This window comes from Cherax quadricarinatus, unplaced genomic scaffold (genome assembly GCF_038502225.1).
Source record: "Cherax quadricarinatus isolate ZL_2023a unplaced genomic scaffold, ASM3850222v1 Contig49, whole genome shotgun sequence".
NCBI classification, from domain to species: domain Eukaryota; kingdom Metazoa; phylum Arthropoda; class Malacostraca; order Decapoda; family Parastacidae; genus Cherax; species Cherax quadricarinatus.
In genome coordinates this window covers 1-486118 of record NW_027195075.1, presented here as the reverse complement: position 1 = coordinate 486118, position 486118 = coordinate 1, and the positions used below count along the sequence as shown (strand labels likewise).

At 42.1% G+C, this 486118-nt stretch overlaps 1 protein-coding gene across 1 annotated transcript; it reads right to left on the bottom strand.

The window, feature by feature from the left end:
* Positions 1-34626: 34626 nt before the first annotated feature.
* LOC128700457 (dynein axonemal heavy chain 12-like) lies at positions 34627-482603 on the bottom strand (the record flags this gene model as incomplete). Its single annotated transcript, XM_070079936.1, has 30 exons — positions 34627-34953; positions 35091-35360; positions 35498-35683; positions 36969-37155; positions 61008-61213; positions 75654-75867; positions 103342-103508; positions 104606-104780; positions 104968-105169; positions 110198-110394; positions 133925-134154; positions 171016-171190; positions 203819-203970; positions 210767-210901; positions 239844-240070; positions 241576-241741; positions 245284-245463; positions 292826-292966; positions 299927-300131; positions 303426-303709; positions 342961-343188; positions 366268-366493; positions 378206-378381; positions 388885-388971; positions 411497-411561; positions 413819-413931; positions 427981-428133; positions 447870-448145; positions 451218-451351; positions 482484-482603. Coding segments are annotated over 30 exons (5604 nt in total), but the record flags the coding sequence as incomplete, so codon positions are not given.
* Positions 482604-486118: the final 3515 nt, after the last annotated feature.

Here is a 486118-nt window from a genome sequence, read left to right as displayed (position 1 = left end):
TATATTGGGTAAGAAGTATGGAAGAGTAATTTTTTAATAAATTAAGGGCAAGACGTAAAGTAAAATTGCAGAGTAACATGAATGCTTAAAGAAGCTTGGGGAATGCATACCAAGTGTTTACATTGATGCGTACAAGTGAATAATATATAGATAAAGGTAAGGGACTTTCTGTTGTATTTATTGATCTAGATTGAGTTCATGCCGGAATAGTTCAAAGAGGCAATAGGTTACTAAAAGCAGCAAAAGAAAGTGATGTCTGTGTCGAGGTAAGAGAGTTGGAGATCATTTTCCAATAAAATCAGCCATTGGACATGAATATGAGATATCATCACTGTTGTTTAACGTAGTTATGGATTGGGTTGCTAAAAAAGTGAACATTATGGTGTAGTGGAGAGATGTAAAATTAAATGATAATGAATTTGATGCAAACTGAAGTTGGCTCCTCTCATTTTTTGTCGATAATTTGGTTCATTTGGGAGATTATGAAGAGAATAGCAAAAGTTGGTGGATTAACTTAAGTAGAGGGCATGTAAAAAAAGTAATGTCTTAATTTACAGGTGAACTGATATTGTTATATGGATGTGAAGCTTGGGCTTTACACCTTGCAGCGAGGAGGAGGCTGGAGGCAGGGTTCATGTTGGGTTTGAGGGAAATGTGTGGTGTGAATATCACACAGAAAAAAGGTGTTGGAGTGCTAAAAGTATAACTCAAAAGGCTGAGGGGATGTTCGAACACTTCTCCAAGACGGCTACTGAATAAATGATGATGACTTTTCTTTCTCTTGGTCATCCTGCCTCGGCGGAAATACATTACCTCATATACCAACCTGCTGTTAAACTAGCAGCTCAACACTTAGCCCAAGTTAGGGAGATCAATACTTATACTTGTTTAAGTACTTTCTGAAGCTATATAAATTATGAATAATATGTAATGGTCATAACATAATGGTATTAAAGTAATATATAATAATATTTGCATTACTTTCACTGTGTTTAACAATAGTTATTCTTATAAATTACCCATACGCTCGGTGTATGGTTGTCTCAGTGATAATAATATAATGCCAGATAAGTCTTTTAATATTAACTGGCATCAGAAATATGATAATTTTTCATTGTCTTGTACTGGAAAAAAAACATATATATATCCAATATATTTTGTATGATGAGTTAGAAAGGAGAAATATTGTAATATTAAAGCCAATGTGATAATACTGTACCAGAAATTATTTGGAAAGTAAATCATTAGAGAAAAAAACAAGTGAAGGTAAGAGAAAGTTATGGCATGTCACAGACGCCATTACCATGACTCCTGCCATAACATTATGGCTGGATGAATAAGACACATGTGCAACACCTGGCTGTCTTGAATACCAAGACATTTCACCAGCATATCACTTTATCACTCCGAGACAGGAGCTGGTGGAAGACGTGATGAAACAGTTTGAGGTAATCAGTCCCTCATCTTGAACACAAGTGTTTTGTGCATCAGTCTTGATGCTGCACATACGTTTTTTTCATATACCTGTCTCTTCAGTAACAAATTAATATAGGTTATGGCTAGTTGGAGAAGGACATAGCCAATTAGTGGGTGAAGAGATCGTATAGCAAACAGATTACCTGTTCATTACAATTCTTCACCCCCACGAAGCTTTATCAAGTATCTCATAAAGCCTCAGGTAGCTACTTAAAGAAACTTATATCATGCTTTGATCTGTGTTACATAATCCAGAATCCAATACAATCGAGCACCAAAAGATCACATTTCGGTAAACTCTCAATTATGGTACATGCAACTGAAAAAATGCATACAGAATTGACTAGTGGGTACTATGTAGGCCTCTTCACACACTACTTAATTTTGGATGCACTTTTCTCTTCTTAATTGAGGGTTTTGAATGGAGATTGGAAGAGTTCTCAACTTGTGATCCATCCCACCTTATACACTGTGGAACCCTCAGCAAAAATTTTAATGATTTTTTTCCAAACTAAATATTTCCTAATATTTCACAACTAACCCACATTCTGGAGAAGAAATTATAAACAACCTTAGAGTGCTTTCTGGGTAAATATCAAGTTATATCTTAACAGTGTTCTAGGACACATCTTTTATACTGTATTTTAAAAATAAAATAAGTCGTTCCTCTACAATATGAATATACATGAGGTATACAATGAATGAGTTTGTAAGTTGTTTGTTATAGGTTAATTACAGCTTCATCATTCAGCATATTCTTGTTATGTGAAACATTTCTGTCAAATTAGTACTAGACTTTACAAACTACTTAACAAATCGTTTCAAACATTATCAAATTTACAGTATCATTACGAATTTGCTACTGTCTCAACTAGTTAACTGCCATATGGCAAAAAAAAAAAAAAAAAAAAAAAAAAAAAAAAAAAAAAAACCACCCAGATCATGTAATAGTCATTTAAGATCATTTTTTTTTAAATCTTCCGCAATATATATCAGTAATTCGTTCCATGTCATTGATCATGTCAGCCAATTAAGCCAAAATAGAAAATATCCCAATCTTTTATGCCAAAAGAAATGCTGGAAGTTTGAAATTCTTCCTAAGAACAAATAGTTAAAGTGAACCAGCAACAGGGGTCAAGACACATTGAAATGTCATCTAATATCTTTTTTTCCAAATTGTGGGTTATTTGCAAAAAAAAAAAAAAAAAAAAAAATATCCGTTATGATTTTATATCAAAGACCATATTAATGTCTTAGCTTCAAAACATTATCTTGCAAACTTTCAGGGCTCGAGTGTATATGTAACACTGTCGTAATACAAACAACCAATGGCAAAGCAAACAACACACAAAATTTCAGTATTGTCCAGGCTGTATTATCATACAACCTTCAGTCATAAAGTAGTGACTTACAGTCCTCTAATACATGACACTGGCTTCATTCAGCGCTATTTAGTGGTAAAACAAAAATTAGAAGAGAAATCGTAAAAAGGCTTTTGAAAAGATAATCTTCACTGATGACCTTTTTTGGTGGTGGTTCGTGACTGTTGACCTGATCCAGCTGACAGCCCATTATCTGATCTGAGTCTGTCTTCTCCTGACAAGATTTAAAAATTATTTGATTATTACATTCTTTTCAGTAATATTTTTCAAGGAAAATACTAACAAAATAAATATGTATATTGAAAGTAAAACACTCTGTTTAATGGACCCCTCAATTAATAAACCTTGGAGACGATAAACAATATATTTGCTCAGGAAGCCGAATTATTCATGCCGTTACTCGATTTACATTTTCTTAAGGATGAATTATAAATATAAATTTTTCCGTCAGTAATTTGTGTAGGACACCATTTTCCTCTAGTTCACAGTCAAATTGAGGATTTATTGTATATTATTGTGCATCTGACATTAAAAGATGTGTTATGATAGTGTTAAATAACAAAAAAACGCACAATACCGTCACTGGAACGATACACAAATACAGTAAGGCCCCGCTTTATGGCGTTTCGCCTTACAGCATTCCGCTAATACGGCGATGTCAAATTATGACCAAAATTTGCTATACGGCAAAGTCTTTCAAATACGGCACCCCCCCCACCCGGTTTGTTTACATTTTCCGTAACCACATCTATTATGTCAGGAAACTTTCCAAAATTTCAAGTGTTTTAAAGTTACTGCATACTTTATATGTACTCTGATAATTATACTTATGTGTATCTGTACCTAAATATACTTACACACTGTGCTGGTGTGCAGGTACACATTAAAATCGCTAAGTCTCTCTCTACTCATGACGCCAATACTACGTAATAATAATCACTCTTGGGCACACTAAATGTCGTATTTTACATCAATATAGGCATTTTCATTAATCCATCTATGATATTTTCTTCAAAATTATATATGAAACCCATTACATAGCATATAAACATGATACATACACTCAGAATAAAAATTGATGTAAATATGAGATTTGTTTACCAAGCAGCTGTGTAGGTAGTGTCGGAAGAATTACGTTTTCTCTAGTCAAACTGGGGGATAACTGTAGAAAAATATTCTTTTCGTATGCCTTTACTCTGTGTATAGCAATTCACGACCCTTGTGGGTTTAGTGCTTTTTATAATAAATAATATTATTATTATTATTATTATTATTATTATTATTATTATTATTATTATTATTATTATTATTATTATTATTATTATTATTACTATTATTATTATTATTATCTTCATTCACTCTAAAAATGGTGTGTTGCTGTTTGTTTATTCTGAACTAACCTGTACAACTTGTACACAATGTAAGAGTATTTGTATTGTGAGGTAATTATTAAAATAAAAAAATATTGAGGTAAATGTTTTACAAACTCTTACAAATGAACGTGAATGAACTAAAAGTAGACACATTAACAGGCATTTATTTCGCCTGAGCAAGTGATCGCCCACTACCTGTTCAGTTTGTGTTCTTACATTGCCTCAACTCCGTATCTCGTTCTCTCTCTCGTTTACACTTTCGTTAACTAGTTGGCTCTCATTGACGATGGCGTCTAAGGTTAGCTGTAATAAAAAGAGAAGTTGTAAGCCTCTTGCTTTAAGTGCCAAGTTAGAGGATGATGGTGTGCCATTCTGATTTTATTCAATAAACACCCTGCCACTCACCTCTCACACATTAATATTAATATGTACTCTGTGTGTATCTTACCTTTTATTGTGTTTTAATGCCTATTTCTATTGTATGTTAAAACTATTAAATAAATAAATAAATAAATAAATAAATTAGTGTAAACTTGTTGTCTGGCATTTATTGTATATTTTATGTGTGCTCTGATAATAATATTTGTAGAGCTGTGTGGTAGCCGGGTGGAGGGACATTACGTTTTCTCTGCTCAGCCATCAGAGAAAACGTGTATGAATCTGCGTTTGGCCCAGCCATTCCCTCACTCCGCTTTTGTTTACAATTTTTGGCATGAATTATTCACTACTTCTACCTTCGTTTATGATGGCATCTAAAGGTAGTTGTTAGAAATGATTAAATTCAGTGAACAAAGCATGTCGGTGTTAATAATATGGCTCAGGGCCACAGTGTAGGTAGCCGGTAGGTGTAGCCCAGGCGCTACACCTACCGGCTACCTACACTGACTTTCTACAAATAAATACTACTCACCTCTCTTCCTATATTAAGACTACACATATTTTAAGGTAAATAATGAGTGTATTGTATGTGTATTTTACCTGTCTGGGATGTTTTAAATATCATATATTAAGTATGAGAGGGGGACCCAGTGCTACCTACACCTGGGTTACCTGCACCTGACTTCCTACAAATAAGTACTACTCACCTCTCTCCCTACATTAAGATTACAAATACACCTACCATCCGACTTATGACCTGCTCGACTTACGACCACTCGACTTACGACCGTGTTTTTTATGCCAAATTTCTGGGAAATAAACAACTATTTGTGTTGTACACAGTGTTTATCCTAAACCTTACAGTATAAAATACAGTACTAACAACATAAAAAGTAAAATAAAACATGAAATACCAAAATAAAACAATAAAATAAAGTCATTACAAAAATGTTTTGTTGATATTCAGTGGTAAAGTTCGACTTACGACCATCAACTTACGACCGGTTTCTTGGAACCGAACTCGGTTGTAAGTCGGATGGTAGGTGTACTTTAAGATAAGTAATGAATTTACTGTGACTGTATTTTACTTTGTGTGTTTTTAATGCCTAGTTCTATTACTATCCTAATATAATTTAGTGTAAACTTGTTTTCTGGCATTTATATGCATTTAAAAATGGAAAAAAATGGGGTTCTGCCTTCCGGCGATGTCTGCTTTCTGGCGACAGCCTGGAACCTAACCCACCGTATAAGTGGGGCCCTACTGTAACCCGCAAATAGAAGAAAGGAGCTTACAACGACGTTTCGATCCGACTTGGACCATTTACAGAGTCACACTGACTTTGTAAATGGTCCATGTGTGACTTTGTAAATGGTTCAAGTCAGACCAAAATGTCGTTGTAAGCTCCTCTCTTCTATTTGTGGGTTATTCGAGTATGATAGTGCTGTACTGCACTGGATGACAAGGTCAATATTCTGAAGCCCTGTTAGATCATTACGTCAACTGGTAATTAGAATACACAATTAGACACCAAACAATCACAAACGGAAAAAATCCGAAATTTTCTGTACACATCTGACTATGAATAAGCTGCTTAAGTAGAGGACATGTATTAAAAAACAGAACAAATTATTTTCAAAATATACATAAATTTTATTTTTTGAAAAGCCTATAATAGGCGCGTGCTTTAGTGGTGTGACAAAATTTCTCTCTCTGAAGAGCTTCATTATTATTATTAAATTCAAGAAAAAGGTCATGGAAGCTTTATCATAAGACTTGTTAAAGATGAACACAGAGCGGAACAATGATAACCACAATATTCTGCATAACTATGAGCTTTTCTTGTTAGGTTGACAGATGACTGACTGCTTCTAGGGAAATAAATCTAGCTTATGAAACGATAATCTTCAGATATGTCTAGTGCTTCATGGTGTGAGCATCTGGCTCTTGTATACAAGGCACTTTTCCGATCGTGGCATCTTTAAAACTGGCTGTTATCCCAGTCTGGAGTAAAGGACCTAAATGGAAGGCATAAATATATCCCACACATCTCATTTGCTCTTTTATTTATTTTATCAGTTTCTTTGTACTACTCATCTGTGATTGCTAAATATGACTTTATACCACTCATCTGTGATTGTTAAATATTTTTTTTATACCACTCACCTATAATTGTTAAATATTTCTTTGTAATTCTATTACGTACACAGGTGTAGTGTTGCCTCCACACCTTGTTGCAGTACCATAACCACTTAGGAATGAGCAAAAAGGCAGCTGATATATACACATATATATTTTTTTTTATTATTAACACACTGGCCGATTCCCACCAAGACAGGGTGGCCCAAAAAAGAAAAACTTTCACCATCATTCATTCCATCACTGTCTTGCCAGAAAGGTGCTTTACACTACAGATTTTAAACTGCAACATTAACACCTCTCCTTCAGAGTGCAGGCACTGTACTTCCCATCTCCAGGACTCAAGTCCGGCCTGCCGGTTTCCCTGAATCCCTTCATAAATGTTACTTTGCTCACACTCCAACAGAACGTCAAGTATTAAAAACCATTAGTCTCCATTCACTCCTATCAAACACGCTCACGCATGCACGCTGGAAGTCCAAGCCCCTCGCACACAAAACCTCCTTTACCCCCTCCCTCCAACCTTTCCTAGGCCGACCCCTACCCCTCCTTCCTTCCACTACAGACTGATACACTCTTGAAGTCACTCTGTTTTGCTCCATTCTCTCTACATGTCCGAACCACCTCAACAACCCTTCCTCAGCCCTCTGGAAAACAGTTTTGGTAATCCCACACCTCCCCCTAACTTCCAAACTATGAATTCTCTGCATTATATTCACACCATACATTGCCCTCAGACATGACATCTCCACTGCCTCCAGCCTTCTCCTTGCTGCAACATTCATCACCCATGCTTCACACCCATATAAGAGCATTGGTAAAACTATACTCTCATACATTCCCCTCTTTGCCTCCAAGGACAAAGTTCTTTGTCTCCACAGACTCCTAAGTGCACCACTCACACTTTTCCCCTCATCAATTCTATGATTCACCTCATCTTTCATAGACCCATCCACTGACACGTCCACTCCCAAATATCTGAATACATTCACCTCCTCCACTCTCCCTCCAATCTGATATCCAATCTTTCATCACCTAATCTTTTTGTTATCCTCATAACCTTACTCTTTCCTGTATTCACTTTTCATTTTCTTCTTTTGCTTACCCTACCAAATTCATCCACCAACCTCTGCAACTTCTCTTCAGAATCTCCCAAGAGCACAGTGTCATCAGCAAAGAGCAACTGTGACAACTCCCACTTTATGTGTGATTCTTTATCTTTTAACTCCACGCCTCTTGCCAAGACCCTCGCATTTGCTTCTCTTACAACCCCATCTATAAATATATTAAACAACCATGGTGACATCACACATCCTTGTCTAAGGCCTACTTTTACTGGGAAATAATCTCCCTCTTCCCTATATACTCTAACTTGAGCCTCACTATCCTCGTAAAAACTCTTCACTGCTTTCAGTAACCTACCTCCCACACCATATACCTGCAACATCTGCCACATTGCCCCCCCTGCCCACCACGCCCTACGCCTTTTCCAAATTCATAAATGCCACAAGAACCTCTTTAGCCTTATCTAAATACTGTTCACTTATATGTTTCACTGTAAACACCTGGTCCAAACACCCCCTACCTTTCCTAAAGCCTCCTTGTTCATCTGCTATCCTATTCTCCGTCTTACTCTTAATTCTTTCAATAATAACTCTACCATACACTTTACCAGGTATGCTCAACAGACTTATCCCCCTATAATTTTTGCACTCTCTTTTGTCCCCTTTGCCTTTATACAAAGGAGCTATGCATGCTCTCTGCAAATCCCTAGGTACCTTACCCTCTTCCATACATTTATTAAATAATTGCACCAACCACTCCAAAACTATATCCCCACCTGCTTTTAACATTTCTATCTTTATCCCATCAATCCTGGCTGCCTTACCCATCTTTCATTTATATATATATATATATATATATATATATATATATATATATATATATATATATATATATATATATATATATATATATATATATATTATATATATATATATATATATATATAAATATCCTAGGTAGTAGGTTGGTAGACAGCAACTGCCCAGGGAGGTACTACCGTCCTTCCAAGTGAGTGTAAAACGAAAGCCTGCAATTGTTTTACATGATGGTAGGATTGTTGGTGTCCTTTTTTCTGTCTCATGAACATGCAAGATTTCAGGTACGTCTTGCTACTTCTACTCACACTTAGGTCACACTACACATACATATACAAGTGTATATATATACTACATACCCCTCTGGGTTTTCTTCTATTTTCTTTCTAGTTCTTGTTCTTGTTTATTTCCTCTTATCTCCATAGGGATGTGGAACAGAATTCTTCTTCCGTAAGCCATGCGTGTTGTAAGAGGCGACTAAAATGCCTGGAGCAATGGGCTAGTAACCCCTTCTCCTGTATTTATTACTAAATTTGAAAGGAGAAACTTCCGTTTTTCCTTTAGGGCCACCCCGCCTCAGTGGGATACGGCCGGTGTGTTGAAAGAAAGATTATATATATAAATATATATATATATATATATATATATATATATATATATATATATATATATATATACATTTATACATATATATATATGTATAAATATATATACGGTGGACCCCCGCATAACGATTACCTCCGAATGCAACCAATTATGTAAGTGTATTTATGTAAGTGCGTTTGTACGTGTATGTTTGGGGGTCTGAAATGGACTAATCTACTTCACAATATTTCTTATGGGAAAAAATTCGGTCAGTACTGGCACCTGAACATACTACTGGAATGAAAAAAGTTCGTTAACCGGGGGTCCACTGTATATTATATATATGCAATGCGCTGGCGTGGCAAGATGTGTGGCAGGCTAGCTGAGGGATTTTCAATTATAACTCCGGATCAACGAGGCTGACCAGGTTAAGACTCAACAGGACTTATTGTGCATCATTTCAAGGTAAATTGTGGAAGTGTTGTGCAGTTTGTGAATGTTGGTGAGTGGTGGTAGTGAGGAAGACGGCCAGTGGAGGAGTGGGGAAGTATAAGGCCTACACTGTGTATGAGTACCGGCCAAGATTATCGTACATACAAACCTCGAAAAGCTCTTATAAAAACATCTATTTCCAGCACCATGCACCATGCTTCCAGTTAACTTAGAAATGATTGTGTCGATGCATGGACTATTTAGAGGCATATGTTATGGAAAAACAATGTGGGATTAATGTTAACGAGGGAGTGACCAGTCAGTGCATCCTCCCCCACGTCACGGGGGTGGGTGGAAGAGGTAGGATGTGTAACTAGATGGTGAGTGAACACATTGGTTCAGCAGTGCCCATACCCACATTGTTCATAGTGTACATGGGAAAGAAATAAAGTTATGTGTATTGTAAGACAGTGTGAACAATATATTGTGTGCAAGTCCATGTGTATTGTACTCCCCGGGATAACCCCACTCAATAACCTGTGCCTCCCCCACTTAATTCCCAGGGGAAGATTTCCCCTTCCCCTCCCAGCCCCTCACCAGCCCCTCAAACTCCACCAGGCCACCACGGTCAAGTTCACTACCTTCCACGCACCATACCCACCCAGCATGTCATATTCCACTCCTATTGTCTAGTCTAGCAGATGGATACTAACCAGGAGGAAGCAAGCAGCCAGGGAAATGGCACGGCTGGCAATACTAGAAGAGGCAAGTGACGGTCATGCTTACAGCTTCGTTGTCTCAACTCTAATGGTTTCCTCTACAAACTCGGTAGTTGCCATGGTTCAGGATGTCCTCCTGTGGAAAGTGATGATCCAGAGCCACCTCAGGCACCTGAACCCACTCCAACAGATCTCATCTCATCAGACAATATCTTGGAAGCAATTACAGCAACAGGTAAGAGGACACACACACATATTCCCAAAGCAGCCCGTCCACACACAGCTGGGAAACTTACAGACCTCCTGAAAAAAGTAAACGATGGTTCCACTATCTTAAATGCTCCACCAACCATCAAGGCATGGCACAACTTGCTACTTTTTGGCAATGTCTGCTTAGCTGTGCTGGAAAGAAGGGGAAAGAGGCTAGCCTCAATGATAATTAAATCCTTAAGAGATTTTCCTACAGTTGATAACCTCATTCGCCTTACCCGTCAACACAAAAAAGGGAGAGGCAGAACCCCCACTCACTCTACTGACAGTGAAAAAGTCAGAGTCCAGGTGAGCAAGAAAATTGAAGAGGGCAACATAGTGGGGGCAATCAGAATTATTACCAGTGAAGATACAGTTGCTCCCAGGGATGCTGACACGGCTGAAGCACTTAGAGGAAAGCACCCTGCCAGGGAAACCAGTGGCACCAACAGTTCCAGCACCTCTGTCCCCACTATGGAACCATTGATTGTGGAAGACTCAGACATTTACAAAGCAATAATGTCATTCCCATCTGGCTCTGCAGGGGGTTACACTGGAATAAGGCCACAGCATTTAAAGGAAATGGTTAATCCAGTTATTGGGGAAATTGCAGAGACACTGCTTTCAGAGATCACAAGGTTCGTCAACAATTCCTTGGCTGGTCTGATTCCTGATGAAATTAGACCTTTCTATTTTGGTGCAACACTTTGTGCACATAAAAAGAAGGATGGAGTAATTCGGCCAATTGCAGTAGGCAACACGTTACGCTGCCTCGTATCCAAAGCTGCTGTCCGAAGTATTCGTGCACAGGCAGCCATGATGCTTCAACCAAACCAGCTTGGCTTTAGGGTCTCTCAAGGAAGTGAAGCAGCGGTTCATGCAACAAGGGTGTATATCAACAACCTGCCTGAGGACAATGCAGTGGTAAAATTAGATTTCAAGAATGCATTCAATCTCCTGAAAAGAGACGTGGTATTAGCAGCAGTACAAGAACATTTCCCTGGTCTCTTCCCTTTTGTTTCAGCTGGGTATAGCAAGGAATCAATGCTTCTCTTTGGAGAGCATGAAATCACATCATCAGAGGGTGTCCAACAAGGAGATCCTCTTGCACCATTTCTCTTCTGTATAGCAGTTAGGGAAATCACAGTCAGACTGACCAGCGAGCTAAACATCTGGTTCCTAGATGATGGCGCACTAGCAGGTACAAAAAAGTCCCTCCTACATGACCTTACACAGGTAATGACACGGGGACAGGAAATGGGTCTCATCCTGAATCCATCCAAATGTGAAATCATCTCAGTCAGTCAACAAGTGATAAATGCAGTGAGATCAAAACTACCAGGAGCAGCAGTCATTGCCCCCACAAATAGTGTCTTGCTAGGAGCACCTCTGGGAAGCAATGCCATTGACACAATTCTCAGGAAGAAATTGGAAGAGTTAAGGAGAATGGAACAATGAATAGGCAATCTGGACACCCACGATGCCTTGTACCTTCTCACAAAGCGCTCGAGTCTGCCCAGGTTGACATATTTCCTAAGATGTGCACCTTCATATGATAACCCTATACTGCACGAATATGACAGTATTCTGAGGCAGATTTTTACGAAAGTACTTAACCTTACTCTAGAAGATGGGCAGTGGAACCAAGCTACACTTCCAGTCAGACTAGGAGGCATAGGTGTCCGGAAGTCATCACAGATTGCGTTACCTGCTTTTCTGTCCTCGTGTATTGCATCCAGAGAGCTTGTAGCAGCGATTCTCCCTGAACATCTTGGGGACAAGATTGGAGTCCAGGACCAAAAATTCATTGATGGAGCAATGATCTGGGATAATCTAATGGGCTCTGAAACCAGACATGCTCACCCCAACAACTACAAACAATCGCACTAGGATGGTCCAATAGTGGAAAATATAGCCTCAGCAATGCTTCAGTGTGTGTCAGGGAAGGATAGAGCCCACCTCCTGGCAGTGAGAGCCCATCATGCTGGGGACTTTCTGTTGGCTGTTCCCAACTCCAGCTTTGGCACACACCTCGACCCACAGACCATCCACATTGGTGTTGCCCTTCGACTTGCCACCCCTATTCTTGTAGAACACAAGTGTATTTGTGGCAGTGAAACAGCAGACCGATTCAGGTACCATGGTCTTGTGTGCTGTAAATCTGAGGGAAAGATTGCAAGACATGAGGAGGTTAATAACATTATCAAGAGGAGCCTCACAACAGCCTGATGCCCAGCAGTAAGGGAGCCACCCCAGCTATGCAGATCTGATGGCAGCCAGAAGCGTCCAGATGGTATCACCCTTCAAGCCTGGACAGATGGGAAGCAGGTGATGTGGGACTATACATGTGAATCTACCTTGGCTGATACCTATCTCCAATACACCAGGGAGGAAGGAGGGGTAGCTGCCAGCTTCAGGGAGTTCCAAAAGTCTAGAAAATATGGAGAACTTGCCCATCATTATATGTTTGTTCCCATAGGCTCAGAGACCCTTGGCTCATGGGGAAAGAGTGCATCTAAATTCCTTAGGGAGCTGGGAAAAAGACTCTTCAGGGTAACTAGGGATCCCAGGGCAGCTAGTTTTCTGTTCCAGCGGCTCAGTGCGGCTGTTCAAAGGGGTAATGCCTGTTGTATTTTGGGCACACGCCCCAGCTCTGAGGAGCTGGATGAGATTTTTGCCTTATAATCAGTGATACACACATAACAACATGTACCTTATATGCAACCTGTATATCAACAACGTATCTCTTAAATCTTCTGTACCATATTATGTAATAAAATATTCCTATTGGTAAAAACAAAATATATGAAAAGATGAGGTGGTAGAGAAAGTGGAATATTCAAACAGCTTCAGGAAGAAATCCAAATATTCTTCCTTGAAGCCTTTTTATCCACTTCTCCGAGGCTATGGGTCCCACAATTTACACCAGAGGTGGACCCCATCCTATAATTTAATATATATATATACAGTGGACCCCCGCATAACGATTACCTCCGAATGCGACCAATTATGTAAGTGTATTTAAGTAAGTGCATTTGTACGTGTATGTTTGGGGGTCTGAAATGGACTAATCTACTTCACAATATTTCTTATGGGAACAAATTCGGTCAGTACTGGCACCTGAACATACTTCTGGAGTGAAAAAATATCGTTAACCGGGGGTCCACTGTATACATATACATATATAGGGGAAGTGGAATATTCAAAAGGCTTCAGGAAGAAATCCAAATATTTTTCCTTGAAGCCTTAATATAATAATATATAATATTTATATATATATATATATATAATATTTATATATATATATATATATATGTATAATATATATATATATATACATACATACATACATACAATGGTCCCTCGTTTATCGTAATTAATCCGTTCCTGGAGCCATTACTATAAACGAAATTTATGATTTACGAATCAATTTTCCCCATAAGAAATAATATAAATACAATTAATCCGTTCCTGACACCCAGAAGTATTAAAACAAAAAAAATTTTAACATGAAATATACATGTAGTACATAAACAATACAATGGGAAATGATGAATGAAACATTAACAGCATAACACTTACCTTTATTGGAGATTCTTCTTAGTGTATGGGAGACTGGAGGAGGAGAGAGAGTGGATTGTTTATAGTTTGGAAGGGGAATCCCCTTCCATCAACACCTCAGGTACCATTTGCTTTTCTCGGGTTGCTTCTCTTCTCTGTTTCTTAATGCCACTAGGACCACCTTGAGAGTCACTGGAGTCCTGTCTTACAAAATAACTGTGGAGAGAGCTCTGTTTCTGGCGTCTCTTTAACACTTCCCTAAAATGGCCCGAGACTTTGTCACTGTACATGTTGCCAACCTGGCTTGCAACAACCTTGTTAGGGTGATGTTTCTCCATAAATCTTACCCCACATAGTAAAAATCTCTTTAATTTCTGAAGAAGGCACCTTCTTCTATCTCTCTTCCTCCTCTGGAGCAAGATTCTGAGCTGCAATATGTTGCTTTTCCTGCTGAAGCTCTTGCAGGTCCTCAGTGGTGAGCTCTTCATTGTGGTCTTCCACTAATTCTTCCACATCCTCCAAACTCACATCCAACCCCATGGAACTCCCCAGTGCCACAATTGATTTTACAACAGACATAGGCTCATTAGGGTCACTCCCAAATCCTTCAAAATCCCTCTTGTCGACACAATCTGGCCACAATTTTCTCCAGGCAGAGTTCAAAGTCCTGGTAGTCACTCCTTCCCAAGCCATACCTATAAGGGTTATGCAATGGAGGATGCTGAAGTGTTCTCTCCAAATTCCCTTAGGGTCAAGTGAGTGTCTGTGGTCACAGTCAAGCACCTGTGAAGCATTGCTTTTGTGTAGAGTTTTTTAAAGTTTGCAATAACCTGCTGGTCCATGGGCTGGAGGAGAGGAGTGGTATTCGGGGGCAAGAACTTTACTGTGATGAACCCAAACTCCTCCAGAATTAGGTCATCCAAGTTTGGGGGATGAGCAGGTGCATTGTCCATTACTAGCACGCACTTGAGATCCAATTTCTTTTCCAGGAGAAACTCCTTCACACTAGGGCCAAACACTTCATTGAACCACTCGACGAAAATTTCCCTCGTGACCCATGCTTACTATTAGATTTCCAAAACACACACAATTTACTCTTCATAACATTGTTTTTCCTGAACATTCTGGGATTCTCTGAATGGTACACTAGTAATGGCTTCACTTTGAAATCCCCACTGGCATTAGCACAGAACATTAGCGTTAGCCTGTCTTTCATAGGCTTGTGTCCTGGCATTGCCTTTTCCTCTTGTGTAATGAAGGTCCTCTTTGGCATTTTCTTCCAAAAGAGGCCTGTTTCGTCACAATTGAACACTTGTTCAGGTTTCAGTCCTTCAGCCTCTATGTACTCCTGGAATTCATGCACATATTTTTCAGCCGCCTTGTGGTCCGAACTGGCAGCCTCACCATGCCTTACCACACATGCCAGTATGGTTCTTAAATCTCTCAAACCAGCCTTTGCTGGCCTTAAATTCAGAACATCACCACTATTTGCAGGCAATTTCTTTACCAAATCTTCATGCAACTGCCTAGCCTTTTCACAAATAATCGAAGTCATAAGAGTATCTCCTGCTAATTGTTTCTCATTTATCCACACCAATAATAACTTCTCAACCTCTTCCAGTACTACTGGTGATCTCATTTTTGTCAGCATAGTTACTCCCTTTGCAACAACAGCATCCTTGATTTCCTTTTTCTTGGCCAATATGGAACATAAGGTTGTGTAGGGTTTCTTATACATCCTGGACAATTCGGCCACACTTGTACCACTTTCATATTGTTCATTGATGGTTTTCTTAAATTCAATCGTATTTCTCACCTTCTTTACCACAGGCGTGGCACTAGGAGCTTTCTTTGGAGCCATGGTAGCTTATTTAGTACTTGCAAGCACTAAAATAAATGGAATATTATGAAATATTTCACTGGAGCATGTGAGGGGACCTTCGCTCACTGGTAAACAATGCCAGACTGGCTGCCGCCACGGCTCATGCCGTGGGTACGCGTCCCGGACAAACTACGACTCGTGAGTCAACCTGTGAAAAACGAGTCCATGTTTATACGAAAATACCCCTATGATTGGCGAAATTTACGATTGCTGAGAACTACGAAAAGCGAGGGACAACTGTATATATATATATTTATATATGTATATATATATATATTTTTATATATGTATATATATATATATTTATATATGTATATATATATATATATATATATATATATATATATATATATATATATATATATATATATATATACAGGAAGGCCCCGCTTTACGGCGTTTCACTTTACGGCGTTCCGCTAATACGGACATTTCAAATTATGACCAAAACTCACTATACGGCTCCCCCCACCTGACTTTCTAATACGGTCACCGTGCCCCACCCTGTTTGTTTACATTCTCCATGAGCTCAGTAAGCACTAAGTCTCTCCATTTTGTCTGGAAACTCCAAAATTTCAAATGTTTTTAAAAGTTATTTCATATTTTATATATACTCTGATAATTATACTTATGTATACCTGTACCTAAATAAACTTACATACATCGAGTCATTTAAATGTCGTATATTACGTTAATATACACATTTTCATTAATCCATCCATGATATTTTTTTCAAAATTATATAATAAACACGATGCATAACATATAAATAAGATAAATACACCCCACAGTAGAATAAATAAACAAATGTGAGATGTCGTAGCAGACGACTTGCACAAGTGGTGATAATAACAATACTGAGTCTCATTAAATGTCGTATATTACGGTAATATACACATTTTCATTAATCCATCCATGATATTTTTTTCAAAATCATATAATAAACACGATGCATAACATATAAATAAGATAAATACACCCCACAGTAGAATAAATAAACAAATGTGAGATGTCGTAGCAGACGACTTGCACAAGTGGTGATAATAACAATACCGAGTCTCATTAAATGTCGTATATTACGGTAATATACACATTTTCATTAATCCATCCATGATATTTTTTTCAAAATTATATAATAAACACGATACATAACATAAAAAGATGATAAATACACCCCACAATAGAATAAATAAACATAAATATAAGATGTGGGAGCCACATAACTTGTACAAGTGACGCCAAGAATAACATTTTCTCTAATCTAACATAAGAGTAAATGTGTTACTGGGGGTAACTGTAGAAAATTATTCCTTTCGTATGTATGTAAGTAAGTTTATTCAGGTATACACAAATACAGTTACATAGATTATCATACATAACAACATACGTGTAGAGAACCTAGGATAACCCAAAAAAGTCAGTGTGACTTATTTCCATTGCCTTCACTCAGAGCTTCATTTCTTCTCAAAATGATGTTACATGAGAATGGGAGTGTTCTTCTTTATTAATTCTACCGTATCAATGTAGAGACAACCTGTACACAATGTAACTTGTACACAAACCAGACGTGTACACTTCGTTTGTTTACAAAACTTACCTTCGCCTGGTTTGTTTACATAACTGCGCCTGCCCCCTCTCATGTATTCATTCTTTCTCTCTCTCATTTATTCGTTTTATCTCATTTACTTACTCCTGACCCTACATTAAGACTACAAATATTTTAAGGTAAGTAATGAGTGAACTGTATATACATTTTATCGCTCTGGGATGCTTAAATATCATAGAATAGTATGTGTGGGTGGGGTGGCCTGGTGAGGCTATTACAATACATACCACACTTGATTTCTTACAATAAATACTACTTGTCTCACCCTAGATTAAGACTATAAATATTTTAAGGTAAGTAATGAGTGCACTATGTGTGTATTGTACCTTTTTATTGTTTTTTGATGCCTGGTTCTATTGCTAACTTAATATATGTTAGTGTAAACTTGTTATCTAGTGTTTGTATGCATTTATAAGTGGAAAAAAAGGGTGTTCCACTTTACGGCGATTTCCGCTTTACGGCGGTAGCCTGGAACCTAACCCGCCGTATAAGTGGGGCCTTCCTGTATATATATATATATACATATATATATATATATATATATATACACATATATATATATATACACATATATATATATACATATATATATATATATACATATATATATATATAGAGATATATATATATACATATATATATATATATATATATATATACAGTGGTCCCTCGCTTTTCGTAGTTCTCGGCAATCGTAAATTTCGCCAATCATAGGGGTATTTTCGTATAAACATGGACTCACTTTTCACAGATTGACTCGCGAATAGTAGTTCGTCCGGGACACGTACGCACGGTGTGAGCCGGGGCGGCCCCCCTACCCAGCCAGTCTGGCATTGTTTACCAGTGAGTGAAGGTCCCCTCAAGTGCTCCTACGAAATATTTCATAATATTCCACTCATTTCAGTGCTTGCAATTACTAAATAAGCTACCATGGCTCCAAAGAAAGCTCCTAGTGCCAAGCCTGTGGTAAAGAATGTGAGAAATATGTACAGTGACAAAGTCTTGGGCCATTTTAGGGAAGTGTTAAAGAGACGCCAGAAACAGAGCTCTCTCCACAGTTACTTTGTAAGACAGGACTAGAGTGACTCTCAAGGTGGTAATAGTGGCATTAAGAAACAGAGAAGAGAAACAACCCCAGAGAAGCAATTGGTACCTGAGGTGTTGCTGGAAGGGGATTTCCCTTCCAAACTGTAAACAATCCAATCTCTCTCCTCCTCCAGTCTCCCATACACCAAGAAGAATCTCCAATGAAGGTAAGTGTTATGCTGTTAATGTTTCATTCATCATTTCCCATTGTATTGTTTATGTACTATATGTATATTTCATGTAAAAAATTTTTTTGTTTTAATACTTCTGGGTGTCAGGAGCGGATTAATTGTATTTACATTATTTCTTATGGGAAAAATTGATTCGCAAATTGTAAATTTCGTTTGCAGTAGCTCCTCCAGGAACGGATTAATTACGAAAAACGAGGGACCACTGTATATATATGTATGTATATATATATATATATATATATATATATATATATATATATATATATATATATATATATATATATATACAGTGGACCCCCGCATAGCGACCTTAATCCGTGCAAGAGGGCTGGCTGTTATGCGAAATGTTCAGTATGTGAATGAATTTTCCCCATAAGAAATAATGGAAATAAAATTAATCCGTGCAAGACACCCAAAAGTATGAAAAAAATTTTTTTTTACCAGAAAAAAATGTTAATTTTAGTACACACAAACTGAAAAAGGCATGCACAATTACATGACACTTACTTTTATTGAAGTTCTGGTGATGATTGATGGGATGGGAGGAGGGGAGAGAGAGTGTTAGTGTTTAGAAGGGGAATCCCCTTCCATTAAGACTTGAGGAGGCAAGTCCTTTTCTGGGGTTACTTCCCTTCTTCTTTTAATGCCACTAGGACCAGCTTCAGAGTCACTGGACTTCTTTCGCACAACATATCTGTCCATAGTGGCCTGTACCTCTCGTTCCTTTATGATTTGTCTAAAGTGGTTCACAACATTGTCATTGTAACAGTCACCAGCACGGCTTGCAATAGCTGTGTGAGGGTGATTTTCATCAAAAAAGGTTTGCACTTCAAGCCATTTTGCACACATTTCCTTAATCTTTGAAGTAGGCAATTCCTTCAATTTCTCTCTCCCCTCCTTTGAACCAGTTTCCGCAGGTCTGGCCTCTTGCTCTTGAAGTTGATCTATCAGCTCATCAGTGGTTAGTTCTTCATTGTCCTCCTCCACCAACTCTTCCACATCATCCCCACTAACCTCCAACCCCAAGGACTTCCCCAATGCCACAATTGATTCCTCAACTGGTATACTCCTCTCAGGGTTAGCCTCAAACCCTTCAAAATCCCTTTTGTCTACACATTCTGGCCACAGTTTCTTCCAAGCAGAGTTCAAGGTTCTCTTAGTCACTCCCTCCCAAGCCTTACCTATAAGGTTTACACAATTGAGGATATTAAAGTGATCCTTCCAAAACTCTTTTAGAGTCAATCGAGTGTCTGTGGTCACTTCAAAGCACTTTTGAAACAGAGCTTTTGTGTACAGTTTCTTGAAGTTGGAAATGACCTGCTGGTCCATGGGCTGCAGGAGAGGAGTGGTATTAGGAGGCAAAAACTTCACCTTAATGAAGCTCATGTCCCCATAAAGTCGCTCTGCCACGTCTGTAGGATGACCAGGGGCATTGTCTAACACCAGGAGGCACTTAAGTTCTAATTTCTTTTCAGTTAGGTAATCTTTGACATTGGGGGCAAATGCATGGTGTAACCAGTTATAGAAAAAGTCCCTAGTGACCCATGCCTTACTGTTTGATCTCCACAGCACACACAAATTATCCTTGAGGACATTCTTTTGCCTGAACGCTCTGGGAGTTTCAGAGTGATACACTAATAAAGGCTTAACTTTGCAATCACCACTAGCATTGGCACACATCAACAAAGTAAGCCTGTCTTTCATAGGCTTATGTCCTGGGAGTGCCTTTTCCTCCTGAGTAATGTAGGTCCTGCTTGGCATTTTCTTCCAGAACAGGCCTGTTTCATCACAATTAAACACTTGTTCAGGTTTCAGTCCTTCAGTTTCTATGTACTCCTTGAATTCCTGCACATATTTTTCAGCCGCTTTGTGGTCCGAACTGGCAGCCTCACCATGCCGTATCACACTATGTATGCCACTACGCTTCTTAAATCTCTCAAACCAACCTTTGCTGGCCTTAAATTCACTCACATCATCACTAGTTGCAGGCCTTTTTTTAATTAAATCCTCATGCAACTTCCTAGCCTTTTCACATATGATCGCTTGAGAGACGCTATCTCCTGCTAGCTGTTTTTCATTTATCCACACCAATAAGAGTCTCTCAACATCTTCCATCACTTGCGATCTTTGTTTCGAAAACACAGTTAAACCTTTGGCAAGAACAGCTTCCTTGATTGCCGTTTTCTTGGCCACAATAGAAGAGATGGTTGATTTGGGTTTCTTGTACAACCTGACCAGGTCGGTGATACGCACTCCACTTTCATACTTATCAATGATCTCTTTCTTCATTTCTATAGGAATTCTAACCCTTATTGCTGTAGGGTTGGAACTAGAAGCTTTCTTGGGGCCCATGGTCACTTATTTTCCAGAAACAGCACCGAAAACACTGTAATAATACGAAATATTCCGATTGTATGCTTGAATGTTACCGCGGAGGCTGGCTGGTAAACAATGCCACCGGCGGAACATATGAGGCTGGCTCAGGCCGCACATTGGACGCGTCTCGGACGAAGGCCACTGAGCAGGTTTTTGGGCGCTATGCGGGGCAAAATTTTAGCGATCAAAGTGTCCGCTATGCGGATTGTCCGTTATGCAAGGCGTCCGTTATGCGGGGGTCCACTGTATATATATATATATATATATATATATATATATATATATATATATATTTATATATATATATGTATATATATATATATATATATATATATATATATATATATGCAGTGGACCCCCGAGTTTCGGCAGCCTCGACTTTCGTGAAATTTGACCTTCGGCGAGTTTTTTTGGAAAAATTTGGCCTCGAGTTTCGTGAAAAGACTCGTGTTTCGGCGACCATCCGGTACCCGTCCGCCCGTCACCGCGCACACCAAGCCAGTCTCCCACGCCATTCATGCTCAGTGTGCCATTGTTTATCAACACGTGACCATCACCCCGCGGGTTCATACAATACATTTCATAATAATCCATTGTTTTTTGTGCTTGCAACTGCTAAATAAGTCATCATGGACCCAAGGAAACCTAGTGCAAGCCCTTTGGTAAATAAAGTGAGGAACACGATCCAGAGGGATTTTGACGGGGATGTGGAAGAGTTGGTGGAGGACCACAGGGAAGAGCTAACCACTGACGAACTGCAAGAGCTTCAACTGGAACAGCATCAGACCACAGCCGAGGAACTTGCTTCAGAGGAGGAGGAAGAGGGAGTGGATGAGGTGTCTTCTTCAAAGATTAAGGAGATTTGTGCAATGTGGAATGAGTTGCAAAGTTTTGTTGAAAAGTATCACCCTGACCAAGCTGAAACAAGCCATATCTGCAACATGTACAATGACAGTGTTGTGTCCCACTTCAAGGAAATATTAAAGAAACGCCAGAAAAAGACCTCCCTGGACAGATATTTTGTGCGACAGGGGTCCAGTGACTCTCAAGTTGTTCCCAGTGGCATTAAAAGAAGAAGGGAAGTAACCCCAGAAAAGGACTTGCTACCTGAAGTCCTAATGGAAGGAGATTCTCCTTCCAAACAATAGTGTACACCTTCCTCCTATCCCCTCCTCCCGTCTTCCATCCACCCAGAAGTCTTCAGTAAAAGTATGTGTAATGTTATTATTATTTTTTTAAATGCATGTACTTGATTTCTGATTGTTTTCATCATGTAAATCTTTATTTAATTTGAAAAAAATATTTTATTTTAATATTTTTGGGTGTCTGGAATGGATTAATTTTATTTCCATTATTTCTTATGGGAAAAATGGTTTCAAGTTTCGTGAATTTCGATCTTTGGCAGGCTCTCTGGAACGAACTAATCACGAAACTCGGGGTCCACTGTATGTATGTATGTATGTATGTATGTATGTATGTATATATATATATATATATATATATATATATATATATATATATATATAATATATATATATATATATAATATATATACCAGAAGACAAGGCCATAGTCAAACTTGATTTTAGAAATGCCTTTAATATGGTGAGGAGAGATGCTGTTTTGCCAGCTGTTCGGGTTCGGTTCCCCAGTCTCTTTCCCTTCATTTCAGCCAGCTACAGCAAACCCTCAATTCTTTTGTTTGGAGAACATGAAATTCAATCATCAGAGGGTGTTCAGCAGGGTGACCCACTTGCTCCACTTCTCTTCTGCTTGGCAGTAAGAGAACTAACTTCCAGCCTACGCAGTGAGCTCAATATCTGGTACCTGGATGACGGCACTCTGGCAGGTACTGAAGAGTCCCTCGTGGGGGACCTACAACTGGTGAAAACACAGGGAGAAGACTTGGGACTCATCCTCAATCCCTCTAAGTGTGAAATCATCACAGCGAACCAGGAAATAATCAATGCTGTTCGAAGAATCCTCCCGGAAATCTCAACTACAACTCCGTCCAACAGTACCCTCTTGGGGGCACCGCTGGGTCACCAGGCCATCGATACTGTCCTCAGGGACAAATTGAATGACCTTATGAGAATGGAGGAGAGAATAAGCGATCTTGATGCCCATGATGCTCTGTATCTCCTCACAAGGTGTCTTACTATGCCAAGACTCACTTACTTCTTGAGGTGTGCACCCTCTTTTGACAACCCAACACTTGATGAATATGATGCACACCTGAGATCAACTTTTAAGAAGGCACTGAACCTGTCACTAGAGGATGAGCAATGGGATCAGGCAACCCTCCCAGTGCGACTGGGAGGTATAGGGGTGCGTAAAGCAACGCATGTTGCTTTACCTGCTTTTCTGTCTTCGTGTTTGGCTTCCAGTGCATTAGTCAAGAAGATAGTGCCCGAACGCTTGAGAGACTTGGTAGGAGCTCAAGACCCCAGGTTTACTGAAGCAGCAATTCGGTGGGACACCCTTACAGACTCCTCCAGTAGACCAGCTCCTCCCAAACAGCACAAACAGTCCCACTGGGACAAACCGATCATGGAAAAAATCGCCAACACAATGCTCTCCAATGCTTCAGGAAAGAACAAAGCTCGTCTCCTGGCAGTGAAGGCACCACACTCAGGAGATTTCCTGTTAGCTGTTCCCAATTCCTCCCTGGGCACCCGTCTCGACCCACAGGCCATTCGGATTGGTGTTGCTCTTCGCCTAGCCGCCCCCATCCTCACCGAACATAGGTGTATTTGCGGCAGGGTGACAGCTGATCAATTCGGACTCCATGGTCTCGTGTGCCACACAGCAGAAGGGAAGTATGCCAGACATGAGGAGATCAATGACATAATAAAGAGAAGCCTCGCCACAGCCCGTTGCCCAGCTCAACGGGAACCCCAAGTACAGAGGTCTGATGGAAGTCAAAAGCGTCCTGATGGAGCCACTATGCTACCCTGGAAGGATGGAAAGCAGATTGCCTGGGACTACACCTGTGCTGCCACATTGGCACACCTACTTGCCATACTCTGTAGTGGAAGGGGGTGGAGCTGCCAGCCACAGGGAGACCCAGAAGATCCGAAAATATGAAGACCTTCCCCCTTGCTATAACTTCATTCCAATAGGGTCGGAGACCCTTGGAGCATGGGGCAAGTGTGCTCTAAAGTTCCTCAAAGAGCTGGGTGAAAAGCTCATCATAGAAACCAAGGACCACAGGGCGACCAGCTTCCTCTTTCAGAGACTCAGTGTTGCGATCCAGAGAGGAAATGCCTGCAGCATTCTGGGCACGCGGCCCACCGCAGGGGAGCTGGACGAAGTATTCGAGATGTAGCTCTGAGTTACCTATGTTGTTTTACTTTGTATCATATTTTTGTGAATGTTTTGTCAATGTATTTTGTCTTTAAATAAAATATATATACATAATATAGGGGGTGGTAGGAGAAAATTCTCAAACAGCTTCAGGGAGAATCTTGAGTTTTCCCAGAAGCAAGTTTATTCTTTTCTCTGAGGATGAGGGTCCCCATAACAGTTCTAGAGGTGGTACCTCCCTATATTTTTATATATATATATATATATATATACAGTGGACCCCCGCATAACGATGGCATCACATAGCGATTTTTCCGCATACCGATTACTTTTATCGCAAAATTTTTGCCGCGCATACCGATTAAAAACCCGCTTACCGATTTTCGTCCGAGACGCGTCCAATGTGCCCTCAGCCAGCCTCACATGTGCCGGCCGTCCCATTGTTTACCAGCCAGCCTCCGCGGTAACATCCAAGCATACACTCGGAATATTTCGTATTATTACAGTGTTTTCGGTGCTGTTTCTGGAAAATAAGTGACCATGGGCCCCAAGAAAGCTTCTAGTGCCAACCCTGTGGTAAAAAGGGTGAGAATTAGTATGGAAATTAAGAAAGATTTTGAAGGGTTTGCGGCTAACCCTGAGAAGCCTATGCCAGTTGTGGAATCCATTGTGCCTACTTCAAAGATTAAGGAAATGTGTGCACAGTGGGTTGAACTGCAAACCTTTATAGATGAAAATCACCCTGACACAGCTGTTGCAAGCCGTGCTGGTGACTATTTCAATGACAATGTTGTGGCCCATTTTAGACAAATCGTAAAGGAACGGGAGGTACAGAGCTCTATGGACAGATTTGTTGTGCGACAGAGGTCCAGTGACTCTCAAGCTGGTCCTAGTGGCATTAAAAGAAGAAGGGAAGTAACCCCGGAAAAGGACTTGCTACCTCAAGTCGTAATGGAAGGGGATTCCCCTTCTAAACAGTAAGAAGATAATGCTCTCCCCTCCTCCCATCCCATCAATCATCACCAGATCTTCAATAAAAGTAAGTGTCATTTAATTGTGCATGCCTTTTTCAGTTTGTGTGTATTAAAATTAACATTTCATGTGGTAAAAAAAAAATTTTTTTCATACTTTTGGGCGTCTTGCACGGATTAATTTGATTTCCATTATTTCTTATGGGGAAAATTCATTCGCATAACGATTATTTCGCATAACGATGAGCCCTCTTGCACGGATTAAAATCGTTAACCGGGGGTCCACTGTATATATATATATATATATACAGTGGACCCCCGCATAACGATCACCTCCGAATGCGACCAATTATGTAAGTGTATTTATGTAAGTGCGTTTGCACGTGTATGTTTGGGGGTCTGAAATGGACTAATCTACTTCACAACATTCCTTATGGGAACAAATTCCGTCAGTACTGGCACCTGAACATACTTCTGGAGTGAAAAAATATCGTTAACCGGGGGTCCACTGTATATATATATATATATAAATATATATATATATATATATATATATGTATATATATATATATATATATATATATATATATATATATATATATATATATATATATATATATATATATTTATTTATTTATTTATAACCTATGTACAGTATTTACAACTATATACAATGAGGCAAAAATCCAAGCACAAGACACTGTGAGAACCATAGCAACCAGCAGCGAAGGCAAGTCTGCCAAAACTGTTTCACGAGTGTACCACATCACTTCACAGCTTTGGCGGGCTTCCTTGTGATTGTCTGGTTGAACCAAGGTACATGTATAATAATGGGCCCCTGATCGTTAAATCTTTACCACCTGGTTTGCTGGTCGGGACACATGGCTATACCATTCACCTGTGTTTGTTAAACATTTCTTATACCACTCACCTGTGTTTGTTAAACATTTCTTGCCCCACTCACCTGTATTTGTTAAACATTTCTTGTTCCACTCACCTGTTTGTTAAACATTTCTTGTTTCACTCACCTGTCTTCGTTAAACATTTCTTAAACCACTCACCTGTGTTTGTTAAACATTTTTTGTACCACTCACCTGTGTTTGTTAAGCATTTCTTGTATCATTCACCTGTGTTTGTTAAACATTTTTGTACCACTCACCTGTGTTTGTTAAATATTTCTTGTACCAGTCATCTGTGTTTACTAAAGAATAATGAGTTTATTCAAGCATGTTCACCATATTAGGGTTTGTACATTTCCTTGGGAAATGCAATTAGGTTTCATAAAAGGAAGAGTTAGCTCAAATTCCCTGGATCAAGATCCTTCATCACCATAAAACATCCCTTGATGGGAAGGTGTACTGTGAACAGGTATATACAGCTACTCATGTATTAGTGAAATCTGGACTATGAATTACAGAAGAAAACAGGCTTTAGGTCAGATTTCGACTAGAATAACGTGAAACCGGTCATAGGTATGTGACAGACGTGACAGGTATGTAGCAGTTATGTTGGAGAAGTGTCACAGCTGTCACATACTTCACACTTATGTGACAGGTATGTAGCAGTTATGTTGGAGAAGTGTCACAACTGTCACATACTTCACACTTATGTGACAGGTATGTAGCAGTTATGTTGGAGAAGTGTCACAACTGTCACATACTTCACACTTATGTGACAGGCATGTAGCAGTTATGTTGGAGAAGTGTCACAACTGTCACATACTTCACACTTATGTGACAGGTATGTAGCAGTTATGTTGGAGAAGTGTCACAACTGTCACATACTTCACACTTATGTGACAGGTATGTAGCAGTTATGTTGGAGAAGTGTCACAACTGTCACATACTTCACACTTATGTGACAGGTATGTAGCAGTTATGTTGGAGAAGTGTCACAACTGTCACATACTTCACACTTATGTGACAGGTATGTAGCAGTTATGTTGGAGAAGTGTCACAACTGTCACATACTTCACACTTATGTGACAGGTATGTAGCAGTTATGTTGGAGAAGTGTCACAACTGTCACATACTTCACACTTATGTGACAGGTATGTAGCAGTTATGTTGGAGAAGTGTCACAACTGTCACATACTTCACACTTATGTGACAGGTATGTAGCAGTTATGTTGGAGAAGTGTCACAACTGTCACATACTTCACACTTATGTGACAGGTATGTAGCAGTTATGTTGGAGAAGTGTCACAACTGTCACATACTTCACACTTATGTGACAGGTATGTAGCAGTTATGTTGGAGAAGTGTCACAACTGTCACATACTTCACACTTATGTGACAGGTATGTAGCAGTTATGTTGGAGAAGTGTCACAACTGTCACATACTTCACACTTATGTGACAGTATCACTAACTTAGCTCTACCTTTATCACCTCTGCATTTTTCTATTATATTTTCCATTGTTGTATTCTTCACTATTCATTGTTGTATTCTTCACTATTCATTGTTGTATTCTTCACTATTCATTGTTGTATTCTTCACTCTTCATTGTTGTATTCTTCACTCATCATTGTTGTATTCTTCACTCTTCATTGTTGTATTCTTCACTCATCATTGTTGTATTCTTCACTCATCATTGTTGTATTCTTCCCTATTCATTGTTGTATTCTTCACTCTTCATTGTTGTATTCTTCACTCATCATTGTTGTATTCTTCACTCATCATTGTTGTATTCTTCACTCATCATTGTTGCATTCTTCACTCATCATTGTTGTATTCTTCACTCATCATTGTTGTATTCTTCATTCATCATTGTTGTATTCTTCACTCATCATTGTTGTATTCTTCACTCATCATTGTTGCATTCTTCACTCATCATTGTTGTATTCTTCACTCATCATTGTTGTATTCTTCACTCATCATTGTTGCATTCTTCACTCATCATTGTTGTATTCTTCACTCATCATTGTTGTATTCTTCACTCATCATTGTTGTATTCTTCACTCATCATTGTTGCATTCTTCACTCATCATTGTTGTATTCTTCACTCATCATTGTTGTATTCTTCACTACTCATAGTTGTGTATAATGTTAGTAGTGAGATGTAAACATTATCATTATAACATTATATCTGAGTGCAGATAAAATATACTCACAGGGGAGATACAGAGCCTGGGCAACATGATGAAATCAAGTTTGATCCAAGAAAAGGTTAGCTCCATTTCCTTGGATTAAAAGCCCTTTACTATGGTCAAGCCACCCTCCTTGAAGGGTAACTCGGTATACACTAGAACACCATGGTTCATTTATTGGTAGATTATACTTTCAATGTAAATTCAGCCATGTATTTCTACCTACCTGGAGTCAACCTAGTTCCGGGGATCAATGCCCCCACGGCCCAGTCCTTGACCGGGCCTCCCGGTGAATCAGGGCCTTATCAATCAGGCTATTACTTCTGGTGGCACGTAATCCAACGAACGAACCACAGCCCGGCTGATCGGGTACTGAGTTATGTATCTGTGAAGTTCTCTCTTAAAGGTAGCCAGGGGTTTATTGGTAATTCCCCTTATGCATGGTAAGAGGCATTTGAACAGTCTTAGTTCCCAGACTCTTATTTTATTCTTAGTGTACTCATGGAATCCTTGCTTTTCATTAGGGGTGCATTGCATTGTTTTCCTAGCATTTTATTTATTTATTTTTTTTTTTTTTGCTTTCATAGGGAGTGATTTCTGTGTTTAGATTTGGGAACAGTTCCTCTTGAATTTTTCTGGTGTAGACTATGTCGTATCTTTCTCTCCTGCATTTCTGGGTAAATAGATCAATAGACACAGAATGTTCTCAGTAATTAAAGTGCTTAACTGAACTTAGACATGCAGTAAAGGTTTTCTCTGCATTCCCTAGATCTATATTTTCATCTGCCTTAAATGAAGCTACTAGTGTTCAGCCTAGACAGAACATTTTGTGCGCTGTTACACCATGAACGCACTTTTCGAAGGCTTTTCCAAAAGTTTTGAATACTACATCTGCATTCTTTTTGTCCTTCAGTAAATCCAAGTCAATGTCATAGTGATCCAGTAGTTCCGAGAGGGAGGAGCAACCCTCCACGACTATGTCAAAGTGATTCAGTAGTTGTGAGAGTGAGGAGCGACCATCCAAGACCATATCAATGTGACCCAGTAGTTTTGAGAGGGAGGAGCAACCATCCACGACTATGTCAAAGTAATCCAGTAGTTGTGAGAGCGAGGAGCGACCATCCAAGACCATATCAATGTGACCCAGCCAAGACAATGTCATAGTGATCCAGTAGTTCCGAGAGGGAGGAGCAACCATCCACGACTATGTCAAAGTGATCCAGTAGTTGTGAGAGTGAGGAGCGACCATCCAAGACTGTCATAGTGATCCAGTAGATAAGAGAGGGAGGAGCAACCATCCAAGACTATGTCATAGTGATCCAGTAGTTGTGAGAGGGAGGAGCAATCATCAAAGACCATGTCATAGTGATCCATTAGTTTTGAGAGGAAGAAGCGACCATCCAAGACCATATCATAGAGGTGCAATAGTTGTGAGAGGGAGAAGCGACCATCTAAGACTATGTCATAGTGATTCAGTAGTTGTGAGAGGGAGGAACAATCATCCAAGACCATGTCATAGTGATCCATTAGTTGTGAGAGGGAGGAGCGAGCATCCAAGTCTACATCATAGTGATTCAGTAGAGAGAGAGTGGAGCAACCATCAAAGACTATGTCACAGTGATCCAGTAGTTGTGAGAGGGAGAAGCGACCATCCAAGACCATGTCATAGTGATTCAGTAGTTGTGAGAAGGAGGATCGACCATCCAAGACTATTTCACAGTCATCGAGTAGTTGTGAGAAGGAGGAACAACCATCCAAGACTATGTCATAGTGATCCAGTAGTTGTGAGAGGAAGGAGGGACTATCCAAGACCATGTCATAGTGATTCAGTAGTTGTGAGAGGGAGGAGCAACAATCCAAGACCATGTCATAATGATCCAGTAGCTGTGAGAAGAAGGAGCGACCATCCAAGATCATGTTATGGTGATCCAGTAGTTGTGAGAGCAAGGAGCGGCCATCAGAGACTGTGTCACAGTGATCCAGTAGTTGTGAGAGGAGGAACAACTATCCAAGACTATGTCACAGTGATCCAGTAGTTGCGAGAGGAAGGAGCAACAGTCCAAGACTATTTCATAATGGTCTAGTAGTTGTGAGAGAGAGGAGCGACCCTCCAAGACCATGTCATAGTTATTCAGTAGTTGTGAGAGAGAGGAGCGACCCTCCAAGACCATGTCATAGTGATCAAGTAGTTGTGAAAGGGAGGAGCAACCAACCAAGACTGTCATAGTGATCCAGTCGTTGTGAGAGGGTGGAGTGATTATCCAAGACCATGTCATAGTGATCCAGTAGTTTTGAGAGGGAGGAGCAACCATCCAAGACTACATCATAGTGATCCAGTAGTTGTGAGAGGGAGGAGCGACCATCCAAGACTGTGTCACAGTGATCCAGTAGACATGAGAGGAGGAGCAACTATCCAAGATTATGTCATAGTGTTCCAGTAGTTGTGAGAGGGAGGAGCAACCATCCAAGACCATGTCATAGTGACTCAGTAGTTGTGAGAAGGAGGAGTGAACATCCAAGACTATGTCATAGTGATTTAGTAGATGTGAAAGGGAGGAGCAGCAATCCAAAACTATGTCATAGTGATCCAGTAGTTGTGAGAGAGAGGAGCGACAGTCCAAGACTGTGTCATAATAGTCCAGTAGTTGTGAGAGGGAAGAGCAAACATCCAAGGCTTTGTCGTAGTGGTCCAGTAGTTGTGAGAGGGAGGAGTGATCATCCAAGACCATGTCATAGCAATCCAGTAGATGTGAGAGGAAGAAGCGACCATCCAATTCTATGTCATAGAGATCCAGTAGCTGCGAGAGAGAGGAGCTACCATCAAAGACTATGTCATAGTGGTCCAGTAGTATGCTGCCTGTATGTATGGTCCCTGTATGTATCCTGCCTGTATGTATGTTGCCTGTATGTGTGTTGTCTGTATGTATGCTGCCTTTATGTATACTGCCTGCATGTATGATGCCTGTATGTGTGATGCCTGTATGTATGTTGCCTGTATGTATGATGCCTATTTGTATTATGCCTGTATGTATGATGCCTGTATGTATGATGCCTATATGTGTGAAACCTGTTTGTATGTTGTCTGTCTGTATGATGTCTGTGTACATGATGCCTGTTTGTATAATGCTTGTATGTGTGATGCCTGTTTGTATAATGCCTGTATGTGTGATGCCTGTATGTGTGATGCCTGTATGTGTGATGCCTGTATGTATGATGCCTATATGTATGATGCCTATATGTATGATGCCTGTATGTGTGATGCCTGTATGTGTGATGCCTGTATGTGTGATGCCTGTATGTATGATGCCTATATGTATGATGCCTATATGTATGATGCCTGTATGTGTGATGCCTCTATGTATGATAAATGTGTATATGATGCCTGTATTTATGATGAATGTATGTGTGATGCCTGTATATATGATGCATGTGTGTATGATGCCTGTATGTGTGATGCCTGTATGTGTGATGCCTCTATGTATGATGCCTCTATGTATGATGCCTGTATGTGTGATGCCTGTATGTGTGATGCCTGTATGTGTGATGCCTGTATGTGTGATGCCTGTATGTACGATGCCTGTATGTGTGATGCCTGTATGTAATGCCTGTATGTGTGATGCCTGTATATGTGATGCCTGTTTATATGATGCCTATGTGTATGATGCCTGTATGTATGATGCCTGTATGTGTGATGCCTGTGTATGCGATGCTTGCATATGTGATACCTGCATGTCTGATGCCTGCATATGTGATACCTGCAAGTGTGATGCCTGCATTTGTGATACCTGCATGTGTGATGCCTGCATGTTTTATGCCTGCATATGTGATGTCTGCATGTGTAATGCCTGCATATGTGATGCCTGTATATGTGATACCTGCCTGGAGTTTACCTGGAGAGAGTTCCGGGGGTCAATGCCCCCACGGCCCGGTCTGTGACTAGGCCTCCTGGTGGATCAGAGCCTGATCAACCAGGCTGTTACTGCTGGCTGCACGCAAACCAACGTACGAGCCACAGCCCGGCTGGTCAGGAACCGACTTTAGGTGCTTGTCCAGTGCCAGCTTGAAGACTGCCAGGGGTCTGTTGGTAATCCCCCTTATGTAACAGAACACAGAGAGTAGTCATCAACAGAGTAAAGTCCGAGGCAGCTACGGTGAAAAGCTCTGTTCCACAAGGCACAGTACTCGCTCCCATCTTGTTCCTCATCCTCATATCCAACATAGACAAGGATGTCAGCCACAGCACCGTGTCTTCCTTTGCAGATGACACCCGAATCTGCATGACATTGTCTTCCATTGCAGACACTGCAAGGCTCCAGGCGGACATCAACCAAATCTTTCAGTGGGCTGCAGAAAACAATATGAAGTTCAACGATGAGAAATTTCAATTACTCAGGTATGGTAAACATGAGGAAATTAAATCTTCATCAGAGTACAAAACAAATTCTGGCCACAAAATAGAGCGAAACACCAACGTCAAAGACCTGGGAGTGATCATGTCGGAGGATCTCACCTTCAAGGACCATAACATTGTATCAATCGCATCTGCTAGAAAAATGACAGGATGGATAATGAGAACCTTCAAAACTAGGGAGGCCAAGCCCATGATGACACTCTTCAGGTCACTTGTTCTATCTAGGCTGGAGTATTGCTGCACACTAACAGCACCTTTCAAGGCAGGTGAAATTGCCGACCTAGAAAATGTACAGAGAACTTTCATGGAGCGCATAACGGAGATAAAACACCTCAATTACTGGGAGCGCTTGAGGTTCCTAAACCTGTATTCCCTGGAACGCAGGAGGGAGAGATACATGATTATATACACCTGGAAAATCCTAGAGGGACTAGTACCGAACTTGCACACAAAAATCACTCACTACGAAAGCAAAAGACTTGGCAGGCGATGCATCATCCCCCCAATGAAAAGCAGGTGAGTCACTAGCACGTTAAGAGACCATACAATAAGTGTCAGGGGCCCGAGACTGTTCAACTGCCTCCCAGCACACATAAGGGGGATTACCAACAGACCCCTGCCAGTCTTCAAGCTGGCACTGGACAAGCGCCTAAAGTCAGTTCCTGATCAGCCGGGCTGTGGCTCGTACGTTGGTTTGCGTGCAGCCAGCAGCAACAGCCTGGTTGATCAGGCTCTGATCCACCAGGAGGCCTGGTCACAGACCGGGCCGCGGGGGCGTTGACCCCCGGAACTCTCTCCAGGTAAACTCCAGGTATGTATGCTGGGAGGCAGTTGAACAGTCTCGGGCCCCTGACACTTATTGTATGGTCTCTTAACGTGCTAGTGACACCCCTGCTTTTCATTGGGGGGATGGTGCATCGTCTGCCAAGTCTTTTGCTTTCGTAGTGAGTGATTTTCGTGTGCAAGTTCGGTACTAGTCCCTCTAGGATTTTCCAGGTGTATATAATCATGTATCTCTCCCGCCTGCATTCCAGGGAATACAGGTTTAGGAACCTCAAGCGCTCCCAGTAATCGAGGTGTTTTATCTCTGTTATGCGCGCCGTGAAGGTTCTCTGTACATTTTCTAGGTCAGCAATTTCACCTGCCTTGAAAGGTGCTGTTAGTGTGCAGCAATATTCCAGCCTAGATAGAACAAGTGACCTGAAGAGTGTCATCATGGGCTTGGCCTCCCTAGTTTTGAAGGTTCTCATTATCCATCCTGTCATTTTTCTAGCAGATGCGATTGATACAATGTTATGGTCCTTGAAGGTGAGATCCTCCGACATGTTCACTCCCAGGTCTTTGACGTTGGTGTTTCGCTCTATTTTGTGGCCAGAATTTGTTTTGTACTCTGATGAAGATTTAATTTCCTCGTGTTTACCATATCTGAGTAATTGAAATTTCTCATCGTTGAACTTCATATTGTTTTCTGCAGCCCACTGAAAGATTTGGTTGATGTCCGCCTGGAGCCTTGCAGTGTCTGCAATGGAAGACACTGTCATGCAGATTCGGGTGTCATCTGCAAAGGAAGACACGGTGCTGTGGCTGACATCCTTGTCATGTGTAATGCCTGCATATGTGATGCCTGCATGTGTGATGCCTGCATATGTGATACCTGCATGTGTGATGCCTGCATATGTGATCCCTGTATATGTAATACCTGCATGTGTGATGCCTGCATATGTGATGCCTGCATGTGTGATGCCTGCATATGTGATACCTGCATGTGTGATGCCTGGATATGTGATACCTGCATGTGTGATGCCTGCATATGTGATGCCTGCATGTGTGATGCCTGCATATGTGATACCTGCATGTGTGATGCCTGCATATGTGATAACCTGCATTTGTGATGCCTGCATATGTGATTCCTGAATGTGTGATGCCTGCATATGTGATACCTGCATGTGTGATGCCTGCATATGTGATAACCTGCATGTGTGATGCCTGCATATGTTATACCTGCATGTGTGATGCCTGCATGTGTGATGCCTGCATATGTGATACCTGCATGTGTGATGCCTGCATATGTGATGCCTGCATATGTGATACCTGCATGTGTGATGCCTGCATATGTGATGCCTGCATGTGTGATGCCTGCATGTGTGATGCCTGCATATGTGATACCTGCATGTGTGATGCCTGGATATGTGTTACCTGCATGTGTGATGCCTGCATATGTGATGCCTGCATGTGTGATGCCTGCATATGTGATACCTGCATGTGTGATGCCTGCATATGTGATAACCTGCATGTGTGATGCCTGCATATGTGATTCCTGAATGTGTGATGCCTGCATATGTGATACCTGCATGTGTGATGCCTGCATATGTGATAACCTGCATGTGTGATGCCTGCATATGTTATACCTGCATTTGTGATGCCTGCATGTGTGATGCCTGCATATGTGATACCTGCATGTGTGATGCCTGCATGTGTGATGCCTGCATATGTGATACCTGCATGTGTGATGCCTGCATATGTGATACCTGCATGTGTGATGCCTGCATATGTGATACCTGCATGTGTGATGCCTGCATGTTTGTCTTCATATCCTGGATAATGAAAATTGGAATTGACGAGTATCATTTTCAATTAATTTTGATTCTTTCTTGAATTTTCCTCTGCAAACTTTCCCCAGGTCTTCATGTTTATCATCATCTTACAAAATAAAACTTTTAATTGTCTCTTTCCCCGATCCAGTCAACTTACCATATTCAAATGTAAAATAAATTATTTACCTTTTTAAACTGTAAATTTATACACTGCACTAGGAGAAGTCTATAGTCATTTGCCCAACATTTTATTAATATGTTTTTCAGTAATATCCAAAAATATACATTTTTTTTAGGCAACAAAAAAAATAGCAATTTTAATTATCCTTCAAATTATTAGATTTCAAACTTGTTCACTGTAAATAATATTTAGAATCATTAGAACGGTTTGCCATTTTAGTGGATAAAAAGAGATGGGGTCCGCCTCTAGTGGACGCCATCTGTTTTTATCTTCATCTCTGAGGCAAAAGCCTCGGAGAAGTATGCATGGAGTATACCTGGAGAGGGTATCAGGGGTCAACGCCCCCATGGCCCGGTATTAGACTAGGCCTTGTGAGGCATCAGGGTCTGATCAACCAGGCTGTTACTGTTGGCCACACACAAACTGACGTACAAATCATAACCCTGCTGATCAGGTACTGACTTTAGGTGTTTGTCCAGCGACTTCCTGAAGACAGCCAGGGGTCTATTTGTAATCCCCCTTATGTACATTGGGAGGCAGTTGAACAATCTTGGCCCCCTGACATTTATTGTGTTGTTTCTCAGTGTACTCGTGGCACCTCTGCTTTTCATTAGGGGAATGTTGCATCTTCTGCCGAATGCTTTGCTTTCATAGAGAGTGACTTTCGTGTCCAAGTTTGGTACCTATCCCTCTAGGATTTTCCAAGTGTATATTATCATGCATCTCTCTCGCCTGCATTCCAGGGAATATAAATCAAGGGACTTCAACTGTTCCCATTAATTTAGATGCTTTATCATACTTAAGTGTGCCACGAAAGTTCTTTGTACACTCTCCAGGTCAGCAATTTTGCCTTCCTCAAAGGGGGCAGTTAGTGTACAGCAGTTTAATAAAATACAATAGATAAAATGGCTTCGAGGAAATATACTGTGATTTCTCTTCAATTCTGTTTCAATATTCTAATTCTTCAACAATAAATATTTATTGTTTTTATACTTAAGTTAATCGCTATACTATGTGTGAGTCATTCAGGATAAGAGTAGCGAAAGTTCAGTGCCTCCGTCTATTGCTCGCCACACTGGCTCAATACTATTTAATACACAGAACTGATATTGAAATAAAAAAAATATTTCTTACCGATCCATCCTCATTGCATAGTTTATCAAAGATTACATGTATCTTGTCCCTGAAGTTGCTCTTGATGGTTTTGACGAAGATTTGATATATTGGCGTCACTTCCCAAGACTCTGTCAGTCCATCACAGAACTCACGATACATCTCGTGAACCCAAAGTCTGTGAAAAAAATTAAGAGCTGATGAACTCTGCTTTGTCATGTACTCTGACAGGACATGTCTAAAAATTAAATGCTGTTGCACAGCAACTGTTTAACTATTTCCCACAGTTTAATTCAAAATTTCTGTTAAATTAATATTTTCTGATTCGATACTACTACTCGTTCAAACACTTTCCGGAAAAATGAATGGTTGCAAATGATTTAGGATTATGATCACTTAAATACTAAAAAGAGTATGGACTTTAAACGTTGGAGCGATGTCCTGTTTCAGAGCGACATGTGGAGTCAATAACATGCGTAAAATTCGAATTTTTGAGATTAGGTGTTGGGTTAGGAAAATAATAATTCAGAGGGCCAAGGAACGGTTCTTAAGGAGGATTGGAGCTTTTGAGAGGATGAAGCAAAATAGAATGATAAGGAGCGTATATAAATCTGGGGTGGAAAGAAATGGTAGAGATCATCACTGGATGGGAAAATTGATGGAATCATTAACTGCCTCGGCTATTCAAAGCCATCTTGCAAGACAAAAACTGATTAATGAATTTCAGTAAGTTTTTACAAAGGGGCGTTCCTACCTTACTAATTTTCTAATTTGTTTCACAAAGGTATTTGTGGATGTAGATTATGGTAATGCATATAATACTGTGTAAATGGATTTCAATAAGACTTTTGATAGAGTTCTACATCAGAGTTTGTTGATGAAAGATAGGAGAGGAATTTTTTCCTGGATATAGGTGTGGTTGACAGATAGGCAAGAGAGAGTTTGCATAAATGTGGAGATATCAAAGTGGGGACATGTCACAAGTGGTGTCCCACAGGAGTCAGTGTTGGGCCCTTTGTTGTTCACAATGTACACTGACGACATAGATGAGGGAATAAATAGCAACATTAATTTTGACGAGAACACTAGAACACTACAGAAAGATCTGAACAGACTGATGCAGTGGACAGAAAAGTGGCAGATGCAGTACAATATTGGCAAATGCAAAGTTCTAAGAGTTGGAAAAGAAAATAACCATGGAACTTATGAACTAAATAATGTAGATCATAATCTCTCTGAATGCGAAACATCTTTAGGTGTTCTGATTATCAGTAATCTAAAACCAGCGCTTAAGTCTTTGCAATAAAGAGAACATAATTCTTGGCTTCATATCAAGAAGTATAAACAAAAGGAGTCCTCAGGTTAGTCTTCAAATTTATGTATCGTTGGTTAAATCTCATTTAGGTTATAAATGAGCTAGAAAACTTACAGAGAAGGATGACAAAGATGATCCCATGTATCAGAAATATTTCCTATGAGGTTAAACTCAGGGCTCTGAGCCTGCAGTCTCTAGAGATGCATAGATTTAGGGACAATATGAATGACATGTAATAACGGAAAACAGAAATAAACAAAGGAGATGTTAATAATGTGCTAAAGAGATCAAACAGTAATAGTACTCACATCAATGGGTTCAAGTTATAAAAAAATAGATTTAACAAGGATATAGCAAAGCATTGGTTTGGTAACAGAGTTATGAATGAGTGGAACAAACTCCCAAGTCATTAAAGCTAAAACCTTGTGTAGCTTTACAAATTCAAATTCAAATTCAAATTCAAAGTTTATTCTCTATAAGGATTACAATGCTGAGTTTACAGAATTTGGTTATTGTGTGGTTTACATGTAGTAAAATAATAATTACAGAGTGTACCACTAGAACACCTAGCATGGCTAGGCTTTTCAGGCAGTTTTAAATTAAATCTTAAGTTTAAAATATTACAAAATTATGAAGTAAGTTGGTATTATGGCTAAGTGACTAAATACTAGTTTGTGAGTTTAGCAATGTGAATGCTTTTGTTTTGGCACTATACATAGTTTCAGTATTGGAGTATCTCAGGCCAACTTATGACTAGTTAAGATTCATTATTTTGAGATTGAGATTGATATTTCTGTTTATGGTCAAATGGGTGAGTGAGTGTAAGTGTTAACCACCAGGTGGTATTCATGTAATTAGTTGACAGGGTGTATCAGGGAGATAAGATGTTTTCTGATGGTAGTTTTGAAGGTGATGAATGTGTCTGCAGTTTTAGAATTTTCAGGTAAGGTGTTCCAGATTTTAGGGCCTTTGACATACATTGAATTTTTGTAAAGGTTTAGTCGGACACGGGGAATGTCATAGAGATGTTTGTGTCTGGTGTTGTGCCTGTGGGTTCTGTCACAACTATCAAGAAAGCGTTTTAGGTCAAGGTTAATATTGGAATTTAAGGTCCTGTAGATGTAGATTGCACAGTAGTAAGTGTGGATGTACTGAACAGGGAGTAAGTTTAGATCTATGAAGAGTAGGGGGGGGGTGTTGCCAGGGATGGGATTTAGTGATTATTCTTACTGCGGCTTTTTGTTGGGTTATTATTGGCTTTAGGTGTGTTGCTGCAGTTGATCCCCAAGCACAGATAGCATAGGTGAGGTATGGATATATAAGTGAATGGTATAGTGTGAGAAGGGCAGTTTGCGGCACGTAGTATCGTATCTTGGAGAGGATCCCAACCGTTTTGGATACTTTTTTGGTTATGTGTTGGATATGGGTGCTGAAGTTCAGGTTGTTGTCGAGGTATAGGCCTAGGAATTTGCCCTCATTATGCCTGGCAATTAGTGTTGTCGATCTTAATGTTAATTTGCGCATCTCCTGCTCTGCTACCAAACATAATGTAGTAGGTTTTGTCAGCGTTAAGCGTAAGTTTATTGGCTGTCATCCAAGTCGATATTTTGATCAGCTCCTCATTAACAATGGTGTTGAGGGTGGCAAGATTAGGGTGAGAGATGACATAAGTCGTGTCGTCAGCAAAGAGAATGGGGTTCAGGTGTTGAGATACGTTTGGAAGATCATTGATGTATATGAGGAAGAGCAGGGGACCAAGGACACTTCCCTGCGGAACTCCAGTATCAAGTGGCTGTGTTGTTGATGCTGTGTCTTTAATGGTGACATACTGATACCTATTAGTAAGGTAAGATTTGAAATATGCAAGCGCATGGCCTCTTATACCATAATGGTCAAGTTTGTGGAGTAGGATGCCGTGGTCTACTGTGTCAAAAGCTTTTCTTAGGTCAATAAAAATTCCTAGTGGATATTCCTTATTTTCCAATGCTGTGTAAAGCAGATCTAGCATTTTTATGATTGCATCGTTAGTGCTTTTATTTTTCCTGAATCCAAATTGGCAGGGGTTGAGTATGTTTTGTGCCGTTATAAATGAATATAGTCTCCTGTGCACGAGTTTCTCAAAGATTTTGGATAGCAATGGTAAGTTTGATATTGGCCTATAGTTGTTTAAATCTGTAGGGTCACCACCTTTAAGTATTGGTGTAACCCTTGCCGTCTTGAGTGGTTTCGGGAAGGTGCTAGTTTCTAGTGACTTGTTAAAAAGTAATGAGATAGCATGCGAGAGGACATGGGCCGCTCTCTTGTACAATAATGGTGGGACATGAGACAGATTCCCTGAGTTATTTTTAAGTGACTTTATAATCTCGGTGACTTCCGTGGGCTCAGTTGGAGCAAGATAGAAGGAATTTGGGAAATTCCCATCTAGGTAGTCCCCGGCATGGGCATTGGTACGTGGGATTTTATTGGCGAGATTAGAACCTATGGTTGAGAAGAAGTCGTTTATCTTGTTAGCTGTGTCAGTGGGATGCAGTGGTGTTTCATTAGGTTTAGTTAGGACAATATTCTTGTTTTTTTTCAGTTTGTGGGTCCCTAGAATCTGAGAGAGTGTTTTCCAGGTCTTTTTTATATCTCCTCTTGTGTCAGTGAATCTACTGGAGTAGTATAGTTGTTTGGCTTTCTTTATTACTTTGGTGAGGACTGATGAATAGTGTTTAAGAATATCTTTGTGTATTAGGCCCTGTCTATATTGCTTTTCATATTGGTGTTTCTTATCAATGGATTTCAGAATGGTGCTGGTTAGCCATGGGCAACCAAGCCGTTTGTTTGTGATCTGTTTCGTTTTTATAGGACAATGTTTGTTGTATAGTCTAAGTAATTTGTTAAGAAAAATGTCTGTCCAGTCATCAATACCATTGGCTTTGGAGAATTCTGTAGGCCAGTCAACAGTCTCTAGGTCAGCTGTGAACTTCCTTATTGAGGCCTCATCATGGAGTCTAAATGAAACTTTGTTGTATTCAAGTGGTGGTTTACTAATGTTTGTCAAGAGGAAGGTAGGGTAGTGGTCTGTAGTGCTATCTGTGATTATCCCTGATTTAAGGGGGGCTAGTATATTGGTCCATATGTGGTCTATTATGGTTGCACTTGTTTCAGTGAGCCTGGCTGGCTTAGTTATTGTTGGTATAAGAAGTGTGTTGTTCATGTTGATGAAATCAGTTACAGGCTGATCATCTAGTAGGCCAAGGTTGATGTTGAAGTCTCCAGCTAAGAGAAGGTGGTGCTTATTCATTTGTCTGTTTGTTATTAGTTCCTTTAATTTCTCACTGAAATTTGGGATGTTTGTGTGGGGTATCCGGTAAATGGCACCGATTGTTATAGGCGTCTTAAGGTTTTTTACAGTAAAATTAGCAAAAATGTATTCTCCATATTCATCACTAAAGCAAGTGGTGCTAATACAAGATAACTGGTTAGAGTAATAGATTGCAATACCACCCCCAACTTGGTATGGTCTGCAGTTGTGGATTGCTGTGTATCCTGGTAGAGGGTAGATATCTATTGTGTCCTGCTTAAGCCAGGTCTCAGTAAGAATAATGCAGGAGAAGGGTGTCTTTAGTGATTCAAGGAGTGTCAGGAGGTCATCATAGTGTTTGCTTAAGGACCTGATGTTGTAGTTAAGTACTGATAGACTTTTAGCATTGTTTAGGATAGTGCTGGCTTGTGATGCTGTGTAGTAAAGGCAGTTACTTTCCAATAGGTTTTGGTTGTGTGTCAGATTATGGAGGTTTAGATCAGGGTCAATGTGATCAATCATCTTCTAGGTTTAAATTATGGTTATTTATATCCTGAGTTGTGTGTTGAGCTTTAGTACTGATATCTGTAGTGGTGGGAAGTTTGGACAATTATATAGCTATAGCATTTTGGTCATGTAGAGTATAGTCACTAATACACATAATGGAGTTGGTGTTGTCTATGTGTTGTGCTGGAATGAGCTAAAGTACAACCAGGTATAAACTAATAATATAAAAAAACAAATTAAAAATAGCACAAGACTCTCACTTGTAATTGCACTAAGGTCTAATGTAATGACTTTGGTATAGTCTATGTATTGAGCTAGAATGAGCTATAGTACAACTAGGTTTAATCTAATAATATAAAAATACAAATTAAAAATAGCACCAGTCTCTCACTAGTAATTACACTATGGTTTAATATAATGAATTTGGTATTGACTATGTATTGAGCTAGAATGAGCTATAATACAACTGAGTTTAATCTAATGATATAAAAAAGGCACAAGACTCTCAATTGTAATTGCACTAATGTGTTATATAAGTTGTTTACAAGAATTAGAGTATAACTAGATTTAAATTGACAAGATAAAATATACAAGTTAAGGTAGCAAAAGAACAAAAAAAAAAAAAAAGTAGAAAAAAAAATATATATATATGAGGTAATTGGTACTAGTTAGCAAAAGATAGTTAAGGGCCTTGAACAATAATACAATTGAAATATACACTAATTGCACACACAATATAGTCACTAACATATGAAAACAATCTTAGAGTAGGACTTATAATATAAACTTATAATGTAAAAATACAAATTGAAATGGTAATTGCAATTGCACTACGGTCTGGTATAGGTTGTTGACAAGAACAAGAGTATAACTAGATTTAAATTGACAAAATAAAATTCACAAATTAGAGTACCAGAAGAATAATAAGTAAAAAATAACAATGGCGATGTCTTGGTTATAATACACAGGTACACAGGTACAGAGGCACACAAGTGCATACACAGGTATAATACAGGTACACAGGCACACAGGTACACAGGTACACAGGTACAGAGGCACACAAGGTACACAGGTACAAAGGATAATATAAAGGTTGGAGTTGAATATACAAACTTGGAAATTTGGCAACAAAATGTTATGGGAAGTATAAAATAATGATTACTCTACAAAAGTAAAATTGACTGGTAGTAAATATGGTGTTTAATAAAATTTTAGTAAGAAATAATGATTACAAAACAAGTTAAGGTAAGGTTAAGGTAATTAGACAATTAATGGTAATTAAATGATGTCAAAAATGTTTAAGAGTAAATTGTATTGATAGTAAAAATGGTAGTTATTAATTTTAGTAAGTAATATCAATTGATAGTATTTAAAAAAATATGAGGTAGTAATATGGACAGAGAAAGTATCAATTCAGCTAATATTTAAGCAAACAATAGTAAATAAGAAAATTAGATAAGGTGACTTATGCTTACTAGTAAAATCACAAAATGAGGTAGTTGATTATTTAATTACTACGAAATTTGAACAATAATGGAGCAAAACATACACTACATTACGTAGGCTTTTAGATTGGACATTTAGTTATTCTCTGTAAGATCAGCATCCCTGAGAAATCGTGATAGATCATTCTCGTTCGTGATTGTGTACAGTTGACCTACATTTGTTTTCCTAACTAGAATTTTCCCATCCCGTGTGAAGCATTGGTGTATTGTGTCATTATTCTCCCGCTTAAGTTTTCTGACTCTATACAGGAGGTTCTGACGTTTTTTGGTAAGACACTCGTTTATGTATACCTCTTTCTTTACTTTAATAGATGCAATTATTAAGTCTTTTTTCCTGTCATGTGAGTGGAATCTAAGCATAACACTTTTTCTACCATGGGATCCTAGTAACCTGGCTTCTTTTATTTCTGACTCTGGTACAGTAACACTTGTTTGGTCCTTTATGATCAGCAGAGCAATTTCTTTACTGTTCATTTGGTTCATATCACTGGGAAAAAGTGGACTGTTAACTATTACTGCATCTGATAGTTTATCTTGCTCAGTTTTATCTTCTTGGAGAACAAAGTAGTCACTGAACTGGTTATCTAAGTTGTTCTTCCATTCATTTACTGCTTCTTCAACCTTTGAATTAAGAGATATTATTTGTTGAGTATGGCTATCTATGACTGTTTGGATGATCTTGTCACAGTTAGTCATTCCTGGTGTTGATAACTTTTGTTCAAGACTGAGGATTTTGTTCTCGAGTTGTGTCATCCTGGTGTCTTGTTTTGTTAGTGTCTCTCGAAGATTCATATTTTCAATAACTAAGGTGGAGATGCATGTCTTTAGGGTATCTGGATCGTTGGTCATACCTAAGAGACTACTTGGTAGGTTGAATCCGGGGAAGAGAGGGGTGGATGGGCTGGTGGCAGCCATGTTTGTTGTTATTATTGTGGTGTCGCTTTGAGCGGTGGTGAGTCGGGTGGTTGCTGGGCCAGCGTCCTGGCTACACTTGTTGAATAGTTGATTTTTCGGTGTTTTCTTGCTGGCCTTGGTGCTGTTTCCTCTTAGATTGCGCCTCATAATACTACAGGAATTGTTGTAGTTAAGAAGTTGTAGTTATACAAAGCTTAGGGTTACGTTGTTCGGCTGGCAGCGGGGTGTTGCTTTCGGTTTGTGGGCAGTCTTTCTTTGATCTCTATTATTTTCAATTTGTAGGTTTCACTGTTGGTAATCTTTGGTCATTCTGAATTCTACGTTGGGTAATGCAGTTTTGCTTGTAACTAGGTCATCATAGGAGCATTGGTGGCTCTGATAGTTGGAGAAAAGTATGGGCTTGGAGGTCGCTGCTGCCGCTGCCACTGTTAGACAAGTACATGAGTCGAGTGTGGGTGGGTATGAGTTCGACCTGCTTAGTTTGGGTCAGTAGGCCTGCAACAGTGGTCCTTCCTTCTTAAGCAGATACGACTTAGACTTGCCTAGCATGGGCCAGTAGACGACTCAGACGCATGTACAACACTTGGGTATCTTTACTGAGGAAACGTTTCTCCATGCATTGGCTTCATCAGTTCTAAACAAAGAATGGTGAAAATCAGGAGGAGTTCAAGGTAATCAGTCCCTCAGCCTGGAGTCAATGTAATCAATCCATCAGTCTTGAAAAGAATACAACATATGAACAAAAAAGTTGTTTATATACTGTAGACAGGTGGGGTGAAGCAGTCGTAGGTGGTATCACAGTGGACAAATCCACATATGGAAGTAGGTCATACATATGTTGTATTCTTTTAAAGACTGATGGACTGATTACATCGACTCCAGGCTGGGGAACTGATTACCTCGAACTCCTCCTGATCTTCATCATTCTTCTTTGTTTAGGACTGATAAAGCCACAGCTTGACAAAACGTTTCCTCAATGAAGATACCCAAGCATTGCACTTGTCTAATTCATCAGCTTGTCCGTTCTCTAAACCATTTATCTATACAGGCCAGTAGGCCTGTGGCAGTGCTCATTCTTTCTTATGTTCTTATGCAGCGGCAGCAACAGCAGCAACCTCCAAGCTCCGTACTTTTCTCCAACTATCAGAGCCACCAATGCTCCTATGATGACCTAGTTACAAGCAAAACTGCACTACCCAATGTAGCACCCAGAATGACCAAAGATTACCAACAGTGAAACCTAGAAATTGAAAATAATAGAGATCAAAAGAAGACTGCCCTCAAACCCAAAGCAACACCCTGCTGCCAGCCGAACAATGTAACCCTAAGCTTTGTATAACTAAAACTTCTTCTTAACTACAACAATTCCTGTAGTATTATGAGGCGCAATCTCAGAGGAAACAGCACCAAGGCCAGCAAGAAAACACCGAAAAATCAACTATTCAACAAGTGTAGCCAGGAGGACGTCGGCCCAGCTACCACCCCTCTCACAACCACTCAAAACCACACCACAACAATAACAACAAACATGGCTGCCCACAGCCAAACCACCCCTCTCTTCCCGGGATTCAACCTACCAAGTAGTCTCTCAGGTATGACCAACGATCCAGATACCCTAAAGTCATGCATCTCTCCACCTTAGTTATTGAAAATATGAATCTTCGAGAGACGCTAACAAAACAAGACACCAGGATGACACAACTCGAGAACAAAATCCTCAGTCTTGAACAAAAGTTACCAACACCAGGAATGACTAACTGTGGCAAGACCATCCAAACAGTCATAGATAGCCATGCAGAACAAATAATATCTCTTAATACAAAGGTTGAAGAAGCAGTAAAAGAATGGAAGAACAACTTAGATAACCAGTTCAGTGACTACTTTGTTCTCCAAGAAGATAAAACTGAGCAAGATAACCTATTGGACGCAGTAATAGTTAACAATCCACTTTTTCCCAGTGATATGAGCCAAACGAACGGTAAAGAAATTACTCTCCAGATCATAAAGAACCAAACAAGTGTTATTGTACCAGAGTCAGAAATAAAAGAAGCCAGGTTACTAGGATCCCATGGTAGAAAGAGTGTCATGCTTAGATTCCACTCACATGACAGGAAAAAAGACTTAATAATTGCATCTATTAAAGTAAAGAAAGAGGTATACATAAACGAGTGTCTTACCAAAAAACGCCAGAACCTCCTGTATAGTCAGAAAACTTAAGCGGGAGAATAATGACACAATACACCAATGCTTCACATTTTTTTTTTCAACAAGTCGGCCGTCTCCCACCGAGGCAGGGTGACCCAAAAAAGAAAGAAAATCCCCAAAAAGAAAATGTTTTCATCATCATTCAACACTTTCACCACACTCACACATAATCAGTTTTTGCAGAGGTGCTCAGAATACAACAGTTTAGAAGCATATACGTATAAAGATACACAACATATCCCTCCAAACTGCCAATATCCCAAACCCCTCCTTTAAAGTGCAGGCATTGTACTTCCCATTTCCAGGACTCAAGTCCGACTATATGAAAATAACCGGTTTCCCTGAATCCCTTCACTAAATATTACCCTGCTCACACTCCAACAGATCGTCAGGTCCCAAGTACCATTCGTCTCCATTCACTCCTATCTAACACGCTCATGCACGCTTGCTGGAAGTCCAAGCCCCCTTGCCCACAAAACCTCCATTACCCCCTCTCTCCAACCCTTTCGAGGACGACCCCTACCTCGCCTTCCTTCCCCTATAGATTTATATGCTTTCCATGTCATTCTACTTTGATCCATTCTCTCTAAATGACCAAACCACCTCAACAACCCCTCTTCTGGCCTCTGACTAATACTTTTATTAACTCCACACCTTTTCCTAATTTCCACACTACGAATTTTCTGCATAATATTTACACCACACATTGCCCTTAGACAGGACATCTCTACTGCCTCCAACCGTCTCCTCACTGCTGCATTTACCACTCAAGCCTCACACCCATATAAGAGTGTTGGTACTACCATACTTTCATATATTCCCTTCTTTGCCTCCATAGATAATGTTTTTTGACTCCACATATACCTCAATGCACCACTCACCTTTTTTCCCTCATCAATTCTATGATTAAGCTCATCCTTCATAAATCCATCCGCCGACACGTCAACTCCCAAGTATCTGAAAACATTCACTTCTTCCATACTCCTCCTCCCCAATTTGATATCCAATTTTTCTTTATCTAAATCATTTGATACCCTCATCACCTTACTCTTTTCTATGTTCACTTTCAACTTTCTACCTTTAAACACATTCCCAAACTCATCCACTAACCTTTGCAATTTTTCTTCAGAATCTCCCATAAGCACAGTATCATCAGCAAAAAGTAACTGTGTCAATTCCCATTTTGAATTTGATTCCCCATAATTTAATCCCACCCCTCTCCCGAACACCCTAGCATTTACTTCTTTTACAACCCCATCTATAAATATATTAAACAACCATGGTGACATTACACATCCCTGTCTAAGACCTACTTTTACCGGGAAGTATTCTCCCACTCTTCTACACACCCTAACCTGAGCCTCACTATCCTCATAAAAGCTCTTTACAGCATTTAGTAACTTACCACCTATTCCATAAACTTGCAACATCTGCCACATTGCTCCTCTATCCACTCTATCATATGCCTTTTCTAAATCCATAAATGCAATAAAAACTTCCCTACCTTTATCTAAATACTGTTCACATATATGCTTCAATGTAAACACTTGATCTACACATCCCCTACCCACTCTGAAGCCTCCTTGCTCATCCGCAATTCTACATTCTGTCTTACCTCTAATTCTTTCAATTATAACTCTACCGTATACTTTTCCTGGTATACTCAGTAAACTTATTCCTCTATAATTTTTACTATCTCTTTTGTCCCCTTTCCCTTTATATAAAGGGACTATACATGCTCTCCGCCAATCCCTAGGTACCGTCCCCTCTTTCATACATTTATTAAACAAAAGTACCAACCACTCCAACACTATATTCCCCCCTGCTTTTAACATTTCTGTCATGACATCAGTTCCAGCTGCTTTACCCCCTTTCATTCTACGTAATGCCTCACGTACCTCCCCCACACTTACATTCTGCTCTTCTTCACTCCTAAAAGATAGTATACCTCCCTGACCAGTGCATGAAATTACCAACTCCCTTTCTTCCTCAACATTTAAAAGTTCCTCAAAATATTCTCGCCATCTACCTAATACCTCCCTCTCCTCATCTACTAACTCCCCTACTCTGTTTTTAACTGACAAATCCATACTTTCCCTAGGCTTTCTTAACTTGTTTAACTCACTCCAAATTTTTTTCTTATTTTAATTAAAATTTCTTGACAGTGCCCCTCCCACTCTATCATCTGCTCTCCTTTTGCACTCTCTCACCACTCTCTTCACCTTTCTTTTACTCTCCATATACTCTGCTCTTTTTATAACACTTCTGCTTTGTAAAAACCTCTCATAAGCTAACTTTTTCTCTTTTATCACACCCTTTACTTCATCATTCCATCAATCACTCCTCTCTCCACCTGCCCCCACCCTCCTATAACCACAAACTTCTGCCCCACATTCTAATGCTGCATTTTTAAAACTATTCCAACCCTCTTCAACCCCCCCACTACTCATCTTTGCACCAGCCCACCTTTCTGCCAACAGTCGCTTATATCTCCCCCGAACTTCCTCCTCCCTTAGTTTATACACTTTCACCTCCCTCTTACTTGTTGTTGCCACCTTCCTCTTTTCCCATCTACCTCTTACTCTAACTGTAGCTACAACTAAATAATGATCCGATATATCAGTTGCCCCTCCATAAACATGTACATCCTGGAGCCTACCCATCAACCTTTTATCCACCAATACATAATCTAACAAACTACTTTCATTACCTGGAGTTTACCTGGAGAGAGTTCCGGGGGTCAACGCCCCTGCGGCCCGGTCTGTGACCAGGCCTCCTGGTGGATCAGAGCCTGATCAACCAGGCTGTTGCTGCTGGCTGCACGCAAACCAACGTACGAGCCACAGCCCGGCTGATCAGGAACTGACTTTAGGTGCTTGTCCAATGCCAGCTTGAAGACTGCCAGGGGTCTGTTGGTAATCTCCCTTATGTGTGCTGGGAGGCAGTTGAACAGTCTCGGGCCCCTGACACTTATTGTATGGTCTCTTAACGTGCTAGTGACACCCCTGCTTTTCATTGGGGGGATGGTGCATCGTCTGCCAAGTCTTTTGCTTTCGTAGTGAGTGATTTTCGTGTGCAAGTTCGGTACTAGTCCCTCTAGGATTTTCCAGGTGTATATAATCATGTACCTCTCCCTCCTGCGTTCCAGGGAATTCAGGTTTAGGAACCTCAAGCGCTCCCAATAATTGAGGTGTTTTATCTCCGTTATGCGCGCCGTCAAAGTTCTCTGTACATTTTCTAGGTCGGCAATTTCACCTGCCTTGAAAGGTGCTGTTAGTGTGCAGCAATATTCCAGCCTAGATAGAACAAGTGATCTGAAGAGTGTCATCATGGGCTTGGCCTCCCTAGTTTTGAAGGTTCTCATTATCCATCCTGTCATTTTTCTAGCAGATGCGATTGATACAATGTTATGGTCCTTGAAGGTGAGATCCTCCGACATGATCACTCCCAGGTCTTTGACGTTGGTGTTTCGCTCTATTTTGTGGCCAGAATTTGTTTTGTACTCTGATGAAGATTTAATTTCCTCATGTTTACCATATCTGAGTAATTGAAATTTCTCATCGTTGAACTTCATATTGTTTTCTGCAGCCCACTGAAAGATTTGGTTGATGTCTGCCTGGAGCTTTGCAGTGTCTGCAATGGAAGACACTGTCATGCAGATTCGGGTGTCATCTGCAAAGGAAGACACGGTGCTGTGGCTGACATCCTTGTCTATGTCGGATATGAGGATGAGGAACAAGATGGGAGCGAGTACTGTGCCTTGTGGAACAGAGCTTTTCACCGTAGCTGCCTCGGACTTTACTCTGTTGACGACTACTCTCTGTGTTCTGTTAGTGAGGAAATTATAGATCCATCGACCGACTTTTCCTGTTATTCCTTTAGCACGCATTTTGTGCGCTATTACGCCATGGTCACACTTGTCGAAGGCTTTTGCAAAGTCTGTATATATTACATCTGCATTCTTTTTGTCTTCTAGTGCATTGAGGACCTTGTCGTGGTGATCCAATAGTTGAGACAGACAGGAGCGACCTGTTCTAAACCCATGTTGCCCTGGGTTGTGTAACTGATGGGTTTCTAGATGGGTGGTGATCTTGCTTCTTAGGACCCTTTCAAAGATTTTTATGATATGGGATGTTAGTGCTATTGGTCTGTAGTTCTTTGCTGTTGCTTTACTGCCCCCTTTGTGGAGTGGGACGACCCCCGTGTCCATGCTCCCTCTCCATTGGATGGAAAAGGCTCGTGATAGGGGCTTCTTGCAGTTCTTGATGAACACAGAGTTCCATGAGTCTGGCCCTGGGGCAGAGTGCATGGGCATGTCATTTATCGCCTGTTCGAAGTCATTTGGCGTCAGGATAACATCGGATAGGGCTTTCGGATTGTGGCTCTCTCATAAAAAATTCATTTTGATCTTCGACTCTCAGTCTGGTTAGCGGCTTGCTAAAAACTGAGTCATATTGGGACTTGAGTAGCTCACTCATTTCCTTGCTGTCATCTGTGTAGGACCCATCTTGTTTAAGTAGGGGCCCAATATTGGACGTTGTTCTCGATTTTGATTTGGCATAGGAGAAGAAATACTTTGGGTTTCTTTCGATTTCATTTATGGCTTTTAGTTCTTCCCGCGATTCCTGACTCCTAAAGGATTCTTTTAGCTTAAGTTCGATGCTTGCTATTTCTCTGACCAGTGTCTCCCTACGCATTTCAGATATATTGACCTCTTTTAGCCGCTCTGTTATTCTTTTCCGTCGCCTGTAAAGGGAGCGCCTGTCTCTTTCTATTTTACATCTACTCCTCCTTTTTCTTACAGGAATAAGCCTTGTGCATACATCGAGTGCCACCGAGTTAATCTGTTCTAGCCATAAGTTGGGGTCTGTGTTGCTTAGTATATCTTCCCAGCTTATATCGGTTAGGACTTGGTTTACTTGGTCCCACTTTATGTTTTTGTTATTGAAGTTGAATTTGGTGAATGCTCCCTTGTGACTAATCTCATTATGTCGGTCTGGGGCTCCGCTCATACATGCCTGAACCTCAATTATGTTGTGATCTGAGTATATTGTTTTTGATATGGTGACATTTCTTATCAGATCATCATTGTTAGTGAAGATGAGGTCTAGTGTATTCTCCAGTCTAGTAGGCTCTATTATTTGCTGGTTTAAATTGAATATTGTGCAGAGATTTAAAAGCTCGCGTGAGTGTGAGTTTTCATCAGAGCTGCCTCCTGGTGTTATTATTGCAACAATATTATTTGCTATATTCCTCCATTTTAGGTGCCTTAAGTTGAAATCCCCGAGGAGCAAGATGTTGGGTGCAGGAGCTGGAAGATTTTCCAGACAGTGGTCAATTTTAACAGCTGTTCCTGGAATTGCTGGGATGTTGCATCCGGAGGCTTGTAGACTACCACAATGACTAGGTTTTGGTTCTCGACCTTTACTGCTAAAACTTCCACTACATCATTTGAGGCATTTAGCAGTTCTGTGCAAACAAGTGACTCTGCAATGTACAGGCCAACCCCCCCCCCCCTTTTGCCTGTTCACTCTGTCACATCTGTATAGGTTGTAACCTGGGATCCATATTTCGTTGTCCTAGTGATCCTTTATGTGGGTCTCAGTGAAAGCCGCGAACATTGCCTTTGCCTCTGCAAGCAGTCCACGGATGAAAGGTATTTTGTTGTTTGTTGCTGGCTTTAGACCCTGTATATTTGCAAAGAAGAATGTTATCGGACTGGTGGTATTGTTGGTACTGGGGGGGGATTTGTTTTCCGGCATTAGTATCTGTATCTGTTGGTTTGGAGTGGAGGCCATCGACTGTGGTTCCACTCCAGGAATGACTGGCACTAAAAAAACCTCTCCCTCTTGAGTGGCTGTGGTTACCCAGGTTTTCCCATGGCCTGGATGTTTTATATCTTTTTGTTCCCTTTAGATGGTATGCCTGGCAATTTAAGTTATAGCACAGTCTTTCCTGTACTGAAGAGGTACACAGTTCAGGGTGAAAAAGCTTACAGGAAGGGAGTTTGCATTTTCCTGTTGTCATATGGGCATGGCATTTTCTAGGGTGGTCATAGTTGCACGTCCCATCTGTTTTTCCAGATTTCCCATGCCAGCAGATACCTGGAGTTTACGTGGAGAGAGTTCCGGGGGTCAACGCCCCCGCGGCCCGGTCTGAGACCAGGCCTGCATAGTATGTGCATAGTATGTGCACAGGCTTGGTTTCCGTTTGCCTTGGGTTTCTGTGACTGTATTCCCTGTTGGTGCATGTTTCCCTGTCTTACTTCTATCCTCCCTAGCACCAACAATGGAGCTCCCACCAGTTGTTTTTGGTAATATATCCTCACTATTGCTAGTGGGGTACTCTTGTTTGCTATTTCCTGCGGTATTTCTAGTTTGCAATATTGGTTTTATCTTATCTTTGACTACACTTGTTTCCCTACTATGGCTCCTGTCCCCTATGAGGTCATTTATATGTATTCCTTCCTGTGTATAATTCCCGACTACCTGGACAAAATCTCCAGCTTCACCATTACTGTCTCCCAGGACAGCATCTCCAGCTTCACCATTACTGTCTCCCAGGACAGCATCTCCAGCTTCACCATTACTGTCTCCCAGGACAGCACCTCCAGCTTCACCATTACTGTCTCCCAGGACAGCACCTCCAGCTTCACTATTACTGTCTCCCAGGACAGCACCTCCAGCTTCACCATTACTGTCTCCCAGGACAGCACTATCAGCCCCACATTTACTGACTACCAGGACATCATCTCCAGCCTTACAGTTTCTGACTACATGGCCAGTATCAAGGGCAGTACCATTCAGCCCAGACTTTTTATGTTCCCATCTGTTGTAGAAAGCTTCCAGGTTTTCTATGAAAGCAGCTTTGATGTTGACCTCTTTTAATACCCTTGTGACTTTAGTCCACAGATTTATCTCATTTGGGCATACCCAAAAACACTTCCCTGTTTTAATACTGCTTGTAGCTAGTTCTTGGATATCTGCACAAGGGGCGTGACACCAATTTCCACAAAAATGACAATTTATGCATGTGGAAGCCCGTTTGTTTGACTGACCACAGACTACAGACAGCTTCATAATGATTTGAATGGTTGATTTACTGCAATTCTACTAGCAACCTCTTGAATATTCTATTAATAACCTCCTTAAATGAAGCTCTAGCTATTTGTATTTCTGTTTCTAACTGTTTTTGTATATTGGACAGCTTACCGTGCACGTTCCTGGTATATATTTAATGTTTGTGTTTATAAGGGCGCCTACAACCCCATCCGTTTACAGTCTGCTTTATTGTCCAACGAAACCGTTTGAAACCGGTCAAGGGTTCGGACCAGTAAAGGGTTCGGACCAGTCCAGGGTTCGGACCAGTCAAGGGTTCGGACCAGTCCAGGGTTCAGACCAGTCAAGGGTTCGGACCAGTCGATCTGATCTGATCAGTGGGTCACTTATTTAAACCATACTGGTCGGTGATTTGAGCTAACACATGAAGGATCTACTGGAAATTATCTACCCGAGTAATATGTGATTTGATTGATACAAAAGTATAACTTGCGTGTTGAAGAGCCGGTGACTGCTGGCAACTCTTACAATGACAAACGGTCGACCTCAACCCTTGTTTATCAATCGCTGTATCTAGCTTTTCTATTTTTTTTTTCCGTCTCCACCACAATAAATGCTATATTATCACTATAGTTGACTGGTGCAAATTTTGGAGGAAGGACGCTTTTTCTGTAGTAATAATTGCTTCTCGTTGTGTATATTGTGCTACATCATACCTTGTATATTTATTTATCCTCTTTTTCATAAAATATGTATTACTTATTACCAAATCTCTTTCTACACATAGCTCAATTAAAGGCTCCCCATTTACATTTACCCCTGGCACCCCAAATTTACCTACTACTCCCTCCATAACATTTTTACCCACTTTAGCATTGAAATCCCCAACCACCATTACTCTCACACTTGATTCAAAACTCCCCACGCATTCACTCAACATTTCTCAAAATCTATCTCTCTCCTCTACACTTCTTTCTTCTCCAGGTGCATACACGCTTACTATAACCCACTTTTCACATCCAATCTTTATTTTACTCCATATAATCCTTGAATTAATACATTTATAGTCGCTCTTTTCCTGCCATAGCTTATCCTTCAATATTATTGCTACTCCTTCTTTAGCTCTAACTCTATTTGAAACCCCTGACCTAATCCCATTTATTCCTCTCCATTGAAACTCTCGCAACCCCTTCAGCTTTGTTTCACTTAAAGCCAGGACATCCAGCTTCTTCTCATTCATAACATCCACAATCATCTCTTTCTTATCATTTGCACAACATCCACGCACATTCAGACTTCTCACTTTGACAATTTTCTTCTTCTTCTTGCTTCACATGGGATGGGAAAATTCTAGTTAGGAAAACGAATGTAGGTCAACAGTATACAATCACGAACGAGAATGATCTATCACGATTTCTCCGGGATACTAATCTTACAGAGAATAACTAAACAATGTCCAACCTAAAAGACTACGTAGTGTAGTGTATGTTTTGCTCCATTATTGTTCAAATTTCATAGCACAATCTCTTAGTAATTAAATAATCAACTACCTCATTTTGTGATTTTACTAGTAAGCATAAGTCATCTTATGTAATTTTCTTATTTACTATTGTTTGCTTAAATATTAGCTGAATTGCTACTTTCTCTGTCCATATTAGTACCTCATATTTTTTAAATACTATTAATTGATATTACTTACTAATATTAATAATTAATTAACATTTATACTATCAGTACAATTTACTCTTAACATTTTTTGACATCATTTAATTACCATTACTTGTCTAATTACCTTAACCAGTTTTAATACCACATTTACTATCTTAGAGTACTCTTAATTACCTTGTACTGCCAAATAACCTCAAGTATAACTACCAGTGCAATTTTGAAAGAAATAAACATTACTTTTTCACTTATTTTGTGATCATTATTACTTACTAAACTTTTATTAAACACCATATTTACTACCAGTCAATTTTACTTTTGTACATTAATCATTATTTTATACTTTTCATAACATTTTGTTGCCAAATTTTCAAGTTTGCATATTCAACTTCATCCTTTATATTATCCTTTATACCTGTGTATCTGTGTACCTGTGTACCTGTGTACCTGTGTACCTGTCTACCATCTTACTATCATATTATAACCAAGTCATTGCCATTGTTATTTTTTACTTATTATTCTTTTGGTACTTTAATTTGTGAATTTTATTTTGTCAATTTAAATCTAGTTATACTCTTGATCTTGTCAACAACCTATACCAGACTCTAGTGCAATTGCAAGTACCATTTTAATTTGTATTTTTATATTATAAGTTTATATTATAACTCCTACTCTAAGATTGTTTTCATATATTAGTGACTATATTGTGTGTGCAATTAGTGTATATTTCAATTATATCATTGTTCAAGGCCCTTAACTATCTTTTGCTAACTAGTACCAACTACCTCATATTATTTTTTTTTTACTTTTTATAGTACAATATATTGCTCAACTTATTATATATAACAAATCAGATCTTACTCCCAAATCAATATTATATCATAGTGACTATCTGTCATTTTAACTTTGTTTACCATTACTTAATTTAGTCCCTCATATTTTTTCTCTTTTATTATAGCTTTACATAACAACCTTAGTTCATATATTCACAATTGTTAAAATAATCAAAGTGCTATTCTCAGGTGCTAAAGTGTAATAAGCTCATTATTTTGCCATTATATTCATTTATTTGCTTACCACTTTTTTGTTCACCACAAATTATTTTAGTCCCTTTTATATTGCCTCATTTATTTTAGCTTTAAAGAGCTACCTTAGCTCATATTTTTTACATTTGTTAAAATAATTCAGGTGCTATTTTATAGCTTTAGAATATTTAATTTGTCTTATACTTAATTCTAACTATAGCTTCACTATAAATCTTATGATAACAAGCATTGATCCTGATACCAACCTCTTATCTAATGACTTAAATAAATCAAACAGTAACTGTAATTACTACACAGCAGAACAATCAAAGGAACTCCTCAGAGCCAACAACAACATAACTGTCTTTAACTACAATATCAGATCTTTAAGCAAACATTACGATGATCTCACAGCATTACTAAATTCCCTGCATGCCAGTATGTCCATCATTACTCTCAGTGAAACCTGGCTAATGCCTGATACTACAGATGTCTATGCCATTCCTGGTTACACAGCCATACACAACTGTAGGCCAGATCAACAAGGGGGTGGCACAGCTATATACTACTTAGATCAACTAGAATGTGTCACTAATACTTGCACAAGGGATGAACATGGGGAATATATAATAGCTAAATTCAAATCCAAATACCCACAAAAACCTCTCACAGTGATAAACATCTACAGACTACCAGTCAAACATTAGCAGTTTTAGTGAAAACCTAGGAAGTATGATAACTGATGCACGCATGAACAAAGATCACTTACTACTCTCAGGTGATTTCAATATAAATCTCCTACAAGACCAAGACCCTGAATTCACAAACACTATGAGTAACTGCATGTTGCTACCAACAGTAACAAAACCTACAAGAGTTACAGAGACCAACACCATACCCCCCTTAAGATCAGGCATAATCACAGATAATACCACAGACCATTACCCTACCTTCCTCATAACAAACCTTGGCAAATTACCCCTAGACACTACTAAAGTCACTTTCAGACTTCACAATGAGGCAGCTATCAATAACTTCACAGCAGCAGTGACAAACATTGACTGGCACACTGAGCTAGAAATCTATACAGATATTGACGAATGTATTAATAATTTTCTAAAAAAGACCCAATACCTCTATAACAAGCACTGCCCTAAAAAAACTAAACAGATGACTGCAAAGAGACTGAACAGTCCCTGGCTAACACCCAGTATCCTCAAATCCATAAATACAAAGCACCTATACGAAAAACAGTACAGAATGGGCCACATAACCAGAGACCAAACAAAACGTTACTCGTCAATCCTAACCAGCCTAATAAGAAAGGCTAAAAAATTGTATTATGAGAACAGATTATCCAACTTACGAGGTGACATAAAAAAGACCTGGAAAACCCTATCAGAAGTACTAGGAACGAAAAAGATAACACGAAATAGCAAAATTGAATTAAAACCAGATGAACCCCAATTCCCACCTACTGAAACAGCAAACAGACTCAATGATTTCTTCTCCACTATTGGAAAAAACCTTGTCAATAAAATTCCAAGCTCAGATACCCCACCCAATGACTACCTCACTGGCAACTACCTGAACACACTGTTCCTAGCTCCGACTAACCCAACTGAAATCTCCCTTATTATCAACAAACTAAAAAACAAGACAGGAGATTTAAATACCTTACTACCCATTATATACAAAAAAGTGTCACAGGTACTATCACCAATCATTAAAACACTCTTTAACAAATCCACTGAATCCTCTACCTTTCCTACAGTTCTCAAAATAGCAAGGGTCACCCCAATCCATAAAGGAGGAGACCACACAGACTTGAATAACTATAGGCCAATATACAACTTACACCCTCTCTCTAAAATCTTTGAAAAATTAATCCATAAGCGTATCTATTCCTACCTCATCTCCCATAACATACTCAACCCCTGTCAATTTGGGCTCAGGCCTAATAAAAATACTAATGATGCTATTATCCACATGCTAGAACATATTTATACAGCAATAGAGAAAAAAGAAGTCCCACTGGGGATCTTCATTGACTTACGTAAAGCTTTCGATACAGTTGACCACGACTTGCTCCACATAAAATTGTCGCACTATGGTATAAGAGGGCACTCCCTCAACTACCTAAAGTCATACCTCAGCAACAGAAGCCAATATGTGTACACAAATGGGGCAAACTCTTCCGCACAGCCAATTACAGTTGGTGTCCCACAGGGAAGTGTCCTAGGCCCTCTTCTCTTTCTCATATACATAAATGACCTACCAAATGCATCGCAACTACTCAAACCCACACTATTTGCAGATGACACTACATACGTCTACTCTCACCCGAGCCCAGTCATGCTAGCCAATACTGTAAATACCGAATTACAGAAAATATCAACCTGGATGAGGACCAACAAACTTACTCTAAACATTGACAAAACCTACTACATTCAGTTTGGTAACAGAGCTGCAGATGTGTCTCTTAACATAATGATAAATGGATCACCTATCACAAAACTCACAGAGGGAAAATTCCTAGGAATCCACCTTGATAATAGACTCAAATTTCAAACACATATACAACAAATTTCCAAAAAAAATTCCAAGACCACATAGGCAACAGTTAGGCAACTTTATTCCGAAACGTTCGCCTACACAGTAGGCTTCTTCAATCGAATACAGAAAGTAGGTTGCCTATGTGTTTTACATACAGTATCGAAGATACGGTACTATGTTCCACAGTCAGCCCTCCTGGCCCTATATCACTCACTTATTTACCCCTATCTCACCTATGGAATTTTTGCATGGGGCTCAACAACAATAAACCATCTCAGACCACTAATCACCCAACAAAAGGCTGCAGTCAGAATGATAACAAATTCCCACTACAGACAGCACACTCCACCAATATTCAAAACTCTAAACCTACTCACAATACAAAACATCCATACTTATTACTGCACCTACTACATACATAGAACACTTAACTCTGACATAAACCCTCCCCTCAAACATCTCCTTACCAACCTCAACAGAACACATGACCATAACACAAGGCACAGATCACTCTTTGATGTTCCTCGTGTCCATCTCACGCTATGCAAAAACTCAATGCACATAAAAGGCCCTAAAATCTGGAATTCATTACCTGTGAATATAAAAGAAACACTGTCTGTTTATAAATTCAAGTCTCTTCTCAAAAATCACTTACTCACCCACAACTAAATAAATACTGAATAATTGTTTCTCATAAATTGTATCTCAAATATGTATCTCATTACTGTATCTCATAAATGTCAACCTGTGACCCAATCAAACTTTGTTACTATTTAACTTCATTACCTAACATAATACATTCTACTGATTACACAGCAACACAGTAATGACCATATGACCTGTCTTTGTAATACTCATTTGTACTAAATTGTTATCTGTTTTACAATAATTTTTGTACCACTGAATATATCATTGCTTAGTTAATCTTAAGTTAATTTTAAGCCTGCCCATAATGCTCTGCATACAAGGTGCTTTGGCATGCTGCACTTTAAAAATTGTATTCCTTGTACTTCTCTGTATCATTCAAATTAATAAATAAATAAATAAAAAATAAAAAACAGGTTTGATTCCCGGGGAAGGAGTGGAAACACTGGACGTGTTTCCTTACACCGGTTGTCTATGTTCACTCATCAGTAAAATGGGTACCTGGGTGTTAGTCGACTGGTGTGGGTTGCATCCTGACTTAATTTGCCCGAAATGCTCTGCATTTGCCCGAAATGCTCTGTCATTGATGTCAGCTAGGCCTGTATACCTTGTACATGTACTTGTAGTAAATAAAGCTATTGTTATTATTAATTGCTCTACTGATCTTCATCTCCTAATAGTTGACCAATTTTTTTTTAATTATTTTACACACAAAATCGTCACAAGTGCACCTGTACATTGGAATTTCACTGTCTGTTGTCATCGTATATTTTGTGAATGACTTTAGCTCCAATACTGAGGATTTTGTAAGTGTTCCAGCTCAGCTGACAGAGTTCAACACTGTATTTACCCTATCCTGCATGATAGAATATGACGAAAACATATTTAACATTTGTTCCTACACTGTAACTGTCATATAGAACAGGGCAGCAGCATACTTGTAATGTATCTAATGTTAGCAAATGTAAACAAAATGTATATGGTGAGGACATAAGGCGCATTAACCTATAGTAAAGTAAATATTTGTGTTGGAGTTGTGAGGGAGGAGGAAGGGAGGGAGGGAGGAGGAGGGAAGGAGTGAGAAATGGAGGGAGGGAGGAAGAAAGAGGTAGGAAAGAGGGAAGGAAGGAAGAAAGAGGGAGGAAGGGAGGTAAGAAAGAGGGAGAAAGAGAGGAAGGGATGGAAGTAGGGAGTGAGCGATGTATGGAGGGAGAAGGGAGGGATAGAATTAGGAAAGTGATGAAATTAAGAGTTTTAGTGTAAATTAAATTGCCACCTCTCTCACTGACCATGAAAATAAATGTCCTAATAATAGAACAACAAATGTAGATTTGCTCCTGAAACTTACCTTACGAAATGTCTCCTTGTTTCCATGGATTCTTTCCTGAGGAAGCTGACAGAGTGGATAACACGAGCTGCAGTTGATAAGTTGAATACATAATGACCCTTTGAAGGAGTAGGAGGTAACGATACTCGTGCATGATGCAAGAGGTCAAGGGTGCCAGAAACTATGCCAGCCACCACTGTAAACACATCAGGTACGAACCCTCCAGCCTGCAAACAAGGGTAGGTGGTAATAATATGTGTGAGTGGTTCAACACGTCAAGAGTACCTGATGCTGTGCTATGTCAGCATCCACGTGTAAACACAGCAGGCACAATGCCTTCAGCCTGCTAACAACGGATAGATTGTAAAAAAAATTATGAGTTTTGCAACACGTCAATGGTGCTGCATAATTTGTTTTGGTACAGTGAAAGTGAGTGCATGAATGATAATGTGCTGTTGAAAGTGGTCAACCTCTCTATATATCTCTCTGTCTCTCGGTGAAAACTGGTGGTATGTTAAAGAGAGAGACAGAGACAGATACAGAAACAGAGAGAGAAACAGAGACAGAGACAGAAACAGAGAGGGTGAGAGGATCAAGAAAACGGTTGGAGAGGCAAAAACAACGAAAAACCAGAAGACTACCGTGGAAACTTCCAATCCATTCTCGGTGCTACCTGACGAATGTGAGTGTTCTACTGGGAATGCCACAACGAGCACCAAAGAAGCATTGGCAGACGTGATTGAGACATCCCTAGAAACCCCAACGAAGACCATCGAGAACGTCTTGACGAATTCTACAAGTGGTGTAATGCTACCTGGCGAATGTGAGTCGACTACTGGGAGCATCACGACGGACGACGCCAAGGAAGGTAAAAACATTGTTGTTGTTGGGGATAGCCAGATTAGGTACATGGATAGGGCATTCTGCTTGAAGGATAGGAGTAGGAGGCAGAGTGTGTTTTCCTGGGGCTGGGATGAAGGATATTGTTAGCCGTCTGCATGACATCATGAGAGGTAATGGGAGAAATCCTATTATCTGTCTCAGTGCTGGAGGCAACGATGTTGGCAGACGTAGGAGTGAGGACCTGATTAGCAGGTATAGGTCAGCAATAGAGATAATTAGGAGGAAGAGTGGGAAACCTGTCATATGTGGCATTTTGCCAAGGAGAGGAGTTGGAAATGAATGGTTGTCCAGGGCAATTGGTGTCAATTGCTGGCTGGACAAATACTGTAAGGAAAATGCGGTAACATTCATTGACAACTGGGACCTCTTCTATGGCAGAAATGACATGTATGCCAGGGATGGGGTTCACTTATCTAGGTGTGAACATAAGAACATAAGAAAGGAGGATCACTGCAGGAGGCCTGTTGGCCCATACTAGGCAGGTCCTTTACAATTCATCCCACTAACAAAACATTTGCCCAACCCAATTTTCAATGCTACCCAAGAAATAAGCTCTGATGTGAAAGTCCCACTCAAATCCAACCCCTCCCACTCATGTACTTATCCAACCTAAATTTGAAACTACCCAAAGTCCCAGCCTCAATAACCCAACTAGGTAGACTGTTCCACTCATCAACTACCCTATTTCCAAACCAATACTTTCCTACGTCCTTTCTAAATCTAAACTTATCTAATTTAAATCCATTACTGCGGGTTCTCTCTTGGAGAGACATCCTCAAGACCTTATTAATATCCCCTTTATTAATACCTATCTTCCACTTATACACTTCGATCAGGTCTCCCCTCATTCTTCATCTAACAAGTGAATGTAACTTAAGAGTCTTCAATCTTTCTTCATAAGGAAGATTTCTAATGCTATGTATTAATTTAGTCATCCTACACTGAATGTTTTCTAACGAATTTATGTACATTCTGTAATATGGAGACCAGAACTGAGCTGCATAATCTAGGTGAGGCCTTACTAATGATGTATAAAGCTGCAGTATGACCTCTGGACTTCTGTTGCTTACACTTCTTGATATAAATCCCAGTAATCTATTTGCCTTATTACGTACGCTTAGGCATTGCTGTCTTGGTTTAAGGTGCTGCTCACCATAACCCCCAAGTCCTTTTCGCAATCTGTATGGCTAAGTTCTACATCATTTAACTTATAAGTACTAGGGTTATGGGCACTCCCAAGCTTCAGAACCATGCATTTATCTACATTGAACTGCATCTGCCACTTTTCTGACCAAGAATACAGTTTGTTTAAATCCTCCTGAAGTTCCATAACATCTACGTTTGAATCAATTATCCTACCTATCTTTGTGTCATCGGCGAATTTGCTCATATCACTAGTAATTCCCTCATCAAGATCATTAATATATATTATAAACAACAATGGGCCCAAGACTTATCCCTGTGGAACGCCACTTGCTACAGATCCCCACTCAGATTTAACCCCATTTATGGACACTCTCTGCTTCCTGTCAGTGAGCCATGACTCGATCCATGAGAGCACTTTTCCCCCAATGCCATGAGCTGCCACTTTCTTTAACAGTCTATGGTGCGGAACTCTATCAAAAGCCTTACTAAAATCTAAATAAATAATATCAAATTCTTTATCGTGGTCAACAGCCTCAAAAGCTTTACTGAAGAAAGTTAATAAATTAGTTAGACAATACCGGCCTCTTGCGAATCCATGTTGAGTATCATTAATCAAGCTATGCTTATCGAGATGGCTTCTTATAATCTCAGCTATAATTGACTCTAGCGGTAATTTGACGGTAACGACTTGTCCCCTGTTTTAAAAATAGGAATTACAGTGGCCATCTTCCACATATCAGACACTACACCTGTTTGAAGAGATAAATTAAAAATATTAGTTAATGGTTCACAGAGTTCCATTTTGCATTCCTTAAGAACCCTTGAAAAAACCTCATCAGGACCCGGCGACTTATTTTGCTTCAGTCTGTCTATCTGCTTCACAACCATTTCACTAGTGACTATGATGTTACATAATTTATCTTCTTCTAGCCCACTATAAAAATTAATTACTGGAATATTGTTAGTGTCTTCCTGTGTAAAAACTGAGAGAAAATAATTATTTAAAATCGAGCACATTTCATTCTCTTTGTCAGTAAGGTGCCCATAGTTATTTTTAAGGGGACCTATCTTATCTCTAACTTTTGTTCTATAGACCTGGAAAAAACTTTTTGGGTTAGTTTTAGAATCCCTAGCAACTTTAATTTCATAGTCCCTTTTAGCTTTTCTTATCCCCTTTTTAATGTCCCTCTTAATGTCAATATACTGATTCATAAGATGACCCTCACCTTTTGATAAGCTTATAAATTCCATTCTTATGCCCTAGTAGATATTTGAGCCTATTTTTCATCCATTTTGGGTCATTTCTATTTGATCTAATTTCTTTATATGGGATAAACGTTCTTTGAGCAGCATGTATAGTGTTCAGAAAACTGTCATATTGATAGCTCTCTTCGTTACCCCAGTCAACAGATGATAAGTGTTCTCTAAGCCCATCATAATCTGCTAAGCGAAAATCTGGGACTCTTACTGAGTTATCGCTACTATCGTACTTCCATTCAATGCTAAATGTAATTGATTTGTGGTCGCTAGCACCCAGTTCCTCTGAAATTTCTAAATTATTAAAAAGGGATTCATTGTTTGCCATAACAAAGTCAAGCAGGTTATTTCTCCTAGTAGGTTCTGTCACAAACTGCTTCAAAAAACAATCCTGAACTATTTCTAAGAAGTCGTATGATTCTAAATTCCCAGTCAAGAAATTCCAATCAATATGACTAAAGTTAAAGTCTCCTAGAATTACTACATTATCGTGCCTTGTGGCCTTAACAATTTCCTCCCATAGTAGTCTCCCTTGGTCCCTATCTAAGTTTGGGGAACGGTATATCACTCCTAAAATCAGTTTTTCATGCCCCTCTGAAAATTCTATCCAAACAGACTCTGTATGTGTTACTTCAGACTTAATACCCCTTTTTATGCAACAGTTCAAGTGATCTCGGACATACAATGCCACCCCACCCCCCTTCCCGATACTTCTATCTACTTGGAACAATTTAAAACCCTGAATGTGACATTCCGCAGGCATGTCCCGACTTTTTGAATTAAACCACGTCTCAGTTAAGGCAAATACATCAATGTTACCTGCACTAGCAACTAGTCTCAACTCGTCCATCTTATTCCTAGCACTACGGCAATTAGCATAATAAACATTGAAAGACTCTCCCTTCCTGCTCGCTTCTGTTTTTCTACTAAACCTGTTACTCTCCTTATCATCCAAAGTCACTGGCTTTTCAATATCTACCTCGTTCTGCTTATTACTAGTTCCCCTAGAACTCGTAATATTACTACACTGGGACTTCACTGTTTTAGTGCCAAAACCCATACCACTAACTATTCCTAGTTTAAAGCCCTAACAGCTCCCTCCACTGTAGTTGCCAGTGCTCCCACCCCAGACCTAGATAAGTGAACCCCATCCCTGGCATACATGTCATTTCTGCCATAGAAGAGGTCCCAGTTGTCAACGAATGTTACTGCATTTTCCTTACAGTATTTGTCCAGCCAGCAATTGACACCAATTGTCGTGGACAACCATTCATTTCCAACTCCTCTCCTTGGCAAAATACCACATATGACAGGGTTCCCACCCTTACTCCTAATTATTTCTATTGCTGACCTATACCTGCTAATCAGGTCTTCACTCCTACGTCTGCCAACATCGTTGCCTCAAGCACTGAGACAGATAATAGGATTGCTCCCATTACCTCTCATGATGTCATCCAGACGGCTAACAATATCCTCCATCCCAGTCCCAGGAAAGCAAACTCTCTGTCTCCTACTCCTGTCCTTCAAGCAGAACGCCCTATCCATATACCTAACTTGGCTATCCCCAACATCAACAATATTCTTACCTTCATTGATGTCGTTCGTCGTGACATTCCCAGTAGTTGACTCACATTCGTCGGGTAGCACTGAGAATGTATTAGATGTTTCCACAACAGTTTCCACGGCAGTCTCTTTCTTCTTCATCGTTTCTACCTTTCCATTCGTCTTCTTGATCGTCAACTTCGTTCCCTGCTGTCCAGCCACTGACCAGTTTCCCTTCTTGACCTGAGGACTCAAAACAGGAGGACTACTACGAATCTTCTTGTTTTCTTCGGTCAGTCGCCGAATCTCCATTTTCGCCATCCTCAATTCTTCCTTGAGCTGTTGATAAAGTTGCTCCATGGAGGGCATCTTGCTTCAATTCGTAGAGAGCGTGCAAACAGGTCTTCACAGAGCTAAGTACACGTCACCACTCTGTGTGGGGTGGGAGCACTGGCCAACGCAGTGGAGGGAGCTGTTAGGTCTTTAAACTAGGAATAGTTAGTGGTATGGGTTTTGGCGGGAAAACAGTGAAGTCGCAGTGTAGTAATATGAGTACTAGGAGAACTAGTAATAGGCAAAATGAGGTGGATATTGGAAAGCCAGTGGCACTAATTGACAAGGACGGTAATAGGTTTAGTGGAATAACAGAAAGGAGCAGGAAGGGTAAAGACAGAGGAGGGTCTTTAAATATATATTACACGAATAGTCGCAGTGCTAGGAATAAGATGGACGAGTTGAGACTAGTTGCTAGTGCAGGTAACATTGATGTATTTGCCTTAACTGAGACGTGGTTTAATTAAAAAAGCCGGGACATGCCTGCGGAATGTCACATTCAGGGTTTTAAATTGTTCCAAGTAGATAGAAGTATCGGGAAGGGGGGTGGGGTGGCATTGTATGTCCGAGATCGCTTGAACTGTTGCATAAAAACGGGTATTAAGTCTGAAGCAACACATACAGAGTCTGTTTGGATAAAATTTTCAGAGGGGCATGAAAAATTAATTTTAGGTGTGATATACTGTCCCCGAAACTTAGATAGGGACCAGGGGACACTACTATGGGAGGAAATTGTTAGGGCCACAAGGCACGATAATGTAGTAATTCTAGGAGACTTTAACTTTAGTCATATTGAATAGAATTTCTTGACTGGGAATTTAGAATCATACGACTTCTTACAAGTAGTTCAGGATTGTTTTTTGAAGCAGTTTGTGACAGAACCTACAAGGGGTGATAACCTGCTTGACTTAGTTCTGGCAAACAATGAATCCCTTGTTAATAATTTAGAAGTTTCAGAGGAACTGGGTGCTAGCGACCACAAATCAATTACATTTAGCATTGAATGGAAGTATAATAGTAGGGATAACTCAGTAACAGTCCCAAATTTTCGCTTAGCAGATTACGATGGGCTTAGAGAACACTTATCATCTGTTGACTGGGGTAACGAAGAGAGCTATTAATATGACAGTTTTCTGAACACTATACATGCTGCTCAAAGAACGTTTATCCCATATAAAGAAATTAGATCAAATAGAAATGACCCAAAATGGATGAATAATAGGCTCAAATACCTATTAGGGCATAAGAATGGAATTTATAGGCGTATCAAAAGAGGTGAGGGTCATCTTATGAATCAGTATATTGATATTAAGAGGGACATTAAAAAGGGGATAAGAAAAGCTAAAAGGGACTATGAAATTAAAGTTGCTAGGGATTCTAAGACTAACCCAAAAAGTTTTTTCCAGGTTTATAGAACAAAAGTTAGAGATAAGATAGGTCCCCTTAAAAATAACTATGGGCATCTTACTGACAAAGAGAATGAAATGTGCTCGATTTTAAATAATTATTTTCTCTCGGTTTTTACACAGGAAGACACTAATAATATTCCAGTAATTAATTTTTAGAGTGGGCCAGAAGAAGATAAATTATGTAACATCACAGTCACTAGTGAAATGGTTGTGAAGCAGATAGACCGACTGAAGCAAAATAAGTCACCGGGTTCTGATGAGGTTTTTTCAAGGGTTCTTAAGGAATGCAAAATGGAACTCTGTGAACCATTAACTAATATTTTTAATTTATCTCTTCAAACAAGTGTAGTGTCTGATATGTGGAAGATGGCTAATGTAATTCCTATTTTTAAAACAGGGGACAAGTCGTTACCATCTAATAACTGCCCAATAAGCCTGACCTCAATTGTAGGCAAATTACTAGTCAATTATAGCTGAGATTATAAGAAGCTATCTCGATAAGCATAGCTTGATTAATGATACTCAGCATGGATTCACAAGAGGCCGTTCTTGTCTAACTAATTTATTAACTTTCTTCAGTAAAGCTTTGGAGGCTGTTGACCACGATAAAGAATTTGATATTATTTACTTAGATTTTAGTAAGGCTTTTGATTGAGTTCCGCACCAAAGACTGTTAAAGAAAGTGGCAGCTCTAGCAAACCTGTTTACCAAACCTATGTTTACCAAACCTATGTTTACCAAACGTATTATTATTTTTTTTTTTTTATTATCACACCGGCCGATTCCCACCAAGGCAGGGTGGCCCGAAAAAGAAAAACTTTCACCATCATTCACTCCATCACTGTCTTGCCAGAAGGGTGCTTTACACTACAGTTTTTAAACTGCAACATTAACACCCCTCCTTCAGAGTGCAGGCACTGTACTTCCCATCTCCAGGACTCAAGTCCGGCCTGCCGGTTTCCCTGAATCCCTTCATAAATGTTACTTTGCTCACACTCCAACAGCACGTCAAGTATTAAAAACCATTTGTCTCCATTCACTCCTATCAAACACGCTCACGCATGCCTGCTGGAAGTCCAAGCCCCTCGCACACAAAACCTCCTTTACCCCCTCCCTCCAACCCTTTCTAGGCCGACCCCTACCCCGCCTTCCTTCCAAACGTATGTTTACCTAAAATATGTTTACCAAACCTATGTTTACCTAACCTATGTTTAGTAAGTAAGTAAGTAAGTAAGTTTATTTAGGTATACACAAATACAGTTACATAGAATTATCATACATAGCAGCATATGTGTAGAGAACTTGGGATAACCCAAAAAGTCAGACAGAGTGACTTATTTCCATTGGGGTCCTTTTACTTTATTATTATAATATAAAGGTTATAATTTTTTCTTATTATTCTATAATGAAGATAACATCTTATTATCATACTAAAAAGACTATCTACTACACGAGGTCATTAAGACTATCTACAATACGAAGATCATTACTAGGAATAAGGTAAAATTTACACTTATGTTAGCTAAAAAAAAGAAAATCATTCCCCTCCCTTTCTGTAGCTACATTCATCAGACACCTTTTGGCACTCTTCTTGAACTGGTTCATGCTATGACTGGCTTTGACATGTGCGGGTAGTCTGTTCCATTCCTTTATTGCTGTACAATAAAAGGTGTTTGAAGTCTGGCCAATGACTATGGGTACTACAAAGTTGTGCTCTCTCCCCCTAGTACTATGATTGCTTTGGTTTCCAACCTTGACAAAATTGACAGCAAGATATTCTGGACACTGAGCAATTTTATAAACATGATTTAGCTTCAGTTGTTTTACTCTGTCTTCAACATTCAGCATATCCAACTGCTGTAATTCATTCTGGCCTACATGCTCTCTTGGTCCCAGCCCCAGGATGAATCTTACGATTTTGTTCTGGGTGATTTGCAGTCTATCTTTCAGTTTTTTTTTCAAGGCAGAGTACCATGAAGAGCAAGCATAATCCATATGACATTGTATAAGGGCTAGACATAGGGTCCTGCGAGCCTCAGTAGGTAGACACTGTGCTTGTCTATACAGGAACTTCAGTCTGGCATTCGCTTTCTTTACTACACTGTTCCCTATCAATTCTCCTGACATGCATGGGTCAAAGGGGATTCCCAGATATTTTACTGATGAAACCAAAGTGATGGCTTCAGTCTTCCCGAGGTGTAATGATAGTTTGTTGTCTACTAACCATTTGCTGCAGGACTCCAGTTCCAGTGTTAAAACATTAGCTATATCTTGTGGGTCTTTACCTGACACTAACAGGGCACTGTTATCTGCATACAGTAAGAGTTTGCACATGACACTGACAGGCATGTCATTGACATAACGTAAGAATAATAAGGGACCCAGAATACTACCTTGGGGAACTCCACATGTTATCGGCAGGGGTTCTGATTCCGTTTTGTTGATTTTGACAATTTGTCTCCTGTTGCTAAGGTAGGACTTAAACCAGTCTACAGAACCTATACCGATAGCTTGAAGTTTCGTACATAGTATATTGTGGTTGACAGTATCGAAGGCCTTTTGCAGGTCTAAGGTTACCATACCTATGAGGTTCCCCTTTGACATTTCAGTTCTCAGGTAATCCATCAGATTAATTAGGGAGGTGTCGGTTGAGTAAGATCTTCTAAAGCCCGATTGATAGCTATGGAGAATGTTGTTGTCATTAAGGTACTTAACTACTTGAGAATACACCGCCCTCTCTAGAATTTTGGATATTATACTGAGTATACTAACAGGCCTATACAGTGGACCCCCGCATAACGATGGCATCACATAGCGATTTTTCCGCATACCGATTACTTTTATCGCAAAATTTTTGCCGCGCATACCGATTAAAAACCCGCTTACCGATTTTCGTCCGAGACGCGTCCAATGTGCCCTCAGCCAGCCTCACATGTGCCGGCCGTCCCATTGTTTACCAGCCAGCCTCCGCGGTAACATCCAAGCATACACTCGGAATATTTCGTATTATTACAGTGTTTTCGGTGCTGTTTCTGGAAAATAAGTGACCATGGGCCCCAAGAAAGCTTCTAGTGCCAACCCTGTGGTAAAAAGGGTGAGAATTAGTATGGAAATTAAGAAAGATTTTGAAGGGTTTGGGGCTAACCCTGAGAAGCCTATGCCAGTTGTGGAATCCATTGTGCCTACTTCAAAGATTAAGGAAATGTGTGCACAGTGGGTTGAACTGCAAACCTTTATAGATGAAAATCACCCTGACACAGCTGTTGCAAGCCGTGCTGGTGACTATTTCAATGACAATGTTGTGGCCCATTTTAGACAAATCGTAAAGGAACGGGAGGTACAGAGCTCTATGGACAGATTTGTTGTGCGACAGAGGTCCAGTGACTCTCAAGCTGGTCCTAGTGGCATTAAAAGAAGAAGGGAAGTAACCCCGGAAAAGGACTTGCTACCTCAAGTCGTAATGGAAGGGGATTCCCCTTCTAAACAGTAAGAAGATAATGCTCTCCCCTCCTCCCATCCCATCAATCATCACCAGATCTTCAATAAAAGTAAGTGTCATTTAATTGTGCATGCCTTTTTCAGTTTGTGTGTATTAAAATTAACATTTCATGTGGTAAAAAAAAATTTTTTTCATACTTATGGGCGTCTTGTACGGATTAATTTGATTTCCATTATTTCTTATGGGGAAAATTCATTCGCATAACGATTATTTCGCATAACGATGAGCCCTCTTGCACGGATTAAAATCGTTAACCGGGGGTCCACTGTAGTTGCTGACATCAGACCTACCATTTTTCTTGAAGACAGGAGTAACTCTGGCCTCCTTGAACCCCTCCGGTATGGTATTAGTGGTGATTGATAGATTTATTATGTGAGCAATAGGGATTGACAGTTCAGAAGCACCATCTTTTAGGAACTTAGACAGGATGTTATCAGGGCCTGTGATCTTAGTTGGGTTTAACCTGCTTAGTTCTTTTTGAATAAAGTCATGAGATAAACTTACTAGTTGACAACTGTTTGGGGTTACCCCTTTATTGGTATAGTATGTTTGAAACTTATCAGAGTCTGTGTTAAAGGTATTTGATGCAGCTGGTAGTTTACTTACTAGTGTTGATGCAACAGATGTGTAGTAGAAATTAAAGCAATTTGTCACCTTAGATGTTTCGTGGCATACCTCATTATCGATAGTGAGTACTATGTTAGACCTATCTACTGGCTTATGGCTATACCCCAACTGTTTTAGTTGTTGCCAGAGCTTTCTGGGGTTATGCTTATACTCTTCAATTTTTGAGCAATAGTGCTTTGCCTTTGCTCCTTTTATAAGTCTCTGTACTCTGTTCCTCACCCTTTGGAATTCATTTAGTGCTGCAATATCCTGTCGGTTTTAAAACTTTTTAGCAGCTGGTCTCTGAATTTCATATTATCTAATATCTCAGTTCTTCGTTTAATCCTGACCTCTTTAACTGGTGCAATATTATCAAGGATGGTAGTGAACATTGTTTTGAATTTTTCCCAGGCATCGTTTACGTCCGTGCAACTTGTTATCACTGTCCAGTCACAATTGTGTAGTCTATTTACCAGTGTTTCTTTACTGTAGTTTCTAGTTGACCTCATTTTTATTGTCCTGTGTAGGCCTATCCTATCCCTAGTGATTTTCCTGGTGCAGTAAATGATGAAATGATCACTAAGACCTGTGGTAATGACGCCTGACTGACTAATGTTCTCAGCGCGGTTACAAAGTATGTGGTCAATTAGGGTGGCTGAGAATTGTGTGATTTGGGTTGGTGTATTAATTAGTTGAGTGTAACTATTTAAACCTAGAATTTGCTTATACCTTTTGCATAGCCCATTATTTTGCTGCTGAAAACAGATATTGAAGTCGCCCAGTATTATTGTCTCGCAATTGTTTTCAAGTCCGGACAATACTCTGGAAAAGTCTTCTAAGAACTGGTCCTGGGTGGGAGGGCGGTAACTAGTTCCTACTAAGATGGGTTTGGTCTTGGGAAGCAGCACTTCAAACCATAGAATCTCCAGTTTAATGTTATTTAAATCAGGTCTTGGGTTGTAAGCTAAGTCATTTCTAATGTAGGCACATACTCCACAACCCTTTCTGTTCCTATCTAAGTGTTTTATATTGTAACCTTCTATTTTGACCTCGTCGTCAGTCACTGTATCATCCAACCAGGATTCAGAGATGGTTATAACTGCCGCCCTAATTTTGTTAGCTAGAATCCTAATCTCTGCCAATTTAGGAAGAAGTGATCTTGCGTTGACATGAATAAAGTGAAGGCCTGTTTTCATAAAACAATTATAATCATCAGTATATGGCAATGGGTCATTTGTATTAAAATTAAGTAAATCAATGTCAACACTGCTAAAGGGTAACTGTGCCAAAGTGCATTTGTTACACACAAAATGAATTCTGGCACCGTTGCTGTAATTACACATACATCCATCATGCACCCACCCCTTACACATTTTACATAAGGTGTCTTTTCTGTTTTTCATGCATACTTTAGTACAGTGTATGCACCTGTTTGGTAGTGTTTGAGATAATAATGGTTGTATTGTCTCACATTGACCTATGTATGTATTACATATGGAATTAAGGTTATCATTCCTAGCTACTATACTGTCATTATCACCATCATTTATCTGTCTGTTTTGCTTCTGCACAACAGTTTGAGGTCCTGGATTAATTTGGATATCACCACTTAAGAGTGCTACAATAAGAGCTGTGTGCCACTGTTTTTGTTTGGGTATGCGGTGTTGCCATACCTTGCAGCGATAGTGACATGTACTTTTCTGGTAGGATGGCAACTGTTGGACTTTTACTGTCCAGGGCGCTGTTACTCCATTCACCTTTTCCAGCCCCCATGACTGATTTCTTTCTTCATGGAATTGAAGAAGAAAGATAAATATAATTATGGCAGCCTGTACCCCCCTAATGCCTGCCATTTTCACTCTTCGCTCTTTTACTCATATACAATAATATTTATTTCTCTTTTCCAGTAGTAAATTTTCTTCTTCAAAACCCTCTTCACTGCTCACTTTCTCTTAACTTCACAAACCCCTTTCAGTTAACCCCTTATTACACACTCTCCTTCCCGCCTCACTTCATAGTCGGGCTTCACCTATTAACTTCTAACTCCTTTCCATTCTGGTACCAGAAAGGTTTAATCAATGGTTTTATCCTTCCAAAACCCTCTCAATTCCATTTATCGGGGGTTGTGTGGTGTTATTGTCTGCCTGACCTGTTCTGCTGACTCGGCCATTTTTAAAACACTGAGGGAAGTAAACGCCACCTACAATCTGACTTTCCTTGAGTTATAGATATATTTGCCGTTTTTTGCTATGATTCTCTCACTGTACACTGGTCATCTGAATATAGGTCAGCTACTGTTTAACTGTTCACTTCTTTCCCACGACTGGCACTGAGGGGAGGCCTGGTCACAGACCGGGCCGCGGGGGCGTTGACCCCCGAAACTCTCTCCAGGTAAACTCCAGGAGGGATAACCATCCTATAACCTTGGAGTTTTGTACTGTTGATTTGACGATGTCTCCTGTGTTTCCCTCTCGTTAGCACTGGTACAGGTGATATGATGGTGGTACTGATATGACGCTACTGTCAACAGATGAACGTCAGTAAAATGAGAACTTCACTTCGCTAGTTGTACGTCTGGCAGTAGCTGCTGTTTGGATGCCAGTCAGCCATGTTTAAATGCTCAATTCTTTCCCTCGTTTGGCACTGAGGAAAAAAGTCCTACAGACCTGTCATTTCCTTGGAGTTTTGTTGATCAGTTTTCTGCCATGTTATCTTCCCTTGAACACTGGTGCAGTTGATATGGAGGTCAGTTATTTCATTGTAGTGGAAAACGTCTCGTGTCTGGTTCACGTCTGGCAGCAGGTCTGGTACTTGAATGCCGGTCCCTCTTTTGTCATATTTAGTCCATTTCGTTGTCGTCACCATCAGTTTTTATGTCACTATAGGTTCCTTGCATGTTGTTGCAGCAGTACTTGCAATTTGGCCATCACTGAAGTTCGGATAGGCCCAGGGGACGGCAAGATATAGGAGCAGCCTTGTTGCTGCTTGCTGCGGCTGCGGCAACCTAACCTATGTTTACCTAACCTATGTTTACCAAACCTATGTTTACCTAACCTATGTTTACCAAACCTATGTTTACCTAACCTATGTTTATCAAACCTATGTTTACCTAACCTATGTTTACCAAACCTATGTTTACCTATGTTTACCAAACCTATGTTTACCTAACCTATGTTTATCAAACCTATGTTTACCTAACCTATGTTTATCAAACCTATGTTTATCAAACCTATGTTTATCAAACCTATGTTTACCAAACCTATGTTTACCTAACCTATGAGCAAGACAGGTATACAATACCGACAAGATGAAAGTTAAGACACTTGTGCAACATCTGGTTATCTTTATTGTAGACGTTTCACCATCCAGTGGCTTTATCAATACAGATTCTTGGACATAATTAGAAAACAGAAGAACTATGTACAAAAGATGAGGTAATCAGTACCTAACCTATGCTTACCAAACCTATGTTTATCAAACCTATGTTTACCTAACCTATGTTTACCTAACCTATGTTTACCTAACCTATGTTTACCTAACCTATGTTTACCTAACCTATGTTTACCTAACCTATGTTTACCTAACCTATGTTTACCTAACCTATGTTTACCTAATCAAGCCTATGTTTACCTGACCTATGTCAGATAAATGGGACATGCACAGCAGTTAGGTATCATTATTGTAGAAAAGTTTACCTTGCTCTTCAGGCTTCTACTGTTAATTATAGAGGTGACTAAATATTGGAAGAAGCAGCAGCACTCTACAGACATCCAACTGTTGCACACGTCTTATAAATAGTGTACAACACTTACAAGCTGATGCTTGTAAGTGTTGTACACTATTTATATCACTATAAAAACTATGTTAACATTGCTTAATCTAACCAAACATAACCTAACCTAACCCTATCGTAAACTAACCTACGTTAACCATCGCTATCCTACCCTACCTTAACATTACCTGAATACATACCCTGAGGAACACGTTAAGTTGAGTAGTAAAAATTCTAGTGACAGTGTCTGTAGATAAAGTATGAGCAGCAATCAATGTAAAGTTGGCGAGACACCTGGGTTCCAGCAGTCCTGTACCTGCAGGTTCCTCACTCTTGCTGCCTACCTCCACGGTCACGCATCCTACCCATGTAATGTCCTCCAGTGATATTTTGGTTATACTGTCAGTGCTCACCCTGAAAAAGTATTACATTATTATTAAAGGTGTTTCTGAGAAAATTATTTAGGCCACTCAAAAACAATTATAATACTATCTCTCTCTCTCTCTCTCTCTCTTTTTTTTACACAGGGTTTGACAAGGTTAAGGATCCCTAGCTTTATTGACAAGCTATTTACAGGTTAAGGATTCCTAACTTTATTGGCAAGCTAAGAGCTGTTACCTACATCAGCTCATTTGAAAGCATTTTTATTGTTATGAGACATACAAGTAGGGAACAGGATGAAGTTGGAGCCATCTGTGGGCCAGCATTTCCATTTGATCAACTGACTTTATCTCGTTGACATCATTATGCTGTACAAATGTGTTCCATACTCGAGTCATCCTGGGTATATAGGATCTCAGATGGAGTGAAGTTCTGGAGAAGGGTACAGCCAGAGTGAAGTTGCTGCTTTCTGCCCGTCTTGTGGCATAAAAGCTTGTTTCACGCTGTCCTCGAAGTGGATCCAAGTGTGGTACTTTGACAATATTGGCCTTGTACATAGCAGCAAGGCCACCCACATCCCTCCTATGCTGAAGGCTCTGCTGAAATGACAGATCTGTCCAGGATGAGTCCAGGCGAGAGATGAGATGTCTTGCTCTGTTCTCTACTCTGTCAAGCAGTCGCAGATGAGAGGGGGGCAGGCAAACCAAGAAAGTGGAGCATACTCAAAGTGCGAGCGTACTTGTGCCTCTGTAGACAGCCTGTACTGTCTGCACAGACAGCCCATGCTGTCTGCCAGCTTAGTTCATATTTTGCGCCATGCTGGTGCTGCCACCTATAGGCGTTGCCACTTCGGCCTGCCTGCCCTTGCCTCGCTCTCACTCACACAGCGCCCTAGCAGGAAGACACAAGGCCTCTTAGCTCTCTCCCGTGGGAAGGCCCCTCCCGGGCCATAGGCACAACACACAAGCCTGTGTACCCACCACGACTTAACAATAAACAAAGAAGCCTCCGAGGACATATCATTTACTCCCCGCTACCAGAACGCCAAATAATCCCTTTTATAAATGGTGGAAAGCAGTGGTCACAGCAGTTGTTTGCCCGGAGAGAGGAAGGAGAGGTATGAAGTCATCTTCACTTCATCATCCCATACAAGAAGCATCCGTCTCTCAACAAGTTATCCTGATGTCGTGTCTGCACGTTTGAGCATTCAGACACAGGTACAAGCTGGATCCAGGCCGAAATTTGCCGAAATTCTCCGAGAATTGTAAGTGGCGTCCAAGTGACCCCACGCTACAACGTCCCATGCTGTTTCTCAAGTCACGTGTTCAGCGTCACTTGTATGTTGCTGTTATTGTTCAGCTCAGCACAGCTGTTTCAGCAAGCCAGAGGTGAGTTTTGTGGTGATTTCTGCGTCCAGTGTGAGCTTCTCCACGTGTTTGTGGGTGGGGGAGGAGGAGAGGAAGTGGCTGTTCCTCACCTTGCCCATGCTCGCCCTACTCACACTCACCTGTCTACCATACACTCACCCGTCTACCATACACTCACAACTGCTCACTCCCCCTGCTGTGTTCTCTGCTGTTTTTCGTGTGAATTCATTGCCAGAGCTGTGTGTCCAAGTGCCCGAGGCCACTCGAAGCTACGTGGATCAGCATGCCACATAGATCACGATGCCATGTGGATTCCGATGCCACGTGGGTGTGGGCGATGTCACGTGGATCTACAAACCACGTGAGTTATGGAGCCAGATGTCCCAGGCCTCATGCTGTGGTCTGCTGCCTGCATCACATTGACATCACCCACGATGCTGCCCGACTTCATGACGTCACGATGTCTGCCTGACGTCACCTCGAGATGTCTGCTGACGTCATAGTGCTGCTGACGTCACCTAGCAACATCACACCTGACATCACATGATGTCACCATCGAGTGTTCAGTAATTATTTCAGTATTGTCGAGAAGATTGAGAGAAGATATATGTCGTGTGTTAATTAATTCCTCTCAGTGTTCTCGCATTTTAGTATATGTCTTAGTGTCAGTTTGGTGCACAGAAAAGTATCATTTGCTAGTTAAGCCATGTTGTACCGTATGTACCGTGGTGTGTGTGTAGTTTCCGTGTGTCCAGTGAGGTCTGAGCCAGACCTGAGTAGCACTGCTGTGCTAAGTCACTCGATGTGACAGCTGATGTCAAGACAGCTCAGAGTGACCGAACCCTCTTGTACAGAAAGCTTTTATGGTCGTCGCTCGTGATTTTCTGCTGAATCGTACCTGCCACGATTCCCATCGAGATTTGTTTCACTTCACCTCCAGACAATCAGAGTGCAGTTATATGTAGAGAAATAAGTCTGGGGATGCTTAGACTAACCTCTGCTATAACTCCAACTGCCAAGAGAATGATACTCGCCAAGCTGCAGTTAGCCACTGTCGACAGGCGCTGTGTCAGCCTCGTGTCACAAGCTTCAGTGAGCAGCCTGCACAAAGAAGATATCACTTTGACTGCTAGCTCACTCACTGCAGTCTGGTGTATGATGTTACGACTCCCAGATGTTTCGCCCAGTCGTCTCTGCCACGACTCGCTCCACAACTCGCTCCATGCTCGCTGGCAGTGACAGCCCAGCGACAGTACCAGTCGAGAAGTGTCCTCCTGAGTCTCTTGCCAGAAGTCCTGCCCAGTTGCCGAGTTTTGTCGACGCCTCACTCGAGGGCACCAGCATGTCGTGCCCCAGGTTGAGTGAAACCTGCAGCGACTCCTACGATGTCTGCTTCACCGTTCCAGAGGAGACTGTAACCTGTTACGTCACAGCTCAGCCACAGCGATATCTCCTGTGTTGCAGTATCTGTCCAGACGCAGGAAGGCGTGCAGTGATGCCCATCGATGCTCACTGCCTTTGACCACGATGTTTAGCACACCCCACATGTTTTTTTCTTCCCTCCCTGTAGGAAGTTTTTTTTCCATGTCTATATGTATATATATGTTTTTATTTTGTGTTCTGTGCCCTGTGCCTACGAGAGAGAGACCGCATTTCTTTTACCACCAGTATTGTTGTGTCGGGACGATGCGCGATAGGTGGCCGAGCGTATGTAGACAGCCTGTACTGTCTGCACAGACAGCCCATGCTGTCTGCCAGCTTAGTTCATATTTTGCACCATGCTGGTGCTGCCACCTATAGGCATTGCCACTTCAGCCTGCCTGCCCTTGCCTTGCTCTCACTCACACAGCGGCCTAGCAGGAAGACACAAGGCCTCTTAGCTCTCATGAGATGGCCCCTCCTGGGCCATGGGCACAACACACAAACCTGTGTACCCACCACGACTTAACAATAAACAAAGAAGCTTCCGAAGACGTATCATTTACTCCCCGCTACCAGAACGCCAAATAATCCTTTTTATACCTCGTACAGAATCTTACAACCCCTACTGTCAAGTAGATGTGAGATACTGCAAAATGCTGAAGCTTCCTGGCTGCCTTGTTTGCAAGATTTACAACATGGTTCTTTATGGTTAGTTTGTAGTCAAATTTCACCCCAAGGATATCAACTTCTTCTCCAGGTGCCAACACCCTCCCATTCATCCTTACTACTCTACCAGCATTACCATCATGGTGCCTAGAGACGATCATCATTTGCGTTTTCTCAGGTGCAAATGTTACTTGCCATCTATTTCCCCAAGCTGATATAGCTCTCAGCTGGTGATTGATGTAGCTTAGAGCAGCTGTCATTTCTTCTCTTGGATAAGTGAATGTCAGTGTGCAGTCGTCTGCATATCCATGTGATTCTGTTTTTTACACAGGGTGTGACAGGGTTAAGGATCCCTAGCTTTATGAACAAGCTATTTACAGGCTCTCTCTCTCTCTCTCTTACACAGGGTTTTACAAACTTAAGATTTCCTAACTTGATTTATAAGCTAAGAGATGTTACCTACATCAGGTCATTTGAAAGCCTTTTCATTGTTATGAAACATACAAATATGGAACAGGATGAAGATGGAGCCCTCTCTCTCTCTGTGCCAGTAGTGTTACTGTGTACTTAGATAATCCCAGCTACTATATTGTAAGGGTCCGTTCTAGCCGTGACGTCACGAGATCCCTCGCATGTGAGCCACCAGCTACAGGCCTCCCTCTCACTTCCATGATAGGCATAACAGACTGGACAAGGCAAGCCTGGGCTCTCCTCAAGACTCTTAATTATACACCTCAAAGACATCCAATGTGTGAACTTCTTACTCCATTTATCTACGACATCTCTCTCTCTCTCTCTCTCTCTCTCTTACACAGGGCTTTACAAGGTTGGGTTTGGCGTTCCTAAATTTATTTGCAATCAAAGATCCAGTACCTACATGAACTCGTTTGTAAGCCATTTATTGATAAGAGATATGCAGAAAGAAAACAGGATGAAACTGGAGCCATCTATTGTTCAGCGATATCTTTTGGTAAATTCACTTTATTTCTTTGATATCATGCTGTGTGAACATGTTCTAGACACGAGTCATCCTAGGAATAAATGATCTCTGATGAAGTAATGCTCTTTAGAAGGGTATGGCCAGAGTGTAGTTGCTCTTTGCAGCCCGTCTTGTTGTGTTGAATGTCATTTCTCGATGCCTCGGATTGGAGCCAAGTGTGGCACTTTGACAGTATTGGCCTTGTACATAACAGTTTAGCCACCCATATCCCTCCTGTATTCAAAGTTCTGATGAAATGACTGACCTGACCAGGCTGGATCCAGGCATGAGATGAGTCATGTTGCTCTTTCCTTTCTTTATTCTGCCAAGAAGTAGCAGATGAGATGGGGAGCAGGCAATCCAAGAAAGTGGAGCATACTCAAGGTGTGAACGTACCTGTGCCTCATACAGAATCATGCAACCTCTACTGTCAAGCAGATGCTAGATACGTCTAGGTGCTGTAAGCTTTCTGGCCGCTTAGTTTTCAAGACTTACAACATGGGTCTTCATATTCATTTTAGAGTCATATTTCACCCGATGTATATCAACCTCATCCCTGAATACCAACACTCTCAGTCATTCTTACCAGACACAACATATTGAACAAAGAGCTGTCTCTCAAACAACACAAGTCATGAGTCAGCCCAGGCAAAATAAACTTGTGTACGAATGGTATATAATACCGACAAGATGAGAGTAAGACACATGTGCAACATCTGGGTATCTTTATTGTAGACGTTTCGCCATCCAGTGGCTTTATCAATACAAATTCCAGGACATAACTTGAAGACAGTAGAACTATGTACAGAAGATGAGGTAATCAGTCCCTCAACCTAGGAGTAGGTGCGAACAGCACCATAGTCGTGGAGAATCTCCACGACTATGGTGCTGTTCGCACCTACTCCTAGGTTGAGGGACTGATTACCTCATCTTCTGTACATAGTTCTACTGTCTTCAAGTTATGTCCTAGAATTTGTATTGATAAAGCCACTGGATGGCGAAACGTCTACAATAAAGATACCCAGATGTTGCACATGTGTCTTACTCTCATCTTGTCGGTATTATATACCATTCGTACACAACTTGTCAGACACTGCAACATCATGGAATCTTAATTCTGAGGACATTTACATAACCTTCACAACTACGACAACTACTACTACAACTAACCCATCTCTTTGGGAAGGACCTACTTCCACTGGGGAATCCCGCCCACCAGTGAATTTGCCCTCGTCTGCTTCACCTGACGTTACTATATAAGCGCCAGGATTCTTTCTTCTGCTTCAGAATCTCCACGACTATGGTGCTGTTTGCACCTACTCCTAGGTTGAGGGACTGATTACCTCATCTTCTGTACATAGTTCTATTGTCTTCAAGTTATGTCCTGGAATTTGTATTGATAAAGCCACTGGATGGCGAAACGTCTACAATAAAGATACCCAGATGTTGCACATGTGTCTTACTCTCAAAATAAACTTCATGAAACTGGAAATCCAGCTGAAGTAAAGTTGGAGTGCTGGATGATAAACAGGAAGATTTTTTCAATAAATTTGACTGTCAACAAGACCTCAAAATCTCTGCATAGTTGTACCTGATAATTCTTATTATTCTAAAAGATTTAAATGATAACCACCAAAAAGATATTCTTAATTTGACAGAAAAGATGCTGCAATATCCAATACAAAACCTGTGTTGAACATATAGATCAGTGTTGTACTAAGATAAAAATCTATGTTGTATTAAGATATGAACCAGTAAGTGTTCGGCACAGATCCACTAATCTGCTAACTGCTAATTAGCTGAACTAACTTTCTGTTCAGCAGATTAGCATTTCCGCTAACTTCGGAAGCCGTTAGCAGACAAATTAGCTTCCGCTAAATAAAGTTCCACTAACTTTGAGTCCATTAAAAAAATTCATAGTCGTTGGAAAGCAATGCCTTTTCAACGGCACATGTGTTTGTTGCTGTCTGTTGTGGGCGTTTCTCCAACAGTCAGTTTTTGGTTAGTTATTAGAAAGCTCTCCAGGTGTATTCTAAAAGTCTTAAAAGCATAAGTAAAAGACCAAAAAACTAAACTGAATCTGAATTCATGTGAAAAAGTTAGAGGTTAGCATTTAGCGTTAGTTTCCGCAATTTTTTTCAGCCGTTTAGCTGTTTAGCATCAGCAGAGATAATTTTTTAGCTAGCTGATTAGCAGTTAGCAAAGCTAACTTTTTGGTTAAATGTGCCCACCACTGGAACCAGTATTGTATGAGGCGACTAAAATGCCGGGAGCAATGGGCTAGTAACCCCTTCTCCTGTATACAATTACTAAAAAAGAGAAGAAGAAAAACTTTATAAAACTGGGTTGCTTAAATGTGCGTGGATGTAGTGCGGATGACAAGAAACAGATGATTGCTGATGTTATGAATGAAAAGAAGTTGGATGTCCTGGCCCTAAGCGAAACAAAGCTGAAGGGGGTAGGAGAATTTCAGTGGGGGGAAATAAATGGGATTAAATCTGGAGTATCTGAGAGAGTTAGAGCAAAGGAAGGGGTAGCAGTAATGTTAAATGATCAGTTATGGAAGGAGAAAAGAGAATATGAATGTGTAAATTCAAGAATTATGTGGATTAAAGTAAAGGTTGGATGCGAGAAGTGGGTCATAATAAGCGTGTATGCACCTGGAGAAGAGAGGAATGCAGAGGAGAGAGAGAGATTTTGGGAGATGTTAAGTGAATGTATAGGAGCCTTTGAACCAAGTGAGAGAGTAATTGTGGTAGGGGACTTGAATGCTAAAGTAGGAGAAACTTTTAGAGAGGGTGTGGTAGGTAAGTTTGGGGTGCCAGGTGTAAATGATAATGGGAGCCCTTTGATTGAACTTTGTATAGAAAGGGGTTTAGTTATAGGTAATACATATTTTAAGAAAAAGAGGATAAATAAGTATACACGATATGATGTAGGGCGAAATGACAGTAGTTTGTTGGATTATGTATTGGTAGATAAAAGACTGTTGAGTAGACTTCAGGATGTACATGTTTATAGAGGGGCCACAGATATATCAGATCACTTTCTAGTTGTAGCTACACTGAGAGTAAAAGGTAGATGGGATACAAGGAGAATAGAAGCATCAGGGAAGAGAGAGGTGAAGGTTTATAAACTAAAAGAGGAGGCAGTTAGGGTAAGATATAAACAGCTATTGGAGGATAGATGGGCTAATGAGAGCATAGGCAATGGGGTCGAAGAGGTATGGGGTAGGTTTAAAAATGTAGTGTTAGAGTGTTCAGCAGAAGTTTGTGGTTACAGGAAAGTGGGTGCAGGAGGGAAGAGGAGCGATTGGTGGAATGATGATGTAAAGAGAGTAGTAAGGGAGAAAAAGTTAGCATATGAGAAGTTTTTACAAAGTAGAAGTGATGCAAGGAGGGAAGAGTATATGGAGAAAAAGAGAGAAGTTAAGAGAGTGGTGAAGCAATGTAAAAAGAGAGCAAATGAGAGAGTGGGTGAGATGTTATCAACAAATTTTGTTGAAAATAAGAAAAAGTTTTGGAGTGAGATTAACAAGTTAAGAAAGCCTAGAGAACAAATGGATTTGTCAGTTAAAAATAGGAGAGGAGAGTTATTAAATGGAGAGTTAGAGGTATTGGGAAGATGGAAGGAATATTTTGAGGAATTGTTAAATGTTGATGAAGATAGGGAAGCAGTGATTTCGTGTATAGGGCAAGGAGGAATAACATCTTGTAGGAGTGAGGAAGAGCCAGTTGTGAGTGTGGGGGAAGTTCGTGAGGCAGTAGGTAAAATGAAAGGGGGTAAGGCAGCCGGGATTGATGGGATAAAGATAGAAATGTTAAAAGCAGGTGGGGATATAGTTTTGGAGTGGTTGGTGCAATTATTTAATAAATGTATGGAAGAGGGTAAGGTACCTAGGGATTGGCAGAGAGCATGCATAGTTCCTTTGTATAAAGGCAAAGGGGATAAAAGAGAGTGCAAAAATTATAGGGGGATAAGTCTGTTGAGTGTACCTGGTAAAGTGTATGGTAGAGTTATAATTGAAAGAATTAAGAGTAAGACGGAGAATAGGATAGCAGATGAACAAGGAGGCTTTAGGAAAGGTAGGGGGTGTGTGGACCAGGTGTTTACAGTGAAACATATAAGTGAACAGTATTTAGATAAGGCTAAAGAGGTCTTTGTGGCATTTATGGATTTGGAAAAGGCGTATGACAGGGTGGATAGGGGGGCAATGTGGCAGATGTTGCAAGTGTATGGTGTAGGAGGTAGGTTACTGAAAGCAGTGAAGAGTTTTTACGAGGATAGTGAGGCTCAAGTTAGAGTATGTAGGAAAGAGGGAAATTTTTTCCCAGTAAAAGTAGGCCTTAGACAAGGATGTGTGATGTCACCGTGGTTGTTTAATATATTTATAGATGGGGTTGTAAGAGAAGTAAATGCGAGGGTCTTGGCAAGAGGCGTGGAGTTAAAAGATAAAGAATCACACACAAAGTGGGAGTTGTCACAGCTGCTCTTTGCTGATGACACTGTGCTCTTGGGAGATTCTGAAGAGAAGTTGCAGAGATTGGTGGATGAATTTGGTAGGGTGTGCAAAAGAAGAAAATTAAAGGTGAATACAGGAAAGAGTAAGGTTATGAGGATAACAAAAAGATTAGGTGATGAAAGATTGAATATCAGATTGGAGGGAGAGAGTATGGAGGAGGTGAACGTATTCAGATATTTGGGAGTGGACGTGTCAGCGGATGGGTCTATGAAAGATGAGGTGAATCATAGAATTGATGAGGGAAAAAGAGTGAGTGGTGCACTTAGGAGTCTGTGGAGACAAAGAACTTTGTCCTTGGAGGCAAAGAGGGGAATGTATGAGAGTATAGTTTTACCAACGCTCTTATATGGGTGTGAAGCGTGGGTGATGAATGTTGCAGCGAGGAGAAGGCTGGAGGCAGTGGAGATGTCATGTCTGAGGGCAATGTGTGGTGTGAATATAATGCAGAGAATTCGTAGTTTGGAAGTTAGGAGGAGGTGCGGGATTACCAAAACTGTTGTCCAGAGGGCTGAGGAAGGGTTGTTGAGGTGGTTCGGACATGTAGAGAGAATGGAGCGAAACAGAATGACTTCAAGAGTGTATCAGTCTGTAGTGGAAGGAAGGCGGGGTAGGGGTCGGCCTAGGAAGGGTTGGAGGGAGGGGGTAAAGGAGGTTTTGTGTGCGAGGGGCTTGGACTTCCAGCAGGCATGCGTGAGCGTGTTTGATAGGAGTGAATGGAGACAAATGGTTTTTAATACTTGACGTGCTGTTGGAGTGTGAGCAAAGTAACATTTATGAAGGGATTCAGGGAAACCGGCAGGCCGGACTTGAGTCCTGGAGATGGGAAGTACAGTGCCTGCACTCTGAAGGAGGGGTGTTAATGTTGCAGTTTAAAAACTGTAGTGTAAAGCACCCTTCTGGCAAGACAGTGATGGAGTGAATGATGGTGAAAGTTTTTCTTTTTCGGGCCACCCTGCCTTGGTGGGAATCGGCCGGTGTGATAATAAAATAAATAAAAATAAAAAATATAAAGCAGTACTGTATTAAGATATGAACCAGTGTTGTATTAAGATATGAACCAATGTTGTGTTAAGATATGAAACAGTGTTGTATTAAGATATAAACAAGTGCTGTATTAAGAGATGAACCAGCGTTTTGTTAAATATGAACCAGTATTGTATTGGGATATACCATTGGTCAGTGTGGTGCAGAGTATTGTCAAGTTATCTTACACATACGAGTGTCAACAAAGTTTGTTGACTCCAAAAAATCCTCCCCATACACTCTTACAGGGTGAGCTCCATGATGAAGCTATTCTGTTCTGTTCTAGATTCACTGGTATAATGGCCTAGCCCGGGGCTCTTCCAAGAGGTGGCCCGGCCTTGACTCCCGATTGAGGAAGTGTCTCAGACCAAGGTCTGCCATGGGAGGAGGTACAAGTGCCTCCTCGTCTTCTGGGATTAGCTATCCCCATGCTTAGCCCCATTTCCCACCCCTACGGGGCTCGTAGGGAGAATATAGGCACCTTGGACTGCCACAAACCCCACCCACACTGGGCACGAAGGCTATGGCAGCTGTATCACAGCAGACAATGTCAGGAGATGCAAAGGCAACAAGCACTAAAGAATGCTTTTCAAGCCACACCCCAGCATTGGGCCGAGGCGTGAGCATTGGGGAAGCTCAGGAATGCCTCTTGCTGTATTTGTTGCTGCTGCTGTTACTTCATTTATCTACCACTGTCTACATATGTACACACAGATCACTGTCTTCATACCTGGAGTATATCTGGAGAGGGTTTTGGGGGGCAATGTCCCAGCGGCCCGGTCTGAGACTAGGCCTTGTGGTGGATCAGGGTCTGATCAACCAGGCTGTTACTGGTGGCCGCATGTAAACCAAGGTACGTGTGGAGAAAATTTCTCCAGAAAGGGGGCAGTATCAACCCCTTCAGCCCCTTTCAGCCCTTTCACTCTCTCAGAAGGGGCAAGTGGAGTCACTTCCACATGATCAGTAATTGGAAGAAGATGCAGTACCAGCGTGTGTCATAGTCACACCACTCTACTTGCAAGAGACCAGTGATGCAACCATAATGTGGGTTAATGAGAGAAAGTGACTCTACTGTGGCAGGAAAAATACAGAAAACCCTGCATCACTTTATTTGCAAGTTAAGACTATCGTAAAACACTGGATAAGTCTAGGAAATCTATCATTTGTAATGAATTCGGTTGCAGTGTCAAGCAAGTAGGAAAATTATGCTGAAGTCCACGATTTTGAGGCCTCACCCCAAGGCCCACTCCAGGGTAGATTGTGTTAAGAACTGGTATGGGAAGCACATTACAAGGCCATTGACCCTAACAAAAGAACTAAATAACAGTGTGTTCTCTACCTTTCAGACAATCTCAGGACAAATTTTGAAGAATGTAGCATACCAGTGCGAGTGTTGCGAATTTCCAGACTTAGTGGTAGTCATGTGATATTCCGATGGACACTTCAACTTCTATCAAGTCACCAATACCTGTCGTACATGGTGGATTCACGATACAAAGAGCATGGTAGGTTTCAATATCACTTGTTAAAAGGGGGAACTGCAGTTCCTGGTGACACAAGGCAATTGAAACCGTCCTTTAGAAGGCAGTGAGGTGTGGGCTTTTGAGCCCAGAAAAGTGAATCAAAAGTGAGTCACCGAGATTATAAAGTCACTTAAAAATAACTCAGGGAATCTGTCTCATGTCCCACCATTACTGTACAAGCGAGCGGCCCATGTCCTTTCTCATGCTATTTCATTACATTTTAACAAGTCACTAGAAACTAGCACCTTCCCGAAACTACTCAAGACGGCAAGGGTTACACCAACACATAAAGGTGGTGACCCTACAGACTTAAACAACTATAGGCCAATATCAAACTTACTATTGCTATCCAAAATCTTTGAGAAACTCGTGCACAGGAGACTATATTCATTTATAACGGCACAAAATATACTCAACCCCTGCCAATTTGGATTCAGGAAAAATAAAAGCACTAATGATGCAATCATAAAAATGCTAGATCTGCTTTACACAGCATTGCAAAATAAGGAATATCCACTAGGAATTTTTATTGACCTAAGAAAAGCTTTTGACACAGTAGACCACAACATCCTAGTCCACAAACTTGATAATTACGGTATAAGAGGCCATGTGCTTGCTTATTTCAAATCTTACCTTACTAATGGGTATCAGTATGTCACCATTAAAGACACAGCATCAACAACACGGCCACTTGATACTGGAGTTCCGCAGGGAAGTGTCCTTGGTCCCCTGCTCTTCCTCATTTACATCAATGATCTTCCAAACGTATCCCAACACCTGAAACCCATTCTCTTTGCTGACGACACGACTTATGTCATCTCTCACCCTAATCTTGCCACCCTCAACACCATTGTTAACGAGGAGCTGATCAAAATATCGACTTGGATGACAGCCAATAAACTTACGCTTAACGCTGACAAAACCTACTATATTATGTTTGGTAGCAGAGCAGGAGATGCACAAATTAACATTAAGATCGACAACACTCTAATTACCAGACATAATGAGGGCAAATTCCTAGGCCTATACCTTGACAACAACCTGAATTTCAGCACCCATATCCAACACATAACCAAAAAAGTATCCAAAACGGTTGGGATCCTCTCCAAGATACGATACTACGTGCCGCAAAATGCCCTTCTCACACTATACCACTCGCTTATTTATCCATACCTCACCTATGCTATTTGTGCTTGGGGATCAACTGCAGCAACACACCTAAAGCCAATAATAACCCAACAAAAAGCTGCAGTAAGAATAATCACTAAATCCCATCCCTGGCAACACCCCCCCCCCACTCTTCATAGACCTAAACTTACTCCCTGTTCAGTACAATCTACATCTACAGGGCCTTAAACTCTAATATCAACCTTGACCTAAAACGCTTTCTTGATAGTTGTGACAGAACCCACAGGCATAACACCAGACACAAACATCTCTACGACATTCCCCGTGTTTGACTAAACCTTTACAAAAATTCAATTTATGTCAAAGGCCCTAAAATCTGGAACACCCTACCTGAGAACTCTAGAACTGCAGACACATTCATCACCTTCAAAACTACCATTAGAAAACATCTTATCTCCCTGATACACCCTGTCAACTAACTACACGAATACCACCTGGTGGTTCACACTTACACTCACTCACCCATTTGACCATAAACAGAAATATTAATCTCAATCTTAAAATAATGAATCCTGTGATACTCCAGTACTGAAACTATGTACTGTGCCAAAACAAAAGCATTCACATTGCTAAACTCACAAACTAGTATTTAGTCACTTAGCCATAATACCAACTTACCTCATAATTTGTAATATTTTACAATTAAGAATAAAACTAAGTCTGCCCGAAATGCCTAGGCATGCTAGGCGTTCTAGTGGTACACTCTGTAATCATTATTTTACTACATGTAAACCACACAATAACCAAATTTCTGTAAACTCAGCATTGTAATCCTTATAGACACCGAGCTCTGAGGTGGGTACCTCAGCCTCACAAGTGGCTTATAGGACAGATTTTCACAAATGATTGTGTTGCAAGAAACTCGCCTGCATGCACGTATAAAGGACTAACTTACGTGGTGTTGCAGCATATATCCTGATCTTCAACTTCCCTAAGCTTAGCCTTAGCCCCTTTGGACTTCCCCTCAGAAACCACGTGCAACCAGGAGCCTTAATTCCTGCAATATTCAGTCATTATTAGTGTCCTGCCTGCACCTCAGAAATTCCTATATCCAAGAGGGTATGTATCCCCTAGTACATATAACTATGCAGACACGGACACTAGCTTCCAGACTGCCCTGAGACACTGGTACTTACTGGGCATGCACTGCCTGTTACACACCAGGCCCACAGATCAACTCACTCACAATCTCCCCAGACACTGGCCAGAAATCTACGAGATATAGTGGAGGTCTTGTCTTACTGTATGGGCCTGACGGAGGTCATCTACGGTACATCGAGGTGCCTCTACCAGATTTCCCCAGGTCTCAGATGTGAAGACACATGGGGGGCGCTGTCTGCTGATCACGGCACATCTAGTCCAGTTGGTGTCTGTCTTAAGAAGGACGCTATTGTGTCTTTGAGACCCGCACCTCGTCATTCAAGCTAGGGCTGCCAGTTCTCCCTAGCTAACTTACCTTAGTGTTTGCCTACATTATCGGCCTATTACTACCTATGTTAAGGTCTTAGGTCTACATTATTATTATCTACAGATGCCTTAGTAAACCTAATATTAGTGTACTAACAGTAAAACTACCTACTCCTTCCCTGAAGAGTAAATCTATAAATTAAATAAATGTCTACCAACAATCCACCGCCAACTAGAGAGAATGCTGCTTGTTTGGGAGGGTTTTAAGGGCCACCCAGCTCAGCCATCTCATTACGGCCATGCTGGATCTGTCCTGTGGAACTTTAGGGACCAAATAAATTTCCACATCCTCCTGCCAGCGAAGGTAGGTACTAAGTCTAAATCAAGTTCACCTTCCGCGAGCCCCCACGGCGGACCCTGGACACGAGTGTCATCCGGCCACTCTCGTCGAGCAGACTCCGGTCTAACTTTAACCGTCCAGTTTCCCCTGTGTGGACCTCTGGGGGTGTAAACTTGTTGTTTCCGGTGGTCTTAGCACCCTTTGCTTTAACTTTAACGTCTTTCGTATGTCTAGCCTTGACTGAGTGGCTCCGTACTTTCCCACCCAGTGGCCCACATGCCCTGGTAGCTTTTCCTCCCACTGTTATGAGGTTCTCTGGATTTAAAGGCAATCTATCTCCCTCTTTACATACCCTGTAAAAGTGTTTTCCCAAGGTGGCCGAGTGTTCGTCACTACCTACCTGGTTCAGCTTCTCTGGTGGTTCATCGTGTATACTGGTATTCATTATCACTACTCCCCCAGCTATCATGGGGACAGCTTCTCCTCTATCTGGCGTGGCAGGGAATTCAGGTGGAATCCTGCCGCCTATGATGTATCCTACTGGGGATCTGTATAAACCAATTCCTTCCTTAAACGTCCGTCGTGTAGACAGGAAGTCATCTATATGATTGGCTCCCACCAGGATACCTACATTTCTGACTGTGTCAGTGGTAATTCCCTGGTCTGCCAGCTTCACGTCAAGGTCTTCCAATCGCTTAGCTGCTGCAGCAAGACCTCTTGCTGTAATTGCCCTGGGTAATATCTCTACCACCAAGGCTGTAATATCTCTGCGATGTCCACCTAATTTGACTGTGACATCCACCACATCATAAGATTTGGGTGGGTTCTGACTTATAGCCCCTCCCAACATCATACTGACTTTCTTTGTGGCCTTCAAGTTTAATTTAGCCACCAACTTCTTTGTTATCAAGGATACTTGTGCTCCTGGGTCAAAGAATAATCGGGTTGTTTCGGACCTGTGCCCACTAACAACCTTTGCCATAACTGTAGGTAGGGCAGCACCTCCGTGATTCTCACTCAGATTAGAGACTTCACTCCCACTAATCACGCTGGCTACCATTTCAGGCTCAGACTCACTTTCTATCTTTACCTGAGAGATATCCCTACTAGCCTGGAGTTCCATTAAATTATTGGGACATAGTGCAGTATGGTGCTTACCTTTGCAACAGACTCGACACTCACTGAGCTGGGTGCCACAGTCTCTCGCAAAGTGTTCCCCACAACACTTGAAGCAGAGTCTCAACTTCCTTAGTCTCTGTTACCTACTGCTCAGTGTTGTATACTCTGAGCAACTCGTGCTAGCATGTTCGCCTTCGCAGAACACGCATATTCTGGCATGAGTGCCTCTGAGGTTCTGCTTAGGGTTCTTACCTTAGACACTTCTTTACCATAGTACACTCCAACTGACGTGACGGGCTGGAGTTTTGAGACTCTATGACCGTGGGTTCAATCCCGGCCGGGGGTATGGTTTGTACACTCCGTTAGTCGTACGAGCTTTAGACTGATCTCTCGAGATCTTTGAGCAACTTTCTGGGTTTTAATGTTGAGATGGTGGTGACTCTTCTCTCACACCTATACTCAAATGAGAAACGAGATCTCCCAACCCCTCAACGATTTGTCATATAGTGAACCTATTCGTCTGATATTTTAAGTGTAACTCATGCACTGTAGTGCTAGCCAGTTTCCTCTGAATCACCTGGCTAAGGACCCATTCTGAATCATCCTCATCATGCAAATCTGTGAAACTATTTGTCAAGCTCATAATTTCAATACGGAACTTCTCTAGGTTTTGACGGTCATGTCGGCAAGCCTCTAGATCCAACAACCGATAAATTATAGCTACCTTTATCTCTTCAGTGTTGCCAAACATGTCTTCTAGTTGGTCTTTGGCATGTAGGTAATTAGTGTCAGTAATCTGGTAGTGCCGGACCAGGTCTAAGGTTTTACCCTTGAGCTGCAACTGCAAATACTGCAATTTGACAGCATCTGACAAATCGTTCCTGTCATCTATCTGGGCTTTAAACTGATCCCAGAAAGCAATGTACTCAGTTAGGGTTCCGTCAAATGTGGTAAATTCAACTGGGGCAACCTGGGCAACATATTGACAGGTGTGTGGCTGTTTGGGATACCTGCGGTATTCGACACCACCCTTGGAATACTAGCCTTTAATGTACTTAACTTATCTTTGTACATATTCATCTCCTGATGACAATCTACATCATCCTTAGTGAATTCGTCCAGAGCCTGCTGAAGACTACCCTGTGATTCATTATCCTCAATAGCCTGTAGCTCATATGCTGAGAATGCTTGTTCATAGGCTTCCCATTTTTCCCCCAAACTCTTCAAGCAGTCTTGCAAATCATCGCAGTCTACGTTACTGCATTGGCAAGTAGCCTTGCACCTGTTACGCATTCTGTTCAGATGCCCTTTGTATGCCACTACTGATCGTTTTAATTTTGTTAACACTGAACCAGACTCTCCTGAACTCCCATCTGCCATTGTTGAAGTTTAATGAGGAGTGTGACACTAACTGTACTTTACCCAGTCCACCCCACAGCATGTCACGGTGTTAGGTAAGAATGAACGAGTCTCAAGGCTTCTCAACAAGCTTAACAATTCCCTTTGTTATATTGACTCTACTATGAATAAATGTACACTGTTAGCTCTCAATCCCAATCAAAATGTGTATCGATGTGAAAGCTTAACCTAGCACTTTCCTGTACAATGCCAGCAAATAATTACAGGACTTAACCTAGTCTCAGGTACAATTCACAAATCCCACATTAACATGAATCAAAGACAATGAAAATCACACAATAAAACGTGCAGTATACAAATTAAAATCACTCGGTTAACACAAATTCAACAATTCAACTTGTGAAACAGTAAATAAATAATGTATGTAAACAGCTTGGCCTAACTGTGCCCAGCTTACTTTGTCTAGCGTGGATGGTTGGATAAGGTAAATCCTAACCTAGCTAGTGTGCTAGAGCTTTATAACTCCCTGTAAATAATAACTAGGTTAAATCTGTCCTAGCTACTATAGCTGTTGTAAATATTGCACAAGCCTAGCCTAACTGTGGCTACCTTGCAAATCCACTGTAAATAATTAACACACAAGTCTCCTACTCTGGATTACTTGTAATCACTGTAAATAATTAAATTCACAAGCTTCTCTAGCCTACCTGGCCTGCCTGTAAATTACTCCAAATAACAACTTCTGTGTATAGTCAGCTTGGCCTAGCTCTGTGTAACTCTGGGCCTAGGTGTACTAACTTAACCTAACTTTGTTAAACTGGTTCCTAACTGTGGCCTAGCTATGATAGCTTAACCTAGCTATTCCACATCACGGTTTTCGAAGGACCACTTTTGTGAAAATTTGTGTGGACTGCCTCCAAGTGAGTCGCCTACCCTGGCAAACTCTGTTGACACCGAGCTCTGAGGTGGGTACCTCAGCCTCACAAGTGGCTTATAGGACAGATTTTCACAAATGAGTGCTGTTGCAAGAAACTCGCCTGCATGCACGTATAAAGAACTAACTTACTTGGTGTTGCAGCATATATCCTGATCTTCAATTTCCCTAAGCTTAGCCTTAGCCCCTTTGGACTTCCCCCTCAGAAACCACATGCAACCAGGAGCCTTAATTCCTGCAATATTCAATCATTATTAGTGTCCTGCCTGCACCTCAGAAATTCCTATATCCAAGAGGGTATGTATCCCCTAGTACATATAACTATGCAGACACGGACACTAGCTTTCAGACTGCCTTGAGACACTGGTACTTACTGGGCATGCACTGCCTGTTGCACACCGGGCCCACAGATCAACTCACTCACAATCTCCCCAGACACTGGCCAGAAATCTACGAGATATAGTGGAGGTCTTGTCTTACTGTATGGGCCTGACGGAGGTCATCTACGGTACATCGAGGTGCCTCTACCAGATTTCCCCAGGTCTCAGATGTGAAGACACGTGGGGGGCGCCATCTGCTGATCACGGCACATCTAGTCCAGTTGGTGTCTGTCTTAAGAAGGACGCTATTGTGTCTTTGAGACCCGCGCCTCGTCATTCAAGCTAGGGCTGCCAGTTCTCCCTAGCTAACTTATCCTAGTGTTTGCCTACATTATCGGCCTATTACTACCTATGTTAAGGTCTTAGGTCTACATTATTATTATCTACAGATGCCTTAGTAAACCTAATATTAGTGTACTAACAGTAAAACTACCTACTCCTTCCCTGAAGAGTAAATCTATAAATTAAATAAATGTCTACCAACAATCCACCGCCAACTAGAGAGAATGCTGTTTGTTTGGGAGGGTTTTAAGGGCCACCCAGCTCAGCCATCCCATTATGGCCATGCTGGATCTGTCCTGTGGAACTTAAGGGACCAAATAAATTTCCACAGTGTTTATTATATAATTTTGAAAAAAATATCATGGATGGATTAATGAAAATGTGTATATTAATGTAATATACGACATGTTGATAAATTAGACACATGTGCAACTCTTAGGTATCTTTATTGAGGAAACGTTTCGCCACACAGTGGCTTCATCAGTCCATACAAAGGAGAATCTTGAAAAACAGGAGGAGAATGAGGTAATCAGTCCCTCAACCTTGAGTCGATGTGGTCAGTCCATCAATCTTGAATAGAATACGGCATACGTGCTGAGAAGGAGCTTATAAACCGTTGGCAGGAGAGGTGCAGCAGTCATAGGTCGTGTAACATTTGTTCAATGTTGAAGTAGGTCGTGCCCAAGAATTAGGCAAGTGAAGAATTCCCAAGTATTAAGATCCCAAGAAGTTGCAGTGTCTGACAGGTTTGTAGATGAGTGGTTCAGAGAACTGACTTACTTCAACACTGAACAAATGTTACACGACCTATGACTGCTGCACCTCTCCTGCCAACGGTTTATAAGCTCCTTCTCAGCACGTATGCCGTATTCTATTCAAGATTGATGGACTGACCACATCGACTCAAGGTTGAGGGACTGATTACCTCATTCTCCTCCTGTTCTTCAAGATTCTCCTTTGTATGGACTGATGAAGCCACTGTGTGGCGAAACGTTTCCTCAATAAAGATACCTAAGAGTTGCACATGTGTCTAATTTATCAACATGTCGGTTCTCTGAACCACTCATCTACAAACCTGTTAGACACTGCAACTTCTTGGGATCTTAATACTTGGGAATTCTTCGCTTGCCTAATTCTTGGGCACGACCTACTTCAACATTGAACAAATGTTACACGACCTATGACTGCTGCACCTCTCCTGCCAACGGTTTATAAGCTCCTTCTCAGCACGTATGCCGTATTCTATTCAAGATTGATGGACTGACCACATCGACTCAAGGTTGAGGGACTGATTACCTCATTCTCCTCCTGTTCTTCAAGATTCTCCTTTGTATGGACTGATGAAGCCACTGTGTGGCGAAACGTTTCCTCAATAAAGATACCTAAGAGTTGCACATGTGTCTAATTTATCAACATGTCGGTTCTCTGAACCACTCATCTACAAACCTGTCAGACACTGCAACTTCTTGGGATCTTAATACTTGGGAATTCTTCGCTTGCCTAATTCTTGGGCACGACCTACTTCAACATTGAACAAATGTTACATGACCTATGACTGCTGCACCTCTCCTGCCAAAGGTTTATAAGCTCCTTCTCAGCACGTATGCCGTATTCTATTCAAGATTGATGGACTGACCACATCGACTCCAGGTTGAGGGACTGATTACCTCATTCTCCTCCTGTTCTTCAAGATTATCCTTTGTATGGACTGATGAAGCCACTGTGTGGCGAAACGTTTCCTCAATAAAGATACCCAAGAGTTGCAAATGTGTCTAATTTATCAACATGTCGGTTCTCTGAACCATTCATCTACAAACCTGTCAGACACTGCAACTTCTTGGGATAACATAAGAACATAAGAAAAGAGGAACACTGCAGCAAGCCTGTTGGCCCATACTAGGCAGGTCCTTATCAAAACGACATCTACCTAAAGCTACTCAAGAAATAACTCCTGTACCCCTTGACACCAATCAAACCCAGCCCGTCCCACTCATATATTTGTCCAGTCTCTTCTTAAAGCTACCCAAGGTCCTAACCTCTATCACCCCACTGGGAAGACTGTTCCACGCATCTACAACTCTGTTAGAAAACCAGTACTTACCTATGTCCTTTCTAAATCTAAATTTATCCAACTTAAATCCATTATTCCTGGTTCTTACCTGGTTCGACACCCTCAGTACTTTATTAATGTCTCCCTTGTTTATGCCCGTCATCCACTTATACACTTCAATGATATCTCCCCTCATTCTACGCCTCTCCAGAGAGTGGAGATTTAAGGCTTTAAGTCTATCTTCATACGGGAGGTTCCTTACACAGTAAATCATTTTAGTCATTCTTCACTGTATGTTCTCTAATGAGTCTATGTCCATCCTGTAGTAAGGGGACCAAAACTGAGCAGCATAATCTAAATGAGGCCTCACTAGTGATGCATAGAGCTGTAAAATAACTTTTGGACTTCTGTTACTTATACTTCTTGAGATAAATCCAAGTAATCTGTTGGCCTTGTTGCGCACACTGAGGCACTGCTGTCTTGGCTTTAGATTTCTGCTTACCATGACTCCCAAGTCCCTTTCACACTCTGCATGACCAAGCTCTACTTCACCTAGATTATAGCTTCGAGGGTTATTTTCATTACCAAGGGCAAGTACCTTACACTTATCCACATTAAACTTCATCTGCCATTTCTCAGACCAAGACATTAATTTGTTCAAATCGTCCTGGAGTTCATTGATATCCTCCTCAGAGTGAATTATACGGCCTATCTTTGTATCATCAGCAAACTTACTCATGTCACTAGCAATCCCTTCATCAAGGTCATTAATGTAAATTATGAACAAGAGAGGGCCCAAAACTGATCCCTGTGGAACGCCACTAGTGACTAATCCCCACTCAGATTTCACTCCATTAATGGTAACTCTCTGCTTTCTATTGGTAAGCCATGCCTCAATCCATGCTAGAACTTTACCTCCTATACCATGAGCTGCCACTTTTCTTAAGAGTCTCTTGTGAGGTACTCTGTCGAAGGCTTTACTAAAATCCAAATAAACAATATCATATTCCTTATCACTGTCAACTGCCTCAAATGTTCTATTGAAGAACGTCAGTAAGTTTGTCAGGCAGGAACGACCTCTCGTGAATCCATGCTGAGTTTCATTTATCAAGTTATGCTCTTCAAGGTGACTTCTGATAATGTCAGCTATAATTGATTCTAATAACTTGCCCACTATAGATGTCAGGCTTATTGGACGGTAATTTGAAGGAGTGGACTTATCCCGTGATTTGAATATAGGAACCACATTAGCCATCTTCCACATCTCTGGCACAACACTGGTAAGGATGGACGCATTGAATACACTTATTAATGGCTGACTAAGCTCCATCTTGCATTCCTTAAGTACCCTTGAAAACAACTCATCGGGTCCCGGGGACTTATTTTGTTTCAGTTTGTCTATCTGTTTAATAACCATGTCCCTCGTGACAGTAATATTATTTAACTTAAATTCATCAGGAACTAAATAATTGTTAATTACTGGAATCTCATTTACATCTTCCTGTGTAAAAACTGACAAAAAATAGTCATTAAATAAGGAACACATTTCCAGTTCATTATCCGTCAGCTGTCCATTCCCAGATTTCAGAGGTCCTACTTTTTCCTTCACCTTCGTCCTATACACTTGAAAGAACCCCTTTGGATTGGTCTTTGATTCATTAGCGACTCTAATTTCATAGTCACGTTTAGCCTTTCTAATCGCCTTTTTTACTTCTCTTTTAAGCTGAACATATTGGTCAGTAAGGTTAACCTCTCCTCTTCTGATGCGCCTATAAATTCCCCTTTTCTTCCCTAATAGATGCTTTAGCCTCCTGTTAACCCATTTGGGATCGTTATTATTAGACCTAATTTCTCTCTGGGGAATGTATATACTCTGGGCACTGTGTACATTATTAAGAAAACAATCATAAAAGCAGATCCCTTCATATTCATAAGTATGATTATCGTCAATAAAATCATTAGCTAGATAACCCCAATCAAGATTAGACAGATGTTCCCTAAGTCCATTATAATCGGCAGAACGAAAATCGGGGATTTTTACTGTATTATCATTATTCTTGCATTCCCAATTAATGCTAAAGGTGATGGATTTGTGATCACTTGCGCCAAGCTCTTCAGTGATCTCCAGATTATTAACGAGTGTTTCCTTATTTGACAAGACTAGGTCTAGCAGATTATTACCCCTGGTAGATTCAGTTACACTCTGTTTCAGAAAACAGTCCTGAACTGTTTCCATGAAGTCACTGGACTCTAGATTACCTGTCAAAGAATTCCTGTCAATTTGGCTAAAGTTAAAGTCCCCTACTATGACTTCTTGGGAATTCTTCGCTTGCCTAATTCTTGGGCACGACCTACTTCAACATTGAACAAATGTTACACGACCTATGACTGCTGCACCTCTCCTGCCAACGGTTTATAAGCTCCTTCTCAGCACGTATGCCGTATTCTATTCAAGATTGATGGACTGACCACATCGACTCAAGGTTGAGGGACTGATTACCTCATTCTCCTCCTGTTCTTCAAGATTCTCCTTTGTATGGACTGATGAAGCCACTGTGTGGCGAAACGTTTCCTCAATAAAGATACCTAAGAGTTGCACATGTGTCTAATTTATCAACATGTCGGTTCTCTGAACCACTCATCTACAAATATACGACATTTAATGAAACTTGGTGATTATTATTATTTCTAATATGGCGTCACTTGTGCAAGTCGTCTGCTACCACATCTCATATTTATGTTTATTTATTCTACTGTGGGGCGTATTTATCATCTTTATATGTTATGCATCGTGTTTATTATATAATTTTGAAAAAAATATCATAGATGGATCAATGAAAATGTGTATATTAACATAATATACGACATTTAAATGAGACTCGGTGATTATTATTATCATTACTAATATGACGTCTTGAGACATAAAACACTCTTACCGATTTTAATGTGTACCTGCATGCCAGCACAGTATGTAAGTTCATTTAAGTACAGGAATACATAAGTATAATTATCAGAGTGTATATAAAATATGAAATAACTTTTAAAAACACTTAAAATTTTGGAGTTTCCAGACATAATGGAGAGACTTAGTGCTTACGGATCTCACAGAGAATGTAAACAAACCGGGTGGGGTGCAGTGACCATATTAGAAAGTCAGGTGGGGGAGCCGTATAGCGAGTTTTGGTCATAATGTGAAATGACCGTATTAGCGGAATGCCATAAAGCGAAACGCCGTAAAGCTGGGCCCTACTGTATTAATGTATAAGCTAAGCTAGTAATCCCATTTCTCAACAATTTGGTCCTTCAAACTGCATATGAACCAGTGACCTTCAAAAAAAAAAAATGGTTGAGAAATGGGATTACCAGCTAAGCTTATACATTAAATATAGGGAAAACTTAACTTAGAAAGACAGCTCATCGCCTGCACAGCAGCCCCTGCAGATGAGGTCTTGAGAAGCTGTCGAAGTTATTCCTCAACGGGCTGAAATGAGTTATAATTTGTAAGATTATATATTACCCCTAGGGGGTGTTATGTCAGCATATTTCATTCACTGATTGCTGACAAAATTAGGTACTTGTGTGGACTCAAAAGTCTGCACCTCACTGCCAACTATAGGTTGATTACAAACTCCTTGCGACTCAAGAACTGCGCAGTTCCCCATACTACAAGAAATTTGCAACCTACCTTGCTCTTGTAGAGTGAGCTATGGTGTTCTTCACACCTTTCACAGGTATCGGTGACTTGATAGAAGCTGAAGTGTCCTTGGATGTCCACGTCTTCCATAGTCTAGGAATACGCACACTGGTACACTATATTCCACAAGATTTGTCTTTATTGTTCACAGTCTTATCACTGAAGAAGCTGATCACACTTCTCTGCAAGTGTTTATTGTGTTTTGTGAGACACTTTGTTCAAACTAACACACAGATCGTTCTTTGTTGGTTATCCTGGCGTCAGTGTCACTCTCAGTAGAGTCAAAAGTAATCTGACCTCACAACGCCCCACGCTGTCACTGCCCTTAGCACATAAAGAAAAAGCTGACCTAGTACTTTTTCTTCCTTGCCACTTCCTTCATGAAGCAAAGCAGAATGTTTGATTCTTGCTGTCTTAAGCATAGACAACAATGTACACTATCTTTACCATGGTAATAAAGTGGGAGCAGGATTTTCCTTAATTTTCCTGCTAAGGTAAGAGATGGACTGTCTTTTATTAAACTACACTTTGCAACACTGGGCCGCAAGGAGCGTCTAGCCACGTCGCTTACTGGTACTGCATCTGGGATCAATTATTCACTATAGCAGTAAACAAGATGCTTGCCCCTTCTGAGAGGGCTGAAAGGGGCTGAAGGGGGCTGATACCCCCCTCCTGGAGAAAATTTCTCCACACATTGGTAAAAACTGATAATGGTTATTCCTCGAAAACATGTAAATTTTTAACACATCGACGGTCTGTCACAAAGGTAGTGCGAACCCTCAGAAAAGTTAGTTAGTTTAATGTTTATTATGCACCCCATACCCATCCTGTGGGCGGTAGTCAAAAGATTACAGAGGTACATAATTGGTCCAGGGACTGTACTCCAAAGTTTTGATAGCTGAGCAAGTTACAGAGGTAATGAACTCACAATTTACAAAGGTAATGAACTCACAATTTACAAAGGTAATGAACTCACAATTTACAAAGGTAATGAACTCCAGGTAAGTCTGGTCACAATCATGACAAGTTACAAAGGTACTTACAGATTACAGAGGTACGTAATGGGTCCAGGGACTGGGCCCCCAAAGGTTTGATAGCTGAACTAGGTACAAAGGTAATGAGCTCACAAGTTACAAAGGTAATGAATTCTGTAGAATGGTTACTTACGTTTATACTTTGGCTACAATCATGAACAAAAGAAAACACATTCACCATAATTTACTCAATACCTGTCTGTTAAAATAATCCTCAACTTCAACATCAATATAATAATAATAATAATAATAATAATAATAATAATAATAATAATAATAATAATAATAATAATAATAAGAAGAAGAAGAAGAAGAAGAAGAAGAAGTGGAAGAAGAAAATCATAATACGATTTCGTCTTCTACTACTACAAGAACAATAACTAATAATAATAATAATAATAATGTTAATAATCATTAAAAATAATAATAACCATAAAAATTATTAACAATAATAATATTACTATAAACAGCGCTACTATAATCACTAGAAAGTAAAAGCAAAATTATATTACAAATGGATTCAGGGAAACCAGTTATCCGAACTTGAGTCCTGGAGGTAGGAATTACACTGTCTCTACTCTGAAGGAAACTTGAGTCCTGGAGGTAGGAATTACACTGTCTCTACTCTGAAGGAAACTTGAGTCCTGGAGGTAGGAATTACAGTCTCTACTCTGAAGAAAACTTGAGTCCTGGAGGTAGGAATTACACTGTCTCTACTCTGAAGGAAACTTGAGTCCTGGAGGTAGGAATTACACTGCCTTTACTCTGAAGGAAACTTGAGTCCTGGAGGTAGGAATTACACTGTCTCTACTCTGAAGAAAACTTGAGTCCTGGAGGTAGGAATTACACTCCCTGTACTCTGAAGGAGACTTAACTCCTGGAGGTAGGAATTACACTGCCTGTACTCTGAAGGAGACTTGAGTCCTGGAGGTAGGAATTACACTGCCTTTACTCTGAAGGAGACTTGAGTCCTGGAGGTACGAATTACACTCCCTGTACTCTGAAGGAAACTTGAGTCCAGGAGGTAGGAATTACACTGTCTCTACACTGAAGGAAACTTGAGTCCTGGAGGTAGGAATCACACTGCCTGTACTCTGAAGGAGACTTGAGTCCTGGAGGTAGGAATTACACTGTCTCTACTCTGAAGGAGACTTGAGTCCTGGAGGTAGGAATTACACTGTCTCTACTCTGAAGGAGACTTAAGTCCTGGAGGTAGGAATTACACTGTCTCTACTCTGAAGGAAACTTGAGTCCTGGAGGTAGGAATTACACTGCCTGTACTCTGAAGGAGACTTGAGTCCTGGAGGTACGAATTACACTCCCTGTACTCTGAAGGAGACTTAAGTCCTGGAGGTAGGAATTACACTGCCTGTACTCTGAAGGAAACTTGAGTCCTGGAGGTTGAAATTACACTGCTTGTACTATGAAGATTTTGGTCATAGAGGTAGGAATTACACTCCCTGTACTCTGAAGGAGACTTGAGTCCTGGAGGTAGAAATTACACTGCCTGTACTCTGAAGGAGACTTGAGTCCTGGAGGTAGAAATTACACTCCCTGTACTCTGAAGGAGACTTTAGTCCTGGAGGTAGAAATTACACTGCCTGTACTCTGAAGGAGACTTGAGTCCTGGAGGTAGAAATTACACTGCCTGTACTCTGAAGGAGACTTGAGTTCTGGAGGTAGAAATTACACTGCCTGTACTCTGAAGGAGACTTGAGTCCTGGAGGTAGAAATTACACTCCCTGTACTCTGAAGGAGACTTGAGTCCTGGAGGTAAAAATTACACTCCCTGTACTCTGAAGGAGACTTGAGTCCTGGAGGTAGAAATTACACTGCCTGTACTCTGAAGGAGACTTGAGTTCTGGAGGTAGAAATTACACTGCCTGTACTCTGAAGGAGACTTGAGTTCTGGAGGTAGAAATTACACTCCCTGTACTCTGAAGGAGACTTGAGTCCTGGAGGTAGAAATTACACTGCCTGTACTCTGAAGGAGACTTGAGTTCTGGAGGTAGAAATTACACTGTCTTTACTCTGAAAGAGACTTAGGGATGTATGTGTTGTCATCAGTGTTCGAGCAAGACAGCAATTGACTGAATGACGGTGAATATTTTTCCTCCACACTAGGGGTACCTCAGCCTCAATGGGACAAAACTGGTGCGATAAAAAAATGACTGCAATGGGTAAGGTTAGTTAGATAATGGTGTGGTTGATGCCTCACCAAATTCTCTGCTGCATAGCCTCCCTCAGTGCTTCATGAACTGGTCGTGACTGATAACTATCTTGAGCAGCGAGGTGCAAGTCGTCCACAAACACGACCAGCCTCCGCCCGTTCTTGCCACCCCACTTCCCGTTTTCTCTTGGTGTTAAGTGACTCATCACAACAGACTGTTGAAACACAAACATAATTCTCAGCCTACTGAGGTAAGGTGACCCAAATAACAGGACACCCCATTCACCCTCATTCACCCAGTTGTTGTCTAGACAAAAGTGGTTGACATCACAGTTAAGAAAAGCAACATCCTCACCCATGCTTTATTGTTCAGCTACTGTATTTTCCCTGTTCGACATGACTATCAATATTTGTTCTGTTAAGTTTGTAATAATTACATGAGTCATCGTTCCCATAGTTGGGTATCACACACAGCCACCTAATTTTAGAAAGAAAATAACGTAATAGGGATAAAAACTGTCAATAAATACACATGAACATAAAGATATATGTATACTGAATATAATCAAAGGAATGTAAGATTCACCTGTCATCTTGCATGTTTATGAGTGTGTAAGAGAAGATCGGAAATGCTGCTGGAGTTTAAACAAGTTTCTGATTCAGAATCATATAAGAGTGGAGGGTGGTATCAGCCTAAATGGTTTCTATCTACCAACTAATTATTAAAACTAGTGTGATTATTAATCAATAAAACAAATGTGCAACACATGGGGATCTTTATTTATAAAGACGATTAGCCAGCCAGTGGCATTTAATTCAGTACAGAAAATAGGAGAGCGGAGCTTATGACGACGTTTCGGTCCGACTTGGACCATTTATAGTACAGAAAATATAAACTGAAGACAGCGAAGGAAGTGGAAATGTAATTGTGAGATGTTCATTCCTTCAGCCTTAATAGAAGAGGTTCAGTTAGGAAGTGAACACTTAGCAAGATTGATCACTTCAAAAATACACCTCTGCTTCTTCCACTAACTCAAGTATATAATCACTGTATTGGTTGAAAAAAAACAAAAGAACAGTAGTTAGCTCCGAAATTTTATTAGTAAAAATACCCAGGTGTTGATGCTTGAATTCAAGGTTCAAAAATAAAAAAAAAAATTAAGTAGGAGAAACATCAAGACACCTCCAAATACTCATTTCTAAACACCAACAGAATGGACAAGTGTGGTATTCATCAGCTTTTTGGCATTGAATACCATTACTATAATGATCTTTTCATTGTCTTACAGTCAAGATACCTACTGTTACCTACCTTGAGTGTTAGTGCTGTGGCCGCTGGGGTGATGGGCAAAATGACCGTGCCAAACTTTGACGTTGGAAGACCTTGAAGGTAGTGCCTTGTTGTTGCTCTGCGTCCACTCTGTCCTTCACCAACCACCAGAACACCTTCAGTAGCTCGCCCGCAAACATCTAACAAGTAATCCAGTCTGTTGGACAATAAATTTTCGTAGTAGATGGAAGGAGGAAAAAGAAAAAACTAAACGAAATAAGTAATGCTGATTAATAATGTAGATGAATGATATTGTAAATTAAATGTCAGATGCAAAGAAAAGATTATTATGAGAAACACAAGAACAACTGTAAAATCATCCTCTTTACATAAGCACATTTTACCTGACAGACTCTATAGTTGGAACAAGAATAGTTGAAATTTTAGTAGTTTCTGCAACCTCAGCATGTTTAACAACATCCGTCCAAGGACGCCAGAAAGATCGCTGTTTAGCATCAAACATGATATCAAATACGCTGCCCTCGGCAGGATACGGGCAACCAATTTGCCCAATAGAGGCTGGTGCTGGGTAATCAGCATTATATCCTGCAAGAAAATGAAATATCAGGTAAGTTAATTATTAAAATTATTAAATATACCGGCTGTCTCCCACCTAAAATGCATATTTCTATTCAATGTGATCTGATCTGACTAGGTTAGGGCATTGGCTTAAGCCGATAAGAGACTTGGGCCTGCCTCGCATGGGCCAGTAGACCCGCTGCAATGTTCTTTCTTTCTTATGTTCTTATGTGCCTTGCAAGATGTGCACAAACTTCCGTCCATGGTTCAGAGTGCATGCACTACATTTTCCACGTCTAGTACAAAAACATTCAGACAAATACTTCAGACTGCAGTCAGTATGCTTCACATCTATAGAATCCAATATATCCAACCATCCATCTTTTAAAGTGTAGGCAGTGTGCTTCCCGCCTCTGAAAGTGTAAGATAAGATAAGATAAGATTTCGTTCGGATTTTTAACCCCGGAGGGTTAGCCACCCAGGATAACCCAAGAAAGTCAGTGCGTCATCGAGGACTGTCTAACTTATTTCCATTGGGGTCCTTAATCTTGTCCCCCAGGATGCGACCCACACCAGTCGACTAACACCCAGGTACCTATTTGCTGCTAGGTGAACAGGACAATAGGTGTAAGGAAACGTGTCGGAATTTCCACCCGCCGGGAATCGAACCCGGGCCCTCCGTGTGTGAAGCGGGAGCTTTAGCCACCAGACCACCGGGCCACATCCTTGCCAACACCTATGACAACATTCAATATAATTCCCGCTTTTAGAACTATAATATCTTAACTTGCCCTTAAGATTATAAGCACTTTATTTTCCACTTGCAGAACAACAAAATTCACAGCCATCCTTCACATCAACAGCCATCCAGAACACGGTATTTCTCACCTCCAAATTGCAACATCACCCTTTCGTCAGAATGCAGAGACTATACTTCTCACCTCCAGAAAGGTAACATCCCTACCTCTCCTTCACAGTACAAGCGCAGTATTTCCTATTTCCAGAACCACAACATCTGCATCCACCATTTAGAGTGCAAAGTGCTACCTGCCATGACAATTGCAACATCCCAGGCATCCTTCAGAGTGAAGGCACTAAACTTCCCACCTTGATAACTAAAACATTCCCATTTATCTTTAGAAGTGCAGGCGCTGTGTATCCTACCTCAAGAACTACAGAACCCTCCTCCCATCCTTTACAGCACCAGCAATATACTTCGCGCCTCCAGACCTATACCATACCGGGAGTATACTTGGAGAAGGCTTCGGGGGTCAACACCCCCCGAGGTCTGGTCTGTGACCATTCATCCTGCAGAATGCAGGCGCTGTATACCCCACATACAGAACTACAACATTTTCCAAGGTGCTGATATTGTACGTTCCACTTCCTGAATCACAACGTCCCCACTAATCATTCAGAAAGCATCCAGTATATTTCCCACACCCAGAATTGCATCATTGCAATAACCCAATGCATCATTCAGAGTGTTGGCACTATACTTCCCACCTCCAAAATTTGCAACATCCTCACCCAACATTCACAGTGCCTGTCCTATTCTTCACAGCCCCAAATTGCAACATGTTTACCCAGCATTCAGAGTCCACGCACAATGCTGCCCACCTCCAGAACTGCAACATCCCCACCGATAATTTAGGGAGCTGACACTATATATATTTCACACCTAAAGAACTGCAATATCCTCACCCATCTTTGACAGTGTTGGCACTATACTTACCACCTACAGAATTGAAAAATCACCAGTCAATCAGAGTGCAGACTCTATGGTTCCTCCCCAGAATAAAAACATCTCCACTCATAAATTTAGAGTGCTGGTACTACTAACCTTCCACCTCCAGAACTAAAGTAACCTCAACCGTCATTAAGAGTGCAGGCTCTATTCTTCCCACTTCCACTATTGCAGCATCCTCACCAATCATTATAGTGCTAACACTATACTTCCCACCATCAGTATTGCAACATCCTCACCAATCATTATAGTGCTAACACTATACTTCCCACCATCAGTATTGCAGCATCCTCACCAATCATTATAGTGCTAACACTATACTTCCCACCATCAGTATTGCAACATCCTCACCAATCATTATAGTGCTAACACTATACTTCCCACCATCAGTATTGCAGCATCCTCACCAATCATTATAGTGCTAACACTTTACTTCCCACCATCAGTATTGCAACATCCTCACCAATCATTATAGTGCTAACACTATACTTCCCACCATCAGTATTGCAACATCCTCACCAATCATACAGAGTGCTAACACTATACTTACCACCATCAGCATTGCAACATCCTCACCAATCATACAGAGTGCTAACACTATACTTCCCACCATCAGTATTGCAACATCCTCACCAATCATACAGAGTGCTAACACTATACTTCCCAACATCAGTATTGCAAGATCCTCACCAATCATAGAGTGCTAACACTATACTTCCCAACATCAGTATTGCAACATCCTCACCAATCATTCAGAGTGCTAACACTGTACTTTCCTCAATCATTACTGTAACATCCTCCTGAATCATCAACAGTGGTAGCACTGTACTTCCCACCATCAGTATTGTAAAATCTTCACCAATCATTAACAGTGGTAGCACTATATTTCCCACCATCAGTATTGCAACATCCTCCCCAATCATTAACAGTGGTAGCACTATATTTCCCACCATCAGTATTGCAACATCCACCCCAATCATTAACAGTGGTAGCACTATACTTCCCACCATCAGTATTGCAACATCCTCCCCAATCATTAACAGTGGTAGCACTATACTTCCCACCATCAGTATTGCAACATCCTCCCCAGTCATTAACAGTGGTAGCACTATACTTTCCTCCATCAGTATTGCAACATCCTCCCCAGTCGTTAACAGTGGTAGCACTATACTTCCCACCATCAGTATTGCAACATCCTCCCCAGTCATTAACAGTGGTAGGACTATACTTTCCACCATCAGTATTGCAACATCCTCCCCAGTCATTCACAGTGGTAGCACTTTACTTCCCACCATCAGAATTGCAACATCCTCCCCAGTCATTAACAGTTGTAGCACTATACTTTCCTCCATCAGTATTGCAACATCCTCCCCAGTCATTCACAGTGGTAGCACTTTACTTCCCACCATCAGAATTGCAACATCCTCCCCAGTCATTAACAGTTGTAGCAATATACTTTCCACCATCAGTATTGCAACATCCTCCCCAGTCATTCACAGTGGTAGCACTATACTTCCCACCATCAGTATTGCAACATCCTCCCCAGTCATTAACAGTGGTAGCACTATACTTTCCACCATCAGTATTGCAACATCCTCCCCAGTCATTCACAGTGGTAGCACTATACTTCCCACCATCAGAATTGCAACATCCTCCCCAGTCATTAACAGTTGTAGCACTATACTTTCCTCCATCAGTATTGCAACATCCTCCCCAGTCATTCACAGTGGTAGCACTATACTTCCCACCATCAGTATTGCAACATCCTCCCCAGTCATTAACACTGGTAGCACTATACTTTCCACCATCAGTATTGCAACATCCTCCCCAGTCATTCACAGTGGTAGCACTATACTTCCCACCATCAGTATTGCAACATCCTCCCCAGTCATTAACAGTGGTAGCACTATACTTTCCACAATCAGTATTGCAACATCCTCCCCAGTCATTCACAGTGGTAGCACTATACTTCCCACCATCAGTATTGCAACATCCTCCCCAGTCATTAACAGTGGTAGCACTATACTTTCCACCATCAGTATTGCAACATCCTCCCCAGTCATTAACAGTTGTAGCACTATACTTTCCTCCATCAGTATTGCAACATCCTCCCCAGTCATTAACAGTGGTAGCACTATACTTCCCACCATCAGTATTGCAACATCCTCCCCAGTCATTAACAGTGGTAGCACTATACTTTCCACCATCAGTATTGCAACATCCTCCCCAGTCATTAACAGTGGTAGCACTATACTTCCCACCATCAGTATTGCAACATCCTCCCCAGTCATTAACAGTGGTAGCACTATACTTTCCACCATCAGTATTGCAACATCCTCCCCAGTCATTAACAGTGGTAGCACTATACTTTCCAGCATCAGTATTGCAACATCCTCCCCAGTCATTAACAGTGGTAGCACTATACTTCTCACCATCAGTATTGCAACATCCTCCCCAGTCATTAACAGTGGTAGCACTATACTTTCCACCATCAGTATTGCAACATCCTCCCCAGTCATTAACAGTGGTAGCACTATACTTTCCACCATCAGTATTGCAACATCCTCCTCAGTCATTAACAGTGGTAGCACTATACTTTCCACCATCAGTATTGCAACATCCTCCCCAGTCATTAACAGTGGTAACACTATACTTTCCACCATCAGTATTGCAACATCCTCCCCAATCATTAACAGTGGTAGCACTATACTTTCCACCATCAGTATTGCAACATCCTCCCCAGTCATTAACAGTGGTAACACTATACTTTCCACCATCAGTATTGCAACATCCTCCTCAGTCATTAACAGTGGTAGCACTATACTTTCCACCATCAGTATTGCAACATCCTCCCCAGTCATTAACAGTTGTAGCACTATACTTTCCACCATCAGTATTGCAACATCCTCCCCAGTCATTAACAGTGGTAGCACTATACTTCCCACCATCAGTATTGCAACATCCTCCCCAGTCATTAACAGTGGTAGCACTATACTTCCCACCATCAGTATTGCAACATCCTCCCCAGTCATTAACAGTGGTAGCACTATACTTCCCACCATCAGTATTGCAACATCCTCCCCAGTCATTAACAGTGGTAGCACTATACTTCCCACCATCAGTACAATAATTAGATGGTTGTACTGAAATGTAATTACAGGATTGCACTTATAATAATTAAAGGCTTCAAGGAGTTTAATGTTCTATGTAATAATATAAAAAAATAATTATCATTTTTTTTCAAGAAACTACATTTGTGTTCCAAAGATTTTCTTTGAAGGAAAGATAACATATGTTTAAGGACTCACCCATGGCCAGTCTTCTGAAGAATTCACTGAAAATGTTCTTAGATTTGGAGGTGATAGCACCAGCCAGGGACCAGGTGAGGGAGAAGAGGAAAGCTGCCGTGGTCCAGATGGGACCAACCTTGCTACTGTCCTTCACAGTGATGCTAGAGTCTTGCAACACATCTTGTACCAGGGTTGCTGTCAGTGGAAACACGCTCCTGAAGATAATTACGCTATCATCATAACTTTGAATATTGATTTCAGACATGACAAGTGTACGTTCTCGATATAATAGACAGGTATAGGCAGCAGGTGGCCTGTAATGGTGATTTTCGTGGCTAGAGATGATACTGTTTAGCGATGAAACTAAAAGCTTCAGAAATTCCAGGGAAAGTGGAATTTTAACTTGTGTTTCTGAAGTTCGTTCTATAAACAGTGTTCCATTAAATCGAGGGATTACTTTCATAAATAATTCTCTTTTCTGATGAAATATAAAGTTACCAAAAAGTATGAATACAACACATGAAACAGTATACGTAGAGACTTATTCTGCCATGATTGATATAACTCCACACTAAACTCTGAGCTGACCTCTATCATGACTTGATAAAGCTCTACACACAGTGAAATGTTGCAGTAATATGCTCCTCTTCAATAATTTGGTTCTTAATACAAAACTTTTAACGCACAATAAAGTAAAATAACCTCGTAAGAATTTCCCAAAACCCTTTTTTAGTAAACATAACCCCCCACACACCTCTAGCAGGATTACTCATACCTCCCTCTGCCATGACAGGTGGTGATCAATCTTTCAGTGAGTTACTCTGTCATGACAGAAGGTGGTCAATCTTTCAGTGAGTCACTGTCATGACAGAAGGTGGTCAATCTTTCAGTGAGTCACTCTGTCATGACAGAAGGTGGTCAATCTTTCAGTGAGTCACTCTGTCATGACAGAAGGTGGTCAATCTTTCAGTGAGTTACTCTGTCATGACAGAAGGTGGTCAATCTTTCAGTGAGTTACTCTGTCATGACAGAAGGTGGTCAATCTTTCAGTGAGTCACTCTGTCATGACAGAAGGTGGTCAATCTTTCAGTGAGTCACTCTGTCATGACAGAAGGTGGTCAATCTTTCAGTGAGTTACTCTGTCATGACAGAAGGTGGTCAATCTTTCAGTGAGTCACTCTGTCATGACAGAAGGTGGTCAATCTTTCAGTGAGTCACTCTGTCATGACAGAAGGTGGTCAATCTTTCAACCATGACAGAAGGTCATGAGTCACTCTGTCATGACAGAAGGTGGTCAATCTTTCAGCGATGATAGAAGGTGGTCAGTCCCTATGTCATGATAAAAGGTCATCAGTCCCTCTGCCACGATAGGAGGTGGTCAGTCGTCCAGCCATGATAGAAGGTGATCAGTTTCTCTGCCATGACAGAAGGTGGTCAGTGCCTCTGCCATGATAGAAGGTGGTCAGTCCGTCTGCAACGATAGGTGGTCACTCACTCTGCAATGATAGAAAGTGGTCAGTCCCTCTGCCATGATAGAAGGTGGTCAGTCCCTCTGCCATGATAGAAGCTGCTCAGTCTCTCTGCCATAACAGAAGGTAATCAGTATCTCTGCAATGACAGAACGTCATTAGTCCCTATGACATGATAGGGGGTGGCTAGTCTTTCACCCATGAAAGAAGGTGGTCAGTCCCTCTCCCATGATAGAAGGTGATCAGTCCCTCTGCCATGATAGAAGGTGGTTAGTCGATCTTCCATGATAGAAGGTGGTCAGTCCCTCTGCCAGGATAGAAGGTGGATAGTCCCTCGGCCATGATAGAAGGTGGTCAGTCCCTCTGCCATGACAAAACGTGGTCAGTCCCTCTGCAAAGATAAAAGGTGGTCAACTCCTCTGCCATGATAGAAGATGGTCAGTCCCTATGCCATGAAAGAATGTGGTCAGTCTGTCTGCCATGACAGAAGGTGGTCAGTCCGTTTGCCATGATAGAAAGTGGTCTGTCCCTCTGCAATGATAAAAGTGGTTCAGGCCCTCTGCCATAATAGAAGGTGATCAGTACGTCTTCCATGATAGGTCATCAATCCCTCTGCTATGATAGGAGGTGGATAGTCCCTCTGCCATGATAGAAGGTGGTCAGTCACTCTGCCATGATAGAAGGTGATCAGTCTCTCTGACACGATAGAAGGCAGTTATTCCCTCTGCCATGATAGAAGGCGGTGAGTCCCCCTGCCATGATAGAAGGTGATCAGTCCCTCTGCCATGATAGAAGGTGGTTAATTCCTCTGTCATGATAGGTGATCAGTCCTTCTGCCATGATAGAAGGTGGAAAGTTCCTCGGCCATGATAGAAGGTGGTCAGTCACTCTGCCATGACAGAACGTGGTCAGTCCCTCTGCCAAGATAGAAGGTGGTCAGTCCCTCTGCCAATATAGAAGGGGGTCAGTCCCTCTGCCATGAAAGAAGGTGATCAATCCCTCTGCCAAGAAAGAAGGGGGTCAGTCCCTCTGCCATGATAGAAGGTGGTCAGTCCATCTGACATGATAGAAGATGGTCAGTCCCTCTGCTATAATAGAAGGTGATCAGACCCAATGCCAAGATAGAACGTGGTCATTCCGTCTGCCAAGATAGAAGGTGGTCAACTCCACTGCCATGATAGAAGATGGTCAGTCCCTCTACCATGAAAGAATGAGGTAAGTCTGTCTGCCATGACAGAAGGTGGTCAGTCCGTCTACCATGATAGAAAGTGGTCTGTCCCTCTGCCATGATAGAAGGTGCTCAGGCCCTCTCCCAAGATAGAAAGTGATCAGAACGTCTGCCATGATAGAAGGTCATCAGTCCCTCTGCAATGAAAAGAGGTAGTTAGTCCCTCTGCCATGATGGAAGGTGGTCAGTCCCTCTGCAATGATAGAAGGTAATCAGTCCATCTGCAATGATAGAAGGTGGTTATTTCTTCTGCCATGATAGAGGGTGGTCAGTCATTCTGCCATAGCAGAAGGTGGTTAGTCACTCTGCCACGAAAGAAGGTGGTCAGTCCCTCTGCCATGACAGAAGGAGGACAGTCCCTCAGCCACGATAGAAGCTGGTCAGTCCCTCTGCCAGGATAGAAGGTGGTCAGTCCCTCTGCCAAGATAGAATGTGGTCAGTCCCTGTGTCAAGATAGAAGGTGGTCAGTCCCTCTGCCACGAAAGAAGGTGATCAGTCCCTCTGCCAAGATAGAAGGTGGTCAGTCCCTCTGCCAAGATAGAAAGTGATCAGTCACTCTGCAAAGACAGAAGGTAGTCAGTCCTTCTGCCATGATGGAAGGTGGTCAGTCCCTCTTCCATGATAGTAGGTGATCAATCAGTCTGCCGAGAAAGAAGGTGGTCAGTCCCTCTGCCATGATAGAAGGTGGTCAGTCCCTCTGTCATGATAGAAGATGGTCAGTCCCTCTGCCATGAGAGAAGGTGATCAGTCCCTCTGCCAAGAAAGAAGGTGGTCAGTCCCTCTGCCATGATAGAAGGTGGTCAGTCCCTCTGCCATGATAGAAGATGGTCAGTCCCTCTGCCATAATGGAAGGTGATCAGACCCCCTGACAAGAGAGAAGGTGATCAGTCCCTCTGCCAAGATAGAAGGTGGTCAGTCCCTCTGCCAAGATAGAAGGTGGTCAGCTCCTCTGCCATGATAGAAGATGGTCAGTCTCTCTACCATGAAAGAATGTGGTAAGTCTGTCTGCCATAACAGAAGGTGGTCAGTACGTTTACCATGATAGAAAGTGGTCTGTCCCTCTACCATGATAGAAGGTGATCAATCAGTCAGCCGAGAAAGAAGGTGGTCAGTCCCTCTGCCATTATAGGTGGTCAGTCCCTCTTCCATGATAGAAGATGGTCAGTCCCTCTGCCATGATAGAAGGTGATCAGTCCCTCTGCCAAGATAGAAGGTGGTCAGTCTCTCTGCCAAGATAGAAGGTGGTCAGTCCCTCTGCCAAGATAGAAGGTGATCAGTCACTCTGCAAAGACAGAAGGTGGTCAGTCCCTCTTCCATGATAGAAGGTGATCAATCAGTCTGCCGAGAAAAAAGGTGGTCAGTCCCTCTGCCATGATAGAAGGTTTTCAGTCCCTCTGCCATAATAGAAGATGGTCAGTCCCTCTGCCATGATAGAAGGTGATCAGTCCCTCTGCCAATATAGAAGGTGGTCAGTCCCTCTTCCAAGATAGAAGGTGGTCAGTCCCACTGCGAAGATAGAAGGTGGTCAATCCCTCTACCATGATAGAAGGTGGTCAGTCCCTATGCCATGATAGAAATTGATCAGTCCCTCTGCCAAGACATAAGGTGGTCAGTCCCTCTGAAGTGATGGAAAGTGGTCAGTCCGTCTGCCATGACAAAATGTGGTCAGTCCCTCTGCCATGATAGAGGGTGGTTAGTTCCTCTGCCTTGATAGAAGGTAGTCAGTGTCTCTACCATGATAGTAAGTGGTCAGTCCACCTCCCATGATAGAAAGTGGCCAGTCCGTCTGCCATGATAAAAGATCGTAAGTCCCTCTGCCATGAGAGGTGGTCAGTCCGACTACCATAATAGAAGGTTGTCAGCCTCTCTGCCATGATAGAAGGTGGTCAGCCTCTCTGCCATGATAGGTGGTCAGTACCTCTGCCATGACAGAAGGTACTCAATCCCTCTACCGTGACAGTAGGTGGTAAGTTCCTCTACCCTGACAGAAGGTGGTCAGTCCCTCTGCCATGATAGAAAGTGGTCAGTCCGTCTGCCATGATAGAAGGTGGTCAGTCCCTCTTCATTGATAGAAGATGATCAGTCACTCTGCCATAATAAAAAGTAGTCAGTCTCTCTGCCATGAGAGTAGGTGGTCAGTCCCTCGGCCATAACAGAAGGTGGTCATTCCCTATGCCATGACAGAACGTGGTCAGTTCCTCTGCCATAATAGAAGGTGCTCAGGCACTCTGCCATAATAAAAGGTGATCAGTACATCTGCCATGAAAATAGGTCATAAGTCCCTCTGACATGATAGGTGGTTAGTCCCTCTGCCAAGATGGAAGGTCGTCAATCCCTCTGCCATAATAGGTTGTCAGTACCTCTGCCATGATAGAAGGTGGTAAGTCCCTCTGCCACGGTAGGTGGTCACTCACTCTCCAATGATAGAAAGTAGTCAGTCCCTCTGCCATGATAGAAGGTGGTCAGTCCCTCTGCCATGATAGCAGATGGTCAGTCCCTCTGCCGTGATAGAAGGTGATCAGTACCTCTGCAATGATAGAAGGTCATTAGTCCCTATGCCATGATAGGAGGTGGCTAGTCTTTCACCCTTGATAGAAGGTGATCAGTCCCTCTCCCAAGAGAGAAGGTGATCAGTCCCTCTGCCATGATAGAAGGTGGTTAGTCTATCTTCCATGACAGAAGGTTGTCAGTCCCTCTGCCATGATAGAATGTGGACAGTCCTTCGGCCATGACAGAAGGTGGTCAGTCCCTCTGCCATGACAAAACGTGGTCAGTCCCTCTGCAAAGATAGAAGGTGGTCAACTCCTCTGCCATAATAGAAGATGGTCAGTCCCTCTGCAATGAAAGAATGTGGTCAGTCTGTCTACCAAGAAAGAAGGTGGTCAGTCCCTCTGCCATGATAGGTGGTCAGTCCCTCTGCCATTATAGAAGATGGTCAGCCCCTCTGCCATGACAGAAGGTGGTCAGTCCCTCTGCCATGATTGAAGGTGATCAGTCCCTCTGCCAAGACAGAAGGTGGTCAGTCCCTCTGCCATGATAAAAGGTGGTCAGTCTCTCATCCATGATAGAAGGTGATCAGTCCCTCTGCCCAGAAGGAAAGTGGTAAGTCCTTTTGCCGTGATAGAAGGTGGTCAGTCCCTTTGCCATGATAGAAGATGGTCAGTCCCTCTGCCATGATAGATTGTGGTTTGTCCCTTCTGCCAAGATGGAAGGTGGTCAGACCCTCTGCCAAGAGAGAAGGTGGTCAGACCCTCTGCCAAGACAAAAGGTGGTCAATCCCTCTGCCATGACAGAAGGTGGTCAGTCAATTTTCCATGATAGAAGGTGAGTATTCCCTCTGCCAAGAGAGAAGGTGGTCAGTCCCTCGGCCGTGATGGAAGGTGGTCAGTCCCTCTGCCATGACAGAAGGTGGTCAGTCTCACTGCCATGATAGAAGGTGATTAGTTCCTCTGCCATGATAAAAGGTGGTCCGTCCCTCTGCCATGAGAGAAGGTGGTCAGTCCCTCTGATATGATAGAAGGTAGTCAGTGGTTCTACCGTTATAGTAAGTGGTCAGCCCCTCTCCCATGATAGATAGTGGTCAGTCCGTCTGCCATGAGGAAAGATGGTAAGTCGCTCTGCCATGATAGGTGGTCAGTCCAACTGCCATCATAAAAGGTGGTCAGTCATTCTGCTATTATAGACTGTGGCCAGTCCCTCTACCATGATAGAAGGTGGCTATTTTCTCTGCCATGATAGAAGGTGTTCAATCCCTCTGCCATGATAGGAAGTGGTCAGTCCCTCTGCCATGCTCTAGAGTAGGTGGTCAGTCCCTCTTTCATGATAGAAGGTTGTCAGTCCCTCTACAATTATAGAAGGTGGTCTGTCCCTCTGTAATGAGAGTAGGTGGTCAGTCCCTCTGCCATGATGAAAGGTGGCCAGTCCCTCTGTTATGATAGAAGGTGGTCAGTACCTCTGCCATGGGAGTAGGGGATCAATCCCTCTGCCATGACAGAAGGTGGTCAGTCCCTCTGCCATGATAGAAAGTGGCCAGTCCCTCTGCAATGATAGAAGGTGGTGAGGCCATCTGCTATGATATAAGGTGGTCAGTCCCTCTGCTATTATAGAAGGTGGACAGTCCCTCTACCATGATAGAAGGAGCCTATTCCCTCTGCTATCATACAAGGTGGTCAGTCCCTCTGCCATGATAGAAGGTGGTGAGTCCCTCTGCCATGAGAGTAGGTTGTCAGTTCCTCTAACATGATAGAAGGTAGTCAGCCTCTCTGCCATGATTAAAGGTGGTCAGTCCCTCTCCCATGATAGAAAGTGGTCAGTCCATTTGCAATAAGAAAAGATGGTAAGTCGCTCTACCATGATAGGTGGTCAGTCCCACTGCCATAATAGAAGGTGGTCCGTCCTTCTGCTATTATAGAAGGTTGTCAGTCCCTCTACCATTACAGAAGGTGGCCAATCACTCTGCTATGATAGTAAGTGGTTAGCCCCTTTGCCATGCTCTAGAGTAGGTGGTCAGTCCCTCTGCCATGATAGAAGGTGGTCAATCCCTCTTCCATGATAGAAGGTGGTCAGTCCCTCTTCCATGAGAGTAGGTGGTCAGTCCCTCTGCCATGATATATGGTGTTCAGTCCCTCTTCCAGGAGATTAGGTGGTCAGTCTCTCTACAATGATAGAAGGTGGCCAGTCCCTCTGCCGTGAGAGTAGGAGGTTAGTCACTCTGCCATGACAGAAGGTGGTCATTCCCTCTGCCATGAGATTAGGTGATCAGTCTCTCTGTCATGATAGAAGGTAGCCAGTCCATCTGCCATGATAGAAAGTGGCCAGTCCCTCTTTCATGATAGAAGGTGATCAGTCCCTCTGCCATGGTAGAAGGTGGTTATTCTTTCTGCAATAATAGACAGTGCTCAGTCCCTCTACCATGATAAGAAGGGGGCCAGTCCCTCGGCAATGATAGAAGGTGGTCAGTCCCTCTGCCATGACAGAAGGTGGTCAGTCCCTCTGCCATGAAAGAAGGTGATCAGTCCCTCTGCCATGAAACAAGGTGGTCAGTCCCTCTCCCATGATATAAGGTCATCAGCCCCTCTGCCAAGACAGAAGGTGGTCAGTTCCTCTGCCATGATAGAAGGTCGTCAGTCCCTCTTCCATTATAGAAGGTGATCAGTCCCTCTGCCAAGAAAGAAAGTGATCAGTCCCTCTGGCATAATAGAAGGTGGTCAGTCCCTTTGCCATGATAGAAGATGGTCAGTAGCTTTGCCATGATAGATTGTGACCTGTCCCTCTGCCAAGATAGAAGGTGGTCAGACCCTCTGCTAAGATAAAAGGTCGTGAGACCCTGTGCCAAGATAGAAGGTGGTCAATCCCTCTGCCATGATAGAAGGTGGTCAGACCCTCTGCCATGATAGAAAGTGATCAGTCCCTCTGTCATGACAAAAGGTGATCAGTTCCACTGCCATGATAGTAGGTGATTAATTCCTCTGCCATGAGAGAAGGTGGTCAGTCCCTCTGGTCAGTGGCTCTACCATTATAGTAAGTGGTCAGTCAATCTCCCAAGATAGAAAGTGGTCAGTCAGTCTGCCATTAGAAAAGATGGTAAATCGCTCTGCCATGATAGGTATTCAGTCCCACTGCCTTAATAGAAGATGGTCAGTCCTTCTGCTATTATAGACTGTGGTCAGTACCTCTGCCATGATAGAAGATGGTTAGACCCTCTGCCATGATAGAAGGTGATCAATCCCTCTGCCATGACAGAAGGTGGTCAGTTCAACTGCCATGATAGAAGGTGATTAGTTTCTCTGTCATGATAGAAGGTGGTCAGTTCCTCTGCGAAGACAGAAGGTGGTCAGTCCCTCTGCCATGATAGAAGATGGTCAGATCCTCTGCCATGATAGAAGGTGATCAGTCACTCTGCCATGACAGAAGGTGGTCAGTTCAACTGCCATGATAGAAGGTGATTAGTTTCTCTGCCATGAAAGAAGGTGGTCAGTTCCTCTGCGAAGACAGAAGGTGGTCATTCCCTCTGCCATGATAGAAGGTGGTCAGTCCCTCTGCCATGATAGAAGGTGGTCAGTCCCTCTGCCATGATAGAAGATGGTCAAACCCTCTTTCATGACAGAAGATGATCTTTGTAGATGGATGGTTCAGAGAACCGACATGTTGATAAATTAGACACATGTGCAACTCTTGGGTATCATTATTGAGGAAACGTTTCGCCACACAGTGGCTTCATCAGTCCATACGTAGGAGAAACTTCAAGTTTCTCCTACGTATGGACTGATGAAGCCACTGTGTGGCGAAACGTTTCCTCAGTAATGATACCCAAGAGTTGCACATGTGTCTAATTTATCAACATTTCGGTTCTCTGAACCATCCATCTACAAACCTGTCAGATACTGCAACTTCTTGGGATCTTAATACTTAGGAATTCTTCGCTTGCCTAATTCTTGGGCACGACCTACTTCCACATTGAACAAATGTGACACGACCTATGACTGCTGCACCTCTCCTGCCATACGGTTTATAAGCTGCTTCTCCGCTGATAGAAGGTGGTCAGCCCTTCTGCAATGATAGAAGGTTGTCAGTCCCTCTGCCGTCATAGGAAGTGGTCAGCCTCTCTGCCATGAGATTAGTTGGTCAGTCCCTCTGCCATGATGGAAGGTGGTCAATCCCTCTGCCATGATAGAAGGTGGTCAATCCCTCTGCCATGATAGAAGGTGGTCAGTCCCTCTGCCATGAGAGTAGGTGATCAGTCCCTCTGCCATGATAAAAGGTGGTCAGTCCCTCTGCCATGATAAAAGGTGGTCAGTACCTCTGCCATGGGAGTAGGTGATCAATCCCTCTGCCATGACAGAAGGTGGTCAGTCCCTCTGCCATGATAGAAGGTAATTAGTTCCTCTGCCATGATAAAAGGTGGTCAGTCCCTCTGCCATGAGAGAAGGTGGTCAGTCCCTGTGATATGATAGAAGGTAGTCAGTGGCTCTACTGTTATAGTAAGTGGTCAGTCCCTCTCCCATGATAGAAAGTGGTCAGTCTGTCTGCCATGAGGGAAGATGGTAAGTCGCTCTACCATGATAGGTGGTCAGTCCCACTGCCATAATAAAAGGTGGTCAGTCATTCTGCTATTATATACTGTGGTCAGTCCCTCTACCATGAGAGAAGGTGGCTATTCTCTCTGCCATGATAGAAGGTGGTCAATGCCTCTGCCGTGATAGGAAGTGGTCAGTCCCTCTGCCATGCTCTAGAGTAGGTGGTCAGTCCCTCTGCCATGATAGAAGGTGGTAAATTCCTCTGCCATGATAGAAGGTGGTCAGTCCCTCTGCAATGAGAGTAGGTGGTCAGTCCCTCTGCCATGATAAAAGGTGGTCAGTCCCTCTGCCATGATAAAAGGTGGTCAGTACCTCTGCCATGGGAGTAGGTGATCAATCCCTCTGCCATGACAGAAGGTGGTCAGTCCCTCTGCCATGAGAGTATGTGGTCAGTTCCTCTGCCATGACAGAATGTGGTCAGTCCCTTTCTCATGAGAGTAGGTGGTCAGTCCCTCTGCCATGATAGAAGACGATCCATCCCTCTGCCATGATAGAAGGTGGTTAGTCTGTCTGCCATGATAGAAGGTGGTCAATCCCTCTGCCATGATAGGAAGTGGTGAGTCCCTCTGCCATGCTCTAGAGTAGGTGTGCAATCCCTCTGACATGATAGAAGGTGTTCGGCCCCTCTGCCAAGACAGAAGGTGGTCAGACCCTCTGCCAAGATAGAAGGTGGTTAATCCCTCTGTCATGACAGAAGGTGGTCAGTCAATTTCCTTGATAGAAGGTGAGTATTCCCTCTGCCAAGACAGAAGGTGGTCAGTCCCTCTGCCGTGATGGAAGGTGGTCAGTCCCTTTGACATGACAGAAGGTGGTCAGTCCCACTGCCATGATAGAAGGTGATTAGTTCCTCTGCCATGATAAAAGGTGGTCAGTCCCTCTGCCATGAGAGAAGGTGGTCAGTCCCTGTGATATGATTGAAGGTAGTCAGTGGCTCTACTGTTATAGTAAGTGGTCAGTCCCTCTCCCATGATAGAAAGTGGTCAGTCTGTCTGCCATGAGGGAAGATGGTAAGTCGCTCTGCCATTATAGGTGGTCAGTCCCACTGCCATAATAAAAAGTGGTCAGTCATTCAGCTATTATAGACCGTGGTCAGTCCCTCTACCATGATAGAAGGTGGCTATTCTCTCTGCCATGATAGAAGGTGGTCAGCCCTTCTGATATGATAGAAGGTTGTCAGTCCCTCTGCCGTTATAGGAAGTGGTCAGCCTCTCTCCCATGAGATTAGTTGGTCAGTCCCTCTGCCATGATGGAAGGTGGTCAATCCCTCTGCCATGAGAGTAAGTGGTCAGTTTCTCTGCGATGATAGAAGGTGGTCAGTCTCTCTGCCATTATAGAAAGTGACCAGTCCCTCTGCAATGATAGGAGGTGGTCAGTCCCTATGCTATGACATAAGGTGGTCAGTCCCTCTGCTATTATGGAAAGTGGTCAGTCCTTCTGCTATTATAAAAGGTGGTCAGTCCCTCTTCCATGATAGAAGGTGCCTATTCCCTCTGCCATCATAAAAGGTGGTCAGTCTCTCTGCCATAATAGTAGGTGATCAGTCCCTCTCCCATGACAGAAAGTGGTCAGTCCGTCTGCAATGAGAAAAGATTGTTTGTCGCTCTACCATGATAGGTGGTCAGTTCCACTGCCATAATAGAAGGTGGTCAGTCCTTCTGCTATTATAGAAGGTGGTCAGTCCCTCTACCATGATAGAAGGTGACTCTTTCCTCTGCCATGATAGAAGGTGGCCAATTCCTCTGCCATGATAGTAAGTGGTCAGTCGTTATTCCATACTCTAGAGTAGGTGGTCAGTACATCTGCCATGAGGGAAGATGGTAAGTCGCTCTGCCATGATAGGTGGTCAGTCCCACTGCCATAATAAAAGGTGGTCAGTCATTCTGCTATTATAGACTGTGGTCAGTCCCTCTACCATGATAGAAGGTGGTCAATCCCTCTGCCATGATATAAGGTTGTCAGTCCCTCTGCCGTAATAGGAAGTGGTCAGCCTCTCTGCCATGAGATTAGTTGGTCAGTCCCTCTGCCATGATGGAAGGTGGTCAATCCCTCTGCCATGAGAGTAAGTGGTCAGTCCCTCTTGCATTAGAGTAGGTGGTCAGTCTCTCTGCCATGATAGAAGGTGGTCAGTCCATCTGCCATTATAGAAAGTGACCAGTCTCTCTGCAACGAAAGGAGGTGGTCAGTCCCTATGCTATGACATGAGGTGGTCAGTCCCTCTGCTATTATAGAAGGTGGTCAATCCTTCTGCTATTATAGCAGGTGGTCAGTCCCTCTTCCATGATAGAAGGTGCATATTCCCTCTCCCATCATAGAAGGTGGTCAGTCTCTCTGCCGTGATAGAAGGTGATCAGTTCCTCTGGTATGAGAGTAGGTGGTCAGTTTCTGTACCATGATAGAAACTGGTCAGTCTCTCTGCCATGATAGTAGGTGATCAGTCCCTCTCCCATGATAGAAAGTGGTCAGTCCGTCTGCAATGAGAAAAGATTGTTTGTTGCTCTACCATGATAGATGGTCAGTTCCACTGCCATAATAGAAGGTGGTCAGTCCTTCTTCTATTATAGGTGGTCAGTCCCTCTACCATGATAGAAGGTGACTCTTTCCTCTGCCATGACAGAAGGTGGCCAATCCCTCTGCCATGATAGTAAGTGGTCAGTCATTATTCCATGCTTTAGAGTAGGTGGTCAGTCCCTCTGCCATGATAGAAGGTGGTCAATCCCTCTGCAATGATAGAAGGTGGTCAGTCCCTCTGCCATGGTAGAAGGAGGCCAGTCCCTCTGGCATGATAGAAGGTCGTCAGTCCCTCTGCCATGAGAGTAGGTGGTCAGTCCCTCTGCCATGACAGAAGGTGGTCAGTCTGTCTGCCTGGAGATTAGGTGGTCAGCCTCTCTGCAATGATAGAAGGTGGGCAGTCCCTATGCCATGAGAGAAGGTGGTGAGTCCCTCTGCCTTGACGGAAGGTGGTCAGTCCCTCTGCCTTGAGATCAGGTGATCAGTCTCTCTGACATGATAAAAGGTGGCCAGTTCCTCTGCCATGATAGAAAGTCGTCAGTCCGTCTTTCATGATAGAGGATGATCAGTCCCTCTGCCATGATAGAAGGTGGTTATTCTCTCTGCCATGATAGACGGTGGTCAGTCTCTCTACCACGATAAGAAGGTCGTCAATCCATCGGCCATGATAGAGGGTGGTCAGTCCCTCCGCCATGACAGAAGGTGTTCAGTCCCTCTGCTATAAAAGAATGTGATGAGTCCCTCTGCCAAGATACAAGGTGGTCAGTCCCTCCGCTATGACAGAAGGTGTTCAGTCCCTCTGCTATAAAAGAATGTGATGAGTCCCTCTGCCAAGATACAAGGTGGTCAGTCCATCTGCTGTGATAGAAGGTGATCAGTCCCTCTGCCAAGACAGAAGGTGGTCATTCCCTCTGCCAAGATATAAGGTGGTCAGTCTCTCATCCATGATAGAAGGTGATCAGTCCCTCTGCCAAGACAGAAGGTGGTCATTCCCTCTGCCAAGATATAAGGTGGTCAGTCTCTCATCCATGATAGAAGGTGATCAGTCCCTCTGCCAAGACAGAAGGTGGTCATTCCCTCTGCCAAGATATAAGGTGGTCAGTCTCTCATCCATGATAGAAGGTGATCAGTCCCTCTGCCCAGAAAGAAAGTGGTCAGTCCCTTTGCCGTGATAGAAGGTGGTCAGACCCTCTGCCAAGATAGAAGGTGGTCAATCCCTCTGCCATGACAGAAGGTGGTCAGTCAATTTTCTTTGATAGAAGGTGAGTATTCCCTCTGCCAAGACAGAAGGTGGTCAGTCCCTCTGCCGTGATGGAAGGTGGTCAGTCCCTTTGCCATGACAGAAGGTGGTCAGTCCCACTGCCATGATAGAAGGTAATTAGTTCCTCTGCCATGATAAAAGGTGGTCAGTCCCTCTGCCATGAGAGAAGGTGGTCAGTCCCTGTGATATGATAGAAGGTAGTCAGTGGCTCTACTGTTATAGTAAGTGGTCAGTCCCTCTCCCATGATAGAAAGTGGTCAGTCTGTCTGCCATGAGGGAAGATGGTAAGTCGCTCTACCATGATAGGTGGTCAGTCCCACTGCCATAATAAAAGGTGGTCAGTCATTCTGCTATTATATACTGTGGTCAGTCCCTCTACCATGATAGAAGGTGGCTATTCTCTCTGCCATGATAGAAGGTGCTCAATGCCTCTGCCATGATAGGAAGTGGTCAGTCCCTCTGCCATGCTCTAGAGTAGGTGGTCAGTCCCTCTGCCATGATAGAAGGTGGTCAGTCCCTCTGCCGTGAGAGTAGGTGGTCAGTCCCTCTGCCATGATAAAAGGTGGTCAGTCCCTCTGCCATGATAAAAGGTGGTCAGTACCTCTGCCATGGGAGTAGGTGATCAATCCCTCTTCCATAACAGAAGGTGGTCAGTCCCTCTGCCATGAGAGTATGTGGTCAGTTCCTCTGCCATGACAGAATGTGGTCAGTCCCTTTCTCATGAGAGTAGGTGGCCAGTCTCTCTGCCATCATAGAAGGTGGTCAGTCCCTCTGCCATGATAGAAGATGATCAATCCCTCTGCCATGATAGAAGGTGGTTAGTCTCGCTGCCATGATAGAAGGTGGTCAATCCCTCTGCCATGATAGGAAGTGGTGAGTCCCTCTGCCATGCTCTAGAGTAGGTGTGCAATCCCTCTGACATGATAGAAGGTGTTCGGCCCCTCTGCCAAGACAGAAGGTGGTCAGTCCCTCTGCCATGATAGAAGGTGGTCAGTCCCTCTGCCATGATAGAAGGTGATCAGTCCCTCTGCCAAGACAGGTGGTCAGTCCCTCTGACGTGATATAAGGTTGTCAGTTCCTCTCTGAAGATAGAACGTGGTCAATCCCTCTGCCATGATAGGAGGTGGTCAGTCCCTTTGCCATGATAAAAGATGGTCAGTCCCTCTGCCATGATAGATTGCGGTCTGTCCCTCTATCAATATAGAAGGTGGTCAGACCCTCTGCCAAGTTAGAAGGTGGTCAGACCCTCTGCCAAGATAGAAGGTGGTCAGTCAATTTTCCATGATAGAAGGTGAGCATTCCTTCTGCCAAGGCAGAAGGTGGTCAGTCCCTCTGCCGTAATGGAAGGTGGTCAGTTCCTCGGATATGACAGAAGGTCGTCAGTTCCACTGCCATGATAGAAGGTGATTGGTTCCTCTGCCATGATAAAAAGTGGTCAGACCCTCTGCCATGAGAGAAGGTGGTCAGTCCCTCTGCAATGATAGAAGGTAGTCAGTGGTTCTACCGTTATAGTAAGCGTTCAGTCCCTCTCCGATGATAGAAAGTGGTCAGTCCGTCTGTCATGAGGAAAGATGGTAAGTCGCTCTGCCATGATAAGTGGTCAGTCCCACTGCCATAATAAAAGGTGGTCAGCCATTCTGCTCTTATAGACTGTGGTGAGTCCCTCTACCTTGACAGAAGGTGGCTATTCTCTCTGCCATGATAGAAGGTGGTCAATCCCTCTGATATGATAGGAAGTGGTCAGTCCCTCTGTCATGCTCTACAGTAGGTGGTCAGTCCCTCTGCCATGATAGAAGGTGGTCAATCCCTCTGCCATGATAGAAGGTGGTCAGTCCCTCTGCCATGAGAGTAGGTGGTCAGTCCCTCTGCCATGATAAAAGGTGGCCAGTCCCTCTTCCATGATAGAAGGTGGTCAGTCCCTCTGCCATGGGAGTAGGTGATCAATCCTTCTGCCATGACAGAAGGTGGTCAGTCCCTCTGCTATGAGAGTATGTGTTCAGTCCCTCTGCCATGACAGAATGTGGTCAGTCCTTCTGCCATGAGAGTAGGTGGTCAGTCTCTCTGCCATGATAGAAGGTGGTTAGTCTCTCTGCCATGATTATGAAGGTGGTCAATCCCTCTGCCATGATAGGAAGTGGTCAATCCCTCTGCCATGATAGGAAGTGGTCAGTCCCTCTGCCATGCTCTAGAGTAGGTGGTCAGTCCCTCTGCCATGATAGAAGGTGTTCAGTCCCTCTGCCAAGACAGAAGGTGGTCAGTCCCTCTCCCGTAATAGAAGGTGGTCAGTCCCTCTGCCATGATGGAAGGTGATTAGTCCCTCTGCCAAGAAAGAAAGTGGTAAGTCCCTCTCCCATGATAGAAGGTGGTCAGTCCCTCTGCCTTGATGGAAGATGATCAGTCCCTCTTCCATGATAGAGCGTGATCTGTCCCTCTGCCTTGATAGAAGGTGATCTGTCCCTCTGCCATGAAAGAAGGTGGTCAGTTCCTCTGCCAAAATAGAAGGTGGTCAGACCCTCTGCCAAAACAGAAGGTGATCAGTCCCTCTGCCATGATAGAAGGTGGTCAGTCCCTCTGCCGTTATGGAAGGTGGTCAGTCCCTCTGCCGTTATGGAAGGTGGTCAGTCCCTTTGCCATGACAGAAGGTGGTCAGTCCTCTGCAATGATAGGTGATTAGTTCCTCTGCCATGATAGAAGGTGGTGTCAATCCCTCTGCCACGATAGATGTTGGTCAGTCCCTCTGCCATGAGAGGTGGTCAGTCCCTCTGCCATGATAGAAGGTGGTCATTCCCTCTGCCATGATAGAAGGTGGTCAGTCCCTCTGCAATGAGAGTAGGTGGTCAGTCCCTATGCCATGATAAAAGGTGGCCAGTACCTTTCCCTGATAGAAGGTGGTCAGTCCCTGTGTCATGAGATTAGATGGTCAATCCCTCTGCCATGACAGAAGGTGGTCAGTCCTTCTGCCATGAGAGTTTATGGTCAGTCCCTCTGCCATGACAGAATGTGGTCAGTCCCTCTGCCATGATAGAAGGTGGCCAGTCCTTCTGCCATGATAGAAGGTGATGAGTCCCTCCGCCATGATAGAACGTGGTCAGTCCCTCTATCATGATAAGAAGGTGGCCAATCCCTTGGCCATGATAGAAGGTTGTCAGTCCATCTGCCATGATAGAAGGTGGTCAGTCCTTCTGCCATGATAGAAGGTGATGAGTCCCTCTGCCATGATATAAGGTGGTCAGTCCCTCTACCATGATAAGAAGGTGGCCAATCCCTCGGCCATGATAGAAGGTTGTCAGTCCATCTGCCATGATTGAAGGTGGTCAGTCCCTTTGCCATGAAAGAAGGTGATAGTCGCTCTGCCGATATAGAAGGTGTTCATTCCCTCTGCCAAGACAGAAGGTGGTCAGTCCCTCTGCAGTGATAGAAGTTGGTCAGTCGCTCTGCCATTATAGAAGGTGGTCAGTTCCTGTGCCAAGATAGAAGGTGGTCAGAACCTCTGACAAGATAGAAGGTGGTCAATCCCTATGTCATGATAGAAGGTGGCCAATCCATCTGCTATGATATAAGGTGGTCAGTCAAACTGCCATGATAGAAGGTGATCAGTCCCTTTGCCAAGAGAGAAGTTGGTCAGTCCCTCTGCTGTGATGGAAGGTGGTCGGTCATTCTGCCATGACAGAAGGTGGTCAGTCCGTCTGCCACGATAGATGATTGTCTGTCCCTGTGCCATGAGAGAAGTTGGTCACTCCCTCTGCCATGATAGAAGGCAGTCAGTTGCTCTACCATGATAGTAAGTGGTCAGTCCCTCTCCCATGATAGAAAGTGGTCAGTCCATCTGTCATGAGAAAAGACGGTAAGTCGCTCTGCCATGATAGGTGGTCAGTCCCACTGCCATAATAGAAGATGGTCAGTCCTTCTGCTATTATAGAAGGTGGTGAGTCCCTCTATCATGATAGAAGGTGGCTATTCCCTCTGCCATAATAGAAGGTGGTCAGTCCTTCTGCCATGAGAGTAGGTGGTCAGTCCCTGTGCCATGATAGAAGGTGGGCAATCCCTCTGCCATGATAGAAAGTGGTCAGTCCCTCTCCCATGAGAGCAGGTGGTCAGTCCCTCTGCTATGAAAGAAGGTGGTCAGTCCCTCTTCCATGAGAGTAGGTGGTCAGTCCCTTTGCCATGACAGAAGGTGGCCAGTCCCTCTGCTATTATATATCATAGTCAATCCGTCTGCCATGACAGAAGGTACTCAATGCCTCTACCATGATAATAGGTGGTCAGTCACTCTACCATTATAGAAGGTGGCCCATTCCCTGTGATATGATAGAAGGTGGTCAGTCCCTTCCATGATTGATGATGGTCAGTCCCTCTCCCATGATAGAAGGTGGTCACTTCCTCTGGATTTTTGAGACTCACTGGTCGCGGGTTCTAACCCCTCCCATGGTATGGTTTGTTGGCAATCGTGTCATTACGATTTCTTGAGTCATGATACAGTTGCTTTCGTTAAATATTAAAAAATTTAAACATGAAATTTTTATCTATAAAACTCTCTGCATATACAAATTATTATTACATTTACTTATATATGTATTGTGGCTAAGTTCCCTTTTAACTTAAGGGAGGGATGCAATCTCAAAAACTGGAGCTAATCTGAAAAACGTATTGCTATTTTCAATTTCAACAACCCCAAAATACCCTAAATATCTTTAAATATCTTTGGCAATAATTTTTTCCCTTGACCAATGGATCCAGTTAGGAAACTTCGTGGTAGCTCATGGAAATATATTTCAATTGACCCCTTTGAGAGTTGCGTCACGAGTGATGTAAAAAGTGCAAAATTCTATTTTGTCATCTGTTCCTTCTGTTGACAACACCTTGTTAGGTCTGGACATGTTGCTCACCGATGTACTTCTACACTCGTCGTCTAGAGCGACTGAGAGGAAGAATACTTCTAGTAAGGAGAGTATGGATGTTTTCGCTTAATACCCTTTACAGGGCAGAGGAAGTTTTGACTTCCTGTAAACACATGCACCTTTATGCGTGTCATCCTACTCGCGCTGCGCATCTGGATTCCCTTTCTTTAATTCTGACCAATCACAAGCCTTCCTTGAGTCGCTTCAGCTAAGTGGTGATGGCGTTTGCCGGCTTTCCATTGGCCGAGAGAACAAAATGTAAACACTCGTGGCTTGGCGTCGGCCAGAGTGGGTTTTTTCCATTTAGTGTCACTAATATACTCCTGGATTTTATCCTCTACGATGTCGGTAAGTACTGATTGTTGTGTTTAATGTGTACATGAATAGTTTAGGCATATTTTGATATATACATAAAGTCCGTGTGAAGCATAATGTGAGTGTAGCATGCAGTTGAAAAAAGTGCAACAGAAGAAGGGCAGTCAGGACTGCCTCTGCCCTTGTAGGGACATAGTCCACTTTCAGTAAAATAAATATTTATAAAAAAATTCTACTGCATATATGAATTCTGTAGTGGTCTGGATGTATACAGAATGTTTTTATTGTCCTTCCAGATCAATGAGAAATTGTTTTATGGGGAGCCCTCCAACACCAGATCAAAATATGTCTGTATTTTGAATGACAGTGACTCAGAACCAGAGGTAGATGACCCAGAATTGCTGGATAGTAGTGATGAATACTTGCCACCAGATGCAGAGGTTTCAAGTCATGAGGAGGAAGAAAGGCCAGTCAAAAAGCAGAAATTAGTCAAGAAAAAGAAAGGCATTACGATCGAGGAGTACCCTGATGAGGAAGATATTTATGAAGATCTTGCTCTTCAAGGCTCTGTATGCAGAGTAAATCTATGCATAAAGTAGGTTAGAAATTGCTTCATAGACTTCCATTCTAGCAATTAGTAATATAGAATGATTGCTCTTCCTGAAGAATCTCAGGAATATGGGACTTGAAACTTTTATCCCTTTGCATTGTGTCCTTGTTGCTATTTGTTTCATTTTTATATTTTTCTAATACTTGCAAAATGTTTTGATACAAGTTCCATTGATGTTTTTAATATTGTATGTTTGTATAATAAATTTTAAAAATAGTTATTGGGAGTTTTATTAACAATTGCAAGTTTGCAACATTCAAATTTATACTCCCTATTTCGGGCATGGGCGAATACATCTGCCTTTCGCAGATTAGCAGTTGCTCGAAAACTAACCATCAGATTCCATTTATATGGCCTCATTCAACTTATATTGAGATACTCTGTCCAATGTAGGGAGTTAATAAGTTTGAAATTCTAATGTATCAGAAATTGCCCACTGATTCAGGAATATTGATCTGTCACTGGAGAAAATCAGAAATATTGTCGTGGCTGAGGATCAATGAGAGGACTAAGATTCTAGTTATTATTACAGCAATAGTGTTTTGTATTGTATTGTGTGAGTCTTTCCAGAGACAAGTTTTGAAGTTTGCTCGTAATAGTACTATTAGTGGACATCTTCGTGTGAAAAAAAGTTTGGATGAAAGAGAAGGTGACTTCACATGTAAAGAATTGCCACATTTGTCATTTGACTGACAAGCCAAACCAGTCTCCGAAACTGGCACTACTTGTGCCCAATCCTACATTTTGAGAATAATTTCTCGATTTATTACTGACTGTTGATCCACTTCTCATTATTACACTTGACAACCATTTATTCTGAAGCAATCCTCATGAGAAACATTAACCCTTATTAATTCAAATTAATCCGTGTTAATTCGATTCCTCTCACAAGTTGGACTTCCTAAAGAAAACCATTCAGATTAGAGATACAATTTCACATCTAAAGTTTATCGGAATCACTTTAGTTCTTTCTACAAGTTATTTCCCAAAGTCACAAGGAACTTTGGTATGCTTCCACAAGACTTAGAAGCATATGATGTGGACCTACTGTGGTCATGCTAGGATACAACATCTTGGGTTAATAACTGAACAAAGTAAGGAAGCACTGCAGAAGCTAAACTAGGAGTCTCTTTGCAGTTTTCAGTTCCTAGGGATATGAAAGAAGTTTAGTATTTTCCAGAAATGGCAGGATAACACTGTAAATTTTGCTCTAGCTTTTCTAAGTTAGCAGCACCTCTCATTGAGTTTACTAGTAAGACGTTAAGTTAATCTTGACCACGAAATCGTAATGACACGATTGCAAACAAACCATTCCACCATTCCACGGGCGTGGATAGAACCCGGGAGTTTTATGATTCTCTGATCACGGGTTCTATTCCCGCCCGTGGTATATTTTTTTGTTAGGTTAATCATGTTAGACACACGTGACTTACTCTTGCAGCATCTGAAGTGGCTACTCACCTCATCCCTATTGTACAGAACCTTGACTTACTTCAATTTAGTATTTGTAGATGTGAATTATTATGCCATAGGAGCTGTTCTCCAGAAGATACATGGTAACACTCCAACCTCCATGAGACTATTGGAAAAGTGGTTTTAGCTTTGGTTGTTGCTTAGGAACATTCTTATGAATATCTCAGCATGCCACCTCATGTTAGGATTGTCAGTGATCACAACCCATTAAGTTTTATACAATACATGAAAACCAAGAATGCTAGAATACTGAGATGGGTTTTATGCCTATAGATCTTCAATATTAGCATTAAACATGATTAAGGTCCTTTCAATGTGATAGCTGATACTGTGTCAAGGTCATAATGTATTTATTGAAGTCTTGCAACTTAGGCTACTCAAGTTATCTGTGTATTTTACACAAAATGTAAAATATTTTACAGAAAAGTATAGTGTTAATATGACCATATTCTTATCATGTCTCACTTAAGTGATACTTTGTATATCACACTGGATTATATAAAAGAATCAAAATCAAATATATATATATATCTTACAGGAATGTAAAAAACTTTTAGAATGTAAATGAAGAAAGTAAATGAGGGTAAACTTTCTTATTTTTTCTACCATTCTCAGCAACATCTTCATCTGTTTTCTCACAGATTTTCGTTTATTACTCATGAACCCCTTATTTGGCAGGTTTCTAATTTTCAACGCTGGTGTAACATACCACGAGCAAGATTCCTGGCACTACTTGCACTCCTGGCTGTTACGTTCATCATTCCCAGATTTTGCTACGGTGTGATAACTGGTACCTCTGATAAACTTAAAACTGTCAAAACTGGTGATCCTACCTAGAAGGAAGTTAATATATATATGATGGTGTGCTGGGAATAATTTAAGAATTCTTTGTATCAAGATCCCATGATGATGCAGTGTCTAACAGTTGTGATGAATGGTTTTGAAAACCGACAAGTTGAAGATTTAGACACTTATGCAACATATGGGAATCTTTATTGAGGAAACTTCTCGCCACACAGTGGCTTCATCAGTCCAATACAAAGCAGAAAAGTGTAAGGAGAGGAGGAGTTGGAGGTAATCACTCCCTCAACCTGGAGTCGATGAAGCCACTGTGTGGCAAAACGTTTCCTCAATAAAGATTCCCATATGCTGCATAAGTGTCTCAATCTTCAATTTGTCGTTTTCAAAACCATTCATCACAATAATTTACCACTTTTAATCTAGGAATCTTATAGTACTTTTACATTTTTACATTGCTTTACCATGACTTTCCATTGCTTTCATCGATTAAAATATCATCCGATTAAAATATATAATTGTGAAGGGCATCAGTCTTCAATTTTATTAATCAAATTGGCTTCTGTGAACTAATTGGATACTGTCTCTTCTGAAGAGTTACAAGTTATTTGCATTTCCTAGATTAAGTAAACAATATTTTTTTACATCCCTATAATATCTGTTTGCTCTCAAGATCATTGCTAAAATTTATCTTACGTACACTATAGCTTATATAAAACTTACTTTCTTAATTACATACTTACAGACCTGCTAACTTACTGTACTTGATTCTAAAAAGCTGATCAGTCTTAAATAAGGGCAAGTTTGTAATGATTTTGGCCTGTGTAAGTCACAGTCTTCGTTACTAGAAAAAAAAGTGGAAAGATTTAAAACCGGCATGTCATGAGATAATTTCTGAGTGTCACGTCTGGTTAGCTGATAAGCTTAAGGTGCTTTAGTATTTTAGGATATTGATATCTTTAGTCTCTCTGAAAGGTTTTAGTTAGATTTGGGTTGTGTATGTCCTAATTTACAGTGCTATTGAATAAATTTGGATACTAGTTTCTATGTGATGACTTGTGAATGCTTCTTCTAATTCCCTTCAAAACTTCTGCGTTAATATTCAGTTGCTTTATTAACTTATGTTGCACTCTGCACTATTCCAATCACATGCATTGAAAGGATTGAGGTTATGAAATACAGGAATACCCTTCTCGACTAGTATAAACGACTGAAATGCATCTAATCATTATAGTTACAATAGCAGAGTTATACTAATGATGTCCCATCATCAGTGTTCATAGCTGCAGGAGTAAATATATGCTGAGGGTGTCCCATCTGTAGTGTTTGCAATAGCTGGAGAAGATATATGCTGGTGGTGTCCTAAGTGTTCCCATCAAAAGTAGCTGAGTCATGTTGGTGACCTTCCATCTTCAGTATTTGACGGAATAAAGTCATCACCTGAACACCTCAAAATGACTTCTTTAAGATTTCAAAATTAGACATTCTCTTTCTGCAACAAAGATGTCCAAGTGTTGCATTTATGTCTTATTTATCAATTTGTCGATAATGTATGATATATCTAAAATATCTTATAAATCATTGGCAACAAATCTCAGCAAATTACGATAAAAGAGAAAACTTCTCTGTTATTTAGGCAGTTAACTGTGCTGCTGGGTAATTTACCAGGCTCTCGGATCTCTCAGCCTGGTCCTCATCCATGTTTGTTACCAGGCTTCTTACCAGGTTTGTCTGGTGCTACCCAGGTCAACCAATCCATTCCTGCTGGCGCTCCTCTGGCCCTCAAGTTCATTATAATCTGTCTAATCATTCAGTTACAGTAGCTAGAAGACCATGTGAAAGACATGTATACTTATACTCATCTTTAAACCTAAAAACTGACACTTTGATGACAGCTAACATGAAATGAGAGTGTACGAGTACATGGGATTTTACTTACTTGTGAGTGAGGGTGAGTGTGTGAGTGGGCATGAGTAAGGGTGGGTGTGAGTGAGGATGGGTGTGGGTGAGGTTGGGCGTGAGTTAGGCCTGCCTGGCACTGGCTAATACACCTTCTGAAGCGCTACTTCGTTCCTATGTTATTTTGCATATGTCTTGATTTCTATATACCTGATAAGTGAAACTTTGGTGACGGGAAGTAGGAAATGGCAGTGTTCCAGAGCGAAGGCCAGAGATGGCGGGATGAGCCAGTTGGCGAGGTCTTTGAGGAGGCTGGAGTATTCTTGCCACCATGAATCTTGAGTATTGGCGTGAAGCCAGCTGTGTAATACTGCACCCCATGCTACTGTTCCATCGCCCACAAACACCATACCACACCGAGATACAGTAGCAGGAGAAGCCTGTAAAGAAGTACAATATTTGTCAGTCCGTGTTACAGTTCCACACCAAGATGCAGTTGCAGGAAAACCATGCAAAGAAGTACTGAACTACACTTTCATTTTACAGTAATGTCTCCCACAGACACTGTACCGCACCTTGATACTATAATAGTGGAATCCTGGAAAGAAGTACATTATTTGTAATCCATATTACAGAAGTCACCAACAAACACCATCCCATGAAAAGATACATTTGCAGGGAAAGCCAGTACAGAATTACAGTGTCTGACAGTCAATGTTACAGTACCCTAGCTCACTAAGACTGTACCACAATGAGATGCAGTCCCAGGAAAACTCTGTATAGAAGCAAAGTATTACATCAAATATACTGAAATTATTTCTGAGACTGCAGTGGCTTTCATCACGATAATTTGCAGTACTTCCCACGTTACAAACATCCATATTTAATCTTTCGTAAGTATGATATCAAGCACTATCCCGTGTGTATCGTTCAGGACAAGCAGTGGTGAAGGCTTGATCCTCCGTCTGTGTGTCATTCAACACAAGCAGTGGTGAAGACTTGATCCTCCGTCTGTATGTCATTAAACACAAGCAGTGGTGAAGACTTGATCCTCCGTCTGTATATCATTAAACACAAGCAGTGGTGTACAGTGTAGTTTTCTTAGTAATAAATTACTTTATCTTACGTTTCCCTTACACCAATGCTGGGTCAGGTCCCAGTGGCACCGTCCCACACCTGGCCTTCCCTGTGATGGCCTGATCGATCAGGTTGTTGGTGCTGCTGCACACAGTCCAATTTATGTAGGGTGATCAAGAAGTGACTTTAGGAACTTATCAAATTCCCTCCTAAAGACTATCAAAGGTTTGTTAATAAGTTCCTTTTTGTATAAAATGAGGTTCCTGAAAAGTCGACGTTTTCGTCCACTTATTGTGTAAGAGGTTCTGCTGTGTACACATTATACCCTTGATTTTTATCACAGTTATTTTGCACCTGCCAAATCTGTTGATTTCTTATGGAGTGATTTTGGTGTATAGTTTGGGACCAGGATTTTTTCTATATTGATTATAATGTATCTTTCTCGCCTATATTTCGAGGAGCAAAATTCAAAGGACTTCAAGTGTTCAGTGTACCAAGGCAGTGACGGTTCTGTTTATGTTTTCTGTCTCTGCAGTCTCTCCTGCCTAGGAGGCCGCTAGTTCACAGTAGTATTCCAGGATGGAGTGAATAAATGACTTGAAGCTTATCATTGCCTTGGCATCTTTTGTTATGTAAGTAATAGTTATAAGAACATAAGAACATAAGAAAGAAGGAACACTGCAACAGGCCTACTGACCCAAGTGGAGCAGGTCCATGTTTCCCCCTCCCCCGGTTTTGACCAATGACCCACCCCCCAGATTATCCCAATGACCCACCCAGCCTGGTCATCTCAACTCAAGGATGGAGCACTGCACCTGACACAGCAGCACAAGCTAGTCAGGTCAAATCACACCCACCCACACTCACTCATGTATTTAACTAACCTATTTTTTTAAACTACACAATGTTTTAGCCTCAATAACTGTACTCGGGAGTTTGTTCCACTCATCCACAACTCTATTACCAAACCAGTGCTTTCCTATATCCTTCCTGAATCTGAATTTTTCCAACTTGAAACCATTGCTGCGAGTCCTGTCATGGCTGGAAATTTTCAGCACGCTATTTACATCCCCTTTATTTATTCCTGTTTTCCATTTATACACCTCGATCATATCCCCCCTAATTCTATGCCTTTCGAGAGAGTGCAGATTCAGGGCCCTCAGTCTATCCTCATAGGGAAGATTTCTGTTATATGGGATCATCTTTAGTAGTACTGAAGGCGGCTGAGCGCCGTATCAAACGATGCCGCCTTTTCACACCTAGGTGTTACTTCCGGTGTAGGGTTTCTTCTGTACGTCATGACAAAGGGTGCTGCCTTTTCACACCTTTATGCTAATGACATTGACCTTATGATAATGACCCTTCTGGGCATGTGCCGGCTTTTCACACCTTCATGCTAATGACCTTGACCCCACCCACGACCCCCACCCATGGCCCCCACCAACGACCCCACCCACGACCCCCACCCACGCACCCATCTGCCGCGCTCTCGTGCCCGCCCGCGCCCCTCGCGCCCATCTGTTGCGCCCACCCGCACCTTCTGCAGCATCGTCCGGATCACCCCCGCTCACCGAATCTTTTCCGATTTTTTTCGAATTTTTTTCATTTTCTTGTGCTCTCCACTTCCTTGGATCAAGTTTTTTTTTTTTGATTCCTCCCTATGGGGTTTCGAATTTCTTATGATCTCCTCTGATCAAGTTTTTCTCGATATCAACTTTTTTGAGGGTCTCCTTCCCACTTTCACCCCCATCCCAAATTCTTTTCGATTTTTTTTTTTTAATTTCATTTTCTTATGATCTCCATCTCCTTGGAGTTTACCTGGAGTTCACCTGGAGAGAGTTCCGGGGGTCAACGCCCCCACGGCCCGGTCTGTGACCAGGCCTCCTGGTGGATCAGAGCTTGATCAACCAGGCTGTTGCTGCTGGCTGCACGCAAACCAACGTATGAGCCACAGCCCGGCTGGTCAGGAACCGACTTTAGGTGCTTGTCCAGTGCCAGCTTGAAGACTGCCAGGGGTCTGTTGGTAATCAAGGTTTTTGGATTCCCCCCTCTTCGGGTAAGCATTCAAATGAACTCCCCCTATGGGGCATGGTACTTTCTCTTACTACAGGTCTAAACAAGTGTGACGTCACCCCACCTGTGTTTACTCGGCGGTCAGTGACGTCACGTGATGACCTCACACACAGGCTGAATCTTGTTGACTTTCCCCTATGTCAGTGACGTCACGTGATGACCACACACACACAGGCTGAATCTTGTCGACTTCCCCCTATGTCAGTGACGTCACGTGATGACCACACACACAGGCTGAATCTTGTTGACTTTCCCCTATGTCAGTGACGTCACGTGATGACCACACACACAGGCTGAATCTTGTCGACTTCCCCCTATGTCAGTGACGTCACGTGATGACCACACACACAGGCTGAATCTTGTCGACTTTCCCCTATGTCAGTGACGTCACGTGATGACCACACACACACAGGCTGAATCTTGTCGACTTCCCCCTATGTCAGTGACGTCACGTGATGACCACACACACAGGCTGAATCTTGTTGACTTTCCCCTATGTCAGTGACGTCACGTGATGACCACACACACACAGGCTGAATCTTGTTGACTTTCCCCTATGTCAGTGACGTCACGTGATGACCACACACACAGGCTGAATCTTGTTGACTTTCCCCTATGTCAGTGACGTCACGTGATGACCACACACACACAGGCTGAATCTTGTCGACTTTCCCCTATGTCAGTGACGTCACGTGATGACCACACACACACAGGCTGAATCTTGTCGAGCAAGACAATAAAATGCAGGATAACACTAATACACAATATTTTCATTTATTTATTTATTATACAACCAATGCATTTCATATACATCCAACAAAAAAATTTATTGAAAAAGGGTACAATTCATTGACTAAAATCAACATATTTTTATCTTGAAGAAATTCTGTGCATTTTGTTCTGGATCATCTTCGTCGTCACCATCTCAGTATTACACATTTCATATACAACATAGGGAAAACATTACACATTTTCACTCTTAACCCAGGATAACCCAAATAATTCCACATTTTTTCATTAATACCCACAACAATCCACAATTTCTTTACAAAAGATTCACTCTCATCAAGTCTAGACATTTTTTCTCGTTTTAACTATTTCATCAACTGTGTTAAGCAAGAGTCAGCCTGTTAACATCTATGTTCCTTGTCATCTCATCTAGTGGGTCTAGCGCCTAGTTAAAATTGTAATAGTAACAATTTGCAATCATTATACTTCTAGTTATACATTGTGTAAATTGTTTTAGACTATTTGATCAACTGGATTGTAGTGTTTAACTTCTGATACACCAATTTAATGACTGCAGACACGCACTGACACATAATAAACACATTAAAACGCTGGTAACTCCAGAAGCTGGGCCTAGTGTGTGACCTTGAGAAGTTGAGTGTTTATTACGACCAGCGGTGTACCACTCTCACCTATATTTACATCAACAAAAGTGTATTCTAAGTGATAAAGTGTACACTTGGTGTACTTGGTAACACTTGTCATACATAGTAATGCGTGTGTAAGTGAGATTGTTTAGGTACTGGTTCATCTATCTACAGCTGCACACTTATGCTTGCATACATGTATAACATAGTAATGTGTGAGTTACCCAGGATGGATCAAGGAAGTCAACCAGAGTGATTTATAAGAGGTTGTCTTCAGCGTTCATTGTGATGTCTGCTATATTATTATTTCAGTGAGGTACATTAGGTGGCAGTAGCCTGAACTATCTCAAGTGGAAGTTATCATTTGAACCTCATGTTTAATGTGATGTATGTCAGAATTCTAATTTTATGCTCAATATTACCTACTTTCTCTCTCTCTCTCTCTCTGTTCATCTTTGTAATTTGTGATAAGGTGTAAGACCTCGCCTGTACCATCCATTATATCATTATATGTACCATATTATTAACACACATACAAGAGGTCTCTGAGTGTATTTTTGGTGGGGTGTGTGTCGTATTGAGTGGTGGTGGTCTGGGTTGAGTATGGTTGGAGGTGTTCATTGAACTTGAGCACTTGTGTCTTGTGATCTATTTTGGACTTCTGACTTTGTAGTGAATATTTGCTCTTGCATAAGCTATAAGGGAAAGATAAGCGAGGAATTCTTGTGTTGTGAGTCTTACACCAGATATCATCACTGGCAAACATGGCAACTGTCATAGAGGAACCTATTTCTGCAAGTGATGGAAATGATGATAGCTTCCAGACCTTTAAAAGTAAACAAAAGAGAAAAAGTGAGAAAGGGCTAGAGCGTCGACGTAGTCAGACTCACTTGACTCGTACACAATGTGATACTAAACGTCCTTGGTGCACAGAGGCTGCAAGAAGTCTTTCTTCAAAGGAAGAATGTGTTAAGCTGAACTTCCCTGACAACACCCCGCTGTCTGCTAAGTGTGCATGGCTAATGGAAGCTGTAAACAAGCATCCTAACTCAAGGATCCAATTTAGGAAAAACACACACAACTTTGTGTTTGTGGAACAGAATAAAGAGCTGATCAATGATCTACTTAGTACACCTTATGGGGATATTAAGCTGCTCCGACCTCAATCAGACACTCACCACTTTAAAAAATGGGTCAGTATCATAATCTTTGGATACCCTCTCTGCATGGACCCATCCCATCTGACTCTAAGTGAGCATATCATCAAGCCTAAAAGACTTAAAGGAAAATCCCAAATTATTGCCAGTTGGGTGGGTCCTGTGCCCCTCCCCCGGAATATCTGGGTGCATGGTTTACGTTTCCTAAACATCGAAGTGTACCTACCCCCTAAACGTAGGTGTTACAAATGCCAGCACTATGGCCATGTTGCAGTAGACTGTGGAATACTACATTCTTGGTGTGGTAAGTGTGCTGGGAAACATTCCACTAGAGAATGCACAGTAGGCCCTGACAGCCAAAAATTTAAGTGTATTAACTGTAAAGAAGTTGGGGTTACAGTTTCCCACAAGGACTGCAGTCAGAACCCAAACAACCTTCGAGGTAAACCTGATAACAGTCCTTTAATGGTAACTGAGGATGGGGCCATCCAGTCTACCACAGCCAGATCTGAGACTGAACCTCTGCAAAGTGTGCAAGAACCCCACCTCACTGCAAACAATTCTGGTGATACCAGAATGCCATCACACACACCAGCTGTGGAGGAGCTAGCCATCCCTGCTAGCACATATAGAACTACTGGTCTGCCACTACAGATACCTATGGCTACACCTGAATATGGGGATGAGTTTGTCATTTCTCCCAATACACACAACTACAACAGTCAGACGGACACCACACAGGTAACCTCCCTGGAAATTGGAGATGAGTCAGATGCACAGGACCTACCTGCAATGAATGATGAAACAGAGAACACTAATGTAACCATGGTACCTGTTAAGGTGATAGGTGTTAAAGGAAGCACTAACCCAGAAGTGCCATCCTCCGGAGAGGCATTGGATTCGCCTGACCTTCCTCATATTATAACAAATTTCCAGAAAAAAATTGAGCATCTTGAACAGATCCTGACAAGTTTAATAAATATATGTAATCAGGATGATGCTCTTGAGCATGGTGATGATGTCAAAAGTGCAGCAATCTCCGTTCAGCTTCCAGCAATTTGTGAGAAAGAAGCCCATAACTCTTGCCTTCAAAACTTGCCTCATAACTGGCTGCCAAAATGCCAAAAAATGCTTAAAAATAAAGGTTCTGAAGATAAAGACGTACAAACTATGCTATTTGCTCTTAAGTGTCTGCACACTGCAGTCAAAGCATAATAGTTTTACCATCTTATGAGCAAGAGATTGTAATAACTCACTACAATGGATACATTACAAATCTTTTCATGGAACATTGCTTCCATCAGGAAGCGGTTGCCTGACTTACATCATATTAGTGCAACCAAGAATATTGATGTCATCTGTTTGCAGGAATGTAGATTGAAAGATGGAGCACCTCCACCAAACTTGCCTGGATATGCAGCTTATAACCTAAGGTCAACCAACTGTTGTGTGATGTATGTCAGAAAGAACTTGCCACATTCACTCCTTTCCTTGCAGAGTCGAGTTAACATGCAGTATCATGGTGTCAGAGTATATGCAGGCGATTTTTCCATAAACATTTTTAATCTCTATGCCCCAGCGAACCAGCTTCGACCTGATGCTTTACCAGATCGCATCAATAGTGAACCTACCATCATTCTTGGAGATTTTAATGCCAGACATAAGATAATGGTGGGTCTATTACAAACACCAATAGAACTAAACTAGTGAGATTGCTGAATGAGCATGATAATGTTCGAATTGTGGGCACTACTGAGCCTACTCACATATATGGTGGCATACTAGATCTGTGTCTTGGATTTAATACATCATATACGATGCATGACTCTGTCATAGTTGATGATCTTCTATCTGATCACTTCCCAAGACTAACAACTGTCAATCTTGATCACATCTCCAGCAATCAAGGAGCTAAATACAGAAGGAGGAAACTTATTCTCAAACCAGAACACAGAGACAACTTTATTAACCACTTGGATCAATGGTATAAGAATTACGAGCCCACTGGCACACAAAAATTTAATGATGATTTAATTACCACTATTGAGAGTGTTCTCACAGATCAAGTGGGCAGGAATAGGAAACAAAGACCCTCCACTATAAATAACAATAAAAATCAATGTAAATACTATAATGATCCACAGCTGCGCAATCTAACACATGCAGCTAGGAGGATTGGTAAAGCATACCGTGAATGTAGAACCCCAGACCTGCTCAGAACGTTCCAAGCTGCACTAACAAATGCAAGGAATAGAAAGGAAGAACTTAGGCAACAGGAATGGGAACAGTTTGTTAGTGGATTAAATAGGTCCACCCCTTTGAGATTGGCTTGGAAAGGTATAAATAAAATAACCAGGAAAAAGACTGGCAATGTTGCTCATCCCTTTCCTCTTGAAAAAGCAAATGACCTCATAAATGACTGGTCCAAAACATCCAGGCATGAAAGCCTTCCATCTCATATTAGAAAAAATTTAGAGAGTACTTCTGAAGAATTGTTGAAACTGATTAATTTTATGAGCCAAAATATTGATGAGAGTGATTGCCTCTTTACCGAGTATGAATTAGATAATGCATTAACCAAAGGTCGATCAACTGCTCCTGGAGAGGATGGTATAACCTATGATATTCTCAGAACTCTAAGGCACGTGCCTGATAACCCTTTGTTGGCACTGTATAATCTCAGTTACATTGAGGGCGTTCTTCCTACTTCCTGGACCAATAGTCTCGTTGTGCCTATCCCTAAGCCCCAACAGCCTGATACATTTAGGCCGATCTCCTTAACTAGTTGTCTTTGCAAAACTTTCGAAAGAATGATGCTTAACAGATTGTACTACAGAATCAGACATCAACTTTCCCCCTACCTATATGGGTTCATGAAAGGTAAAAGTGTGCAGAACTGTATTTCCACCTTTCTCACTGCACACACCTCTACTAGTTTTACCACTTTTCTTGATCTAAAATCTGCATTTGATATTGCAAACAGAACCGTTATACTACATGAACTAGCCAAAATGAATATTGGTGGTAGCTTACTCTGCTGGATAATAGGATACCTGTCAAATAGAGTATCCTCTGTCCTTTACCAAGGCTTCAGAAGTGATTCTAAAGAAATGTCTTTAGGTACACCGCAGGGAGGAGTTCTTAGTCCCATGCTATTTAATATTCTGATTAATGCTCTCCTAAATGCTCTACCTGCCTCACCTAAACATATAGCTATAAGCTATGCTGATGATATCATGATCCATACAACAGGGCATAAGAAGATGAATACCATTCTTAATGAAGTTCAAGCAATTTGTAATCGACTAGGCCTCATAAAATCTTCCTCTAAAACAAAGATATTAACAAGCAAACGACATCCCCCACCCATCTATTTTCAGGGTGAAATCATTAGCTACGTTAAAACTTACAGATATCTTGGTGTAGATGTACCCTTTAACAAATCCACTATACCACAACTAAACAAGAAATGTAAAGCTAGGCTAAATGCTCTCAAAGCTGTTGCTGGCTAGAATCCCAACTATGGTGCTAATGTGAGAATCGTGAGAATGATGTACATAGCCTATGTTAGCTCCTTAATTGATTATGCTGCTCCCATGTTGATATTAGCTAGAGAAAGTTCCCTCCGACCCTTGGAGTTAATGCAAAATGAAGCTCTCAGGACTATTCTTGGCTGTCCCAGATCTACAAAAGTTCTTAACATGAGAAAGGAGCTTGGTATTTCTAGTATCAGTGATAGGATTGTTGAAATTAACACTGTACTCGGTATTAGAATGTTGAGAAACGAACCAGACACTGTCACAGTGAATCTTACCAAGTGTGTAGAGGTAAATACACACAGATCTAAATGGATTGTGAAAACGTGCAATTGCATTAAGTTTTATAACCTGCATGAACTGTATTACTGTAGGCAACAAGAGCATTTCACCCCTCCATGGAAGATGTGTTCATTTAATATCACATACCTACAAGTCCCTCCCAAGAAGCTCATTGCTAGTAATCCCTTCCTTAAATCTCTTGTTAGAGCAACTGCTCAAGAAGAAATTTTTCGCCTAGCTGGTAGTAATAAGTTATCACAAGTTATATACACTGATGGATCTAAACAGGAGTCTTCTGGCAGGGCTGCATCTGCTCTTGTTGCCACCTCCCTAGTTAAGAACGATAATAAATTTGTTGAGTTAGGCATAAGAATTAACAACTGGGCGTCTACACTGCAAACTGAATTGTTTGCAATCCTAATGGCGCTAAAGCTAACCTGTGACACTGAGCTTGACTCTATCATCATTACTGATTCTATGTCATCATTGAAGGCTCTTGGCTCATATAATGACTCCAACAACATGCTCATTGGGGAAGCCAGGTATAGATACTCAAAAATTAGGGACAAAGGAATTAATGTACAATTGCTATGGATCCCATCACACATTGGATTACTCCTTCATGATAAAGTTGATATGTTAGCCAAGAAGAGTATCCAGAAGGAGAACGTAGAATATAACTTTGGTATAACTGTGTCTAGCATTAGGAATAATATTAGGAGAGAAGTAAATAATGAAGATGATTGTTATAGGAATGCAGTTAGAAGCCTGAGTAGATCTATAACCCACTATGATAACATGAACGTAGATAAGTATGTTTATGGAGCAACTTGCAATGTGAACAGACTGACTGATGTTGTAGTGGCCAGGCTTAGGCTTGGTTACAAGTACTTCTGGCAGTTTGGGAGACACACAGATGATGATCAAACTAAATGTAAATTATGTGATCAGGCATATGGTCACTCTCTTGAACACTATGTGCTTAATTGTCCACATATTGAGGAATACAGAGACAGACAGTATAATAACCTATGTGACATGTCAAGATATCTTATTAATGAAAATAAGATACCAGATATACTAAGCAAATTTCCTAAATTTGCTTGTAACAGATAAGTGAACTATAGATATGTAGATATAAATCCATATGTATTCCTGTTAACCCTTTGGGGCCTAGTTCCTAGGCCTTTTGTGTATCCACATGCTCTCGCGCTACCGTCCACAGGATGGATATGGGGTGCACAATAAACTAGCCACTTCGGTGGCAAAATCTAAAATCATCAGAAAAAGTCACCACAACACTTACAACTTATAACCACTTTTCGATAAATTCACTAGTCACAATTTTACATATTACGAAGTTAATACACACACACACACACAATTACTCAGATATGGTAAACATGAGGAAATTAAATCTTCATCAAAGTACAAAACAAATTCTGGCCACAAAATAGAGCGAAACACCAACGTCAAAGACCTGGGAGTGATTATGTCGGAGGATCTCATCTTCAAGGACCATAACATTGTATCAATCGCATCTGCTAGAAAAATGACAGGATGGATAATGAGAACCTTCAAAACTAGGGAGGCCAAGCCCATGATGACACTCTTCAGGTCACTTGTTCTATCTAGGCTGGAATATTGCTGCACTCTAACAGCACTTTTCAAGGCAGGTGAAATTGCTGACCTAGAAAATGTACAGAGAACTTTCACGGCGCGCATAACGGAGATAAAACACCTCAATTACTGGGAGCGCTTGAGGTTTCTAAACCTGTATTCCCTGGAACGCAGGAGGGAGAGATACATGATTATATACACCTGGAAAATCCTAGAGGGACTAGTACCGAACTTGCACACGAAAATCACTCACTACGAAAGCAAAAGACTTGGCAGACGATGCACCATCCCCCCAATGAAAAGCAGGGGTGTCACTAGCACGTTAAGAGACCATACAATAAGTGTCAGGGGCCCGAGACTGTTCAACTGCCTCCCAGCACACATAAGGGGGATTACCAACAGACCCCTGGCAGTCTTCAAGCTGGCACTGGACAAGCACCTAAAGTCAGTTCCTGATCAGCCGGGCTGTGGCTCGTACGTTGGTTTGCGTGCAGCCAGCAGCAACAGCCTGGTTGATCAGGCGCTGATCCACCAGGCCTGGTCACAGACCGGGCCGCGGGGGCGTTGACCCCCGAAACTCTCTCCAGGTAAACTCCAGGTAAACACCCCACAACCCACAACACCCACAACAACAACCCACTTATAACATCTTTTTCGATATCTCTAGTTCGACAACAACACTCACATCCCACAACACCCACATCCCAAAACACCCACAACCCACAACACCCACAACCCACATCACCCACAACAACAACCCACTTATAACATCTTTTTCGATATCTCTAGTTCGACAACGATACCCACAACCCTCATCACTTACCAATTTATTCACAATTTTTCCTCTTTCGATACAAATTTTTCCCCTTCTTTTTATTGAATCTTAAAATGTAATGCACATTCCTCCCTACGTTACTAAAATTCTAATAAAATCCTCTCCATACCCATCTCCTTGTATCCACATAAATTAATATTATACTCACAGCAAGTAATCTCACTACCCAACTACTCTGACATGTTTCTCCACACTCCAATCTTTTCCAGTGTATCATAACTTTTCACTTCTATAATTTCTTTTATAATATTCACACATTACCTTTATTTTCAGTAAAATCCCCCCATATTTCATTAAATTTTTAATACAACCCTCCCCATACCCCTCTCCATCTCACCTACATTTCTTCACACCCACTCACCCGTCTCCCAACACACCTCTTCAGAACAAACACAAAAATCACATTTCACATCCACAAATGCATCATCACCCATCTCAAATCCACTAAAATCACTGTAACCAAGATATTCACAAAATTCTATGACCAACTAACACACACAGACAACTCACTTTACTTTGAGCACCTTCAAAACACTCTCATACATCATCATTTGAGACCATCTTTTCTCAATATCTCTTAAGAAATATTCTCTCATCGACAACCTTTATTATCTCGCTACAGAACAACCCCAAGATTACTTCGAACACTCTCATAAATCATTTGAATACTCACATAAACACCTTTGGACATTTTCCAAACAACACTGAAACATTTCCAAGTCAACATTTTGATTACTCCCAAATAAGATTTGACATCTCTAATTTATCTACACTTACATATTTCATTAAATTACAACTCATCCCCCAAACTCCTCCCTCATTCTCCAGATTTTTACAACAGTATCACAAAAACTAACTCATACACTTATGTCATGAGACATTACCAACACTAACACACACACACACACACACTCGAATTCAATCCAGCCAAATGCAAAGTCATGAAGATTGGGGAGGGGCAAAGAAGACCGCAGACAGAGTATAGGCTAGGTGGACAAAGACTACAGACCTCACTCAGGGAGAAAGACCTTGGGGTGACCATAACACCGAGCACATCACCGGAGGCACACATCAACCAAATAACCGCTGCAGCATACAGGCGCCTGGCAAACCTGAGAATAGCGTTCCGATAACTTAATAAGGAATCGTTCAAGACACTGTACACTGTGTATGTTAGGCCCACACTGGAGTATGCAGTACCAGTCTGGAACCCACACCTGGTCAAGCACGTCAAGAAGTTAGAGAAAGTACAAAGGTTTGCAACAAGGCTAGTCCCAGAGCTCAAGGGAATGTCGTACGAGGAAAGGTTAAGGGAAATCGGACTGACGACACTGGAGGACAGAAGGGTCAGGGGAGACATGATAACGACATACAAGATACTGTGGGGAATAGACAAGGTGGACAGAGATAGGATGTTCCAGAGAGGGGACACAGGGACAAGGGGTCACAACTGGAAGTTGAAGACTCAGACGAGTCACAGGGACGTTAGGAAGTATTTCTTCAGTCATAGAGTTGTCAGCAAGTGGAATAGCCTAGCAAGTGAAGTAGTGGAGGCAGGAACCATACATAGTTTTAAGATGAGGTATGACAAAGCTCAGGAAGCAGAGAGAGAGAGAGGACCCAGTAGCGATCAGTGAAGAGGTGGGGCCAGGAGCTGAGTCTCGACCCCTGCAACCACAATTAGGTGAGTACAATTAGGTGAGTACACACACACCACACTTTACTTTGTACAACACCAAAAACATCATCAATTACCATTGATTACTCCAAAAACATCATTTGAACACATTCAAGAAACATCATCAAACTCCTTTGAATACTCCCAAAACACCACTGAATACTACCAAAACAGCACCGAATACTGTCCAAACAACACTAAAAATCACCAGAAACTAAGATCAACACCACCAACTAACACCCATTTTATAGAAATCCCCTCAAATAACTATAACCAAGACGATCCCACTCACCTCAGACTATTATATAACATGAGCGCAAAAAAAAAAAATTCTCATAAATCGTTTGAATACTCACAAAAAACACCTTTGAACATTTCCAAACAACACCGAAACACTTACAGCAGGATCACCACCAACTGAAATCATAACATGTACACACACACAAAAAAAAACTAAGACATCCATCAACAATCATCAATGACCACTCATTTTTATAAACTTTTGCACAAAAAATCACAATCACCAACTCCATGCAATATCTAATACACTCCTCTCACTACCACCAACACATACCAGCACAGATAGGGATACCTCCCATGATATCACACTCCATCCTGTGTTTACTTGACGACGTCACACCCCACTTTTACTTCATTTAACTTATTGAGAGGAAGCTACTTGTTTCAACCTGTTACATCTCCAATATCTAAGATCACAACAATCAAGACGTTTACCAAATTCTGTAACCCCACCACTAAGATCACACATTTTTTGTACACATTCTCTTAAAACATCATCATAACGAAGTTCACTAAAACTATCTATACTTTTAATAAGATCACATAACATTTTGTCTTCTCTAACTCACTCACCAATTTACATTCACACTTACACATTTCATTAACCGGAATTACATCTCATCCACCAAACTCCTCCCTCATTCTCCAGACTTTACAACATTAACACAAAAAAAATTAACTCATACACATATGACATGAGACATTACCACAACTAACACACTGACTAACTTTGAACCAACTCTGAACATCACCAAAACACCACTGAACATCTTCAAAAAATACTCTGCACATCATTTGAACACCTTCAAAAACACCATCAAACACCTCCGAATACTCCCAAAACACTACTGATTACTACCAAATCAGCACTGAATACTACCAAAACACCGTCAAAATCACCAGAAACTAAGTTTAGCATCACCAGCTAACACCCATTTTATAGAAATTCCCTCAAATCACTATAACCAAGAACTTCCTCCCCATGGGCGCAAAAAAAAAGAAAAACTTGAACACAAACCTAATACACAAACACTTAATACATGATCACCATCAACTGAAGACATATCTTGTACACACATAAATCTAAGACAACCACCAACAACAATCACCCATGTTCACTTACCTCAAAATTCACTAATATCACAGAAAACACTCATTTTTTATGAACTTTCACACACAAAAAAATCATATTTGACAATATCTAAGCGCACTCACCTCACTACCACCAACACACGATGTCACACCTCACAGGACCGGCGAGGTCACCTCCAGTGACGTCACACTCCCATCTGTGTTTACTTGGCGGTCGGTAACATCACACCCAACCCACCTTGTTTCAACCTGTTGTACCCACAATATCTAAGAACACTATAACCAAGACGATTACCAGATTTTATGACCCCACCACTAATATCACAGAAAACACTCATTTTTATAATCATTCACACAAAAATCACGATCACCAATTCCATATCATGTTTACCATCATCTATCAACCCTCATCACCAAGATCACCAAAAATCTAAGATCATGCATCTCAAAACTACTATGATCACTGAAAACACTTATTTTTTTAAACATTCGCACAAAAATAAGACATACACAAAAATACCACGACACTTCCACCAACATCTATAACATAACATGAGCACTATAACACATCACCATCACCAAAAAAAAAAAAATAATACACACACACCCACAACTTATACATTTCAATCACAAATTTAAGACATGAGACATACACACCAAATCTAAGACATTCACCTCCAACTAAGACATACACATCATAACTAAGACATACACCAAAACCTATACTTGACATATTAACAATAAATATAAGACATAAGCACAAAAAAATTTACCATGTCATGAGACATTACCTGGAGTTTACCTGGAGCAGAGCTAAGTCACACACCTCCAACTAATACACATTCACTTTACTAAGTTCATGTTATCTATTCATCAACTAAAAATATTAATACAATTCACCCACCAAATTTTTTATAATCATCAAAAAATAAAACTGTTTTACACATTTTTTCTCAAACTAAATATTCATACCACATTTATCATTTCTCACCTATGCTACATATCATATTTCTCATCCACATCAACCCTAAAACATCCTTCCTTATTCATCTGCATATCACCTAGAGATGTTTTAACCCCGACGACCCATCACGACGTAGGAGCCAGAGCAACCATCACCACTCCAACACCACCTACTACACTCTGGCTCCTAGTGTCATGATGGGTCGTCGGGGTTAAAACATCTCTAAGAGATATACGGATGAATAAGGAAGGATATTTTAGGGTTGATGTGGATGAGAAATATGATATGTAGCATAGGTGAGAAATGATAAATGTGGTATGAATATTTAGTTTGAGAAAAAATGTGTAAAACAGTTTTTTTTTTATTTTTTGATGATTATAACAAATTTGGTGGGTAAATTGTATTAATATTTTTAGTTGATGAATAGTTAACATGAACTTAGTAAAGTGATTGTGTATTAGCTGGAGGTGTGTGACTTAGTTCTGGTAATGTCTCATGACATGGTAAATTTTTTGTGCTCATGTCTTATATTCATTGTTAATATGTCAAGTATAGGTTTTGGTGTATGTCTTAGTTATGATGTGTATGTCTTAGTTGGAGGTGTGTGACTTAGTTGGAGGTGTGTGACTTAGTTCTGGTAATGTCTCATGACATGGTAATTTTTTTTGTGCTTATGTCTTATATTTATTGTTAATATGTCAAGTATAGGTTTTGGTGTATGTCTTAGTTATGATGTGTACGTCTTAGTTGGAGGTGAATGTCTTAGATTTGGTGTGTATGTCTCATGTCTTAAATTTGTGATTGAAATGTATAAGTTGTGGGTGTGTATGTATTATTTTTTTTTTTTTTGGTGATTGTGATATGTTATAGTGCTCATGTTATATTATAGATGTTGGTGGAAGTGTCGTGGTATTTTTTGTGTATGTCTTATTTTTGTGCGAATGTTTAAAAAAATAAGTGTTTTCAGTGATCATAGTAGTTTTGAGATGCATGATCTTAGATTTTTGGTGATCTTGGTGATGAGGGTTGATAGATGATGGTAAACATGATATGGAATTGGTGATCGTGATTTTTGTGTGAATGATTATAAAAATGAGTGTTTTCTGTGATATTAGTGGTGGGGTCATAAAATCTGGTAATCGTCTTGGTCATAGTGTTCTTAGATATTGTGGGTACAACAGGTTGAAACAAGGTGGGTTGGGTGCGATGTTACCGACCGCCAAGTAAACACAGATGGGAGTGTGACGTCACTGGAGGTGACCTCGCCGGTCCTGTGAGGTGTGACGTCGTGTGTTGGTGGTAGTGAGGTGAGTGCGCTTAGATATTGTCAAATATGATTTTTTTTGTGTATGAAAGTTTATAAAAAATGAGTGTTTTCTGTGATATTAGTGAATTTTGAGGTAAGTGAACATGGGTGATTGTTGTTGGTGGTTGTATTAGATTTATTTGTGTACAAGATATGTTTTCAGTTGATGGTGATCATGTGCTAAATGTTTGTGTATTAGGTTTGTGTTCAAGTTTTTTTTTTTTTTTTTTTTTTTGCGCCCAGGGGGAGGGAGTTCTTGGTTATAGTGATTTGAGGGAATTTCTATAATGGTGATGCTAAACTTAGTTTCTGGTGATTTTGACGGTGTTTTGGTAGTATTCAGTGCTGATTTGGTAGTAATCAGTAGTGTTTTGGGAGTATTCAGAGGTGTTTGATGGTGTTTTTGAAGGTGTTCAAATGATGTGCAGAGTATTTTTTGAAGATGTTCAGTGGTGTTTTGGTGATGTTCAGAGTTGGTTCAAAGTTAGTCAGTGTGTTAGTTGTGGTAATGTCTCATGTCATATGTGTATGAGTTATTTTTTTTGTGTTAATGTTGTAAAGTCTGGAGAATGAGGGAGGAGTTTGGTGGATGAGATGTAATTTCGGTTAATGAAATGTGTAATTGTGAATGTAAATTGGTGAGTGAGTTAGAGAAGACAAAATGTTATGTGATCTTATTAAAAGTATAGATAGTTTTAGTGAACTTCGTTATGATGATGTTTTAAGAGAATGTGTACAAAAAATGTGTGATCTTAGTGGTGGGGTTATAGAATTTGGTAAACGCCTTGATTGTGGTGATTTTAGATATTGGAGATGTAACAGGTTGAAACAAGTAGCTTCCTCTCAGTAAGTTAAATGAAGTAAAAGTGGGGTGTGACGTTGTCAAGTAAACACAGGATGGAGTGTGATGTCATGGGAGGTATCCCTATCTGTGCTGGTATGTGTTGGTGGTAGTGAGAGGAGTGTATTAGATATTGTATGGAGTTGGTGATTGTGATTTTTTGTGCGAAAGTTTATAAAAATGAGTGGTCATTGATGATTGTTGATGGATGTCTTAGTTTTTTTTTGTGTGTGTGTACATGTTATGTTTTCAGTTGGTTGTGATCCTGCTGTAAGTGTTTCGGTGTTGTTTGGAAATGTTCAAAGGTGTTTTTTGTGAGTATTCAAATGATTTATGAGAATGTTTTTTTTTTTTTTGCGCACATGTTATATAATAATCTGAGGTGAGTGGGATCGTCTTGGTTATAGTGATTTGAGGGGATTTCTATAAAATGGGTGTTAGTTGGTGGTGTTTGATCTTAGTTTCTGGTGATTTTTAGTGTTGTTTGGACAGTATTCGGTGCTGTTTTGGTAGTATTCAGTGGTGTTTTGGGAGTATTCAAAGGAGTTTGATGTTTCTTGAATGTGTTCAAATGATGTTTTTGGAGTAATCAAAGTTAATTGATGATGTTTTTGGTGTTGTACAAAGTAAAGTGTGGTGTGTGTGTGTGTGTGTGTGTGTGTGTGTGTGTGTGTGTGTGTGTGTGTGTGTGTGTGTGTGTGTGTGTGTGTGTGTGTGGGTGGGTGTGTGTGTGTGTGTTAGTGTTGGTAATGTCTCATGACATAAGTGTATGAGTTAGTTTTTGTGATACTGTTGTAAAAATCTGGAGAATGAGGGAGGAGTTTGGGGGATGAGTTGTAATTTAATGAAATATGTAAGTGTAGATAAATTAGAGATGTCAAATCTTATTTGTGAGTAATCAAAATGTTGACTTGGAAATGTTTCAGTGTTGTTTGGAAAATGTCCAAAGTTGTTTATGTGAGTATTCAAATGATTTATGAGAGTGTTGGAAGTAATCTGTGGGTTGTTCTGTAGCGAGATGATAAAGGTTGTCGATGAGAGAATATTTCTTAAGAGATATTGAGAAAAGGTGGTCTCAAATGATAATGTATGAGAGCGTTTTGAAGGTGCTCAAAGTAAAATGAGTTGTCTGTGTGTGTTAGTTGGTCATAGAATTTTGTGAATATCTTGGTTACAGTGATTTTAGTGGAATTGAGATGGGTGATGAGATGCATTTATGGATGTGAAATGTGATTTTTGTGTTTGTTCTGAAGAGGTGTGTTGGGAGACCGGTGAGTGGGTGTGAAGAAATGTAGGTGAGATGGAGAGGGGTATGGGGAGGGTTGTATTAAAAATTTAATGAAATATGGGGGATTTTACTGAAAATAAAGGTAATGTGTGAAAATTATAAAAGAAATTATAGAAGTGAAAAGTTATGATACACTGGAAAAGATTGGAGTGTGTAGAAACATGTCACAGTAGTTGGGTAGTGAGATTACGTTGTGAGTATAATATTAATTTATGTGGATACAAGGATTCGCTGCCTGACTACGGTGGAGTGCGGTTGTGCTCTGCACCCCTCTGCTGTTTCAGGCGAGCTACATCAGTTCGTCAACAGCCATTGAGTAGTGAGGACGTGTGCTGCTCATTTTTCAACATGGCGCTGCATAGCAACAGGCGCATCAACACTGTTTGCGTTGAGTTGACCCGTGGGGCTGTCACGGGAGCCACGATGGATTTGTTACTACCGGCGATTATCCGTGATACCTACGGTATCGCAAATGAAGAGATATGTGGTGTAGCACTTAATGGGACGACACAGATTTTCGTTAAAATGACGTCAGCAAATGTCTACGAAGCAGTGGTGGATAAGTATCAAGAGACCATTATAGCCGTCAATTCAGCTGTATCAGTACGTCTTCATGATGTATCACGATACTACACATGGGTAAAAATCAAGAATGTGCCTTTTTTAAGCGACTGATTTTGTTATAAAAGATGAACTACGTAATTATGGTACGGTTCATATGGCCTCTGCAGGTCGGTGGGCCGCAGGACCTTACGCTGGAAGTTTGGAGGGAACATATTCAGTCAAAATGACCTTACGTCATCCCATACCGTCCTATATTATGTTGCAAGCATTTCGAACTCAAGTATATGTAACATATGCGGGGCAACGTCGTACGTGTCGGCTGTGTGGGTCGTATGACCACATAGCGGCACAGTGTGGTAAGCGTCGTGGGAATCTCCAAATATCACAACAGCAACAATCGGAAGAGGTCGAGGAAGTTGAGGGACGAGAACAGTCTTATGCTCATCCGTCTCTACAACGGTCATCTTGGAGTGAAGAAGTAGAAAAAGCGCAGGAGAATGCTTTGGAGGATGCAAAACAGCGAGAAGAATCACCGTCACTGGACATAAATAAAGTATTTGAAGAGACTCTGCCCACTATGGGGGAAGAGGATGTAGCGGCGTCTTTAGTGAAGGCACTGGATGTTTTGTTAGACGAGTCGATCGTCAACCGTGTGGAGGATCCAGGTGCAATTTTGGGATCGGTTGAACATCATGGTGAGGCGACGGATGGAAGCATTGAGTCTAGTGTGTCGCATGGTATGATGGTAAATGTAGCAGAAGTGGAGGTGCATCACGATAGTACTAAAGAAATCCCAATGCAGGTGGAGGGTAGGACGCGAAAGTGAACTGCGACCCCATCAGACTCAGACGACGTGCTTACTCCTACCCAAAGGCCAGGAAAAAAGTCTTGGGCGGATGTACAGAGGACAGGGAACAGTGAATCCACGAAACAAGGGTTTATCAAGGTGGTTCCCAAAAAAGGGGGGAGGGATAGAGGTGGTGTAAAATGTATAAGTGAAAAGTCTATACCTAGAACTAAAGGAAAACCCCATTAATTGACTTTAAGGTTTTGACAATAAATATTAACGGTTTGAGATCTGAGCGGAAGCGAAAGTGGTTTAATGAATTTTTGGTGCGTCTAGATGTGGATGTGGTATTTATCCAAGAACACAATTACAGAATTGGATATGAGTTAGAAATGGATGGTTATGATGTGTATATGGAATATGCGACGAGGTCAAAAGGAGGCGTCGCCATTCTGGTAAAGGAAAATAGCCCGTTTGTAGTACGCCATAGTGAAAGGGGGGAGGGGAGAGTGATTAGGGTGGATGGTTTATGGGGTAGAGCACACACAAGTTTTGTATGTGTATATGGGCCGGCCGAGGGAGATGTACGACTTAAAACTCATTTTGTACAAGATGTATTAGTATATTATCTACGTAGTTTACCAAATGTAGCGATAATAGGGGGCGACTGGAATTGTGTAATACGACGAAAAGATGTGGAGCCTCGAGGAGCGGGTTGTTGCTTGGGATTCCTGGGAGATTTATTGACGAGTGTGGGTTTAATGGATGTGTGTGGGGGGGGGTGGCATGGTGGAGCATACTTTTATTAGACGAGATTATGCGGCGAGATTGGATAGAATGTACGTGTCTAGTGCGATTACAGTGCGGAGAGTGAATGTGATAAATGTGGTTTTTTCGGATCACAGAGGAGTTGTAATGGATGTAGATATTGAGGGTGTGCCTAGAAGGGGTCCATCTTTTTGGAAATTAAATGTAAAGTTATTGAAGAGGGAGGAAAGTCTTTTGTCTTTTGGGCATATGTGGGAACGCCTTGTGGTTGAAGCACCTGGAGATGTGGATTTGGTTAATTGGTGGGAAACGATAGCCAAAAAGCGAATTAAGGAATATTATATTAGTCAAGGAGTGAGATATAGTCAGTTACAATATGGTTTCCAACGATATTTAGAGGGGCAGTTGCGCGACTGCTATGTACAAGCGAATGCTAATTATCCTGTTATAGAAATTGAAAGAATTAAGGAGCAACTACGAAATTTACAAAACGAAAGGTTTGATGGGGAAAGGCTTAAGGGTGGAATCGAAGAGGTTTTGTGGAGAGATCGGCCGTCGGCGTGTGTGTTGAGGAATCAACACAGACGTCGCAAAGCAATGGAGTTAATGGGGTTGAATGTTCAGGTAGGTATGCAGGGGTATAGAGTTAATCAGGTGTTGACGACGACGGAGGGTATGAGTGGGTATATAGATGCTTGGGTTAAATTGAAAACGCAAAGTGTGGGAATAAGTGAAATTGCATTGCAGTCAATCGGTAGGTTTGTGCAGTGTGAGCTGGAGGAGGATGATCATTTGATGTTGGGAGGGCCGATAACGGAGTGTGAGACTTGGGAGGCTTTATCTGGGGCACAATTGGGTAAGGCGCCAGGAATTGATGGGTTGCCCAGCGACTTTTATCTTCAAAATTGGAACGTTTTAAAGGGGTTTTTGGTACGTTTATTCAATATGATGAAGCGGGATGGGGTTTTAGGGGAACAACAAAGGTTGGCTGTGGTCGTCCTAGTTCCTAAAGGTGAGCCATTAACGGTTAAAGATTATCGTGCAATCTCGTTATTATGTGGTGACTATAAAATTTTTGGAAGGATCTTGGCTAACAGAATAAAAAAAGTCCTGGGCAGAGTGATTGACAAGGGACAATATGGGGTGCCGGGCAGGTCTATGTATGTAGGTCACGGTATGATTAGAAGTTTTATTGAAGAAAGAGTAAGATTAGGAAGGGGGGGGTATTGGCTATAGATTGGGAGGCGGCATATGATAGTGTGGAACGGGAGACGTTATGGAAGATCATGAGATGGCAGGGGTTTGGGGCGGAAATTATATCATGGGCCAAATTAATGTATCAGGAGGCAACCTTGCGTGTGCAGGTGAATGGGAGGTTGGGAGATCGAATTCAGATGGGAAGGGGTTTGCGTCAAGGTTGTCCCCTTTCACAAATTTTTTTTGCTTGTTTTCAAGATCCCTTTTATAGAGGGATAAGGGTTTTATTGGAAGCAAAGGGGATGGGTAATGTAAGGGATGGGGGAGCGGGCATTGTTGGATATGTCGACGATACGACGATTTTGGTGAGAGAAAACATGGATTTGATTCGGGTAGAAACGTTAGTGAAAGTTTTTGAAAAGGCTACTGGCATGACGATCAACATGGGGAAAACAAAGTATATGAATCTTGGAAAAGGGTCTCGTGAGGACGGAATGGTTGCTGAAAGGTGGAAAAGGGTGGACCAAATAAAGATATGTGGGATCGTTTATGTAAATGATATCAAGTTAGCACAGCAAATAAATTCCGTGCGTATCGTTGATAGTGTTCTGAAGCGCCTCAGTGGTTTAAGAGCTGCTAATTTAAGTTTGCAACAAAGGGTGATTACAACGAATGTGCTATTATATAGTAAACTATGGCATGTTACGGTAATATTTCCGATACTTCGTTGTGAGTTAAAAAGGCTACAAAAAAGTGTTTTTAGATTCATTTGGGGAACAGGGAGCGAATGGTTAAGTAGAGCGGTTGTCACACTCCCGGTTGGCCGTGGAGGGCTGGGTCTTATAGATGTCGAAAAGAGGATAATAAGTATGTATTTAAAACATAGTTATAAGCGGGAGGGGGGGGCGAAAGAAGACGGTCTTCATAGGATACATCAGGATATGCGACGGTGGTGGGGGGGTCGGGAGTTCATGATAGGTGAGGCAATGTTACGGGTATTTATAAACGTGAGGGATCCTTTACATATTAAATTGAGAAATCTTGATAGGGCAGATGGTAAGGCTTTGGTAGCTGCGGTAGAAGGAGTTTATCCGATGTATGATTGGCGTAATATTTGGGGGCGTTTAAACAAATTGCGTTTAAAACCTAAAGTCAGAGAAGTTATGTATAGATTTTTACATGGAATATTGCCGTCAGGAATGGTTTTATTCTATAAGAGAATACGAGAGGATGGGGAATGCAAGGATTGTGGTGGATTGGCGACTATTTATCATACGGTGTATTTTTGCGATTGTATTGAACTTATAAGGGTTTGGATGGGTAAGGTTTTAAGGTTAGTGGGGGGAGGGGGTTTGCAGGTCTTGAGGGTTTTAAGTTTAGATATAACTGGGGTGAATAAAAGGGTTGAGAATGCGATTGGGTATATGATTACGGATTATATATATATGATGTGGGCTATGAGGGAGGCGGACGTGCGTGCAAGAATTAATGCGTTGGCAGCAACTTTTTATAGGACACAGTGTAGGAATAAAGGGGTGTATGGAGGGAGATGGGAGAGAGATTTTAGTGAGGGTTATCGAAATTTCACATTAAGGGATTTATGGGATTTGCAAAGTGGGTAAGGGGACACAACGGGCTATTTTCCTAGAATGGGGAGTGAGCATGGAGAGCTGTTTATAAGGATGTATAATTGAGTTTTGATATCTATGGGCAATATGGTTATTGCCCCGAGGGTTTCAGGAACTACACAGTTATCATTTAGAAATGTGTTGCACTACGATTGCATATTATCATTTATCATGCATAAATCATTTCAAGGACTTTATGATGAAAATTTTCAATGACTCAAATATGTTATAGGTGTCTTTAATGATTTTGATTCAATTGTAATTGTTAAAAAAAAAAAAAATTGTTTTTCCTAGCATAAGCTACTGGTTCTTATTTTATGTTATATTTTATGCTGTGTTACAGTGTGCTTTTCAGTAATATTATATTACATGTAACTACTTGCATCATTTTTTTTCTTAGTTCCGCTGAGATGTAAAATTTCACATCGTAGTTTTGTTTTGTTATATTGGATGTTTTTATTGTGACTTTTAGTATTATCCCATTTCCTTCTTTGTATCCTAAATACCTATGTATGTTAAGATCTTGTGATAATCGCCTAAATTAATGTTTGAGTATCGTGGTGCTCTGTTAAGCACCTGAGATCTTAGATTTAGTCTCTCATACGTGTGTGTTGACAGGCAGAAACCTCACCTATGTGTGCTTGTGTATGTGTGTCATTGTGCGTGTTTAGTTTTTTTTTATATCTCTTGTTTTATTGTACAATCTTTATAATTTCCAGTGTTTGATGTTCTGTATAAGTAACCTTGTTAGAGATGTTCTTTAACAAATAAAACAATATCACTGTAATGTATAGTGTAGAGTGTGAGTGTGTATATTCACTGTAATATACGGTGTGTTGTGTGTGAGAGTGTATTACCATTGTAATATACAGTGTGTTGTGTGTGAGAGTGTATTACCATTGTAATATACAGTGTGTTGTGTGTGTATTACCACTGTGCAGTATGGTATCAATATTACCACTGTGCAGTATGGTATCAATATTACCACTGTGCAGTATGGTATCAATATTACCACTGTGCAGTATGGTATCAATATTACCACTGTGCAGTATGGTATCAATATTACCACTGTGCAGTATGGTATCAATATTACCACTGTACAGTATGGTATCAATATTACCACTGTGCAGTATGGTATCAATATTAGGTTTCGGGTTAAGTGAAATTCTAGTGCAGTAAGCTTTTGTCGTGTATCTTTTTAATATATTTCTGCTATTTGTATCGCACTTTTAAATAAAATATAAAAAAAAAAAATATTAATTTATGTGGATACAAGGAGATGGGTATGGAGAGGATTTTATTAGAATTTTAGTAATGTAGGGAGGAATGTGTATTACATTTTAAGATTCAATAAAAAGAAGGGGGAAAATTTGTATCGAAAGAGGAAAAATTTTGAATAAATTGGTAAGTGATGAGGGTTGTGGGTATCGTTGTCGAACTAGAGATATCGAAAAAGATGTTATAAGTGGGTTGTTGTTGTGGGTGTTGTGGGTTGTGGGGTGTTGTGGGTTGTGGGTGTTGTGGGTTGTGGGTGTTGTCGAACTAGAGATACCGAAAAGATGTTATAAGTGGGTTGTTGTTGTGGGTGATGTGGGTTGTGGGTGTTGTGGGTTGTGGGTGTTGTGGGTTGTGGGTGTTGTGGGATGTGGGTGATGTGGGATGTGGGTGTTGTTGTCAAACTAGAGTGTGAGGGAAAAGTTCAATAGACAGGAGTAGAGATATAGTAACGATAGTTTCATTGCCGGCTACTAGTTAAGGTAGGGTAAGTCACGTTCCCGTTTTTCCCGCCTTTTCTCCCCCACCCCTAAAGTGATAGTTTGATTGCCGGCTGCTTGTTAACGTAGGGTCAGTCTAGCTCCCGCTATCCCTTCCCCTCCCTCTTCCACCCCCCCCCTCGAAAGGTGACGTGTTGGGCTCTGGTCAAACAGTAAATCACTCGACTCACAGCTCCCAACACTACTGTAAGTACATGCCTGCCTTGTATTCTAGTGGATTTATTGGTTAAAAGCTTCACTTTTGACCAATAATAAACTTAGTCCTTTCAGTCTTGCTCTATGTTGACTGTTGTAATAATCACCACGTCTTTTGAATATTGTACACTGCCATGGAGAGTGATTATTTAAGCAGTGGGTAACCTGTCTATCTTTTCAGCTTGGATGACAGTGAGGGTCACCTGTCAATCAACGAGAAGAACGGATGGAGAAGGACTAACGTCCAGAGACTTCCCCATTTTGGATCTATGTACCTGTGCACCTGTATGAAACTGCAGGACGTAACCCCTCATCACTGCAGCGGTAAAGAACCTGCTTTCCTGTCATCGGGATAATAATCACGGCGATTCTCTGTGAAGAACTAGCCAGTGGTGGTCACCAACACCTGCGACCCCCCCCCCACATCAGCAACGGCTACGATTTCAATAAGCAGTGTCACCAACACCAGACACCCAAGTTTTAAATTAGCGTTGAATTCAGTTATCATTTATATTTTTCATTTTTCATTTTCTTTAATGTAGGATTAATATTTCATATTTAAGTGTTTTATATTTTATATTCTATATAATAGTGTTTATGTTTGTCTGTTATTTCTTTTTCTATTCACTAATTTTCCTGAGGAGCCAGCCTTGGTAATACTGTCTGAAGTTGTTACAGGGCTGAGTAAGCCTTCACAAGTGGCGACCCTGCCAGGATACAACTCTACTGAATCAAGATTCAACTCCATCTCGAATCTAGCATTGGAACTTCAACGCCGCATACCACAGACGGTTACCACCAGCCGTGAGTAATCTTTCTCTATGGTAGGACTACAGTACAGGTATTTAAAAGGTTTGGTGATTGTTATAGTCTCAATTTATTGTAAGTCAAGTCAGGCAGGATATAATATTTAATTCTGCCACCTAATTGTGTGTAAGCTTGAAACACTTTGGAGGATTGGACTCTAGGGACCCGAGATTTTCCAGTGACAACTTGTTTCATTGAGCTCTTTATTATATCAAGGGAACTGTCATAGGACACTCTTGATTTGTTGGTGAGAAGATTGGATGGTCAAGTGACCCCATTCTACTTACTGTTTGCTCGGAGCCGGCATAGAACCCTTCGTTTTCGTTAATACATATTGTTTAATTGAAGCAGGGATCGAGCCCTCTGGTTTATTTATAGTTTGAGCGGAGCAGGAATTGAACCCTCCGTTTTCTTTAATACCCGTTTCATTTCCCCTGATAGTTTGTTATTCTTGCAAGTATGGAGGAATACCAGTTTTGGACGAATGCTGGAAGTAAGTTAGGAATAACAGGAAAAAATTTAGAATCTTTCATTAGTGCTAAGATCCAGGAAAGACTTGAAAGAGAGAGAATTGAGAGAGAAGAGAGACAGAAAGGGAAAGAAAAGAAGTAAAGGAGAGAGAGAGAATCGAAAGAGAAAAAGGAGAGAGAACCTTGAAAGACAGGAGAAAAAGGAGAGAGAGAATTGAGAGAGAAATCCGAGAAAGACAGTTAGAAAGAGAGCGAGAAGACCAAAAAGAGCGTGATAGACTTGATCGTGAGGAAAGAGCTATAGAACGTGAGGAAAGAGCTAGAGAGCATGAGTTAATAGAGAAAAGGATCGCGAGCTCGAAAAATCTCGCCTTGAATTAGAGAATAAAAAGTTAACTTTTACACAACAATTAGAGGAAGGAGTAATGGAGCAACGGGCAGTCAGTGCACATATTCCAACACCTAATTTACCTCCCTTCACAGAGGGGGAAGACATAACTTCATACATTATCAGGTTTGAAAATACCGCTACCCTCTGTGAATGGCCTGCTGACACCTGGGCTACCAGGTTAGGAATGTTATTTTCTGGTACAGCCTTGAATATCTATGCAACTTTGTCGCAGGATATCATATGTAATTATAACCTACTAAAGAAGGCAATCCTTAAAGCATATCAAAAAACCACTAATTCTTACAGGAAAGATTTCAGGTAACACTCTTTCGTTTGTTCGACATTTGGATAGAGAGTTCAGGAATTGATCAGTTATGAATCTCTTAGAGACTTCATGGTTGCTGACCAGTTCCTGACAGCTCTTCCCCATCAGATACGAACATTCATCAGAGAACGTAACCTGGTTAAAGCTGAGGAAGTTGCTGAGGCTGCTGACCTGTATGCTGAGGCTCACAATTCCTATAAAGACCTAAAGAGATCGAACCCTAAGGGAAAGGGTTCATCAGACCTTAAGAAATCAAAGCCTCTAGTGGAAAGTAAAAATACTTCTTTTATTCCTGTTTGTCATTTGTGTGGTGTTAAGGGACATAAACGTCCAGATTGTCCTTCTAAGAAGGTCCAAAAAGTTGGAAGATGTTTTAAAGACTGTAATGACAAAGCACCCTTCTGTTCAGGAACAGTTAATGGACTTAATGTATCTACCATTTTACGAGACACTGGATGCACATGTATAGTAATTTCTGATAAGCTGTTCCCTAACCTTAAACTCATTCCTCTGCTATACTTTCAGACTACTTGGGCCGTACGGACACTTTTCCTACCATCCATTGTTACATTAGGTCTAAATGGTTCACAGGTTGGTCTGAAGCCGTACTAGCTCCCATCACTTCTTGCTCCGTACTAATAGGTAATGTAAAAGGTGCCATTCTTCCTTCGGAGGTTGACCTTTCATCACCAAAGATGGATATAAGTGTTTCAGATCCTCTTCCTGTAGAGTCAGAGAAGCCCCTCGAAAGTTTAGATGAGACAATGTCTCGCGATATTCATGTGGGATTAAAAACCAGTGATGCTACTCTCGAAAGTGAGGAAGTAGGATCACAAGTTCTCTTTTTAGATGAAAGTGAAGGTATCACCTCCGATACCATAAATGTCTTGACTAGGGCTCAGACCAAAGGCCAGGCTTCCCCTACTGTCCATCCTTTAATTTTCCCTGACTTTAAGCCTTTAGACATATCGAAGGACTCCTTTGTCAATTTACAACGTAATTGCCCTTCTCTTCAGAATTGCCATAATGCCGCTAAACAAAATCAAGTGATCCAAAGGAAAAACTTTTCATATAAATTTGAATATATAAAAGGTATCTTGTACAAGTCAGTATTCAAATTAAATTCAGATGAGATAGACTATTCCATCTTAGTTGTTCCAAGTCAATGCAGAGATTGTTCTTAAAATGGCTCATGACCTGCCAGTGGCCGGACATTTCTCGCATCGTAAAACTTTAAATAAAATTAGGGAAACCTATTTTTGGCCAAAAATGTCCTCAGATATCACTACCTATTGTAGATCGTGTAAAGTTTGCCAACTGTCATCCTCCCGAGGTACCAGGCGAGTACCTATGGTCAAAATGCCTATCTTTACGGTACCGTTTGAAAGAGTAGCTATTGACATCGTTGGTCCTTTATCTCCACTTTCATCTGGGTAACATAGATATATATTAACATTGGTTGATTATGCTTCGAGTTTCCCTGAAGCCATACCCTTAAAGACCATAACTTCTACAGAGGTGGCTGAAGCCCTTTTGTCCATCTTCTCCAGAGTGGGCATCCCTAGAGAAATTTTGTCTGACCGTGGGACACAATTCACATCTGACTTAATGCAACATCTATACCAACTTCTGGGAGTGAAGCCTCTCTTCACCACACCCTATCATCCCAGCTGTAATGGGAGGATTGAGCGCCAGCATTCGATTCTCAAGTCCATATTAAGGAAACTTTGCTCCCTTAAACCTAAGGAGTGGCATCGTTACCTACCCTGTGCTTTGTTTGCCATGAGGGAAGTTCCCAGTGACTCTTTGGGGTTTTCACCTTTTGAACTTCTCCATGGTAGACAGGCCAGAGGTCCACTGTCCATCCTTCATGACCTATGAACTAATGAGGAGGTAAATGCTGAGGTTCAGTCTTCTTACCAGTTTCTCCTTGACCTTTGATCCAAACTTGAGGAGACTTCTGACATAGTTTCGAAAAACCTAAGCTTGTCAATGGACCAGTACAAAACCTATTTTGATTCCAAAAGTCAGAGGAGAAGTTTTAAAGTAGGAGATGAAGTTCTTATACTTTTGCCTATCAAGTCAAATAAATTATTAGTAGCATGGAAAGGTCCATATAAAGTATTAAAAATTTGTGGGAAAGTTGACTACCTCATAGAGGTCAAGGGGAAACCTAAGCTTTATCATATCAACATCCTTAAGAAATATTACCGAAGAAATTCGGTTAACTGCCTTAATAACTTTGACTTAGTTTTTCCACACGAACTTGATAAGACAACTGAAGAATGTAAATTGAGCGTAATTGACACCTCTAACTTAGACTATGATGAAGAACTACATGACTTGGTGACTCTTGACCACTCGGATGCAACCAACATTAATATTAATGAATCTTTGGATGACCATAAGAGACATGAACTACTTCAATGTGTGAGTAACTTTTCAGACGTCTTTACTGATATTCCAGGTGTTACCTCCACGGTAGTCCATAAGATTGACTTAGTGACGGACAATCCTATCAAACGAAAATTATACCCAGTTCCAGTTCACCTTAGGGATGCATTTGAACGAGAGGTAGACAAATTATTAAAATTAAAGATCATTGAACCTTCAGTATCTGCATATTGCTCACTAGTAGTCATGGTTAAGGAGGATAATTCATATAGACTTGCTATTGACTTCAGAGGCCTTAATGCTATAACTCGGTGGGATGCTGAGCCTATGCCCTAAATAGTGATCTACACAAATTTTATGATGCTTCCTTCTTTTCAGAGATTGATATTGCACAGGCATATCAAGTAATGTTAGATCCTTCTTCTAAGCAGTACACCGCTTTTCCTACACACCAAGGACTGATGCAGTATAGAACTATGCCCTTCGGTTTGGTAACTGCCTGTGCTACCTACGTGAGACTGATGAGAAAGGTCTTGGGTAATATGCCAAATGTTTCAGTTTATTTTGATAACATTTACGTAATGACATCTACGTGGGGCGAACATATCCAAACATTAACATCAGTTTTGCATAGGTTACGCTCACATGGCCTCACTACCAAGCCGAAGAAATGCTTCCTTTGGTATAACAAGACTAGATATCTTGGACTGATACTTTCTAATAACTCTCTGCAGCCTCTCCCCAGTAAGATCAAAGCTTTATTAGAATTTAAATTCCCCAAAACCAAGAAGCTCATGCGAAGCTTTCTTGGTTCTGTAAATTTTTATGCACAGTTTATCCCGAACCTTACTGATCTTACAGGCATCTTATCTGACTTCCTTAAAAAGTCTGTGAAGGAACCTCTTGAACTTTCCAACGTAGCTCGGGAAAAGTTTAATGAGATTAAAAGTATCTTTTCGAAAGACCCTGTACTTAAGATTCCAGATATTAATAAAACATTTTGTTTGAGAGCTGATGCCTCCAATACTGGCTTAGGTGCGGTGTTACTACAATACCATGATGGTACTCCCTTCCCTGTATGCTTCCTAAGCCGGAAACTCCTTCCCGCAGAAACAAGATACTCCACAATAGAAAAGGAATGTTTAGCCCTTGTGTGGGGTATCTCCAAACTTAAATTTTATTTGCTGGGAAAAGAATTCATTTTAGAAATGGACCACAAACCTTTGATATACCTAGAAACTTTTAAGGGAGCCAACAGTCGCCTCTTGAGGTGGACATTGGCACTCCAGGCTTTTAAGTTCCATATTGTGTATATCAATGGTTCATCCAATTATTTCTCTGACTGGTTAAGTCGTGACAGTCAGTAGAAGATTTGTTGCCTTATGCGACTTCCACATGTTAGAACTTTTTCCTGGCCTATTCTTCTTATAGTCCTTGACTATATGTCTTGGTATGGGGGAGTGTGAGGGAAAAGTTCAATAGACAGGAGTAGAGATATAGTAACGATAGTTTCATTACCGCCTACTAGTTAGGGTAGGGTAAGTCAAGCTCCTGCCTTTCTTCCCCCTCCCCGAAAGTGATAGTTTCATTGCCGGCTACTAGTTAAGGTAGGGTAAGTCACGTTCCCGTTTTTCCCGCCTTTTCTCTCCCACCCCTAAAGTGATAGTTTGATTGCCGGCTGCTTGTTAACGTAGGGTCAGTCTAGCTCCCGCTATCCCTTCCCCTCCCTCTTCCACCCCCCCCTCGAAAGGTGACGTGTTGGGCTCTGGTCAAACAGTAAATCACTCGACTCACAGCTCCCAACACTACTGTAAGTACATGCCTGCCTTGTATTCTAGTGGATTTATTGGTTAAAAGCTTCACTTTTGACCAATAATAAACTTAGTCCTTTCAGTCTTGCTCTATGTTGACTGTTGTAATAATCACCACGTCTTTTGAGTATTGTACACTGCCATGGAGAGTGATTATTTAAGCAGTGGGTAACCTGTCTATCTTTTCAGCTTGGATGACAGTGAGGGTCACCTGTCAATCAACGAGCAGAACGGATGGAGAAGGACTAACGTCCAGAGACTTCCCCATTTTGGATCTAAGTACCTGTGTACCTGTATGAAACTGCAGGACGTAACCCCTCATCATTGCAGCGGTAAAGAACCTGCTTTCCTGTCATCGGGATAATAATCACGGCGATTCTCTGTGAAGAACTAGCCAGTGGTGGTCACCAACACCTGCGACCCCCCCCCCCTACATCAGCAACGGCTACGATTTCAATAAGCAGCGTCACCAACACCAGACACCCAAGTTTTAAATTAGCATTGAATTCAGTTATCATTTATATTTTTCATTTTTCATTTTCTTTAATGTAGGATTAATATTTCATATTTAAGTGTTTTATATTTTATATTCTATATAATAAAGTGTTAATGTTTGTCTGTTATTATTTCTTTTTCTATTCACTAATTTTCCTGAGGAGGAGCCAGCCTTGGTAATACTGTCTGAAGTTGTTACAGGGCTGAGTAAACCTTCACATAGAGATATCGAAAAAGATGTTATAAGTGGGTTGTTGTTGTGGGGTGTTGTGGGTTGTGGGTGTTGTGGGTTGTGGGTGTTGTTGTGGAACTAGAGATACCGAAAAGATATTATAAGTGGGTTGTTGTTGTGGGTGATGTGGGTTGTGGGTGATGTGGGTTGTGGGTATTATTGTCGAACTAGAGATACCGAAAAAAGAGGTGATTCTGTTGTAAGTGTTCGTGTGTGTTAGGTTTGTGTTCATGTTTTTTGCGCTCATGTTATATCTTAGTTGGAGGTGAGTGGGATCGTCTTGGTTATAGTGATTTGAGGGGATTTGTGTGAAAATGGGTGTTAGTCTGTGATGTTGATCTCAGTTTATGGTGATTTTGGTGGTGTTTTGACCATATTCAGTGATGTGTTAGTAGTATTCAGTGGTGTATTTGGGAGTACTCAAGTGGTGTTTGAGACTATTCAAAGGTATTTTTAAAGGTGTTCAAATGATGTTTTTGGAGTATTCAAAGGTAACTGATGGTGTTTATGGTGTTGTTCAAAGTAAAGTGGTGTGTGTGTGTGTGCGTGCGTATTAACTTCGTAATATGTAAAATTGTGACTAGTGAATTTATCGAAAAGTGGTTGTAAGTGTTGTGGTGACTTTTTCTGATGAAATAGTTAAAACGAGAAAAATGTCTAGACTTGACGAGAGTGAATCTTTTGTAAAGAAGATCCAGAACAAAATGCACAGAATTTCTTCAAGAGAAAAATATGTTGATTTTAGTCAATGAATTGTACCTTTTTTCAATAAATTTTTTTGTTGGATGTATATGAAATGCATTGGTTGTATAATAAATAAATAAATGAAAATATTGTCTATTAGTGTTATCCTGCATTTTATTGTCTTGCTCGACACGATTCAGCCTGTGTGTGGTCATCACGTGATGTCACTGACATAGGGGAAAGTCGACAAGATTCAGCCTGTGTGTGAGGTCATTATGTGACGTCACTGACTGCCGAGTAAGCACAGATGGGGTGACGTCACACTTGTTTAGACCTGTAGTAAGAGAAAGTACCATGGCCCATAGGGGGAGTTCATTTGTATGCTTACCCGAAGAGGGGGGAATCCAGTGGGAGTCCATTTTGAATGCTTACCCCCAGAGGGGGAAACCCAAAAACCTTGATCCAAGGAGATGAAAATCATAAGAAAATGAAATTCAAAAAAAATTCGAAAAGAATTTGGGATGGGGGTGAAAGTGGGAAGGAGACCCTCAAAAAAGTTGATATCGAGAAAAACTTGATCCGAGGAGATCATAAGAAATTCGAAACCCCATAGGGAGGAATCCAAAAAAAAAAACTTGATCCAAGTGGAGAGCACAAGAAAATAAAAAAAAATCGACAAAAATCGGAAAAAATTCGGGGAGCAGGGGCGATCCGGACGATGCTGCAAAAGGCGTGGGCGGGCGCGACAGACGGGCGCAAGGGGCGCAGGCAGGCGCGAGGGCATGGTGGGCGGGCACAAGGGCCCGGCGGGCTGGTGCGTGGGTGGGGGTCGTGGGTGTGGTCATTGGTGGGGGTCTTGGGTGGGGGTCGTGGGTGGGGTCGTTGGTAGGCGTCGTGGGTGGGGTCAAGGTCATTAGCATAAAGGTGTGAAAAGCTGGCACGTGCCCGGAAGGGTCATTATCATAAGGTGAAGGTCATTAGCATAAAGGTGTGAAAAGGCGGCACCCTTTGTTATGACGTACAGAAGAAACCCTACACCGGAAGTAACACCTAGGTGTGAAAAGGCGGCGTCCTTTGATACGGCGCTCAGCCGCCTTCAGTACTACTGTCTTTGTCATCCTCCTTTGTACGTTTTCCATAGCATTTATATCCATTCTGTAATATGGTAACCAAAACTGAGCAGCATAGTCTAAATGAGGCCTAACCAAGGATATATAGAGTTGAAGAACAACCTGAGGACTTCTATTATTTATACTTCTAGATATGAAGCCAATAATTCTGGTCTTGGTTGTAGGTTACTGCTAACCAGAACTCCTAAATCCTTTTCTCTTGCAGTAGTGACAGTAACATTGGTTTGAATCTGGACAGTACATAATTAACTGGCACATAGAGAGAAGCTTATGGTGACATTTCAGTCCAAATCGGACCGAAACGTCGCCGTAAGCTCCTCTCTGTATATGCGGATTATTTATGTATTGTTCCAGTCATGTTATTGCGCCATTGTGTTCTTTTTAATTCTGGAATATGAGATCCTCTGACTTTATCAGTCTCTGTCTGACTTTTTTGGGTTATCCTAGGTTCTCTACACATATGCTGCTATGTATGATAATTCTAGGTAACTGTATTTGTGTATACTTGAATAAACTTACTTACTTACTTACACGTCTTGTGCATAAAACTGTTCCAGTATGATTCGAGTTTCTCTTGTACTCTCTTTCAGTCTTTTTGTCATATTTGCCATAGCAGAACTGACATTTGCTTAATTAAACATCATATTATTATCTATAGCCCATCGTAAAATGTGGTTTACATCTGCATGAGGATGCTCTATGTACTCGATGGCCATCTCTCTTATAGAAATTCTAATTGTATCAGTAACGGATAACACAATGAAACATTTTATGTCCTTGTCTATGTCATATATAGGAATGAGAAACAGGTCGCTGAGGATGTGCCTGCCTTATTTTTTTACTCACTGACACCTTCAGTTTTTTGCTACTTCTGAATTTTTTGCTGCCCAGAACCACCTCGTCCACTGCACCCAGTCCTCACGCTATGGCTAAAGGTCCCTCTTCACTACTCTATTCATTAACATGTTATATATTCATCTACCCACTGTTTTCGACTGATTCTTTTGCTTTCATTTTGTGGGTCATTGCAGTTCTCCATGGTCACACTTGTCGAAAGATTTTGCTGAGTCAGTGCACATCACATTTGCATTTAGCTTAGTTTCTTCTTCTTAATTCGCCGGTACTCTCCTGGCCCGGGTCTTTTCCAGATGGTGACCCGGAACTGGCTCCCTGTCTTGGGAGTGTCTCAAATCTATGTCTGCCATGTGATGAGGTAAAAGTACCTCCCTATCTTCTGGGATCAACTGTCTCCAGGCCTGGCCCCATTCCCTGCCCTCACGGGGCTCGTAGAGAGAAGTTAGGCCTCTGATCTTCCCTTCCCCAAGGGGGCTCGGGCCCTGGCACATTCCCTGCCCTAGGAGGACTCGTAGGAGTGGTGTCTTCTGCCTCTTTAGCTTATCTTCCAGTGCTGCTAAAACTATGTAGTAATTAACTAGCAACTGTAAAAAACGGTGACCTGATATAAATACATTTTGTCCTGAGTTGTGCAATTGCTGTAGTTCCATGTAATTGATAAGTTTTCTTCTTACACCCCGTTCAAATAATTTGATAATACGTGACATAAGGGCAATTGCAAAGGATAAAATATTTTAACATTTCTCGACCATCTGTGATTGAATTGTTTCTAAATTCAAACACATTTTTTGATGCAGTGTGATCTGCCATGTTTTCACAGTCCCTGAACCCATTATGTAATGCCTCTCTTGATTACTACCAACGGGATGGGTAAGTAGTGATTACTGCCCACAGGATGGGTTAGTAGTGACTACTGCCCACAGGATGGATCAGTAGAGACTACTGCCCACAGGATGGGTCAGTACTGACTACTGCCCACAGGATGGGTCAGAAGTGACTACTGCCCACAGGATGGGCCAGTAGTGACTACTGCTCACAGGATGGGTCAGAAGTGACTACTGCTCACAGGATGGGTCAGAAGTGACTACTGCCCACAGGATGGGCCAGTAGTGACTACTGCCCACAGGATGGGCCAGTAGTGACTACTGCTCACAGGATGGGTAAGTAGTGACTACTGCCCACAGGATGGGTCAGTAGTGACTACTGCCCGAAGGATGGGTCAGTAGTGACTACTGCTAACAGGATGGGTAAATAGTGACTACTGCCCACAGGATGGGTTAGTAATGACTACTGCCCACAGGATGGGTATGAAGTAAATAGTAAAATTATCAGTCATCATCATCTTTAGAAACAGAAACGAGCCCATACCTGAGACAAATCCAAAACTTCGAAGATCGCAGCCATGTCGAGAGGCACAGGGAGAGTCTCACCAGAAGGTAAACACAGCTGACGGGAGTCATCCAGAGCAGTGTTGAGGTTCTCTATCCATGAAGCATCAGGTGGACCATCCAGCACCAGCCAGCACCGCTCTGACCTCCCACGCCTAATAGTCATATCCAGTAAACCATAAATTAATAAACAATACACATTTATTTCCCAAGATGATAAATTGCATTAGAGCCCATGACCCCAAAATGAACAACTGTCAATAGGTATAGTGAACTTGAACCATGTTCCATACTTACAGCAGGACCAGTGATGTAACCATGTTCCATACTTACAGCAGGACCAGTGATGTAACCATGTTCCATACTTACAGCAGGACCAGTGATGTAACCATGTTCCATACTTACAGCAGGACCAGTGATGTAACCATGTTCCATACTTACAGCAGGACCAGTGATGTAACCATGTTCCATACTTACAGCAGGACCAGTGATGTAACCATGTTCCATACTTACAGCAGGACCAGTGATGTAACCATGTTCCATACTTACAGCAGGACCAGTGATGTAACCATGTTCCATACTTACAGCAGGACCAGTGATGTAACCATGTTCCATACTTACAGCAGGACCAGTGATGTAACCATGTTCCATACTTACAGCAGGACCAGTGATGTAACCATGTTCCATACTTACAGCAGGACCAGTGATGTAACCATGTTCCATACTTACAGCAGGACCAGTGATGTAACCATGTTCCATACTTACAGCAGGACCAGTGATGTAACCATGTTCCATACTTACAGCAGGACCAGTGATGTAACCATGTTCCATACTTACAGCAGGACCAGTGATGTAACCATGTTCCATACTTACAGCAGGACCAGTGATGTAACCATGTTCCATACTTACAGCAGGACCAGTGATGTAACCATGTTCCATACTTACAGCAGGACCAGTGATGTAACCATGTTCCATACTTACAGCAGGACCAGTGATGTAACCATGTTCCATACTTACAGCAGGACCAGTGATGTAACCATGTTCCATACTTACAGCAGGACCAGTGATGTAACCATGTTCCATACTTACAGCAGGACCAGTGATGTAACCATGTTCCATACTTACAGCAGGACCAGTGATGTAACCATGTTCCATACTTACAGCAGGACCAGTGATGTAACCATGTTCCATACTTACAGCAGGACCAGTGATGTAACCATGTTCCATACTTACAGCAGGACCAGTGATGTAACCATGTTCCATACTTACAGCAGGACCAGTGATGTAACCATGTTCCATACTTACAGCAGGACCAGTGATGTAACCATGTTCCATACTTACAGCAGGACCAGTGATGTAACCATGTTCCATACTTACAGCAGGACCAGTGATGTAACCATGTTCCATATCATGTGGGGAGTTCGACACGTGGATTAGGTAAGAAATACAGTGGACCCCCGCATAACGATGGCATCACATAGCGATTTTTCCGCATAACGATTACTTTTATCGCAAAATTTTTGCCGCGCATACCGATTAAAAACCCGCTTACCGATTTTCGTCCGAGACGCGTCCAATGTGCCCTCACATGTGCCGGCCGTCCCATTGTTTACCAGCCAGCCTCCGCGGTAACATCCAAGCATACACTCGGAATATTTCGTATTATTACAGTGTTTTCGGTGCTGTTTCTGGAAAATAAGTGACCATGGGCCCCAAGAAAGCTTCTAGTGCCAACCCTGTGGTAAAAAGGGTGAGAATTAGTATGGAAATTAAGAAAGATTTTGAAGGGTTTGGGGCTAACCCTGAGAAGCCTATGCCAGTTGTGGAATCCATTGTGCCTACTTCAAAGATTAAGGAAATGTGTGCACAGTGGGTTGAACTGCAAACCTTTATAGATGAAAATCACCCTGACACAGCTGTTGCAAGCCGTGCTGGTGACTATTTCAATGACAATGTTGTGGCCCATTTTAGACAAATCGTAAAGGAACGGGAGGTACAGAGCTCTATGGACAAATTTGTTGTGCGACAGAGGTCCAGTGACTCTCAAGCTGGTCCTAGTGGCATTAAAAGAAGAAGGGAAGTAACCCCGGAAAAGGACTTGCTACCTCAAGTCGTAATGGAAGGGGATTCCCCTTCTAAACAGTAAGAAGATAATGCTCTCCCCTCCTCCCATCCCATCAATCATCACCAGATCTTCAATAAAAGTAAGTGTCATTTAATTGTGCATGCCTTTTTCAGTTTGTGTGTATTAAAATTAACATTTCATGTGGTAAAAAAAAATTTTTTTCATACTTTTGGGCGTCTTGCACGGATTAATTTTATTTCCATTATTTCTTATGGGGAAAATTCATTCGCATAACGATTATTTCGCATAACGATGAGCCCTCTTGCACGGATTAAAATCGTTAACCGGGGGTCCACTGTACTCACGTAGGCTGTTATTACGTATAATTGCAGATATGTGGAGAGAGCCCTGCCAGCCGTTACCTTGCCTCCTTGCTCACACTCGTAACACTGACTAGCCGCCCACAGTACCCTATGTGAGGGGGCCTTTGATACTGCTGAGGTCAGCACAATATGAATTCAGATAGTGACTCAGGCAGAGACGGTTGGTCGTTGAGTCAACGGTACACTGGTTACTGGTAACTGGTTACTATTACTGAGAGCTCGGCGACGCTAACGTATGTCGTCCCGACATACAACTAATACAAACTAGAGATGGCAGGTATACGGCTTGGGCTGATTCTATACAATGTCAAAGTACACAACAATTAAACATTATATATACATAAGTAGAACATTGGAATGAAAGCTTACGTAACTGAAACTGTAATGCAATACAAGGTATACTATAGTACAACTTAAAACTCAACAAATGAACAACGAACTCAACGTTGAGATTACAAGTGATAAAAATAAAAAAAAATTTTGATCGATCGATCTGTATTCGTGTGATCTACGGATTCTGAGGAAGGAATATATACAAAGAAAGAGTGTTTAACAGAAAGGCAGATTCGGTGCACGCAAATCTAGACTGTTAACTCTCAGAATGCGGAGAGAACATGAACACAAAAAAAAATTCTTGAATACTGATAAGTTGATACTGTAATTATTCATCTATACAGGTTATTTACATTTAACCCCAACTCTGCTAGGGTAAGATTGGCATATGCAGAATGGGTGTCATCTCTGGGAGGATCAAACTCTGTCGCATTGGCTAACTCATGCTGTATTTGAGGCAAATCTGAATTGGAAGTTACAAATGATACTTGAGGATTTCTCAATACCTGTCGTGTACGTAGGGAATAACGACATTCAGGTTGATCGTCTGACTGAGTATCAGAGGAAGAGAGTACAGGATCAGGAGGATTGTCAGAGTCTGTCACATTAGTCTGGGTTGGAACATCATTATCATCACATACTAACTTCATATGATCCAAATGCGATTCTTTATACTGACCAGTACTAATCTCTCTAACCTTATACTTATTACCAGTGATATGTTCAACTACTCGATAAGGACCAACAAACTTTTGATCAAGTTTTGTCATTGCAGACGTTTTGTTAAAGTTAATCAGCATAACTCTCGAACCTACTTTGATTTTGGATGGCTTTGATCGAGTGTTTGCGACTCTTGTAAATTCTGCTGTTGATTTATGAAGTGTTTCACGGATTCTTCTAAAAACACTTTGAGCTAAGCTGGTACGAGTTGCTATGAAATCATCAGGGTTGTAATTTGGTTTCGGATTAGAATATAACAACTCATAAGGCAAACGTTTATCTACACCATACAATGCATAATGTGGAGTGTCACCTATAGAAACATTGTAAGCAGAATTTATAGCACACTGCACATCAGGTATAACTTCATCCCAAGTTTCACTGTTGGGATTGATAGTGGCTCTCAAGACATCAAGTACTTTCTTATTGGTTCGTTCCGCTAACCCATTGCTGGCAGGATGATGAGGAACAATGGTGGATTTAGAGATCTTGTACAAGGTACACAGATTTTCAAGAATTTCATTACAGAATTCACCTCCATTATCTGTTACTAGGGACTTAGGGGTGGTATGCCTGCAGATAATGCGTTCTTTAAACGCTTTAGCTACTGTCTCGGCAGTCTTATCTGCAATAGGAACTAACTCACAATATCTGGTGAAATGGTCTACCATAACACACAGATGTTTGTTACCTTGGAGGGAACATTGGAAATTAGTTAACAAATCTAGCGCAACTCTTTCCCAAGGTTCGCTAGTAGTTGGATACACTTGGATTGGATTAGGACCATTAGCAATGCCTTTATGTTGCATGCAGACACTACATTTCCTAACATACTCAGAAATATCAGTTGACATTCGAGGCCAAAAGTATTTCAATCTGGCTTGTTTTACTGAACGATCCATACCAGGGTGTGCAACACCTGGTACATCGTGAACTAGCTGTAAGGCTACATTCACTAGTGACTGTGGAATTACTAACTGGTATACTCTTCTGCTAGGAGTACCCAACTCGGCTGTTCGATACAGTAATTCTTGGTTCATGACAAAGTCACTGATGGGTGCTGGTGGCTTCACATTCAGAATAAGATCTTCCTGGAGCAGGAATCGAATCACACCAGACCACATGGGATCTGTTCGTTGAGCATTCTTTACATCTTCAGCACTAAATGGAGGGTCTGCAGTTACTGTACTAACATGTCGCGATAAGGCATCTGCGACTACATTTGACTTGCCAGGTAAATGCTCAAAGGTGGGATTGAACTCTTGGATAGTCAAGGTCCATCTGGCTAACCTTCCAGTAGGTTGTTTGTTCTGGAATAAGGGTATCAGTGGAGCATGATCTGTCAAGACATGAACAGAGTACTGATAAATAATGTCTCGGAAGTGCTTTAAAGACCATACTATTGCTAAAGCTTCTTGCTCAGTTACTGTATAATTACGTTCAGCCTTTGTAAGGACTCGGCTAGCAAATGCAACTGCGTTGTACTTGCCATCGGTCTTTTGAGCTAGTACGGCACCTATGCCAATTGAACTAGCATCAGTTGTCAGATAGAAGGGCTTAGAAAAATCTGGAAATTTCAAAATTGGAGCAGATGTTAGCTTTTCTTTTAGAGTTTGGAATGCTCTTTCTTGACGGAAGGTCCAAACAAAAGGAGCATCTTTCTTAAGCAACTCAGTTAGAGGAGCAGCTATGGAAGAAAAATTGGCAATGAAAGATCTATAAAAACCTGCTAAGCCCACAAAGGATCTTACGGCATCAGCAGTTTTGGGAGTTGGAAAATTTAGTACTGCAGTTACTTTACTTTGGTCAGTCGTAACCCCTCTAGGAGTGACTACGTGACCAAGAAACTTAATTTCTGATCTGAAAAATTGACATTTAGACAGTTTGATCTTTAAATTGGCTTCTTCAAGCTTACCAAGTACTACATCAAGTCTTTTCAAGTGTGTATCCACGTCTTTAGACATGACGATTACGTCATCTAAGTACACCATAAGTGCATTACCTATGAGACCTCTAAAGATATTAGTCATGAGCCTTGAGAATGTGATAGGGGAAGATCGTAATCCAAATGCCATACGGAGGAAGTGATAATGACCTGTAGGAGTGGAGAATGCAGTTAGCTCTTGACTGTCCTCGTGAAGAGGGACTTGCCAAAACCCTTGTAACAAATCTAGGGTTGAAAAGACTTTGTTATCTCCGATATTACGTAAAAGATCACCCAGTACAGGGAGTGGAAAGCGATCTGGAATGGTTTTCGCGTTTAACTTCCTAAAGTCAATTACTGGGCGCCAAGTACCATCCTTCTTAGGTACTAGTATCAAGGGTGCATTCCAAGGGGAATTGCTAGGTGCAATAACTCCATCATCAAGCATTTGATTGATCAATTCTTCTGCGACAGCAACTTGTGAATGAGGCATTCTGTACGCAGGTATGTAGATAGGTCTAGTACCAGGTTCAAGTGGAATACGATGGGACAGTAAGTTCGTTATACCCATCTTCTCACCTGGTAAAGCAATGGCTTTACGACGTTTGTTCAACAGAGTCAACAAACGCTTGACTTCATCTGGGAAGTCAGTGGGAGCTAAGTCTTTCTCCTCTACTGGTGGAACAGATTGATCCAGTGAAGTGGATGAGGTCTCCCCGGCAGAAATAGCACCGACCCACTGGTCAGGTGACAACTCATCCTCTACCTGAACAGGGTAAGGATAGTGAACAAGGTCAACAAGATTGGTATTTGCTCTAAGGCGAACACTGTGACCAGAAGTGTTGGCCAGGTAGAAATGGATCTTACTATCTCTTACAACATGTAAGGATGGTTCAACAAATAGACCTTTTACTTTGCAGGAATCACTGTCAACTAGGACGTTATCACCATCTGGAACACTAGGAACAACTACAGACACTCTAGTGAGAGCACTAGCCGCAACAGAAACGTCTTTCTGCAGATGGCATGTGACATCAACAAGAGATGGCATTACTAGTTGCAAGTAATTGTTTTCCGACAAGGCGTCCCCTGTGGAGAAACTACTACTCGAACTAGCAGGCATTGCAGGGATAGGTTGTGCACTCAAGGCAATCTGAGCGTCCTCGGACACTTGAGGCATCGGACTATCCTGCAAATCTGAAGGTATAGGTGGAACACTGATGGGAGTGACAGAATTACCAGTGCCTGACCGCTTGGGTACGCTACTGGAGAATGCATTAGCTTGTAAGGACTTAATCCGTACATCATACTCTGCAGCAGTATAACAGATTTCTGATCCAAGTTGGTAACCCCAGAATGGAACGATCAAGTCGTCAGTTTGTGCATGCCATCGATAAGGGTCGAGCACAATGCGTAAGTCTCGCATGGAAGCAAATCCCAGTAGAAGGTCACCAGGGAAAGTAATCTGGTCGACAACAAGGAAGGAAGCAGTGAAGTCTCTACCTTGGATAGAAAAGGTTAGGGAAGTCCGACCTCGGACACGCAGGTGAGGACCAGATACTCCACTAAGGGAGGACACAGGAGTCGGTTCTACGAGAAGGACATGTCGTAACTTCTTATCCTTAAACAAACTAGACCTAATAATATTGACTTGCGCACCAGAGTCCATGAACAAATGAACGGGCGCATTATAAACAGATGCTTGCACTATAGGGCCTATGGTTGCATTGGAAGTTATGTGCAAACAAAAAGGTGGATTGTCATCAGAAAAGACTTGTTCTACTCCATCTCCAAAATCATCTATGTCAGAGACATGTGAAGCAACATCATCAGCAGGGTTGTCATTCTCGAGACTGCTTAAGGCTTCAAAGGAATTGTGAACGGGGATGGTGTACTCATTATCACCTACTGTCACCATGGGACGGTTTGACTGGGGCGCTCGAATTCCCCCGAATTGGAAGAACGAGCCTGGTTCTGGTTAGTTTGAGAATTGAAAGAATGAGCCTGGTTCTGGTTATTTTGAAAACCATGAGATCTGTTTCCTCTACGGGTTCTGCGGTTGGAACGACCACGGAAAGACCTAGAGTACTGAAGGTTATAGAGAGCATTACACTCAGATGTGTCATGTCCATGTATTCTATGATAAGTACAGTAGGGAAGATCTGAGTACTCATCATCAGTACGACGTCTCTTAGGGTAACTATCAGGACAATTAATTGCAATATGGCCACGGAAACCACAGTTGTAACAATTCCGCCGACTATGGTTACTGAATGTACTATGAATACTACGAGGTGTATAACGACTCTGTACACTGGTTCTTGGTGATCTCTGAGATGGTTGACGACCACGATTTGTCTCTGTGGCGCAAACAAGAGGTGGTGCAGACTGAGGCATATGTGTGACATTACTTTTGATACAAGGGAAAGTACCCTGGGGGCACAAGGAACGTACATGATTTAAGGCTGTAAGTGGTTCCATCGTCACAGTTGGAGGATGAGCCTCATAAGCACACACGGAAGCAGGCGGCATTAGTTCTTTGATTGCTCCAAAAGCTGCTATTTTAGCAAGTGATTCTGTAAATGGTTTAGCCTCTTCAGGGAGAAAAGATGATGATTGGACAGCATTGATAAATGATGATAAAAGTTTGTCTAATCTAACAGCAAATGCACTCAACGATTCATTACTCATGGGTGTAGCATTCACTAGTTCCCTAAGAACGACATATGGATCAGCTGTTTTTACTGGGACAAGGAAAGAACGAATCAGTTCCTCATATTGTGACCACTTAGTAAGATTCCTGAAGTCTCGCATATCAAGGAGATCAACAACGTGAACAGTAGCAGGAAATCGATAAAGAGCTTCTTTAGCAAGTCTGATAAGACTTTCCTCTGAAGGAGGACCTTCACCTAGAGCACTAGCACGAGAACGAATGGCTGCAAACCATGCTTCAAGACTATGTACATGGCCATTGAATAAAGGTAACGCATCAAGGGAATCACGAGTATAACTATAATATCTCGGTGTCTGAGTCGGTCTGTCAGTCGCTAAGAAACTGTGAGGACTGATGACAGGACCAGCAGTAGCCTGAGAGGTCTGAGTGTCGACATTCACTAAAGTATCACTTGACGGTATGTGAGACATAATGGCAAAGTAACACGAGAACAAATAAGGCAAAAATAATGAACAATAAAAATGATATAAAATTCTAGAATTGAAATAAAAGATATACAACTAATTCTGCAGAAATAATAAAAAATTAATGTCTAAGATACAGTGCAAGAGGAAGGAAAACTCAATTTAAAGGACTATTGACCAAGAAAAAAAATTTACATTGAAATATACAAGTAAAAATATTACTGGAGAGTGAATTAAATGCAAAATGAGCTGTCTTTACTCTTGCTAATAAAGAAATTAATTAATTAAATTTGTAAATCAATATGAAAGTATAAAATAAAATTATTAAATTGTTAACTGGGAAATTTAAGTATTTTCTAAGAATGCATAGACAAAATTAAAATATAATTCATAAAAATATCAATAGAAGGAAATAATTCACTGCTGAACAAGTGCAACAAAATAAAGTGTAGAAATAATCACTGCAGTAATAAAGTGTCACTGGGAAAACTCAGGTAAAATAATGAAATAAAATTATGAAGAAAAAAAAAATAAACTGATTGAACACTTTAACTCTTAATTGTAAATTAGACAAAACAATTTACTCAAACAGAGTAAGGAAAACACTTTACGTTAAAAGTAATTGAAATTGCATCAAGAGTGAATTTGTTCAAGAATTATAAAAATATGAATAAAATAAAACAAAGGAACAAAACGGTTAGGTCAACACTTACAGTGGCAGAGCACACTTCATTATAATATATTCTTACAACAAAATCCTGCTGTGACTGATACAACAAAATCTTGCTGTGATTGATACGACAAAAATTTGCTGGCAAAAATAATGGTACACAGTCTGCGAAAAAATTAGAGGAATGAGACACTGCTGGCATACGAAAAAAAAAGACACACATAGAAATAAATGGATAATTTAGTATACTGGGGTGAATATCACTGCATGAAATACAATGACAATTACTGGAGAATACAATGCTGAAAGAATACAATAAAAAAAAAATGAATCACTTCACAGAGTGACTGACTGGTACACTACACAATAATACTTACTAGAGACAGGAGTAGCATAAAGAAAAACACAGAATAAAAATATAAGATAAGTGAAAACACTGAAAAATATTGTAAAAATAATGAGTCAAAGAAAAACTGAAAACACAAGGTTTAGAGTACACAAGCAATTTACTATAAATGTCTCACACACGCAAATGTCTTTAAATGCAAGAAAAATGTCTCAAGAAAATTATCACTGAAGTCTGGAGTAGTAGACGGGCGGTGAGGGGTGATGACGCCTCCTACATTCACACTGTTGTCGGAAGAAATGCGCGTTCTCGGGGAAGTCTCATAATTGGGTTTTAATCATTGGCGCCAGCTACAATCTCTTGACCAATTATGTGAGCCAAAACAGTACTAGGACCCGGTACAAGGGTACAAACAACCACAGGTAGATGAGGTGTCTGGTGGTGGGTGGCTGGTGGTGGTTATATAGTGGTGGGAGAGAGTGGTGGTGGTGGGTGTGACTCTGCTGGCACTCACTGACGCACACCCCCACTCTACCCACGAAGGTGGCTTGATAACCCACTCTATGCCACAGGAATGGTGAAAACCACTCTTAGCATCCAACAGGGAGCACAAAGCGATATAGACAATACTTCAGAGGAACTTGGATTACTTCTTACTGCGTGGCTTACTTCTCTCTCTCAGCTGGGTTAGAAGCTGGGTTGGCTGACTGGCTTACCCCACGAGAATGGCTGACTGGAAGACTTGTAACGATGCACAAAGCATGGAGGAGCAGTTGGATGACAGGAGACAGGCTGGATGATAGGCTGACTGGCGTTCACTTCCACAGTCTGGCTTACTGACTGGCTTAATTGCAAAATCCGGGTCAACCCCTCGGAGATTGAAGCAATTAGCACACGACTAAGCCAGGAAGCTTGAAACGGCTGCAACAGGCTTGCAGGCTGAAGGTTGTGAGGGGAGTGAGGCGGCTGGCTGGAGGTTCACCTTTGACCCTGCCGCTACTCTCACAAACAGCCTTCTAACTTCTTGAATTACCCTTAAAAACGTAAATCCACGCTCCACACCGGTGCCACCATTTATCATGTGGGGAGTTCGACACGTGGATTAGGTAAGAAATACTCATGTAGGCTGTTATTACGTATAATTGCAGATATGTGGAGAGAGCCCTGCCAGCCGTTACCTTGCCTCCTTGCTCACACTCGTAACACTGACTAGCCACCCACAGTACCCTATGTGAGGGGGCCTTTGATACTGCTGAGGTCAGCACAATATGAATTCAGATAGTGACTCAGGCAGAGACGGTTGGTCGTTGAGTCAACGGTACACTGGTTACTGGTAACTGGTTACTACTACTGAGATCCATACTTACAGCAGGACCAGTGATGTAACCATGTTCCATACTTACAGCAGGACCAGTGATGTAACCATGTTCCATACTTACAGCAGGACCAGTGATGTAACCATGTTCCATACTTACAGCAGGACCAGTGATGTAACCATGTTCCATACTTACAGCAGGACCAGTGATGTAACCATGTTCCATACTTACAGCAGGACCAGTGATGTAACCATGTTCCATACTTACAGCAGGACCAGCGATGTAACCATGTTCCATACTTACAGCAGGACCAGTGATGTAACCATGTTCCATACTTACAGCAGGACCAGCGATGTAACCATGTTCCATACTTACAGCAGGACCAGTGATGTAACCATGTTCCATACTTACAGCAGGACCAGTGATGTAACCATGTTCCATACTTACAGCAGGACCAGCGATGTAACCATGTTCCATACTTACAGCAGGACCAGTGATGTAACCATGTTCCATACTTACAGCAGGACCAGTGATGTAACCATGTTCCATACTTACAGCAGGACCAGTGATGTAACCATGTTCCATACTTACAGCAGGACCAGTGATGTAACCACTTAGTCACAGAGATATTTTGTTGGTGGAGTATGAAATGTGATATCTACAAAGACTTATTTTTCATAATTTATTCAAATTCTTTAACCATATAATCACAACCAAATCAAATTGTGCAACATACTAGCATGAGAGTGACACTCTGTATTTATTACACCTCGATATTTTCAGCAGTTATCAGGATATCCTACACCAACTGAAAATACTTGTGGAGTGGAGGGGCAGTCATTGGTCTCCACTCCAGAACAACAGATATTGCCAGCAGAAAAGGCCTCCTAAATTCCATCAATAACGACATTTTTCTTTGCAAACATACAGGGTCTAAAGCCATCAACAAACAACAAAATACCTTACATCAAGGGATTGCTCACGGAGTCAAATGCATTGTTTGCGGCTTTCACAAAGACCCACATAAAGGATCCTTGTGACAACGAAATATGGATCCCAGGTTATAAACTATTCAGATGCGACGGATAAAATAGGCAATACTGGGTCGGCTTAGCCTGTACATCACAAAGTCAATCATTTGCTCAGAGCTACTAAACACCTCAAATGATGTAGTTGGTTTTAACGGTAAAGATCGAAAACCAAAACCTTGTCAGAATCAACTTCCCAGCAATTCCAAGAACAGGTTTTCAAAACTGACCACAGTCTGGAAAATCTACCAAATCCTGTCCCAAACTGGGGATTTCAACTTCAGATACCTAAAATGGAGGAGAGTAGCAAATACTGTTTTAGTAGACACCCCAGGAGGCAGCTCTGATGAAAATTCACACGCAAATGATCCATTAAATATTTGCACCAAATTCACCTTAAACCAGCAAATAAAAGACCCTGAATCTCATCTTCACTAACAACGACGATCTGATACTTAATACAACTGTATCAATAATAAAGGTACAGACATGTGTGCACAGGGCAACTGACCAACAAAATGTGATCAGTTATGAGGGTGCCTTCACAAAATTCAACTTCAGTAACAAAGCATACACTGGGAACAAGTCAACCATGTCGTAAATGAAACAAGCTGGGAAGATATCCTAATCAACAAGGATCAGAACCTTTGCCTAGAAAAAAATAACTCTGTGGCACTTTAGGTCTGCTCAAGGCACATTCCATTAAGAAAAAGAAAGATGTAAACTAAAAAAAAGACACTCCCTATACAGGCGAAGAATAACAGAACTGCTCAAAGGGGATGGAATATCTGAAATACGAAGGGAGGCACTAGTCAGAGAAATAGCAAATAACAAACTTCAGCTTAAGGACCCTTACAGGAGACAAGAATCTCCGGAAGAACTTAAAGCCACAAATGAAATTGTAAAAAAAAACTAAATACTTCTTCTCGCATGCTAAATCTAAGGCGAAAACAACATCCAGTATTGAACCCCTACTTAGATAAGATGGGACCTACACAGATGACAGCAAAGAAATAAGCGAGATTCTGAAATTCCAGTACGACTCAGTGTTCAGTGAGACATTAACCAGACTCAGGGTCGACGATCTAAATTCATTTTTTTTATGGTCCAGACTCAAAATTTGGTTAATTAAAAAATCTCTGATATTGTCTTAATACCACAAAACTTCGAAAAGGCAATTAATGACATGCCCATTCACTCTGCCCCAGGTCCGAACTAATGGAACTCCGTGTTCATCAAGGACTGCAAGAAGCCCCTGTCACGTGTCTTCAGCATTCTATGGAGAGGGAGCATGGACACAGGAGTCATCCCAGAGTCACTAAAAACAACAGCCATAGCCCCACTCCACAAAGGTGGCAGTAAAGCAATACAGACTGATAATACAGCAGGTCACTCCAGCCTGTCCCAGTTACTGGACCACTATGAGAAGGTCCTGGATGCTTTAGAGGACAAACAAAATGCAGATATAGTATACATAGACTTTGCAAAAGCTTTCGACAAGTGTGACCATGGTGTAATAGTGCACAAAATGCGTGACAAAGGAACAGGAAAAGTTCGTAGATGGATCTATAACTTTTTAACAAATAGAACACAAAAGAGTAAGGTCTGAGGCGACTACAGTGAAAAGCTGTGTTCCACAAGGCACAGTACTCGCTCCCATCCTGTTCCTCATCTGCATATCTGACACAGACAGAGATGTAAGCCGTACCTCTGTGATAAGATTTCGCTCGGATTTTTAATCCCAGAGGGTTAGCCACCCAGGATAACCCAAGAAAGCCAGTGCATCATTAAGGACTGTCTAACTTATTTCCATTGGGGTCCTCAACCTTGTACCCCAGGATGTGACTATGAAGGCTTACTCAGCCCTGTAACAACTTCAGACAGTATTACCATGGCTGGCTCCTCCTCAGGAAAATTAATGAATAGAAAAAAAAAATAATTCACAAAGATAAACACTTTATTATTTAGTAATGCAAAGATAAAACATTGAAAAATGAAGGTGTATCCTACTTTAAAGAAAAATGAAAAATGAAATGGGGGGGGATAGCGGGAGATAGACTGACCCTACCTTAACAGGTAGGCAATCAAACTATCATTACCATATACTCGCTCGCTACTCCTATCTGTTGATCTTTTCCCTCACAGCAACCCAAATCAATCTACTAAAACCCAGGTACCTATTTGCTACTAGGTGAACAGGACAACAACAGGTGTAAAGAAACATGTTGAAATGTTTCCACCCACCCTCCATGTGTGAAGCGGGAGCTTTAGCCACCAGGCCACTAGGTGACTACCGGATGACGCTCGAATTGCCATGGCAGTGACCTCCATCGAAGACACTGCAAGACTCCAAGCGGACATCAACCAAATCTTTAAATTGGCCACAGAAAACAATATGAAGCTCAATAAAGAGAAATTTCAACTATTCAGATATGGGAAACTTGAGGAAATTAAAACTTTATGAGGGTATAAAACAAATTCTAACCACACAATAGAGCGAAAAACTTAGGTGAAGGACATGGAAGTGATAATGTCAGAAGATCTCAACTTTAAAGACCACAACAATGCATCTACATCACCTGCTAGAAAAATGATAGGATGGATAATTAGAACCTTAAAACCTAGGTATGCCACGTCCATGATGATTCTTCTTCAAATCGTTGGTTCTTTCTAGGCTGGAATACTGGTGTACACCCTTTAAAGCAAACAAAATTGCTGACGATAAAGCACCTAAATTACAGGGAGGGCTGAAGTCCCTTGATCTATATTCCCTGGATGGATTAGTACCAAACCTATACACGCTCCCTACGAAAGCAAAAGATTCGGCAGGAGATGGAATATTCCCCCAATGAAAAGCAGGGGCACCATGAGTACACTAAGAGACAACACAATAAGTGTGAGGGGACCCAAGACTGTTCAACTGCCTCCCAGCATACATAAGGGGAATTACCAATAGATCCCTGGCTGTCTTGAAGAAGGCGCTGAACAGACAACTAAAGTCAGTACCTGATCAGCTTGGCTGTGGTTCAAGATTTGCTAAACTTGTCCAGAGTCAAGCCTCGTCCTTCAAGAGAAGGAATTTTTGGATGGATCATGCCACTCGTGGTCTAGATGCCATCCTAGTGGACAGCTCACTTTGAGTGTTTAGAAAATGAGCCATGTGTAAGTGGGATGTTTTACATCGATATGCTTTTAAGAAAAGCATCTTCTGCCTCAATGACAGAGTCGTGGCTACTAGTCTTGTCATATAGAACAGATGTGCAGCGCTCTTGATATATCTCTCAGCAAGAAGTGACTGCAATATGGGAGCAAACTTCTATGTCTTAAGGGTTGTTTCCAGTGTCCCAGTCAAGCAGGCTGACAAGTTGTGAGACGTGCTTTCCTTTCCTCCCAAAGGAAACCATGTTGCAGGCAAACCATCTCACTGAACACAAATCTCGCTTCTAATCACCAGTCTGGGGATTTGGTAAAACACTATAAAATGCACACATCTTTACTAAACAAAAAGCATTTTAAATAAATATATTTAAATATGTATGAGTAACAAATGTTGAGATTTTTGGCCTTACCTGCCGTGTTTATTATAACTATATATAATGAACACTTAGCTGATAAATGACAGCAAATCGTCTACACAGCCGCCCCTGCAGACGAGGTCTAGAAGCTGTCGAAACCATCACAACAGTGGGCTGTCAAGAGATACAATTTGTAAGTATAAATTACCCCTAGGGGGTGTTATGTCAGCATATTTCATTCGATGATGGCTGACGAAATACTTACTTGTTTGGACTCAAAAGTCCACACCTTACTGCCGATTATAGGTTGATTACAAACTCCTTGTGACTCAAGAATTGCGCAATCCCCCGATCTACAAGAAATTCGTAACATACCTTGCTCTTTGTAACGTGAGCTATGGTGTTCTCAACACCTTCGACAGATATCGGTGACTTGATAGAAGCTGAAGTGTCCTTGGATGTCCACGTCTTCCATTGTCTAGGAAACGCACACTGGTACACTATGTTCCACAAGATTTGTCTTTATTGTTCACAATGTATCACAAGAGAAGCTGATCACACCTCTCTTATGTTTATCGTGTTTTGTGAGACACTTTGTCCACACTAACGCACAGATCAGTGTTCTTTGCTGGTTATCCTAGCGTCAGTGTCACTCGTAATAGAGTCAAAGATAGTCTGCCAGACGCTACAGCGCTCCATGCCGTCACTGCCCCCAGCACAAAAAAAAAAAAAAACGCTGACCTAGTACCTTGCATCCCTGTCACCTCCTCGATGAAGCAAAGCAAAATGTTTGTTTCTTGCTGTCTTAATCATAGACAACAATGTACACTATCTTTACTATGGTAATAAAGTGGGAGCAGGATTTTCCTTAATTGTCCTGCTAAGTAAGAGATGTACTGTCTCTTATAAAAATACACGTTGCAACACCGCTGCAAGGAGCAGAGGTCATTTGACTACGTGGCATAGCATCTGTGATCAATTACTCACTCTAGCAGTAAACAAGACGCTCGCCCCTTCTGAGTGGCCCCTCAGGGCTGAAAGGGCTGAAAGGGCTGAAGGGGGCTGATACCCCCCTCCTGGAGAAAATTTCTCCACACTGGGGGGCGGCAGAGGTTCGCTGCAGGTGAACTATTCATCACTTAACATTAATTTAATTTTCTCACTCGCCACCACTGCTGCTTGTCTTTTCTGAACAGCTTTAGTCTGTGTGGTTTCTGGAGAATCACTAATTTTGTTTTCAACACTGTGTAATTCTAACGGCACTAGTTTATTTATTGTCCGCTTATTCACTACACCTTTGCTCAAAACATCAACTGTCCTGATGATTCCATTTGCATCAGGATATATGGTCACAATTTTTCCAAGTGGCCATTGGGACCTCGGACCATCATTGTCGATAATCACTATGTCACCAGGTCTTAAGGACTTATGATTTTCAGGAACACCAGCTCCATAGAAGTGTTCTCTCAATGAGGTGAGATAGTCTTCTCGCCAAATTTTCTCCCAACGTTCAATCACTTTATTAAGGTGTTTGAATTTACGTCTGAGTTGCTCAGGTTCGAAATAAGTAGGATCCTCTATGATTTCTTTATCATTCATGGGAGGAACAGGTTCGAGCCTTCTGCCATGGAGTAAATGAGATGGACTTAACACTTCTAAATTGTCCAGATCATCGGTAACATAAGTTAGAGGTCTGTTGTTGACTCTATTTTCTATTTCAGTCACAACTGTACGGAATTCTTCTAAGTCTATTCTCTGACGATGAAGAGTCTTCCTTAAACAACGTTTTACAATGCCGATCATTCTTTCATAAAATCCGCCGTGCCATGGAGATTTAGGAGGAATGTATCTCCAACGACATCTGCGTTGATTCAGCATCTGTTGTACTTCTGGTTGATCAAAGATCTTGCTTATATAAGCAGCACCAGCAACAAAGTTCGTTGCATTATCTGAAATCATCAGTCTGGGACATGCCCTTCTGGCTGCAAACCTTCTGAATAATTTGATAAAGGTTTCAGCAGACATGTCAGTGGCTACTTCTAGATGTACTGCTCTAGTTGTAGCACAAGTGAACAAACAGATGTACACCTTGATGGGAACTTTGTCAACTGTTTTGGTTAAAATTATTGGTCCAGTATAATCTACACCTGTCACCTCAAATGGAGTGATATGACAAACTCTTTCAGAGGGATATGGAGGTGGACCTGGATACTGACATACTCGCATATCGTAGTGACGACAAGTAATACAGTCCTTTATTTGTTTTTTCACACTTTGTCGACCTTGAGGTATCCAGTAGGATTGTCGTATATGACAAAGTGTGTCAGCTACCCCACCATGTAACACGTTACTGTGGGCGTTTTGCACAATCAGTTTTGTTAGCCAATGATTCTTGGGGATCAATATTGGATGTATGGCTTCTTTAGGTAGTGAAGAATTATGAATTCTTCCTCGACATCTTATAATCTTTTCTGAGTCGAGATAAAGTCCTAAAGAATTAATCATAACAGGTTTCTTTGGGGATTTATCTTGTGTTTCTAGAAATTTATATTCTGTAGAGAAAACGTCTTTCTGTATTAGTTTCACCCAGTATTTAATGGGTTCAAGACATTCATAATCAGGTTTTATTCCTTTAATGAATTTAAAGACAAGAGCTGTAACTCTTAAGAGTTTACCCAAAGATGAGTAATTAGATCCATCAATGACTATTTCTGTTGTGTCTGCAGTATTTACACAACTTATTTCTGCTGTGTTCAAGCAGACTGTTTCTTCTGGCATAATGTGAGCTTTTTGCTGAGGCCAGTTATTTTCATTAGAGAGCCAGTTCGGTCCGTGGAGCCATAATTTATTATCCACAAATTTCTTGAGTGGGACACCACGTGACAACATGTCAGCTGGATTCTCTTGGGTAGAGACGTGAAGAAAGAGATAATCTCTCTGCATCTCTTTTATTTCTGCTACTCTGTTCTGTACATAGACCAGCTTACTCTTATTATTTCTTAACCACTGGAGAACTGCCTCATTATCACTCCAGATCACGGTTTTCTCAATAGTGAGATGATCAAGTACTTTGTTGAGATAGACAGCTAATTTTGTACCTACATAGAGTGCTGTCAGTTCCAATTGTGGTACTGTTCTGACCTTCAAGGGTGCTACCCTGGCCTTTGAAGTAATTAGTGTACTTCCTTCAGCATTACTCATGTAAGCTACAGCGCCATAACCTCTGGTTGACGCATCACAGAACACATGTAATGTGTACTTGTTTCCCTCTTGACCTATTTGTCTGGGAAATTTAATTTGATGAAGTTGTTTAAACTCCCTGGATATTTCATCCCATGCTTGACTCATTTCTAGAGGCAAGTTCTCATCCCATCCAATTTTGAGCTTCCATGCATCTTGCATAAGCATTTTACCCTTTATGGTAATTGGTGAGACGAGTCCTAGAGGATCAAAACATTGTGATACCTCTGACAGTAAACTACGTTTAGTGAGTGTACTGCATGATTTATTGTTTATCCTTTTGAGACTCAAAGTATCTTCCTGTGTGTTCCAATTAAGTCCCAGCATATTGTTGCAATCAGGAATTTCAGTTTCAGGGAAATCTTCTTTGATAAGTTCCCTTAATTGCTTTGAATTTGTATTCCACATCCTTAGAGGCATATTTGCTTCTTTCATCTCCTTGTTAGCTTCTCTGTATAAGGATTTCAAATCCTCCTCTTTATTCACAGTACCTTGAAGATTGTCCACATAGAAACTTTTCTTTAAGACTTCTTTGAAGGGACTTTCAGATTTCTTCAAATGTGTATTTAGAGTAGCTTCTAGTAAGAATGGAGAGGATGTTGCACCAAATAATACTGATTTGAAACGATAAGTTTTCACAGGACTTTGAGGATCATGTGGATTTTCAGGCCACAAGAATCGAGTATAATCTCTATCTATTTCTTGTAGTCCTACTCTTAAGAAAGCTTTGGAAATATCAGCCGTGTAGGCATATGGGTTTGTGCGAAATTTCATAAGCACGTCTCCAAGCTTCTCAGTTAGTGAGGGTCCGGTCATCAGACAGTCATTAAGACTTGCTACATCTTTATTTGCACGTGCGCTGCAATTATATACAACACGTAGTGGAGTGGTTTCAGAATCTTTTCTGACTCCATGGTGCGGGAGATAATGAGCGTTTGTCTTCAACTTATCTTCGACTATTTCCTCAATGAATTTATTGTCCAACTGTTCTTGTATGATATTATCATAGACAGTCAGTAACTCTGGATTCTTCCTGAGCTCATGTATTTGTGCTTTCATCTGTCCGAAAGCCATGCGATAATTGCTAGGTAGATGTGGTGGATTTAATTTCCATGGTAACCTAACCCAATACTGTCCATCTTTATATTTGACAGTGTCCAAATATTGGTTATAAGTCTGAGACTCTTGTGGGCTTGGTTTATTTACATCAATACCTATCGCATCTAAATCCCACAACTTATCAACTGGTTCATTCATTTCTTCCAGTAATGATAATTTTTGCTGTGGTACATGATCAGCGGTTATTCTCGTAACTAGTACATTTTCCACTGAATCAATATCAGCTTCTTTCCCACTTTGAGAGGGAATGGGACCACATATCATGTGGCCTCCTGCTGTTTTCAGCAAGTGAACATCATGTTTACTTACTATATTTTGCACAAAACAGTGATAATAATCACTTCCAATGATTAAATCAATTGGACTAATTGTGTCCGTCTGTATGTCAGGACAGGCTAACTTGACCTTAGCTGCTTTCAGTGCTGCAACTGTTTCTTTTAATCCCTGGATCTGCACAGACTTAGGCAAATCATCTACTACCACAGCTTCTACTGTCTTTTTCCTGTTTCCTAGACCAACAGTGATTTTGGCTAGGTCATATGTCTGTTTACCAGAATTGTGGAAAAAACCAGCTATATCTAACTGTATTTTGGCATAGGGTTGTTTATTCAGTTTCTGCAACACTGATCTTCTTATGAAGGACCTTTGTGAGCCTTGATCAAATAGTGTTAGCACATTGGTTTTGTGTAATTTATTAGATAACTCAACTCGAGCTATCGGGAGAGCAGTTGCTTTAAACTTATCTCTCACATTTAATGCTGTTGCTTGTTGACTTCCTGATTCTGTGGAAGTCTGCTGCTGTTCAGCAAAAGTATTTGGGCATAATGCTGTATGATGCATACCCTTGCATTTAAAACACTTCTTCAGTGAGCATTTTCCTCCCTTGTGTTCACCTAAACACTTGATGCATCTTTTCAGCTGATGAACACGTTGTTTACGTGCCTCCATTGATGTGTATTGACTACAATACTGTGCCCAATGTGTTCCATCACAAAGTACACATTTTGGAGTACGTTTATGTATGACAGTCTGTTTACTGTCTATTGTATTCACAGCTTGATAAATGCCTATATGGGATTTCCCATTATGTGGTTTAGTGGGAGTAGGTATACTCTTTCTATACTGAGTTGAAGGTTTATTATCCACTGGATTTGTGGATTTTTCATCTTGTCTCGTTGCTTGCATGCATGAAACTATTGTTTGTAAACCATTGCTAATTTCCTCACAAGTGAAATAGCGTTTATTGAACATAATATTTAATCGTTCAATAGTTTGTGGTGACAACTTATCTTGTACAATACCACTGATAAACCAATCACATTGTCTTAGGTCATATTTAGCACCTAGAGATCTGAGACTATTGTCTAATGTGATTCTAAATGCCTGTAAGTCTGAATAACAATGTTTGGGTGGCTTCAAGCTTGATATTAAGACTGCATGTCTAACTCTAGCCTTGTCAGCATCGAAGTAATTGTCTGCTAAGACACGTAAGGCTATTTGATAATTACCTTTAACCACCGGAAATGACTTAATCAGTTCATAGGGTTCTCCCTTCACAAGACATTTAAGGTAATTGAACTTAGCAATCTCATCTATGTCAGTTCGTGAATTTACTATGGATTGAAAACCACTAATGAATTCTTCATAATTATGACCTTGGAAAATAGGTAATGACAATGTAGGTAAGCTTGGTAATGGGACACTTGTTGTTGTTACAGGTGTAACAGGTGTTTGACCACTAGTTACAGTAGGTCTCTGTGACAGAGTTTTACGGCAGATAGCCTGTACTCCTGTCCACCTTAATTGTTGATCACTAAAAGTATCCAAAACATTTTTAATTTCATCCTCAGATGGATCTGATTCAAGAAATTTATTTTCATAATGTGTATAGTCTGAATTAATTATTTCCATGCGTTGTGTAAATAATTCAAACTTGACCTCAAGATCATCAAAATCTATGTTTGTATCTTGAGTTAATCCTAGACAGACTGAAATTAGATTTTCTAATTGTGTAATCTTAGTCTGTAAAGACTGAAACTGAGTTTTCAAACAAGCCATTTTAATGGTATACTGAAAATTCTAGCACCACACTTAGAGTGTTTAAAAAACACTGTACTGCTATAGACAGCTGAGTTTTTGTTATGCTTAAGTCAGCAATAATCGAGTCAGACACTACTGACCCACTAAGCTTAACCTCAGGGTCAATGACCATGAAGGGTACAGGGTACATGTGTCTGGTGTTTATGGCTTAGAGTTTGCTGTGTCAGCCTGACCACGATGATTAATCGTAAATAACGATGTTATACACTTCATTCACTATACACTATAAATGTCACTGTATAACTGTAAATCACACGTGAATATTACTTACACATATATAAATTTCACTGTTAATATATATTTGAAAGCTTACACTTTATATATAAGTTCCTTTAATATAACAGGTAGATCTATAAGAAACAAACTTTAACACAATCTTGTCTCTTAATTTCGGTCTATAAACATTATAAACACTATGTGTATATATACATTCAGACAAACAACATCACTTGGGTGTTGTCTTAATCAGCGATTTCAAGATTGGAGCAGTTGATGGAGGGTGCAGGATACCATCCCCCGTCTTCTTGTTGGGTGAGTCACCCAGCTCCCGTTTTCGTTGGGTGAACTCTGGGTGAGCGCCCGTTTTCTTTTGGCTGCCCATTCTCTGTGATTCAGTCTGGAGGGACTCATTTATACTGATTTATATTGTAAAACACTAGTTTTACATCTTTTTTCGAAGGACCTTGGCTCATAGGTTATTTGTACACTGGAGTACAACATATTTGGACCACAGTGTGGTCTTTATCCGGTTCGAAGGACCAAAACTCTGTTGAGATTTTTGGCCTTACCTGCCGTGTTTATTATAACTATATATAATGAACACTTAGCTGATAAATGACAGCAAATCGTCTACACAGCCGCCCCTGCAGACGAGGTCTAGAAGCTGTCGAAACCATCACAACAGTGGGCTGTCAAGAGATACAATTTGTAAGTATAAATTACCCCTAGGGGGTGTTATGTTAGCATATTTCATTCGATGATGGCTGACGAAATACTTACTTGTTTGGACTCAAAAGTCCACACCTTACTGCCGATTATAGGTTGATTACAAACTCCTTGTGACTCAAGAATTGCGCAATCCCCCGATCTACAAGAAATTCGTAACATACCTTGCTCTTTGTAACGTGAGCTATGGTGTTCTCAACACCTTCGACAGATATCGGTGACTTGATAGAAGCTGAAGTGTCCTTGGATGTCCACGTCTTCCATTGTCTAGGAAACGCACATTGGTACACTATGTTCCACAAGATTTGTCTTTATTGTTCACAATGTATCACAAGAGAAGCTGATCACACCTCTCTTATGTTTATCGTGTTTTGTGAGACACTTTGTCCACACTAACGCACAGATCAGTGTTCTTTGCTGGTTATCCTAGCGTCAGTGTCACTCGTAATAGAGTCAAAGATAGTCTGCCAGACGCTACAGCGCTCCATGCCGTCACTGCCCCCAGCACAAAAAAAACGCTGACCTAGTAACTTGCATCCCTGTCACCTCCTCGATGAAGCAAAGCAAAATGTTTGTTTCTTGCTGTCTTAATCATAGACAACAATGTACATCTTTACTATGGTAATAAAGTGGGAGTAGGATTTTCCTTAATTGTCCTGCTAAATAAGAGATGTACTGTCTCTTATAAAAATACACGTTGCAACACCGCTGCAAGGAGCAGAGGTCATTTGACTACGTGGCATAGCATCTGTGATCAATTACTCACTCTAGCAGTAAACAAGACGCTCGCCCCTTCTGAGTGGCCCCTCAGGGCTGAGAGGGCTTGGCCCCTCAGGGCTGAAAGGGCTGAAGGGGGCTGAAGGGGGCTGATACCCCCCTCCTGGAGAAAATTTCTCCACAGACGAAGTCCATACAAGACAAAGAGAGACAATGTTCATTCAATCACTGCTAAGCACAGTATGAAGAAGCAAACCTCTTCCTGAACCTGAGCCCACCTGGAGTTTACCTGGAGAGAGTTCCGGGGGTCAACGCCCCCGCGGCCCGGTCTGTGACCAGGCCTCCTGGTGGATCAGAGCCTGATCAACCAGGCTGTTGCTGCTGGCTGCACGCAAACCAACATACGAGCCACAGCCCGGCTGGTCAGGAACCGACTTTAGGTGCTTGGCCAGTGCCAGCTTGAAGACTGCCAGGGGTCTGTTGGTAATCCCCCTTATGTATGCTGGGAGGCAGCTGAACAGTCTCGGGCCCCTGACACTTATTGTATGGTCTCTTAACGTGCTAGTGACACCCCTGCTTTTCATTGGGGGGATGTTGCATCGTCTGCCAAGTCTTTTGCTTTCGTAGTGAGTGATTTTCGTGTGCAAGTTCGGTACTAGTCCCTCTAGGATTTTCCAGGTGTATAATCATGTATCTCTCCCGCCTGCATTCCAGGGAATAGAGGTTCAGGAACCTCAAGTGCTCCCAGTAATTGAGGTGTTTTATCTCTGTTATGCGCGCCATGAAGGTTCTCTGTACATTTTCTAGGTCAGCAATTTCACCTGCCTTGAAAGGTGCTGTTAGTGTGCAGCAATATTCCAGCCTAGATAGAACAAGTGACCTGAAGAGTGTCATCATGGGCTTGGCATCCCTAGTCTTGAAGGTTCTCATTATCCATCCCGTCAATTTTCTAGCAGATGCGATTGATACAATGTTATGGTCCTTGAAGATGAGATCCTCCGACATGATCACTCCCAGGTCTTTGACGTTGGTGTTTCGCTCTATTTTGTGGCCAGAATTTGTTTTGTACTCTGATGAAGATTTAATTTCCTCGTGTTTACCATATCTGAGTAATTGAAATTTCTCATCGTTGAACTTCATATTGTTTTCTGCAGCCCACTGAAAGATTTGGTTGATGTCCGCCTGGAGCCTTGCAGTGTCTGCAATGGAAGACACTGTCATGCAGATTCGGGTGTCATCTGCAAAGGAAGACACGGTGCTGTGGCTGACATCCTTGTCTATGTCAGATATGAGGATGAGGAACAAGATGGGAGCGAGTACTGTGCCTTGTGGAACAGAGCTTTTCATCGTAGCTGCCTCGGACTTTACTCTGCTGACGACTACTCTCTGTGTTCTGTTAGTGAGGAAATTATAGATCCATCGACCGACTTTTCCTGTTATTCCTTTTGCACTCATTTTGTGCGCTATTACGCCATGGTCACACTTGTCGAAGGCTTTTGCAAAGTCTGTATATATTACATCTGCATTCTTTTTGTCTTCTAGTGCATCTAGGACCTTGTCGTAGTGATCCAATAGTTGAGACAGACAGGAGCGACCTGTTCTAAACCCATGTTGCCCTGGGTTGTGTAATTTATGGGTTTCTAGATGGGTGGTGATCTTGCTTCTTAGGACCCTTTCAAAGATTTTTATGATATGGGATGTTAGTGCTATCGGTCTGTAGTTCTTTGATATTGCTTTACTGCCCCCTTTGTGGAGTGGGGCTATGTCTGTTGTTTTTAGTAACTGTGGGACGACCCCCGTGCCTATGCTCCCTCTCCATAGGATGGTAAATGCTCGTGATAGAGGCTTCTTGCAGTTCTTGATGAACACGGAGTTCCATGAGTCTGGCCCTGGGGCAGAGTGCATGGGCATGTCATTTATCGCCTGTTCAAAGTCATTTGGCGTCAGGATAACATCAGATAGGCTTGTGTTAACCAAATTCTGTGGCTCTCTCATAAAAAAAATAATTTTGATCTTCGACTCTCAGTCTGGTTAGCGGCTTGCTAAAAACTGAGTCATACTGGGACTTGAGTAGCTCACTCATTTCCTTGCTGTCATCTGTGTAGGACCCATCTTGTTTAAGTAGGGGCCCAATACTGGACATTGTTCTCGGCTTTGATTTGGCATAGGAGAAGAAATACTTTGGGTTTCTTTTGATTTCATTTATGGCTTTTAGTACTTCCCGCGATTCCTGACTCCTATAAGATTCCTTTAGCTTAAGTTCAATGCTTGCTATTTCTCTGACCAGTGTCTCCCTACGCATTTCAGATATATTGACCTCTTTTAGCCGCTCTGTTATTCTTTTCCGTCGCCTGTAAAGAGAGCGCCTGTCTCTTTCTATTTTACATCTACTCCTCCTTTTTCTTAGAGGAATAAGCCTTGTGCATACGTCTTGTGCCACCGAGTTAATCTGTTCTAGGCATAAGTTGGGGTCTATGTTGCTTAGTATATCTTCCCATCTTATATCGGTTAGGACTTGGTTTACTTGGTCCCACTTTATGTTTTTGTTATTGAAGTTGAATTTGGTGAATGCTTCCTCGTGACTAATCTCATTATGTCGGTCTGGGGATCCTCGCATACATGTCTGAACCTCAATTATGTTGTGATCTGAGTATATTGTTTTTGATATGGTGACATTTCGTATCAGATCATCATTGTTAGTGAAGATGAGGTCTAGTGTATTCTCCAGTCTAGTAGGCTCTATTATTTGTTGGTTTAAATTGAATTTTGCGCAGAAATTTAAAAGCTCGTGTGAGTGTGAGTTTTCATCAGATCTGCCTCCTGGTGTTATTACTGCAACAACATTATATGCTATATTCCTCCATTTTAGGTGTCTTAAGTTGAAATCCCACAGAAGCAAGATGTTGGGTGCAGGAGCTGGCAGATTTTCCAGACAGTGGTCAATTTTTAACAGCTGTTCCTGGAATTGCTGGGATGTTGCATCCGGAGGCTTGTAGACTACCACAATGACTAGGTTTTGGTTCTCGATCTTTACTGCTAGAACTTCCACTAGATCATTTGAGGCATTAAGCAGTTCTGTGCAAACAAGTGACTCTGCAATGTACAGGCCAACCCCTTCCTTTTACCAGTTCACTCTGTCGCATCTGAATAGGTTGAAACCTGGGATCCATATTTCGTTGTCCAAGTGATCCTTTATGTGGGTCTCAGTGAAAGCCGTGAACATTGCCTTTACCTATGCAAACAGTCCACGGATGAAAGGTATTTTGTTGTTTGTTGCTGGCTTTAGACCCTGTATATTTGCAAAGAAGAATGTCATCGGACTTGTGGTATTGTTGGTAGTGGGGGGATTTTTTTTCCGGCATTAGTATCTGTATCTGTTGGTTTGAAGTGGAGGCCATCGACTGTGGTTCCACTCCAGGAATGACTGTATTTGGGAATCTTTACTGAGGAAACGTTTCGCCAGCCAGTGGCTTCTTCAGTCCAATACAGACCTGCTGACACTAGTGGTGATTCTGCCTCCTCCTGCTTCTACACACCTGACTGCAGTATATGCTGTACTTTTCTTAAGATTGATGGTCTAAACACATCGACTCCAGGCTGAGGGACTGTTTACCTCAAATTTCTCCTCGTCTTTCACCTTTGTTCTCTGTAATGGACTGAAGAAGCCACTGGCTAGCGAAATGTTTCCTCAAAAAAGGTTCCCAAATGTCGCACAAGTGCCTCATTCTTCTTGCTGGACGCAAACAACAAGCAGAAGCTCTATGAATTCGTCTCCAGCAAGATTGAAAGCATAGACTTTGCACAAGAAATGGTTATCACCTCTGGACAAAGAACGGGTCTTCAGAGAAAAGAATCAGAGTATGACTCCTGTGCAGTCACGAGGAAGCAGGAAACATAATTCTGATTCACCTGCGAGATGACTGAAATATGGTTTTGCAGCCTACAGTGTAAAATTTTTTTGTTGTTTCTTAAGCAATTAGTTATATTAGGTTTGTGTTACTGAAACAAGGGTCATCTATCATTACCTGTCAGCTGGGGTAATAATGTAACTCATATTATTTTCTTTATTATTCACCACTTTTACAACACTGTATGATAAATGTAATGTTAATATGTCACCGACCAAACACTTTCTAACAGAATTCAGGGGTTTAGATTTTCTTATCATTGTTTTATGTGTTGGGTTTGCGTCCATTTAATAAAAGGATAACAGGCCTTATCGTCCCTGGGTTATAATAATACAGGAAATTCTTCTATCCATTGTTGGTGCTAGGGAGGATAGAAGTAAGACAGGGAAACATGCACCAACAGGGAATACAGTCATAGAGACCCAAGGCAAACGGAAACCAAGCCTGTGCACATACTATGCACTTGGTATCTGCTGGCATGGGAAATCTGGAAAAACAGATGGGACGTGCAACTATGACCACCCTAGAAAATGCCATGCCCATATGACAACAGGAAAATGCAAACTCCCTTCCTGTAAGCTTTTTCACCCTGAACTGTGTACCTCTTCAGTACAGGAAAGACTGTGCTATAACTTAAATTGCCAGGCATACCATCTAAAGGGGACAAAAATATACAAAACATCCAGGCCATGGGAAAACCTGGGTAGCCACAGCCACTCAAGAGGGAGAGGTTTTTTAGTGCCAGGATGGAAAAAAAACTGGCAGGAAATGGCAGAAATCGTACACCAAATCCAGTCATTCCTGGAGTGGAACCACAGTCGATGGCCTCCACTCCAAACCAACAGATACAGATACTAATGCCGGAAAAAAAATCCCCTCCCAGTACCAACAATACCACCAGTCCGATAACATTCTTCTTTGCAAATATACAGGGTCTAAAGCCAGCAACAAACAACAAAATACCTTTCATCCGTGGACTGCTTGCAGAGGCAAAGGCAATGTTCGCGGCTTTCACTGAGACCCACATAAAGGATCACTTGGACAACGAAATATGGATCCCAGGTTACAACCTATACAGATGTGACAGAGTGAACAGGCAAAAGGGGGGGGGGGGGTTGGCCTGTACATTGCAGAGTCACTTGTTTGCACAGAACTGCTTAATGCCTCAAATGATGTAGTGGAAGTTTTAGCAGTAAAGGTCGAGAACCTAAACATAGTCATTGTGGTAGTCTACAAGCCTCCGGATGCAACATCCCAGCAATTCCAGGAACAGCTGTTAAAAATTGACCACTGTCTGGAAAATCTTCCAGCTCCTGCACCCAACATCTTGCTCCTGGGGGATTTCAACTTAAGGCACCTAAAATGGAGGAATATAGCAAATAATATTGTTGCAGTAATAACACCAGGAGGCAGCTCTGATGAAAACTCACACTCACACGAGCTTTTAAATCTCTGCACAAAATTCAATCTAAACCAGCAAATAATAGAGCCTACTAGACTGGAGAATACACTAGACCTCATCTTCACTAACAATGATGATCTGATAAGAAATGCCACCATATCAAAAACAATATACTCAGATCACAACATAATCGAGGTTCAGACATGTATGCGTGGAGCCCCAGACCGACATAATGAGACTAGTCACGAGGGAGCATTCACCAAATTCAACTTCAATAACAAAAACATAAAGTGGGACCAAGTAAACCAATTCCTAACCGATATAAGCTGGGAAGATATACTAAGCAACACAGACCCCAAGTTATGCCTAGAACAGATTAAGTCGGTGGCACTCGATGTTTCCACAAGGCTTATTCCTCTAAGAAAAAGGAGGAGTAGATGTAAAATAGAAAGAGACAGGCGCTCCCTTTACAGGCGACGGAAAAGAATAACAGAGCGGCTAAAGGAGGTCAATATATCTGAAATGCGTAGGGAGACACTGGTCAGAGAAATAGCAAGCATCGAACTTAAGCTAAAAGAATCCTTTAGGAGTCAGGATTCGCGGGAAGAACTAAAAGCCATAAATGAAATCGAAAGAAACCCAAAGTATTTCTTCTCCTATGCCAAATCAAAATCGAGAACAACGTCCAGTATTGGGCCTCTACTTAAACAAGATGGGTCCTACACAGATGACAGCAAGGAAATGAGTGAGCTACTCAAGTCTTAGTATGACTCAGTTTTTAGCAAGCCGCTAACCAGACTGAGAGTCGAAGATCAAAATTAATTTTTTATGAGAGAGCCACAAAATTTGATTAACACAAGCCTATCCGATGTTATCCTGACGCCAAATGACTACGAACAGGCGATAAATGACATGCCCATGCACTCTGCCCCAGGGCCAGACTCATGGAACTCTGTGTTCATCAAGAACTGCAAGAAGCCCCTATCACGAGCCTTTTCCATCCTATGGAGAGAGAGCATGGACACGGGGGTCGTCCCACAGTTACTAAAAACAACAGACATAGCCCCACTCCACAAAGGGGGCAGTAAAGCAACAGCAAAGAACTACAGACCAATAGCACTAACATCCCATATCATAAAAATCTTTGAAAGGGTCCTAAGAAGCAAGATCACCACCCATCTAGAAACCCATCAGTTACACAACCCAGGGAAACATGGGTTTAGAACAGGTCGCTCCTGTCTGTTTCAACTATTGGCTCACTACGACAAGGTCCTAAATGCACTAGAAGACAAAAAGAATGCAGATGTAATATATTCAGACTTTGCAAAAGCCTTCGACAAGTGTGACCATGGCGTAATAGCGCACAAAATGCGTGCTAAAGGAATAACAGGAAAAGTCGGTCGATGGATCTATAATTTCCTCACTAACAGAACACAGAGAGTAGTCGTCAACAGAGTAAAGTCCGAGGCAGCTACGGTGAAAAGCTCTGTTCCACAAGGCACAGTACTCACTCCCATCTTGTTCCTCATCCTCATATCCGACATAGACAAGGATGTCAGCCACAGCACCGTGTCTTCCTTTGCAGATGACACCCGAATTTGCATGACAGTGTCTTCCATTGCAGACACTGCAAGGCTCCAGGCGGACATCAACCAAATCTTTCAGTGGGCTGCAGAAAACAATATGAAGTTCAACGATGAGAAATTTCAGTTACTCAGATATGGTAAACATGAGGAAATTAAATCTTCATCAGAGTACAAAACAAATTCTGGCCACAAAATAGAGCGAAACACCAACGTCAAAGACCTGGGAGTGATCATGTCGGAGGATCTCACCTTCAAGGACCATAACATTGTATCAATCGCATCTGCTAGAAAAATGACGGGATGGATAATGAGAACCTTCAAAACTAGGGAGGCCAAGCCCATGATGACACTCTTCAGGTCACTTGTTCTATCTAGGCTGGAATATTGCTGCACACTAACAGCACCTTTCAAGACAGGTGAAATTGCCGACCTAGAAAATGTACAGAGAACTTTCACGGGGCACATAACGGAGATAAAACACCTCAATTACTGGGAGCGCTTGAGGTTTCTAAACCTGTATTCCCTGGAACGCAGGAGGGAGAGATACATGATTATATACACCTGGAAAATCCTAGAGGGACTAGTACCGAACTTGCACACGAAAATCACTCACTACGAAAGCAAAAGACTTGGCAGACGATGCAACATCCCCCCAATGAAAAGCAGGGGTGTCACTAGCACGTTAAGAGACCATACAATAAGTGTCAGGGGCCCGAGACTGTTCAACTGCCTCCCAGCATACATAAGGGGGATCACCAACAGACCCCTGGCAGTCTTCAAGCTGGCACTGGACAAGCACCTAAAGTCGGTTCCTGATCAGCCGGGCTGTGGCTCGTACGTTGGTTTGCGTGCAGCCAGCAGTAACAGCCTGGTTGATCAGGCTCTGATCCACCAGGAGGCCTGGTCACAGACCGGGCCGCGGGGGCGTTGACCCCCGGAACTCTCTCCAGGTAAACTCCAGGTATGCTTGCCTGACCTACAGAAATGACTTACTTTACTAGTTCTTTGTATTTTCCGAAGTCTATTTTATCCATATCGAAAAACTTATAGGGTTAGTGGAAACCAGTCCTAAGATAGTAGTTGAATGGAATGAATATCAATGGTAAAATATACAGACAAGTTTGTGAATAAGACACATTTACTGAAACGTTGTTTCGCCCAGCAGTAACTATCAATCCAAGATGATTAGTAGAGGAGGTGCTTTACTCTGCTGCTCTATCTGCAATTAAGTTAAAAGTATGCAGCGAGCATCAAAGATAATGAACTAACACATACAGAAGTTACCAGACATCAAAGATAATGAACTAACACATACAGAAGTTACCAGACATCAAAGATAATGAACTAACACATACAGAAGTTACCAGACATCAAAGATAATGAACTAACACATACAGAAGTTACCAGACATCAAAGATAATGAACTAACACATACAGAAGTTACCAGACATCAAAGATAATGAACTAACACATACAGAAGTTACCAGACATCAAAGATAATGAACTAACACATACAGAAGTTACCAGACATCAAAGACAATGAAGTAACACATACAGAAGTTACCAGACATCAAAGATAATGAACTAACACATACAGAAGTTACCAGACATCAAAGATAATGAACTAACACATACAGAAGTTACCAGACATCAAAGATAATGAACTAACACATACAGAAGTTACCAGACATCAAAGACAATGAAGTAACACATACAGAAGTTACCAGACATCAAAGATAATGAACTAACACATACAGAAGTTACCAGACATCAAAGATAATGAACTAACACATACAGAAGTTACCAGACATCAAAGATAATGAACTAACACATACAGAAGTTACCAGACATCAAAGATAATGAACTAACACATACAGAAGTTACCAGACATCAAAGATAATGAACTAACACATACAGAAGTTACCAGACATCAAAGATAATGAACTAACACATACAGAAGTTACCAGACATCAAAGATAATGAACTAACACATACAGAAGTTACCAGACATCAAAGATAATGAACTAACACATACAGAAGTTACCAGACATCAAAGATAATGAAGTAACACATACAGAAGTTACCAGACATCTAAGATAATGAACTAACACATACAAAAGTTACTATATATTAAAGATAATGAACTAACATATACAGAAGTTACAAGACATCAAAGATAATGAACTAATACATGCAAAGGGCACTGGGCATGAGAGATAATGAAGTAAGACAAAAAGAGGGCACTGGGCATGAGAGATAATAAAATAACATCAGAGATTAGGAACTAACACATACAGTGGACACCGGGTATCAGAGATAAAAACACACCTGATAATCTGAGCAACAAGACCGTCGAACCATTCGCGAGAAACAGGGCTCAAAGAACCAATCAGTTGCCCCTGAGCGAGTGTCTTGGGGTTCAGAACATTGATGCTGATTGGCCGATCACTTTCCAGCAAACTCAGAGCTGAAGACAAAGTCTGTAACAAAAAAAAAAAAATTACTGCTGACTAGTCCTAATGGTCAAGTACGGTAATCTTAAGCCAGGATGTTTAATTTTCTGAACATATTTCAAACAGTCATACTTTACCAAAACGTGTTTATTTAAAATATAAGCATAATAATAGTAATAATAATAATAATAATAATAATAATAATAATAATAATAATAATAATAATAAAAATAATAATAATAATAATAATAATAATAATAATAATAATAATAATAATAATAGACGAACATCAGAACAAAAGAATGGAGAAATACTGCAGCAGGTCTACTGGCCCATACGAGGCAGGTCTTGCTCAAAATCAACCATTCCCACTCACCTATTTGACCAACCTTGTCGCAAAGCTAAATAATAATTGTCTTCAATACCTCATTTCTAATGAAACCCAGCCCACCCAGCCTTTTTTTTTTTTTTTTTTTTTTTTTTTTTTTTTTTTTTTTTTTTTTTTTTTTTTGTTTTTTTTTTTTTTAATTTGAACATGATACAGAAAAGTACAAAGGAATACAGTTATTAAGTGCAGCATGCCAAAGCCCCTTGTATGCAGAGCATACATATGTGTCTAATTTCTTTTTAATGCTACCAAATGTTATAGCTACTATTTCTCTACCTGTCAGATTATTTCATGCATCGACAACTCTGAAAGTCAATGCTTTCATACGTCTCTTCCAAATCTAAATTTATCTAGTTTAAACCAAGATTTAAATTACGATGAATTATCGTGATTATCTAATTTAAATTCGCGAGTTATCTAATTCAAATTAGTTATTTCTAGTCCCTACTTGATTCGACACTGCACAGACCGCAACATTATGGGATCTTGGTACAGAAGACATCTCCACAACCTTCTTTCTTACTCCTGGCCCATCACTCGGGAATCACCTATTTCCACGTCCTTCACCTGACCCAGGTATATAAGCACTAAAACTCAACGCCTGTGCTTCAGTTCCTGATCTGGTGATGTACCAGGAACATTGTTTAAGGTTTGAGGGTAATATAGTTACCAGTAATGAAGTAAAATTACAGCAGTTGTCTTTCTTTAAAGCTATACATATTTAACTATCAAGTAACGAGTGTTTTTGCTATTGCCAGCTCTTGCTGCCAGTATGGCCGACCTACATCAGATGTTATCTGATACTTTTGAGGAAGATCCACAGCGACTGGATATGCTGATATCCAGTCGCTCCCAGTCTCTCTCCCAGCAATATACAAACAGAAGATCGCGAACATCGTCCTATACCATCTTATCTTCAATCCTGGAAGAAACAGCCCTATCTATATTCTATACTCCTGCCATCTAACATCATTTAAACTTTCAGATGTATTATTTCATTATATTTAATTAAATACTTTAAAGAAGATCCATCATTATTCGATCTTATCCTTTTGATCATTTATATTTCCTCTTTTCTTTCCATAACCGATCATTCAACATTACCGTTAGTTCGTTCTTAATTAACTCTAACTCTCACAGACACTCCTGATCTAATCCCAATTATTTCTCATCACTGAAACTCGCTGACCCACATCAGCTTTGTTTCGCTTATTTTCATTCCTAACATTCACAATCATCTCTTACCATCTGCACTACATCCGAGCACATTCAGACATCCCAACCTCATCATTTATTTCTTCTTTTTACATTTAGTTATTTATAGAGAAGGGGTTACTAGCCCCTCACTCCAGGCATCTTAGTCGCCTCTTACGACACTCATGGCTTACGAGGAAATGTTCTTCGCCAATATTCCATGGAAATGAACTATTAAGAAAATAAAAGACAATTCGGATGGGTGTGTATACATATATGTGTACGTGCATGTGTAATATGACCCAAGTGTAGGTAGAAGTAGCAAGATATACCTGTTATATTGCATGTTTAAGAAACAGAAAGAAAGGAGACCAGCAATTCTACCACTGTGAAAAACAATTATAGGTTTTTATTTCACACTTATCTTGCAGGACGTTAGTACCTCCCTGGGTGGTTGCTACTAATGCTACTAATAATCAATAATAATAATAATAATAATAATAAAATAAAAATTAAGTAACTATTAGTAGAAAGATGGGCTAGTGAGTAAAAGTGGACCTTGGACAGGGATGATTGATGTAACCATGGTTGATTAATATATTTATAGATGGGGTTGTAAGAGAAATGAATGCTAGGGTGTTGTCACAGTTGCTTTTTAGCGATACCGTGGTTTTTTGGGAGATTCGGCAGAGCAGCTGAAAAGGTTGGTGGTTGAATTTGAGAGGGTAAGTAAACTGTTTGGCTAATCATTTCAAAATATCACTATAAACTGGCAAAGTGCCAGACAAGTGGAAAATGGCAAATGTAATATCTATTTACAAGGCAGGTGATAGGTCCTTAGCTTTGAACTACAGACCAATAAGTCTTACCTCCATAGTGGGAAAATTTATGGAATCAATAATTGCCGAGGCAACTCGTAGCCATCTTGAAAGGAATAAATTTATTAATGAATCTCACCACGGTTTTACAAAGGGGCGTTCCTGTCTTACGAATTTACTAACTTTTTTCACTAAGGTATTTGAGGAGGTAGATCATGGTATTGAATATGATATTGTGTATATGGACTTCAGTAAGGCTTTCGATAGAATTCCACATCAGAGGCTATTGTGGAAACCTAAGGCAAACGGAATAGGATGAGAATTTTTTTCCTGGATAGAGGCATGGATGACAAATAGGTAGCAGAGAGTTTGCATAAATGGGGAGAAATCAGAATGGGGGCACCTCACAAGCGGTGTTTCACAGGGGTCAGTGTTGGCCCCCCTTGTTGCTCACAATTTACATAAACAACATAGATAAGGATATAAATAGCGACATAAGCAAATTTGCTGATGACACCAAAATAGGCCGTCCAGTTCATTCTAATAAGGACATCAAAGCACTCCAGGATGATTTGAATAGACTGATGCAATGGTCGGAGAAGTGGCAGATGCAGTTTAATATAGACAAATACAAAATTCTAAACGTTGGACAAGAAAATTAACATGCCACATGTAAACTAAATAATGTAGATTTTAATTTTACTGATTGCAGAAAGGATTTAGGAGTTCTGGTTAGCAGTAATCTGAAACCACGACAACAGTGCATAAAAGTTCACAATAAAGCTATGAAAATCCTTGGCTTCATTACAAGAAGTATAAATAATAGAATTCCTCAGGTTGATCTTAAGCTCTATATATTCTTGGTTAGGCCTCATTTAGATTATGCTGCACAGTTCTGGTCCTCGTATTATAGAATGGATATAAATGCACTGGAAAACATACAAAGGAGGATGACAAAATTGATCCCATGTATCAGAAATCTTCCCTGTGAGGATAGACTGAGAGACCTGAATCTGCACTCTCTCGAAAGGTGCAGAATTAGGGAGGATATGATTGAGGTGTATAAATGGAACAAGATCCTGAGTACCATCATAAAGGCTAAGACTTTGTGTAGTTTTAAAAATTGGTTAGATAAGTACAGGAGTGGGTGTGGGTGGGTGTGAGTTTGATCTGACTAGCTTGTGCTACTAGGTCAGATGCCATGCTGCTTCCTAAAGTGAACGTGACCTGACCTGACTAGTTTAATGCATTGGCTTAGGCGTGTAGGTGAATTGGACCTGCCTCGCATGGGCCAGTAGGCCTGCTGCAGTGTTCTTATGTTCTTATTGTGAATTTGTTCAGATATCTGGGCGTGGACTTGTTGGCAGATGGTCTATGAAAGAAGAGGTGTACCATGGAGCTGATGAGGGGAAAAAGGTGTGAGGTATATTGAGTCATCTGTGGAGACAAAGGACAGTAACCATGGAACCAAAAAGGGGGATGACTGAGAGTATAGTTGTACCAACGCTCTTATATGGGTGTGAAGACCACCCATATAAGAACGTCGAAGCTAGAACAAGTCTAGAGGCATTGAGAAGTTGTGTCTGAGGGTAATGTGTAGTGTGAATCTTGCAGGAGTCAAGAAACGCAGGAAAAACTAAAAGTCATAAGCGAAATTGAAAGAAACCCAACGTATTTATTTCTTATGCCAAATCAAAGTCAAGAACAACATCCAATATTAGGTCCCTACTTAAACGGGGTGGGTCCTAAACAGATGACAGCAAGGAAATGAGTGAGCTACTCAAGTACCGATCTAAATCGGTTTTTAGCTAACCACTAGCCAGAATGAGAGTCAAAGACATAAATGAATTTTTTATGACAGAGACACAGAATTTTGTAGACACACACCTATTTGATATTATGCTGACCCCAAATGATTTCGTAAAGGTGATAAATGACATGCCCATGCACTCTGCCCCAGGCCCAGACTCATGGAACTCTGTGTTCATCAAGAACTGCAAGAAGCCCCTATCACATGCTTTTAACATCCTATGGAGATGGAGCAAGGACACTGGGGTCGTCCCACAGTTACTAAAAACAACAGACATAGCCCCACTCCACATAGGGGCCAGTAAAGCAATAGCAAAGAACTACAGACTAACAGCACTAACGTCCTATATCATAATTTTTTTTGTAAGGGTTCTAAGAAGCAAGATCGCCATCCATCTAGATACCCATCAGTTACACAACCCAGGGCAGCATGGGTTTAGAGCAGGTCGCTCCTGTCTGTCCTAACTACTGGATCACTACAAGGTCCTGGACAAGTGTGACCATGGTGTAATAGCGCACAAAATGCCTGATAGAGGAATAACAGGAAAAGGTGGTAGATGGATCTATAATTTCCTAACAAATAGGACATAAAAAGTGGTTGTCAACAGAGTAAAGTCTAGGGCAGCTACGGTGAAAAGCTGTTCCACAAGGCACAGTACTGGCTCTCATCTTGTTCCTCATCCTCATATCGGATATAGGCAGGGATATAAGCCACAGTGCCTTGTCTTCCTTTGCATGGCAGTGTCCTCCATTGAATGATGAGAAATTTCAATTACTCATATATGGAACGCGTGAGGAAATTAAAATTTCATTGAAGTGTAAAACAAATTCCAACCACACAATAGAGCAAAAAACTAATGTCAAAGACATGGGAGTGATCATGTCAGAGAATCTCACCTTCAAGGACCATAACACTGTATCAATCGCATCTGCTAGAAAAATGGTTAATGAGAACCTTCAAAACCAGGGATGCCAAGCCCATGATGACACTCTTCAGGTCGCTTCTTCTATCTAGACTGGAATATTGCTGAGCATTAACAGCACCTTTCAAGGCAGGTGAAATTGCTGACCTAGAAAATGTACAGAGAACCTTCACAGCACGCATAACTGCGATACAACACCTCAATTATTGGGAGTGCTTGAAGTTCCTCAACTTGTACTCCCTAGAATGCAGGCGGGAGAGATACATGATTATATACACCTGGAAAATCCTAGAGGGATTAGTACCAAACTTGCACACGAAAATCACTCCCTGTGAAAACAAAAGACTCAGCAGACGACACAACATCCCCCAATGAAAAGCAGGGGTGTCACTACCACGTTAAGAGACAACACAGTGCCAGGGGCCCGAGACTGTTCAACTGTCTCCCAGGATACATTAGGGGGATTAAGAATAGACCCCTGGCTCTCTTCAAGTAGGCACTGGACAAGTACCTAAAGTTGGTACCTGACCAGCCGGGCAATAGTTCATACGTTGGATTACATGCAGCCAGCAGTAACAGCCTAATTGATCAGGCCCTGATCCACCATGAGGCCTGGTTACAGACCGGTCCGCGGGGGCATTGACCCCTGGAAGTCTCTCCAAGTATGCAGAGAATTTATAGCTTGCAGATTGGAAGGAGGTGCAGGGTTACCAAAAATATTATCCAGAGGGCTGAAGAGTGGTTGTTGGGATAGTTCAGACATTTAGATACGATAGAAAAAATATAAGGGCTCGGAGGGCATTTAAATTTGTAGTAGAAGGAAGGACGTGTAGGGGTCGTCTGAGAAGAGGTTGGAGGGGGGAAAGGAGGTTTTGTATGTGAGGGCATAGACATGCAGCAAGCATGAGTCAGCGTGCAAGATAAGAGTAGTTTTTATTAATTGATGTACCACTGAAATGTGATTAACAAAACATTTATGAAGGAATTCAGGGAAACCAGCAAACCATACCCCCGGCCGGGATTGAACCCGCGGTCATAGAGTCTCAAAACTCCAGCCCGTCGCGTTAGCCACTAGACCAGCTAGCCAAACTTGAGTCGTGAAGGAGGGCTGGAGGCGGGAAGTACAGTGCCTGCACTCTGAAGGAGAGGCTGAAAATATTTGCTGTTTTAGACTAGTGATGTATCAGATATCTGCATCTGCAGAACATCCACACATTTTCTTACATCTGCAACCGCATCCGCATTTTACTGCAAACACATATTCACGTATGCATCTGCATCCAAATCCTCAGCACATCCGCACAGCTTCTTACATCCGCATCAACATCCGCAGAACATCCGCACAATTTCTTACATCTACATCCACAAAATAAATAAGTAAGACATCCTCATATACTTCCGCATCCACGAATATCCAAATTTTCACATCCGATGCATCTCTATGTTAGACTGTAATATCGATTTGCATTTGGTAGACAGTGATGGAGAGAGTGAAGGTGCTTCTTCTTTTTTAGGTAACCCTACCTTGGTGGGAGACAGCCGGTGTCATAATAATAATAATAATAATAATAATAATAATAATAATAATAATAATAATAATAATAATAATAATAAAATAATGATAATTATAATAATAATAATAATAATAATAATAATAATAACAATAAAGATAACAATATTAATAATTCTACCTTAATAATGGTGGTCTTGGCAGCACAGGGCGGCCCGACGAGCATGACTCCATGTCTCTCTTTCAGAGTCTCGTTTAGCTGCAGCATCTTCAGCACAAACTCGTTGCTTAACAACAAGCCATTGTCAGCACAAACCTGCAGTTGCACAGAGAAATCAACTGTGATCAAACTTGTTTAAAACGATACTATTTATTAATACAAATACTATACCTTGTTCCAGTTTTTAATTGCAAAAAACGTTATCGGTGCGTTATTGGTTTTCTCTACCTTGGTAAGAAACAGCTACTGTAAAACTGATGGTGAATCTGTGTCATTTTTAATCAATAGCTGTGTTTAACAACTAAGGCACTGAAATCCAAATCATATAACGCATACACTCTCAAATATTGAATATTGGAAAAACAATAACATTTGGCACGACAGAAGTGAGCAGTGTGAATTATCAGAGCAGCGATAATTATCGCTGATAAAAATCTTGGAATAACATCTGTTATCTCCAAGATTCACATTATAATGTGAATATTATAATTCACATTATAATGCGAATCTTGGGGACAACAGTTGTATGTAAAATGAAGTAGGATTATTGATGAATACTGGGAAGCCTTAGTGCTGGAGGCACTAACACAGACAATGGGATTGTAATGGACTTAGGGATTATAATGGACTTAGGGATTGTAATGGACTTAGGGATTATAATGGACTTAGGGATCACATTTCTAGTTTTGACTGGTGTAATCTAGCTAATGATTTTACTGACAATAATCACACTTATGATAATGACGGGATCTGCAATTACGACTTTTATCTTAATGTTCAGTATGCTCAAAGTATTTTTATTCTCCAGAGAGAAAATGGGTCAAATACGAACAATCCCAGATGGACGATTAGGAGACTAAAGCGTCTAATAAAAGAGAAAAAAGGAATTTATAGGTGCATCAAAAGAGAAGTTAACCTTAAGACCACATACATCAGTGTTACGTGCGCTTGCAACTAATTTCAATTCGCCCATCTTGCTTCTATCTTTATGGCTATTTACATAATTAATGTATATATATATATATATATATATATATATATATATATATATATATATATATATATATATATATATATATATATATATATATATATACATATATATATATATATATATATGTCGTGCCGAATATGTAAAACTGGTCAATTAGCAAAAACTCATTTAAAATTAAGTTCTTTCTGAAATTTTCTCTTAAACATTTAAAGATATATTTTTTTCATTAATATTAATGTAAAAATTTTTTACTTTGTACCAAAAGAGTCTTAGAAAACTTACCTAACCTTATTAGAAAAAAAACAATTTATTTTAGCCTAACCCAAATAAATATATCTTAAATGCTTTTACAGTAATTTAGTACTAAACAAACACAATCAAATATATTTTTTTGGTAGGATCCGAATTATTTTGGCGAAATTATTGCATACACAAATTTTCGCTTGTCCTATATGGCAAGATGAGAGTTGCTATTTAAGCCAAGATAGCAAATTCTGCCTATTCGGCACGATACACACACACACACACACACACACACACGCACACACACACACACACACACACACACACACACACACACACACACACATATACATATATACATATACACATATTTTTTTTTATTTTTTTTATTATCACACCGGCCGATTCCCACCAAGGCAGGGTGGCCCGAAAAAGAAAAACTTTCACCATCATTCACTCCATCACTGTCTTGCCAGAAGGGTGCTTTACACTACAGTTTTTAAACTGCAACATTAACACCCCTCCTTCAGAGTGCAGGCACTGTACTTCCCATCTCCAGGACTCAAGTCCGGCCTGCCGGTTTCCCTGAATCCCTTCATAAATGTTACTTTGCTCACACTCCAACAGCACGTCAAGTATTAAAAACCATTTGTCTCCATTCACTCCTATCAAACACGCTCACGCATGCCTGCTGGAAGTCCAAGCCCCTCGCACACAAAACCTCCTTTACCCCCTCCCTCCAACCCTTCCTAGGCCGACCCCTACCCCGCCTTCCTTCCACTACAGACTGATACACTCTTGAAGTCATTCTGTTTCGCTCCATTCTCTCTACATGTCCGAACCACCTCAACAACCCTTCCTCAGCCCTCTGGACAACAGTTTTGGTAATCCCGCACCTCCTCCTAACTTCCAAACTACGAATTCTCTGCATTATATTCACACCACACATTGCCCTCAGACATGACATCTCCACTGCCTCCAGCCTTCTCCTCGCTGCAACATTCATCACCCACGCTTCACACCCATATAAGAGCGTTGGTAAAACTATACTCTCATACATTCCCCTCTTTGCCTCCAAGGACAAAGTTCTTTGTCTCCACAGACTCCTAAGTGCACCACTCACTCTTTTTCCATCATCAATTCTATGATTCACCTCATCTTTCATAGACCCATCCGCTGACACGTCCACTCCCAAATATCTGAATACGTTCACCTCCTCCATACTCTCTCCCTCCAATCTGATATTCAATCTTTCATCACCTAATCTTTTTGTTATCCTCATAACCTTACTCTTTCCTGTATTCACCTTTAATTTTCTTCTTTTGCACACCCTACCAAATTCATCCACCAATCTCTGCAACTTCTCTTCAGAATCTCCCAAGAGCACAGTGTCATCAGCAAAGAGCAGCTGTGACAACTCCCACTTTGTGTGTGATTCTTTATCTTTTAACTCCACGCCTCTTGCCAAGACCCTCGCATTTACTTCTCTTACAACCCCATCTATAAATATATTAAACAACCACGGTGACATCACACATCCTTGTCTAAGGCCTACTTTTACTGGGAAAAAATTTCCCTCTTTCCTACATACTCTAACTTGAGCCTCACTATCCTCGTAAAAACTCTTCACTGCTTTCAGTAACCTACCTCCTACACCATACACTTGCAACATCTGCCACATTGCCCCCCTATCCACCCTGTCATACGCCTTTTCCAAATCCATAAATGCCACAAAGACCTCTTTAGCCTTATCTAAATACTGTTCACTTATATGTTTCACTGTAAACACCTGGTCCACACACCCCCTACCTTTCCTAAAGCCTCCTTGTTCATCTGCTATCCTATTCTCCGTCTTACTCTTAATTCTTTCAATTTTAACTCTACCATACACTTTACCAGGTACACTCAACAGACTTATCCCCCTATAATTTTTGCACTCTCTTTTATCCCCTTTGCCTTTATACAAAGGAACTATGCATGCTCTCTGCCAATCCCTAGGTACCTTACCCTCTTCCATACATTTATTAAATAATTGCACCAACCACTCCAAAACTATATCCCCACCTGCTTTTAACATTTCTATTTTCATCCCATCAATCCCGGCTGCCTTACCCCCTTTCATTTTACCTACTGCCTCACGAACTTCCCCCACACTCACAACTGGCTCTTCCTCACTCCTACAAGATGTTATTCCTCCTTGCCCTATACACGAAATCACAGCTTCCCTATCTTCATCAACATTTAACAATTCCTCAAAATATTCCTTCCATCTTCCCAATACCTCTAACTCTCCATTTAATAACTCTCCTCTCCTATTTTTAACTGACAAATCCATTTGTTCTCTAGGCTTTCTTAACTTGTTAATCTCACTCCAAAACTTTTTCTTATTTTCAACAAAATTTGTTGATAACATCTCACCCACTCTCTCATTTGCTCTCTTTTTACATTGCTTCACCACTCTCTTAACTTCTCTCTTTTTCTCCATATACTCTTCCCTCCTTGCATCACTTCTACTTTGTAAAAACTTCTCATATGCTAACTTTTTCTCCCTTACTACTCTCTTTACATCATCATTCCACCAATCGCTCCTCTTCCCTCCTGCACCCACTTTCCTGTAACCACAAACTTCTGCTGAACACTCTAACACTACATTTTTAAACCTGCCCCATACCTCTTCGACCCCATTGCCTATGCTCTCATTAGCCCATCTATCCTCCAATAGCTGTTTATATCTTACCCTAACTGCCTCCTCTTTTAGTTTATAAACCTTCACCTCTCTCTTCCCTGATGCTTCTATTCTCCTTGTATCCCATCTACCTTTTACTCTCATGTATATGTATATATATATATATATATATATATATATATATATATATATATATATATATATATATATATATATATATATATATATATATATATATATATATATGTATGTCATGCCGAATATGTAAAACTGGTCAATTAGCAAGAACTCTTTTAAAATTAAATCCTTTCTGAAATTTTCTCTTATACGTTTAAAGATATATTTTTTCATTAATGTTAATGTAAAAAATTTTAATTTTGCACCAAAAGAATCTTAGAAAACTTACCTAACCTTATTATAACAAGAGCAATTTATTTTAGCCTAACCCCACTAAATATATTTTAAATACGTTTACAATAATTTAGTACTAAACAAACACAATAAAAAATATTTTTTTTTGTTAGGTTCAGAATGATTTTGGTGAAATTATTGCATACACAAATTTTCACTTGTCCTATATGGCAAGACGAGCGTTGCTATTTAAGTCAAGATCGCAAGTTCTGCCTATTCGGCACGACATATATATATATATATATATATATATATATATATATATATATATATATATATATATATATATATATATATATATATATATATATATGTCGTGCCGAATATGTAAAACTGGTCAATTAGCAAGAACTCATTTAAAATTAAGTCCTTCCTAAAATTTTTTTTTATACGTTTAAAGATATATTTTTTCATTAATGTTAACGTAAAAATTTTTAATTTTGCACCAAAAGAATCTTAGAAAACTTACCTAACCTTATTATATCAAGAGCAATTTATTTTAGCCTAACCCAACTAAATATATTTTAAATACATTTACAATAATTTAATACTAAACAAACACAATCAAATATATTTTTTTTATTAGGTTCAGAATGATTTTGGCGAAATTATTGCATACACAAATTTTCACTTGTCCTATATGGCAAGATGAACGTTGCTATTTAAGCCAAGATGGCAAGTTCTGCCTATTCGGCACGACATATATATACATACATATATATATATATATATATATATATATATATATATATATATATATATATATATATATATATACACACACACACACATATATATATATATATATATATATATATATATATATACACATATATATAAATATGTATATAAATATGTATATATATATATATATATATATATATATATATATATACATATATTCGTATATATATATACATGAATATATGTATATATATATACGAATATATGTATATATATATACGAATATATATATATATATATATATATATATATATATATATATATATAATATATATATATATACATATATATATATATATATATATATATATATATATATATATATATATATATATATATATATATATATATATATATATATATATATATTTTTTATCACACTGCCCGATTCCCACCAAGGCAGGGTGGCCCGAAAAAGAAAAACTTTCACCATCATTCACTCCATCACCGTCTTGCCAGAGGGGTGCTTTACACTACAGTTTTTAAACTGTAACATTAACACCCCTCCTTCAGAGTGCAGGCACTGTACTTCCCATCTCCAGGACTCAAGTCCGGCCTGCCGGTTTCCCTGAACCCCTTCATAAATGTTACTTTGCTCACACTCCAACAGCACGTCAAGTATTAAAAACCATTCGTCTCCATTCACTCCTATCAAACACGCTAACGCACGCCTGCTGGAAGTCCAAGCCCCTCACACGCAAAACCTCCTTTACCCCCTCCCTCCAACCTTTCCTAGGCCGACCCTTACCCCGCCTTCCTTCCACGTCAGACTGATACACTCCTGAAGTCATTCTGTTTCGCTCCATTCTCTCTACATGTCCGAACCACCTCAACAACCCTTCCTCAGCCCTCTGGACAACAGTTTTGGTAATCCCGCACCTCCTCCTAACTTCCAAACTACGAATTCTCTGCATTATATTCACACCACACATTGCCCTCAGACATGACATCTCCACTGCCTCTAGCCTTCTCCTCGGTGCAACATTCATCACCCATGCTTCACACCCATATAAGAGTGTTGGTAAAACTATACTCTCATACATTCCCCTCTTTGCCACCAAGGACAAAGTTCTTTGTCTCCACAGACTCCTAAGTGCACCACTCACCCTTTTCCCCTCATCAATTCTATGATTCACCTCATCCTTCATAGACCCATTCGCTGACACGTCCACTCCCAAATATCTGAATACATTCACCTCCTCCATACTCTCTCCCTCCAATCTGATATCCAATCTTTCATCACCTAATATTTTTGTTATCCTCATAACCTTACTCTTTCCTGTATTCACTTTTAATTTTCTTCTTTTGCACACCCTACCAAATTCATCCACCAATCTCTGCAACTTTTTCTTCAGAATCTCCCAAGAGCACAGTGTCATCAGAAAAGAGCAACTGTGACAACTCCCACTTTATGTGTGATTCTTTATCTTTTAACTCCATGCCTCTTGTCAAGACCCTCGCATTTACTTCTCTTACAACCCCATCTATAAATATATTAAACAACCTCGGCGACATCACACATACCTGCCTAAGGCATACTTTTACTGGGAAATAATTTCCCTCTTTCCTATGTACTCTAACTTGAGCCTCACTATCCTCGTAAAAACTCTTCACTGCTTTCAGTAACCTACCTCCTACACCATACACCTGCAACATCTGCCAAACTGCCCCCCTATCCACCCTGTCATACGCCTTTTCCAAATCCATAAATGCCACAAAGACCTCTTTAGCCTTATCTAAATACTGTTCACTTATATGTTTCACTGTAAACACCTGGTCCACACACCCCCTACCTTTCCTAAAGCCTCCTTGTTCATCTGCTATCCTATTCTTCGTCTTACTTTTAATTCTTTCAATATTAACTCTACCATACACTTTACCAGGTATACTCAAGAGACTTATCCTCCTATAATTTTTGCACTCTCTTTTGTCCCCTTTGCCTTTATACAAAGGAACTATGCATGCTCTCTGCCAATCCCTTGGTACCTTACCATCATCCATACATTTCTTAAATAATTGCACCAACCACTCCAAAACTATATCCCCACCTGCTTTTAACATTTCTATCTTTATATATAAATATATATATATATATATATATATATCTATATATATATATATATATATATATATATATATATATATATAGATATATATATATGTCGTGCCGAATATGTAAAACTGGTAAATTAGCAAAATCTCACTTAAAATTAAGTCCTTTCTGAAATGTTCTCTTATACGTTTAAAGATACATTTTTTTCATTAATGTTAATGTAAAAAATTTTAATTTTGCACCAAAAAAATCTTTGAAAAATTACTTAACCTTATCATAACAACCTCAATTTTAATTTAGCCTAACCCAACTAAATATATTTTAGATTTGTTTACAATAATTTAATACTAAACAAACACAGTGAAATATATATTTTTCGTTAGGTTCAGAATGATTTTGGCGAAATTATTGCATACACAAATTTTCACTTGTCCTATATGGCAAGATGAGCGTTGCTATTTAAGCCAAGATGGCAAGTTCTGCCTATTCGGCATGACATACATATTACATATATATATATATATATATATATGTATATATATATATATATATATATATATATATATATATATATATATATATATATATATATATATATATATATATACATGTCGTGCCGAATATGTAAAACTGGTCAATCAGCAAGAACTCATTTAAAATTAAGTACTTTCTAAAATTTTCTCTTATACGTTTAAAGATATATTTTTTTCATTAATGTTAATGTAAAAATTTTTAATTTTGCATCAAAAGAATCTTAGAAAACTTACCTAATCTTATTATAACAAGAACAATTTATTTTAGCCTAACCCAACTATATATATTTTAGATTTGTTTACAATAATTTAATACTAAACAAACACAGAGGAATATATTTTTTTGGTTAGGTTCAGAATGATTTTGGCGAAATAATTGCATACACAAATTTTCACTTGCCCTATATGGCAAGATGAGCGTTGCTATTTAAGCCAAGATCGCAAGTTCTGCCTATTCGGCATGACATATATATGTTATATATATATATATATATATATATATATATATATATATATATATATATATATATATATATACACCCCTTTGAGTTTTCTTCTATTTTGTTTCTAGTTCTTGTTCTTGTTTATTTCCTCTTACCTCCATGGGGAAGTGGAACAGAATTCTTCCTCCGTAAGCCATGCGTGTTGTAAGAGGCAACTAAAATGCCGGGAGCAAGGGGCTAGTAACCCCTTCTCCTGTATATATTACTAAATGTAAAAGGAGAAACTTTCGTTTTTCCTTTTGGGCCACCCCACCTCAGTGGGATATGGCCGGTGTGTTGAAAGAAAGAAGATATATATGTATATATATATATATATATATATATATATATATATATATATATATATATATATATATATATATATATATATATATATATATATATGTATATATATATATATATATATATATATATATATATATATATATATATATATATATAAATATATATATATATATATATATATATATATATATATATATATATATATATATATATATATATATATATATATATATATGCCTTTATACAAAGGAACTATGCATGCTCTCTGCCAATCCCTAGGTACCTTACCCTCTTCCAATAAATGTATGGAAGAGGGTAAGGTACCTAGGGATTGGCAGAGAGCATGCATAGTTCCTTTGTATAAAGGCAAAGGGGATAAAAGAGAGTGCAAAAATTATAGGGGGATAAGTCTGTTGAGTGTACCTGGTAAAGTGTATGGTAGAGTTATTATTGAAAGAATTAAGAGCAAGACGGAGAATAGGATAGCAGATGAACAAGGAGGCTTTAGGAAAGGTAGGGGGTGTGTGGACCAGGTGTTTACAGTGAAACATATATGTGAACAGTATTTAGATAAGGCTAAAGAGGTCTTTGTGGCATTTATGGATTTGGAAAAGGCGTATGACAGGGTGGATAGGGGGGCAATGTGGCAGATGTTGCAGGTGTATGGTGTAGGAGGTAGGTTACTGAAAGCAGTGAAGAGTTTTTACGAGGATAGTGAGGCTCAAGTTAGAGTACATAGGAAAGAGGGAAATTATTTCCCAGTAAAAGTATGCCTTAGGCAGGTATGTGTGATGTCGCCGAGGTTGTTTAATATAATTATAGATGGGGTTGTAAGAGAAGTAAATGCGAGGGTCTTGACAAGAGGCGTGGAGTTAAAAGATAAAGAATCACACATAAAGTGGGAGTTGTCACAGTTGCTCTTTGCTGATGACACTGTGCTCTTGGGAGATTCTGAAGAGAAGTTGCAGAGATTGGTGGATGAATTTGGTAGGGTGTGCAAAAGAAGAAAATTAAAAGTGAATACAGGAAAGAGTAAGGTTATGAGGATAACAAAAAGATTAGGTGATGAAAGATTGGATATCAGATTGGAGGGAGAGAGTATGGAGGAGTTGAATGTATATAGATATTTGAGAGTGGACGTGTCAGCGGATGGGTCTATGAAGGATGAGGTGAATCATAGAATTGATGAGGGGAAAAGGGTGAGTGGTGCACTTAGGAGTCTGTGGAGACAAAGAACTTTGTCCTTGGAGGCAAAGAGGGGAATGTATGAGAGTATAGTTTTACCAACACTCTTATATGGGTGTGAAGCATGGGTGATGAATGTTGCAGCGAGGAGAAGGCTGGAGGCAGTGGAGATGTCATGTCTGAGAGCAATGTGTGGTGTGAATATAATGTATATATAAATATATATATATATATATATATATATATATATATATATATATATATATATATATATATATATATATAAATATAGGTAGTAGGTTGGTAGACAGCAACCACCCAGGGATGTACTACCGTTCTGCCAGATGACTGTGAAACAGAAATGTGTAACTGTTTGGCATGATGGAAGGATTGCTGGTGTCTTTTTCTGTCTCATAAACATGCTAGATAACAGGGATATCTTGCTACTCCTACTTACACTTTGGTCACACTTCACACACACGCACATGCATATATATATATACATACATCTAGGTTTTCTCCTTTTACTAAATAGCTCTTGTTCTTATTTATTTCTTCTATTGTCCATTGGGAAGTGGAAAAGAATCTTTCCTCCGTAAGCCATACGTGTCGTATGAGGCGACTAAAATGCCGGGAGCGATGGGCTAGTAATCCCTTCTCCTGTAGACATTTACTAAAATAGAGAAGAAGAAAAACTTTATAAAACTGGGATGCATGAATGTGCATGGATGTAGTGCGGATGACAAGAAACAGATGAATGATGATGTTATGAATGAAAAGAAGTTGGACGTCCTGGCCCTAAGCGAAACAAAGCTGAAGGGGGTAGGGGAGTTTCGGTGGGGGGAAATAAATGGGTTTAAATCTGGAGTATCTGAGAATGGGAATGGGTAGCAGTAATGTTGACGGATCAGTTATGGAAGGAGAAAAGAGAATATGAATGTGTAAATTCAAGGATAATGTGGATTAAAGTAAAGGTTGAATGCAAAAAGTGGGTCATAATAAGCGTGTACGCACCTGGAGAAGAGAGGAATGTAGAGGAGAGAGAGAGAGAGATTTTGGGAGATGTTAAGTGAATGTATAGAAACCTTTGAACCATGTGAGAGAGTAATTGTGGTGTGGGACCTGAATGCTAAAGTAGGAGAAACTTTTAGAGAGGGTGTGGTAGGTAAGTTTGGAGTGCCAGGTGTAAATGATAATGGGAGCCCTTTGATTGAACTTTCTATAGAAAGGGGTTTAGTTATAGGTAATACACATTTTAAGAAAAAGAGGATAAATAAGTATACAAGATACGATGTAGGGCGAAATGACAGTAGTTTGTTGGATTATGTATTGGTAGATAAAAGACTGTTGAGTAGACTTCAGGATGTACATGTTTATAGAGGGGCCACAGATATATCAGATCACTTTCTAGTTGTAGCTACACTGAGAGTAAAAGGTATATGGGATACAAGGAGAATAGAAGCATCAGGGAAGAGAGAGGTAAAGGTTTATAAACTAAAAGAGGAGGCAGTTAGGGTAAGATATAAACAGCTATTGGAGGATAGAAGGGCTAATGAGAGCATAGGCAATGGGGTCGAAGAGGTATGGGGTAGGTTTAAAAATGTAGTGTTAGAGTGTTCAGCAGAAGTTTGTGGTTACAGGAAAGTGGGTGCGGGAGGGAAGAGGAGCGATTGGTGGAATGATGATGTAAAGAGAGTAATAAGGGAGAAAAAGTTAGCATATGAGAAGTTTTTACAAAGTAGAAGTGATGCAAGGAGGGAAGAGTATATGGAGAAAAAGAGAGAGGTTAAGAGAGTGGTGAAGCAATGTAAAAAGAGAGCAAATGAGAGAGTGGGTGAGATGTTATCAACAAATTTTGTTGAAAATATGAAAAAGTTAAATTTTTACATTAGCATAAATGAAAAAAATATATCTTTAAAGGTATAAGAGAAAATTTTAGAAATTACTTAATTTTAAATGAGTTCTTGCTAATTGACCAGTTTTACATATTCGGCACGACATATATATATATATATATATATATATATATATATATATATATATATATATATATATATATATATATATATATATATATATATATATATATATATATATATATGTCGTGCCGAATATGTAAAACTGGTCAATTAGCAAGAACTCATTTAAAATTAAGTCCTTCCTAAAATTTTCTCTTATACCTTTAAAGATATATTTTTTTCATTAATGTTAATGTATAAAATTTTAATTTTGCACCAAAAGGATCTTAGAAAACTTACCTAACCTAATCATAAAAAGAGCAATTTAGTTTAGCCTATCCCAACTAAATATATTTTAAATATATTTACAATAATTTAGTACTAAACAAACACAATCAAATATATTTTTTTCGTTAGGTTCAGAATGATTTTGGCGAAATTATTGCATACACAAATTTTCACTTGTCCTATATGGCAAGATGAGCGTTGCTATTTAAGCCAAGATCGCAAGTTCTGCCTATTCGGCACGACATATATATATATATATATATATATATATATATATATATATATATATATATATATATAATATATATATATATATATATATATATATATATATATATATATGTATATATGTGTATATATATATATATATATATATATATATATATATATATATATATATATATATATATATATATATATTATTACATAATATGGTACAGAAGATTTAAGAGATACATTGTTGATATAAAGGTGGCATATACGGTACATGTTGTTACGTGTGTATCACCGATTATAAGGCGAAAATCTCATCCAGCTCCTCAGAGCTGGGGCGTGTGCCCAAAATACAGCAGGCATTACCCCTCTGAACAGCCGCACTGAGCCGCTGGAACAGAAAACTAGCTGCCCTGGGATCCCTAGTTACCCTGATGAGTCTTTTTCCCAGCTCCTTAAGGAATTTAGATGCACTCTTTCCCCATGAGCCAAGGGTCTCTGAGCCTATGGGAACAAACATATAATGATGGGCAAGTTCTCCATATTTTCTAGACTTTTGGGACTCCCTGAAGCTGGCAGCTGCCCCTCCTTCCTCCCTGGTGTATTGGAGATAGGTATCAGCCAAGGTAGATGCACATGTATAGTCCCACACCACCTGCTTCCCATCTGTCCAGGCTTGAAGGGTGATACCATCTGGACGCTTCTGGCTGCCATCAGATCTGCATAGTTGGGGTGGCTCCCTTACTGCTGGGCATCCAGCTGTTGTGAGGCTCCTCTTGATAATGTTATTAACCTCCTCATGTCTTGCAATCTTTCCCTCGGATTTACGGCACACAAGACCATGGTACCCGAATCGGTCTGCTGCTTCACTGCCACAAATACACCTGTGTTCGGCGAGAATAGGGGCGGCAAGTCGAAGGGCAACACCGATGCGGATGGTCTGTGGGTCGAGACGTGTGCCAAGGCTGGAGTTGGGAACAGCCAACAGAAAATCCCCAGCATGAGGGGCTCTCACTGCCAGGAGGCGGGCTCTATCCTTCCCTGACACACTCTGAAGCATTGTTGAGGCAATATTTTCCACTATTGGACCATCCCAGTGCGATTGTTTGTAGTTGTTGGGGGGAGCAGGTCTGGCTCCAGAGCCCGTTAGATTATCCCAGATCATTGCTCCGTCAATGAATTTTTGGTCCTGGACTCCTACCTTGTCCCTAAGATGTTCAGGGAGAATCGCTGCTACAAGCTCTCTGGATGCAATACACGAGGACAGAAAAGCAGGTAACGCAATCTGTGATGACTTGCGGACACCAATGCCTCCTAGTCTGACTGGAAGTGTAGCTTGGTTCCACTGCCCGTCTTCTAGAGTAAGGTTAAGTACTTTCGTAAAAATCTGCCTCAGAATACTGTCATATTCGTGCAGTATAGGGTTATCATATGAAGGTGCACATCTTAGGAAATATGTCAACCTGGGCAGACTCAAGCACTTTGTGAGAAGGTACAAGGCATCGTGGGTGTCCAGATTGCCTATTCGTTGTTCCATTCTCCTTAACTCTTCCAATTTCTTCCTGAGAATTGTGTCAATGGCATTGCTTCCCAGAGGTGCTCCTAGCAAGACACTATTTGTGGGGGCAGTGACTGCTGCTCCTGGTAGTTTTGCTCTCACTGCATTTATCACTTGTTGACTGACTGAGATGATTTCACATTTGGATGGATTCAGGATGAGACCCATTTCCTGTCCCCGTGTCATTACCTGTGTAAGGTCATGTAGGAGGGACTCTTTTGTACCTGCTAGTGTGCCATCATCTAGGAACCAGATGTTTAGCTCGCTGGTCAGTCTGACTGTGATTTCCCTAACTGCTATACAGAAGAGAAATGGTGCAAGAGGATCTCCTTGTTGGACACCCTCCGATGATGTAATTTCATGCTCTCCAAAGAGAAGCATTGATTCCTTGCTATACCCGGCTGAAACAAAAGGGAAGAGACCAGGGAAATGTTCTTGTACTGCTGCTAATACATATATATATATATATATATATATGTCGTGCCGAATAGGCAGAACTTGCTATCTTGGCTTAAATAGCAACGCTCATCTTGCAACATAGGAAAAATCGAAAATTTGTGTATGCAATAATTTCGCCAAAATCATTCTGAACCTAACGAAAAAAATATATTTCACTGTGTTTGTTTAGTGTTAAATTACTGTAAAAAAATCTAAAATATATTTAGTTGGGTTAGGCTAAAATAAATTGTTCTTTTTATAGTAAGGTTAGGTAAGTTTTCTAAGATTCTTTTGATGCAAAATTATAAATTTTTACATCAACATTAATGAAAATTTTTTATCTTTAAACGTATAAGAGAAAATTTAAGAAAGGACTTAATGTTATATGAGTTCTTGCTAATTGACCAATTTTTCAAATTCGGCGCGACACACACACACACACACACACACACATATATATATATATATATATATATATATATATATATATATATATATATATATATATATATATATATATATATATATATATATATATATATGTATATGTATATATATATATATATATATATATATATATATATATATATATATATATTTATATGTATTTAGATAAGGCTAAAGAGGTCTTTGTGGCATTTATGGATTTGGAAAAGGCGTATGACAGGGTGGATAGGGGGGCAATGTGGCAGATGTTGCAGGTGTATGGTGTAGGAGGTAGGTTACTGAAAGCAGTGAAGAGTTTTTACGAGGATAGTGAGGCTCAAGTTAGAGTATGTAGGAAAGAGGCCAATTTTTTCCCAGTAAAAGTAGGCCTTAGACAAGGATGTGTGATGTCACCGTGGTTGTTTAATATATTTATAGGTGGGGTTGTAAGAGAAGTAAATGCGAGGGTCTTGGCAAGAGGCGTGGAGCTAAAAGATAAAGAATCACACACAAAGTCGGAGTTGTCACAGCTGCTCTTTGCTGATGACACTGTGCTCTTGGGAGATTCTGAAGAGAAGTTGCAGAGATTGGTGGATGAATTTGGTAGGGTGTGCAAAAGAAGAAAATTAAAGGTGAATACTGGAAAGAGTAAGGTTATGAGGATAACAAAAAGATTAGGTGATGAAAGATTGGATATCAGATTGGAGGGAGAGAGTATGGAGGAGGTGAACGTATTCAGATATTTGGGAGTGGACGTGTCAGCGGATGGGTCTATGAAAGTTGAGGTGAATCATAGAATTGATGAGGGGAAAAGGGTGAGTGGTGCACTTAGGAGTCTGTGGAGACAAAGAACTTTGTCCTTGGAGGCAAAGAGGGGAATGTATGAGAGTGTAGTTTTTCCAACGCTCTTATATGGGTGTGAAGCATGGGTGATGAATGTTGCAGCGAGGAGAAGGCTGGAGGCAGTGGAGATGTCATATCTGAGGGCAATGTGTGGTGTGAATATAATGCAGAGAATTCGTAGTTTGGAACTTAGGAGGAGGTGCGGGATTACCAAAACTGTTGCCCAGAGGGCTGAGGAAGGGTTGTTGAGGTGGTTCGGACATGTAGAGAGAATGGAGCGAAAAAGAGTGACTTCAAGAATGTATCAGTCTGCAGTGGAAGGAAGGCGGGGTAGGGGTCGCCCTAGGAAAGGTTGGAGAGAGGGGGTAAAGGAGGTTTTGTGTGCGAGGCGCTTGGAATTCCAGCAGGCATGAGTGAGCGTGTTTGATAGGAGTGAATGGAGACAAATGGTTTTTAATACTTGACGTGCTGTTGGAGTGTGAGAAAAGTAACATTTATGAATGGGTTCAGGGAAACCGGCAGGCCAGACTTGATTCCTGGAGAAGGGAAGTACAGTGCCTGCACTCTGAAGGAGGGGTGTTAATGTTGCAGTTTAAAAACTGTAGTGTAAAGCACCCTTCTGGCAAGACAGTGATGGAGTGAATGATGGTGAAAGTTTTTCTTTTTTCGGGCCTCCCTGCCTTGTTGGGAATCGGCCAGAGTGATAATAATAAATAATATACATATATATATATATATATATATATATATATATATATATATATATATATATATATATATATATATATATATATATATATATATATATATATACATATGCATAACAACCACTCTGAAAGAATAGAGAAATTCCAAGCGCTTTCGTGGCTACTCACATTATCAAGGGACTATGAAAGTAAAGCATCCAAGGAAGCTATATAAGGGGTCTGGCCAGCACCTCACTATCAGATCCCAAAACGGTTAAACACCTGACGCGCGCCGACCCAACTTGGATAGGTCCTTTGTACAACTCACTCGCAAACTTTTCTACCCAAGAAAATTTAAAATTTATTTGTCAAGTGTATTATTAAATTCTTCCCAAATTCTATTAATTATAAATGGATCTAATTTATATAAACCAAAGGAAATATTCATATTATTGTCAAAAGTGCTTTTTATGAAACAAGATTCAATTATATTCCTGTCGACCACGGACTTAATTGATACTACTTTCTCAACTTTTTGAAAATCAATTGGATGGTTAAAATCTCTTACATGAATAAATAGAGCATTGGAATCTTGTCCAGTTCTAATGCTATATTTACGTTGTTTTAATCTTAGTTTGAGATTTTTACCAGTTTGACCGTAATAAACTTTATCACAAATTTTACAAGGAATCTTATAGACACATCCATCAGCATTTTGGGGGGAATTCTTGATCAAAAGTTTTTTTACTGTATCAAGATTTTTGAATACAACTTTAATATTAAAAGTCTTAAGAAGAGAAGCCATATCAACCAAGTTTTCATGGTAAGGGTGAACCAACATTTTTTAGTTGAATAAGGCTGGTTGTCCCTTTTTGGATTGTAAAAAGTATTTCTAGCAACTTTAAAAGATTTATCAATTACATTTCTTGGGTATTTTAAATCATTAGCTATTTCATAAATTTTGGATATTTCCTCATCTATGAACTCAGGACTACAAATTCGTAAAGCTCTCAAAAGGTGAGTTGTGCAAAGGACCTATCCAAGTTGGGTCGGCGCACATCAGGTGTTTAACCGTTGTGGGATCTGATAGTGAGGTGCTGGCCAGACCCCTTATATAGCTTCTTTGGATGCTTTACTTTCATAGTTCCTTGATAATGTGAGTAGTCACGAAAGCGCTTGGAATTTCTCTATTCTTTCAGAGTGGTTGTTTTGCATATTCTGAAATCACCTGTTTACTGTGATCTTATTGCATATATATATATATATATATATATATATATATATATATATATATATATATATATATATATATATATATCCTAGGTAGTAGGTTGGTAGACAGCAGCTCCCTGAGAGGTACTACCGTCCTGCCAAGTGAGTGTAAAACGAAAGCCTGTAATTGTTTTGCATGATGGTAGGATTGCTGGTGTCCTTTTTTCTGTCTAATGAACATGCAAAATTTCAGGTACGTCTTGCTACTTCTACTCACACTTAGGTCACACTACACATACATGTCCAAGCGTATATATACATATCCCTCTGGGTTTTCTTCTATTTTCTTTCTAGTTCTTGTTCTTGTTTATTTCCTCTTATCTCCATGGGGAAGTGGAACAGAATTCTTCCTCCGTAGGCCATGCGTGTTGTAAGAGGCGACTAAAATGCTGGGAGCAAGGGGCTAGTAACCCATTCTCCTGTATATATTACTAAATTTGAAAGGAGAAACTTTGGATTTTTCTTTTGGGCCACCCCGCCTCGGTGGGATAAAGCCGGTGTGTTGAAAGAAGAGGAAAGAATATATATATTATATATATATATATTATATATATATATATTATATATATATATATATATATATTATATATATATATATTATATATATATATATATATATATATACATATATATATATATATATATATATATATATATATATATATATATATATATATATATATATATATATATATGTAAATTCAAGAATTATGTGGATTAAAGTAAAGGTTGGATGCGAGAAGTGGGTCATAATGAGCGTGTATGCACCTGGAGAAGAGAGGAATGCAGAGGAGAGACAGAGATTTTGGGAGATGTTAAGTGAATGCATAGGAGCCTTTGAACCAAGTGAGAGAGTAATTGTGGTAGGGGACCTGAATGCTAAAGTAGGAGAAACTTTTAGAGAGGGTTTGGTAGGTAAGTTTGGGGTACCAGGTGTAAATGATAATGGGAGCCCTTTGATTGAACTTTGTATAGAAAGGGGTTTAGTTATAGGTAATACATATTTTAAGAAAAAGAGGATAAATAAGTATACAAGATATGATGTAGGGCGAAATGACAGTAGTTTGTTGGATTACGTATTGGTAGATAAAAGACTGTTGAGTAGACTTCAGGATGTACATGTTTATAGAGGGGCCACAGATATATCAGATCACTTTCTAGTTGTAGCTACACTGAGAGTAAAAGGTAGATGGGATACAAGGAGAATAGAAGCATCAGGGAAGAGAGAGGTGAAGGTTTATAAACTAAAAGAGGAGGCAGTTAGGGTAAGATATAAACAGCTATTGGAGGATAGATGGGCTAATGAGAGCATAGGCAATGGGGTCGAAGAGGTATGGGGTAGGTTTAAAAGTGTAGTGTTAGAGTGTTCAGCAGAAGTTTGTGGTTACAGGAAAGTGGGTGCGGGAGGGAAGAGGAGCGATTGGTGGAATGACGATGTCAAGAGAGTAGTAAGGGAGAAAAAGTTTTTACAAGTAGAAGTGATGCAAGGAGGGAAGAGTATATGGAGAAAAAGAGAGAGGTTAAGAGAGTGGTGAAGCAATGTAAAAAGAGAGCAAATGAGAGAGTGGGTGAGATGTTATCAACAAATTTTGTTGAAAATAAGAAAAAGTTTTGGAGTGAGATTAACAAGTTAAGAAAGCCTAGAGAACAAATGGATTTGTCAGTTAAAAATAGGAGACGAGAGTTATTAAATGGAGAGTTAGAGGTATTGGGAAGATGGAGGGAATATTTTGAGGAATTGTTAAATGTTGATGAAGATAGGGAAGCTGTGATTTCGTGTATAGGACAAGGAGGAATAATATCTTGTAAAGTGAGGAAGAGCCAGTTGTGAGTGTGGGGGAAGTTCGTGAGGCAGTAGGTAAAATGAAAGGGGGTAAGGCAGCCGGGATTGATGGGATAAAAATAGAAATGTTAAAAGCAGGTGGGGATATAGTTTTGGAGTGGTTGGTGCAATTATTTAATAAATGTATGGAAGAGGGTAAGGTACCTAGGGATTGGCAGAGAGCATGCATAGTTCCTTTGTATAAAGGCAAAGGGGATAAAAGAGAGTGCAAAAATTATAGGGGGATAAGTCTGTTGAGTATACCTGGCAAAGTGTATGGTAGAGTTATTATTGAAAGAATTAAGAGTAAGACGGAGAATAGGATAGCAGATGAACAAGGAGGCTTTAGGAAAGGTAGGGGGTGTGTGGACCAGGTGTTTACAGTGAAACATATAAGTGAACAGTATTTGGATAAGGCTAAAGAGGTCTTTGTGGCATTTATGGATTTGGAAAAGGCGTATGACAGGGTGGATAGGGGGGCAATGTGGCAGATGTTGCAGGTGTATGGTGTAGGAGGTAGGTTACTGAAAGCAGTGAAGAGTTTTTACGAGGATAGTGAGGCTCAAGTTAGAGTATGTAGGAAAAAGGGAAATTATTTCCCAGTAAAAGTAGGCCTTAGACAAGGATGTGTGATGTCACCGTGGTTGTTTAATATATTTATAGATGGGGTTGTAAGAGAAGTAAATGCGAGGGTCTTGGCAAGAGGCGTGGAGTTAAAAGATAAAGAATCACACATAAAGTGGGAGTTGTCACAATTGCTGTTTGCTGATGACACTGTGCTCTTGGGAGATTCTGAAGAGAAGTTGCAGAGATTGGTGGATGAATTTGGTAGGGTGTGCAAAAGAAGAAAATTGAAAGTGAATACAGGAAAGAGTAAGGTTATGAGGATAACAAAAAGATTAGGCGATGAAAGATTGGATATCAGATTGGAGGGAGAGAGTATGGAGGAGGTGAATGTATTCAGATATTTGGGAGTGGAAGTGTCAGCGGATGGGTCTATGAAAGATGAGGTGAATCATAGAATTGATGAGGGGAAAAGGGTGAGTGGTGCACTTAGGAGTCTCTGGAGACAAAGAACTTTGTCCTTGGAGGCAAAGAGGGGAATGTATGAGAGTATAGTTTTACCAACGCTCTTATATGGGTGTGAAGCATGGGTGATGAATGTTGCAGCGAGGAGAAGGCTGGAGGCAGTGGAGATGTCATGTCTGAGAGCAATGTGTGGTGTGAATATCATGCAGAGAATTCGTAGTTTGGAAGTTAGGAGGAGGTGCGGGATTACCAAAACTGTTGTCCAGAGGGCTGAGGAAGGGTTGTTGAGGTGGTTCGGACATGTGGAGAGAATGGAGCGAAACAGAATAACTTCAAGAGTGTATCACTCTGTAGTGGAAGGAAGGCGTGGTAGGGTCGGCCTAGGAAAGGTTGGAGGGAGGGGGTAAAGGAGGTTTTGTGTGCGAGGGGCTTGGACTTCCAGCAGGCATGCGTGAGCGTGTTTGATAGGAGTGAATGGAGACAAATGGTTTTTAATACTTGACGTGCTGTTGGAGTGTGAGCAAAGTAACATTTATGAAGGGGTTCAGGGAAACCGGCAGGCCGGACTTGAGTCCTGGAGATGGGAAGTACAGTGCCTGCACTCTGAAGGAGGGGTGTTAATGTTGCAGTTTAAAAACTGTAGTGTAAAGCACCCTTCTGGCAAGACAGTGATGGAGTGAATGATGGTGAAAGTTTTTCTTTTTCGGGCCACCATGCCTTGGTGGGAATCGGCCAGTGTGATAATAATAAAAATAAATATATATATATATATATATATATATATATATATATATATATATATTTACATATATATATATATATATATATATATATATATATATATATATATATATATATATATATATATATATATATATATATATATATATATACATGTATATATATATATATATATATATATATAAATATATATATATTTTTATTATTATTATTATTATCACACTGGCCGATTCCCACCATATATATATATATATATATATATATATATATATATATATATATATATATATATATATATATATATGCAAAACAACCACTCTGAAAGAATAAGAAATTCCAAGCGCTTCCGTGACTACTCACATTATCATAGTTCCTTGATAATGTGAGTAGTCACGAAAGCGCTTGGAATTTCTTATTCTTTCAGAGTGGTTGTTTTGCATATTCTGAAATCACCTGTTTACTGTGATCTTATTGCATATATATATATATATATATATATATATATATATATATATATATATATATATATATATATATATATATATATATATATATATATATATATGTCGTGCCGAATAGGCAGAACTTGCCATCTTGGCTTAAATAGCAATGCTCATCTTGCCATATAGGACAAGTGAAAATTTGTGAATGCAATAATTTCGCCAAAATCATTCTGAACCTAACGAAAAAAAATTATTTCACTGTGTTTGTTTAGTAATAAATTATTGTAAACAAATCTAAAATATATTTAGTTGGGTTAGGTTAAAATAAATTGTTCTTGTTATAATAAGATTAGGTAAGTTTTCATAGTTCCTTTTGGTGCAAAATAATTTTTTTTTTTCATCAACATTAATGAAAAAAATATACCTTAGACGTACATCGACACCATGCCTAACCCTTCTAGGGTAGGGTAGGTGCCTGAGCTCGAGGCTTTTGCTCATAAGACTGTCATTCCCATTTGTTCCCTTGGGGCGGGGATGGCAGACCAGAGAGGCCTAGCTTGTGGCTAGGCCTGGGGACAGTTGGTCCCAAAGACGAGGAGGTACTTGTGCCTCCTCCCATGGGAGACTTAGGTCTCAGACACTCCCTAAAGAGGGAGCCAAGGCCGGGCCACCACTTGGAAAAGGCCCGGGCCGGGAGAATACCGGCTAATCTTTAATAATAATAATAATAACTTAGACGTATAAGAGAAAATTTTAGAAAGGACTTAATTTTAAATGAGTTCTTGCTAATTGACCAGTTTTACATATTCAGCACGACATATATATATATATACATATATGTCGTGCCAAATAAGCAGAACTTGCTATCTTGGCTTAATTACCAGCGCTCATCTTGCCATATAGGACAAGCGAAAATTTGTGTATGCAATAATTTCGCCAAAATCATTCTGAACCTAACGAAAAAAATATATTTCTCTGTGTTTGTTTAATATTTAATTACTGTAAACAAATCTAAAATATATTTAGTTGGCTTAGGCTAAAATAAATTGTTCTTGTTATAATAAGGTTAGGTAAGTTTTCTAAGATTCTTTTGGAGCAAAATTAAAAATTTTTACATTAACCTTAATGAAAAAAAATATATCTTTAAACGTTTTTTTTTTATTATTATCACACTGGCCGATTCCCACCAAGGCAGGGTGGCCCGAAAAAGAAAAACTTTCACCAACATTCATTCCATCACTGTCTTGCCAGAAGGGTGCTTTACACTACAGTTTTTAAACTGCAACATTAACACACCTCCTTCATAGTGCAGGCACTGTTCTTCCCATCTCCAGGACTCAAGTCTGGCCTGCCGGTTTCCCTGAACCCCTTCATAAATGTTACTTTGCTCACACTCCAACAGCACGTCAAGTATTAAAAACCATTTGTCTCCATTCACTCCTATCAAACACGCTCACGCATGCCTGCTGGAAGTCCAAGCTCCTCGCACACAAAACCTCCTTTACCCCCTCTCTCCAACCTTTCCTAGGCCGACCCCTACCCCGCCTTCCTTCCACTACAGACTGATACACTCTTGAAGTTATTCTGTTTCGCTCCATTCTCTCCACTTGTCCGAACCACCTCAACAACACTTCCTCAGCCCTCTGGACAACAGTTTTAGTAATCCCGCACCTCCTCCTAACTTCCAAACTACGAATTCTGTGCATTATATTCACACCACACATTGCTCTCAGACATGACATCTCCACTGCCTCCAGCCTTCTCCTCGCTGCAACATTCATCACTTATGCTTCACACCCATATAAGAGTGTTGGTAAAACTATACTCTCATACATTCCCCTCTTTGCCTCCAAGGACAAAGTTCTTTGTCTCCACAGACTCCTAAGTGCACCACTCACCTTTTTCCCCTCATCAATTCTATGATTCACCTCATCTTTCATAGACCCATCCGCTGACATGTCCACTCCCAAATATCTGAATACATTCACCTCCTCCATACTCTCTCCCTCCAATCTGATATCCAATCTTTCATCACCTAATCTTTTTGTTATCCTCATAACCTTACTCTTTCCTGTATTCACTTTCAATTTTCTTCTTTTGCACACCCTACCAAATTCATCCACCAATCTCTGCAACTTCTCTTCAGAATCTCCCAAGAGCACAGTGTCATCAGCAAAGAGCAACTGTGACAACTCCCACTTTATGTGTGATTCTTTATCTTTTAACTCCACGCCTCTTGTCAAGACCCTCGCATTTACTTCTCTTACAACCCCATCTATAAATATATTAAACAACCACGGTGACATCACACATCCTTGTCTAAGGCCTACTTTTACTGGGAAATAATTTCCCTCTTTCCTACATACTCTAACTTGAGCCTCACTATCCTCGTAAAAACTCTTCACTGCTTTCAGTAACCTACCTCCTACACCATACACCTGCAACATCGTATAAACGTATAAGAGAAAATTTTAGAAAGGTCTTAATTTTAAATGAGTTCTTGCTAATTGACCAGTTTTACATATTCGGCACGACATATATATATATATATATATATATATATATATATATATATATATATATATATATATATATATATATATATATATATATATAGGGAAGTACCACCTCTATAGCTGGAATGGGGACCCTCATCCTCAGAGAAGACAATAAACGTATCTCAGAGAAAACTCAAGGTTCTCCCCGGAGCTGTTTGAATATTTTCTTCTCCTACCACCCCCTATATATTTTTTATTCTATGTGAACATTTATTAATAAACAAAATACATTTACAGAAAAAAACATAAACATGAATACAATGGCACAATGTATCAAAGATGATGAATTTCCTCCAGCTCCTCCGAGGCTGGACGTGAGCCAAGTACGCAGCAAGCATTTCCCCTCTGGATGGCGGCGCTGAGGCACTGGAACATGAAAGTGGCTGCTCTTGGGTCCCTGGTGGTGTCGATGAGTCTGGAACCCAATTCTTTAAGGAAACGTGTGGCATTTTTTCCCCATGATCCCAAGGTCTCTGATCCCACTGGGACAAATTGATACTGTTGGCTAATGTCCCTGTACTTGCTGATCTTGTACTCTTCCCTGTGGTCAGCAGCTCCTCCCTGTCGCCCCACACTGTGATGGATATAGGTGTCAGCCAGTGTGGACACACAGGTATAGTACCATGCTAAGAGCTTGCCATTCTTCCAAGTATAGATGGTGATCCCGTCGGGGCGGTTTGCTGGGTTGTTTGTATTGTTTGCTGCAAGTGATCGTGGCTCCCTCTCGGCAGGGCATCCAGCTGTAGCAAGGGTTCTCTTAATGATGTCATTGACCTCATTGTGTCTTGCATGCCAGCCCTTGGTTTTGGAACAGTTAAGACCATGTAGACCGTATTGGTCTGCTTGCACTTTGCCGCAAATACACATATATTCTGTGTGAATTGGGGCAGCAAGGCGCAGAGCCACTGCAATACGGAGGGTCTTAGGGTCGAGTCGCGTTCCCATTGCCGATATGGGAACTGTTTGGAGGAAGTCCCCGGAGTGAGGTGCACTCACAGCCTGGAGACGGGCAATCTCCCTATCTGATGTTGCAGCCCTGAGCATGTTGGCAAGCACCTTTTCAGCAATTGGGCTATCCCAGCTTGACTGTTTGTGAGCCAGTGCTGCACTAGGGTTTGGTGCTGGAGCAGCAAGAGTCTCCCATTCGGCGATGGCACTGACATAGCTAGGGTCTTCTATTCCTGCTGAGTCACTGAGGGTGTCAGGAAGAATTTGTCTTATCAACTCGTTTGATGCAATGGAAGAGGATAGGAAAGCTGGTAGAGCAATCTGGGAGGATCTGCGTACTCCTAGCCCTCCAAGCCTGACCGGAAGTGAGGCTTGCAACCACTGTCCATCGTCAAGGGAAAGATTCAATACACTCTCTAGCATGGCCTTCAGGAGAGAGTCATATTCCTTGAGTTTTGGACTGCTGAAGGCTAGGGAGCATCTCAGAAAATAGGTAAGTTTTGGGGTTGACAGGCACCTGGTGAGTAGGTAGAAGGCATCGTGTGTGTCAAGGTCTTTCATCCTGCTTTCCATCGTCCGGAGGTCTGAGACTTTTTTTCCTAGGATCAGATCGATGGCATTGGACCCAAGAGGAGCACCGAGGAGAGTGCTATTTGCTGGATCAATGGCTCGTGCTCCTGGTAAAATGGTACTAATATTCTGGATCAACTGTTGATTGGTAGAAACTATTTCACATTTGGTGGGGTTTAAAGAAAGGCCCAGACTTTCTCCCATGTCTTTAATTTTACTGATGTCCTCCAGGAGAGATTCTGTTGTGCCAGCTAGGGTACCGTCGTCCAGGAACCAGATATTGAGCTCGCTGGAGAGTGCCTCCGTGACTTCCTTGATGACCAAACAAAATAGAAAGGGGGCGAGAGGGTCCCCCTGTTGCACGCCCTCACACGAGTCAATTTCATGGTCCCCAAACAATAGTTTGGAAGTCACACTATAACACGATTCTATGAAGGGATAAAGGGAAGGGAAGTTTCTATAAACTGCTTGGAGAGCAGCATCCCTTCTGACTGAGTTGAAAGCATTGGCAAAGTCCAATTTGACCAAGGCTTTTTCATAGGACATGTTTTTGATATATACTCGTGCTGCATGGGCAGCTGCTTCACAGCCCTGTTGAACGCCGAAACCGAGCTGAGTTGGTTTCAGCATTGCAGCAGCCTCTTGACTCACCCTTCTTACTGCAGCCTTGGCGACTAGGCACCGAAGGGTGTTACCCACTGCAATGGGCCTGATTCCGCCATCCTTTTTCCGGAGGGCACACAATGAGGCACCAAAGAAAAAGGGTCTGATGGCCTCTGGGACACCGCCAGCCAGGCACAGGTTGGAAAATTTGGTGAGTTCAGATAGCAGCCTCTCTGAAACCTCACCAAGTGTTGGATTGAGTATTTGTTTTAAGTGTTGAGGCCTTAAACCGGTGAAACCTCCTGCTGAACCCTGTGGAAATGACATAGCAGCTTTATACACATCAGCATCCTGTAAGGTTAGATGTTCTTCGCCTGCTGCAATGTCAGGGAGGTCAATGTTGGTACTGGGAGCCCTGTGTGGATGTTTGTCCTTCAGAGCTTGCGCCGTGCTGACGTCCTTGGGAGCGATGGTATCCTCACTGGTTATAAGTCTCAAAGCTCCAATAGTATTACCCTCTTCTATTTTTTTGCTAATTTGGGCTCTGATTTTTGAGGTGTCGGGTGTCCTGTTGTTGGCATTTGCCCGGCGGGTGTTTGTCGCCCTAGGGGGGAGACGGACGAGGTTGTCATCCCTTGGGAATGCATTTATTGCCCTAATAACATGTGTTGCTAGTGACTTGTCCCTCCTTGGTGGGACAGCCAAACAGGCATTGCCAAAAAGCAGCAAGTTGTGCCAGGATCTGTTGTTTGAAGGAGCATCGTTGACTTTCTTCAGAAGGTCAGTGAATTTGCTAGCAGCTTGAGGGCGAGTTGCTTTGGGGATGTGTGTCAGAGTCCTGGTGGATGTTAATTTGATTGCAGATTTGAGGTCCTCTGTAGAGGTGAAGTCACGGTAGCTGTCAGCCCTGTCTGCTGGGGGAGGCTGTTGGTTGTTCTCATTTGGAGCTCTCCTGGAGCCTAGACATCTATTGTGTGCACGGATGTTGCCAGATGTGGGATTGAGTGCACATTCTCTGTGGCACACCCGGCAGATGCCTCGTGAACGACAGCTTTGGCTCTGTCGTGAAGATTCCTGGGAACCCAAGACTACTTGTGACATTGCTGATATCGTGGGGGTGGGAGGGCGCCAGCTGTGGGGTGACGGGTGAAGGGCAGCATGGATGCATGGGGGATGAGGGTGGGGGAGTAGCGAGCGGCGGAACTTGTAATTGGTGGGGCACTAAACGGCAACACCCTTGGTCAGGAAGTCAGTGGGCCTAGGCTGGGATGAGGGGAGGGGATCTGGGATGGGGGAGGGGGGAGGGAGTGGCCCTGTGTGTTCGCTCAAGACGCACATCACTGACTAACTTTTGCTAATTGTTATACACTTATTGTTCCATTTAGAAAAAACCCCTCGCCATTTGGCACACTAATCACCATGCTCACACTATTAACCGAGGTGTTCTGTTCACCATCCAATGACCGTGTCGTGGGCGGCCACTTCCTTCCCCAACCCACGACCCCGGCCGATCACAGATGTAAACAAAATCTCCTCCACACCTCCACTGCCAGGATCCCCTCACCACCGCTACTTCCCAAATCCCAACATGCACACTGCACTTTCACTGATACAGAAGCAATGGTCCAATGTAGAGGTTTGTCACAACTCTGTGATCTCCGGTCGATACTCACGATGATGTCTGCCGAAACTGGCCCGCGTAAACCATGTTGGTTCCTGGTTTACACACAGAATGTATGGAGCACCACACACTGGCTCCCTCCCTCCACGCCGGCAAGCGCGTATATATATATATATATATATATATATATATATATATATATATATATATATATATATATATATATATATATATATATATGCTGCTCATTCTTACTCCTCCACTACCCCCACTGCAGTCCTTATCACCTAGTGCCACTGGCTTTCCAATATTCACTGGTAATTCAACATCTTTCTGCCTATAACTGATATCCTTAAAACTCACAATATCACTTCATGGATAATTCATCCTGCCTAATTCTAGTGTACCATATTTCATTGCTTTCCCTCGAAAACCCATACCACTATTTCTAGTTTATAGTGCTGACAGCTCCCTCCACTGCATTAAATTTTATTATCTATCATTTTCCAGGAACTGTACGACGCTTCCAGCAGCAGTATAATTCCTCCAGCAGCAGAACGACTCCTCCAGCAGCAGTACAACTCCTCCAATATCAGGACAGCTTCTATGACCTGGAGTTTACCTGGAGAGAGTTCCGGGGGTCAACGCCCCCGCGGCCCGGTCTGTGACCAGGCCTCCTGGTGGATCAGAGCCTGATCAACCAGGCTGTTGCTGCTGGCTGCACGCAAACCAACGTACGAGCCACAGCCCGGCTGATCCGGAACTGACTTTAGGTGCTTGTCCAGTGCCAGCTTGAAGACTGCCAGGGGTCTGTTGGTAATCCCCCTTATGTGTGCTGGGAGGCAGTTGAAATGCAATTTAAGACATCGTGTAAAATTAAATTTACATTTTTGTAAACTAGCTTTGTTCTTTGACTCAGAGCATAATTATTTTTAAGATAATAATAATAATAATAATAATAATAATAATAATAATAATAATAATAATAATAATAATATTTTTATTATTATTATTATTATTATTATTATTATTGGTAACATTTTCATATATAATTATTATCATTACTATTATAAATAATGTTGATGACAATCATAATACTTAATCAAAGCACCAAGCTAGTAATGTACCAATATGAATTTGAATTTACAATATGTATTTGCAAAACTGCATTTCATATAAGTCGTACTGCTGCTTTGTTTTCTGGAAAAGTGATAGATTTTCAAATCTGATAGATTATCAAATTTGAGGGTGAAGTAGTAGCTTTAATCCCTTGGATCAAGTGTCCTTCAACAGCAGTGAGGCAATCGCCCTCGAAATTTTTTTTTATTTTAATGATATTATGATAACTATTGCCCCTCAGAGTGTGAACGAGTGATGAACCTACCTTCTCAATATAGTTCGTGAGACAGTCATTAGGCGGCCTGGGCGTAGGTGGCAGGTCAAGGAAAAAATCGATCAATATGTCCTCAAACCTGCGGAAATCTTCGGCTACCAGCTTAGGATGGTTGACCTCTCTTAAGGCTCGAAGGACTACTTCAGTCTCAGACCACTCGGAAAACGTAAGCCGCAGCCGTCCAATCACCATCAATACAGTTTTGACGGCTCGCATACCTTTGACAGAAGAATATTTAATTTTGATATTAATACTCTCATTAAAATTATTCAAATCACATTGTTGTACTCTCAATGTATCCATTAAACCCTGTGACCATTTTAAATAATATAGTGAGTGAATGATTGAGTGAGGTATTAGCCCTTAAACTGTTAGATAAGATTTTATTCAGGTTTTAACAGCCCTTGAGAACAAGTAATGACATTGCGTCATCAAGGACCATGTCTTATTTCCATTGTGGTCCTTTACTCTTTTCTCTCACTATGCAATCCAGAATAGTTAACCAAACACCCAGGTACTTACTGGTAGGTGAACAATGACAACAGGGGTAAGGTGACTAACGCCCAGGTACCTACTTACTGCTAGGTGACCAGGAACATGAAGTGTAAAAAAACATGCCCAAAATTTCCACCCATGCTGGGATCAAACCACCGATACTCAGTATGTAAACTAAGTGCGCTGTCAACAGAGCCACTGTGAGGGAAAAGTTCAACAGATAGGAGTAGCGAGTGAGTATATGGTAACAATAGTTTGATTGCCAGTCTGCTTGTTAAGGTAGGGTCAGTGTCTAGCTCCCCCTATCCCTCCTCTTTTTTCCACCCGGAAAGTGACATGTGGGACTCAGACCAAATGGATAATCACTTGACTCACAGCTCCCAACACAACTGTAAGTAAAGCCTCTGCTCCTGTTTTAATGGATATATTGGTTAAAAGCTTCACTTTTAACCAATTTCTAAAACTCAGTTCATTATGCCTTGATTTCCAGGTTTTGCTTTTAAATCCTCACCATTTTTTTTAAGTGCCTTACACTTATCATGGAGAGTGATTTCTCAAGCAGTGTGTAACTTTTGTCTCTTTCTAGCTTGGAATGTCAGCTTGGGTCATCTGGCAACCACAGAAACAGTGTTGAGGAGATGAACTTCACATGAGTTCTAGGACCTCACTTTTTATCAACATACCTGAGTGTAGCCAACCCCAGGCAACTACCCCTCATCTTTGCAGTGGTGAAAGAACTGCGTTCCTATCATCTTGACGGATTATTCAAGGCTAGAGACTCTGTGACGAACTAGTCGTTGGGTTGTCACTCAACAGCTGTGACCCCCCCCCCCACATCATCAGCAATGGCTACAATTTCTCATTTTTCTTTCAAGTAGGATAAAAGTTCATATTTAAATGTTTTATATTTTCAATTCTAACAATAAAGTGTTTATATTTGTAGTTTATTGTTCTTTTTTCTATTCAATAATTTTCCTAAGGAGGAGCCAGCCTTGGCAAGACCAAGTTAAGATCTTACAGGGCTGAGTAAGCCTTCACAGCCACATGGATGTTCTTTGTTGGGCCTTCATATGGAGTTAGCTACCTTAGTGCCAGTGAGGGCTTTCGATCCAAGGAAAGAAAGATAACTCTAATTTCTTTGATCAAAAGCCCATCACCAGTATCAAGGTATTCTTCTCCCAGGGATAATGCTAGTAAAAAAACGAGAGAATAAAGAAAAGACACTGACCAAAGTCATAATGGTGGTGAGGGTGAAGCATCTGCTGGGCATTGTTCATAACACTGACGATGCGGGCAGCGAGGGCACGGGCATGTAGAAACCCACACGACAACAGTGACACCTCAGCGATGAAATGATAGTCTGCCATCATCATAGACACAGGCCGCAGAAGCAACTGATGACATCAATATTGACAAACACTTTATTTAGAATTGTCACCATCCCTCAGTTAGAGCACATTTGAACTGCATGTGCTAAATGAAAAAAATTAAACTGCTATGTCATAGTACTTAGCAATAAATTTTTAAAACTAAGTAAAATGTCATATTTGGGTAGTTCACTCCGTAGAGTTTTCTGAATCTGGTCGTCAAGCTATGTAGTTAACTTGGCTACATACTTAGCTTCCCATCAGCCTCCCACCATTCTTACTAAGTCAACTGGACAGAATTATTCTTGCTTAGCTAATGTTTTACATAATTCATGTAATTCATGGATACTAATTTGTATAAAACACCTGTATAAAATATATCATGAGAATATTCATATATGGGAAATTTAAAAATGATACAATAAACATAGGTAAGGGAACAATATAGGAATAATGCTTAGCATTTGGGCAAGACCAGCTTTTATATTTAGAATATCCAAAGAGATAAAAGTAAATAGGTAAATGGGTAAGTCAAGAATAATCTATACTGAATGAACAGAAAAGAAAATGTAATTTCAAGAAATTGTTATGTCAGAATCATAACAATTAAACAGTGGTGGGCACAGCTAACCAAAAAGTTAGCTTCACTAACTGCTAATCTGCTGACTAAAAAATTAGTTGTGCCAATGCTAAACCCCTAAAAGGCTGAAAAAATTAGCGGAAACGCTAAATGCCAACTGCTAATTTTTTCACATGAATTCAGATTTGGTTTAGTTTTTTTGGTCTTTTACTTTTAAGACTTTTAGAACAGACCTGGAGACCTTCCTAATAAGATATAGGATGCCAAGGTCATATGATCAAGTACAGCTAGTGCAAAAATAGCGATTGTTTAATTTTGTGATGTTTGTAATGTAACACTCCAGCAACTGACCAGGACACACTTATCGCTGTAATGAAGCCCCATAACACCCATACAGACTGAGTTAGCTTATTTGACTGTTTTCTTCACTAGTTCCAATTGCTTATTGTATTTCATTTTATTGTTTCTGTTCATGTTTGCATTTAGCTTAATTTAGATTTTGAACCCAATAAACTACAAACAAGTAGTTGAAATTCGTGTTTAAAGTTAAAAGCTTGAGGCCAACTTATCGCTGCACCAGTGGTACAGCCATATAGGTGCACACAAATAGTTAAATGAACAAATTAAGCATCAGTTTAAATTCAACATATACTTTATTTACTCTGCAAAATGCATAGCATGGGTATCATGCCAAGATCAGATGATGTCTGGGCTTATTACTACTCTGGCTGGGCTTTCTCCATAGCGTGCCTGACTGACTGTTGGAGAAACGCCCGCAAAAGCTACCAACAATGTATGAAATTTTTTTTAGCAGACTCAAAGTTAGCGAAACTTTATTTAGCAGTAGCTAATTGATCTGCTAAGGATTTCCATAGTCAGCAGAAATGCTTATTTACTAAACAAAAAGTTAGTTCTGCTAATTAACGGTTAGCGGATTAGCAAAACTGTGCCCATCACTACAATTAAAATACGAAAACTGTGTTTTTTTTTCAGTGCATAAGCGAGTACCGTGTAAAATATAACAACACATAAATGTTTGGAGCTATGTATGATAATTGGAAGAAAAGGCTGGAGCTGAAATGACCACAGTTATATATAGCAGGTGTGGCAGTCTAAAACAAGGACAAATACTTATATTTAAAAATACAAAATGTTTTGGACGTTGTATAGAACTGTTGGACACACTAGAAGATAAAATCTTATAATACTATAATAAAAATTTCACTGAAATCGAGCATTTAGTATAAGACATTAAATTAAGTTTCATTGTTAAACTGGATTTAACTTCAAGAGAATTAATGATGAAACAATAATAGAAGTTTCGATTATATTTAAAGAATGAACATGATGTAATTCATTGTTTGGAAGTAAAAATACAATAAGAAGCTTCACTAGAGTGTTTCTGGCAGATAAATAATAATCTTTTGTTTAAATTAAAAATATATTTTAAATTCATCTTGCAAGTTATTTCACGTTTTTCACCCTTTAGTTTTTATCGAGGAATATCGATGCGTTGTGTTACATTTTTCCAGGACGTTCCTGAGGTCAGCATCAGTATTATAGTGCAGAGTTTTGAAGATGTGTTGTGTTACAGTGGTCCAGGAAGTACCTGAGGTCAGCATCAGTATTATAGTGCAGAGTTTTGAAGATGTGTTGTGTTACAGTGGTCCAGGAAGTTCCTGAGGTCAGCATCAGTATTATAGTGCAGAGTTTTGAAGATGTGTTGTGTTACAGTGGTCCAGGAAGTTCCTGAGGTCAGCATCAGTATTATAGTGCAGAGTTTTGAAGATGTGTTGTGTTACAGTGGTCCAGGAAGTTCCTGAGGTCAGCATCAGTATTATAGTGCAGAGTTTTGAAGATGTGTTGTGTTACAGTGGTCCAGGACGCTCCTGAGGTCAGCATCAGTATTATAGAGCAGAGTTTTGAAGATGTGTTGTGTTACAGTGGTCCAGGAAGTACCTGAGGTCAGCATCAGTATTATAGTGCTGTGTTGTGTTACAGTGGTCCAGGAAGTTCCTGAGGTCAGCATCAGTATTATAGTGCAGAGTTTTGAAGATGTGTTGTGTTACAGTGGTCCAGGAAGTACCTGAGGTCAGCATCAGTATTATAGTGCAGTGTTTTAAATATGGGTTGTAAACATTAGTAAGTATGCATAGTCTATATTTAATAAACTTAAGGATTTCGATGAACGTGTAATGTGTTGTCTATTTTTTGTGATTATTCTCATACCTTCCATTTGTTGAGTGATAGCTCGAGGTGGACAGTCGAGGTATTAGTAGTAAATCTGAATTTACTGTTTACGAGAAGACCCAGAAATTTAGAATTCTATTTCTTCTACTTCGGATTCATGAATTTTGATATCCCATTTTGAACATGGTTTATTCCCAGAGTTATAAAGAATGTTTTCTTTAGTATTAATGTTAGTTAATATTTAAGTGAAGAACAATTTAAGTTCATTATTTTCGATAGTTTAAAGTCAAGGGATCAGACACTGGTTGTGCCATCAACATAGTACTAACGTAAGGTGATGCTTTACATTCAGAAAGTCATTTATGTTAAAGAGAGAGAGAAGAAAGGTCATTATTCTACCTCTGGAGACACCATAGTTGGGGAGCTGAGGAAACAAAATTTATGCTATGTGTTGTTGTCTGTTTATTTGGAATTAATTTCCTTGAGGTGATGTTAATCGAGAAATTACAAATAATAGGACATTTAGCATGTCCACTGTATTTCCTTATTTATTAGGAAACATATCTAAATACTGTTCTAACCTGCTTAATATCGACTATGAAAAGAAAAAAGATCACATTTTGTACAAATTCAATTAGTAGTTACGAATTCATGGGTTAAGTAACAATGTTGAGGCCATGAGCCAAGCAAAAATGATAATGGTATCAACAGTTAAGCGTGAATAATCAAAGCAGTCCGAGAACTGACCTTCAATAAAAACGGTGAATAATCGAATTCACTTAAATTCTGTGAAACATACCTTAAGATTATCAGGGAGCGCAACACGACCCCGGTATTGAGGGTTCATAGTGACTATGATGAAGCCCTTCGGGTCGAGAGTGAGAGGTCGTGCACCTTCCATGCAGAAGGTGTCCTTGTTCTCTCTTCTTGCACTGACCAGAGTCAGGATTTGTTGTGCTGCAACACTCAACACTCCCACCTGCACCACAGTAACAAACAATATATACAGAATATTAGTTTCCTCAAAAAAAAAAAAATCAATACTTATTTCTGGTACCACTCCAAAGAGGCAATGTACATAACACGATATGTAAATTAAATGAGTCGAAAAAAGACATATGTACATTTCAGAACATTTATTAGAGAAAACGTTTCGACACATGAACCCATTGTGTGAGTTCTGTATTGGTTAAATATTTTTAACATGTCATTTACGTCCCTGTTATTTATTTATTTTGCATTTATACACCTCAGTCATATCATCCATAATTCTATGCCTTTCTAGAGAGTGCAGCTTCAGGATCCTCCGTCCATCCTCATAGGAAATATTTCTGATACATGCGACCAATTGTGTCATCCATCTCTGAAAGTTTTCCAGCACATTTATGTCCACACTGCACAGTATAACCTAAATGAGACCTAACCAACGATACAGTTAAAGATTATTATTATAATAAAAAGCAAGGATTAAAGCCACTAGGGTCGTACAGCACTGCAAGGCAGAGGGAAATGCAAGAGTGGACAGGATAACAGAGGTAGAGTTAGCAAGGGCTGTGAGAAATGCTAAAGGAAGTATTTTCAAAGTTTGTGTAATAAATCAGTTGCTGTTAAAAAAGTCAAAAAGGGAGTCTGAGTCACAGGTGGGTCCATCAGTAAGGAGGGAAGAAAAAGTAAGGGCGTTAGAGTGGTGACAATGTCAGAAGTAAATTCTGCATGCTCGTTAATAGACAGGACAGTCCAATAGAATATCACAAACTGAAACTGGAACCTGACAGTTCGCACAGAGTAGCAGAGGGTGCCTCTCCATAAGGTACCCATGAGTAAGACGAGTGTGTGTTTCAAAAACAGGAAAGCATAATCTCCCAACCTTGGCACCGATGACAAGAAGATGGCCAGAAGCTTAAACTTAACTTGATAGAATATAATTTGTTATAAGCCATATCGGACTTATATCTAAAGGTGGTTAGAGTTTACACCAAAATACACTGAGAATGGAATACCTCTATATGAAACTTGGAGGTCATGTACTACTGACCACAGAGCAGTCTGCCTGCTTGTTGTCCCGAACATCAACATGACCAGGGGCCAAGCAGAAAACGATTTCTTTGTTTTTTGCTAGAAATGGGGAGCAAGCAAAGTTGTCTGCAAAGAAGTTGGGGATGAGGCGAATCAAATTTTTTAATAGCTTGCAGAGCACTAAAGGAGTCTGAAGATGCTGCAGACTCTAATAAATGACCTCGTACAGCACAGTGTACAATGCAACAGCATGAGAATGAGATCGGAAGTGGTTGAGGAAAAAAAAGCTATCGTGCATGGCAGTTGGGAAGAACAGACATGAACTGTCGGAACCTCCCAAGGCATAAGAGAGAAGTTAGATGCTAGACGAACATATAAAGGGGGCAACTGAAGAGAAGCCTTGAGTGAGTGAAAACAAAGAGAAAAGGGAGGAAGTAAACAGGAGTGAAGATCGAAGATCAAATAATAGACCTCTAACGTCCATTACTATCTTGTATGTAGAAGTATCGTGAAGGTCATGAGAGGGGACAAAATAACGGAGGCAGTGGGAATTACGGACATCATTCAAAGATATTCAAATATAGAACATTCGCCTGTGCATATAGGTTTTCGACAAGTGAGTAGCAAAAAGCGCACCTAGACGTAAACATAAACCCAGATGATGAATGGATTCAAGTTTACAAAGAGTTCTGGGAGAGGCAAAAAAATATATCTGGTCGCTATAATCTAAATTTGATAAAATTAGGGATGAATGCAGTCGACGGAGAGTTCAACAATCCACCCCCACGAAAGATGAGTGAGGGTTTTAAGGAGGTTCAGCCAGGTATGGCAAGCTGTTTTCTGGGAGGTAATATGAGGTTTCCAAAACAACCGGCGATCAAACAGAAAGCTGAGAAATCTGACCCTATCACTAAACTCAGTGGAGTACAATGGAGTATCAGAGTCAACAGAACATTTGATGAATGTAATCTGGTGCATTTTAGCACCAGAAAATTTAAACTCATGAGTAGTAGACCAATGGGAAACACAGATGACAGCATTCTGGAGAGAGGCTGCACAGTGCCCTCTGCTTGGCACTGCTACTTGGCACTATCTGTACTTGTGCTTCTCTGTAGCGCTGCTCTGCTTAGCTTTCTACATGGCACTTGCTCTGCCTGGTGCTTGCTCTGCCTTGGTACTGCTACTTGGCGGCACTGTTACTTGGCGCTACTACTTGGCATATTGTTAGCGCCTGGCTACTTGGCTGTGGCACTGTTGCTTGGCGCTGCTCTGCCTTAGCGCTCTTTCGCCAGCTGCTTTTCACTCTGCTTGGCACTGCTCTGTGGCCTGCTACTTGGTACTTGGTGCTGCTTTTACTTTAGCGCCTGCTGCTTGGCGCTGCTGCAGGCGCTGCTTGCTTGGCGCTGCTGCTTGGCACTATTGCTTGGCGCCTGCTACTTGGCGCTGGCTCGCTTCTGCTTGGCTGCCTCCTTGGCTGCTCTGCCAGCCAGCGCCTGCTCTACTTCCGCTGCTGCCTTGGCCGCTGTTAGTTAGGCGCTGCTAGCTTGGCGCTGTTAGCCTTGGCACTGCTGCTTGGCACTGTTGCTTGGTACTGCTCTGCTTGGCACTACTGTAGCCACTTTCTCTGCGTTAGCCTTTCTACTCCCTGGCACTTGGCTGTGGCTATGCTGTTAGCCTTGGCGCTCTACTGTAGGCACTGTTATCGGCGCTGCTGCTTAGGCACTGCTTGGCGCTGTTTCATTGGCGCTGTTGCTTGGCGCTACTGCCTTGTGGCACTGCCTGCTTGGCACTGTTGCCTTGGCACTGCTACTTGGCGCTGCTGCTTGGCACTGTTGCCAGGCCTTTCTACCTTGGCTTAGCCTGCTGCTTGGCGCCTGCTCGCCAGCGCTGCTCTGCCCTTGGCGCTGCTGCTTGGCGCTGTTGCTTGGCGCTGCTGTTGGCACTGTTAGGCCACTACTGCTTGGCACTGCTGCGGCCACTGCCTACTTGGCACTGTTATGGCACCTGCCTACTTGGCGTCTGTGGCGCCTGTGGCACTGCTTAGCCTTGGCTTGCTGTTTGCCCGCTACTTGGCACTGCTTGCCTTGGTTTCTTGGCGCTACTGTGGCACTGCTCTGCACTTGCGGCCTGCTCTGTGCCAGCACTGCTTGGCACTGTTAGCGGCTGCTGCTAGCCCTTGGTGCTGTTGGCCAGCACTCTGCTACTTGGCGTGTTGGTGCCTGCTCTGCTTGGCTTTTTCTGCTGTAGGCGCTGCTCTGCTTGGCACTGACTCTCGCCAGGCGCTACTGCTTGGCACTGTTATCCGGCGCTGCCTGCTTGGCGCTGTTAGCACTTGGCTCTTGGCACTGCCTTGGCACTGCTCTTGGCACTGTTGTATACTGGCTTGGCGCTGCTGCTTGGCGCTGTTACTTGGCACTTGGCTACTTGGCGCTGGCTGCCGGTAGCGCCTGCATGGCCGGCGCTGCTGCTTGGCACTGCTGGTGGCGCTGCTTGCGCCGGCCTGCTGCCAGCGGCTGGTACCTGGCGGCACTGCTGCATTGGCACTGCTTACTTGGCCACTATTGCCCGGCCACTGGTTACTTGCTCTACTTGGCGCCTGCTGCCCGGCACTGCTGCTTGGCACTGCTGCCCAGGCGTACTGCTTGCTTGGCACTGCTGCCTTGGCACTACTTGCCACTTGGCACTGTGCTTGGCGCGCTATTGCTTGGCGCCTGTGGCACTGCTACTTGGCACTGTTAGCGGCACTGCTCGCCAGGCCACTGCTGCTTGGCACTGTTGCCCTTGGCACTGCTGCTTGGCACTGCTGCCTTTTGGCACCTGCTTAGGCACCTGCTGTGGCAGCTGCTTGCATGGCACTGTTACGTGGCGCTACTGCTTGGCACTGCTGCTTGGCACTGCTGCTTGGCTGCTGCCTCGGCTGTTGCTTGGCACTATTACTTGGCACTGTGTAGCTTACTGCTACTTGGCGCTGTTGCGCTCCTGCTACTTGCTGTTGGCACCTGTTACTTGGCACTGCTACCTTGGCACTGCTTGCTTGCTGTTATGGCTACTTGTTACTTTGGCCGCTACTCTGTGGTACTATATGTATTTGCTCTACTCTGCTCACTTGGCTAGTAATCTCTGCCATGCTTCTTTACCTGCTAACCAAGCCTTTTCTATTGGTACTGTTGTAGCACTGCTACTTGCTTTTACTGTGGCACTTACCTGTAGTGCTACTCTACTTAGGCACTGCTGCTTATGGCACTGTTGCTTAGGCACTGCTGCTTAGCTACTTGTTAGCTTGCTACTGCCTTGGCACTGCTACTTGGCACTACTGTTGGCACTGCTACTTGGCACTCCTCTGCTTGCTTTGCTGCCTTGGCACTGTGTAGCTGCTCACTTGGCACTGCTACTTAGGCACCTGCTGGTGGCCACTGCTGCTTGGCCTCTACTTGGTAGCCTCACTGCTTAGGCACTGTTGCTTGGCCACTGCTACTGCCAGCGCTGCTCTACTACCTTGGCACTGCTACTTAGGCACTGCTGCTTGGCTTTCTTGGCTACTTGGTTCACTATTGTAGGCACTGCTCTTGGCATGTGCTTAGCTTGGCTACTGTAGGCACTGCCTGCTTGGCTTTTCTTCTGCTTGGCCTACTATATCTGCTTAGCTTGGCCTCTCTTTAGGCACTACTTGTAGGCACTGCTGTGGCCCTGCTGTTAGTTTACTAAGCAACTACTGTATCACTGCTACTTGGCCTTTTCTGCTTGACATTGCGCTATTGTTGGCCACTGCTGCTTGGCGCTGCTACTTACCCTTTTCACTCTTGGCCAGCTGCTGCTTAGCTGCTCTGGCTTCCTGGCCTTGGCCCACTGTGTAGCCTGGCTACTTGGCCAGACCTGTGGCACTGTTACTTGGCGCCACTCTGCCTTGGCCACTGCTGCTTGGCACTTGTCTGTAGCTTTCTTCATAGGCACTACTGTAGCGGCACTACTTGTAGGCCTCACTCGCCAGCTCTGCTGCTTGGTACTCTCTTGGTGGCACTGCTATGGCTTTCTCCTTGGCACTGCCCTACTTGGCGCCTGTTGCTTGGCACTGACTGCTTGGCTGCTGCCTTAGCGCTCACTCTGCCTTGGCACTGCTGCTTGGCACCATTGTTGGCGGCGCTGCTGCTTGGCACTGCTCTTGGCTTACTTGCTACTTGGCCAGCCGCTGCCGCTTAGGCACTGCTACTTGGCACTGTTGGCCCAGCTGCTGCCCTGTAGCGCTACTGTGGCACTGTTAGCTTGGCGCACTTCTTCCGTTGGCTGCTGCTGTGGCACTGCTCTGCCCGGCCAGCACTGCTACTTGGCCAGCCGCACTGCTGGTGGCGCCTACTGCCTTGGCTACTGTTGCTTGGCCACTGCTCACTTGGCACTGCTACTTGGCACCTGCTTGGCACTTGGTACTTGGTTACTGGCCGCCTCGCTCTTGGCTGTGGCACTGCTGCTTGGTTTTACTGCTTGGCGCTGCATGGCTTGGCGGTACTTACTTGGCGCCTGTTAGCTTGGCACTGCTGCTTGGCACTGCTGCTGGCACTGTTGCTTAGGCACTGCTGCTTGGCCTCTGCTGTGGCGCTGCTCTGCTTGGCACTGCTGCTTGGCGCTGCTGCCTTAGGCGCACTGCTGCCAGCGCTGTTGCCAGCGCTGCTGCTTGGCGCCTGCTGGCTTGGCACTGCTGCTTAGGCACTGTGCTTGGCTGCTGCTTGGCACTTGGCATGCCTCGCTGCTCTGGCTTAACACTGCTACTTGGCTGGCTACTTGCTTAGCCCGGCTACTCCTGCTTGGCGCTGCTACTTGGCACTGACGTGGCACTGCTGCTTGGCTGCCTGCTTGGCACTTAGCACTGCGGCACTGTTAGCTTGGCGCTGCTACCTTCGGCACTGTTGCTTGGCGCTGCTCTGCATTAGCACTCTCACTTGGCGCCTACTCTTGGCACTTGGCACTGCTTGGCACTGCTGCTTGGCGCTGCTCTGCCTTGGCACTGCTGCTTGGCACTGCTGCTTGGCTTTGCTGTGGTGCTTGGCTACTTGGTAGCTGCTGCATGGCGCTGTTAGCCTTGGCGCTGCTGCTTGGCGCTGTTACTTGGCGCTGCTACATGGCCAGCCTGTGCCATGTCGCTACTCACTTAGCATACTTTGTTACTTGGCACTGTTGCTTATCGGCACTGCTGCTTAGGCACTGCTACTTGGCACTACTGCTTGGTATTGTTGTTGCTACTAGTATCTTCTCTTATGGCACTATTATTCATTTTTGGCTACTTGCTGTTATAGGCTACTGCTTAAGCCATCTTTGCGTAAACACCTGCTAGTGCTTGGCATACTTGCTGGGTACTTGCTGTGGTACTTTACTGCTTATGGCCTCTGTTGCTTGGCACTGCTGTTGTGCTATTGCTTGGCACTGCTACTTGGCCACTGTTGGCTGCACTTGCTACCTGCTTGGCACTACTTGCTTGGCACTGCTACTTGGACACTGCTGCTTGGCACTATTGCCTTGTACTGCACTACTTAGCTTGGCACTGTTATGGCACTACTTGCTTGGCGCTGCTGCTTGGCCTGCATTACTTGGCTCTTGCTTACTTGGCACCTCTTACTTAGGCACTGCTTGCATTGGCTTTCTATTGCTTGGCACTGCTGTGGCACTACTGCTTAGCTGGCTATGGCCTTCTCTGCCTTGGCACTGCTACTTGGCACTGCTGCTTAGGCCACTGCTTACTTGGCTCTACTTGCTTGGCTCTGCTTAGCTTAGCCTGCTTCCTTGGCACTACTACTTGGCACTGCCTTACTTTGGCACTGCTGCCTTTGGCACTCTGTAGCACTGTTACTTAGCCAGGCACTGCTGCTTGGCCAGCCTCTTGCACCTTGGCGCCAGCCTGCTGCTTGGCACTGCTCTGGCTTGGCTACTGCTCCATGGCACTGCTGCTTGGCCTTTGCTCTGCTCATGTGGCCACTTGGCCTCTTATTTTTCTACTTGGCGCCTGTATCTGTCTTGGCACTTACCTCATGCCTTGGCACTGCTGCTTGGCACTTCTACTTGGCACTGGCTACTTGGCACTACTTGTAAGCTTGGTACTGCTGTAGTATTACTTACTTTTAAGGCTACTCTCTAGTTGGCACTCTTTCATGGCAACTACTACTTGGTACTTGTTGCCATCACTGTTGCCTTGGTACTTCTGCTTGGCTACTGGCTACTTGGTTACTTGGTTACTTGGCTACTTGGCCCAGCACTGCTACTTGGCACTACTTCTTGGCGCACTGCTCTGTAGCCACTGCTACTTGGCGCTGCACTTGGCCCAGCCGCTGCTTGGCACTTGGCGGCTGCTGTGGCCCTGGTTACTTGGCCTGCTCGGCCAGCATGCTCGTAGGCGCTGTTAGCCTTGGCTGCTGCTTGGCCAGCTCTCTACTTGGCGCTGCTGGCAGCTTGGCACTGCTGTTGGCACTGTTATGGCCAGCTGCTGCCTTGGCGCGGCACTGACTACTTGGCACTACTCTGCCCAGCGCTGCTAGCCTTCGCTACTACTTGGCGCTGCTACTTGCCAGCACTACTACCTTGCCACTGCTACTTAGGCACTGTTGCCTTAACCTGCTACCTTAGCACTACTGCTTAGCACTGCTACTTAGGCACTGCTACTTAGGCACTGCTGCCTTGGCACTACTGCTTGGCACTATTGCCAGCTTGCACTACTACTTGTACTTTACTGCCGCCTGGGTTTACCTGGAGAGTTCAGGGGTCCAACCCGCCCCGCGGCCCGGTCTCGCTGTTGAGGCCTCCTGGTGGATCAGAGCCTGATCAAGCCAGGCTGTTGCTGCTGGTGGCTGCTGGCAAACCAACGTACGAGCCACAGCCCGGCTGATCCGGGAACTGGACTTTCAGGTGCTTGTCAGGTGCCAGCTTGAAGACTGCCCAGGAGGATGTGTTGGTAATCCCCCTTGTGTGTACTGGGAGGCGGTTGATTAGACAGATCTCAGGGCCCCTGACACTTAATTGTATGGTCTCTTAACGTGCTAGTGACACCCCTGCTTTTTCATTGGGGGATGGTGCATCGTCTGCCAAGAATCTTTTGCTTTCGTAGTGAGTGATTCCTCGTGTGCAAGTTCGGTACCCCTAGTCCTCTAAGGATTTTCCAGGTGTATATAATCGTAGCATGTCTCTCCCTCCTCCGCCGTTCCAGGGAATACAGGTTTAGGAACCTCCAAAGCGCTCCCCAATGGTTGGGTGGTGTTTTATCTCCGTTATGCACGATATGCCGTGAAAGTTCTCTGTACATTTTCTAGGTCAGCAATTTCACCTGCCTTGCCTTGAAAAGGGCTGTTGAGTGTGCATCAATGTTCCAGCCTAGATAGAACCAGTGACCTGAAGAGTGTCATCATGGAAGGCTTGGCCACCTCCCCTAGATTTTGAAGGTTCTCATTGTATCCATCCTGTCGTTTTTTCTAGCAGATGCGATTGGATAACAATGTTCATGGTCCATTGAAGGTGAAGATCCTCCGACGCCTTGATCCACTCCAGGTCTTTGACGTTGGTGTTTCGCTCTATTTTGGCTGGCCCAGAATTTGTTTTGTACTCTGATGAAGATTTCAATTTCCTCATGTTTTACCATATCTGACGGTAATTGAAATTTCTCATCGTTAGAACTTCATATTGTTTTCTGCAGTACTGAAAGATTTGGTTGATGTCCCGCCTGGGAGCTTTGCAGTGTCTGCAATGGGAAGACACTGTCGTGACGGACTTCGGGTGTCATCTGCCCAAGGGAGGACCTGCAGGTGCTGTAGGCTGTGTATCCTTGTCTATGTCAGGATATGAGGATGAGGAACAAGATGTAGGAATCGAAGTACTGTACCTTGTGGTGGAACGAGAAACTTTTCACCGTAGCTGCCTCCGGACTTTACTCTGTTGACGAAGCCTGCCTCTCTTGTGTTACTGTTGGTGAGGAAATTGTAGATCCATCGATAAACTATACTTTTCCTTGTTCCATTTAGCTTTCGCATTTTGTTGCGCTGTTGTGCCATATGGTCACGCTTGTCCGAAAGGCTTTTTGCAAAGTCTGTATATGTTACATCTGCATTCTTTTTGTCTTCCTAGTGCATTTAGGACCTTTGCTGCTGTTAGATCCAATAGTTGAGACAGACAAGGAGCGACTTAGGCACTACTTAGCACTTACTGCACTTGGCTACTGCTACTTACTTGTACTGCTACTTGGCAGCACTGTTGCCTTAGCACTACTACTTGGCACTATTGCTTTATCACTACTACTTGCTTTTCTACTTACTTGGCTCTACTTCTTGGCACTACTATGCTTTTGTTCACTTGGCTACTTGGCACTTGCTGTACTTGCTCACTGCTATGGTCGCTGCTTACTTAGGCACTGCTGCTTGGCACTGCTGCTTGGCTTTTCTTGACTTAACCGCACTGTTACTTAGCACTACTTGTACCTTTCTACTTGCCAGCACTGCTACTTAGCTTTTCTGTGTAGCTTTCTACTTGCACTTAGCTTTCTACTTGCACTTAGCACTATTGCTTAGGCTACTACTTAGCCAGCACTGCTACTTAGCAGGTGCTGTTAGAGTGCAGCAATATTCCAGCCTAGATAGAACAAGTGACCTGAAGAGTGTCATCATGGGCTTGGCCTCCCTAGTTTTGAAGGTTCTCATTATCCATCCTGTCATTTTTCTAGCAGATGCGATTGATACAATGTTATGGTCCTTGAAGGTGAGATCCTCCGACATGATCACTCCCAGGTCTTTGACGTTGGTGTTTCACTCTATTTTGTGGCCAGAATTTGTTTTGTACTCTGATGAAGATTTAATTTCCTCATGTTTACCATATCTGAGTAATTGAAATTTCTCATCGTTGAACTTCATATTGTTTTCTGCAGCCCACTGAAAGATTTGGTTGATGTCCGCCTGGAGCCTTGCAGTGTCTGCAATGGAAGACACTGTCATGCAGATTCGGGTGTCATCTGCAAAGGAAGACACGGTGCTGTGGCTGACATCCTTGTCTATGTCGGATATGAGGATGAGGAACAAGATGGGAGCTACTACTACTAGTACTTAGCACTACTACTTAGCACTATTACTTAGCACTACTACTTAGCACTATTACTTAGCACTACTACTTAGCACTACTACTTAGCACTACTACTCAGCACTACTCTACTTAGCACTACTCTACTTAGCACTACTCTACTTAGCACTACTACTTAGCACTACTACTTAGCACTACTCTACTTAGCACTACTCTACTTAGCACTACTACTTAGCACTACTACTTAGCACTACTACTTAGCACTACTACTTAGCACTATTACTTAGCACTACTACTTAGCACTACTACTTAGCACTACTACTTAGCACTACTACTTAGCACTACTACTTAGCACTACTACTTAGCACTACTTTATCCAAGCTCAAGAACACATCCCTGTGGGATGTGTTCTTGAGGTTGGATAAAGTCCAGTAAAAGGAAATTATTAACATGAACACAGAAGTGTCTCTCAGATAAGAAGATTTAAGGAAAAGTAGTGGTTACTAGCAAAGGCATTGTGAATATAGGTATCTAAGCGGAATAAGGTGTCAATAATGTACCAGCCCTTACGGAAGCCATGTTGACTAGTGGAGAGGTATTGTGTCTCTAAATACCACACCAAATGTCTATTTATTAGATGTTCCATCACCTTGCAAACTACGACTGTGTGAGGCATCATGGCCCGAAGTACCTGATTACCTCTTTTCTTTAATCCATCTTCTGCAAGTCTTTGACCATTCTTCCTGCTTCTCCCTCTACGATTTTGAGATCACCTCAGAACGGACTACTTCTGCTCCCACACCTAAACAACCATGACCATTAACAGATGACACTGCTTCGATTACCTCTTGAAAGTTTTTTTTTTTTTTTTTTTTTTTTTTTTTAGCAAGTTTGCTGTCTCCCACCGAGTTTAAAAGCATATACGTATAAATATACACAACATTTCCCTCCAAATTGCCAATATCCCAAACCCCTCCTTTAAAGTGCAGGCATTGTACTTCCCATTTCCAGGACTCAAGTCCGGCTATAAAAATAACTGGTTTCTCTGAATCCCTTCACTAAATATTACCCTGCTCACACTCCAACAGCTCGTCAGGTCCCAAATACCATTCGTCTCCATTCACTCCTATCAAACATGCTCACGCACCCTTGCTGGAAGTCAAAGCCTTCTTTACCCCGTCCCTTCAACAAGGACGACCCCTACCCCGCCTTTCTTCCACTACAGATTTATACCCTCTCCATGTCATTCTACTTTGATCCATTCTCTCTAAATGACCAAACCACCTCAACAACCCTTCTTCAGCCCTCTGACTAATACTTTTATTAACTCCACACCTTCTCCTAATTTCCACACTCCAAATTTTCTGCATAATATTTACACCACACATTGCCCTTAGACAGGACATCTCCACTGCCTCCAACCGCCTCCTCTCTGCTGCATTCACAACCCAAGCTTCACACTCATAGATAACGTTTTTTGTCTCCACATATACCTCAACACAACACTCATCTTTTTTCCCTCATCAATTCTATGATTAGCTTCATCCTTCATAAATCCATCCACCGACACGTCAACTCCCAAGTATGTGAAAACATTCACCTCTTCCATACTCCTCCCCAATTTGATATCCAAATTTTCTTTATCTAAATCATTTGATACCCTCATCACCTTACTCTTTTCTATGTTCACTTTCAACTTTCTACCTTTACACACACTCCTAAACTCATCCACTAACCTTTGCATTTTTCTCTTTAGAATCTCCCATAAGGACAGTATCATCAGCAAAAAGTAACTGTGTCAATTCCCATTTTGTATTTGATTCCCCATAATTTAATCCCTCCCCTCTCCCGAACACCCTAGCATTTACTTCTTTTACAACCCCATCTATAAATATATTAAACAACCATGGTGGCATTACACATCCCTGTCTAAGACCTACTTTTACCAGGAAGTAGTCTCCCTCTCTTCTACACACCCTAACCTGAACCTCACTATCCTCATAAAATCCCTTAACAGCATTTAGTAACTTGCCACCTATTCCATATACTTGCAACATCTGCCACATTGCTCCTCTATCCACTCTATCATATGCCTTTTCTAAATCCATAATGCAAAAAAAAAACTTCCCTACCTTTATCTAAATACTGTTCACATATATGCTTCAATGTAAACACTTGATCTACACATCCCCTACCCACTCTGAAGCCTCCTTGCTCATCCACAATCCTACATTCTGTTTTACCTCTAATTATTTCAATAATAACCCTACCGTACACTTTTCCTGGTATACTCGATAAACTTATTCCTCTATAATTTTTACAATCTGTCTTGTTCCCCTTCCCTTTATATAAAGGGACTATACATGCTCTCTGCCAATCCCTAGGCACCTTCCCCTCTTTCATACATTTATTAAACAAAACTACCAACCACTTCAACACTATATCCCCCCTCCTTTTAACATTTCTGTCATGATCTTGTCAGTTTCAGCTGCTTTACCTCCTTTCATTCTAAGTAATGCCTCATGCACCTCCCCCACACTTACATCCTGCTCTTCTTCACTCCTAAAAGATGGTATACCTCCCTGGCCAGTGCATGAAATTACCGCCTCCCTTTCTTTGTCGACATTTAAAAGTTCCTCAAAATATTCTTGCCATCCACCCAATCCATCTCCCCATCTACTAACTCCCCTACTCTGCTTTTAATTGACTTGTTTAATTCCAAATTTTTTTCTTATTTTCATTAAAATTTCTTGACAGTGCCTCTCCCACTCTCTCATCACTCTCTTCACCTTTCCTTTACTCTCCATATAATCTAGTCTTCTTATAACACTTCTGCTTTGTAAACACTTCTCATAAGCTACCTTTTTCTCTTTTATCACACCCTTTACTACATCATTCCATGAATCACTCCTCTTTCCTCCTGCACCCACCCTCCTGTAACCACAAACTTCTGCCCCACATACTAATACTGCATTGCAAGTGTCATCTGTTAAAGATCATGGTCGTTTAGGAGTGGGAGCAGAGGTAGTACGTTCTGAGATGGGCAGGTGATCTGAAAATCTTAGAGGGAAAAACTGGAAGCATGGTCATAGACGTGCAGAGCTTGGATATATAATAGGATTCAGGTGGGACCTCTGTACTAGAGACAGACAACAAAATGTTACTTGCAGAAGGTACCAGGGTGTTAGAAAGGTCCAAAGATAATGATATAGGGTTGAGAGAGGGCGCCGCAGTAGAAAGGACTCTGGAAGAAATGTCATGGACTTGGGACCCCATGGTTAAGTTACTTTTTCTTTTGCTTTACCATAAAAAGTAAAAATAAGTGGAGGGGTAGTTCCTAAGAGGAATGAAACAGTCACAAATCCTAGGTCACAAATCCCAGGTCACAAATCCACGGTCACAAATCCGCCATCACAAATCTCTCGTCACAAATCCCCCGTCACAAATCCCCCATCACAAATCCCCCATCACAAATCCCCCATCACAAATCCCCCGTCACAAATCCCCCATCACAAATCCCCCGTCACAAATCCCCCATCACATCACAAATCCCCCGTCACGTCACAAATCCCCTGTCACGCCACAAATCCCCCATCACGTCACAAATTCCCGCCACGTCACAAATCCCCTGTCATGTCACAAATCCCCCATCACGTCACAAATCCCCCATCACGTCACAAATCTCCCGTCACGTCACAAATCCCTCGTCACGTCACAAATCCCCCGTCACGTCACAAATCCCCGTCACGTCACAAATCCCCATTCATGTCACAAATCCTACATCACATCACAAATCCCCCGTCACGTCATAAATCCACCGTCACAAATCTCTCGTCACAAATCTTCCGTCACAAATCCCCCGTCACAAATCCCCCATCACAAATCCCCCATCACAAATCCCCCGTCACTAATCCCCCGTCACGTCACAAATCCCACGTCATGCCACAAATCCCCCATCACGTCACAAAATTACCGCCACGTCACAAATCCCCCATCATGTCACAAATCCCCCGTCACGTCACAAATCCCCCGTCACGTCACAAATCCCCCGTCACGTCACAAATCCCCCGTCACATCACAAATCCCCGTCACGTCATAAATCCCCCTCCGCACCCAAGACACAATAGATATCTACCCTCTACCAGGATACACAGCAATTCACAACTGTAGACCAAACCAAGTTGGGGGTGGTATTGCAATCTATTACTCTAACCAATTATCTTGTATTAGCACCACTTGCTTTAGTGATGAATACGGGGAATACATTTTTGCTAATTTTACTGTAAAAAACCTTAAGACACCTATAACAATCGGTGCCATTTACCGGATACCTCACACAAACATCCCAAATTTCAGTGAGAAATTAAAGTCACTAATAACAAACAAACAAATGAATAAGCACCACCTTCTTACTAGATGATCAGCCTGTAACTGATTTCATCAACAATATGAACAACACACTTCTCATACCAACAATAACTAAACCAACCAGGCTCACTGAGACAAGTGCAACCATAATAGACCACATATGGACCAATATACTAGCCCCCCTTAAATCAGGGATAATCACAGATAGCACTACAGACCACTACCCTACCTTCCTCCTGACAAACATTAGTAAACCACCACTTGAATACAACAAAGTATCATTTAGACTCCATGACGAGGCCTCAATAAGGAAGTTCACAGCTGACCTACAGATTGTTGATTGGCCCACAGAATTCTCCAAGGCCAATGGTATTGATGACTGGACAGACATTTTTCTTAACAAATTACTTAGACTATACAACAAACATTGTCCTATAAAAACGAAACAGATCACAAACAAACGGCTTGGTTGCCCATGGCTAACCAGCACCATTCTGAAATCCATTGACAAGAAACACCAATATGAAAAGCAATATAGACAGGGCCTAATACACAAAGATATTCTTAAACACTATTCATCAGTTCTCACCAAAGTAATAAAGAAAGCCAAACAACTATACTACTCCAGAAGATTCATAGACACTAGAGGAGATATAAAAAAGACCTGGAAAACACTCTCTCAGATTCTAGGGACCCACAAACTGAAAAAAAAAACAAGAATATTGTCCTAACTAAACCTAATGAAACACCACTACATCCCACTGACACAGCTAACAAGATAAACGACTTCTTCTCAACAATAGGATCTAATCTCGCCAATAAAATCCCACATACCAATGCCTATGCTGGGGACTACCTAGATGGGAATTTCCCAAATTCCTTCTATCTTGCACCAACTGAGCCCTCGGAAGTCACCGAGATTATAAAGTTACTTAAAAAAAACTCAGGGAATCTGTCTAATGTCCCACCATTACTGTACAAGTGAGCGGCCCATATCCTTTCGCATGCTATTTCATTACTTTTTAACAAGTCACTAGAAACTAGCACCTTCCCGAAACTACTCAAGATGGCAAGAGTTACACCAATACATAAAGGTGGTGACCCTACAGACTTAAACAACTATAGGCCAATATCAAACTTACCATTGCTATCCAAAATCTTTGAGAAACTCGTGCACAGGAGACTATATTCATTTATAACAGCACAAAACATACTCAACCCCTGCCAATTTGGATTCAGGAAAAATAAAAGCACTAATGATGCAATCATAAAAATGCTAGATCTGCTTTACACAGCATTAGAAATTAAGGAATATCCACTAGGAATTTTTATTGACCTAAGAAAAGCTTTTGACACAGTAGACCACGACATCCTACTCCACAAACTTGACCATTTCGGTATAAGAGGCCATGCGCTTGCTTATTTCAAATCTTACCTTACTAATAGGTATCAGCATGTCACCATTAAAGACACAGCATCAACAACACGGCCACTTGATACTGGAGTTCCGCAGGGAAGTGTCCTTGGTCCCATGCTCTTCCTCATATACGTCAATGATCTTCCAAACGTATCCCAACACCTGAAACCCATTCTCTTTGCTGGCGACACGACATATGTCATCTGTCACTCTAATCTTGCCACCCTCAACACCATTGTTAACGAGGAGCTGATCAAAATATCGACTTGGATGACAGCCAATAAACTTACGCTCAACATTGACAAAACCTACTATATTATGTTTGGTAGCAGAGCAGGAGATGCACAAATTAACATTAAGATCGACAATACTCTAATTACCAGACATAATGAGGGCAAATTCCTAGGCCTATACCCTGACAACAACCTGAATTTCAGCACCTATATCCAACACATAACCAGAAAAGTATCCAAAACGGTTGGGATCCTCTCCAAGATACGATACTACGTGCCGCAAAATGCCCTTCTCACACTATACCACTCACTTATTTATCCATACCTCACCTATGCTATTTGTGCTTGGGGATCAACTGCAGCAACACACCTAAAGCCAATAATAACCCAACAAAAAGCTGCAGTAAGAATAATCACTAAATCCCATCCCTGGCAACACCCCCCCCCACTCTTCATAGATCTAAACTTACTCCCTGTTCAGTACATCCACACTTACTACTGTGCAATCTACATCTACAGGACCTTAAACTCCAATATCAACCTTGACCTAAAACACTTTCTTGATAGTTGTGACAGAACCCACAGGCATAACACCAGACACAATCATCTCTACGACATTCCCCGTGTCCGACTAAACCTTTACAAAAATTCAATGTATGTCAAAGCCCCTAAAATCTGGAACACCCTACCTGAGAACTCTAGAACTGCAGACACATTCATCACCTTCAAAACTACCATTAGAAAACATCTTATCTCCCTGATACACCCCATCAACTAACTACATGAATACCACCTGGTGGTTCACACTTACACTCACTCACGCATTTGGCCATAAACAGAAATATTAATCTCAATCTTAAAATAATGAATCCTATGATACTCCAGTACTGAAACTATGTACTGTGCCAAAACAAAAACATTCACATTGCTAAACTCACAAACTAGTATTTAGTCACTTAGCCATAATACCAACTTACCTCATAATTTGTAATATTTTAAAATAAAGAATTAAACTAAGTCTGCCCGAAATGCCTAGCCATGCTAGGCATTCTAGTGGTACACTTTGTAATCATTATTTAACTACATGTAAACCACACAACAACCAAATTCTGTAAATTCAACATTGTAATCTTTATAGAGAATAAGCTTTGAAAAGAGGACCTCAGTGTGGTCAGTATTGCAGCTGCAGCAAGGAACTCGTACCATACCCTACCCTTCATACCAGTAATTCAGGATAGCATGTCTACCAAACCACCTCTGTGGGCAAATTAGATGGAGGTTAGAAACCTGCTACAAGGCTACCACCTCCCGGAATTCGACAGGCAGCTTCCGGTGATACATTCGTCACCCGAAAGACATCACACGTCACCCTTTCCCCCCGGAAACGGACTGGGACATCCCCTGATGATCCAAATTCCTCCACAAACAATTCCACCACCTAGGACCTCAACAGAATGGGACAGATAACAATACTCTTTCCCCAACCTAGGAGTTAGAATTCCTGAGGAATGGACCACAAAGGCCATAAGTAGAAAAAGGAGTGGAGGAGAGGGGAGGAATGGGGAAAGGAGAAGGGATGGAAAAAGAGGGATGGGAAGGATGGAGCTGGGAAGGGAGGAGTGGGGGTAATTAGGATAGGTCAGAGGAAGAAGACAGGAAGGTCCAATTTCTCAGACCGAAAACCTCTTTACCACTATAAGGAGCCTCTCCTTAAAGAGAATAGAGCTGAAGAATAACCTGAGAATTCTTGTTATTTATACATCTTCATATGAAATAAAAAATTCTATTTGCTTTATCACGAACACTTCTGCACTACTGCTTTGTTTTTAGATTACTGTTAACCAGAATTCCTAAGACTTTCTTGCATTCAGACCAGTTAAGATCTACATTATTTAGTTTTTGGATAATTTGTCAATATTAAACTGTATCTGCCACTTCTCCAACCACTGCAACAGTGTAGTCAGATCTTCCTGTAGCTTCCTAGAGTCCTTGTCAAAATTAATCCGATGGCCTATTTTGTTGTCATCATCAATCTTGCTTATGTTGCTATTTATTCCCTCATCTGTCATTTATGTATATTGTGAACAACAAAGCGTCCAACACTGACCCCCGAGGAACACCTCTTGTGGCGTGTCCCAACTCTCATTTCTCCCTATTCATGAAAATTCTCTGTTGTCTATCTGTCAGCCATGCCTTTATCCAGGAGTTCTCAAATGAGACTCTCCCAGGGCGGTCACGGCAAGAGACTCTAGCACAGCACAGCTTAATGGTGACGGTGAGTGGGTGTGTTGTAAGAGTGACTCATGTCATGGTGCCTGCCTTCAGCAGTGCTGGTAAGGGACAGCCGCTAGAGAATGTCTCAGCGTGTGAGACGTCAGATTAGATTTAAGAATTTGCCACCAAAGTGGCTAGTTTGTGTACCCCACATCCATGTCCTACAAGGAGAGGTTAAGGAACATCGATCTGACGACACTGGAGGACAGGAGAGATAGGGGGGACATGATAACGACATACAAAATACTGAGAGGAATTGACAAGGTGGACAAAGACAGGATGTTCCAGAGATGGGACACAGCAACAAGGGGACACAATTGGAAGTTGAAGACACAGATGAATCACAGGGATGTTAGGAAGTATTTTCTCAGCCACAGAGTAATCAGGAAGTGGAATAGTTTGGGAAGCGATGTAGTGGAGGCAAGATCCATACATAGGTTTAAGCAGAGGTATGATAAAGCTCATGGTTCAAGGAGAGTGACCTAGTAGCAGCCAGTAAGAGGCGGGGCCAGGAGCTAGGATTCGATCCCTGTAACCTCAACTAGGTGAGTGCACACTCACTCACTCCCACACACACACACAACTGGAAGCTGAAGACTCAGACGAGTCACAGGGACGTTAGGAAGTATTTCTTCAGTCATAGAGTCATCAGGAAGTGGAATAGCCTAGCAAGTGAAGTAGTGGAGGCAGGAACCATACATAGTTTTAAGAAGAGGTATGATAAAGCTCAGGAAGCAGAGAGAGAGAGAGGACGTAGTAGCAATCACTGAAGAGGCGGGGCCAGGAGCTGAGTCTCGACCCCTGCAACCACAATTAGGTGAGTACAATTAGGTGAGTACACGTCATGGAGACGTGGGTGCACAAGGCTCGGAGAACCTTGGTGTTTTTAAGGCGCACAGTAACTGCTAGCAGTAATCAGTGGTAGTGACAACGTCGGTGAACAATCCTACAACAATCCTACGAGTAATAACTAAAGTTATTAGTTAAGAAAAAGTCGAGAGGAAACCTGAAATCATTAATATTTCAAAGTTCCAAACCGTTAGGGGCTAATAGGCACCTGTTGCCACACAGATTCAAATATTCAAAGATTAAAGTGAGTGTGGAAGTGGGTGTTCAAGAATTACCAGCGTTTGGATAACAAGTGAAATGTGGGGCACCATATAGTGAGAGGGAAAAAGTTAATAAGCAAAAGGAGAAAGGAAAAATAAAACATATAATAAGGGAAAGTGGCAGAGTAGGCCTGCTGAAGCAGTGACATCACAATAAGTTGCGTGCCATTATACATATAAAGTGAAGTGTATATAATGTGAATTGTATACTATCATAAGTGAAAAATGAAATCACATGAAGAACATGGGATAGATGAGCATATATGGTTATGGAATAGATGAGCATATATGGTTATAAACATCACAGGTGAAGGATCTCCAAAATAGTGACAGAAGGCCTATGTATGACGATTATGTCATCAGCAGCTGGTAACTTGTCACCACACCGCTGCCAACACAAGTATTGTTCACCTATGGTGGTTGCATGTGGGCTCTGGATTCTGGTCTTCCATCACTGTTAGATACTGGTCACTCACTCCTGCAAGCTGTTACCAGAATTAGAGTAGAAATAGCACAGATAAGGTGAAGATAGTGTTGCCGAGAGTGTGAGGACAAGAGCAGTCTTGCGAGGGGTATCGTAGTATTACTACCGGTAGTTATTAGCAGTATGAATACTTAGGAACCTAGGAAGTCCTCTCTCAATGTGAGCAAGGAACAGGATAATAATAACCACCAGTAACTGATACTTAAATCCAGAAAGGGCAATAAGTGGAGAGAGTACCAATACTAGGAAAGACAGCTGGGACTAAATTTGAGCCTACACGACAGAGAGGTATAACATCTTTCAGCCACAGCAACCCCTCCCCTTCGTTTTTTTATAAGTAGAATAGGTAAGTGTTAGAATTACTATTGGTAATTTTTTTTTCAGAATTACTGGTATGTATTAGCAGTATCTCCCCCTCACACGTCCCCAAAACACAAGAACACACACACATACGTACACACCTTTACTAGGTGAACACACACACACACACACACACTACAAAAAAAAATGGTTGGGACTCGCAGGAATCAGGGATCAGATGACAATGGTACTGGTAGGGAGGAATGGATGGAGGAGCAGTGGAAAAGGATGGAACAAGAATTGGAGAGAAAATCTGGAGAGCTTTCTGAAAAAATGGAGAAAGAGCTCTCTGTCAAATTGGAAAAAAGGTTGGAGAAGGAGATAAAGAATTGGGAGGCACAAGTCGAAACTGCAGTAGCCAGGGTAAGGGTCCTTGAGGTAAACAGGCTGAAGCAAGTCTCAGGAGCATTGACCAGAGAAGACACAGCATATGAAGCTGAGAGGCTGAACAGGAAGGAGGGAGATATGAATTATGCTAAGGTCATATCAGCCTGCAAAGAAGGGCCAAGGAGTGAAAGGGAAGAGCAGCTGGGTGCAGATGGAGAGGGAGATAGGTGGAATTCTGAGGCACAACCATGTTACCAAGAGCCACTGGAAAAGTCAAGGGAGAAAATGACCACATACAGACAGGAACCAGAGTCACAGAGGGACAGGCAATGGGAGGAGGAAAGGGCAAAATCAGTGTTATCCATGGGCTTCGGGAGAGAGAGGAAAGGACACACACTGTAAGACGGCAGGAAAAAAGAAAGGAGATTGAGAAAATCATCACGGAAATAGGGGGAGAAGACATGGACGAGATTGTAAATTTTCAGAGAATAGGGGGGTACTTGAAGGGGAGAAACATACCAATCAAGCTGATTCTCAGGACAGAAACAGTGAGGAACAGAATCCTCCAAGAGAAACCACGGTTGAAATACTCAGAAGAGTACAAGAAGGTATTCCTAGACAGAGACAGAACACAAACAGAGCGACAGCAGCTGAGGGAGAGGACAAAAAAGCAAAAGGAGCTAGGAAAGGAGACAAGGATGGAACCAGCAGAGGTCAGTCAGAGCAGAACAGAGAAGCAAGGGCAAGCACACTCACAACTATCCTCAGAACCCCACAACCTATCACACCATCCCAACACACACTAGAATCCATACCCACAGCTTCCACCCAACCCCCAACTAAAGAATCCCACAGTATGCTACCAGGTCTCCCACCCTCACAGGAAAGGAAACTGAAGGTATGGTAAACAACCGCTAATGGAATAACAAACAAGTGGGAGGAGTGGAACAAAAGAGTCAAAGAGGCATCACCGGACATCATAGCTCTCACAGAAACCAAGCTTACAGGTATGATAACAGATGCCATCTTTCCAACGGGATACCAGATCCTGAGGAAGACAGAAGGAACAGGGGGGTGGAGGAGTGGCACTGCTGATCAAAAACCGATGGAATTTTGATGAGCTGGAGAGAGGAGACAGCATAGCGGGAATGCTTCACTCTGGAGGTCCCAAGGTGGTAATTGCAGTGATGTATAACCCACCACAGAACAGCAGGAGGCCAGGACAAGAGTATGACGAGAGCAATAGAGTGATGGTTGGCACACTGGCTGCAGTGGCCAGAAGAGCTCATGCATGTAGGGCAAAGTTCCTGATCATGGGTGACTTTAACCACAATGAGATGGACTGGGAGAACTTGGAGATACATGGGGGCCTAGGTACATGAAGGGCTAAGATGATGAAGGTGGTACTGGAAAACTTCATGTACCAACACATAAGGGACACTACAAGAGAGAGAGGAGAGAATGAACCAGCAAGACTGGACTTAGTATTCACCTTGAGTAGTGCAGATATTGAGGACATCACAAATGAAAGACCCCTTGGGGCCAGCGATCATGTGGTTTTGAGCTTCGAATACACAGTAGAGCTACAAGTGGACAGGGAAGCAGGAAGGCCAGGACAAATGAAGCCAAACTACAAGAAAGGAAACTACGCAGGAATGAGGAACTTCCTGAATGAGGTTCAGTGGGATAGAGAACTGGCAGGGAAGCCAGTTAATGAGATGATGGAATATGTAGCAACAATGTGCAAGGAGGCTGAGGAGAGGTTTGTACCCAAGGGAAACAGGAATAATGAAAAAGCCAGGATGAGCCCATGGTTCACCCAAAGGTGCAAGGAGGCAAAACCAAGTGTGCTAGGGAATGGAAGAAATATAGAAGGAAAAGGACCCAGGAGAATAAGGAGAGCAGTCATAGAGCCAGAAACGAATATGCACAGATAGGAAGGGAGGCCCAACGACAATATGAAAACGACATAGCAATGAAAGCTAAATCTGATCCGAAACTGTTATACAGCCACATCAGGAGGAAAACAAGTGAAGGACCAGGTAATCAGGCTAAGGAAGGAAGGAGAAGAGACAACAAGAAATGACCGTGAAGTATGTGAGGAACTCAACAAGAGATTCAAAGAAGTGTTCACAGAGGAGACAGAAGGGGCTCCAGAAAGACGGATAGGTGGGGCACACCACCAAGTGCTGGACACAGTACACACAACCGAGGAAGAAGTGAAGAGGCTTCTGAGTGAGCTAGATACATCAAAGGCAATGGGGTCAGATAACATCTCTCCATGGGTCCTGAGAGAGGGAGCAGAGGCGCTATGTGTACCCCTAACAACAATATTCAATACATCTATCGAAACAGGGAGATTGCCTGAGGCATGGAAAACAGCAAATGTAGTCCCAATCTTTAAAAAATGAGACAGACATGAAGCATTAAACTACAGACCAGTGTCACTGACATGTATATTATGCAAAGTCATGGAGAAGATTATCAGGAGAAGAGTGGTGGAACACCTAGAAAGGAATGATCTCATCAACAGCAGCCAACATGGTTTCAGGGATGGGAAATCCTGTATCACAAACCTACTGGAGTTCTATGACATGGTGACAGCAGTAAGACAAGAGAGAGAGGGGTGGGTGGATTGCATTTTCTTGGACTGCAAGAAGGCATTTGACACAGTAACACACAAGAGATTAGTGCAAAAACTGGAGGACCAAGCAGGGATAACAGGGAAGGCACTACAATGGATCAGGAAATACTTGTCAGGAAGACAGCAGTGAGTAATGGTATGTTGCTAGGTGTCAGAGTGGGCACCTGTGACCAGCGGGGTCCCACAGGGGTCAGTCCTAGGACCAGTGCTGTTTCTGGTATTTGTGAACGACATGACGGAAGGAATAGACTCCGAGGTGTCTCTGTTTGCAGATGACATGAAGTTGATGAGAAGAATTCATTCAATCGAAAACCAGGCAGAACTACAAAGGGATCTGGACAGGCTGCAGACCTGGTCCAGCAATTGGCTCCTGGAGTTCAATCCCACCAAGTGCAAAGTCATGAAGATTGGGGAAGGGAAAGAAGACCACAGACAGAGTACAGTCTAGGTGCCAGAGACTACAAACCTCACTCAAGGAAAAAGATCTTGGGGTGAGTATAACACCAGGCACATCTCCTGAAGCACACATCAACCAAATAACCGCTGCAGCATATGGGTGCCTGGCAAACCTCAGAACAACATTCTGACATCTTAATAAGGAATTGTTCAGGACCCTGTACACTGTGTACTTTAGGCCCATATTGGAGTATGCGGCACCAGTTTGGAACCCACACGTAGCCAAGCATGTAAAGAAACTAGAGAGAGTGCAAAGGTTTGCAACAAGACTAGTCCCAGAGCTATGAGGTATGTCCTATGAGGAAAGGTTAAGGTAAATCAACATGACGACACTGGAGGACAGGAGAGATAGGGGGGACATGATAACATCTTACAAAATACTGAGAGGAATTGACAAGGTGGACAAAGACAGGATGTTCCAGAGATTGGACACAGCAACAAGGGGACACAGTTGGAAGTTGAAGACACAGATGAATCACAGGGATGTTAGGAAGTATTTCTTCAGCCACAAAGTAGTCAGGAAGTGGAATAGTCTGGGAAGCAATGTAGTGGAGGCAGGATCCATACATAGCTATAAGCAGAGGTACAATAAAGCTCATGGTTCAGGGAGAGTGACCTAGTAGTGACCAGTGAAGAGGCAGGGCCAGGAGCTTGGACTCCACCCCTGCAACCTCAACTAGGTGAGTAACTAGGTGAGTACACAGTCACTCTACCCTCATCCTACTCTTCCCCTCTCCCCACCTCCCCTCCCCTTCTAATCCCATCACACACACACACCTCAATTTCTACGGGTCACTCTACCCTCATTGTTCTCTCTCACTCCTCCTTCCCCCCTTAATCCCATCCCTCTCTCTCCCACACGTGCACACACACATACACAAGCACACACACACTTGACACATACACATACTCCCCCTTCCCCTAACCACCTCTTCCCCTTCCCCTATCTACCCACCCCTCCCCCAAACCATCTAACCCCCTCCCCCAAACCATCTATCCCCTCCCCCCAACCACCTCTCCCCCTCCAATAACCATCCTCACCCTCCCCATAACCATCCATCCCTCCTCCCCCTAACCATCTATTCCCCTCGCCCTAACCATCTCTCCCCCTTCCTTCTGTGGTGCAATGGGGCAACCTAGAACTAGGATGAGAGCCAAGGGCCCAACAGACGAATCTGGGAGGGTGGACTGGGAGGCAGAGCTCAAAAACAGGGAGGAAGACTGGGGAAGGAGGCTAGATGAGCTTGCAAGGACGATGGAGGAGAGGTTAGCAGCAGAGTGCAGAAGGTGGGAGCAACATGCCACAGTAGCAGAAGCCAAGATACAGAGATTAGAAGAGGAGCTGAGAAATCTGAAACAGCCTAGAGATAAAGATAATGCAGAAGTAGTATCAGCAATATTTACATCAGACACAGACAAAGGGTCTGAAGGGAGCATGGAAGCTAAAATGTATGCAGAGGTCATGTCAAACCCACATGGGACCAAAACAAAGACAGGAAGCACACTAGGACAGCATGAGAGGTTGGAAGACATTGAAGGAACTAGGACATGTGCAGGGACCTTACCAGACAGTTGTGGGGGCCAGGAACAGGCGAGCAGGAAGGACAAACCAATGAGCATAGGGGCCACAGCTAGGGAAGGGATTGAAGGAAGGAACACTCCACGGGGAGGAATTAAAATGCCTCAGAGGATGCAATGGGAGTCACAGTGGGAGGCAGAAAGGGAGAGATCAGTTTTTGTCTATGAGCTAGATGAAGATGAAGGGGAAAACTTATGATGAAAGAAAACAAGAGGAAAAAAAGCGATTGAAGGTATCATGAAGGTGATAGGCGAGGGAGACATGACCCAGGTGTCAAATTTTTAGAGACTCGGGTGGTTCACAAAGAGAAGGAAATGGCCTCTCAAAGTAATTTTCAAGGCAGAATCAACTCGAACCATGATCCTGCAGGAGAAAGCACGGCTGAGAGGCAAACAGGAGTTCAAGAGTGTGTACCTCGATCGAGACAGAACACAGGAGGAAAGGATGATACTGGAAGAGAAAGTGCAAAAACGAGAGGAATGGGAGGAAATGACAAAGAAGAGCAGAATAACCCAGGCACAGGGAGAAGGGCAAGCACACCCCTAGAAACACCTGCAGAAGGACTCCAACCACAACACCCCCAAGGCAACTGAACAATCTAAACCATCACACACCAATCCCTCTGTTCCCACCCCCCCCTGCACCATGAACCCTACCCCTACAGCAACCCCCTATGGGAGCTCTTCCTCAACCTCCACTGCAACCCCCCACAGGCCCCCACCAGGGCTCCTGCTTTCCCAACCCCAGTATTCCCCCAGGACCACAGTTACAATATTAGAACAGAAGTTGAAGGTTTGGTACAAAAATGCAGATGGATTAACGAATAAATATGAGGAACGGCAAGAAAGAATCAATGAGAAGTCCCCAGACATCATAGCAGTTACAGAAACAAAACTCACGGAGACAATAACAGATGCAATCTTCCCACCAGGATACCAGATCATGAGGAAAGATAGAAGGGTCAAAGGGGGAGGAGGGGTTGCTCTGCTCGTAAAAAACCAATGGAAATTCGAGAAAATGGGAGGCATAGATGAGACAGGAGAAAGGGACTACATAGTAGGTACACTTCAGTCTGGGGAGCACAATGTGGTCATTGCAGTGATGTATAATCCACCACTGAACTGCAGGAGGCCAAGAGAGGAATATGAAGAGAGCAACAGAGCAATGGTGGACACACTTGCTGAGGTGGCAAGAAGAGCTCACTCCAGCAGAGCAAAGTTGCTGGTTATTGGTGATTTCAACCACAGGGAGATTGACTGGGAAAACCTGTAGCCACATGGTGGTTCCAAAACATGGAGAGCCAAGATGTTGGATTAAGGATTAAGACGACGAGACCTATCGTGAGATGGGAAGGAAGAAGGATAAGGAAGGATGGAAATAACTGGAAAAGGATGGGAAGGAGAGGAAGAGGAGGAATCAAGGCAAGTGGCCCAACCACTTTGGGATATGTGGTACCGAAGTACTGGAGGCGTAGGTGGAGAGGCTTGAATAATGACATTGCTTGTTTCTCTAGGAGAGGATGGCGAAGGCAGAGGCAGGAGCTGAGACTGTCAGTAGGCAGCAAGCAGGATGAGTTATTTTTTCATTAATGCTGTTATCAATGTGTGAAATTTTGTTTTAGAGAGTTGTATCACATTTATGGGAGCTCTGTAAAAGAGTTCGTTGGTTTGAAGTTGGTGGATTATCTGTTCGACTTTAGGGTATGGCGTTTCGTCGGTGGTGTACGTTGCAGTTTTGTCTTTGAGATGTTGGGCGAGTTCTAGGCGATTCATTGGGCTGGGGCAATGCTTCATGGTGTAGAACATGAGTCCTTTGTGTTTAGCCCATAGTGTTCCAGGTAATCGACGTGGTCGAGGTGGAGAAGGCGGTGGTGAAGTTGAGGAAGGTGGTGGTGCTTCGTTTTCAGCTTCAGTATGCGAATTAGAAGAAGTTTCTGGTGGCAAGGCTTCTGATTGGTTGGATTCAGTAAAGGGTGGTGGCAGCGGAGGCTTCTCATTGGTCGCTGTTGGATTGACGTCACTAGTTGGTGGTGCTGATGGTACTTCTGCAGAAGAGTTGGTGATTAAGTCTTTGGTGAATTTGAGAATTTCTTCAGAAGGTGGAGATGCTGGAAATGTAAATGACGGCATGTTATTTAATGCAAATAACTCGTTGATGGTAGAGTTAAAGGATCCAGGTACAGCCATGTTTTGCATGTGAGCCTACAGTAGACAGTAATGAATCTTCGTTACATCACATGCTGGAGGAGTGATGGTGGTGGTGATGGAGGCGGGCTGAGTAGATGCTTGAAGTAATTTTGTAGTGTCTGCTTGCAATTTTGCAATTGCAGCATACGTTGGAATGCTGTTGGTAGATTTTTTCTTTGTTGCATCTTGTTGTTTCTTCATAATATCCTTTCTTGTTGGACATTTTCCTGCTAATGTATGGTGATCATTACTTTTGTAGTTTAAACACGCTGGTTGTGTTGGAGCAGCAGCGGTACAGGAACTGAAGGTGTGTCCCTCACTACCACATGTAGTACAGAACTTCTTGTCTTTTACTGGACATGCTTTGGTGGTGTGAAGATAAGAATAACAGTTCCAGCAATGTTGGATGCAGTGGTATCTCTCTGCTTCTATGTAGGTGGGACTAATGTAGTAGTAGTAAACAGCAAGATCTTTGTTCAGAGCAGTGGCAGCCATGTTCACGTCGGTAAAGGTGACCTTGAGCATAGACGATGCATTCGGGATTTTTGTAATGTTATCAACAGTAGCCCAAGTATTTTGCGTTTCAATGGATGACTAGAGGTCAGCAATTGATTGAGAAGTCAGAATTTTGTCCAGTTTTTTAGGAATACTGATTTCCTTGCCCTGAGGGCAGGAGAGGATGTAACAGTAAATCCTTGAGCAGTAAGAGTAGTTGTGGCTTCTGTGGATAGTAACTTCTCTGCTTCAGCATCATCGTGACACACAACAACGAATGCTTCTTTCAGTGACAAAATAGCATTGAATTTCACTTTCAATGCTTCCTGCACAACAGTTGCAAGAACAAGCTTTGTTGAATCATCAACAGTACCATTGTTTGGCTTGATCTTTACACGATTTGCGTAGCTCATCGTGTAAGTCAAGAAGATTACACTGGTAAAGGTTCCCCACCCCAACGGGGATCGTAGGGAGACTGAGTAAGTAAGGAGAGCTGCTATGACCTGCCGAGGCGAGAGTCAAGAGTAGAATGTGTGAGATGTTGGATGTGGTGCTGGAAAACCTCATGCACCAACATGTTAAGGACACTACCAGAGTGAGAGGAGAGGATGAACCAGCAAGATTGGACCTTGTGTTCACCCTGGGCAGTTCAGACATTGAGGACATCACATACAAGAGTCCCCTAGGAGCTAGTGACCACGTAGTTCTGTGCTTTGAATACATAGTAGAGTTGCAAGTGGAGAGAGTAACAGGAGTTGAATGGGAAAGGCCAGACTATAAAAGAGGGGACTACATTGGTTTGAGGTGTCAGGAGGCAAAAAAAAAGTGCAATAGAGAATGGAAAAAGTACAGAAGGCAGAGAACACATGAAAATAGGGAGATTAGTCACAGAGCCAGGAACGAGTATGCACAGTAAGGAGGGAGGCCCAACGACAGTATGAAAATAATATAGCATCGAAAGCCAAGACTGACCCGAAACTGTTGTATAGCCACATCAGGAGGAAGACAACAGTCAAAGACCAGGTGATCAGACTGAGGACAGATGGTGGAGAACTCACAAGTAATAATCAGGAGGTATGTGAGGAGCTAAACAGGGGATTTAAGGAAGTTTTTACAGTAGAGACAGGAAAGGCTCTGCGAAGACAGCACAGAAGGGAACTTCAAGAGGGAATATAACAACAAGTGTTGGATGACATACAAACAACCGAACTACTGAGGAGGAGGTGCAGAAGCTGCTAAGTGACCTTGATACCTCAAAGGCGATGGGACCGAACAACCTCTCCCCATGGGTCCTTAGAGAAGGAGCAGAGATGCTGTGCGTGCCCCTAACCACAATCTTCAACACATCCCTTGAATTAGACGCATGTGCAACTCTTGGGTATCTTTACTGAGGAAACGTTTCGCCACACAGTGGCTTCATCAGTCCATACAAATAACCTGAAGAACAGGAGGAGTGTGAGGGAAAAGTTCAATAGATAGGAGTAGAGAGGGAATATATATATATATATATATATATATATATATATATATATATATATATATATATTAACAATAGTTCCACTGCCGGCTTCTAGTTAAGGTAGGGTAAGTCAATCTCCCATTTTTCCCGCCTTTTCTCCCCCTCCCTGAAATTGATAGTTTGTCTGCCGGCTACTAGTTAAGGTAGGGTAAGTCACGCTCCCGTTTTTCCCGCCTTTTCTCCCCCTCCCTGAAATTGATAGTTTGTCTGCCGGCTACTTGTTAAGGTAGGGTCAGTCTAGCTCCCGCTATCCCTTCCCCTCCCTCTTCTCCCCCTTCCCCCCCGAAAGGTGACGTGTGGGGCTCTGGTTAAACAGTAAATCACTAGACTCACAGCTCCCAACTCTACTGTAAGTACATGCCTGCCTTGTATTCTAGTGGATTTATTGGTTGTAAGCTTCACTTTTGACCAATAATAAACTTAGTCCTTTCAGTCTTGCTCTAGGTTGACTGTTGTAATGATCACCACGTCTTTTGAATATTGTACACTACCATGAAGAGTGATTATTTAAGCAGTGGATAACCTGTCTATCTTTTCCAGCTTGGATGTCAGAGAGGGTCACCTGGCAATCAACAAGTAGAACAGGAGAAGGACTAACATCCAGAGACTTCTCCAGGTTGTATTGAAGTACCTGTGCACCAGTATGAAATTGCAGGACGTAACTCCACAGCACTGCAGCGGTAAAGAACCTGCTTTCCTGTCTTCGGGATAGAATACTCACTGGTATACTGTGAAGAACTAGCCAGTGGATGGTCACCAGCACCTGCGACCCCCCCCTTATCATCAGCAATGGCTACGGTTTCAACAACAGTGTCACCAACACCAGACACCATTGTAGATATTAGTGTTGAGTTCAAATGTTATTTTATTCATTTTTCTTTCAAATAGGATATACCTTTCATGTTTTGTTGTTTTATGTTTGATTTAATAAATAGTGTTTATCTTTGTGAATTATTATTTCTTTTTCTATTCATTAATTTTCCTGAGGAGGAGCCAGCTTGAGTAATACTGTCTGAAGTTGTTACAGAGCTGAGTAAGCCTTCACAAGTGGCGACCTTGCCAGGATTAACGCTACTAAATCAAGATTCAACTCCATCTCGAATCTACCATTGGAACAATGGTAGAAAAATTTAGAATCTTTCATTAGTGCTAAGATCCAGGAAAGACTTGAAAGAGAGAGAATTGAGAGAGAAGAAAGACAGTTAGAAAGGGAAAGAGAAGAAGAAAAGGAGAGAGAGAGAATCGAAAGAGAAGAGAAAAAGGAGAAAGAGAGAATTGAGAGAGAAATCCGAGAAAGACAGTTAGAAAGAGAGCGAGAAGACCAAAAAGAGAGTGATAGACTTGATCGTGAGGAAAGAGCTAGGGAACGTGAGGAACAAGCTAAGATATGCGAGGAACAGGTTAAATTAAGAGAACTTGAGGAAAGAGCAAAGGATAGAGAAGTTGAGGAAAAAGCTAGAGAACTTGAGTTAATAGAGAGAAAAGGATCGTGAGCTCGAAAAATCTCGCCCTGAATTAGAGAATAAAAAGTTAACTTTTACACAACAACAATTAGAGGAAGGAGTAATGGAATAACGTGCAGCTAGTGCATATATTCCAACACCTAATTTACCTCCCTTCACAGAGGGGGAAGACATAACTTCATACATTATCAGGTTTGAAAATACCGCTACCCTCTGTGAATGGCCTGCTGACACCTGGGCTACCAGGTTAGGAATGTTATTTTCTGGTACAGCCTTGAATATCTATGCAACTTTGTCACAGGATATCATATGTAATTATAACCTACTAAAGAAGGCAATCCTTAAAGCATATCAAAAAACCACTAATTCTTACAGGAAAGATTTCAGGTATGCCACCTTACAGCCTGGCCAGAACTTTCAGCAGTTACAGGTAACACTCTTTCGTTTGTTCGACTTTTGGATAGAGAGTTCAGGAATTGATCACAGTTATGAATCTCTTCGAGACTTCATGGTTGCTGACCAGTTCCTGACAGCTCTTCCTCACCAGATACGAACATTCATTAGAGAACGTAACCTGATTAAAGCTGAGGAAGTTGCTGAGGCTGCTGACCTGTATGCTGAGGCTCACAATTCCTATAAAGACCTAAAGGGATCGAACCCTAAGGGCAAGGGTTCATCAGACCTTAAGAAATCAAAGCCTCTAGTGGAAAGTAAAATGACTTCTTTTATTCCTGTTTGTCATTTGTGTGGTGTTAAGGGACATAAACGTCCAGATTGTCCTAAGAAGGTCCAAAAAGTTGGAAGATGTTTTAAAGACTGTAATGACCAAGCACCCTTCTGTTCAGGAACAGTTAATGGACTTAATGTATCTACCATTTTACGAGACACTGGATGCACATGTATAGTAATTTCTGATAAGCTGTTCCCTAACCTTAAAGAAACTCATTCCTCTGCTATACTTTCAGACTACTTGGGCCGTACAGACACTTTTCCTACCATCCGTTGTTACATTAGGTCTAAATGGTTCACAGGTTGGTCTGAAGCCGTACTAGCTCCCATCACTTCTTGCTCCGTACTAATAGGTAATGTAAAAGGTGCCCTTCTTCCTTCTGAGGTTGACCTTTCATCACCAAAGATGGATATAAGTGTTTCAGATCCTCTTCCTGTAGAGTCAGAGAAGCCCCTCGAAAGTTCAGATGAGACAATGTCTCGCGAGATTCATGTGGGATTAAAAACCTGTGATGCTACTCTCGAAAGCGAGGAAGTAGGATCACCGGTTCACTTGTTAGATGAAAGTGAAGATATCACCTCCGATACCATAAATGTCTTGACTAGGGCTCAGATCAAAGCCCAGGCTTCTCCTACTGTCCATCCTTTGATTTTCCCTGACTTTAAGCCTTTAGACATATCGAAGGACTCCTTTGTCAAGTTACAACATAATTGCCCTTCTCTTCAGAATTGCCATAATGCCGCTAAACAAAATCAAGTTATCCAAAGGAAAAACTTTTCATATAAATTTGAATATATAAAAGGTATCTTGTACAAGTCAGTATTCAAATTAAATTCAGATGAGATAGACTATTCCATCTTAGTTGTTCCAAGTCATTGCAGAGAGACTGTTCTTAAAATGGCTCATGACCTGCCAGTGGCCGGACATTTCTCGCATCGTAAAACTTTAAATAAAATTAGGGAAACCTATTTTTGGCCTAAAATGTCCTCAGATGTCACTAACTATTGTAGATTGTGTAAAGTTTGCCAACTGTCATCCTCCCGAGGTACCAGGCGAGTACCTATGGTCAAAATGCCTATCTTTACGGTACCATTTGAAAGAGTAGCTATTGACATCATTGGTCCTTTATCTCCACTTTCATCTGGGGGACATAGATATATATTAACATTGGTTGATTATGCTTCGAGTTTCCCTGAAGCCATACCCTTAAAGACCATAACTACTACAGAGGTGGCTGAAGCCCTTTTGTCCATCTTCTCCAGAGTGGGCATCCCTAGAGAAATTTTGTCTGACCGTGGGACACAATTCACATCTGACTTAATGCAACATTTATACCAACTTCTGGGAGTGAAGCCTCTCTTCACCACACCCTATCATCCCAGCTGTAATGGGAGGATTGAGCGCCAGCATTCGATTCTCAAGTCCATTTTAAGGAAACTTTGCTCCCTTAAACCTAAGGAGTGGCACCGTTACCTACCCTGTGCTTTGTTTGCCATGAGGGAAGTTCCCAGTGACTCTTTGGGGTTTTCACCTTTTGAACTTCTCTATGGTAGACAGGCCAGAGGTCCACTGTCCATCCTTCATGACTTATGGACTAATGAGGAGGTAAATGCTGAGGTTCAGTCTTCTTACCAGTTTCTCCTTGACCTTAGATCCAAACTTGAGGAGACCTCTGACATAGTTTCGAAAAACCTAAGCTTGTCAATGGGCCAGTACAAAACGTATTTTGATTCCAAAAGTCAGAGGAGAAGTTTTAAAGTAGGAGATGAAGTTCTTGTACTTTTGCCGATTAAGTCAAATAAATTATTAGTAGCATGGAAAGGTCCATATAAAGTATTAAAAATTTGTGGGAAAGTTGATTACCTCATAGAGGTCAAGGGGAAACCTAAGCTTTATCATATCAACATCCTTAAGAAATATTACCGAAGAAATTCGGTTAACTGCCTTAACAACTTTGACTTAGTTTTTCCACACGAACTTGATAAGACAACTGAAGAATGTAAGGTGTGTGTAATTGACACCTCTAACTTAGACTATGATGAAGAACTACATGACTTGGCGACTCTTGACCACTCGGACGCAACCAACATTAATATTAATGAATCTTTGGATGACCATAAGAGACATGAACTACTTCAATGTGTGAGTAACTTTTCAGACGTCTTTACTGATATTCCAGGTGGTACCTCCACGGTAGTCCATAAGATTGACTTAGTGACGGACAATCCTAAATGTCCTAAATGCACTAGAAGACAAAAAGAATGCAGATGTAATATATACAGACTTTGCAAAAGCCTTCGACAAGTGTGACCATGGCGTAATAGCGCACAAAATGCGTGCTAAAGGAATAACAGGAAAAGTCGGTCGATGGATCTATAATTTCCTCACTAACAGAACACAGAGAGTAGTAGTCAACAGAGTAAAGTCCGAGGCAGCTACGGTGAAAAGCTCTGTTCCACAAGGCACAGTACTCGCTCCCATCTTGTTCCTCATCCTTATATCCGATAAAGACAAGGATGTCAGCCACAGCACCGTGTCTTCCTTTGCAGATGACACCCGAATCTGCATGACAGTGTCTTCCATTGCAGACACTGCAAAGCTCCAGGCAGACATCAACCAAATCTTTCAGTGGGCTGCAGAAAACAATATGAAGTTCAACGATGAGAAATTTCAATTACTCAGATATGGTAAACATGAGGAAATTAAATCTTCATCAGAGTACAAAACAAATTCTGGCCACAAAATAGAGCGAAACACCAACGTCAAAGACCTGGGAGTGATCATGTCGGAGGATCTCACCTTCAAGGACCATAACATTGTATCAATCGCATCTGCTAGAAAAATGACAGGATGGATAATGAGAACCTTCAAAACTAGGGAGGCCAAGCCCATGATGACACTCTTCAGGTCACTTGTTCTATCTAGGCTGGAATATTGCTGCACACTAACAGCACCTTTCAAGGCAGGTGAAATTGCCGACCTAGAAAATGTACAGAGAACTTTCACGGCGCGCATAACGGAGATAAAACACCTCAATTATTGGGAGCGCTTGAGGTTCCTAAACCTGTATTCCCTGGAACGCAGGAGGGAGAGATACATGATTATATACACCTGGAAAATCCTAGAGGGACTAGTACCGAACTTGCACACGAAAATCACTCATTACGAAAGCAAAAGACTTGGCAGACGATGCACCATCCCCCCAATGAAAAGCAGGGGTGTCACTAGCACGTTAAGAGACCATACAATAAGTGTCAGGGGCCCGAGACTGTTCAACTGCCTCCCACCACACATAAGGGGGATTACCAACAGACCCCTGGCAGTCTTCAAGCTGGCACTGGACAAGCACCTAAAGTCAGTTCCGGATCAGCCGGGCTGTGGCTCGTATGTTGGTTTGCGTGCAGCCAGCAGCAACAGCCTGGTTGATCAGGCTCTGATCCACCAGGAGGCCTGGTCTCAGACCGGGCCGCGGGGGCGTTGACCCCCGGAACTCTCTCCAGGTAAACTCCAGGTAAACGGAAATTATACCCTGTTCCAGTTCACCTTAGGGATGCATTTGACCGAGAGGTAGACAAATTATTAAAACTAAAGTTCATTGAACCTTCAGTATCTTCATATTGTTCACCAGTAGTCATGGTTAATAAGGAGGATAATTCATATAGACTTGCTATTGACTTCAGAGGCCTTAATGCTATAACTCGGTGGGATGCTGAGCCTATGCCCTTAAGAGATAGCGATCTACACAAATTTTATGACGCTTCCTTCTTTTCAGAGATTGATATTGCACAGGCATATCATCAAGTAATGTTAGATCCTTCTTCTAAGCAGTACACCGCTTTTCCTACACACCAAGGACTGATGCAGTATAGAACTATGCCCTTCGGTTTGGTAACTGCCTGTGCTACCTATGTGAGACTGATGAGAAAGGTCTTGGGTAATATGCCAAATGTTTCAGTTTATTTTGATAACATTTACGTAATGACATCCACGTGGGGCGAACATATCCAAACATTGACATCAGTTTTGCGTAGGTTACGCTCACATGGCCTCACTGCCAAGCCAAAGAAATGCGTCCTTGGGTATAACAAGATTAGATATCTTGGACTGATACTTTCTAATAACTCTCTGCAGCCTCTCCCCAGTAAGATCAAAGCTTTATTAGAATTTAAATTCCCCAAAACCAAGAAACTCATGCGAAGCTTTCTTGGTTCTGTAAATTTTTATGCACGGTTTATCCCGAATCTTGCTGATCTTAGAGGCATCTTATCTGACTTCCTTAAAAAGTCTGTGAAGGAACCTCTTGAACTTTCCGAAGTAGCTCGGGAAAAGTTTAATGAGATTAAAAGTATCTTTTCGAAAGACCCTATACTTAAGATTCCAGATATTAATAAAACATTTTGTTTGAGAACTGATGCCTCCAATACTGGCTTAGGTGCGGTGCTACTACAATACCGTGATGGTACTCCCTTCCCTGTATGCTTCCTAAGCCGGAAACTCCTTCCCGCAGAAACAAGATACTCCACAATAGAAAAGGAATGTTTAGCCCTTGTGTGGGGTATCTCCAAACTTAAATTTTATTTGTTGGGAAAAGAATTCATTTTAGAAACGGACCACAAACCTTTGATATACCTAGAAACTTTTAAGGGAACCAACAGTCGACTCTTGAGGTAGACATTGGCACTCCAGGCTTTTAAGTTCCATATTGTGTATATCAATGGTTCATCCAATTATTTCTCTGACTGGTTAAGTCGTGACAGTCAGTAGAAGATTTGTTGCCTTACGCGACTTCCACATCTTAGAACTTTTTCCTCGCCTATTCTTCTTATACTCCTTGACTATAAGTCTTGGTATGGGGGAGTGTGAGGGAAAAGTTCAATAGATAGGAGTAGAGAGGGAATATATATATATATATATATATTAACAATAGTTTCACTGCCGGCTTCTAGTTAAGGTAGGGTAAGTCAATCTCCCATTTTTCCTGCCTTTTCTTCCCCTCCCTGAAATTGATAGTTTGTCTGCCGGCTACTAGTTAAGGTAGGGTAAGTCACGCTCCCGTTTTTCCCGCCTTTTCTCCCCCTCCCTGAAATTGATAGTTTGTCTGCCGGCTACTTGTTAAGGTAGGGTCAGTCTAGCTCCCGCTATCCCTTCCCCTCCCTCTTCTCCCCCTCCCCCCCCGAAAGGTGACGTGTGGGGCTCTGGTTAAACAGTAAATCACTAGACTCACAGCTCCCAACTCTACTGTAAGTACATGCCTGCCTTGTATTCTAGTGGATTTATTGGTTGAAAGCTTCACTTTTGACCAATAATAAACTTAGTCCTTTCAGTCTTGCTCTAGGTTGACTGTTGTAATAATCACCACGTCTTTTGAATATTGTACACTACCATGAAGAGTGATTATTTAAGCAGTGGGTAACCTGTCTATCTTTCCAGCTTGGATGTCAGAGAGGGTCACCTGGCAATCAACGAGTAGAACAGGAGAAGGACTAACGTCCAGAGACTTCTCCAGGTTGTATTGAAGTACCTGTGCACCAGTATGAAATTGCAGGACGTAACTCCACAGCATTGCAGCGGTAAAGAACCTGCTTTCCTGTCTTCGGGATAGAATACTCACTGGTATACTGTGAAGAACTAGCCAGTGGATGGTCACCAACACCTGCGACCCCCCCCCCTTATCATCACCAACGGCTACGGTTTCAACAACAGTGTCACCAACACCAGACAACATTGTAGATATTAGTGTTGAGTTCAAATGTTATTTTATTCATTTCATTTTTCATTTTTCTTTCAAATAGGATATACCTTTCATGTTTTGTTGTTTTATGTTTGATTTAATAAATAGTGTTTATCTTTGTGAATTATTATTTCTTTTTCTATTCATTAATTTTCCTGTGGAGGAGCCAGCCTGAGTAATACTGTCTGAAGTTGTTACAGGGCTGAGTAAGCCTTCAGTCCCTCAGCCTTGAGTCGATGTGTTCAGTCCATCAATCTTGAATAGAATACGGCATATGAGCGGAGAAGCAGCTTATAAACCGTAGACATACACAGGACAGAACACATCGACTCAAGGCTGAGGGACTGATTACCTCATTCTCCTCCTGTTCTTCAGGTTTCTCCTTTGTATGGACTGATAAAGCCACTGTGTGGCGAAACGTTTCCTCAATAAAGATACCCAAGAGCTGCACATGTGTCTAATTCAACAACATGTCGGTTCTCTGAACCATTCATCTACATCTCTTGAAACTGGGCAACTACCTGAGAAATGGAAGACAGCTAATGTAGTCTCCATATTTAAGAAAGGAAACAGAAATGAGGCACTAAACTACAGACCTGTGTCTCTGACTTGTATAGTATGCAAAGTCATGGAGAAGATTATCAGGAGGAGAGTGGTGGAACACCTGGAACGGAACAAGATTATAAATGAAAACCAGCATGGGTTCATGGAAGGCAAATCCTGTGTCACAAACCTTCTGGAGTTTTCTGACAAGGTAACAGAAGTAAGACACCAGAGAGAGGGGTGGGTTGATTGCATTTTCCTGGACTGCAGGAAGGCCTTTGACACAGTTCCTCACAAGAGATTAGTGCAGAAGCTGGAGGATCAGGCACATATAACAGGGAGGGCACTGCAATGGATCAGGGAATACCTGACAGGGAGGCAACAACGAGTCATTGTACATGAAGAGGTATCACAGTGGGCGCCTGTGACGAGTGGGGTCCCCCAGGGGTCAGTGCTATTTTTGATATATGCGAACGACTTGATGGAAGGAATAGACTCTGAAGTGTCCCTATTCCCAGATGATGTGAAGCTGATGAGAAGAATTAAATCAGATGAGAATGAGGCAGGATTGCAAAGAGACCTGGACAGGCTGGACACTTGGTCCAGAAACTGGCTTCTCGAATTCAACCTTGCGAAATGCAAAGTCGTGAAGATTGGGGATGGGCAAAGAAGACCACAGACAGAGTATAGGCTAGGTGGACAAAGACTACAGACCTCACTCAGGGAGAAAGATCTTGGGGTGACCATAACACCGAGTACATCACCGGAGGCACACATCAACCAAATAACTGCTGCAGCATATGGGCACCTGGCAAACCTGAGAATAGCGTTCCAATACCTTAATAAGGAATCGTTCAAGGCACTGTACACTGTGTATGTTAGGCCCATACTGGAGAATGCAGCACCAGTCTGGAACCCACACCTGGTCAAGCACGTCAAGAAGTTAGAGAAAGTACAAAGGTTTGCAACAAGGCTAGTTCCAGAGCTCAGGGGAATGTCGTATGAGGAAAGGTTGAGGGAAATCGGAATGACGACACTGGAGGAAAGAAGGGCCAGGGGAGACATGATAACGACATACAAGATACTGCGGGGAGTAGACAAGGTGGACAGAGACAGGATGTTCCAGAGAGGGGACACAGAAACATGGGGTCACAATTGGAAGCTGAAGCCTCAGACTAGTCACAGGGATGTTATTAAGTATTTCTTCAGTCATAGAGTCGTCAGGAAATGGAATAGCCTAGCAAGTGAAGTAGTGGAGGCAGGAACCATACATAGTTTTGGTATGACAAAGCTCAGGAAGCAGAGAGGGGGAGGACCTAGTAGCGATCAGTGAAGAGGCAGGGCCAGGAGCTGAGTCTCGACCCTTGCAACCACAATTAGGTGAGTACACACACACACGTAGGGAAGGCACTACAATGGATCAGGGAATACTTGTCAGGAAGACAGCAGCGATTCATGGTACGTGGCGAGGTGTCAGAATGGGAACCTGTGACCAGCGGGGTTCCACAGTGGTCAGTCCTAGAACCAATGCTATTTCTGGTATTTGTGAACGACATGACGGAAAGAATAGACTCTGAAGTGTCCCTGTTTGCAGATGACGTGAAGTTGATGGCTAAAGCTCCCGCTTCACACACGGAGGGCCCGGGTTCGATTCCCGGCGGGTGGAAACATTTCGACACGTTTCCTTACACCTGTTGTCCTGTTCACCTAGCAGCAAATAGGTACCTGGGTGTTAGTCGACTGGTGTGGGTCACATCCTGGGGGACAAGATTAAGGACCCCAATGGAAATAAGTTAGACAGTCCTCGATGACGCACTGACTTTCTTGGGTTATCCTGGGTGGCTAACCCTCCGGGGTTAAAAATCCGAACGAAATCTAATCTAATCTAACCAGGCAGAACTACAAAGGGATCTGGACAGGCCACAGACCTGGTCCAGCAATTGGCTCCTGGAGTTCAATCCCACCAAGTGCAAAGTCATGAAGATTGGGGAAGGGCAAAGAAGACCGCAGACGGAGTACAATCTAAGGGGCCAGAGACTACAAACCTCACTCAAGGAAAAAGATCTTGGAGCGAGTATAACACCAGGCACATCTCCTGAAGTGCACATCAACCAAATAACTGCTGCAGCATATGGGCGCCTGGCAAACCTCAGAACAGCATTCCGACATCTTAATAAGGAATTGTTCAGGACCCTGTACACCGTGTACGTTAGGCCCACATTGGAGTATGCGGCACCAGTTTGGAACCCACACCTAGCCAAGCATGTAAAGAAACTAGAGAAAGTGCAAAGGTTTGCAACAAGACTAGTTCCAGAGCTAAGAGGTATGTCCTACGAGGAGAGGTTAAGGGAAATCAACCTGACGACACTGGAGGACAGGAGAGATAGATTGGACATGATAACGACATACAAAATACTGAGAGTAATTGACAAGGTGGACAAAGACAGGATGTTCCAAAGATGGGACACAGCAACATGGGGACACAGTTGGAAGTTGAAGACACAGATGAATCACAGGGATGTTAGGAAGTATTTCTTCAGTCACAGAGTTGTCAGGAAGTAGAATAGTTTGGGAAGCGATGTAGCATTAAGCAGAGGTATGATAAAGCTTATGGTTCAGGGAGAGTGACCTAGTAGCGGCCAGTGAAGAGGCAGGGCCAGGAGCTTGGACTCGACCCCTGCAACGTCAACTAGGTGAGTACAACTAGGTGAGTAGACTACCTCAGTCAGTTACGTCTCAAACGTTATGGGCATCACCGGTTCTGTAGTCAAGTCTCTATCTTGGATTTACTAATAATCAGAAGAAAAATGTTTCTGGACTAAAAGCTATGAAGAAACTGGGCAGCAAACATGACAGTAAAGTGAATGGCAATAAAGACTGCAAGATTTGCTTGTCATTTTACACGTTCTTGAGACAGAAAGACGAAAACGATATTTCTGGAAGAGTGTGAAATATTTATCCCTCGAGTGACTGGAGAGAAGTATCAAATAGTACATATAAAAGTAGTATTAAGTAATCAGCAATATGATTGAACTCTCAATGCCTTGTAAAGATGACAAGTTACGTTGGACAAAACTGGGTAAGTGTTTGCTTCTGTAATTTGAACTAACATCCTTGGGGAGACCTTTGATATATTTGCTTTACAAAGATTCCGAATTCTCAAGCGAGTGTTTTTCCAGATATAGTGAGTAAAAGTGAGTAAAATGATGATGTCACTATACCCACTAAGAACATTACAGACCTGCAAACTGATGTAAACAAAGTCCTTCAGTGGGCCAATGACAATATGATGTTTAATGAGGACATTCTGAGGAAAGCTTAAGCAAATAAAATCTGGAATAGAATACTACGTCACTTGAACTCGAATAACTCGCTGTACAGACAGGCTTCACTGAACATATAATTACAGTGAATTTCAAAATGGTATACTGTATACTGTATACCAAAATGGTATACAATACTGGTATACAATACTTTTCTGTACTCGACTGAAGAAGCCTACTGTGTTTACCTGGAGTTTACCTGGATAGAGTTCCGGGGGTCAACGCCCCCGCGGCCCGGTCTGTGACCTGGCCTCCTGGTGAATCAGAGCCTGATCAACCAGGCTGTTACTGCTGGCTGCACGCAAACCAACGTACGAGCCACAGCCCGGCTGGTCAGGAACCGACTTTAGGTGCTTGTCCAGTGCCAGCTTGAAGACTGCCAGGGGTCTGTTGGTAATCCCCCTTATGTATGCTGGGAGGCAGTTGAACAGTCTCGGGCCCCTGACACTTATTGTATGGTCTCTTAACGTGCTAGTGACACCCCTGCTTTTCATTCAATTCAATTCAATTCAAAGTTTATTCTCTATAAAGATTACAATGTTGAATTTACAGAATTTGGTTGTTGTGTGGTTTACATGTAGTTAAATAATGATTACAGAATGTACCACTAGATCGCCTAGCATGGCTAGGCATTTCGGGCAGACTTAGTTTAATTCATTGGGGGGATGTTGCATCTTTTGCTTTCGTAATGAGTGATTTTCGTGTGCAAGTTCGGTACTAGTCCCTCTAGGATTTTCCAGGTGTATATAATCATGTATCTCTCCCGCATGCATTCCAGGGAATACAGGTTCAGGAACCTCAAGCGCTCCCAGTAATTGAGGTGTTTTATCTCCGTTATGCACGCCGTGAAGGTTCTCTGTACATTTTCTAGTTCAGCAATTTCACCTGCCTTGAAAGGTGCTGTTAGTGTGCAGCAATATTCCAGTCCAGATAGAACAAGTGACCTGAAGAGTGTCATCATGGGCTTGGCATCCCTAGTTTTGAAGGTTCTCATTATCCATCCTGTCATTTTTCTAGCAGATGCGATTGATACAACGTTATGGTCCTTGAAGGTGAGATCCTCTGCCAAGATAACTCACAGGTCTTTGACGTTGGTGGTTCGCTCTATTTTGTGGCCAGAATTTGTTTTGTACTCTGATGAAGATTTAATTTTCTCGTGTTTACCATATCTGAGTAATTGAAATTTCTCATCGTTGAACTTCATATAGTTTTCTGCAGCCCACTGAAAGATTTGGTTGATGTCCGCCTGGAGCCTTGCAGTGTGTGCAATGGAAGACACTATCATGCAGATTCGGGTATCATCTGCAAAGGAAGACACGGTGCTGTGGCTGACATCCTTGTCTATGTCGGATATGAGGATGAGGAACAAGATGGGAGCGAGTACTGTGCCTTGTAGAACAGAGCTTTTCACCGTTGCTGCCTCGGACTTCACTCTATTGACTACTACTCTCTGTGTTCTGTTAGTGAGGAAATTATAGATCCATCGACCGACTTTTCCTGTTATTCCTTTAGCACGCATTTTGTGCGCTATTACGCCATGGTCACACTTGTTGAAGGCTTTTGCAAAGTCTGTATATATTACATCTGCTTTCTTTTTGTCTTCTAGTGCATCTAGGACCTTGTCGTAGTGATCCAATAGTTGAGACAGACAGAAGCGACCTGTTCTAAACCCATGCTGCCCTGGGTTGTGTAAATGATGGGTTTCTAGATGGGTGGTGATCTTGCTTCTTAGGACCCTTTCAAAGATTTTTATGATATGGGATGTTAGTGCTATCGGTCTGTAGTTCTTTGCTATTGCTTTACTGCCCCCTTTGTGGAGTGGGGCTATGTCTGTTGTTTTTAGTAACTGTGGGACGACCCCCGTGTCCATGCTCCCTCTCCGTAGGATGGTAAAAGCTCGTGATAGGGGGTTCTTGCAGTTCTTGATGAACACGGAGTTCCATGAGTCTGGCCCTGGGGCAGAGTGCATGGGCATGTCATTTATCGCCTGTTCGAAGTCATTTGGCGTCAGGATAACATCGGATAGGCTTGTGTTAATCAAATTTTGTGGCTCTCTCATAAAAAAATCATTTTGATCTTCGACTCTCAGTCTGGTTAGCGGCTTGCTAAAAACTGAGTCATATTGGGACTTGAGTAGCTCACTCATTTCCTTGCTGTCATCTGTGGAGGACCCATCTTGTGTAAGTAGGGGCCCAATACTGGACGTTGTTCTCGACTTTGATTTGGCATAGGAGAAGAAATACTTTGGGTTTCTTTCGATTTCATTTATGGCTTTTAGTTCTTCCAGAGATTCCTGACTCCTAAAAGATTCCTTTAGCTAAAGTTCGATGCTTGATATTTCTCTGACCAGTGTCTCCCTACGCATTTTAGATATATTGACCTCTTTTAGCCGCTCTGTTATTCTTTTCCATCGCCTGTAAAGGGAGCGCCTGTCTCTTTCTATTTTACATCTACTCCTCCTTTTTCTTAGAGGAATAAGCCTTGTGCATACATCGAGTGCCACCGAGTTAATCTGTTCTAGGCATAAGTTGGGGTCTGTGTTGCTTAGTATATCTTCCCAGCTTATATCGGTTAGGACTTGGTTTACTTGGTCCCACTTTATGTTTTTGTTATTGAAGTTGAATTTGGTGAATGCTCCCTCGTGACTAATCTCATTATGTCGGTCTGGGGCTCTGCGCATACATGTCTGAACCTCAATTATGTTGTGATCTGAGTATATTGTTTTTGATATGGTGACATTTCGTATCAGATCATCATTGTTAGTGAAGATGAGGTCTAGTGTATTCTCCAGTCTAGTAGGCTCTATTATTTGCTGGTTTAAATTGAATTTTGTGCAGAGATTTAAAAGCTCGTGTGAGTGTGAGTTTTCATCAGAGCTGCCTCCTGGTGTTATTACTGCAAGAATATTATTTGCTATATTCCTCCATTTCAGGTGCCTTAAGTTGAAATCCCCCAGGAGCAAAAAGTTGGGTGCAGGAGCTGGCGGATTTTCCAGACAGTGGTCAATTTTTAACAGCTGTTCCTGGAATTTCTGGGATGTTGCATCCCTAGGCTTGTAGACTACCACAATGACTAGACTACCACAATGACTAGGTTTTGGTTCTCGATCTTTACTGCTAAAACTTCCACTACATCATTTGAGGCATTAAGCAGTTCTGTGCAAACAAGTGACTCTGCAATGTACAGGCCAACCCCCCCCCCCTTTTGCCTGTTCACTCTGTTGCATCTGTATAGGTTGTAACCTGGGATCCATATTTCGTTGTCCAAGTGATCCTTTATGTGGGTCTCAGTGAAAGCCGCGAACATTGGCTTTGCCTCTGCAAGCAGTCCACGGATGAAAGGTATTTTGTTGTTTGTTGCTGGCTTTAGACCCTGTATATTTGCAAAGAAGAATGTCATCGGACTGGTGGTATTGTTGGTACTAGGGGGATTTTTTTTCTGGCATTAGTATCTGTATCTGTTGGTTTGGAGTGGAGGCCATCGACTGTGGTTCCACTCCAGGAATGACTGGATTTGGTGTACGATTTCTGCCATTTCCTGCCAGTTTTTTTTCCTTCCCGGCACTAAAAAACCTCTCCCTCTTGAGTGGCTGTGGCTACCCAGGTTTTCCCATGGCCTGGATGTTTTGTATCTTTTTGTCCCCTTTAGATGGTGTGCCTGGCAATTTAAGTTATAGCACAGTCTTTCCTGTACCGAAGAGGTACACATTTCAGGGTGAAAAAGCTTACAGGAAGGGAGTTTGCATTTTCCTGTTGTCATATGGGCATCGCATTTTCTAGGGTGGTCATAGTTGCACGTCCTATCCGTTTTTCCAGATTTCCCATGCCTGCAGATACCAAGTGCATAGTATGTGCACAGGCTTGGTTTCCATTTGACTTGGGTTTCCGTGACTGTATTCCCTGTTGGTGCATGTTTACCTATCTTATTCCTATCCTCACTAGCACCAAAAATGGAGCTCCCACCAGTTGTTTTTGGTAATATATCCTCACTATTGCTAGTGGAGTCCTCTTGTTTGCTATTTCCTGTGGTATTTCTTGTTTGCAATATTGGTTTTATCTTATCTTTGACTACACTTGTTTCCCCACTACGGCTCCTGTCTCCCATTAGGTCATTTATATTCATTCATTCCTGCGAATAATTCCCAACTACCTGGACAAAATCTCCAGCTTCACCATTACAGTCTCCCAGGACAGCACCTCCAGCTTCACCTTTACTGTCTCCCAGGACAGCACCTCCAGCTTCACCATTACTGTCTCCCAGGACAGCACCTCCAGCTTCACCATTACTGTCTCCCAGGACAGCACCTCCAGCTTCACCATTACTGTCTCCCAGGACAGCACCTCCAGCTTCACCATTACTGTTTACCAAGACAGCACTATCAGCCCCACATTTACTGTGTAAGCAAAACATTTCGAAATAAAGATACCTATGTGTCTTACCTAACAAGACATGTAAGCAACATTTAGGCAGCTTTATTCCGAAAAGTTTCGTCTACACAGTAGGCTTCTTCAGTCGAGTACAGAAAGTTGGTAGGAGCAGTACAGATGTGAAGACGAAGTAATCAGTCCATCACCCTTGAAGAAGTAATTTAGAGGCTGTCAGTCCCTCAGCCTGGAGAAGAGTTTTGTTCCATAGTCTGAAACAATATGAAGCTTAAGCGAGTGTGGAGAATTATATACTGACCACCAGACTGACAACCTCTATATGTCTTCGAGAGTTATGGACTGACTACATCGTCTTCACATCTCTACTGTTCCTGCCTACTTTCTGTACTCGACTGAAGAAACCTACTGTGTAGGCGAAATGTTTCGGAATAAAGATGCCTAATTATTGTTTATGTGTCTTACTAACTTGGAATGCGTGAAAGGCATTGAATTGTGCTTCTTGGAAGTAGATTAAAAAAAATGCATCATATTTTACACATGAATATTTTAAAGGATTAATCCCAAATCTGCAAACAGAAATTGCCCTTATGAAATTAAGAGTCTGTGCATACAGTGAGTAAAACATCCAATGATAAGCAAAAGTGCAAAGTGTATACTAAGAAATAATACAAAAAGTGTAAGGTGACCAAAACACTTCAACAACCTTCCTACATAAAGGGACATATCAGTATATTCTTAGCTGGCTTCAAGCTTCTTGAGTCAGTTCCTGATCAGCCGAGCTGTGGTGCATATGATGGTCTGTGTTCTGCTAGCACCAGCAACCTGGTTAATCATATCAGCAGCTGGAAGGCCATGTCTGATAGCACCAGTAACCTGGTTGATCATATCAGCAGCTGGGAGGCCTTGTCTGGGACTAGTTTATAGGGATAGTGACCCCCAAAACCGTCTACTGGTTCCCAGCATCATCATTTTTAATATACTAGACATCTCCTGTCGAGGCAGATGACCCAAGATAAGAGAAGACGCTTACCATCATTCATTCATAGCAAATTACCAGATACATGCAGACATCACAGGTCGGATGACCCTTCAAACTGCAACATCCTCAGTACAATGACTTAGCTTCCACCTCCAGGACTCTAAGTCTTGCTGATCGGTTTCCCTGAATCAGTACATAAATGTTACTGTACTCACACTCCAGCAGCACATCAAGTCACAAAAAACACTTCACCTCACTCACTGTGATGTTAGATGTTCCAACCCTGATGTTAGATGTTCCAACTCACTGTGGTGTTAGATGTTTCAACCACAACCTCTCCTTCCTTCTAACTCTGCTTTATACATCCTCCTAGTCATCCCATGGCCTCAAAAACCCTTCCTCAGCTCACTGAATACTGTCGGTAACCCCACATCTAATCTCCACTCTACTGAAATCTCTTCAAAATATTCACACCACTCACATCCTTCAAACGTGATAGCTATACTACCTCCAACCTGCTCCTAACCAACGCTTACAACCCATGCCTGACATGTAACAGTGCTGGTACCGTTATTTAGAGTGAAATATTTACAACAAAAAAAGCTAAGGCGGTATTGAGCATTTAGTGCTGCTCAGATATAACTCACAAGCACCTTCTTATAAGTTAAAATGTAAGTAACTAACCTCAAGTCTGTTGAACTCGTCAAAACAAGCCCAACTGCCAGATGCTGCAACTCCAGTGAAGAACTTTCCCATGGCAATGAAGTCTAAGTCATCAGAACAATTGAATACCAGGCAATTCATAGCCAGTGAGCGAGCCAGGTCCTGCAAGAAAATGATGCCTTATCTCAGGGAAAAAAACATAAATCAAGAAACCTGTTAATTATTTTTCAAACAGTGAAATGCCTCTACATTTGTCACATCAATGTACATGATTCCCTACCAGTCATAAGTGCTCTTAATTCCATGAGTCAGCTACGACACTCTCGTGTCAGAAGCCAGGTAAAGGTATGGAAGAATTGTAGAGAGTAAGTTCATCTTTAGTGGAGTTCCTCTCGCTTTAGTCTCCAAATGCTTAATGAAATTGATGAATTAACTAAGGCACATCTTCAGTGAGGGAACAAATTACAACCTCACGTTGTCAATTAGTAGTCAGAAAACAAAAGAAAACTTCAACTGAATTTAATTAACTTGAAACAAAGGAAGACAGACAACAATCTCTCTTTCAACATTATATCATACAAGTGAAGCCTCATACCAATGGTGAATCACTCAAAATTAATACAATCACTGCCACCAAGTGAGGTAGATATTAATTACACTGGTCAACAATTTTTGAAAAGTTGTGTGCTTCTGAAATGAAATTAGTTAATTCTTATGTATCTTCATGCAGTGAATCCAAATATCACCTTGAAAAAATGTTTAATGGTTATAGGTTTAAAGATACGAGACATGTAATATAATATTTAATTATTTCATTATAACGTACAATATGTGTCAGTATGTCTTAAACTGTCTACTCTCTGCCTTTTTGCTTGACGCTTATAGTGGGCTGAAGAATCATCTCTTGCCAATGCCCTGCAATAGTCTGTAAGCATTCTTGTGCCCCATTTGCCCTGGTACCATTTTTCAATGGTTGAAATATCTTGGTGAAACCTTTCACTATGTTCGTCATTAATTGCTTCACAGTTCGCTGAGAAAAAAAGTCTAAATGTGAGTCCAAAAAGTGGATTTTAAGTGGCATGTTACATCCTATGTTCTTGTAAGCCTTGATGAGGTTTTCCACCAATTCTTCATAGTTGCCTTCTCTTCTGTTTCTGAGAAATTCCTTCACCACTAACTTGAATGCTTCCCAAGCATCTTTCTCCTCCCCATGAAGGTTTGATTCAAAGTTACCGTCTTTAAGAAGCTCTCGAATCTGAGGACCATTGGAGACTCCCTCTCTTATCTTAGCATCGCTCAGTGAGGGGAATTTTGATGTTAAATACTTGAATCCTTGACCGGATTTGCCCATAGCTTTTACAATGTTTTTCATGAACCCCAGTTATATGTGTAGCAGCAAAATTTTGTTTGGTTCAATGAGTTAGTTGTTAGTTTAATATGTTTATTATGCACCCCATACCCATCCTGTGGGCGGTAGTCAAAAGATTACAGAGGTACATAATTGGTCCAGGGACTGGACTCCAAAGTTTTGATAGCTGAGCAAGTTACAGAGGTAATGAACTCACAATTTACAAAGGTAATGTTGGTTCAATGAGAGGTTGATGTTGAACATTTTTCATCCCAGGCTCCAATGATTGACGAGGTGACCAGTCTCTCCTGATGTAGTGGGAACCTCTTGCACGGCTGTCCCATTCACACAGAAGGCAGCAAGCAGTACTTGGTGTATCTGCCCTGCAAGCCCATCACAAGAGCAAACCTTTAAGTCACCACAGAGTTGCCACTGATGTTCATCATCCTGCTCTTATCCTCTTCACCAATCTTGCATCCAAAATATAGGTGATATACCTTTCTAACCATAGCAGTTATGCGACACTTCTGTAATGCCAAGGTCACCTGCCCTATTCGCACCAGTACGAGGCATCTGAATGAAGAAAACAACAGTTAGAAGATAAGCAGAAAATTTATTCATTAATTTATCATTATAATACAGACAGTGACAGCTAAGCAGAAGTATTTATATCATTCAGTAGGAAAATAAAATTAATATAATATTCCTCACATGCATACCTGGAGTATACCTGGAGAGGGTTTCGGGGGTCAACGTCACTAGCTCGGTCTGAAACCAGGCCTCCTGGTGGATCATGGTCTGATCAACCCGGCTGTTACTGCAGACTGCATGCAAACTGACGTATGAACTGCAGCCTAGATGGTCAGTTACTGACTTTAGGTTCCTGTCCAGTGTCTTACTGAATACAGCCAGGGGTCTATTGGTAATCCCCCTTATGTATGCTGGGAGGTAGTTGAACAGTCTTGGGCCCCTGACACCTATTGTGTTGTCTCTCAATGTATTCGTGACGCCCCTGCTTTTCACTGGGAGAATGTTGCATATCTTGAACATTAAAATGGTATAAAATACAGACAGGCTGTTAGGTAAGACACATATGCAACAGCTAGGCGAGTACAGAAAGGGTATCTTGGTACAGACCTGAAATCAACTTTGACAACTTCTACTAGTGAGAATGGCTGGATTTGAGAGTGATGTGACCTCCCAACCACTACATTCTTACTTCTCCTGGTTGTATATAAGGCTCCATCCTGTCACTTCAACTCCATATTGTTTCAGACTATGGAACAATACTCTTCTCCAGACTGAGGGACTGACCACCTCAAAAACTTCAAGGGTGATGGACTGATTAAATCGTCTTCAAGTCTCTTCTGCTTCTATCAACTTTTCTGTACTCGACTGAAGAAGCCTACTGTGTAGACGAAACGTTTCGAAATAAAGATACCTAACTGTTGCATATGTGTCTTACCTAACAACGTTGCATATCTAGTTGAGTCTTTTGCTTTCATTGGGAGTGATTTTTGCGTGCAAGTTTGGTACTAATCCCTCTTGGATTTTTCAAGTATATATTATCATGCATCTTTCTCGCCTGCTTTCCAGGGAATACAAATTCAACTGTTCCCAGTAATTTAAATGCTTTATCGTACTTATGTGTGCCGTGAAAGTTCTTTGTATACTCTTCAGGTCAGCGATTTCGCCTACCTTGAAGGTGGCAGTTAGTGTACAGCAGTATTCCAATTTAGCTTGCCCAGTGAATAATTATTGCAAGTGTAAAAAGCGTTTGGCTAAGAAAATCACCTCCCTTTCACTTCAACATATAAACTTTCACATCACAATAAGATGAGAGTGGTGAGCTTTCCAGTGTGAGCTGTCAGCTTAGCTACTCGTACAAGGTAAACAGAAAACAAAAGTCCTCCCAAAAGGCAACCAGCCTTCTGGTCAGACATTTATTGTATGCCTGTTTAACCAGGCTGTTGCTATTATCTAAGTAAACAAGAAAATCCATGTTGTCCTGGGAAAAGTTTGGACGTCCTGGCTAACTGAAGAAGATTTTATACCGCACTTACGATTAGCACTTATAACGAGCCTGAAATATTGATGCTGAATCATCAGCAAAAAGAATGAACTCACTAGTATTAACTAGTTTTAAAGTCTGGAATCAGGGGCATCACCAGAACTTGCATATAGGAGGTGCTTTAATGTGGCGATCTGGTTGGAAGAGGAGGCTTAAGGAGTCAGTCTTAAAACAGCATTTATTAGTATTATTAGTAGTAGTAGAAGTAGCAGTACTGTTTCTGTGGCTAATGGACTTTTTGGGTGGTTTCAGACAATTTTTCACTTGCCTACCACCGGCACCGCCCCAATACAAGAATTACTTTGGCTGAAATGATTCAGGTAACAAGAAGTATTTCAGGCAAAAGGATGCAAGTGTCCTTTTACTTAATGTATTGTCAGTAATTTTACCAATATTAATAAAAAGAAGTAATTCAGTGGCTACACCATCCGAGAAAGAACAGCCTCCTTTACCTCAAAACATGAAAAAGGAATAGTAGAGGGTGATTCTTAGTCTTGGTTACCTGGAATAAAAGGTGTCATTCCTGAAGCAGTATGGGTTCAGAACGTAATAATTAATGTACCATTCTTATCATTCAACACTTTCACCACACTCACACATTATCACTGTTTTTGCAGAGGTGCTCAGAATACAACAGTTTAGAAGCATATACGTATAAAGATACACAACATATCCCTCAAAACTGCCAATATCCCAAACCCCTCCTTTAAAGTGCAGGCATTGTACTTCCCATTTCCAGGACTCAAGTCCGACTATATGAAAATAACCGGTTTCCCTGAATCCCTTCACTAAATATTACTTGCTCACAATCCAACAGTTCATCAGGTCCTATATATCATTCGTCTCCATTCACTCCTACCTAACATGCTCATGCATGCTTGCTGGAAGTCCAAGCCCCTCGCCCACAAAACCTCCTTTACCCCCTCCCTTCAACCTTTTCGAGGACGACCGCTAACACGCCTTCCTTCCCTTGCAGATTTATGCACTCTTCATGTCATTCTACTTTGATCCATTCTCTCTAAATGACCAAACCACCTCAACAACCCCTCTTCTGCCCTCTGACTAATGCTTTTATTAACTCCACACTTTCTCCTAATTTCCACACTCCGAATTTTCTGCATAATATTTACACCACACATTGCCCTTAGACAGGACACCCATATAAGAGTGTTGGTACCACCATACTTTCATACATTCCCTTCTTTGCCTCCATAGATAACGTTTTTTTGTCTCCTCATATACCTAAACGGTTAACCTCGTCCTTCATAAATCCATCCACTGACACGTCAACTCCCAAATATCTGAAAACATTCACTTCCTTCATAATCCTCTCCAATATGATATCCAATTTTTCTTTATCTAAATAATTTGATTCCCTCATCACATTACTCTTTTATATATGTATATATATATATATATATATATATATATATATATATATATATATATATATATATATATATATATATATATATATATATATATATATATATATATATGTATATATATATGTATATATATATATATATATGTATATATATATATATATATATATATATATATATATATATATATATATATATATATATATATATATATATATATATGTATATATATATATATATATATATATACACACAGATATATATATATATATATATATATATATATATATATATATATATATATACAGTGGACCCCCGCATAGCGAACGCATCGCATAGCGAACAATCCGCATAGCGAACGCTTTGTTCGCCAAAATTTTGCCCCGCATAGTAGACAAAAACCCGCTCAGCGAACTTCGTCCGAGACGCGTCCAATGTGCGGCCTCAGCCAGCCTCACATGTGCCGCCCGTCCCATTGTTTACCAGCCAGCCTCCGCGGTAACATTCAAGCATACACTCGGAATATTTCGTATTATTACAGTGTTTTCGGTGCTGTTTCTGGAAAATAAGTGACCATGGGCCCCAAGAAAGCTTCTAGTGCCAACCCTGTGGTAAAAAGGGTGAGAATTAGTATGGAAATTAAGAAAGATTTTGAAGGGTTTGGGGCTAACCCTGAGAAGCCTATGCCAGTTGTGGAATCCATTGTGCCTACTTCAAAAATTAAGGAAATGTGTGCACAGTGGGTTGAACTGCAAACCTTTATGGATGAAAATCACCCTGACACAGCTGTTGCAAGCCGTGCTGGTGACTATTTCAATGACAATGTTATGGCCCATTTTAGACAAATCGTAAAGGAACGGGAGGTACAGAGCTCTATGGACAGATTTGTTGTGCGACAGAGGTCCAGTGACTCTGAAGCTGGTCCTAGTGGCATTAAAAGAAGAAGGGAAGTAACCCCGGAAAAGGACTTGCTACCTCAAGTCCTAATGGAAGGGGATTCCCCTTCTAAACACTAACACTCTCTCTCCCCTCCTCCCATCCCATCAATCATCACCAGATCTTCAATAAAAGTAAGTGTCATGTAATTCTGCATGCCTTTTTCAGTTTGTGTGTACTAAAATTAACATTTTTTTGTGGTAAAAAAATTTTTTTTTCATACTTTTGGGTGTCTTGCACGGATTAATTTTATTTCCATTATTTCTTATGGGGAAAATTAATTCGCATAGCGAACATTTCGCATAACGACCAGCCCTCTTGCACGGATTAAGTTCGCTATGCGGGGGTCCACTGTATATATATATATTTCTTTCTTTCAACACACCGGCCATATCCCACCGAGGCAGGGTGGCCCAAAAAGAAAAACGAAAGTTTCTCTTTTAAATTTAGTAATTCATACGGGAGAAGGGGTTACTAGCCCCTTGCTCCCGGCATTTTAGTCGCCTCTTACAACACGTATGGCTTACGGAGGAATAATTCTGTTCCACTTCCCCATGAAGATATATATATATATATATATATATATATATATATATATATATATATATATATATATATATATATATATATATATATATATATATACATAAATACATATATACACATATATATATATATATATATATGTATATACATAAATATATATATACATAAATACACACACACATATATATACATATGCAAGGAATTCGCGAGAGCAGGCGAAATATACACAAACACTGATCTCTGGCTGAAGGAGACTCGAATCTACGAACCTTGGAACAAGGTACGCAGTGCTATACCAAACTCACCACACTGGACCAGTACCTTGGAGTCCAGCTTGCGCTAGGCTTTGGTCCAAGGCAGCCAGCTTTCAGGGAGAAGGCTTACAGCTTTTCATCTCATCCCCTGCATGCATCAGCCTTGCATTGTTAAAAATCTCTTGTAAGGCTGATGCATGCAGGGGATGAAATGAAAAGCTTTAAGCCTTCTCCCTAGAAGTTCAGGTCCATTATGTTCCATTTAAACATGGGTTTTAAATTCAAGGTTCACTGTATCAAGGCCCAGTAACTCGAGGATCAGTATATTCAAGTCATTTAAATTGAAGTCCATTAAATTAATACTCATTGAACCTGGCTCATAAATCAAGGTTCATTAATAAAGCGAGTTCCAATAATTCGAGGTCCAATAAAGCAAGGTCCAATAATTCGAGGTCCATTAAAGCGAGGTCTATTAAAGCGAGGTCAAATAATCAGAGGCTCAATACAGCTAGTTCCAATGAAATGAGGTCCAACAAAGCGAGGGATTTATACTTTAATTGACACTGGCTAACTGGTCCATACCTTGACTGTTTCCGTCTTGCCAGTGCCAGCGGGGCCCTCGGGTGCACCTCCCAGGTGGGCATGGAAGGCAGTTACCAGTGCATGTTGGGCACGACAGGTGAGTGGCGTGACCACCAGGCGTCCCGCTGCTCCCACGTACTCCCAGCCCCAGGGAAGACAAGAGTACAGCATCTTGGCATCAATCTCATCCTCGTTCAGATAACATCTGACGCAACATATTATTATTATATTATGATTTTATATATCGTAAAAGGAATTTAAATTTATTTTTATATAATTTTATTTAGAAGTTTACAGTAAAAATTCTACCTCAGCAAATTTCAAAGCCAAGTTCTATCTAATGTTTACTTCCACCCGTCCAGGATACCACCCGTCCAGGATACCACCTGTCCAGGATACCACCCGTCCAGGATACCACCCGTCCAGGATACCACCTGTCCAGGATACCACCTGTCCAGGATACCACCCGTCCAGGATACCACCTGTCCAGGATACCACCTGTCCAGGATACCACCCGTCCAGGATACCACCCGTCCAGGATACCACCCGTCCAGGATACCACCTGTCCAGGATACCACCCGTCCAGGATACCACCCGTCCAGGATACCACCCGTCCAGGATACCACCCGTCCAGGATACCACCTGTCCAGGATACCACCCGTCCAGGATACCACCTGTCCAGGATACCACCTGTCCAGGATACCACCTGTCCAGGATACCACCTGTCCAGGATACCACCCGTCCAGGATACCACCTGTCCAGGATACCACCCGTCCAGGATACCACCTGTCCAGGATACCACCCGTCCAGGATACCACCCGTCCAGGATACCACCTGTCCAGGATACCACCTGTCCAGGATACCACCCGTCCAGGATACCACCTGTCCAGGATACCACTCGTCCAGGATACCACCCGTCCAGGATACCACCCGTCCAGGATACCACCCGTCCAGGATACCACCTGTCCAGGATACCACCCGTCCAGGATACCACCTGTCCAGGATATCACCCGTCCAGGATACCACCTGTCCAGGATACCACCTGTCCAGGATACCACCCGTCCAGGATACCACCCGTCCAGGATACCACCCGTCCAGGATACCACCCGTCCAGGATACCACCCGTCCAGGATACCACTCGTCCAGGATACCACCCGTCCAGGATACCACCCGTCCAGGATACCACCCGTCCAGGATACCACCCGTCCAGGATACCACCCGTCCAGGATACCACCCGTCCAGGATACCACCCGTCCAGGATACCACCCGTCCAGGATACCACCCGTCCAGGATACCACCCGTCCAGGATACCACCCGTCCAGGATACCACCCGTCCAGGATACCACCCGTCCAGGACACCACCCGTCCAGGATACCACCCGTCCAGGATACCACCCGTCCAGGATACCACCCGTCCAGGATACCACCCGTCCAGGATACCACCCGTCCAGGATACCACCCGTCCAGGATACCACCCGTCCAGGATACCACCCGTCCAGGATACCACTCGTCCAGGATACCACCCGTCCAGGATACCACCCGTCCAGGATACCACCCGTCCAGGATACCACCCGTCCAGGATACCACCCGTCCAGGATACCACCCGTCCAGGATACCACCCGTCCAGGATTCCACCCGTCCAGGATACCACCCGTCCAGGATACCACCCGTCCAGGATACCACCCGTCCAGGATACCACCCGTCCAGGATACCACCCGTCCAGGATACCACCCGTCCAGGATACCACCCGTCCAGGATACCACCCGTCCAGGATACCACCCGTCCAGGATACCACCCGTCCAGGATACCACCCGTCCAGGATACCACCCGTCCAGGATACCACCCGTCCAGGATACCACCCGTCCAGGATACCACCCGTCCAGGATACCACCCGTCCAGGATACCACCCATCCAGGATACCACCCACAACACCTGACTAGTAGCCAGGTACCTCTTTACTGACAGATAAATATGTGCAATAAGTGTGAAGACAATGATATTGACTCTAGGTAGGTGTTGACTCCGGTATAAAGTGTTTACTCAGGGTCGGTACTGACTCAGGGTAGGTGTTGACTCAGAGTACTGTAAGTGTTTAATGACAATTGATCTACCCCAGGGGATGTTAACCTGGGTTGTTGGCGTCCTAGGGAGCACCTCAGTATGTTTCAAGGATAATCGAGAACCCAGAGCAAAAATATATATGTATTGTGTATTTGCTCTTAACAACAGTAATTATAAGAATGAAAACTAGTTTCCTAATTTTCCAATTTAAATAAAGAGGACATTTTTCATTTTTTCATTTATGATTTCAAATACAGGAAGGAGCGAGGCGTAGAGACGAGGACCAACTGTGACCCAAAATAAGTTAAGAACATTTGATCTATCTTTTTCCAGCTGATCAGATGTGAGAGTGAATTACTAAGTACGTCAACGGACTCCCATACTTCTCCCATAGCAATGCTACCTCAGTGCTTCGTGCACTAACATTTAACAAATGGAATTATAAGTCCTTGTCAGACACATTGTGTTACTATAGCCTCCTCTGGACGAGGCTGCTGCTCAATGGTAAGAGCTCTATGTGGCGTTGGAGACTGGACAACTGGGGTGTTTTCATGATGCCTTGACGTGACGGAGCCTCTCTGGACAGTGCAGGTTCCAGGCATGATGCTTCGTGCCGAAGTTTGGACACCTCTCCTCTTTTTTGGTTTATCCAAACAGTCTTTGGCTGGGTGAGACCCGTTGCAGATACCACACACATCTTTAAATTGACGTCTGGCACTTAGGTGACTGTATCTGTGGAACCTGAAGCACCTCAAAGGATATACATCCTGACCTAGTATTTTTCCCCAGCAACCGAGATCCAGTTGAGCTGAGAGAGGTTCCTTATGAGACCTGTCTCACTGGTACATTGCCATCCTTTTGAAGTTTGGAACTTTAGACAATGTAAGGACAAAGGAAGGCATCAACAAAGACAAGGCCAAGAGTAAAATTCATATTGGAAAAGCTGTGTATAAGGGTTGCTTTACCAAGACAACGGCTGTGAAGGCTAGAAGTAGGATAGAGAGTTTTGGCAGAGGACCAGTCAGTAGGATGACTGGGATCTCTAACATGACAGAAAATGGCATTATTGGTATCGGAAAGACTAAACTTTTCTTGTGTTCCTCAAGTTTGTCAGAAAGAGAGCGGCCAGTCTCTCCAGAGTATTGAAGAGGACAAGGTGAGCATTAAGTCCTGCATTAACTTGATACCTATGTTAGAAATAGGAATATTTGTTCTCAAAATAATAGTATGTACAATGAAAATAATATAACTAAAGAATGGTAAACAATATTCACCATAAGATCAATGAGACGGAGGTGAAAATGGAGCTAAAAAAAAACTGGTAACTGTGGAAGGGCAAATATTATACTTCCGAGAATTATACTTCACGAAACAATTCGTTCCGTTTATCAAATATTATCTATGAACACAGCTACTGTCTTCTGGAGTAATTAGCTTACCTGAGTTGAGAAAGCCAGGTAAATGAGTCTTCATCACTAACAGCACGGTTAATGAGGTCTCGCATTATGTCTCGGGCATAGACTGTGACCAGAATGAGTGTGGAGAGTGCATGACGAGAGGGATTGGGAGGTAGAATGGAGTCGTTGCTTACTCTGGAAGACAATGGAGTGGAGGGAGTGCCTGGAGTGTTGGGAGAGCCAGGTGACTGGGGCATACTGACAGCTGGCTTATTACTGTCAACACCACTTTTTCGAAGAACGGAAACGAGAGCCTGAACTTCACTCTGCAACAACAAAATAAAAAACGAACTTTACACCCAGATGGCTGTTAAGAGGTTATTGAGGTGGGATGAACATTTAGAGGATGTATAAATCTGGAGAAGGTAGTTGAAGTCATCCCAAGAATAGCTGGAGCAAGAAGATAAATAAGCACAGTGGTTCAGAATGAGTGGAGAAATGTAGTTTTCATGAGCTGAAGTGTTGATGGAATGTGAGCAAAGAAACATTTATAATGAGACTCAGGGAAACCAAATAGATGGACTTGAGTGTTGAAACGCGACGTTTGCGCATCTCTAACATGACAGGTGTTGAAGTGGAGAGAAGCTTTAATTACCTGGATCTGGACATTTTCACCATCATCAAGACTCTAATTAATGGTAATTGAGATCTATAGATCCTACTGTAGAATACAGTTGCACGTTCAGATGCATTTGTTAAATGAAAACAATTCATCTCTTTACTGTCGTAATGGTACTTCTAAATTAGTTTCTACTGTAAACTTAGTTGTGTTTTTTGTTATGTACTTTTCCAAGGGGCACTAGTTCAGCATCTGTTCCAAATGAAAATAAATATAGAAAAAATTGTTGTTTTCCTTAGGAAAACAGAAGTTAAAGCGAATCTTGACTTAATTACACTGTTCAACCTTTCAATGTGTAATATGCGGTAATTATTGTTGATGCTGTTGTTGTTGTTGTTGTAGGTATTGCTGTTGTTGTTGTTGTTGTTGCTGATGTTGATATTGATGTTGTTGTTGTTGCTGATATTGCTGATGTTACTGCTGTTGTTCTTATTGTTGTTGCTGTTGCTGTTGTTGTTGTTGGTGGTGGTGGTGCTGGTGGGGTGGAGAGGTGGTTTTTTTGGGGTGGTTTGGGTGGTGTTGGTATTAGGTGGAGAGTTGGAAGTATCAGGAAAATGGAGGGAATATTTTGAGGAACTGTTAAGTGTTGACAAAAAATAGGGAGGCTGTGATTTCGTATATTGACCAGGGAGGTATAACACCTTGTAGGAGTGAGGAAGAGCCAAATGTAAATATGAGGGACATGTGTGAGGTAGTGGGATCAAGGCAGAAATGCCAAAAGCAGGTGGTTATATAGTTTTGAAATGGCTGGTGCTTTTATTTAATAAATGTATGAAAGAAGGTAAGGTGCCTAGGGATTTGTGGGAAGCATGTATAGTTCCTTGTATAAAGGCAAAAGGTCAAAAGAGAGTGTAAAAAATGCATAGAGGAATAAGTCTATTGAGTATACCTAGTAAAGTGTGTGGTAGAGTTTATATTGAAAGAATTAAAAGTAAGACAGAAAGCAGGATTGCAGATGAGCAAGGAGGCTTTAGGAAGGGTAGGGGGTGTGTAGATCAAAGGTTTACAGTGAAGCATGTAAGTGAAAAGTATTTAGATACGCGTAAAAAGATTTCGTTGCACTTGCGGAACTGGAGAAGGTATAAGAAAGGGTGGATAGGGAAACATTGTGGTAGGTTACTGAAAGCAGTAAAGAATTTTTATGAGGATAGTGAGGCTAAAGTACGTATGAGAAAGAGAAATTATTTCACAGAAAATCTAGGCTTTAGACAGGGATGAGAGATGAAAATATAAAAGAATCTAACACAGAGTGGGAGTTGTCACAGATGCTTTTTGCTAATGACACTGTACTTTTGGGAGATTCTGAAGAGAAGTTGCAGAGGTTGGTGGATGAGGTTGGTAGGATATGTAGAAGAAGAAAATTAAAAGGGGGCATAGGAAAGAGGAAAGTGAATAGGATAACAGAAAAAAATAAAAGTGGATATCAGATAAGAGGGAGGGAGTATGGAGGACGTGAATGTATTCATATATTTGGAAGTGGACTTGTCAGCAGATGGTCTATAAAAGACGAGGTGAACCATAGAAATGATGAGAGAAAAAGGTGAGTGGTGCACTGAGGAGTCTGTGGAGACAACGAAAGTAATCTGCAGAAGCAAAGATGGAAATATATGAGAGTATAGTGGTACCAACACTTTTATATTGAAGCGAGTCATGAGTGGTGAATGTTGCAAGAAGGAGAAGGCTGGAGGCAGTGGAGATGTCGTGAGTGAGGGCAATATGCAGTGTGAATGTTATCCATAACTTGAAGATTAGAAGGAGGTGTGGGGTTACTAAAAGTATCATCCAAAGGGCTGAGGAGGGGTTGTTAAGATGGTTCGGACATAGAAGGCGTATAAATTTGTAGTGGAAGGGAGGCGAGGGGGGGGGGGTCATCCTAGGAAAGGCTGGAGGAAGGGGGCAAAGAAGGTTTTGTGTGCCTGAGCGTGCTAGACAGAAGTGAGTGCAGGTAAATGCTTTTTATGGCCTGACGTATTGTTGGAGTGTGAGCAAGGTAACATTTATGCAGGGATTCGGGGAAACCGGTTAACCGGACTTGAGTTCTGGAGTTGGGAAGTACAGTGTCTGCACTCTGAATGAAGGGTGGAGATATGTTCCAACTTTGAACTGTAGTATCGACACGCCACTGGCAAGACAGTGAATGAGTGAGTGATGGTGAAAGTCTTTCTTCTTTTTAGGGTCAATCTGCGGCGGCGGCGACGGCGGCGGCAGCGGCAGCAAGCAGCATAGCAGTAGCAGCACAAGCAGTCCAGCAGCAGCAGCAGCAGCTGGCAGTACGTAGCAGCAGCAGCAGCAGCAAGGTGCAGCAGCAGCAGTATTGGCAGTAGCCAGGTAGCAGCAGCAGGTTAAGCAGCAGTGTTGGTGCAGTAGCAGCAGCAGCAGGCAGCAGCAAGGCTGTTGCTGCCAGCAAGCAGCAATGTTAGCTAGCAGTAGTACAACAGCAGCAGCAGCAGTCAGCCTGTGCAGCAGGCAGCAGTGGTGGCCAGCAGCATGGCAGCAGCATCAAGCAGTAGCAAGCAGCATAGGCAGCAGTAGCAGCAGTGGCAGCAGCAGTAGCAGCCAGCAGCAGCAGTAGTCGCTTGTTGCCAGTAGCAGTACGTGTTGCCAGCAGCACAACAGCTGGGCAGTAGCAGCAGTGAGCAGCAGCAGCCAAGTAGCAGCCTGTAGTACCAGCAACCAGCCACCATTACATTAGCAGCAGCAGAGCAGCAGCAGCTAGCTACCAACTGGCCAATCAGACAGTAGCAGTAGCAGTGATGGGTGTGCAGCAGCAGCAGCTGGGTATAGCAGTAGCAGTGTTAGTGGCTTAGCAGCAGTGAGTATGTTATAGCAAGCAGCTGCAGCAGCAGCAGCAGCCTGCAGGTGTTACAGCAGCAGGTGGCAAGCAGGACAGCAGCAGCAGCAGTGTGCAGCAGCTAGCAGCAGCAGGAGGCAGCCAGGCTGGTGCAGCAGCAGCAGCAAGGCAGTGGCAGCCTGCTGCTGCTGCTGTTAGCAGCAAGGCAGCAGTCGGGTGCTGCCAGCTGCAAGCATGTTAGCAAGCAGCAGCAGCAGCAAGCAAGCAGCCAAGCAGACCATGCTATGAGCAGCAGCCAGCCGCAGCGCTGCAGTTAAGCTGGCTGCTGGCTGTCAGCCAGTTAGCTGCTGGCAGTATGTTGCAGTATGCAGCAGTTACAGCAAAGGCCTTGTCCGTTAGTCATGTTAGGGCAGCAGCAGCAGGTTGCCTAGCGCAGGCCGGCTGCCGCATGCTACGCAGCAGCCGCCGCTGGCTGCTGTTGCAGCCAGCCAGCAGCCGCAGCTGCTGCCTGCTGCTGCGTTAAACGCTGGGCCAGTCTGGCAGCAGCAGGCAGCGTTGTCAGCAGCAGCCAGCAGCAGCAGTAGCAGCAGCAGCCAGCAGCAGCAGCACCGGCAGCAAGGCAGGCCAGGCCAGCAAGCAGCAGCAGCTGCAGTCAGCGCAGCTTGCAGCAGCAGCAGCCGGCAGCGTTGTTAGCAGCTGCCTTGTTAAGTAAGGCAGCAGGCAGTGTTTGCAGCAGCAGCAGCAGCACATGTTAGCCAAGTGTTGGGCAGCAGCAGCAGCAGCAGCCTGCAGCAGCAGCAGCAGCAGCAGACTGCAAGCAGTGCAGACAGCAGTACAGCAGCAGCAGTAGTTAGCGGTATAGCAAGGTGTTGCTAGCGGTGGCAGTCGCCAGCAGTATCAGCAAGGCAGTAGCAAGCCAGCTGCTGCAAGCAGCCCCAAGCAGCAGTAAGCAGGTTCTGTCACTACCTGCAACAGTAGGCAGTAGCCACTGATTAGCAGCAGTAGGCAGCCAGCTACCAGCAAGCAGTAGCAGTAGCTAGCTGGGTTAGCAGCAAGTGTTGCTGCTGCCTGCTGCTGGGCAGCAGCAGTAAGCAGTAGCAGTAGGTTAGCAGCAGCAGCAGCAGCCAGCAGCCGTAGCAGTAGCAGGCAACAGTAGCAAAGCAAGCAGTGCAGCAAGGCAGCAGCAGGCGCAGCAGCAGGCAGCAGTAGCAGTGAAGCAAGCAGCAGTAGCAGTAAGTAGCAGCAGCTAGCAAATGTTGGGCAAGCAGCAGCAGAATGGGCAGACGTTACATTCATTGTTAGTAGGCAGTAGCAGTAGCAGCAGTAGCAGGCAGGCAGCAGCAGTAGCAGTAGTAGCAGCGAGTGCAAGCAGCACAGGAGCAAGGTAGTAGCAGTAGTAGTTACCAGGGCAGCACTGTAGCAGAGCAGCTAGCAGCAGCATTTAGCAGTAGTAGCAGTATAGTATTAGTGTAGCAGTGTGCAGTAGTAGCAAGCCAGTACTGGTATTAGCCATTAATATTCGCAGTTGTGAATCAGGTTGAAATAGTAAACAGTAGTAGCAAGGTTGGGTTGGTAGTAGCAGTAGTAGCAGCATTTATTAGTAGGTAGTAGGTAGAGCAGTTGGTGCAAGTAATAGTAGTAGCAAATGTTAACAGCAATAGTATAGCTTGTGCATTAATTGGGCAGCTGACAGGTAGTGAGCAGTCAGTGGCAGCAGTGATCACAGCTTTATGGCAGCAGTAAGGTAGTAGTAGCAGCCGGGTAGCAGCACCTATTGGCTCTAGTAGTAGGAGTAGGCTGTAGTAATAGTAGTACGCAGGTAGCAGCAGTAGCAAGTGGTGCATCAGCCAACGCATTACTATTGCTGCAGTGTAGCTGGTAGGCAATAGTAGTAAGCAGGCAAGCGTTGCTGGTTAGTTAGCTGCAGTAGGTAGTGGTAGCAGCAGTAGTAGCAGCAGTAGCAGTAGAAAATAAGTAGCAGCAAGCAGCAGCAGCCAGGCTGGCTGGCTGGCCGCCGCTGGCCTGCTGGCAGGAGCAGGCAAGTTGCGCTGCAAGCAACCAACAGTAGTAGGTAGCAGGGTAGGCAGCCATTATTAGTAGCAAGAGGTAGCTGTGTAATAGTAGTAGCAGTAGCAGCAGCAGTAGTAGTAGTAGTAGTAGTAGTAGTAGTAGTAGTAGTAGTAATAGTTGTAGATGTAGCAGCAGCAGCAGCAGCAGCAGTAGTAGTAGTAGTAGTAGTAGTAGTAGTAGTAGTAGTAGTAGTAGTAATAGTTGTAGATGTAGCAGCAGCAGCAGCAGCAGCAGCAGCAGCAGCAGCAGCAGCAGCAGCAGCAGCAGCAGCAGCAGCAACAGCAACAACAGTAGTAGTAGTAGTAGAAGCAGTATTATTATTAGTAGTAAGAGTAGTTGTAGTAATAGTAGTAGCAGTAGCAGCAGCAGCAGCAGCAGCAGCAGCAACAGTAGTAGTAGTAGTAGTAGTAGTAGAAGCAGTATTATTATTATTAGTAAGAGTAGATGTTTACCTGGAGTTTACCTGGAGAGAGTTCCGGGGGTCAACGCCCCCGCTGCCCGGTCTGTGACCAGGCCTCCTGGTGGATCAGAGCCTGATCAACCAGGCTGTTGCTGTTGGCTGCACGCAAACCAACGTACGAGCCACAGCCCGGCTGGTCAGGAACCGACTTTAGGTGCTTGTCCAGTGCCAGCTTGAAGACTGCCAGGGGTCTGTTGGTAATCCCCCTTATGTATGCTGGGAGGCAGTTGAACAGTCTCGGGCCCCTGACACTTATTGTATGGTCTCTTAACGTGCTAGTGATTTTCGTGTGCAAGTTCGGTACTAGTCCCTCTAGGATTTTCCAGGTGTATATAATCATGTATCTCTCCCGCCTGCTTTCCAGGGAATACAGTTTTAGGAACCTCAAGCGCTCCCAGTAATTGAGGTGTTTTATCTCCGTTATGCGCGCCGTGAAGGTTCTCTGTACATTTTCTAGGTCAGCAATTTCACCTGCCTTGAAAGGTGCTGTTAGTGTGCAGCAATATTCCAGCCTATATAGAACAAGTGACCTGAAGAGTGTCATCATGGGCTTGGCCTCCCTAGTTTTGAAGGTTCTCATTATCCATCCTGTCATTTTTCTAGCAGATGCGATTGATACAATGTTATGGTCCTTGAAGGTGAGATCCTCCGACATGATCACTCCCAGGTCTTTGATGTTGGTGTTTCGAAGATTTCATTCCCTCATGTTTACCATATCTGAGTAATTGAAATTTCTCATCGTTGAACTTCATATTGTTTTCTGCAGCCCACTGAAAGATTCGGTTGATGTCCGCCTGGAGCCTTGCAGTGTCTGCAATGGAAGACACTGTCATGCAGATTCGGGTGTCATCTGCAAAGGAAGACACGGTGCTGTGGCTGACATCCTTGTCTATGTCGGATATGAGGATGAGGAACAAGATGGGAGCGAGTACTGTGCCTTGTGGAACAGAGCTTTTCACCGTAGCTGCCTCGGACTTTACTCTGTTGACGACTACTCTATGTGTTCTGTTAGTGAGGAAATTATAGATTTATCGACCGACTTTTCCTGTTATTCCTTTAGCACGCATTTTGTGCGCTATTACGCCATGGTCACACTTGTCGAAAGCTTTTGCAAAGTCTGTATATATTACATCTGCATTCTTTTTATCTTCTAGTGCATTTAGGACCTTGTCGTAGTGATCCAATAGTTGAGACAGACAGGAGCGACCTGTTCTAAACCCATGTTGCCCTGGGCTGTGTAACTGATGGGTTTCTAGATGGGTGGTGATCTTGCTTCTTAGGACCCTTTCAAAGATTTTTATGATATGGGATGTTAGTGCTATCGGTCTGTAGTTCTTTGCTGTTGGTTTACTGCCCCCTTTGTGGAGTGGGGCTATGTCTGTTGTTTTTAGTAACTGTGGTACGACCCCCGTGTCCATGCTCTCTCTCCATAGGATGGAAAAGGCTCGTGATATGGGCTTCTTGCAGTTCTTGATGAACACGGAGTTCCATGAGTCTGGCCCTGAGGCAGAGTGCATGGGCATGTTATTTATCGCCTGTTCGAAGTCATTTGGCGTCAGGATAACATCGGATAGGCTTGTGTTAACCAAATTTTGTGGCTCTCTCATAAAAAAATTCATTTTGATCTTCGACTCTCAGTCTGGTTAGCGGCTTGCTAAAAACTGAGTCATATTGGGACTTGAGTAGCTCACTCATTTCCTTGCTGTCATCTGTGTAGGACCCATCTTGTTTAAGTAGGGGCCCAATACTGGACGTTGTTCTCGACTTTGATTTGGTATAGGAGAAGAAATACTTTGGGTTTCTTTCGATTTCATTTATGGCTTTTAGTTCTTCCCGCGATTCCTGACTCCTATAAGATTCCTTTAGCTTGAATTCAATGCTTGCTATTTCTCTGACCAGTGTCTCCCTACGCATTTCAGATATATTTACCTCTTTTAGCCGCTCTGTTATTCTTTTCCGTCGCCTGTAAAGGGAGCGCCTGTCTCTTTCTATTTTACATCTACTCCTCCTTTTTCTTAGAGGAATAAGCCTTGTGCATACATAGAGTGCCACCAAGTTAATCTGTTCTAGGCATAAGTTGGGGTCTGTGTTGCTTAGTATATCTTCCCAGCTTATATCAGTTAGGACTTGGTTTACTTGATCCCACTTTATGTTTTTGTTATTGAAGTTGAATTTGGTGAATGCTCCCTCGTGACTAGTCTCATTATGTCGGTCTGGGGCTCCACGCATACATGTCTGAACCTCAATTATGTTGTGATCTGAGTATATTGTTTTTGATATGGTGACATTTCTTATCAGATCATCATTTTTAGTGAAGATGAGGTCTAGTGTATTCTCCAGTCTAGTAGGCTCTATTATTTGCTGGTTTAAATTGAATTTTGTGCAGAGATTTAAAAGCTTGTGTGAGTGTGAGTTTTCATCAGAGCTGCCTCCTGGTGTTATTACTGCAACAATATTATTTGCTATATTCCTCCATTTTAGGTGCCTTAAGTTGAAATCCCCCAGGAGCAAGATGTTGGGTGCAGGAGCTGGATTTTCCAGACAGTGGTCAATTTTTAACAGCTGTTCCTGGAATTTCTGGGATGTTGCATCCGGAGGCTTGTAGACTACCACAATGACTAGGTTTTGGTTCTCGACCTTTACTGCTAAAACTTCCGCTACATCATTTGAGGCATTTAGCAGTTCTGTGCAAACAAGTGACTCTGCAATGTACAGGCCAACCCCTTCCTTTTGCCTGTTCACTCTGTCACATCTGTATAGGTTGTAACCTGGGATCCATATTTCGTTGTCCAAGTGATCCTTTATGTGGGTCTCAGTGAAAGCCGCGAACATTGCCTTTGCCTCTGCAAGCAGTCCACGGATGAAAGGTATTTTGTTGTTTGTTGCTGGCTTTAGACCCTGTATATTTGCAAAGAAGAATGTCATCGGACTGGTGGTATTGTTGGTACTGGGGGGGGGGATTTTTTTTCCGGCATTAGTATCTGTATCTGTTGGTTTGGAGTGGAGGCCATCGACTGTGGTTCCACTCCAGGAATGACTGGATTTGGTGTACGATGTAGTAATAGTAGCAGTAGAAGTAGTAGAAGTTATATATTAATGGGGAATGGTAAATTCAGTGCAACTTGTAGACATGATGATACTTGCTGCTCACAGATTCAAAACACCAATATAGTTTTTGAATTTTTTTAAAGTGAAGAAAATATTATGTTATGAAACCAGGTTACTCATACAATCCTGTAATTTTGTGACCATCAAGATATTCGTATATCACTGAAATGCAGAGTTTCGATTAAATGGTCCATCAATCTTCAGACTCCTGACAGTTTTTAAGGAACAGCACCTCAACCAACCTGTAGTGTATGATAGATCTAGCCTTTGTTCTTTCTAAGACATTTGTCAATAATCTAGATTTACCATTACTTAATGGAGGGTGTGGTACTGTCGTTAAAAAATTCTCCAATAAAAAAAAAAAATTCTGGCCTGGTCTCTACTGAATACTTCCTCTAGTACAGTGGTAGAACACAGGACTGGGAAGTTGAAGAAAGTTGGACTGCGTTTCAGCCTTTCACTGAATTGTTACATTATTATTACATTAAAATTAAGAAAAAATCTCCATTTTTTCTTAATTTTAAGCTTCGAAACTTTTAATATGCAAAATTTACCTTAAAATTTGCATTATTAATAATTTGCACTAATCACATAAGAAAGTCAATAAAGATTTCACAAAGTGCTGGAAGGCTGGAAATGAATGTCACTGCTTGGTAAATTCCTGTTCATATAGAGGTGGGTGAGCAACGACAATGCTTGCAACTCGTTCAGTGCTTTTCCAAGTTTACTTTTTCTCACTCCAGAGATATTCAGTACACAGTATTTATTTAGTACAGGTCTGCATTACACTGTACGATTAACGAGTTTCTGACCCAGGGGAAAAATAAAGTGAACCCTTAATCGGGCAGGCGTAAGTGTACTAGTGCATGAACTCATGCTCCTTTGCGCCTGTTATCCTACTCGCGCCACGCATCTAGATTCGCATCTAGATTCCCGTTCTTTATTTCTGACCAATCACAAGCCTTCCCTGAGTCTCTTCAGCTAAGTGGTGATGGCATCTTCTGGCTTCCCATTGGTTGAGAGACCAAAATGTAAGCACTTGTTGCTTGGCATTGCCAAGAGTGGGATTTTTCCATCTAGTGAGACTCACATATTCTTTGATTTTACCCTCTACAATGTCTAGTGCATAAATGAATAGTTTAGACATATTTTGTTATATATATATATATATATATATATATATATATATATATATATATATATATATATATATATATATATATATATATATATATATATATATATAGGTAGTAGGTTGGTAGACAGCAACCACCCAGGGAAGTACTACCGTCCTGCCAGATGACTGTGAAACAGAAACCTGTAACTGTTTGGCATGATGGTAGGATTGCTGGTTTCTTTTTCTGTCTCATAAACACGCTAGATAACAGGGATATCTTGCTACTCCTACTTACACTTTGGTCACACTTCACAGATATGCACATGCATATATATATACATACATCTAGGTTTTTCTCCTTTTTCTAAATAGCTCTAGTTCTTCTTTATTTCTTCTATTGTCCATGGGGAAGTGGAAAAGAATCTTTCCTCCGTAAGCCATGCGTGTCGAATGAGGCGACTAAAATGCCGGGAGCAATGGGCTAGTAACCCCTTCTCCTGTAGACATTTACTAAAAAAGAGAAGAAGAAAAACTTTATAAAACTGGGGTGCTTAAATGTGCGTGGATGTAGTGCGGATGACAAGAAACAGATGATTGCTGATGTTATGAATGAAAAGAAGTTGGATGTCCTGGCCCTAAGCGAAACAAAGCTGAAGGGGGTAGAGGAGTTTCGGTGGGGGGAAATAAATGGGATTAAATCTGGAGTATCTGAGAGAGTTAGAGCAAAGGAAGGGGTAGCAGTAATGTTGAATGATCAGTTATGGAAGGAGAAAAGAGAATATGAATGTGTAAATTCAAGAATTATGTGGATTAAAGTAAAGGTTGGATGCGAGAAGTGGGTCATAATAAGCGTGTATGCACCTGGAGAAGAGAGGAATGCAGAGGAGAGAGAGAGATTTTGGGAGATGTTAAGTGAATGTATAGGAGCCTTTGAACCAAGTGAGAGAGTAATTGTGGTAGAGGACCTGAATGCTAAAGTAGGAGAAACTTTTAGAGAGGGTGTGGTAGGTAAGTTTGGGGTGTCAGGTGTAAATGATAATGGGAGCCCTTTGATTGAACTTTGTATAGAAAGGGGTTTGGTTATAGGTAATACATATTTTAAGAAAAAGAGGATAAATAAGTATACAAGATATGATGTAGGGCGAAATGACAGTAGTTTGTTGGATTATGTATTGGTAGATAAAAGACTGTTGAGTAGACTTCAGGATGTACATGTTTATAGAGGGGCCACAGATATATCAGATCACTTTCTAGTTGTAGCTACACTGAGAGTAAAAGGTAGATGGGATACAAGGAGAATAGAAGCATCAGGGAAGAGAGAGGTGAAGGTTTATAAACTAAAAGAGGAGGAAGTTAGGGTAAGATATAAACAGCTATTGGAGGATAGATGGGCTAATGAGAGCATAGGCAATGGGGTCGAAGAGGTATGGGGTAGGTTTAAAAATGTAGTGTTAGAGTGTTCAGCAGAAGTTTGTGGTTACAGGAAAGTGGGTGCGGGAGGGAAGAGGAGCGATTGGTGGAATGATGATGTGAAGAGAGTAGTAAGAGAGAAAAAGTTAGCATATGAGAAGTTTTTACAAAGTAGAAGTGATGCAAGGAGGGAAGAGTATATGGAGAAAAAAAGAGAGGTTAAGAGAGTGCTGAAGCAATGTAAAAAGAGAGCAAATGAGAGAGTGGGTGAGATGTTATCAACAAATTTTGTTGAAAATAAGAAAAAGTTTTGCAGTGACATTAACAAGTTAAGAAAGCCTAGAGAACAAATGGATTTGTCAGTTAAAAATAGGAGAGGAGAGTTATTAAATGGAGAGTTAGAGGTATTGGGAAGATGGAGGGAATATTTTGAGGAATTGATAAATGTTGATGAAGATAGGGAAGCTGTGATTTCGTGAATAGGGCAAGGAGGAACAACATCTTGTAGGAGTGAGAAAGAGCCAGTTGTGAGTGTGGGGGAAGTTCGTGAGGCAGTAGGTAAAATGAAAGGGGGAAAGGCAGCCGGAATTGATGGGATAAAGATAGAAATGTTAAAAGCAGGTGAGGATATAGTTTTGGAGTGGTTGGTGCAATTATTTAATAAATGTATGGAAGAGGGTAAGGTACCTAGGGATTGGCAGAGAGCATGCATAGTTCCTTTGTATAAAGGCAAAGGGGATAAAAGAGAGTGCAAAAATTATAGGGGGATAAGTCTGTTGAGTATACCTGGCAAAGTGTATGGTAGAGTTATTATTGAAAGAATTAAGAGTAAGACGGAGAATAGGATAGGAGATGAACAAGGAGGCTTTAGGAAAGGTAGGGGGTGTGTGGACCAGGTGTTTACAGTGAAACATATAAGTGAACAGTATTTAGATAAGGCTAAAGAGGTCTTTGTGGCATTTATGGATTTGGGAAAGGCGTATGACAGGGTGGATAGGGGGGCAATGTGGCAGATGTTGCAGGTGTATGGTGTAGGAGGTAGGTTACTGAAAGCAGTGAAGAGTTTTTACGAGGATAGTGAGGCTCAAGTTAGAGTATGTAGGAAAGAGGGAAATTATTTCCCAGTAAAAGTAGGCCTTAGACAAGGATGTGTGATGTCACCGTGGTTGTTTAATATATTTATAGATGGGGTTGTAAGAGAAGTAAATGAGAGGGTCTTGGCAAGAGGCGTGGAGTTAAAAGATAAAGAATCACACATAAAGTGGGAGTTGTCACAGTTGCTCTTTGCTGATGACACTGTGCTCTTGGGAGATTCTGAAGAGAAGTTGCAGAGATTGGTGGATGAATTTGGTAGGGTGTGCAAAAGAAGAAAATTGAAAGTGAATACAGGAAAGAGTAAGGTTATGAGGATAACAAAAAGATTAGGTGATGAAAGATTTGATATCAGATTGGAGGGAGAGAGTATGAAGGAGGTGAATGTATTCAGATATTTGGGAGTGGACGTGTCAGCGGATGGGTCTACGAAAGATGAGGTGAATCATAGAATTGATGAGGGGAAAAGGGTGAGTGGTGCACTTAGGAGTCTGTGGAGACAAAGAACTTTGTCCTTGGAGGCAAAGAGGGGAATGTATGAGAGTATAGTTTTACCAACGCTCTTATATGGGTGTGAAGCATGGGTGATGAATGTTGCAGCGAGGAGAAGGCTGGAGGCAGTGGAGATGTCATGTCTGAGAGCAATGTGTGGTGTGAATATAATGCAGAGAATTCGTAGTTTGGAAGTTAGGAGGAGGTGCGGGATTACCAAAACTGTTGTCCAGAGGGCTGAGGAAGGGTTGTTGAGGTGGTTCGGCCATGTGGAGAGAATGGAGCGAAACAGAATAACTTCAAGAGTGTATCAGTCTGTAGTGGAAGGAAGGCGGGGTAGGGGTCGGCCTAGGAAAGGTTGGAGGGTGGGGGTAAAGGAGGTTTTGTGTGCGAGGGGCTTGGACTTCCAGCAGGCATGCGTGAGCGTGTTTGATAGGAGTGAATGGAGACAAATGGTTTTTAATACTTGACGTGCTGTTGGAGTGTGAGCAAAGTAACATTTATGAAGGGGTTCAGGGAAACCGGCAGGCCGGACTTGAGTCCTGGAGATGGGAAGTACAGTGCCTGCACTCTGAAGGAGGGGTGTTAATGTTGCAGTTTAAAAACTGTAGTGTAAAGCACCCTTCTGGCAAGACAGTGATGGAGTGAATGATGGTGAAAGTTTTTCTTTTTCGGGCCACCCTGCCTTGGTGGGAATCGGCCAGTGTGATAATAAAAAATAAAAAGTCCGTGTGAAGCATAAAATGAGTGTACCATGAAATTTAAAAAAGTACAACAAAAAAAAGGCATGAGTACACTCGCACTGCACCTTTATGCCCATACTCCAATTTCAGTAAATAAATATTTATACAAAAATTTCTATTGCATATATGAATTCTGTAGTGGTCTGGATGTGTACAGAACATTTTTATTGTCCTTCCAGATCAATGAGAAATTGTTTTATGGGAGCCCTCCAACTACAAGTCAAAATATGTCTGTGTTTTGGAGGAAGTGACTCATATCCTGAGCCAAATGACCCAAAATTGCTTGAAAGTGGTGATGAATACTTGCCATCGGATGCAGATGTGTCAAGTAATGAGGAGGAAGATAGGCCAGCTAAAAAGCGAAAATTAGTCAAGAAAAAGAAAGGTATTACAATCGAGGAGTACTCAAGGAGTACATATTCATGATGTCCTTGCTCTTCAAGGTGACACCCACTGGTCCCACGTTGACAAACAAAATGACCCTTTGCCTGTATACCAACATGAACAGCCTCCTGCAGTTAGGTGTTCCTATGAATACTTTGGCAATTTTTTTTACTCCAGCCATAATAGACAACATAACATATCAAAGAAATTTGTATGCCGAGCAAAACATACTACTTTTGCAACAGATTCTGAAGAAATCATGAGATTCACAGGTATTCTGTTGTTTATGGGTATTAATTCATACCCAGCCATGGAAGACTATTGGGCAACTGAATTTAGGATACCCCAGGTTACAGAAGTCATGGGATGTAAGAGGTTTAGGTTGCTTAGGCATACAGTTCATTTCAATGATAACACACAAAAGAAGGATAATGACAGATACCACAAAATAAGGCCTCTTTACACTGCACTAACTAATGTTTGCTCGAAAGTTCCAGCTACCACTAAGCAATCTGTTGATGAAGTTATGGTTGCTTTCAAGGGTAAAACCGCTGGACACCTAAGGCAGTACATCAAAACCACACCAGACAGGTGGGGTTTCAGGCTATTTTGTCATACAATAAAGATGGAATCATACATGATATACTCATGTATCAAGGGACACCAACTTTTGACAGCCATCCCATAAAGCTGCCACATGAAGAAACTAAACTATCAGTAAGTTCAAAGATTGTTCTGGTACTTGCAACCACTATCAACCAGACAAATACATCAGCGGGGGTGTTGACCCCCGAACTCTCTCCAGGTAAACTCCAGGTAAACAATTTCTTTTCAAGTCTACCTTTGGTCAAGATAACTAGAGACATGTATAACTGCAGATACAGTGGAACAGTACGTGAAAATAGATGTGGTAAGCCAGATCTGATTCCTGTCAAACAAATGGAAAAGAAAAATGTTCCCAGGGGCAGTTCTGACTTCCAAACCAATGATAGTATCCTTGTTGTAAGATGGAAGGACAACAAAGTCGTGACTTTAGTGACAAATGATGTGGGGGTTAATCCTGTGAGTCTTATTGAAAGATATAACAAGGTTACAAAGACCAAAACCCAGTAACATGTTGGTGCATCTGTACAAAACATTATGAAATCTAAATGTTGGTACATGTGGCTGTTTGCCTATGTTCTTGATCTTTCTGTTGTGAATGCATGGCTTCTTTACTGCCATGATTGTCGGTCACCAAATACCATCTGCATGCCAGTGAAGATTTTCAGGAATGAAATCTCTATCACTGCAAGATCCAAAGGACAAAAGTTTAGACACAGCAGCATAAGAACAACTACAAGAGCTTCACCAAGTACTTCCAATGGTGACAGTAATGATTTGTCAACCTTGAAATTACCATTTGCTATGTAGTACCAACGTGCAGAAAGGCCTGATAACAGTGTGAGGTTTGACACAACTCTAAAACACTGGTCATTGCTAGGCAAGTTACTTAGTTGTAAGTATCGCATCAAAAGGAAAAGTTATGTCACATCCTCATTTTACTGTTCCCTATGCAAAGTAAATCTATGCAAAAAGAAGGATAAAAATGGCTTCATTGTAGCAATTAGTTCTTTCTTAGGAATATGGGACTCGAAAGTTTTATCCCTTTGCAATGTGTCTATGCAGCTATTTGGTTCATTTTTATATTTTTCTAATACTTACAAAATGTTTGGATACAAGTTCCATTTATGTTTTTGATATTGTCTGTTTGTATAATAAAATAAAAAAATAGTTATTTGGTGTTTTATTAACAATTGCAACTTTGCAACATTCACAGTTATACTCCCTTTATCAGGCAGGTGCTAGTACAGTCTGTCTTCGCAGATTAGCAATTGCTCGAAAAATAACTATCAGAATTCCATTTATGTGGGCTCATTCACCTTATAATGAGATACTCTATCCAATGTAGGGAATTCGATTCGAATTTTTCCTATGAATGCCCTATACAGGGTGATTATTTAAAAAAGTGATCCTATAATAGCAAGCAAAATCATTACTTAAATGGTAACAAATACCGACAGGTTGATGAATCAGGTACAAGTGCAACAAAGTTTATACATTCATCTCATTCATCATCTAGTCGGTATTAAATACCATTACTGTGATGATACTTGTCTGACACAGTAACATCGTCTACAAACCAGTTGCTAACTTCTGGCTCACTCTCGGGCATGACCTACTTCCACTAGTGGGTCCTGCCCACCTGTGATGATGCCTTCAGTTGCTGCATCTCACTCTCCTGTGTTAGTATATAAGTGTTTATCTTCCTGTCTATCACCGTCTTCCATATATAGTATAATCTAAGAACTATATTGAAAATGTCATTGTTTAACGAAATGTCTTCAGATTAAAAATACTCAGGAATTACACACATATCTAACTCATTTACTTGTACAACATGAAGATTAAATATGATATTCTGTAAATTCCATATTTCTTTAGTAATATTTACCAAAAATAACTTATCCCCCCCCCAAAAAAAAAAAAAAAAAAAAAATATTAAAACAGAATTTAATCATAATTCCTGTACACAGCAAAATCGGAAAAATTCGCATATCTTTACTAATTTTATGAAATAATTATGATTATTCAAAATAAGCTTCACAACCTTTTACCAAAAATATGTGCAATTAGTTAAAAAAATATACCCTTATCTCACATATGGAATTTGTGCATGGGGATCAACAACATTAACACCTAACATCTCTAATTACCTTGCAAAAGGCAACAGTAAGAATGATAACAAATTCCCACTCCCAACAGCATACTCCACCAATTTTCAAAAGTCTAAATCTGCTCACCATTAAGAACATCTTTACTTATTCATGTGCCTACTACATACACTGAACTATACATGCAAATATAAACCCTCCACTCAAACTTCTCCTCACCAACCTTAACAGGACACATGGCCACAACACAAGACACAGATCTCTTTTTGATATACCTCGTGTCCATATCACACTGTGTAAAAACTCTATGCACATAAAGGGCCCCAGAATATGGAATTCATTACCAGAAGACACTAAAGTAACCCGGTTTGAAAATCAATTAAGACTCTTCTCAAAAGCCACTTAATCACCCTAGACTAAATGCTCAATACTCAGTACTCACATACTCATTATATATTCCCATATTATAATTTCAACAACTACTTTTGAACCTTTTATCCATTGTCGACAGGAACATAATTGAATCATTGTTTTCACAAAAAAGCATTGTTGAATATATGAATATATCTTCTGTCTTATATAAATTAGATTCACTTATAATTTAATAATCTACTGTACAACTATGATATAATTAATATTCTACTGTACAACTATGACATAATTCTTACTGTTAAGTAGTCTGTAAGTCAATAATGTTAAGTCGGCCCATAATGCCTAGGCATAACAGAGGTTCTCTTTGCATTGCAACTCATTATTGTAAATACGTAATCTCAATGTACTATTTCCAAAGACATAAATAAATAAATAAATAAATAAATAAATAAATAAATAAATAAATAAACAAATAAATAAATTAGGAACTTATTTCTTTTTATCCTTTCAGGTGCAGTAGTAAGCAACTTGCCTGTCTCTGAAGCACACCTTATCAACCTGTCAACATATCTGACAACTTCTCTGTCTGCCCACCCTCTATCCCCAGTCATGACTGTGTTAGCATAACTCATCTATGACTGATTTAGCATAACTCATCTTTGACTGAGTTAGCACAACTCATCTCTGTGTTAATACAACTCATCTTTGACTGTGTTAGCACAGCTCATCTTTGACTGTGTTAGCACAGCTCATCTATGACTGTGTTAGCACAACTCATCTTTTACTGTGTTAGCATAACTCATCTTTGACTGTGTTAGCACAACTCATCTTTGACTGTGCTAGCATAACTCATCCTTGACTGAGTTAGCACAAATCATCTTTGTGTTGGCACAACTCATCCATGAGTGTGTTAGCACAACTCATCTTTGACTGTGCTAGCACAACTCATCTTTGATTGTGTTAGCATAACTCATCTTTGAATGAGTTAACAAAACTCGTCTTTGTGTTAGCACAACTCATCTATGAGTGTGTTAGCACAACTCATCTATGAGTGTGTTAGCACAACTCATCTTTGACTGTGTTAACACAATTCATCTTTGACTGTGTTAGCATAACTCATCTTTGACTGTGTTAGCACAACTCATCTTTGACTGTGTTAGCACAACTCATCTTTGACTGTGCTAGCACAACTCATCTTTGATTGTGTTAGCACAACTCATCTTTGAATGAGTTAACAAAACTCGTCTTTGTGTTAGCACAACTCATCTATGAGTGTGTTAGCACAATTCATCTATGAGTGTGTTAGCACAACTCATCTTTGACTGTGTTAACACAATTCATCTTTGACTGTTAGCACAACTCATCTATGAGTGTGTTAGCACAACTCATCTTTGATTGTGTTAACACAACTCATCTTCGACTATGTTAGCACAACTCATCATCTACTGTGTTAACACAATTCATCTTTGACTGTGCTAGCACAACTCATCTTTGATTGTGTTACCATAACTCATATTTGACTGTGTTAGCACAACTCATCATCGACTGTGTTAGCACAACTCATCTTCGACTGTGTTAGCACAACTCATCTTCGACTGTGTTAGCACAACTCATCTTTGACTGTGTTAGCACAACACATCTTCGGCTATGTTAGCACAACTCATCTTCGACTGTGTTAGCACAACTCATCTATGAGTGTGTTAGCACAACTCATCTTCGACTGTGTTAACACAACTCATCTTCGATTGTGTTAACACAACTCATCTTCTACTGTGTTAACACAACTCATCTTTGACTGTGTTAGCACAACTCATCTTTGACTGTGTTAGCACAACTCATCTTCGACTGTGTTAGCACAACTCAGCTTTGACTGTGTTAGCACAACTCATCTTCGACTGTGTTAGCACAACTCATCTTTGACTGTTAGCACAACTCATCTTCGACTGTTAGCACAACTCATCTTCGACTGTGTTAGCACAACTCATCATCGACTGTGTTAGCACAACTCATCTTCGACTGTGTTAGCACAAGTCATCTTTGACGGTGTTAGCACAACTCATCTTCGATTGTGCTAGCACAACTCATCTTCGACTGTGTTAGCACAACTCATCTTTGACTGTGTTAGCACAACTCATCTTCGACTGTGTTAGCACAACTCATCTTCGACCGTGTTAGCACAACTCATCTTAGACTGTGTTAGCACAACTCATCTTCGACTGTGTTGGCACAACTCATCTTCGACTGTGTTAACACAACTCATCTCTGACTGTGTTAGCACAACTCATCTTTGACTGTGTTAGCACAACTCATCTTCGACTGTGTTAGCACAACTCATCTTTGACTGTGTTAGCACAACTCATCTTCGACCATGTTAGCACAACTCATCTTCGACTATGTTAGCACAACTCATCTTCGACTGTGTTAGCACAACTCATCTTCGACTGTGTTAGCACAACTCATCTTTGACTGTGTTAGCATAACTCATCTTCGATTGTGTTAGCACAACTCATCTTCGACTGTGTTAGCACAACTCATCTTCGACTGCGTTAGCACAACTCATCTTCGACTGTGTTAGCACAACTCATCTTTGACTGTCTTAGCACAACTCATCTTTGACTGTGTTAGCAAACTCATCTTTGACTGTGTTAGCACAACTCATCTTTGACTGTGTTAGCACAACTCATCTTTGACTGTGTTAGCACAACTCATCTTTGACTGTGTTAGCACAACTCATCTTTGACTGTGTTAGCACAACTCATCTTTGACTGTGTTAGCACAACTCATCTTTGACTGTGTTAGCACAACTCATCTTTGACTGTTAGCACAACTCATCATTCACTGTGTTAGCACAACTCATCTTTGACTGTTAGCACAACTCATCTTTGACTGTGTTAGCACAACTCATCTTTGACTGTGTTAGCACAACTCATCTTTGACTGTGTTAGCACAACTCATCTTTGTGTTAGCACAACTCATCATTCACTGTGTTAGCACAACTCATCTTTGACTGTTAGCACAACTCATCTTTGACTGTGTTAGCACAACTCATCTTTGACTGTGTTAGCACAACTCATCTTTGACTGTGTTAGCACAACTCATCTTTGTGTTAGCACAACTCATCTTCGACTGTGTTAGCACAACTCATCTTCGACTGTGTTAGCACAACTCATCTTCGACTGTGTTAGCACAACTCATCTTTGACTGTGTTAGCACAACTCATCTTTGACTGTGTTAGCACAACTCATATCTGAAGAAGAATAAAAATTGTAATACTCTGGACGAAATTATTCACAAAAAAATCGCATTTAATAAAATATAAAGTTAAGATAATGAATTTATGAGGAAACTATCAGGTCTCGGTACGTCCAAGATCACTGTCAGGTCTCGGTACTTCCAAGATCACTGTCAGGTCTCGGTACTTCCAAGATCACTGTCAGGTCTCGGTACGTCCAAGATCACTGTCAGGTCTCGGTACTTCCAAGATCACTGTCAGGTCTCGGTACTTCCAAGATCACTGTCAGGTCTCGGTACTTCCAAGATCACTGTCAGGTCTCGGTACTTCCAAGATCACTGTCAGGTCTCGGTACTTCCAAGATCACTGTCAGGTCTCGGTACTTCCAAGATCACTGACAGGTCTCGGTACTTCCAAGATCACTGTCAGGTCTCGGTACTTCCAAGATCACTGTCAGGTCTCGGTACTTCCAAGATCACTGTCAGGTCTCGGTACTTCCAAGATCACTGTCAGGTCTCGGTACTTCCAAGATCACTGTCAGGTCTCGGTACTTCCAAGATCACTGTCAGGTCTCGGTACTTCCAAGATCACTGTCAGGTCTCGGTACTTCCAAGATCACTGTCAGGTCTCGGTACTTCCAAGATCACTGTCAGGTCTCGGTACTTCCAAGATCACTGTCAGGTCTCGGTACTTCCAAGATCACTGTCAGGTCTCGGTACTTCCAAGATCACTGTCAGGTCTCGGTACTTCCAAGATCACTGTCAGGTCTCGGTACTTCCAAGATCACTGTCAGGTCTCGGTACTTCCAAGATCACTGTCAGGTCTCGGTACTTCCAAGATCACTGTCAGGTCTCGGTACTTCCAAGATCACTGTCAGGTCTCGGTACTTCCAAGATCACTGTCAGGTCTCGGTACTTCCAAGATCACTGTCAGGTCTCGGTACTTCCAAGATCACTGTCAGGTCTCGGTACTTCCAAGATCACTGTCAGGTCTCGGTACTTCCAAGATCACTGTCAGGTCTCGGTACTTCCAAGATCACTGTCAGGTCTCGGTACTTCCAAGATCAGTGTCAGGTCTCGGTACTTCCAAGATCACTGTCAGGTCTCGGTACTTCCAAGATCACTGTCAGGTCTCGGTACTTCCAAGATCACTGTCAGGTCTCGGTACTTCCAAGATCACTGTCAGGTCTCGGTACTTCCAAGATCACTGTCAGGTCTCGGTACTTCCAAGATCACTGTCAGGTCTCGGTACTTCCAAGATCACTGTCAGGTCTCGGTACTTCCAAGATCACTGTCAGGTCTCGGTACTTCCAAGATCACTGTCAGGTCTCGGTACTTCCAAGATCACAGTCAGGTCTCGGTACTTCCAAGATCAATGTCAGGTCTCGGTACTTCCAAGATCACTGTCAGGTCTCGGTACTCCAAGATCACTGTCAGGTCTCGTACTTCCAAGATCACTGTCAGGTCTCGGTACTTCCAAGATCACTGTCAGGTCTCGGTACTTCCAAGATCACTGTCAGGTCTCGGTACTTCCAAGGTCACTGTCAGGTCTCGGTACTTCCAAGATCACTGTCAGGTCTCGGTACTTCCAAGATCACTGTCAGGTCTCGGTACTTCCAAGATCACTGTCAGGTCTCGGTACTTCCAAGATCACTGTCAGGTCTCGGTACTTCCAAGATCACTGTCAGGTCTCGGTACTTCCAAGATCACTGTCAGGTCTCGGTACTTCCAAGATCACTGTCAGGTCTCGGTACTTCCAAGATCACTGTCAGGTCTCGGTACTTCCAAGATCACTGTCAGGTCTCGGTACTTCCAAGATCACTGTCAGGTCTCGGTACTTCCAAGATCACTGTCAGGTCTCGGTACTTCCAAGATCACTGTCAGGTCTCGGTACTTCCAAGATCACTGTCAGGTCTCGGTACTTCCAAGATCACTGTCAGGTCTCGGTACTTCCAAGATCACTGTCAGGTCTCGGTACTTCCAAGATCACTGTCAGGTCTCGGTACTTCCAAGATCACTGTCAGGTCTCGGTACTTCCAAGATCACTGTCAGGTCTCGGTACTTCCAAGATCACTGTCAGGTCTCGGTACTTCCAAGATCACTGTCAGGTCTCGGTACTTCCAAGATCACTGTCAGGTCACGGTACTTCCAAGATCACTGTCAGGTCTCGGTACTTCCAAGATCACTGTCAGGTCTCGGTACTTCCAAGATCACTGTCAGGTCTCGGTACTTCCAAGATCACTGTCAGGTCTCGGTCAGGTCTCGGTCCAAGATCACTGTCAGGTCTCGGTACTTCCAAGATCACTGTCAGGTCTCGGTACTTCCAAGATCACTGTCAGGTCTCGGTACTTCCAAGATCACTGTCAGGTCTCGGTACTTCCAAGATCACTGTCAGGTCTCGGTACTTCCAAGATCACTGTCAGGTCTCGGTACTTCCAAGATCACTGTCAGGTCTCGGTACTTCCAAGATCACTGTCAGGTCTCGGTACTTCCAAGATCACTGTCAGGTCTCGGTACTTCCAAGATCACTGTCAGGTCCCGGTACTTCCAAGATCACTGTCAGGTCTCGGTACTTCCAAGATCACTGTCAGGTCTCGGTACTTCCAAGATCACTGTCAGGTCTCGGTACTTCCAAGATCACTGTCAGGTCTCGGTACTTCCAAGATCACTGTCAGGTCCCGGTACTTCCAAGATCACTGTCAGGTCTCGGTATTTCCAAGATCACTGTCAGGTCTCGGTAATTCCAAGATCACTGTCAGGTCCCGGTACTTCCAAGATCACTGTCAGGTCTCGGTACTTCCAAGATCACTGTCAGGTCTCGGTACTTCCAAGATCACTGTCAGGTCTCGGTACTTCCAAGATCACTGTCAGGTCTCGGTACTTCCAAGATCACTGTCAGGTCTCGGTCCTTCCAAGATCACTGTCAGTTCTCGGTACTTCCAAGATCACTGTCAGGTCTCGGTACTTCCAAAATCACTGTCAGGTCTCGGTACTTCCAAGATCACTGTCAGGTCTCTGTACTTCCAAGATCACTGTCAGGTCTCGGTACTTCCAAGATCACTGTCAGGTCTCGGTACTTCCAAGATCACTGTCAGGTCTCGGTACTTCCAAGATCACTGTCAGGTCTCGGTACTTCCAAGATCACTGTCAGGTCTCGGTACTTCCAAGATCACTGTCAGGTCTCGGTACTTCCAAGATCACTGTCAGGTCTCGGTACTTCCAAGATCACTGTCAGGTCTCGGTACTTCCAAGATCACTGTCAGGTCTCGGTACTTCCAAGATCACTGTCAGGTCTCGGTACTTCCAAGATCACTGTCAGGTCTCGGTACTTCCAAGATCACTGTCAGGTCTCGGTACTTCCAAGATCACTGTCAGGTCTCGGTACTTCCAAGATCACTGTCAGGTCTCGGTACTTCCAAGATCACTGTCAGGTCTCGGTACTTCCAAGATCACTGTCAGGTCTCGGTACTTCCAAGATCACTGTCAGGTCTCGGTACTTCCAAGATCACTGTCAGGTCTCGGTACTTCCAAGATCACTGTCAGGTCTCGGTACTTCCAAGATCACTGTCAGGTCTCGGTACTTCCAAGAGCACTGTCAGGTCTCGGTACTTCCAAAATTACTGTCTGGTCTCGGTACTTCCAAGATCACTGTCAGGTCTCGGTACTTCCAAGGTCACTGTACAAGATCACTGTCAGGTCTCGGTACTTCCAAGATCACTGTCAGGTCTCGGTACTTCCAAGATCACTCTCAGGTCTCGGTACTTCCAAGATCAGTGTCAGGTCTCGGTACTTCCAAGATCACTGTCAGGTTTAGGTACTTCCAAGATCACTGTCAGGTCTCGGTACTTCAAAGCTCACTGTCAGGTCTCGGGACTTCCAAGATCACTGTCAGGTCTCGGTACTTCCAAGATCACTGTCAGGTCTCGGTACTTCCAAGATCACTGTCAGGTCTCGGTACTTCCAAGATCACTGTCAGGTCTCGGTACTTCCAAGATCACTGTCAGGTCTCGGTACTTCCAAGATCACTGTCAGGTCTCGGTACTTCCAAAATTACTGTCTGGTCTCGGTACTTCCAAGATCACTGTCAGGTCTCGGTACTTCCAAGATCACTGTCAGGTCTCGGTACTTCCAAGATCACTGTCAGGTCTCGGTACTTCCAAGATCACTGTCAGGTCTCGGTACTTCCAAGATCACTGTCAGGTCTCGGTACTTCCAAGATCACTGTCAGGTCTCGGTACCAAGATCCAAGATCACTGTCAGGTCTCGGTACTTCCAAGATCACTGTCAGGTCTCGGTACTTCCAAGATCACTGTCAGGTCTCGGTCACTTCCAAGATCACTGTCAGGTCTCGGTACTTCCAAGATCACTGTCAGGTCTCGGTACTTCCAAGATCACTGTCAGGTCTCGGTACTTCCATGATCACTGTCAGGTCTCGGTACTTCCAAGATCACTGTCAGGTCTCGGTACTTCCAAGATCACTGTCAGATCTCGGTACTTCCAAGATCACTGTCAGGTCTCGGTACTTCCAAGATCACTGTCAGGTCTCGGTCCTTCCAAGTTCACTGTCAGGTCTTGGTACTTCCAAGATCAGTCAGGTCTCGGTACTTCCAAGATCACTGTCAGGTCTCGTTACTTCCAAGATCACTGTCAGGTCTCGGTACTTCCAAGATCAGTCAGGTCTCGGAACTTATAAGATCACTGTCAGGTCTCGGTACTTCCAACATCACTGTCAGGTCTCGGTACGTCCAAGATCACTGTCAGGTCTCGTTACTTCCAAGATCACTGTCAGGTCTCGTTACTTCCAAGATCACTGTCAGGTCTCGGTACTTCCAAGATCACTGTCAGGTCTCGGTACTTCCAAGATCACTGTCAGGTCTCGGTACTTCCAAGATCACTGTCAGGTCTCGGTACTTCCAAGATCACTGTCAGGTCTCGGTACTTCCAAGATCACTGTCAGTCAGTCTCGGTACTTCCAAGATCACTGTCAGGTCTCGGTACTTCCAAGATCACTCAGGTCTCGGTGATCACTCTCAGGTCTCGGTACTTCCAAGATCACTGTCAGGTCTCGGTACTTCCAAGATCACTGTCAGGTCTCGGTACTTCCAAGATCACTGTCAGGTCTCGGTACTTCCAAGATCACTGTCAGGTCTTGGTACTTCCAAGATCACTGTCAGGTCTCGGTACTTCCAAGATCACTGTCAGGTCTCGGTATTTCCAAGATCACTGTCAGGTCTCGATCACTGTCAGGTCCAAGATCACTGTCAGGTCTCGGTACATTCCAAGATTCCAAGAACACTGTCAGGTCTCGGTACTTCCAAGATCACTGTCAGGTCTCGGTACTTCCAAGATCACTGTCAGGTCTCGTTACTTCCAAGATCACTGTCAGGTCTCGTTACTTCCAAGATCACTGTCAGGTCTCGTCAGTCTCGGTACTTCCAAGATCACTGTCAGGTCTCGGTACTTCCAAGATCACTGTCAGGTCTCGGTACTTCCAAGATCACTGTCAGGTCTCGGTACTTCCAAGATCAGGTCTCGTCAGATCTCAGGTCTCTTCCAAAATCGCTGTCAGGTCTCGGTACTTCCAAGATCACTGTCAGGTCTCGGTACTTCCAAGATCACTGTCAGGTCTCGGTACTTCCAAGATCACTGTCAGGTCTCGGTACTTCCAACATCACTGTCAGGTCTCGGTACTTCCAAGATCACTGTCAGGTCTCGGTACTTCCAAGATCATCAGGTCTCGTCAAGATCACTGTCAGGTCTAGGTACTTCCAAGATCACTGTCAGATCTCGGTACTTCCAAGATCACTGTCAGGTCTCGGTACTTCCAAGATCACTGTCAGGTCTCGGTACTTCCAAGATCACTGTCAGGTCTCGGTACTTCCAAGATCACTGTCAGGTCTCGGTACTTCCAAGATCACTGTCAGGTCTCGGTACTTCCAAGATCACTGTCAGGTCTCGGTACTTCCAAGATCACTGTCAGGTCTCGGTACTTCCAAGATCACTGTCAGGTCTCCGTACTTCCAAGATCACTGTCAGGTCTCGGTACTTCCAAGATCACTGTCAGGTCTCGGTACTTCCAAGATCACTGTCAGGTCTCGGTACTTCCAAGATCACTGTCAGGTCTCGGTACTTCCAAGATCACTGTCAGGTCTCGGTACTTCCAAGATCACTGTCAGGTCTCGGTACTTCCAAGATCACTGTCAGGTCTCGGTACTTCGAAGATCCAAGATCACTGTCAGGTCTCGGTACTTCCAAGATCACTGTCAGGTCTCGGTACTTCCAAGATCACTGTCAGGTCTCGGTACTTCCAAGATCACTGTCAGGTCTCGGTACTTCCAAGATCAGTGTCAGGTCTCGGTACTTCCAAGATCACTGTCAGGTCTCGGTACTTCCAAGATCACTGTCAGGTCTCGGTACTTCCATGATCAGTCAGGTCTCGGCACCTCCAAGATCACTGTCAGGTCTCGTAATCTCCAAGATCACTGTCAGGTCTCGGTACTTCCAAGATCACTGTCAGGTTTAGGTCCTTCCAAGATCACACTCAGGTCTCAGTACTTCAAAGATCACTGTCAGGTCTCGGTACTTCCAAGATCATTGTCAGGTCTCGGTACTTCCAAGATCACTGTCAGGTCTCGGTACTTCCAAGATCACTGTCAGGTCTCGGTACTTCCAAGATCACTGTCAGGTCTCGGTACTTCCAAGATCACTGTCAGGTCTCGGTACTTCCAAGATCACTGTCAGGTCTCGGTACTTCCAAGATCACTGTCAGGTCTCGGTACTTTCAAGATCACTGTCAGGTCTCGGTACTTCCAAGATCATTGTCAGGTCTCGGTACCTCCAAGTTCACTGTCAGGTCTCGGTACTTCCAAGATCACTGTCAGGTCTCGGTACTTCACAAGATCACTGTCAGGTCTCGGTACTTCCAAGATCACTGTCAGGTCTCGGTACTTCCAAGATCACTGTCAGGTCTCGGTACTTCCAAGATCACTGTCAGGTCTCGGTACTTCCAAGATCACTGTCAGGTCTCGGTACTTCCAAGATCACTGTCAGGTCTAGGTACTTCCAAGATCACTGTCAGATCATGTCTCGGTACTTCCAAGATCACTGTCAGGTCTCGGTACTTCCAAGATCACTGTCAGGTCTCGGTCCTTCCAAGATCACTGTCAGGTCTCGGTGCTTCCAAGGTACTCGGTCCAAGATCACTGTCAGGTCTCGGTACTTCCAAGATCACTGTCAGGTCTCGGTACTTCCAAGATCACTGTCAGGTCTCGGTACTTCCAAGATCACTGTCAGGTCTCGGTACTTCCAAGATCACTGTCAGGTCTCGGTACTTCCAAGATCACTGTCAGGTCTCGGTACTTCAAAGATCACTGTCAGGTCTCGGTACTTCCAAGATCACTGTCAGGTCTCGGTCAGATCACTGTCAGGTCTCGGTACTTCCAAGATCACTGTCAGGTCTCGGTACTTCCAAGATCACTGTCAGGTCTCGGTACTTCCAAGATCACTGTCAGGTCTCGGTACTTCCAAGATCACTGTCAGGTCTCGGTACTTCCAAGATCACTGTCAGGTCTCGGTACTTCCAAGATCACTGTCAGTTCTCGGTACATCAAAGATCACTGTCAGAGTCTCGGTACTTCCAAGATCACTGTCAGGTCTCGGTACCTCCAAGATCACTGTCAGGTCTCGGTACTTCGAAGATCACTGTCAGGTCTCGGTACTTCCAAGATCACTGTCAGGTCTCGGTACCTCCAAGATCACTGTCAGGTCTAGGTACTTCCAAGATCACTGTCAGGTCTCGGTACCTCCAAGATCACTGTCAGGTCTCGGTACTTCCAAGATCACTGTCAGGTCCCGGTACTTCCAAGATCACTGTCAGGTCTCGGTACTTCCAAGATCACTGTCAGGTCTCGGTACTTCCAAGATCACTGTCAGGTCTCGGTACTTCCAAGATCAGTGTCAGGTCTCGGTACTTCCAAGATCACTGTCAGGTCTCGGTACTTCCAAGATCACTGTCAGGTCTCGGTACTTCCAAGATCACTGTCAGGTCTCGGTACTTCCAAGATCACTGTCAGGTCTCGGTACTTCCAAGATCACTGTCAGGTCTCGGTACTTCCAAGATCACTGTCAGGTCTCGGTACTTCCAAGATCACTGTCAGGTCTCGGTATTTCCAAGATCACTGTCAGGTCTCGGTCACTTCCAAGATCACTGTCAGGTCTCGGTACTTCACTGTCAGATCACTGTCAGGTCTCGATACTTCCAAGATCACTGTCAGGTCTCGGTACTTCCAAGATCACTGTCAGGTCTCGGTACTTCCAAGATCACTTTCAGGTCTCGGTACTTCCAAGATCACTGTCAGGTCTCGGTACTTCCAAGATCACTGTCAGGTCTCGGTACTTCCAAGATCACTGTCAGGTCTCGGTACTTCCAAGATCACTGTGAGGTCTCGGTACTTCCAAGATCACTGTCAGGTCTCGGTACTTCCAAGATCACTGTCAGGTCTCGGTACTTCCAAGATCACTGTCAGGTCTCGGTACTTCCAAGATCACTGTCAGGTCTCGGTACTTCCAAGATCACTGTCAGGTCTCGGTACTTCCAAGATCACTGTCAGGTCTCGGTACTTCCAAGATCACTGTCAGGTCTCGGTACTTCCAAGATCACTGTCAGGTCTCGGTACTTCCAAGATCACTGTCAGGTCTCGGTCCTTCCAAGATCACTGTCAGGTCTCGGTACTTCCAAGATCACTGTCAGGTCTCGGTCCTTCCAAGATCACTGTCAGGTCTCGGTCCTTCCAAGATCACTGTCAGGTCTCGGTACTTCCAAGATCACTGTCAGGTCTCGGTACTTCCAAGATCACTGTCAGGTCTCGTTACTTCCAAGATCACTGTCAGGTCTCGGTACTTCCAAGATCAGTCAGGTCTCGGTACTTCCAAGATCACTGTCAGGTCTCGGTCCTTTCAAGATCACTGTCAGGTCTCGGTACTTCCAAGATCACTGTCAGGTCTCGGTACCTCCAAGATCACTGTCAGGTCTCGGTACTTCCAAGATCACTGTCAGGTCTCGGTACTTCCAAGATCACTGTCAGGTCTCGGTACTTCCAAGATCACTGTCAGGTCTCGATACTTCCAAGCTCACTGTCAGGTCTCGATACCTCCAAGATCACTGTCAGGTTTCGGTACTTCCAAGATCGCTGTCAGGTCTCGGTACCTCCAAGATCACTGTCAGGTCTGGGTACTTCCAAGATCACTGTCAGGTCTCGTAACCTCCAAGATCACTGTCAGGTCTCGGTACTTCCAAGATCACTGTCAGGTCTCGGTACCTCCAAGATCACTGTCAGGTCTCGGTACCTCCAAGATCACTGTCAGGTCTCCGTACCTCCAAGATCAGTCAGGTCTCTTTACTTCCAAGATCACTGTCAGGTCTCGGTACCTCCAAGATCACTGTCAGGTCTCGGTACTTCCAAGATCACTGTCAGGTCTCGGTACCTCCAAGATCACTGTCAGGTCTCGGTACTTCCAAGATCACTGTCAGGTCTCGGTACCTCCAAGATCACTGTCAGGTCTCGGTACTTCCAAGATCACTGTCAGGTCTCGGTACCTCCAAGTTCTCTGTCAGATCTCGGTACTTCCAAGATCACTGTCAGGTCTCGTAACCTCCAAGATCACTGTCAGGTCTCGGTACTTCCAAGATCACTGTCAGGTCTCGGTACCTCCAAGATCACTGTCAGGTCTCGATACTTCCAAGATCATTGTCAGGTCTCGGTACTTCCAAGATCACTGTCAGATCTCGGTACTTCCAAGATCACTGTCAGGTCTAGGTACTTCCAAGATCACTGTCAGGTCTCGGTACTTCCAAGATCACTGTCAGGTCTCGGTACTTCCAAGATCACTGTCAGGTCTCGGTACCTCCAAGATCACTGTCAGGTCTCGGTACTTCCAAGATCACTGTCAGGTCTCGGTACCTCCAAGATCACTGTCAGGTCTCGGTACTTCCAAGATCACTGTCAGGTCTCGGTACCTCCAAGATCACTGTCAGGTCTCGGTACTTCCAAGATCAAGATCACTGTCAGGTCTCGGTACTTCCAAGATCACTGTCAGGTCTCGGTACTTCCAAGATCACTGTCAGGTCTCGGTACTTCCAAGATCACTGTCAGGTCTCGGTACTTCTAAGATCAGGTCTCGGTACTTCCAAGATCACTGTCAGGTCTCGGTACTTCCAAGATCACTGTCAGGTCTCGGTACTTCCAAGATCACTGTCAGGTCTCGGTACTTCCAAGATCACTGTCAGGTCTCGGTCCTTCCAAGATCACTGTCAGGTCTCGGTCCTTCCAAGATCACGGTCAGGTCTCGGTACTTCCAAGATCACTCTCAGGTCTCGGTACTTCCAAGATCACTGTCACATCTCGGTACTTCCAAGATCACTCTCAGGTCTCTGTCCTTCCAAGATCACTGTCAGGTCTCGGTACTTCCAAGATCACTGTCAGGTCTCGGTCCTTCCAAGATTACTGTCAGGTCTCGGTACTTCCAAGATCACTGCCAGGTCTCGGTCCTTCCAAGATCAGTCAGGTCTCGGTACTTCCAAGATCACTGTCAGGTCTCGGTCCTTCCAAGATCACTGTCAGGTCTCGGTACTTCCAAGATCACTGTCAGGTCTCGGTCCTTCCAAGATCACTGTCAGGTCTCGGTACTTCCAAGATCACTGTCAGGTCTCGGTCCTTCCAAGATCACTGTCAGGTCTCGGTACTTCCAAGATCACTGTCAGGTCTCGGTCCTTCCAAGATCACTGTCAGGTCTCGGTACTTCCAAGATCATTGTCAGGTCTCGGTCCTTCCAAGATCATTTTCAGGTCTCGGTACTTCCAAGACCACTGTCAGGTCTCGATCCTTCCAAGATCACTGTCAGGTCTCGGTACTTCCAAGATCACTGTCAGGTGTCGGTCCTTCCAAGATCACTGTCAGGTCTCGGTACTTCCAAGATCACTGTCAGGTCTCGGTACTTCCAAGATCACTGTCAGGTCTCGGTACTTCCAAGATCACTGTCAGGTCTCGGTACTTCCAAGATCACTGTCAGGTCTCGGTACTTCCAAGATCACTGTCAGGTCTCGGTACTTCCAAGATCACTGTCAGGTCTCGGTACTTCCAAGATCACTGTCAGGTCTCGGTACTTCCAAGATCACTGTCAGGTCTCGGTCCTTCCAAGATCACTGTCAGGTCTCGGTACTTCCAAGATCACTGTCAGGTCTCGGTCCTTCCAAGATCACTGTCAGGTCTCGGTACTTCCAAGATCACTGTCAGGTCTCGGTACTTCCAAGATCACTGTCAGGTCTCGGTACTTCCAAGATCACTGTCAGGTCTCGGTACTTCCAAGATCACTGTCAGGTCTCGGTACTTCCAAGATCAGTCAGGTCTCGGTACCTCCAAGATCACTGTCAGGTCTCGGTACTTCCAAGATCACTGTCAGATCTCGGTACTTCCAAGTTCACTGTCAGGTCTCGATACTTCAAAGCTCACTGTCAGGTCTCGATACCTCCAAGATCACTGTCAGGTCTCGGTACCTCCAAGATCACTGTCAGGTCTCGGTACATCCAAGATCAGTCAGGTCTCGGTACCTCCAAGATCACTGTAAGGTCTCGGTACTTCCAAGATCACTGTCAGGTCTCGGTACCTCCAAGATCACTGTCAGGTCTCGGTACTTCCAAGATCACTGTCAGGTCTCGGTACTTCCAAGATCACTGTCAGGTCTCGGTACTTCCAAGATCACTGTCAGGTCTCGGTACTTCCAAGATCACTGTCAGGTCTCGGTACTTCCAAGATCACTGTCAGGTCTCGGTACCTCCAAGATCACTGTCAGGTCTCGGTACTTCCAAGATCACTGTCAGGTCTCGGTACCTCCAAGATCACTGTCAGGTCTCGGTACTTCCAAGATCACTGTCAGGTCTCGGTACCTCCAAGATCTCTGTCAGATCTCGGTACTGTCAGGTCTCGGTACTTCCAAGATCACTGTCAGGTCTCGGTACTTCCAAGATCACTGTCAGGTCTCGGTACTTCCAAGATCACTGTCAGGTCTCGGTACTTCCAAGATCACTGTCAGGTCTCGGTACTTCCAAGATCACTGTCAGGTCTCGGTACTTCCAAGATCACTGTCAGGTCTCGGTACTTCCAAGATCACTGTCAGGTCTCGGTACTTCCAAGATCACTGTCAGGTCTCGGTACCTCCAAGATCACTGTCAGGTCTCGGTACTTCCAAGATTACTGTCAGGTCTCGGCACCTCCAAGATCACTGTCAGGTCTCGGTACTTACAAGATCACTCTCTGGTCTTGGTACCTCCAAGATCACTGTCAGGTCTCGGTACTTCCAAGATCACTGTCAGGTCTCGGTACTTCCAAGAACAATGTCAGGTCTCGGTACTTCCAAGATCACTGTCAGGTCTCGGTACTTCCAAGATCACTGTCAGGTCTAGGTACTTCCAAGATCACTGTCAGATCTCGGTACTTCCAAGATCACTGTCAGGTCTCGGTACTTTCAAGATCACTGTCAGGTCTCGGTACTTCCAAGATCACTGTCAGGTCTCGGTACCTCCAAGATCACTGTCAGGTCTCGGTACTTCCAAGATCACTGTCAGCTCTCGGTACCTCCAAGATCACTGTCAGGTCTCGGTACTTCCAAGATCACTGTCAGGTCTCGGTACCTCCAAGATCACTATCAGGTCTCGGTACTTCCAAGATCACTGTCAGGTCTCGGAACTTATAAGATCACTGTCAGGTCTCAGTACTTCCAAGATCACTGTCAAGTCTCGGTACGTCCAAGATCACTGTCAGGTCTCGGTACTTCCAAGATCAGTCAGGTCTCGGTACTTCCAAGATCACTGTCAGGTCTCGGTACTTCCAAGATCACTGTGAGGTCTCGGTACTTCCAAGATCACTGTCAGGTCTCGGTACTTCCAAGATCACTGTCAGGTCTCGGTACTTCCAAGATCACTGTCACGTCTCGGTACTTCCAAGATCACTGTCAGGTCTCGGTACTTCCAAAATCACTGTCCGGTCTCGGTACTTCCAAGATCACTGTCAGGTCTCGGTACTTCCAAGGTCACTGTCCGGGCTCGGTACTTCCAAGATCACTGTCAGGTCTCGGTACTTCCAAGATCACTGTCAGGTTTAGGTCCTTCCAAGATCACTGTCAGGTCTCAGTACTTCAAAGATCACTGTCAGGTCTCGGTACTTCCAAGATCATTGTCAGGTCTCGGTCCTTCCAAGATCATTGTCAGGTCTCGGTACTTCCAAGATCACTGTCAGGTCTCGATCCTTCCAAGATCACTGTCAGGTCTCGGTACTTCCAAGATCACTGTCAGGTCTCGGTCCTTCCAAGATCACTGTCAGGTCTCGGTACTTCCAAGATCACTGTCAGGTGTCGGTCCTTCCAAGATCACTGTCAGGTCTCGGTACTTCCAAGATCACTGTCAGGTCTCGGTCCTTCCAAGTTTACTGTCAGGTCTCGGTACTTCCAAGATCACTGTCAGGTCTCGGTGCTTCCAAGATCACTGTCAGGTCTCGGTACCTCCAACATCACTGTCAGGTCTCGGTACTTCCAAGATCACTGTCAGGTCTCGGTACTTCCAAGATCAGTCAGGTCTCGGTACCTCCAAGATCACTGTCAGGTCTCGGTACTTCCAAGATCACTGTCAGGTCTCGGTACTTCCAAGCTCACTGTCAGGTCTCGATACCTCCAAGATCACTGTCAGGTCTCGGTACTTCCAAGATCACTGTCAGGTCTCGGTACCTCCAAGATCACTGTCAGGTCTCGGTACTTCCAAGATCACTGTCAGGTCTCGATACTTCCAAGCTCACTGTCAGGTCTCGATACCTCCAAGGTCACTGTCAGGTCTCGGTACTTCCAAGATCACTGTCAGGTCTCGGTACCTCCAAGTTCTCTGTCAGATCTCGGTACTTCCAAGATCACTGTCAGGTCTCGTAACCTCCAAGATCATTGTCAGGTCTCGGTACTTCCAAGATCAGTCAGGTCTCGGTACCTCCAAGATCACTGTCAGGTCTCGGTACCTCCAAGATCAGTCAGGTCTCCGTACCTCCAAGATCAGTCAGGTCTCTTTACTTCCAAGATCACTGTCAGGTCTCGGTACCTCCAAGATCACTGTCAGGTCTCGGTACTTCCAAGATCACTGTCAGGTCTCGGTACCTCCAAGATCACTGTCAGGTCTCGGTACTTCCAAGATCACTGTCAGGTCTCGGTACTTCCAAGATCACTGTCAGGTCTCGGTACTTCCAAGATCACTGTCAGGTCTCGGTACCTCCAAGATCACTGTCAGGTCTGGGTACTTCCAAGATCACTGTCAGGTCTCGTAACCTCCAAGATCACTGTCAGGTCTCGGTACTTCCAAGATCACTGTCAGGTCTCGGTACCTCCAAGATCACTGTCAGGTCTCGGTACTTCCAAGATCACTGTCAGGTCTCGGTACTTCCAAGATCACTGTCAGGTCTCGGTACTTCCAAGATCACTGTCAGGTCTCGGTACTTCCAAGATCACTGTCAGGTCTCGGTACTTCCAAGATCACTGTCAGGTCTCGGTACTTCCAAGATCACTGTCAGGTCTCGGTACTTCCAAGATCACTGTCAGGTCTCGGTACTTCCAAGATCACTGTCAGGTCTCGGTAATTCCAAGATCACTGTCAGGTCCCGGTACTTCCAAGATCGCTGTCAGGTCTCGGTACTTCCAAGATCACTGTTACTTCACGGACCTTCCAAGATCACTGTCAGGTCTCGGTACTTCCAAAATCACTGTCAGGTCTCTGTACTTCCAAGATCACTGTCAGGTCCCGGTACTTCCAAGATCACTGTCAGGTCTCGGTACTTCCAAGATCACTGTCAGGTCTCGGTACTTCCAAGATCACTGTCAGGTCTCGGTACTTCCAAGATCACTGTCAGGTCTCGGTACTTCCAAGATCACTGTCAAGGTCTCTTCCAAGATCACTGTCAGGTCTCGGTACTTCCAAGATCACTGTCAGGTCTCGGTACTTCCAAGATCACTGTCAGGTCTCGGTACTTCCAAGATCACTGTCAGGTCTCGGTACTTCCAAGATCACTGTCAGGTCTCGGTACTTCCAAGATCACTCGGTCTCGGTCCAAGATCACTGTCAGGTCTCGGTACTTCCAAGATCAGTCAGGTCTCGGAACTTATAAGATCACTGTCAGGTCTCGGTACTTCCAAGATCACTGTCAGGTCTCGGTACGTCCAAGATCACTGTCAGGTCTCGGTACTTCCAAGATCAGTCAGGTCTCGGTACTTCCAAGATCACTGTCAGGTCTCGGTACTTCCAAGATCACTGTCAGGTCTCGGTACTTCCAAGATCACTGTCAGGTCTCGGTACTTCCAAGATCACTGTCAGGTCTCGGTACTTCCAAGATCACTGTCAGGTCTCGGTCCTTCCAAGATCACTGTCAGGTCTCGGTACTTCCAAGATCACTGTCAGGTCTCGGTACTTCCAAGATCACTGTCAGGTCTCGGTACTTCCAAGATCACTGTCAGGTCTCAGTACTTCCAGGATCACTGTCAGGTCTCGGTACTTCCAAGATCACTGTCAGGTCTTGGTACTTCCAAGATCACTGTCAGGTCTCGGTACTTCCAAGAACAATGTCAGGTCTCGGTACTTCCAAGATCACTGTCAGGTCTCGGTACTTCCAAGATCACTGTCAGGTCTCGGTACTTCCAAGATCATTGGCAGGTCTCGGTACTTCCAAGATCACTGTCAGGTATAGGTACTTCCAAGATCACTGTCAGGTCTCGGTAATTCCAAGATCACTGTCAGGTCTCTGTACTTCCAAGATCACTGTCAGGTCTCGGTACTTCCAAGATCACTGTCAGGTCACTGATCAGTCAGGTCTCGGTACTTCCAAGATCACTGTCAGGTCTCGGTACTTCCAAGATCACTGTGAGGTCTCGGTACTTCCAAGATCACTGTCAGGTCTCGGTGCTTCCAAGTCTCGGTACTTCCAAGATCACTGTCAGGTCTCGGTACTTCCAAGATCACTGTCAGGTCTGTCAAGATCACTGTCAGGTCTCGGTACTTCCAAGATCACTGACAGGTCTCGGTACCTCCAAGATCACTGTCAGGTCTCGGTACTTCCAAGATCAGTATCAGGTCTCGGTACTTCCAAGATCAAGATCACTGTCAGGTCTCGGTACTTCCAAGATCACTGTCAGGTCTCTGTACTTCCAAGATCACTGTCAGGTTTCGGTACTTCAAAGATCGCTGTCAGGTCTCGGTACCTCCAAGATCACTGTCAGGTCTGGGTACTTCCAAGATCACTGTCAGGTCTCGGTACTTCCAAGATCACTGTCAGGTCTCGGTACTTCCAAGATCACTGTCAGGTCTCGGTACTTCCAAGATCACTGTCAGGTCTCGGTACTTCCAAGATCACTGTCAGGTCTCGGTACTTCCAAGATCACTGTCAGGTCTCGGTACTTCCAAGATCACTGTCAGGTCTCGGTCCTTCCAAGATCACTGTCAGGTCTCGGTACTTCCAAGATCACTGTCAGGTCTCGGTACTTCCAAGATCACTGTCAGGTCTCGGTACTTCCAAGATCACTGTCAGGTCTCGGTACTTCCAAGATCACTGTCAGGTCTCGGTACTTCCAAGATCACTGTCAGGTCTCGGTACTTCCAAGATCACTGTCAGGTCTCGGTACTTCCAAGATCACTGTCAGGTCTCGGTACTTCCAAGATCACTGTCAGGTCTCGGTACTTCCAAGATCACTGTCAGGTCTCGGTACTTCCAAGATCACTGTCAGGTCTCGGTACGTCCAAGATCACTGTCAGGTCTCGGTACTTCCAAGATCACTGTCAGGTCTCGGTACTTCCAAGATCACTGTCAGGTCTCGGTACTTCCAAGATCACTGTCAGGTCTCGGTACTTCCAAGATCACTGTCAGGTCTCGGTCCTTCAAAGATCACTGTCAGGTCTCGGTACTTCCAAGATCACTGTCAAGTCTCGGTACTTCCAAGATCACTGTCAGGTCTCGGTACTTCCAAGATCACTGTCAGGTCTCGGTACTTCCAAGATCACTGTCAGGTCTCGGTACTTCCATGATCAGTCAGGTCTCGGTACCTCCAAGATCACTGTCAGGTCTCGGTACTTCCAAGATCACTGTCAGGTCTCGGTACTTCCAAGATCACTGTCAGGTCTCGGTACTTCCAAGATCACTGTCAGGTCTCGGTACTTCCAAGATCACTGTCAGGTCTCGGTACTTCCAAGATCACTGTCAGGTCTCGGTACTTCCAAGATCACTGTCAGGTCTCGGTACTTCCAAGATCACTGTCAGGTCTCGGTACTTCCAAGATCACTGTCAGGTCTCGGTATTTCCAAGATCACTGTCATGTCTCGGTACTTCCAAAATCACTGTCAGGTCTCGGTACTTCCAAGATCACTGTCAGGTCTCGGTACTTCCAAGATCACTGTCAGGTCTCGGTACTTCCAAGATCACTGTCAGGTCTCGGTACTTCCAAGATCACTGTCAGGTCTCGGTCGGTCAGGTCTCGGTACTTCTCACTGTCAGGTCTCGGAACTTCCAAGATCACTGTCAGGTCTCGGTACTTCCAAGATCACTGTCAGGTCTCGGTACTTCCAAGATCACTGTCAGGTCTCGGTACTTCCAAGATCACTGTCAGGTCTCGGTACTTCCAAGATCACTGTCAGGTCTCGGTACTTCCGAAATCACTGTCCGGTCTCGGTACTTCCAAGATCACTGTCAGGTCTCGGTACTTCCAAGATCACTGTCAGGTCTCGGTACTTCCAAGATCACTGTCAGGTCTCGGTACTTCCAAGATCACTGTCAGGTCTCGGTACTTCCAAGATCACTGTCAGGTCTCGGTACCTCCAAGATCACTGTCAGGTCTCGGTACTTCCAAGATCACTGTCAGGTCTCGGTACTTCCAAGATCACTGTCAGGTCTCGGTACTTCCAAGATCACTGTCAGGTCTCGGTCCTTCGTCCTTCCAAGATCTCTGTCAGGTCTCGGTACTTCAAAGATCACTGTCAGGTCTCGGTACTTCCAAGATCACTGTCAGGTCTCGGTACTTCCAAGATCACTGTCAGGTCTCGGTACTTCCAAGATCACTGTCAGGTCTCGGTACTTCCAAGATCACTGTCAGGTCTCGGTACTTCCAAGATCACTGTCAGGTCTCGGTACTTCCAAGATCACTGTCAGGTCTCGGTACTTCCAAGATCACTGTCAGGTCTCGGTACTTCCAAGATCACTGTCAGGTCTCGGTCCTTCCAAGATCACTGTCAGGTCTCGGTACTTCCAAGATCACTGTCAGGTCTCGGCCCTTCCAAGATCACTGTCAGGTCTCGGTACTTCCAAGATCACTGTCAGGTCTCGGTCCTTCCAAGATCACTGTCAGGTCTCGGTACTTCCAAGATCACTGTCAGGTCTCGTAACCTCCAAGCTCACTGTCAGGTCTCGGTACTTCCAAGATCACTGTCAGGTCTCGGAACCTCCTAGATCACTGTCAGGTCTCGATACTTCCAAGATCATTGTCAGGTATAGGTACTTCCAAGATCACTGTCAGATCTCGGTACTTCCAAGATCACTGTCAGGTCTCGGTACTTCCAAGATCACTGTCAGGTCTCGGTACTTCCAAGATCACTGTCAGGTCTCGGTCCTTCCAAGATCACTGTCAGGTCTCGGTACTTCCAAGATCACTGTCAGGTCTCGGTACTTCCAAGATCACCAAGTTAACCTCACAGACTTCTACTTACATTCAGTATAAACAAGAACTATTTTCTTTTGGGGATATTAATCCCCAGGAACAATAATAGATAACACATAACACGATTTGCATAAAACGAAAGTGATAAATAATGAGGGGAAACTTGCACTAAAAAGTGGTATTAAAATTCAGCTTACTTCAAGCCTCTTCATACACTCGTGCAGTGCCTGCGAGCCACCACAAATTGCTTGATGAACCTCAGCTGTCCAGAAGATGTGTCTAACTATAAGTGTCACTTGTAGGGGCCAAGGTGGTAAGAGAGTGTTAATATCTGAAGTACTGCTGCTGCTGCTGCCTCGTCTGGACCAGGTGTCAACCCCAGCACATGTTTTCATCTTCAGTGTGTAGATCAGCGATTCCTGGAACTACACAAAACAACACTTGTTGATTGTCATTCTACAACAACAGGATCATTAAGGCAACAAATCTTTTTGCAGCCAGTCTAAAGTACTTTATTCCCTGCATGGAAAATATTTAGGTAAATAAACACATTTGCAACGTTTAATGTATGTTTTGGCAATGTTTTACTAGCCGACAAGTGAAATGTTTCTTAAGATTTTATACCGATTATTAACCTAAGGTCTTAGAATCCTATGATACCCTAATAAAGTCAACATGTCTGGCTTAGTTCCATTAGGTTCCATTAATCCATTTTTCCAGGATGCTTCCCACAAGTCGGTTAACCGCCAGGTAACTATGTACTGTCATATGAACCTGGGGCAGCAAGTGACAGGAGCCTCTAACCTCGAGACACTCTCTGCTCGGGAACATCATCACAGAATGAGAAAGTTAATCTTTCTGTATTCTCATCCACGTTTTTGAGATCTCTAGGTATTTGAGCTCAGAGTACATAGATAAATAAATTTTGGATATCTTTATTTTTTTTTATTATCACACTGGCCGATTCCCACCAAGGCAGGGTGGCCCGAAAAAGAAAAACTTTCACCATCATTCGCTCCATCACTGTCTTGCCAGAAGGGTGCTTTACACTACAGTTTTTAAACTGCAACATTAACACCCCTCCTTCAGAGTGCAGGCACTGTACTTCCCATCTCCAGGACTCAAGTCCGGCCTGCCGGTTTCCCTGAATCCCTTCATAAATGTTACTTTGCTCACACTCCAACAGCACGTCAAGTATTAAAAACCATTTGTCTCCATTCACTCCTATCAAACACGCTCACGCATGCCTGCTGGAAGTCCAAGCCCCTCGCACACAAAACCTCCTTTACCCCCTCCCTCCAACCCTTCCTAGGCCGACCCCTACCCCGCCTTCCTTCCACTACAGACTGATACACTCTTGAAGTCATTCTGTTTCGCTCCATTCTCTCTACATGTCCGAACCACCTCAACAACCCTTCCTCAGCCCTCTGGACAACAGTTTTGGTAATCCCGCACCTCCTCCTAACTTCCAAACTACGAATTCTCTGCATTATATTCACACCACACATTGCCCTCAGACATGACATCTCCACTGCCTCCAGCCTTCTCCTCGCTGCAACATTCATCACCCACGCTTCACACCCATATAAGAGCGTTGGTAAAACTATACTCTCATACATTCCCCTCTTTGCCTCCAAGGACAAAGTTCTTTGTCTCCACAGACTCCTAAGTGCACCACTCACTCTTTTTCCCTCATCAATTCTATGATTCACCTCATCTTTCATAGACCCATCCGCTGACACGTCCACTCCCAAATATCTGAATACGTTCACCTCCTCCATACTCTCTCCCTCCAATCTGATATTCAATCTTTCATCACCTAATCTTTTTGTTATCCTCATAACCTTACTCTTTCCTGTATTCACTTTTAATTTTCTTCTTTTGCACACCCTACCAAATTCATCCACCAATCTCTGCAGCTTCTCTTCAGAATCTCCCAAGAGCACAGTGTCATCAGCAAAGAGCAGCTGTGACAACTCCCACTTTGTGTGTGATTCTTCATCTTTTAACTCCACGCCTCTTGCCAAGACCCTCGCATTTACTTCTCTTACAACCCCATCTATAAATATATTAAACAACCACGGTGACATCACACATCCTTGTCTAAGGCCTACTTTTACTGGGAAAAAATTTCCCTCTTTCCTACATACTCTAACTTGAGCCTCACTATTCTCGTAAAAACTCTTCACTGCTTTCAGTAACCTACCTCCTACACCATACACTTGCAACATCTGCCACATTGCCCCCCTATCCACCCTGTCATACGCCTTTTCCAAATCCATAAATGCCACAAAGACCTCTTTAGCCTTATCTAAATACTGTTCACTTATATGTTTCACTGTAAACACCTGGTCCACACACCCCCTACCTTTCCTAAAGCCTCCTTGTTCATCTGCTATCCTATTCTCCGTCATACTCTTAATTCTTTCAATTATAACTCTACCATACACTTTACCAGGTACACTCAACAGACTTATCCCCCTATAATTTTTGCACTCTCTTTTATCCCCTTTGCCTTTATACAAAGGAACTATGCATGCTCTCTGCCAATCCCTAGGTACCTTACCCTCTTCCATACATTTATTAAATAATTGCACCAACCACTCCAAAACTATATCCCCACCTGCTTTTAACATTTCTATCTTTATCCCATCAATCCCGGCTGCCTTACCCCCTTTCATTTTACCTACTGCCTCACGGACTTCCCCCACACTCACAACTGGCTCTTCCTCACTCCTACAAGATGTTATTCCTCCTTGCCCTATACACAAAATCACAGCTTCCCTATCTTCATCAACATTTAACAATTCCTCAAAATATTCCTTCCATCTTCCCAATACCTCTAACTCTCCATTTAATAACTCTCCTCTCCTATTTTTAACTGACAAATCCATTTGTTCTCTAGGCTTTCTTAACTTGTTAATCTCACTCCAAAACTTTTTCTTATTTTCAACAAAATTTGTTGATAACATCTCACCCACTCTCTCATTTGCTCTCTTTTTACATTGCTTCACCACTCTCTTAACCTCTCTCTTTTTCTCCATATACTCTTCCCTCCTTGCATCACTTCTACTTTGTAAAAACTTCTCATATGCTAACTTTTTCTCACTTACTACTCTCTTTACATCATCATTCCACCAATCACTCCTCTTCCCTCCTGCACCCACTTTCCTGTAACCACAAACTTCTGCTGAACACTCTAACACTACATTTTTAAACCTACCCCATACCTCTTCGATCCCATTGCCTATGCTCTCATTAGCCCATCTATCCTCCAATAGCTGTTTATATCTTACCCTAACTGCCTCCTCTTTTAGTTTATAAACATTCACCTCTCTCTTCCCTGATGCTTCTATTCTCCTTGTATCCCATCTACCTTTTACTCTCAGTGTAGCTACAACTAGAAAGTGATCTGATATATCTGTGGCCCCTCTATAAACATGTACATCCTGAAGTCTACTCAACAGTCTTTTATCTACCAATGCATAATCCAACAAACTACTGTCATTTCGCCCTACATCATATCGTGTATACTTATTTATCCTCTTTTTCTTAAAATATGTATTACCTATAACTAAACCCCTTTCTATACAAAGTTCAATCAAAGGGCTCCCATTATCATTTACACCTGGCACCCCAAACTTACCTACCACACCCTCTCTAAAAGTTTCTCCTACTTTAGCATTCAGGTCCCCTACCACAATTACTCTCTCACTTGGTTCAAAGGCTCCTATACATTCACTTAACATCTCCCAAAATCTCTCTCTCTCCTCTGCATTCCTCTCTTCTCCAGGTGCATACACGCTTATTATGACCCACTTCTCGCATCCAACCTTTACTTTAATCCACATAATTCTTGAATTTACACATTCATATTCTCTTTTCTCCTTCCATAACTGATCATTTAACATTACTGCTACCCCTTCCTTTGCTCTAACTCTCTCAGATACTCCAGATTTAATCCCATTTATTTCCCCCCACTGAAATTCTCCTACCCCCTTCAGCTTTGTTTCGCTTAGAGCCAGGACATCCAACTTCTTTTCATTCATAACATCAGCAATCATCTGTTTCTTGTCATCCGCACTACATCCACGCACATTTAAGCATCCCAATTTTATAAAGTTTTTCTTCTTCTCTTTTTTAGTAAATGTATACAGGAGAAGGGGTTACTAGCCCATTGCTCCCGGCATTTTAGTCGCCTCATACGACACGCATGGCTTACGGAGGAAAGATTCTTTTCCACTTCCCCATGGACAATAGAAGAAATAAAAAAGAACAAGAGCTATTTAGAAAAAGGAGAAAAACCTAGATGTATGTATATATATATATGCATGTGCGTGTCTGTGAAGTGTGACCAAAGTGTAAGTAGGAGTAGCAAGATATCCCCAAAACTTAATAAATCTTTTAAAAGTGCCAAAAATACATTTTACAATTCGAAAAAAAAAGACAAACATATTCAACCCTATTCTCCCTTACCACGATAACCTTCGTGTATATTTTCTATTGATGAATTTTAAGATCAAAGTTGCATTTAAAATTCTCGATACAACATTTGAATAAGAATTCCCCCAAAATACTGATGGCTGTGTCTATAAAATTTCCTGTAAAAAAATCAAATTCGAAAAAATCTTGAACTAAGATTACAACATAAATATAGCGTTTGAACTGGACAAAAGTTTAATGTTCTGTTAATTTATTTGAGAGATTTTAATGACCGAATTTACTTTCAAAAGGCAAAGAAAGTTCAATCAAAAAAGTTTAAGGTTGAGAGAAATATAATCAAATTAAGTTTCATAAAAAAGTACTAATTTCAATATTAATTTAAGTTCAGGGTTATATAAATTAGATTAATTTCGAATGAATAGAATTTGTGAAGAATTTAAGCTATGCCTGGCATGCCAGTCATGAAATTTTACTTGACATGAGACCTGACCAAATTTTCACTACACTCCCAGGCTCAGAGTGTTGGGTCAAGGGCCAGGCTGTATCTCAGCAATACAAATTTTCAGTTTTTTTTAATATTCCTTGATAATGTGAGAAATAACAAAAGCCCATGTAATTTCATTATTTTTTGCAGTGATAATTTTGCACACACATGCATGCATGCACACACACACACACACAATCAGTGAAGAGGCAGGGCCAGGAGCTATGACTCGACCTCTGCAACCACAAATAGGTGAGTACACATACACACACATACATTGATGCTGCTCCTCCTCCCACCACATATCATTCTCCCCCCTGTCCTACCTCCCTCCTCCTCTCTCTCCCTACAACACCCATCCTCACACAAACACCCACTCTGAAAATACATAAGCTTCATTCTGTGGTACAATGGGTCAACCAAAAACAAGGTCGAGAGCCAAGGGTCTGGCGGACGAAGCTGGGAAGGATGATTGGGAGGCAGAGCTCAACAAAAGGGAGGAAGACTGGGGAAGGAAGCTAGAAGAGCTTGGAAGGAGGATGGAGGAGATGATAGCTGCAGAGAGCAGAAAGTGGGAGCAACATACCATAGTAGCAGAAGCCGAAATACAGTGCTTAGAAGAGGTACTGAGAAATCTGAAACAGCCTAAAGAAAAAAAATAACAGTACAGACAAAGCATCAGGAACTTCTACATCAGACACAGACAAGGGGACTTGAAGGAGCAAGGAAGCAATACTGCATGCAAAGGTCCTGTCAGACCCACATGGGGCCAAGGAGCTTGGATATATGTAGGAACTCTACCAGACACCTGCAGGGGCCAGGAACAGCTGAGCAGGAAAGACAGACCATCGAGCAATGGGGCCTCACCTAGGGAAGGGATTGAAGGAAGGAATGCGCCAAAGGAAGGAACAAAAGCACCTCAGAGGCTGCAATGGGAGACACAGTGGGAGGAAGAAAGGGAGAGATCAGTTTTTGTCTATGGGCTCCAGGAATCCAAAGGGAAAACCTATTATGAATAAAAACAGGAGGAAATAAAAGTGATTGAAAGTATCAGGAAGGTAATAGGTGAGCGGGACATGACCCAGGTGGCATATTTTCAGAGAACTGGGTGGTTCTACATGAGAAAGAACGGCTGAGACAAACTGGAATTCCAGAGTGTGCACCTCGATCAAGACAGAACACAAGAGGAAAGGAGGATACTGAAAGAGAGAGTGCAAAAACGAAAAGAGGAATGGGAGGAAGTGACAAAGAAAAGCAGAATAACCCAAACACAGGTGGAAGTGCAAACAGACCTCCAGAAACACCCACAGAAGGACTCCAACCATGTCCCACCCCCACACCATGAACCCCAACCCTACAACAATCCCCTAGGGAAACTCTGCCCCCACTGCAACTCCCCATAGGCCCCCTCCAGGACTCCTGCTCTCCCAACCCCAATATCCTCCCAGGACCACAGTTTTAGAACAGAGGTTGAAGGTTTGGTACACGAATGCTGATGTAAAAACGAACAAATATGAAGAGTGATATGAAAGAATCAATGAGGAGTCCCCAGACATCATAGCAGTCACAGAAACGAAACTCACTGAGACAATAACAGATGCAATCTTCCCATCAGGATATCAAATCCTGAGGAAAGATAGAAGGAGCAGAGGGGGAGAAGGGGTTACACCGCTCATAAAAAAAGATGGAAATTTGAGAAAATGGAAGGCATAGATGAGATTGGAGAAAGAGAATACATAGTAGGTACACTTCAATCTGGGGAGCACAAAGTAGTCATTGCAGTGATGCATAATCCACTACAAAACCACAGGAGGCCAAGAGAGGAATATGAAGAGAGCAACAGAGCAATAATGGACACACTGATTGAGGTGGCAAGAAGAGCTCACTTGAGCAGAGCAAAGTTACTGGTTATGGGTGATTTCAATCACAGGGAGATTGGCTGGGAAAACCTTACCTGGAGCCACAAAGGAGTCCCGAAACATGGAGAGCCAAGATGATGGATGTGGTACTGGAAAACCTCATGCATCAACATGTTAAGGACATTAGCAGAGAGAGAGAGAGAAGGGAGGATGAACTAGAAAGACTGGACCTTGTGCTCACCCTGAGCAGTTCAGACTTTGAGGACATCACATATGAGAGGCCAGTAGGAGCTAGTGACCACGTGGTTCTGTGTTTTGAATACATAGAGTTACAAGTGAAGGGGGTAACAGGAGTTGAATGGGAAAAGCCAGCCTATAAATGGGGGAACTAGATAGGTTTGAGGAACTTCCTGCAAGAGGTTCAGTGGGACAGAGAACTGGTAGGGAAGTCGGTAAACGAAATGATGGAATACGTAATAACAAAATGCAAGGATGAAGAGGAAAGTTTTGTTCCCAAGCACAACAGAAATAATGGGAAGAGCAGAACGAGCCCCTAGTTTACTGGACAGAGGCAAAAACTAAGTGAAAAGAGAATGGAAAAAGTACGGAAGGCGAAGAACACAGGAAAATAAGGAGATTAGTCGAAGAACCAGGAATGAGAATGCACAGGTAAGGAGGGAGGCCCAACGACAGTATGAAAATAACATAGCATCGAAAGTCAAGCCTGACCTGAAACTGCTGTACAGTCACATTAAGAGGAAGACAAGAGTCTAAGACCAGGTGATCAGGCTGAGGAAAGAAGGAGGGAAACTCACACGAAATGATCATGAGGTATGTGAGGAACTCGACATGAGAAGTGCTTACAGTAGAGACAGGAAGGGCTCAGAGAAGTCAGCACAGAGAGGAACACCAACAGGATATATACCAACAGGCACTGGATGACATACAAACAACGGAGGAGGAGGTGCAGAAGCTGCTAAGTGACCTCGATATCTCAAAGGCGAGGGGTCCAGACAACATCTCCCCGTGGGTCCTTAGAGAAGGAGCAGAGATGCTGTGTGTGCCACTAACCACAATCTTCAATACATCTCTTGAAACTGGGCAACTACCTCAGGTATGGAAGACAGCAAATGTAGTCCCCATTTTTAAGAAAGGAGACAGAAACGAGGCACTAAACTACAGACCAGTGTCTCTGATGTGTATAGTATGCAAAGTCATGGAGAAGATTATCAGGAGAGTGGTACAGCACCTGGAACTGAACAAGATTATAAACAACAACCAGCACGAATTCATGGAAGGCAAATTATGGTGTCACAAACCTTCTGGAGTTTTATGACAAGGTAACAGAAGACACGAGAGAGAGGGGTGGGTTGATTGCATTTTCCTGGACTGCAGGAAGACCTTCGACACAGTTCCTCACAAGAGATTAGTGCAGAAGCTAGAGGATCAGGCATGTATAACAGGAAGGGCACTGCAATGGATCAGAGAATACCTGACAGGGAGGCAACAACAAGTCATGGTACGTGATGAGATATCACAGTGGGTGCCTCTGACGAGTGGGGTCCCACAGGGATCAGTCCTAGGACAAGTGCTATTTTTGATTTATATGAATGACATGATGGAAGGGGTAGACTCTGAAGTGTCCCTGTTCGCAGCTGATGTGAAGTTAACGAGAAGGATTAAATCAGATGAGGATCAGGCTGGACTACAAAGACCTGGACAGGCTGGACACATGGTTCAGCAACTGACTTCTCGAATTCAACCGTGCAAAGTCATGAAGATTAGGGAAGGGCAAAGAAGACCACAGACAGAGTATAGGTTAGGTGGACAAAGGCTGCAAACCTCACTCAAGGGTGACCATAACACCGAGCATGTCTCTAGAGACACGCATCAACTAGATAATTGCTGCAGCATATGGGTGCCTGACAAACTTGAGAATAGCATTCCAGTACCTTAGTAAGGAATCGTTCAAGACACTGTACACTGTGTACGTCAGGCCCATACTGGAGTATGCAGCACCAGTTTGGAACCCACACCTGGTCAAGCACATCAAGAAATTAAGAGAAAGTACCAAGGATTGCAATAAAGCTAGTTCCAGAGCTCATGGGAATGTCCTACGAAGAAAGGTTGAGGGAAATCGGACTGACAACATTGGAGGACAGGAGGGTCAGGGGAGACATAACAACATACAAAATACTGCATGGAATAGACAAGGTAGACAGAGATAGGATGTTCCAGAGAGGGGACACAGAAACAAGGAGTCACAATTGGAAGCTGAAGACTCAGACGAGTCACAGGGATATTAGAAAGTATTTCTTCAGTCACAGAGTTGTCAGGAAGTGAAATAGCCTAGTAAGTGATGTAGCGGAGGCATTAACCATACTTAGCTTTAAGACGAGGTATGACAAAGCTCAGAATGCTGAGAGAGAGAGAGGACCTAGTAGCGATCATGGAAGAGGCGGGTCCAGGAGCTGAGTCTCGACCCCTGCAACCCCAATTAGGAGAGTACACACACACACACGAACTAGATATCTGAAAGATGATGGTTCCGGATAACATCTCTTCATGGGTCCTGACAGAAGGAGCAGAGGTGCTCTATGTACAACTAACAACACTCTTCAACACATCTATCAAAACAGGGCAACTACCTGAGGTATGGAAGACAGCAAAAGCAGTTCCAGTTTAAAAAGAAAAAAGGGACAGACACGCATCATTAAACTACAAACGGGCGTCACTCACATGCATTGCATACAAAGTCATGGAGAAGATTATCAGAAGAGTGGTGGACCACCTAGCAATGAATGAGCTTAAAATAGACAACCAGTACAGATTCAGAGATGGAAAATCATGTGTCACAAACCTACTGGTGAGCGCAATAAGAAAAGTGAGAGAAAAGTGGGTAGACTGCATTTTCTTGGACTGTAAGAAGGCTTTTAACACATTTCCACACAAAAGACTGGTGCAAAAGCTGAAGAAACAGTCAGCTATAACAAGGAAGGCACTGCAGTGGATCAAAGAATGCCTGATGGAAGGCAACAACGAGTCATGGTATACGACGAGGAGTCAGTCCTTGAACCGATGCTGTTCCTGGTATATGTGAATGAAATTACATCGTCTGTTTGCAGACAATATGAAGTTAATGACGAGAATTCAATTGGAGGAGGATAAGGCTGGACTACAGAGGGATCTGAACTGGCTGCAAACTGGTCTAGCAACTGGCTTGTGGAGTTCAACCCCACCAAGTGTAAAGTCATGCAGATCAGGGAAGGGCAAAGACTGCACTCAGAGTGCAGTCTAGGGGAGGGGGGCCAAAGACTACAAACCTCACACAAGGAAAAGAATCTAGCAGTAAGAATAACACTGAGCACATCAACCAAATAAGTACTGCAGCATATGGGCAACTGGTTAACCTAAGTATAAAATTGTAACATCTCAGTAAGAAGTTGTTCCGGACCCTGTACACCATTTATGTCAGGCCCATATTGGAGTATACAGCACCAGTTTGGAACCCACACCTGTCCAAGCATGTCAAAAATTAGAGAAAATGCAAAGGTTTGCAACAAGACTAGTCCCGGAGCTAAGGGGAATGTTCTACGAGGAGAGGTTAAGAGAAGTCGACCTAACGACACTGGAGGACGGGGGGGGGACATGATGTTCCAAAGATGGGACACAGCAACAAGGGCTCAAAATTGGAAGTTGAAGACTCTGATGACTCACAGGGATGCTAGGAAGCATTTCTTCAGTCATAAAGTTTTCAGGAAGTGGAATAGTCTGGGAAATGATGTAGTGGAGACAAGAAGGGGTATGATAAAGCTCATGGAGAAAGGTGAGAGTGACCTAGTAGTGACCAGTGAAGAGAAGGGGCCAAGAGCTATGACTCGATCTCTGCAACCACAATTAGGTGAATTAGATGAGTATACACACACAGCACAGGCATGACATCAGGAACTTCTACAACAGTCAGAGATGAGGGGACAGTAGGGAACAAAGGAGCTATATTGTATGTGGAGGCTCATTCAGACCACCGTGGAGCCCGGAAAAGACAAGGAGCACATCAGGAACAAATAAGGGGACTAAAGAAAATGAAAGAGCTAAGCTATATGCAGAGGCCCTAACAGACCATTGCAGTGTCCAGGAAAAGATGAGGAGAAATGACAGACCACTGAGCACAGGGACATCAGCAAGAGAAGAGATTGAAGGAAGAAATACTTCAACAGAGGCAACTAAATCCTCTCAGTGGAAGGACGAAACGGACAGGTCAATAGCTCCAGGAAGTTGAAATGGAAAATTATAAAGCAAGAAGACAGGAGGAGAAAACAGTGATTGAAAGTACCATGAAAGCAATAACAGAAGACATGACCCAGTTGACAAATGTTCTGAGAATTGGGTGGTTTGCAAGAGGAAAAAGCCGGCCAGTCAAAGTAATTCTGAAGGCAGAATGAGCTCAAAACAGAATCCTGCAGGAGAAAGCACGGCTAAGGAACATACCAAAGTACCAGAGGGTGTACCTCGACTGTGACAGAACACAAGAAGAAAGGCAGAAACTGAAAGAGAGGGTACAAACAAGCAAGGAGGAACAAGAGACAAAGACGGACATGAGCAGAAGAAACCAGACTCAGGAGGAAGAACAAATACAACCTCTTTCAGAACCACCCACAGAAAGACCTCAACCATGACAGCCCCAATGCAACCAAACAATCTAAACCGAAGGCCACACACTGTACCCTCTGCTTCCACCCCTATCATCGCAAACTCCACCCCAGCAGAAACCCCCCAGAGGTCCCCGCCAGGTCTCCTGCTCCCCCAACCCAAATATTATCCCCAGACCACAGTTTTACAAAAATGGTTGAAGGTTTGGTATACAAATGCAGATGGAATAACAAATAAATGTGAGGAGTGGCATGAAAGAATCAAGGAGAAGTCCCCAGACATCATAGCAGTCACAGAAATATAACTCACTGGGATGATAACAGATGCAATCTTCCCACCTGGATATAAGATCCTGAGGAAAGACAGAGGTAACAGAGGGGGAGGAGGAGTTGCACTACTCATTAAAAATCAATGAGGAATTGAGGAACAGAAGGAATGGCATAGACAGATGTAAGCCATAGCTCCGTGTCTTCCTTTGTGGATGACACCCAGGTCACCATGACAGTGACCTCCATTGAAGACACTCGGAGACTCCAAGCAGACATCAACCAAATCTTCGAATGGCCCACTCAAAACAATATGAAGTTCAACGAGGAGAAATTTCAACCACTCAGATATGGAAAACTTAAAGAAATTAAAAATGCGTCAGGGTATACCACAAATTCTAACCATACAATAGAGCAGAAAAGTTATGTGAAGGACCTGGGATTGATAATGTCAGAGGATCTTGCCTTCAAAGACCACAACAATGTAATTACCTCATCCTCTAGGAAAATGATAGGATGGATAATGAGAACCTTCAAAACTAGGGATGCCAAGCCCATGATGATTTTCTTCAAATCGCTTGTGCTCTCTAGGCGGCTGGAATACTGCGGTACACTAACGGCCCCTTTCAAGGCTGGCGACATTGCGGACCTGGAGTGTACAAAAAACTTTCACGGCACACAAGTGCAATAAGGCACCTAAACTACCGGGAACGGTAGTTTAGGTGCCTTATTGAAGGCGAGAGAGATACGTGGTAATATACACTTGGAAGGTCCTGGAGGGATTGATACCAAACCTGCACACAAAAACCACTCCATTTGAAAACAAAAGACTTGGCAGGAGATGCAACATTCCCCGGATGAAAAGCAGGGGTGCCACAAGTTCACTGAGAGACAACACAATAAGTGTCTGGGGAACAAGACTGTTCAATCGACTCCCAGTATACATAAGGGGGATTACCAATAGATGCCTGGCTGTCTTCAAGAAGGCACTGGACAGGCACCTAAAGTCAGTACCTGACCAACCGGGCTGTGGTTCGTATGTCAGCTTGCATGCAGCCAGCAGTAACAGCCTGGTTGATCAGACCCTGATCCACCATGAAGCCTGGTCTCAGACCGGGCAACGGGGGCGTTGACCCCCGAAAACCTTTCCAGGTAAACTCCAGGTAGATACAATTCAGTGTGGGGGACATAAGGTAGTCATTGCAGTGATGTGCAACCCGTGACAAAACTGCTCACACAAGTAGAACAAAGTTACTAGTTATGGGCGATATCAGTCACAAGAAGATTGACTGGGAAAACCTGGAGCCAAGTGGGGGTCCTGAAACATGGAGACCCAAGATGATGGATGTGGTACTGGAAAACCTCATGCATCAACATGACAGGGACACTACCAGAGAGAGGGGGGAGGCTGAACCAGCCTCCCTCAGACATCGAGGATATCACATATGAAAAGCCCCTTGGAGCTAGTGATCATGTGGTCATCAGCTATGAATTCATATTAGAGTTACAAGTGGAGAGGGTAACAGGAGTAGGATGGGAAAAGCCAAACTACAAAAGGGGGGCCAACACAGGCATGAGGAACTTCCTGCAGGAAGTTAAGTAGGAACGAGAATTGGTAGGATAGTCAGTAAATGAAATGATGGACTACAAAACAACAAAATGCAAGGAGGCAGGGGGAAGGCTTGTTCCCAGGGGCAACAGAAATAATAAGTAGACCAGAACGAACCCTTTGTTTACCCAAAGGTGTAAGGAGGCAAAAACTAAGTGTACTAGAGAATGGAAAAAGTACAGAAGACAAAGGACCCTGGAAAATAAAGAGATTAGCCGAAGAGCCAGAGCCGAGTATGCACAGATAAGAAGGGAGGCCCAGCAACAGTAAAAAAACAACATAGCAACGAAGTCAAGTCTGACCCGAGTTGTTGTATAGCCACAACAGGAGGAAGACAACAATCAAGAAGTATATGAGGAGCTCAACATGAGATGTAAGAATGTATTTACAGTGGAGACAAAAAGGACTCAGGGAAGTTTGAACTGAGGGGTACACCAACAAGGGAAATACCAACAAGTGTTGGATGAAATACACACATCAGAGGTGGAGGTGAAGAAGCTGCAAGTGACCTTGAAACCTCAAAGGCAGTGGGACAGGACATCTCTCTGTGGGTCCTTAGAGAGGGAGCAGAGATGCTGTGTGTGTCACTAACAGCAATTTCAACACATTCATTGAAACTGGGCAGCAACCTGAGGTATGGAAGGCGGCAAATGTAGTCCCATTTTTAAGAAAGGAGACAAGACATGAGGCACTAAACTACAGACCAGTGTCACTGAAGTGTATAGTATGCAAAGCCATGGAGAAGGTTATCAGAAGGAGACTGGTGAAGCACCTAGGATGAAACAATTTTATAAACAACAACCAGCATGGATTCAAGGAAGGCAAATCCTGTGTCTCAAACCTACTAGAGTTTTATAACAAGGTAACGGAAGTAAGACATGAGAGAAAAGAGTGGGTCGATTACATTTTCTTAGACTGCAAGAAGGCTTTCGACACAGTTCCACAAAGAGATTTGTGCAAAAGCATGCATAGCAGGAAGGGCACTGCAATGGATCAGAGAATACCTGACAGTGAGGCAACGAGTCATGGTGCATGACGAGGTATCAAAGTGGGTGCCTGTGACGATTGGGGTTCCACAGGGGTCAGTCCTAGGACCAGTGCTGTTTTTGATAAATGTGAAGGGATAGACTCAGAAGTGTCCTTGTTTGCAGATGATGTAAAGTTAATGAGGAAAGTTAAATCGGATGAGGATCAGACAGGACTAAAAATAGACCTGGACAGGCTGGAAGCATGGCCCAGCAACTGGCTCCTCTAATTTAACCCCACCAAATGCAAAGTCTTGAAGATCAGGGAAGGGCAAAGAAGACTGCAGAGTATAGGCTAGGTGGCCAAAGCCTGCAAACCTCATTTAAAGAATCTTGGGGTGAGTATAATACCGAGCACTTCTCCCGAGGCTCACATCATCCAGATAACTGCTACACCATATGGGCGCCTGGCAAACCTGAGAATAGTGTTCCGATACCTCATTAAGGAATCATTCAAGACTCTGTACACTGTGTACGTCAGGCTCATACTGGAGTATGCAGCACCAGTTTGGAACCTATACCTGGTCAAGCACATCAAGAAATTAGAGAAAGTGCAAAGGTCTGCAACAAGGCTAGTTCCAGAACTATGGGGATTGTCCTACGAAGAAAAGTTAAGGGAAATTGACCTGACGACACTGGAGGACAGGATGATTAGGGAGACATAATAACAACATACAAAATACTGCTAGGAATTGACAGGGTGGAGAGAGACAGGATGTTCTAAAGATGGGACACAGCAATAAAGGGTCACAATTGGAAGTCGAAGACTCCAATGAGTCAAAGAGATGTTAGAAAGTACTTCTTTAATCATAGAGTTGTCAGCAAGTGGAACAGTCTAGCAAGTGATGTAGTGGAGGCAGGAACCATACATAGTTTTAAGATGAGATATGATAAAGCTCATGAAGCAAGGGGAGAGAGGACCTAGTAGCGATCAGTGAAGAGGCAGGGCCAAGAGCTATGTCTCGACCCCTAGAACACAGGTGAGTACAAATAGGTGAGTGTACACACACACACACACACACACACACATATATACATACATTCACATATACGTCGTGCCATATAGGTAAAACTTAGGATTTTGGCTTTTATACCAGTGCTCATCTTGCTGAACAAGGCAAGAGAAAATTTGTGTAATAATTTATATTATTTTTTATTAACACTTCGGCCGTTTCCCACCTAGGCAGGGTGGCCCGAAAAAGAAACAGTTTTATCATTCACTCCATCACTGTCTTCCTAAAGGCATGTTTACACTACAGTTATAAACCTGCAACATTAACACCCCTCCTGCAGAGTGCAGACACAGTACTTTCCATTTCCAGGACTAAAGTGCAGCCTGCCGGCTTTCCTGAATCTCTTCATACATGTTACCTTGCTTACACTCCATTTGCTCCTATCTAACACACTCACGCATGCTTGTTGGACGTCCAAGACCCTCACACACAAAAAAACTCCTTTATCCCTTCCCTCCCTTTTGTAGGCCAACCCCTACCCCAGCTTCCCTCCACTACAGATTTATGCACTCTTGAAGTCATTCTATTTTGTTACAGCCTCTCTACATGTCCAAACCATCTCAATAACCCCTCCTCAGCCCTCTGAATAATAGTTTTGGTAATCCTGCACCTCTGCCTAATTTCCAAACTACGGATTCTCTGCATTATATTCACAACATACATTGCCCTCAGACATGACATCTCCACTGCCTCCAGCCTTCTCCTTGTTGCAACATTCACCACCCATGCTTCACACCCATATAAGAGCATTGGTATAACTATACTCTCGTACATTTCTATGATCTACCTCATCTGTCACAGACCCTACTGACACGTTCACTCCGCAATATTTGAACACATTCACCTCCTCCATACTCTCTCCCTCCAATCTGATATCCAATCTTCCATTACGTATTTTTTTTATCCTCATCACCTTATAATAATTTCACAAAAATCATTTTGAACCTAACGAAAAAATATATTTCATTGTGCTTGTTTATTATTAATTTATTGTAAGCTTATCTAATATATATTTAGTTGGATTAGTGTAAATTAAATTGTGCTTGTTATAATAAAGTTTTCTAAGGTTCTTTTGGTACAAAGTTATTAATATTTACAGTAACAAATTTTCTCCTTTCCTGTCTTGTTATCTTCCAATATTAATTAACTTACCCTGACAATTTTAATCACACTCATAAAACTCTTCAGGATAGATGTTATTAGAACTGCGATGTCAGCTCACTTCTGTCAAGACAGTGATTGAATAAATGATGGTGAATGCGTTTCCTCTTACTTTTTTATCTTTCTGCTTTGATGGGAGAGGGTCTTGAACATGTATTTAATACTTAATATAAGGTTTACCTACCTTTCTTCTTTATTTTAAAATTCGCCGATACAGTTGTGGGCCCGGGTCTTTTTCCAAATGGTGACCCGGCCTTGGCTCCCAGTCATGAGAGTGTCTTGAAGGGCAAACCAGCTGCTGCACAGCTGGTGATGCGGGAAGGGCAGACAAAGCAGCAATTTCCGGGTCCAGTGGAGCCAGACCCCAGTTTCAGGCTATGCCAGAGCGCTGGGGAACTCAGCTTCATGGTAACTGGTCGATGGGAAGCGAATCTAGTGGGGACTAGCGTTTTTTGTTTCTAAATTTCGTCCTGGAGACGTGGATGATCCCGGTCATGCTCTCATAGACGGTAATGTACTCATGGATGTCCTCAAGCATGTTTTACTTGGTGTGATGTTGATCTGGGACACTGGTAAACTTCACAGTTCCATCTTTGAATCGTTGGTAGAGTTTGCCGCAGAACATACTGTCGCTATGTTGGTCACTAGTGTAGACTTGATGCCAGGCCATGATTCGTACTTCTGGTTTAGGATTCCCCTTAATTCTCCAGTGATTTTAGCAACCTGTGTAGGTATAAGGACTGGAGGAGTTTTGGAGTGGCGGCAGGTGGTTCGCCAGTGGTGGGGTTGGCAGCACAGGAAGGTGGCATGGTGGTGGTTAATCCTACAGTTGGTGATGGAGTTTTGGCTTTCGTTCCTGTTGATAGGTTTGGTTGGGGTGAGGTCTCTGGTCCATTTCCTTGATGGAGGAAGGCAGTGGTAGCATCTCAGTGGTGGGATTTTGAGGCAGCTCATCACATGTGGTCGATGGTGGTGGTGGAGCTGCTTGAGAGTGACTTGCAGGTGTTGAGACAGTGACGCTGTTTGTGATGACTTTGATGATGTCTGAAGGTGGAGAATCCGGGAATGTAAAATTAGGCATGTCGTTCTGCCTGAAGCGTTCATTAATGATGGTGTTGAATGATCCAGGTATAGCTTTGTTGCGCATGTGTACATACATCATGTAGTAGTAGATTTTGTTTCGGTCACAGTCAGATGTGAAGTTAAGTGGAGGGTTGAGTAACCTGGTGATTTTTTGTGGTGTCAGCCTGTAATTTGAGGATAGCAGTGTAACTGGGAGATCTAGAGAAAGTCTTCTGTGCTGCTTCTTGAGTCTTCTTCACAATATCACTTCGAGTAGAACATTTTGCAGCAAGAGTGTGGTGGTCGCTCTTACAATTTAGACAGGTTGGTGTTGGAGGAGCGGTGGTGGAGCAGGTCTTGAAATCTTGAAATCGTGTCCCTCACCACCACAGGTCGTGCAGAATTTTTTTCCTTAGCGGGACAATTCCAGCAGTGTTGGATATGGTGGTACCTTTCTGCTTCGATATAACTGGGGCTTATGTGGTAATAATAGATGGCCAGGCCTTCTTTCACAGCCTGGGCAGCCATGTTCACATCAGTAAAGGTGATTTTTAACATGGATGAAGCTGTACAGATTTTGGTGATGCGTTCCACTGTGGCCCAGGAGTTTTGGTCTTCAGTGGAGGTCTTGGGGTCATCAGTAGGTTGAGAATTGAGAGGTTTGTCCAAGACAGTTCTCTTGGCCCTTAAAGCCGGAGAGGACATGCCGGTAAAGCCTCGATCAGTGAGAATGGTGGTGGCTGCAGTGGTGAGTAGTTTCTTAGCCTCAACATCATCGTTGACACGACAATGAGGGCATCAAAGAGCATCAGAATAGTGTTAAACTTCACTTGCAAGCCACCCTAATGGCAGCAGCACGTGCAAGTTTTGAAGAATAGTTCACAGTTCCACTGCAAGGTTTAATCTTAACACGATTAGAACAGCTCATCGTGAAAGATAAAGATGACGGCAATGAGAGAAAAGATTCCCCTATCGTAGGGAGACTGTATGGATGAGCATCATAGCTTCTGTGACTGCACAAGGCGATGTCTACAGAGCAATCTCCTTCGTTGATCTACCTTCAACACCCTGTACAAAAATTTGAACTTCTAGTTCAAAATAGATCAAGCATTCAGAGCTTATCAAAATTAATTCACAGTTCATAATTATTTTTTTTTATTAACACACTGGCCGATTCCCACCAAGGCAGGGTGGCCCGAAAAAGAAAAACTTTCACCATCATTCACTCCATCACTGTCTTGCCAGAAGGGTGCTTTACACTAGTTTTTAAACTGCAACATTAACACCCCTCCTTCAGAGTGCAGGCACTGTACTTCCCATCTCCAGGACTCAAGTCCGGCCTGCCGGTTTCCCTGAATCCCTTCATAAATGTTACTTTGCTCACACTCCAACAGCACGTCAAGTATTAAAATCCATTTGTCTCCATTCACTCCTATCAAACACGCTCATACATGCCTGCTGGAAGTCCAAGCCCCTCGCACACAAAACCTCCTTTACCCCCTCTCTCCAACCTTTCCTAGGCCGACCCCAACCCCGCCTTCCTTCTACTACAGACTAATACACTCTTGAAGTCATTCTGTTTCGCTCCATTCTCTCTACATGTCCGAACCACCTCAAAAACCCTTCCTCAGCCCTCTGGACAACAGTTTTGGTAATCCCGCACTTCCTCCTAACTTCCAAACTACGAATTCTCTGCATTATATTCACACCACACATTGCCCTCAGACATGACATCTCCACTGCCTCCAGCCTTCTCCTCGCTGCAACATTCATCACCCATGCTTCACACCCATATAAGAGCGTTGGTAAAACTATACGCTCATACATTCCCCTCTTTGCCTCCAAGGACAAAGTTCTTTGTCTCCACAGACTCCTAAGTGCACCATCCGCTGACACGTCCACTCCCAAATATCTGAATACATTCACCTCCTCCATACTCTCTCCCTCCAATCTGATATCCAATCTTTCATCACCTAATCTTTTTGTTATCCTCGTAACCTTACTCTTTCCTGTATTCACTTTTAATTTTCTTCTTTTGCATACCCTACCAAATTCATCCACCAACCTCTGCAACTTCTCTTCAGAATCTCCCAAGAGCACAGTGTCATCAGCAAAGAGCAACTGTAACAACTCCCACTTTATGTGTGATTCTTCTTCTTCTTCTTCTTATGACCAGAGCTTTGGTAAGATGGGTAAGATAAGATAAGATAAGATTTCGTTCGGATTTTTAACCCCGGAGGGTTAGCCACCCAGGATAACCCAAGAAAGTCAGTGCGTCATCGAGGACTGTCTAACTTATTTCCATTGGGGTCCTTAATCTTGTCCCCCAGGATGCGACCCACACCAGTCGACTAACACCCAGGTACCTATTTGCTGCTAGGTGAACAGGACAACAGGTGTAAGGAAACGTGTCGAATGTTTCCACCCGCCGGGAATCGAACCCGGGCCCTCCGTGTGTGAAGCGGGAGCTTTAGCCACCAGGCCACCGGGCCACAAGGTAAGGAAGAAGGATGGGTAAGGATGGAAAAATTGGAAAAGGGTGGGAGGGGGGAGAGAGGTCGGATATAAAAGGTAAGTGGCCCAACCACTTTGGTGTAATTTAAAAAGTGTATGTGAAATGATAAGATATTCTTTAAGGGGTATAATACTAACCCATCAGAGTCACATAGATATAATAGATATATAAGTACATGACTCTGAATTGGTAGTAGTTATACAAGTTGCAATTTTTTTTTTTTTTTTTTTTTTTTTTTTTTGATTGCACAACGGATATTTATGCGACAATGAAGGCAATAATTTTCTGGCCAGTTTATAATTTCGTGACAATGGCTTCTTATAGGTGGTGTCCAGCCATAGTAAATAGCAAAATTTTTACATTAGAAAGTTATATAAGATGTCTCCCTAATTGGGGGCGATGATTTTCTCAGTATACATAGAAGGGTTCTGGTGGTACCCAATCTTCTTCATCAGGGAGGTTGCTCAATATCATGGGTCGATGGTAATCATCTTTATGAATAAAACGACGAACCCTCTGTGGGAGAGTCATTCTTTGAGTCCTGTGAGGCGGAGTATTGATGGTGTAATCGGTGGTATTCATCACTTGTATAGGATGTTCTCTATCTGGCATGTATAGTTCTTGCATTGTATAAAGTTGTTTCGTTTTTAGGGTGTCAAGGCGTACATTTATGGCAGTAATATCTTGTTGTATGTGTAAATCTGCCATTTTAACTCTGTCTCTCCTCCTGGTATCGGTAATAAAGCGAAGAGCTCTATTCTGGACCCTTTGTAACCGTAGCATGTTGGTCTTTGTTGTTAATGACATTGGGACACAAGGGTATTCGAGTATAGGTCTTATTAACATTTTATACAGATGTTTTTTGACATGTTGAGGGGCTTGATTGAATCGAAAGAGTCTGCTAAGACCGGCTTTGGCTATATTGATCTTTTTAGTTACATGAGATGTTGAGTGGAGCAGCCTGTCTATTTCATATTCCAAAATCTTGTTAGGGTTTCTAATGGCTACAGGTGTACCTCTGATGGAGATACCCCCTTTATCTTCAATTGTTGATGCAAAACATCCTATCGTGCTAACAAGGACCTTGTCAGGATTAGTCGTAATTCTCCATTTCTTTTCCCAATTAGATGTTCGACGAAGTTCAATATTCATTTTTTCTATGACTCTCTCATACTTGTATTTTCCTGTTACCGGAGTTGATGAGACGACATGAATAACATCATCTGCAAACTGTGTCACAATTGTATCATTAAACTCTGGTTGAGGAAGGTCATTCACATAAATGTTGAACAGAATTGGACTTAGACAAGAACCTTGTGGGACACCAGCTGTCGGTATAAAAGGCTCTGCCGACCTGCCATGAAAGGTGGGAATGATTTTTCGTTGAGTTAAGAAATTATATATTAATCTGAGAAAAGTCCAGTTATGGTCTGGTAGGTCAATGAGTTTCTATATAAGACCATCATGCCATAAGCAATCAAAAGCTTTATGAACATCTCTGGTGGCAATTAAGGCAAGATTGCCCTGATGTTTTAGACTTGCTACAGTATCGAAAATAACATTTATTGCATGACTGGTACCTCTATGTGTTCTTAAGCCAAATTGTTTTTCAGTAAAAAAGTGATTAAACTCCATATAGTAGTTCAATCTGTTGGAAATGACTTTCTCAAGAAATTTTCCAGTGACTTCAAGTAAAGATTCTTTATCTTTTAACTCCACGCCTCTTGTCAAGACCCTCGCATTTACTTCTCTTACAACCCCATCTATAAATATATTAAACAACCACGGTGACATCACACATCCTTGTCTAAGGCCTACTTTTACTGGGAAATAATTTCCCTCTTTCCTACATACTCTAACTTGAGCCTCACTATCCTCGTAAAAACTCTTCACTGCTTTCAGTAATCTACCTCCTACACCATACACCTGCAACATCTGCCACATTGCCCCCCTATCCACCCTGTCATACGCCTTTTCCAAATCCATAAATGCCACAGTTCATAATATTGCTAATATTCCTGAAATTACTGTTTCTTCTAAAGACACCGGCCATTTCTCGCTTAACTTCGAGTGACCCAAAAAAAAAAATACATTTACCAATAGTTGTTGAACAGCTCTCTCGCCACACTAGCGTATTTATCATATTGTCTCAGGTTAGGTTCCTCAGGACAAGTGTTTCCTGATGCGGGTCTTAGTCATGTCTTAGTATACATGAGAGTTATGTACTTAAATTTTGACACCCAGGGCAAGATTATATATACTGAATCAGTGGGTAGAACAAGAGTTAGGTTTATTGTGATAAAAACACGATCATCATTAATATGAATAATTAATATTACTATTAGTTTTGTTATGCACCTGAAATAAAGTGCATAACAAAAGGCTTTCCTTTGTATATGCTGGAAGATATAAGTAAGTTCAGAGTTGGTTAATAAGATGTAGTGTCTACTACACGAGGGTCATAAAAGCTGCATGTCTTGTATGTCACCTTTCATAAGAAAGTTAATGCTTAAAAGAGTGACTAATGCAAACTCTCACTATATATACTACACTGGAAGACATACACTTCTAAGTGCATATATTCATGTATTTTCAAGTACCAAAGAAATAAAAATTATATTTTTATTTGATTTTTATTTCAATGCAGGATATAAATAATAAAATATTATAATAAGATCGTCATGTTGAAGATGGCCATTTATACCTTGACGTTGACAAGACTCAGTGTCAGAGAAGATGGCCATTTATACCTTGACGTTGACAAGACTCAGTGTCAGAGAAGATGGCCATTTATACCTTGACGTTGACAAGACTCAGTGTCAGAGAAGATGGCCATTTATACCTTGACGTTGACAAGACTCAGTGTCAGAGAAGATGGCCATTTATACCTTGACGTTGTCAAGACTCAGTGTCAGAGAAGATGGAGTTATTACTCTCCTTATTCATATAAACGAAACCTGAGTGCCTCCCACTCCTCAAATGATATGTGACCCTTACGGATTTAGTGGTTTCCAGTTAATAAAATAAAAATGGTTTAGTGATGTCTGTGAACTTCTAAGAAAATAATGAAAGAATGATGGTGAATGTGTTTCGTTTTTCTTTTTTTTCCAGGGGGGGGGACACGTTACTTAGGTGTGGTTGCTTAAAAAAAAAACAATATTTAAAGGAGAATGTTTAACCAGTGACGGGCATAAGTGTCTGGAAAATGGATGAAGAAGAGAAGAAAGAGAAGAAGAAGAAGAAAAAAAAAAGATGTTGTGTGAATTATCCAGGAGAGTCAGTAACTCCAAATAAGTCAATGAAATCACTGTCATAAACATTTTTATTCTCACTGGAAAAATCAAATCTGATTTTCCCAGTGGGAGTAACAGCTTTAATTAGTCAAGGCAATAGTTCTCATCAAGAAGAGTTAGTTACCTGAAGCAGCCAGTTTTCAATACTCTGGTGAGCTTTTGCTGTGGGAAGCTTGTTAATGAGGGGGAGGAGCTCCCCTTCCTTGCTGGACACAGCAAATATGTCACCTCGGTCGTCCAGGTCAAGGCAGTGAACTCCCTCGAAACATTTTCTGGTATGTTTTTCCAACTGAGTCACATCTTTCTCACACAACAGTGCCGTCAGCTCCTCGTTGGACAGAAAATATAGTCTGAAAATAAAGGTATAGTAAGATAAACGATTGTAATTATTATTATTTTTATTGTTTTTGTTGTTGTTGTTGTTGTTGTTGTTGTTGTTAATAATAATAATAATAATAATAATAATAATAATAATAATAATAATAATAATAATAATAATAATAATAATAATATTATTATTGACTGCTTCAGCGCACAATTCAGAATAAGAAAGTTTCCGGCACGTGAAGAGTCACAAGTAACCAACATTCTGGACAGAGGAAGAAAGTAAAGTTAGGACTGGAGGAGACCGACATGATGAAGGGAAGGGACTAACGTGAGGAAGGGAAGGGACTGGCATGAAGAAGGGAGGGGTCTGACACGATGAAGTGAAGGATTTGTCACACGGACGGGAAGGGTCGGACACGAGGAAGGGAAGAGATTGACCCGAGGAAGGGAAGGGTCTGACACGAGGAAGGGTGAGTTACTACTTTGGTGCCATAATTTAAAAGGTCCTGGCTATTGAAGGAAGGGGACTGCCACAAAGAAGGGAAGGGCCTGACACGAGGAAGGGCAGGGACTGACACGAGGAAGGGAAGGAATTGACACGAGGAAAAAAAGGGGTTGACACGAGCAAAGGAAGAGACTGGCACGAGGAAGGGAAGGGACTGACACGAGGAAGGGAAGGGATGGACAGGAGGAAAAAAGGGGGCAGACACGAGGAAGGGAAGAGGCTGACACAAGGAAGGGAAGGGACTGACACGAGGAAGTGAGAGGGTTGACATCACGAAGGGAAGAGACTGACATGAGGAAGGGAAGGGACTGACACGAGGAAGGGAAGGGACTGATACGAGAAAGTGAGCAGACTGACACGAGGAAAGGAGGGGTATGTCACGAGGAAGGGAAGGGTCTGACACGAGGAAGGGAAGAGACTGACACGAGGAAGGCAATTGACTGACACGAGGATGGGAGGTGTCTGACACGAGTAAGGGACTGACACGAGGAAGGGAAGGGACTGACACGAAGAAGGGAAGTTACTGACACGAGGAAGGGAACGGACTGATACGAGGAAGGGAAGGGACTGACACAAGCAATGGAAGGGACTGACACAAGGAAGGGAGGGGACTGACACGAGGAAGGGAGGGGTATGTCAAGAGGAATAGAAGGGTTTGAAACGAGGAAGGGAAGGGACTGAGACGAGGAAGGGAAGTGACTGACACAAGGAAGGGAAGTTTCTGACAAGAGGAAGGGAGGGGTCTGACACGAGTAAGAGAATGGACTGACACGAGGAAGGGAAGGGACTGACACGAGGAAGGGAGTGTTACGACTTCGATGTCGTAACCTAAGACAAAGGTCCTGGTTCCTAAAGGGCTGCTCATTCTGCTGTCTAAGGGCATGTAAATTACACTAAAAAAAACAGCAACACTAGGGCTAGGATTCACTAATACAAATTATGAAGCATGAGTGTAAATAATTAATATAGTATATGGAGGGACAAACAAACTCACCTAATACAAAAATGTACTTACGTATTAATTATAGTAACTTATATCTAACTTACAAACTACTCCACTATTACATCATCTTAAAACTCCAGTTTACATTAGCTCACTAGCACACTGCTACTAGTGAATAAAATAAAGAAACATTTATAAAAAGGAAGGCTCCATCACACCCCCTTCCCTTTCTGCTGGCTACCTGACCTATATTTAAAACGTTAAATACTCTCCAAAACACAGGCCCTAGCACACACTAGGAACTTACAAAAAATATGAGAGATTAAACAGTACCAAAGTTATAGTATACACTAAAACACTTAACAAAATTACCCACTCACACTACCGCCAAAACTATGATGACTTCTCCCCTTCACCGCCCATCACACACTAACTCACTAACACATCTGCTCCTGTCTCCTGGCCACTCTAACTGGCCGGGAATAATACGCGACCGGATTCAGTACAAGCCAGGAGCGTTATTTCTTATAAATTAATACAATATTTTAAAGCAGCACACTGCATAATAAGGAGAGGTCTGACACGAGGAAGGGAGGGGTTTGCCACGAGGAATGGAAGGGTCTGACACGAGTATGGGAAGGGACTGACATGAGGAAGGGAAGTTACAGACACGAGGAAGGGAGGGGTCAGACACGAGGAAGGGAGAGGTCTGAAGAGGGAAAGAGACTGGCACAAGGAAGGGAGGGGACTGACAAGAGGAAGGGAAGGGACTGACACGAGGTAAAAAGGCGGCTGATAGGAGGGAGGGAAGGGACTGACACGAGGAAGGGAAGGGGCTGACACGAGGAAGGGAAGGGACTGACACGAGGAAGGGAAGGGGCTGACACGAGGAAGGGAAGGGACTGACACAAGGAAGGGAAGGGACTGACACGAGGAAAAAATGGGGCTGACACGAGGATGGGAAGAAACTGACACGAGGAAGGGAATAGACCGATACGAGGAAGGGAAGGGACTGACACGAGGAAAGAAAGGGACTGACACGAGGATGGGAGGTGTCTGACACGAGTAAGGGAGGGGTCTGAGACGACGAAAGTAGGGGTCTGTCGCGAGGAAGGGAAGAGTCTGACACGAGGAATGGAAGGGACCGATACGAGAAAGGGAAGGGACTGACACGAGGAAGGGAAGGGGCTGACACGAGGAAAGAAAGGGACTGTCACAAGGATGTGAGGGGTCTGACACGAATAAGGGAAGGGTCTGAGACGAGGAAGGGAGGGGTTTGTCTCGAGGAAGGGGAGAGTCTGACACGAGGAAGGGAAGTTGCTGACAGGAGGAAGAGAAGGGACCGATACGAGGAAGGGAAGGAACTTACATGAAAAAGGGAAGGGGCTGACACGAGGAAAGAAAGGGACTGACACAAGGATGTGAGGGGTCTGACACGACTAAGGGAAGGGTCTGAGACGAGGAAGGGAGGGGTTTCTCACGAGGAAGGGAAGGGTCTGACACGAGGAAGGGAAGTTGCTGATACGAGGAAGGGAAGGGTCTATCACGCGGAATTAAAGGGTCTGACACGAGGAAGGGAAGGAACTACACGAGGAAGGAAAGGGACTGACACGAGGAGGGGAAGGGGCTGACACGAGGAAGGGAAGTGATTAACACAAGGAAGGGAAGGGACTGACACGAGGATGGGAAGGGACTGACACGAGGAAGGGAAGGGACTAACACGAGGAAGGGAGGGCACCGACACGAGAAAGGGATGGGACTGACACAAGGAAGGGAGACGACTTGCAGCAGGAAGGGAAGTGGCTAACACGAGGAAAAAACGGGCTCATACGAGGAAGGGAAGGGACTGACACGAGGAAGGGAAGGGACTGACACGTGGAAAGGAGGGGCTGGCACGAGGAAGGGAAGGCACTGATACGAGGAAGAGAGGGGGCCGACACGAGGAAGAGAAGGGATTGACACGAAGAAGGGAAGGGATTGGCACGAGGAAGGGAAGGGATTGACACGAAGAAGGGAAGGGATTGGCACGAGGAAGGGAAGGAACTGACACGAGGAAGGGAAGGGACTGACACGAGGGAGGGGACCGACAGGAGGAAAGGAAGGGGCTGACATGAGGAAGGAAAGGGACTGGAACGAGAGAGGGGTATGAGACGAGGCAGGGAGGGGTTTGTCACGAGGAAGGGAAGGGTCTGACACGAGGAAGGGAGGAGTCTGGAACGAGGAAGAGAAGTGACTGAAACGAGGAAGGGAAGGGACGGAAACGAGGAAGGGAGTGTTACGACTTCGATGTCGTAACTTAAGACAAAGGTCCTGGTTCCTAAAGGGCTGCTCAGTCTGCTGTCTAGGGGCATGTAAATTACACTAAAAAAAACAGCAACACTAGTGCTAGGATTCACTCATACAAATTATGAAGCATGAGTGTAAATAATTAATATAGTATATGGAGGGACAAACAAACTCACCTAATACAAAAATGTACTTATGTATCAATAATAGTAACTTGTATCTAACTTACAAACTACTCCACTATTACATCATCTTAAAACTCCAGTTTGCATTAGCTTTCTGCTGGCTACCAGGCCTATATTTAAAACGTTAAATACTCTCCAAAACACAGGCCCTAGCACACACTAGGAACTTACAAAAAATATGAGAGCTTAAACAGTACCAAAGTTATACTATACACTAAAAAGACTTACCAAAATTACCCACTCACACTACCGCCCAGATTATAATGACTTCTCCCCTTCACCGCCAATCTCACACTAACTCACTAACACATCTGCTCCTGTCTCTTGGCTAATCTAACTGGCCGGGAATAATACGCGTCCGGATTCAGTACAAACCAGGAGCGTTATTTCTTATAAATTTATACATTTTAATACAGCACACTGCATAATAGGGAGAGGTCTGACACGAGGAAGGGAGGGGTTTGCCACGAGGAATGGAAGGGTCTGACACGAGTAAGGGAAGGGACTGACACGAGGAAGGGAAGTTACAGACACGAGGAAGGGAGGGGACAGAAACGAGGAAAGGAGGGGTCTGAGACGAGGAAGTGTAGAATTTGTCACGAGGAAGTTAAGGGACTGACACTAGCAAGGGAAGGGACTGACACGAGGAAGGGAAGTTACAGACACGAGGAACGGAGGAGTCAGACACGAGGAAGGGAGTGGTCTGAGACGAGGAAGGGTAGAGTTTGTCACGAGGAAGGGAAGGGACTGACACGAGGAAGGAAAGGGACTGGCACGAGGAAGGGAGGGATCTGACACGAGAAATGGAAGGGATTGACACGAGGAAAGGAGGGGACTCACACGAGGAAGGGAAGGGACTGACACGAGGAAATGAGTGGACTGACACGAGGAAGAGAAGGGACTGACAAAAGGAAGGGAGTGGACTGACACGAGGAAGGGAAGTGACTGACACGAGGTAGGGAGAGGACTGACAGGAGGAAGGGAAGGGACTGACACGAGGAAAAGAGGGGCTGACACGAGGAAGGGAAGGGACTGTCACGAGAAATGAAAGGAACTGATACGAGGAATGGAGAGGGCTGACACGAGGAAGGGAAGGGACTGACACGAGGAAGGGAAGGGATTGACACGACGACGGGAAGGGACTGACACGAGGAATGGAAGGAACTGACACGAGGAAGGGAAAGGACTGACACGAGGAAAAAAGGGGACTAACACGAGGAAGGGAAGGGACTGACACGAGGAAGGAAAGGGACTGGCACGAGGAAGGGAGGGATCTGACACGAGAAATGGAAGGGACTGACACGAGGAAAGGAGGGGACTCACACGAGGAAGGGAAGGGACTGACACGAGGAAATGAGTGGACTGACACGAGGAAGAGAAGGGACTGACAAAAGGAAGGGAGTGGACTGACACGAGGAAGGGAAGTGACTGACACGAGGTAGGGAGAGGACTGACAGGAGGAAGGGAAGGGACTGACACGAGGAAAAGAGGGGCTGACACGAGGAAGGGAAGGGACTGTCACGAGGAATGAAAGGAACTGATACGAGGAATGGAGAGGGCTGACACGAGGAAGGGAAGGGACTGACACGAGGAAGGGAAGGGATTGACACGACGACGGGAAGGGACTGGCACGAGGAATGGAAGGAACTGACACGAGGAAGGGAAAGGACTGACACGAGGAAAAAAGGGGACTAACACGAGGAAGGGAAGGGACTGACACGAGGAAGGGAAGGGACCGATACGAGGAAAGAAAGTGATTGACACGAGGATGGGAGGTGTCTGACACGAGTAAGGAAGGGGTCTAAGACGAGGAAGGGAGGAGTTTGTCACGAGGAACTTAAGTGTCTGACACGTGGAAGGTAAGTTGCTGACACGAGGAAGGGAAGGGTCAATCACGAGAAATTGAATTGTCTGACACAAGGAAGGGAAGGACTTACACGAGGAAGGGAAGGGACCGACACGAGGAAGGGAAAGGACTGACACGAAGGGAGGGGACTGACACGAGGAAAGGAAGGGAGTGACACGAGGAAGGGAGGGGACTGACAGGTGCAAGGGAAGGGACTGACACGAGGAAGGGAGGCGACTGACACGAAGGGAAGGGACTGACAAGAGATAAAAGGGGGCTCATACGAGGAAGGGAAGGGACTGACGAGGAAGGGAAGGGAATGAGACGAGGAAATGAGGGGACTGGCACGAGGAAGGGAAGGGGCTGACACGAGGAAAGGAAGGCACTGAGACGAGGAAGAAGGGAGCTACACGAGGAAGGGATGGGACTGACACGAGGAAGGGAAGGGACCGATAAGAGGAAGGGAAGGGACTGACACGAGGAAAGAAAGAGACTGACACGAAGATGGGAGGCGTCTGACACGACATAGGGAGGGGTCTGAGACGAAGAAGAGATGGGTTTGTTACGAGGAAGGGAAGTGTCGGACACGAGGAAGGGAAGTTGCTGACACGAGGAAGGAAAGGGTCTATCACGAGAAATTGAAGGGTCTGATACGAGGAAGGGAAGGACTTGCACGAGGAAGGGAAGGGACTGACACGAGGGAGGGAACTGACAAGAGGAAGGGAAGGGATTGACACGAGGAAATGAGGTGACCGACACGAGGAAGGGAAGGGACTGACACAAGGAAGGGAGGGGACTGACTCGAGGAAGGGAAGGGACTGACACGAGGAAAAAAGGGGGCTCATACGAGGAAGGGAAGGGACTGACACGATGAAGGAAAGGGACTGAGACGAGGAAAGGAGAGAGCTGACACGAGCAATGGAAGGGGCTGACACGAGGAAAGGAAGGCACTGATAAGGAGGGGGCTGACAAGAGGAAGGGAAGGGACTGACACGAGGAAGGGAAACGATTGACACGAGGAAGGGAAGGGATTGACACGAGGAAGAGAAGGGACTGACACGAGGGAAAAAGGGGGCTGACAAGAGGAAGGGAAGGGACTTATACGAGGAAGGGAGGGGGCTGACACTAGGAAAAAAGGGAACTGACGCGAGGAAGGAAAGGAATTGATACCAGGAAAGGAGGGGGTTGACACGAGGAAGGGAAGGGGCTGACACGAGGAGAAGGGGCTGACACGAGGAAAAAAGGGGCTGACACGAAAGGAAGGAATTGATACGAGGAAAGGAGGGGCAGACACGTGGAAGGGAAGGGGCTGACACGAGGATTTGAAGGGACTGAAACGAAGAAAAAAGGGGACTGACACGAGGAAGGTAAGGGACTGATAAGACGAAGGGAAGGGGCTGACACGAGGAAGGGAAGGGACTGACGCGAGGAAGGGAAGGTTCTGATATGAGGAAGGGAAGTGACTGACACGAGGAAAGGAAGGAACTGACACGAGAAAGGGGAGGGGCTGACACGAGGAAGGGGAGGGACTGACACGAGGAAGGGAGTGTTACGACTTCGATGTCGTAACTTAAGACAAAGGTCCTGGTTCCTAAAGGGCTGCTCATTCTGCTGTCTAAGGGCATGTAAATTACACTAAAAAAAAAACAGCAACACTAGTGCTAGGATTCACTAATACAAATTATGAAGCATGAGTGTAAATAATTAATATAGTATATGGAGGGACAAACAAACTCACCTAATACAAAAATGTACTTACGTATTAATTATAGTAACTTATATCTAACTTACAAACTACTCCACTATTACATCATCTTAAAACTCCAGTTTACATTAGCTCACTAGCACACTGCTACTAGTGAATAAAATAAAGAAACATTTATAAACAGGAAGGCTCCATCACACCCCCTTCCCTTTCTGCTGGCTACCTGACCTATATTTAAAACGTTAAATACTCTCCAAAACACAGGCCCTAGCACACACTAGGAACTTACAAAAAATATGAGAGATTAAACAGTACCAAAGTTATAGTATACACTAAAAAACTTACCAAAATTACCTACTCACACTACCGCACAAACTATGATGACTTCTCCCCTTCACCGCCCATCACACACTAACTCACTAACACATCTGCTCCTGTCTCCTGGCCACTCTAACTGGCCAGGAATAATACGCGACCGGATTCAGTACAAGCCAGGAGCGTTATTTCTTATAAATTAATACAATATTTTCATGCAGCACACTGCATAATAAGGAGAGGTCTGACACGAGGAAGGGAGGGGTTTGCCACGAGGAATGGAAGGGTCTGACACGAGTAAGGGAAGGGACTGACAGGAGGAAGGGAAGTTACAGACACGATGAAGGGAGGGGTCAGACACGAGAAAGGGAGAGGTCTGAGGCGAGGAAGGGTAGAGTTTGTCACGTGAAAGGAAGGGAAGGGACTGACACGAGGAAAGGAAGGCACTGGCACGAGGAAAGGTGGGAGCTGACACCAAGAAGGGAAGGGACTGACACGAGGAAGGAAAGGGGCTGACGCGAGGAAGGGAAGGGTCTATCACGAGGAATTGAAGGGTCTAACACGAGGAAAGGAGGGGACTGACACGAGGAAAGGAAGGGACTGACACAAAGAAGGGAAGGGACTGACGCGAGGAAGGGAAGGGTCTGTCATGAGGAATTGAAGGGTCTGACACGAGGAAGGGGAGGAATGGCACGAGGAAGGGAAGAGACTGACACGAGGAAGAAAAGGTACTGACAAGAGGAAGGGAAGGGACTGACACGAGGAAGGGAAGGAACTGACACGAGGAACGGAAGGGACTGACACGAGGAAGGGAAGGGACTGACACGAGGAAGGGAAGGCACTGACGCGAGGAAGGGAAGGGTCTGTCACGAGAAATTGAAGGGCCTGACACGAGGAAGGGAAGGACTTACACTAGGAAAAAAGGGGGCTCATACGAGGAAGGGAATGGACTGACACGAGGAAGGGAAGGGAAGGGAATGACACGAGGAAAGGAGCGGGCTGACACGAGGAAGGGAATGTGCAGACACGAGGAAGGGAAGAGACTGACACGAGGATGTGAGGGGTCTGACACGAGTAAGGGAGGGGTCTGAGACGAGGAAGGGAAGGGTTTGTCACGGGGAAGGGAAGGGACTTATACGAGGAAGGGAAGAGACTGGCACGAGAAAGGGAGGGGACTGACACGAGGAAGGGAAGGGACTGACACGAGGAAGGGAAGGGATTGAAACGAGGAAGGGAAGGGACTGACACGAGGAAAGGAGACGACTGACAGCAGTAAGGGAAGGGACTGACATGAGGAAAAAAGGGGGCTCATACGAGGAAGGAAAGGGACTGACACGAGGAAGGGAAGGGACTGACACGAGGAAAGGAGGGGGCTGACACGAGGAAGGGAAGGGGCTGACACAAAGAAGGGAAGGCACTGATACGAGGGAGGGGGCTGACACGAGGAAGGGAAGGGACTGACACGAGGAAGGGAAGGGATTGACACGAGAAAGGGAAGGGACTGGCACGAGGAATTGAAGGGGCTAACACGAGGAAGTGTAGACAGCCTGTACTGTCAGCACAGACAAGGCTGTCTGCTAGCTTAGTTCATATTTCACCGACCCAGGTCGGTGGGATGCTGGGCCCATTCGTCCTCACTTCCCCGCCGACTGACTTGAGAGGTACTAGTGCTCCCCCTCCACGGACTGGCTATCGATCATTCCATCACATTGCCCTTTGTGTACTGTACTCACTCCTATGCAATTAAAGCCAAGCTAGTCCACGGCTATCATTGCTACCTACGCTACCTCATCGGCACTAAACCGTTGTTCAAGAGCAAGAACAGTAATAACAGAAGGAAAGGGACTGGCACGAGGAAGGGAGGGGTCTGACACGAGGAATGGAGGGGTCTGAGATGAGGAAGGGAGGGGTTTGTCACGAGGAAGCGAAGGCACTGACACGAGGAGGGAAGGGTCTGACATGAAGAAGAGAAGTTGCTGACACGAGTAAGGGAAGGGTCTGACACGAGGAAGGGAAGGACTGACACGAGGAAGGCAAGGGACTGACACGAGGAAGGGAAGTTGCTGACACGTGGAAGGTAGGGGACTGACACGAGGAAGGGAAAGGACTGACACAAGGAAGGGAAGGGACTGATTGACACGAGGAAGGGAAGTGACTGACACGAGGAAGGAAAGTGACTGACATGAGGAATGGAAGGAACTCACATGAGGAAGGGAAGGGACTGACACGAGGAAGGGAAGGGTCTGTCACGAGGAATTGAAGGGTCTGACACGAGGAAGGGAAGGATTGACGCGAGGAAGGGAAGAGACTGACACGAGGAAAGGAAGGGACTGACGCGAGGAAGGGAAGGGACTGACGCGAGGAAGGGAAGGGACTGACACGAGGAAGGGAAGGGACTGACGCGAGGAAGGGAAGGGACTGACACGAACGGAACGACTGACACGAGGAAGTGAAGGGACTGACATGAGAAAGGGAGGGGACTGACACGAGGAAAGTGACTGACACGGGGAAGGGAAGGGACTGACACGAGGAAAGGAGGGGACTGACACGAGGAAGGGAAGGGACTGGCACGAGGAAAGGTGGGGACTGACACGAGGAAGGGAAGGGACTGACGCGAGGAAGGGAAGGGACTGACGCGAGGAAGGGAAGGGACTGACACGAGGAAGGGAAGGGACTGACACGAGGAATGGAAGGGACTGACATGAGGAAGGGAGGGTACTTACACGAGTAAGGGAAGAGACTAACACGAGGAAGGGAAGGGACTGACGCAAGGAAGGGAAGGGACTGACACGAGGAAAGGAAGGGACTGACGCGAGGAAGGGAAGAGACTGACGCAAGGAAGGGAAGGGACTGACGCGAGGAAGGGAAGAGACTGACGCAAGGAAGGGAAGGGACTGACACGAGGAATGGAAGTGACTCACACGAGGAAGGGAAGGGACTGAAACGAGGAAGGGAAGGGACTGACACGAGGAAGGGAAGGGACTGACACGAGGAAGGGAAGGGACTGACGCAAGGATGGGAAGGGACTGACGCGAGGATGGGAAGGGACTGACGAGGAAGGGAAGGGACTGACACGAGGAAGGGAAGGGACTTATACGAGGAAGAGAGGGGGCTGACACTAGGAAAAAAGGGAACTGACGCGAGGAAGGGAAGGAATTGATACCAGGAAAGGAGGGGGTTGACACGAGGAAGGGAAGGGGCTGACGCAAGGAAGGGAAGGGACTGACGCGAGGAAGGGAAGGGACTGACGCAAGGAAGGGAAGGGGAGTTACAAAACAGTGAGACGGAAGGTCTTAAGTTATATGGATAAAACGAAGAAGAAAGACACAAGGTAAAATTATGTAAAAATGAGAAATACATAAGAAAAATTAGTTATCGATAAACAAAAACAGATTAAAATTAGTTAGAATACATAAGTATAATTAAAATTGGCAATGATTAGCAATGAGCTTTGTTTCCAGTGAGGGGATCTTGATTCAGGGAATTGGAGCCATCTTTCCATTCCTTGGATCCAATTTAATTTCTTCCCATTCCCGAGGTGCCATATGACCCCTGTGAGTTTAGCGCTTCTCTCCTGATAATCATAACACATGATAATTATAATGAATTTCGTGATAGCAAAGATAACTAACTTCAAGTTAGGTAACGTCATCATAATAACTAACAAAAGATAACATGGATAGCAAAGTTGAAGATAATTAGTTAAAGGTATTAAATAACTGAGCTCTCAATAACATAGATAAACTAATAACTTCAAGATAACACCGACGATAAAGATAAAGCAGATATGCTAATAACTTTAAGATAACATAGATAATTTAGTATCTTCTAGATAATGAAGATAACTAACTTTTTAACATAGATTAAGCAATAACATGAAAATAACAGAGATAAGAATCTTCTTGAAAAAAAATAACTTGAAAATAAGAATAGTGAAGGTGGAGACACACCTGGGGAAGATCCTCCTCTTGTTATCAAGGTAGGTATGTACAGCCTTCTGGAGTACTGCCAGGTTACTGAGAGACGACTCCATCTCTCTGAGAGCCACAGCATCACCCACAACATCCAACAAGTGATTGGATGCTACAGCCTCTTCCACCACACCGACCCATTTCTCATCCACCTGCTGCTGAATTATCTAGTGTTAGTTACGCAGTACATTGTAATTTGTTTTTTTAACGCACTGGTCGTATCCCATAGAGTAAGGATGCCCCCTTCATCTCCAGTGGAAACATATTTACCATCATTCCTCAATAAAAATTCTCCCTTGAAAACTGTAACATCACTACTCATCCTTCAGACTGCAAGGCGCTGTACTTCCCACCATCAGGATTCAAACATCACCACCTATCCTTCACAGTGCAGGCACTGTACTTCCCATCTTCGTAATTGTACAATCATCATTCATCCGTCAGAGTGCAGGCACTGAGCTTCTCACCTTCAGAACTGTAAAAATTCCAGCCCATCCTTTAGCGTGCAGTCACTGTACTTCTCACAATCAAAAGTGTAAAATCATCGAAGAATGGATACTCTTAGTAACCCCGCACCTCCCCCTGATTTCCAGACTACGGATTCATTTACACCACACAATGCCCTCAGACATGACATCTCCACTGCCTCCAGCCTTCTCACTGTTGCTTCACAACCATACAAGAGCGTTGGTATAACTATGTTCTCATACATTTCCGTCTTTCCTTCCATGGACAATGTTCCCTGTCTCCACAGACTCCTCAGTGTACCACTCACGTTTTTTCCATCATCAGTTCTATGATTCACTTGGTCTTTCATAGACACATCTACTGACATGTCCACTCCCAAATATCAGAATACATTCACTTCCTCCACACTTCCTCTTTCCAATCTGATATCCAGTCTTTCATTACTTATTATATTTTCAAATAGGTACTTATTGTTCTTCTCGTTAAATTATTCATAAGTTGCTTCTATTATTAATACAACCTGGAGATAAGTTATCTTCAAGAGAAATCCTCTGATGCTGGTGAAGTCTTCTTGATGTTAACAATTTTAGTTGCCTCAACTTTCCTTAGAACGAACCAGAATCACCTCTCGTTCCTTTAGTTAGCGACTCCGTGCACAAACTCTTCCTGATTTCTTGGTTTTAAAAGCTCTCGTTTCTTGAGTACTGACATGCTACCAGAAACTTGTTCAGAGGGCCAACGCCCCCACTGCCCAGTCTTTGACCGGACCTCCCGGTGGATCAGGGCCTGATCAATCAGCTTGTTACTGCTGGCCGCATAATCCAACGTACCACAGCCCGGCTGGTCAGGTACTAACTTTAGGAACCTGTCCAGCTCCTTCTTGAAGGCAGCCACAGCCACAGTTCTATTGGTAATTTCCCTTATGTATGGTGGGAGGCAGTTGACATTCTTGGGCCCCTGACACTTACTGGGTTTTCTCTTAGTGTAATTATGGCGCCTCTGCTTTCATTGGGGTATGTTGCCCCGTAAATCTAATTTTTTTCTTCGTAGGAACAGATTTCTGTGCATACTTATGGAACCAGTCCCTCTAGGATTTTCAAGGTATAAATTATTATGAGTCTCTTTCCTGCGTTCCAGGGAGTAAATATCAAGAGGTGCTTCACTGATCTTACACATGCAGTGAAGGTTCTCCGTACATTCTCGAGGTCTGCAATTTCACCTGTCTTGAATGAAGATGTTAATGTACAGCAGTATTCCAGCCTAGAAAGAATAAGTGGCCTGAAGAGGATGTCACTGGCTTGGAATGCCTTGTTTTAAAAGTTTTCCTTATCCATCCTATCATTGTCCTTGCAGATGTGAGAGTGACACTGTTGTGATCCTTGAAGGTGAGATCCTCTGACCTTTACACTCCCAAGTCCTTCACACTATTTTCTCGTTCTGCTGTGTGGCTAGAGTTTGTAGCATACACCACTCTAGTTATTTCCTCCAGTTTTCCGTAACGGAGTAACTGAAATTTGCCCTCACTAAACATCATATTGATAAATACGACACTTGTGCAACACTTGGGTATCATCACATTGTTTTCCGTGACCTATTGGAAAACGTGGTTTACATTCTCTTACAGATTTTCCGTGTCCTCAATGGACACGGAAAACACGGTGCTATGGTTTACATATCTGTTTATGTCTGACATGAGGATAAGGAACAGGACGGCAGCGACTCTGCACAACCTCTCTTGACTTTTTTTAAGAGCGCAATTTTACTCAGCAACCAACAGCGGTTATTCCAGACCATCCTAGGATGTTCGGAAACATTTACTATTAATACATATATAGCAGAGTAGGTTCACACCCTGGCAGCTATATAATACTATAATATTGTTTGAACAAAGGCGACAAGTATCTGGAAGTTTACTCATTATTTTCTCCCTAGCTGTGATACCTAGCTGTGATATAGAGGTGATCGGTTTCAAGAATTTTTCTACCCTCGCAGTTCGGTCTGAAGACAGACTTTTATGTGGATTACTTGTTCACCCAGGCTATTGCTGTTGGCAGCAACAGCCTGGGTGAACAGATAGGCTGGCGGAAGTAGAACAACTTGGTTGGCGGAAGCAGTGATCCAGTTTCCATTTGATAACTTCAATAATACGACTTACAAATAAACCACTTGCCATGGGTTCAAACCCCACTCCTTCCGTGTTTTTTTCTACCTGCTGATCGTAGGTTTAAGACACAAATATCGGCACTGTTCTCTTACTGTGTGCATCACACCACAGTTATTTACTAGACTTATTTTACGCTTCATCATATGTTTTACTGCAGTTCGTTGTTAGAACATAAGAACATAAGAAAGAAGGAACACTGCAACTGGCCTACTGACCCATGCGGTGCAGGTCCATGTCCCCTCCCCCCGGATTATCCCAATGACCCACCCAGTCTGGTCCTCCACTCAAGGATGGAGCACGGCACCAGACCCAGCAGCACAAGTTAGTCAGGTCCAACTCACACCCACCCACACCCACTCATACATTTATCTAACCTATTTTTAAAACTACACCCCCCCCAGTACCAACAATACCACCAGTCCGATAACATTCTTCTTTGCAAATATACAGGGTCTAAAGTCAGCAACAAACAACAAAATACCTTTCATCCGTGGACTGCTTGCAGAGGCAAAGGCAATGTTCGCGGCTTTCACTGAGACCCACATAAAGGATCACTTGGACAATGAAATATGGATCCCAGGTTACAACCTATACAGATGTGACAGAGTGAACAGGCAAAAGGGGGGGGGGTTGGCCTGTACATTGCAGAGTCACTTGTTTGCACAGAACTGCTTAATGCCTCAAATGACGTAGTGGAAGTTTTAGCAGTAAAGGTCGAGAACCAAAACCTAGTCATTGTGGTAGTCTACAAGCCTCCGGATGCAACATCCCAGCAATTCCAGGAACAGCTGTTAAAAATTGACCACTGTCTGGAAAATCTTCCAGCTCCTGCACCCAACATCTTGCTCCTGGGGGATTTCAACTTAAGGCACCTAAAATGGAGGAATATAGCAAATAATATTGTTGCAGTAATAACACCAGGAGGCAGCTCTGATGAAAACTCACACTCACACGAGCTTTTAAATCTCTGCACAAAATTCAATTTAAACCAGCAAATAATAGAGCCTACTAGACTGGAGAATACACTAGACCTTATATTCACTAACAATGATGATCTGATAAGAAATGTCACCATATCAAAAACAATATACTCAGATCACAACATAATTGAGGTTCAGACATGTATGCGAGGAGCCCCAGACCGACAAAATGAGACTAGTCACGAGGGAGCATTCACCAAATTCAACTTCAATAACAAAAACATAAAGTGGGACCAAGTAAACCAAGTCCTAACCGATATAAGCTGGGAAGATATACTAAGCAACACAGACCCAAACTTATGCCTAGAACAGATTAACTCGGTGGCACTCGATGTATGCACAAGGCTTATTCCTCTAAGAAAAAGGAGGAGTAGATGTAAAATAGAAAGAGACAGGCTCTCCCTTTACAGGCGACGGAAAAGAATAACAGAGCGGCTAAAAGAGGTCAATATATCTGAAATGCGCAGGGAGACACTGGTCAGAGAAATAGCAAGCATCGAACTTAAGCTAAAAGAATCCTTTAGGAGTCAGGAATCGCGGGAAGAACTAAAAGCTATAAATGAAATCGAAAGAAACCCAAAGTATTTCTTCTCCTATGCCAAATCAAAATCGAGAACAACGCCCAGTATTGGGCCCCTACTTAAACAAGATGGGTCCTACACAGATGACAGCAAGGAAATGAGTGAGCTACTCAAGTCCCAATATGACTCAGTTTTTTGCAAGCCGCTAACCAGACTGAGAGTCGAAGATCAAAATGAATTTTTTATGAGAGAGCCACAAAATTTGATTAACACAAGCCTATCCGATGTTATCCTGACGCCAAATGACTTCGAACAGGCGATAAATGACATGCCCATGCACTCTGCCCCAGGGCCAGACTCATGGAACTCTGTGTTCATCAAGAACTGCAAGAAGCCCCTATCACGAGCCTTTTCCATCCTATGGAGAGGGAGCATGGACACGGGGGTCGTCCCTCAGTTACTAAAAACAACAGACATAGCCCCACTCCACAAAGGGGGCAGTAAAGCAACAGCAAAGAACTACAGACCAATAGCACTAACATCCCATATCATAAAAATCTTTGAAAGGGTCCTAAGAAGCAAGATCACCACCCATCTAGAAACCCATCAGTTACACAACCCAGGGCAACATGGGTTTAGAACAGGTCGCTCCTGTCTGTCTCAGCTACTGGATCACTACGACAAGGTCCTAAATGCACTAGAAGACAAAAAGAATGCAGATGTAATATATACAGACTTTGCAAAAGCCTTCGACAAGTGTGACCATGGCGTAATAGCGCACAAAATGCGCGCTAAAGGAATAACAGGAAAAGTCGGTCGATGGATCTATAATTTCCTCACTAACAGAACACAGAGAGTAGTCGTCAACAGAGTAAAGTCCGAGGCAGCTACGGTGAAAAGCTCTGTTCCACAAGGCACAGTACTAGCTCCCATCTTGTTCCTCATCCTCATATCCGACATAGACAAGGATGTCAGCCACAGCACCGTGTCTTCCTTTGCAGATGACACCCGAATCTGCATGACAGTGTCTTCCATTGCAGACACTGCAAGGCTCCAGGCGGACATCAACCAAATCTTTCAGTGGGCTGCAGAAAACAATATGAAGTTCAACGATGAGAAATTTCAATTACTCAGATATGGTAAACATGAGGAAATTAAATCTTCATCAGAGTACAAAACAAATTCTGGCCACGAAATAGAGCGAAACACCAACGTCAAAGACCTGGGAGTGATTATGTCGGAGGATCTCACCTTCAAGGACCATAACATTGTATCAATCGCATCTGCTAGAAAAATGACAGGATGGATAATGAGAACCTTCAAAACTAGGGAGGCCAAGCCCATGATGACACTCTTCAGGTCACTTGTTCTATCTAGGCTGGAATATTGCTGCACTCTAACAGCACCTTTCAAGGCAGGTGAAATTGCCGACCTAGAAAATGTACAGAGAACTTTCACGGCGCGCATAACGGAGATAAAACACCTCAATTACTGGGAGCGCTTGAGGTTTCTAAACCTGCATTCCCTGGAACGCAGGAGGGAGAGATACATGATTATATACACCTGGAAAATCCTAGAGGGACTAGTACCGAACTTGCACACGAAAATCACTCACTACGAAAGCAAAAGACTTGGCAGACGATGCACCATCCCCCCAATGAAAAGCAGGGGTGTCACTAGCACGTTAAGAGACCATACAATAAGTGTCAGGGGCCCCAGACTGTTCAACTGCCTCCCAGCACACATAAGGGGGATTACCAACAGACCCCTGGCAGTCTTCAAGCTGGCACTGGACAAGCACCTAAAGTCAGTTCCTGATCAGCCGGGCTGTGGCTCGTACGTTGGTTTGCGTGCAGCCAGCAGCAACAGCCTGGTTGATCAGGCGCTGATCCACCAGGAGGCCTGGTCACAGACCGGGCCGCGGGGGCGTTGACCCCCGAAACTCTCTCCAGGTAAACTCCAGGTAAACAACGTTTTAGCCTGAATAACTGTACTCGGGAGTTTGTTCCACTCATCCACAACTCTATTACCAAACCAGTGCTTTCCTATATCCTTCCTGAATCTGAATTTTTCCAACTTGAAACCATTGCTGCAAGTCCTGTCTAGGCTGGAAATTTTCAGCACACTATTTACATCCCCTTTATTTATTCCTGTTTTCCGTTTATACACCTCGATCATATCCCCCCTAATTCTACGCCTTTCGAGAGTGTGCAGATTCAGGGCCCTCAGTCTATCCTCATAGGGAAGATTTCTGATACATGGGATCATCCTTGTCATCCTCCTTTGTACGTTTTCCAGAGCATTTATATCCATTCTGTAATACGGTGACCAGAACTGAGCAGCATAGTCTAAATGAGGCCTAAACGAGGATAAATAGAGTTGAAGAACAACCTGAGGACTTCTATTATTTATACTTCTAGATATGAAGCCAAGAATTCTGTTAGCTTTATTGCGAATACTAATGCACTGTTGTCTTGGTTTTAGATTACTGCTAACCAGAACTCCTAAATCCTTTTTGCAATCGGTAGTATTAAGATCTACATTATTTAGTTTATATGTGGCATGGTTATTTACCTGTCCAACATTTAGAACTTTGCATTTGTCAACATTAAACTGCATCTGCCACTTCTCCGACCATTGCGTCAGTCTATTCAAATCATCCTGGAGTGCTCTAATGTCCTCATTAGAATGAATTGGACGGCCTATTTTGGTGTCATCAGCAAATTTGCTTATGTCGCTATTTATTCCCTCATCTATGTCGTTTATGTAAATTGTGAACAACAACGGGCCCAACACTGACCCCTGAGGAACACCGCTTGTGGCGTGCCCCCATTCTGATTTCTCCCCATTTATGCAAACTCTCTGCTGTCTATTTGTCAGCCATGCCTCTATACAGGAAAAAAATTCTCCTCCTATTCCGTGTGTAGTGTGTAGTGTAGATCTTGGACAACACACTCAAGTATCTTCCACTTATATATTTTCAGGTACCTCATTCTTATTCACTTATAGTGAAAAGACTTTCCTGGTTCTATATTGTCTCTAAGTAATCTCAGTTCTTTTTCCAGCTATTACATCACTCCCGCCTTGAACGATGTCGTCATTATTAAACAACAGTTACATCGACAATGGTGTTTGAATAGTGTCGTTAGTGGCATTGTTTCACCTTTTATGAATGTTCCATTATCTACACTCTCATATTATAGCTTTAGCAATATTAACCTTCTTGCTCACATTATTTTTACCCAAGACTTTTATAAGTTGCTTTAGCTGTATGACACAGTCCTCCTGTACTGTTTCCAGTACTTCTTTTGAGCTCTTCATCCTTTTCATGCTAAAACAGTTGGAATCTGACACCAATGAATATCGTGTTACTTTTCATTCCCCATTGGAAGACTTAATGCTTTCTGTTTGCAGTTTTTCTGAGCCTTCTAACGATGCGACTTTCATGCCTATTTTCGTATCGTGCGGAAAATAACGTTCAAAGCATCGGATAGTGTTGTAGTTTATGTGTTCAGGATGAGAAACAATCAAGGCACCAAGGATGTCACTCTGCTTACTGCTAGGTGAGTAGAAGCAGTAGGTGTCAGCAAATTTACCACAAGGATTCACACGGTGAGGGTCCGGATTCGATTCCCGGCGAAAGGGTGGAAACATCGGACGTGTTTCCTTACACCGGTTGTCTATGTTCACTCATCAGTAAAATGGGTACCTGGGTGTTAGTGGACTGGTGTGGGTCGCATCCTGGGACAAAACTGATATAATTTGCCCGAAATGCTCGGCATAACAAGTAGGATGTCATTGATCTCAGCTAGGCCTATATACCTTGTACATGTACTTGTAGTATATAAGATAAGAGATAAGATTTCGTTCGGATTTTTAAGCCCGGAGGGTTAGCCACCCAGGATAACCCAAGAAAGTCAGTGCGTCATCGAGGACTGTCTAACTTATTTCCATTGTGGTCCTTAATCTTGTCCCCCAGGATGCGACCCACACCAGTCGACTAACACCCAGGTACCTATTTGCTGCTAGGTGAACAGGACAACAGGTGTAAGGAAACGTGTCGAATGTTTCCACCCGCCGGGAATCGAACCCGGGCCCTCCGTGTGTGAAGCGTTATTCATTTATCCATCCTTAAATAAGTTATATTTCTAGTGTTTGACTTGTAAACAAGTTTTGAGATTTGTTTTAATTATGTTATTTCGATGTAGATTCGAGGTAGATTTTTCTTTTTCCTTCAACTCACAAACATGTTGCTGGTATAGAACAACACCACAAAAAAGTTACAACTCAACAATATGAAGTTGAAGTGACAGAATGGAGCCTTATATAGTGCCAGGAGGTGAGACGTAGGTAGCTTGGGAGGGCAGGTCCCTCTCAAACCCAGCCGTTCTCACTAGTAGAGGTTGTCGAAGTTGATGGTCTGTACCAAGATACCCTTGTGTTGCAGTGTCTGACAGAATGAACATTAAAATGGTATAAAATACCGACAGATTGTTAGGTAAGACACATATGCAACAGTTAGGTATCTTTATTTCGAAACGTTTCGCCTACACAGTAGGCTTCTTCAGTCGAGTAGAGAAAAGTTGATAGAAGCAGAAGATACTTGAAGACGATGTAATCAGTCCATCACCCTTAAAGTTTTGAGGTGGTCAGTCCCTCAGTCTGGAGAAGAGCATTGTTCCGTTGTCTGAAACAATATGAAGTTGAAGTGACAGAATGGAGCCTTATATAGTGCCAGGAGGTGAGACGTAGGTTGCTTTGGGAGGGCAGGTCCCTCTCAAACCCAGCCGTTCTCACTAGTAGAGGTTGTCGAAGTTGATGGTCTGTACCAAGATACCCTTGTGTTGCAGTGTCTGACAGAATGAACATTAAAATGGTATAAAATACCGACAGATTGTTAGGTAAGACACATATGCAACAGTTAGGTATCTTTATTTCGAAACGTTTCGCCTACACAGTAGGCTTCTTCAGTCGAGTAGAGAAAAGTTGATAGAAGCAGAAGATACTTGAAGACGATGTAATCAGTCCATCACCCTTAAAGTTTTGAGGTGGTCAGTCCCTCAGTCTGGAGAAGAGCATTGTTCCGTTGTCTGAAACAATATGAAGTTGAAGTGACAGAATGGAGCCTTATATAGTGCCAGGAGGTGAGACGTAGGTTGCTTGGGAGGGCAGGTCCCTCTCAAACCCAGCCGTTCTCACTAGTAGAGGTTGTCGAAGTTGATGGTCTGTACCAAGATACCCTTGTGTTGCAGTGTCTGACAGAATGAACATTAAAATGGTATAAAATACCGACAGATTGTTAGGTAAGACACATATGCAACAGTTAGGTATCTTTATTTCGAAACGTTTCGCCTACACAGTAGGCTTCTTCAGTCGAGTAGAGAAAAGTTGATAGAAGCAGAAGATACTTGAAGACGATGTAATCAGTCCATCACCCTTAAAGTTTTGAGGTGGTCAGTCCCTCAGTCTGGAGAAGAGCATTGTTCCGTTGTCTGAAACAATATGAAGTTGAAGTGACAGAATGGAGCCTTATATAGTGCCAGGAGGTGAGACGTAGGTTGCTTTGGGAGGGCAGGTCCCTCTCAAACCCAGCCGTTCTCACTAGTAGAGGTTGTCGAAGTTGATGGTCTGTACCTACGTCTCACCTCCTGGCACTATATAAGGCTCCATTCTGTCACTTCAACTTCATATTGTTTCAGACAACGGAACAATGCTCTTCTCCAGACTGAGGGACTGACCACCTCAAAACTTTAAGGGTGATGGACTGATTACATCGTCTTCAAGTATCTTCTGCTTCTATCAACTTTTCTCTACTCGACTGAAGAAGCCTACTGTGTAGGCGAAACGTTTCGAAATAAAGATACCTAACTGTTGCATATGTGTCTTACCTAACAATCTGTCGGTATTTTATACCATTTTAATGTTCATTCTGTAAGACACTGCAACACAAGGGTATCTTGGTACAGACACTCTTGTACGACACCTTAATACTTCTATCAAACTTATGTTCCTCAGTGTCTCATTTATAAGCGGGGATTTTAAGTCAAACGCACCTTAAATAGCGTAGGTTCATAGCCTTAAATAGAGTAGGCTAATAATGGTTTAATTTTGAGTCAATGCACCTTAAATACTTTAGCTTACGTTGATATTCTTATAAGTTTAAGTCAAGCATACCTTAAATAGTTTATAATATCGTCTTCAAGTATCTTCTGCTTCTATCACCTTTTCTCTACTCGACTGAAGAAGCCTACTGTGTAGGCGAAACGTTTCGAAATAAAGATACCTAACTGTTGCATATGTGTCTTACCTTACAACTCACACTCTTGTACGACACCTTAATACTTCTATCAAACTTATGTTCCTCAGTGTCTCATTTATAAGCGGGGATTTTAAGTCAAACGCACCTTAAATAGCGTAGGTTCATAGCCTTAAATAGAGTAGGCTAATAATGGTTTAATTTTGAGTCAATGCACCTTAAATACTTTAGCTTACGTTGATATTCTTATAAGTTTAAGTCAAGCATACCTTAAATAGTTTATAATGATCAGGAAGCTGAAGCGGCAGATCAGGTGTAGAGAAGACAGGTGTCAGCTCCACCCATACCGTCTGTATCTGGAAATTTAAAACCTTTCTTAGGTACTTGTTGTGCAAGGTAAAGGCAAAGAATATTACTATGAAAAATTAGACACATGTGCAATATCTGAGTATCTTTATTGTAGATGTTTCTCCATCCAGTGGCTTTATCAATAAAATTCAAGGTAATCAATATAAAATCAAGGTAATCAGTCCCCCAGCCTTGACTGAGGGACTGCTCCATTTTTTGTACATAGTTGATCTATCAACAATAAAGAAACCCAGATGTTCAATGTGTGTCTATTTTTTCATCTTGTCGGTATTGTATACCGTTCATGTACAACATTACTATTTATACACATTTAAGGAAGGAGCAAGGCATCAGACCTAGTAGCACAAGCTAGTCAGGTCCAACTCACACCCACCCACACCCACTCATGTATTTATCCAACCTACTTCTAAAACTACACAAGGTCTTAGCCTCTATAACTGTACTCAGGAGTTTGTTCCACTCATCCACAACTCTATTACCAAACCAGTGCTTTCTTATATCCTTCTTGAATCTGAGTTTTTCCAATTTAAAATCATTGCTGCGAGTCCTGTCTATGTTAGATATTTTTAGCATGCTATTTACATCCCCTTTAATTAATTCCTGTTTTCCATTTATACACCTCAATCATATCCCACTAATTCTACGCCTTAATAAACATTATGAAGCTAAATGTTTCTTAACATCCCTGTGACGCAACTAAGTTACTAAAGTGCAGATGTACCCTCGTGTACCTTCGTGTACCCTCGTGTACCTTCGTGTACCCTCGTGTACCCTCGTGTACCCTCGTGTACCTTCGTGTACCCTCGTGTACCTTCGTGTACCCTCGTGTACCCTCGTGTACCTTCGTGTACCCTCGTGTACCCTCGTGTACGATCGTGAACCTTCGTGTACCCTCGTGTACCCTCGTGTACCTTCGTGTACCCTCGTGCACCCTTGTGTACCCTCGTGTACCATCGTGTACCTTCGTGTACCCTCGTGAACCTTCGTGTACCCTCGTGTACCCTCGTGTACCCTCGTGTACCTTCGTGTACCCTCGTGTACCCTCGCGTACCCTCGTGTACCCTCGTGTACCTTCGTGTACCCTCGTGTACCCTCGTGTACCTTCGTGTACCCTCGTGTACCCTCGTGTACCCTCGTGTACCCTCGTGTATCTTCGTGTACCCTGGTGTACCCTGGTGTACCCTGGTGTACCCTGGTGTGCCATCGTGTACCTTCGTGTACCCTCGTGTACCCTCGTGTACCCTCGTGTACCCTCGCGTACCCTCGTGTATCTTCGTGTACCCTCGTGTACCTACGTGTACCTTCGTGTACCCTCGTGTACCCTAGTGTACCCTCGTGTACCCTCGTGTACCCTCGTGTACCCTCGTGTACCCTGGTGTGCCATCGTGTACCTTCGTGTACCCTCGTGTACCCTCGTGTACCCTCGTGTACCCTCGCGTACCCTCGTGTATCTTCGTGTACCCTTGTGTGCCTTCGTGTACCTTCGTGTACCCTCGTGTACCCTCGTGTACCCTCGTGTACCCTCGCGTACCCTCGCGTACCCTCGTGTATCTTCGTGTACCTTCGTGTACCTTCGTGTACCCTCGTGTACCCTCGTGTACCCTCGTTTACCCTCGTGTACCTTCGTGCACCCTCGTGTACCTTCGTGTACCTTCGTGTACCCTCGTGTACCCTCGTGTACCCTCGTGTACCCTCTTGTACCCTCGCGTACCCTCGTGTACCCTCGTGTACCCACGTGTTCCCTCGTGTACCCTCGTGTACCTTCGTGTACCCTCGTGTACCCTCGTGTACCTTCGTGTACCTTCGTGTACCCTCGTGTACCCTCGCGTACCCTCGTGTACCTTCGTGTACCCTCGTGTACCCACGTGTACCCTCGTGTACCTTCGTGTACCTTCGTGTACCCTCGTGTACCCTCGTGTACCCTCGTGTACCCTCGTGTACCCTCGCGTACCCTCGTGTACCCTCGTGTACCCTCGCGTACCCTCGTGTACCTTCGTGTACCCTCGTGTACCATCGTGTACCCTCGTGTACCTTCGTGTACCCTCGTGTACCCTCGTGTACCCTCGTGTACCCACGTGTACCCTCGTGTACCCTCGTGTACCCTCGTGTACCCTCGTGTACCCTCGTGTACCTTCATGTACCCTCGTGTACCCTCGTGTACCCTCGTGTACCCTCGTGTACCTTCGTGTACCTTCATGTACCCTCGTGTACCCTCGTGTACCTTCATGTACCCTCGTTTACCCTCGTGTACCCTTGTGTACCCTCGTGTACCCTCGTGTACCTTCGTGTACCCTCGTGTACCCTCGTGTACCTTCATGTACCCTCGTGTACCCTCGTGTACCCTCGTGTACCCTCGTGTACCCGCGTGTACCCTCGTGTACATTCGTGTACCCTCGTGGACCCTCCCCTACCCTCGTGTACCCTCGTGTACCTTCGTGTACCCTCGTGTACCCTGGTGTACCCTCGTTTGCCCTCGTGTATCTTCGTGTACCCTGGTGTACACTGGTGTACCCTGGTGTGCCATCGTGTACCTTCGTGTACCCTCGTGAACCCTCGTGTACCCTCGTGTACCCTCGCGTACCTTCGTGTATCTTCGTGCACCCTCGTGTACCTACGTGTACCTTCGTGCACCCTCGTATACCTACGTGTACCTTCGTGTACCTTCGTGTACCCTCGTGTACCCTCGTGTACCCTCGTGTACCCTCGTGTACCCTCGCGTACCCTCGCGTACCCTCATGTACCCTCGTGTACCCTCGTGTACCTTCGTGTACCTTCATGTACCCTCGTGTACCCTCGTGTACCTTCATGTACCCTCGTGTACCATCGTGTACCCTCGTGTACCCTCGTGTACCCTCGTGTACCTTCGTGTAAATTCATGTACCCTCGTGTACCTTCATGTACCCTCGTGTACCCTCGTGTACCCTCGTGTACCTTCGTGTACCTTCATGTACCCACGTGTACCCTCGTGTACCCTCGTGTACTTTCGTGTACCCTCGTGTACCTTCGTGTACCTTCATGTACCCTCGTGTACCCTCGTGTACCTTCATGTACCCTCGTGTACCTTCGTGTACCCTTGTGTACCCTCGTGTACCATCGTGTACCATCGTGTACCTTCGTGTACTTTCGTGTACCTTCGTGTACCCTCGCGTACCCTCGTGTACCTTCGTGTACCCTCGTGCACCCTCGTGTACCCTCGTGTACCATCGTGTACCTTTGTGTACCCTCGTGTACCTTCGTGTACCCTCGTGTACCCTCGTGTACCCTCGTACCCTCGTGTACCTTCGTGTACCCTCGTGTACCCTCGTACCCTCGTACCTTCGTGTACCCTCGTGTACCCTCGTGTACCATCGTGTACCGTTGTGTACCCTCGTGTACCCTCGTCGTGTGTATCTTCCTCGTGTACCCTCGTGTACCCTCGTGTACCTTCGTGTACCCTCGTGTACCCTCGCGTACCCTCGTGTACCCTCGTGTACCTTCGTGTACCCTCGTGTACCCTCGTGTACCTTCGTGTACCCTCGTGTACCCTCGTGTACCCTCGCGTACCTTCGTGTATCTTCGTGCACCCTCGTGTACCTACGTGTACCTTCGTGTACCTTCGTGTACCCTCGTGTACCCTCGTGTACCCTCGTGTACCTTCGTGTACCCTCGTGTACCCTCGTGTATCTTCGTGTACCCTCGTGTACCCTCGTGTACCTTCGTGTACCTTCATGTACCCTCGTGTACCCTCGTGTACCTTCATGTACCCTCGTGTACCATCGTGTACCCTCGTGTACCCTCGTGTACCCTCGTGTACCTTCGTGTACCTTCATGTACCCTCGTGTACCCTCGTGTACCTTCATGTACCCTCGTGTACCCTCGTGTACCCTCGTGTACCTTCGTGTACCTTCATGTACCCACGTGTACCCTCGTGTACCCCCGTGTACCCTCGTGTACTTTCGTGTACCCTCGTGTACCTTCGTGTACCTTCATGTACCCTCGTGTACCCTCGTGTACCTTCATGTACCCTCGTGTACCTTCGTGTACCCTCGTGCACCCTTGTGTACCCTCGTGTACCATCGTGTACCTTCGTGTACCCTCGTGTACCTTCGTGTACCCTCGTGCACCCTCGTGTACCCTCGTGTACCATCGTGTACCTTTGTGTACCCTCGTGTACCTTCGTGTACCCTCGTGTACCCTCGTGTACCCTCGTGTACCTTCGTGTACCCTCGTGTACCCTCGCGTACCCTCGTGTACCCTCGTGTACCTTCGTGTACCCTCGTGTACCTTCGTGTACCCTCGTGTACCTTCGTGTACCCTCGTGTACCCTCGTGTATCTTCGTGTACCCTGGTGTACCCTGGTGTACCCTGGTGTGTCATCGTGTACCTTCGTGTACCCTCGTGTACCCTCGTGTACCCTCGTGTACCCTCGTGTACCCTCGTGTACCCTCGCGTACCCTCGTGTATCTTCGTTTACCCTCGTGTACCTACGTGTACCTTCGTGTACCCTCGTATACCCTAGTGTACCCTCGTGTACCATCGTGTACCCTCGTGTACCCTCGTGTACCCTGGTGTGCCATCGTGTACCTTCGTGTACCCTCGTGTACCCTCGTGTACCCTCGCGTACCCTCGTGTATCTTCGTGTACCCTTGTGTGCCTTCGTGTACCTTCGTGTACCCTCGTGTACCCTCGTGTACCCTCGCGTACCCTCGTGTACCCTCGTGTACCCTCGTGTACCCTCGTGTACCCTCGTGTACCCTCGTGTACCTTCGTGTACCCTCGTGTACCCTCGTGTACCCTCGTGTACCCTCTTGTACCCTCTTGTACCCTCGTGTACCTTCGTGTACCCTCGTGTACCCTCGTGTACCCTCGTGTACCCTCGTGTACCTTCGTGTACCCTCGTGTACCCTCGTGTACCTTCGTGTACCCTCGTGTACCCTCGTGTACCCTCGTGTACCCTCGCGTACCCTCGTGTACCCTCGTGTACCCTCGTGTACCCTCGTGTACCTTCTTGCACCCTCGTGTACCTTCGTGTACCCTCGTGTACCCTCGTGTACCCTCGTGTACCCTCTTGTACCCTCGCGTACCCTCGTGTACCTTCGTGTACCCTCGTGTACCCTCGTGTACCTTCGTGTACCCTCGTGTACCCTCGTGTACCTTCGTGTACCTTCGTGTACCCTCGCGTACCCTCGTGTACCCTCGTGTACCCTCGTGTACCCTCGTGTACCCACGTGTACCCTCGTGTACCTTCGTGTACCTTCGTGTACCCTCGAGTACCCTCGTGTACCCTCGTGTACCCTCGTGTACCCTCGTGTACCCTCGTGTACCTTCGTGTACCCTCGTGTACCCTCGTGTACCCTCGTGTACCTTCATGTACCCTCGTGTACCCTCGTGTACCCTCGTGTACCCTCGTGTACCCTCGTGTACTTTCGTGTACCCTCGTGTACCCTCGTGTACCTTCGTGTACCTTCGTGTACCTTCGTGTACCCTCGTGTACCCTCGCGTACCCTCGTGTACCTTCGTGTACCCTCGTGTACCCTCGTGTACCCACGTGTACCCTCGTGTACCTTCGTGTACCCTCGTGTACCCTCGTGTACCCTCGTGTACCTTCGTGTACCCTCGTGTACCCTCGTGTACCCTCGTGTACCCACGTGTACCCTCGTGTACCCTCGTGTACCTTCGTGTACCCTCGTGTACCCTCGTGTACCCTCGTGTACCCTCGTGTACCCTCGTGTACCTTCATGTACCCTCGTGTACCCTCGTGTACCCTCGTGTACCCTCGTGTACCCTCGTGTACCCTCGTGTACCTTCATGTACCCTCGTGTACCCTCGTGTACCCTCGTGTACCCTCGTGTACCCTCGTGTACCTTCGTGTACCTTCATGTACCCTCGTGTACCCTCGTGTACCTTCATGTACCCTCGTTTACCCTCGTGTACCCTTGTGTACCCTCGTGTACCCTCGTGTACCTTCGTGTACCCTCGTGTACCCTCGTGTACCTTCATGTACCCTCGTGTACCCTCGTGTACCCTCGTGTACCCTCGTGTACCCGCGTGTACCCTCGTGTACCTTCGTGTACCCTCGTGTACCCTCGCGTACCCTCGTGTACCTTCGTGTAGCTTCATGTACCCTCGTGTACCCTCGTGTACCTTCATGTACCCTCGTGTACCCTCGTGTACCCTCGTGTACCCTCGTGTATCCTCGTGTACCTTCGTGTACCCTCGTGTACCCTCGTGTACCCTCGTGTACCCTCGTGTACCCTCGTGTACCCTCGTGTACCTTCATGTACCCTCGTGTACCCTCGTGTACCCTCGTGTACCCTCGTGTACCCTCGTGTACCTTCATGTACCCTCGTGTACCCTCGTGTACCCTCGTGTACCCTCGTGTACCCTCGTGTACCCTCGTGTACCTTCATGTACCCTCGTGTACCCTCGTGTACCCTCGTGTACCTTCATGTACCCTCGTGTACCCTCGTGTACCCTCGTGTACCCTCGTGTACCCTCGTGTACCCTCGTGTACCCTCGTGTACCCTCGTGTACCCTCGTGTACCCTCGTGTACCTATATATATCTTAGCTATGACTGTAAAGTCTTTATGAAAGAGAAAATTAATTTTGAATTTGATGTCAACCTACATACCTATGTCAACCTACATACCTATGTCAACCTACATACCTATGTCAACCTACATACCTATGTCAACCTACATACCTATGTCAACCTACATACCTATGTCAACCTACATACCTATGTCAACCTACATACCTATGTCAACCTACATACCTATGTCAACCTACATACCTATGTCAACCTACATACCTATGCCAACCTACATACCTATGTCAACCTACATACCTATGTCAACCTACATACCTATGTCAACCTACATACCTGTCAACCTACATACCTATGCCAACCTACATACCTATGTCAACCTACATACCTATGTCAACCTACATACCTATGTCAACCTACATACCTATGTCAACCTACATACCTATGCCAACCTACATACCTATGTCAACCTACATACCTATGTCAACCTACATACCTATGTCAACCTACATACCTATGTCAACCTACGTACCTATGTCAACCTACATACCTATGCCAACCTACATACCTATGTCAACCTACATACCTATGTCAACCTACATACCTATGTCAACCTACATACTTATGTCAACCTACATACCTATGTCAACCTACATACCTATGTCAACCTACATACCTATGTCAACCTACATACCTATGTCAACCTACATACCTATGTCAACCTACATATCTATGTCAACCTACATACCTATGTCAACCTACATACCTATGTCAACCTACATACCTATGTCAACCTACATACCTATGTCAACCTACATACCTATGTCAACCTACATACCTATGTCAACCTACATACCTATGTCAACCTACATACTTTTGTCAACCTACATACCTATGTCAACCTTCATACTTATGTCAACCTACATACCTATGTCAACCTACATACCTATGTCAACCTACATACCTATGTCAACCTACATACCTATGTCAACCTACATACCTATGTCAACCTACATACCTATGTCAACCTACATACCTATGTCAACCTACATACCTATGTCAACCTACATACCTATGTCAACCTACATACTTATGTCAACCTACATACCTATGTCAACCTACATACTTATGTCAATCTACATACCTATGTCAACCTACATACTTATGTCAACCTACATACCTATGTCAACCTACATACAGAGAATTGTTCATATATAGACAATTTAAACAGATAACAATAATAATTAGATGTACTTAGGTCGCTGCGTTATCCAGGAAAGGTATCCCTGTATAATAATAATAATAATAATAATAATAATAATAATAATAATAATAATAATAATAATAATAATAATAATAATAATAATAATAATTATTATTATTATTATTTCTACGAGTACATGATACAACTTATACAGCCCCGAGCTATGCAGAACAGGTCGGGTGACTTCGGTTACTCTTGTCCCCCAGGATGCGACCCACACCAGCTGACTGACACCCAGGTACCTACCTGTTCCTAGGTGAACAGGGACAGGAGGTGTAAGGATATACACCCAATGTTTCCACTCGTGCCGGGGATCGAACCACGGACACACAATGTGTGAACTGAGTGCGCTGCCAACCGAGCTACTCCAGTCACCTGTGCCTCAGTGCGTTCCTTATTAATAGTACAGAGTGAAGTATAAGTTTGAAATGCAGTTACTCATTCTTGTCTTGGTTTTAGATTTCTGCTAACCAGAGATCCTAAATCTTTTTTTGTTAGATAAAATGACTCAAGTGCAAGTAATGAGACAACTTTTCGCTCTCCAGGAGTTTTATCATGACTAAGTAAGTAAGTAAGTAAGTTTATTCAGGTATACACAAATACAGTTACATAGAATTATCATACATAGCAGCATATGTGTAGAGAACCTGGGATAACCCAAAAAAGTCAGACAGAGTGACTTATTTCCATTGGGGTCCTTTTACCTTATTATAATATAAAAGTTATAATATTTTCTTATTATTCTACAATGAAGATAACATCTTATTATCATACTAAAAAGACTATCTACTACACGAGGGTCATTAAGACTATCTACAATACGAGGGTCATTACTAGAAATAAGGTAAAATTTACACTTATGTTAGCTAAAAAAATAGAAAATCATTCCCCTCCCTTTCTGTAGCTACATTCATCAGACACCTTTTAGCACTCTTCTTGAACTGGTTCATGCTATGACTGGCTTTGACATGTGCAGGCAGTCTGTTCCATTCCTTTATTGCTGTACAATAAAAGGTGTTTGAAGCCTGGCCACTGACTGTGGGTACTACAAAGTTGTGCTCTCTCCCCCTAGTACTATGATTGCTCTGGTTCCCAACCTTGACAAAATTGACAGCAAGATATTCTGGACACTGTTCGTGAGCAATTTTATAAACATGATTTAGCTTCAGTTGTTTTACTCTGTCTTCAACATTCAGCATATCCAACTGCTGTAATTCATTCTGGCCTACATGTTCTCTTGGTCCCAGCCCCAGGATGAATCTTACGATTTTGTTCTGGGTGATTTGCAGTCTATCTTTCAGTTTTTTTTGTCAAGGCAGAGTACCATGAAGAGCAAGCGTAATCCATATGGCAATGTATAAGGGCTAGACATAGGGTCCTGCGAGCCTCAGTAGATAGACACTGTGCTTGTCTATACAGGAACTTCAGTCTGGCATTCGCTTTCTTTACTATACTGTTCCCTATCAATTCTCCTGACATGCATGGGTCAAAGGGGATTCCCAGATATTTTACTGATGAAACCAAAGTGATGGGCTCCCCATTACACTGAACATTAAAATCATTTACCCTTCTCAGTTTATGTTTCGTGCCAAAGAGAATGGCTTCAGTTTTCCCGAGGTGTAATGATAGTTTGTTGTCTACTAACCATTTGCTGCAGGACTCCAGTTCCAGTGTTAAAACATTAGCAATATCTTGTGGGTCTTTACCTGACACTAACAGAGCACTGGCATCTGCATACAGTAGGAGTTTGCACTTGACACTGATAGGCATGTCATTGACATAACATAAGAATAATAAGGGACCCAGAATACTACCTTGGGGAACTCCACATGTTATCGGCAGGGGTTCTGATTCCGTTTTGTTGATTTTGACTATTTGTCTCCTGTTGCTAAGGTAGGACTTAAACCCGTCTACAGAACCTATACTGATAGCTTGAAGTTTCTTACATAATATATTGTGGTTGACAGTATCGAAGATCTTTTTGCAGGTCTAAGGTTACCATACCTATGAGGTTCCCTTTTGACATTTCAGTTCTCAGGTAATCCATCAGATTAATAAGGGAGGTGTCGGTTGAGTAAGATGTTCTAAAGCCCGATTGATAGCTATGGAGAATGTTGTTGTCATTAAGGTACTTAACTACTTGAGAGTACACCGCCCTCTCTAGAATTTTAGATATTATACTGAGTATACTAACAGGCCTACAGTTGCTTACATCAGACCTACTATTTTTCTTGTAGATAGGAGTAACTCTGGCCTCCTTGAACCCCTCCGGTACGGTATTAATGGTGATTTATTATGTGAGCAATAGGGATTGACAGTTCAGAAGCACCATCTTTTAGGAACTTAGACGGGATGTTATCCGGGCCATTGCTCTTAGTTGGGTTTAACCTGCTTAGTTCTTTTTGAATAAAGTCATGAGATACACTTACTAGTTGACAACTGTTTGGGGTTACCTCTTTATTGGTATAGTATGTTTGAAACTTATCAGAGTCTGTGTTAAAGGTATTTGATGCAGCTGGTAGTTTACTTACTAGTGTTGATGCAACAGATGTGTAGTAGAAATTAAAGCAATTTGTCACCTTAGATGTTTCGTGGCATACCTCATTATCGATAGTGAGTACTATGTTAGACCTATCTACTGGCTTATGGCTATACCCCAACTGTTTTAGTTGTTGCCAGAGCTTTCTGGGGTTATGCTTATACTCTTCAGTTTTTGAGCAATAGTGCTTTGCCTTTGCTCCTTTTATAAGTCTCTGTACTCTGTTCCTCACCCTTTGGAATTCATTTAGTGCTGCAATATCCTGTTTGTTTGCTTTAAATCTTTTTAGCAGCTGGTCTCTGAATTTCATATTATCTAATATCTCAGTATTCATCCAGGGTTCAGTTCTTCGTTTAATCCTAACCTCTTTAACTGGTGCAATATTATCAAGGATGGTAGTGAACATTGTTTTGAATTTTTCCCAGGCATCGTTTACGTCCGTGCAACTTGTTATCTCTGTCCAGTCACAATTGTGTAGCCTATTTACCAGTGTTTCTTTACTGTAGTTTCTAGTTGACCTCATTTTTATTGTCCTGTGTAGGCCTATCCTATCCCTAGTGATTTTCCTAGTGCAGTAAATGATGAAATGATCACTAAGACCTGTGGTAATGACGCCTGACTAACTAATGTTCTCAGAGCGGTTACAAAGTATGTGGTCAATTAGGGTGGCTGAGAACTGTGTGATCCGGGTTGGTGTATTAATTAGTTGAGTGTAACTATTTAATTCTAGAATTTGCTTATACCTTTTGCATAGCACGTTATTTTGCTGCTGAAAACAGATATTGAAGTCTCCCAGTATTATTGTCTCGCAATTGTTTTCAAGTCCGGACAATACTCTGGAAAAGTCTTCTAAGAACTGGTCCTGGGTGGGAGGGCGGTAACTAGTTCCTACTAAGATGGGTTTGGTCTTGGGAAGCAGCACTTCAAACCATAGAATCTCCAGTTTATTGTTATTTAAATCAGGTCTTGGGTTGTAAGCTAAGTCATTTCTAATGTAGGCACATACTCCACCACCCTTTCTGTTCCTATCTAAGCGTTTTATATTGTAACCATCTATTTTGACCTCGTCGTCAGTCACCGTATCGTCCAACCAGGATTCAGAGATGGTTATAACTGCCGCCCTAATTTTGTTAGCTAGAATCCTAATCTCTGCCAATTTAGGAAGAAGTGATCTTGCGTTGACATGAATAAAGTGAAGGCCTGTTTTCATAAAACAATTATAATCATCAGTATATGGCAATGGGTCATTTGTATTAAAATTAAGTAAATCAATGTCAACACTGCTAAAGGGTAACTGTGCCAAAGTGCATTTGTTACACACAAAATGAATTCTGGCACCGTTACTATAATTGTACATACATCCATCATGCACCCACCCCTTACACATTTTACATAAGGTGCCTTTTCTGTTTTTCATGCGTACTTTAGTACAGTGTATGCACCTGTTTGGTAGTGTTTGAGATAATAATGGCTGTATTGTCTCCCATTGACCTATGTATGCATTACATATGGAGTTAAGGTTATCATTCCTAGCTACTAGACCGTCATTATCGCCGTCATTTATCTGTCTGTTTTGCTTCTGCACAACAGTTTGAGGTCCTGGATTAATTTGGATATCACCACTTAAGAGCACTACAATAAGAGCTGTGTGCCACTGTTTTTGTTTGGGTATGCGGTGTTGGCATACCTTGCGGCGATAGTGACATTTACTTTTCTGGTAGGATGGCAACTGTTGGGCTTTTACTGTCCAGGGCGCTGTTACTCCATTCACCTTTTCCAGCCCTCATGACTGATTTCTTTCTTCATAGAATTGAAGAAGAAAGATAAATATAATTATGGCAGCCTGTACCCACCTAATGCCTGCCATTTTCACTCTTCGCTCTTTTACTCATATACAATAATATTTATTTCTCTTTTCCAGTCACCTAGTACACTTAGTATCTGCTTTAGCAATCACCACTGAATTACTAGTAAATTTTCTTCTTCAAAACCCTCTTCACTGCTCACTTTTCCCTTAACTTCACAAAACCCTTACAGTTAACCCCTTATTACACACTCCTCTTCCCGCCTCACTTCATAGTCCTGCTTCACCTATTAACTTCTAACTCCTTTCCATTCTGGTTGACCAGAAAGGTTTAATCAATGGTTTTATCCTACCAAATCCCCCTCAATTCCATTTATCGGGGGTTGTGTCGTGTTGTTGTCTGCCTGACCTGTTCTGCTGACTCAGCCATTTTTAAAACACTGAGGGGAGTAACGCCACCTACAACCTGACTTTCCTTGAGTTTATAGATATATTTGGCGTTTTCTGCTATGATTCTCTCACTGTACACTGGTCAGCTGAATATAGGTCAGCTACTAAAACATTAACCTTGACTATTTAACTATTCACTTCTTTCCCACGACTGTCACTGAGGGATAACCGTTCTATAACCTTGGAGTTTTGTACTGTTGATTTGACGATGTCTCCAGTGTTTCCCTCTGGTTAGCACTGGTACAGGTGATATGATGGTGGCACAGATATGATGCTACTGTCAACAGATGAACGTCAGTAAAGACGAGAATTTCACTTTGCTAGTTGTACGTCTGGCAGTAGCTGCTGTTTGGATGCCAGTCAGCCATGTTTAAATGCTCAATTCCTTCCCTCGTTTGGCACTGAAGAAAAAAGTCCTACAGACCTGTCATTTCCTTGGAGATTTAGTTGATCAGGTTTTCTGCCATGTTGTCTTCCCTTGAACACTGGTGCAGTTGATATAGAGGTCAGTTATTTCATTGTAGTGGAAAACGTCTCGTGTCTGGTTCACGTCTGGTACTTGAATGCCGGTCCCTCTTTTGTCATATTTAGTCCATTTCGTTGTCGTCACCGTCAGTTTTTATGTCACTATGGGTTCTTTGCATGTTGCTGCAGCAGTACTTGCAATTTGGCCATCACTGGAGTTCGGATAGGCCCAGGGGACGGCAAGATATAGGAGCAGCCTTGTTGCGGCTTGCTGCGGCTGCGGCGCAGCATACAATTCAGGTTCATGTTCATGTAGGTTCACCAGGACGGGTCCTGGCCCGGGTCTTCTCCATGTGGTGACCCGACACTGACCCCCGAAATAGTGTCGGAGTTTGTACACATGATGCATCGTTGACAGCCCTATGGCGAGGACAGCCCTATAATTAGGGCGCGGTGAGTCTTTCAACTCCATTTGAATCATGCTTGGCACTTAGGCTGCAGCCCGAGTGCCAGAACAACTCAGATTCTCAGGAGGTTTGTTGAAAACATAACATCTGACACAAGTGGCAATTCAGGGACACAGTGAGGTATATATAGGTAATATATATAGGTAATATAATCGTTGTATGTAGTAGCAGTACTACTACTACTACTATTACTACTAGTATTAGTAGTACCACTATTACCACTACTATTATTAGTTGTACTACTATTACCACTACTAGTATTAGTAGTACTACTATTACTACTACTAGTATTAGTAGTAGTCGTAATAGTAGTAGTTGTAGTACTTATGGTAGTAGTAGCGGAAGTGGTAGCAGCTATGTCATGGCTCGGTTTATTGTCTTGAGGAAAATTCTTCCTAATACTTCAGAGATGATGAAGCTGCATTTATTCTGTTTGTTTTCTAATAGAAATAACGATTATTGATGATTCAAGACATTTACGTCTACGGAAATTGGGTTCTGTAATCACTAGGAGAGCGTCGATGAATTTTATCAGGCGAAATTTCGGTGTTGTACGCGGTCATTGTGGAATTTATTGTTCCTACATGAATTAACGTGGTCATTTAGACGTGTTTCAAGGTGTCTTGCTGTATCATCTACGTATATTCTGTCACAACCTCCATAGGGGATAATATAAACTCCTGTGTTGACTGGTTCAATATTCTTCAATTTCATCCAAGTCAGATCTTTTATTGAAGTACTGACTGGAATGGTGACTCTAGTGTTAGCTTGCGCGAGTACTTGAAAGACTTTCACTACAACATGGCTGTAGGGAAGGATTATGACTTTGTTAGGAGTAGTCTTAGTGCTCTTTTCTTGCAGTATTTGACAAAAAAAGAAGGGAAATGAAGATTAGGTTTGGTGTATATATGAACACTCTTTGTCAAGAAACTCTTGACTGCAAATTCGGTATGCTCTCAGGAAAAATCCGATGATGCTGCTTCAATTGGTCCTAGTGATAGGATGAGGAGTACACTGTCCTGTCTTGCCTTGAAACACACGACTCAACACATTCCACAGGCTGATAAATTAGACACATGTGCAACTCTTGGGTATCTTTATTAAGGAAACGTTTCGCCACACAGTGGCTTCATCAGTCCATACACAGGAGAATCTTAAAGAATAGGAGAAGAATGAGGTAATCAGTCCCTCAACCTTGAGTCGATGTGGTCAGTCCATCAATCTTGAGTAGAATACGGCATATGAGCGGAGAAGGAGCTTATAAACCGTAGGTAGGAGAGGTGCAGCAGTCATAGGTGGTGTCACATTTGCCCAATGTGGAAGTAGGTCGTGCCCAAGGGTTAGGCAAGCGAAGAATTCCTGTCAGACACTGCAACTTCTTGAGAACTTAATACTTGGGAATTCTCCGCTTGCCTAACCCTTGGGCACGACCTACTTCCACATTGGGCAAATGTGACACCACCTATGACTGCTGCACCTCTCCTACCAACGGTTTATAAGCTCCTTCTCCGCTCATATGCCGTATTCTACTCAAGATTGATGGACTGACCACATCGACTCAAGGTTGAGGGACTGATTACCTCATTCTCCTCCTATTCTTCAAGCTTCTCCTGTGTATGGACTGATGAAGCCACTGTGTGGCGAAACGTTTCCTTAATAAAGATACCCAAGAGTTGCACATGTGTATAATTTATCAACGTGTCGGTTCTGTGAACCATTCATCTACAACCTCATTCCACAGGCGCTGTATGACCCAATCTGATTTTGCGCTTTGTTCCGATTAAAATATAACAATTATAAGAGCATAAGAACATACGAAAGAAGGAACACTGCAGCAGGCCTACTGACCCATGCGAAGCAGGTCCATATCACCCTCCGGTTTAGCCCAGTGACCCACCTAGTCAGGTCACTTCCACTTAAAGATGGAGCACGGCATCAGACCTAGTAGCACAAGCTAGTCAGGTCCAACTCACACCCACCCACACCCTCTCATGTATTTATCTAACCTGTCTTTAAAACTACACACCGTTATAGCCTCAAAAACTGTACTCGGGAGTTTGTTTACCTGGAGGAGTTTACCTGGAGAGAGTTTCGGGGGTCAACGCCCCCGCGGCCCGGTCTGTGACCAGGCCTCCTGGTGGATCAGTGCCTGATCAACCAGGCTGTTGCTGCTGGCTGCACGCAAACCAACGTACGAGCCACAGCCCGGCTGATCAGGAACTGACTTCAGGTGCTTGTCCAGTGCCTGCTTGAAGACTGCCAGGGGTCTGTTGGTAATCCCCCTTATGTGTGCTGGGAGGCAGTTGAACAGTCTCGGGCCCCTGACACTTATTGTATGGTCTCTTAACGTGCTAGTGACACCCCTGCTTTTCATTGGGGGGATGGTGCATCGTCTGCCAAGTCTTTTGCTTTCGTAGTGAGTGATTTTCGTGTGCAAGTTCGGTACTAGTCCCTCTAGGATTTTCCAGGTGTATATAATCATGTATCTCTCCCTCCTGCGTTCCAGGGAATACAGGTTTAGAAACCTCAAGCGCTCCCAGTAATTGAGGTGTTTTATCTCCGTTATGCGCGCCGTGAAAGTTCTCTGTACAAGTCGGCAATTTCACCTGCCTTGAAAGGTGCTGTTAGAGTGCAGCAATATTCCAGCCTAGATAGAACAAGTGACCTGAAGAGTGTCATCATGGGCTTGGCCTCCCTAGTTTTGAAGGTTCTCATTATCCATCCTGTCATTTTTCTAGCAGATGCGATTGATACAATGTTATGGTCCTTGAAGGTGAGATCCTCCGACATAATCACTCCCAGGTCTTTGACGTTGGTGTTTCGCTCTATTTCGTGGCCAGAATTTGTTTTGTACTCTGATGAAGATTTAATTTCCTCATGTTTACCATATCTGAGTAATTGAAATTTCTCATCGTTGAACTTCATATTGTTTTCTGCAGCCCACTGAAAGATTTGGTTGATGTCCGCCTGGAGCCTCGCAGTGTCTGCAATGGAAGACACTGTCATGCAGATTCGGGTGTCATCTGCAAAGGAAGACACGGTGCTGTGGCTGACATCCTTGTCTATGTCGGATATGAGGATGAGAAACAAGATGGGAGCTAGTACTGTGCCTTGTGGAACAGAGCTTTTCACCGTAGCTGCCTCGGACTTTACTCTGTTGACGACTACTCTCTGTGTTCTGTTAGTGAGGAAATTATAGATCCATCGACCGACTTTTCCTGTTATTCCTTTAGCGCGCATTTTGTGCGCTATTACGCCATGGTCACACTTGTCGAAGGCTTTTGCAAAGTCTGTATATATTACATCTGCATTCTTTTTGTCTTCTAGTGCATTTAGGACCTTGTCGTAGTGATCCAGTAGCTGAGACAGACAGGAGCGACCTGTTCTAAACCCATGTTGCCCTGGGTTGTGTAACTGATGGGTTTCTAGATGGGTGGTGATCTTGCTTCTTAGGACCCTTTCAAAGATTTTTATGATATGGGATGTTAGTGCTATTGGTCTGTAGTTCTTTGCTGTTGCTTTACTGCCCCCTTTGTGGAGTGGGGCTATGTCTGTTGTTTTTAGTAACTGAGGGACGACCCCCGTGTCCATGCTCCCTCTCCATAGGATGGAAAAGGCTCGTGATAGGGGCTTCTTGCAGTTCTTGATGAACACAGAGTTCCATGAGTCTGGCCCTGGGGCAGAGTGCATGGGCATGTCATTTATCGCCTGTTCGAAGTCATTTGGCATCAGAATAACATCGGATAGGCTTGTGTTAATCAAATTTTGTGGCTCTCTCATAAAAAATTCATTTTGATCTTCGACTCTCAGTCTGGTTAGCGGCTTGCTAAAAACTGAGTCATATTGGGACTTGAGTAGCTCACTCATTTCCTTGCTGTCATCTGTGTAGGACCCATCTTATTTAAGTAGGGGCCCAATACTGGGCGTTGTTCTCGATTTTGATTTGGCATAGGAGAAGAAATACTTTGGGTTTCTTTCGATTTCATTTATAGCTTTTAGTTCTTCCCGCGATTCCTGACTCCTAAAGGATTCTTTTAGCTTAAGTTCGATGCTTGCTATTTCTCTGACCAGTGTCTCCCTGCGCATTTCAGATATATTGACCTCTTTTAGCCGCTCTGTGCTTTCCTGTATCCTTCCTGAATCTGAATTTTTCCAACTTGAAATTATTGCTGAGAGTGCTGTCTTGGCTGGAAATTTTCAGCACGCTATTTACATCCTCTTTATTTATTCCCGTTTTGCATTTATACACCTCGATCATATCCCCCCTAATTCTATGCCTTTGTAGAGAATGCAGATTCAAGGCCCTCAGTCTATACTCACAGGGAAAATTTCTGATACATGGGATCAACTTTGTCATCCTCCTCTGTACGTTTTCCAGAGCATTTATATCCATTCTCTAATACGGTGACCAGAACTGTGTAGCATAATCTAAATGAGGCCTAACTAAGGATATATAGAGTTGAAGAACAACCTGAGGACTGATAAATTAGACACATGTGCAACTCTTGGGTATCTTTATTGAGGAAACATTTCGCCACACAGTGGCTTCATCAGTCCACACAAAGGAGAATCTGGAAGAACAGGAGGAGAATGAGGTAATCAGTCCCTCAACCTTGAGTCGATGTGGTCAGTCCATCAATCTTGAATAGAATACGGCATACGAGCGGAGAAGGAGCTTATAAACCGTAGGCAGGAGAGGTGCAGCAGTCATAGGTGGTGTCCCATTTGTTCAATGTGGAAGTAGGTCGTGCCCAAGGGTTAGGCAAGCGAAGAATTCCCAAGTATTAAGATCCTGCCTACTGTTTATAAGCTACTTCTCCGCACATATGCCGTATTCTATTCAAGATTGATGGACTGACCACATCGACTCAAGGATGAGGGACTGATTACCTCATTCTCCTCTTGTTATTCAAGATTCTCCTTTGTATGGACTGATGAAGCCACTGTGTGGCGATACGTTTCCTCAATAAAGATACCCAAGAGTTGCACATGTGTCTAATTTATCAACATGTCGGTTCTCTGAACCATTCATCTACAAACCTGTCAGACACTGCAACTTCTTGGATCTTAATACTTCGGAATTCTTCGCTTGCCTAATTCTTGGGCACGACCTACTTCCACATTGAACAAATGTGACACCACCTACGACTGCTGCACCTCTCCTGCCTACGGTTTATAAGCTCCTTCTCCGCACGTATGCCATATTCTATTCAAGATTGATGGACTGACCACATCGACTTAAGGTTGAGGGACTGATTACCTCATTCTCCTCCTGTTTTTCAAGATTCTCCTTTGTATGGACTGATGAAACCACTGTGAGGCGAAACGTTTCCTCAATAAAGATACCCAAGAGTTGCACATGTGTCTAATTTATCAACATGTCGGTTCTCTGAACCATTCATCTACAAACCTGAGGACTTCTTTTATTTATACTTCTAGATATGAATCCAAGAATTCTGTTAGCTTTATTGCGAACTCTAATACGCTGTTGTATTGATTTCAGATTACAGCTAACCAGAACTCATAAATCCTTTTCGCAATCAGTAGTATTAAGATCTACATTGTTTAGTTTATGTGTGGCATGGTTGTTTTCCTTTCCACATTTAGAACTTTGCATTTGTCTATATTAAACTGTATCTGCCACGCCTCCTACCACTGCATCAGTCTATTCAAATCATCTTGGAGTGCTCTAATGTCCTCATTAGAATGAATTGGAAGGCCTAGTATGGTGTCATCAGCAAATTTGCTTATGTCGCTATTTACTCCCTCATCTATGTCGTTTATGTAAATTGTGAACAAGGGGCCCAACACTGACCCCTGCGGAACACCACTTGTGAGGTGCCTCCATTCTGATTTCTCCCTATTTATGCAAACTATCTGCTGTCTATTTGTCAACCATGCCTCTACCCAGGGAAAATTTTCTCCTATTCTGTGTGCCCTAAGTTTCCTCAATAGCCTTTGATGTGGAATTCTATCGAAAGCCTTACTGGAGTCCATATACACAATATCATATTCAATACCATGATCTACCTCCTCAAACACCTTAGTGAAAAAAAGCTAGTAAATTCATAAGACAGGAACGCCTTCTTGTAAAACTGTGTTGAGATTCATTAATCAATTTATGCCTATCAAGATGGCTACGAATTGTTTCGGCAATTATTGATTCCATAAATTTTCCCACTATGGAGGTAAGGCTTATTGGTCTATAGTTCGAAGCCAAGGACCTGTCACCTGCCTTGTAAATAGGTATTACATTTGCCATTTTCCACTTATCAGGCACTATGCCAGTTTGTAGTGATATGTTAAAAAGATTAGCCAAAGGTATGCTAAGTTCCTCTTTACATTCCTTTAACACCCTTGCAAACAGTTCATCAGGGCGAATTGAACATTAAAATGGTATATTGTTTCAGACTATGGAACAATGCTCTTCTCCAGACTGAGGGACTGACCACCTCAAAACTTTAAGGGTGATGGACTGATTACATCCTCTTCAAGTCTCTTCTGCTTCTATCAAATTTTCTGTACTCGACTGAAGAAGCCTACTGTGTAGGCGAAACGTTTCAAAATAAAGATACCAAACTGTTGCATATGTGTCTTACCTAACATCATCAGGGCCTGGGAATTTGTTGGGTTTTAGTTTCTCTATTTGTCTGAGGACCATGACACTAGCTACCGCAGTTGTACATAATTTATTATCATCCTGTTCTACATAATCTATTATTTCTGGAATTTAGCTAGTGTTTTACTGGGTAAAAACTGAGAGGAAGTAAGTATTGAAAATTTCACACAGAGTGATCTGACCTGAGTTAAGTGGGCCTATTTTGTCCCTAACCTTACTTCTGAATACCTGAAAGAACCCTTTTGGGTTGTCTTCGAATCCCTTGCAATCCTAGCTTCATAATCCCTTTTTGCTTTTCTTATTCCCTTTTTTTTATTTATCTCTTTATTTGAATATAATGATTTCTTAACTGCCTGTCCCCACTTTTGATACGCCTACATATGCCTCTCTTTTGACCAATGAGATGTTTTAATCTATTGTTCATCCATTTGGGAACATTTTTGTTAGATCTAATTTACCTACTTGGAACAAAAGTTGTCTGGGCAGCTAGAACTATGCTCTGAAAAACGTCATATTGGCAGCCAAGATCACCTACCTGACCCATAGTCTGGACATCCCAATTTAGCCCACCCAGGAAATTTCTCGGTGCCATGAATTCGGCCAAGCGAAAGTCTGGGACGGAGATTTAATTGCAATGATCTGGGTAATTCTATGATATATGAAACTAAGTGATTTGTGATCGCTTTCTCCAAGCTCATCATTAACCTCAAGATTATTAATTAGTGATTCTTTGTTGGCAAGATTCAAGTCAATCAGATTGTTTCCTCTAGTTGGTTCTGCCACAAACTGTTTTAAAAAGCAATCATGAACCGTATCAAGAAAGTTACTAGACTCAAAAATTCCTGTCACATCGTTCCAATCAATTTGTCTAAAGTAAAATCTCCCATTATCACAACATTTTCATATCTAGATGCCTTATGAATTTCGTCCAATAACAGCTTACTGCCCTCCCTATCAAGGTTTGGGGGCCTATAAATCACACCCAAAATTAATTTGTCACGACCCTCGAGAAACTGTAGCCAAACACATTCTGTGTTCGATGTTTCTAATCTTATATCTTGTCTAACACAACAATTTATATTATCTCTGACATACGTCACCACACCACCACCCATCCTGTTGACCCTATCAGTGTGGAATAGTTTATAACCCTTTATGCTGCATTCAGAAGGCATTTCTCCATTTTTCAGGTTGAACCAGGTTTATATAATTGGATTATTATCTATATTACCTGCACTTGCAAATAATCTTAGCTCATCTATCTTATTTCTTAGACTCTTACTATTTGTGTAGTAAACCTTAAGGGAGCTAGTCACTTGTTGCCCTCTACTATCTCTCTCTTTGATTATTGATCAATTGCTTTGCCTTTACTGGCAACTTTATTTTGAATATTGTCTTTCAAACATATCCCTGAGGTATCCTGGTAATATCTGCTGTTTCCTACAACAATACTGCAGCCTGATTGTTTCCACAAACACCCATACCTCTATAATCTATCAGGTTAAAGTCCTAGACAATTCATCAGTTACCCCCTCAATCGAATTGGCTAATGCAACCCCTCGAACCCCAGAGAGATGAACCCCATCTCTTGTATACATATCATGCTTACCATAGAATTTGTCCCAGTTATCAATGACTACTGACTACTTCTATGGCTGACCTGTACTTATCCAGTTGCTCCTGTCTCCTGCCCTTCCCAGTGTCATTACCCCTACCATTAAGACAGATAATGGGCTTGTTCCCATTATCTGACATAATATCATCCAACTTGCTGACTATGTCACCCAGCTCCTGGGAGGCGCACCCTCTTGACATTATATTGTTTCGCGTAGATTAAATCAACTTAATGTTCATTTTATGTCTATAACATCTGAGGACCCTCAAGACCATCTTAAACTGTCCAATCTTTCTTGGAGAAAAACTTGCATTAATTCTAGTCTGTCTGCGTCCCAGTTAGCTTTATTGAAAGAAACTGGCAAAAATGAATTACTTCATCTGAGTGTCGCATCTGATTAGCTTTAACTTTTCCATCCAGATTTCTTGATAATGCACCTCTGAGCGGCTTCAAGCTTAACGTCCCTGAGTATTTTAGAAGATTGATCTTTTTTATCTCTTTAACAAATCTGACTTATACTTAACCGTACATGTCCTAGCTAACTTACTATCTTTAGTGGAGAAAATTCCATTAGTTTTCAACACTAATCTTTAACGGTATTATCAGGTTATCCTTCACTCAGCACTATTACATTCACGTGCACTGAGGAATACTGAAATTCCTTCTTCAGATCGAGTAGCCACCGAAATATCTATGTTATTATCGTTATTATTACTATTATTGTCAATTATTATAAACTAAAATGGGAAAATATATCATTACCTTAAGCCAGACTGTAAGAGTGTGTTGAACGGTCAGTAAGCTGCTCTCCCACTCCTTAACATCATCTGTCAACACATATCTATATTAACCATCATGTTTTTATCATATATATATATATATATATATATATATATATATATATATATATATATATATATATATATTTATATATATATATATATATATATATATATATATATATATATATATATATATAAATATATATATGTCGTGCCGAATATGTAAAACTGGTCAAATAGCAAGAACTCATTTAAAATTAAGTCCTTTCTAAAATTTTCTCTTATACATTTAAAGATATATTTTTTTCATTAATGTTAAGGTAAAAATTTTTAATTTTACACCAAAAAAATCTTAGAAAACTTACCTAACCTTATTATAAGAAGAGCAATTTATTTTAGCCTAACCCAACTAAATGTATTTTAGATTTGTTTACAATAATTCAATATTGAACAAACACAGTGAAATATATTTTTATCGTTAGGTTAAGAGTTATTTTGGCGAAATTTTAGCATATACAAATTTTCGCTTGTCTTATATGGCAAGATGAGCATTGCTATTTAAGCCAAGATCGCAAGTTCTGCCTATTCGGCACGACATATATATATACATATATATATATATATATATATATATATATATATATATATATATATATATATATATATATATATATGTCGTGCCGAATATGTAAAACTGGTCAATTGGCAAGAACTCATTTAAAATTAAGTCCTTTCTAAATTTTTCTCTTATACGTTTAAAGATGGGGTCCACCTCTGGTGTAAATTGTGGGACAGCCTCGGAGAAGTGGATAAAAAGGCTTCAAGGAAGAATATTTGGATTTCTTCCTGAAGCCGTTTGAATATTCCACTTCTCGTACCACCCCATCTTTTGATATATATTTCTTTTACTAATAGGAATAGATATAGTTTTTCCATTAATGTTAATGTAAAAATTTCTAATTTTGCTCCAAAAGAATCTTAGAAAACTTACCTAACCTTATTATAACAAGCATAATTTATTTTAGCCTAACCCAACTAAATATATTTTAGATTTGTTTACAATAATTTAATGCTAAACAAACACAGTGAAATATATTTTTTTCGTTAGGTTCAGAATGATTTTGGCGAAATTATTGCATACACAAATTTTCACTTGTCCTATATGGCAAGATGAGCGTTGCTATTTAAGCCAAGATCGGAAATTCTGTCTATTCGGCACGACATATATATATATATATATATATATATATATATATATATATATATATATATATATATATATATATATATATATATATATATATATATATATATATATGTCGTGCCGAATATGTAAAACTGGTCAATTAGCAAGAACTCATTTAAAATTAAGTCCTTTCTAAAATTTTCTCTTATACGTTTAAAGATATTTTTTTTCATTAATGTTAATGTAAAAATTTATAATTTTGCACCAAAAGGAACTTAGAAAACTTACCTAACCTTATTATAACAAGCGCAATTTATTTTAGCCTAACCCAATTAAATATATTTTAGATTTGTTTACAATAATTTAATACTAAACAAACACAGTGAAATATATTTTTTTCGTTAGGTTCAGAATGGTTTTGGCGAAATTATTGCATACACAAATTTTCACTTGTCCTATATGGCAAGATGAACGTTGCTATTTAAGGCAAGATCGCAAGTTCTGCCTATTCGGCACGACATATATATATATATATATATATATATATATATATATATATATATATATATATATATACTATATATATGTGTGTGTGTGTCGTGCCGAATAGACAGAATTTCCGATCTTGGCTTAAATAGCAACACTCATCTTGCCATATAGGACAAGTGAAAATTTGTGTATGCAATAATTTCGCCAAAATCATTCTGAACCTAACGAAAAAAATAATATTTCACTGTGTTTGTTTAATATTTAATTATTGTAAATAAATCTAAAATATATTTAGTTGGGTTAGGCTAAAATAAATTGTTCTTGTTATAATAAGGTTAGGTAAGTTTTCTAAGATTCTTTTGGTGCAAAATTAAAATTTTTTACGTTAACATTAATGAAAAAAATATATTTTTAAACGTATAAGAGAAAATTTTAGAAAGAACTTAATTTTAAATGAGTTCTTACTAATTGACCAGTTTTACATATTCGGCACGACATATATATATATATACATGTTTTTGCCTTCAAATTTACGTTACTAGTAAAATAATTCCTACATCCTAAAATTGATGTTATTTATAAGTTTATGTTACTTATAAATTTGTATTTTAATTATAAATCACTTACCTACAAATGGTCCAACAAATGGTGAGTTTTTAATAGTATGTGTTGTGATGAGATGGTCCTCGACCAGTTGTCTCACTTCTTGCAGACCCACCAGTACCTCCACCTCCACTTCTCTGTACAATAGTAGATTAAACATTACTACAGTGACCAAATTAGCAGTTGTGGAGAAATTTTCTCCAGGAGGGGGGTATCAGCCCCCTTCAGCCCCTTTCAGCCCCTTCCAGCCCTGAGGGGCCCAGCCCTCTCAGAAGGGGCAAATATCTTGTTTACTGCTACAGCGAGTAATTGATTCCAGATGCAGTACGAGTATGTGACGTGGTCAAGTGACCGCCGCTCCTTGCAGTCCAGTGTTGCAGAGTGTATTTTAATAAGAGACAGTACATCTCTTACCTTAGCAGGACAATTAAGGAAAATCCTGCTCCCACTTTATTACCATAGTAAAGATAGTGGACATTGTTGTCTATGCTTAAGACAGTAAGATTTAAACATTCTGCTTTGCTTCATCGAGGAAGTGGCAAGGAAGCAAAAGTACTAGGTCAGCTTTTCCTTTGTGCTAGGGGAGTAACGGCGTGGGGTGCTGTGGCATCTTGAGATTACTTTTGACTCTACTGAGAGTGACACTGATGCCAGGATAACCAACAAAGAACAATCTGTGCATTAGTGTGAACAAAGTGTCTCATAAAACACAATAAACACTTAAGAGAAGTGTGATCAGCTTCTTTAGTGATAAGATTGTGAACAATAAAGACAAATCTTGTGGAACATAGTGTACCAGTGTGCGTATTCCTAGACTATGGAAGACATGGACATCCAAGGACACTTCAGCTTCTATCAAGTCACCGATACCTGTCGAAGGTGTGAAGAACACCATTGCTCACGCTACAAGAGCAAGATAGGATACGAATTTCTTGTAGTACGGGAGACTGCGCAGTTCTTGAGTCGCAAGGAGTTTGTAATCAACCTATAGTCGGCAGTTAGGTGCGGACTTTTGAGTCCATACAAGTAAGTTTGTCAGCCATCAGTGAATGAAATATGCTGACATAACACCCCCTAGGGGTAATTTATAATCTTACAAATTATAACTCATTTCAGCCTGTTGAGGAATGATTTCGACAGCTTCTCAAGACCTCTTCTGCAGGGGCGGCTGTGCAGGTGATGAGCTGTCTTTCTAAGTTAAGTTTTCCCTTTACAAAATGTATAAGCTTAGCTGGTAATACCATTTCTCAACATTTTAGTCGTGCTCGAACCGGATAAAGCCCACACTGTGGTCCAAATACGTTGTACTACAGTGTACAAATAACCTACAAGCCAAGGTCCTTCGAAAAAAGCTATAAAACTAGTGTTTTACAATTTAAATCAGTATAAATAAGTCCCTCCAGACTCAATCACAGAGAATGGTCAGCCAAAAGAATACGGGCACTCACCCAGCATTCACCCAAAGAAAATGGGAGCTGAGTGACTCACCCAACAAGAAAACGGGGGATGGCACCCGGCATCCACTGCTCCAAGCTCGAAGAAGCGCTGACTAAGACAACAACAACCCGACTGATGTTTGGTTTGTCTGAGTGTATATACACATAGTGTTTATAATGTTTATAGACAGAAATTAAGAGACAAGATTGTGTTAAAGTTTGTTCATTATAGATATACCTATTATATTAAAGGAACTATATATATAAATTTAAGCTTTCATATATATATATTAACAGTGACATTTATATATGTGTAAGTAATATTCACGTGTGATTTACAGTTGTACAATGCCATTTATAGTGTATAGTGAATGAAGTGTATAACATAGTTATTTACGATTAATCATCGTGGTCAGGCTGACACAGCAAACTCAAGCCATAAACACCAGCCACATGTACGGTGTACCCTTCATGGTCATTGACCCTGAGGTTAAGCTTAGTAGGTCAGTAGTGCCTGACTGATTATTGCTGACTTAAGCATAACAAAAACTCAGCTGTTTATAGCAGTACAGTGTTTTTTAAACACTCTAAGTGTGGTGCTAGAATATTCAGTATACTATTAAAATGGCTTGCTTGAAAACTCAGTTTCAGTCATTACAGACTAAGATTACACAATTAGAAAATCTAATTTCAGTCTGTATAGGATTAACTCAAGATACAAACATAGATTTTGATGATCTTGAGGTCAAATTTGAATTACTTACACAACGTCTGGAAATAATTAATTCAGACTATACACATTATGAAAATAAATTTCTTGAAACAGATCCATCTGAGGATGAAATTAAAAATGTTTTGGATACATTTAGTAATCAATTAAGGTGGACAGGAGTACAGGCTATCTGCCGCAAAACTCTGTCAGAGACCTACTGTAACTAGTGGTCAAACACCTGTTACACCTGTAACAACAACAAGTGTCCCATTACCAAGCTTACCTACATTGTCATTACCTATTTTCCAAGGTCATAATTATGAAGAATTCATTAGTGGTTTTCAGTCCATAGTAAATTCACGAACTGACATAGATGAGATTGCTAAGTTCAATTATCTTAAATGTCTTGTGAAGGGAGAACCCTATGAACTGATTAAGTCATTTCCGGTGGTTAAAGGCAATTATCAAATAGCCTTACGTGTCTTAGCAGACAATTACTTTGATGCTGACAAGGCCAGAGTTAGACATGCAGTCTTAATATCAAGCTTGAAGCCACCCAAACATTGTTTTTCAGACTTACAGGCATTTAGAATCACATTAGACAATAGTCTCAGATCTCTAGATGCTAAATATGACCTAAGGCAATGTGATTGGTTTATCAGTGGTATTGTACAAGATAAGTTGTCACCACAAACTATTGAACGATTAAATATTATGTTCAATAAACGCTATTTCACTTGTGAAGAAATTAGCAATAGTTTACAAACAATAGTTTCATGCATGCAAGCAACGAGACAAGATGAAAAATCCACAAATCCAGTGGATAATAAACCTTCAACTCAGTATAAAAAGAGTATACCTACTCCCACTAAACCACAGAATGGGAAATCCCATATAGGCATTTATCAAGCTGTGAATACAACAGACAGTAAGCAGACTGTCATACATAAACGTACTCCAAAATGTGTACTTTGTGATGGAACACATTGGGCACAGTATTGTAGTCAATACACAACAATTGAGGCACGTGAACAACGTGTTCATCAGCTGAAAAGGTGCATCAAGTGTTTAGATGAACACAAGGGATGTAAATGCTCACTGAAGAAGTGTTTTAAATGCAAGGGTATACATCATACAGCATTATGCCCAAATACTTTTGCTGAACAGCAGAAGACTTCCACAGAATCAGGAAGTCAACAAGCAACAGCTCTCACAAAAGTAATAAAGAAAGCCAAACAACTATACTACTCCAGTAGATTCACAGACACTAGAGGAGATATAAAAAAGACCTGGAAAACACTCTCTCAGATTCTAGGGACCCACAAACTGAGAAAAACCAAGAATATTGTCCTAACTAAACCTAATGAAACACCACTACATCCCACTGACACAGCTAACAAGATAAACGACTTCTTCTCAACCATAGGATCTAATCTCGCCAGTAAAATCCCACATACCAATGCCCATGCCGGGGACTACCTAGATGGGAATTTCCCTAATTCCTTCTATCTTGCACCAACTGAGCCCACGGAAGTCACCGAGATTATAAAGTCACTTAAAAATAACTCGGGGAATCTGTCTCATGTCCCACCATTACTGTACAAGCGAGCGGCCCATGTCCTTTCGCATGCTATTTCATTACTTTTTAACAAGTCACTAGAGACTAGCACCTTCCCAAAACTACTCAAGATGGCAAGGGTTACACCAATACATAAAGGTGGTGACCCGACAGATTTAAACAACTATAGGCCAATATCTAACTTACCATTGCTATCCAAAATCTTTGAAAAAAAAGTGCACAGGAGACTGTATTCATTTATAATGGCTCAAAACATACTCAACCCCTGCCAATTTGGATTCAGGAAAAATAAAAGCACTAATGATGCAATCATAAAAATGCTAGATCTGCTTTACACAGCATTGGAAAATAAGGAATATCCACTAGGAATTTTTATTGACCTAAGAAAAGCTTTTGACACAGTAGACCACGACATCCTACTCCACAAACTTGATCATTACGGTATAAGAGGCCATGCGCTTGCTAATTTCAAATCTTACATTACTAATAGGTATCAGTATGTCACCATTAAAGGCACAGCATCAGCAACACGGCCACTTGATACTGGAGTTCCGCAGGGAAGTGTCCTTGGTCCCCTGCTCTTCCTCATATACATCAATGACCTTCCAAACGTATCCCAACACCTGAAACCCATTCTCTTTGCTGACGACACGACTTATGTCATCTCTCACCCTAATCTTGCCACCCTCAACACCACTGTGAATGAGGAGCTGATCAAAATATCGACTTGGATGACAGCCAATAAACTTACGCTTAACACTGACAAAACTTACTATATTATGTTTGGTAGCAGAGCAGGAGATGCACAAATTAACATTAAGATTGACAACACTCTAATTACCAGGAATAATAGGGGCAAATTCCTAGGCTTATACCTTGACAACAACCTGAATTTCAGCACCCATATCCAGCATATAACCAAAAAAGTATCCAAAACGGTTGGGATCCTCTCCAAGATACGATACTACGTGCCGCAAAATGCCCTTCTCACACTATACCACTCACTTATTTAACCATACCTCACCTATGCTATTTGTGCTTGGGGATCAACTGCAGCAACACACCTAAAGCCAAGAATAACCCAACAAAAAGCTGCAGTAAGAATAATCACTAAATCCCATCCCTGGCAACACCCCCCCCACTCTTCATAGACCTTAACTTACTCCCTGTTCAGTACATCCACACTTACTACTGTGCAATTTACATCTACAGGGCCTTAAACTCTAATATCAACCTTGACCTAAAACGCTTTCTTGATAGTTGTGACAGAACCCACAGGCATAACACCAGACACAAACATCTCTACGACATTCCCCGTGTCCGACTAAACCTTTACAAAAATTCAATGTATGTCAAAGGCCCTAAAATCTGGAATACCCTACCTGAGAACTCTAGAACTGCAGACACATTCATCACCTTCAAAACTACCATTAGAAAACATCTTATCTCCCTGATACACCCTGTCAACTAACTACACGAATACCACCTGGTGGTTCACACTTACACTCACTGACTTATTTGACCATAAACAGAAATATTAATCTCAATCTTAAAATAATGAATCCTGTGATACTCCAATACTGAAACTATGTACTGTGCCAAAACAAAAGCATTTACATTGCTAAACTCACAAACTAGTATTTAGTCACTTAGCCATAATACCAACTTACCTCATAATTTGTAATATTTTACAATTAAGAATAAAACTAAGTCTGCCCGAAATGCCTAGCCATGCTAGGCGTTCTAGTGGTACACTCTGTAATCACTATTTTACTACATGTAAACCACACAATAACCAAATTTCTGTAAACTCAGCATTGTAATCCTTATAGAGAATAAACTTTGAATTTGAATTTGAATTTGAATTGAGTAAGTTTAAAGCAACTGCTCTCCCGATAGCTCGAGTTGAGTTATCTAATAAATTACACAAAACCAATGTGCTAACATTATTTGATCAAGGCTCACAAAGGTCCTTCATAAGAAGAACAGTGTTGCAGAAACTGAATAAACAACCCTCTGCCAAAATACAGTTAGATATAGCTGTTTTTTTCCACAATTCTGGTAAACAGACATATGACCTAACCAGAATCACTGTTGGTCTAGGAAACAGGAAAAAGACAGTAGAAGCTGTGGTAGTAGGTGATTTGCCTAAGTCTGTGCAGATCCAGGGATTCAAAGAAACAGCTGCAGCACTGAAAGCAGCTAAGGTCAAGTTAGCCTGTCCTGACATACAGACGGATACAATTAGTCCAATTGATTTAATCAATGGAAGTGATTATTATCACTGTTTTGTGCAAAATATAGTAAGCAAACATGATGTTCACTTGCTGAAAACAGCAGGAGGCCACATGATATGTGGTCCCAGTCCCTCTCAAAGTGGGAAAGAAACTGATAATGATTCAGTGGAAAATGTACTAGTTACGAGAATAACCGCTGATCATGTACCACAGCAAAAAATATCATTACTGGAAGAAATGAATGAACCAGTTGATAAGTTGTGGGATTTAGATGCGATAGATATTGATGTAAATAAACCAAGCTCACAAGAGTCTCAGACTTATAACCAATATTTGGACACTGTCAACTATAAAGATGGACAGTATTAGGTTAGGTTACCATGGAAATTAAATCCACCACATCTGCCTAGCAATTATCGCATGGCTTTCGGACAAATGAAAGCACAAATACACGAGCTCAGGAAGAATCCAGAGCTACTGACTGTCTATTATAATATCATACAAAAACAGTTGGACAATAAATTCATTGAGGAAATAGTCGAAGATAAGTTGAAGACAGAAGCTCATTATCTCCCGCACCATGGAGTCAGAAAAGATTCTGAAACCACTCCACTACGTGTTGTATATAATTGCAGCGCACGTGCAAATAAAGATGTAGCAAGTCTTAATGAATGTCTGATGACCGGACCCTCACTAACTGAGAAGCTTGGAGACGTGCTTATGAAATTTCGCACAAACCCATATGCCTACACGGCTGATATTTCCAAGGCTTTCTTAAGAGTAGGACTACAAGAAATGGATAGAGATTATACTCGATTCTTGTAGCCTGAAAATCCACATGATCCTCAAAGTCCTGTGAAAACTTATCGTTTCAAGCCAGTATTGTTTGGTGCAACATCCTCTCCATTCTTACCAGAAGCTACTCTGAATACACATTTGAAGAAATCTGAAAGTCCCTTCAAAGAAATCTTAAAGAAAAGTTTCTATGTGGACAATCTTCAAGGTACTGTGAATAAAGAGCAGGATTTGAAATCCTTATACAGAGAAGCTAACAAGGAGATAAAAGAAGCAAATATGCCTCTAAGGATGTGGAATACAAATTCAATGCAATTAAGGGAACTTATCAAAGAAGATTTCCCTGAAGCTGAAATTCCTGATTGTAATAATATGCTGGGAACTTAATTGGAACACACAGGAAGATACTCTGAGTCTCAAAAAGATAAACTATAAATCATGCAGTACACTCACTAAACGTAGTTTACTGTCAGAGGTATCACAATGTTTTGGTCCTCTAGGACTCGTCTCACCAACTACCATAAAGGGTAAAATGCTTATGCAAGATGCATGGAAGCTCAAAATTGGATGGGATGAGAACTTGCCTCTAGAAATGAGTCAAGCATGGGATGAAATATCCAGGGAGTTTAAACAACTTCATCAAATTAAATTTCCCAGACAAATAGGTCAAGAGGGAAACAAGTACACATTACATGTGTTCTGTGATGCGTCAACCAGAGGTTATGGCGCTGTAGCTTACATGAGTAATGCTGAAGGAAGTACACTAATTACTTCAAAGGCCAGGGTCGCACCCTTGAAGGTCAGAACAGTACCACGATTGGAACTTACAGCACTCTATGTTGGTACAAAACTAGCTGTCTATCTCAACAAAGTACTTGATCATCTAACTATTGAAAAAACCGTGATATGGAGTGATAATGAAGCAGTTCTCCAGTGGTTAAGAAATAATAAGAGTAAGTTGGTCTATGTACAGAACAGAGTAGCAGAAATAATAGAGATGCAGAGAGATTATCTCTTTCTCCACGTCTCTACCCAAGAGAATCCAGCTGACATGTTGTCACGTGGTGTCCCACTCAAGAAATTTGTGGATAATAAATTATGGCTCCACGGACCGAACTGGCTCTCTAATGAAAATAACTGGCCTAAGCAAAAAGCTCACATTATGCCAGAAGAAACAGTCTACTTGAACACAGCAGAAATAAGTTGTGTAAATACTGCAGACACAACAGAAATATTCATTGATGGATCTAAATACTCATCTTTGGGTAAACTCTTAAGAGTTACAGCTCTTGTCTTTAAATTCATTAAAGGAATAAAACCTGATTATGAATGTCTTGAACCCATTAAATACTGGGTGAAACTAATACAGAAAGATGTTTTCTCTACAGAATATAAATTTCTAGAAACACAAGATAAATCCCCAAAGAAACCTGTTATGATTAATTCTTTAGGACTTTATCTCGACTCAGAAAAGATTATAAGATGTCGAGGAAGAATTCATAATTCTTCACTACCTAAAAAAGCCATACATCCAATATTGATCCCCAAGAATCATTGGCTAACAAAACTGATTGTTCAAAACGCCCACAGTAACGTGTTACATGGTGGGGTAGCTGACACACTTTGTCATATACGACAATCCTACTGGATACCCCAAGGTCGACAAAGTGTGAAAAAACAAATAAGGGACTGTATTACTTGTCGTCACTATGATATGCGAGTATGTCAGTATCCAGGTCCACCTCCATATCCCTCTGAAAGAGTTTGTCATATCACTCCATTTGAGGTGACAGGTGTAGATTACACTGGACCAATAATTTTAACCAAAACAGTTGACAAAGTTCTCATCAAGGTGTACATCTGTTTGTTCACTTGTGCTACGACTAGAGCAGTACATCTAGAAGTAGCCACTGACATGTCTGCTGAAACTTTTATCAAATTATTCAGAAGGTTTGCAGCCAGAAGGGCATGTCCCAGACTGATGATTTCAGATAATGCAACGAACTTTGTTGCTGGAGCTGCTTATATAAACAAGATCTTTTATCAACCAGAAGTACAACAGATGCTGAATCAACGCAGTTGTCGTTGGAGATACATTCCTCCTAAATCTCCATGGCACGGCGGATTTTATGAAAGAATGATTGGCATTGTAAAACGTTGTTTAAGGAAGACTCTTCATCGTCAGAGAATCGACTTAGAAGAATTCCGTACAGTTGTGACTGAAATAGAAAATAGAGTCAACAACAGACCTCTAACTTATGTTACCGATGATCTGGACAATTTAGAAGTGTTAAGTCCATCTCATTTACTCCATGGCAGAAGGCTCGAACCTGTTCCTCCCATGAATGATCAAGAAAATCATATAGGATCCTATTTATTTCGAACCTGAGCAACTCAGACGTAAATTCAAACACCTTAATAAAGTGATTGAACGTTGGGAGAAAATTTGTCGAGAAGACTATCTCACCTCATTGAGAGAACACTTCTATGGAGCTGGTGTTCCTGATAATCATAAGTCCTTAAGACCGGGTGACATAGTGATTATTGACAATGATTGTCCGAGGTCCCAATGGCCACTTGGAAAAATTGTGACCATATATCCTGATGCAAATGGAATCATCAGGACAGTTGTTGTTTTGAGCAAAGGTGTAGTGAATAAGCGGACAATAAATAAACTGGTGCCGTTAGAATTACAGTGTTGAAAACAAAATTAGTGATTCTCCAGAAACCACACAGACTAAAGCTGTTCAGAAAAGACAAGCAGCAGTGGTGGCGAGTGAGAAAATCAAATTAATGTTAAGTGATGAATAGTTCACCTGCAGTGAGCCTCCGCCGCCCCCCAGTGTGGAGAAATTTTCTCCAAAAGGGGGGTATCAGCCCCCTTCAGCCCCTTCAGCCTCTTTCAGCCCTGAGGGGCCCAGCCCTCTCAGAAGGGGCAAATATCTTGTTTGCTGCTACAGCGAGTAATTGATTGCAGATGCAGTACGAGTATGCGACATGGTCAAGCGACCGCCGCTCCTTGCAGTCCAGTGTTGCAGAGTGTATTTTAATAAGAGACAGTACATCTCTTACCTTAGCAGGACAATTAAGGAAAATCCTGCTCCCACTTTATTATCATAGTAAAGATAGTGGACATTGTTGCCTATGCTTAAGACAGCAAGATTTAAACATTCTGCTTTGCTTCATCGAGGAAGTGGCAAGGAAGCAAAAGTACTAGGCCAGCTTTTCCTTTGTGCTAGGAAAGTAATGGCTTGGGGTGCTGTGGCGTCTTCAGATTACTTTTGACTCTACTGAGAGTGACACTGACGCCAGGATAACCAACAAAGAACGATCTGTGCGTTAGTGTGAACAAAGTGTCTCATAAAACACAATAAACACTTAAGAGAATTGTGATCAGCTTCTTTAGTGATAAGACTGTGAACAATAAAGACAAATCTTGTGGAACATAGTGTACCAGTGTGCGTATTCCTAGACTATGTGTGAGGGAAAAGTTCAATAGATAGGAGTAACGAGGGAGTATATATTAACAATAGTTTCATTGCCAGCTACTTGTTAAGGTAGGGTAAGTCAAGCTCCCGCTATTCCCGCCTTTTTCTCCCCCTCCCCGAAAGTGATAGTTTGACTGCCGGCTGCTTGTTAAGGTAGGGTCAGTCTAGCTCCCGCTATCCCTTCCCCTCCTTCTTCCCCCCCCCCGAAAGGTGACGTGTGGGGCTCTGGTCAAACAGTAAATCACTCGACTCACCTCCCAACACTACTGTAAGTACATGCCTGCCTTGTATTCTAGTGGATTTATTGGTTGAAAGCTTCAATTTTGACCAATAATAAACTTAGTCTTTTCAGTCTTGCTCTAAGTTGACTGTTGTAATAGTCACCACGTCTTTTAAGTATTGTACTTATCATGGAGAGTGATTTCTTAAGCAGTGAGTAACCTGTCTATCTTTTCAGCTTGGATGACAGAGAGGGTCACCTGTCACTCAACGAGAAAAATTGATGGAGACGGACTAACGTCCTGGAGACGTCTCATTTTGGATTTAATTACCTGTGCACCTGTATGAAATTGCAGGACGTAACCCCACATCATTGCAGCGGTAAAGAACCTGCTTTCCTGTCATTGGGATATAATACTCAAGGCTATACTGTGAAGAACTAGCCAGTGGGTCGTAACCAACACCTGCGACCCCCCCCCATCATCAGCAACGGCTACGATTTCAACAACACAGTGTCACCAACACCAGACACCCCTATATATATTAGCGTTGAATTCAATTATTTATATTTTTCATTTTTCATTTTCTTTAATGTAGGATTAATATTTCATATTTAAGTGTTTTATATTTTATATTTTCTATATAATATAGTGTTTATGTTTGTCTGTTATTATTTCTTTTTCTATTCATTAATTTTCCTGAGGAGGAGCCAGCCTGAGTAATACTGACTGAAGTTGTTACAGGGCTGAGTAAGCCTTCACAATGGAAGACGTGGACATCCAAGGACACTTTAGCTTCTATCAAGTCACCGATACCTGTCGAAGGTGTGAAGAACACCATAGCTCACGCTACAAGAGCAAGGTAGGTTACGAATTTCTTGTAGTACGGGGGACTGCGCAGTTCTTGAGTCGCAAGGAGTTTGTAATCAACCTATAGTCGGCAGTTAGGTGCGGACTTTTGAGTCCACACAAGTAAGTTTGTCAGCCATCAGTGAATGAAATATGCTGACATAACACCCCCTAGGGGTAATTTATAATCTTACAAATTATAACTCATTTCAGCCCGTTGAGGAATGAATTCGACAGCTTCTCAGGACCTCGTCTGCAGAGGCGGCTGTGCAGGCGATGAGCTGTCTTTCTAAGTTAAGTTTTCCCTATACAAAATGTATAAGCTTAGCTGGTAATACCATTTCTCAACAGCAGTGAAAAAAATAAATTAGTATTTTCCTGTACTTCACACGCCACGCGCATATTCGTGAATTATAAAATCATTCTTTCGTTCAATTTAGAAGCAAGATTTCGTGTATTTAGCAGACCTGGTTTCGTGTGCTTTACTCTCACGCTGTCGACTGTGTAAATACCCATAAATGATCTGATATTTATGTTTATTCTTTCAGTGGATTTTCTTCATACTTTTAATGTATATTATTATTTTTAATATTATGATCACTATTTTCGTTTTATTATCATTATTTTTTTAAATAATAATAATAATAATAATAATAATAATAATAATAATAATAATAATAATACTAATAATAATAATATTAGTAATAATAATTATAATTTAGATAATAGTAATAACAACAATAAAAAATAATTTATTATTATTATTATTATTATTATTATTATTATTATTATTATTATTATTATTATTATTATTATTCGCAAAAGAGTTTTTATCTTGTTTGGGACATTAGCACATAGTTAAGTGTATCTCAAGCACCAGAGAAATTCTCACCATTTCAGACTTGACGTTATAGTTGATTGTGTACACAGCCAATCTGAGTGGCAGAGCAGTAAAGTGTGTGTAAGACGTACTTGACAAGTACAATGCTCTCCAACTTAACTCTCAACATTATAAATATCTGCCCAATGACAGAGGAACATTAAAAAACATTAAAAACCATTGAGCTGTAATTCAGACGCGTGTGAAACATGTCTAGTTTCAGTACCTGTTTTTTGTATCCTAAAAAATCGTTAGTAAACTGAATTAGTAGGAAAACTACGTGTTAGGAAATTAAAACATCAGAGCGCATCATGCTACTGTGCTGAATCACTAAGAGAAAAACTTGATTTTAACTTGAATAACATGAAGCACTCATTCATAAGTTGAAACACCGGGAACACAACTTGCTTGTAAGCTGAAACACCAGCAACACAACTTGCTTGTAAGCTGAAACACCGGGAACACAACTTGCTTGTAAGCTGAAACACCGGGAACACAACTTGCTTGTACGTTGAAACACCCAACTTACTAACAAGTTCTTGCAACACCAAGAACTTGTTAGTAAGTTGGGATATCAGGAGTACAACTTTCTTCCATGTTAAAACACCAGGAACACAGTTGGTTTGTAAACTGAAGCATCAGAAGAGCGGAACTTATTTGTAAACTGAGACACATAGATCACTTATTTCTAAGTTGAAACACCAGGAACACTACTAGTTTATTAGTTGAAACACAGGGTGGGAACAACATTTTTAAGTTGAACATAACGTGGTACGGTTTTAAAAGGACTTGTTTGTAAGCTAAAACACCAGGAATATGAGCAAGATGTTTGAACGTTAAAAAACCAGGAGCACTTATTATGTAAGTTGGAATATCAGGAGCACAACTCATGTTTAGTTTGAACTATCAGGAGCACAATATGTTTATCAGTTAAAATATTAGGAACACAACTAGAATGTAAGTTGAAATATAATTAGCACAACTTGTTTGTAAGTTAAAATAAAAGGAATACTATTAATTTTTAAGTTGAAATATCAGGAACATTACACGAAGAATCATTTAGAATAGAATGGTCAATTATAACATGATTGGTGTATTTAAAGCTGTTTGACGGAGAATTGTTGACAGTTTTGTTGATGGAAAAGAGGAATTAAACTTAATTAAACACCGGTGTCTTCTTCTACCCAAAAGTTTCAACTGCTATAATGTCCAACGAGAAATAAGTGTTGGTAATGAAGACCAAAGAAAAAAAGAAAGGCCACGAATCATAAAAATTAGAACTTTGGATTCTCAAATCCTGAAGTTCCGAGAGTTACATTCCTGGTGTTCCAGCGTACGATCTAGCAGGTGTTAACCTGGAATTTATCTTCCGGCATGAAAATTGCAACATTTATTTCTAACAGGAATCTGTATTTGTAAAACTTTTAATTACTGAGTATAGTATTTAATGAATATCAATGTATAAGGCACAAGTAGGTAACTTAAGGGGCTTTTGCAGTCCAATGTAGTAAATAAATACTGGAAACACTGTAAGACGGGGAGAGAAAATTTTGCTGTGTTTAGTCTCTCAGCCTTGACAGGTGTTTTGCACCCGAGCCTTGATAAAACGTGTTCTGTCTCTTAACCTTGATGGAAAATGTTCATTCTTTAGCCTTGATGAAAGTCTGAACACATCAAAAATTTCCTCTCCAATTCTTCAAACGTCTTTCCTGTTTATTCTCTGTTTTCTATTGATAAAAAAACACTTATTTGGCGGAACTTCTTCATTGGAGAAACCCAGGTGTTACACATGTCTTGTTCATCAGCTTGGTGCAATTAATGTAATGTTTCCCATGAACCTGTTTTGTAAGTATTGATCTTAACATTTCGGGTCTTCAAAAGCAGGGATTCATCTGATCAGGATGATTTTCAAGGGCAACTCAAATCAAAGGAATTATTTAAATTTTTGTGTCAATAAAATATAGAAACAATGAAACAAGAAAGTGTACTGACGGATGTGGAGCCTTGGTGAGCTTTGCTGTTTGCCAGGCGTTCCTCATGTTGGCCAAGGATAGCTCAAGATTGTACTCTCTAGATGCCCCGCTGCTCACTACCTCAAACTCCTTCAGTAATCCTCCAAGCTGCATCTGTACCACCTTGCGAAGACTGAAACACAGGAAACATTATAATTGATATTACCATAATCAGAGTTAACGCTTATGCAGAAGCATATAGGGCAAGCAATCTGAAATAAGAAAAATGCCTTTCATCATCACGGACCATGGATCAAGGACCAGAGAAGCCCACGGCTGTAGGAGTAAAAAAGCTCTTCAAACCAGTCACTGTCACAAGAATGGTGTTGATAACTACTTTTTTTCATTAACAATGATAAAATAATTTTTATTTTTAAACCAAAGCTGATGTAGAAAACTAACCTAACCTCACAAAATCTAACACAAATGTTTTTTACTAAATTCTGCTATATATTTCATTGGTCAATGTAAATATAATTAATATTGCAATAAATAAATAAATAAATAAATAAATATATATATATATATATATATATATATATATATATATATATATATATATATATATAACCAGTTTGTTTGGTATTCTGGTAGCGGGGAGTAAATGATACGTCTTCGGAGGCTTCTTACTTTATTGTTAAGTCGCGATGGGTACACAGGCTTGTGTGTTTGTGCCCATGGCCCGAGAGGGCCATGCCCACGAGAAAGAGAGGAGTGGACAGTTCTTGACTGAGTGATGGGTGTCGCCAGAGTAAGAGTGAGGTAAGGGCAGGCAGGCTGGCATGCCCACCGAGAGGCCTGGCTACAGAGGGCAGCATCTTAGTGGCGCGAAATATGAACTAAGCTGACAGTGAGGGAAGAAAAAAATATGTGGGGTGTGCTAAACATCGTGGTCATAGGCAGTGAGCGTCGAAGGGCATCACTGCACACCTTCCTGCGTCTGGACAGATACTGCAACACAGGAGACATCGCTGCAGCTGAGCTGTGACGTAACAGGGTACGGTCTCCTCTGGAATGGTGAAGCAGTCATCGTAGGAGTCGCTGCAGGTTTTCACTCAACCTGGGGCACGACATGCTGGTGCCCTCGAGTGAGGCGTCGACAAAACTCGGCAACTGGGCAGGATTTTTGGCAAGCGACTCAGGAGGACACTTCTCGACTGGTACTGTCGCTGGGCTGTCACTGCCGGCGAGCGTGGAGTGGGTTGTGGAGCGAGTCGTGGCAGAGACGACTGGGCGAAACATCTGGGAGTTGTAACATCATACACCAGACTGCAGTGAGAGAGCTAGCAGTCAAAGTGACATCTTTGTGCAGGCTGCTCACTGAAGCTTGTGACACTAGGCTGACACAGTGCCTGCCGACAGGGCTAACTGCGGCATGACGAGTGTCATTCTCTCGGCAGTTGGAGTTACAGCAGAGGTTAGTCTAAGCGTCCCCAGACTTGTTTCTCTACATATAACTGCACTCTGAAGGTCTGGAGGTGAAGTGAAACAAATCTCGATGGGAATCGTAGCAGGTAAGATTTTGCAGAACATCACGAGCGATGAGCATAAGAGCTTTCTATACAAGGGGGCTCATACGCTCAGGGGCTGTCTGATAACAACTGTTAAACGCACTGGTCATACCGGGTGACTTAGCACAGTGGTGCTACTCAGGCCTGGCTGCAGACCTCATTGGACAAATGGAAACTTTACACACCCATGGTACATGCGGTACAACATAGCTTAAACTAGCAAATGATGCTTTTCTGTGCATACACTAACATGTGAGAACACTAACTGAGAGGAATTATTTAACACGACATACATCTTCTCTCAGTCTTTTCGACAATACTGAAAAAATTACTGAACACTCGATGGTGACATCATGTGATGTCACAGCAGCACTATGAAGTCAGCAGATATCTCGAGGTGACGTCAGGCAGACATCGTGACGTCATGAAGTAGGGTAGCATCGTGGGTGGTGTCAATGTGGTGCAGGCAGAAGACCACAGCATGAGGCCTGGGACATCTGGCTCGGTAACTTACTTGATTTGTAGATCCACGTGACATTGCCCACACCCAACGTGGTGTCGGGATCCACGTGGCGTCGTGATCTATGTGGCATGCTGATCTGCATAGCTTTGAGTGGCCTTGGGCACTTGGATACACCGCTCTAGCAATGAATTTACACGAAAAACAGCAGAAAACACAGCAGAGGGAGTGAGCAGTGGTGAGTGGTGAATGGTAGGCTGGTGAGGTGTGTGAGAGTACAGCAGGGCAAGGCAAGGAACGGCCACTTCCTCCTCTCCCCCAAACACGTGGAGAAACTCACACTGGACGCAGAAATCACCACAAAACTCACCTCTGGCTTGCTGAAACAGCTGTGCTGAGCTGAACAACAGCAGCAGAACATACAAGTGATGCTGAACATGTGACTCTGCTTGTGGATTCTGCTTGTACCTGTGTCTGGATGCTCAAACGTGCAGACTCGGCTTCAGGATAACTCGTTGAGAGTCGGATGCTTCTTGCATGGGATGATGAAGTGAAAATGACTTCATTCCTTCCTTCCTCTATCCGGGCAAACACAACTGCACACAACTGCTTCGACCACCGCTGCTACCAATGTTTAATGGGTTTATTGGTAGTATGGTAGCGGGGTTCATTGATACATCTTCGGAGGCTTCTTACTTTATTGTTAAGTCGTGGTGGGTACACAGGCTTGTGTGTTGTGCCCATGGCCCGGAAGGGCCATGCCCACGAGGGAGAGAGGGGTGGACAGTTCTTGACTGAGTGATGGGTGTCGCCAGAGTGAGAGTGAGGCAAGGGCAGGCAGGCTGGCGTGCCCACCGAGAGGCCTGGCTACAGAGGGCAGCATCTTAGTGGTGCGAAATATGAACTAAGCTGGCAGACAGCACGGGCTGTCTACATACATACATATATATATACATATAATATATATATATATATATATATATATATATATATATATATATATATATATATATATATATATATATATATATATATATATATGTCGTGCCGAATATGTAAAACTTGTCAATTAGCAAGAACTCATTTAAAATTAGGTCCTTTCTAAAATTTTCCCTTATACGTTTAAAGGTATATTTTTTTTCATTAATGTTAATGTAAAAAATTTTAATTTTTTGCACCAAAAGAATCTTAGAAAACTTACCTAACCTTATTATATCAAGAGCAATTTATTTTAGCCTAACCCAACTAAATATATTTTAGATTTGTTTACAATAATTTAGTACTAAACAAACACAGCTAAATATACTGATCTCTGGCTGAAGGAGACTCGAACCTACGAACCTTAGGACAAGGTATGCAGTGCTTTACCAATCTACCCACACTGGACCAATACCTTGGCGTGTAGCATGAGCTACACGTTTGATCCAAGGCAGCCAGCTTTCAGGGAGAAGGCTTACAGCTTTTCATCTCATCCCCTGCATGCATCAGCCTTACTAGAGATTTGAACAAAATTTGTTCAAATCTCTAGTAAGGCTGATGCATGCAGGGGATGAGATGAAAAGCTGTAAGCCTTCTCACTGAAAGCTGGCTGCCTTGGATCAAACGTGTAGCTCATGCTACATGCCAAGGTATTGGTCCAGTGTGGGTAGATTGGTAAAGCACTGCGTACCTTGTCCTAAGGTTCGTAGGTTCGAGTCTCCTTCAGCCAGAGATCAGCGTTTGTGTATATTTCGCATGCTCTCGCGAATTCCTTGCATAAATATATATATATATATATATATATATATATATATATATATATATATATATATATATATATATATATATATATATATATACGTCGTGCCGAATATGTAAAACTGGTCAATTAGCAAGAACTCATTTAAAATTAAGTCCTTTCTAAAATGTTCTCTTATACGTTTAAAGATATATTTTTTTCATTAATGTTAATGTAAAAATTTTTAATTTTGTCTGTTTTCTCAGCAATGTTTTTGAGAGCTTTACGAATTTGTAGTCCTGACTTCATAGATGAGGAAATATCCAAAATTTATGAAATAGGTAATGATTTAAAATACCCAAGAAATGTAATTGATAAATCTTTTAAAGTTGCTAGAAATACTTTTTACAACCTAAAAAGGGACAACCAACCTTATTCAACTAAAAATATGTTGGTTCTCCCTTACCATGAAAACTTGGTTGATATGCCTTCTCTTCTTAAGACTTTTAATATTAATGTTGTATTCAAAAATCTTGATACAGTAAAAAAACTTTTGATAAAGAATTCCCCCCAAAATGCTGATGGATGTGTCTATAAGATTCCTTGTAAAATTTGCGATAAAGTTTATTACGGTCAAACTGGTAAAAATCTCGAACTAAGATTAAAACAACATAAATATAGCAAGATTCCAATGTTCTGTTTATTCATGTAAGAGATTTTAACCATCCAATTGATTTTCAAAAAGTTGAGAAAGTAGTATCAAGCAAGTCCATGGTCGACAGGAATATAATTGAATCTTGTTTCATAAAAAGCAGTTTTGACAATAATATGAATATTTACTTTGGTTTATATAAATTAGATCCATTTATAATTAATAGAATTTGGGAAGAATTTAATAATACACTGGACAAATAATAATTTTTAAATTTTCTTGGGTAGAATAGTTTGTGGGTGAGTTGTGGAAAGGACCTATCCAAGTTGGGTCGCCGCGCGTCACGTGTTTAACCGTTGTGGGATCTGATAGTGAGGTGCTGGCCAGACCCCTTATATAGCTTCCTTGGATGCTTTACTTTCATAGTTCCTTGATAATGTGAGTAGTCACGAAAGCGCTTGGAATTTCTCTATTCTTTCAGAGTGGTTGTTTTGCATATTCTGAAATCACCTGTTTACTGTGATCTTATTGCATATATATATATATATATATATATATATATATATATATATATATATATATATATATATATATATATATATATATATATATATATATATATATATATATATATTTTTTTTTTTTTTTTTTTCAACAAGTCGGCCGTCTCCCACCGAGGCACGACATATATATATATATATATATATATATATATATATATATATGTCGTGCCGAATAGGCAGAACTTGCGATCTTGGCTTAAATAGCAACGCTCATCTTGCCATATAAGGCAAGGGAAAATTTGTCTATGCAATAATTTCGCGAAAATCATTCTAAGCCTAACGAAAAAAATATATTTCATTGCGTTTGATTAGTATTAAATTACTGTAAACGTTTTTAAAATATATTTAGTAGGATTAGGCTAAAATAAATTGAGCTTGTTAGAATAAGGTTAGGTAAGTTTTCTAAGATTCTTTTGGTGCAAAATTAAATTTTTTTACATTAACATCATTGAGAAAAATATATTACCTGGAGTTTACCTGGAGAGAGTTTCGGGGGTCAACGTCCCCGCGGCCCGGTCTGTGACCAGGCCTCCTGGTGGATCAGCGCCTGATCAACCAGGCTGTTGCTGCTGGCTGCACGCAAACCAACGTACGAGCCACAGCCCGGCTGATCAGGAACTGACTTTAGGTGCTTGTCCAGTGCCAGCTTGAAGACTGCCAGGGGTCTGTTGGTAATCCCCCTTATGTGTGCTGGGAGGCAGTTGAACAGTCTCGGGCCCCTGACACTTATTGTATGGTCTCTTAACGTGCTAGTGACACCCCTGCTTTTCATTGGGGGGATGGTGCATCGTCTGCCAAGTCTTTTGCTTTCGTAGTGAGTGATTTTCGTGTGCAAGTTCGGTGCTAGTCCCTCAAGGATTTTCCAGGTGTATATAATCATGTATCTCTCCCTCCTGCGTTCCAGGGAATACAGGTTTAGAAACCTCAAGCGCTCCCAGTAATTGAGGTGTTTTATCTCCGTTATGCGCGCCGTGAAAGTTCTCTGTACATTTTCTAGGTCGGCAATTTCACCTGCCTTGAAAGGTGCTGTTAGAGTGCAGCAATATTCCAGCCTAGATAGAACAAGTGACCTGAAGAGTGTCATCATGGGCTTGGCCTCCCTAGTTTTGAAGGTTCTCATTATCCATCCTGTCATTTTTCTAGCAGATGTATGTGATTGATACAATGTTTTGGTCCTTGAAGGTGAGATCCTCCGACATAATCACTCCCGTATAAGAGAAATTTTTAGAAAGGACTTAATTTTATATATATATATATATATATATATATATATATATATATATATATATATGTGTGTGTGTGTGTGTGTGTGTGTGTGTGTGTGTGTGTGTGTGTGTGTGTGTGTGTGTGTGCGCGTGTGTGTGTGTGTGTGTGAGGGAAAAGTTCAAAAGATAGGAGTAGCGATGGAGTATATAGTAATAATAGTTTCATTGCCGGCTACTTGTTAAGGTAGGGTAAGTCAAGCTCCGGCTATTCCCGCCTTTTTTCCCCCACCCCGAAAGTGATAGTTTGACTGCCGGCTGCTTGTTAATGTATGGTCAGTCTAGCTCCCGCTATCCCTTCCCCTCCTTCTTCCCCCCCCCCCCCCCGAAAGGCGACGTGTGGGGCTCCAGTCCAAACAGTAATCACTATACTCACAGCTCCCAGCACTACTGTAAGTACATGCCTGCCTTGTATTCTAGTGGATTTTTTGGTTGAAAGCTTCACTTTTGACCTATAATAAACTTAGTCCTTTCAGTTTTGCTCTGAGTTGACTGTTGTAATAATCACCACATCTTTTAGGTATTGTACTTATCATGGAGAGTGATTTCTTAAGCAGTGGGTAACCTGTCTATCTTTCCAGCTTGGATGACAGAGATGGTCACCTGCCAATCAACGAGTAGAACTGATGGAGATGGACGAACGTCCTGAGACTTCCCCTTTTTGGATTTAATTACCTGTGCACCTGTATGAAATTGCAGGACGTAACCCCTCATCATTGCAGCGGTAAAGAACCTGCTTTCCTGTCATCGGGATAGAATACTCAAGGATATACTGTGAAGAACTAGCCAGTGGGTTGTAACCAACACCTGCGCCCCCCCCCTCATCTGCAACGCCTACGATTTCAACAACACAGTGTCACCAACACCAGACACCCAAGTTTTATATTAGCGTTGAATTCAGTTATCATTTATATTTTTCATTTTTCATTTTCTTTAATGTAGGATTAATATTTCATATTTAAGTGTTTTATATTTTCTATATAATAAAGTGTTTATGTTTGTCTGTTATTTCTTTTTCTATTCATTAATTTTCCTGAGGAGGAGCCAGCCTTGGTAATACTATCTGAAGTTGTTACAGGGCTGAGTAAGCCTTCACAAGTGGCGACCTTGCCAGGATCAACTCTACTGAATCAAGATTCAATTCCATCTCGAATCTACCATTGGAACTTCAACGCCGCATACCACAGACGGTTACCACCAGCCATGAGTAATCATTCTCTATGAAAGGACTACAGTACAGGTATTTAAAAGATTTGGTGATTGTTATGGTCTCAATTTATTGTAAGTCAAGTCAAGGCAGGAATACTAGTTAATTCTGCCATCTATTTTTGTGTGAGCTTGAAACACTTTGGAGGATTAGACTCTAGGGACCCGAGATTTTCCAGTGACAATTTGTTTCATTGAGCTCTTTATTATATCAAGGGAACTGTCATAGGACACTCTTGATTTGTTGGTGAGAAGATTGGATGGCCAAGTGACCCCATTCTACTTACTGTTTGCTCGGAGCCGGCATAGAACCCTTCGTTTTAATTAATACATATTGTTTAATTGAAGCAGGAGCGGAGCAGGAATAGAACCCTCCATTTTCTTTAATACCCGTTTCATTTCCCCTGATAGTTTAAGTTATTCTTGCAAGCATGTAGGAATACCAGTTTTGGATGAATGCTGGAAGTAAGTTAGGTATAACAGGGAAAAATTTAGAATCTTTCATTATTGCTAAGATCCAGGAAAGACTTGAAAGAGAGAGAGAGAGAATCGAAAGAGAAGAGAATAAGGAGAGAGAAAGAATAGAGAGAAAGAATCATGAAAGACAGTTAGAAAGAGAAAGAGAGGATAAAAAGGAGAAAGAGAACCTTGAAAGACAGGAGAAAAAGGAGAGAGAGAGAATTAAGAGAGAAATCCAAGAAAGACAGTTAGAAAGAGAGAGAGATGACAAAAAGGAGCGTGATAGACTTGATCGTGAAGAAAGAACTAGAGAACGTGAGGAACAAGCTAAATTAAGGGAACTTGAAGAAAGAGCAAAGAACAGAGAATATGAGTTAAGGGAGAGAGAAAAGGATCGCGAGCTCGAACAAGCTCGCCTTGAATTAGAGAATAAAAAGTTAACTTTCTCAACAGCAATTAGATGAAGGAGTAATGGAACAACGTGCAGCTAGTACACATATTCCAACACCTAATTTACCTCCCTTCACAGAGGGGGAAGACATAACTTCATACATTATCAGGTTTGAAAATACCGCTACCCTCTGTGAATGACCTGCTGACACCTGGGCTACCAGGTTAGGAATGTTATTTTCTGGTACCGCTTTGAATATCTATGCAACTTTGTCGCAGGATATCATATGTAATTATAACCTACAGAAGAAGGCAATCCTTAAAGCATATCAAAAAACCACTAATTCTTACAGCCTGGCCAGAACTTTCAGCAGTTACAGGTAACACTCTTTCGTTTGTTCGACTTTTGGATAGAGAGTTCAGAAATTGATCACAGTTATGAATCTCTTAGAGACTTCATGGTTGCTGACCAGTTCCTGACAGCTCTTCCCCATCAGATACGAACATTCATCAGAGAACGTAACCTGATTAAAGCTGAGGAAGTTGCTGAGGCTGCTGACCTGTATGCTGAGGCTCACAATTCCTATAAAGACCTAAAGGGATCGAACCCTAAGGGCAAGGGCTCATCAGACCTTAAGAAATCAAAGCCTCTAGTGGAAAGTAAAATGACTTCTTTTATTCCTGTTTGTCATTTGTGTGGTGTTAAGGGACATAAACGTCCAGATTGTCCTTCTAAGAAGGTCCAAAAAGTTGGAAGATGTTTTAAAGACTGTAATGACCAAGCACCCTTCTGTTCAGGAACAGTTAATGGACTTAATGTATCTACCATTTTACGAGACACTGGATGCACATGTATAGTCATTTCTGATAAGCTGTTCCCTAACCTTAAAGAAACTCATTCCTCTGCTATACTTTCAGACTACTTGGGCCGTACAGACACTTTTCCTACCATCCGTTGTTACATTAGGTCTAAATGGTTCACAGGTTGGTCTGAAGCCGTACTAGCTCCCATCACTTCTTGCTCCATACTAATAGGTAATGTAAAAGGTGCCATTCTTCCTTCTGAGGTTGACCTTTCATCACCAAAGATGGACATAAGCTTTTCAGATCCTCTTCCTGTAGAATCAGAGAAGCCCCTCGAAAGTCCAGATGAGACAATGTCTCGCGAGATTCATGTGGGATTAAAAACCAGTGATGCTACTCTCGAAAGCGAGGAAGTAGGATCACCGGTTCACTTGTTAGATGAAAGTGAAGGTATCACCTCCGATACCATAAATGTCTTGACTAGGGCTCAGACCAAAGCCCAGGCTTCTCCTACTGTCAATTTACAACGTAATTGCCCTTCTCTTCAGAATTGCCATAATGCCGCTAAACAAAATCAAGTTATCCAAAGGAAAAACTTTTCATATAAATTTGAATATATAAAAGGTATCTTGTACAAGTCAGTATTCAAATTAAATTCAGATGAGATAGACTATTCCATCTTAGTTGTTCCAAGTCAATGCAGAGAGACTGTTCTTAAAATGGCTCATGACCTGCCAGTGGCCGGACATTTCTCGCATCGTAAAACCTCAAGGCTATACTGTGAAGAACTAGCCAGTGGGTTGTAACCAACACCTGCGCCCCCCCCCCCCATCATCAGCAACGGCTACGATTTCAACAACACAAGTGTCACCAACACCAGACACCCAAGTTTTATATTAGCATTGAATTCAGTTATCATTTATATTTTTCGTTTTTCATTTTCTTTAATGTAGGATTAATATTTCATATTTAAGTGTTTTATATTTTCTATATAATAAAGTGTTTATGTTTGTCTGTTATTATTTCTTTTTCTATTCATTAATTTTCCTGAGGAGGAGCCTGCTTTGGTAATACTGTCTGAAGTTGTTACAGGGCTGAGTAAGCCTTCACAATATATATATATATATATATATATATTATATATATATATATATACATATATATATATGTATATATATATGTATATATTATATATATATGTATATATATGTATATATTATATATATATATGTATATATATGTATATTATATATATATATATATATATATATATATATATATATATATATGTATATATATGTGTATATATATATATATATGTATATATATGTGTATATATATATATATATATATATGTATATATATGTATATATTATATATATATATGTCGTGCCGAATAGGCAGAACTTGCGATCTTGGCTTAAATAGCAACGCTCTTCTTGCCATATAGAACATGTGAAAATTTGTGTATGCAGTTATTTCGCCAAAATCATTCTGAACCTAACGAAAAATATATATTTCATTGTGTTTGTTTATTATTAAATTATTGTAAACTTATCTAAAATATATTTAGTTGGGTTAGGCTAAAATAAATTGCTCTTTTTATAATAAGGTTAGGTAAGTTTTCTAAGATTCTTTTGATGCAAAGTTTAAAATTTTTACATTAACATTAATGAAAAAATATATCTTTAAACGTATAAGAGAAAATTTCAGAAAGGACTTAATTTTAAATGAGTTTTTGCTAATTGACCAGTTTTACATATTCGGCACGACATATATATATATGTCGTGCCAAATATGTAAAACTGGTCATCCTTCATAGACCCATCCGCTGACACGTCCACTCCTAAATATCTGAATACATTCACTTCCTCCATACTCTCTCCCTCCAATCTGATATCCAATCTTTCATCACCTAATCGTTTTGTTATCCTCTTAACCTTACTCTTTCCTGTATTCACTTTTAATTTTCTTCTTTTACATACCCTACCAAATTTATCCACCAACCTCTACAACTTCTCTTCAGAATCTCCCAAAAGCACAGTGTCATCAGCAAAGAGCAACTGTGGCAACTCCCACTTTGTGTTTGATTCTTTATCTCTTAGCTTCACACCTCTTGCCAAGACCCTAGCATTCACTTCTCTTACAATGCCATCTATAAATATATTGAACAACCACAGTGACATCACATATCCTTGTCTATGGCCTACTTTTACCCGGAAGTAGTCTCCCTCTCTCATGCATACTTTAACCTGAGCCTCACTATCCTCGTAAAAACTCTTCACTGCTTTCAGTAATCTACCTCCTATACCATTCATCTGCAGCATCTGCAGCATTGCCCTCTATCCACCATGTCATATGTGTTTTCCAAATCCATAAATGTCACAAAAAACTTCTTTACCTTCATCTAAATACTGTTTTCCTATAGGTTTCACTGTAAGCACCTGGTCCACACACCCCCTACCTTTCCTAAAGCCTCCTTGTTCATCTGCTATCCTACTCTCCGTCTTACTCCTAATTCTTTTAATAATAACTCTACCATACACTTTACCAGATATACTCAACAGACTTATTCCCCTATAATTTTTGCACTCTCTTTTATCCCCTTTGCCTTTATGCAAAGGAATATGCATGCTTTCTGCCAATCCCTAGGTACCTTACCCTCTTCCATACATTTATTAAATAAGAGCACCAACCACCCAAAACTATATCCCCACCTGCTTTTTAACAACTCTATTTTCATCCCATCAATCCCAGCTGCCTTAACCCCTTTCATTCTACCTACTGCCTCACGAACTTCCCCCACACTCACAACTGCCTCTTCCTCACTCCTACAAGATGTTATTCCTCCTTACCCTATACACGAAATCACAGCTTCCCTATCTTCATCAGCATTTAACAATTCCTCAAAATATTCCCTCCATCTTCCCGATGCCTCTAACTCTCCTTTTAATAACTCTAGACAGGTACTGCAAGGAACTTGCAATCCCATTCATTGATAACTGGGATAAATTCTATGGGAAACTTGATATGTATGCAATGGATGGGGTTCATCTGTCTGGGGATGGAGTGGTTGCATTAGCCAATTCAATTGAGAGGGTAATTGATGACTTGTCTAGGAATTTAAACTGATAGATTATAGAGGTATGGGTGTTTGTGGGAAACAGTCAGGCTGCAGCATTAGGGTTAAAAACAGTAGTTGTTACCGGGATACCTCAGGGAAAGATAGTAGAGGGCAACGAGTGACTAGCTCCCTTAAGGTTTACTATACAAATAGTAGGAGTCTAAGAAATAAGATAGATGAGCTAAGATTACTTGCAAGTGCAGGTAATATAGATAATAATCCAATTACATAGACCTGGTTCAACCTGAAATATAGAGAAATGCCTTCTGAATGCAGCATAAAGGGTTATAAACTATTCCACACTGATAGGGTCAACAGGAAGGGTGGTGGAGTGGCGATGTAAGTCAGAGAAAATTTAAATTGCTGTCTTAGACATAATATAAGATTAGAAACATCGAACACAGATTCTGTTTGGCTACAGTTTCTCGAGGGACGTGACAAATTAATTTTGGGTGTGATTTATAGGCCCCCAAACCTTGATAGGGAGGGCAGTAAGCTGTTATGGGACGAAATTCATAAGGCATCTAGATATGAAAATGTTGTGATAATGGGAGATTTTAACTTTAGACAAATTGATTGGAACAATATGACAGGAAATCTTGAGTTTAGTAACTTTCTTGATACGGTGCAGGATTTATTTTTAGAACAGGTTGTGACAGAACCAAATAGAGGAAACAATCTGCTTGACTTGGTTCTTGCCAACAAAGTTTCACTAGTTAATAGTCTTGAGGTTAATGATGAGCCTGGGGAAAGTGATCACAAATCACTTAGTTTTAATATATCATGGAATTACCCAGATAACTGCAATCGAATCTCTCTCCCAGATTTTCGCTTGGTCGACTTCATGGGACTGAAAAATTACCTGGGTGGACTAAATTGCGATGTCCTGACTGTGGGTCAGGTAGGTGATCTTGGTTGCCAATATGACGTTTTTCAGAGCATAGTTCTAGCTGCCCAGACAACTTTTATTCCAAGTAGGGAAATTAGATCTAACAAAAATGATCCCAAATGGATGAACAATAGATTAAAACATCTCATTGGTCAAAAGAGAGGCATATATAGGCATATCAAAAGAGGGGATGGGCAGTTAAGAAATCAATATATTCAATTAAAGAGAGAAATAAAGAAAGGAATAAGAAAAGCAAAAAGGAATTATGAGGCTAAAGCCGCAAAGGATTCAAAAACTAGCCCAAAAGGGTTCTTTCAGGTATACAGAAGTAAGATTAGGGACAAGACTGGCCCACTTAAGAGTAACTCTGGTCTGATCACTGACAGTGATAAGGATATGTGTGAAATTCTCAATACCTACTTCCTCTCAGTTTTCACCCAGGAAAATACTAGCGATATTCCTGAAATAATAGATTACGTAGAACAGGATAATGAACTACGTACAATTGCAGTAACTAGTGACATGGTCCTCAGACAAACAGAGAAACTAACCTAACGAATCCCCAGGCCCTGATGAACTGTTTGCAAGGGTGTTAAAGGTATGTAAAGAGGAACTGGAGTACCTGGAGTTTACATGGAGAGAGTTCCGGGGGTCAACGCCCCCGCGGCCCGGTCTGTGACCAGGCCTCCTGGTGGATCAGAGCCTGATCAACCAGGCTGTTGCTGCTGGCTGCACGCAAACCAACGTACGAGCCACAGCCCGGCTGGTCAGGAACCGACTTTAGGTGCTTGTCCAGTGCCAGCTTGAAGACTGCCAGGGGTCTGTTGGTAATCCCCCTTATGTATGCTGGGAGGCAGTTGAACAGTCTCGGGCCCCTGACACTTATTGTATGGTCTCTTAACGTGCTAGTGACACCCCTGCTTTTCATTGGGGGGGGGGGGGGTGTTGCATCGTCTGCCAAGTCTTTTGCTTTCGTAGTGAGTGATTTTCTTGTGCAAGTTCGGTACTAGTCCCTCTAGGATTTTCCAGGTGTATATAATCATGTATCTCTCCCGCCTGCGTTCCAGGGAATACAGGTTCAGGAACCTCAAGCGCTAATCTTTTTAACATATCACTACAGGCTAGCATAGTGCCTGAAAAGTGGAAAATGGCAAATGTAATACCTATTTACAAGGCAGGTGACAGGTCCTTGGTTTCGAACTATAGACCAATAAGCCTTACCTCCATTGTGGGAAAATTTATGGAATCAATAATTGCCGAATCAATTCGTAGCCATCTTGATATGCACAGATTGATTAATGAATCTCAACATGGGGTTACAAAGGGGCGTTCCTGTCTAACGAATTTACTAACTTTTTCACTAAGGTGTTTGAGGAGGTAGATCATGGTAATGAATATGATATTGTGTATATGGACTTCAGTAAGGCTTTCGATAGAGTTCCACATTAGAGGCTACTGAGGAAACTTAAGGCACAAGAAATAGGAGGAGAAATATTTTCCTGGGTAGAGGCATGGCTGACAAATAGGCAGCAGAGAGTTTGCATAAATGGGGAGAAATCAGAATAAGGGCACGTTCACAAGCGGTGTTCCTCAGAGGCCAGTGTTGGGCCCGTTGTTGTTCACAATTTACATAAACTACATAGATGAGGGAATAAATGGCGACATAAGCAAATTTGCTGATGACACCAAAATAGGCCGTCCAACTCATTCTAATGAGGACACTAGAGCACTCCAGGATGATTTGAATAGACTGATACAATGGTCGGAGAAGTGGCAGATGCAGTTTAATATTGACAAATGCGAAGTTCTAAATGTTGGACAGTTAAATAACCATGCCACATATAAACTAAATAATGTCGATCTTAATACTACTGCGAAAAGGATTTAGGAGTTCTGGTTAGCAGTAATCTAAAACCAAGACAACAGTGCATTAGTGTTCGCAATAAAGCTAACAGAATTCTATCTTCATATCTAGAAGCATAAATAATAGAAGTCCCCAGTTTGTTCTTCAACTCTATATATCCTTGGTTAGGCCTCATTTAGACTGTGCTGCTCAGTTCTGGTCACCGTATTACAGAATGGATATAAATGCTCTGGAAAACGTACAGAAGAGGATGACAAAGATGATCCCATGTATCAGAAATCTTCCCTATGAGGATAAACTAGGCATAGAATTAGGGGGGATATGATCGAGGTGTATAAATGGAAAACAGGCATAAATAATGGGGATGTAAATAGTGTGCTGAAAATTTCCAGCCAAGACAGGACTCGCAGCAATAGTTTCAAGTTGGAAAAATTCAGATTCAGGAAGGATATAGGAAAGCACTGGTTTGGTTATAGAGTTGTGGATGAGTGGAACAAACTCCCGAGTACAGTTATTCAGGCTAAAACGTTGTGTAGTTTTAAAAATAGGTTAGATAAATACATGAGTGGGTGTGGGTGGGTGTGAGTTGGACCTGACTAGCTTGTGCTGCTGGGTCTGGTGCCGTGCTCCATCCTTGAGTGGAGGTGACCAGACTGGGTGGGTCATTGGGCTAATCCGGTGGGGGTGGGTCATTGGGCTAATCTGGGGGGGGGACATGGACCTGCTCTGCATGGGTCAGTAGGCCTGTTGCAGTGTTCCTTCTTTATTATGTTCTTATGTTCTTATTTTTAACTGTCAAATCCTTTTGTTCTCTAGGCTTCCTTAACTTATTAATCTCACTCCAAAATTTTTTTCTTATTTTCAACAAAATTTGTTGATAACATCTCACCCATTTGCTCTCTATTTACATTGGTTCACCACTTAACCTCTTAACCTCTCTTTTTCTCTCCATATACTCTTCCCTCCTTGCATCACTTCTACTTTGTAAAACCCTGTCATATGCTAACTTTTTTTCCCTTACTACTTTCTTTACATCATCCTTCCACCAATTGCTCTTCTTTCCTCCCGCACCCACTTTCCTGTAACCACAAACTTCTGTTGAACACTCTAACACTACATTTTTAAATCTGCCCCACACATCTTCGACCTCATTGCCTATACTCTCACTAGCCCATCTATCATCCAGTAGTTGTTTATATCTTACCCTAACTGCCTCCTCTTTTAGTTTATACGCCTTCACCTGTCTCTTACTTGCTGCTTCTATTTTCCTTGTATCCCATCTACCATTTACTCTCACTGTAGCTACAGCTAGAAAGTGATCTGATATATCTGTGGCCCCTCTATAAACATGTACATCCTGAAGTCTACTCAACAGTCTTTTATCTACCAATACATATTCCAACAAACTACTGTCATTACGCCCTACATCATATCTTGTATACTTATTTATCTTCTTTTTCTTAAAATACGTATTACTTATAACTAAACCCCTTTCTATACAAAGTTCAATCAAAGGGCTCCCATTATCATTTACACCTGGCACCCCAAACTTACCTACCACACCCTCTCTAAATGTTTCTCCTACTTTAGCATTTAGGTCCTCTACCACAATTACTCTCTCAATTGGTTCAAAGGTTCCTATACATTCGCTTAACATCTCCCAAAATCTGTCTCTTCTACATTCCTCTCTTCTCCAGGTGCATACACGCTTATTATGACCCACTTTTCACATCCGACCCTTATTTTAATCCACATAATCCTTGAATTTACACATTTATATTCCCTCTTCTCCTTCCATAACTGGTCCTTCAACATTATTGCTACTCCTTCCTTAGCTCTAACTCTCTCAGATACTCCTGACTTAATCCTATATATTTCTCCCCACTGAAACTCTCTTACTCTCTTCAGCTTTGTTTCGCTTAGGGCCAGGACATCCAACTTCTTTTCATTCATAACATCAGCAATCATCTTTTTTATCATCTGCACATCGAATTTATATAAAGCAAAAGAAATATTCATATTATTTTCAAAACTGCTTTTTATGAAACATGATTCTATTATATTCCTGTCGATCATGGATTTACTTGGTATAATTTTCTCAGTCTTTTGAAAATCAACTGGATGGTTGAAACTTCTCACAAGAATAAATAGAGTATTAGAATCTTGTCCAGTTCTAATGCTATATTTATGTAGTTTCAATCTTAGTTCGAGACTTTTACCAGTTTGACCGTTATAAACTTTATTGCAAATTTTACCTGGAATCTTATAGACACATCCATCAGCATTTTAGGGGAATTCTTTATCAAAAGTTATTTTACTGTATCAAGATTTTTAAATACAACTTTGACATTAAAAATCTTAAGAAGAGAAGGCATATCAACCAAGATTTCATGGAAAGGGAGAACCAACACATTTATAGTTTAATAAGGTTGGTTGTCCCTTTTTGGATTGTAAAAAGTATTTCTAGCAATTTTAAAAGATTTATCAATTATCTTTCTTGGGTATTTCAGATCATTAGCTGTTTCAGAATTTTTTTATATTTCGTCATCTATGAACTCTGGACTACAAATACTTAAAGCTCTCAAAAACATTGATCAGGAAACCGACAGTTTAACTCTACCTTGATGTGAAGAATAATAGTGTACATAGGAACAGTTATTTGTAGGCTTTCTGTAAATTTTAAATTTTGAAGTCATTATAACCCTTAATAATTAAAACATATAGAAAAGACAATGAGTTATTTCTTCAAACTCAACAGTAAAATTTATAGAATGGTTAAGTTATTTAATTTAACAAGGAAATGGTTTATATCTACATTCTGGTGCATGTTTCTCGGTCTCCTTACTATCTTCAGCACTTTTACTAACAATGGTGCCTTCTCCAGTATTTTATGGTATTTTATCTTTACTATTCCTTTGGGCATCCCCTTGTTTACTATCTCCAGTGTTATTTCTAGTTTGAAACTTTTGGGGTTTGCATGTCCTTGTCTACAACTTTTTCCCAGCACTAAAGCTGTCATCCTCTGGCTACCAACTTTAATTTCTTTTTCTTACAGGTACTGTCTTCCAGAACACCTGTACCAGGAGCAATAGCACCATATGGCCCGATTCTTTTATTTTCCCATCTCAGGTTTTCTATGAAGGCCGTTTTGATGTTTCCTTCTTGTACTGCAGACATGATTTTTTCACACAGCTGGTTCTCATTTGGATGTGCCCAAAATCACTTACGTGGTTTAATATCTCTAGTGGACTATTCCCGAATGTCTGCACATGATGCATGGGACCATTTCCCACAGAAGTTGCACGTAATCCAGATAGAAACCCATTTGTTGCTGTGGGCGCAGACTAAGCAGAGTTTCATGTAGTTTATTGTTGTTATACTGTATATTCTACTAATAACCTTCTTGAAAGTGTAGATCTGTCCATTTGTATGTGTATGAAATAATCTTACTGCTGCTAGCAATATCTGTTGCTTGGGTGTTTGACAAGGGCACCTAAAAGCCCTGTCAGCTTATGAATCTGGTCATAAGATCACTTATTTTTCAATGAATCCAGTTGGGAGTTAAGGGTACTTAGAAACTCCAGCAGCTTTTGAATCCAGTCACTGGATCACTTATTTTTTTAATGAAACAGGTCAGGGATTACTTATTTTTGAGCAACTCCAGTCGGTGATTTTGGACTAGCTCATGAAAGGACTACTCAAATGTTATTTAACAACGTAATACGTGTCCAGTTTGATACAAATAGTATAACTTGCATGTTGGAGAAACCGGTGACATCTAGCAACTCTTACTGATGACAAACAGCCTAAGATGATCCTTCCTGTGTCACTGTATTTAATTTTTCTCACTTTGTTCCTAACTCCACCACACTAATTTTTATGGTATCTCTGATTAGCTAAGGTATAGCGACTAGGGTAGAAAGTTTGCTGGAGAAATTGGCTGTCTGTTGTATATATTGCAATCTCTGCCAACTCTACAATATTACTGAGTTTCACAACTCTATTCCTCTTATTTCCACAAGTTTCACTGGCGACCCCGTAACATCTTAATGTTAAAATTCTAGATTTTCTTATTTCCATAAATTCGTACTCAGTGGTATCACTGGATTATAAATATGGTAGCTTAGCAAATTGTAAGAATTTTTTTAACGTATTGGCTTGTGTAGCAGAAACTTGCAATTACTGGCAACTGTTTACAACTGTTTACATCACCAGTTCAAACCACAGGTAAAATATTTCCTCCTAATTTCACCACATTTATTGAGGTATCTTATCTATACACTATTTTATCACTATCTTTTACAATATTTATTTATTTGCACACTGTACACTTGTCTCCACTCGGAGTCTGGACAACTTTTTTCCTTATTATTGGCACAAAGGTTGCTGTTATTTACCAGATGATTTTCCAGCACTTATGCTTCTAGAACCTACAAAAACCGCGATAATCCACGAAACAGATGGAGCCCGCGGCGATGTTGACACCGGTCATACATCATCAAGGAACTATCACTACACTATGCTTTCACTACAATAACAAAACTGCAAGGTTGACACCCCTCCGTCAGAGTGCAGGCACTGTACTTCCCATCACCACGACTCAAGTCCGGCCTGCCAGTTTCCATAAATCCCTTCATAAATGCTACCTTGCTCACTCTACAACAGCACATCAAGTCTTAAAAAGCATTTGTCTCCATTCCTATCTAACATGCTCACTCATGCTTGCTGGAAGTACAAGCCCCTCGCACACAAAACCCCCTTTACCCTCTCCCTCCAACCTTTCCTAGGCCGACCCCCACCCCGCCTTCCCTCCACTACAGATTTATATGCTCTCCAAGTCATGAATCCCATGAATTTTGTGAATTATGAATTCCTCGAATTAAGTGAAAAAAAAATCCCATGAATTTGTGTGTGTAACTATCCCTCAAGTAATTTAAACACCGTTATTATATTAGACAAGAAGTTTACCTGGTTCCTGCATTAGGCGTAATATCAAACCCTGCAGCCTTGTTCAGATTTTGCCAGTGTCGTGGTCGTAGTCCTTTATTACACAGAACAGATACTAAGGGCAAATGTTCCTTGAAGATTTTAATCTGTGTGAGAGCAAGGGCACACACCCGCAAGGGTCCTGGTAAGTTATCTGGATTAGGGTCGTCTAGGTTCATCCTGGCTTTGCGTGGGTCGCCTTCGAGAGCTTGCTGTTTGAACTTCATCTTGAAAGTTTTACGAAGTCGGAACAGTTCCCTGAAGAAGAAAAGTACAGTGTCAGTGCTTCAGTAATTCTCAAATTACATTCATCACAAATATTTTGAATGTAATATGCAAACCCTAACATTAACAAGCAATTAGAAGCTCAAGTGTCAAATAATAAGAATGTGGTGGTAAAGAAATTATTATTTCTTCGTGATGGTAACACTTAATTCTTTAACTCACAGACTTTGTCTGTTGTTTCCTAACCAACTGGTACAGTAAAATTTGTTTCGTATTTCTGAAGTCCTTTAAATTGAGGTTCTTTAAATCAAGGGTTATCAGCTTATTGTTGATAATCTAACACTTAGTTACTCGACTCCCAATATTATCCACTTGTAGCGAGAAAGATAATACCTCAGCAACAATACCTTTATTACGATGTTTCGTCCAAGATTGGACATTATAAGGTTCACTAGAGGACGTTGTAATTAAGGTTTCCTCTTGAATCATAGTACCTTTTTAACTACCTGCCAGTCTACACCATCATTCACTACATTATGGCTGTATTTAATCAGGCATCTACATAAATAATACTTAAATGTTATGCAGGCATCCAGTTTTTTCCTAATATAACCTGGCATACCCTTCCAGCCACAGGTCTCTGGAAAATAATCCAGTGTTTTTAATATAACCTGGCACACCCTTCCAGCCACAGGACTCTGGAAAATAATCCAGTGGTTTTAATATAACCTGGCACACCCTTCCAGCCACAGGACTCTGGAAAATAATCCAGTGTTTTTAATATAACCTGGCACAACCTTCCAGCCACAGGACTCTGGAAAATAATCCAGTGTTTTTAATATAACCTGGCACACCCTTCCAGCCACAGGTCTCTGGAAAATAATCCAGTGTTTTTAATATAACCTGGCACACCCTTCCAGCCACAGGTCTCTGGAAAATAATCCAGTGTTTTTAATATAATCTGGCACACCCTTCCAGCCACAGGACTCTGGAAAATAATCCAGTGTTTTTAATATAACCTGGCACACCCTTCCAGCCACAGGACTCTGGAAAATAATCCAGTGTTTTTAATATAACCTGGCACACCCTTCCAGCCACAGGACTCTGGAAAATAATCCAGTGTTTTTAATATAACCTGGCACACCCTTCCAGCCACAGGACTCTGGAAAATAATCCAGTGTTTTTAATATAACCTGGCACACCCTTCCAGCCACAGGACTCTGGAAAATAATCCAGTGTTTTTAATATAACCTGGCACACCCTTCCAGCCACAGGACTCTGGAAAATCAATGATCTACAGTTAAATAAAAACAAATTGTTATTGTCTATATAAATTAGGATTTAAGTTAATTTGCAAAATTAAATAGCACAACACCAGCTGCTTCAGTAAATTAACATTATACATACCTAACAATTATAGCAATAAATTTTAAAAATAAAGGTCCAATTTTAACAATTAATTATCGTATTCCATCAATATTATTGATTAATAGGATGGTGAGTTATAATTTCACTTGTTTGGGATAGAGATGAGATTGTTTTGCTGACATTGAAACAATAATGGACTATTGTTCTGACAATTAACTTTGTCCATTGTTTCTGATATATCTCACCCAGTGTTTCTTGTCCCATATTTCCAAGGTCCATATTTTGAGGCCCAGTAAATCAAGATTTTACTTCATATAATAATCTCTAATTCAGAGTTATATGTGAATGTCTTGTTAATGTCATTTGAACTGAGGTCGTCAGTCACTTATTCACTGCTGGCAAGATAGTGCATGAGTGATGGTGAATGAATGTCACTGTTTTAGGGACTTCTAACCTCAGAGGAAAATAACCATGATATTTTTTTTTTGGGGACAATATTTTTTATAATTTTTGTCTTGTTAGGCTGTGTAGTACAGGTGTGTGAACAGTATGGTGAAAAATCTGTTTGTTAGGCAGTAATAAGTTGATCATCTCCCTCTCTGATATAACCAGCTGTCTTAATGAAGATTTTTTTCGGACCTGGGAGTGATTATGTCGGAGGATCTCACCTTCAAGGACCATAACATTGTATCAATCGCATCTGCTAGAAAAATGACAGGATGGATAATGAGAACCTTCAAAACTAGGGAGGCCAAGCCCATGATGACACTCTTCAGGTCACTTGTTCTATCTAGGCTGGAATATTGCTGCACTCTAACAGCACCTTTCAAGGCAGGTGAAATTGCCGACCTAGAAAATGTACAGAGAACTTTCACGGCGCGCATAACGGAGATAAAACACCTCAATTACTGGGAGCGCTTGAGGTTTCTAAACCTGTATTCCCTGGAACGCAGGAGGGAGAGATACATGATTATATACACCTGGAAAATCCTAGAGGGACTAGTACCGAACTTGCACACGAAAATCACTCACTACGAAAGCAAAAGACTTGGCAGACGATGCACCATCCCCCCAATGAAAAGCAGGGGTGTCACTAGCACGTTAAGAGACCATACAATAAGTGTCAGGGGCCCGAGACTGTTCAACTGCCTCCCAGCACACATAAGGGGGATTACCAACAGACCCCTGGCAGTCTTCAAGCTGGCACTGGACAAGCACCTAAAGTCAGTTCCGGATCAGCCGGGCTGTGGCTCGTACGTTGGTTTGCGTGCAGCCAGCAGCAACAGCCTGGTTGATCAGGCTCTGATCCACCAGGAGGCCTGGTCACAGACCGGGCTGCGGGGGCGTTGACCCCCGGAACTCTCTCCAGGTAAACTCCAGGTAGGAGGGATAATAACATGGATAATCCACGAAAAATAAGCTGTGTGGCTTATTCCACTGAGATCTTCAGAATCTTTCCCAAGGTACCATCCACTCCACTCCACTAACTTCTGTGTACCTATTTATTCCTTTGTAAATAGGGACAAAGATATTAAGAGACTTGTCCCTGCTTCTCACCCTTCCCAGGATGCCACCCACAACGGTCATCTAACATCAACGTAGGTACTGACTGCTTCATGAACCGGGGCAACAGGTGCTAGATAATACAACCAAGGTTTTTTAATTGCTAGCAGAAAATTCTACCACTAAGTTATAGGTGACTCTCACAAGTGACTTTAAAAATAAAACACATCCTACCTGGCCAACTCCTCGGTCTCACCATCAATAAAGTCCGGGTCTAGACTAGTGAAGTCACCATCCATCCAATATTTCTCATATTTACGCCACTTCATTACCAGTGTAAATAACTCGTCATATGGCACCAAACAGTCCTGTAAATCAGTTATTTACTTTAAGCACATAAAATCAATTTACAATATTTCACTAGAGGTCTGTTGGAATGGGATCAAACAGACAAGCAAATAAATTATTTACCTGAACGACTGAAACATATTTACACTTCATTATTAAATGGCCCCAGAGAGTCCTGTAAATAAGTTATTTACTTAAAAGATACAAAATCCACTTACATTGATGGAATGTCCACAGTAACGAATCAATCAGTCCAGTAAATCAGTTATTTACATAAAAGATAAGTAATCATTTCTCACTACTTTATTACAGATGTAAATATCTGACTGGACGGCACCGAGTTATTTACTTAGGATAGAATATAATTTTATACCAATTTATTTTTAGTGTAAACAACTCACTGAACGTCTTTCAACATTCATTAAAGAAATTATTTACCTAAAACACCATATCAGTTCATTTTCTAAATACACAATTTAACAAAGACAACAAAGTAGAGTAGTAAAGATTAACGCTGCGTGACTTACAGCAGAGCTACTACCTCTTTATTACCCTGTACCATCACTAGTTTCTTGTACCTCCGCCAAGGAGCACAGGTACATCTGGACCCGTGTGCTCGCACTACCTCCGCCAAGGAGCACAAGTACATTTGGACCCGTGTGCTCGCACTACCTCCGCCAAGGAGCACAGGTACATTTGGACCCGTGTGCTCGCACTACCTCCGCCAAGGAGCACAGGTACATTTGGACCCGTGTGCTCGCACTACCTCCGCCAAGGAGCACAGGTACATTTGGACCCGTGTGCTCGCACTACCTCCGCCAAGGAGCACAGGTACATCTGGACCCGTGTGCTCGCACTACCTCCGCCAAGGAGCACAGGTACATCTGGACCCGTGTGCTCGCACTTCCTCCGCCAAGGAGCACAGGTACATCTGGACCCGTGTGCTCGCACTACCTCCGCCAAGGAGCACAGGTACATCTGGACCCGTGTGCTCGCACTACCTCCGCCAAGGAGCACAGGTACATCTGGACCCGTGTGCTCGCACTACCTCCGCCAAGGAGCACAGGTACATCTGGACCCGTGTGCTCGCACTACCTCCGCCAAGGAGCACAGGTACATCTGGACCCGTGTGCTCGCACTTCCGCTTTATATTCTTATATTTTCTCTCGCTTCACACGGTGAGGGCCTGGGTTCGATTCCCAGCCAGAGTAGAAACATTGGACGTGTTTCTTTCCACCTGTTGTCTATGTTCCCCCGGAACTCTCTCCAGGTCTCTCTCCAGGTAATATTTCTTTATTTACGTATGCATTATATAAGTTTATACTGTATTCGATACAAAATAATTTTCGTAGATTTTAAACGATTTCTAAATTAATAGCAGAAAACATATCATCCCTGTTGTCTCCTTTACATTATCCTCTTTATTCTCTCTTAATTTTCCTCCTCCATGTTTTCCCCTCACACACACACACACACACACACACACACACACACACACACACACACACACACACACACACACACACACACACACACACACAAACACAGACCTGCAGGAAGTCAAGAGAGGAATATGAAGAGAGCAACAGAGCAATGGTGGACACACTGGCTGAGGTGGCAAGAAGAGCTCACTCGAGCAGAGCAAAGTTACTGGTTATGAGCGATTTCAACCACAGGGAGATTGATTGGAAAACCTGGAGCCACACAGGAGTCCCGAAACATGGAGAGCCAAGATGATGGATGTGGTACTTGAAAACCTCATGCATTAACATGTTAAGGACACTACCAGAGTGAGAGGGGAGGACAAACCAGTAAGACTGAACCTTGTGTTCACCCTGGGCAGTTCAGACATTGAGGACATCACATATGAGAGTCCCCTAGGAGCTAGTGACCATGTGGATCTGTGCTTTGAATACGTAGTAGAGTTACAAGTGGAGAGGGTGACATGAGTTGAATGGGAAAAGCCAGACTATAAAAGAGGGAACTACTTAGGTTTGAGGAACTTCCTGCAGGAGGTTCTGTGAGACACAGAACTGGTAGGAAAGTCAGTAAACAAAATGATGGACTACGTAACAACAAAATGCAAGGAGGCAGAGGAAAGGTTTGTTCCCAAGGGCAACAGAAATAATGGGAAGACCAGAACAAGCCGACGGTGTAAGGAGGCAAAAACTAAGTGCAATAGAGAATGGAAAAAGTACAAAAGGCATAGAACACATGAAAATAGGGAGATTAGTCGCAGATCCAGGAATGAGTATGCACAGGTAAGGAGGGAGGCTCAGCAAAAGTATAAAAATAACACAGCATCGAAAGTCAAGTCTGTCCTGAAACTGTTGTGCAGCCACATCAGAAGGGATATAACAGTCAAAGACTAGGTGATCAGGCTGAGGACAGAAGGTGGGGAACTCACAAGAAACGATCAGGAGGTATGTGAGGAGTTAAACAGGAGATTTAAGGAAGTATATACAGTAGAGACATGAAGGGCTATGGGAAGACAGCACAGAGGGGAACATAAACAGGGAATATACCAACAAGTGTTGGATGACATACAAACAATAGAGGAGGAGGCGCAGAAGCTGCTAAGTGACCTTGATACCTCAAAGGCGATGGGATCAGACAACATCTCCCCGTGGGTCCATAGAGAAGGAGCAGAGACACTGTGTGGGCCACTAACCACAATCTTCAATACATCCCTTGAAACTGGGCAACTACCTGAGATACGGAAGACGGCAATGTAGTCCCCATTTTTAAGAAAGGAGACAGAAACGAGGCACTAAACTTCAGACCAGTGTCTCTAACGTGTATAGCATGCAAAGTCATAGAGAAGATTATCAGGAGGAGAGTGGTGGAACACCTGGAATGGAACAAGATTATAAATGATAACCAGCATGGATTCATGGAAGGCAAATCCTGTGTCACAAACCTTCTGGAGTTTTATGACATGGTAACAGATGTAAAAAATGAGAGGGTTGGGGGTTGATTAAATTTTCTTGGATTGCAAGAAGGCCTTTGACACAGTTCCTCACAAGAGATTAGTGTAGAAGCTAGAGGATCAGGTGCATATAACAGGAAGGGCACTGCAATGGATCAGAGAATACCTGACAGGGAGGCAACAACGAGTCATGGTACGTGATGAGGTATCACAGTGGACACTTGTGACGAGCGGGGTTCCACAGGGGTCGGTCCTAGGACCAGTGCTATTTTTAGTATATGTGAACGACATGATGGAAGGGTTAGACTCAGAAACGTCCCTGTAAGGATAATGCAGTACCATTCATTGATAACTGGGACAACTTCTATGGCCGAAATGACATGTATGCCAGGGATGGGGTTCACTTATCCAGGGCAGGTGTGGGTTTTCTTGCTAACTCAGTTGAGGAGGTTGTTAGGACTTTAAACTAGGATTAGTTAGAGGTATGGGTTTAGAAATGATAAATAATGAGTATGGATATATTGACTTATGCTCTGATATTAAGATTCTTAATAGTAACTGTCATGGAGTAACTCTGGGTAATGATAATTTCAGAAATTGTGTAAAAACAAAGATGAATAGGAAAAATGTGCAGAAGAAAAAACATATGATGGTTTTTTATGCTAACAGTCGAAGTGCAAGAAATAAAATTAATGAACTACGTTTGGTAGCATGTGCTGGGAACTTTGATATCATAAGAACATAAGAACATAAGAAAGGAGGAACACTGCAGGAGGCCTGCTGGCCCATACTAGGCAGGTCCTTTACAATTCATCCCACTAACAAAACATTTGCCCAATTTTCAATGCCACCCAAGAAATAAGCTCTGATGTGAAAGTCCCACTCAAATCCAACCCCTCCCACTCATGTACTTATCCAACCTAGATTTGAAACTACCCAAAGTCCCAGCCTCAATAACCCAACTAGGTAGACTGTTCCACTCATCAACTACCCTATTTCCAAACCAATACTTTCCTATGTCCTTTCTAAATCTAAACTTATCTAATTTAAATCCATTACTGCGGGTTCTCTCTTGGAGAGACATCCTCAAGACCTTATTAATATCCCCTTTATTAATACCTATCTTCCACTTATACACTTCGATCAGGTCTCCCCTCATTCTTCGTCTAACAAGTGAATGTAACTTAAGAGTCTTCAATCTTTCTTCATAAGGAAGATTTCTAATGCTATGTATTAATTTAGTCATCCTACGCTGAATATTTTCTAACGAATTTATGTCCATTTTGTAATACGGAGACCAGAACTGAGCTGCATAATCTAGGTGAGGCCTTACTAATGATGTATAAAGCTGCAGTATGACCTCTGGACTTCTGTTGCTTACACTTCTTGATATAAATCCCAGTAATCTATTTGCCTTATTACGTACGCTTAGGCATTGCTGTCTTGGTTTAAGGTTGCTGCTCACCATAACCCCCAAGTCCTTTTCGCAATCTGTATGGCTAAGTTCTACATCATTTAACTTATAAGTACTAGGATTATGGGCACTCCCAAGCTTCAGAACCTTGCATTTATCTACATTGAACTGCATCTGCCACTTTTCTGACCAAGAATGGAGTTTGTTTAAATCCTCCTGAAGTTCCATAACATCTACGTTTGAATCAATTATCCTACCTATCTTTGTGTCATCGGCGAATTTGCTCATATCACTAGTAATTCCCTCATCAAGATCATTGATATATATTATAAACAACAACGGGCCCAAGACTGATCCCTGTGGAACGCCACTTGTTACAGATCCCCACTCGGACTTAACCCCATTTATGGACACTCTCTGCTTCCTGTCAGTGAGCCATGACTCGATCCACGAGAGCACTTTTCCCCCAATGCCATGAGCTGCCACTTTCTTTAACAGTCTATGGTGCGGAACTCTATCAAAAGCCTTACTAAAATCTAAGTAAATAATATCAAATTCTTTATTGTGGTCAACAGCCTCAAAAGCTTTACTGAAGAAAGTTAATAAATTAGTTAGACAAGACCGGCCTCTTGTGAATCCATGCTGAGTATCATTAATCAAGCTATGCTTATCGAGATGGCTTCTTATAATCTCAGCTATAATTGACTCTAGTAATTTGCCTACAATTGAGGTCAGGCTTATTGGGCGATAATTTGACGGTAACGACTTGTCCCCTGTTTTAAAAATAGGAATTACATTAGCCATCTTCCACATATCAGACACTACACCTGTTTGAAGAGATAAATTAAAAATATTAGTTAATGGTTCACAGAGTTCCATTTTGCATTCCTTAAGAACCCTTGAAAAAACCTCATCAGGACCCGGCGACTTATTTTGCTTCAGTCTGTCTATCTGCTTCACAACCATCTCACTCGTGACTGTGATGTTACATAATTTATCTTCTTCTAGCCCACTGTAAAAATTAATTACTGGAATATTGTTAGTGTCTTCCTGTGTAAAAACTGAGAGAAAATAATTATTTAAAATCAAGCACATTTCATTCTCTTTGTCAGTAAGGTGCCCATAGTTATTTTTAAGGGGACCTATCTTATCTCTAACTTTTGTTCTATAGACCTGGAAAAAACTTTTTGGGTTAGTTTTAGAATCCCTAGCAACTTTAATTTCATAGTCCCTTTTAGCTTTTCTTATCCCCTTTTTAATGTCCCTCTTAATGTCAATATACTGATTCATAAGATGACCCTCACCTCTTTTGATACGCCTATAAATTCCTTTCTTATGCCCTAGTAGATACTTGAGCCTATTATTCATCCATTTTGGGTCATTTCTATTTGATCTAATTTCTTTATATGGGATAAACGCTCCTTGAGCAGCATGTATAGTGTTCAGAAAACTGTCATATTGATAGCTCTCTTCGTTACCCCAGTCAACAGATGATAAGTGTTCTCTAAGCCCATCGTAATCTGCTAAGCGAAAATCTGGGACTGCTACTGAATTATTGCTACTATCGTACTTCCATTCAATGCTAAATGTAATTGATTTGTGGTCGCTAGCACCCAGTTCCTCTGAAATTTCTAAATTATTAACAAGGGATTCATTGTTTGACATAACTAAGTCAAGCAGGCTATTTCCCCTTGTAGGTTCTGTCACAAACTGCTTCAAAAAACAATCCTGAAATACTTCTAAGAACTCGTATGATTCTAAATTCCCAGTCAAGAAATTCCAATCAACATGACTAAAGTTAAAGTCTCCTAGAATTACTACATTATCGTGCCTTGTGGCCTTAACAATTTCCTCCCATAGTAGTTTCCCTTGGTCCCTATCTAAGTTTGGGGGACGGTATATCACTCCTAAAATCAGTTTTTCATGCCCCTCTGAAAATTCTATCCAAACAGACTCTGTATGTGTTACTTCAGACTTAATACCCGTTTTTATGCAACAGTTCAAGCGATCTCGGACATACAATGCCACCCCACCCCCCCTCCCAATACTTCTATCTTCTTGGAACAATTTAAAACCCTGAATATGACATTCCGCAGGCATGTCCCGACTTTTTGAATTAAACCACGTCTCAGTTAAGGCAAATACATCAATGTTACCTACACTAGCAACTAATCTCAACTCGTCCATCTTATTCCTAGCACTACGGCAATTAGCATAATAAACATTGAAAGACTCTCCTTTCTCTTTACCCTTCCTGCTCATTTCTATTTTTCTACTAAACCTATTACTGTCCTTATCACCCAAGGTCCCTGGCTTTTCAATATCTATCTCGTTCTTATTATTACTAGTTCCCCTAGAACTCGTAATATTACTACACTGGGACTTCACTGTTTTCCTGCCAAAACCCATACCACTAACTATTCCTAGTTTAAAGTCCTAACTGCTCCCTCCACTGCAGTTGCCAGTGCTCCCACCCCACACCTAGATAAGTGAATCCCGTCCCTAGCATACATGTCATTTCTGCCATAGAAGAGGTCCCAGTTGTCTATGAATGTTACCGCATTTTCCTTACAGTATTTGTCCAGCCAGCAATTGACACCAATTGCCCTGGACAACCATTCATTTCCAACTCCCCTCCTTGGCAAAATACCACATATGAGAGGGTTCCCACCCTTACTTCTAATTATTTCTATTGCTGACCTATACCTGCTAATCAGGTCCTCACTCCTACGTCTGCCAACATCGTTGCCTCCAGCACTGAGACAGATAATAGGATTGCTCCCATTACCTCTCATGATGTCATCCAGACGGCTAACAATATCCTCCATCCCAGCCCCAGGAAAGCAAACTCTCTGTCTCCTACTCCTGTCCTTCAAACAGAACGCCCTATCCATATACCTAACTTGGCTATCCCCAACAACAACAATATTCTTACCTTCCTTAATGTCTTTCGTCGTGTCGTTCCCAGTAGTCAACTTACATTCGTCGGGTAGCACTGAGAATGTATTGGATGTTTCCACAACAGTTTCCACGGCAGTCTCTTTCTTCTTCATCGTTTCTACCTTTCCATTCGTCTTCTTGATCGTCAACTTCTTTCCCTGCTGTCCAGCCACTGACCAGTTTCCCTTCTTGACCTGAGGACTCAAAACAGGAGGACTACTCCGAATCTTTTTGTTTTCCTCGGTCAGTCGCCGAATTTCCATATTCGCCAACCTCAGTTCTTCCTTAAGCTGTTGGTAAAGTTGCTCGATGGAGGGCATCTTGCTTCAATTCTAGAGAGCGCGCAAACAGGTCTTCAAAGAGCCAAGTACACGTCAACACTGCGCAAAAGCCAACTCAATCAGGAGCTACTGCGCAGCACGTCCGCACGGCCCAATAGCGATGCATTAACTGAAACGTGGTATGATTTAAAGAGTCGGGATATGACTGCTGAGTGTAATATTCAGGGATTTAAGTTGTTCAATGTGGATAGATGTAATGGGAAGGGGGGAGGAGTTGCATTGTATGTTCGAGAAAATATTAATTGTTGCATAAAAACAGGTATAAAAATAGATGGAGCAGTAACAGAGTCTGTTTGGGTAGAGTTCGTGGAGGGTCAAGAAAAACTAATTCTAGGTGTAATATACCGACCTCCAGGCTTGGATCACGATAGAGGGAGACTTCTTTGGGACGAAATTGTTAGGGCTTCTGGACACAGTAACATAGTCATAGTAGGGGACTTTAACTTTAGTCAAACCGACTGGAATTCTTTGACAGGTAATCTAGAGTCCAGTGACTTTATGGAAACAGTTCAGGACTGTTTTCTGAAACAGAGCGTAACTGAGCCTACCAGGGGTAATAATTTGCTAGACCTAATCTTGTCAAATAAGGAAACACTCGTGAATAATCTAGAGATCACTGAAGAGCTTGGCGCAAGTGATTAATTGGGAATGCAAGAATAATGATAATACAGTAAAAATCCCTGATTTTCGTTCTGCCGATTATAATGGACTTAGGGAACATCTGTCTAATCTTGATTGGGGTTATCTAGCTAATGATTTTATTGACGATAATCATACTTATGAATATGAAGGGATCTGCTTTTATGATTGTTTTCTTAATAATGTACACAGTGCCCAGAGTATATACATTCCCCAGAGAGAAATTAGGTCTAATAATAACGATCCCAAACGGGTTAACAGGAGGCTAAAGCATCTGTTAGGGGAGAAAAGGGGAATTTATAGGCGCATCAGAAGAGGAGAGGTTAACCTTACTGACCAATATGTTCAGCTTAAAAGAGAAGTAAAAAAGGCGATTAGAAAGGCTAAACGTGACTATGAAATTAGAGTTGCTAATGAATCAAAGACTATTCCAAAGGGGTTCTTTCAAGTGTATAGGACGAAGGTGAAGGAAAAAGTAGGACCTCTGAAAATTGGGAATGGACAGCTGACGGATAACGAACTGGAAATGTGCTCCTTATTTAATGACTATTTTTTGTCAGTTTTTACACAGGAAGATGTAAATGAGATTCCAGTAATTAACAATTATTTAGTTCCTGATGAATTTAAGTTAACTAATATTACTATCCCGAGGGACATGCTTATTAAACAGATAGACAAACTGAAGCAAAATAAGTCCCAGGGACCCGATGAGTTGTTTTCCAGGGTACTTAAGGAATGCAAGATAGAGCTTAGTCAGCCATTAACGAGTGTATTCAATGCGTCCATCCTTACTGGTGTTGTGCCAGAGTTGTGGAAGATGGCTAATGTGGTTCCTATATTCAAATCAGGGGATAAGTCCACTCCTTCAAATTACCGTCCAATAAGCCTGACATGTTGTTAGGTAAGACACATATGCAACAGTTAGGTATCTTTATTTCGAAACGTTTTGCCTACACAGTAGGCTTCTTCAGTTGAGTACAGAAAAGTTGATAGAAGCAGAAGAGACTTGAAGACGATGTAATCAGTCCATCACCCTTAAAGTTTTGAGGTGGTCAGTCCCTCAGTCTGGAGAAGAGCATTGTTCCATAGTATGAAACAATATGGAGATGAAGTGACAGGATGGAGCCTTATATAGCGCCAAGAGGTGAGACGTAGGTCACTAGAAGAGGTAAGAACTCAGATGTTGGGAGGTCAGGTCCCTCTCAAATCCAGCCGTTCTCACTAGTAGAGGTTGTCGAAGTTGATTGTAGGTCTGTACCAAGATACCCTTGTGTTGCAGTGTCTGACAGATTGAACATTAAAATGGTATAAAATACCGACAAGTTGTTAGGTAAGACACATATGCAACAGTTAGGTATCTTTATTTCGAAACGTTTCGCCTACACAGTAGGCTTCTTCAGTCGAGTACAGAAAAGTTGATAGAAGCAGAAGAGACTTGAAGACGATGTAATCAGTCCATCACCCTTAAAGTTTTGAGGTGGTCAGTCCCTCAGTCTGGAGAAGAGCATTGTTCCATAGTATGAAACAATATGGAGATGAAGTGACAGGATGGAGCCTTATATAGCGCCAAGAGGTGAGACGTAGGTCACTAGAAGAGGTAAGAACTCAGATGTTGGGAGGTCAGGTCCCTCTCAAATCCAGCCGTTCTCACTAGTAGAGGTTGTCGAAGTTGATTGTAGGTCTGTACCAAGATACCCTTGTGTTGCAGTGTCTGACAGATTGAACATTAAAATGGTATAAAATACCGACAAGTTGTTAGGTAAGACACATATGCAACAGAGAGGGACCTGTCCTCCCAACATCTGAGTTCTTACCTCTTCTAGTGACCTACGTCTCACCTCTTGGCGCTATATAAGGCTCCATCCTGTCACTTCATCTCCATATTGTTTCATACTATGGAACAATGCTCTTCTCCAGACTGAGGGACTGACCACCTCAAAACTTTAAGGGTGATGGACTGATTACATCGTCTTCAAGTCTCTTCTGCTTCTATCAACTTTTCTGTACTCGACTGAAGAAGCCTACTGTGTAGGCGAAACGTTTCGAAATAAAGTTACCTAACTGTTGCATATGTGTCTTACCTAACAACTTGTCGGTATTTTATACCATTTTAATGTTCAATCTGTCAGACACTGCAACACAAGGGTATCTTGGTACAGACCTACAATCAACTTCGACAACCTCTACTAGTGAGAACGGCTGAATTTGAGAGGGACCTGACCTCCCAACATCTGAGTTCTTACCTCTTCTAGTGACCTACGTCTCACCTCTTGGTGCTATATAAGGCTCCATCCTGTCACTTCATCACCATATTGTTTCATACTATGGAACAATGCTCTTCTCCAGACTGAGGGACTGACCACCTCAAAACTTTAAGGGTGATGGACTGATTACATCGTCTTCAAGTCTCTTCTGCTTCTATCAACTTTTCTGTACTCGACTGAAGAAGCCTACTGTGTAGGCGAAACGTTTCGAAATAAAGATACCTAACTGTTGCATATGTGTCTTACCTAACAACCTGTCGGTATTTTATACCATTTTAATGTTCAAGCCTGACATCTATAGTGGGCAAGTTATTAGAATCAATTATAGCTGACATTATCAGAAGTCACCTTGAAGAGCATAACTTGATAAATGAATCTCAGCATGGATTCACGAGAGGTCGTTCCTGCCTGACAAACTTACTGACGTTCTTCAATAGAACATTTGAGGCAGTTGACAGTGATAAGGAATATGATATTGTTTATTTGGATTTTAGTAAAGCCTTCGATAGAGTACCTCACAAGAGACTCTTAAGAAAAGTGGCAGCTCATGGTATAGGAGGTAAAGTTCTAGCATGGATTGAGGCATGGCTTACCAATAGAAAGCAGAGAGTTACCATTAATGGAGTGAAATCTGAATGGGGATTAGTCACTAGTGGCGTTCCACAAGGATCAGTTTTAGGCCCTCTCTTGTTCATAATTTACATTAATGACCTTGATGAAGGGATTACGAGTGACATGAGTAAGTTTGCTGATGATACAAAGATAGGCCGTATAATTCACTCTGAGGAGGACGTCAATGAACTCCAGGAGGATTTGGACAAATTAATGTCTTGGTCTGAAAAATGGCAGATGAAGTTCAATGTCGATAAGTGTAAGGTACTTGCCCTTGGTAATGAAAATAACCCTCGAAGCTATAATCTAGGTGAAGTAGAGCTTGATCATACAGAATGTGAAAAAGACTTGGGAGTCATGGTAAGCAGAAATTTAAAGCCAAGACAGGAGTGCCTTAGTGTGTACAACAAGGCCAACAGATTACTTGGATTTATCTCAAGAAGTATAAGTAACTGAAGTCCAAAAGTTATTTTACAGCTCTATACATCACTAGTGAGGCCTCATTTAGATTATGCTGCTCAGTTTTGGTCTCCTTACTACAGGATGGACATAGACTCATTAGAGAACATACAGAGAAGAATGACTAAAATGATTTACTATGTAAGGAACCTCCCGTATGAAGATAGACTTAAAGCCTTAAATCTCCACTCTCTGGAGAGGCGTAGAATGAGAGGAGATATCAATGAAGTGTATAAGTGGATGACAGGCATAAACAAGGGAGATATTAATAAAGTACTGAGGGTGTCGAACCAGGTAAGAACCAGAAATAATGGATATAAGTTAGATAAATTTAGATTTAGAAAGGACATAGGTAAGTACTGGTTTTCTAACAGAGTTGTAGATGCGTGGAACAGTCTTCCTAGTGGGGTGATAGAGGCTAGGGCCTTGGGTAGCTTTAAGAAGAGACTGGACAAATATATGAGTGGGAGGGGCTGGGTTTGATTGGTGTCATGGGGTACGGGAGTTATTTCTTGGGTAGCTTTAGGTAGAGATCGTTTTGATAAGGGCCTGCCTCGTATGGGCCAGTAGGCCTTCTGCAGTGTTCCTACATTCTTATGTTCTTATGATGTGAAGTTTATGAGGAGAATTCAATCAGATGAGGATCAGGCAGGACTTCAAAGAGACCGGGACAGACTGGACACCTGGTCCAGCAACTGGCTTCTCGAAATTAACCCCACCAAATGCAAAGTCATGAAGATCGGGGAAGGGCACAGACGGCCTCAGACAGAGTATAGGCTAGGTGGCCGAAGACTGCAAACCTCACTCAAAGAGAAAGATCTTGGGGTGAGTATAATACTGAGCATGTCTCCGGAAGCACACATCAACCAGATAACTGCTGCGGCATATGGGCGCTGGCAAACCTGAGAACAGCGTTCCGATACCTTAGTAAGGAATCGTTCAAGACACTGTACACCGTGTACGTCAGGCCCATACTGGAGTATGCAGCACCTTTTTGTAACCCGCACTTGATCAAGCACGTCAAGAAATTAGAGAAAGTGCAAAGGTTTGCGACAAGGTTAGTTCCAGAGCTAAGGGGGAATATCCTATGAAGAAAGGTTAAGGGAAATTGGCCTGACGACACTGGAGGACAGGAGGGTCAGGGGAGACATGATAACAACATATAAAATACTGCGCGGAATAGACAAGGTGGACAAAGACAGGATGTTCCAGGGAGGGGACACAGAAACAAGAGGTCACAATTTGAAGTTGAAGACTCAGATGAGTCAAAGGAATGTTAGGAAGTATTTCTTCAGTCATAGAGTTGTCAGGCAGTGGAATAGCCTAGAAAGTGACGTAGTGGAGGCGGGAACCATACATAGTTATAAGACGAGGTTTGATAAAGCTCATGGAGCAGGAAAAGAGAGGACCCAGTAGCAACCAGTAAAGAGGCGGGGCCAAGAGCTAGGACTCGACCCCTGCAACCACAAATAGGTGAGTACACACACACACACAAACACACACACACACACACACACACACACACACACACACACATACATACACACACACACACACACACACACACACACACACACTCGTGGAGGAGTCACGCGGTTTGAGCTCGTGTTTTGGTGGTAATTTCTGACTGTGTCATAAGGAATAGAGTGTGGGATATAGGCGTGTGCACGCCTATAAGTGATCACAGAAAAGAAAACAAAGGAAATAGTGACTAAGTGTTTAGTGGGGGCCGTTGGAAGGGTGAACAGTTGTGTCAGGCCTAAATAGTGTTGCCATAATAACGCAGTGGGGTATTTTGAAGAATAAGTGAGACTCAAGACCAGGGAGATAAGAGATATGTATAGATGTGTCAGTAAATACAGTGAGTGAAAAAATTAGATGAGCTAGAGACCACAGTGCCTACCTGGAGTTTACCAGGAGAGAGTTCCGGGGGTCAACGCCCGGTCTGTGACCAAGCCTCCTGGTGGATCAGAGCCTGATCAACCAGACTGTTGCTGCTGGCTGCACGCAAACCAACGTACGAGCCACAGCCCGGCTGATCAGGAACTGACTTTAGGTGCTTGCCCAGTGCCAGCTTGAAGACTGCCAGGGGTCTGTTGGTAATCCCCCTTATGTGTGCTGGGAGGCAGTTGAACAGTCTTGGGCCCCTGACACTTATTGTATGGTCTCTTAACGTGCTAGTGACACCCCTGCTTTTCATTGGGGGGATGGTGCATCGTCTGCTAAGTGTTTTGCTTTCGTAGTGAGTGATTTTCGTGTGCAAGTTCGGTACTAGTCCCTCTAGGATTTTCCAGGTGTATATAATCATGTATCTCTCCCTCCTGCGTTCCAGGGAATACAGGTTTAGGAACCTCAAGCGCTCCCAGTAATTGAGGTGTTTTATCTCCGTTATGTGCGCCGTGAAAGTTCTCTGTACATTTTCTAGGTAGGCAATTTCACCTGCCTTGAAAGGTGCTGTTAGTGTGCAGCAATATTCCAGCCTAGATAGAACAAGTGACCTGAAGAGTGTCATCATGGGCTTGGCCTCCCTAGTTTTGAAGGTTCTCATTATCCATCCTGTCATTTTTCTAGCAGATGCGATTGATACAATGTTGTGGTCCTTGAAGGTGAGATTCTCCTACATGATCACTCCCAGGTCTTTGACGTTGGTGTTTCGCTCTATTTTGTGGCCAGAATTTGTTTTGTACTCTGATGAAGATTTAATTTCCTCATGTTTACCATATCTGAGTAATTGAAATTTCTCATCGTTGAACTTCATATTGTTTTCTGCAGCCCACTGAAAGATTTGGTTGATGTCCGCCTGGAGCCTTGCAGTGTCTGCAATGGAAGACACTGTCATGCAGATTCGGGTGTCATCTGCAAAGGAAGACACGGTGCTGTGGCTGACATCCTTGTCTATGTTGGATATGAGGATGAGGAACAGGATGGGAGCGAGTACTGTGCCTTGTGGAACAGAGCTTTTCACCGTAGCTGCCTCGGACTTTACTCTGTTGACGACTACTCTCTGTGTTCTGTTAGTGAGGAAATTATAGATCCATCGACAGACTTTTCCTGTTATTCCTTTAGCACGCATTTTGTGTGCTATTATGCCATGGTCACACTTGTCGAAGGCTTTTGCAAAGTCTGTATATATTACATCTGCATTCTTTTTGTCTTCTAGTGCATTTAGGACCTTGTCGTAGTGATCCAATAGTTGAGACAGACAGGAGCGACCTGTTCTAAACCCATGTTGCCCTGGGTTGTGTAACTGATGGGTTTCTAGATGGGTGGTGATCTTGCTTCTTAGGACCCTTTCAAAGATTTTTATGATATGGGATGTTAGTGCTATTGGTCTGTAGTTCTTTGCTGTTGCTTTACTGCCCCCTTTGTGGAGTGGGGCTATGTCTGTTGTTTTTAGTAACTGTGGGACGACCCCCGTGTCCATGCTCCCTCTCCATAGGATGGAAAAGGCTCGTGATAGGGGCTTCTTGCAGTTCTTGATGAACACAGAGTTCCATGAGTCTGGCCCTGGGGCAGAGTGCATGGGCATGTCATTTATCGCCTGTTCGAAGTCATTTGGCGTCAGGATAACATCGGATAGGCTTGTGTTAATCAAATTTTGTGGCTCTCTCATAAAAAATTCATTTTGATCTTCGACTCTCAGTCTGGTTAGCGGCTTGCTAAAAACTGAGTCATATTGGGACTTGAGTAGCTCACTCATTTCCTTGCTGTCATCTGTGTAGGACCCATCTTGTTTAAGTAGGGGCCCAATACTGGACGTTGTTCTCGATTTTGATTTGGCATAGGAGAAGAAATACTTTGGGTTTCTTTCGATTTCATTTATGGCTTTTAGTTCTTCCCGCGATTCCTGACTCCTAAAGGATTCTTTTAGCTTAAGTTCGATGCTTGCTATTTCTCTGACCAGTGTCTCCCTACGCATTTCAGATATATTGACCTCTTTTAGCCGCTCTGTTATTCTTTTCCATCGCCTGTAAAGGGAGCGCCTGTCTCTTTCTATTTTACATCTGCTCCTCCTTTTTCTTAGAGGAATAAGCCTTGTGCATACATCGAGTGCCACCGAGTTAATCTGTTCTAGGCATAAATTGGGGTCTGTGTTGCTTAGTATATCTTCCCAGGTTATATCGGTTAGGACTTGGTTTACTTGGTCCCACTTTATGTTTTTGTTATTGAAGTTGAATTTGGTGAATGCTCCCTCGTGATTAGTCTCATTATGTCGGTCTGGGGCTCCACGCATACATGTCTGAACCTCAATTATGTTGTGATCTGAGTATATTGCTTTTGATATGTGACATTTCTTATCAGATCATCATTGTTAGTGAATTTGAGGTCTAGTGTATTCTCCAGTCTAGTAGGCTCTATTATTTGCTGGTTTAAATTGAATTTTGTGCAGAGATTTAAAAGCTCGTGTGAGTGTGAGTTTTCATCAGAGCTGCCTCCTGGTGTTATTACTGCAACAATATTATTTTCTATATTCCTCCATTTTATGTGCCTTAAGTTGAAATCCCCCAGGAGCAAGATGTTGGGTGCAGGAGCTGGAAGATTTTCCAGACAGTGGTCAATTTTTAACAGCTGTTCCTGGAATTGCTGGGATGTTGCATCCGGAGGCTTGTAGCCTACCACAATGACTAGGTTTTGGTTCTCGACCTTTACTGCTAAAACTTCCACTACATCATTTGAGGCATTAAGCATTTCTGTGCAAACAAGTGACTCTGCAATGTACAGGCCAACCCCCCCCCCTTTTGCCTGTTCACTCTGTCACATCTGTATAGGTTGTAACCTGGGATCCATATTTCGTTGTCCAAGTGATCCTTTATGTGGGTCTCAGTGAAAGCCGCGAACATTGCCTTTGCCTATGCAAGCAGTCCACGGATGAAAGGTATTTTGTTGTTTGTTGCTGGCTTTAGACCCTGTATATTTGCAAAGAAGAATGTTATCGGACTGGTGGTATTGTTGGTACTGGGGGGGGGGATTTTTTTCCGGCATTAGTATCTGTATCTGTTGGTTTGGAGTGGAGGCCATCGACTGTGGTTCCACTCCAGGAATGACTGGATTTGGTGTACGATTTCTGCCATTTCATGCCAGTTTTTTTTTCCTTCCTGGCACTAAAAAACCTCTCCCTCTTGAGTGGCTGTGGCTACCCAGGTTTTCCCATGGCCTGGATGTTTTGTATCTTTTTGTCCCCTTTAGATGGTATGCCTGGCAATTTAAGTTATAGCACAGTCTTTCCTGTACTGAAGAGGTACACAGTTCAGGGTGAAAAAGCTTACAGGAAGGGAGTTTGCATTTTCCTGTTGTCATATGGGCATGGCATTTTCTAGGGTGGTCATAGTTGCACGTCCCATCTGTTTTTCCAGATTTCCCATGCCAGCAGATACCAAGTGCATAGTATGTGCACAGGCTTGGTTTTCGTTTGCCTTGGGTTTCTGTGACTGTATTCCCTGTTGGTGCATGTTTCCCTGTCTTACTTCTATCCTCCCTAGCACCAACAATGGAGTTCCCACCAGTTGTTTTTGGTAATATATCCTCACTATTGCTAGTGGAGTCCTCTTGTTTGCTATTTCCTGCGGTATTTCTAGTTTGCAATATTGGTTTTATCTTATCTTTGACTACACTTGTTTCCCTACTATGGCTCCTGTCCCCTATGAGGTCATTTATATGTATTCCTTCCTGCGTATGATTCCCGACTACCTGGACAATATCTCCAGCTTCACCATTACTGTCTCCCAGGACAGCACCTCCAGCTTCACCATTACTTTCTCCCAGGACAGCACCTCCAGCTTCACCATTACTGTCTCCCAGGACAGCACCTCCAGCTTCACCATTACTGTCTCCCAGGACAGCACTATCAGCCCCACATTTACTGACTACCAGGACTTCATCTCCAGCCTTACAGTTTCTGACTACATTGCCAGTATCAAGGGCAGTACCATTCAGCCCAGACTTTTTATGTTCCCATCTGTTGTAGAAAGCTTCCAGGTTGTCTATGAAAGCAGCTTTGATGTTGTCCTCTTTTATTACCCTTGTGATTTTAGTCCACAGATTTATTTCATTTGGGCATACCCAAAAACACTTCCCTGTTTTAACACTGCTTGTAGCTAGTTCTTGGATATCTGCACAAGGGGCGTGACACCAGTTTCCACAAAAATGACAATTTATGCATGTGGAAGCCCGTTTGTTTGACTGACCACAGACTACACACAGCTTCATAATGATTTGAATGGTTGATTTACTGTAATTCTACTAGCAACCTCTTGAATATTCTATTAATAACCTCCTTAAATGAAGCTCTAGCTATTTGTATTTCTGTTTCTAACTGTTTTTGTATATTGGACAGGAAGTTAGTGGAAAAATTACCGAGAAGCATCAAGCATTTTCATACTGGGACCCAGGACGACAACATTACTCCACTGCCAGCCGCAAGTAATATTCACCTAGTTTGAGTTGCATGGGGTCAGCACCAGTCTCTAGCTGGAAATTGGGGGTCACTCTCCTCGAGCTATCAGAATTAGAATAAGCAGCATTTACTGGCATTTAGTAGAATTTATTGAGGTTTAGGAGTTAAACAGTTAATGATAAATAGCCTAGTATGAGAGGTAGCCTAGCGAAGCCTAGCATACAAAATTGAACGTAATTTTAGGCACAAGATAGTACAGTGGGAACCAAGAGATTGGGTACATATGCAAAACATATGTAGTACATACGAGGGAAATAAGGACTGCTTACATAAATACACACACACAGACACACACACACACACACACACACACACACACACACACACACACACACACACACACACACACACACACACACACACACACACACACACACATATATATATATACACACACATATACACACACACACATTTACACACACACATATACACACACACATATATATATACACACACACACACACACGCACATACACACATATATATACACATACATATACACACATATACACACATATACACACATATACATGCACATACACACATATATATATACACATACATATACACACACACACACACACACACACATACACACATACACACACACACACACACACACACACACACACACACACACACACACACACACACACACACACACACACACACACATATATATATATACAGGATTTCACACCTTTATGTGAATTTACGTAATTTTAGGCACACAAGACAGTACAGTGGAAACCAAGAGACAGGGTACATATGCAAAACATATGTAGCACATACGAGAGAAATAAGGACTGCTTACATAAAAGCACGCATACACACATACACTCACACTAGGTGAGAACAGGATCTGCTGTTAGGCACTTGAATAGCTGTAGCACACACACACACACACACACACACACACACACATACAGGATTTCACACCTTTATGTGAAGTGACCCTCTAACCCTTCCTTCTCTCTCCATCTCTTTGTCTCTTTTCCTCTCTTCCTCTCTCTCTCTATATACATATATTCTTCTCTCTATTTTTCTCTCTCTCTATTCTTCTCTCTCTCTCTCTCTCTCTCTTACTCTTTCTGTCTCTTCCTCTCTCTCTTAATCTTTCTCTCCCTTCCTCTCTCTCTATTCCTCTCTCTCTTCCTCTCTCTCCCTTTCTCTCTCTTCCTCTCTCTTTTTCTCTCTCTCTTCCTCTCTTTTCCTCTCTCTCTTCCTCTTTTTCTCTCTTCCTCTCTCTTCTTCTCTCTTCCTCTCTCTTCCTCTCTCTTCCTCTCTCTTCCTCTCTCTCTCTCTCTCTCTCTCTCTCTCTCTCTCTCTCTCTCTCTCTCTCTCTCTCTCTCTCTCTCTCTCTCTCTCTCTCTCTCTCTCTCACTTTCTTTCTCTTTTCCCTTCTCTCTCCCCTCTCTCCTCCTATCTTCCCCTTCTCTCCTCTCTTTCTCTCACTCTCTCTCCCTTTTCCTTTTCACTCTCCCCCTCTCTCTCCTTCTACCTTTCCCCTCTTTCTCTCTCTCTCTCTCTCTTTCTCTCTCTTTCTCTCTTTCCTTTACTAAAAAAAAAATGGTTTGGACTCGTAGGAATCAGGGATCAGATGACAAAGGTATTGGTAGGGAGGAATGGATGGAGGAGCAGTGGATAAGGATGGAGCAAGAATGGGAGAGAAAATTAGGAGAGCTTTCTGAAAAAATGGAGAAAGAGCTCTGTGCGAAATGGGAAAAGAGGTTGGAGAAGGAGACAAAGAAATGGGAGGCACAAGTCGAAACTGCAGTAGACAGGGTAAGGGTCCTAGAGTTTGAGGTAAACAGGCTGAAGCAAGTCTCAGGGGGCAGTGACCAGAGAAGACACAGGATATGAAGCTGAGAGGATGAACAGGAAGGAAGGAGATATGAATTATGCTAAGGTCATATCAGCCTGCAAAGAAGGGTCAGGGAGTAAAAGGAAAGAGCAGCTGGGTGCAGATAGAGAGGGAGATAAGTCGAATGCTGAGGCACAACCATGCTACCAAGAGCCACTGGAAAAATCAAGGGAGAAAATGACCATATACAGACAGGAACCAGAGTCACAGAGGGAGAGGTAATGGGAGGAGGATAGGGCAAAATCAGTGTTTATCCATGGGCTTTGGGAGAGAGAGGAAAAGACACACACTGAAAGAAGGCAGGAAGAAAGAAAGGAGATTGGGAAAATCATCACGGAAATATGGGGAGAAGACATGGACGAGATTGTAAATTTTCAGAGAATAGGGGGGTACGTGAAGGGGAGAAACCGACCGAGCAATCTGATTCTCAGGACAGAAACAGTGAGGAACAGGATCCTCCAAGAGAAACCAAGGTTGAAAAACTCGGAAGAGTACAAGAAGGTGTTCCTAGACAGAGACAGAACACAAACAGAGAGACAGCAGTTGAGGGAGAGGACAAAAAAGCGAAAGGAGATAGGAAAGGAAACAAAGAAGGAACCAGCAGAGGTCAGTCAGAGCAGAACAGAGAAGCAAGGGCAAGCACACACACAACTATCCTCAGAACCCCACAACCTATCACACCATCCCAACACACACTACAATCCATACCCACAGCTTCCACCCAACCCCCAATCATAGAATCCCACAGTATGCTACCAGGTCTCCCACCCCCACAGGCCCTCCAAACCACAGTATTGGAAAGGAAACTGAAGGTATGCTACACAAACGCTGATGGAATAACAAACAAGTGGGAGGAGTGCCCCGAAAGAGTCAAAGACACATCACCGGACATCATAGCGCTCACAGAAACCAAGCTTACAGGAATGGTAACAGATGCCATTTTTCCATAGGGGTACCAGATCCTGAGGAAAGACAGAAGGAACAGGGGGGGTGGAGGAGCGGCATTGCTGATCAAACACCGATGGAATTTTGAAGAGCTGGAGAGAGGAGACAGCGGAGAAGAAAGTGATTACATAGCGGGAACGCTTCACTCTTCAGGTCCAAAGGTGGTAATAGCAGTGATGTATAACCCACCACAGAACAGCAGGAGACCAGGGCATGAGTATGACGAGAGCAATAGACCGATGGTTGACACACTGGCTGCAGTGGCCAGAAGAGCTCATGCATGCAAGGCAAAGCTCCTGATCATGGGTGACTTTAACTTGGAGCCACATGGGGGCCAAGATACATGGAGGGCTAAGATGATGGAGGTGGTACTGGAAAACTTCATGTACCAACACGTAAGGGACACTACAAGAGAGAGAGGAGAGGATGAGCCAGCAAGACTGGACTTAGTATTCACCTTGAGCAGTGCAGATATTGAGGACATCACATATGAAAGACCCCTTGGGGCCAGCGATCATGTGCTTTTGAGCTTCGAATACAAAGAAGAGCTGCAAGTGGAGGGAGAAGCAGGAAGGCCAGGACAAATGAAACCAAACTACAGGAAAGGGGACTACACGGGAATAAGGAACTTCCTGAATGAGGTTCAGTGGGACAGAGAACTGGCAGGGAAGCCAGTTAATGAGATGATGGAATATGTAGCAACAATGTGCAAGGAGGCTGAAGAGAGGTTTGTACCCAAGGGAAACAGGAATAATGAAAAAGCCAGGATGAGCCCATGGTTCACCCAAAGGTGCAAGGAGGCAAAAACCAAGTGTGCTAGGGAATGGAAGAAATATAGAAGGCAAAGGACCCAGGAGAATAAGGAGAGCAGTCGTAGAGCCAGAAACGAATATGCACAGATAAGAAGGGAGGCCCAACGACAATATGAAAACGACATAGCAGCGAAAGCCAAATCTGACCCGAAGCTGTTATACAGCCACATCAGGAGGAAAACAACAGTCAAAGACCAGGTAATCAGGCTAAGGAAGGAAGGAGGAGAGACAACAAGAAATGACCGTGAAGTATGTGAGGAACTCAACAAGAGATTCAAAGAAGTGTTCACAGAGGAGACAGAAGGGACTCCTGAGGGATGGAGAGGTGTGGCACATCACTAGGTGCTGGACACGGTACACACAACCGAGGAAGAAGTGAAGAGGCTTCTGATTGAGCTAGATACCTCAAAGGCAATGGGGCCAGATAACATCTCTCCATGGGTCCTGAGAGAGGGAGCAGAGGCGCTATGTGTACCCCTAACAACAATATTCAATACATCTATCGAAACAGGGAGATTACCTGAGGCATGGAAGACAGCAAATGTAGTCCCAATCTTTAAAAAAGGAGACAGACATGAAGCACTAAACTACAGACCAGTGTCACTGACATGTATAGTATGCAAAGTCATGGAGAAGATTGTCAGGAGAAGAGTGGTGGAACACCTAGAAAGGAATGATCTCATGAACAGCACCCAACATGGTTTCAGGGACGGGAAATCCTGTGTCACAAACCTACTGGAGTTCTATGACAAGGTAACAGCAGTAAGACAAGAGAGAGAGGGGTGGGTGGATTGCATTTTCTTGGACTGCAAGAAGGCGTTTGACGCAGTACCACTCAAGAGATTAGTGCAAAACCTGGAGGACCAAGCAGGGATAACAGGGAAGGCACTACAATGGATCAGGGAATATTTGTCAGGAAGACAGCAGCGAGTAATGGTGCATGGCGAGGTGTCAGAGTGCGCGCCTGTGACCAGCGGGGTCCCACAGGGGTCAGTCCTAGGACCAGTGCTGTTTCTGGTATTTGTGAACGACATGACAGAAGGAATAAACTCTGAGGTGTCACTGTTTGCAGATGACGTGAAGTTGATGAGAAGAATTCATTCGATCGAAGACCAGGCAGAACTACAAAGGGATCTGGACAGGCTGCAGACCTGGTCCAGCAATTGGCTCCTGGAGTTCAATCCCACCAAGTGAAAAGTCATGAAGATTGGGGAAGGGCAAAGAAGACCGCAGACGGAGTACAGTCTAGGGGGCCAGAGACTACAAACCTCACTCAAGGAAAAAGATCTTGGGGTGAGTATAACACCAGGCACATCTCCTGAAGCGCACATCAACCAAATAACTGCTGCAGCATATGGGCGCCTTGCAAACCTCAGAACAGCATTCCGACATCTTAATAAGGAGTCGTTCAGGACCCTGTAGACCGTGTACGTTAGGCTCATATTGGAGTATGCGGCACCAGTTTGGAACCCACACCTAGCCAAGCATGTAAAGAAACTAGAGAAAGTGAAAAGGTTTGCCACAAGACTAGTCCCAGAGCTAAGAGGTATGTCCTACGAGGAGAGGTTAAGGAAAATCAACATGACGACACTGGAGGACAGGAGAGATAGGGGGGACATGATAACGCATTACAAAATACTGAGAGGAATTGACAAGGTGGACAAAGACAGGATGTTCCAGAGACTGGACACAGCAACAAGGGGACACAGTTGGAAGCTGAAGACACAGATGAATTACAGGGATGTTAGGAAGTATTTCTTCAGCCACAGAGTAGTCAAGAAGTGGAATAGTTTGGGAAGAGATGTAGTGGAGGCAGGATCCATACATAGCTTTAAGCAGAGGTACGATAAAGCTCATGGTTCAGGGACAGTGACCTAATGGCGACCAGTGAAGAGGCGGGGCCAGGAGCTTGGACTCGACCCCTGCAACCTCAACTAGGTGAGTACAACTAGGTGAGTACACGCACACACACACACAGAAGCGATGTAGTGGAGGCAGGATCCATACATAGCTTCAAGCAGAGGTATGATAAAGCTCACGGTTCAGGGAGAGTGACCTAGTAGCGATCAGTGAAGAGGCGGGGCCAGGAGCTCGGACTCGACCCCTGCAACCTCAACTAGTTGAGTACAACTAGGTGAGTACACACACAGGAGCTGAGTCTCGACCCCTGCAACCACAATTAGGTGAGCACACGCACAAACACACACACACACACACAGACACAGGCAGGACTTCAAAGAGACCAGGACAGACTGGACACCTGGTCCAGCAAATGGCTTCTCGAATTTAATCCTGCCAAATGCAAAGTCATGAAGATAGGGAAAGGGCACAGAAGACCACAGAGTATAGGCTAGGTGGCCAAAGACTGCAAACCTCACTCAAGGAGAAAGATCTTGGGGTGAGTATAACACCGAGCATGTCTCCGGAAGCACACATCAATCAGATAACTGCTGCAGCATATGGGCGCCTGGCAAACCTGAGAACAGCATTCCGATACCTAAGTAAGGAATCGTTCAAGACACTGTACACCGTGTATGTCAGGCCCATACTGGAGTATGCAGCACCTGTTTGGAACCCGCACTTGATAAAGCACGTCAAGAAACTAGAGAAAGTACAAAGGTTTGCCACAAGGTTAGTCCCAGAGCTAAGGGGAATGTCCTATGAAGAAAGATTAAGGGAAATCGGCCTGACGACACTGGAGGACAGGAGGGTCAGGGGAGACATGATAGCGACATATAAAATACTGCGTGGAATAGACAAGGTGGACAAAGACAGGATGTTCCAGGGAGGGGACACAGAAACAAGAGGCCACAGTTGGAAGTTGAAGACACAAATGAGTCAGAGAGATATTAGGAAGTATTTCTTCTGTCATAGAGTTGTAAGGCAGTGGAATAGCCTAGAAAATGACGTAGTGGAAGTAGGAACCATACACAGTTTTAAGATGAGGTTTGATAAAGCTCATGGAGCGGGGAGAGAGAGGGCCCAATAGCAACCGGTGAAGAGGCGGGGCCAGGAGCTAAGACTCGACCCCTGCAACCACAAATAGGTGAGTACAAATAGGTGAGTACACACACACACACACACTCACACACACAATCTTAGAAAAGAAGTTGAAGGTGTTGCATACAAATGCAGATGGAATAACAAATAAGTATGAGGAGTGGCACGAAAGAATCAAGGAGACATCCCCAGGCATAATAGCACTCACAGAAACAAAACTCACCAGAATAATAACAGATTCAATCTTTCCACCCGGATATCAAATCCTCAGAAGACAGAGGGAGGAGAGGGGGAGGAGGAGTTGCACTGCTCATTAAAAACCAGTGGGGGGTTGAGAAAATGGAAGGAATGGATGGCACGGGCGAAAGGGACTACTTAGTAGGAACAATCCAGTCTGAGGGACATAAGGTGATAATTGCAGTAATGTACAACCCACCACAGAACTGCAGGAGGCCAAGAGAAGAATACGATGAGAGCAACAGAGCAATGGTCGACACACTAGCCGAGGTGGCCAGGAGAGCACACATGGGGGGAGCAAAGTTACTAGTTATGGGTGATTTCAATCACAAGGAGATTGACTGGGAAAACCTGGAGCCCCATGGGGGTCCCGAAACATGGAGAGCCAAGATGATGGATGTGGTACTGGAAAACCTCATGCATCAACATGTTAGAGACACTACCAGAGAGAGAGGAGAGGATGAACCAGCAAGACTGGACCTTGTATTCACCTTGAGTAGTTCTGACATAGAGGATATCATGTATGAAAGACCCCTGGGAGCTAGTGATCATGTAGTTCTGTGCTTCGACTACATAGTTGAGCTCCAAGTGGAGAGAGCAGCAGGAATAGGGTGGGAAAAACCAAACTACAAAAGGGGGAACTACTCAGGCTTGAGGAACTTCTTTCAAGACATTCAGTGGGAGAGGGAACTGACAGGAAAACCAGTACAAGAAATGATGGATTATGTGGCAACAAAATGCAAGGAGGCAGAGGAGAGGTTTGTTCCTAAGGGAAACAGAAATAATGGGAAGAACAGAACGAGTCCTTGGTTCACCCAAAGGTGTAGGGAGGCAAAAACTAGGTGTACTAGAGAATGGAAAAGGTACAGAAGACAGAGAACTCAGGAAAATAAAGAGATTAGCCGAAGAGTCAGAAACGAATATGCACAGATAAGAAGGGAGGCTCAGCGGCAATACGAAAATGACATAGCATCGAAAGTCAAGACTGACCCGAAACTGTTGTACAGCCACATCAGGAGGAAAAACAACAGTCAAGGACCAGGTAATCAGACTGAGGAAGGGTGATGGGGAATTCACAAGAAACGACCGGGAGGTATGTCAGGAGCTCAACACAAGATTTAAAGAAGTATTTACAGTGGAAACCAGTAGGACTCCAGGAAATCAGAGCAGGGGGGTGCACCAGCAAGTGCTGGATGAGGTACATATAACCAAGGAGGAGGTGAAGAAGCTGCTATGCGAACTTGACACCTCAAAGGCGGTGGGACCAGACAACATCTCTCCGTGGGTCCTTAAAGAGGGAGCAGAGATATTGTGTGTACCGTTAACAAAGAACTTCAACACATCATTTGAAACTGGGCAACTCCCTGAGGTATGGAAGATGGCAAATGTAGTCCCAATTTTTAAAAAGGGAGACAGACATGAGGCACTAAACTACAGACCTGTATCACTAACGTGTATAGAAGGCAAGGTCATGGAGAAGATCATCAGGAGGAGAGTGGTGGAGCACCTGGAAAGAAACAAGTGTATAATTGACAACCAGCATGGTTTCAGGGAGGGAAAATCCTGTGTCACAAACCTACTAGAGTTTTATGACAAGGTGACAGAAGTAAGACAAGAGAGAGAGGGGTGGATCGACTGCATTTTTTTGGACTGCAAGAAGGCCTTCGACACAGTTCCTCACAAGAGGTTACTGCAAAAGCTAGAGGATCAGGCACACATAACAGGAAAGGCACTGCAATGGATCAGAGAATACCTGACAGGGAGGCAACAACGAGTCATGGTACGTGACGAGGTGTCAGAGTGGGCGCCTGTGACAAGCGGGGTTCCACTGGGGTCAGTCCTAGGACCTGTGCTGTTCTTGGTATATGTGAATGACATAACGGAATGGATAGACTCAGAAGTGTCCTTGTTTGCGGACGATGCGAAGTTAATGAGAAGAATCAAATCGGATGAGGATCAGGCAGGACTACAAAGAGACCTGGACAGGCTACAAGCCTGGTCCAGCAACTGGCTCCTTGAGTTTAACCCTGCCAAATGCAAAGTCATGAAGATTGGGGAAGGGCAAAGAAGACCGCAGACACTATATAGTTTAGACGGCCAAAGTCTGCAAACCTCACTCAAGGAAAAAGATCTGGGGGTGAGTATAACACCGAGCATATCTCCCGAGGCGCACATCAATCAGATAACTGCTGCAGCATACGGGCGCCTGGCAAACCTACGGATAGCGTTCCGATACCTCAGTAAGGATTCGATCAAGACTCTGTATACCATTTACGTCAGGCCCATACTGGAGTATGCAGCACCAGTTTGGAATCCACACCTAGTCAAGCACATCAAGAAATTAGAGAAAGTGCAAAGGTTTGCAACAAGACTAGTCCCAGAGCTACGGGGATTGTCCTACGAAAAAGGTTGAGGGAAATCGGCCTGACGACACTGGAGGACAGGAGGGTCAGGGGAGACATGATAACGACATATAAAATACTGCGCGGAATAGACAAGGTGGACAAAGACGGGATGTTCCAGAGAAGGGACACAGACACAAGAGGTCACAGTTGGAAGTTGAAGACTCAGATGAATCAAAGGAATGTTAGGAAGTATTTCTTCAGTCATAGAGTAGTCAGGCCGTGGAATAGCCTAGAAAGTGACGTAGTGGAGGCGGGAACCATACATAGTTTTAAGGCGAGGTTTGATAAAGCTCATGGGGCAGGGAGAGAGAGGACCTAGTAGCAATCAGCGAAGAGGCGGGGCCAGGAGCTGTGAATCGACCCCTGCAACCACAAATAGGTGAGTACAAATAGGTGAGTACACACACACACACACACACACACACACATTACGTTTGTAACTTGCCATGATTGTGACCAGATCTACCCGGAGTTCATTACCTTTGTAACTAGTTCAGCTATCATAACTTTGGGCTCCAGTCTCTGGACTCATTATGTACCTTTGTAATCTTTTGACTACCGCCCACAGGATGGGTATGGGGTAACTACCGCCCACAGGATGGGTATGGGGTAACTACCGCCCACAGGATGGGTATGGGGTAACTACCGCCCACAGGATGGGTATGGGGTAACTACCGCCCACAGGTTGGGTATGGGGTGCATAATAAACATATTAAGCTACTAACTAACTGACGATCACTCTAAGAAGTTCACCAGCTCAAGTTCTGAGAAACCTGCCTCAACTCTTGGGTCTTATTTCAGTGTATTATGTTCATTAATTTCCCCTTATGTTAGAGGATATACCAGCGTTACTTGCTGTACTAAGTGCAGGAGACCAGAGTGCAAGATATGTCGTGTACGACGCTCAGTGCTTCCTCTCTTTAATTAGGAGAGTAAGAGACACAAAAATATTTGAAGAATCTGACGTGGATAAAATGAGCCATAGAATTTCATTTGGAGAAATTATAACCTATGTTGAAGATGCTCTAATGGACAGTGAAGTTACGATTGTGATTAACTGGTTAACCGAAGTTTTTTGTACAGTACCAAGTAAAAACAATTAGCAATGATTAGCACATTCACTCCACGAAGCTAAACGAAAAACAGGAAGAATAGTGTACAGAAAGCAGTGGTGGACACAGTTCCGGTAATCTGCTACCCGCTAATTAGCAGAACTAACTTTTGTTTAGCGGATTAGCGTTTCTGCTAACTTCGAAAACCATTAGTGGACAAATTATCTTCCGCTAAATAAAGTTCGGCTAACTCTGAGTCCGCTAAAAAAAAATTCATACGTTGTTGGTAGTTGGAAAGCAATGCCTTTTCAACCGCTCATGTGTTTGTTCCTGTCTGTTGTAGGCGTTTTTCCAACAGTCAGTCAGGCACGCTATTGGTTAACTACGTGTAAACGTGACTTGTCAACGCAGTAACAGCAGCATCTGAGCAGCATTGTTAAAGTCTTACAGTGTCAGCAGTCACCGGGGTGCGGTGTCACTTATCGTTATGAACAAGGGAGACTTTTCTGTTCTGCCTGAGGGTGTTGTTGAGGAACCTGCATCAACTGCTGGCACTAGCGTCCGTCAGTCTGTGGTGGACACAAAGATTGTGGACCTATTCATCAGCAACATGCTACCTCTGTATGAAGTGGATTCCCACACCTTTGTCAGCCTGATCAAGACGCTGAACTCCAGCAGGCTGCCAATGTCCGCCACACCCTGGCCAGGAGGACTTTGGTTCGCCATGAACAGCTGGCGGATTGTCTTTAAGGTATTTATGAGTTATAAGCGTTTATTAAACTACTAATATACCTTTTTTGAAATTTCTTAATTTTCATGGGTATTGCAAGTTATGACAGTTTAAAAGTACAGTAACTTTCCCAGTGTTGTAAAGTAACCAAGTAAAACTACCTGAGTACTGTACTTGACTAAGTTTTCTCGGTGTTTATTCTTCAAAAAATACTGATGATGTAACGAGTAACATATCATTACCAGATTGTACTGAAGTAAAAGTAATAACAGACTTTAGTACCTAAGTAAAAGTAGTGAGTAATTTCAGTACTTTTTAAAAAGTAAATACCTAGAAAAGTTACTTAACTACAGTAGTCAAGTAGTTTTACTTTGTTACTTTACAACACTGGTACTTATACTCGAGTATTAATGATAAGTACTGTTTGCAATACTGTCCTGATGACCTTGGCATCTATATCTTATTAGGAAGGTCTCCAGGTCTGTTCTCCAGGTCTGATCTCCAGGTCTGTTCTTCAGGTCTGTTTTTCAGGTCTATTCTCCAGGTCTGTTCTCCAGGTCTGCTCTAAAAAGACCCAAAAACTGAACCGAATCTGAATTCATGTGAAAACGTTAGCGGTTAGCGTTGAGCGCTAGCTTAGTTAGTTAGTTAGTTAGTTTAATATGTTTATTATGCACCCCATACCCATCCTGTGGGCGGTAGTCAAAAGATTACAGAGGTACATAATTGGTCCAGGGACTGGACTCCAAAGTTTTGATAGCTGAGCAAGTTACAGAGGTAATGAACTCACAATTTACAAAGGTAATGAACTCACAATTTACAAAGGTAATGAACTCACAATTTACAAAGGTAATGAACTCACAATTTACAAATAGCTTCCGCTATTTTTTTAGTTAGCGGATTAGCGGTTACGAAGCTAACATTTCGGGTAGCTGTGCCCACCACTGACCGAAAGGCATGAGGTATATCCCCATTTTCGATTACGCTGCTTTATTCCAGCTCGTTGCAAAGGTTTTGACAAAGTTAGTGCCTTGGCTCTCTGCCTAGGGATACACTCAGTATGCAGGATAGATTCCAGTTCTTCTGCGTGATATGATTTCAATGAAAGAGTGTAAACATAACATCTTTGAAGAGTTCTTGAAAGGCAAATACGTTGTGAAGAAATCAAAGCGTAGATTCTCTGTCATTGCTTTTGACAGGGCCCAAGAGTCGAACAGTATGTCAATTAATGGTGATGAAGGGGCTGTAGGGTTAATAAAAACATCAGCCTATCTGCTTCGCTGGATGATATCCGGTCCTGTGATGGTTCGTTTAATTCAAGAGGTTAAGAAATCAGTTGACAAAAGATGGCACATTGATGGGCGTCACCAAGAACAAGTGGAGTACATATAAAAGGCATTTGTAAAACATCTGAAATAAGTGACACAATCTACAGTAGAAATGGGAAATCCATTTACGGGAAACAGCAGTGATCTTATTGTCCTGAAGACACAAAATACTATTTCTGCGGCTGTGACAGAGACATTGCTGAAGACTAAGAAACTTGGAGGTGACTAATTTAAGACATAATTCGTTCTGAGAAAAAATATTCACTCCTATTTTAACATATCATTAAAATGTATTTCATGTTAATAACATTGTTGCATCATATTAAATTAAGTCTTAATTTATGACACAACCATAAAATTCATAAAGATCTTTTTAATAGAAAATTCCATTAATTTATTTTGTATACATTAAATTTTAAGTGACTCACGGTTAATGAAATGACTGAAAGACCATTGTCAGCTGTATTTTTTTCCAAAATAGCGGACTTCAGAGATCAAACATATAATGACCATAAAACTAAAAGTATTCATTCATGTATATTCTCAGATCCTGGACAAACACCTGGGTGTTAGCTGTCAGCTGTTGGTCTCAAAAGGACTCAAGGACTTCAAGGACTCAAGGACTATAATGGAAATAAGCCAGACTGTTGACGTGGATTTACCGGGTTATCCTGGATTACTAACCCTCCAGGCTAATTATTCAATAAAAAACCTTCTTCATTACCTTAAGCTCAGCTAGAAGAGGAAAAGAGGAGAGCTGAAACTTGAAAAGAGATTCCTCTTGGTTGACCCAGGTAACAAGAGTGGACACCTTCTCTAATCGTCCCTCCAGCTTGCGTACCTCCTGTGGAAGATGAACCCAAGAGATTTCTGTAAAGTACTGCAATCTTAAGTTCATATACACGTAAATTAAAAGATATATTATAAATGCTGTGCCATAAACTTTCAAAGGGAGCAAAACATAGAGAATAACTTTACAAAAATAGTGAACTCTGATTAAATGATGTTGAGTGCATGATGCATTTCTCAATTCTTGCGAATTCCTTGCATTGTTAATATCTCTAGTAAGGCTGATGCATGCACGGGATGAGATGAAAAGCTGTAAGCCTTTTCCCTGAAAGCTGGCTGCCTTGGATCAACGTGTAGCAAAAGCTGCACGCCAAAGAATTGTCCAGTGTGGGTAGATTGGTATAGCATTGTTCCAAGGTTCGTAGGTTCGAGTCTCCTTCAGCCAGAGATCAATGTTTGTGTATATTTCGCGTGCTCTTGCGAATTCCTTGCTTATATATATATATATATATATATATATATATATATATATATATATATATATATATATATATATATATATATATATATATATATATATATATATATATATATATATATATATGTATATATATATATATATGTTAGTGGACAGCAACCACCCAGGGAGGTACTACCGTCCTGCCAAGTGAGTGTAAAACGAAAGCCTGTAATTGTTTTACATGATGGTAGGATTGCTGGTGTCTTTTGTCTGTCTCATAAATATGCAAGATTACAGGTACGTCTTGCTACTTCTACTTACACTTAGGTCACACTACACATACATGTACACGTTTATTTATACACACTCATCTGAGTTTTCTTTGATTTTATCTTAATAGTTCTTGGTCTTATTACTTTTCCTTTTATATCCATGGGGAAGTGGAATAAGAATCTTTCCTCCGTAAGCCATGCGTGTTGTAAAAGTCAACTAAAATGCCGGGAACAATGGGCTAGTAACCCCTTTTCCTGTAAAGATTACTAAAAAGAATAAGAGGAAGAAAATTGTCTAAGTGGGAAGTCTGAATGTGCGTGGATGTTGTGTACATGATAAGAAAGAGATGATTGTGGATGTTATGAATGAGAAGAAACTGGATGTCCTGGCTTTAAGTGAAACAAAGCTGAAGGGGGTGGGAGAGTTTCAATGGAGAGGAATAAATGGGATTAGGTCAGGGGTTTCAAATAGAGTTAGAGCTAAAAAAGGAGTAGCAATAATGTTGAAGGATAAGCTATGGCAGGAAAAGAGGGATTACAAATGCATAAATTCAAGGATTATGTGGAGTAAAATAAAGATTGGATGTGAAAAGTGGGTTATAGTAAGCGTGTATGCACCTGGAGAAGAGAGAAGTGTAGAGGAGAGAGAGAGATTCTGGGAAATGTTGAGTGAATGCGTGGGGAGTTTTGAATCAAGTGTGAGAGTAATGGTTGTTGGGGATTTCAAGGCTAAAGTGGGTAAAAATGTTATGGAGGGAGTAGTAGGTAAATTTGGGGTGCCAGGGGTAAATGTAAATGGGGAGCCTTTAATTGAGCTATGTGTAGAAAGAAATTTGGTAATTTGTAATACATATTTTATGAAAAAGAGGATAAATAAATATACAAGGTATGATGTAGCACGTAATGAAAGTAGTTTGTTAGATTATGTATTGGTGGATAAAAGGTTGATGGGTAGGCTCCAGGATGTACATGTTTATAGAGGGGCAACTGATATATCAGATCATTATTTAGTTGTAGCTACAGTTAGAGTAAGAGGTAGATGGGAAAAGAGGAAGGTGGCAACAACAAGTAAGAGGCAGGTGAAAGTGTATAAACTAAGGGAGGAGGAAGTTCGGGCGAGATATAAGCGACTATTGGCAGAAAGGTGGGCTAGTGCAAAGATGAATAGTGGAGGGGTTGAAGAGGGTTGGAATAGTTTTAAAAATGCAGTATTAGAATGTTGGGCAGAAGTTTGTGGTTATAGGAGGGTGGGGGCAGGAGGAAAGAGGAGTGATTGGTGGAATGATGAAGTAAAGGGTGTGATAAGAGAGAAAAAGGTAGCTTACGAGAGGTTTTTACAAAGCAGAAGTGTTATAAGAAGAGCAGAGTATATGGAGAGTAAAAGAAAGGTGAAGAGAGTGGTGAGAGAGTGCAAAAGGAGAGCAGATGAAAGAGTGGGAGAGGCACTGTCAAGAAATTTTAATGAAAATAAGAAAAAAATTTGAAGTGAGTTAAACAAGTTAAGAAAGCCTAGGGAAAGTATGGATTTGTCCGTTAAAAACAGAGTAGGGGAGTTAGTAGATGGGGAGAGGGATGTATTATTTAGATGGCGAGAATATTTTGAGGAACTTTTAAATGTTGAGGAAGAAAGGGAGGCGGCAATTTCATGCACTGGCCAGGGAAGTATACCATCTTTTAGGAGTGAAGAAGAGCAGAATGTAAGTGTGGTGGAGGTACGTGAGGCATTACGTAGAATGAAAGGGGGTAAAGCAGGTGGAACTGATGGGATCATGACAGAAATGTTAAAAGCAGGGGGGGATATAGTGTTGGAGTGGTTGGTACTTTTGTTTAATAAATGTATGAAAGAGGGGAAGGTACCTAGGGATTGGCGGAGAGCATGTATAGTCCCTTTATATAAAGGGAATGGGGACAAAAGAGATTGTAAAAATTATAGAGGAATAAGTTTACTGAGTATACCAGGAAAAGTATATGGTAGAGTTATAATTGAAAGAATTAGAGATAAGACAGAATGTAGAATTGCGGATGAGCAAGGAGGCTTCAGAGTGGGTAGGGGATGTGTAGATCAAGTGTTTACATTGAAGCATATATGTGAACAGTATTTAAATAAAGGTAGGGAAGTTTTTATTGCATTTATGGATTTAGAAAAGGCATATGATAGAGTAGACAGAGGAGCAATGTGGCAGATATTGCAAGTTTATGGAATAGGTGGTAAGTTATTAAATGCTGTAAAGAGTTTTTATGAGGATAGTGAGGCTCAGGTTAGGGTGTGTAGAAGAGAGGGCGAATACTTCCCAGTAAAAGTAGGTCTTAGACAGGGATGTGTAATGTCACCATGGTTGTTTAATATATTTATAGATGGGGTTGTAAAAGAAGTAAATGCTAGGGTGTTCGGGAGAGGGGTGGGATTAAATTATGGGGAATCAAATTCAAAATGGGAATTGACACAGTTACTTTTTGCTGATGATACTGTGCTTATGGGAGATTCTAAAGAAAAATTGCAAAGGTTAGTGGATGAGTTTGAGAATGTATGTAAAGGTAGAAAGTTGAAAGTGAACATAGAAAAGAGTAAGGTGATGAGGGTATCAAATGATTTAGATAAAGAAAAATTGGATATCAAATTGGGGAGGAGGAGTATGGAAGTGAATGTTTTCAGATACTTGGGAGTTGACGTGTCGGCGGATGGATTTATGAAGGATGAGGTTAATCATAGAATTGATGAGGGAAAAAAGGTGAGTGGTGCATTGAGGTATATGTGGAGTCAAAAAACCTTATCTATGGAGGCAAAGAAGGGAATGTATGAAAGTATAGTAGTACCAACACTCTTATATGGATGTGAAG